Source organism: Hoplias malabaricus, chromosome 5 (assembly GCF_029633855.1).
Source record: "Hoplias malabaricus isolate fHopMal1 chromosome 5, fHopMal1.hap1, whole genome shotgun sequence".
Classification (NCBI taxonomy): Eukaryota; Metazoa; Chordata; class Actinopteri; order Characiformes; family Erythrinidae; genus Hoplias; species Hoplias malabaricus.
Window position 1 is genome coordinate 35,985,760 of NC_089804.1, and position 462,500 is coordinate 36,448,259.

The window sequence follows — 462,500 nt, forward strand, 5'->3', positions numbered from 1 at the left end:
TATGTGAGAATAAGAGCCGGTTAAAGAGCAAAATGGCCTTTATCAGTGAATCCCCTTTTCAGAGGGGCACATGTCTGCATGGATTCCATTGCTATGTGGACACAAGGGTGAAGTTCATTTGAAATTCCTTTAAAACTGATCATGGTTTGAGACTAGATGTGTTCATTAGCCAGCTCTAGGGTTATGTTCATATTAACAATCTGTTGTTCCTGGGCCATGTGTTTACGTCAAATCTGATCAGATTTACGTCACTTTGGCTACGATCACATTACAATCCTCATTAATCAATTCTGATATATTTTTTGGTCACATGCATTTCGCATGTTGATGAATCAATATATATCCAATCTAAGAGCAATCTCAGGTGTGTATTTTGGGTGTGGGCATGCAACATGAATGTGAACAGCACTGAATGTAAGGAGCCATGCAGGTGAGAGCTGAATGTAAAAGTACTTGTAATAGAAATATTGCAAAGAGGGCGGCACGGTGGCACAGCAGGTAGTGTCACACAGCTCCAGGGGCCTGGAGGTTGTGGGTTCGATTCCCGCTCCGGGTGACTGTCTGTGAGGAGTTGGTGTGTTCTCTCTGTGTCCGCGTGGGTTTCCTCCGGGTGACTGTCTGTGAGGAGTGTGGTGTGTTCTCCCTGTGTATGCGTGGGTTTTCTCACACTCCCACAGTCCAAAAACACACATTGGTAGGTGAATTGGTGACTCAAAAGTGTCCGAGTGTGTGTGTGTGTGTGTGTGTGTGTTGCCCTGTGAAGGACTGGCGCCCCCTCCAGGGTGTATTCCCGCCTTGCACCCAATGATTCCAGGTAGGCTCTGGACCCACTGCGACCCTGAACTGGATAAGGGTTACAGATAATTAATGAATGAATGTTGCAAAGAGCTCTGCTGTAGAACACACAGCTCCAGCTGGGGAATTAATAGTGAACCCAGTTGCTTTATTAAAGTGTACATACTCTCCTCCACAGAAAAAGTATCAAATAAAAACACTCTGCAGCAGCTACACAAGAGTCAAGTCCAATGCCAAGCATAGGCTAGAGGGGTATAACTCCCACAGCAACAGGCTGTGGAGCAGTGAAAATGCAATCTGCAGTAATGGAGCTCCATAGATTAATCCAGAGTCAGACCTGACCTCACTAAATCTCTGCCACCAAATCCTCACGCCGTGAAGTTTTCTCAGAAACGTAGACACTGGATTCAGCAAAAAGTGGACAACCTGCTGTTTATTTCCCTCAGTGTCAGGAGAAATGTTGGCCACGTTTAGTTGTTGATTGTGGACTGTGTTTATCCTGTTGAATGAGCAAAACGCAAAGACTTAATTTCCATCGTTCTGCACTCAAAATGAGCCCGAGGCACTTCCCACAAAAGCTGCTGACTGTCGGCAGTCTGAGGCACTGTGGGGGAATTGATTATTTGTGTGTGATTAAGCGTGGTGATTGGACTTTCCTCATGAATGGCTCATTACATTTAAAGCGAATAGCCTCTGGGGGTCAAGCTATTAATGACATTGGTTTGTGACGGTATTGTCACGAATGAGGATTAATTACAAATCTGATACATTCTGGCATCTAATTGGGGTCATTAAAACAATCTGCCTATGCTGTGTTTAAGGGCTTTTGGCACACACTCACACCCAGAGTCAGGCTAACATAGTATTAGGAGTCTTGCCCAAGGCCTTTAATGCATATAGTGCATATAGCATGGTGTGCCTAACAAAGTTGTCTCTCTCACAAACACACACAAATGGACAATGTAACTCAGCCATTCTATCTAACATTGTGTGTTTGGACTGTGGGAGGGAACACCTGGAGAAAGCCCACACAGACACAGAGAGAACACAGCACACTCCTCACAGTGACCCGAGGAGAGGATCCCACCAAGACCCTGCATCTGTGTGACAAACTACCTTCAGCTCCACTGTATAAACATTTGTTGTTGCTACTCCAAACTCAGCACTGCAGAAACTACACTATGTAACTTTTGGAGGAGGGTAGGGAGTTATAAATAGTGTTTTATGCTGCTGTGTGTTTAAAATCAAGCACCGGACAGGGCATATCATTCTTAGAAGCACAGTAACTCGTAAACACGTCCCTTGGCGCAATGCTGACCCCATGTGGCTGAATGGTGAAATGCAGGATAATGGACTAAGACACAATGCTACACGAGGAGAAAAAAGTGATGAATTAAGGGAAAAGACAAGCATTAAATATGTAATGTGTCACCCGGAGCGGGAATCGAACCCACAACCTCCAGGCCCCTGGAGCTGTGTGACTGCAAACCCTACCTGCTGTGCCACCGTGCCGCCCTAAAAACAATCATGAACATTTATTAGTCACTTTCTTTAAAGGGAAAAGTATGAAAAGAATCCACTTATAAAACAATTTATTGAGCTATCACAGAAAAAAAATAATGCAAGACACAGACAACAGCATTCACACGAATAAACATGTGCTTTTTTACTTATTACTTATTTACAAAATCAGCAAAAGAACGCGTCCATTTAACCCACGCTACACGCCAAGGCAAGCCAGCACACTCCGTAGTGTCAAAGAGCTGAGCACAGAGAACAGTGGGAGAACAGAGAGTGAGTGAGTGTGTGCAGGAGTGAACCTCCATATTTTTCATTCATTCAATTCATTCTTTTGGGATACAATCCATAAGCTTTAGAAACAAGGCAACGATGATGCATTAAAAAATAATAATAATAATAAATCACCAGAACGTTAGATGTAGTTAAAAATAGAAAAAAAAGGTTTAAAAAGGTACAAAAATAAAAAAAAGTGTGACAGTGAGTGAGAGAGAGACAGAGAGAGATGTAGAGAAAGAGAGAGAGAGAGAAGAACCACATGGCAGTTACTAAGATGGGGAACAGAATCCTGGCCTACATCCTGTTATTGTCTTTAATAATGTTTTCTCTGTTTATACACCATTAAAATGAATAGCATAATTATATTATAGAGCACAGCTAACTGCTGACTGACCGTTAGCTTTTCTAAACTGAAAAGACTGACCACTGCTATTCTCTTCATCCTGTTAAAAACACTTCTCTCTGCACAGCCCTGACATCAGCACGCCACGCTGCCTTTAAACCACAATACATTTGACATCTCCCATGACATCAACATTACGGCGTCTGTCAGTAACCTCCACTGCCTCATGACATCATTACGACATGCAGAGGGGTCTGAGTAAACTTTTAAAGAAACACTTAGCGTACCTTTAAGTGAAGGAGAAATTACATCAAGGTTTTTCATGCAGAAGGCACTTATATTTCTGCAGGGAAACATGATCCAGTTCTCCCTCTCTCTTTTTTTCCTTTCTTTCTCTCTTTCTTTCACTCTCTCGACCATGTAAACACTGTAAACTACTATAATCAAACAAAAAGATTGCGCATGCTAAAATGAGCGACTCCACACAGTCAGCAGCACAGGAATTTAAGCACTAGCTGCACTACAGAGACTGGAGATGACTATTTGGCAGGTATTTCTGACAATCTAAACTAGATCAGACAGAGTCCAGCAGGGGGAGGGAGGTTGGGCTGGACCCCTCTCCTCTGAACACTCCTGGACAATGGTGTAGTCCAGCTGGAGAGGGGTATGGACTGCTAAAAGTGGGATGAACCTGTGCATGTTAACCACAATTCAAATATATTTGCACTGAGCTTTGCTCCTGTGTTTGACTGTGTCCAGTGAAATCCATTCGTTTTTTTGGTTTTTGTTTTCCTCGTCTGCACTGATTTGACTCCCTGGAGCTGAGTCTGAGACTGGAGCTGGGTCTGAGCTGAGTTTGGGACTGGAGTTGAATTTGAGCTGAGTTTGGGACTGGAGCTGGGTCTGAGCTGGGTTTGGGACTGGAGATGGGTCTGGGACTGGAGCTGGGTTTGGGACTGGAGTTGAATTTGAGCTGAGTTTGGGACTGGAGCTGGGTCTGAGCTGGGTTTGGGACTGGAGCTGGAGCTGAGTTTGGGACTGGAGCTGGAGCTGAGTTTGGGACTGGAGCTAAGTCTGGGCTGGGTTTGGGACTGGAGTTGGAGCTGAGTTTGGGACTGGAGCTGGGTCTGAGCTGGGTTTGGGACTGGAGCTGGGTCTGAGCTGAGTTTGGGACTGGAGCTGGGTCTGAGCTGAGTTTGGAATTGGAGCTGAGTTTGGGACTGGAGCTGGAGCTGAGTTTGAGCTGAGTTTGGGACTGGAGCTGGGCCTGAGCAGGGTTTGGGACCAGAGCGGGGTCTGAGCCGGGTCTGGTACTGGAGCTGTGTGTGAGCTGACTTTGGGACTGGAGCTGGGTCTGAGACTGAAGCTGAGTTTGGGCCGAGTTTGGGAATGGAGCTGGGTCTGAGCTGCTTTTGGGACTGGAGCTGAGTTTCTGGGGTCTGAGTGTTAGGTGAAGGTCCATCTGGCTCTGGGCTGAGTTTGGGGCGGAGGACTGAAGGACTGGACAGGGGTCAGAGGCGACTCTCCTCTCAGCTCCTCCGTGATTTCGAGTGCTGAATAAGCCACTGCAGTGTGATATCTGAGGCACAAAGAGAAAGAGAAAAGGGAAAATTAGAAAGCATTGCATTAAAACAGCATAAAATCCTCAGTCAGTAAAACATTCCTGTAATCAAATCAGGAGACTCAAACTCCAGACACTGCAAACATTTCTACATTCCATTCAAAATCATCTAACACCTGCACTGCTCCAGTCAATATTCACATCTAACAGCAGAGCTCAGCGAAACCACACATTTTTACAGAACTAAGGCTTAAAACGCCCACATAAACACTTCCATGTAATCTATAATCACACTCTTTAAAGAGAACATATGAAACAATCACTTGTTCAGAGCATGTTGACATTAATGTGTGGATATGGAGCCCACCAACACACACACTGTGAAACAAGACCACCCAGTCAGTTTATTGCTTTCTGCTCAAGTCAAAAAACAAACTATTCCGATTCTGCTCAGCTTCTGACATCAAGAGCAGAGACATTAATAATTGACCCGCCCCCTTGAATGAGTCTGTCCAATCACAGCGCAGGACCCATGTCTACGTGAGAGCGAGGTTAAACACAGCAAAACAACAACAGAAAAACAAGAAAAAAAGAGAACCAAGCGAAAACAGATAAATCTTCTGCTCCTTGCTCCTCACTGCTGTGAACAGTGAGCAGCTCATTATCATTTAAAGGAGCAGGCCGTGAAAACAAGCCTTCTGAACAGGGTCGTTTAGAGAGGGGGAGAACGCTGCTGTGGGGACATTTCATTATGAACTGTGTTCCACTGTGGAGAACTGGGAGGATACTTTAAAACAACATGACAAAACACACTGGTTCATATTCCAGTGCTCTGTAAGTTTATCCCGATATCACATTATCATGAGGGGGTCATTAGCAGATGCAGACACATTAGTTTTAAACACATCAGGCTCTTCAGACCCCCTCCTGGCGCTTGTTCGTCTCTGAGCCTCTGCCTACTTCCCGGAGCTCTGCGGCTGTGGTGACTCAGCGTATTGATTTCCTCATCAGGAGATCACACGCTGATATGCACACACTCACATAACACAGCAAAAACCCAAAGCCAAACTGAGCTTGAGTCACCACTGACAGTGTGCTTTCACTAAAACCCACGCCACGGTAGAATCCCTACATCAGCACCATCCCCTCCACAGCACTGACTTCCAGGTTCCACTCTCGGATCTCAGATCTGGGATTTACGAATGATTACATGTACTGTGTTGGGAACATGCAACATTTATCAGTTCAGTTTCACGATCATTAGAGTCCAAAACTTTTAATCATTTCGTTTTTCCTTTGGTATGGTTTGAAAAAGAAATGCGATTTACAGTGATCCCTCGCAAAATTAGAGGAAAAGATATATTTATTTATGTATTTAACGAGTATTTGGACTTTTAAAACCCCCCCTGTTACTGTTAAAAACCCACCCTTTGCATCAAACAGTCATTCTATAATGTTTTTCAGCTGGAACTACATGTGATATCCTACTAGTTTCTTTAATAGAGTTATTCTTAAGCTGTGATTTAGCGTCAGTAAATTTCACTCTACAGGCCTAGTGTAATACATGTAAATAATAAAAAAGCCCCCTTGAAAAAACCCACGAAGTAGCGAATCCGCGAAAGATGAACCACGAAGTAGCGAGGGATTACTGTAGTTCCTTTTTTCCAATTGTTTTTATTTTTTTTTTTTTTTTACTTTCTCCTCCTCACACTCTGAGTTTCCTTATTTGTAACCGCTTATTCCAGTTCAGGGTCACGGCAGGTCCAGAGCTTAACTGGAATCAAAGCAGGAACACAACCTGAAGGGGGCACCAGTCCTTCACAGGGCAACACATACACACACATTCACTCACACTTACGGACACTTTTGAGTCGCCAATCCACTTACCCACACAGACACAGGGAGAACACACCACACTCCTCACAGACAGTCACCCAGAGGAAACCCACGCAGACACAGAGAGAACAAACCACACTCCACACAGACAGTCACCCGGAGGAAACCCACACAGACACAGGAGAACACACCACACTCCTCACAGACAGTCACCCAGAGGAAACCCACGCAGACACAGGGAGAACACACCAAACTCCTCACAGACAGTCACCCGGAGGAAACCCACACAGACACAGGGAGAACACACCACACTCCTCACAGACAGTCACCCAGAGGAAACCCACGCAGACACAGGGAGAACACACCAAACTCCTCACAGACAGTCACCCGGAGGAAACCCACACAGACACAGGGAGAACACACCACACTCCTCACAGACAGTCACCCGGAGGAAACCCACACAGACACAGGGAGAACACACCACACTCCTCACAGACAGTCACCTGGAGCGGGACTTGAACCCACAACCTCCAGGTCCCTGAAGCTGTGTAGATGTTTACTTGTTGTTCTAATTTCTCCATTTTTGCTTCTTATAATGAAAGCAGTGGACTGTACCATCAGAGTGGGGGGGGGGGGTGGCGACGTGCTGTACCTTTCTGCACATAAACCTCCTCCGACTCCACAGTGTATAACTCCTCTCTACTTGTCAAGACGTTACACACAGACAAAGTGTCCTGTTTGATAAAAACAAATGTGTAAAAGAATAACTGCACATTTCCTTCATGATACAGACTTTGCTTTCCTGTTTTTTTACCAGTCAGGTTTTGTTTTGTGATTTAATCTCAGTAAATAATGTGTAAGTAAATTTAAGGGTTCAGTTGTTTTGGAGAAATCACAGGATATATCATCAGTTGGAAGATGTTATTCGCTCTCTTGTTTTGTGGAGAGCTGGAGGTTTATGTGAAGAGAGGTACAGCATGTCTGTCTCTCCCCAGACAGAGCTAAGTGTTTGATGGTGCCATCCAACCACTTTCATTACAAAACACAGAAATGGAGAAATGACTAAATCAAATGCAGTGTCTTGTTTTTTTTTTTTTTTTGTCTGTTTTTCATTTTTTTCACATTGTGAGGAGCAGAAATGAGAACAAGAAGCAAAATCCATGTCCTTCTGCACTCACCTATATTATCCTTCTCTTTACATGAGACAGAGTAGCAGCAGATTTCTCGGTCCTGAATTGCAGCCAAGTTCCTGGAAGGAAACAAGCAGAGATTAGTGGTCATTAGTCTTCAGGGTGTGCAGCAGATGAGTCTTGTTCCAATTTATTGCATTGGAAGGTCTGGAAATGGCTTTCGATCAGCCGTCCAACACAGAGAGCGGAGCAGAAGCACAAATAAAGAAACTCTTGTGAGATGTGGGAGAAGACGACACACTGGAAAAGGGGCAATTCAAACTGGAGCATGTCACCACTGCCTTATTAGGGTCATCATATGATTATGATTTGAGTACAGGACATGCGCTATTTTGGCACCGAAACAGGACAGAGTGGGTTCTCTGAAGCCTTGTCACTGGCCTTTCACCACCACAGCCTTGGCCAAGGAGGTGGGGCTCGGAGCCAAACCACTAGTCGCACTGACTGGCCACAAGACTGTCCTCTACCAGTTCCAGTCCTGAGTATAGAATGGCACCAGTTCAGTAAGTAATAACTTGCATTGGTGCGCTGATGGATACAAAGTGCTGGAAATAGAGACTCAGAAAAGCTGGGTATATACATTGTGCTGATTTTGTGTCAAAATAAATGGACAGAATGCCAAAAAGCTTCTTGAATGTATGTCTTCATTTTGGTGCTCTCCTATTGGTCAGTTTGAGGTCAGATTTAGACATGCTGTAATTTAACTTCAAAAGATGAACATAAAGAGGAAGAAATGGAAGCTCACATTTTCTCAATCAGCTGTTTCTCATCCAGGGCGTGGGCGAGGTCTCTCTTGTTTCCCAAAACAAGAACCTGAAAACCATCAGAAGGTCACAAATGGCAGCTAAGAGCTCATGTTTTAACACCACAATAAACAACATCCCTAAAACCTTTGAGCATAAAAACAAACAGGGTTCAAGCTCCTCAAACATTAGACTACAGTCAGGTACAGAGCTTTATTTATAAATGAATATGTTCCTACAGGAATGCCTTGAAGCTGAGGTTTTTCTAACAAGTTGTGCAGCTCGTTTCTGGACGGTTCGATCTTGTCCCGGTCAGCAGCATCCACCATGTACCTGAGAGGACAATCAAAACACAAATAAACACACAGACACAATAACAGCACTAAATCAGACAAAAGAACAGAGTGAACACTGCGTTTCCCAGGAGCCAGACCGAGCCTCATTTTGATGATGTAATGAGGATTATTGGTTTTGTTGTATAAAGTGTACTATTAATACGTTCTGAAATTATTTATTTACTTGTAACACCTAGGGCTTCAGTGTCAATTCTCGAAAACGGTCTAAAGGCTTGGGTTGAAGTGGTGTAAATATACTTGTAGATACAGTGTTATAGATGTATTTGTGACTGAAAATTCAATTTAAAATAACAAAAAGTGATGATTATCAATAAATTTATCTAATAGTTCTCATGTTTCACTCAATATTTCCTGATGTGAACTGGACCCAGTTACCAGTGGTTGTCTTGTGTACTCACACGATAGCATTGACCCCTCTGCAGTATCTCTCCCACATGCTCCTGAAACGAGGCTGTCCTCCTATATCCCAGATCTAAACACACAAAAACAAGTCACTCACACTAGTGCTTCTTCAAGGTTTATTTTAAAATAAAAAAAGAAATCAGAGATTCTGTACTGCCCCAGAAACTTGACTGCCCCCATGTGGGGAACCCACTCTGTGGCACATATTCAGGGACTGCAATTAGATTTTTTGTCTGACGTGAGCTGCACTTTACTGAAACAATGTATATAATCAAAATAATGAATAACCACTATTTCAGAGGTATTTTTGGTACATTAAAGCAGCATTTGATCGTGTAAACAAGCCTCCTAACTACAGACTAGCACTTTTTGTCCAGTGTAGACTTAAAGAATATTCATGCAGTGGTTTTACTGGGCAATATTACACTAAATTAATGTCCATGCAGTTGTTGCAATGTGCTGTTAGCCCCTGTAGCATGAGCTGAGTCTGGTGAGCTTGCCTCCCCACTTCTGTTTGCATTCACAGACTGTCGTCTGTCTCTTCCGGACTTCTGGATGGATCAATGGCCAAAGCAGGGTCAGCAGAGGGTCGGCTGAATGTTAAACCCTCACAGCATTCACCGATATCTAGTTAGGTTTGCAGTTCTTACACCATATTTGGTTTGCACTCACTGGACAAACAGGTTGTTAAATACACAGTGTGTTTTGCTACTGCGCAATAAAAGCAGTGATTCCATTTCATTTAAAGTTATTGCTATTGTTGGTTAAATTGTTGTTAATTTTAAAAAATTGTTTAAAATCCCACCCAAAAAATGGGAATAAATAAATGTTTTTACAGGATCCTACATTTAGACACGAGATACTGGGGAGTCTACCTTTATTGTGACATTGCCTTTGGTGACCTTCCTCATGTTGAAGCCCACGGTGGGGATCATATCTTCACTGAACTGACCCGACTGCAACAGAACAGAATAAATCAGAGGAGAGGAAGGAACCATAACACACACACACACACACACACACACACACATCTACAGATGCTGACACATGTATATCATAACACTATTTTTCTGGAGTCACAACAGATGTCACAGGCAAAATCTAGTGCATAAGAAAAAGGAACAGCACAACGAGAGTGAGAAGAAGGAGGGAATACCAAAGAGGAAAAGAGAATGAGGGAATGGGGAAGGAGTGGAAGAGAGGGAAGTGAAAACAGTGAGCTGGGAAAAACACTAATTAAATCATTAATGGGTGCCGCTGGAACAGCTCGTGCTCCGTGGCAGTGAATTTAAAAAGACTTGCTCCAGTGAATGCACATTTTCTCCCTGTTCTCTTTTTCGGTTCTGAATACAATGATCACATTGAGTTCTATAGTAAGTCCCTCAACACAGAGCTTACATTACTCCACCCTCAGCTGAATCCAGAAGAATCATAATCCAATAAGCTGCAATTACAGGAGGACAAACATCAGGATGTAGGTCACATTCCTTCCCTTACGTTACTGCCCAGAAAAATCAGTCTCTCATCCACTAACACAACTCCGAAAGGAGACATCTGCTCCATCTTCTCAACAGTGGAACATAGTTCTGTTTCTTAATGAACAGTCTGTGTAAACAGCTCTGTCCAAAACTCCCACTTTCAGCGCCTGTTCCTTTAAATGATAACGAGCCGCTCACTGTTCACTCCAGAGCCGAGTGCACAGCAGTGAGGAGCCAGGACCCGCTCAGTTTTCTTTCTTCTACGTTCTTACTCAGTGCTCTACTTTCTCCACACTTGCTGTGTCTGTTTTGCTGCATTTAACCTCGTCTTTGCGCTCTCACATAAATGTTGGTCCAGTGCTGTGATTGGACGAACTCAGACGAGGGGGCGGGGCTATTATAAAGTCTCTGTACGTGACATCAGAAGCAGAGCAGAATCAGAACAGCTTGTTTAATCCTGTGATTTCTGACATAGGCAGCACACAGAAAACTGACTTGGTGGTCTTGTTTCACAGTGTGTGGGTTGGTGGGCTCCAGATCCACATGTGAACAACACATTTAAAAGGAGAAAAACAACTGCCTTGGGCACTCATGACCCCGCCGCAAGTCACCGGTCGTCCTTTCTTAGAACACTTTTGGCAGGTAATAAACATTAAACAAAAACCCTACAAGGACTGAGATTTGGAGACACTCTGACCAAAGACTGACCATCAAAATGGGGCCCTGAGATTCTTAAGCTGACCATTTCTCTTGCTTATTCACTGCCTGATATATCCCTCACACCTTCTCAGGGAGGCTGAAAGGTGCATGGTGTCGTAGAATGTATGTAATTTGGCCAGCTTCTGTTTTTGTAAGAGCTAAAGCAGAAAGTTAGTAACAATCAGCTGCAGCACAAAATGAGCTGTACTTTAGGACAGTAACAAGCTCATTGGCTCGTTTTAAACAACAGTCAGTTCTCACGGCCCAATCTGATTGGTTGAGGAGTGTCCAGTGGTACTGATCTGGTGTATGAAATTATCCAATGAGCTGAATCAGTTTCAGAGTAGAAGAAAAAGCCAAGGGTTCTGAGTGGTTACAGAAAACCACCATCAAAACTCAATTTTTCAAACACCAAATGAGTGAAAACTCGGCGTTGCAGATCTGCACTGGAAGATTTATGCGTGTCTCTGGCTGTCGGAGCTGAACCTCCTGACACTGTCACGCTGCTATTAGCTCATCACTGAAGCAGGAAATGATGCAGTAAATCTGGAACAGGAGTGAGGATGAGTTGGGTTTTCTCAGATAGAGACAGCAGCCAACCACACACAGTAATACACTCCACATCTGCTGCATTTGTTCACTGAGATGTGCTCTTTCTACTCAATATTTCATTATTATTATTACAGTATGAAGCTCTGGTTCTTAAAGAAATGTCTGTGACCTGCTTTGTTTAAAAGCCACAAAGCCCACAGCGGTGTTCTCCCCCTGTCTAAACAGCCCTGTTCAGAACACCTGCTTTCAGCAACTGTTCCTTCAAATGATAATGAACCGTTCACTGTTCAGTCCTGACCCGAGCGCACAGCGGTGGCGATTGAGGACCAGAAGCTGTTTTTTTAGCTTTTTTGGCTCATTTTTCTTCCTTCTCCATTCTTACTCAGTGCTCCAGTTTCTCCAAACTTGTTGTGTCTGTTTTGCTGCAAATAACCTCGTCTTTGTTCTCTCACATAAACGCAGGTCCTGCGCTGTGATTGGACAGACTCTGACAAGGGGAGGGGGCAATTCTAAAGTCTCTGCACCTGATGTCAAAAGTGAAGCAGTGTTTTCTTCTTCTTTTAGAGATACAAGCCTGCAGCCCACAGAGCGCTTCTGTAGCCATGATTGACAGTTCAAACGTGTAGTGTTGCCAGTCTCCCGACCAAGACACAGCACAAATTTATAGCTGACATAGTGAACATCATGAAAGACAAAAAATATTGTGTAGTCTGATCCATAACTGGAAGTGCCACAATGGAGTTATCCCTTTAATATTTTAATACATCAGCCCCTGGATATCTGTCCCCAAACAGAGCTCAGTTTCAGTGCTGATCTTACACTCCCTACATGGCTAATCACATCCCTCAGAGTCCAAGGGTCACATGCCTTACTTTCATTTTATTTCAATCACTTTTACTTTGGCAGAGGAGGCCAGGGAGTACTCTCAAGAAAGACCATCACCTACTGAACTCTACAGTATCTGCAATAAAGGTTTCTCTGCAGCTTTACATCCTTTCAGACCCTGAGCGTGGAGCTGTACTTGTTGATGTGTTCTGATCTGAGAGTGAAGGTTGATTTTTGTCCTCTCACATACAGAACATTCATTCATGTTCTGTGCTCATAGTGGGTGTTGGTCCAGAACCAACCCAGAATCAAAGGGCACATGGAAGGAACGAACACTGGACAGAGCACCAGTCCATCACAAACTCACCCAGTCACACACACACACACACACACACACACATATATATATATATATATATGTGGACAGTGTCACACACTGTGTGTTTGGACTGTGGAAGGAAAGTGCACCACATGGAGGAAACCCACACTGACACAGAGAGAACACAGCATACTCCTCACTGACAGTGAACCGAGGAAAGGGTCCCACCCAGGACCCCGAGACCAAACAACAGAACTACCTGCAGTGCCACCTCCAAATGATCAGTACATGTGATTACAACAAAGACCCTCAACAGAGGGAACACATTAAAAAGGCTCATGGCGGGGGAGGGGTAATAAAACTGTGTAATGTAAAAATATGAAACATTTCCAAGCGTCTTAAAGGAAGCCGAATGCTTCTTATTGGAATTTCCCGGTCCACCTTAAATGATGCACACAGCGGCGTCATAATCTTAACCGCTGTACCATTTAAGGTGGAATGGTTGATTCCAATAACAAGTCAACTTTAGCTTCATTCTAAGGCGCCAGACAGAAGTATTAACTGTACAATTTAAGGTGGAATGGAAAAGGCGAATCAGAATCAGGAGTTCTCACCGCTATCACGTTGACAAAAGTGGTCTTTCCAGAGTACTGCAGGCCCACCAGAGTCAGCTCCATCTCCTCCTTCCAAAAGAGAGACCTGAACCAGTCCAGCAGCCGATTAATCAGCGCCAACATCTTTAATAATGAGTAATAATACTATTAACACAATAAACACCGCCAAGACTCAGTGTCTCTCTCCGAGGACGCCACTCAGATCACGTGATTATGATGTGGACACAGGAGAGGAATGTGACTGCAAGGGGCGTGGTATAAATTCAACATAAAAGTCCTATCAGTAACCGCAACCTTGGCGTTTTAACAAAATACAGTATATTTTATATACATTTCTTTATTCTGAAATCATCTTATAACCTTCTGTGATCCGAAGACAGAACGAAAGTATAAAACAGAAAAAAATAATACAAAGAATGAAACAGCGGGGAAATAGAGAAAAACAAAATTATATTTTAAAGCAAGATTCGATTTTCTTTGCCTTGACTAGATTATGTGTACATTATGCAAACCACATAAAAATATCTGTGCAATTATGTTTTCCCTGCAATCAGTCCTACAGGAAAAAAAATGTGTTGCACACTTTCTCCAGCAGAGGGCAGTAGATGATAAGACAATAAAGGCAAATAGCACAGCTCTAGAGAGCCCAAGCCTTCATGGTGTTTGGTCCAGACGCGTGCATCTGTGTGACCTGAGGCTCCACGTGCGCATGGTTGCACTTTGTTTTTAAATGAGTTCATTGGGAAATCTACAGCAGCTCAGTTCAGGTTACACACCTACACTAGACCTCACTGAAGGCTTTTGTGAGAGCGAATAGGGGGCACCCCTTTAATAAGATAAAAGAAAAAGGGGACACCCTACAACAGAGATCTTCAAACTGTAGGGTGCCATGGAATTGCAGGGGGTGAGAGGAGAAGTAAAAATGCATATATGTGTGTATATAACCGGTTACATATATACATATATATAAACAGAGGGAGAGAGAGAGAGAGAGAGAGTGTGTTTGTGTCAGAGTGTCTGTGAGAGAGACAGTGTTGCATATCAGCCTAAAAATGTTTTGGCTGCCTGAAGCTGGGTCTGTATCTGTAAACATGGGTGTTCATTGTGATTTCTTGCTCGTTCTTTTTACTTCGGCCTTCACCCCACCGTAGGGTGGTGAACAAGAGGACACGTCTTGGGGTGTGCTTTTAGGTCCTTTACACCTTTATTTCCTACACAAAACATGGAAATTTCATTTTTAATTCATCCGAGAACTTACATTTACGTTTCGGTATAGCTGCTCGAGCTGAGGGTGGGTACATGAGCTTTGTCTGACGTAAACAAGGACTACTGAAGTGCAGACTGACCAATTAAATGTTTACAGAGAAGGTTATCGACCAATAATGGTAGCTCTACAGTCAGACCGTCCAATCAGAAGATTTTATGCTACTTCACCACACCCCCTTCTCACTCAAGCGAACCAATCGGAGTAGGGGAGGGCGGGACTAGTTTGTAAACGAAACGCTTCTCCAAGTTCTATGTACCCAGTAAACAAGGAACGTCCCTGACGTTCAAAATAGGTCTAAAAGTAGTCTTTCCGTCAAGGACATATTTTAAACGTCAATGGACGTCCAAAATCCATCTTAATAAGTTAGTTAAGTGGTGACCAATCGATAACGCGTTTTATACAGGTAATTTATTTCAGGACCAATTAATAACGTCAATGGACGTCCAAAATACGTCTAATAGTCGTCTTTTCAATGTCTGTGTTTGGACGTCTTTGCAAATTTCATTTTCAACCTTAAGAGAACGTTGATTAGACGGGAGACATTACATTATTTTAACGTTGAATCAACGGCTAATTGTTTACTGGGTAAGCTCTAGATAAACAAAATCCCGGACGTTTGTGAAATTCAGGCCGGACATTTTTTTAAGTCTAAAAAAAGAGGATATGTCCGGGTAAAAGAGGACGTCTGATCACCCTACCCCACCGTTGAAAATCTTCAAAGGCCATATACTGAACTTTAAAGAGAGAGCAACTAGCGAGATAACAACCTAAAGGACTGAAATTGAATTTAGACTACATATGGACCGGATTGGTAGTGAAATATTGTTCCTCTGTTCTAAATAGAGGAGAATAGATGTGCTGCTTTTATTATTTGTATAAATAAAAGTTCTGGGCAAATGGGAAACCTGTTATTTATATATATATATATATATATATATATATATATATATATATATATATATATACCCTGTAGTAGTCTGCATATTGACACACGGTTTAGTTGGGGGAAGGGCTCCAAGTTCTCCAAAAAGTGTCAAGGGGGGCTCGGGAGGAAAAAGTTTGAATACCTCTGCGGTAGAGGCTCTGCCCTAACCTTGTGGTCCATGTGGGTACGCGCTCGTGTGCAGCGGGAGTACAGGGAGAAGGTTAATGAAGGCCTCACGAGGGCCTTACTGTGTATTATACCAAATGGCCACCGGGTGGAACTCACTTCATATCCTATTATAAATATAGGCCTCTCAGCATACCAGTTATTTTACTGTGATTAAAATAAAAATCATAATCATCTCGAGAATTTCATTCATGTTTAAATCCCAAAAGTAATGGGATAGATCCCTAAAGAGATTGCAGTTCCACTGCTTCCAATGCTGGGGAGCCTTGTACCACTCTTCCCTACACAAAGCATTGAGCATAATGAGCCTAAACTCGTGAGGATCTGTTCCAGAGTCTTTTTAGGTCCATATCTTCATACAGATACTTTTAAACCGACCAATTCAGTGATTGTAATGGTCTCTACAAATTTTTGAAGGGCATATGTCAATTATAGTGATATGATATACACACATATCTGTTCAAGGTGAGCCACTTATCCTATAGGAAGCTTTAATTGAAAGCAGTCTGTGGACTGTGTCCTGTTCTCCTACATGTTATTAAGTTGACTGACAGGTTTAACACATAGGTCTATCACGTGTTCGTCATGAGGCTGAGAAAAGGCCAGTGCTCACTCACCATGGCATTTTTATGAGTTTCTGTGTGCCAGTTTTTATGAGTTATCACTCACCGAGCACTTGTTGCTCGTTTTAGAGCTTAAAGAAAGATATATATATATACCATCCCACATTTTCATTTACACACTTGAGAACTTGAGACGACGGCTTCCCACATGAGGGCCACATAAACACACGATCAGGGCCACATGTCACAAGAAATTACTTTTGGACCCCTTTTTTTCTCGTGTCCGGTTTGTCACGGTCAGCACTGCCCTGTCGTGGCCAGAAGTGGGCCAGGTCTCATTTGTGATATGTGGTCAAATCAGAATTATTAAAACGGGACCACTTCTGTTTACAGTGCATTTGGCCAGCAGTTAACTACATAGGACATCATGCACGTATGGCCTTAACACAAGACATAATGTTCATAAAGGCAAATAAAACATGAGAAAATGAAGTAAGTACAACTCTATATTTTTCTTACTCTGTTTTAATGAACACTTTAAAAATACTTCAGTGTCTTTTTTTTTTTCTTTTTTTTTCATTTCAAAAATTCATTTTTATGTTTTAGGGCATATGGCAAATCTTCAACCACTGCTTAACATATGTTTCCCTTATTAATTTTAATAGTGCTGGGACTGTGACGTTTTATTTTCCCAAAGTTTGCTAATGTTCCAGTGCAGTACACTAAATATTTGTATAAAATTAGCAGGCTATTGTTTTGGCGCCAGCCAGCTAGTAATGTATTTTCACCTCGACCAATCCAAAGACGTCAAATAAAATAACAGCCTATCAGCAACGTCCAATTGCTTCGTCAGCCAATCAGCAGCGACGAGGCGGTCACGAAGCGACAGCGTGTCCTTGCACGTGACACAAGAAAGCTGTGACGTTGAGCTGTTTACTGTAAGAGCTGAACCCGGATCAGCAGTAAGAACTCACTGGGTGGGCCATTGGTTACTTTTGTGATCATTTTAGGTAAAGGTTATGTTTTGGATTTTATACATTTTCTAACACTTTAATACGTCTCCAATAAACAGCATATCATTTTATATATAGTATAAGTGTTATTACAAATGTATCAAATCATATTCAATGTTAAAATCATTATGTTTAACAGTAATGCACATCAACATCACAGTAAAAAAGTACAATGATGCAAGATGTAAAACAGCAGTAATAAGATGGATTTATATTAATGTACATCCAGGACAGGATAGAGGTGTAATGTGTGCTATAATAAATATATTAGCTAAATTATGAATGATACAAGTATAATTATGTTGTAATACATGTAACAAGTGGTATATCAGACCTGTAACACATGTGGAATGTAAGGCAAGTAATGGCCTTATGAATGTCATGTCTTAAATAGTGTAATGCAGTCATTTACCTCAGAGATCTCTAGGGCAGGTAGTGGCCCTAAGGAAACAATCTCACTGAATATTATTATTGCTGTTATTACTATGCTTTGCTAAGTTTGTTCCTATAGAGTAGCACTTGATCAAGGACTTGTGTATCTGCTTCAGACCAGTTTAATGTAACCATGCAGTTAAACCCGACACCAGCATATGCCACCAGTAATAAATAAAAGTCCTGTGTAGTTGTGAGTGTGGCAGGAATATGTGCGACCTGACTGATATCGTATTCCATATCCACATGATTTACACACACAGCATTACAAGGGCAGGTTATATAAGTCATTACATAAGGACACACAGCATCGAGAAACATGGCTTCAAAAACAGGCCACACCAGCGCTTCCACAGGAAAAAAAAAACTTTATTAATACTTTTTTATGTATGTCAACAATAATCTTGACAAAATATATACATCAAGCAACCTTCTGTTAGGTCCCAAAATAAAAATCCCAAGTACCTCTTCCTATACAAAACTAGTATATTGTTTAAACATTGTACATTCACTTTCCTTGCTTCTCCATAGAATCCAGACTTAAAAATTTTAGATATCTGTCATTTTTACTGCTTTAAACAAGTAAAGGCAACAGCATGAACAAAAAAAGATCTGTCTTAACTTGACCAGAAATGAACACAGAGCATGATGCAGGTCCAACTTCAGCCAGTGCTATGTACACAATCTCTCTCTTTCTCTCAGCAAGAACCACTCTGGAACTCCCCTCCATTTCCATTCCCACCCCCCACCCCCTGCAACTTGTGGGTCATGTATCAAAAATATAGATGTACAAGTAGTATAAACAAATGAATTACACAACGTAGTTACCTCACAAGTACCCCATCTACTTGCACAAATAATGAATTACACTCAGAATCTTTCACGCTCTTTTGCTCCTGAAAAATCAAAATGAAAACAAAGAACTAAAAGGAAAACAAAAGCAGTTGTGATTACATTACTCCTGTATTTACACGAGCGACCGATTTCAGAGCTGACGATGTCACCTCCATGAGCATCCGAGGGACTGAGTTGGTGGGGTAACTGGTGACTCAGAGATGGGGAGAGATGGGGTGTGTTTGTTGCTGTTTTTCGTGATAGCTCTGGTCAACTAAAGCAGACCAATATTTGGTAGCATTCTAGGCTAAGAGGACAAGTCTTTCTTTAAAGCAGCCACAGAGCCCGGACAGTGAGAAAAGCCTCACTTGGTTTTCTCTGCAGCACAGATAGAACATCCAAGAAACAAAAAAGCAGCAGCAGCAGCATCTACAGGGGTTTCTCTAGTTACCTTTTTATATAGTTTACATTCAAAACAGAAAGATGTGTGCAAAGGTCAGAGTCCTTGTCACTTTTTGTGGGGAGAGGGGAGCGGTCTGCACGTCACATTCTGGATACTGTTCATTTAAATTTAAATTCAAACATTCAGCTTAAGTGCAGGGAGCAGAACGTCCATTCGGCGCAGTCCTCCTTCTAACTGGATGATTCTGTGTCCGTCATCGTTCGCCTTCTTCACAGTGAATCGAGACGCTGCGCTCTGGGCCTCCTCTTGTCTCCTGTTGCTCGCTGTGCCTCCGTCTCCACGTGGACTCGCGTGTGCTGCGGAGGGAGGGAGTGGGCCACTGAGCTGTTGCACGTCTGTGTGTGTGTGTGTGTGTGTGTGTATCTGCCTAGCGTTCTGTAGGAGATAGGGGGCATGTTTTGGGGGGTAGAGGCGATGGCGATAAAGACCACTCTTCATCTTTCCCCCATCGGCGTATCCTCCATCAGCGTTCCGCTCTCAACACCCAGGACATTCAGAGGGCGGGGCTGTGGGCAGTTTTTGAAGGTTGTGAGGGGATAGGGGTGCACCGTATATACATTTCTCAGTCTTTGGTTTCCAGGTTTAAAGGTGGCACCTGTTTCAGGGCCTGAAGAAGAGCAGGAGAGTCCATAGGGGTTGGAGGGGCAGCCGGGGAGGCTACTCTCGGGGACATGACCAGTGACGAGGGTAGTTTTTCAGGTGACAACCCCGCTGTGGAGCCCCCAATGCCTGGGTAAATTACTGGCATGCCCCCTGGATACCAGCACTTCTCTAGCATAGGCAGGTATGCGGCGGCGGCTGCAGCAGTTGGGGGGATGAGGTAGAAGGGCATGCAGAGGGGCGGCTGGTGTGGTGAAAAGCTCATGTACCCACCATGCGAGTCGTGACTTGACAGAGACTCGTCTTCCGATGACTCTGATCGGGCCCGTTTGGCCTGGGGCTCGTCTCTCTCCTCTTTGATGCTGCCGTGTTTGGGCTCTGCACGCTCTTTGCTGTAATAGATGCCACGCTGGCCTTTGGAGTCGCGCTTGTCCAGCTCGCCACCATAGCCGCTGTCTGTGTCCGTGTCACTGCCACTCTGCTCGCTGCCCTGAGGGTGGTACGTTCTCTGAATGACGGGGACGCAGTTTTTGGCATGGCCTCCTTCCGGCGTGCGAGGCTGAGTGATAGCTGTCTTCTCTCTCACCTCTTGACCCTTGCGGCTAGGCGGAGGCGAGTCCAGACGAGGGCTGCCTGGGCGCTGCAGCAGTTCTGCTGCCACTTTGTGCAGGTGGTTGACCATGTGCGTCGGCGTCAGGTCCCTGGTGTTCTCCAGACTTGCCAAATATTGCAGCACCTCCTTGGCGCAAAGATGGAAACCAGAGCGGAACATCTCCTCGCTGGTCTCTGAGTTTCCATTGGTCTGATCACCTGCAGCACAAAAGGTAGAAGGTGTATGAGAGCACTGTCTATGCCTTTTGATGAGGTTGTCTGTTTTGTAAGCTACACATGCTAAACAGCTTAATAATATAAGGACTGTGTACTGTTTCTTAATTCTGTTTATAATTGTGATGTAGAGTAAAATTAACAAGCCCCAACTACGGGAATGAGGTTAAAATTCTGTACACAGGAAAACAGTGAAATATAGAAATAAAAAAGTAAAAAACTTGAAATCCAATGAAATACTGTACAGTTACATTCCCTAACTAAGGGCCCTGAGGACAAACCCTTGAAAGTACAACCTCAGTGACAGTTCAGGAGCTTGTTTTTTTTTCCCTGAGCGTAGAGTTCGGCTTGTTGCATAACATCCCTACGGCAAAACAATACGGTGCTGATCGTGCACAACAGACTGCGACAGAAGTTATGGGAAGGGATCACGTTACTCAAAAGCATGATGTCGCTTTTGCTTTGCTATTTCTTTAAATAAACTCTAAAATAGAGGATAGGGGCTACATCAGCTAATATAGAGAGATTGTTCCAACGTCCGTCAGACTCGACTTACCAATCTGAATTCCATTCTGCAGAGAAATGATCTGCTGCTGCTGCTGTTCCAGGAGGCTGTTGAGTGCCTTCACATGCTTTAACGTGAGCTCCAGCACCACGGCCTTCTCCAAATGGCCCAGTGTCTAAAAGAGGAAGCACTCTGATAAGCATGTTGATCTTCCTTATGTAACACTCAGCTGCTGCCTCGCAGAGGACAAACCCTCTGTGGTGCGAGCAGCGGAGACAGGAGAAAATACAAATCTAAAGCATCTGAAAATCAGAAAGCCTACTCAATAACTCAGGATTTAAATATATTTCAGTGGAAACCATTTGATTTCTAAATAGTTAATTTTGCACATCTTTAACTTCATTCATTACTCAATGAGTGTTCAAATTGTCCACAGCACTCTATAATTGAATGGTCAAATTAGGTCTGCACATTTAATGGAAAAGCGTGGATTTTCAAGAAACCAAAAAGCTCACAGCTTTAAAAATAAGATATTAAAAAGAGAAGAAGTAAACAAGAGCCATCCACGAGGTGGCGCTTGAAAGCTTCTGCGCTCACTCCCCCAATGACTTACAGTCAATTTAAGGTGCTCAGGCAGCAAATCCTTCAGCTGGGCGATGCACTCGTTTATTCTGTCACGTCTCTTCTTCTCAATTAAACGGTGTGGCAGCTTATACGTGTCCTGTGAATGTGACATGAGGAAAACTACGTTAGAAAGCTCTAGTTAACTTTCCCGCTGAGGCCATTTCTTTGAGTTGACAAACTTTTAGAGACCCGCTTACATGAATGACATGCATGAACACACTTTATACAAGCAGGCATTAAGTGTACAGTAATGATGTTCAAGTCTTAAGTCACTGATACTATTGTGTTTATTTATTCCATCTTATAATTTGCATATGATATATATTAAAGGAAATAAATAATGCAGTTTAATTACCTTGCTGTCCTCTCCTCGCTTCATTCCTCTCCGGGGTTTGTACACGTACATGGGGTAATCCAAACTGTAATTTGTGGAGAATTGAAAAAAATATATTAAAATGGCACACTTAAAATGGGTCACTGAAGGTCAATTAGGCAAGTTAAAATGCTTAGAAGAGGCTGATAAATCGTCCTTACCCCGCTATATCGCCGATATCCAGTGAAGGGTGTTTGGTCATACACGGAGGAGGCTGAGCGCTTGTAATCCTCTCCATTTCTGCAGAAGTTTCGACGATTTCTTATTTTATTTTCAAGAATAATCGACGCGTACACACGCCGGACACCTTTAACACTTCATACAGGTCAAAGCTGGTAATAATTCCTTCCAAAAATTGAGATAGTTCAGAGAAATCCCGCAGAGAAAAACTGTATGAAAGTGAAGAATAGCGCAAACGTAGCGTCGCTTGTTTAAATTTAAAATGTAACGGTCAATGCAAAGCCGAGCTCGCGAGCGTCAACGTCCTCTCTCCTCAACTCGAGCAGTATTGAATGTAGAGACTCCGCTCCTGGTTAAATGTGTGTGAGCGAGAGAGAGTGTGTGTGTGTGTGTATATGTGTGTGGGAGGGTGGTTTGACTGGACTACGTGTTAAATAAAACCCTGTGACTAGAGACACGTCTCTCTCTCTCTCTCTCTCTCTCTCTCTCTCAACTGACCTACCTCCGTCACATGAGTCTCACGTGTTGGAAAGCGCTTCTCTTCTCCGCCCGTTTTCCGTCTCTCCTTTTTCTATTCCCACCTCTTTTCGTACAACTCCCGTCTCCCTCTTCTCTAAATTGTCTAATTTCAACCCGTGTCCCGCGTCACCATTGGCTGACACAACGAAGCTTAACCAATCAGGACATACAAGCCCGACAAGCTCTGAGCCAATCAGTGAGTGCTGGAGGTGGGATAGTTCCGAAAAAAAGAAAAAAAAACAAAAAGGTTCCAGAAGCTCTCCGCCCTCGCGTGTCCCACCACGCGCTCGCGTTCTCAGAGCAACAACACGGAGGACGGGGCTATTTTATTACTTCAGTTTAATCATATTATTTACTTGTTTTTTTCCCTAGACTTAACATGTAAACAAAGTCACTGTGGGTTGCTAAAAATATTGTCATTACGTGGCATTAAATAAACAAGTAAACACCCATGTAATGCACTATTCATTAATGCAATAAATAGAATAAATAGATGACAGCAAATGAGATTCAAAATTGTTTAGGAAGTTTGTATAGATTTTCTGACAAGTTATATGTTAAAAAAAACACCTGCACACAAAAGTAAATATATGCATCAATGCAGGACATTGTAGATAGATTGTAGTTTGTAGGTATTTCACAGATGCAAGTGGAAATCTCTCTCTCTCTCTCTCTCTCTCTCTCTTTCCCTCTCAACAAGTAAGATGAGCACATATGAATTAAAGGGCTTTATAAAATGATTAAAACATTAAAGAATAAGGAAAAATCGCAATATATATATATATAGGATCATACACATGCCACTGTGGTTTTACTTTGCCTGAGTATGGCTTTTGAAAACCTGCCAGTGTCCGGATGTTGCATGTGAAGTGTGTGTGAAATGCTGCACTCATCCAGTCCAAAGGTTCAGATCAGATGACCTCTGGGAGAATTCAAAATAAATCTGAGATCAGACACAGAACACTGCGCACTGCTGTCAGCGCTGTGTGAAATGTGTTACTGTGGTTTAAACGCAGTGAGACACCGAGCTTTAATATTTATAGATAATAACATCAAACACAACCATACACTGACATAAACTGTCCACGAAGGGGAAGTACACCTATCTAAAAATTTGTATACGCATAAAAGGCAATGAGATATGGCTTCCTCTGTTACAACTAACAACTTCTAACGCTGGTGTAGGCTGGTGTTATCGTGGGCTGTGTATGTGTAACTATTCAGTAATCCTTCCGATTAGTGAAGTACATAAACTCCAACAGCACTGCTGTGTCTGATCCACTCATACCAGCACTACAGCTGAGAAACCTGAAACAAGTGTTAGAAACAAGAAGGTGATTTTAACGTTTTGGCAGTTCAGTTCGCTAGGTGCTGCAGCTGAAGTGCTGGAATATTCATTAAATAATGACAAAAGCTATAAAAAATAATGTAAGTAAACTATACACAAACGACACAAACAACAACAGCAAAGAGCTCCGGGGGGCTGAGTCATGTTTGTTTATCTGCTTGTTTATAAACACGGGATTCAACGTCGCTGTTTGATACTCAAGCGCAGCGCGTGCTCTCCCCATATCACCGACACCGTTCTCAGGCACGTGCGCCACCGCCTTTCTCTCGGGCGAGCGCGCGCGCGCTACCCGGTCACGTTGATCTCCTCATGGCTGAGCGCTGAAATCCCGCCGATGACGTCATGCAGCTATTCCCGCGGAGTGCAGCGGGAGGGAGGGTGGGTGGGGCGAGCGGACTGCAGACAGCGCTCCCACGGCCTTTTATCTTTACCGACACACTCTCGCGCGCTGAGGGGCAAACGGGGGCGCGCATTTGGGTTTTTATTTGTTTGTGTGTGTGTACTTTTTGGGATCTGTTCGGGATGCGGCGCGCGAATTGAATACAGACGGATAAACATATTTTTTTTACACACACTTAAAAAATTTACACACAACGTTTTAATAATTTTTTTCTTTATTTTCTTTCTCACTCTCTCCACTTCTATGTTCTCTCTCTCTTCTCTATACGTGTTTTCTCTTACTCTGGGCTCTATTTGTTCTGTCTTTCTTGCTCTCTCACGCTCTCTATTTACCTCTTACACAGTCCCTCACTCACTCTCTACCTCTCTCTCTCTCGTACTTTCTCTCCTTGTTCTGTTTCTTTCACTCTCAGTCACTCAGGGTTTTTTTTTCTCTCTGTTTCCTCATATCTAAATTCTCCCTCTTTTACACCCTCTCACAACCTCAGAAAGATCAGTGTTTTTCAGTGTAATACCAGTGTAATATTAATGTATTTTTGATTTACATAGAACTATCTGATGGAAAAAATGATGATACAAAGTTGTGTGTTTTAAAGCTGTTATAAATATATTATAAAGCAGATATAAGCTGATAGTTTGTGGTTTTTGTGCTGCAGTGATCATTAAAGATGCATCTGAGATCTGACCTCAGATCAGTGGGAAGTGACAGAGCCGCATCAGCACTTTAACTGAGAGAGAGAGAGAGAGAGAGAGAGAGAGAGAGAGAGGGATGTGGGTTATTTTCTCTTTTGTTCGTGGGGTGGGGGATGTGTATCTACACAATCTTCTTGCATGGAGGAAATGCTCTGTAGAGAAAAGTTAATAAAGCCTGAGTTAAGACTGAGTTAATGAAGGCTGAGTTAATAAAATAACATGGGAAAAGTCCCTGTGAGCTGCAGCTGAGCGCTCTTCCTCTGATTCCTGGGCATTATCTTAGTTTCTGAGGAGTCTTCGGGGCGAGAGAACCTGGATCCTGTTTCATGCTGAGTTTCTGTTCTCTTCTCATTGGCGCTGGACAGATATAATCGTGGGCAATCTTTATATAAATCTTCAGAAATCCCCTGTAGTCTCCACCTGACCACTACACACACAGACCATGAACTGATGCTGATTTTACACCTGATAAACCCAATCAGCTGCTCACTAACACAGCACACACCAGGAAAACACATTAAAAAAGGATAGCCACGAGTGTTAACTAGTGTACACACACACACTGTTCCTGGTAAATTAAATCTAGCCTAAAATGAATTATTAATATACACCAATCAGCCACAAGAATAAAACCACTGCTAGGAGAAGTAACTCTAGTGTGGAGCCAAGAGAAACCGCTGCATTCCAGGGCCACACTGTGATGGTCATAGAGCATCTCCAGAGGGGCAAGTCTTGGCAGGTCTAGGGTCAGCCCACAAGATCTGCCCTTTTGCAGACACTCTGACCAAAACATGACCGTCACAAAGTGGCCCTTGTCAAAGTGGATCAGATCCTTATGCTCCCCCTTTCTCCTGCATCCAGCTTCAAGTCCAAGAACTGATCTTTCACTCTCTGCCTGATGTATACCCACGTCCCCCTCGACAGGAGGCACTGCAACCAGCTCGTCAGTGTTATTTACATCACCAGGGGCTGGTCTGTGTATATATTTATGTGCATGCGTATATCAGCGCATCCTCTGTTGATGTTGATGAACCTCTCTGAAGACAGCACACGGACAGAGACGGGTTGTAGTTTGTCCTGCGCAGTGAGTCCTCAGTGATCCCTGAATGGGGAATTCCGGATCATCTGCTCAAACGACAAAGACAAAAAGGCCCTTTCTCGCTCTGTTCTCTCTGTTCTCATGAGCTGTAAATGTCAGGGGAGCAGCATCAGCACCGGCGCTCTCCTCTTTCTCATCCTCCACAGAAGGGGATTTCAGCCGGTGACGACTGAACTTTAGTCTACGTCTTACACGTTGACCACAGCTCTGAAAGCCAGTGTTGAAAAGAAACATGCTTCATAAGCTGCTTGTTAGTTTGTACAGGTAATAATAATAACAAGAATACATTTATATAACACATTTGCCAAACACAAGATGTTTGTACAGTCAGGGAAGGAAGGAAGGAAGGAAGGAAGGAAGGAAGGAAGGAAAGAAAGAAAGAAAGAAAGAAAGAAAGAAAGAAAGAAAGATGTTTCAGAGTGTGAGGTGGGCTCCAGAGCCCTACATCAGTGAGAGCGTGCCCTGAATGAGGGATTTCTTCCCAGTACATCTCCTTTAATATCCCATGGTTCAGGGTGTGTTTAGGGCAGGAATATGGAGTCAAAATAGGGTCAAAAAGATTGAGTTTGTAAAACAATACTCACAAATGTAACGGACGTTGTAACTGCGTTTGAGCAACTACACACACGTAAAACTAAAATCCACAAATGTATTGGAATGCACAAATTAAAACAACAATAATAATCTTAAAATTTTAAAATCACAAATATGAAAAAAAGATTTGCATTTGTAAATCTAATGTCGTGAATGTGTGAATCAGTACCTTCTCAAACGCCTTAAATTGTGCAAGAGCAGATCTTTTTAAGGTTCCAAATGTGACAGTGGGGGGTTTTGAATGAGGTGGAAAAATTCACACATTCACTTTCTCTGCTGCGTGTGCAAATCTCTTTTTGCAGTTGCGGATTTAAGACCCTGTTTTGACGGCCGATTGATGGACCAATAGGAAAGATTTAGCTGGACCAATCAGATCGCGAGGTTTGTTTAACCAATCAGAACACCGATTTGTTGCTGTCAGCCATAGCACTTTTCCACCAAAAGAACTCTGGTTCTTGAATCGGTTCTGTTCCTGATTCTTGGAACCTTGGTTCTTTCCAGTGAACCGCAGTGTTTTTCATATTTGTGAATTTAAGTTATTATTGTTGTTGTTGTTGTTGTTTTAAATTTGTGCATTCCAATACATTTGTGGATTTTAGTTTTGCGTGTGTGTAGTTGCTCAAACGCAGTTACAAAGTCTGTTACATTTGTGAGTATTGTCTTATAAACTCAAAACCTTTTTGACCCTTTTTGACTCCATACAGGAAGCACAGTCCTGTGCAGTAAACGAACGAGTGAATTAGTGAATGTGTTAACCCAGTGCTACTGACACTCATCCTGCAGAAGACACAGCGCCTGCGTCTCTCTGTCGCGCTGCTGTAACCACACACTGCAGAACTGTGTGCCTGCTCCGCGCAGCCGTCTTCAGCTGAGCCCTGCCCTGAGAGGTCACCCAGCGGCCACCACCCCCAGACCACACACACAGAGCGCCTGCAGTCTCACTCTCAGACCTGTCTCACCCTCATAGTGCTAACTCAACTGTCTCACCCTCACTGCTCTCTCAGACCTGTCTCACACTCACTGCTCTCTCTCAGACCTGTCTCACCCTCATTGCTCTCTCTCAGACCTGTCTCTCCCTCATAGTGCTAACTCAACTGTGTCACCCTCACTTTTCTCTCAGACCTGTCTCACCCTCAGTGCTCTCTCAGACCTGTCTCACCCTCATAGTGCTAACTAAACTGTGTCACCCTTACTGTTCTTAGACCTGTCTCACCTTCACTGCTCTCTCAGACCTGTCTCACCCTCATAGTGCTAACACAACTGTCTCACCCTCACTGCTCTCTCAGACCTGTTTCATCATCAGTGCTCCCTCAGACCTGTCTCACCGTCACTACTTTCTTAGACCTGTCTCACTCTCACTGTGCTATTCCAACTGTCTCACCCTCACTGCTCTCTCAGACCTGTCTCAGTCTAGAATAGGTTCTTCTGATCAAATACAGAAACATTCCCTCAAATCCGGAGCACATCAACAGGACACATATCACACAAACAAACAAAGAAGAAAGAGACTCTGGATTGAAGGAGAATTACAGTTTTATTAAATATTGCTAAATTAATGTACAGTCTCTGCAGAGCTGATATTCCTTAAAGCAGAATTAAGCATCTTTCAGTTTAACACTGCTATTAGTTTTAGGTGCCTCTATGAAAAGTTAGGTCTCTATACAAAAGACAAAGCAAAGACTTGGCAGACATATGTACAACTTTCAATTTTTAAACGAGAAAGAGAGTGAGCAAGAGCGAGAGAGAGAGAGAGAGAGAGAGAGAGAGAGAGAGAGAGAGAGAGAGAGATAGTGCTGACCTGGGTTTGGTTTCTGATAATCATCAGCAAACAGCAGTGGTGGTGATACAAGTATCACTGTGAACACGCACTCTCTCTCCACACAGAGGTATTACCCTGCAGAGCCCCCCTTTATATTCAAGTGTATGTAATTACTGTGTAGTTAGTTACACATTAATAACATAACATGTACTGAGTGTAACTAATGGAGATAACTTCACTAAAGCAGATGGGTTACAGCAGTGAAACTTTTGAAGACTTTAGTTTTTACAGGTTTTTATATATTGTTACATAAAACACACAACACCATTAGTTACACTGTTAATACCCATATATATAACTCCATTAGTAACACTATTATTACCTATACACTATATAAAGGGAAGACAATAGAGGGGGGCTTTATCCCGACCCCAGAGCAGCCTCCTAACAGAAGTCTACCATCGTCAGAGTGATACGAGCCGCTGTTTAAACACTGTACGCAGGAACGTCCAGGACAGTTAAGACATGAAAGCAAAGCTTAACTTTTTAAATATTTTAAACTCTAATCTTAAACATTTATCACCTCAAAAAACTAACAACTTCAGAATCTTCAACAAGAGACAAGAAACAGGTCAGAAATCCATAAATAATAAAACAGAGCAGATCAGGAAGGTGAGAAACCTGCTTCTGTAACTGATGTGTATCTATAGCCATTTAGTAACTCATAATAACCATGAAAACTCTCATAGTTACAGCTTAGCATTTCATACTTCTGTCTTAGTTATGAGAGGCTCAGGCAGCTTCTTCACTGGTCAGAGTGGTACGGATGACTCTTTCCTTTCTAAACGTGGGGAGGGAGGAAGGGGGGGGGGGTGTAATGTTTAATGGGGTGTAAGTTATGAGTTACTAAAGAATAGCTTAATATCAACTGATGTTTTTACAGAATAACAATAAAATGTTTTTTTTTTCTAATGGCAGAAACATGCTTCTAGCACATCTCTAAAGAAAAGAAATATCACAAAACTTATGTTGTGCCTGGACATATTCTCTTTTTATTTTTACTGAAATAAATAAATAAATAAATAAATAAATACGAAACAGAAAAAAGGCCCAGGACTTGATTTCTAACTGAACTTTTACTAAAGTGATTCTATGAACTTATGCCTCTAAATCATTTTAATAAACCATGACTAATCACACGCACACGTACACACACACACACACACACACACACGCACACACATAGCGAGACAGAGAGAGAGAGAGAGAGAGAGAGAGAGAGAACAGAAGACCCCTCTAACGCAGGGGAGGATCCTTGTCCCTTTAAGACACATTGTACAGTTCAATGAGTTGTTGCATATTAAATTATTCATATTGCACAATTTACAAAAATAAGACGTTGAATACTGCCGCTAAACTGCTCTGTGAATACAAAAAAGTAACAGATGGAGAAGATGCTTTTGCAGCACGTTTCCAAGCAGCATCTAATTAGTATTGTCCAGTACAGACCCTCGGTTTAAGCCCCGCCCCCTCGCCACTGAAGGCTATTAGAGCCGAACTCACTGCCACTTTCTTTCTTACATCGAAAATGTTTGGCACCTGTCCACACACTGCAAGAGAGAAGTCTCTGACCCCACCCCGCTGTTGTTTGTTTGTTCATTTGTTGTTTTTTTAACCTGGCAGCTACAGCCGTGTGTATGGCATTTGTTTTCTTAGTGAAAGAAAATGAACACACAGTCTACAGGAAGCACATGTGACTTAAACAGACAATCCTGCTGACCTGAGCACACTGGGGAAAAAACAGGTACGAATTTGTCTGTGGCATCTTTTAGATTCAATTTTCTCCCCAATCAGTAAAACCCACGGTGAACAGAGACCATCCAGTGAAGCGTAAAGAACCTGGACATGTGTGATCTCTGGGTGATGTGTTCACTTTTATTTACTGAGGTCACTGGAACAGGGGTGTGTACATTTTTGCACTCAACCGTAAGTTTCTCTCTTGCCACACACACATACACAAACTGGGCAAATATTCAGGCCAGTGAGAGTATCTGTGTGTGTGTGTGTGAGGACAGTTTGCAGGTGTGGAGGTCAGTGTCTCACACACACACACATATATATAAACAGCCTCACACACGCTCAGGCGGGCTGCTGGGGGTTCACATTCATGTGCTGGGGATGTCCCAGGAGCCCGATCCTCTGCTTCTGTTTTCTCTGCTCCGTCATCTATTAGGGCAAACACACACACACACACACACACACACACACACAAATACGTACGTTAGATTTTGAATTCAACAATAACACTGCACTCTATGACATTTCAGGAGAAACCTATAAGCACGTACAGATACAAAAATCAGAGTTACAACAATGATCATAACGGGCCGCACCTGTGGAAAATGCAGGGACAAATAAGTAATCCTAATAAAAGTATGTAATTAAATGAATCATTATAATATACAGTGGTAAAGGAAAATGAACAAAACACATAAAATAAACTGAGAATTAATGATTATGACAAAAATATGTAATAGATGAATATTATTATTATTATTATTCTTTACATCTATATATGAACTTTTGTTAATACTAGCTCTATATTTGGTAGCATTTAAAAGTTATTGATAAATTATATTCGTAGCTTAAATACTTGAATAGCCACTTCTCATTTCACTATATATTTATAGCTGTTACAAATTATATTTGACAAATAAAGAATCTTGAATCTATTATTATTATGAAACTAAATATGTAACTAATAAATGAAACCTCAAGAAAAGTCATGGATTAATAAATTAACAACAACAAAAACAACAATAACACAATAAAACAATTGTTTTGTTTTTAAATGTCAGTTACGTGAGTGAATATTTCCTAAAGAAATGACTGAACAAACGGGCCCAAGATGTCAATTAATTCTGGACTTTTAAGGAAGGTCATTTAAATCTTGTGTTCTTTGTATTTTTTAATAATTTCTTTCTTTCTTTATTATAATATTATTTTTGTAGTTTGTTAATAATGTTATTATTCCCCTTGTATTAAATATGTACCTCCCTCGCTGTGTGGAGACATTTACACATTATATAGTGTATTTTCTGCTACTGGCAAAGACACAGGTACCCAACAAATAATACAATTCGTGCACACACACACACACACACTCTCTCTCTCTCTCTCTCTTCCAGTGAATTTCAGCCTCCTGTCAGATCTAAAATCCCCGACCTGACTCAACAACCGTTCCAAAACATGCCGTACATCAACACAACCACAGCACACGCACATTAAAGAGCATCTGCAGGAAGGAAATCTCTCCTGTCCCCTAAAATACACACGAGAGCCTTTAACATTGCACTCCATCAGCTTCTAAAGATCCTATGAAAGCGAAGCGCGTGACCCAGGATACGCAGCAGCAACCTGGCCGCGTTCACACTTTCCACAGCCGCAGCTAAAAACCGGACCCCTGGATGCACCTACCACCGCTCTGACTGCCCTCAGAGCTTAATCAGACCCAATCTACCCAGGTCTCCAGCCCTAGAATATTCTACAGCAGTCTGCCATCACCCACAAAATTACAACCACAGACAGGCACCGACAGATTTGATGCTCTGTGTGTTCTGAACCCTATCTATCAGGGCCAGTGTGTGCTGCAGTATCTCTTCCGTGGGACAGGACCAGACCGGCTCTCCCTCACTCCCTCAACTTCCCTCCACGGGCCATGGGCCCCAACACCCTGTTGTCAGTCACCGCTTGTCCTTCTTCTGACCACTTTAGGCAGGTACTGACCACCGTACACTGGGGATACCCCACAAGACCTGACTTTCTGAGACGGTCTGTCCAAAAAATGACCATCAATATGTGGCTGTCAGATCCTCATGCTGACCATTCATCAGTTTATTCAGTCCACCTCTCAGTGGTTTTAATCTTGTGGCTGATCTGTGTTCATCTCCACTCTCAAAACACAAGCACCGTTCTCAGTTCTAAGTCATGTTGTTAACACTGTGGATCAATGCAACTGTTTCAAAACAGACACAGATTAACAATCAGGGACATGAAAGTATGTATTGTTTATTATTCCCTTTCAAAGCTGTTTTTCTGGAGAGAGGCGTGTGAGTGAGTGAGTGAGTGAGTGAGTGCAGCGAGACTCGCGCTGGTGTTGGTGTTAAAGTGAAAGGTGGTGGTTTTTTCAGCTTCTTTCAGGAACCCGAACGGTCATTTCCCCGTCTGGACCAGAGTCAAAAGAAATTCTAGTTCCTCTCAGACACTTCTCATTTACAAGTCTCCTGATTAACACATACACACACATATGTGTACACACACACACACACATGCAGACCCACACATGCGCGCACGGTGGTGTTTTTCTTTCTGTTTTTAAACCAGAAACCTCCAGGTTTCCAGTGTAGAATAAAAACAGTGCTGTCTTTGCCTGATCACCTGTAGTTCTTGCTCAGATTCACTCATCTTCTGCCACTCTGAAGCTATTTACGTGTGGAAACAAGCGGAGTTGGTTCGGAGAATTTTGTCTGGACGACAATAAGAGCTGATTCAGAGTGAAACAACACTTAGCCTCGTGACGCAGGTGAAAGATCATCTTAGTACCACATGGGTTACTGAGTTGATCACAGATATGATCAGTGAGAGAAAAAGAGAGAGAGAGAGAGAGAGAGAGAGAGAAAGAGAGAGCAAGAAAGAAAAGAGAGACAGAGTGTGAGAGAAATGGAGAGAGAGAAAAGAGAGAGAGAGAATGAGAAAGAATATGACTCACTGCCCTTTGCTCTAATTAAGCTTTTTGAGAAAACACAAAAAATAAATGACCTTCAAGGGTTTGATGTGTATGGTCCTGCTTTATATGAAGCACGTAATATGTGTAATTAAATATTAATAATGTGTAATAATATAGTGTCTACTCTTCCTATCTTACTGCACACACACAGCTGAATTGTACTGAAAATATTTTATAAGATCAGACAGTTTTGCTGTCAAAGAAGTCTGTGTTTAAGACACACACGGTTTACAGACAGAAAAGACCCTTGTTTATATGATCAACAATTACTGTATAATCACACATTAAAAACACCTGTAATAAAGTAATTACTGATGATACATTTGCTGTTATAGATTACACTAGTGAAGCATATCAAAATACATTTGTACCTGAAATTGTAATCCTTTAATAAAAGCAGTTTAAACACCTACAGCCATCGTACACATATATCACAGTTAAAAAAAACCCAGGTCTATATGCGGTGAGGATGACTTTTATTCTACTTTCAGCTTGAGAGGAAGCTCACCCTAAAGCCTCGGAGATGAGTGTACAGCACAGACATATACATCACAGCTATTTGCTCCAGACTGTGTCTATTAAAGAACTTATTTCGTATTCAATTAGTAGTTTTAATACATTTCATGGCGTGTTTTAGGGAAACTGGTCGTCTGGCGATGGACAACACTTACAGTAAATGTACATTTATGGTGATACAGTTTATGAATATTACAAATTAATTTGTAAAAAAAGAGAAATAATAATAATAATAATTTAAAAAATAAATTATAAATCTATGGTGCCCAATGATTCCAGGTAGGCTCTGGACCCACCGCGACCCTGAACCGAATAAGGGTTACAGATAATGAATGAATGAATTTATTGCAATATTGATTCCTGCTTTTGAACCGATTTTTTGTGTCCAACATCTCCATGTCTTTTCTGCAGCATGTGTACACTCTGTTCTGTGGTCACTGATACCAAAATGTGAGTGACAATGCTATTATTATTATTTTTTAATCATATAATGAAAATTAGCCACATTATTATGAAGGACCTCTTCAGGTCACCCACTTGTAACAAGCTGTTCCAACACTTTCTAATCAAAGAATAAACACAGCAACATGAGTCCAACTTTCACTTTTCTGAAACTCTTTCTGCCCAAATATCTGGTTTCATTCAAATATATAGTGTGCAAAGGAAGGAAAACTAAATCAATTTCAAATTCACACGGATTTAGAGAGGATCTGTGCTGAAGTGTTGGAGATGAGTTAATAAGTGATTAATGAAGTTGATTATTTTTGTATTAATTTCACTGGGTATCCCAGTTAAAATCTCAGCTGTCGACCCTCACCTGCTCCTTCAGCTCAGTCAGCTGGCTGGACAGGTTGGAGACCAGTTTCATGGTGGACTCCAGTTTCTCCTGCAGGTTTCTGATCTCATTCTGCTCGCCCTCGGCGTCGCTGCTGACCAGAGACATGGCCCTCATCCGTGGAAACCAGTCCAGATTGTGCTCCTAAGGGAACCATTAAAAATATCTTTAAGAACTGTCACAGAGCCCAGAACCATCCTTATACAGTATATTTACAAGTCCAATTCAATTCCCAGTTATCTGTAAGCCCCATGGGGGGAGAGGTGGGCAATATGATGGTGTGCTATTGTTAGTGTGATACACTTTATTACTGTGATAAACAGCATGGATTTCTGAGTGTTATTTGGATGTAGTCAGTACTTAAATGGGACAGATAATTCTTCAGTGGATCTGGAGTTCACCAACACACACATTGTGAAACAAGATCACCCGGTTTGTTTATTGTTTCCTGCCTAAGTCAGAAAACACAGGATAAAATGAGATGTTTTGATTCTTCTCTGCTTCTGACAACATGTGCAGAGACTTTAGAATGGCCCCGCCTCCTCGTCTGAGCTTGTCCAATCACAGCACTGGATCTGCGTTTATGTGAGAGTGCAAAGACGAGGTGAAATGCAGCAAAACAGACACAACAATCGCTGAGAAGTAAGTGTACTGAGTAAAAACGGAGTAAACAAGAAAGGAGAAGAAAGAGAACTGAGTGAAAACGACTAAAATCCAGAGCTTCTGTTCCTTGCCCCTCGCTGCTGTGGGCTTGGGTTGGGGGTGAACAGTGATGGCTTGTTATCATTTAAAGGAACAGGTGTTGAAAGTTGGAGTTCTGGGCAGGGCTGTTTAGACAGGGGGAGAATGCTGCTGTGGGGCTTGTGGGGTTTTTTTACCAAAGAAGGTCACAGACGTTTCATGGTGCAGTTGTAATAATGTGTTATTTCTGCTGTATCCTCCACCCCTACTGACCTGAACTAAGAGGAGCTATAATAATCACAAGTGAATTTATACTCCCATTTACATGTACACGCCAGCGCAGTCTGACTTTACACCAATGAGGAAAGTCCCCTTCATGACACACAGATGTGGACAGTTTCTCTGTCTGAAAATATCAACCTTCCTTTTAATCCTTCATCAAAAAATACCTCGTGTTGAGTTCTGCTGAAATGTTTGACATCTTCTTACACACAAAAACAGACCGAGCTGTCTGCTCCTTTGTCGCATTTGTTTGTTTGGTAATGTTTGGTAATGTTTGGTGGCATTAAACTGTCATCACATTTGTGACCGAGCAGAGCTGCAACAACGGGCTGTGAATCGCTGGAGCGTTCATATCGATTCAGTCTGGTTGAGATTAGATTAGCCTGAGCTGCTGGCTTTAATCTCAGACCAAAGATTAGGTCGACTACTACTGGATTTTAACCCTGCTGTGTGCATGATTATATCCTATTTTGGGGTCAGTTTACCAGAGCCACATTCAGACTTCGGAGAGTTTGCAGTGGAAACTCAACAGCACAGAAATATGTTTTAAGACTAGGCTTGTGGCTAATGGCAACAACAAATGTTACACTTTGATTTGATCAAATGGGACTTGTGCTGAGGGACTTTCATCTCTTACAAAATATGTCTGAAATTGTGTAAAATCCCCTTATAACTTGCAAGCAGCTGCACATGAGCTTAACATCACCACACCCAATACCAAACGTTGGTTAGAGGGGTATACGGCTGCCAGCATTGAGCTGTGGAGCAGGGGAATTTTCGAAAAAATCATCCATCGTCAGCTCTTACCCACACTGCTGCTCCTGTGGCTGAATGCCATCAAATATTTACAGCAAATGCTCCGCTACCAGAAGAGTAGAGACTTAGCTATAAGCAGCTATCTTTAGATCCTGAGTTAAACCTGTGCAGACGGCACTCTCGGGAATGACTTTTAATGGCGCTCCTTTAGTGCTAATTGAGTTAGTGTGGTCTGTTCGGCTGCGATTGTGTCCACTCTGACTTTAAACTGTGTGCTGTAAGTTAATTATAGCCGGGGAAGTGACCTATCAGGATTCACATGAGTGTTAAAAAGCGTTCCCTAACAACAGCCAGCAGTGTTTCCTTCACGTCCCCCATAAAGAAATATAAGTAAATAAAAGTGAGGGGAAGAACAAGCAACCTCCCGGGAATTTCACAGATGGACTGTTATAATTTCATCAGCTTCAACCTCCAGGACCCCTGCCTCGTGTCCAGATATAAAAGGGTGTGTGTCCTGCTCTCGTGGAGCTCTAGGTCAACAAAGTGACTGTGATAAACTTCTCCTTTGGGAAATCACCGTGGCTTAAGGAAGGCCGAAGCCAAAACACCAAACAATGCGGCTCATTTACGGCCTGTGAGCGTGGCTTGGCAGGCGCACTTCCTGTTGATCACTTAACTGTGTTCTGCCTCTCCACGGAGCGAGAGAATGACGCTCACATTCCTGCTGCCAGGCGCCTGAAAATACGCAGTCCATGTTCAAGAATTTCTCAAGTTCAAGAATAACTGGAGCAATGTGACTAACGCAGGTAACGAAGACGTCCTTGAATCAGGTCTGGAATCCCCTCGTGACGCGGGTGACGTCATTGAGAACCGTGTTTGGTTCGATTTCACAAGTCTGTGCTAAATATCAGCAGCAGTCCAGGTGTGTGAGTGAACCAAGGCTGTGAACATTAACGCCACACACAGTGGTGATGGGAAAGGAATTTTTATAATGAATGAAAAAACTAGCAGTAAGCAATTGAAACCTATGACTTATCCATGTAATAAATGCTTGTAAGATACAGTTTCTGACCGGAAATAAACTCTGTGTCTCCAAAGTGATCACTTCTCAGATGGAAGAACAACAGTCATAACTTACAGTGAAACATATATATATTTATCTGCTATTCATTCATCATGAAATGCAACCGGGAACAGTTACAAACCAGGTACATGAAGAAAAAAAGATAGAAATTGAGATATGAGTGAGTAGTGAGAGAGCGAGAGAGAAAGATTTCACTGCTGCAGGAATTTTGTGAAAGGTCACTCCAATGCTTTCCACTTCTGCTGCCCTTTCCAGCCACACACACACACACACACACACTGTTTCTTGGACAGGGATTAATCCCAGTCATGATCTGCACAGAATGGCAGCTCCTCCATTTAAAGAAGGTGAAATTATTCCTGGACTAAACATCCCATAATAACACAAACTAAGCATAAAGGTGCATCTGTGAGATATAGAGAAGTCCCCTTCTTTGAACACACACTTATACACACACACACACACTTACACAAAGAGAGAGGGAAATCACGCAGTCAGTGATGCATAGACGCTTACACTAATTCTGAGAATAGAAGAGGAGTGCGTGCGCATGTGTCTGTGTGTTTTTGTTCACTTCCTGTGCATGCACACACACACACACACACACACACACACACACACACACACACACGCACACATACACACATGCACACATACACACACATACACACACACATACAGGAGTTTGTGTTTATTGCCGCCCACTGGTGTGTCTGGCTGGGTCCAGCTGTCTGCGAGTCGAGTCATCTTCACCACAGTCCCCCGCATCACAGACTTATCAGCTCCACACCACCACACCTTCAAAGAAAACCTCCTGTCTGCACCGGGCTGGTGCACCTTGCCCTGTCACTCACTCATTCCACACATCGCTTCCATTCTTCACCAATCTGTCACATTCACAGCTTCTAGATACACTGCTTTAATTTCACTCTGTGAACAGTTCATTCATTAAAACTCCACAGGTGTTGCTGCTTCCTCAAGACAATCTAGTGCTCACATCTACACACTGTGGAGATGGACATGAGGTTAAACGCAGCAAAACCAACACAATGAGTGCAGAGAAATAAGAGCACTGAGTAAAAGCGGATTAAACAAGAACAGAGAAGAAAGAGAATAGAGTGAAAATGGCTAAAAAACCAGAGCTTACACTCCTCGCCCCTCACTGCCGGGTACTCGGGTCAGGGGTGAACAGCGAGCGGCTCGTTATCATTTAAAGGATTTAGACAGAGGGAGAATGGTGCTGTGGGGCATTTCATTAAGAACCAGAACTGTGTTCCACCACTGGGAAGAAGGGATATGTCCCCTTTAAAAACAGTTTCAAACCATTTGGTACCCTCCCACAAAAAATACATAGTGCTGTTTCTGCAGTGCTGAGCCCAGAGTACAAGACAGTGGAGCATCACAATGAAAGTTGTAAACCTAAACTAATTATACTACCTACTGTATTTTGTTTGCTTGTTTGTTTTTAAACACACACAGGACTTTTACACTAAAACATTTGGTCAGTGGACGACACCAATATTAGCTACGCTCACTTCCATGTATAAAAATATACACAGTACTGTGCAAAAGTCTTAGGCACCAGACATTAAGAGATTTAAAAAGTTATTTATCTGTTTGCTAAAAAACAAACAAACAACAAATAATGCCCAACATTAGAATAAAACCAAATAATATTACTCCAGTAAGTGTGATATTCTATGTTTGAAAGTGTTGGTTTAACATTTTCCAAATCTCTCCTCGTGGAATCCGTATTATTACACCCAGTTTTACCGGTTTATAAATAATGATTTTAAATATTGTGTGCTGTTGATTTAATAAATTCATGCAATCAAAGAGAATCTGAACAAAACATTGTTCTTCAAACTCACTCATGCCTACTACTGTATTATTATTTGCTTTATATTATTATTATTATTATTATTATTATTATTATGTTCTGTGATTATATTAAACTTTATACAAGCACCACACTCACTGAGAAGGCATTAGTTTAAAGATGTATGATTATCTTAGGTGCCTAAGACTTCAGCAGCTCTATTCTTTACATAATTCTTTGGGCCAAACCAAATATTCTCTGAGGTGTCACACACTCAGACATGCCTTTATTTAGGTCAAACTACAGGCAGCTATAATTAATAGGGAAAGTTTAGATGTGGTGGCATCAATGGAAAGAAGGTTATTTCAGACTGGTAATGATGTAGAGCTCGGGGTGAACTGTTCTAAAACCAGCTTGTTTTTGACTGAGAGTAAATCCCCTGTTCCTGAAACTCACTGAGGCACGGCAGGCAGCAGAGTGGATAACTCTCGCAATTTGTTTATTATAATTAGCAACAGATCATGTTTCTTTATCTCCAAAGACAAAAGGTAGAGACACACCCCCACACGCTCGTTGCTTATTGATTGCATCCGTTTTCTGATATGTTCCGGTAGAGTTTCAGAAGTTGAAGGACTTCAGTTTTTTGAGGCTAGCCACCCTTAACATCATAACATGGTCTGGACCAACATAAACGTCATTAACATCCATTCACACTTCAGAGGACTTCCTCCTGCTCCTTAAAAGTGAGCATGTGGAGATCAGGTTTCGTTCTGATTTTACACAGTGAGCTCAGACATGGAGAGAACTGAGTCAGCAGCCCATGGGCAGGTGATAAAGATCCGGAGGAAAGTGCTGGAGAATCCCTTCAATCATCACAACACTTGTTTACGTCTCTACTTCCAGTTTACACTACTGCACTCTTTACCATATAAGGCAGCAATAAAATCATCTGCTGAATCTCCCTCCCTGGGATTAATACAGTTCCTCTGCTCTTATTTATAAACTACCCACTCTTCCGTCTCCAGTCCTGAACCCGGGTCTGGTCGCGCCCCTTCAGCAGCGTCAGAGCCGTGTCGTTCCCATGTTTGATACTGTAGCTAAATTGAGGAAAAAGGTACAGTAACGCGCCCGCTTCATGACTCAAAATGCAATCCTCACTTCCTCTACTTTCAGTTCTACAGAAAAGAGAACTGATGCTATTTCTATGAAGAAAAAAAAATCCCTCCAAACGTGAATATACAGATTACTCAAGTCCACATCCGTTTTCAGTGGCGTCTGACATGGAAATGAGAGGGCTGCTGAAATTGTCACAATCCGAGGTTGTGTTCTGAATAAAAGGATTGCAGCAAATAATCGATCTCTGTTTGTTTTTGTGCGTGAGCGCATGTCATCACTAAACACCCCCAATTCTTCTGTTCCATGACTTTGCTTACACTTGACAGCATTGCCAGTAAGTGTGTATGTGAGAGACAGACTTAGATTTGGGGGGTGGGGGGCAGAAAGAGAGAGGGAGAGAGAGCTACAACTAATTCACCTGCATCTGCTGCTTCAATGGAAATGAAGGAAGTGTAAATTTCATTACTAATACCACACTCAGACGCACTCACACACACACACACACACACACACACACATACACACACACACACACACACACACACAGGATGCTTTGTGGTCTGAAAAGCAACAACGTCAGCCCTAAAACCAGCCCCTGGATCCCACCCACACGCACCTCCGAAGGTGAAATATTTCTGGTGTCGTGTTGAGTATTGAGCAACGCAGTTGCAGCTCGGGCTGATTTTAGGATATTTGCAGGATCCTGAAACACACAGCACACTCACTGATTCCACACCTGACGTGTGATGCCTTTAAAAAAAACACCCTTCAAAAGTTTAATGTAGAAGAAGTCCCCTCATATAAAGAGCTGATAAGTTTTTCTTTTTCTTTTTATTCCGTTATAAAACACAATCCTTTACTAAACCTAATTTAAAACACGGCCACCCTCATGTGGGGCACCCCCAGTGACAAACTGAGCAAACTGATCCCTCATCTAATGGTATGTGTTTGGCAGAAAAAAAAATATATATATATATATATATAGCTTTTGTGTTTTTGTTGGTAAAATTATTTTCGTACTATTTTCTTTCTTTCTTTAACTCAAACAAAAGTATAAAAGCACACGCTCCTAAACGTTCCTAATGTTACACTCTATCCGTATTGTTTTCATAAGCGTGTTAATTAGACATGCGATAACGACAATACCTCAACTTCATTAACTCCCGCACCTGCTTACAACCCGCCCTTTATTCAGAAACACAGCTGAGGTGCATTAGCAAAGTCTGCAGACTCCAGTTCGTATTAACACCTACGGCTGTTTTATCGGAAGCTCTCTTCCCCCACGTCATCAACACTCTGGTGGTCGTGTGGCAGACTGATTTGTAAATCATCTCTCTTTCTCTCCTTTTATCTCTGCGCTCGCTCTCTCTTTCTCTCTTTTTTTTCTCTTAAGTCTCTGAGAACGGAAAGCTGAGAAACCAGTTCTCTTCTCACCACAGGAATACATGTGCTTTTTATGAGCAGCTTTGTTACTCTGTGTGTGTGTGTGTGTGTGTGTGTGTGTGTGTGTGTGTAAGAGCCTAAAGTTTCAATAGTGCATTGGCTGTGATCCAGAAAGTGGGATGGCAAAACATGAAAAGACGTAGATCTCCATGGCCTGTTGACCTTTTATTGTATTACTGTGTTCCCCAATATGGCGTAGTATCTTTGACTACAGGTTTATTTTTTATATTTTATATGTCGTCTCCTTAATTTAAAAACAATAAAATACAGACATTTTTGCTCAACCTCAAAGCTGAAAACACTTAAAGTCCACTACAGCTTTAATAAAGTCATTGAGTGAGACTTGAATTACTTCAAAGAGCTTTCCAAGACAGAAACGTTCACAGAGTAGGTGAATGGAGCCAGACGTCTCCTAAAAGCTCCTCAAAAAATTATAACAATATTTATTATATTTCATTCAGTGTATGTTATTTATGTTGAATCAGCCTTATAGGTTATCTGACAGGAGTTCTGAGATAAATTGGATGTAGCAAAAAAACCTTTACTGCCCAAATACAGCCTAACACTGCATTAGTAATTAAGGAAAATAAAATTGAAGGACAGAACATTCTGCTCTACCACAGACGTTAGGGGTGTGTTTAATGGCACATGTACAGACAACTTAGAGACTGACAAAGTGTGCGTGTGTGTGTGTGCTGGGGTTTCAGGAGGTGATGTAAAGGCCAGCTAATCTTCAGTCAGGTGCTTCTTTGCGCTCAACTCTGCTCTGAGGCCAGGAACTGGGCCAGTGGCCAGCGGATCAGAAACTGTGTCACCAACCAAACACTGCGTCAAAAGAAACAAGGGGCTTTCCTCTGCTCTTCCTTCCATAAACGCTCTTGTGCTCGTACAGCACTGAGCTCCAAACTGCTCGACACTGAGATGCTTCACTGTGTGGAGTCTGTTGTTACTTTTTGATGAAGTGGTTTCTAAATTTCTAAATTACTGGCAAAATTTTCCTTCTGCTCTCAGCTACAGCAGGAAAAACCTGTCTACGTCCACTGATCAGCCACAACATTACCTTCTTGTTTACGCTCTGTGTCCATTTCATCCACTTGAGTAGTTCTTGAATTGTAGACTGTGGTCCCTGTTGTTCTGCATATTTTGTCACCCCATATCACCATGGTCTTCAATGGTAAGACCCTGACATACCAGAGAGGTTATGCTATGACTGACAGATTGCTTTATGGATAATATCTATAATAATAACCTAATAATAAAGAATAATTTATTGATCATTAGCATATTAGTATAATCCGTAAGGAACATTAAAGGGGAAACTGAAGTAAATTAAGAATAAAATTAATTAAGATCTGGGCAGCATGGTGGTGTGTCACTGTCACACAGCTCCAGGGGTCCTGGGGTTGTGGATTTGAGTCTTGCTCCAGGTGAATGTTTGGTTTGTTCTCCCTGTGTCTGCGTGGGTTTCCTCCGGGTGCTCCGGTTTCCTCCCACAGTCCAAAAACACACGTTGGTAGGTGGATTGGCGACTCAAAAGTGTCCATAGGTGTGAGTGAATGTGTGAGGGTGTGTCGCCCTGTGAAGCAATGGTGCCCCCTCCAGGGTGTGTTTCCGACTTGCGCCCAGTGATTCCGGGTAGGCACCGGACCCACCGTGACTCTGAGGATAAGCGGTTACAGACAATCAATGAATGAATTAATGAATAATAAAGATTGTATTCAATTAAGAACCTAACACCAGTTTGAAGCACATTGTTTGGGTCATTGTTTCCCTGGAGTGATTCGGTCATAGTCACGTCCATGCACAGGTTCGCTTTAAGTCCTTACAAAACAGTTTTCAGAGAAGTTGAGGTAAATTCTGATAAAGGTCATTATGATATTACTTGGAGACTAGCAACGCACACACACACACACACACACACACACACACACAATGAAAAAAGGAAGGGGGAAAAAAAACAGGCATTCCCACACAGCTTAACCGCAATCATGAGGCTAACTCCAGCTCCCCTGGCCATCTTACTAAGGTTGTGTGTGTGAGTGTGTGTGTGTGTGTGTGTGTGTGTGTGTGTGTGTAGCTTCTTCTCCAGTGGATTAACACATTCCAAGCTGCTGCCAGGGCTTCTCAGAGTCTTAATTCAGACCGACACATTCAGTAACAGTGCTCCAGTTTGGAGCTAAAACACGAGTTCTCTACCCCCGTTGCATAACTCAGGGTTGGGTTTGGGGTTGGGGTTGGGGTGGTGTCAGAGGACAGATTTGCTGGTGAGATATTTGGTGGAAAATACCCACAGCTAAAGTAGGCCACTTTCTCTGAAGACCGCCACCAGGGTCAATTGACTTCAATCATCTGAACCAGATTTTAAGCCTCTTCAGAGACTTTTCATATAAAAGAAATAAATCCACATGTTCATTGTCTGACAGCCAAAATCACATGTCCCTCTTAAAAAAAAAAAAAGGGGGTCACTAATATTTTGTTATGGTCCATAAAATCCCCACAAGCAACCCTTTGTAAAATGATCCTAGGAGGACAAGAATACGTGTTCTAATGCATGTACATTTTATTCCAAGCAATTTCCATCAATCTGCTCATAATGAAACTGCTGTGCTCAAAAGATATTTAAGAATATGATATAAGAAAATGTATATGTATGTAGCGCCTGATTCATTATAATTATTTGTGTTAGCTAAGGTGCACTGCTATTAGAACGGATCACTGCATTGTTTGCTGTGGTTGCCAGTAAGTCTTTACATTGCAGGAACATTTGTGATGAATAAACTAATAGTAATGGTCCAAAAATCAATTAAAACATCTCAAATGTGCTCCCAGGTGGTTCAGCAGGTCAGGAGATCACAACTTGGATCCCTGGGGATGTCCATCTTCCACCTTTCTGCTCATGTCTTGGTGCTACCTAAAATAGTTGTTGACTGATGTCACAGATCTGGGCAGTTTGCATTCTTCTCCAATGTGTTAATCTGTCCAGTGTGTTGGCATTAGCAGTGGATCTAAAAAAATAATACTTAAGATGTTTTGTATAGCTCTTATGTTTGTTTGGGTTTTTCAAGAGGCATGGCTAGCTGTTCTTAGTGACGTGCCTGGTTAACTCAAGGTTAAATAAAATCTAAAATTTTATAATAATAAAATAAAATAAAAATTAAATGAATGTTTGTACCCACCCTCCTGAGGCTGGGGGCACTGTGAGTGATCATGGGATCCTCACTGACTCTGGAACAAGAGACGACTCTTCATTAGGGAAGCGATCAAGTAATAAGTTGGGGATAAACAAATCTGAAAACACCTAATACAGCACACTGAAATTTGAGGGTGTTTTGTTTTCTCCTCACTTCTATTATCATGTTTCAATTTCTTAAATTTGTCATTCCAGTTACCGACCAAACGTTATCTGACCGAAAGAGAGAGAGAGAAAAATCTGAACACTGTCAAAAAAGGACAGAATTACTGTCAGAAGGAGAGCTGTAATCTCCGCCCCTGCAGTGGCGGAGCGGCTGACTCTCTGGATGAATGTGTGTGAGTGGGCACTCAGCAAGGTTTTACTATCAAAGGCTTTGTTGTCATTTCATACAGGGCTGCGTTACATATGTGCGTTCCAGAGAAAGCCTCAGCAAACTGCATCAGAAGGTGGTGATGAACTTTCAGCACACCATCACACAAACACACACTTTACATTTTTCCATTCCACGATTCTATGATTCATTTACCGTCCACAAAACTACGCAGCATCACTCTCTCTCACAGGGTCTGTCAGTCATAAAACAAACAGCTACAAACACGAGCATTCACGCACAAACATAATTAATTAATAAAGATAATTAATATCAATATTAATATTGAACCATGATGATCTACAGCCTGATGACTATATCATTGCTATCCAAGAACCCCAGTTCAAAGGCATTAATACTTTTAGTTTTAACTGTAAGTGGTTGAAGTGTTCGCGCTGTATAGAACCTGAAGAGCTGAAAGCTTTCAACTTGTGTCAGTGTTAGTTTCATTCTTTTCCAGGACAGTTATTAAGACTCATTACAGCAACAGTCTGAGAGGAAAACAGAGTGAAGTGACAGTGCATCTGCAGTGATTACGGGAGGACTGGAGTTAATGCCTGGTCTGATTCATCTAAAATTAACTATGGTCATATTAAACCGAACTGAAGAGTGGCTGCCTGCTTTTTTAGCAGCTCTGCTTCCGGATGTAAAAATCCCACACATCTTCAACATAGGTATTTAAAAAAAAATACATAAAGAATGTTAAGAACACAACTGACCAATCGGTTCACAGATAAATCATGACTTTATACAGATTAAACAAGTCAAAAGCATAAAAAAAGGATAAAAAGGTAAAGGTAAAAGACTGTAAACATAAGGTGTTTAATGTTGATATGAACTACATATCCCACAAAGCACTGCACATGGCGTATTTACCTCTAGTGTATATGTGTATGTTGGTGTTTTTTTTTTAGTAGTTGTGGTTCACACAAAGCATTGCTATATTGTCTTTCTGGTTTGTAGTCCTAGCTTCATAGTATTCTTTGTTGTACTTCTCTGGTGCCAGAAAATGCAGTTTAATCTTCACAGTAACATCAAGGTTTCTGATTAGTGGAACTCACTTTAAGCACTATGGGTAATGTATTTCATTATGAGAAATAGGGGAATAAAAACTTGCTTTAACTAGAGCAGGTATCATCACCTCATGAACTGCTGCGCATTGTGAGTCTACGTTGGCTGGATACGCTATAACGGATAAGACTCTAAAGCCATCCGGCGATTAGGAATGGGATTTTACTTCCAGAACCAGCTCTACATGCTCTGCCTCTTAAATGGCCTGATTTCATTATCTATGTTTCGTTATCTATGTTCATCTGCCTGTTATCTGCACATGCTTTAGAATAACCTGTATGTTCTAGAATAAGCTGTTATTCTAGTATAAGAATAATATGTTCTAGATCTTTAAGCACAAGGGTTTTAAATAAACCACTGGAGCACAGACTTTCAGGAGCAGGCTGAAATACACCCCAGCTCTCCAGGAACAGAGCTGTAACTAAATGCTGCAGGGCACTGCTTTGAAACCAAACTCTGATAAGACCACACACCTCCTCAGGCTGGGACGGAACTGGAACTGAACTTTACCAGAGGAGCATTTTGAGAACCAGGGTCTTGACTAATGTTTGGAGGCTATGTGCACTTGGACAGAAGCCTCAGGTCTCAGATCAGTGCTGGACATTCTCTCAAGAAATATAATGTTGATGTTGGTGATTCGTGATTAAAAACACTCACCCTGATCATCTCTGACACGTAGCTCTCAGGCCCCGTGTACTCGGTCGAGTCTTTCACCTTGATCAGTACGATGAAGAACAGGTAGTGCCACATGTTGTGCTCCACTTTGATGTGCTCCTCGAACGTCACCGTCTTGTTGTCGAATTTGTCCCTCTCCAAGCCTGCAGGGACACACACAAAAATGGGTTTATGCCTTCGGGACAGGAATATACATATATTTAAAAATAAACAGTCCTTATTTTGATAACCGTAAACCTGCAGACAAAACCTAGCATTTGGTGCTTCATTCAAAAACACCTGTTTGACAGCAGGAAACAATAGATGCACCAATGTCACGAATGTACAACAACAATGTCTAGGGTCTCAGACTTCAACTAATTAGGAATTGCAAGATTAATAGAAAAATGCGAAGACCATTATTGCTCATTCTGTCTTTGAATTAATAAATCAATTAAACAAGTTAATAGTCAACTGTAGATTTACATGAGACTCTTATAATTCTCCTGCAGGACTCTTTGTTTTTAGCCAGTGGAATATTGCTACGATTACACTATCGATGCACAGAAGAAAATCTTGATATAATCAAAACTATGATTAAAGAGCCATTCTTCCATTTTCTGTCTACATTCAGTTCCACTTTACTGTTTCATCACTGCAAGAGGAAGTCGTTTGTAAACAAAGAGCTGTCTGGGAGTGTGTGTGTGAGGGTGTGTGTGGGTGTGTGAGGGGTCATACGTAAGTGGAGGAGTGAGGTCTTGTGATGGCCATGGTTATGGTGAATGATGGATGACCAGTGGAGACACACTAATTGTCAGTGAGGTACTTGTGTCAAAAGAATAAAACAATTTTTTTATATATTTAATGCAATTTTGTGTTTAAAAATCATTGTTTTTGAAACATTTTATACCGTGATTTATATTGAGATTGGATTATTGTCCAATATCATTACATTATTGTTTGTGTGTGTGTGTGTGTGTGTGTGTGTGTGTGTGTGTGTGTGTGAGAATGACTTGGTGAGTGTGTGATGCCCTCTGATGCACCAAGTGATCCTGGGTGGGCTCTGGATGCTCCACAACGCTGATCAAAATAAAGATGTAGAAAGGTCTAGAGAATGCATGACTGTACATCAGCGGTGACAAAGTGGTTACAGTTAATGTTCTGATCAATCACATCTGTCCGATTAAACAGGTTTATTAAATCTCAAAGGCAATGAACCACTTGGACCTCAGATTCAATCTTGTGTGCTCATTATTCATTTTGTATAGTTCTTGTTACTGGTTGCTGTCAATCCTATGTTCAGTCTGAGACTGGGAGACTGTAAAACCAGCAGTGCATTGTTGCCAATCCTGGGATCTGAACCCATAACCTTCTGGTTTCAACCTCACCTCGCCTACCACGAGACTCCTGATCTCCCGGATGTATAATCACTTCTGATGTTTATTGCATCTGGAAACTGAGTTTCTTCCTTTGTCGTAATACGTATAAAGCAACACCCACAAGGATAAAAACAACAAAGACATGATCCCAGTAAGGGCCAGTTTCAGAATAAGTTCACATCCTCCACATGATTCACACTTTTGAGCAAGTCACAAAACTCCCTTTCGATGATCAACAGCAAATTGCCAAACAAAAGGCCTAAAATGGGTGTTCCATCATAGGAACACTGTCTGTGTGTGTGCACGCGTGAGAGAGAGAGAGAGAGAGAGAGAGAGAGAGAGAGAGAGAGTGTGTGTGTGTGTGTGTATGAAGACTCCACCACAGAAGCAACCATGACTAAGCCTTCTGGGAAGAGGGGGCGTCTCGATGTTTACACTGTTCGAGTGAAAACAGCTCGCACTGTGCCTGCTAACTGGGCAAGCGCCTTTAAAAGGTCTTCCGGAAGAGCAGAGCACAGATCAAAACGGCCATTAAAAGGTACTCTAAGCAACATTCACATGCCGTTTTAATGTTCTGGTGGTCACACGGCTGCCCACACGGGTCGCCTCAACAGAGCAGGAAGCTGACCGGACCTCTGGAAGCAAAAAAAAACATTTTTCCCAGTTCAAGGGCCTGTGATTTGTCATCACCATGCATCACCACATCCCTCTACCATCATGTGCAAGTATTTGCCCAATACTTACTGGGAACTGTTCTGCTTACTGCAACTTTAATTCTGCAACCATTTCGAAACAACACTCAAAGAGTTGTCCACGGGTTTAGTAGCTAGAGTCAGTTCAGTGACTAGGTGTTACTGCTCACCACAGATGAAGCAGGTGGTTTTGAGTACTTCCTCTTTCTTTTGTTTCTCGCTCCTCAGGTCAGCAAAGGTGTCGATGATGACACCAAAGATCAGGTTGAGGACAATGATGATAACCATGAAGAAGAACAGTAGGTCATAGATGACTCTGGCAGCGAAGAGAGGCTCCTGAATAAGAGAAGAGAAGAGAAGAGAAGAGAATGTATGGTGTATGCACATTGCTCTTTTTGTATGCTGCCCCATATCCATATCCCTGGCTCTATCAACAATTTATGTCCAAATCCCCCCCATTAATGTCCAATTCATTTTATTTTTTAAATACATATACACTGAAGCAGTAAAGATTATCTCTGAATGTAGTTTTATGGATTATTATTATTAATAAACTAAGCTCACCTGCGAGACAGCAAAGCGTAAATGTGCTCTTCACTGCCACACAATCACATTTGCTTTGCAGACCTCATGGGAAAATGAGTGTGGGGCAGAGTGGTGTGTGGTTTTACTGATCTATTAGGTAACATCTGAGGTAGTGGGTTTATAATGTGAATCTGATGAAGTAACATTTGCAGGTTAGAGATGAGTGAAGTCTGTACCTCCTGAAGGGTTTAATTCCTAGTAATGTTTGATCTTTTACTGCAGATGCATTTTCAACTTGAACAGAAGTCTAAACTGTTCACTGAAAACACACACATAACACAAACTAAAAGTCATATGCTGATGCAGATGCAGGTGCCCATTGCTTCTACGCTTGTTCTGAGTCAACAGGTGAATTTCTGTCTGCAGTAATCCAGACAGAGAATAGAGACTGAAGAATGCTCTCTGCAGTGTAGGATAATAGACTGGCTGCTTGGGTTGAGGGAATATAGTGCATCTTTGGAGGGTTTGATGAAGTGATGATGTGCTTGGGATGGCTGCTGCTGTGTGACGTACGTTTATGAAGAACCTAAAGCAACAGCTTCAAAATGAATTGTGATGCTTCACTGAGCTTTAACAGGGAGAACAGAACCTCTGTCTTTGCTATTCCATGCTCAGCACTGCAAAAACTGCACTACGTATCTTTTGGAGGAGGGTAGGAAACGACCCCACACTCACGCTTCACGCCCTGATTTTGAATGGGGTGCTCAGGAGCAAAAATACCAAATAATACCTAGTGTTGCTTTAAAGACACGAGCGTTTGCATCACCTCTTTCGATGGTTTTCGGAGCACGTCCCCGACCCCTCCACCGCTCCGGAGGCCGTGGCTGAGAACGGTCACGATGCACATGAGCAGAGAGTCACATGTTCGCTCCTTATCTTCTATCACCATCGCCACTGCTTGGGAAAACACAAACACACACACAAAAAGGATATTACCACATGCATACATACACATTATATATATATATATATATATATATATATATATATATATATATATATATATATATATATATATATATATATATATATATATATATATTACAAGCTATCTGTCCTGAGGTTAGAATGTATTGGACTTATTATTCAGAGTGTGAATAAATTCACCTCAATATAAAATACACACACACACACACACACACACACACAGGTCAGGGTTCAGTCAGATTAGATGCCTAATCATCTCCGTTAATCACATTTGACCAGCCATACATCTTAAATTTGCTCCTGAAAGCCTTCACAATGCCTCTGAGACACAGCAGCTTGACCTCTGAAGCAGGACCAGTGTGTATCTGATGACCCGCTGCTCATTAAACTCTGACCCTGGTGTCTAAGGAGTAACAGTGTGTTGCCTCTCGTCTCCCCGTGTCTCATGACCGAGCAAGTGCCTCAGATTTAACACTGGGGGAGGAAAGTGTTTGTGTTTGCTTACTGTCTGTGCTGGCCTCAGTGGAACAGTTCTCTCCTCCAGCTTCTTTCCTGCAGACACCTCCGGACAGGAAGTCGCTCATCACAGACCCTGACTCCTCTGTTTCAAATGAGAAACAGATAATAATATTAATATTAATAATACACATAAACAAATTCTAATTTCTGAGTATTGCACCGTTCACAGAAAGCAGGTTCCTCATAAATCACAGTAATCACATTCTGCATTAAGGATCCCTAAAAAGATCCAGAGAAGGAATGGTATGGTTATGTAACAATAAGTGATAAGCTGGGAAGTACTCCAGTCCTGGGGTCTTTACCCAGTGTTTTGTTGGGGATTCGGTCCACGGCGAGGATGAAGTCATCTTTGAAGAAGATGTATCCGACGATGGAGAAGAGATAGACGAGAATGAGGGCGAGCACAGCCGTCAAAACGATTGAGCGGCCGTTTCTCGTCACACTCTTTATCACGTTCAGCAGAGTCTCCTCCCGGTAGATCAGATCAAAGAGCTGGACAGAGAGCACACTCAGAGGGAGAGATCAGGGTGTGTGTGTGTGTGTGTGTGAGAGAGAGAGAGAGAGAGAGAGAGAGAGAGAGAGAATTTCACAAACCAGTAGACTGTAGAAGAAGACATGCACAAATACTCCCAGGCTGCAGATGATGAGGTAGAGCAGATGATAGAGGAACTCCACATCCATGATCATGGCCTTGTAGCCTCTTGTGAATGTGCCACGATTCCCCACAAAACTCATCAGGAAGATCACTTTATTGCACAGCTGGGACACACACAAACACACACACAAATCAAAAATCAAATATTGATTAAAGATCAACGAGGATCATTCTGACCAATTCATCATTTGCTACTTTTCCACTGCATGGTTCCTACTCGACTCTACGTCTCGTCTTTTCTGTTTTTCCATCAGGTAAATCTGGTCCTGGCCCTGGAACCAGGTTCTTTTTAGTCCCTGTTCTCTCATGGTTCAGAGCGAGCTGAGTAGGGACTATATCGTTATGTATAAACCTTGCAGAATATCTAAATTCGACTGAAAATTTTGGCATGGATGGGGGTCATGGAGAAATGTCATCAGTGAATATAACCCCTAAAAACAACTCTGAGAGTTAAACTTCTTGCTGTTTTGTGGTGAAAGTATCTCTCAGCTCTGGATGTAAAAGAGATGTGATGTGGTTGGACAGTGTTTTTAAGGGCAGCGGGCCACAGAAACAGGCCAGTGTGTCATGAACTGAGTGGATGAGTGTTTGTGTTCGTGCTGAATGTGCAAATATGTGTGTGTATGTGTACACTATGTAAAGGCTGTAGTGGAGGACTGAAGACTCTTTCAGTGGCCAAATATGTTTTAGCAGAGGAGTGTGAGAGACGCTCAGTGACGCACTACACACCTCAGCTCAATACAGAGACAGCACAGAGTGCGAAGGGGTCACACACACACACACACACACACACACACACACACACACACACACACACACACACACACACACACACACACACACACAGAGAGAGAGAAAGAGAGGAAAGACACTCGGTATCCAAATACAGCTGTGTAGCCCAAGTACCACAGGTTTTAAACACACACACACACACACACCCAAACATGTTTAAAATGACCCAAAGCTTTATAATTCCTATGATGTGCAATACTGGTCCCATCTCATCCACACACACTTACATTGAATGCCCCGAGCAGGAACAGCGTGGGCTCCAGGCCGACGGAGAAGATGAGACGGAGGATTGTGGAAGCAATGAGAGCTCGGATGCCGTGAGGCTGAGGCAGAACAATGACGATGGCCAGAGAAACCAACATCGCCGCCCATAACAGTGCAGACAGATGAGGCTCCAGAGTTCCTGAGGGAGACACATAAACACACATGGGTTTAAAAACAAGGTAAAATTATAAGTGTGTCTGTGTGTGTTTTGTGTGTCTGTGTGTGTTGTGTGTGTGTGTGTGTGTACTATTAAAACCAAACAAAATAAATCCTGATCTGACAATTACACCAAATCCAGAAGGACATTATAATGTATATTATATATACACATACATATATAAATATATATGTGTGCCCAATCCAAGTGGGCTTTAATGGCCTTCCAACTCATGCTAAACAACAGCATGGTCACCTCAGTCTCATGTGTAGCTGCTTCAGAACATAACCTGTGCATGCACTGTTAATCACCCCTGTCACAACTGTCATAACTGGGACGTTGTGTAAAGCATCAATAAAAACAGAAAACGATGATTTGCAAATCCTTTTCAACCTATATTCAATTGAACACTCTAAAAAGACAAGATATGTAATGTTCAAACGGATAAACTTTATTGTTTTTCCGCAAATATTCACTCATTTTGAATCATCGTATTCTGTTTTTACACAACGTCCCAAGTTCATTGGAATTGGGTTTGTACTAAAAGCCTTATTCAAACCAGGGACAGTGCTCATAAAACTTTAAAGGTGTGTATGAAGTCTTGTGTCAACTGTCAACAACAGCCTACGGTGGAGTGTCCTATGTAGTGTCCTCAATGTGGAGCAGCAATGTGGTGTTCAAATGTTACTGATCTACAGCAGGCATCCAGGAGCAGATGTAACTTCAGCCTCATAAAGTAGGACTCTTTACGGATATATATTACCTCTGCATGTACAGATGATTGTCTACGTCTGATCTGGGAGGTCCTGGAGCAGCTGCATGTGAACCACTGTTCACCACACTCATTAAATAGCATGGGCTACAGGGGTATTAAACCTCATCTGGATTGGGCAGGTGTTTGAAGATATTAAGGCCATATAGTGTATTTCTGACTGTGACGCAATGTTCAGATCAGGATTTATTTTTGATAGTGAAAATCTTATAATCCAACACACACATACACACACACCCATGATTATGTGCTTGTTCTAAACTATCCATTCCAACTACTCTTTGTTGTCTTGGTGTTCCCAGACGCACTAATCCACATTTACCCACAGAGTGACTCATTACTTGAAGTCGGTTTACGGAAAATAAAATGGCAAAAGGTAACACGAGTAACACCAAGTATATCCCCAGTAATACCCCAAACACACACACACACACACACACACACACACACACCGTGTAAAAGCCCAAAAAGTAGTGGGTTCACCTGTTGAACATGCTCTAGCACGTACTAAACCAGAGGAGAAAGGAGAGAATATCCTTATATAACTCAAACGGGTGACACATCTGAATGTTGCTGCAGATCAGTGAGGCTTTAGTTGGAGTCTACACAGCCTTAAGCCCTGCTATAAACACACACACACACACGACCTCTATTTGCAATAAAATGTATGCACATATGTGTTTTCACTTATGTCAAGAAGCCCTTGCTGAGAAAAAGGAAACCAACACAAAAAAAAGAAGCTGCCCGTTTTTCTCAGAATGGATTGGTCCAGAGCCCCAGAACCTAGTCTAGAAGTGGGGCCCAAAACAGAGCCCAGAGCCTAGTGCACCACAGCCTAAGTTGAGGGTTTTTAATTATAACCAGTTTGAATGAAAACCAAACAAAACAAGGGTCTAGACATTTGCAATATACTGTAACCAATCCGCACCCCACCCCCCAGCCTCCACCCCACAATACACACACACACACACACACACACACACAACTGTGTGAAAAAAGGAGGTCAATCAGGTTTGCAGGATCTTCACAGAAGCATCACTGGAGCCTGTCTCCCTCCTGCTCCCTCCCTCCCTTCCTCTCTCTCTCTATCTTTCCCTCCCTCCCTCTCTGTGTGGAGATCACATGACAGGTGCCGTTACATAACGTGCAGTGCTAAAAATAGTGTGAGGAGCTGAAAGATGCATGAGCGCCAGTCTGAGAGAAGAGGAGCAGAGCTCCAGTCTACAGGCCCACAGCCAGCAGCACACACACACACACACACACACACACACACACACGTCACAACTCCCTGCTGCATCCATTCATCTCCCTGAAACACATGCACACACTTATGTGTTGGTCTCTGTACTTGTGGGGACTTCCACATAGCTCTGTATAACAGTAGCCATACTACACTTAAGCAGTGATTCTGCTCCAACACATGTACACACACACACAGGTTGGTATAAATGCAATTGTGAGGACTTCCATAGTGTTCTGTATCTAAATACTAAACTAAAACTAAAAATGCTAAAAGAGAGCTTCAGGATGTTTTCTGCTCTAGTAGTAAGAATGGTCCTCATAGGTACAAAATCTCATTTCCTGTCCTTGGGAGGACGTTTGGTCTCAAATGTCTATGCTATAAATCATAAGGACATCCACAGTTCTGCATCGCTGTAACCAAGCAATACCACACCTACCTCCTACTCTTAACCCCAGTAACCCAAAGGCATTCTCATGTCCCATCACTGGGAGGACATTTTCTAACTCATAGTGATCACAGAGCAGGACAGTAAGACTCATATATTGGTATTTGTATACTTGTAAGGACTTCCACAGACCACTGCATTATTGTGGGAAAGTAATATAACACCTTCACACAATCTGAACTGGGGTAGCAAGACAAGTACACAAATGCACACCTAGTGGGCTCTGCTCTCCCTCACCTCCTGAATTCCAAAATCTGCAATGAGTCAGGGCTCTAATGAACTTAACCTTAAAGTCTGCCTTCCTCCCTCCCTCTCTCTCTCTCTCAAGCCTGTAAACCCTATAGAGCTTGTGTTTTGTTCCTTCATTCAATTTCTCACTCTCATAACTACAGAATGTACCCAGCAATGTCCATACTGAATACTGACAAAAACCTGGTAGGAAATGACTACAGGATTAAGAAAAGAGAGAGAGAGAGGGGGCGAGAGAGAGAGTCAGACAGAGAGAGAGAGAGAGAGAGAGAGGAAGTATAGTTTTTTTTTTTATTGTCTATATACATAATGCCACTGTGGTAACAAAACCACAAATCTCTGAAATGGGTACTTTGCCGAAGAAGAAAAGCAATAGATGATGTTATAATATATATCAGGTTTTATTGGGTGAAGAAGTTACAGGCCTTTTCAAATAAAATAAATGTAAAAGAATGGCAAAAATCGAGCTCTGACAGCACTGATATACAGAGTACAGTATAATAATAATATAAGGATAATCTAGAACCATTTCTATTGGTCAATTTCTTTTCAAGTTTCAAGTGATTTTGACACTGCGGTGTGTAATACAATATATATATATATTCATTATCTGTAACCCTTGTCCAGTTCAGGGTGACGGTGGGTCCGGAGCCTACCCGGAAACTTTGGGCGCAAGGCGGGGACACACCCTGGAGGGGGCACCAGTGCTTCACAGGGCGACACACACAAACACACACACACACACACCTATGGACACTTTTGAGTCACCAATGCCTTCACAGACACCCCTCATTCTATTTTATGAACTGCTGATTATGTGATCACCTGAACAAAATCCATTTCTAATGAGCAAAAGTATAAAAACTACTGCAGCTGTCATCACCATTCACTTGTTGTAGAACCTTCCGAGAGGGAAAAGCAGTGCTAAGAGTACTCAAAAAGTAAGTGGGTACAAAAATGAGAAGCAGGGGAAAAACCATAAGTTTTTCTTTGTGAAGGAGCCATGAATCAAGCCACTTAAAAAAACGTGCTGGAAGAAACCTTGCTTCCTTCTGCTCTGACAATGTTCGCCAACTCTGATGACTGCTTTTTTTCAAAAGGACAATGCTCCATGTCACACAGCCAGGTCAATCAAAGTGTGGATGAGCGACCACCAGATCAAGACCCAATCATGCCCAGTCCAGTCTCCAGACCTGAGCCCCATTGAAAACCTCTGGAATGTGATCAAGAGGAAGATGGATGGTGACAAGCCTTCTAACAAAGCCGAGCTCCTGGAAATTCTGTGCCCTGAGTGGCGTAAAGTTGAACAACAGCAAAGTGAAAGACTTGTGGAAAGCATGCCAAGATTTATGAAAGCTTTGATTACAAATCAGGGTAATTCCACCAAATATTGATTTCTGGACTCAGGCCAAGTTGAAATATTAGTCCTGTGGTGTTTATAAATGACCATGAGGTTGTTGTATTTGCATTATTCGTGGTCTGAAATTTCTGTAACTGTCTGTCATTTGGACACATACCCATCGATTGTAAAACTAGAGAAACTGATCATTTTGTGGTGATATTGTGGGGCAGAGAGAGCGAGAGAGTGGGAGAGAGAAAGGAAGAGAAAGACTACAACAGCTGTTTAACACTTTCCTATATAAAAGTGGCAGAACACACTGACCTAATATTTACCATCTCATAGTCCCGTAAAGAAAACACAGTGTGTGTGTGTGTGTGGGGGGGGGGGGGGGGGGGGGGTGAGAGAGAGAGAGAGAGAGAGGAAGAGAAAAGGAGAGAGAAAGAAAAAGAGAGAGTTATGTATGTATGTAGCAGGACTTGATTTGACACTTGACACTATAAAAATGTTGACGTCGGTTTAATAGCATCCTGTGAAGATGTCTCTCAGTTTATAAGTGCGGAGTTGGGAGCAGGGCTAGGAGAAGATCTGCTGGATTGTGGAGAGAGGAGGGAGAAGTGGGGAAAGGAAAAGGGCAAGGAAAGGAAAATCCATTGGAAAGTGGAAAGAGCCTGTAGCTTTCACACCGCATTAAATTACGTCACTGCCTTTGTACGCCAGCTCCAGATGTTAAAAAACAAAAAACAACCTCAACCCCAACGAGAGAAACAAACAAATACAAACAATATTCCAGCAGCAAACGGGCGACAAACACGCAGAGACACCAGTGAAATACACCTCAGCTGAGGGCCACTAAACATTTACTAAAGCAATAATGATACAAATAATTAATAATGTTAATAACAATACATTTATTCTTCCTTGTTGCTGGGGATAGGGCTGCGATCTGGAAAATCTGCTTAAAACACATTCTGCACTGGTAATACTATACATAACTGTACTGTTTTACATACTGAAATATACACTCTATACACGATACATTTTAAATATGAATGTTCTTAAGATGTCTCCGCAGCTCTGTGTGTGTCGTCTACTGTTTTCAGATTCTTTTTGCAAACTTTAATTATTCCTTTTTTTAACTTTAAAAAGTCTGTATATTTATTTGTATTAAAAGTCAAACTATGTTGATATTATACAGTAATATACATATACTATATACATTACTGAGTTTCCAAAGGTTTTCTGCGCCATTTGCAGCTTCCATAAAACTCCCAAGTAATTCCCCTTTCATTTCTAATGCTGATCCACAGCATATGGAATCCGTGTGGTGAAAACTGCAATGTGGAAGGGATAACAATAATAATAATAATAATAATAATAATAATGATTATTATTATTATTAATTCGTTCACTCATTCATTGTCTGTAACTGCTTCTCTAGTTCAGGGTTACGGTGGGTCCAGATCTGGTCCAATGATCTGGAATCATTGGGTCTGGAGGGGGCGCCAGTCCTTCACAGGGCGACACACTCACACATACACACACACACACACACACACACTCACTCACAGCTAAGGACAGCGTTTGACTCACCAAACCACCTACTAAAGTCTGTTTTTGGACCTTGGGAGGTAACTGGAGCACCCAGAGGAAACCTATGTGGACACGAGGAGAACACATGAAACTCTTCAAAGACACTACCAGCTACGCCACCCAATAAAAAATAAATAAATAAATAAATAAATAAAATAAAATAATAATAATAATAATAATAATAATAATGAAGGAATCTGGATCAGATGCCCGAAACACCTCAACTGGCTCCTCTCGACATGGAGGAGCAGCAGCTCCACTCCAAGTCTCTCCTTGATGTCGGAACAACTCACCCTGTCTCAAAGGGAGAGCCCAGACACCCTGCGGTGGTACCCTTGACCTCATTCTTTCAGTCATTACCCAAAGCTCATGACCATAGGTGAGGGTTGGGATGTAGATTGAATGGTAAATCAAGAACTTTGCTTTTCCGCTCCGCTCTCTCTTCACCCCAACGGACCGGTACAGAGTCTGCATTACTGCAGACGGTGCACCCATCCACCTGTCAACCTCCCACTCCATCTTTCTCACTCATGAACAAGACCCTGAGATACCTGAACTCCTCCACTTGTGGCAGTTGAGACACTAGTAACACTAGGTACATTTGGCACTGTTGCTCCTGGGCTCCCCCTATAGCTGCAGAGTGTAATTCACTCTTACACTGTCTTGAAATCAAGGGGGAAGCAGGAGGGAGGTGGGTGGTTTCTAAATTTCTAAACCTTTCCTCAAATCTTACACAGTGCAGTTTCTGCAGTGCTAGGACAGAGGCTCTGTTCTCCCTGTTACAGCTCAATGAAGCATCACAATGATTTTGAAACTGTAATTTTAAGGTAAAAATACTACCTAGCGCTACTTTTTTAAAAAGCCAATCAAACCAAATGAGTTTTCAGTAAATCATTAAAAAGATCTAAAGAGTGAAGCGTTCCTAACAGTGCCTTCATGGGGGAAAGGAGAGAGAGTTCAGAATTCACTGCTGTTCTACCGTCTGCTTTTCTCCTTCACGGTTCTCCTGCGTGACCCGAGCTGAACCCGCGAGTGAGAAACTTCTGCTGCGAGAGCCATATGTAAGAGCCATCGCTGCCAAAGCCCTCTCCACTCTACACACACAGGCCACAGTGAGGAAGCTCAAACAAAAGAGAAATCTCCGCCTCACCCTTTTCACCCCCAACACTAACAATACACAGATTATACCAGCCTCCAGCACCACAACACAATAACACAACTCAGAGTGAGAGAGAGAGAGAGAGAGAGAGAGAGAGAGAGAGAGGCATGATAAGAATGTAATGTAACATAAGATCATAAGATCATAAACATTGCTGTGACAAGAATCAGAGTCATTCTTCTTTTATCTTTCAGCCTTTCAAGTGGAGACAGGAAGAGATGACTAGTACCTACATATCTACAGAGAGATGGGTTTTCCGAGGAGATACTGACAGAGAAAGAGATGAAAGAGAAATTGAGGGTGTAAGAAGAAAAGGAGATTAGTTTGGAGATGGAGAAGAGATACAGATAGAGATGAAGATAAAGAATGGAGAGAGTAAGAAGAAATGGAGAAGGAAAGAGAGGAGGAGGAGGAGGAGGAGGTGCAGGTGGAGTGTCCTGGCTCAGGTGTCTGCTCCACCCTGGGCAGCTGCTCTGGATCTGATGTAACTGTGAAGTAACAGTGAGTGATACAGCAGTGTGTGGAGCTCTGTTTGCAGGGAGAAATCTCAGCTCTGAGAGGCAGCCGTGTCACATTCCACACCCCAACACACACGCACACACACACACACACACAAGGCTGTAATTAGCCAGGGTTATCAGGGACACAAATGGAGTGGCGTAACAGAAGAATACGAGGTCGGGAGGTGTGTGCGCGCGTGTGCATGCATGTGTGTGTGTGTGTGTGGGTGTTAGAGTCAGGTGACACCTTAAGCACTGATGTTGAATCAGAGAGCACTATTGGTAATCAGGTTGAAGCCTAATGTAGGTCACATTAACCCTATCATTACAGCAAAGACCTCACACACACACACACACATAAAGGATTACGAAATAATGGGACAACCCTCTCATGAAGAACTACAATTGAAGTTAGAGATAGTGTGTGTGTGTGTGTGTGTGTGTGTGTGAGAGATAAAACGAAACACACATTGATGCAACTGCTGAAAAAACTTCCTAGAAAACAATCATTTCAGACAAAAAACACAAAAATTACTCATGGTTCCTTTAAGGACTTGTATTGGTGCAACGTGGTGTTCCTGTCTGAGCTGGGAATCAAACCCTAGCCTGCTGTGTAGAGGGCCGCGGTGTGGTCCATTGTGCTCTACCACAATTCTGGACTGAGAATAAATCATTTAAAATCTATGTAACATCACAGGACTAGCTCTGAACTCACAGACACAGGTGTGTTTTGCTGAAAATATTGAAACCCTAAAAATTCAGTAGTGTAAACAGGACCCTTATTTTGATACCTTCAGTCTCTGTATGTGCCTTAACCTGTTGTAAGCCTGAGTCTAACTGTGGAATATGGTTAGCTCTGGCTTTACAAGGCTGTTGATCAAAGTCTTGACTGCAGAAAGTAGGGCGCGAGCTCTGTGTTTGGATTTCGTTTGCGTGGCGAGCTTGTTTCATGTTTACACACATCAAGAGGTTTACACCAAATTGCCCCTATAAAAACACACATCGGGGAGAGTATGTAAAACCTAAACCCAGCGGCACGAGAGTCCGGCCCCTGTTCCTCTGTCGCTTCATGTAAAAGAGAACAAAGTCGTGAAGCTGTCTTTGTATTTTGCTTCTTTATATTTGATGACACTTTACGGTTGGGTTATGACCCAGTTAGTGTTTCCCTGAGCTGTAACATTCCTGAAAACCATCAGGGTGTGTCTACAGCATTGACGTCTGTTTTAGCGCATAACACTGTCGCATTTTCTTCTTCTCCTGAGCTTGTGAGAGCTGGTGAAGGCAGAGACAGATTTACACATTGCTGTATATTCAATGTATACATGTTGGCCTCATGTAATGGCCATTGGATGTTACATAGCACTTGGGTTTTCTTGCTTTTGTACAGGCCACTAAATGTATAAAGCTTTGAAACAGATGCTGGAACATACAGAGGATATGTTTGCATTCGTTTACAAAAACCTTAATGACTTTAGGTCCTGATGGTGGATGATTAGATCTCTGGAGTGCTAGAGAAGTGTGTTTCTACAGCTCCAAAGGCTTTAAACCACTCTAGTCCACACTTGACAATGGCATTGTGACCTCAGGATTGTATGCTGCTGATCTAAAAGGTGCTGTGTCATTGCCTGCTCTTCTATGGAGATGATAAAAGCTGGGAGTGCAGAACTGTGTGTGTGCCTTCACAATGGGCTCACGTTAAAGTACACGATTATGGAGTACGTAATTTTAAGGGCTGTTTACAAGCATTTGAAGAATCAGCTTATATTTGACTGATGGTCTCACCTCCCCGGACGCCCTCCAATGGGTAGAAGAAGGCCACCAGCAGGTTCATGAGCACAGCCAGGTTGAAGGAGATGCTGCTCCAGAACGACATATTCCTCGAACACCAGTACAGAATGGGCTGAGCTACAGAGAGGAGAGAGGAGAAGAGCAGACCCACTCATTCAGAAGAGTTCTGGAATTTAATCCAGCCGTGCAACACTGATCTACATACAGGCTTCATGGAGTATTCAATCTTAACACACATACTGCAGCTCTCGGAAATAAACCTCACATTTACATTTTTTTTGTTTCTTATTTATTGGCATAAAAACAGCTGCCTTCTGCACTGTCTGTAAGTGCCATGATTAACTGAGCATTTTGAAATGTCCCAGATTAACTAAGAATTAAATACATTTCCATGGACTTTTGCAGAAAGCTGTTTCTTTTTCTCTCAAAAAAGTACCAGTGGATATATGAGGTTTGTGTCCGACAGAGTTATTTTTCAAGACTCTACACAGTGATATACACTTCATACATATACAAAGATTAATGTTACAGTAGTCCAACCATATAAACCTAGGTGAAAATACATGAGCATGCAGGACATCCCCCACAAACAAGTACCACAACATTACGAACACACAATTCTCTACAGCATAACCACAAAAACACTTTATCATTTATAAAAACACTAATCACTAACATGCAACACCTCAACACCATTTTCAATGTTTTTAATTTCGTAGGTAATATTTAAAAGCATTGTTACTTTCACTCCTGAGTTTGAATAAATTCTATGTTGCATTAATTTTTATTACAATTTAAGAGCATTTTCACTTTTTTCACAAATTAAACCAACACTTCACCATAATACAACATGTCTAACCTTAAAGGGGACATACTATGGAAATAAAATCCCTTGATTAGTGAATGTGCACTGTAATGTGTGGATCTGGAGTCCACCAACACACACACTGTGAAGCAAGAACACCCAGTCTGTTTTCAGTGTGCCACGTCGGAAAACATGGGATAAACAAAGTCGTTCAGATTCTGAAGACTTTAGAATTGCTCCGCCCCCTCCTCTGAGTCTGACCAATCACAGCACTGAACCCATGTTTATTTGAGAGCGCAAAGACAAGGTTAAACGCAGAAAAAGCACAGAGAAATAAGAGCACCGAGTTAAAAAGGAGATAACATGACCAGAGAAGAAAGAGAACCAAGCGAAAATGGCGAAAAACCAGAGCTTCTGTTCCTTGCTCCTCACTTCTGTGTGCTAATGTTAGCGAGCGGCTCATTATTATTTAAGGCAAGGCAAGGGAAGTTAATTTATAGAGCACCTTTCATACAAGGGCAATTCAAAGTACAGTAATATCTTGACTTATGAGTTTAATTCGTTCAGTGACTGAGCTCATATCTCTATTTGTTTATATCAAATTAAATTTCCCAATTAAAATGAATTGAAATGTCATTAATCTGTTCCATCCCCCAAAAACCACAACATTTTTGTTACGTGTTTTTAAATAGGAAAATTTTCATTTATAAATAACAAATAATGTATAAAAATAGTACATAATAAAATAGAATGTAAAGAAATAAATGTGAAACACTTTCATTAAAAATTTCAAGTGGATGGTTAGAGATGACTAACTGTGGCAGTTAAAATTTTATTGTGACCAGTCCTGGGCTTGTACTGAAAGGTGAAGGGGAGGGTACAGGCTCGTTGTTGGATATGGATGTACTAATCGCTCGTCTGATATTCTGGATTTTAGTGTTAAAAGAAGATACAAACGTTCAGGAACACGTTTAAAAGGTACACAAACTGAATGTTGACATTCTGAACAGCTGTGAGTTTTGACCAAAGGAGTTCAGATGTTTCATTAAGAACCAGAACTTTGTTCTCTTGTGGAAAAGGGGGAGAAGCCATGTGAGCGCTCCATTTGGCTGATACTTTCTTTTTGAAGAAATTCGTTAGAAAAGCAGAGGTTTGCATTAGTGAAGATCTGCGTCAGTAGGCAAACAGTGTTCTGAGAACACTTTTTACAGAAAAAAAGCAGAGAGAGAGAGAGAGAGAGAGAGAGAGAGAGAGAGAGAGAGAGAGAGAGAGAGGCTTCATGTCCGACAGATTGTTGACCTAAACCATAGACCCCACCTCCCTGAGACTCTCCCACACACTTCTGTAGCTGGGAGTATTTTGACGTCTGGTTGGTTTTATTTGAAAAGAGGAACCGAAGGAAGGAACTTCAAATACACAGAAGCCACCACACTCATGACTTGTGGTCAGAGCCAACGAACACTACCTAAACTCTGAGATTCCCACTGATAATAATACTGCTGTCATACAGAGAAACACTCACATCGATTATCGATCGTTCACACACTTTCTGACTGGGGCAAAGGCAAGATCCTGGACTCTGACCAAGAGAAAACTTCAAGGATGGCTTCTATATCACCACTGTCAAAAGAAAAACACGCATCTCCATGTTTGTGGATGTTTAGTTTACTACGACATTTGAAAACAGCAGCTGTCCTTCACACTGTGTGTAAATTTCATAAAGAATGGACCAATAGAAACACTCCAAAATTACTCTGAATAAATCCCTTTTACATTTACTTCCATTGAAAGTTAAGAAGGTTTTTTCCTTCTTCTGTAAAGCCAATATTTTTGAAGATACATGATATTCGTTGGACAGTGATGATATTTAGTTTTGTTAGTTAGACAGTTAAGTGCGTGATCTCACATTACCACACAAAATACAGACTTACGAACAGTAGACACACTCATGAGATTCTTTCTACTGGCTCTTTGAAGCCTTGCAGATATTTGAAAGGGTGATTTGGTCAGAGAATTCGATTTAAATGCTGTGAATATGACATGGAGAGAAACTCTGTCTCTCTCTCTCTCTCCTCTCTTTTTCTCTCTCTGCTGAGGTGTGAGATCATTACCTGGCTCTTCCTTATCTTAGAGACTTAGAGACATAATTTCCACCCCCAGCTTCATGAGTAAAGACACCTGCTTCTATTTTTCTAACTCATTTTGAAAAAGCTTCACCTCTCTCTGTCTCACCCTGTCATTTCTCTAAGCTTTTAATCTGCTGGATGTTCTCTGTTATTCATGCCATCTTCTCTCATTCTCATGCGTCTCTCCCTCCTCTGAAAGAGGGTGAATCCTTGATCATCTACTTTAAAGGAATACTCCGGTAGTGTTGTTGTTTCTTTCTTGTGCCACATCTGCTGACATTTACACTACATTCATCCTCTGGAGTTCCACTATTGACAGGTGAGAGGCGTAGAGCAACACTATGTAGTATTTCTACCTTAAAATTATAGCTTTAAAAATCATTGTGATGTTCCATTGAGCTGTAATAGTGAGAACAGAGCCTGCGTCATGGCTACTCCACGCTCAGCACAGTAGAAACTGCACTATGCAACCTTTGGAAGAGGGTAGGAACACACCCCCTTGATTTCAGATCAGTGCTGTAAAAATAAAATAAGTGCAAATACAGGAGGAGCCATGGAGCAAAAATAACAAGTCCCACCTAGTTTTCCACTCCCTCCTTACTCCTTATATGTTAAACAGGGTGGGATATGTAAATTAACTCTGCTTTAATTGGCTGCCTTGAATTTCCTCTCATTTCAGAAAGCTGTGCTGAACCCAGGTGTGCTTACACAGTTTGGGCTGCATATGCGCTTGATTTTGTGACGTCACAAAAACACTGAATAAAAATGGGCTGATTTTGTAGCCTCAGGTCCATATATGGACATGGTGGAATGAGGGAGTGGTGGATTTTGCAAACTTTAATGGAAACCTTGCATGTAACAACACTAACATTGATAACAGTGGAGTGTTCCTTTAATTCTCAGGAAGGAAGCCTTACACTTGTGCACCCTTCCTTGCTGTCTTCAAAACATAAAACCATGAGCTTAAAAGACTACACACAAACATTTATAACAGAATCAACTTATGGCTTTAGCTTAATTCCTATTTGAAGTGTTTACACCCCCTCCTCACTGCCCCGGCTCACAGAGGATCAGTCTCAGCTCAGGGGCTTCGAGACTGGGCTTTAACCTGAGCTTTACCCTGGAGCTGTAGGGAGAAAGAGGGAGTGTAAAGCATCGTATTTGGTTTAGGACAGAGAGGAAGGAAGAGGGCACGCACAGGGCACGGAGTTTGCGTTACCAGTGGCCTCTTGAGTACCTCGCAGTTTCTTCTGCCAGTTCATCTCATTGAAGAGGTCCTCGGAGCGCAGGAAGAAGTCGTTGATCTTGCTGCCCTGCTCGTCCCGCTCCGTGGTGTAATACACACGCAGCTTGGACTCCTGTGTGAGGAACTCGCAGATGTTGGGCACAGGGAACACAATCTGCTCCATGGTGCGGTCCAGGCGTACAATCTGAGCGACAAACACAAGCCTGTCAGACCTCGGCACTCGCTGTAAATATTGGTCACAAGCTGGATTTTCACAAAACAAGAGGTCGCAGTTTGGCCAAAGAACTTAAACCCAAATTAAAGCCAATCAAACAGGAAAAGAGCTCATCCTCAAGCCTCAGCTGGGCTTAAGTTATCTGGATAACTTGGTGAATATGTTTTAGCTGTATCTCAAAATCACACACAGACACACACACACAGACAATGTTAGTACACTAGGTGCAGTAGTAGGCACACACACCTCAATCCACAGCAGCACCCAGGGAGCAGTTGTAGGTTAGATCCACTTCAGCAGTGGATGTTGAGGGAGGACACTGTGCTGTTCTTTCACTCCCCTGCCCCCAATTCAATCAAACTAGCAACTGTATGGTTCTCCCCCCTCCCCCGCTCACACTAGCAGATGACAAGTCGCTTACGTCATTCTCAGTTTGTCTCTTGTGGGCATGTTTGAGGCGCTCGTGTTGAGGTCCAAGCTTCACAGTTCCCCAGAAACTACAAACAGTATCTACTATTTTACTACTTCATTTTTATTCAAACTGTCCCTGTATGTGTTCAAAGATACAACATTTAAAACGGGAAAAAAAGAAACAGCAGTCATGAGCTTCTCTCCCATGTTTAAAACACACTGTTGAGAACAGGAACGAAAAGGTAAAAACAGACAATTCAGAGAAGCCGAAGCAGAAGCAGAAGCTGGAGACTGTGATGGGGGCGAGTACATTTTTTGGAGCCAACTGTTAAAAACTGGGAGCAGCCGTGGCCTTGAGGTTAGAGAAGCAAGTTTGAGGCCGGAGGGTCACCGGGTCAATACCAGGGACCGGCAAGTAAAAATACATTCACGGCTGAAGTGCCCTTGAGCAAGACACCAAACTCCCAGACTGCTCCCTGGGCACTGAGGTGGTTGGCAGCTCCCTGCCCCTCGTGTTTGTGAAAAATTGCTCACTAGTGAGTGTTTGTGTGTTCACTACTTTTTTTTTTTTCTAATTTCAACTCTATCACCAAATCGCAGCTACAGATCGCATTCTCCACTAGAAAAAGACTGGTCACTTGTTGCCCTGACACCTGCTAGTGTGAACACACGGTTAGGCCACTGCTAAAAACGTTAACCTTCAGCCTGACAACATTTCTATTAGACAACTTTAGAAAGTCTTAAAAAGATCCTCCAAGTCTTCTGGTTTCACAGATGTATAAATAAAATGCAACACAATAACCAAACTCTCATAGTTGTCAATGAGAAAACAGACAAAGGAAATACGAGAAAAGGTTCTCAACCTTTATAAACCAGAGAGTGAGCTCCACCTTGGAAATACCCCCAGGGGCTGTTTTATATAGGCGCAAACATCTGAAGTGTTGATAAAAACTACAAGTACCCCCCCCCACACACACACACAAAGATTTGCAGTATTTTGTCCAAGGATCAGAGCTGGAGGATACTTCACATCCTGGGGTCAAAAAGAACTGCTTGGAAGGCATGTCAGCAGAAAGGCTTTATGGCTGTTAGACCACAAATATTAGTGTTTGGGATTTGCAAAACATAAGCAGAAATTTAGAACTGAGTTCTATGGTCAAGTGAAACAAGATTAAAAAAATTAAAATAATAAATAAATGAAAAAAAAAATAGAAAAAATAAATGAGCCATGACTTTAACACAGTTAAATAATCAGTGTCTGTAAACTCTGCAAAGGATGTGAACTTAATTTCATGTAAGAATACAATGCAATTTAGCAAAAGAAGCCGTGTCTCTCTGTCTCTTTAACATGAGCTCGTCCTCTTTGGTTTAACACACTGCCATAACAATGTAATGCAACGCCTGTGGACAGCAGCATGCAAATGAGCCGAAGCATTTGTAATCTACTATTAAGCAACAGTGCCCTTCAGCACAGCGGCTCACAGAGAGTATCAGGTCAGTGGCCATGTTTAGCAGAAGATTTGAATGCAGTTATATTGATGGATGCGTTAACACAGGATTACACTGAGACACGAGCGCCAATTAAACAGCCCCAGAGGCAGGAGGTACACACCTCGATCTGAGCCGTGTGTTTGGCGTAGTATTCCAGTGCCTCGTCGCCCTCGCCGTACGACCCTGCTGCCTTCAGCATGGCCTGCAGTTCCTTGTTGTGTCTGGCCAGCTGTGTGTGTGTGTGAGACAGAGAGAGAGAGAGAGAGAGAGAGAGAGAGAGAGAGAGAGAGAGTTAGTTTTCTCACTCTTAGTATCTTAGATTGTTAGATCTCACTCTTAGTATCTTAGATTGATAGATTTAAGACTGCACTCAAGAATTTTTTTTACAAGAGCCTTTGACGATGTTTTAATGAATCGTCTGTGACCTGCTTTGGTGAAAACCCCACAAGCCCCACAGCAGTGTTCTCCCCCTGTCTAAACAGCCCTTTAAGAGATAATGAGCCACTTGCTGTTCACCGAGCGCAGACCGGTGAGGAGCAGACCGACTGCATTTGACCATGTCTGGCAGATAACCCCAGAGAGTCAGCTTTTTTACTACTATCCTCTGAGAAATGTCACACTATGCTGACAAATGAACACACACACACAGACACACACACACACACACACACACACACACTTGCTCATAACTACATCAAGTTCTGCTGACTAATTTGTGTCAGATTTATCAGGATGTAATAAGTATACTTTGATAAGCAGTCAGGAGGACTTTTTAATCTGAAGCAGCATCTATGCTAAACATAAGCCTCTAAATGGACTCCTTTCCAAAACAGGAACACGTCTAATAAAAACGGAATTAATGAAGCGCAGTTAGCACAAGTGCTCGACAGGTACACTGTCTCCTGTCACTTATTTGAAGGAGTAACATTGCAGAGAGAACACTGCCACTATGCTATTGTCACTAATTCACTTCTTACAAAATGACTTGTCCAGTGTCTTGTTGTTAGGTGACCTGTTGCTAAAGGACTTGTTGCCAAGTGAGTTGTTTATACGTGAAGTTTTAGGTGAATCGTCACTAATGACTGTTTGATAAATAATAAACTGCCAAATCACTGCCAAGTTCATAAAGGTATTGTTAATTTTATCATCACTAAGTGACGTGTTGCAAAGTGACTTGTTGCTAAGTAACCATTAAGTGTCACTAAGTGACTTGTTTATAAGTCCATTGCTAAGTGTATCATTGCTAAATGACTTGTTGCTAAATTATTAATTGTACTGTTACAAAGTCATTTTGCTGCTTAGTGATTTGTGGCTAAGTGACTTGTTATGTGACTTGTCAGTAAGTTTACAGATGGTTTTGCTGTAAAATGATCGGAAAATCACTTTAAAATCTGGTTCTGGTTTCAGTTGTTCCTTGCACTAAAATAATTTCCTTCTTCCTTGAGCTACACACATACTTCAGCATTCATCATTTTCTCTTTCACTTACGTCAGTATTGTGATGCTAATTGGCATTGTTTTCCTTAAAATGTGTCCTTGACATATTTTGCATAAGATAAATAAAAACATGTTGACTTTTCAAGCCAGTGCCTAGAGGCTTTCACTCAGTATTGACATGATTGGGATGTTTGAGTGACTTCTTCCTTGAACTTTATATCTGACAGAGCCAGCTCTCGCACGTAACGCTGTGGGCTCGTGTCTTTGACCCTAAAGGGAGTAATGAGGAGAGCGCTGACCAAGGGCCGGCGAGGCCACTAACGCCTTTAATTCCTAACTGCACCTTACGTAACTGATCCGCCAGGCTCGCTGGCCTACTTCATTACATGAGCGAGCAGAAAATCTATACGGCTCAACAGAGAAAGCAGAAAAACAAGGGATGGGAGTGTGATGTAATCGAGATAAGATGACAAACTGAATGCAACAGCTTGTTTCAGAGAGATACTGAGATATGACTGAGTGAATGAGTGTGTGAGAGCGTGTTATCTACTTTTGTGTGTGTGTGTCAGGGAACAAGGTAGTGTGTGTTTTAACCTATTTACTGGTGTGTCACAAAGAGAGGATATACGTTTGTGTATTTTCTCCTATGAGTAACTGACGCTGAGATCTTTTATTGTTGTCAGTTTGTTCAAGGGTAAGGCAGATGTGGTCAGAGATGGAAACTCGCTGACCGTGGACACTTCATTTCTGGGCCTTGAGTGACTCTAAAATACAGAGCTCCAAGTCTGGACTGATAACTGAATGTCCTTAGCTTGTGATTAATCCTTAGATGAGGAGTTATCAAAACATCAGATAATTCTGGTTCTGAGTGGCAGAGCCAAGTTGAAAGCTGCAGTGACACACTTCACCTAAGCGCACTTTAAAACATACCAAGGGCTCTAGGTCAATGCCACTGAAGCACCATTTTCAGTTCCTTAAAAAATTTCTGTAAAGACAGGTGTGAGAGAAGAATTTTAAATTGTGTTCAAATTAATACTTTTTCCTAGAGCCACACGTCCAAGTGAAGAACGTTTTACAGAGTAATGTTAAGAATGTATTGTACACACTGGCACTTTAAGGATTTCCTGGATGTTATGTTTGTTTTATTATTCTATTACTTCTTAAAATTAGCATTACTGACAGTATTAATACTAATACTGTGGCTAAGTCAGTTCACAGACTAGAACACTACAGCTGCTGATTGATTTGTGTATTGTCAGTAATTGAATTGCCGTTATTCATGTTAAGTGTCTTTTTGCTAAGTGTATTGTAACTGTTGTGTATTGTCAGTAAGTGACTTGTCTCCAAGTGACTTTTTTTTTAATGTGGATTTTTGTTAAATGACTTGATGACAAGTCACGTGTCACCTAGTGATTTGTTGTGTATTGTCACCGCTAAGTCGCTCGTGTCTTGTTGATAGGCAACTTGCAAAGTGAGTTGTCACTCAGTCATTTTACAAATATTCTGCTATTTTCTTTAATCATAAGAAACGGCAGTAAATTTTGTCGAAGCACTGGAGCCTGACCGGTGTGTGTGAGTTCTGCTGGTAGTGAAAAACAATAATGTTTGTGACACAATGTTTGTGTATGCATGCTTTTTCCCCAAGTGTTCAACGCTTGACAGGCTATGAATGTGTGTGTGTGTGTGTGTGTGTGTGTGTGTGTTTACCTGGTGAGCCAAAATGTAAATGTTGTGTCCGACATTTCGTGGTGAAGCTGCATGCTCTTCTTCACCTTCTCCGTCTTCGTCTGTGTGCTCCACCTCCACCTCTCCCTGCATATAGGCCTTCTTTATCACCTCCACCTGCACACAGTAAACACACACAACAGGACTTAGGCAGCAGCATGTGTGTTTCTGTGCGTCTTATCTGGAAGTAAATTTGTTCAACAGAAAAGAGACTGTGTTAGTCTGCTAGTGTATATGTGTCCGTGTGTGTCCGGGTTTGTCCATGTGTGTGGGAGAGAAAGTTCTTGTATATGCCTTAACGTAATCTTTAATAGTCTAGCAGTACAAAATACTCTTCTATTAACCTCTAATGTAAGGTGTCCAATAATTTTCTTGCTTTCCCTATAAACTGAGGATGGGCCCTTTATGTTTTCTCTGTGTGACACTGTCACTAGTTTTAAAGCAGACTTGCTTGCAGGAACTTGTTGGATGGCGCATGTTTTGGAAATTGAGCCGTCAACAAGGTGAGCAACATTCCTCAGTGAAGCTTGCCGCAGCGAGAGACGAATCACACGGCACTGACCAATGAAAAGAGCAGGTGCCGCTCCACCCTATGCACACTGGAGATTACCATCTCAGACTTTACCGTAGCTTCTAAATCAAGCCTCTGATACTGTAGGCAATGTAAAGTTGCGATAAGGGCATTTTTTACATTTTACTCACTATTATTACTGGCAGCCTGATCTAACAGGGTTCCTGAATTTGCATCAAAAGGTATCCTAAAATAGCGCAGCAGGTAGTGTCGCAGTCACACAACTACAGGGACCTGGAGGTTGTGGGTTCGAGTAACGCTCTGGGTGACAGTCTGTGAAGTGTGTTCTCTCTGTGTCCGCGTGGGTTTCTTCCGGGTGCTCCGGTTTCCTCCCACGGTCCAGTTACACACGTTGGTAGGTGGATTGGTGACTCAAAAGTGTCAGAGTATGTGAGTGAATGTGTGTGTGTGTGTGTCGCCCTGTGAAGGACTGGTGCCCCCTCCAGGGGGTATTCCCACCTTGCGCCCAATGAATCCAGGTAGGCTCTGGACTAACAGCGAATGAATGAATGTTCTTGCCCGTTTCTGTGATGCTGAACATGATCAGGGCCTTCCAAACATTTGCACTGACTTGTGTGTGGGATGCTACAGACCTGATGCACTAACACTCACCAGCTCCTTTGGCCTCATATTGTACAAGATCCTCTCTGCGTTCTCACTGTCATGCCGACTCTCCATGATGGCCAGGAGCAGCTTTGAGGCATTATTCTGATCGGCAGACACAGTCACAAGTCCAAAGTTACCATTTGAACCTCACTAGAAAATCCCAGAAAGCCATGCACTTCAATTCCCACTGGTGGAAAAGTTCAGTTACCTCAAAGGTAACAGACACCAGTACGAAATTAAAGATAAGCTACAATATATACAATGACTTGTAATTTTACACTCTGACCCTATAAGGTGTAGTTTCCACCCAAATAGATTTTTTTTTTCTGCACACAGTGAGACATCTTTTAGAGTTATAGAGCTAGACAGACACTGGGCGGAGAAACATATATAAAGCGTAACTGCAACAAACCTTTTAAGCAACACTGCTTTGTTTCACATGGGTTTATTTTTGTTGTAGCACACACTGAACGAAAACCTACCTACCCATTCATGTTAGACAGTAACAACAATTTGTGCTTGGTTACTTAAAAAAAAAAGTAAAGTTCTTCGCTACATTAATCCCAAAAATGCCACGGTTCCTGACGTTCTGCAACAGGGACGTAACCGGAAACCCAAGTCATTATCTAAACTACAAGTTCCACAGTGGAACGTGTGCCTTTGTTTCACACCTTCAGCTCCAGCACCAGGTCCATCCTCTTCTTGCCGAGAGGGTTGATATCATTCAAAATGAGGGCAATGATGATGTCAATGCCGTTGCACTCGTGGGTTGCGATGCAGTTCTGAGAGAAAACAGAAGAAATTTGGCATGGGGGAAGGTGGGTTTGGCATTGGTATAAAAGCACAAATTCAGAGAAAGAGGACGGGAGAGGAAAATTTCATCACTGAATGACAAAGCACCATTATGCAACAAAGAGTCTTCAATGGAAGGAGCATAATGGAAATTGTGTGTGTGCTGCAGACGCAAACCTGTCTACAGTACTGTAGCTTTCTCCTCAGCAAGTAGCTTTATTGTTTTGTGGCACATACACGTACAAATGGATTTGTGAAGATAGTGAGCGAAAAAGGCACTCTGCGGATATTTAATTTTCCACTTAAAGCAGCCATTACTTGTAAGTTATCAGGTTTTCAGCTTTAAGTGATCTTTATGTGATGGGACAGTTTGGTTTAACATCAGGTTTTGCGTGGTTGGAATTTCCCTCGACTTATACAAGTGAATTATCTTATGTTTAATCAAAAAGTTAATCACTTGTGCCTGATGGAATTACCATTTTCACTGGAAATTTAATTTACACAAATACTCCACGTGTAAGCATTAATGAATGAATGAATGAATTAATTAATTAATGGACATGTATCAGTCCAGTCAACCTGGTTCTCATGGCAGGGGCCCTGGCAGTACTCAGTGAGGCTCTCCACGGTCTGGTTGATGAGAGCCACATTCTTTTCGTTAATGTAAAGTCCCAGCAGGCCCAGGCCGCCAGTGGTGCTGCCGCAGATACAGTCCAGGAACTGCAGCGTCTCACACACCAGGTTATAATTGTTTTTGTTGTTCTGACAGCGCAGGAAATTCTGGAGAATGAGAGAGAAAAATAATACAAATAAAAAACCCTCATCAACAGGATGCAAAGGACATGCCCTGGTATTTACTGAGCACATTAAGACAGGCAGGCATCAGGGAGAACAGCCACAGGGTCTAGGGAACATACAGTTTACAGATGGAGTGGGAAAATGTAACTGTATATAATTGGCTGGAAATATTTCTGAGAAACCTGACACTATAAAAATACTGTAACACAAAGGAAGATAGATTAACTATAAAGACAAGTCTAATGCATGTTAGAGCCTGTAAACACGTATTCACAAAACCTCCACAAATGCCAATTATAATATTCTTTATATTCAAGCTAAACCATGTATTTACCCAGCACTACACTTAAATACCTAATGTAAGCCCCCTTAATCCCTCATAAAAAGTTTTCCACTGCATGGTACCTACACTGCTCTGTTTGGTCCAGAGAGGGACCATACAGTGGAAAAGTCCATGTCTAGACCTGACTGTCTTGCCAAATATTTATCAGTAGACCATCTATACAACTTATCAACCAAACCCTAAATGGTTCCAAGCAATAAAACTATTACAATCTCTCCCACAGTGTCTCCGAACTAAAGTAGTTGCCGACCTGTAGCTCGCGGTTGTGGTTCTCGCAGAGCAGCTGCATGAGACGGAGGATGGGCTGCATGATGGTGATTGTGACGCTCATCTCGTTCTCATCCTGGTTCTTCTCTGCTGAGCTGCTCTGGACCTCTCCGCCGCTGAGGTGCTCGTCGGAGTCCACCTCCCTCCGGTACGCTGCGAAGGCTTTCTTTGTGACGGTGGACGCTTCCAGAAGCTGCTCTCGCACCTCATCGGTGACCACAGCCACATCCTTCACTGTAGGACATTATTTAAGAGAGATGAAGTAAAGCTGGACAGCACTTATTTGGTTTACAGAGTGAGCACTACACTGTCCACTCTCTGGGTCACTGTGCTGACCTTTCTTTTTGGTGGTGGCCTCTTTATCGTTCGTGTCCTCGTCCTTGCGCTTGCTGCCCAGGTCGCTGGTGTTGACTGCCACTGTGGCTTTGATCTCCTGCTGAGCCAGCTTCATCCGCTCATAAATTACCTTAAAGAACTTTTCGGACTTGTTGTCTCGGGTCAGTCGGATGAAGAACGATCTCTGAAATGATGAAGGGAAGGGGAGGGACGACAGAGACACCATTTTTAATTAAATTATGGGGGACACGAGTATGGAAATCAGTTTTAAAAAAAGTTTCTAGGGAAACTAGAAAGTAGAAGAGCCTGTAGAGACGGCATTGGTCCACTCTCTCAATCATCTCAATCTCAGCAGAAAAAAAGGTGTTGGTTTAAATTAAAGCAATACTGGGTAAGATTTGGTGTTTTTGTTTCTGGGCTCTGTCTAAAGTTGAAGAGTATAACTCACATTTACCGAACTGTCCTGACATCAAGGGAAAGTGGGAGGGTATGAGGTGGTTTCCATAGTACAGTTTCTGCAGTGCTAAGCCCAGTTTAGCAAGAACAGAGGCTCTATTCTCCCAATTACAGCTCAAAGAAAATCACAATAATTTTGAAGCAATAATTTTAAGGCAAAACTACTTCCTGGATTTTCTTTAAGTAACAAAGCCTGAACTAATGTTGTAGAGCAACATAAAATATGTTAATGTTAAATGTAAGTGACTGATTTACAGTCCAGTTCAGTGGTGTGTTTCATGTATAAAAATACAGTGGTGCACAAATATTCAAGCTTGTCTGGTTATGGTCATGCTGGATTCTAAGGGTGAATCCCACTTCACTCCTTGCCCTTGCCACTAAGCTGTATCCATCTGTGTTATCAAAGGGTGGGTTGTCTCAATTCTTGTCAGAATAGAGGGGTAGGAAACAGATTTTTCAGAGGAAAAAAAAAATCACAGACGAGTGAGGAAAGTGTGGTAATATGTGATTGTGAAACCTTCCTGAAGGGGAATGATGCTTTAAATGTAACTAAAGTCCAGCAGCTCCTCTGATATCACTGCAGACTGGCAGAGCTGCTACAGAGCACCACCTGGGAATGAGGCCCTGCTCTTTTTTTCTGTTCTGATGACGTATCAAGACCTTGAGGCATAGCCCCATTTCGTAGGGGAAGATTTTTAACCGCTACACCCTTTAACCCAGTGCAAGGGGGAGCTGTGGCCTAATGGTTAGAGAAGAGCGCTTAGGACTGAAAGGTCATTGTTTTATTCTCACGACTGGCAGTGAAGGAACAGCACTGTCCTCCTCCTTCAATCCATGGCTGTGGTGCCCTTGAGCAAGGCACCAAACCTACAACTGCTCCCTGGGCGCATGTTCACAGCCTCTAGTGCATTAGTGTGTGTGTGTGTGTGTGTGTGTGTGTGTGTGTGTGTGTGTGTGTGTTCACTGCCACAGATTAAAAAACATGTGTTAGGCCTTTCACTGGTTAAGAGAAGGAGATCCAATGGGTTGCAGTGTATTTCTCCGACTCCCTTGACTCTGTAGATCAGTAAACCTAATGTAGCCTTTGAAGAGCTGAATCAGGTGAAGAGGGGAAACACCAACACCGTGCAGCGTTGTGGCTCTCAGAACAGAAATTCCCCTGAAAACCAAACAGCTCACCTCCAGCCCACCACACTTCACTGAAAACCCAACGAAGAGGAAGTGGGACTCTGGGTGAGTTGGATATATTCAGAATTAGTGAGGAAGTACAGGACTGTTTTAATTACAGATTTAAGATGTAAGCAAAATGATCCACCGATAGATTTACAGATTTACACACAGTGGATGTGAATGGAACCAGACGTCTAAAGAGTTTTAGATCTCTAAAAGAGCCTTACAGAAAGTTCCCATTTTTCCCCTAATTCCCGATACATCGTTCTCCACAAAGAAAACCTCACATCAGGCCGTGCAGGAGTTGGTTCACTTCTCCATGATTGAATCACACTGAAATTTCGAAACTTGACTGGAAGTCCCCTTCAGTGGCCTGTCTCTTTAAAGACCCACAGCAGTGTGTCACGGTGCAGCCATGCTTCTGTTCCCCGTTCTCACGTCCCTCCCTCGGTGTTTACTGCCAGCCAAGCTCACACCACTGCCGTTACATAACACACACACACACGGAAATAACCTGGAGTGCCTCCCTCAGCTCACCTGATTTAACACCATCTGTGTTGTGCACATAGTTACAGCATTGCACTCACTCACACGAGAGAGAGAGAGGGAGAGAGTGGGAGAGAGAGAGGGAGTGGGAGAGAGGGAGTGAGGGAGAAGAGATCTGCCAAACATTACAAGCTTTGTTGTTCCTCCAAATAAAAAGTGGGTATTTTTAACAATTAAAAAGAACCAACTACTGGGGCATGAGGGAGAGACAGAGACAGAGAGAGAGAGAGAGAGAGAGTGTGTGAGAGAGAGAGAGAGAGAGAGAGAGAGAGAGAGAGAGTGAGAGAGAGAGAGAGTGAGTGAGAGAGAGAGAGTGAGAGAGAAAGAGAGAGTGAGTGAGTGAGAGAGAAAGAAAGAGAGAGAGAGATAGAGAGAGAGAGAGACTGTATTTCTTTGTTGTTTTTATTTTTTTCTCTGGTATATCCTGTCCTACTTTCCTCTTGTTTTTTTTTCTTTTTATTGCCCTCCTCAACAATCCCTCCTTACATAACCACTATAATCAGCTGAGCAGCTGAAGAGACAGAGTCCAGGGAGAGAGGGAGAGAGACAGAGAGAGAGAGAGAGAGAAAGAGAAAGAGAGAGAGAGAGAAAGAAAGAAAGAAAGAAAGAAAGAAAGAAAGAAAGAAAGAAAGAAGAAAATGGAGAAAGAATAGACAGAGAGGGAAACAGGGTGAGCGAGGTTAAACTACGAGTAAGACAGATTCATAGAGAGAGAGAGGCAGAGGTGAGAGTGAAAGGGATAGATCCAGGGAGAGAGGTAGAAAGAAGCAGAGAGAGAGAGAGAGAGAGAGAGATCCTCTGAGCCAGGAAAAGGAGGAAAAAAAGGCGTAGGAAAATCCTGCCCTACTTTCACGAGCCAAACAGGCACGAAATGAGTGCGTGGTGTGTCAGAGCGGCAGGGGGAGGGGGAGGGCTGGGGGGAGGAGGAGGAAGGCAGAGTTATCACCCGGATTCTAGGCCAGTTTTGAAAGCCTGTTACATAACCAGCCTTCTTTTCGGGTTAAACTCGCTCACACTCTATCAGACGCTGGGGAATAAAGGCAGACACACACACACACACACACAGGGACAGCACATGAATATAAAAAGACAGGCACACACAAAACAAAAATGGCCTCTGTTGACCATACAAATAAGTAAATGAATAAACAATTAAATAAAATTAAATACAATAAAACGAAATAAAGGTGGGACAATCCCCCGTCCAGAAGCAGAAGATCAGAAAAAGACCTCCCCACCTTTCCTGTATTTTTACAGGAGCTATTATCAGAAAGCCAGAATCCACAGGCCTCACCTGAGAGGGAATCGGGTGCAAGGCAATTCAGAGCTTTCAAAACAAGTGAAAGAGCTTTAAAATCTGCCCTGAAAGATGAAAGGCAAAGCAGTCAGCGCAGCTCCCCTCAACCACACACTTTTCAAGGAAGTGAACATCACACCAGCCTCTGTGTTTAGGAGGAAAGGAGGCAATTGAAAACTGAGCGTGAATGAGGTTGATTCAGCGAGGCATGAAGACAGCGATGGCTCAATCAGATTAGCTCCAGGATCAACACACGTTACATAAGGCTCGGCCGGTTTATAACATTATTGAGTTCAGAGCCCGAGGACTCATGACCACCAGAGTAAACAACCCTCCGTGATCAACACCTCAGCACCTGACCTGCATATGACGACGACTCAGCAGCGAAAAACAACAAAACACATACACACACACAGATCATTCAGAGTTGAGACAAACAAATGAAATCATTTAATGTGACTGCAAATGTAAGCGCTGATGCCCTCACTCTATTAGTCCTGGGTGAGTGTGTGAGACTGTCCACAGGCGTGTGTGTGTGTGTGTGTGTGTGTGTGTGTGTGTGTGGAGGTGACTGGGTAAGTGTGTGAGACTGTCAGAGGTGTGTATGTGCTCTGGACAGGAATTAAGTCACTGTAAACAAACCCAGGACCCTGTGACCCTTTAATCCTGTCCAAACAGAGTTCTGGTCAAAGTGGCAATCGCTCTTCACTCTTAAAGGAGATTATTTCTTTATTTTAATAATTGAAACATTCACACATAAATCTAGCAATGTTTTAAATTTTGATTAAATATTATCATTTTCAGCTAAGGTTTGAAAAATCATTATAATGTGAGGCTCTGATGTGTGTTTCACTACGGAATTCATTAAACAACACACAATGGTCTTGTAGACGTGTAGTTTCCACTAATTATCCAGTGACTTATGCTAATTATTATCCAGAGTTTTATGCTCAGGCTTAAGGCAGCCTAACGGATATAAAAAAATGGTTTCAAGGAACATCTTCAGCCACTACCCAAGTCTCCAACTTTTCTAATGGTGAGTCAACATCTGTTCATTCACTGAACTATTAACACTGTTTATATGCATTAGCCTTTTCATTGTGGTGTTGTGTTTTTATTGTTATTTCTGGTTTTAGCTGTGCAGTTTGTTATGAGGAGGGGCTGATGAAGGAGCCTTTCTGAGGAGTGGTGCTTTGAAGCTTATGGTGAGATATCTGTAACTATGTAACTGACTGATTTTTAAACCCAGGCAGGACCGGCGGAATGGACACTCAAACCAGAGGTTTCAAACACAGTAACAAACCATATATTTTCAGGTGGAAAGAGACAACGGGTAAATGACAAACCGTCCAACACTGAAGGAGATCAAGATGCATCTGAATCATATACGTTCGTCTGACTCTTAAATGTTTTCATAATTAATAATAATAATAATAATTGCTCGTATGCTTATAACAGTGATTTACGTAGAGCACTAGTTCTTTTACATTACGAGGCAGTATCGGTTCTTGTTCTGAGTGCTAAAAAGCCCCTTGCATGTGTTTTGCATGTATAATTATAATTATAAACCCTTATTTTTGGGACTACGTTCTTCTGTGTCCTTTATCATATTTAAATATTACAAGATCTGCAAACTCTCCTCCCAGAATCTATTACAAGAGCTTCTCCAGACCACAGTAACCAACAAACTCAAGGAGGATATTGCTACCCGGCGCTCACCCTTCAAAAAGGGCAGATGTCCACAGAATACTGTCAAAATAAAGATAATATAAAACAGTAATGACTTAGGTTAGCTTCGTAATAAACCTTTAAACTGATGGTAGGACTGAGGTCTTTAAAGATATCACTTAGTTAAAAATAGTTAAGGCAAATATAAAAATTGAACTACATAAGATATGGTTTGTTTAAAATGAAAGAAGAGGCATTACAGAGCCAAGAGGGAAAAGTATCTGTTAAAGTAGTGTTTTTCTGCTGCTGTGGGTCACTGTGTAAAGTTTAGAAATACATTGAAAGTCTAGAAATATGTTGTGTCACTTATATATGTTGTGTATGCTTATCGGACCACATGAGACATATAAATACATATAAACATCCCACATACACGTCACATCACACATACAGGTGTAAAAATATGCTCTGGCTGGGAGGGCTGGTTACCTAAGTAATGTTAGCCTGGGGGCGTGGTTCACATTTCTGCAATCATTTTGGCTGCCATTTTCTTGACTGTCATGTTTGTTTAAGTAAGAATAAACGTCATAACTTTTAGCCAATCACTCTGTCCGGTTCTGTGTTTTTCTCTGGTCTCTCTGTTCTGGAGCCATTATGTGGATTTGTTGAAAAATAGTGGTTACATTTTGTTGTGTTTTATGAACTGGAATGTTCTTAATAACCAAATTTTGTCGTCACTTCATTATTATACCATTATATGATCATTACATCATCAAAATAACATGGTCTTAAAATGACAATGATAGGATTTAATGCAATTATTTCTGGGACAATATGTTGACCATAAATAATTGCCCTTGTGACAGGCCTAGCTCACAGTGCTGATCTGTACAGCTCTGAAAGCTAGTTAATGGAAGGAGAGAGAAATGGCTGAATACGGAGCCATCAGAATAGCAAACCCAGTCCTCTGGCATCAGCCCCCGGGCATCAGCTCCCCTCAGGGCACTACGGCTGTTGTTGGCTCATCAGTCCACACAAACACCATCTTACTGCGGGCAAGTGATGTTCATTTGTTTGGGCTAATCACACACTTCATGCTGCACAACTGTGAGTGGGAGACTAGGCAATGGTGCTTCTACAAACAGTGACCTAGTGGTGACTTTTCAGCATCCCTTTGACAGCATGCTGTCTACTTAGTTATGACTTTGGGGCATACAGTGGCCTGGTACAGGACCATCACCTCTCCTGGTGTCTGACTTGGGGGCTGTGAAACGCAATTGTAATTACCTATTTCCACCAGAGTAGAACCAATTCCCCAATCTTGAAAAACCTACCTAACTCTGTTTAAAGTAAACAGAATACAATGAAACATACTCCGTTTCACATTGTGCTTTAAAAATATTAATATATATATTCTTCAGTCCTCACTAATGGCTATTTAAAAAGCTTTGTAGATGTGCTAATGTGAGGAACCCAACAAAACCACACATTTAAGCCAAGAACCAATCAGAAACCCTTACGTCTAAGGGTGTGGTCTGCATAGGTCCTGACCACAAGTCCAGAACAGCACAGTGTAAAAACCTCTCTGAGTATTTTGCATCCTCCTGAGGTCAAACACACCCAACTGCTCACTCTGCACATAGTAGTGACCACAACTGCTCCTCACACTCACCAAAACAGGATGTGAATGTGTGTGTGTATGTGTTTGGTATGCATATCTCAAATTCATAAAGTGACCTGGATTACTGATTCTTAGAGAGTTATGAGGAAGATCTTTGGTTAAATGAAGTCTAGAAACATTCTACTAACACTGTTCCCCACTGTCCAATTTCAAAACACACTTTATATCAAAAAGGTTGATTTAGTATTTATTTATTGGGGCGTCTGTGTCATTTCTGTCGTATAGAAAATGTTCTTAATATATTCAGAGGAAACTCTATGGTCTGTGGTTTCTGACCTCTGCACAGGGCTGTGTATGTGTGCATTAATCTACACTTGCACTAAAATGAGAAACTCAGGTGGTGTTGGCATGAAAACAGGGTGGTCCTCAAGCGTGGAGAGAAGAGTAGAGAAAGGAGACTCGGGGAGTTCGTTAAAAAGCCGCATATGCAGGTAACCAGCCGAAACGCTGTTTATCGGAAAAAACCCTTTCCATTGTTCCTTTTCACATTTCTGCATTTCAATATTTTTTCCATCTTGTCCGAGTAAAAAGTAAAAACCTTTTTTTGCGGTATTTGGGTGTTTGTATAAATTTTGAGCACTTTCCATTCAGGATTTCAATGCTTATTTTTAGAATTTGCAGAAACCCACTGGACAGAAAACTAGTTAACGCCAGTTTCATGTAAACAAGCTCTGTCCTAATTGGTCATGCCATGGTCAAAAAGCAGGTGGAGTTAAGATACAGTGAGTTAAACACCGGTGGTTGCACAAGTTTGAATATTTAAGTGTGATCAATATTTGACGTTTGACTCAATGCAGGTGTGTTTTTGCAGTTTTTTCTGCATTGGGACAGGATGGTAATTACTTTACAATATTTACACACCACACTGAACATTAATCTGGGTGCACATCACCCTTATTCTGAGTACGAGGAAGATGAGTGAAAGTGCACTGTCTTGCAGGTTGTTACGGATTCCAGGAAAAGCTCTCTTCAGCTCTCTTCCCAGAATCCCCTGCCTGTCTCCACCGGTCTGTGGATATGTCCATCATCTGTCCATGTGTCTAATCCTCTGGACTGAATCACTGGCCTAACCTTCAGTCTGTGGTAAACACAGATCTCAGCTCTAGATGTATCTATGAGAATAAATGTGTTCACGGTGTAAACGGTAGCGCACCGGAAGTGCAGCAGCGTGGAGGGTGGGTGTTGTGTCCTTAAGCACCAGCTGCAAAATGCAGAGAAACAGGTCATGTCTCATCTGCCTACTCTCTCTTCCCAATGACTTGGTCTCTCTCTCTCTCATCCTGGCTCCTGGCATCAACAAGGGGACGTTACATAAGAGCTATTTATAGGCGCTCGGCTCGCCTGCCTGGCTCACGGCGGTACTGAACGAGCAGCCGTCTCTCCGTCAGCTCGGTAACCATGGCAACCTGCAGCAAGGGGACGCCAGCCGAGTGGGCGCCGACTTCCTTTTTGCTCGTCACACTGTAACTACAGCCACAATCATCAACTGGAGCTGGAGAGAACAAGGACAGTCAGAGAATCGGTGCCCATCACAAACTCTCCATCTCACACACACATATATTCTCAACCTCTACTGAACCAGCTAAAACTCACACACACACCTATCCTACCATAGACTGCACATTAATGTGAAACAAGACAAACCAGTCAGTTATCTGTGTGTTGCCCAAGTTAGAAAACATGGGATAAAACGAGCCGTTCTGATTCTGCTCTGCTTCTGACGTCCAGTGCAGAGACTCTAGAACTGCCCCACGCCCTACTCTGAGCCTGTCCAATCACAGCGCTGGAACCGGGTTTATGTGAGAGTGCAAAGACGAGGTTAAATGCAGCAAAACAGACAAAACGAGCGGAGAGAAAATGAGAACCAAGAACAAAGACAACAGAGTGTAAACGGCTACTGTGAACCGTGTAGAATATATCCCCTGGAATTGAACAAAAATTACCCAAACCTTAACCCTAGTTGCAACTACACACACACACACACACACACACACACACACACACACACAGAGAGAGAGCCTTGGAGAACTGCTGCTGCTCTGTAAGCATTTGCTGATGTTGTTGAAGTTGGAGAAGTGAGGAGGAGAAACACACAGAGCCAGAGGAAGATCAGATCCTGCTTTATGAGCCTGGCAACGATATCAAAGAGAGCATTTCGCACCAGTCAAATGTACTCCGGCAAAATCCAGAGCTGGATGTAAATACGACTGAAGCCAGCACTAGACAGGAGCCTTTCCTACTGACATATCTGTCTCTCTCACCCTTGCTCTCAGCCTCATGCCAGTTGGATCTGAGCATTCACACCTGTTCTCCTCATTAGTGATGGGAGGAGGTGTTAAAGTGTGCGATAACTCGCAGGGCACCGCGAGGGAAAGTCCTTGTTTGTTACATAACTCGCGCAAAGATGATCATAATGAAAAGGTCTGGACACTGCTGCTCAGATTACAGGATGTGGCCTAAATGGTGTACAACAATGCAGCATTTCACACCGAAACACTGAACACCACACACAATGAGACAATGATATATTTAACATGATATAAGTGAAGTGGTAAACAAGGAATGGAGAGTGTGCAACACTAAAGTAATCAGTGTGAATATGATGTAGTGTTCAATTAATAAAATAAAGGACAAAGCAAATCAATAAAGGAATGAATCAACATTGAAATGTAAGTTAATTCCCAGAGTAAAGCACCAAAAGGCAAAGTTACAATAATAAAAGCCCTAATTCCTCCTTTTTCAAGGGTTTTATTTATTTTTTGTTTAAAAATATCTTCCATATGATACAAAAAAATAAGCGAAGTGTTCTATTTATTGCCGGAATACAACAGAAGAGTCTTTACTTTTACACAGGCAGCATTTTATGTGTACCTCCATATGCTAGATGTAATATAACATGCACTAAAAGTTGCAGAAGGCTGTGTATTTATTTTCATAGAATTCAAACTGTAAAGGACAGGTCTAATAACTTCAGTGTCTGAAAAAAGTGTCTCCACATCCCTCTTTGATGTCTGTGTGTGTAGTTGATTTTATATGTCATATGTCCGTCACACACACACACACACACGATGGTAGGCCAATGCCAATCTGTTTCTGGAGCAGCTATGTAGGTCAGAAGCTAATGTTTGATGGAATTCGTGCTGGAGGGTGGCAGGCAACAGGTGCAGCCTGAGATCTGAAACCTCTGTGAAACACGACTCCAGGGCTGCGGCGAGGAAGAGGAGGAGCCTTTGTCGCCGCGTCCACGTACGCCAGAGCAACATAAGGACAAAACTTACGTAACGCAGTCCGCGGGGGCTGAGAAAGAGAGATGCTGACATTAAAGAAAGGATTTACTGTGAAGGCCAGTCAGCTTCAGTGTGGGGCACATGTATAATATTGTTACAATATACAGGCAATCAATTTGAACTCTAGATACAACCTTTCTGCAAGGAGGTGCCACTTTTAAAGACACACATCTGCCATCCCACTCTCTTTTACCCACTGTGTGAGGGATCAAACTAAAATAAATAAATAAATAAAAAAAGGTAATATTATTATATTATAGAGCTATTTTCTAAACCTTTTGCTCCCTGACGAAAAAGTGTCCAGTCATCACAGAGCAACACTGTGTCGTAAAACTAGAGTGATTTCATCTGTTTGTAATCTTTATTGGTTTACACATCATATCGTCGCTCTCTAATGAAAAACATGTATCTCCATGTTTGTGGATGTTTAGTTTACTACAGCATTTGAACACAGCAGCTGTCCTTCACACTGTGTGAAAATTTAATGATGTAAAGACCAATAGAAACTCTCCAAAATTACATTTTACATTTACGACTTTCACTGTAATTAGAAAAATGACTATTTTTGGAGACACATGATTTTCACTGGGGCGGCACAGTGGCGTAGCAGGTAGTGTCGCTGTCGCACAGCTCCAGGGACCTGGAGGTTGTGTGTTTAAGTCCCGCTCCGAGTGACTGTCTGTGAGGAGTTTGGTGTGTTCTCCCCGTGTCCGTGTGGGTTCCCTCCCACAGTCCAAAAACACACATTTGTAGGTGGATTGGCAACTCAAAAGTGTCCATAGGTGTGAGTGTGTGAGTGAATGCGTGAGTGAGTGTTGCCCTGCGAAGGACTGGCGCCCCCTCCAGGGTGTCTTCCCACCTTGCACCCAGTGATGGTTACAGTGGTTACAGACAATGAATAAATGAATGTTTTTAATTGGACTGTGACAGTATATTAGCACTTGTAGTACCCATACCTTGAAAACTTTTGTTAAGTTTAGTTAAGATTTGGTATCTTTCCTCCTGGGCTCTCCCTGCAGTCGCAGAGACTTATTCACTTTTAAACGATGTCCTGAAATCAAGGAGGAAGTGGGGAGAAGGGTGATACATAGTCTATTTTCTGCAGCCTAGTGTAGCAACCACTGAGGCCCTATTCTCCCTATGTCAGCTCAGTGGAGCATCATAATGATTTTGAAACTGTGATTTTAAGGTTTGTGAATTAAGGATTTTACATTCAAAGAAGCCAAATCAGGTAGACAGGAAGGTTTCCCATTCTTCTAGCTTTTCTTGAACCTGTTTGTGCTGAATGCTGTAAACTTCAGAACCTAAGACACCTAGACCCAAATAAGTAGAACCCAAGATGACTTCAAAAAAAATAAATAATAAGAAAATAGAGAACAAAGCCAGACAGACAAGTACACAACAAGGCCTTGACCACAACCTCGATAGCTGCCTGTGAGAGCGCTGCAAGCTCTTGGCCTCTTGTGGTTCAAGAATGAACCTCATTTGGCCTGAACCTCATCTACAACCTCGGCAACACACACACACACACACACACACACACACACACACACACACACATACACACACATACACACACATACACACACACACACAACACACACACACACACACACACACACACACGCAACACACACACACACACACACGCAGGAGACTTCCCAGCTGCCCTGTCATACAATTCTGATCTATTTATACTTTTCTTAGGAACCTCCGTGACTGCAGGCAGCTTTCGCAAGCAAACAGGAGAGTGGGAGGAGATCAACTTCCAAATATAACTCCACCCCATCTCTAAACCCTATCGACCTTACCCTCCACCCCAAAAGAAATTCATACTACTTACAGTACAACTTCAGGAAATGCGTAACCCTACGCAGGAATTTAACTGAAAACTTGAAAGGGCATAAAAGCCAATGCATAAAAATGATGGAATGCCATTCTCTGAGATTTCTCAGAGTCTGTTTTTCAAAGGAAAACGACATAAAGCATAGATCAACCACATAACTCTATCTTTTCTAGTTTCCATTTTTTCAACTCTTTCCGAAAACAGCAGCTGCTCTTTGCATCATGTGCACCTTTCAGTTTCAAAATGAATGCTTCAAGACAAATGGTCAAATTTACTTGGAATCAATCCTCCTTAAATTTAACGAACCTTATTGTTTATTTCCGTCTGCTTTATTGTTATCTTTTCTGAGATACAGGGGTTATGTTCCCATGCTGCTCTGTTATTTCAATTCTGCTTAAGGTGGTTAAGAGCTTCTTGTAAAAATGATCTTCTAGAGACCTGCCCAGCTCCATCTAAACCTCTGTTTCTTCTTTTCTCGTCGCTCGGGTCTGTGCTCCCTGGTGCCAGGGGAGATTTTGGCCTTTGACCATCACCCAAACAGCGCACGCTGAACAACACAACCCTTCCCTGTCCTCAGGAGACAGCAGAGGATATAAACTGACCTATAAACTGAAGATGGAGCAGCCTGTTCCTAGTTATGAATACAGTGCCATCAATCAGTTGTTGTGTGCATGTGAAATATAAAAATCCAATCACACTCTGTCCACTCTGAGGTGGGCAATAAGACAATGTGAGTTTGGAAGATACACTCAGAAAAACTCAGAAATTGCATCACAGTTACAACAAAGCAGTGCCCAAAGATCAATGATCAATTGCATGATTTGTTTAGCTACAAAGAAAGCAACATAATGTTGCCCACTAGGAAACAGGTCTCACAAAGGACCCATTCCCCTCTGGTCAAACACATTAAAAACAATAACATATTAATTTAAAACTACAGGCCTTGGAGTCTTGGATCACAAACACAGCTCCAACTCATCCCGATGAATGTAGCTCCATCACTGCAGAGGCCAGAGAGCAGTGCCAGGGATGGGGTTTATACCTCTCTAGCTGATTCATGGGATTGGTCATGGTGATCCAGAGGGAGTGCACCCAAAAGTAGCTGAATTCATTAATTATGTGTTAAGTAATAAGTCAAACCCTTGGACGAAATGTAAGGCTTCAGAGTCTGAGCACAGCTGTGCAGTTCTATGAGATCTACACTGGGAGGACAATTGTATTTTTATGATTTATAAGAATAATGTGCACAGATGTCATGTTCAGAGAAGAGAGAGTAGTGCTTGTAAGTGTGTGTGTGTGTGTGTGTGAAAAAGAGACTGATAAATTGCAGTGTGCAGCCCACTCTCTGTATCTGCCAGAAGAGAGGTAGTGGGCGAATGCTTCCGTCATGGGTTTGTCCAGAACTCCATCCTTATCACATCTCTTCATCTCCAGCACCCCCCCTCCCCTCTTATTTTTTATCTCTTTAACTCTCCCCCTCTCTCTGTCATGTCTCCCATCTCCTTTTCTTTCTTACTAATATTAGTCACCATCCTGGCTGATCTCTCTCTCTCTCTCTGGTCATAAATATTTGGCCAACAAACACTGGCTTCTGGCCAATCAGAGCAAGGTCATTCTCAGTCAGATTTAACCGCAGTTTCCCAACATCTTCTCGTGTAAAAAGGGGTGGAAATGATAAAGAAACCTAAGTCTCACAAGACATTATCAGACGTGACTATTAGTCCTGATATGATGTGGAGTCATATCAGTATCCACAGATCGGCAGCGGACTGGCCAAAATCCTCACCTAATTCAATTAAATGACTTCTCTATTTGGGTCACATCAGTGTCACTGCAGCGCTGAGAATGACCCATCCCCCAAATCAAAACCCGCTCTGTGGGGGTCCTGAGAGCTGAAGAACAGGATGAAAGAGGACAGATGACATATGCAGAGCAACAAATGCACTACAGCCTGTTACTGTAGAACTACAAAGTGATTCTACAATGTCAGTGGATGTGACAAAATGGACAGTGTGTGTAGGGACAGAGAGGTAGCTCATTTTTTGGCTGATCTTTTGTTTAAGTATGTAAAAATAATGTAAAATAATCACTAAAATAAATTAATGCCAACTGTATAAATTTGAAAAACATATCAATGTACCATCGCCCTCCAATTAAAAACATGTCGCTTCATTTTTGTGGATGTTTAGTTTACATTTGAACACAGTAGCTGTCCCTCACACTGTGTGCTGATGTCATGATGAATTGACCAATAAAAATGCTCTAAAATTACTTGGAATAAAACATTTAACTGATAGTTAAGAAAGTTTTTTTCCCTTCTCCTGTAAAGCTACTATTTTAGAAGACACGTGTTTTTAATTGAGGGCAGCACAGTGGCAGTGGACCAGGAGGTTGTGGGTTCGAGTCCCACTATACTATATATAGTAACTGTCCAATTAAAAACATTCATTATCTGTAACCGCTTATCCAATTCAGGGTCGCGGTGGGTCCAGGGCCTACCTGGAATCATTGGGCGTAAATAATATTGCAGAAGAGAAGATACAAACAGATGGTCTGGGTGGTGTAGCAATAGCCGCAAAGACTACCATAAACGCCTTGATGTAGACGAGTTAGTGTGGGAGGGTGAAAACTTCCTTTCCACTGAGCGTACAAGGAAACAAAACTAGCCCACACCTCACCTTTCTATTAACCTTTCTCTAATCCAATTGAGCAGGTTTAAGCTTCTCCAACAGTAACAGTAAACTACACAGAGCCATGGTTTTAAATATGACTGTTACCAAGACCTGGTTTTCTGGTGAAACACTTCCAACACAAAAGCAGATGTGGTCTCACGAGTTCCTATTACAGAGATAAACAAGCATGCAGTATAAAATATACTTCTCAAAATGAGTTCATTTGCCCTTGGAGTTCTGGCAGAAGGCTTGTGAGGCTGCAGGAGCCAATCAGATGCCTTTTACTCACTGCGACACCTGTGGAGCTACAGATGCTTCAGGCAAAGCTATAAGCAAATCCACTCTTTCATTTCATAACAGGGTTTCAGTATCACCTCTCCATTACCGAGTCCAGGGTCAACAGACTTTCAGCGTTCGGAACTGAAAGTGACACTGCATGCGGTTGGCAGAGTCTGGCTAAAGGGGCTTAACGCTCCGCTAGCGTTTCACTAATGGGCAAAGACTGGTCATGCCAGGGTCAGAAAGAGAGTGTGTGAAAAAATAAAAACATGATCCTCTCTCTCTCTTTCTTTATTGAAGTATATATCTGTGTAGCAGAACACTTCTGCATAGGAAAGTCCCTCATTAGTGAGGTGAGTGAGTCCAAACTGGGCGTAGAGCAGAAACACTGGCATGTAAAGAACGTCATCCAGCACGCAAACAATAATGCATTAAAAGTTACAAAAACTCCTAATCTACTGACAAGAGGAAATGACACACACTTTACCACACATTCTTTTCTGTTAATCACACAGAAAGCAAAATATGAAATATAAAATATGCAGTAGCATTTGTTTTATATCCTGCGTTAAACCTACTCAAAATACAGAAGTGTGTTCCCTGCAGTGGACGTGTACTTTCCAAAGCGGCTCCTGAAACAGAGTAATTTACTCCCGTTTTGATGTAAAAAGCAGGTTCCACTCTTCTAGGAAGGTTTTACGCTACCTGTGTATTAGTAATGTTAGTTCTAGATCAAAAGCGTCACTCCTACTCATCACAAAAGCATAAGGTGGGTCTCCATCTCCCCAGAAAAAAAAGCTCCACCGCTCCACAGACCAAAGCTGGAGCAGTTCATACACCTCTAGTAGATTATTGGCATTTAGCATTTGATCTTGGGCTTAGTTGGGCTTCAATCAGTCTTCAATACATTCCTATGGAGACTATTATGGACAACTGAACATGTATCCACAACAACTGCACCTTAGGGGTGCCCAAACATCTGCACACAGAGCTACAGAGCTGGAGGTACCAGGGGTCATGACCTGGCCCAGATCTCTTTCTGTTCACAAACACCCCTTTTTCTGCTCGCTGCTACTGACACACAAACACTCCTCCTCCTCCTCGATTAGTTCCCTTTCTCTCCATCTCCCATCACCTCTATATTCTTACACTCATTCCCTCCACATTGCCCCTCCGTCTCCCCTCCGTTGGCCCAGCTACCACCTCGGATTACCTCGAAAACAAACAGGCACAAACAAACAAGCTGAGCTCTGGGAGAAATGAGCGAGTGTGTTTTCGTCCTGATTTCGTCCTTAAACAAAAAGCTCCTCTGTGAGAGAAGCAGGGCAGCAGGCCGCCCCTTACACAACACACAGCAATGTGATGTATCTGCTGATACCGTTTAGATTCACTCAGTGCCCCACACCTCAGTGCCACCACACTCACACACACACACACACACATGCACCTTGGGTAGTGGGGATATTGAGTCATGCCAGCATCACCATGGAAACTAATGGACAGAAAAAAGGCCAGACCTTGACTCAAGCCCAGTAGATGCCTTCAGAATGAGGTAATAGGTGTGTGTGTGTGTGTGTGTGTGTGTGTAATGTAATATGTGAATTTAAGAAAATGTTATGTCTCGTGGTGACTGTCAAACCAAACTACAGCACAGACTGGTCAGTGAGAGAATGACCATGAGAGAGAGAGAGAGAGAGGAAAAAGTGGAAAGAGAGAGGGAGTTCACTGCGAATGCAGAAATGGAACAGAAGGAGTAGAAATCCTCGTAATGAGTAAAGAGCTGTAAATCCCCTCTTAACTCTGAATAGAGAGAGAGAGAGAGAGAGAGAGACAGCACCTCACACTCTTGACACACACACACAAACACACAGACACACGCTCACTCTCTCATGTGGCTTTGACATCCGTCCCCTGACAAACCCCAGTGATGACTGTGCAGTCATCGCACACACGACTGAACTTCAGGCCACCGTAGCAGCTCTACGGGGCACACACACACACACACACACACACACATATATATATATATATATATATATATATATATATATATATATATATATATATTTATATATATATATTTATATATATATATATATATATATATATATATATTTATATATATATATATATATATATATATATATATATATATATATATATAAAATGTGTGCTATTTTATATAACATAATGCCCTGTCACTGCTGTAAAGACTTCACAGGTAAAAAGAAAAACACAACGCTTGAGTCATTTTCATCAGAAACATCACTTTAAAATTCAAGTTTAAAATATTCAAGTAAAATCACTGCTGAAACCTCTCTCTCTGTCTCTCTCTCTCTCGCCTGTCTGAGTCTCCCTCCTCTCTCCCTCCCCTCCCTCTTTCTGTCCTCTCTGCCCTGGTTCCGGCAGTGAGCAGCGACCCGGTTTGAGCATGTGTGTGTGTGTGTGTCTGTGTGTGTGTGGCTTATGTAACAGGCACTCATGTGAGCAGCTTTGTGTGAGAGCCTGCTGGAAGTCAGGGGAGCATCAGGTAGAATGGCTATGCAAATAACAAGCCCATTACGCAACAGGATCTGTTTGTGCAAGCGCGCACACACACACGCATGCACACACAAACACACACACAATGCATACTAACACAGACACACAAAACAGAACCCATGAGACACGCAAAACAATACCCGCAAAACAATAAACCTCACCAAGCCATGAAACGTAATTGCTCCACAATCACTCTCTCTTTTCCTCCACCGCCCCTACCCACCCAATCGCCTGCGTACAATCTTGCTGTGTGGTTAGCAGAGTGCCAGTTGCCACAGTAACGCAGGGGTTGGGCTCGGGGGGCAGACAGTGACGTGAGGAGCTTCTCACTGCTGGAGCTATCCCAGAAGACATTTAGGGCACCTCACGTTTGGTGCAAACAGCAATGTCCATCGCGTCTCGATACACTTTTCTGCGCATACCTCAGATATTGTCATAAACATTGTACATAAACACTGACCAGCTGTAACGAGAGTACAATAAGGATTGTATAAAGTGATGAATTTTTAAATATGACAATACTCTGCAATCCAGAACTAAACACAGTGACACAAATACATTCACAACGTTATGTTTTTACAATACTCCTCATCATTTATATCTTCTCGTGTATATGTACTACTTGTAGTCATCCAAACACCCCTCAGCTGCATGTGGAACTGGAAGTATCATGAAAATATTTTCAAGTATCTTGACACTAGATTTTGGCCATATCAACCACACCATGTATATTTCTGTTTATCTATCTATCCCTGAGTACACTTTGCCTCTGGGTATATATCTTTTTCAAATCCAGGACTGGAAAGCACCAGTCATGGAAGTTCATTTGGATAATTTCCCAGCTCAAACAAACCTGAGTTAACACAGGTTAACAAATACTGGCACTGACCAATCCAATGGCTCATTTCCACTGCATAGCACCTACTCAGCTTGGCTTTGCTTAGCCATCAAATTTGGTCCTGGTCCTGTAACCGGGTTCTTTTCAGTCCCTGCTCTCTCGTGGGGCCGAGTGAGCCGAGTCAGGACTAAACCGTGACGTGTAAACCTTGTAGAGCACTAATTGTCCAGAGAAAGTCGTCATTTTACGCCACACAATGCGGACGTCCAGCACAAACTTTAAGCAGAAAACACATTTGTTTTTATCCGACTCATAATGGCAGCTCGGAAAATTACGCCGTGGTCTTTTGAAGAGGTTCATACGCTCTTTGTATCAGTGGTCGACGAAAGAATCCAGGGAGAGGTGGGCATGCAACAAGGAAAATCTCGGCTGATCTGTCAGTACCAAAAAAAAAAAAAAAAAAAAAATTTGCAAGGGAGCTGTGCTAGTGGAAATGCATCCAGGGACTGGGGCTGAAAATCGTGTTGAGCTGTGCTGAGCCAAGTCGAGTAGGTACCACACAATGGAAAACACCACAAAATTTGTGCCACAAATTCATGCAAACTTTAACAAGGTTAGACAGGCTAGTTTAGTTACATTTAGGCTGGAGCTTATTACAGCAGAACGATTTGAGGAATATCAGGTTGGGTGGAATTTTTACTTGTCCAACCTTACAACAGCTGCTAGGAAAGAATGCATTTGTGAGTGAGTAATGAAGTTCAAAAGGCCCCTGATGTAGTCAGCCCTTCACCACTATCTTACTCATTCTACACCATATGTAGTTTCTTATTAAGGCTCGATTGATATCCTGCTTGTCCCTGGCCCTCTCTTCCAAAACAGCCAATAAACTCATGATCAATCACTTGAGGTCTTCCCAATTCTATCAGATCAATATCATCCAGACATGAGATGCTGTTAAACCAGACAAGACCATGGTTGACCACTTTGTGTAAATTTAAACATGGTGTGTATCTGCTAAAGGTACATGGGGCTACTGGTGGATATACCTCACATTACCTACTCCCTGAGAGAGAGAGGGAAGATCTTTCAGCTGGTCTACAGATTTGTATCTTTACAATAAAAATGTTACTGTACCTTGACAATAAAAAAATTTAACAGCTCCAGGGGCCTGGAGGTTGTGGGTTCGATTCCCCCTCGGGGTGACTGTCTGTGAGGAGTTGGTGTGTTCTCCCCGTGTCCGCGTGGGTTTCCTCCGGGTGCTCCGGTTTCCTCCCACAGTCCAAAAACACACGTTGTAGGTGGATTGGCGACTCAAAAAGTGTCCGTAGGTGTGAGTGTGTGAGTGAATGTGTGTGTGTGTGTGTCCGTGTTGCCCTGTGAAGGACTGGCGCCCCCTCCAGGGTGTATTCCTGCCTTGCGGCCAATGATTCCAGGAAGGCTCTGGACCCACCGCGACCCTCAATTGGATAAGGGCTTACAGAAAATGAATGAATGAATGAAATGAATAGGACAACTGTCAGGACCAACCACAATACATTTTAAGTTACCTTGAAACATCAAGTTAAAAGTTTCTTTTGAATTAATCAAAATAATTGATCCAAAATTATTTGTAATAAAGTTTCTTTACACAGGCCTTTCCTTAAAATGTAACCATGTTTACTCTGTCTCCTGACAAAGCTACAATTTCAGAGATAGAATCTTAAGGTCGACTCGACGCAGAGTGAGCGTTTGTGAGCGTTTAAACTTCTGCATTGGTGTCTAAGACACTCTGCAATTATGCCGCCACACCACTAGGGCTGAATCTCAAACATCTTCCTCTACACTATGTAGTATACAATGTTGTGGTGTGGTAGAATTATTTTATAAGTCTTTAAAGTACACTATGTAGGGAGTATGTCATTGTTTGGGACAGAGCAGAGTTTACCTGAGGTGCCAGGAAAGTAACTAATACAAAGCCAGCATGTTTTTCCTGTGTAGTATCGCTTCTCGTGGAGTTATTTTTTTTCCTGGAGACCTCCACATTTTTACTTTGTTCAAAATTTCTTTTCATCCCTGAAGCCCACACCATGTCTCAGGAAATATGTTGCTGTGTGTGGAGGAGAAGAGTTCATGTTCCTGTACTTCTTTGGTTCAGCATAAAACAATATCTGCGTTGACGCATTGCGGCGTAGGGTCGATGCAGAAGTATAAATTGGGCTTTAGGTCGGACACACAATGATATAAATCCATGGACTTAAACATGATAAAAAGGGCAGAAGCATATGGAAGAACAGAACAAAAAACAAAGAGTAACAGGATTACAGAAGATACACAGAGAAACAGTGTGGTATTTGGCTCATACCTGTATGACTGTGTTTCCTCCCTCCAGCAAAGCGATGGCCAGTAAGATGCTCTCCTGGAAGATTCGGTCACTGGTGGCGTTCATGATGAGGTCAATGACCAGGTCAGATGCACCCTCCTTGTCCAAGTGACACTGCACCTCGGCCAGGCTCATCTCCCCTCTGCCTCCCCCTGAACCTCCAGCCACTGCTGAGCACAGAAACAGGAGACAGACCGATTCAGACTCTGATTTAGGGCCAGAAGTACGTTGGATTCAGACTCAGAAACAATCTCATACACATGCAAGGAAAGAGAGTTATGCAAGGAAGAAGAAATGGAAAGAAGAATACAAGAAAAGAAAAGGGAACTTTAACTCAACATTTCTAACACAGAGATTGTATCTTAAAGAATCTAAATTATTTCTTTTTATATTACTCTGAAATCCACTTATAAAGTTTGCAGAGGTTTATGTAACAAAAAGGGTCATAATCTATTTTTCCATGACCGTTTCTATAGTTAAAAGCGGCATTTGTGATCCAGAACTAATCATTCAACATCAGTATCTGACCTCAGCAATGTTCATGAGGCTGAATGCCAAGAAATCCTCACAGTAATGTCCTCACATCTAGTAGTGGCAGTTATGGCAGGGAACGTCAAACAGATCCGCTTTATTTCAAAGAAAATTTGGATGAATGTCCACAAACTTTTGGCCACATAAGGTATGTTTTGAAGCTTTAGCAATGTGTTTTCTTTATTATTATTTTTAAACACACACACACACACTTCCTCCAGTAGGTTTGACTGCAGGCTATTCCCACAGGAAGCGTGGGCACCCTGTTCCCGTTGCCTGGCAACAGCAGAGATGGCGCTGACTACATGGGATACGTAATCAAGTGTGACAAGGGGCAAGGAGAAGAGAGGGAGAGAGAGAGAGAGAAAGAGAGGTGAACAGATAGAGACAATACGAAGAGATGAGGTTTAACAAAGAGACAGATGGACAGAGAGCAGAAGGATTAAGGTAGAGATAGAGGTATAATGAGAAAGACGAAAAGATGAACAGAAGGAGGGAGGAGCAATGAGATGTGTAACAGAGATATGGAAGGGGCAGATTGAATGTAAGTCTGGAGACTGACCCTTTGGTCATCACAATAGAAAAGCGGGGCCAATCAAATGGGAGGCTCTGGGGCAGCTGTACATGAGCCTAAGGTCCCCATGCTCAGTGCCAAGTGTAGGCTAGAGGGGTATAAAGCCCCCATTGGAACTGTGAATTGTGGGTAGTCTGGAACAAGCTGGGAGTCATGTTTGTGTGGTCCAGAACTATGTTTGTGTATAAGTGCCTGACTTTAGTAAAGTTCACATGGCTGTGTGCCATCAAATCCTCACAGGCATGTTGTGCCACAGGCACCTGGCGTAAAACCTTCCCTGAAGAGGGCAGAATAAATGTAGGTGTTTGACCAGTAAAACCCTACAGAGAGCATATGAACATTATTCATATTCATGTAATATCGTGTACCACATATAAAAAACACACACTGATACACACACACACACACACACCAGTGGGAGGTTTGCTCTGTCCCCCCGGAGCCAGGGGTCCATTGCTGAAGCTGGTCAGACTGTCTCTCCGCCCACCTGGCTTGAAGTTACCATAATAACGGTTGACAAGGATCTGCCTCAAAGCTTCACCCTGGTAACAGAAAAGGAGGCGGAGTCAAATATGGACTGGTTTGTGACATCACCGCTCAGACACCTCTCAGCAAACTGCTCAGGTCTATTTATATTCTGAACAAATAACAAAAAAAATAAAAATAAAGAAAAACACAATAAAGAAAATAAAATGCACAGGCACCTCGTCTTCTTCATTTTAGTCCCAATGTTTTTTTTAAGTACATTGTGTAGAAATGTGCTAATGGGTAAAAATAAGTACAGAAACTCAGAAATCATTTTGTTCTATGGAGTTGCTTTTGCTTTGACCGCTGTGCATCTATTGAACCTTTTAACATGTTGTTAGAGCTGGGACTAACTCTCCTAACTAATGACTTCTTACAGGACACTTCCATTTCTAGTGCTGCATACTTCATCTGGACTGTGGAGCTGTGTTTTGATTGGCAGTCCTGTACTGAGCCTCATTCAGAAGGAAGCCTGCTAGTCTGGTCTGAAACACTCCTGGGGCTATAGACTGGAGGAATGGATATATGAACCTGACATCACAAAAACTGGATTTTACTGTAGCTTTATTTCCATATATGAGGGAGTGAATGGAACATTATGAAACTTTAACTACATCACACTCAAAATCTGATCAATGTGAGGTTTACAGGGGTCCTTTAAATCTTTGCAGTTTGATTTTCAACAACAGATTATATTAATCCAAACAAAAGCTGGAGAATCACAAGTCAAATCACCCCTAATAAAGCTGGAAATCTAAGATACAACCTTCACACAGTACACACACAGTTTACAATGGTCATTTCCCTGCTGGAGGCGTCTGTGAGAGGGCAGTTAGTAGAGGCAGCAGCGTGTGGGGGTGTGCGGATGAGGGGCATGCTGCTGGAGCAGGGGTCAGTCTCAGGCCAAGTGTCCGAGCCCTGAAGCTCTGAAGCTACCTACCCGCTTCTGATCCTCCAGTTGCTTCTGGGGCTGGTTGGGATCAAGATCCTGAGAGCAAGGCGAGTTAGCAGGAAGCCGAAAAGAAGAGGAGGAGGAGGAGGAGGAGGAAAAGGAGGATTGGGAGGGAAAAAAAGTATCCGGGAGAACAGAAAAGAAAGGAGGGATTAATTCGGTGCACATTAGTCATTTTCATGACATGCAAGCAAAAGTGGGACAGATTACATCATGCAGTTAAATGGAGGACATGAGGAGTGCGCGCGTGTATGTATGTGTGTGTGTGTGTGTGTGTGTGGGAGATGGGAGGGAGCAGATTCACGGGAAACATAACCGTGCAAAACAAGCACTGATTTCTCTAAAAACACAACACAACCCAGGCAAGAGGAAATATGAAGGGAGAACCACAAAAACTCAAATAAATAAAAAAATAAAATAAAATAAAAACATGGTGTAGAAGATATTTCAGAATAAAAATTTTCAAGATAAAATCTCAGATCTAGAGCTTAGAAATGCATTTTGAAGGGTGTTCTTAGAACAGAGGTTAAAATTCAAGACTTGAAAAACTTTTATTTAGACTGATCAGTAATACGCAAAAGTTTGGATGCTGCATGTTTTCTAAGTGAATATTGAACTCTATAGAGGTCACACATCAAGATTTTGCCAGTAATTTATTTCAAATTTAAACATTCATTTACTGTCTGTAAGCGCTGATCCAGGTCAGGGTCGTGGTGGGTCCGGAGCCTAGCCAGAATCATTGGGCGCAAAGCAGGAATACAACCCACAACCTCCAGGTCCCTGGAGTTGTTTGACCGCAACACTACCTGCTGCGCCACTGTACTGCCCCCAAATTTTTACATGGAAAAATAAAAATATATAAGATATCTCTATATCTTATATTGTCAGTTTACTAAATATAAAGTACTAAAGTACTAAAGTACTAAACTAAAGTAAAATATATTTCTGCTTCACAATATCTATCTAGACATGTGTTATCTGTGGTGAATGTGAACTTATTTCCTCTTGATCAGTTTAACAATATAATTTGCACAAAAACTTTTGCACATGACTGAAAACAAAACAGATCCTGTGACCTCTGTGTGTGTGTGTGTGTGGGAGATGGGAGGGAGCAGATTCACGGGAAACATAACCGTGCAAAACAAGCACTGATTTCTCTAAAAACACAACACAACCCAGGCAAGAGGAAATATGAAGGGAGAACCACAAAAACTCAAATAAATAAAAAAATAAAATAAAATAAAAACATGGTGTAGAAGATATTTCAGAATAAAAATTTTCAAGATAAAATCTCAGATCTAGAGCTTAGAAATGCATTTTGAAGGGTGTTCTTAGAACAGAGGTTAAAATTCAAGACTTGAAAAACTTTTATTTAGACTGATCAGTAATACGCAAAAGTTTGGATGCTGCATGTTTTCTAAGTGAATATTGAACTCTATAGAGGTCACACATCAAGATTTTGCCAGTAATTTATTTCAAATTTAAACATTCATTTACTGTCTGTAAGCGCTGATCCAGGTCAGGGTCGTGGTGGGTCCGGAGCCTAGCCAGAATCATTGGGCGCAAAGCAGGAATACAACCCACAACCTCCAGGTCCCTGGAGTTGTTTGACCGCAACACTACCTGCTGCGCCACTGTACTGCCCCCAAATTTTTACATGGAAAAATAAAAATATATAAGATATCTCTATATCTTATATTGTCAGTTTACTAAATATAAAGTACTAAAGTACTAAAGTACTAAACTAAAGTAAAATATATTTCTGCTTCACAATATCTATCTAGACATGTGTTATCTGTGGTGAATGTGAACTTATTTCCTCTTGATCAGTTTAACAATATAATTTGCACAAAAACTTTTGCACATGACTGAAAACAAAACAGATCCTGTGACCTCTGTGTGTGTGTGTGTGTGTGTGTGTGTGTGTGTGTGTGTGTGTGTGGAGTGGGATTTCAGGAGGGTGGACTGGCTCTGTAGGGCACAGTGAAACCATGTTAATTACATAAGAGCATCTGAGGCTGCCAAGGTGAAAAAAGCCGGCCAGGAGCGAGGGAAGAGAGAAAGAGGAAAAAAAAAAAATGAAAAAACCCTGCTTTATCCAGATTACATAATAGAGCCTGTGCACTAGTGACACAGAGCACAGCCCATGCCCCCATCTGCCATGGAAAAACACCCAGCCACGCACACATACACATACACAAACACTCACCAGAAAGGACATCAGTGTGAATATTGCTCCAAAAAGCGGGGCATGGATATGAGCTAGGCCAAGAAACCCAAGAACGAGGTCATGGCCCAATTACCAACAAAGCGCAGATTCACCCTGGAAACACCACACTGTACTGTTCATGCTGGAGACCGGCCGATACATCGCCTTATTTCTGAATGGGACCAATATCAGGAGAAACTTCGGCTCCTGTAACAAATTGGCCCTTAAATAGCACTCCCTCTCAGTGTGTGAAGCGACATTGTGAGGCAGTGGAGTATTTGATTAGTTAAAGCTATGTAATCTACTTTTAGATATGCCATACTTCTTTTAAAGAATCAGTATGGGACTAGTATCTGTGTCTGCAGACATTCAATGTTTAAAGCAACTCTAGGTAGTACATTTACTTTTAAAATGACAGCTTCAAAATCTTTGTGATGCTCCACTGAGCTGTAGAAGGGAGAATAGAGCCTCTGTCATTTCTACTCCAGGCTCAACACTGCAGCAATTGCAAAAGGTAACTTTTTTAGGTTTCCGATTCCCCCCCTCCTTAGAGTTCAGGAAAGTGCTGCAATAATAAATTACTCTGTAACTGTAATCTTTTACAGTCCACTACTCAATCTAGGGCTTGAAAGATATTTCATATGTTAATGTACACATAAAACACTACTTAGTTAGTTTTTGATTTTATTATGTATTTATTTTTCTTTCTTTCTATCTTTCTTTGAAGGTTGGGTTTCAGAGTTTGTGTCATATTTGGGCCTCAATTTCAAGCATGTACCTCTACATATAGCACTGATTCAAAGAGTAATTGTGCCACCTCCATTGGATGTGTAAACATATATGTGCATTTATGACATTTTCAGGAACATGGATAGCTCTGGTGGAGCCCAGTTGTGCAAGGTTTCCCTCTATGCATAATATTTGGAAAGCTGTGTGTTCTGTGTGAGAGTGTGTATGTGTGCGTTAATGTTGTGGTACACAGGTTGTATTGCCCCCCCCCTAGTTCCATGGGTAAAAATGGCTCTGATTGGCCTTTTAGATGTAAATGCGTGCACTATTATGTGTATTCTTTGAACGGTGGTGCTTTGAACCCATTGGCAGCGTAGAAAACAAGTCTGATGCTGCTGTTTATGTGCATGTTTTGCATGGATGAGATCAGCAATGGTTCTGTCTTTATTATTTGTGCATTAGTGGTATGCATCCCCATGACAGGGCCTAAAAGAGGCCTAATGGAGCTTGTGTGGGTGTGTGTTTTTTGGTGATGGAAGCAGAAATTCTTCTGACAGGGGGCTGGAGCACTAATGAAATGCACCTACACTTTACAGGACCTACAGGACGGATCAACTACACTCTACAACGACCCATATTCCAGCAGTGCACCTATGCAGAATGCACAGAGACGAATATGGGTGTTGAACACACCTCGGCAAGGCCTTCTGGCTCGGGAGGAGGAGGAGGGACCAGCTAATGGAGACAAAAGAGCTAAGAGTTAGTGAGTAAACATGGAAACACCTCCCACCTTCAAAAACACTTTGACCTTCTCTAACCTGAGGCACTCAGGGTGTATGCAAAAGTCTGGGCATACTCAAACCTTTCACTGATTTTTCAGGGTGAAAACAGGTTTAAAACAAACTTCAGTGTGATACTAGGGTAGTCCCAGTACAATATTTAAAAACAGGGTGCACATTTGTCTGTATTATGGCTTATAAAAGAGTCTGAAGTCTGTTGAAAGTCAGGAGAGCGCACATGACCCGACCCTCTCCTGAGAGGAATCTAAGGAGAACGCAGGCACACTTGACTGGAGACTAAAACTAAATACAGCTCTAACGCAGCGCTCAGTCCTGAGGGCTCTCGTCCTTTGAGAGGCTATATTAGGATCCAAAGTCGTCTCACGGCTTATATAACGAAAGCTTATCATATAGGTCATCTCCAAGACTAGACTCAACATGCACCCAGAGAGGCACACACACACACACACACACGGGCTGTACAGCTCGTACATAAACACAGGGATCAAGGGAGATGCTTCCCTCATTTCTCTATGTTAAATACACGTCTTTCCTCGTACTGAGACCATTCATCCTGGAGCTGTGTGTCCGGACTTTCAAGTATGACATAATGGAAGCAGATTAGGTCAAACGGCAGCCTGAGTCCTGGCCTAATTAACTGTTTCTTGGAGACAAATACTAGAGTACACAAAAACCCCAGAGAAAAAGTGACAAAAATAAATCTGGTGCCCACAAATCGCTGTCTTTTTGGTGCCGCACTGAAAATTCATTAACAATGTGTACACTGTTCTAAAGACTGTAATCACGTCTTGTGTTAATAATTATTTATTTGATGATTTAATCACCATAGACTAAAACGTTGTGAAGCAGAGGTTTAAAGGGCTTATTTCCAAAGTGAATATTAAGAATAACATGAAAGGAAAATAGCATTGACAGACAGTGAAATGTGTTCCCAGCCTATTCTATATAATGATTAAAATATTAATATCATATTAGCACCATTTTATATGTGGATCTGAAAAAACGTTTACTACTGCAGTGCGTAGCACCTGAGAGAGGCCCAAAGAGAAGGCCATTTGTATAAAAAAAAGCCTCATAAAATCTTACGTAAGTTACATAAATTACACTAATCTACACACCTTGCCTTAAAATCACACAATGACATTATATAAGTGCTTCATTCCAATCACAACTGACATCATATCCTCACCAGCCTTCGTAAATGTATGTCAAGTTCATACTGAAGTGTGTACGTACACCTGTGAGTGTGTGTTTTGTCCTTTATATTCATGCAGGTATTATTGCATTTAGTGTGTAAAAAAAAAAAAAGAAAAAAAAGACAATTAAAAGAATACAATTCACAAACAGAAGAACGTGAACAACCAGTTGTAGTTATAAAACATGCAAGTGCAGGGGAGTGAATTAGCAAAGCACAAAGCATGCACTACCGCACTACAATCGAACAGCAGAACTTCATCTGTCAAATACAAGTCTAGATACCTGCTCCAGACTACAGAACACAACATCAGACTTCACATTTAATCAGCTGACTTTCAGAGCTCTGAACACAGCACTGAAAACCGGATATATTTAACACACAGCTCACAATCACAGCTAACACATGGGTGATGCACACACACACACACACACATACACACAAAGTAACTCCATTGTGAATACATGAAAAAGAGACACTGAGACATGGTTATACTCTGAGATCAGACTCTAAGCGGCAGTGAGATCAGACTCTGAGCTGCCTCCATATTGCAAAGAGATCAGATATTGGATTGGCACTGAGCTACAGAGTGATTGAACTCTGAGGTGGCTCGGAGCTGCAGAGAGATCAGACTCTAAAAGAGGGCTAAAAGAGGGGCACATCGAGCTGTGACGCACAATGCTGCACTGTGACTAATATCACAACCAAGCAGGAATGTCCCTTTCTGCAAACTCCTCTACAGCTGGAAAAAAAAACCTGCAATGCGACCTAGGTGTGAGCCATGAATGTCCCTCTCTGTCCACTGTGTCAAGAGTTATCCGCTTAACAGAAATATAACGACTCAAAGAAATCAGACCCGGAATCAGTTTTATTTTCCATTTCCTCTCAAGCAATACAAAGAAACTCATGCAAAAGTCAGCAGCAAGAACAAGAGGCTGGATAATGACAACAGGGTAAAGTTGCAGGAAGGTCATGTTAAGAAGAATAGCTTTATTAAAGTTTGTTTATGACAGAAGATCTGACAAACTCCTATGACATAAAAAGTAGGAAACAATATACACATTATATAATAAAAATGTGTGGATATATTAAGCAGACATATTTAGCAACTAAAAGTGCTAAAATAATTCCTAATGAGGAATAGCTCTAAATTGTAAAAACAAAACCAATGCCAACCCCTTCCAAAGTCTTTAGTGGAAAATAAACTCAAGCCTTAAAATGGCTTCATTCCAACACAAGAAACTGTTTAAAGCAGCTAAATATTTTAAGCGCGACGAGCTGGAGATTTTTAAATATGCATCAGTCAAATAGACAAAAAACTGACTGCAGAATTATTGAGGATGTAGGATCTAATCCACGCTTCATCAAGCCTCTGAGCGCTACTGAGTCATCATTACAGCAACTACATTTAGAGCCAGAACATTACACCCAAATAAATTACTAAGACAATGTGATTTCGAGAACACGAGGTGGAACACGAGAAATATTTACTTTAAATTTGGGTCCAAATTCTCTGAAAAATATAAATCAAGCCTTTATTAAATATAGAAGAATGTTTATTTCTGTTAATGTATCTCTGAATAATATATTAAGATAAAAATAATTTTACATATTATTATTATGTACAAAAAATACCAGTCCTGTTGAAAAATCACTACTCTCAGAATTGTATTTGTGGCACCAGGGTCAGCGTGTCTGTAATGTGAGATAAATATAATACATCAAATAATTTTTATGGTAAATTAACTGTATAAACAAACTCATAGATGTAAGTGTGTGTGTGCGTGTGTGTCTTGTTTGACAGAAGCAGTAAATTTACTGCATCACAAACAGAAACAGAAAGAGTTAACAGGTGAGAGCAGACTTTAAAATGAACCAATGCCCCTTCAAACAATCCTGCTTTAGCACCCACAGTGTGTGCGTGTGTGTGTGTGTGTGTGTGTGTATCTCTCAGTAAACAGCCCCCGCCACACTTTTATTGGCAATTACTGCAGAAGGTCACACATCAGCAGAGAGACTGAATTCCAGGAAAAAAAAAAGAAAGAAAAAAGAGGCAAGCGGCAGGTCTTATGTAACCGCTGCCGGAGAGCTGGCGACCGCCCAGGAATCGTGCAGCACGCACACACACACACACACACACACACACACAGGAAGGAAACTGGGACACGGCAGCTCACACAGACAGACATGAACACATCTCCTCCTACTGGACACTGAACGCACTGCAGAGGATTCCACCAACACACACACACAGACACACACAGTCAAAGGAGTACCACACACAGAGAAAGAGAGAGACCTGGAAAAAGAGAGTTGAGAGAGGCTGGGAAAGAGAAATATGAAATAGAACAAGTGCTGAAGAGAGAAAGTGGCACAAAGACAGACAGAGAGAAAGAAGACAGACAGAGAAAATAGAGTCTGCAGTAGTTTAGGATTGTGATCAGATGGTAAAGACTGGTGGGAAAGGATACACACACTCACATTTTCTCACACACACAGAAAGCCACCTCACTCTTTCACATTAAACTCATCTCCATTATGTAACCTGCATGCTCAGTGCTTCACAACTGACACACACACACACACACACGGTGGATCCTAAAGCCATATTATCCCAATCCATCTTACATCACATACACACACACGGCAGGCACTGCTCTCACTCTCTCTCTCTCTGACTGTGTGTGTGTGCACATGTGTTTATGCAGGGATGAGCATACACACTCATAGACAACCTAGCAATGAATAGAGTAGATACTACCTTATGTAAGGGGGAGAGAGAGAGGGGGGAGAGAGAGAGAGAGAGAGAGAGAGAGAGAGAGAGAGAGACAGAGAGAGAGAAATGCTAAAGATGTGGAGAATTGACAGTTTGAGATACAGATAAAGAATAGAGTTAGAGATAAAGAAAGAGGAATAGGGAGATTCGGATAGAGAGAGAGATAAAAATATGAGAGAAAGAGAAAGAGAGAAATGCTAAAGATGTGGAGAATTGAGAGTTTGTTATACAGATAAAGAATAGAGTTGGAGATAAAGAAAGAGGAAAAGGGAGATTCGGATAGAGAGAGATAAAAATATGAGAGAGAGAGAGAGAGAGAGAGAGAAAGAGAGAGGGAGAGAGAGAGAGAGAGAGAGAGAGAGAGAGAGAGAGAGAGAGAGAGAGAGAGTATTTGTTTATAGATTTGCCTCAGCTCGTGCCAACAGGTCCAGAGGTGGAGTCTGTAGCAGTGTAAGGGTCACTCTGGTTCTTCATCTGCTATAAAAGCCAATGGAAGAGGCCAGAGTTATGAAATTCTCTCTCTCTCTCACCAATGTCCTGACTCAACTGCTACAAGAAATAAGTGCACCTTCAAAGAGTGTTATTAAGTACATTAAATATGACACAGTGTAGCCTAACATCGTAGGGCCTCAATGAACAGCACTGTGTCTTCCCTCAACATCCACAGCGTGTTCTTTAACAAGGCAACTAACCCCCATCTTCTGCCCAGATGCTGAGATCAAGACACAATCTTTGTCTTTAAAATGATATGTATCATGACAAATATAAAAAAAATTAAATATCTCCCACATCTGGTTTCATATTCTCTCTGCAAAACTTTCAGTAGTATCTTCATCTTAACAGAAACACCAAGATCACAGCAGCAACCTATCAGCTGTATATAATTTTCCAAACTGACACCCTCAAAGTCATGAACTTAATCTGACATTTCACCCTGAAATATATTTATCACCTACAGACAACTAACTTCCTCTCTTTATGAGCAACTATCACACACACACACACACACACACACACACACACACTTGTTCCTGTGAATTGTGATGACACTACCTAGACCTCATTATTTTGGGGAGACTTATCCTAACCTTACCCATGAGCATTACAAGCCCTAAACCCTTAACCCAACCTCTGCATCTAACGCATTCTTGGTCCCCACAGTATGATTTATTCCTGGAACACACACAATACACACACACACACACACACACACACACACACACACATATATATTAAAAGCTGGAAATCTGCCGCGCACACTGGTTCATTTACCGAATGTCCGCAAGAGCTCTCTCTCACTCTCTCACTCCCCAACTCCCCGCTCTCTCTCTCGCTCTCACACAAAACCCTGCAAAGGAGTATAAAGGCTCCTGCCTTGTCTTTTCCCATAACAGGTTTATTATAAAGGAACTAGATTTATCCATTAGAAGAATCTCTACAAATCTTGTGCAAGCATTTGTTAAAGGTCACAAATGTTTCGACACTGTTAAGAATAACCTTAAGGGAGAGGAGTAAACGAACACTAGTGATTTCCAGACGACCAAGAGAGACATCCAAACATTACGCAACCGTATTGTGTAATAAACTAATACCGGTTGTCGATAGCTGTTTACACTGTAATTTCTCTGATAAGAACATCAGGGTTTGTGATCATGCAGAGGTCAGTCAGTCGTGTTCAGAAAATCGCTCTCTGTCGTGATATCAACCAGAGGAACGTGAGAGCGCTCAGTCGCCTGAGAGGCAATAAATCCTTGGACAAACACCCAAAGTGTGTTTGCATGGAGATACGGCAGGTGACTGATTCAGGGCTGATAAGATACGGGGAGTAGCTAACCTGTTTAGCTGTTTAACATTTAATGGAAACATGCAGCACACACATAAACCAGCTAAATCTATGAACAGTAGCTGCGTGTGTGTATGTCTAGTGGTAAAATCCACACTCACGTACACACTCTCAGACATAGAGACGTACACACACACACAGACAATAGCAGTTTAACCAATACACACCATACATACCACACAACACACGTCTACACGCCACAGAAAGATCGAAGAAGAAAGGGCTGTGGTTAGGACCAACTAAACAAGACGAGAGAATAAAACAAAAGGGAAAATAACAAGAAGGAACGTAATGATAAACAGCGAGCTAGACGTCGGCTAGCTACGGCACGTAAGCACAAAGCAGAAGCCAAAAGGATGGAAAGAAAAGACAGAAAGATCAACCTCAGCCACATCCAGCTCATCGTCAAAGGCAATCAACTGCAAGAGAAGAATACAGGCCTGGGGTTAGTGGAGGGAAAGAGGCAGAACTGAACCCAAAACACACAGAGAGTGAGAGCAAGATAGCAGCATAAAGTGAGGAAGGGGAACAGTAGAAACGCACTGGAAACTACAGTGGCATGTAAACGTTTGAACACCCCTAGTCGAGTTACATGTTTTCTTGTCTAAGTGTAAATAAGTTAAAAACACTTCAACAGGGAAAATTTACACAATATTATTAAATAAAACACATCGAACATTTGATCTGTTTCAGCACATATTCATATAATAATACAGAAGTGTGTACTCTGTAAACAAAGAGTTCACATTGAAAATCAATTAAACATTTGATCAGGGGTGTTCCAAAACTTGTGCATGTGACTGTAGAATCTCAAATATTAGTGGCATTGGTCAACGCCAATCCCAAACCATATAAATGTTATACTCGGTTTCTGAGGACCGGCGCAGCACTGCAAAGTTTTCTCTCCTTTTAAGTTCATTTAATGCTCAGTTGAGACACTAAAGTGTCTGAAAACGGAGAGAACAGGGCAGGGCTGTGGTCCTCTGGGAGCAGGGTTTGGACTTGATCTAGACCAAGGCTGTGATTAGTGAGTGCAGAGACTTTTATTCAGCCAGAGGAGGCAGATTATTAATGAACAGAACATGCTTGTGGGATCTCTTCAGTCTTAAAAGATCTAAGAGTATTTTGGCCCTCTTTAAAGTTGAAAGAGATTCCTGACTGTTAAGATGTTCGTGACTTAAAAGTACTGTACGTTCCAGTACTGCTGAAATATGATGTGTAAACCAAATGACTTTGTTTTTTAAAATGCCCATAATAGGAACTCCTCTTTTAATTAATATGGCACCTAATTTAGAGGAATCCTGATTAATTTTGGAAGTACATTGTACTGTGCACCATGTTAATTCACACAAATCTCAGCAGTCAGGTTTTCTCCTAAATTAAATGGAAGTGCTTTCTTTTTCCGCAAAGAACGGTAACCCACAAACCCACATCAAACAAGGGCAAATGTTACAGAATCTGAAAGGCTGTCAGGAAGATAAGAGCGAGGGCAGAGTCCAGTTATGTGTGTGTGTCTGTATGTATGTGTGTGTGTGTGGGTATGTTATCAGTTAAATAAAGGCTGAAATATGGCACATGACTTGTAGACTGTAGCACTTGCATAACTTTTGCAGACAAGAGAGATAATGGCAATCTGCTTTTACACCGGGATGTTTTAAACAATGTTAACAGGACTCGGTGGAAAGATTTGGGGGCGGAGTGTGTATGTATGTGTGAGAGAGAGTGTGTGTGTGCGTGTGTGTGTGTGTGTGTACACGTTTTACCTTTTCTCCATAGCCTCGATCTTTAGTCATCATCTCTCTGAGAGTCTGCAGCACTTTAATGCACAGACGCTCCTCATTTTCCTCCAAGAGTTGCTTAGTGTGCTTTATCAGCCTGAGAGAGAGAGAGGAGAGAGAGAGAGAGAGAGAGAGAGAGAGAGAGAGAGAGAGAGAGAGAGAGTGAGTGAGTGAGTGAGTGAGTGAGAGTGAGAGTGAGTGAGAGAGGAGAGAGAGAGAGAGAGAGAAAGAGAGAGTGAGAGAGAGAGAGTGAGAGAGAGAGAGGAGAGAGAGAGAGTGAGGAGAGAGAGAGAGAGAGAGAGAGAGAGTGAGGAGAGAGAGAGAGAGAGAGAGAGAGTGAGAGAGAGTGAGTGAGTGAGAGAGTGAGTGAGTGAGTGAGAGAGTGAGTGAGTGAGTGAGAGAGGAGAGAGAGAGAGAGAGGAGAGAGAGAGAGAGTGAGAGTGAGAGAGGAGAGAGAGTGAGAGAGAGGAGAGAGAGAGGGGAGAGAGAGAGAGAGAAAAGAGTGAGTGAGTGAGAGAGAGAGAGAAAGAGAGGAGAGAGTGAGAGAGGACAGAGAGAGAGAGAAAGAGAGAGAGAGAGAGAGAGAGGAGAGACAAGACATGAATGAATCTGATATAAACAGGTTTACTACAAGAATTTGCAGTTGGCTCTTGTAAATGAGGAATATTTTAATGTACAGACATCATCCACATATCACAGCAACTAACTAGACCTTTTCTACGTAAGCATCAACATCACTGGAGTGTGACAAACAATCAGAAACAAATCCATCTCAGATAACACAGCAAAATCACACAGTTTCTAATCTTAACTCGGGATTAGATATGTTAATTATATCTGAACAATCAGTCTGAAATTTTCTCTTATTATAGTGTGAACAATATGACATTATTTACAGTCTTCCAGTTTTATAATAAGCTTTTCTGGATGTGGTATTTAAATACTGAAAAATATATATACATTTTTAAACTGTTTTTAACTTTGCTGTTTGTCTGTTTCAACTCATGATGCATGTCAAGTATCAAGGAAATATCATGAAGTCTTGTGATATATTTCCGCACTAATCGCCCATCAGCTGCACAGAGCAAGCTCCACTGGGCCGAAACTGGACCGAACTGAAATGAACTCCAGCTGTGACAGATGAGCTGTGCTTCGACAGTGAAAGACAGTGGACAGGTGTCTGTGGACAGGTGTCCCTGCCTGACTTCTGTCAGAGTGTATGCGCGCACTAATGCAGGCAGACACGTTTCGGTCCACACCTTAATCTCACTCCATTCAGAGCAAACTAATCCCACAGACCACGTCTTTCCAGCAGCTCCTCGCACCTTAATCCTGACACCACCCATATCCACACACAAACACACACACACTCCAGTGTAGAGACACACTTAATCCCTGGAGAAACCAACTGTACAGCCAAACAGAGCAGTGCTTGAAAGGCTATGACGCACACACACACACACACACACACACCAGGTTCACACTGAGGACAGAGAGTGCCTGGTAAGTACTACATCTGCTGACAGACCCTCTTCTACAACATTTATTATAATCAGAGTTTAATACCTTGACAACAATGCTATGCAGATATTAGCACAATTTAGTAAACGAACAGTTTATGCTCCCAAGAATAAAAAGGATTAGGATTTTCCAACAGGTTTAGTTTTAAAACAGGATTATCAAGTTTACTTTGCCCAAAGCAAGTCTTGGTACTCATATAAACCCATATAGGCCTTATTCTTGGACGCAGATTTATTCACTGGACATTGAGCAGCATGTAGACAGCTTCTCTCCTAACAGCTGCAATGAAAGCACACGCTGGTGGACGGAGCACGGCTGTGCTGACAGAGGTCACAAATAATGGGAAAAACAGTCTCACTTGGAGATGAATCCTCCGCTCTCACACTTCCTGCGAGCGTCTGTGTTCTCTGGGAAGAGAAGTTCGGGCCGGTGTAGGACGTCTACGAGCACAGAGAGCTCTGCCTGCACCAGTGGCCGCAAACGGTCCTCCAGAGCAGAGACAATGTCCTGGAACACACACACACAAGAAAATAAATAATTATATATTATTTATTATTTATTTTATATATATATATATATATATATATATATATATATATATATATATATATATATATATATATATATATATATATAAATAATTCATAAAAAACAACAATGGCTCAGCATTACATCCATATGCACAGGTTTTATCATAAATAAAGCTTATGGGTGTGATATCAGCCGTTGATTAACTTCTAAAATGTGCAGTTTGCTGTGATTAATCACGATTATTTACACTGTTTCTTAAGACTGAAGCTTTAAATAATGGATTTTAAATGTTATATTTATGAATAAATTAGCCTCACCTGTCCAATATCTTTCACATTAAAATCACTCTTCTACAGACTTCTATTATGTCAGTATTCAACACTGACGTGAGGTCAGTTTTTTCTTTTCCGGTTTATAGGTAGATCAAAATTTAAGGTCAACATGAAATGGAAATCTGATCACATTTACGTGACGCACGTCTGACGGAAATGGGACGATTTGGTGAGAAGTAAGTGGGCGGGATATAATTGTAATCATCAAGGTTTGATTGGATGGTAAACAGTGAGTTATTCAAAACCGTGATAATACTGATGAATATCATTTTTAAAGCATGTAGGCTCTTGTCTATGTAATCCTACATCAGCAGGCACTATGCACGAGGAGAAAGTCACTTTCAGAGAACCAAAATTATTGTATGTAAATCACTAGTGTGACAACATAAATAACCTCCATTTTGATACCATTCGTTCATTAATTCCTTTATTCTGTTTCTGATTTTCTTAAACCTCTTTATCCAGCTCAACTTTAACACAGAGATGAGAACGACAAATTCACAGCTAAAATTTAGCCCATCACACTAGGTGTGAGAAGGTGCATGTATATGTGTGTGCTTAGGTGTTTGTGGAGGTGTGTGGTGCTATTGTGGTTTACCACAACACACACACATATGCACACAAACACACACACACACACCTCAGAAGTGACCTGTATTCACTCTTCAACCATAAAGTGTGAGTTGGAGGAAAATTTCAGACCTACTTTCCCACCACGTTATTTTCTGTTTTAACACTTGCACATCCGCTGTGATCTTCGTAACAATGGTGATTTTCTCATACATTTTACAACCGTAATTGTTTTCATAAATTAAGCTCAAGGCCTTCAATTTATTAAAGAATAATCAATTCTGATCAATTTTACAGACTGACAGTTTATGAGCTTTGTGATTTTATGGTAAACTTTGAAACTCCCACCATAAAACCTTAAAATACTTGTTAAATAATGAAGGGTATAATAAAACAGTCAGCTCTTGTGATTTGAAAATGGCTCTATTTCAAAATGCATTAAAAGCAAATCATCTTTCAGCTCTTATCCTGGCCTTTCCCCAGGAGTCCCAGTAAACACTGTGGGAAAGACTGCTAAAGTACTACCAAAGTCACTGAGTCGTCCTCCGCAGCTCTGTTGACTGTATAATATTTCACTTTTTCCATTCAGATAAAAATTATCAGCAGCTGATCAGACTGACTCACTTTCAACTGTGGGCCTTGGCATTAGAATGGTACTCTTCCTGTTTCTCTGCAATGGCAAAGGAGTGAATAGCAAGAAGATTACAGCGAACTGCATTAAACTGAGTTTTATCAAAAAAATTTTTCACTCATCCACCCAGAGAAACAGTTCAGCAAGGCCCACCCAATCAGCCACAGCAACCACCCCACCCCACATAAGGCAGTTCACTCAAGCGGTCACACTCCTTCCTGGTTGTTCCGCTCACATTTCTGCAACGTTCGGCACTGGAGTGCAAGAGGAACATGAGGCTAATGAGACGTACTTTAAAGCTGGTTGACAAATAATTCTGCACACCTACATTTGCCAAAGCCCAACCTATGGTCAATTTCTGGCTATGCCCCTGGTGCTGGGGTTGGGAGGGGAGCTCCAAGATATTATCTACAAATGGGGGCACTTCAGAAAAATGGAAGCCACTGACTTAAATGGATCTTTAATCTAAAATCTGTAACCAAGAAAGCCAAGAAGGCTTGAATAACTCTGAATGTAGAATTCAGACTGGCCGGTCATATACACAGTAGTCTCTGATTGGTTTAAATCTGTTATATACATGAGGTATTGTTCACATTTAAAACTTGTATCTACATTGACCCTGATAACTCTCAGCCCTATTTTTGACCAAAGTTTTGAAGATGTTTTATGCAACTAATGACTACCAGCTAGACTATTTATGTCCTGTCCTCAGCTAAAACATTCCCTTCAACTGTTTAATTTATTTGTATTATAGATGAACATGCGACAGCAGCCTTTAATAGAGGGGTTAGTTTTCACACATTTAAGTATCAGGTTATTCTGTTCTCTCTTATCTTCTGTATTTCATCAGAAGCAATAGGAAGCAAAAATTACCCAACTGAGTTGCACCATCAAGGTGTGAAGCTGTTTCTTCTAAAGACAACAACAGCATAAGCTTTTAAACTACAATGACTTCTTTTGACTCTCTACCAGTGAGGGGACATTAGGTTTCGAACAGATCACTGAGCACTACGCCAGTTAACTGGATGTTCTGAATAAAATTACAGGCCAAATCCCAACTGGTGTGTGATTTTACGACAGTCATACCGTTGGCCCATGTTCCTCATATGTAAAGCTATACTGACAATAACATGTATGATAAATACAGATCTGGGCCACACAAACACAGAGCCCGCCTGTCCCTGAGAAGGCCCCTGCTCACCTGTAGCCTCTCAATGATGTTCCTGTAGTCTTTGGACGTGGTGAGAGTGGAGTCTCGCCGGGATGCATTCCGTGCAGACATCCTCCAGTTCAGGATGGTCTTCTGAACCACATTGTTAGATTTCACAAACAGATTATTCACCTGACTGTCCAGATCCACCGGGATCGCAATCGCTCGACTCTTGGCTGCAAGCAAATAAAAAGCAATCGTGTTTAAAAAGTCATCTCTTTTTCCACTTGATCCAATACAGCAAAAGCAAAGTGGCAACAGCACGAGCAAAGAAACCCAGATATCTCTGACACCCACAATATCCTCTAGCTCCTCAGGCATGAGTGCTTTTCAAATGTCTCTCATAGAAGACAATAATTGTGTTGTCCTCAAGAGAACCAATCAGGTTAAGTTTGGCTTTGCATTTCTTAACCCAGTTTTCACCTTAAAATTGTTAAGATTCTGATATGCATATGAGTTAAGGTGGAAGAGAACATTTAAAATAAATTACTTGGTAAGAAACCAAATGAACTTGGGAAGCACGGACATGTAAGGTACCAAAACACTGGGACTTGTTTTCCAGTTAATAATGATTGGTATTCTTAATTTGAGCACATCACTGGATGAAATAATATGAACATGTTTACGCCACACTGGAGGCTTTCCTCAAAGATTTCATTCGAACCAGAGTTGTCGGTAGTGGACATGGCAGAATTCTTACCCACGTCAGACAGGACTTTGATGCAACTCTCCACTGAAGCCTTCTGTGTAGGAAGGAGCCAGTTACAGTGATACACCCGGAAAACCCCCTGCAACAGCTGCACAAATACGGGCTGACGTGTCTACAGCAAAGAGAGAGAGAGAGAGCAGAGGGAGGAGAGAAGGGATTGAAGGGGAAAGACAGGGAAAGAGATAAATAATGAGAAAATGAACAGGAAAAAACATGGGTGCAGCAAATCCAGGACTTATCATTATACTAACATTATTTTAACATTTAGTCAAACCTAGCTACATAGCACCTCACATAAACATGCTATAAACAATGTAATGTTATCATTTCCATTCACATCTCTTGTTGTGAAGGGTAACTACAATGGTAACACCTTATAGAAGGGCAAAATTCATAAGGATAAATTATGGGCATAAAGCTACATAAAGTTTTTTAGTGGGTCAAATAATGAAAAAACAAGGGATATGAACTTTGGAGAAACAGAGAACAGAAAATCAGGGGGATCAGGGGTGAACAATGAGCAGTTCATTATCATTTAAAGGAACAGAGTTCTGAACAGGGCTATTTACACAGGAGGAAAGCGCTGCTGTGGGGTTTGTGGGGTTTAGACCAAAGCAGGTCACAGATATTTCATTAAGAACCAGAACTGTGTTCCACTGTGGAGAAGAGGGTGAATGTATCCACTTAATTGTGTACGTCAGTTGTTAGGCAGATCTCATTTTACTTTATGAATGCTGTCCTTCACAAAGTGTTGCCACTACAGTATAGGGGAAATCTCTGTACCTCTATCATCACAACCATGACAGCATGCTTATAGCATGGTCATGTAAGTTTTATATAGCAGGGTTCAAGCATTGTTGGCAAATACTGAGTAAACAATCACAAACACACAGGTAAAAATAAGAAACTAAATCTCACACAATGATTTGCATTAGAAGAAAACTTATTTCAAATATTTAGCACTTCTATAATTATTTAGTTATAAATTATTATGTTTATATAGATACACATTATAATTACAGGCCATATATATATATATATATATATATATATATATATATATATATATATATATATATATATATATATATATATACATATACATGTGTGTGTGTGTGTGTGTGTGTGTGTGTATTTTTCTTATATACCATGTACTTGTTTGTATGCAGTAGTTTTCTACAGTAGGCTTGGCAACTACACACAGAGATATTAAAACCATCACAACACCATAAACTGTGGGGTATTTAAAGTTACCAAAATATATGTGCTATGTTCTAAAGTCAATAATAAACTACACAAACCAAACCAGCACCAGGTCTAGTAGGCCTGAGGGGTTACACCCTGAGAAACAGAAACTAAAAAAAAGACAGCAAGAGATCTTCAGTGCTTTAAATTGTTCGTGTTGTTCATCCCCCAAACAGGCTTACTAGAAACGTGACTAAACCCAGAGTACGTCACCACAGCACTCAGAATGCAATCTCTACACTGAAATACCTCTGTGAGTTTGCCCAGAATCGAGGCCTGTCACAACACAAACAACACACAGCGTCACACACACACCTCTGTAATGGGAAAGGAGTGTCTTAGGTGGGGTTGAGTGACTAATCAATCGAGGGAAGTGGGACGTCAAATGCTTAATCTTTATTTTTTTTCCATATTTTGAATCACAGGGAAAAAAATGGACCACATGTTTAATGTCAGTGACTAAGTGTTTAAATATAGTGCAACAAAGAAGACATACTATACATTAAACCAATAAAAACTCTTTTACGATGGACAAACTTACATTTACTTCTACATATATTAGTGCACAGCTTCTATTTATTTGCTATAAGAAAACATGAAGAAAGTCCAACATAATATTACTTATTTATTTATAATTACATTTTTTATATAATTTTAGTTCATTCCTTTATACAGATTTTAGCATCCTGAAGTTGCTTTTCTTGGATTTAATATTGGCCTTGGCAAAGGATACAGCAGATTTAATAATATGTTAGTGTTTTACATAACAAGAAATTACAGTCTGCTCTCCACATCCATGGGTTTACCTTTTACAGATTTGAATATTCATGACTTCAAGTTTCACTGCTGCTTTGGAAAATAACAGACAATGTGGAGATTTTTAATGTACAAAAAACTAACAAATTTGGAGAAAAAGCTAATGTATAAAACAGTATTAATCTATTTAAACATTTACTATAAATTGTAATTTTTTCTGTTAAAAGCTTTAGTGCACAAGATTCATTTAAACTGTTTTTGTTTACTGTGGTCAACAGTATTTAGAGTTAGGTTTTGAGGTCCTAGATACATGTGTGGCTTGTTCAAAAAACAAAACAAAAACAAAACCAACATATATTTTTTCATGTTCCCTTTAATGGACGTGTTATAAAAACTACAACTTCAGCAAACTTCTGTGCCCATCAACCAGCATCCAAAAAAGACTGCTGAGTGAATTCTTAGCAGCAAGAAGCAGCACACAGTTAAATGACTCTGACAGGGAGATATGAAGTTTTTCTATAGAAAAAGGGGTCTAAACATAGTGGGAAATTCACAGTGAGAAGGAAAACCATACGATGGGGAGGTGGGGGGCTGAGAGAGTCAGGGGACTACAGCCTATTCCAAAAGAAAGAGGCAAAGTTTTCCAAGAACAAGAAGAGTCATTTAAAAACACACACACACACACACACACACACACACACACACACACACACACAATTTCTTTAATAGATAACTTGTGTTATTTTTCCTAAGCTAGAATTATATGTCCAAAAAATGCCCATTCATTCCCAACAGAAAATAACAATTAAAAAGAGATACATGAAATACATGAAAGTGGATTACACTATGAAGGCTTTCTGAAGCAAAACTCACAATGGATTATATTTAATTCTTGACATTTGAGTGTGTTAAATGTGTGGGTTTCTGTTTGTTTCCTGACAGTGACAAATTAATATTTAGTAGTTAATGACATTTTAACTGACAACCATATCAAAGAAGGAGCATAGTAGCATAGTAGAGTATAAAAGGATGTGCAAACACACACACACACACACACACACACACACACACACACACAAAACTTAAGGAACCTGAAACCATCTGGCAGCCAGGAGAGGTCTAACCGCACAAGTGATATTGAAAAAGTGAGATGTGGGAAGTTCGGATTTGCAGATCAGCTCAGACTAAAGCCCAATGTGTGTGTGTGTGTGTGTGTGTTTGCGTTGTCATATACATGGTCTGAGTTCTTGGAAAGCTCTGACTCAATCCAAGTAGTCAGCTTTTTCTAAAGAAATTTGTCTGCGTGCGTGCGTGTGTGTGTGTGTGTGTGCACGCTTGCGTCCAAATGAAATCTCAGAGGTTAAGGGGGCACCAAAGGGTGAGGGGGGAGGGAGTGAATTACTGGTACTTACATACATATGACGTGCCACCTATGTGAGGGGAGGGATCAAAACTGTGAACAATGTGCCAGCTTCTTCATCAAACCAATATTCACAAATATATCAATAAATACACAAGTAAATAAGAAAGTCAGGAAATTAATAAATGAAAGGTGGAAATGTGTAATCAATAACAAACAGTAACACATCAGGGAAAAATAATTGTGTTAATTATTGACAAAATTAAAAAAAATATTTGAATGTAACTAAGAATGACCAACAAAACAGAGATTTGTGAATGTTCATAGCTACAAGCTTATATGTATATATATATATATATATATATATATATATATATATGAAACCAAAGTTGTGCGGTAAGACTACCTTTACCTACATTTCAATATTAGTATTAATTTCATTAGTTTAATAGTAGGTTATTAATTAAGTTGTAATCATAAATAAGCAGTTACAACACATAAATCCAGAGGTAACCTGTTCTGATCTTAAACAAAAAAAAAAATGATTCCAGCAAGTTAGAGTGAGAAGCAGAAAGCTTGCTAGTGCACTTTGAATTGTACTTAAACAACAGCAGCACAAACAAGATCTTTAATGTTTTTCTTATCAGCTTCATTGATTTTACTTGTAAATAGTCACTCATTTTAGATAAAGTGGCTGTAACACCTTCCAGGGACCAGGAACATTTAAGATTTAAGGGAAGCTGTGAAACATTCATTCATTGTCTGTAAGCGCTTATCCAGTTCAGGGTCGCGGTGGGTCCAGAGCCTGCCCAGAATCACTGGGCACAAGGCAGGAACACACCCTGGAGGGGATGCCAGTCCTTCACAGGGAAACACACACTCACACCTGTGGACAATTGTGAGTCACCAGTCCACCTACCAACGTGTGTTTTTGGACTGTGGGAGAAAACCAGAGCACCCCGAGGAAACCCATGCAGACACTGGGAAAACACACCAAACTCCTCACAGACAGTCTCCCGGAGTGGGACTAGAACCCACAAACCCCAGGTCCCTGGAGCTGTGTCACTGGCTCTGAAAATATCAGAACCGTGCCACATTAAAGTGGATTTATTGTTTAAAAAATATGAATGAATGAATGAATGAATGAATGAATTAATTAATAAATAAATAAATAAATAAATTCACAGCAGGCACACATTAACGTGGGGATTTGGAGCCCTCCAACCCACACACTGTCAAAACAAGACCACCCAGTCTGTTTTCATTCTGACATCAAGTGCAGAGGCTTTAGAATTGCCCCACCCCTTCATCTGAGTCTGTCCAATCGCATTGCCTTTGCGTCAGAGCACAAAGCAGCAAAACAGATACAAGCGCAGAGAAATAAGAGCACTGAGTAACAACAGAGAATATGAGAACGGAGAACCAGAGCTTCTGCACCTCGCTCCTCACTGCTGTGCGCTCGGGGTCGGGGTGAACAGCTAGCAGCTCATTATCATTAAAAGTAACAGGTGCTGAAAGCAGCCAGTCTGAACAGAGCTGTTTAGACATGGGGAGAACACTGCTGTGGGGATTGAAACTTTCATACTTTGACCACAGCAGGTCCCAGACGTTTCAGTAAAACAGTGCTTGTATTTGGATAGAGGACTGTAATATATGTGTGCCACTTCAGACAGACAATGTGAACACAGCCATGCTATCCTAACCTTTAGGATTGGTTTGTATGTGATTAATATAAATATTTGAGGGAGGTCAAAGGTTTTGTGTTGTCATTTATTTCTGTGTTATAACTGCTTTACCAATGATTTATGACCTAATTAATAACCATACATGGTTTTATACCATTCATAATACTTTCAAAGGCGTCATACTGTAACGTGCACCACAAATGAGTGTCAGGTCCTGTATTTTTACAGTTTACAAGTTATTTGTGCGTTTTGGTGCTTCTGAGTTAGAAGAAAAACTTGAAAGACAAAGCCCCATCCCCCAACCCCCCCCCCCCCCCCCCCCCCCCCCGTTACCTGTAAACTGGTGCTCTGATCGGAAAAGGGGGAGCTGAAAAAGGTGGTGACAATGCTCATTACGGTGTCGGTGACGTATCGCTCCAGCGTGGAGTCGGCATGCTTGCGGTCGCTCGTGTTGTTGCAGACCTGCGAGCAGTAAACAATAACATAAAAGCTGTAAACAGAAACAGAGAAACATAGCGAGGCACAGGAATCGACGCGGCCTTCAGTCAGACCGCCTGCTGAGTAAAATCTTAACACACTTCTGATTCACTCTTCCTGTGACAGAGGCGAAAGCAAAGCCCCAAAACACAAAAAAAAACACGATACAGTGCAAAGCGGGGGCTTGTTGCGGTTTTACCACCAAAAGATGATGGTAACTAAAATTATTTTGCTACCGAAGATGACACAAACGAAACCTGCACAATGCAAACTTCTCCTCCAAGGCATGTCCCTTTGACTTGAAGTCAAAGTCACTAAGATGAGTCCAATCAATCAGTCCCACATGGATCAAATTATCTAGAACATCAATAACAACGTCTTCAATCCTATAGTGACCAAGAGATATTATAGCATCACATTAATTCCTGACAGTGGTACCGTCAGAACAGTGGTGTGTGTGACCAATTAAAAAAAAGCAGCCATTTCTACCTGTTAATGTTCTCTGACAGATTCTAATAACTTAAAGTGGATAAGATAAAATGTAAATGTAGTGCTGCAGATTTGTTTGGTTTGCTGGTTTTATTGGGGTAACGAATGAACCTGGACACACTAAATTTCTCCAACTTCAGCTGGAGGTTAAATATAATGACAGCGAGACAATCTCATGACTACACAACCTTAACAACAACATGTATTACATCAGCCACCCTTCCTGTTTTCAGATTGGTCTCTTGAACTTTGACTAAACCCTCCAAAACACTTCTGATTGATGAAAGATAATGAAACTTTCTTATCATCGCATGCTTTACTTTGGAGGAGATATGCTTCATTTGTATTCAATGTGTGTGTGTGTGTGTGCATGTCAAACATATCGCACAAACAAGGTGCATGTCTAATTCAGAGTCTACTGGCCACGGGACGATTACTGAACGTGCTATGATTCATTATTATTTTAAGCAGATGGATGTTCATGACAGAACAGTCAAGAATTGTTGGGGTTGTAACACTTTCTATACCAAATTCAGGATTTATTTTTGTTATGGTCCTCTAATATGACCAAATCTTATGAGATAAATATTAAAATCTCAATTTTGGATGGGTTTACCCTGCATATATCCACCAGGAAGTTCTCAAAGAGTTTCCACATGTGATTGCTGGTGTAGATCTCTTTCATCTCCACCTCCGTGTCCACATAGCAGTGGTTCAGAAAGTCGATGTAGGCAATCTTGACCTATGGAAACACAAGACTTTGATTGTTAAATATCAAACGCACTTTAGTCACTGTTAAATGATTTATTCAATAGTTTAAGTGGCACTGATTAAGTCATGATAGGTATTTTAGATAGGTATTTTAGCTTTATAAACATACCCAGCTATAAACATACCCATCAAGTATTTAACCTTGTTAGCATGTGTGTTGCGTCGTTTAACAGATACAAAGCATATCATGTGTGAAACAAGCTGTCAGGTCCATGACTTGACAATGAAAACACGACTCCCACTCGCTGACCTCAGGGATGCAGTCCTCATGGGTGACCACGCGGACAATGTCATCTAGGGGCAGCAGGGAGTTGCACTTGATCTCGGTGTAGACATTCTTGCCCTCAGTGCAGACAGCCAGCAGCTCCACCAGGTGAATGTGGTACATCAGGGGGCTGTTCTCGTCCATTCGGTCCCTCTCAGAACGCATCATCTGGACCAGGGTCTGGAACGAGGCTCGGTCATTATAGAAGACCAGCACATCCTCACCGGCATTCACCAGCTACAGAGAGAGAGAGAGAGAGAGAGAGAGAGAGAGAGAGAGAGAGAGAGAGAGAAAGAGAGAGAGAGAGAGAGAGAGAGAGAGAGAGAGAGAAAGAGAGAGAGAAAAAATACTGAGAAATACAAAGAACAAATTCATTCATTCATTCATTCATTCATGCATTCATCTGTAACCACTTAGTTCAGGGTCGCGGTGGGTTCAGAGCCTACCTGGAATCATTGGGCACAAGGTGGGAATACACCCTGGAGGGGGTGCTAGTCCTTCACAGGGCAACACACACACACACATTCACTCACACACTCACATCTACGGACACTTTTGAGTCACCAATCCACCTACCAACGTGTGTTTTTGGACTGTGGGAGGAAACCGGAGCAGCCGGAGGAAACCCACGCAGACACAGGGAGAACACATCACACTCCTCACAGACAGTCACCCAGAGAAAACCCACGCAGACACAGGGAGAACACACCAAACTCCTCACAGACAGTCACCCGGAGGAAACCCACGCAGACACAGAGAGAACACACCACACTTCTCACAGACAGTCACCCGGAGGAAACCCACGCAGACACAGAGAGAACACACCACACTTCTCACAGACAGTCACCCAGAGCGGGACTCGAACCCACAACCTCCAGGCACCTGGAGCTGTGTGATTGCAACACTACCCGCCCACAAAGAATAAATATATAGTAAAAATCTAAACAAACAAATACATAAATATTAATAATAAATAAATAAATAAATAAAGTGTGGAGCAGCAGGTAGTGTCGCAGTCACACAGCTCCAGGGACCTGGAGGTTGTGGGTTCGATTCCTGGTCCAGGTGACTGTCTGTGAGGAGTTGGTGTGTTCTCCCTGTGTCAGCGTGGGTGTCCTCCGGGTGCTCCGGTTTCCTCCCACAGTCCAAAAACACACGTTGGTAGATGGATTGGCGACTCCAAAGTGTCCGTAAGTGTGAGTGTGTGAGTGAATGTGTGACTGTGTGTGTTGCCCTGTGAAGGACTGGCGCCCCCTCCAGGGTGTATTCCAGCCTTGCGCCCAATGATTCCAGGTAGGCTCTAGACCCACCGCGACCCTGAATTGGATAAGCGGTTACAGATAATGAATGAATGAATGAATAAATAAATAAATAAATAATAACCTATTCAAGCACAATTATATCAGAAGTACATCTGTATGTGTAGACAACTGGTTTTTTTGGGGTTTTATTTTTAAATGGGCATTTTTTGTCTATTGATTTAGCTGATACTTAAAACTACTGGAAAAAGACTGGGCGATGACCTTGTTCTAAAAAAATAGACTGATGAACATGCAAAAAAATTAAGTTCTTCCCCCTCTGACAGTGTGAAGAAACAGTGCTAAACCTCTTATTTCTTTATTACCGTACTGTTGAACTGTTACCCTGCTAAAGGTCCACACTGGGATTTATTTGTGTTTAATTATTTGCTTGAGTTAATTTATTAATTTATTTATTATTATTATTTGTATTAGTTTGAGTAGATGTATTTCAGTTGTTAATCCGTGACCAGTCCCTATAAGGACTAGTTGGCTAACTAAATCTCAGGAGACACCTTTCATTTTATTGTTTGCATTCAGTTGAAAGCTAAAATGTGACGCAAATAATTGTTACATTTGTCTATAATGTTAATCCAGATAATCTAAACTTTCTGTATTTTATAAAGGTGTAATGTACAATATAAAGATATAATATCGCATGGTCATATCGGTGCATTCCCAAATAAAACATTACATGACATTTCATGACCCACCTCAGCCATCACGATGTCTTGGCACTTCTTGATGAACTTGTTCTCTGCTTTTACGATGGTCTGTAGGAACTTCAGGTACTGCACATGGCGTCCATGGGTCTCGATGCAGTGAACGAAATGTTGCACCACCCGCTCGTTTATCTCACTGCACAGCTGGAAGTTATTCATGAAGATGTGCTGCATGGTGATGGCTTCCAGGATCTTCAGAATGAGGATAGGGGAAGAAGAACTTAACAGTAAAATGTTGAAACACCATAATACAACAAAGAAAGAGACAGGACTTCAACAAAGGATGAGTGTGAGTGTAAAATTAGTTCCGTCAAAGGCTGCATTTCCACAAAGACATAGAAGTGCTTCCCAATATTTACAAGGGGCATGAAACACCTCATGTTCATCATTTAGATCTTTCTAGATCGATTCCAGAACATTGTCAGATAAAGAAAAATAAAATCTAGGGCATATTGTTTGTGACCCCATATTCTGGACCTTGTAGATGTGTAGGAATTCTCCATGAACCACATCTATTCTTCCACTCCTGATGTCCTGTATCTGCTGTGACATGTACTCACCCCTGGATTGAGGAAGAGATTAATGTGCTTGTGAAGAAGAGCCTGGTTCTGCTGGTTCCCAGCGCAGAAGTTCTGGAGAAACTCATGGGCCAGTTTCATGATCTCCTGCATTCGAATGTCCTCGCCCTGTCCATACAAAGATATCACAACCGTTAATATCAGAGAACACTGTTTTGTTTTGTTCCAAGACTTCACATTGTCTAATAAGGGCGAGTTTCTATCAAATAAACCAGTTTATAGGATCCTACAGATTGTAGGGGAGAGATCTTCCTCACTGAGTTGGTACCTTCTCATAAGGGATCTGCAGCAGCTCCAGCACCACAGAGTGAGCTCCCATGTTCCTCAGCAACCTCTGCTGCTGCTTTTTACTTTTCTTTCCTGATGCTGCCTCCTGCACACACAGCTTACTGAGCCTCAACAGGATCTGCATATAGTGAGACAGATAATGAGGCAGCGAGAGAGATTTAAAACTACTCGTCTTACTTGCACTGAAACAACATACTAGCTAAAGGAGAATGAGAGGGAGTGAAGGAGGAAAAAAAAGAGCTTAAATATAGTAGAAAATAATGACAGCCATCAGTGTATGTCAAGTGCTTAAATAACAAAGAAATTATAATTAATTATATTATTTTGTGTTGTTAAGAAATGTCATTTGTTCCAATTCTTGCTCAAATCTCGCTGCTGAAAGTTGTGTATGAATGAGAAGGCTACATTTGCAGAGTCATAACAAATGTGTAGGCTGGAACTACAGAAATTTCAAAGAGTCAAATCAGGTCAACATTAACATTAAGTATGAGTGGCGTCTAATCAGGCTAATGGGTAAATAATAAGGCACTAGTATTACAAAAGCATACTGGACTTATTTGTTTGTCCTAACCATGTGCTTCAAGGCCATCTCATTAGCTCCTGTTTTGAATCACTGAGGCCAGGTTTTCTCTTTAATTGGTGTTTGTAAGGCTTGAATAGTAATAACTGCTTAATAGCCTAGTCTTGGATGCACACGCAGTAATGTGTGTGTGCCTGTGGATTTGTGTTTGTGTGTGTTTGTGTGTGTGTGTGTGTGACTATGGAAATGAGGCACGCTTCACCTCCTTGACAACCCTGTAATTATAGCTGCTGGTGCTCTCCGGTTTCTTCTTGTCCGTGCCATTGGCATCACCCTGTGTAAGGAGTGAAACACAAAACACTTCACCTTCAAATACAATTAATTAATGAACAGCTACTAAAACAGATGTTACAGTGAAAACTGTTGTACTGGGCTTAAAAATGTCTTTCAAATAGAGGCCAAACCACTTGGCGAGACACTTGAATCCACATTTTTCCATTACAGGGTGCTGATGTAGGATCAGACTGAGGGAAAGTGATAGCAAGCTCTAAAACACATCCTGAACTTAAAGTATGAATGGATTTTATACACACACTCTGACACCTACCGGCCTGGATGTAACAGAAATTCTGTCCTAAACTTGTTCTAATCTATCTACACTGGCACTCCCATACGGGAACCCACTCCACGGAGCTCACATGTTCAAACACTCCTAAGAAAACAAGTCTATTTCATTTGAGTTGTACTTTATAGGCAAAAATGTTAAAAATAAAAACACAAAAAAGCAATAGATAGGATTTGGTATTTTTGCTGCTGGGTTCCCACTACAGCTGAGGGGGAATGAGAGGGGTTATGGTTTCCTACCCTCCTCTAAAAGTTACATAGTGCAGTTTCTGCAGTGCTGATCCCAGAGTAGCCATGACATTGTCTCCATTCTCCTTATTACAGCTCAGTGGAGCATCACAATGACTTTGAAGCTGTATTTGTATGGGGAAAATATTGCTTTCATTTAGTTTCAGAACAACTGTTTGCTACACCTTTTCGCTGGTAAAAATTATGTTGTGCTTCTTTAAAGCATCAGCGGAAAAAAAAAAAAAAAGTTCCCCAAAAAATGTAGCTGTTTTAATGCAAAATTTTAATGCAACAAAAAATCGAGGCTGAGGTTTCAATGAGTACAAAGCCAGAGAAGACACTATTTAGTGAACAACTGAGAGAGTGAAATGTCATGAACCTTCTTTTTGTGGTCAGTGTCAGCAGCACCATCTCCTCCGTCCAGAGCATCATCCCCCTGCCGCTTATAAACCCACAGCTCAGACTTCTCCACTATAGAGCGCAACTGGTCCAGATCTGACTTAATCTGCTTATAGTTATCAACATCCTGACTCGTCACTAAGAGCTGGACCTAGAGAGAGAGAGAGAGAGAGAGAGAGAGAGAGAAAGAAAAAACCATCAAGGTCAGATCTACACTTGCAAGCTTTTGTTCTAAACCACAGCTCTTGCATACACACAAGGTTTGTAAATGACTGCAAAAGTGCACATCCTCCCTGAGTTCAGAGCTAGAGCGTACAAGGCTGGATACTGGTGAAGCGAGTGTGTGTTTGTGTGTGTGTGGGTACCTGCTTGAAGGCCATGAGCACCTCTTGTCTCTGGCTGAAGTGTCTGAAGAGCAAATGAAGAGCCCCAGACACCAGTGGAGGGTAATCGTGCATGGTGAGGTGCAGAAGGACTCTCAGAAATGTCCTGCCGCCATGATCATCCAGATCCAGCGCTGTGTTCTCCTCACTGAGAAAACAGAAACCACTTACTAAACTGAAGTGCAAGGTTTATCTAGAAAAATTATATAATTATGACTTTTATACTGCAAACGAAATGTAAGTTTTAATATTTGGAATATTAGTTTATTATTAGTTTATTTTTGGGGAGTGGGAGGTGCTCACACAGCACATGGCCATTGTATCACTTCACATCTGGATCATGCACCGGCAGTATGTGAGTTATGTGTTACTGATGATGATGTAGCCTATAATAAACATTGTAGATTTTGTGATTTGAGCAGTGCACTCTTGAAAACAGTAATTGTATAAAAAAAACAGCTATTCTTTCACTCCAGTGAATGAGCTCCTACCTTGCACCAAAGATCCCTTCAGCCTGCTCTTCGATGCTCTCAAAATCAAGTGCTACAGAGGATAAAAAAACAATAAAACACAATGCTAATTTAAAAAAAACACACACACAAACATAAATAAACAAACAAATCCCTCAGTTCAAAAACACTCACCAGGTATGTTATTAGGTCCATCGCCATTAGGAGTAGATGGAGTTGTACCATTGGCATTTGGGGTCGCATTAGCATTAGCAGTAGCAGTAGCATTAAGTAGATTGTCAGCTTGGGTGTTGCTTTCATCGAACTCTCTTTTGAAGATACAGAGCAGGCAGGAGATCCTGTAGTCCAGTCGAACGTTCAGGATGAACTGTAGAGGCAGAAAATAATAACAATAATAAAGAAAAATTATAGAACATTACTTCATTTATTTTGGCTTTAAATATAATCCCTCTTTGCAGCTGACATTTACAGAACTAAGAGCTTGACACATAGACTTAAATCATATGGTACAGAAGACAGTGACAGGACACGGACATATAGATCTAGTTACCTGCAGGATTTCTATGATTTTTAACTTGGTGTCCATCACCAGAATGTCCTCTTTCTCTGGCTCCGTCTGAGTTTTTCCCACCTCGCCATCAGGTGGTGCTGTGGGAGTGGAGGGCAGAAAACCCCCGCCCCTCAGGACCACCTGGGTCATCAGCTCCCCAACACCATGGATGGATCTCATTACATTACTGCCTGCGATGAAAGAGACAGAGGAATGTGGTGGTTAGGGAACCTCAAGGAACCTCACTTGGTATAATCACAGGTTCATCTGTCAACTACATGTAATTATGTGTAAATACTCAAAGAATTTTATACTGGTTTCTTGTGGTCTTGCTAATAACAACACATATCACTCATACTGGTTTTCTGACATCATGCAGCTATCAGGAATTCAAAGCATTCCGATTGGAGATGGCAAAAAAAAAAAAGGTCACCTTTGTTCTCATCGCCTTTCTCCATTTTGTTGATAGGATATATAGTGCTGACATGAACACAGTCCAGAATAGCGAGCAGGATCTTGGTCAGTCTCAGCAGGTCGCTGAAGCTGTAGAAGCCAAAATAAATGAGGTTCCGGGCCAAGTTCACTACCTGAAGAGACACAGAGGACAGAATCATGTACACATGAGTTAGATGGCCCATAAAAAATGTAGGCTGTTATTGTCTAAATGGCTTAATTTACTCATTAACTGTCATCACAACAACTACTCTACACCCCATTCATAAGAAACTTGCCTCAAAAGTGAGTTTGTTTTTTTCCTTGTCTGAGAAGGGGATGTTCTGACAGACCACATCCCTCAAGTAGTTCTCCACAAAGTCCATGGTCAGAGCAAATCGCTCCTTAATCTCATCTCTGGTGGTGCCGTCATTATCATAGCTAAAAACAACAACAACAACAACAACATCAAATCAATAAAACCATTATTTTGGCACCACCTTGTGGAGAGTATGATGTTTGCTAAACATGAGTGAGTGAGTTACTGGCCAAGTTAATCTAAAACACAAGACATATATGAGACATACTGGAACATTTGTTCATTACATGCTTTGAGTGGAAGAGACTTTAAAGTTTGAAAACTCAAGAACTCAACCTACTCATCAATGGCAATCTTGGAAGGGATTTCAGACCACAGTCGGGCGTATTTGACAGGTGTGACCTGTTCCTGGGGGTCTCTGTCCACGTGCATGTGTAGCATGAGACGGCAGAAAGAAGCACGGAGGTCATAGGGAAGATCCTCGTCAGACATGCACCGCAGGATCAAGTCAACGTCCAGTTGACCAGATATTTTGTTGATGGCTAGATATTGTCGGTCAAGGCACATTCGTGCAAAAAGATTAAGCTGGTACCTGATGAAAGAGGGAAGAACTTATGGTAGAATTGGACAGAATTAATGGGTGCTAGGATGTCTTGGTAGGAAGCAGTAGAGAATTTCATCACATGCCTGATCCCTTCCTCATTAATTTCAACCGCTTAATGATTAACTGGGGGATGCCCAAGCAGATACTTGAACCCTACTTAGCTGCTTGGAGGGCAGTGATATTTTCCACTGTGCTGAACTAAGCGTGACATTTATTTAATCATAAGGCCACTATTTTTTCAGGTATTACCTGTAGTAACTGATAACCTCCTGGTCCTCCTTCTGACCCTCTTTAGCATCCTGGGCCAGTTCCCTGACGCTCTTGCTGCGGATCTCCTTCCCACTGTCCTTCCAGAACAACCACACCTCCTCCTCATCCTCCTCAGACTCCACAGGAGGCTCGCCGACATTCACCGCCTCAATCTCAAACCGGGATAACACCAGCCTGAGAGAGAGAGAGAGAGAGAGAGAGAGAGAGAATCATCAAGGTCAGATCTATACTTACACTACTCTAGATCTACTCTCTATAGAGAGAGAGTGTTTGACAGCAGAAGTAGGATGTTATATTCACATGCTTCTTTTTTGAAATGCAAGTTTGTGGTTTCTGGTTCTGTTCAATTTTGGCAGCAGAACTAACCGTCTAACAATAATACGGCCAATCTCTACAAAGACAATGTGTTTATAAGTTGTATAAATACATTTTAAAGACTTTTTAACATATAATTGTAATTCAAAATTCAAACATTCACCAATCTTTTGCCATTTTATGGTAACTGGGGTATAGTATAAAGAATAACAATTGTCATTATATATATATATATATATATATATATATTTTTTTTTTTTTTAATCTAAAAATGAATGTGAGGATGAAGAATTTACTGGTCACTGCTTTTGTTATGAGCTCCATCAGGAAAAAAAAGAACTGCAAATGTATGCAAAGGATTTGTTCTGTTCTGTTCTTGGGCATAATGTTGTATCCAATATAATGTTTAGACTATTTAAAGATGGTGATTTCTCTGTTAGCGATCATGAAAACAGCGTATTAATATTTAATTAGATTATTTCTTGTTGAAAAGTAATTAACAATTGACAATAAAGACCAAAGAGCAGGAAAATTTTTGAATTTTTAATTAATATTATATGTTACATAAAAAACATTTAAACTTGTTTGTACACAGTGGCTTCAACAATAAATATTTGTTTGTATATGGGCACAGAAATGGTCTTATTCTGGGGTAAAATACTTTGCATGGCCACAGGAAAGTTTAAAAGCTCACTTGGTCTCTATGAGGATGTCAGCATTGCTCGGGTCAAGCACTGCGTTACAGATCAGTTCCTGAGTCACAGGGATGGATTTATTCATGGACACACAAAGGTCAGAGAGGTAGTCCAAAAACCTGCAAAAAAAAACCCACACACACACCCACACACAAACACAATGCGGAGGACATCATTCACCGAACTAAATATTTTCACAGGCTTACTTTAAAAAAAAACAGCATCTGCAAGGAGTTTTCAAACATTCATTCACTGTCGGTAACCACATATCCAGGAATCACTGGGCACAAGGCAGGCCCACATCCTGTAGGGGGCACCAGACCTTCACAGGGTGACACACTCACTCACACATTCATTCACACCTATGGACAATTTTGAGTCGCCAATCCACCTACCAATGTGTGTTTTTGGATTGTGGGAGGAAACAGGAGAACCCGGAGGAAACCCACGCAGACACTGGGAGAACACACCAAACTCTTCACAGTCAGTCACAGGGAGTGGAGCTCGAACTCACAACCCCAAGGCCCAAATGATACGCCACTTGATCAAGTAGTTTATTGATTAATAAAGTGTCTTCCCTTAGTAAACGACTAGCTTCAGTGTCTGTTGTTCAAGCCAAAACACCTAAAATGTACTAGTCATTGTGTTTGTCGATACATTCTTTGAAAGCACCATGTCCCCACTATGTCTTTGTTTGGTTTGGTTGTGTGGTTGCCTATTGTTTTTCTCTGAAAAGGTCCTCTCCCAGCTCTGTCCCTGCAGCGTGCATCCTCTCACCTGGGCTCGCGGTTCTTCCTCACCAGGCTGACGAACGTGTCAATCTCAGCCGCAGTGATGTGCTTTTCCAGCAGTTTGCGATTGTTGTGGAGGAGGGCCGTTATGGTGTCCTCAGCCAGGACGTCGTAGCCTATCTGCTTCTGCATGAAGCGGAACTGCTTGGCGATGTACTCCTGCACGAGGACACAAAGGATTCATCTCACATTCCAAGAAAAACGATTTTTGAAAAACACGTCTGTTATACTTTTCACACATTCATCCATTGTCTGTAACAGCTTATATATTATTGCCTTATCAGCCAGCTCTTTTGGGATTCAATTACCTTTTTCTCTCACACACAAACACACACATGCATACAGTTTGAGAGGGGACCATTGCCTCTGGTTGAAAAACCTTGACCTTGAAAGATAAGACCAATACGCATAATTAAGCTCTCCTCATAAAACTGGAGTCAAAAGCTGACATGAGGGCTTGAAGACTTAAAGCCCAAATCAAACCCCCAGTGACTGACTAGTCTGCTCTACAGATGAAGAACAGCACACAAGGCCAAATGAAGTCAAAGGAAGCCATGCTCATGTTCACAAGGGGCAGATAGCATCGCAAAACTGTGAGCAGGATGAAGACTTTGCTAAATTCAATCACCTTCAGTGTGGTGTATACCACAGCCACGTCATAAATGAATGAATCAAGCTCATAAAGCAACCCTGAAAATCCCCTCATTAGCCCACCCATCAGACTCAGTGTCTCAGTCCACCTAGACGTTCTGTGTCCTCCAAACCTGATTCTTTGTGTTTTTAAAAATGTTTTTTTTTTCAAATATGCCTTTAAGACTCTTAATAGCAAGAGTTTGTTAATATTTGCATCTTTAATTTACACACAGGTTTACCCAGAGTTGAACAATGTGACTGTATTTATGAGCATGTTGAGGAAAATGTATTTAAAAAAAAAAAAAAAAAACTAAGCAACCACCTACTTATATGTAAAATAAGAACATAACACTCTGTGACTCTTTAAATTAGTGTCAAATTAAAATCATATATAAACATAATCAAAATAAACAAGTGTAAATGCTGGTACTCAGCTTTACTATATATTTGATTCTGGGTTTATTGCTAGATGTTTCATTTAGGTTTCAACTGTATTCATTTAACTCAGTGCTGTTTTTTGTTTGTTTATTTATTCCTACAAATAAAAATGTATCACATTAAATAAGGAATTCATAGAAATGTTTACTAGACTGCGCTGTGCCTGTTAACCGCAACTGAACAAACAAAAAAAATAACACCTCCTTCGAAAATACGCCATTTAAATCATTTCATATTGCAATGTCTTTTATTTACTCTTCATAAAGGAAAAAAGGAAGTGGAAAACCACGCTTTCACACATCTTCGACAGAGACGTGCTTCAGTTCATTGTTGCTAAAAGCTAAAGCTTTATTGGCTGTTTGTCCTATAGTCTGCCACCGCTTTATCTCAGTGTCATCTCATCTGTGGTGCCGAGTCTCTAACCCTTTCCACACATAGAAATAACACGTGACCCATACACGCATGCACACACGCACGCAAATGCACACATGCACATAGCATAAATACACATATATCTTCAATTTTCTGACTCTCATCTCACCAAAATCTTTCATGCAAATCTCCAATCAAACTCCCTCATCAGCTTATGAGAAAAACCTCTGATTTAACCCCGATGAGGCCACATTAGGGCACACAGCAGCAGCATTCTAAACATGAGACCCTCAATATCACCCACAAAGTCCAAGATTGGTATCCAGACGATCAATATCTCCCCTGTGTCAGCTCACTGCAGGGCAGTTGGGTGAGAACGCTGCTGGCTGCTATTAAATTTACTGAAAAAATACACAGATGTTTATCGGGAAAAAAAGGCCAGCAAAATATATATTTGATTTTTTTGGTTTCATTTTTATTAACCCAGTTTTAAAGAAGTTTTAAAGCATCTGTGATAGGTAACATTGTTATAAAAATTCAAACCTTCTCTCACTCGTATGTCATTTTATGGCAACAGTTGATATTAAAAATACTGAGGGCAGCTGTGGCCTAATTGTTAGAGAAGCGGGCTTAGAAGTGGAAGGTTGCTGTTTTTTATTTAACTCATAATTTAACCAGGCAGGCTATTAATAACAAGTTGTTATTTACATTAGCAGCCTGGTGTTTCAATTCCCACAACTGGAAGGAAAACTGGGGGAAGGGGAGTGAAGGAACAGCCCTATCCTCCCACAATCCATGACTGAGGTGCCCTTGAGCAAGGCATCTAACCTCTTACTGCTCCCTGTGTTCTGGGGATGGAAGTCCACCGCAGTGTGTGTGTGTGTGTGTGTGTGTGTGTGTGTGTGTGTGTGTGTTTTCACATCCATGGATTGGTTAAATGATGAAGACACAAATCGTCGTCTGTTGTACAATGACAAAATGCACATTTAAATTTTATTCAAATAAAAAAAATCATGAGTGAATAGAATTTATTGGTTTTATTGTTTTTTTTTAATAAAATAACAATTGTCATATTTAATGCTATGCCTTTCATTATAAAATGACACGAGTGAGAGAATATTTTAATTTACTTAATATACTTTCCACGTTTACTGCAGAGTGTCACGCGAAGATTCAACACAGCCCTCCACTGGACACTGACCTGGTTTTTCCTATAGTCCTGCTGAGAGTGGCGCAAGACCCGGTAACACAGGCGACAGATGTGCCTGAAAGGGGCGTGCCTCTGGTCTCCAAGCTCCTCCAATCGAAGCATGGGTCCATCTCCACTGTCTGTGAATGGAGCCTGTAGCAGCTTGAAGATCTAGCAAGACAGGGAGCGGAGAAAAATTAGAAAACACTAGTAGTGGGCTAGAAATATTTTTAGGGGCGCAATAATTATATAGAAATTAGCAGGGCCAAAACGTGTGACTACGATTAGGTTGTGGGTGTGAAAGTGCAAATGTTGTAGGTTACAGTGGTGGGCTGGTGGCTTAGTTGAGGCATTCCTCTGTTTCAGTATTAAAGTCCATGGTTGCAGTTGCAGAAATGCTTTAAAGACAAAATAAAGTCCAAGGAGAACTAATTTCTCGTAACAGAGGTGATGAGTGAAGAAATTACTTCTTTCCTTCCTTCTTCCATTCCCTCTCTCACTTTCACCCTCACTGTCTCACTCTTTCTTTCTTACACTCTCCCTCACTCAACCTCCTCTTGTCCCCCAATGTCAGAGCCACGCAGACCCTGAAATGAAGCAGTTTGTGTGAAGGGTCCTCTACCTGTTTGAGAATATTCTGTTCCCGCATTAACTTCTGACGTTCACGGTTCGGTTTGTTGACCATAATTTCCAGAACGTCCTGCCCACTGTTCGGGATGTCCACCACAAAAAACACCAAGTCCTCCAGGAGCTTGGTCACAAACCTACACAGTGCCCAGGAAACATGGAGAAGCATGAGGACAGTAGCTTTATTTAAGAATTCTTGACTGAACTTATCGTGAGCCATTGCTCAAGCGAACAATTAAAGAAAGCCTTAGAAAGGGAGAAAGGGAGATGTAGGAAAATCCATTAATAACACAAGGCTTGTTGCAATCTACTTGGACCACCATTAAGACACAAAATACCAAATGCTAAACAGAAAAATATAACGAAAACAGATGCTTGCATTAAGTTTAGCGTGAAAACCATTAGAAGAAATGGGAAACCCTTAAAACACATTTAAGCTTGGCAAAGCACAGCTGAGCACGCCCAGCCTGAGTCATACTACTGGGTAACAGTTTGCCATCGTCCCGGTCATACCTTCTTTCGTTCTGAGTGATTGTGCCCTTTTCCAGTTTGCCAGCGATGGATGCCAGCACTTTACTGGCGTCATTAGCAAAGTCCAAGTCCCTGACTTCAGCAGGGGGCACTGGCACAATGGCAAAGGCCTCCTTATCCTCTTTGATGGGGGATGTACCGATCTGTGCAAGACCAAAACATTTCATTAGAAAGTGTTGGTGTGATGAGACCGAATCAGGGAATTTCTACATCATTAAAGCACTCAAGTGTAACACATGTAATACAGTGTTTTTTATGAGAACTGCTCTGTTCTACAGAAGATGAGTCAATGCTTTTTACAGTGGTTTACACTGGTTGAGACAGAAACCAGACATCTGAGGTGTTTAACATCACTAAAAGCCACTGTGTGTGTGTGTGTGTGTGTGTGTCTGGGTGTATAAGATGGACATTCCTTTCCACTATCATTAAGCATAATGTTAGCTAAAACAATTCTGTGTTATCTGATATAACATTGTTGCGCATCAATGATGTGTCAGTGTCCTTTTGAACAATTGCAGTAGATAAGCAAATTAAATATAAATATAAATATATAAATATAAGCAAATATTAAAATATAATTATCCACTTTTACATTGCTTCGTGTTTAAAGTGACTGGCCACACCCACCCGAAGCATGACTGGCTTCTCCTCCTCTTTATCGATGGGGTTGTTGGTGCTGTGGACCCATGTGTTTGTGCACAGATGCCGTAAGCGCACGTACGAGTTCCTGACAGGACACAAAAAAAAAAAAAAAAAAGATCTAGATCAAAGACACTCAAACCACAAGACGCCTGTCCTGTGACAAACACTATAGTTAGGGTTAGGACAGGTTGACACTTTTCATGATGTCTTCAACACATTGTCAATAAACAATTTAGCCTCAGATCATTTCTTTGCACTAAAAGTATCAGAACAAGCAGGTTCGTGTCTGAAAAAAGAGAATCAGTATATTACCACCCCCCAGATGGATAAACAAATCTCAAGCGAAGAAGTAGCTCAGCAAGTTACAGCCTGAACAATCTAAACTCAATGCAGGCATTACAAGACAAATAATATAACACAGCAAGCTATTTAGATATTGTTGGTAAGTAATTACGTTAATATTATTTTATATTTGAGCTGTTAGGCTATTCTCTGCCTTTGTAATCTGTGCTCTCTATAATCTGTGTATGTTCCACTCACAGTTGGACAGTTGCATGAACAAAATGGTGACCTGTTAACACCACTGCAAAATGGCTTCCAAAAAACCCAACTCTATCCTTTCTTAAGCTTGACCCTCTTAATATATTATATATTAGAAACCAAAACATTGGGCTGTGGAGTGGTGAATCTGTGTTTTCTGGAGTGATACCTATGAGCTGGTGATCCAGAGCTAATTAAACAAGCATCAGTGCCTGACCTCACTAACGCTCTCATGACTGAATGGGATCAAATCCTCACAGAAATGTAGTAACACACAGTGTATCGTCAGAAGTGTGAGGATAGTTTCAGCAGCTAAGGAGAACAGACTACACATCAATACCTTGATTTCAGAAGAAATGCTGGATGAGCAGGTGACTACAAAAGTCCAGTCACATGGCATATTCAAAAATAGCATACCGTGATATAAAGCAATGTAACAGAGTTCATACGAAACCAAAATTCCTCACATTTACCCCACTTCTTTGCTGGGAATTTTTTTGGACAGCAACAAAAGCATGGACCTCATTCGAAAATCAAGAGCATTTTAAGAGGCAACTACATTTCACCCTTTCAGTGTCCTTCACATACTCCCATGGGGAAAGCACCCTCAGTCATGTGAGAATATTTAAAGAACCATTCACTCCAGAGAGGGAAGGAAGCAGACAGCACATTCAGCTGCCTGCATCCTCCACATGGCACATGACTCGGATTAGATTCCTGGTATGAGGATGAAACACTTAGACTGTGTCAGAGAAAATAACATGGGCTCTTACTGACTATCCATAATGCTGCAGGTCACTGGGGTTGGTCTGTCAGCTGGGGCTGAAATCAGGGGTAAAAAGGTAAAGAAAACGTCTTTTTCACTTTTCATGATCCATGTAGTTGGACTAAAAGAACATCTTTGAAAGATGTACACTCAAAGTTGGAACATTCCAGTGAGGATTAGATGGGATTTGTCAATATGGACAATGAAATTGAACATGTTTTTCTACTGATTAGCGCTGTGAACACACACATCTGGAGCAGCAGGCCACTACCTCAGCATCTGATGAGCTGTAGGGTGTTAGACACCTTTCTCAAGGACACTACAGCTGCTTTGCAGTTTGGTCCGGCAAAGGACGTTTACATATATCAGAATCAAAGGAACAGTAAGCTTAAAACAACACTGTATTTTTACCTTAAAATTAGCAATTCAGAATCATCATGGTGATCCGCTGAACAGTAATACACCCCCCACACAAACACACTAGTGATTTCAATGCATTGCTGTAAAAATTAATTACAATAGAGAAAGTAGAGAGGATGTAATCAAAAATGAAACAATATAAGACATGAGCCTATTGAAAAAATTAACATAAAAAAGTTCACAGCCACTGTCTTTAACATGAGCCACAAGTATGCACATCTGGAAGCAAGTGCTGTCCAATTACATCAGATGGGAAAGAGTTCCTCAGAGATTCTCTGGAACTGAGCTGGAGGTTCTTTCATGACATGTTCTGACCGACTGCAGATCATTTAACCTGTGTATTTAGGCAAATTAGGGTTGCACAATCCTTAAGTAAACTCTCTGAGAATTACTTCTGTATGCTCTCTCTCTCTCTATCTCTCTCTATCTCTCACACACACACACATACACACGCACACACACACACACACACACACACACACACACACACACACACACACCTGCCAGCTATCAAAGCATGTATTGTTCTGCTCCTGCACTTCCGCGTCAGAGTGCAAACACATCCTCATGAGGAACTAGAGTGCCTCATACCACAGATAAGTTAACCTCGCCACATTCTTTCTTCACTCAACTAACAGTAAAACAGCTGTCTGCTCACCACACGCACGCACACACTCACGCACACACACACACACATACTCACACACACACAATGACCCTAGAAACATATTACAAGACAATACACTCTAACCCTGTCAAAAAATATATATTGCCCTGTACATGAGCATTGTTGTTCACTAATTATTCAGGCACTGTGAGTGTCTCTGCAAAGGTACAGCAAGGGTCTTAAAGTGCAGTAGTGTACCTTGAAGGTCTACTGCATTCCTTTCTCCAGAAATCAAGCTGAATATCTGAATAACGTTTTATATTAAGATATACCTTCAGCAAGTAGTTCATTAACCATTTACGATGAATTAACCATTACTTATTTATAGTAACATGTCAGTTGTAAGCATTTACAAATGTGTAGGTTATTAACTGCTTATTTACTAATGTACTAAATATTAATGCATTGTAATATTCAGTTGCAAGCAGACCTCAAATGTTTTTATATGGCATGTTGACCCTAGAATATAAACAGATTAAAAGTACTTACATCCAGATTGATCTAATATGGTAGTTACTGCTATTAAATAAAGTCATTTGCAGTGCTTGTGCATTGTATTATTATACTCTGGGGGTCCAGAAGTCACTATGGACCAGCAATAAATATACAACGACCAGGTTAGTATGCAACTACATTACTGTATTTTCGCTATGAACTATAGAATTAATAAGCACTTCCTATGGGTAAGTCATTTTCACACCATGATAAAATAATCTGCTGTAAACACACACTATGCTCCTTGATATCTCCAATAATAGTGAATATGCCCTGCAGCTTACAAAACGTGGTTACTTTGAATGTCTGTTCTGTTGCCAGTATATAACACATTGTATAAATACAATCATAACATGTTTGTAAGCCCCCATTACAAATAATAAGCTAATCTTAAATAAATGACTATTACCTGCTTGTTAATTATCAAATTGCTAAAGGATAATAAAATGCTAAGATGCAGATCTTAAACTAAAGTGTTATGCAGAATTGTTATAAATACAGGAAACATAATAAAGCACTTGAGCTGATATTTAATTTAGGAAACCAATTCCACTTCAAAATATACAATAAAATAAAATTTGGGACAATCAAAAGTTACTGCAATGTACAGTTGTTGGTTCCACAATACTGACAGTGAAAGTTACTACAGTGACCGTTTTTCTGCGAGTGCACTTGGCTTTCCTTGTATAAATAATAATAAGTCAAGATAATTAATGTCTCCTTGTGTCAATATTATATATGTACACACGCAGACACATGAATATATCAACACAGTCACGTTTAGTAAATCATTAGTTAAACCAAGACAAACAATTTCATATTTTAATGGTCTGATAGCTTTAACAACTAGTTTAAGACTTCCACAAGTTAAAGAGGACTTCTTAACTTCTGTAATTTGAACATCATCACCCATTACATTTCATTTAACACAACAAACTACAGTGGTATTATCCTCAGAAGGCCACTTCTGAGGTATATCTTTAGCTTTTAAGCTTTGTAGTTCATTTCATACATCTTTGTGTATGAAATAAACTACAAAATAACATATAATACAAATGTGTATGATTAATAAGCTTAATTTTTTAGAAATACTTTGTATGATGGTCAAATAGTATGAAATTTATGAAGCATGCAACTAATAACTTGCAGGAAGTTGCATGAAATGTGTCAATGTAAAGTCAGACTTAGATATTTATGATGAAAGAGGCTGCGCCGATCTCAATCTGATATGACCCATTTTAAACCTCTTCTGAACACACACAGTCACTTACACACTCATTCTCTCTCTCTCATACACACACACACACACACACACACACACACAGAGTCACTCAGGCACACACTTTTCTGAGCCACAAAAATGGACATCAGACAATGGATGCATTCTCAGTCAGACTGCATCATAATTTATCAGACTAAAACAGGCTTAGCTTTGTGATTGTGCGTGTGTGTGTGTGTGTGTGTGTGTGTGTGTGTGCGTGTGTTTAAGTGCGCTCATGCTCACCCTATGCACACTCACATTAATTAGTCACAACTAAAGCCATCTTTTCAGGTGTGAGATTTGTGTGTGTGTGTGTGTGAGAGAGAGAGAGATAAAGTGATACATAAAAGGCTTACACCTCACAAAGTGACATACAGCCATGCACCACCTTTACCACCTCAGATCACATTAATCTCTCTCTCTCTCTCTAACACACACACACACACACACAAACACACAAACACACACACAAGATCACAACTAAGCTTATCAAAGCATCGAGCTTCTATTTGCCGCAGTGTATCGTAAAAATCTTGCGTACAGGACATGTGACTCAAAGGAAGGGAGATGGGAACCAAAGCAGTAAAAATAGCCTGGTATGCCCGCAGCCCTTAGGCCGAGCCCTGAAATGAATCTAGTTTACATGATTAAACCCAAAAGAACATGCCCTGTGTGGAGATAAATGATCATCTACTGTTATTCTGAAATCATAATTTGAATGAGAGCATTTACCCGTGCTGAAATTGAACTCTCTCACAAATTAACATTATATAATTAATAGTACTATTTTTTCTTTTTAGAGAGAAGTGTAAAAAATGGACGTGCTGATCCTCCAGGTAAACAAAAGACTCATAAAAGTCTTTTTCATTAAAACTGTTAAATCTCATTTTTACCCTTGTGTGTGGGCTGTTGTTTATACACTAGAATACGGATCATGACTGAAATAAGTGGTCAGTTCTCTGTCTGAAACACAGATTCACACAGCCAGTCTTTCATGTGTCACAAACCTAATCATCCAATCCAGTCACCTCAGGAGGTGGAGCATTCCAGGTAAGCCTTATCTGCATTCAAGTGGCATAGGGCTGGAAGGAGATAGGGTAGAGTTATATCTTACCCGCTTTTAAGGCTTTAAGAGATTCTTTTCTTGGAACTAACTTCCTTATCTGTAATTCTGATGAAAAGAGATTAGCTTTTAGGAGTTATATCAATGACAGGATCGCATGTTTAATCATAAACGCAGTATCTCACCAAAAAAATATTTTCCGCAAATTGTTTACAAACATGAACAAACAGGCCTCAGTTTCAGAGTAATGTAACCGCACATGACCTAATTTTAGACTCATCAGTACACATTCACTGGATTAAGTCATTGAGAAATCTTAATGCCTCAATGAAGATGTGCTGTAGTTTAATAATAACAAAGTAATTCCACATTCATCTTCACATGGATGTGGAAACCTGCAAAGAAACTGAGCCTAAGGGCGTTTTTTTTTTTTTAATCCTCAACAATTTTTAATTGCTTGTAAGTTCTGTATGAATCTTGTCTTCACACAGAAGTCACATAAACCTATCCATCCCTTCAGTTTCTCAGCATATGTCAGAGCCAGCTGGTTCGGATTGGACCAGAATCTGTCCGCTGGTGGTGAAACAAAAGCCAGGATGAAATTCTGAAGAGATCTTCATCTCCAGGGGCATGACCAAGCAGCAGCCCGGATCATATTCAGAACCGGAATGAGGGAATTCAGCGATGCTGGCAATAGAGAAGGGCTGTCTTCGTCACAAAAAATATGTTTTCCAGATGATTGGTGGAACAAATATGGCAATATGGGGGTGGGATGTTGTGTAACATCTGGCCTGTGTTGAGCTGGCAACAAGACGAGACGAGATCTCGCTGGAGAGCGGAACGGTCACCATGGTTTCCTGCTCCAGAGGAGGGACTTTCCTGGCTATTTTCACACTGTGAGGTCAGACTTCGGTAGAAGCTGTGAGGAGGGTGTGTTTGTGTGAGAACACACACACACACACACACACAGGATGACACGTGAAAACCACACCCTGGCTGACACCAGAGGAGTTTATTGAAGGCAGATAGCCAGAAACAAGGGAGCATGTATTTGAGTGTGCAACACGTCCTACACACTGCCTAGACTCTCCTTGAGTCACATCCAGTCCAGTGAAATTTGAAACACTGGCCAAAGAAGAGACCATAAAAGTCTCACAGCACAGCAGCACACAGGAATCCAAGAGTGGGGTCAAGGTTCTAGGTCACTTCATTGGAAATTCATTGGCTCAAAACTAAAACAGCTTAAACAACTTCCTGTTCCATTAATAACAATCTTAATGTATTTGGTATACGATTGGGTTTAGTCTGTGATGATTATCAAGACAATGCTGTTTCAAACAGACACAAATCTACAAGTGTTCTTTGGCCCTGTCTGCACTTGTCTGGATAATGTTTACATTATTTATATGTGGGAATCTTAAATCTAGTTCTAGTTGTATGAATACAGTAGTAGTTCATGACTTATATAATTCACTATAGCAGGAATAAGAAGCTATTTCAACTGCAGCCAGAAAACAGGCATGCGATGTGATGTTAGCATTTTTGAAAAGCTTTGTATGGAGGAGGCCTTTGATGTTAAGCTACAATCAGTGCTGTTTGAGTGTGTGTGAGATGTAATTTGGTGTCTCTGCAAGCAACGCCAATCTATGATAAAGTTCTGGCAGTATCCAAAAAAACAGTCCAAAATCCTAGTCCAAAAACTGCTATGACACTCATCTACCATCAACCAGTTTCCAACTTTAGCAATATTACTTAGGCCCAGTGTCAAACCACTCCAACAGGAAAAGAACTGAGGGACAACACTAAACAATCCTTTTAATCCATTGATCTTAAGTATCTTAATAAATGCTGCTTTGTGAAATAACCCCCAAGAGAGACATCACTCCACATCAAGCACCAACACAGCTCTCATGTTACACAACCCTCACACTGAGTCATGTGATCTCACTCTAAAAACCCCAATTAACCCCAAACCCCTCTGCTGCTAATCCCTCCCTCAGGACGCAGGAGTCCCAAAGAGACTTTAAATTCATTCTTACCAGCTACATGTTACCAGCTAATGAAAGAGGACAGGGAATTATTAGCATGATTAGCACATATATTTTCCAATTCTGACTGCAATAATCTATTGATCATTGTTGCTTTGGGACAAATCCATGAATATTAATTTTATTTAATCTGAAATAACAAGATGCTCCCTTAGGTTTCTGTGGTCTGAAAACATAGCATAAAACGAGCTGTTCTGATTTTGTGCTGCTGAGAGTGGAGGGCCATTATAATTGCCCCACCCCCTCATCTGAGTCTCTCCAATCACAGCGCTGGACTTGTGTTTGTATTATTGGAGAAAACGAGAACGAAGACGAAAGGGAACCGAGCAAAAACGGCTAAAAAGCAGAGTTTCTGCTCCTCGCTTCTCACTGCTGTGTGCTCGGATCTGGGTGAACAACGAGCGGCTCATTATTATTTAAAGGAACAGGTGCTGAAACCGGCGCTCTGAACAGGTCTGTTTAGACATGTGAAGCTGCTGTGGGGCTTGTGGGGTTTTGAACAACGCAGGTCACAGATATTACATTAAGAATCAGAACTGTGTTCCACTGTGGAGAAGAGGGAGGATATACTGTGTTTATGGTCAGTAACAAATAAAAAAATGGAAGAATGTATAATATAAAGAAATAAACAAATTAAACCTGTGTATTTTTAATAAGTGCTCATGTCCTTGCCTCATAACTTAGCACAAATTCAACAATCTTGAGCTTCACTGAATCACAATGTGAGTGGAACTTCACATTTTTAGAAGGATGTGTACCTGGGTACGAGAGAGTCCCCCCCTCTGAGAGTGGTGGGGTCAAGCTCGAAAATGGAGGAGATGTCGTTGCCATCGGGGACCGAGACGAGTGTGTACATCACCTTCTCGTTGGGTGTTCGCAGACGTGCTCGCAGAGCCTCGTGCTCAGAGTCCAGCTGTGATGCAGGAGACACAAGAGACACACAGTTACCATGGAAACCGAGCAACTGAGGTCAGGACATGGCATTCACCCAGCAACATACAGACAGCATCTATGTAATGCAGGCATAACCAGTCTTCCAGACATTTTTAGGTGTCAAACACTGAAATCTATTATTTAACGTCTAACTTGTTGTTACCTTTTAAACCTATTGAATATTTTTTCTTACTTGAAGATTTAAAAAAAATGAATGGCTAAAATTTAAAACAAAAACCTTACACTCAATCATGACACTTTAGAGCTTTTAAAAGACTGAGATACACCTTAAATGCCCTGAGCTTTACATTCTGCCTAACACACTCTAAATATACTGATCAAAACCACACAGACAACAAACTGAACTCATTGATGGTGACACATTGCCATCTACAGGTCTATCGTTGCCCTGCAAGAATATTTTACAGTGGATATTCCACCACCTTGTGGTCGTTCAGTAGCATTCGTACAACAGGTGCCTCGTCTGAAAACGAGACATTGAAACTCCTTTCATAACACAATGCATGCCACTGTTAAAAAAAAAAAGAAATGGCAGTGATTTTAACACACACTCACATGCAGACACAAATACATTTCAGGACCATGTGTTATCCGCAAGGTTTAACAACAACACAGCAGGAATTTAAGAGGAACCGGGAATGAAGCTAAGGAGGACAAAATGACACAAGTATGATGATGTATAGAAATAAATTAATTGATACATTGTATTATCATGAAAAAGTGCGTGATTAATTAAATTTCTTGAAATGATTCCTCTATTTCCACATTTCTAAAGTGATTTTTTTCCCCTGTATTTCCTCAATCCTACTACATAGTCAAATAAACAAATGTAGAGATGTGAAAACATAGAAATCAGTTTAAAACATTTCATTATGCATGTTTTCATAACAAAAAAAATGGATATATTCATTAATTCATTAATATATGTGTTCATTTATACTTGTATCATTATTCATCCTTCATTCCAACAGCCACAAAAAAGACTCTTTCATTTAGGAATATAAAAATTGCGCCTTTGTGTGAAAAGAAAATGTCTCCAGTGTGAACTCTGTCCTCTAAGAGCACATACGGAAGTCTATACCACTACTCAAAAACAAAGTCTGAATGAGTGAAATGTAACATAATGTTATGATATAAGGTTTAACACAGAGCTTTGCTCTACATGCCGAAAGAGCACAAGTGGTAGCATTTAGGCCATTAGCCTAGCATCCTAACCACACAGCGGAATGTACCTGAAAGTTAAAGGGAACAAAATCTCCCACCTAGAGCAGAAAACAAGATGAAAACAAGAGAACAGGTAATGACTCCAATGTCTTTCTACCTCGCATACACATGCACAGTACAAAGACATGAGAGACAACAGAATTGTACTCACAAAGGAACGCGATTCATGAGACTCTTCCTCATAGTCCGGATTCACCTGGAAATATAAAATATACACACATACAATGGCATTCACCCAATTATACCAACCCTTAGAGTAAACTGTAAAGCATTATGAAGGATATAGGACAAAAATATGAAGAAAAAGCCTAGAATAAACCACATAAAGCCACATTAAAGGGCAACTACACCCATGAATATTCATTCATTCTTTCATTATCTGTAAGCGTTTATCCAGTTCAGGGTCGCGGTGGGTCCAGAGCCTACCTGGAATCATTGGGCGCAAGGCAGGAATACACCCTGGAGGGGGCGCCAGTCCTTCACAGGGCACAGTCGCCAATCCACCTACCAACGTGTGTTTTTGGACTGTGGGAGGAAACTGGAGCACCTGGAGGAAACCCACGTGGACACAGGGAGAAAACACCAACTCCTCACAGACACTCACCCGGAGCAGGACTTGAACCCACAACCTCCAGGTCCCTGGAGCTGTGTGACTACTGTACCACCAATCCCATGAATAGTTGTATTATATTCCTGCATTCTTCTATTCCTGTATTCTATTAATGATAACTGTACTGTATTCCTTTAGAGTAATAATAATATAAGTCTGTTTCCAGACAAAAACAATTTTTGTGGGTCAGTCCCACCAATATTGCGCCCTCTTCAGGTTCAACTCAGCTATAAGCGCAGGTGACACAGACCTACACCAAAACATAAATCCACGTCACAATACGCAAATTTGTTTGCTGTACCGCCACTGTCACTGTACTTGATGCCTTCCTCATGTCTCACTTGTACTGGAAGATTTGTTAAATGTCCACTTGCACTTTTTCTCAAGTTAGTCCTTATGTCTGTCTACAGGACACAGCCACTCCCACTTCAGAGCACTTTTCAAACTTTAAGAAAGAAGAATCAGATGAATCCAGGAGGTGTAGTTACCCTTTAAGTAAGGTTTTAGAGAAGTAGTAATAAAACATGTGACCAGTAAAACTACAATGCCTTCAATGTTATAATTCTCAGCTGTCAAAGCTCCAGTAACAGAAAGCTTAAAACAAACAGAGAATGTGTACCTTCCTCCCATATCCAGAAACCTCAGCACAGCAGGCACTGCTCATAAATTCATATTCAGAAGGTGGAATTTCTGGACTGGAGCTTGACTACTTCAGATTAAAGTTGTGTTAGTGGCAGTGACTGCAGTCCCCTACCCAGCGTGAGCAGTTAGAGCTGACCAGGTGGCAGCCAAGAGAGAGAGCGTCCAGCAGCAGAACACACACCTCACTCACCTCGGCGGCCAGGTAGTGACCTGTGGCCAAGTGTTTAAACCTGAAGAGACTGTTCCAGTATCCGGCGCCACCGCGACAGGGGTCATGCTGAACCACCTGGAACAAATCAAATCAGTGAGCTTCATCTAAAGAGCTACAAGGTACACTGTTAAAGCAACACTAGGTAATACGTGTTATTTTTGCACTTTTACAGCACTGTTCTGAAACTCAGGGGGAGAGGGTTAGAGTGGGTGGGGGGTACCCTCCTCCAAAAGTTACACAGTACAGTTTCTGCAGTGCTGAGCCCAGAGTAGCAATTTGTGGTCTGAACTTATTACAGGACAGTGAAGCATCACAATTTTTAAAGCTATTAAAGTTAGAAAATACTATCTTATGCTGCTTTAAGCATGAAATAAATTGCCTGGAGAGAACAGTTTTATCGTTAGAGGTAGAAGACGTCCTCCTCATTGCACTTAAGATGTTACTACTGAGCTTGGTTACTACCAAGAGTGGGATAAGTCTGAATGAAGCTCTACCAGTGGGTTGCTTATTTATTATCCAATTATAAAGACCTGCTGAGTGATATCAACTAAAATATGGAGTAATATAGGCCCAGCTTAAGACCTCTCAGCCGTGCTGTCCACCCACCTCCACTTCCCACAGTGCTTTGCTGCTGGTAGCGGAGGTGGCAGACTGGCGCCCAGTGGTCCGGAGGAAGACGTACTGCTTCTTCCTGTGATCATCACACGTCAGAAACTTCTCCTGTTCGGCGTGGAACAGTCGCACCACATCACCCTGGAAGCAGGAGAAAGACATGACTTGTAAAGCATTTATTTAAAGCGTTTACATTCTGGCTGTTCAATCAAAATGACGTTATATAGTAAATACCCCTTTTAGAATAACTTCCTTGTTGTCACTCCATTTCATAAACAGAACTATTTTCCAGCTAGTGTTGCAGTTCACTGAATTCACCTGGAGAGAAAGAAAAGAGTAAAAATCATATAAAAAATGTTATTTTGCTGTTATTCTTTGATTTAATACTTAGCTAAATATAAATTAATGTTTCAAGATTTTGGCAACAACATTACATCTTAAAACATCTAAACAGTATCAGTCTGTTAATGATTCTTCCAAATAATATTAATTAATCCAAGTATAATACTTGGATGCAATGATGGAGGGTTAAAAGCAGGTTCAAACCTCATTGCACCCTGGATTATCCACTAGTTGATGTGTGCTGGCGTGAAGAGGCTGCCCAGCGTTCACAGGGTTTAGCACGACCTTATCCCCAATCACCACCTACAGTGACAGAAGCACATATGAAACTTGTATTGCATAGAACTGCAAACAGCACTATACAGATGTCTCTCACAAAACTATCAATTAGAGTCTGTACTATTAAATACATTGTATGGATGCCTTATAAATTGACCAATTAGAGCTCTGTTGTCAAAGAACAGGGAGAGCATTACTCCAGAACTCTGCTCTGCATTGTTTGACAGTTAAATTCCATAAAAATTAAACATTTAACTGTGCGTTTGTAAGGCACGACATGGTATGACACCCAGTTAAAAATCACACATGTTGTTTTTTTTTTTTTAACCACCCATCTTGATCATTACATTCCGCAGACCAGCTGTACGTGGATGTCCCACACTCCCACCTAAAGCTCAAGGGTGATAGAGCATTTTCAGTTGCTGTACCTGAACTCTGGAAAAGACTCCCATTTTACACAAAACATTCCACTACATCAGTAATGTTTAAGACAAACGTTAAAGTATTTCTTGGAGATTAATTGCTCTGATTTGTCTTGTGCCCCTGGATTTCTTCACTCACCAATTGGTCTTATTTTGCTATTGTCTATACTCCAAATGCCTTCTGTCATTTTAAGTAACTGGCCATTTGGTTGCTCTGACGAAATTTAATTTTAATTATTTTGTTAATCCTTCTATATATTTATATTACTTTATTTTAATTGTTGCTATCCTATTTTATTGTATTTAATATCTATAATTGATACCACTAGATACCTTGTTGTTTTAACATTTCTTTGGTCGACACTTGCTGTCTTTTAAATGTGCTATATAAATAAAGCTGTCTTGTCTTGCCATGGCAGCAAATAAAAAAAAATGAGCAACAAGATGATGGCAAAATAACTCATCTTGTACATAACAGAAAACAAAACGTTAAAATGTTAAAGAAAATATAGTCGTTTTTAATGAGAGGAGCAACAAACAAAAGCAGAGCCTCAAACTCTCCCACTGACCTACGAAAATACCCTCAGAACATCTCCTTATACAGCTTTAGATCCTGAATGAGGTGCTGGAGCTGCCCGTGGTGTTGTCCTTTCTGCAGAAAGTGGTGAACCCAGTGTGTGAGGGGTTTAATTGCAGTGCTTAAAAGTAAAATGATAAGTTCACCATCTCTGCTGCGGCTGCTCCTTAAAAAATGCATCTTAGTGTGAAGGTTCTGCTACTTTTAAAGTCACATCCGTTCTCAGACTCTGTGTGAAAAGGCCCTTAGGGTCTGCGCTAACTGTTGAAATCCTGTAGAGACTCTAATCTTGGTAAAGTCACTGGCTGACTCTCAGCCAAGATGGAAAATATTTGGTTGACAGTTTTAAAACAGTGCCATATATTGTGACTTTAATAATGTTGTATGACAAGACTGGACATTCAGCTTAAACTATCCTGAATTCATCTCAGTGGATCACTTCAAACCACACAATATAAATCACAGACAGTATCACTCTCAGAGGCAAAACGGTCCGTTCAGATGCACAGTGCTCATCAATGCACACGTTGTCCCTGGAAAAGATCCAGCTGGAGACGAGGAGAAGGCAGCCAGGAGAACTCACAGCACAGCAGCAATCTCAGAAAGCTTCTGCAAGGTTAGATCTGGCCATTTTAATCATCATTAATAAAGCAAGATATTATGTATAATAACAAAAGCACTGAAGGGATACTCCAGGACCAGAACAAGTAATAAATAAATAAATAAACAGACAGATACAAAGGGAATGATAAGCTCACACTGGGGGCACAGATCTAGTCTTAAACAGATGCTGCAGACTAGGGTTGGACTAACAGTGAAATAACTAATTTTGCTCAGGCAAATATTGGCCAGAAGCCACACATTATATCTGAGGAAGAGCTTGTTTGGATGACTCACACAGCCTACACGTTAGCAACCATGTGAAACGCACAATCTGTCAGCTACTTAACAGACACAGAGATCTATGGCGCTCTCCTCCTGTAGCTCATTCTCTATGTAACTGGTATGAACCACTGAAAAGTGCTACCTGTGGACCCCAGGCTTTCACTCAATTAAAGCTTTAATAAGCTGAATTACCAATAATATACTTTATATGTGCAAAGGACTTACAGTATTTTTTAGAGCAGAGTGAACATGTATTGAGCCAAGCAAAAATACTCTTAAAAGCTAAGCACCAGCTCTATGAAAGTGTCAAACAAATAAATACAGTGGAATTTGAGTTCCTAACTTGTGTTTATTGATAGTCAGGAAACATGTTATTTCTTACTAATTCAAGGGATAAGGTTTAAAAGACCGTTTGTACCCCCCCCCCCCCAGCGGTGTTCGGAAACTCTAATAGGCGTCTTGCCTGTGACGTAGATGGTGGACAACACCTCTAGAAGCTGCACTTAATTTAATGCACAATGATGAAAAGGTGTGTTGTTTTTGGCTGCAATCATTCAATGTGCAGTGGGACATCTGTGCACAAATGGCCCAAAGATCCCAAAATATCCAGAAAATGGACTACATTTGTCAACTTTAAACGGGCACTTTGGAAAGGACCCTCCGCTCACTCCGTTATCTGTAGCTCATTTCACTGGCGCTTTTCCAACACTATGGTCATGTAAGGACACCAACGAAAGGTGTTAAAGAGCCTCTGTAACATGGAGGTAAACAGGGTAAGGACACTCACTTCACCTGTTTTAGTTGGTGTTAGTTAACGGTAGCTTGACTTGCTAAACTCGGTGGCTCAGATTATACTCGGCTACGTAGCTGCATTACGGAGGTTTATAGTGTCGGAGGAATTCGAGTTCCACTTCGATCACATTTACAAGAATAACGGTACCTCTAAATTTGAGTTTAGCTTATTGCTAGGCTATTGTCACGAATAATGTTGGTTATTTAGCTAGATACCGCCATAACAGTCAGTCATAACGGAGTTTTACCGCGGCGTTGTTCAGCTGTTGTTCACCAGTGACGTAACGGTTGCGTTCAAGAATTTCCGTAGGGAGCTCGGGTTTTTCCGTCAATTTAATAAAATTGTCCGTTTTAAAGCAAATTAAGCATGCTATTTTCATTTTAATTCATATTTATATATTTCAGTAACTAAAATAATGTGAAATATTCATGGAGATCCATTAAGTGGTGCTTAGCCTTTAACACAATTTTTTAAAAGTGCACTTACACTGTCTCCTATGGAGCGGAGTTTGTAAAAAGGCTGGATGTAGAACCAGGAGCCCTCGTTTCCAGCAGAGTCCAGAGTCACTCTCATGGCATTCTTCTCCAACAGGGCTGGCAGACGCTTATTTACCGTCAGGTACTTATTGCTTTTCAAATGCAACAACTGCAAAAACAGAAAATTAAACACACACACACACCCAAAGTTAAGTTTTTCACAATCCACAGGTGACTCCATTATCAGAGGAATGTTCAACAAGGCAGGATTTCTCAGTTTAGCTAGAAAACTTCTAAATTAAGCCTGATCACTAGGTAAAAAACTGAAGGACATTCCTATTGGACAACATTCAACTTTGGGCTTGAATTAAAGTTCTCAGGCTAATAGAGAAATCCTCCTTTGTGGCATGGCCACCTGGTTACTTCACCTGAATAACATTGCCGTACTGAATGACCGTTCCCAGCAGCTTTCTGTTCTCTGATTCGTTTTGTTTCTTCTCCAGATCGGCTGCATGCTGTAAAGCACATAAAAATGTTTTATATAGTGACTTAATAAAAAGAAACACATAAATATATCCATCAGGAAAGAGCATCCATGTTATTAATGTGTGCAATAAAATGAGCAAAAACACAATTCAAGTTTGCTTGGGCATTTTTTATTTATTTATTTTATAATCATTTTTTTTTTATTATGGTGTAACATTTTTCACGTTGTGGTAGAGACACAATCTATAAGCCCACCCTTAACAACATACCATATAAACAACTGTATTGTATTGTATATAAACAAAGTACTGTATTGAACAGTACTTGATTGGGGAGATATGTGAGCTGAATTACACTACAGTTAGACAGTAAACTTAGGTAAACATATTTACACTTATTCATATTACAAAGCCGGTCTACAGACGCACCCACAACATACAATTACAGTTTTGTAATGAAATGTACAGTAGCTCAAAACACTCAGAAGAGAACATTATCTCAAATCATAATGCAGAAAAAAAAAATCTGAGCCAAATATGGCTTGCTACAGTCAGAATCCCACATTATAATGATTTTTTTCTCCGTTCCTGTGCATTTTCCAGATAGACAGCTCAAGATGGTCATTCTCTGTGATTTGCATAATCTTAGTGGGTCAGTGTCATGCAGGTGGTTATAACACAGCTGGACCTGAAAGCGGAGTCACAGCTGTTGTGTGTAAGCCTACAGTGCGTAATAATATTTTAATAATAATGATAATAATGTAAACTACAAGCATGGTACACATGTACCAAAAAATAAAGAGATGCCATTTCAGCATCTTCGAGCGCCATTACAGGGTCACAGTTAGTTGTGTGTGTGTGTGTTTGTGTGCGTTTGTAACACATACATGTAGTTTGTTGAGAAGAACTGTATCAGTAGTGCTGTTCCCACCAGGTTTCGCTGCCTTCCAGAACTGTTTCTGTGCCGAGTATCTATTCATAGGACACAGCTTGAACAGACAGTCTGTGGAGGAAGAGAAAAAATAAAACAAAACACCACATGACATTACTAAAACACTTAAAATAGGCACAGAGATTGAAAAACCAGTAACTGTACACCAAAACCCTGATAACAGCACTGTAATTACTGAAGCTTTATTTAAAGAGGGTAAGACTGAGCAGTTAATAAATTATCCATGAGAAAATCAGAAGGGAGATGCATGACCATCATGCCCCTTCTACAAGGAACTGACTTGTGTAATATAATCTCCTGAGCATGAAATCACATTGCTTCCCGCAGTCTACTGAAAATAAAGCAAACACTAAAACATTTCTTGTGTTACTTAAATGGGAAATACTTTGAAATAAAATATCAGTTGTTCAGTGCATATGCCAATACCATTGGAGATATGAAGCCCACCAACTCATACACTGTGAAACAAGACCAGTGGTCAAACCAGAGCTTCAGCTCCTCGCTCCTCACTGCTGTGTGCTCAGGTCGGGGTGAAGGGCGGCTCATTATCATTAAAAGGAACAGGTGCTGAAAGTGGGAGTTCTGTACATGGCTATTTAGACAGGGGGAGGATGCCGCTGTGGGGCTTGTGGGGTTTTGACCAAAGCAGGCCACAGACGTTTCATTAAGATCCAAAACTGTGTTCAACTGTGGGAAAGACAGAATTTAGAGAAAGACACACTGTTTTGCTCTACTGCTAAATCTGGACAAGCGAGCAGTGCTACAGAAAAGTGGAAATTGCTGATATGGTTGTTCCTTTGAAAGGGCTCAGCTGTCTATCTCAACATAAAATATGCCTTTGAAGAAGCAATCCTTATAAAAATCGATGCATGTTCCTGCATTGTGTATAATACTAATTCTGCAGATTTGAAGGACTCTGCTCCATTGAAACAGAAACGCTGATCTTAGGACAAAAGGGCAATAAGAGAAAAGGGGATGTACATCGTGAAACATGTTTATGTAAAACTGACTGTACACATAATTCAATAATCCAAATATCTTTTTATAATAAAATTAAAGCCTTAATTCTTCCTCATTTAAACACTTCCCCCACTCTTCTTTCAGCTGCAGGAGAGAGAGAGCTGAAAGCCTGGAAGATGAATGTAAAGAGCTAAAGACTGAATAAAGAGTCTCTAATTCTGGAGGCTATGGCCCTTCAGATATAATTTCATCACCAGAGAAAAGACCAGGGCCAAGAGTTAAACTGTGTGGGAATCTGAACACATTTTGAAAGTTTAATGCATGTTTCTTCCCTTTAAAGCAACCTAGTGTTTTTTTAATCTATATATACCTTAAAAGTACAGCTTCAAAATCATTATGATGCTCCACTGAGTTGTAATATGGAGAGTAGAGTCTCTGTCATTACAACTCTGGGCTCAGCACTGCAGAAACTGCACTGTGTATCTTTTGAAGATGGGTAGAAAACCACCTCCACTCCCCATTCCTCTCTTGATTTGAGGACAGTGCTGTTAGAAATGGGAGATCAGGAGTAAAAACGCCAAGTTTAATTAGTGTCCCTTTACATGACCCACAGAAGATAGTGTTCTCTTGTGTAGGAAAAGAGACAATATGACATGAGATGAAGAGAAGAGAAGAGAAGAGAAGAGAAGAGAAGAGAACTAAATGAGAGCTGTGGAGAAGAAAGGACAGGAGATTAACTGAGACATAAAGAGATATAAATAGTCTCTGGGTTCCACAGAGTGCAGGGAGGGACTTGGCTACCTGGGATTTCCAGAGCTGCGGAACAATGCACTGACACAGGGAAGGTAGAGAGGTGGGAAGGAGGGGGGTGTGTTTGGAAAGTAAGTGGGGCAAAAAGAAAAGGTAGATGAGAGAAGAAAAAGAGATAAGAAGGTGGGAAGGGAAACAGGGTTCAGAGGTCAGTGAGAGGAGGATGGAAAGAGCTTAAAAAAGAGAGAATGAGGGAGTGAGAAAGGGAAAGTGATAAAGAGGAAATGTGACACAGTGAGAGGGAAAAATGTTCACTGATCTCATTCACATATGTTTAAGTTAATATTATGTTTTCATTGACGCTGAATAAAATATACATAAAAGAAATTGTGATTGTTTTAATTTTTTTTTTAGGGTGGGTGGGTTTGTTTATTTGTTTGTTTGTTTTTTTCCCTAAAATGGCTTTACACAAACACTGAATTTCCTGAACAATCCTGACGATACACTAAATGGCTGTTTGAGTAAATTTCAGACATTCATTAAATTACTTTCCCAGGGAATAGAAGCCATCAGGAGGGGTGTCTGAGAGATTTCCAACTTCAGCCCGCAGCACATTTCAGCGTTCAGTCCCCTGTAGCACACCTCATTTGATGACACCGATAATGATCAAGTTAGGACATGAATTAGGAGCGCTGGAAGAGGCATAATGAAAATCTCTCCTTTTAAGGGCTGGAGCTAAAGGAATCATGCTGTATCACACAGAATCAGGGGGTCATTACACACCCAAACATCCCCCTCGGTCAAAACAATCAGTTACCATCGCATTCCTCCACTGAGTGGCGAAGTGATGCATGTTGCTGTTTAATAAGGTCTGTAAAGGTGGTAACCAGGTTAATGCAATCCTGACTGGAGCTAAACACACTCGGAAAAGAACACAGAGACTTGCAAGTTCCAAGTCCTTTCACAGAGTAAGTTACTCACTGCAGTCTATTTCACTTCCAGACTACTGTTACCTCTGTGCTCCTTAAAGGCACCATTCAGGATTTTAATTCTGAGGATGTTTCCACACCATTTGCTGCTCTCCAGTATCTTTGAGCTGGAAACTGGTCTAATGTGTTTTACCCAGTGTCTGTAAATGGGTAAAACAAGAAAAAGTCACTGACTGGTATGCTAGGCTTTCTTTATCCTTTCACGACAGAAAAACAGCATCTGAAGGTTTTTAGACAAAAACACAGATGAGGATATTGCATTAATCCTGCTCCATAGGTGGGTAATATTGACTTATTTTTGCTGTAGATGCAACTGACTCTAAATTCGTAAGAGCACTAACTGCATGAAATTAAACATAGATCAAAAGCGCTATAAAACTAAACAACTCCAATGAGTTTCTGTGGTAATTTAAACAGTGAATAAAAACTTCAGCCATGTACAAACAGCAGTTGTTTTTCCCCCTCAAATGTACCATTTATGTACAATTGTAGACACTGCCTTTAAAGGCTAAGCACCGGCTCTATGAAAGTGTCAAACAAATAAATACAGTGGAATTTGATTTCCTAACTTGTGTTTATTGATAGTCACAAAACATGTTATTAATAATAATAATAATAATAATAATAATAATAATAATTGCCTGTGACGTAGATGGTGGACAACACCTCTAGAATTTGCACTTAATTTAAAGCAAAATGACGAAAAGGTGTGTTGTTTTTGGCTGCAATCATTCAATGTGCAGTGGGACATCTGTGCACAAATGGCCCAAAGATCCCAAAATATCCAGAAAATGGACTACATTTGTCAACTTTAAACGGGCACTTTGGAAACGCTCACTCCGTTATCTGTAGCTCATTTCACTGGCGCTTTTCCAACAATATGGGCATGTAAGGACACCAACGAAAGGTGTTCAAGAGCCTCTGTAACATGGAGGTTAACTGGGTAAGGACACTCACTTCGCCTGTTTTAGTTGGTGTTAGTTAACGGTAGCTTGACTTGCTAAACTCGGTGGCTCAGATTATACTCGGCTACGTAGCTGCATTACGGAGGTTTATAGTGTCGGATGAATTCGAGTTCCACTTCGATCACATTTACAAGAATAACGGTACCTCTAAATTTGAGTTTAGCTTATTGCTAGGCTATTGTCACGAATAATGTTGGTTATTTAGCTAGATACCGCCATAACAGTCAGTCATAACGGAGTTTTACCGCGGCGTTGTTCAGCTGTTGTTCACCAGTGACGTAACGGTTGCGTTCAAGAATTTCCGTAGGGAGCTCGGGTTTTTCCGTCAATTTAATAAAATTGTCCGTTTTAAAGCAAATTAAGCATGCTATTTTCATTTTAATTCATATTTATATATTTCAGTAACTAAAATAATGTGAAATATTCATGGAGGTCCATTAAGTGGTGCTTAGCCTTTAATGTGATACTTGTTTCTTTAACATTAATCCCCCAGTGTTCATAGGCAAAAGCCTATGAGAAAGGCATGCAACACTCATTCTGATCAAAGGGCACTGATGGAGAACAATCAACTAACCACAAATAAGATATAACAGACTAACAGGGCCCATACTGTTATAGAGTATATGTTATAGATTGCATTACACAAATGCAATTAGGACTGACAGTTAGCATAGATTCCCTGGAAAACAGCAGCATTTAAAAGGGTTTAAGTGGCCTATTAATGCCATAAGTAAGATTTAGCCGCAGCAAACTTCCTGCCACTCGAGCAAAGCAGGCATGGACAGAAGCCAAGACACAGCTCCACAGAGTCTACCTGGGTCACCTGCAGGACGAGAGGATGGATCTGTTATTTAATCCTGCAGGACACGGCTGTGGAGCTCAGCAGCAGATGTCAAGCTGTCTCTGTGTTTAATAGCTGCACTTCACTTCAGGCAAAGTTGATATTTGTAACAGTAAAAAAGCTTATTTTATTTTATTTATTTATTTATTTTTAAAATAACTACACCCTGCTTTGTGTGAAGACAATGCAGCATGTAAAATCATGTAAATGGTTGTAAATCATGTTTTATGATTTAAATCATGTCAACTCAGCAAATGTGAATTATTCCTTATGTAACGCTAAAACTTAATTGCAGGATGTCTATACAAAAGACTGTAAATGTAATTTGCCTTTGCTTTTTTGCACCTGCGTCTGCAACCTGCTCACGGCACTGTGGGGGTTAACATTTAGCCAGTTGCAATGTTTTTTTCAGTGCTTCCCACTTGCTTAAACAGATTAGAAACACCTTTAGCCTCTTGGGCTCTATGCTGCCCTCTGATGGACAGAACTGTTCAGCCTGGCGAGTATAACACTAGAGAGTAGCTCATATTTATTGCACATGTTCATAATTTTATTTCCACAGATAGTGATAGCGTTTTATGAAGATATGAAGGCCAGTGTACATTTGTTTTTTTATATATTTTAATTTCAATGTAGACAGTGCTGCTGGTACTGAAGCTGGAAAAAGATCTGAGGTGAGAAAACGTCAGCTTGCCAAAGTTTTTCTCCTACACTGTCGTGCCTAAATGATCAAACAGGAAGTGCGCCATCTCCATAGGTTCTGTGAGCTCAGTGAAGCAGAGCACCTGTGTTTCGCCAATGGCAGGTGCACATTAACCTACATGTGCATCTAATCTAATCTGCAGAAGTAGGTTAACATCTACACATGCATCGTGCTTAGGGCAAACAGCAGAATTTATATAAAATGCTAAAATATATGCAGTTTGACAAAGAGGAGTGGGGTAATCATATTATTTTGTAAGCAATGGTGAACCTGAATAGTCCTCGTGTTTTGAAAGTGCCTATTAAAATCAGGTATAAGAGGACTACTTAAAATGTACAAGCCTCCTATTGGCTGGTGCCCAAATGTCTAATAAAGGCCTGGCTGCGAAAATGCGTAGGATTAAAATACAGTTTGGGCTTCTCCACAAGCCATTAGCTTGAACCACACTGCACTTCATCAAACGATTCCAACTCTTTGTTTGCATTTTAAATACAAACCGGATTCCAAAAAGTTGGGACACTAAACAAATTGTGAATAAAAACTGAATGCAATGATGTGGAGATGGCAAATATCAATATTTTATTAGTAATAGAAAATAGATGACAGATCAAAAGTTTAATCTGAGTAAATGTAACATTTTAAAGGAAAAATATGTTGATTCAAAATTTCAGTGTCAACAAATCCCAAAAAAGTTGGGACAAGTAGCAATAAGTGGCTGGAAAAAGGAAATTGAGCATATAACAAACAGCTGGAAGACCAATTAACACTAATTAGGTCAATTGATGACCTAGTTGACCAAGATGGTAAGAGGATCACCAGTTCCACCATTGTTGCGCAGAAATAACAGAATGGTGTTACCCAGCGTAAAATAGCAAAGACTTTTAAGTTATCATCATCAACCGTGCATAACATCATCAAAAGATTCAGAGAATCTGGAACAATTGCTGTGCATAAGGGTCAAGGCCGTAAAACTCAAGGAAATAACAGAATGGGCTTAGGAATACTTCCAGAAAGCATTGTCAGTGAACACAATCCACCCGCTGTTGCCAGCTGAAACTCTACAGTGCAAAGAGGAAGCCATTTCTAAGCAAGCTCCACAAGCTCAGACGTTTGCACTGGGCCAGGGGTCTTTTAAAATGGAGTGTGGCAAAATGGAAGACTGTTCTGTGGTCAGATGAGTCACGATTTGAAGTTCTTTATGGAACACTGGGACGCCATGTCATCCGGACCAGAGAGGACAAGGATAACCCAAGTTGTTATCAACGCTCCGTTCAGAAGCCTGCATCACTGATGGTATGGGGTTGCATGAGTGCTTGTGGCATGGGCAGCTTGCATGTCTGAAAAGGCACCATTAATGCAGAGAACTATGTTCAGGTTCTAGAACAACATATGCTCCCATCTAGACGTCATCTCTTTCAGGGAAGACCCTGCATTTTTCAACAAGATAATGCCAGACCACATTCTGCAGCAATCACAACATCATGGCTATGTAGGAGAAGGATCCGGGTACTGAAATGGCCAGCCTGCAGTCCAGATCTTTCACCTATAGAGAACATTTGGCGCATCATAAAGAGGAAGGTGCGACAAAGAAGACCCAAGACGATTGAACAGTTAGAGGCCTGTATTAGACATGAATGGGAGAGCATTCCTATTTCTAAACTTGACAAACTGGTCTCCTCTGTCCCCAGACGTCTGAGTTTGTAAGAAGAAGGGGGGATGCCACACAGTGGTAAAAAATGGCCTTGTCCCAACTTTTTTGGGATTTGTTGACGCCATGAGATTTTGAAACAACATATTTTTCCCTTAAAATGATACATTCTCTCAGTTTAAACTTTTGATCTTTGTTCTATTCTGAATAAAATATTAGATGTTGGCACCTCCACATCATTGCATTCAGTTTTTATTCACAATTTGTTTAGTGTCCCAACTTTTTTGGATTCCGGTTTGTAAGTCTCAAGCACAACGAAATGTTTCTCCACATTATATCAGTGAAAGGCAATTTCATGTCACAGAAAAACTTAACACAGCTGTGTTAATGAGGGAAGCTCTGGTAGGGCATGCAGAGTAGGTGTGCGCCCTTTGGTTGGATGGTGCTGTCATCGGAGCACAAGAGCCGCATTGTTCACAGCGCTGTATCCATTACATTCCTGATCTGCCAGTGGCTCGACTGGATACTCGGTGGATCATTCACTCCCAGAAATAAAGATATACTTTATGTTTACAGATATACTTCACTGAAAAAAAGCCAATGCCAAAGGTAGCAGTTACCTGGAGTGAAATTATGGTGATCATTCACAGACACCTGAATTAAAATTGCATCCTAATAACTGTGTGTCTAGTGGAAGATTGCACAGTGTCAGAGCCACAATATAAAACTGCCCCCATTTGTCTTCATTAGTTATAAACCAATTTAGCGTTATCAGGTGAAGTACCTCAAGAGGTTTTCTAACTTGGTCCTTTTCATTTGATCCTGTAAGTTTGTTTATAATCAGAGTACAGAATGTAAAAACAGAAAAGGGAAACAGCAGTTTCCTGTACATTTTTAACATTAGGAAACACAAAGCACAGTGAAATTAAATGGTTCAGTGGTAACCAAACCCAAACCTGAGTTGCTAATAAAAAGTGATTGATTTTCTACTGACTAAACATTTATTTACAGAATGCCACTGATCCTCTGGTTGCTCGTCCAGATGGTGAAGCAGCTAATGCATCAGCCACTGACACCCACAATGTGTGATGTTTTGAGCTCTGTGAATACATCTCTGTAGGTCTGATTGAGTTGGGAGAATATCTGTCTGCATTTATCACCAATATTGCAATTGGAATGCAATTAGTTAAAGGGGGGGGGGGGGTGCTCCAGGCTTTTTATTACCCCAATAAAACCAGTCCATCCTGTTTCAGCCTCGGTGCATGGGGCTTGAGCAGGGAATGTAAGGCCAGATTGCCAGTTTATGAGCTCTGCATTATTAGCTTGAACTTCCCAAGCGTAAAATTTTAACCCTGCGTTAACACCAGCAGTGAATTTCCAACTCTCCTCGCCCAACTCATTCCTCACTCATCGCCTGTGAGTGTTTCTGAGCATGAGCCGACCTTGTTCCGTGGCTTTCAGTGCCAAGCAACACGGTGGTGTAGAGGAGATTATACATGAACCACAAAGCATGGGTCCCACTGGTCGCCACAACATTCATTCATTCATTATCTGTAAGCGATTATACAGTTCAGGGTCACGGTGGGGCCAGAGCCTACCTGGAATCATTGGGCGCAAGGCGGGAATACACCCTGGAGGGGGCGCCAGTCCTTCACAAGGCAAAACAGACTAACACACACACACACATTCACTCACACCAACAGACACATTTGAGTCGCCAATCCACCTACCAATGTGTGTTTTTGGACTGTGGGAGGAAATCGGAGCACCCAGAGGAAACCCACACGGACACGGGGAGAACACACCAACTTCTCACAGACAGTCACCCGGAGCGAGAATCGAACCCACAACCTCCAAGCCCCTGGAGCTGTGTGACTGCGACACTACCTGCTGCGCCACCGTGCCGCGTCGCCACAACACTTTACTCCAAATTTGCATAAAGTTAAATTGCGCATCATCTTTGCTGCATTGTTGACTCCACCCCCTTCTCATCGCCTACAATGGTGCTGCCTGCTGCCACAGCTGCCAGTTTTCACTGAAAATAAATTATTTTCAGGCTCTTTGCAGATTTATGTCAATGCTGGTGTGAACTCAGGGCAAGAGCTCATTAATAATTAATTAATTCATTCATTGTCTGTAACCGTTTCTCCAGTTAAGGGGCATGGTGGGTCCGGAGCCTACGTGGAATCATTGGACGCAAGGTAGGAACACACACACTCACGCCAGTCCTTCACACACACACACACACACACACACACACACACACACACACACACACACAGGAGTGGACCATAGGAGGAAAGCGGAGCACCTGAAGGAAACCCACACAAACAGGGGGAGAACACAAACTCCTCACAGCTCATTTAAAATGTAAAAAAGTACCTCTACTTCAATATATATATTTTTTATATACAATGATTCGTGTTTTAGCCCTTCATCTATGTGTGTATAGAGAAGCAGCGTTTAGCTACTATGCCGCTCTTAAATGAAACCAGCTTACTGAGAATATTAGAAGAGCCCCAACTTTAGACACTTTAAATCAAGACTTAAAACATTCCTGTTTGGACAGACTTACAGCTCAGTTTAAATTACTCTGCACTTTTTATTCTGTAACGGCACTTTAGTTCTTTTCTTTTATTGTATCATTTTAAATTGATTTGAATCATTTTTATGCATTTTTATGTTTTGTTTTACTCTTTTTATGTATTTCCTTTTATTGCACTATTTTAATTGTTTTAATGGACTATTATGATTTTAATTCTTGCTTTTAATTTAGCTGGGGGTTTTTTCCTGTAAAGCACTTTGAATTGTATAAAAGGTGCTCTATAAAGAAACTTGCCTTGCCTTGCGTGTGTGTGTTTTTCTTTTAAGGACGGGGCTGAAAATGATTGTTTTATATTACCAAAGACGTACTTTTTAATAATAGTCTCCAAAGGTGACAACATTTGTCGTCTAAATGTGTTTTATTGACATCGGCTACAAGTATCAATTTATGTTCACATCTGTAGCCATAAAATATATGACCAAAGGTAGAGTGTCAGTCACACAGCTCCAGGGACCTGGAGGTTGTGGGTTCGATTCCCGCTCCTGGTGACTGTCTGTGAGGAGTTGGTGTGTTCTCCCCGTGTCCGCGTGCGTTTCCTCCGGGTGCTCTGTTTTCCTCCCACAGTCTAAAAACACACGTTGGTAGGTGGATTGGCGACTCAAAAGTGTCCGTAGGTGTGAGTGTGTGAGTGTGTGTGTTGCCCTGTGAAGGACTGGACTGTATTCCTGCCTTGCGCCCAATGATTCCAGGTAGGCTCTGGAAAAGTTGGAAAAGCGGTTACAGATAATGAATGAATGAATGTTTCATCGTCTTCAGGTCATACCTGGAATCACAGGACATGAGGCTGGAACACATCTTGGACAGGGCAGCAACAGAGCAACGCACTCACCCAGTCACTCAGAGATTCACACCCGAAAACCGCTTCACACAGCCAAACCACCTACCAACATGTCCTTTTGGATTGAGAGAGGAAACCCACACAGTCACAGGGAAAACACACCAGACAGTGACGGGAGGGGGTTTGAACCCACCACCCTAGGTAGAGCTCTGAGCAGAGATACTACCTGCAACGCTGCCACGCAGCCCACTCTACATCCTATTGACTAAAATGCCACTTTGACTATCTGTGGTTTTCTCAGCTCCCCGAGTGTCCAGCAGCGTTTGGTCCCACGCTTAGACAGACTGAACGCAGGCGGAACTTTTCTTCTCATTTGCATAGCAGTTCAGCTCTATTTATGCAAGCTGCTGTTGACTCTAATGCTCAGCACAGTTCAAAGGCAGATAGAGAGGCAGCAGCTCAGCTGGAGGACTGACCACATGAAAAGTCTAACTGATCAGGCGCACAATTTGCTTAACTAAATATAATTACCCCTCATTTCCATTTATGTCATTGCATCAGGCACTGCCTCTGAAGCTCAGATACTGAACCTATTTGAATACCTCCATTATTTCCTTACATTTCCCAACGCTAAATACAGTCACCAGTCATACACCACACATCCAGAAGTCTGTGGATTTGTTCAGCCAACATTTCTTCTGAAATAAAGGGTATCCTTTGCTTACAGGTGATATTACAGTTTAGGGGAGCCGCTATATTGGGACATTCTCATTACTCAAACAACTCAAACAAAAACTCTGATGATGTTTAAATAGTTTTATTGTTTCCTTCAACAGTTTTAGTCCGGATTTAGACCTTAAAATTAAAGAAATATAAGTGTGGTTAAACTGAGCTCTGCTCTTGAGAGGAACTTGGGCTTTGTCCCAAACAGTGCCAAACTCCCTACATAGTGCATAGTCATTTATTGATATCAGATATTAAAACCTGATCTGCTTAAAGTCCTTTAAACTGCTGGCAAGCCTTATTTGACATTTTGGAGAGAAGCATGAAGTGCTGCTGAAAAGCAGGGAGCAAGGCATCAATCTAAAACTTCCAATTATTTAAAGCAGTAAAGGCCTCAGGGGCTGGAGTGAGAGAGTGAGAGAGAGAGAGAGAGAGAGAGAGAGAGAGAGAGAGGAATTTGGGTGATGTCCGCCTCATAACAGCATTTCTGTTCGTCCTCTGCTTCTGATGTCACCACTAAGTCACTTTGCTATGTGGCCAAATAAGGTGTTAAAGGCAGAGAGACAGGGAAGTCCAAACAGAACTGGTGAAAGACCCTAATCCCAGACTAAAATTACCCATCTCAAATATACAAATACACACACACACACACACAGACACACTTTCTTCCTTTCGAACACAGAAACACATTTAAAATGGTCACCATTGCTGTATATATGGGGGTATGAAACCTCTCAGCAATGGCCTGTGGGTTAACCCCACACACTCACAAAACACAAATTCTTTCACAATCCTTTCACCCTCAAGTTCTCTGCGCTGAAAGCGCTCTCGCTCCCTCTAAACATAAACACGAGCATTATCACCATCATCAAACACTAAACAAGCACAGATGGGGGATGCATCAAAACACACCCACTGCCAAGGCCACCACTGTGTGAATCTATACACTTAATGTCCTGAAGTTAGTAGAATATTTCAAATCTCTGAATTCAGCTACTTTAAGGTTTGCAAGTGATTACCAGACCACACAAAAGAGAAAACCCATTGTAAGTAGTAGTAGGCTGTATGGAAACCGAACACATTAAAGGGGACACATTATGAAAAAAATCATGTGTTTAGTGCATGTGCACATTAATTTGGGTATCTGAAGCCCAGCAACGCGCACACACTGTGAAACAACATCAACTTCTGATGCCAGGTGCAGAGACTTTAGAATTGTCCCCACCCTCTCGTCTGAATCTGTCCAATCACAGCAATGGACTTATGTTTATGTGAGAGTGTGAAGACAAGGTTAAATGCAGCAAAACATACAGAATGAGCGTTGAGAAATAAGAGCACTGAGAAAAAAATGAGAAAATGAGAACAAAGAAGATAAAAAGTTTTAACCAAAGCAGGTGACATTAAGATTTCATTAAGAAACAGAATTGTGTTCCACTGTGGAGAAGAGGAGAATACGTCTCCTTTAATAAAGTAAATTTTTGCTACTTACATCTCCCTGCAGACTGCATTAAAACTGACAAGGGTGTTATAACATTGTCTTTCATTTTGATGGAGGAGAGACGTCAAATTTGATTCTGTGCCCTTGATTTCAGTAAGCGAACCTGTCGCAGGTGACGGTGTCATCATATCACTAAAAAAATTTATTTACATAAGCCTTAATCTGGAGGTCGGCCACAGCCACGGCTCATCTCTTAGTGCTGCATCCAGCTCAGAGCATGCACACACATGCTCTTATTCATTCATTCATTTCACTTTCAGCTATTTCTTTCATTCTCTGTCTGTCCAGCTAAACAAGCCTGCAGACACAGTCAAATTCAGTCAGTAAACACAATCACCAGCAACCAATCAACAATTAGAAAGGCATAAATCATATTTTTATGGCATGAAAAACACATTGTTACACATTTGCATGAAAAAACACAGTGGGTCTTAGGGCTCAAAAATATTCTCATGTGTCATAGTCCAATGAACAACATGTATCTCCATGTTTGTGGATGTTTAGTTTACTGCAGCATTTGAACACGGCAGCTTTCCTTCACACTGTGTGTAAATTTCATAAAGAATGGACCAATAGATTGAGCCAATTACTCTGAATAAAATCTTTTTTACATTTACTGCCACTGAAAGTTAAGAAGGTTTGGCCCTTGTCCTGTACAGCATTTTGGAGACAAATGTTTGTCTTTGGACAGCAATGATATAGATAAGAGAGGCATAGATTTCCATTAAAGAGATTTTTATCAGCGCTCATTTAATGCATGAGGGAATAAAACGCTTTATGTAAATAAGCAGCAACCCTCAAGTCTAGGCCTCAATTTGTTCGTATATCAAATTGAATTTCCCCATTAAAATGAATCTAAATGCTATTATCTGTTCCAGCCCCCAAAAACCACACCAATTTTGTTTGTTACGTGTTTTTAAATAAGAAAAATGTACTTACAGTACTAAATAACAAATTATGTATAAAAAACAATAATACATAATAATAATAATAATAATAATAATAATAATAATAACCAGTTTATTTCTTTACATTCTCTTTTAAGTGCATTTATATTGAAGATCAGAGGAAGATGCGGACAGAGGTGGAGGAGATTGGCGGAGGAAGTTTTTCTTTTCGTGTTATATCGCTAACTTACTCACTACACAATGTTACAATGCTACAAAACAACAGCGATATGACAGAGCTTCACAGAAAGATAACCAAGTGATCTGAACGTTCACTGGGCTATCTAGTGGTGGGTGGTGTAAACTCACTCGCTCGTAACTCAGATCTCGGCTCGCATCATAAAGCAAAAAAATTAATAAATAAATAAATTTGACAGAGCAACAGCTTGTATCTCAGAATATATATATATATATAGATAGACATATGTTAGACAATAGCATGGCAAATGCCATGTAGCTGACAGTGGTCCAAAGGAAATTCATACCCAACATCGCTTTGAATCTCAGCAAAGCCTCAACCAATAAAAATGCAATTATCTGCAACATTTTCACAGATGTTGCTAAATCCACAGGTTGTCACTATCAGCTAGTGTCACAGGTTGATCAGGCTAAGTTCTAATTTAAAAACATGAGCGCTAATCTGACACATCCGAGGAACGTATTCATGACACACGAGGCAGCTACAGCAGCAGCGGTTGAAAGTGGGAGCTGCATAGATCCCACAATCTGCACAGTGCAGGTGAGGGGCGGGAGAACTGTAATGGTGGGCACTCTCTTATTCATTACCCTACAGGGTCCAGGTGAGAGCGAGGTTAATTGGCCACTAGCTGGTTTCATTTCTTCATGCAGGTTATTAACTCACTCTCGCCACAGAAAGACAGTGCACACATCAGCCAGGGGCCACAGAAGCCTGGTAATGATTCAGCTCCCAGGTTTACACAGATCTAGACCGAAACAACAGTGCAGTACACTGAATGATGATTGGTTTAGGAACACCAACCTTGTATCTACACTCACTCTCCATTTTATCAGCTTCACTGACCACACAGCAGCACTTTGCACTGTTGTCCACCTGTCCCTCTGCATACTTCCTTATCCTTATTTCACCCTGTGCTTCAATGGTCAGGACCCTCACAGAGCAAGTACTGTTTGGGTGGTGGATCATTCTCAGAGCTGCAGTGACACTGACACAGTGGTGGTGCGAGCGGATCAGACACAGCAGGGCTGAGTATAGTCCACCAACCAAAATCATCCATCCAGCATCCTGTGTCCACTGATGAAGGACTAGAGGACGACCAACACACACTGTGCAGCGTCAGATGAGCTACCAGTGGACCGACGAGGTAGGAGTGGACACAGTGTTTAACAACTCCAGCAGCCCTCCTGTGTCTGATTCTCACAAAACCCCAGAACAATACAAGGGGGAAAATGGACAAAACTGGACATCCAAGTCTGAAATGCATCCTACAGACCTCCATGAGAGTAATTAGGCAACAGCAGTGGAGGGTTATGGCCGAACTGAAGCTATATATCAGCAGCTCCACAGCTTAAGACCCTTGTTTTGACGTGCTGCTTTACAGCACCATGAAGCATGATCCTGTTTCCACAGCTCAGAGACAGACAGAGTGAGAGAGACATAAAGAGGAAGGAGACAGAGAAAGAATGAGCAAGAATACAGCTGCAGCCTGTGAAGCATTTAAAAGCAGTAATGAAAGTGATAGGGAGAAGGTAACAGTAGGAAAAAGGAAGAGAAAGAGAAAAATGAGCAAAAGAGAGGGGGGCCTTACCTCGAAACTTCTTCGGAGGGTTGTTGAGGTCACCATTGTCTGGCTGCACGACACAGCGATCATCCACCAAGCTGCAGACAAAGAGAAATTGTCAGAAAAAAGGGAACCTTTTACCCTATTAGTGCACATGTATCATACTCTCACCTGCATACACATAATATATATAAGATACTATTGGCAATGACTTCAAAATGAGGAGAAACTTGGTTGTAAAAAAAATAAATAAATAAGAGTACACACAAACACACACCATTATGCTGTTGTTGCAATTTAAAACAAGATAAACAACAACAAACTTTCCACAATACTAACATTTGCTTATTTACACGGCCTACCCTACTCTAAAGCCATTTACAAACTAAAAACAGTGTGTAAAATATATTTTGGAAAAACAATCCCGCATAGCAACAGATTCACCAATGGACAGTGGGTTGTGGTGGGTCCTGAAGCGACCTACAATAATTTGTTACAAGGCAAGAACACACCCTGAACAGTCCATCACGGCATCACAAACTCACACACTCATCCAGTCCCTCACACACTAAACAGCCAATCCACCCACCCACAAGGACGTTTGGACTGTGGGAGAAAACTGAAGCACCAGTGAGAAACCCACACAGACACTGGGAGAACACACTACACTTCTCACAGACAATGCCCTGAGGTAATGTTTGAATCTACAACCCCAGGTCCAAGGAGCAGTGTGAGAGCAACACTACCTTATAATATTATTTTTACATTATTTATTACCTTTATAGTACACTTTTAAATTAAACATTTATAATAAACAGCTGATGATGTTTATATCTCACAAAGACAAATAGCAAATAAACCAGAGAGAAGTAAGAGGGAGTCAAAATAGGAAAGATAGGAAATGTTAACGTAAATGGGCTGGAGAGAGAGGAACTAGAGACAAATAAATTCCAACTTGACTGTCATCCAAACAAAAACACGCAGTCTATATAATATCAGACACTTCCACTGGCCCCATTCACTTCCCATGTGACCAGGTTTATCACACTTGGTGTAGCACACACACACACACACACATACTCAGCACTTTCTACATCCCCAATGCAGCAGAGTCTAATTTTATCTCCAGTAGAGAAAACGATGTCTCTCTGTGTGTCAGAGCGATTCAGCACACCTGCCTCCATCACTTTAAATGGCACACATCTCTTACCTGAGATCGCACCGAGAAAGAAAAGGCATTCATTATAAGCTGAGATAGTGACACTGTAGAGTAACTCCAGGCTTTTATTCAGAAACGCTCAAGTGCCTGAGTAAAACCCACTGTTAAAACCACTCCTGAGTTAAAGTCTGGGACACTGAAGCAGTTCCTTCTTTAATTACACAATAACAATGCTACTAGAATCTGGATGAACAGATTTAAGTGCACTCAGGTCCACAATGAAGTTGCGAATAATCATCAGTGCCCTGTAACTCTGACCCTGGGCCTAGATTACAATGTACAACAATAATTAAACACAGGGGTTGGACAATGAAACTGAAACACCTGGTTTTAGACCACAATAATTTATTATAATTGTGTAGGGCCTCCTTTTGCAGCCAATACAGCGTCGATTCGTCTTGGGAATGACATATACAAGTCCTGCACAGTGTTCAGAGGGATTTTAAGCCATTCTTCTTGCAGGATAGTGGCCAGGTCACTACATGATGCTGGTGGAGGAAAACGTTTCCTGACTCACTCCTCCAAAACACCCCAAAGTGTCTCAATAATATTTAGATCTGGTGACTGTGCAGGCCATGGGAGATGTTCAACTTCACTTTCATGTTCATCAAACCAATCTTTCACCAGTCTTGCAGTGTGTATTGGTGCATTGTCGTCCTGATACACGGCACCGCCTTCAGGTTACAATGTTTGAACCATTGGATGCACATGGTCTTACTGGTGCAATGTGCAATTAATGAAGATTGGCCACCAGGCTGCTCCAATTTAGCCATGAAACCTCCCACACTAAAATGACAGGCGTTTCAGTTTCATTGTCTAACCCCTGTATGTTACGTGATACATTGATTATTTCTAATTACTTTTAACCTGCAAGTAGTCGGACAAAACTTAAATTGTGCAAAAGAATCCCAGCAGTGGCCTAAAAGCAAGTGAAGTAGGCTTGTGACAGAAAGGTCCCGGTTCGATAGGGGTGGAAGGAATAGTACTTCCCCTTCTATCCACAGCTGAAGTGCCCCAAAGCAAAGCACCTCACCTCTAACTCCTCCCTGGGCTGCTTGATGCAGGTGTGTGTGTGTGTGTGTGTGTGTGTGTGTTCACTGCTCTGTGTTTGTTTTCATTTAACGGATGGGTTAAATGCAGAGGTCAAATTTGATTGCGCTACTGTTCGATGACATCACGTTTCACAAGAGTGACTGACAGAAGCATCCAAAGTAAATGCAGCACATCCCTTGAGAAAATTAATTCAGGTCACCTTGGCAGCTCAAGAGGCCAGCTGCGGTTTCTCAGGCACATATGGGCGAATGTGGCTGAGCCATGAACACACACATACACACCTACACCGACACAAACACATACAAAGACACACTTCTTCCCACTGGCCGTGTTGCGGGCCAGGTGGCCCATTACTCCCTCCCTTGTGTGAGGTCAGTCATTGGCACAGCGACAGAGCCACACAGGGGTCTATAAATAGATCCAGCTTTCTCTCTCTCTCCCTCTATGAAGAGGTACAGAAAATGATTACTGGGCTAAACAATAGCGGGCAGACGTCTTGACAAACAAGTGCTGTCAACTCTCCGTTCCTCAAAACCGCACACGCTGCTGTTGCCATGGAGAAGTGACATTAGACAGTGCTGTGTAAATGAGGGAGAGTGAGACTGCGAATATTTGGTCACTGTAAGATGCCAGTCTGGCAAAAAGGGTTGTAAACGAATGATTAACCAAAGCCAGAAGGTTTCACCAGCCAGGATGAGTATGACTCTAAGCCTGATCGATCTGTTCTGCTAGGAATGCAAAAATAAATAAGGTGGAAGAGAATACAGAAATGCAAACATACAACAGGGAGACGCGGGCAAACACCACCAAAACATTTACAGTCACATAATTAACAGTGACATTTGGGGCTGTGGGTTTTGGTGGACGCAATTGAAATGCTCATTAAGGATGATATATAGGAACATGTCTAGATGATGCTGACTGTTAAACAAATACAAAAAACAACAAGTCTATATGTATACAATTGTTCTGTCTCTTTACAGCACCCAACATTGCTTCTAAAATCAAGGGTATTTATTGTTTCAATAAGACCTTCTATTCCCCTGTGAAGGTTTCACACTATATATCAGACCATTGCTGACCACCTCTCCCACTCATCCAAAACATGTTGAATGAGGACATAGAACAATTCTGACGTAACACAGCCCAATACTGTGCTACCTGCTCATGTGCAGCTGCTCTGGAGAATCCCATTCTACTGGTTAGTGCTTTACTATCTAATAATCTAAAGGTTACACATGCTGTGACTTAAGCATCAGTGTCATCGTCTTTGCCTTTAAAACACATGTAAATGATATCTGTTCTGACTGGTTAGCTTGTCTTGTATGTCATTCAAGCAGCAGTTGAGGTTAAACTGCTGTATGCTAAATAGGCAAATTTAGATTGATTCATGAAAATGTTAGTGGTCTAAGAGTGGGTTGATACTTAACTTTAATATACAAATCATATGGACTCTGGAGAGAACAGCACATTTTCAAACCCTTAATATTTAATTCTAGCTGTTTGATCTGTGCTAAGACACAGAACAGATTTATCTGTATATAAAATATACAGCTGTGTATATGCAGCCAGCTGTTCATAACACTTCCCTTGTAAACCACATTCCCAGCCTTCTGTCTTTCATTCCCTGCTCGACTTTTGTAGCCCTTTCACAACACTTGGGGCCAGTGAGCAGATCCGGTTCTGAACTGGGATTCAATCCAGTTCTTAGGGTAACATCCTAATCCACTGAGACACAAAGACATGCAAAGTTGAAGGAGAAATATAAAACAGTAACTGAAGGTCTGAGCCCCTGCAGCAGTGAAAGAGAACATGTAAAAAAGTGAGAGAACCAAAGACAGAAATAGAGAGCAGGGAAGGAAATGTATTTCTGTGGGTCAAGGTTTAGCATCACAGACTGGTTTATCATTATTTACAATTTAAATAAGCTATAGATAGATAAAGAGTGAGGGCAATGGACAGACTGAAAGAGAGAGAATAAGAGAGAAAGGCTGAGAGAAAGAAATAGACAGAAACATACCCCAAAGTGCTGATAAACCCATTGGTGGATCCTTCTGCATAAAGTGAACAAATGTCCCCAATGTGGAGGAAGCTGGACATCTTGTCCGACATTTTTCTCTGTTTCTAGGTGCACTGTTTGGAAAAATGAAAAAAAAAAAACAGCAGAATTAGATAAAGACCATCACAGCAAATTGTCCATTTAATCAATAAATGGTTTGCTTTGCTATTGCTAAGAGGGTATACAATAACACAAATGGAGTGATCATAAGTAGGTTATCATCACCCAGAGCATGGCAACAGCTGCAGGAAAAACACTGGACTTTTCCAGCGAGAGTGCAGCAAGACAGCAGGGACAGATTCTAGAACATCGCTTTCTGCCATTTTGAGGTGGCCTAGTTTTAGAGCAAACTGACACAGAATTCAAGGTCTATTCGATGTCAAGTCAGTGTGCTGGTGTACCCAACCTAAGGGGAGTGTGCCAAACAAGACAGGTATTAAAGACTTACAAAAGCCATAAATAGGTCAGAGATGTAAAGCCTTTCATTAGGTATTGTGATCAGGTGTGTATTCCACAAAGCAGGATTTCTCAGTTAGCCAGCTAACTTAAGGCTAGAGTTGAAGACTGTCCAATAGGAATATCCTCTAGTTTTTCCCCTATTGGACAGTCTTGACTTTGTTCTGGCTGAAGTTATCTGGCTAAACTGAGGTAGGTACCAGTTAATAATACACCACAACTTGGGTCACATATTTTCAAAGTAATAAAAAACTTTCAGGTGTTTTCTACATTGTATCATGTGGTAGACTGATGTGAAGTTTTAGGCCACATAGATGCTGCCTGTCCAGAAGTACTACAAGTGAAGTGACAAGTATGATAAACATAAACAGGCACAGGATAAATAAAAAAGGAACTGATACGATAGAAAGTTTTACAATAACATATAGCTCTCACTAGATATCAGAGCTTAAAGCAATACGCCATGAATGACGTTAAAGTACCAGTTGTTCCCATTTCTCATGGAATGTCAGTTCTAAATCCTGGTCCTGGAAACCACATTTTAATGCTTTCTCTGCTCCAGAACTCCTTCAATTCATCAGTGCAATAACAATTTGTTCCTGACTTAAACACTGTGTGTTAGAGTAGGGAAATCCTATGCAAGTTAAAAATAATAACTATGCGTAATAGTGGAACCCTAGGTCAGGAGTGGAGAACCACTAGCTGGCATTCAGACTGTATTACTGAGGTCAGTGCTAGACTAGAGATACTATAACCTACCTGTCCCAGTTTTATGAGGAGTTTTATCAAGAGACATTAACAGTGCAATATTCAAATGAAACTCTACATCACTGAAACTGTGCACACTTTTTACAGGACTACAGATACAGCCTGAAAGGGATGGTTCACTGATTAACCTAATTTCCAGTCATTCTCTTGCCTCGTGTCATCAATCAGCCAAGAATGCTTAATGTCCAAAGGGGACTTCTTTAATTTTGCACGGGAGCTCTGAAACTAAAGGAATTGCCAATTGACTGAGTCACCAATATTAATATGAATGAGGAAAAAAAAAATCAATATAGGCCTATTTAAACATCAACAAGACAAATAAGTACATTACATGAATGAATGCATCAGTGTATAAAAAAAAGACATATTCATTGATGCAAACTTCAGAGCTTGTTTATAAAGCTGTGTTAGGTGTTTTCCTCACAAAATAAAGGCACGCTCACTAGAGTTTCTCATGCTTTTCAGAATAAACAACCAAAAATGTGGACAATGTGGACATCACTTGACTCTTTAATATGTAAGTGCTGCACAGTCAAATTGACCAATATCAAGTGGAAATATAAAATAGTGGAAATCTTCACTAAGTACTTTGAACAGCAAATGATATGGCTCAATTTGCAAAGAATTTGAACAATTCTTGACAAAATCGTAGTATTTCTTCTTTAAGCTTATATATGCTCACATAAATATCATACGCATATTTGGACAATATCGGCCATTTTATTTGAGCTGTTGTATTAAAACTACTAAAGTACTGTACTCTCACACAGAGAGAGGAACTGGACTCTGACAGTTCACTGTCCACTGTTGGAGCTGCTAAATTCAGCTGCTTATTACCAGCAGCCAATCAGAGCTCGTCTCGTCTCAGGCATTCGGACGCGCGTGAGATAGAACGCGTTTAAATTTTTGAAAATTAACTGTCATTTCAAACTTAATAACGGCTGGGAGGAAATGTGCAGCAGGGCTAGCCTTTGTTAAAACATTATACGATAAATAACTCGATATTTGAAGATAATCAAGCAGCTAAGCCATATAATCCACTTTCTTTCTTGACAGAGTGCTTGTCTGGCTGTCATTGCTTCACCACATCTAAACTATACAATGTAGCCAAAACGACGGGTAAATTCTGTAACATGAATAAAATGATTTCTGAAATCTACGGACGTACGGTGTATGAGATGCATCAGTTGAGAGTGTATCTATCCGCGCTAAGCTCGCAGCAGTAACGAGAGTTGAGAATTAACTTTAACGTTACCTCCAGCGGATGGAGACCGTAGCGGCGATAAAGAAGCAAAAGCAACGACGACTCGCTCAATGTAAGACAGCGACGTCCGGCCGGCCTTCAACGGGTAACTCCATGATAAGTGACAAAAAAGTCCAGTTAAAAACCCACGGCGTCTCGCTGACAGTTGAATTTTGTCCCCAACACTCCGCTCCCCCCTCCGCCTCCACGAGCGGAGAAAGACCGGCCCCTTTCTTTAAACACCACAAAGAATCATGGGAAATGTAGTCTTTAACGGAGGGGTGAAATGAGGAGAAACAATTAAAGTCAAAGGCTTTGTTTGTCATACGGTTTCTTCCATAATATTTGAGGAAAAAACTGCATAGCCTATATTTTAATAGTCTATAAATTTAAGATTTATTTGTACCCAATTCACATGTACAGCCCTAGGTCTCAACATGGTGATGCCTTGAACTGTACCCACAAGTGCCACACTATAATAATACTACAGTACTGTAAAAATAAAATGTATAAACAAATCCTCATATATATTTGTATACCTACGTGTTGATTAAACTTGCACATCCTTAGTAGCCTATATATAAATAAATAGAAATAGAAATTCCTAAAAAAAAAAATATTAAACTAAACTCTATTAAATTCTATGATTTTCAGTGTTTCAGAAATATAGTGTTTCTGGACCACTTCTAGTTTAACAAAGATCACAATTCACAGGAAGATGATCCTGGGTGTGAACTCTCACAGTAATGAGGGGTGAGTACAGTGTAGATGACACTGTGTCACATATGAAGCTTAAAGGTAACTGCAGAAAGTAGTGTAAGCACAGAGAAAGACATTTAAAGGGAAATCCATGGTTAAAATTAATTCATAAGTGTTTTGAGGGCCAAAGGGTTCTTAATGATATAATCATTGTGATTGTGTGTCATTCCCTTCTTTAAATTTTATATAAGCAACCTATGACTTCTTTTAAGGAGAAATAGGATGTACATGGTTTTTCAGTTATACACCTTCAGGGTGCAATCATCAATGTGTCAAATACAGAGTTTCGCTCCATGAAAGTCAGTCTTTCAATGGTCTGCAAACAGAGCGATAGTTGACCTATCAGTTGAGTCTGTTTGCAGTATGGAGTCAAGTCCCTAAATGCATTTATTATGGTGCTATTACCTATCGTTCAATCTTCTCCCCTATTCACTTGTGTGGCTAATGGATGTGGGCCTGGGGGTTACACCTAGCTTGATTTTCATAAAATCCAGCCAGATCCACCAAGCTCAGAGTGGTGTGAGTTCTCTAGATTTTCTTTAATACACTCCTTTTTTTGCCCGTCAATTTCGGTCAGTTTTCATTTCAAGTTTTTAAAGAGTCTGACCCACAAACCAAGTTGGTGATCCACTTTTTTTTTTTTTGCATCTGGCCTAAAAAAAAGACTCAAGGCCATAAATTCTTCAGTCATCAGAGATGCAGTCTGTTCGTGATGAGCTTTGGCATGGACATAAAGAAATGCTCTCCAAACCAACCCTCGTGTGAATGGCTCAAGTTAAAAATGCCCACGGCTGTTTATCAAACACTATAACAACAGTGCATTTATTTTTAAGCTAATGCTTAATATTAAATATTACTATTAAAAGTGTCACATTCGTCAATTTTTTTAAATGACACAAAACTACATGATATAAGATGCTTTTTTACATCCAAGTGCAGGAAATTAAATTCTTTGTAATATGTTTAAAGAAATATACATAAATTTATAAAAGTACATTTAGATAGTTATGTCCAAAAATAATTTATGAAGCATGAAACATTTTGACTGTTATTAAACCCTAATTATCAAGAACTGAATTCAAGAGAAAAGGCACTGACCATGAAGCCACAAGGAGATATACATGTTTAGTCTGTTTGTGATTTAGTGAGAGAATGAATGTGTTTGTGTATGTATACATCCTCTGTGTGTTTTCATGCAGTGTGAGTGGATGCGTGATTGTGTGTGTGTGTGTGTGTGTGTGTGTGTGTGTGTGTGTGAGAGAGAGAGAGAGCGAGAGAGAGAGAGCGAGAGAGTGAGTGAATCACAGTGATGTAACCCTTTGAGATGGAAATATTCACCAATTGTTTGGCTGTCCTCGCACAGCTGTTGTATTATAGACGATATCCACTAAAACAGAGTCGTGCGGTTTGCTGCTTTGATCGGCCACTCTCTCTCTTCTCTCTCTCTCTCTCTCTCTCTCTCTCTCTCTCTCTCTCTCTCTCTCTCTCTCTCTCCTTTTCACACACACACACACACACACACACACACACACACACACACACACACACACACACACACACACTCACTCACACACGAACACACCCAGCTCATCTTCAGTCCTCATTAAGCACACTGAAAACAATTTTTTCAGCATTTTTTGGCATTTAAACACCAAACTAATGGAACATTCATTGCCCTCAAACAGACCAGATCACTTAGGAGATAGACTTGTTCATTGTTACATGAGGGACTAGAGAGACTGGAGATATTGGTTGGTCTTTAGGCAAAAAAACTACGACTTCAAGATTAATGAAAAATTCTACAATTTTACATTTTATCTTTAGGATAAAAATATTGATTCATTTTCGAGTCTGGTTCATAAACATTGTTTGCTGTTCAAATGCCTTATTATAATCATACACAAGATAAGATAAAATAGTCTATGCCAATCCATTAAAGCTTCACATAGGGCCCACCCCACTGCTTTCCTGCCGGCAGCCATACAATTTATATTGTTCCAATCCTACAGCTACACCCTAAAGTTGCTGTGGCCGTTTATGATCTGATCAGTAACCAGCTACCCTTAACATCTACGGTTACTCATTGAGACCATCACATGAGTACCCAAACTACCCACTGCATCACTAGCTCTTCACAGGGGTCATCAGGTAGTCATATCCCCTCCTCAGTGTTTCGCTGAATTAAGCCCACGACACCTCTAGAAGTCTCAACAATGAAATCTGGCGTCCCAGATCCACCCCATCCAAGCTAGCTTTACAGTCTTACCTTACCCTTAAGCATCAACAACCGTAAATCCTTGGTAACTAAGGCTGTATCTAGCCCCACTGGCACCATTAATGCATGCTCAGTGCCACCAGTTCCATGTGATCTTTACGTGCTACATCAACAACCACCACAACGGCACCTCTACAGTGCATTTCTCCAACTAGTCTGTGTTCATTTTATCCACAACCACTGACTAGACCTTTCAGCTGTTTCCGGCCCCTGATGCCGAACTGCACAAGCAGGAATGTGGCAGACTTCATCCTCAAATGGAACTGTTAACTCTATGAAATAAACTTTCTGTTTACTATCAGAGTACAGCACCATATCTGGCCTCAGTGTAGTTAATGCAATGCACTCTGGAACCTGCAGTTTTTTACCTATGTCCACCAGCAATTTCCAATCATTTGCTTCACCCCATCTACCAATATTTAAAGCCTGTGCACACTCTCGAATACATTCCCCCCAGGCACAAATCTAATCACGTTATTACTACAACCACACATCAATGCACTTACCTCTAAGCGTTTGCTGTCCAATAAATATGCTAAAACCATAGCACTTGTTTATGTCTCCATGTATACCTCCCCAGAGACGTTCTATCTCACACGCATCCGAACATCATAAGTTGCTCCAAGCAAAAAATTAATACAACTTGCCTCCATCACCCACAATTCTTGCCAAGTGATCTTCTGCTTCCCTAGATTCTCCCAGCAAAGCCATTGACCTTGTTTTGCCTGTGATGCTGCTGTTGCACACCGTGCCTCTTCTTCTTGATCACAAATAAATCTAGTCATCATTTGCATTCTCTCTGGCAATGTGGCTTTACTAAACACTTTCCACGAATCACCTGACCCAGGACCCGCTCTTCTGCATTGCACTTGGCCAATCACATCCCTTAGCTCTAATGAGCTTCTGGCTACCTGCACTGCTACTCGTGGGTTCCATTTGCTTTCTGCTTTTGTGAATGGTGCTGCTGATTTAACCACTGCATCCTTCAATCCTGACAAAATTATCTCACAACTCACCTTTGAACATTTAAATTTCTCAACTAAATTTGTGAATGGTAGTTTCCCATCTCCCATACCATGCCACACTACTTAAACACTGTGTCACCCCTAGCCACTTCTTTATAGCCTTGTTCATAACACTTTCCATCCTCTCAACTACTATGATTGCAACATCATAAACTGTCAATGGCCATCTAATACGAGACAGTAAGCCAAACTGCAGACACCACAATTTCAACTTCCCTGGCAAACATGATTTATCAATGCTATTAATAGCCTTCACCAATTCAGCCTTTATTCCCACAACTTAGTCAGTATCATTCAGTATCACTATACCATCTACACAAACTCTTCACTGGTCTCTCCAGTACTGTAGGAATTGTAATTTTCCTTCCATCCATAAAGTTTTCCTTTGACAATCAATAGACATCTAAACTTGCTTGGTTTAACCTCACATTAAAGCCGTTTATTAGCTGGCCTATGATTGGTTCGCTTATAATTTTTTAGTCTATGATTGATTTGGTTTAGATTGGTCAGTATAAGATTGCTTAGCCTATGTTTGTTAAACTTACAATTGTTTGGCATATGTTTGCTTAGCTTATGTTTTAAATTAAATTTATTTGCACTAAGAACAGTTCTTTTAAAGAATACAGTAAGAAGAAGCACTGTATCCATACATATGTAGATAAACATATAGTTATGCCCACACATACACAACATAACAAAAACAACAAGAATAACATTAAAGGGTGGTGGTGGGGTGAGGGTTTATAATTTTTGAGTTGTCAATTGCAAGATATTAGGTATTGATATTAGATTCATTAGGGCTTTAAATTCAAGCTGTTCAAAGCTTCACATACGTTATACCCATAAAAGATCAAATCTAAGTTCTCATGACCTCAGTGAGACTAAGGTAATGTCCAACATATCACCATCATTTTCTTAGCAGCAGAGGAATAATTTAGCAACAGAATAGGCGCATTTTTTTAGATTTGCATAGCTAATGACTGACATGCATTTTTACATTTTTGTAAATGTAAATGTACATTTATGAGTATGTACTTTGTGAAGAGTAGTTCCAGAAGATAAAAATTCAAGCATAAAATCTCTGTGTCCTTTTGGCAGGGGCTTGGTTGTCTGTCTCTTTTAAGGGCAAACTTAATCTGCTTTTAATAGATTGTCTAGTGATACTGAGGCCAGATTGATTTAACCCATGAGGAAGGAACAAGTCACAGACATTGTTTTTGATTTCAAGGGATGACACATAAGAAATCACATCATATTAGAAACACTGAAGATAAACAAGCAGCTGATTTAAATTTCTCTTGCCATTTATGGAAACCATTAAGAATTCCTCTGTCCTTCTGAGTATGGATTGTAAGAAAAAGAGCAAACCCACACAAGGCAGTGGAGCAGCAGATGAATGGAGCTATTGTGAAGCGACAGAGGAAGATGGAGAAAGAATATACACTAACTAAATGTCTATTGTTGGTGTCGTTGTGAAAGGAGAAAGTAAATGGGAAGGGAGGGTGTGTCTGATGTGTGTGATCAGTGTGCTTTTGTTTCTGTCGAGTACAAACTCAATCTTCAGTGTGTCTTGCGTAAATGTAGGTTTCCGCTTCACTCGACTGCTTCAGTGGCAGGAGGCCATAATTTATCAACACAAGGCTCAGTCAAAAGAGAAATACAGTTAGTGACTCTTCTCTGACACTCTAAAATGCCTCTGGATCAACAATTTTGCAATTAGCACTGATTATAATTTAGTATAATAATAGTCAGTAAAGTGTGTGTTTGAATTTTGTCCACCATAAAATTCTCAGATGGCTTTTATATTAAAAACTACATTTTATGATATAATATAAAGGATACTAAACCAATCCTAACCAATATTAAGGATATTAAACCAATCGTAATAGCTCCCCAGACAGTCTAACCCAGCTATAATCTGAACCATATACTATATATCATTTATACACAATGCCTTAGATGTGTTGGAACTGGACACTGGACAATTATTTACCATTTTTTCATGAACCTCTATGGGCTGTACAATTTTGTGATTCTATAGCTGGACACGTCTTGCATGTCCTGTTAAAAATGTATCTTTTACTCACACTAAAGCCCTAACAAGGCGAGCATGTTCTGCCCTACAGGACAAAGTTCTGTCTCTCTAAAAATAAAAGACAATTATACAGTGATAATGGCTTTGGTTGTCCCCTGGGGAACGTTCTTATTAGAACAGCATTAGAGTAGTGTTGCTCTAATTAGCCGCAACGGTCTGGACTTGGACTCCTCTTTGTGTTCACACCACAGCTATTGATCGTCTTTAATGTCATCTTCCATCGTAATGGGTCTGAACATTGGAACTGTGTACTTAAAAACCACAAATGTGCTGGAGTAATGGGTGAGAGGGCAAGTGAAGTCAAGTGATGCAACAGTTTGAGATTTCACAGCTCCACAATGATGTGTAGACCACACTGTATTAAATTTTCACGTTTAAAGTAGTTTCTATACCCGTCTGTCTGACACTTAGCATTGAGAAAGGTGAACCTGGACGTGCAGAACCTGCAAGGTATTTTTAGTGACTCATAAATGTAGTACGACTAATGCATTTCTGGTGCTGTTTCCTTCTTTGGTAAAGAGGCTCACTCAGGCTGGTCTTGTTCTAAAACTGCACTTGAAACACTTGCGTGGGAATCATACAGAAATCTCCCACTCACTGATGTTGTAACTATGGAAATGCATCACCGTGGTATTCTCCTGAGCTCTGAGGTGGGGGAAGCACAGACAAGACAGACAGAGATAGAGATAGAGGGAGAGGGACAGGGAGAGCGTGATGGAGAGATAGATAAACATGCGAGAAAGATTAAGCTGTGCTGAGCCAACACCGAGCACCTCAACAAGCCAAGCGCACACACAAATTCTCAAAATGCAATATATATATATTACACAAATACACATTTGTTTGCATACAGCAGTACAACAGTGAGTACATCACAATAGTTTGTGCTATTGTCCCAGAAAGCATTGCAATAAACAATATTTTGGTCGGACGGCATAGTGGTGCCACAGGGAGCGTCGCTGTCACACAGCTCCAGGGTCCTGGGGTTGTGGGTTTGGGCTATGCCTTATGTCATTGTTTGTGAGGAGTGTGGTGTGTTCTTTCAGTGTCTGTGTGGGTTTCAATCAGAGCAACCTCCTACAGCTGCTCTGGTTTTCTCCCAAGGTCCAAACACAAACATTTGTAGGTGGATTAGCTACTCAAAGTGTCCTCAAAGTGTGAATGTGTCAGTGTGTTTTTCCTTGTGATGGACTGGCACCTCATTCAGGGTGTGTTCCCACCTTGCACCCAGTGATTCTGGGTAGGCTCCAGACCAATCACAATCTTGAAATTGAAATGACTGAATTTGTTTTTTTAGGGCCACTGATATAATGATAAAAAAATAGCATGATAATACAAAAACAACCCTTTAAAAAGCAATGAAAGTTTAGCAAAATCTTGGTTATAAAGAATATTCAGACATTGGAATTAGAATATGAAAACATTTCAATATCCGCAATAAATAAAATAAAACCACTGTTTTAATAACAAATCCACATAATCGCTCTAGAACTCAGACAGAACATTAAGAACAGAAACGGAACGGAACATTAAGTAGCTAAAATACTGGTGCCATCCATCCTTATGTAAACAAACACACAAGTAAACAAAAGGAATATTAAGGTGAGCAATATGTAAGAGTAGCATTTCTGTTGATACCCTCATGTGCAAGTCACTTGGATCAACATCCCATAGTAATGGAACAGATTAAGCACTTTGTCTGTCTTCTTCTTCTTCTTCTTTGTCTTTTAGGCTGCTCCCGTCTGAGGACGCCACAGCAGACCAACCGCAATCTGCACACCGCACAGTTGCACAGTTTTAATGTCGGATACCCTTCCTGACATAACCCTATTAAGCACTGTGTCTGTAATATTTCAAAAATTTTAATAGGTCTACACTGAAATAAATTATTTATTTCTTGAAAATGCGAATGCATCATAAGCGCAGACAGTAAGCACTATTATTTCTGATCATGAGCCTGGTTGACTGTGTCCTGCTAGTTTCGTGCTTTGTGTGTGTGTGTGTAATATCGGGAGCTGGTCTGCAGGTGCTGGGCAGGCTTGATTAGCTCACTGTAACACACGGTTTAATTTAACCACCATTAATGGCAGCGTGTCGGACAGCTGTGATGGACGAATGGAAAACAAGTTGCTTGAGGAGAATTAGAATGACACAGAGGGCAGGGAAGGGAGTATAGGGGCGGTGGAGAAAAGTGGAGTTGGCTGGTTAAAGGACATTAAAAAACTTCAGTACAATGATATTTGACCTGTAACCCTTTCCGAGAGATTTTGAAGAAAAACAACACAAATTTCCGAACCCTGCACCCTGCCCATTAGTGGGGTTATAAACCAGCATGTGTAATCTTGGAACAATAAAATGAAACTGAAATAACCAGTAGTTAATATAATAGTGAAAATGAGTGATTTTGTGGAAAAAGGAATTACACACATTGATCGTCATATTTCATTAGATGTTTGGTGCTTGTTAAAAATGTAGACCTTTACTACTGTGTCAAAGTTGCTCTTCATTTATTTAATAATTAATTATCTACCAAATTAATTCAATTCATTTAAGCAACAAAACATTTTTGTCTGTTTGCCAACCATGCAAAAATAAGAAATCAAAGTCACAGGTCTTTAGGTCTCTGAAAGCTCTGACTGTGAATACAAGCTACCCATCCATTTACTTCTGTCATTCAGGAAAAGAAGAGCTGCAATTTGTCATTGGGAAACCTCTTGATTGTAGCTTTAAAGATGCTAATGATGGTTTAGTCGCTCAGTTTTTACCCGTCACCAGCACTAGAGCACTAATCTCTCTCAGAGGAAGCTAAGCCTGCTAAGCCCATCAATAAACACACAGGCCAACCCAGTCACCTCCAAACACTGACATAGCAACAATAAGAATAGACTCACTTTCAATCTTAAATCTGTTACCAGCTGATATACATTTATCTACAGTATATTATAAAAGATGGTAATCATAATGGTGTCTGGTAAAACATGTATTCATTCACTGAGCGAAGACATAGCACTCAGCATAATATAGCAGGATTGCTAGCATGTGGACGACGGGTTAATTGGATTACTGGAGCTTAATAAAGCACACAGAGCAAACCTGGCTTTCACTGCTTAGGTGAACATGGGGTAAACAAGGTAAAGTGTAAAACTTTTACTCTGTGCTAGATCTATACCCAGAAATTAATTACAATTAAGAGAAATGTTAGCATGTTGCCATGTACATAATGCTAACTGATGCTAACCATTTTGATGTTTTTGGTTACCCTCTCTGAGGTTTATAAGAAACAAAGGTAACACTTTACTTTTGGTCATTCTTTCATAAGATGACCTAAAACATACATAAACCTTTCATAACAACTTTAATTTAAAGGCTTATTCCAACAAATATCCGTTGTCATAACACTGAAAGTGACTGAAGCCTGATTTATGACCACATGCACATTAGAACAAGACTTTTTTTTTTTTTTACATGTTTTCATAGTCATTTGTGATGAAAGGCTTACTTAATGTGATGTAGCCTTACAATCCAAACAAAGTGGCCAGTTTAAGGCTGTACTAAATATTTAGAGTAATGATTTATAAACAGGCTTCCAGTTCTGAGCACAGCGGGCCCAGTACTCAAACAGTAACCACACCTGTTATATTTAACATCACATTCTTCATTGGTAAACAATTTGCCAATCCTTGTTCAGCGTTGACTGTGTTTAAACATTTGTATTCACAAAAAATAACTTTAAACCGTATTCAAAGGTATTGCATTAGTACATTTTAGCTTTGCTGAATGAAGATGAGAAAATATATCTTTACCATCAATAAAGAATGTACAGAATGTCAGAATGTTGTATTGTTGATATCTCTCATTTCCAAAATAGTAATTGTACAAGAAATGGAAAAAAACATCCCTAACTCTTAGTAGAATTTAATGGATCATGTATATACACATAATGACAACAGTCAACATATCACACACTGCAATGCTATCCCAGTAATATCAGGCAGATGTAGTGGATGCAGATGGAGACCGGGGGTGAAATTTGTTGCGTGTCTATGGAGACGTAACCCATTTCCGATGTGACAGTCTGCTCAAATCTATTTCTGTTGCGGTCAGTAACAGGGGCTGGCCAGTGCTACCCTCACACTCAATCTGAATCTTTCCAGACTGAAGGGTCTGAAGACTATTTTGATCAGACTTGCCTGAATGGTTTATGCGACCTTAGTTAACAACAACTGTCACCAGCTGTAGAAGAGCTCCCAAAATACTTGTAAAGGTCAATATACAGCACAGCCTTTTTCCAGAAATGTTTTTTACAGTCAACCTTATAATTCAAGCACAATGTACAATGTGGCTTTAATGGATATACATTTCATGATTGTCTAAAGAAAATAGAAATCTCAGTTTAGGTGAATTTTTTGTTTACTACATAACCTGAACACAGCAGCTGTGCTTCAGACTGTGTGAAAAGTTTAATGGACCAAAAGAAATACTCCATAATTACTTGGAATAAAATCTTTTTTACATTGACTTCCATTACATTTGTCCCTCTGTAAAGTTACCATTATTGAGATATTCTTCGGACAGCGACAAATTGAATATACACTTTAGAATTAAAAAAGCCAGGTGGCACGGTGGCATAGCAGGTAGTGGCGCAGTCACATAGCTCCAGGGACCTGTAGGTTGTGGGTTCAAGTCCTGGAGTTTGGTGTGTTCTCCCTGCGTCCACGTGGGTTTCCTCCAGGTGCTCCGGTTTCCTCCCACAGTCCAAAAACACGTTGGTAGGTGGATTGGCGACTCAAAAGTGTCCGTAAATGTGTGTCTGTGTTGCCCTGTGAAGGACTGGCGCCCCCTCCAGGGTGTATTCCCGCCTTGCGCCCAATGATTCCAGGTAGACTCTGGACCCACCATGACCCTGAACTGGATAAGAGGTTACAAATAATGAATGAATTGATTAAATAAGCCATACTCCCACCTTGGAGATATTGCAATGTATATACAACTGTAATTTCTGGAATAAAATATTGTTACTTATGTTTCTGGTCATTTATGTATTTTATACTTGGAATTTTATGTTTGTAATCTTATTCAAATATATTACATTGAAAATTCAGAATGTTTCCAAATCCTTTAAACGTTTTTGGTTGTTTAAATGTTATGGTGATATGACAAACATATTTTTAATGTACTTGATGTACATTATCTTTGCACAAGTTTGAACTTTATTCACTTTATTCATGTCACAGTATGAACATTCATGAACCATAGAAGAAGGGCAGGAGAAAGCAACACTACTTCTAACATTCACACCCATGTAAACTAGGGCATCTCTCTCTCTCTCTCTCTCTCTCGACACATTGCCCCATATATAAATATAAGGCAGTTTTAGATTTGACTGGACTGTACGGTGGCTTTCTAATTAAATAAACCACTGGCCTATTTTCACTGAAGAATCCAAGGCCAAAGGGAAAAAAAAAGTCTGACACCACCAACCATCTCCAATCTGCTTTTTTCTGGATTATTAAAGATGGGTTTTCTGTGAAGCAGAAGGTCTATTTGGCTCATTTCTAAGGGAAAATATCAGTATAAAGGCACCACCAAGAGAATTAGGAAGCAGGCCTTTTCATGGGCAGCTAGAGTTGACGTATTCAACATCCACGTCACATTTCTAATAACAGATGCCTTGACCTGATTGGGGTGAATGGATTCATTTAGAGCGCTACATTTTTTCTTATGTACAGAATAGGAGATGTTTTTTGCTGTGTACTTTAGTACAGTCACTGAGCTCTAAATCCTAAAGACTAACTGTACTCACTGCGGCTCGTGCAGCAAACAATTTGGTTTTGTTGTGTTTATCTGATGCATTTCTCTTAATTCTGAAAGATGAAAGTGTTCAAATTCCTTGCCAAGACAGGAGCAGTTTAGAGCACTTGCTCTTTGGCAGACGTGCAAACCATCTGGACCTCTTAAATATTCTTCTTTATTTTTGAAACTCATTGGTTTTATCTGGAAATACATGATACATTAAATCACCATGCTCAGTGACAATCGCAGAGGTATAAAGCCCCCCAGCTTTGGGCTTTGAACCTGTAGAACTGTGTTTTCAGGTGTGATCAAACTCCTTGCAGTATGTTTGGAAAGTGCTGGAGCTGTGTTGGTATTCTAGAATTAAAACATTTAAAATCTATACCTCATCTGACATATGCTTTTGTATCTGTCCTCACAGCAATGTTTCAACATCGAGTTTAAAGATTTTCAGAAGAGAAAAAGAAGCTGTTTTTACAATTAAAATAAATTTAATTTCAAAATTAATGTCGTTCACAGATGTTTAATCGTGCACTGCATCTCTGCATCGCCACGGACAAACCTGTGGAGTCACTGTCATGGCTTGTGTTAAACTGAGATCTCTGCTTTCACCCTCCAACACACACAGTGAAACGGAGCCCACACTTAGGCGTCCAATCGATCGCTCACTTTCTGTTGCCATAGAGACTTCAGAGACTTGCTTACTCACTTGCTTCTGTGAGTCATGAGACAGAAAAGGAGATTTTACAGAGTCTATCACACACCTGCCATTATTATCAGTCCTGATTACTGACCAGTGAACATGCCACTCCTTTACATACAGCACAAAGCAATTAGAGTGGAATTACAACCATCAGGCAACGTCACTACACTTTGAATCTTTGCTGGGGTTTTTACACAGTGAAGATTTTATGAAGAATGAACCAATAGAAATATCTCTCTTTTGTGAAGTTGATACAAGGTTTTTGACCTATGAAGACTTTCATTTAAACTCATTGGAACACCTTAATAAAACTGAAAACACTGAAGCTGTGCAGGGATTTTCTTCATAAAATACACTTTAGGAATGACAGTGGACTGCTCTGGAGCATCCACACCCAAGCCTAAGCTTGTGTGATCAATGCAAAGAGGCCAAAAGCTTAACCACTCAGTACTGGGCTGTGGAGCAGTGGAACTTTGTTCTCTGAAGTGATGGAGTTCCAGAAAATCACTTAGGGATGTATTGGAGTCGCGTTTGTGATTCAGAACATATCTAACATCATCTAAAAGGCAAATCCCAGTGGAGTTAATAAGGCATCATCAAATTCAGAGGAACTTAGCCACTGTTGTTTAGAGTCATGTTTCGTAACCATGCTCAATGCCAGTGGTCCGCTGGATTGGACAGAGCTGTAGAGGACTGGACTTGCCCAATGCTCAGTCAATGGAAGTAGTGGAACAGCATGTGATGCCAACAACCCCTACCTCTCTAACTGGAAATGCAATGCTAGTACAACACTGTGAATTCAGCTGACAGATGTCCAAATTGGCCTGCACTCTGAAATTGACGGAGGGAAAGGACGAGACAGAGAGAGACCAATTGCTCTCTCCCAGACTTCCAGCCTTGGATATCTGAGGCATCGCTAGGGATCCAGTCGACAGTCTCCGGATGACGGGGCCAGCACTGAGACCACTGCCCCACTTATGATTTGGAGCTGGGTTTGTAATAACAGGAGATTGTGGTTGTTAATGAACACTCTTCATAATGTTGCAGATAAGGGCAGGGCCATTGTTCTGGGAAAAGCCATTAAGACCCGCCACAAAGAAGGAAAAAAACATCCCCACTCATTACTAAATCTCTGTGTTGTAGTCAAAGTGCAGGCTTAATGCAAGCACTTGTTATTTAACTGTCATCTTACAGCAGGATAAAACGAGCTGATCCATCCACAGGCAGAGCACTGCAGTGAAGTGTTGTCTCCATTTCCTGAGCTCATTGAGAGTTTCATAATGAGCTGATGATTAGCAGAAAGAGTCAAATTGGTAGTGACTCCATCATTGAAGCTTTAGCGTGTTCCTCTACAGCGCAGACTGCAGCACTCTCGCAACAACACAGCAGCCGCCTGAATTACTATAGCACCCAACACTCTCAGGATACTTGACCAGGATATACTCAGTCCACTTTATTATAACCCCCTCCTTTGTATAACCACATATATAGACACTTTATTAGAAACACCTATGTTCAGGTCTATGGGTCTCTTAATGAGGAAAAACCTCTGCCTTGAACATTCACTTGCCTCTTTATTAGAACCCCCACTCTGCCCCATTCATCAGTCTTCTTACGTGCTTTGAACTATTACATTGTGACACATTTGCTGTGTCTAAAATGGCTCCCTATTCACCCCTATTCTCCCCATACAGTGCACTATTATAATGAACAGAGTCCAGGAGGGTAGTGAATGATTTCAGATGCAATGGATTATGGGTATCTGCTATTCAGTAGTGTACATTGGTTATACAATACTTCTTGCAGTGCATTGTGGGATTGTTTGTGTGCACTGAATATTATCCACTTTTTGTAGTGGTTTTCAGACACCACTACAAAATGGCGGAACCCCAAAATAGTGCACTATACCGTGAATAGGGCACAGTTTCAGACACGGAATCTATTGATGGAGTGTCATCATCCTCCTCTCTGCTTCTCCAGTAACCAGAGGGTCTCCCTACTCCACCTGTGACAGGTTGCAGAATGCTTCCTGTCGTTTAACGCAGCAGGTGCTGGACTATAACGTTTACTCCACTGGACCGTTCCCCTGCTCTTCTTCAGCGTCTCGTGGTCCGGACTCGTTTCTGGAGCTCTGCTCTCCGTCTCTGGTCTCTGGGCTAATTAACCCAGATGTGGGTATTAATATCACTATGTAGATGAAGACAGGTCCAGGCTGGAAATGGGGCAGAGACGTGCAGGAGAGAGGGGCCGGATTTAAGAATGGAGACTTTTGCTGAAGTGGGTCACTTCAAGCCCCCTCCTTCAGCGGCTGGGGAGTGAGATGTGTTACTATATCCAAACACCCAAAGGCACCCTTTAATTGCTTACCGCCCCAGGGAGTTGGAGCCAATGAAATCTTCCGGTGCCCTTAAAGGGGAAGGAGACTCTAAATTTGCTCAGAGAGTGAGTAGAGGACCTCATTGTACTGTTTACACAATAGTGAGTAACACTGCTGTCCTACACATAGTATACATAGTATACATAGTACAGCTGTGATTTTCTGAATTTCTGATGTATTTGCAATAAATAAACATAGTTATTTACATCTGAATTGGACAAAATAACTCAGAGGTCTCCTAGTGCAGGACTGATGTGTCTAAAGGCAGAAACCCAGTGCAGTTGGGTGCTCTACAGTGGCATACTTTCCTCTGGAGAAGCTCAGCTCCAGTTCCAGTTCCAGTCTGTGTTTGTTTGCTGAAGTCAAGTCCTCCAGCGTAACTGAAAGTGAGCTCCTCTCCAGCCTCGACGTCTCTGCAGGTGAACAGAGCCAGTCTGGGCACGACAGAGTGCACTCTGACAGGCACCATCACCAGGTTCGGTTGGCACGAGTGGTTCAGGAAGCGCCCCACGTTGCCTATGGCGACCGGGTCCACAAAAGTGCGGCTGAGCTGCTGTCCAGCGCCATGCTCCTGGACACTGATGATGTAGTTCATGTCCTGAGAGGACTGGGACAGCTGTCTTCTCCGGGCCTCCTGGAAGCTAAGGACTTCCCCTGCGTACTCACACACAAAGCAGCCTCGAGGAACAGCTTCCAGAGCCAGAACCCCCCAACCTCTGTCCAGAGTCTGAAACACACCCAGCTGGACCTTCAACCCCTTCTGGACCACACGAGAGCTACAGGACTCTCTACACTCACACAAGACATTACACTCGAAAACTGGTCGGCTGAAGCTCTGTCCGGGCTCCTTTTCTTCTCGTACTTCTTGCTGTGTTAAAAGTCCCTCGCTGGTGTAGGACTGACCAAAACACAGGCACGGGCAGCTGTCTGGAGCACAGGTCAGAGAGCAGCAGGAGCAGCCCGGAAGAGTCACTTCACTTGGGTCAATGTCACATTCAGGACCCTGGATGTTCTCTAGAGTGTACTGCAGGGGAAATAAAAAGAAAAGGAGATTAATATCTGCCTTATTCAGCTGCTATGGGTTATTCTGTCCCTACCACAGAACGTACTAACAACACTATGTACAAAATTTGGACACCTGTTCATGCCAACACTCCTGAAATCAAGCGTATTAGTAATTACTCCTTATCTACTGTTCTGCAAAGGCTCTAAACAGTCACTAAATGTTAGTGTTGACAGTTGCCACAAAACCATTGGAGGTCAGGTACTGATGTTGGATATGTTCCATCACTCCAGAGAACACAGTTCCATTGTTCAACAGCCCCTCTGAGCAGCGCCTGTTAGTGGGCGTTTTTATTTATCTTTGTGCAGGGTGTAGTTCTATATGGAAATGCAGTATCTTTTGAAAGACGTCTGTTTTAGAATGTGTACTGAGAGTGAGCCTGTGGAAACGTGCTGTCATCTAGTGGCCGAAATACAGAACTGCACCTCTGCACATAAAATAGTAAACAGGATTAAATACAAAACGAAGATAAACAACAGCTTAGTTTTAGCATAAACGAACACCAAATACTTCTAATACTTTAATATTAGCAATACGCACTTGATTACTTAAATATATAGCACTCCAGGTTTCCGAAAGGACTGTATAAGCGTAAAATTACAAAAATGATCACCTGAAATCTGGGTAAAGCGCCCCCACATTGGTTATCTATTAAAACAGGAACATTCTCCAAACCGCTGCTTAAATCCCGACAGAATGAGCGCTTCATGTTTTCATCTGCCGATTAGGGAGAACTTTTACTGCAGACTTTTATTGTCTACAAGATTTAACGGATGCTAACGCAACACACGCCAGCAGCAACAAGCAACACACAACACGAAGAACGATTTCAAAATAAAAGCCAATATTGATGCATAAAAAAATCATCCAGAAAATTACCTTGATTTTTAGGGGGAAAAACCTGGGTGGATTATATTGAACATTGATGTAAATCAACAGATTTGGGACTTTTAATAATTTAAATAACGTATGAGAAAATATCTGTAACTGAAAACATATCAAAGACCATACAGAATTGTTACTTCACATTAATACATACCAAATAAATCTATTTTTTAAATATCCATTTACCTATGGATTAGGAGGAAAAATATAATATGGAACCTATTTGAAAATAATGTGTCTGCTTTGATGTTTTTAAAAAATACTTTGTTTACATTTTTTTCTTACCAGATTTTTCATTTAAACAACTTTGTACTTGGAAAGTGTTTAAATATATAATTTAGTTTTGAGGGTGAAACAGGGAAGCTGCTTTAAAACGCTACAGGAGAGGAAATAATCAGAAAATTAATAGTGCATTATGGTTCATATGAACAAAAGGCAGAACATTGGTTAATTGTTGTTTTATTGTCCTTTTTTAACCACAAAACATCAATGTATGAGCATTAAATAAACACAAAACAGCACTGCTGCAGAGATGCACCTGTCACTTTAACATGGTCAAATTGGCACTTCAGAAACTCCTGACTGTCAAAACACACCATAGCTCGCTGTGTGAAGAAGCTGAGATGCTGTGTTGCATGAGAAACTGTCACAGGGAAACAATGTTTCTGCAAACGCAGCGCTTTGCATTTTCTGACAATTGCAAAAAATACATAAAGAAACCTGTTAAACACTTAGGGGTCAAAGATCAAAAGATAATTTTTACAAGTATATTTGTTTAAAAAATATATAACCATTCTCCATGTTGTTTCATGATTTCATGTCTATAATGGCAGGTTTTATTTACTAATTACTTTATTCAATGCTAGACAAAGCAACTGAATTTTAGTGTCTAAGTTTGCATGTTTATAACCGCTGGTCAAGCTTAACAGCATTAAAGGTAAAAGGAACAACAATCTCAAATGTGCAAGCACCACAAAGACAGTAACAAGTAACTGACCCCAATTTGAGGATCAAGGAAAAAAAAAAATAAAAATAAAAAAACAACCAACAAACATTATTCATACTGAGGCAGAAATTGTGGAACATATTTAAAATGCTCATAGACGTAATCACAATGGTCCCACACGTTAAAGCCCCAATCAGGAATTGCCGCAGGTGATAAAATCAGAGACTTTTTGTTTTTATTTTTTGTAAAGAACACCCCCTTTAAATAAACATCATGTAGGTTTCCCATGTTCTCTTTTTTTTTTTACAGACTCAAAGTCAGTCCTGTGATGCTGTTTCAGCAGTTCCTAATTTGGGCTTTAAGAGGCTGGTCTAAAACAGTCAGTCGATTGACGCTTGGTTAAGTTGTTGAGCTTGAATGAAATAGGAGGAGAAAATGGATTGTGGCCATTTTTTATCCCTCAGTGGCAAAACGATTAGGTCAACGTTTCCCCTTTTGTCACCTGGAAAAGGAAAAGAGTAACAGAGTTACTTTCATGTTCATTGTATTACAAAACATTTATTACTGCATTATAAAGCTCAACACTTAGGTCAACATAGGCTCAATATTTACCACCCATCAGTTCAATTTAGCAACCAACATGCATCAGTTTCACTCTGAGCTGTAACAATGGTGTTGGTGTCAAAATTTCCTGCTTGTAAAAATAGTTGCACCACAGAACTCAACTGGTGCAATATGCAGACATTTTAAAAAGGACCACATTACTTCTCAAAGGCTATATAACAACTGGGTAGTTAAGAAAGTCATCTACTGATTGTTTTTACAATTAACCCAATAGTGAGAGAGCAAACAATGAAAATGGGTTGTCAAATACAGCAATTATCGACAGTCAAATCATTTTGTGCAGTTAATTATTACAGCTACTTAACTACAGACTATTATTATGGAAAGTCATAGCCAACTTAATTTAGCTTGAAATCAGTAATATTTCTATGTTTCAAATATTAATTCAGATAGACAGAAAACCAGAATTAAAAAGTCTAATCAAATGCTTCCTTTCCAAATTCGATGGATAATCGAGACTTTCTTAATATTTGTGTTCTAAATATCTGTGTTCTTATACCTCTGAGATCTATTACAAGTTCACTTTCAATGATAGCATAATTGAAACCTTGCTTGTTGAGTAGGTTTGCCATTGATTGAGATTTCTGGCCTACCATAATTAAAAGAAAATTTCATTCTCTATTTGCCCATAATAACATATTTACCTTTATATTATAGCATTTGGCTGATGCATTTATTTAGAGCAGATTACAGACTTAGGCAAAAAAAATAGTTAAGAATATAAATACACTTGTATAATGAACTGATAATTAAGCTACAATGCCATTTGGAGGGCACTAGTGTAAACAGTTATGCTACACCAACCACATATTCCAAATGAAACTGTGCAAAACTCTCATCGAGTGCTTTTCTTTTTCAGTTTTCAAATATTCACTTACTCTGGCTTCAATATACTCAATCCTCCTCTCTAGAGCCGTCAGTTTTTCATTTAGAGTGGCTAAGCGGGACCTGCAGGACATGTCTGGAGAGGAAAGGATACAGAGGGATGCTTATTATTCAAATAACATTCCTAAATTTTACTCTTCTCTCGTAATTTCTCATCATCTTTTGTTGCACCAAACACACTACAAAAAACTTTTATCACTGCATGTAAGAATGAATCTGCTTAAATCCCCTAGCCCTGTGAAGACAAGTTTAACACACAGCTCAAAAAGTATTTAAGGACATTCATTTAATATTGTTTACTTTCAATGGAATTTCAACACATCAGCTTAAAATATTTTAAAGTGTGATGAAAATGTAATCACAGCTGAGGTAGGTCATTTATTTTATAAGCATATTAATAAAAAGGCAATCTGTATATGGTGACTTCCAACCATTTCATCCAGACCACATGAAACAAAAATACTGTGCTTATCTCTCCACTAATCTTTCTTTCTTTCTTTCTCTCTCTCTCGGGCTCCTCCAGCTGTAGTCAGGCAGCGGGTGCCCATAGGTTTTGGAGGAGTAGCTGTGCAAAGACAGTTGAAATAGCTAGAGGAATATTTCTGGTTAAATATTTTCAAACAGTAGCTTACACAGTGTTTTCTACAAATGTACCTACTCCAATTTTAAATTTAACACTAACCACAGAATTTCTGAAAACCAAAGGTATCAGATAAATGACTCATTGACAAATCGCTGTAAATAAATACAACCGCGATTAAATGGAGATCCATTTCATATAAATAAAATATACAAATCCGGTTATTAATTTGAAAATGAGCGAGTTGTTCCACCCATGGAAAAACAGGAAGACCTCTATAGTCAGATTTGGCCTGAGAAATATTCAGCTTTAGGAGGAAAAGCAGATATATAATTTCACACTTAAACAATGCTTAATTCACTCTGCCCACATCTTTTATACCAAAACTACTGTAAATATTCAGAGGATGTTCTTCATTCGAATTCCGTTCCACCTTAAATGGCGCAGCATTTAACCTCACGACGTTTAAGGTGGAACGGAACATTGAAAAAGGAATCTGAGGAAAATAAAAAAAGCCTACCTCAATCTATGTATATTCCCTGAAACATCCAACAAATATGTTGTGTATTGCTTGGCATGGTAGAATGCAAACACTTGTATTAAAATTTATTTTAACTTAACGCAGACTAAAAACCTTCAACTAAAGCTAACAGCCACTCCTCATTCCACAGAAGGGTAAACACGACAGACACACCGTCAAAAGGGGGCTTTTTAACGACACACAAATGCCGTTTTATCCCCAAACCCACCAAAGGAGTTGAGAAAGTCGGCTATTTTCTTGATGCTGCTGGTAATGACTTCGATATACTCTCGGTTCGCCCAATCTTGGTGAATTTCCCTCTGCACTGGATCCTCCTGCCCGGCCATTTTCACCCAGATTCAGTTGCGTCTGTTCCAATTGATGAACAACGCCGCCTGCGGCCACCAGAGGAACAGCAAGAGGAAATTGTCATTTGGAGAAAGTAAGGTACATATAACAAGGAAAAAATATATACTTTTTTTTGTATTTTAAAATCTGACAACGTGTATTTCGCTCACTAATCCATATATGAGCAACATGTTTTGCGTAAATACGTTGTTGTTACTCTTATGCCTTTAACACTTGTATTGACACTTCTCATACCCTTATTAGCAGGTCTTAGTGTTCATGTAAATGGCGTGTATACCATTGTAACTACATTTTTAAAAGTAACCCCTTGAACACCTACCCACTCCCCAACACTCCTCGCCTTAATATCTGGACTCACCTACGTGTGTTCTTGTGCATTATGTATGTTGTTGTGGTGCTGGAAGTTTCTTAGGGATAAAAATGTATCTTATTTTAAATAGTCACTATTAAATTCGTAGTTTCGTCACAAAAACCTTATACACACTGTTGCAGTTGAATTATTATGATTTATTTTCAGAAAAGGTAATATATTCTTGTTTTAATTGAATCAAAAACTTTGGAGTCAACTCCCTATTCTGTCCTGCCTGAAATCGGAGAATCGATTCTTTTTCGGGCGAACTCCCGCGTTTTAAAACGTACCTTCTAGTGTAACGGCCTTAACGGTATTTTTTATTTTCAACCTGTCGGCTGTCGTTTATATTGTTTTAAAGGGAAAAGTCATTTGTTATTCGAGTTATAGTAAGTATTTTTTTATTAATTGTGTTAAAACCAAAGTTTTTGTATATGTTTGTAATTATGTTTAGCCAATCTCTTTTTAATGATAACAGATTAATGTAGCATTGTAGTAGTGAACTCATCATAAAACTACATAAATATAAAATGATCTAAATAAGTTTAACTAAAATACAGTTCACTCTTGGAAACAACTAACAATAAATAATATGGGAATGTTGTTAAAAATACATATCTACTGTACACTATAAAACATTTCTAACTCATAAGACAAACATTTTTGCTGTCTTAAAATGTTATAATTTATTGAACATCAAATAATAAGTTACAAAGAATAATCATAAAGTTCACATTCTGGTAATTCTGGTTATCAATTTAAACCCAAAAACTCATCTCTGTTAATCAGGATTACATATATAGAATTTATAATCAAGACACAATGGAAAAAGTAGTTTAATACTTGAAAAGTGGCTCAGATGTAGCTCTTAACTTTTGCTTCCCTCTATAGTTATTATATTATTTTGTAATGGCCAAACCTTTGAATATGACTGTATTGTTGTCCACAGTTTGACAGAATCAATGTCAGTCAAACTGAGGGAGTGTAGACAAGGCCTTGCTGCAGCCCTGGACCAAGCCACAAAAGAAGATCCAGAGTCTGGACACTGTTCGTCTATTTCTCCCATCATCTCAACACCTGTTCTTTACATCTCTACTGCCTTCTCTAATGACCACCCTGAGACCCTTCATAGCTGTGGCCTATGCCTGATTACTCATAATGAGATGTTTGGACACTCTGAAAGACCTGATTACAGGTGTATAGGGTGGGTATGCTTAACTTAGATTATAGTATATGTTTAATTATTATAATATGTCATAATACCACTCATTATTATTCCTCCCCCTCATGACTTAGACAGGGATGCAGACATAGACCTGACCACTTTTCACAATTCAAGCCTGAAGCTGAAATCCCACAGGATCTGCCTGGACTTCTTGGTCAGTGAAATCTTCATAATATTCCAAAACATATGTGTAGATCACACATTCACATATTCAATAAAACACTCGTACTTAAGGACACTTTTGAGTCACCAATCCACCTACAAATGTGTTTTTTTGGAAACCAGACCACCCAGAGGAAACCCATGACACTGGGAGAACATACCAACTTCCTCACAGTCACCCGGGGTGGGGCTCACATATAATACTTTTTTTTTTTTTTTAACTAAAGCACTGAAACACAAACATCTTTCTAAGATTGTAAACATTGATATAGTATACAAGTGGCTGTGATTATGTAACTCTTCCTGTTCTTTTCCTGTACAGGGGCCTCAAGCAGGCAGACACTGGAAGAGCTGGTGGCGAAACTGGAGTTTGAGAATGAGTTGAACCGAGTGTGCAGCCGACTCAAACTGAACATGAACACACACTCTCCACCAGCATTGGCCAGGGGACACAGCACAGGGAGTGTGGATAGCGGATTGGACGAGGGTCAGTGTGAAAGAAGCACAAGTGCAGAGGGAGATGACCATGCAAACCTGCTGGACTCAGTTTTAGAGATGGAGCAAGACTATGAATTGTACTACTAGTTGGAGATAGTCCTTTTGGGCTCGGTTTAAAAGATGGAGAAGGCCTATGAGTTCTGCTACTAGTTATGCAAGGCTCAGAAAAGTCCCTACAATGAAAAAAATGACTCTTAGAGATATAATCTGAGTAAATCTTATTTAGCCATAAACGATAGCCTGGAAATACGTTAAATTACATGCCTGAAAAACTAATGGAATATGTTCCAATATATGTGTTTAGACAACATGTATTTACACAGTTTTAACATGAGGCCTTGGTTAAATCTGCCAACACCAAACGTGACTCCACCTGTGCTCCTGTATTTTATCTATTTGAGGAGGAGGTGATTTTAGATACTTTTTAAACATTTGCAATATTTAATTTCAATAAGCTGTAAATATTTGCAGTAGTTCATTTCTAAGCTGTACACAAACAAATTAAACTTTGTATTTAATATAAATATTTATTATATGTAATAAATGTATAAAAACTTTAAGCAATATTCTGCAGTGTCGTAGAAGGCGTATGTTCTGTAAACCTTTGTGCTTCATTTATTGCCTTGACTTACCCTTTGTCCTGAGCACTTAAGTAGTTAATATCTGACCTTTATTTTTGCCACCTAGTTATCAGAAATGTTCTCTTTACAGATGGTTAATATTTGTTCGGCAGTATGATTAAGTCCCTTAATGTGTGATATATATATATAATTGGTAATAGGATTTTCTTAGCTTTCTAACATTAAACATAACCCAAATATTTACTATCTTAAAAACTAAACAAATATACATTTTAAAGAGGATTATTTGATAGTTTATTTATACTAAAATATATGTGAACATGTAGTAATGTAACCTATTGGAATTGGAAGAGGTGAAGAGCTGGTTTATACGTCAGTGTTTTGTCAATCGTGAGCCTTCAGTTGAGTTGGCAGAGACAAAAAGGGGAACAGATTCTGAGTTATAGAAACTTTATTTGGACGGTTATTTGGAGCTGAGCTCTGCTGAACATAGCTAAATTACCACTGTTAATTATAGACATTTACATTTACATCAGACACCCCCCTCACTTTAGATTTCAGGAGGTGCTTTCATGGAGTAAACAGCCTAAAAAACAGTTGCACGTTATCCAGGTCAGCACAGTCAACTGAATCATTTAAACTGCCATCTTCCACAGAGGCTGTGGCAGAGTGATAGGACGGGGGTAGATGTTTACAGCCTATATCTGCTGCCCACACAACCCTCAGCAGCCTCGGAGATGGTGTCGCGTGCCAGGATCTATCTATTTGGCCTTCTTCAGGAGCTCCTTGATGTCAGCCTCGATGTCACTGGTCAAGAAGTTCCTGCTGTAGCGTTTGAACGGCTCTCCATCAGAACCCACAAGAAACTTCTCGAAGTTCCACGACACGTCGGTCCTGCAGACCGGGCTCCAGATGATGAACTTGGGGTCGGTCATCAAGGCCATGGAGTTGTCACTAGGGAATGGAAGCTTTTCTTTCAAGAACACAAACAAGGGATGTGCGTCCTTGCCGTTGACCTCGACCTTCTCCAAGAGCGGGAAGCTAGGCTCAAAGCCATTCCCTGGGCGAACGTACTTCAGGCAGTTGAGGATTTCTTCATTCTTACCATTCTCCTGGTTTTCAGATGAGATAAAATAGGAAAAGCTGAATCTTATTAATGTCGGGATATATAATAATATCAGTGTATATTCATTAGAATAACAAAAAGATAAAATACAATGAAGCAGAAAAAAAGATCATTACATTTAATGATTAAATGAAAATTAGGAAAAAATATGCTAAACCTACATATACAACAGTTAAAAACTACAGGTTAATTTAGCAAAGGTAGCTCTCTAGGCTTTTATTCCAAAAGTCAGCGACATAAATAACCACTGTAGATATACTCCAGAGCCCTCATTATCACGTTGTGCACAATCATTCTGATGACAGTAACAAACAGGACCTTCATACTCAACTGCACAAGAGCACCGAACATTTCCTGTATCTCTAACATTAGAGGCTCTGTCAAATGTATCTTTTGTATTGCACAAAATAATAACATATTAGGCTGTAAGAGTGCTTAAAAAGGACAGAATATACTGCTGCACCATTTAATGTGGAAGTGAATCTCGAAATACTCATTGAAGCCAACTTAAGAACAATCTCTTCCTTTGGCTTGCATCTGACCGAAATCCAGACCCCAGTCTCATGAGGAAATGAAGCTCCGGGTAAGGTGGACTCACCTGGTGTCCGAACTGGTTGCAGGGCACCCCCAGCACCACGAGCCCTTTCTCTGCGTATCGCGCGTGGAGCTCGTTCATCTGAGTGTAGTCCCTGACCGTCGTTCCTCAGAGAGAGGCCACATTCTCAATCAGAACCACTTTACCCCGCAGAGTGGAGAAGTTCAGCAGGTCTCCGGACAGCAACTTTGCCGAAAGATCGTAAAACTTCTTTATATTCCCCGCCATGTTCACTCAACCAGAAACACGACAGAAATCACAAAGCAGAACAAACACTCCTCTGGGCTGACCCGCACTTTAACTTCCACTTCAAGCTCGGGTTAATTCACAGGGCGGAGCTAGGCCCACCCACTGACCATATAAGGAGAACTATGTAAACAAAGCAGTTTCCGACCCAGTATGTTATATTTTCCCCTGGATCTCTATGGACACTCTAAATTATGCTGTTGTTCAGCAATAAAAAAGAATAAAACATATATAAAGCATACTGTATACACAATACTACATAGTATAAGTACATATTATATCATGTTAATTTAATAAGTACATATAAAACAATAATAACCCCACCAACTGCCACTATTATATTTATATTTATACTACTAATACTAATAATAAGAAGAAAATGTCACCATTCTAACTTCCTCTAAGTGTGTGAAAGAACCCAGCTCTTTAATCATCCCAAAGGAAACTTTTAAATACTTTAAAAAATATATTCTTATTGGATACATAAAGTACAGTAAACACTTATGAAATGCATTTATTTTGTTTTGCCTTATACATGTTAAAGTACTTCATGCATTTGTAAGGTATTGTTAGTAATTAATTAATTAATTAATTACTTGTGTGTGGTGTTGGCCATAAACGAAAAGCAATAAACCAGTAACAGGCAGGTTTTGCGCATGCGTTGTGCAGCTACTGCCTGCTTCAGTTTAAAGCGGACTGATCCAAAAACTGTTGAAATTCTGGGCTTTTTTTTACAAACATAAACAGCTAAATATCATCATCATATATGTATATAAATATATATATATTAGTCTTGATATATACTTAAAGTAAACAAAACCCACACCTGTATTTTGGGTTTTTAAAACCGATCTGGGCTGTGGCTGTGTGTGTATGTTGGTACAGTCCAGGAAGCGGCAAGTGTCAGAACTGATTCGGCTCTTTTCATCGAATCAGGTCGAATAAATCGAGAGTTGACTCACAATTTAAGAGTCATGTTTTCATTTTTTTCAATTTTATACTTGCTAATATATAACGTTAAAATGTAATATAATCTAACATATTACCTAATATTCAAAAACTGCATTTATTTTAACTATGAACAAAGAGTATTATTTATTAAGTATTATTAATGAATGTACCATGTTTTGACATAATTCACAAATTGACAAACAAATATAAAACATTTTTAAAAATTTGTTTACTACATGAAATCCGTATTTGTTTTCGCAAACGGAGTCTGATGAAATCACTTAAAAGTTTCGACTCAAAGTGTCGATTCATTAATTAACGGCACATGTAGTGTTTTGGTTGGAGCGCTGGTGTGATTTGCACAGTAGCTCAAATAGTTTTTAAGGTTATTTTGGGATTATTTGCCATGAATATGCAAAAATTGTACTTCTATGTTTGTGATTTACCCTCAGCTGGCTCTGTGTGGGTTATTTTAGTGTTTACTAAAGCAGCTGCGTGAACAAGGTCAGGTTTTAGCCCATTTCTTGGACTTATTTTCATCATTAACAACTATATAAACAGTGTTTTCTTACCTGGCAAACTTCCTATAGCTGCTAGGAAACACTCAAGTTCCTGCTGCCGAGGATTAGCGCTGATATGTGGGATTTAACACTAAACCTCGTTGGTATCTTCCTCATATTGCTGCTGCCGTTAGTCTCTTTCTATGTTGTGTACTCTGGACTTTTAACGCAGATTCATATTAGGACCGGGGCTCCTCCAGTCAAAAGCGTCACGGTGGCTTATAAATTCAAACAGGGACCTTATAAAGAGTGTGGAGCTCTGTTCTCTGAGTGCTGCTCTTTGGCACCAAAGCTGTCAACCGTGGGCATCTTCTATGATGATCCAAAGAAGGTGAGAGATACTCTATTACTCTGTCATTCATGCACATCTGCTATGGAGTGTATTTTGTAGCAGACTGCTTTAAAATCATTGTGTCACTGACGGTATCATTGTGGTTTGGGTTATACTGACGTGTATTATCAGGAAAATGGTCTGTGCATGTCAGCCTACAGTCACAAGACACAATGCCAAGTGTCAGCCAATAAAATTATGGAGCCCTCATGACTGGAAACGTGTCCTCTAGAGTGATGACACTCTATGCAGTACATTTGTGCCAACATCTATTATAATGCATTCTTAAAAGAGCAGGGTCTGTCAGTGGTAGACATTTTACTACAGCTGGGGTGATTAGGAGGCCAGAAATGGCCAAAGTGGCAGATTTAGCCAGGCATTGTGGATCTTTAATGACCTCACTGAGTTGTAGTTCACATTAATGGTGGCACCATTTATTTTTTATAAAATGTCCCTGTCACTTCAGTCAGGCACTGAAATCTATGTAAATCACAGGGACTGTGGCCCCTGTTGGCCTCACCAACATCACCTCTAGGGTTAGTGGCTAATGGCAAAGTAGATTCATCCCAGTAAAAGCTTTATTAGAAGGATATAGATATTATTTTCATAGTTTTGCACTTGATGTTTTAAAAGATAATTTCAGTCATTATATGTACCTGGTTCTGTTACTACACTGTAATAAGGTATTGTGAACACAGAAGATGTAATATACCCGAGCACCACTAGGTGACGCTGTCGATGCACTAATGGTGGGTTTACTTCACTGGTGATTGTAAGGAACTCACTTTATCTCACATTAGCTTTATTTACTAATAATTTGCACTTTCAGTCTTAAATGATATAAATGGTGCAATACTGGGCTTGTTTTTCTGCCAAGACTGGATTTCCTCCATATTTGTTTCAGCTGATCTATTTACACAAAGCCAGGGAATAGCCTAAAGCAGCTTTAGAACTGGATCTGAGTCCAGCAGCACAGGGTTGGAGTCTTCCAACTGCCCAGGCTGGAGGAGAACCAAATACATCCTTGGGTTTCCTTTATCATGTCTACCACTCTTTAAGAACAAGAATTGAGACACCTTACCCCTAGGCAAAATGGTGGTGTAGGGCTAAGTGCTAGGGGAAAGAGGTGAAGGACAAAGAGTGGACGCTGTAAATGCTGAATTGTTTAAATGTGTTTCAGATGCTGGAAAAATAATGATTATTATTTAATGGTTATTTCAACCAGAGAGAGAGAGAGAGAGAGAGAGTTTTCTCTGGCTGTATATTGAGGCAGTACAGTAACAGTGGTGGTTCATTAAATGTTTGAGCTGCTGGCTGTGTGTGAAGGAGAAGTAGAAAATTCTGAAAACTCATTTGGTTGCAAAGCTTCCAAAATGAAATCCTCAGGCTGGAGCTGTCACGATCACGGGTTTTACATTTAACTGAGGTTGAAACATCTGTTTCATTGGTTGTTTTTGCTCATATTATTGTCCCATGGCTAAAACCTTACTGATTCTGGACAAGAAACACTAACTTTCACACATTCACCCAGTCACCCACACAGTCTCACTCAGCCGATCAAATTAGTGTTTTCAGACTGTGGGAGGAAACTGGAAGAAACCCTTACAGACACAGGGAGAACAGCCCACACTCCTCAGAGACAGTGACCCGAGGATCAAACCCAATATACGGAGACCCTAGAGCTGTGTAGGCAGTCACATTTAAAATGATTTGAAATGTATTTATATTAATCTATCATAATCTAATTAGTAATTATTAATCTATTAATAATTCTTTGACTAATTGGCAATTTTAATGTTTTCTTTTTTAAAATTTTTAAAATTGCCTTCTTTTTAAAGCTAACTTCATTATGTATTCTTTTCCACCAATGTTGTTTTTAATTTTTATTTTGAATGGTGTGATGACCTGTGGGTGTGGTTTGCACCTGGGAGCACTATACAGTGACCTGACACTTTTTTTCAGTGACCAATGAATAATCTCTCCAAGTTGAGTGCTGTCCTTGAACACCAAAGCTAACCACAGTGATGTTAAATCCTGAGGAATAGCTTTATAGGATGCATTTATTAGAATGTGAACACTAAAAGAGCTGTTTTCAGTATCGGCTCTAAAAAAAAACCCAAAAGCTCTTCCAAGATCAACTTTCTTACGTTTTCTAAAGCTGAAAAGAGTCAAAGCCCTGCTCTCCAATTACTGTCGGCCAGGCCCCAGTGTGAACGCAGCTGGAGAGCTTTGCTGGAAGGAAGCTTTAGCACAGCTCCTAGATTCAGTGTTAAATAAGGACTTTAGGGACCATCACTGAGCCATTTCTCAGACCATCAGACACGGTGTGCACTTCATATCTTTAACTTTAATGTGGACGAGTCCAGGTATACTCCCTCTTACCTTACATACAGGTGCTGGTCATAAAATTAGAATATCATGAAAAAGTTTATTTATTTCAGTAATTCCATTAAAAAAGTGAAACTTGTATATTATACTCATTCATTACACACAGACTGATATATTTCAAGTGTTTATTTCTTTTAATTTCATGATTATAACTGACAATTAGTGAAAACCCCAAATACAGTATCTCAGAAAATTTGAATATTACTTAAGACCATTTTAGAAATGCTGGCCAATTTAAAAGTATGAACATAAAAAGTATGAACACGTACAGCACTCAATACATAGTTGGGCTCCTTTTGCCTGAATTACTGCAGCAATGCATGGCATGGAGTCGATCAGTCTGTGGCACTGCTCAGGTGTTATGAGAGCCCGGGTTGCTCTGATAGTGTCCTTCAGCTCTTCTGCATTGTTGGGTCTGGCATATTGCATCTCCCTCTTCACAATATCCCATAGATTTTCTATGGGGTTAAGGTCAGACGAGTTTGCTGGCCAATTAAGAACAGGGAGACCATGGTCCTTAAACCAGGTACTGGTAGCTTTGGCGCTGTGTGCAGGTGCCAAGTCCTGTTGGAAAATGAAATCTGCATCTCCATAAAGTTGGTCAGCAGCAGGAAGCATGAACTGCTCTAAAACTTCCTGGTAGACGACTGCATTGACCTTGGACCTCAGAAAAGAGTGGACCAACACCAGCAGATGACATGGCACCCCAAACCATCACTATGGGACTGTGGGAAATTTACACTAGACTTCAAGCAACGTGGATTCTGTGCCTATCCTCTCTTCCCCCATACTCTGGGGCCTTGATTTCCAAAGGAAATGCAAAATTTACATTCATCAGAGAACATAACTTTGGACACTCAGCAGCAGTCCAGTCCTTTTTGTCTTTAGCCCAGGCGAGACGCGTCTGACGCTGTCTTTTGTTCAAGAGTGGCTTGACACAAGGAATGCGACAGCTGAAACTTATGTCTTGCATATGTCTGTGCGTGGTGGTTCTTGAAGCACTGACTCCAGCTGCAGTCCAGTCTTTGTGAATCTCCCCCACATTTTTGAATGGGTTTTGTTTCACAATCCTCTCCAGGGTGCGGTTATCCCTATTGCTTGTACACTTTTTTCTACCATATCTTTTCCTTCCCCTCGCCTCTTTATTAATGTGCTTGGACACAGAGCTCTGTGAACAGCCAGCCTCTTTAGCAATGACCTTTTGTGTCTTGCTCTGCTTGTATAAGGTGTCGAAGACTTTACTTTACTTTAGATGCTGGAGAAGTGTGAGCTGTGAGGATTTGATGGCATTCAGCCACATACACTTTACTAATGTAAGGTACTGATGTTGGAAGATTAGTTCTGGCACCCAAACACATTCCAGAGGTAATGGATAGAGCATCATCACTGTAGAGAACACAGACCCATAGTCAAGTTTCACTCTGTCTACAGGAAAACCCCCCACTTTCACATTCTTTTGATCACACTCTGAAGAGGGGGTTTATTAAAATAGTTGCCTTTTTCCTTAAAAGGGACTTGAAGGAGATGTGTGTTGACTTAAAGCCGTTCAATCAACTTGCTTGTGCTTGAAGATGGATAGAGGCCTGCGCTATGTAATTTCAAGAGGTCAGAAATGACCTCAGGGACCCTGAGAAAGAAAGGCTGCTTGTCCTTCCTTGTGGATCAGGCTTGATGGCATGCATATTTATATTGGCATGCCAAGGTGTTTCTGCATGCTCCCAGAGTGATTTGATTATAGTGAAAATCTCTGAGTTCTAAAATGACAGTTCTTTAGGGCATTAATCATAATGGTCATGAACTCTCAAGTATCACCACAGCTTGAGAATAGACAATAAAAAAAAGCAAGGAAAGTTTTGCAGGTTTTACTGGACCAGCTTAAAATTGCTTAAAGTGCAAGGTGAGAATTTCCTCTTTGTGACATCCGCAGTTGTCTTTTCATCTTGTTCTTTATCTGTAACCACGATTGGCAGTATCCTGACACATCTCCATGATGACTTAGGGGCTAAGAAATGCAAACTATGAGTGGTCTGTGTCATATGTGTAATGTTGCCAGTCTCCCAACCTAAATATAGCACTATTGCTATGCACTAGTGCTTTTCCACTGCATCGTCTCTAACGGGAATCGCTGTCTTTGAAAACCACAACAACAGCGGCGGTAAAGTTAGGCACTGTTTACTCATCATGTATTCGCGTGTTGTTTTAGATATAGGACTAAACATGGCTCTGCATCCCAGTTCTCATGGATTAGTTTTACTTTTAGAACATTTGGCCTTCAAATTTTCATCTGCCATGGGCCCGAGGAGCATATAAACCTCTTCAAAACACCATGAGGTTAAGATACGAGCTGCCATTGTGAGTCAGATATAAAGAAAAAACATGAAAGCTGCTATCTTAAGAGATTTTACAAGTTGCTTGTTGTGCTGGATTTGAATGAGCTCTGCATTTCGTGGTGATTGACATGGCTCTGGCCAATCAGCGCTCTGCAGGGTTTATGCGTCACCATTTAGTACCTACTCTGCATCGTTGGAATGCGGAGCGAGCTGGGAAAAAAAACTTACTGGAAAATCAAAAGAGCCGTGCCAAGTCTTGTAGAGTCGTGTAGGTTCCATGCAGTGGAAAGGCACCAAAAAACATAATGTAGCCTGATCTCAGCGTTAGGGAGTCAGCAGAAAGAATGGGTGGTATCCACAATTTTCATACCATCTCAAAATGTTATCACGTTATACATAGGGTGGGGGGTGCACTGTCAGGCTGTGTGAGCCTCATATCTGTGAATGTGGATCGAATGAAGGGTTTTCGGCGCTGTGCAGTTCAGCTCAGCACAGCTCAACATTGTACACCAACACATATGTTGATTAAAAAAAACTGTTTCTGAGAGAGCAAATTTAAGTGCTGGAGGAACAGAAAAGGATGAAAATGAGCTAAATAAGAATGTCTTTACACAGTTTAGAGGCACAGCTGGCCAACTAACAGGCACTTCAGTGAATTGGAGTTCAAATCACACATATTTACAGGATGTGAAGGTTTTTCTCTGCATTTTTCAGCTTCATTCCTTTCTTTTAACCCAAACTCAGCTCTGAACTCACAGCTGCGGTGTGCTACTAGGCTTGTGTTTTTCCTCACCTGTATTCAAACTGTGATATCAGCAGTCAGTGAGCTCCCACAGCGCCCCCTCCCTGTGGCTCTCTTAAAAATGCAAATAAATTAACTTTATGGCCATGTACTGAAACACACAGAACAAGAATTTGACACACCACACACATCATAGATACTGCCCTCGTTTTGAGATAACATCCGCATTTTTAAATATCGTGGTAAATTGTATTATTATACGGCCCAACCCTAGTCGGCAGGATAAAATTCATTTTATGTCCAGTACAACTTGGACGATTTAGTTGATTATAATTGTTTATATCTTTTTTGATGTGTTTGAATCAGGTTTTGATGCTGTTTTATACACCTCTAAAAACGTCCTCTTTTGTTTCTGTTCTCCTGCTCTCTGAGGTCTCTTTTGCCTCCTTTCCACGTCCTGTCAATGTCCTCCTCCATTGGCCAGTAATGTTGCCATGGCACTGAAGCATCCACCACCTCTCGACAGAAAAACGATGCTGGAATGTGGCTTGGGTTTGATTGACGGCTCTTGTCCCCTCTGCGCTCAAAGGCCCTTTGTTGGGTTTTTTCCCAGGCCTCCAATTAGTAACTGGCCCAAACCGCTCTTGCACACAGCCACAGCTAAATCTTAATCCAGCTCGGCTAATTGGCCTAATGATTTCTGCTCGTTACTGAGGGGCCTGGAGGGCCACCGCCAACGTCAAGGTCAGAGGGCTGGAAAGCGCTGGGTTTTTGTGGGCCGAGAGAGCGAAAGAGACAGAGAGACAGAAGGGCAAGAAAACAATGAGGTCCTCTGGGAAGTGAGCTGCTCCTGGTCTGGGGCTCTAACAGCCATCTCCAGTCTCTCGTGTTTGTAGTCTCTGCCGCCTGTCTGCCCTCTGGCTCTTCTCTTCATCAAAATAAACAACATGGTGGACCTGGAGATGGCTGCCATGGGGAGAACATTCAGTGTGGCTGCGTGTCTTTTGGTGGATGGAGAAAATGTGTTTCAGACCACAGACAAAACTGGGAGGAATACACTCTAGCAGACCTGGAGGTCCACATCCTACAGCGGTGGTCCTCAGACATTTTAAAGCTAGGGTAGGTGATTTTGTAGAAACCAGTCATTGCGGGTGGGGTTGGAAAGAAATCCTACTAAAAAGCCCCACCCCATTCTTTCAGCCGTGCTTCCAAAGCTTCCACTCCTTCAGTTTACACATTAATGTATACACAGAAATGAGTAAACGCAGAGAGTGCTGCCGAGAGAATAATATTTATCATACCTATAAACAGTTTTTATACCGTCTACTATTACTCGTTTTAAATTCCCCAACTGCCTTCAAAAAGTTCCTTACTATTCCATTCCACATTTAAAAATGACTAAGTTGAGTTCTTTGACATTTCAATTCCACCTTAAATGCTGCTGCGATATTCACACAATCACACTATCACTGGCATATTTGGGGTTTCCGTTACACTTTAAACAGTGAAGAAGTTACAGACAAAAAATACTGGACAAAGCTGCAAGCTGGAGAATAAACAGCTACGTTTGCTTCTTTTTTTCTATTCCACTTCAAGTGCTGCAGCTATCACAGGATGGCTCACAGATTTCAGGAAGGAGGGCCTCTTAAAAAATGTTGTGTAGGGCCCCAGGAAAATCTGGACCAGCTCTACATATAAATAAACACAAATAAGACAGTAAGCTACACCACCTCAACTCATGTCCTGTTAAAGCCAATTTATTCATTCAATTTAATTAATTAATTAATTGGTTTATGTATGACAGATAAACACATCCAGATAGTTAACTGACGCTGTTACAAAAAAGCAGCTATTGCAGCTATAACAATTAATTTTATACACACACACACACACACATCCCACATAACATACAAAAAATGATAAATTGATGATAAATGATATAATCAGTTTAATTAAAAAAAACCTCTGCATTACTTGCTATATCTTTCTGTGCTCTTAAAGTCCTCCACCATTGGAAAGCTCCACCGATTTTTACTCTGGTTTGTCCTCTGGCTTTATTGGCTATGTCAATAACTTCTTTTTATTGAATACCTTCTCTGCCACTGACTTTCAGTTCTTTAGTTGTCTACCAGTGCATGCTGTCTGTTTCTTTGCCATTTTCCAGTGCTCAGTGGTGCTAGTATGTGTGTGTGTATATATATATATATATATATAAAAATATAGGTATGTATGTATCTGCGCAAGCGCAAATGAATACATGTTCAGGTCCGGTGCAAGAGCATGGATTTTGTGCATGTACGTAGATCGTCAGTTAAGCCATTCAATCATTTTCTTTGGTCCAAAACTATGGGATGAAATATTTACAGGTTTTGCTATTTTTTGGATAATATACACAACAAATCTCTTTCTTCTTATCATCAGATCTTTAAACGTACTGGCTGATATCAGGAAGTTGTGAGTATTTCGAGAAATATAAGAAATATATTTTTAGGAAAAACCACCTCCCGTAGCTTTAACCAAAGGGTTAGTTTCCTGGTGGTGGTGGTGGTGGAGTTTATCATGTCATAACGTCATAACTATTTTTACCTAAAGAATGTTAATTATATTATTAAAATTGTACAATTTTGCGAATGTAAATCCACTGTGGACTACTAGATTTTGATTTACAGTTTGATGTTTGAGCGTTCTGTTTCTAACTGAAAGTGCCCAATATTAACCCTCCAAAAGAACTGGATTCAGGTGGCGCTAAAACCATCATACCCAGTGGCAAGTTTGTGTGCTTACTGTCATTTTTTTTTTTAACAGTATTTAACATTAATACTTTGTTTGAAGATTTACAGTACAGACATAACGCACTGTTCAGAGGGCACAACCTTTTCTCCACACTCCTTTATTAGACAATTTATTTTATGATGTTTTTAATAACTATAAAACCTTTTAGTTGCTGTAAGCTTAATAGCCAACATATTTAATAGACACTTTAACTATTAGCGTATAAACATATTCAAATTAACAAACATATTAATATACCTCAAAATTCATGGTTCCTATGATTAGTGCCTTTCCTGAAACAGCACTATTTCATATGGTTAAATTATTTTATATGGATAAATAATGTCAATTTTTCAATTATCTGTTTATTCCCAGCTAACAGCCTTCGTAGTGTTATTGTGAGCCTACATTAGCAATATTAGCTATTGCCCAAGGCTACTATAACCATAAGGCTTCATAGTATTTGGTATTTTAATGAGCCAACATTGCTAAATTTAGCATTTAGCATTACGGAATACGGATACTATCATTGACTATCCTGTCTTAGTAGCTGTTGCTATACCCAGCTCATGCTATACCTTCTAACTTCAGTTTATATAGATTTATGGTATATAATTTTATAAGGCACACAAAAAAAGCCTGTACACATGTACTGTCAGACTTTCATGAAAACTCCTGAAAGCCTCATGCTATAAGAGTGTGGATAGCTGTCCTGTTTTTTCAGTTTTTTCTTCTTGTCCAGCACCTGGAAGAAGAAATAAATTGTCTTCCCCTCTCCAGTCTGGCTGGCTCACTCTGCTACCGTTTGCTAATTGCTAGGTCCTGTCAATCAAATATAGAGGAGGCGAGGCACAGTAGGACGCCCATTTGGTGAGCTGTGGAGTGTGTCCTCCTGTCTTGCTTGCCGTGAGACTTTGTCTGTGTGTGTGTGTGTGTGTGTGTGTGTGTGTGTGAGAGAGAGAGAGAGAGAGAGAGAGAGAGAGAGAGAGAGAGAGAGAGAGATATCAAGGGATATCTCTAAAGCCTGGACTGTAGAGATTTCCCAAATGCTGCTATTTATCTCTGGAATAAACTGGATTTTACTGGCAGATTTCACACAGTAGCAGGGAGGGTTACGTTTGATGTTAAAGCTGTAAATATAGAGTAGTTTGAGGAGAAATACTCTGTTTAAGAGAAACTTGGTCAGAACTAGTCACAGTAGTTGTCAATGGAACCAGACGCCCAAAACAATCCAACGCCTATAAAATGGCAGTTCTCTGATGTTTCTTTACTCTTTATGGATAGAAAAGTAAGTTCTACGCTGTAAAGCAACACATAGGTCATGTGTCAACATGAAACTTACACTGTACACTATGCTGTACCCTACACCGTAGCCTGACATGCATTTCCCCCAGAAATGTAACTTTGCATCATGTCAACGCAGTCCACAGCAAATATGACTGGTCTCCAGTGAGATGAACATGGATCAAGTTGAGGAGAGAAGTTCAGAAACATGAACTCCTCTACACTGCAGAGATGGCAGACAGCAACAAATTAATTGTGAGATCCCCTCATTTGTTAAGGTGTCTTTGCAGCACACATGGCGCCCTCCAGTGGCCCCTAGAACCTCTGTACCCTTAAGCTGTGTTTAGCTACAGAAAGCTATTACACACGATGGCTACAGTTATTATTTCCTTTTTTGTCTATTTCTTTTTTTTTTTTCAGCATGAACATCTTCACAGCTCCACATCCTTTCAAACCCAGAGCAGCTTTATATTTTCAGTGTACCACATAGGAATACACAACCTGATGTGAAGGCATTTTTATTTCCCTAGCTCTTTAAATGTCACAGGACCCACAATAAAAATTGGAAACCAAAGGCTTGGAATGATCAGTCTGGGAAAGACGTGTGGATAATGTCTGAAGAAAATTCAGAGTTACTCTCACTGTTTAATTAATTAGAATTTTCACCTTCCTTTTTTAGTTCAGGAAATGAACTACCAGTGCTATGTGAGAGGATGAGAGAAAGAGGGATGGAAGGAAGGATGGGGAGGGAGAGAGTTTGGAGATAGGGAAGGCATGGCGGGAGGAATGGAAGCATAAGGAGTAAGTGGTTCTGCAGATCATGATTAAATAGCACCGTCTTCTAAGACGTGTTGGAGTTGATCCTCCAGAAAGCTCTGTGCTACTGTTGTCATGTGGTCATGCTGCTGCAATCCAAGTGATGATGTACAAATCTGTTTGAGATGGTTTTCCCTCCCACGGACTCAGAACAAAGCAGTGTTTCTGTGTTTCTTTCCCTCTGAACTCTTTGTGTTAAATTGCATTTTTTATTTTTGGAAAGGAGCCGACACATCGACCTCTCAAACCCACAGGGATTCCCTCTGTCCCCCTTCAAAGACACACACACGGAGCAGGAACTGAATCTGCTGCTCTACAGCCAGGCTCTACTGCTGTAAAATCAGAGCTTGCTCAAACTCACACGTTGTGTTGTCCAGAAACTGTTAAACAAACCAAATATGAATATGTATAGAATATGATTTACTGAGCCTGCAGGATTAGAGCTATACAGTTTGGGCTAAATGCCAGATTGTGAAAATATTTTCACTATTTTCACGTTTCAATTGTGATGTACTTTGCAGTCAGTGGTGAATAGTTAGCCCTTCAGTTTGAGTCTTAAAAGGCGCAAGTTATTACAAAATCCCATGTGTGTGTGTACATTACCGTGAGGATCTGGAGCCCACCAACCCACACACACTGAAACAAGACCCACAGTCAATTTTAGATTTGCCCCGCCCCCCATCTGAGTCTGTCCAATCACAGTGCTGGACCAGTGAGGGCGAGGTTAAACACAGCAAAACACACAACGAACATGGGGAAATAATAGCACTGAGTAAAAATGTCTAAAAAGGAGTCACTTTTGGAAAAGGTTATAAAAACATCCCTTCTGAATATTAATAAATTGTAAAACAATCTTGGTCACATCCTGATTTTGATTGTAGTAAATCTATGGGGCTTTCTGTTCAGATTCAGAAGGCCTGATTGATGGGAGAGCTTACTTGGCTTTATTTACGTAGATACCTGTAACGATTTCAAATGAGAACAGATGTGTAGAAGAGGCTAAAATGTTTATTAGCAAACGGGGAAATCCAATAGAGTAATAGCAAACACACAAGGGGTAAACACACCAGCCGACAGGAACATACAAGCAAAACACAGTCGTAAATCCTAGAGGCAGCCCAAATAGTCAAACCCAGAAAGAGAAACAAAGTCCAAAAATGGAGAGGCAAACCATAGTCAAGGAACAATAGATCAAAACCAGAAAACACAGATAGAAGGAATGTACGCTCTGAGAACAGGGATGATACTTCTCAAAAGATAGAGTTAATAAAGGGTTTGACACAGGCGCAACCAGACAATAATCAGGAGAGTTGGATCTGTAATGCTTGACCGGGACCGGCTTGGCTGGAGGAGTCATGTGACAGTCAGAGGAGTTCTGGGCAGTAGTTTTTGAGATCAGGATTTGGTTTCATTATCAGTTGGTTCAAAAGAAGGCATGACAATACCACAAAGGAAACTAACATTATTGGTTGATTTTTAGGTTTTCAGGCTTTGCTTTGCTTTTAAATGACTCTAAATGAAATCTGTGAAAACTGGCTTTCATCTTACCCCCAGAAATCTCACTTCTGTAACCACAGCTTCCATCATAAATTCAGCATTTGGCCATTAGCTTCAGGAATAAGTGTAATATATCAAATATATATGTGTTATACTGCACCTCATAGACATTCAGTTAAACAATACTGGACTGTTCCTTTAAATAAGGTTAAACTAATCCAGGCTGATAAATATCAGCATGTGTGTATTTTTAGCAGAAGCCTGTTTTTGGCTATTTCTGAGTTATGTTCCTCATGGACTGTGGGTCTGCTGACATTCCTGGGGGACTCAACAGGGGTCCGCAGTGACCCAGAGGTCTGAGAGACGAATGGCTGTTCTACTCTTTGAATATCCCCCGCAGGCACTGGGCTTATGGCATTTGTTACAGGGACTGTAGCATTTTTTAGCATGTTTACCTAATTTCCACAAAATCACATTTATCCTGGGTAGTATACTGACCTAGTCCAGTCTCCAGTTCCCTCCTCAAACCCTTCCAAACACACACACCATTGTACCTCAGTTAGTTTATATATGGGTTCCCCCATTAAATCAGCCCTCTGTAAGACCTCCAGTTATTACCGAGCATCGGTGGAAATACGGCTAACAAGCATTGTGTATGTACATTTACTTTGTGCCACACATATTGTTTGTGTTTACATGAACAAATATACATTTTTGATATAAATATCAATATTTACTAATGTATTAATTGAGTTAATAATAAATCAACTTATACATAAAATTTTTGTGGGCAGAAATATATTTAAATATATTTTCAGGGACAAAAATTTTGTATTGATCTTATTTTTCACACAGAGCCCATCTTGTATTCCCCCGGCATACTGATTAGTGTGTGTGTGTGTGTGTGTGTGTGTGTGTGCAATCCCTGTGTGAAGATGACAGCCGGACGTCTGTGCTCACGGCAATTAGAGCCACAGAATATCATCAAGGCGTTTTTTTCTACTTCCTAAAACACAAACACACACGCACACACACACACACACCTACTTATAAACATCACAACCTGCACCTGCTGCATTTCTTTATTAAATCCTACCAGTGTATAATTTATTTCTTTTCTCTCTCTTGGTCATGTTATTTTCCGTCTGAGCGGCTGGTCCTCATTAGGACAGTCTTCGCTTTGTGTTTTTGAGTCTGTGTGTGTGTGTGTACAAGAGGCAGGTGAGGAGGAGAGTGGGTTTACAGCAACTGAGGGCTGTGGTAAGCTTGGAAGGTGTGGGGAAAGGCTGAGTTAATTGCTGCCTCCAGACGAAGAGATTCCTCAGGCCTTTGAGGGGCTTTTGGAAGTTTTTTGAAGGACTTTTGGAAGGTTTTGTTGGGGAAAGGCAGGGATTTGAGGGGGAAGTTTAAGCTGTGGTTGAGGGTTCAGTGTCAGTCTGCTTGTCTGTTACTTTTGTTAGAAATTCGGCATTGAAGAGTCAGGAGACTGGAGTTCGGCGTTGACTGGAGTTTATTTACACATACACAGGAACATGTATGAGTACAGCTGGATGATCTCAGTCTATCTCAGGATGATCTGAAGTTTGGAAACTGGAGGTTCAGAGGTTTCCTTCACATGCATGCAGAAAAGCACGGGCACAGCTTGGTCATCAGTTTGTCACCAGTTCAGTCTGATCCCAATCCAGTCTGTGACTGTTGCCAGTCCAGTCTGTTCCCAATCCAGTCTGACACCAAATATTTTAGGAGGGCCTTATATACATTGGAGTAGTGGGGGAAGGGAATTGGAGGAAGACGAGGAGTGAGAGGAGGGGTATGTAGAATGAGGGTGATGAAGAACATGTAAGACAGAGGAAGGGGGGAAAAGGTGAGAGAAAATGGAAATCAGGTGAGGGATAGGAGGAAGAATAGGGGTGAGAGGAGGGGTAGGTGTGATGAGGGTGATGGTCAAGGAAATAAGGAACATGATGAGACATGAAACTATGATAGTTTCTCTCAATTCGCCCTTTGATTCTCTTAATTGAGAATCACAAAACTGTATCATCATTACAAGTATGAAATGGTCAAATGCTTCAACACTGTTTCGCTTCAGTCCATTTTTGTAGCGCATGCCTCTACAGCCCCTCAGCTCTGTAAGCATCAAGTGGCCAAGATGTGTGCATAATGCCTTGAAGAACATCATTTGATGAGAGATCTTAAGGTCTGGTTGAAGCTGTAGACACTCAGCTCATCAGCCGTTGTAGTTTTGGTCAGAAGTGTGAAGATCATTCAGACCATGCTGGGTAGGCAGGAGCACTGTCTGGCTCTGGTTTATCTGTAACCAATACAAAAGAGATACTTCCACAGTAAACTGTTCACAGGTGAGAAGTTTATCTCTAATTAAATTATTCTCTGCCCCAGCATTTGTCCCTCAGAGGGGGCTGGTATGGTTCCACACAGTGTGTTGAAATCTTCACCAACAGGGGTAGCCACCACAGCCTAAAAACTATGGATCTTCCCTGAGGCTCTGTGCTTCACCCACCTCCTCTACAGCTTTCCCTAGCACTCAGTTCTGGGGCAAAATGTATCCATTTACAGTAAGTAAAAACATTCTAAAACAGCTTGCCATGTTGCTTCACCATAACGCTTTGACCAGTATTTATTTATGGCTACCTACAGCCAGACACCAGGACCAAATGGAAAAAGTTTGTTGCACTAAAGGAGTACAATATCATGTTACCCAAGTTAAACAGATCGTATAGTGGTTTTGGAAATATCAGTGTAAGAAAATTTTCAAGACCTAAGAAGGCCTTAAATATATCAAACTTATTCAGGTAACAATAGTTTATATCATCAGGGAATCATTAACTTGAAGGTCATTAATGGTATGTTTGCTGAAAAACATGGTGAACTCTTCATCTGTGTCCTCAAGTAATGTTAAGATTCTGGAAAGTTTATAGAACACAGATGATCTTAAGCTGTTGTTGGTCAGTTTGATATCCCTGTGACACCTAGCAGAGTTTTGGATATCAAAGACAACTGCTCTGTGACTCCAAGCATTATCTTAATTATCAGTGGCAACTGCTGATGTGAAGTTCCCTCAAAAGGAGCTCCTGCTGTGCTGCCCTTTGAAAAACCATTAAGATTCATGTTCACCCCCACACCCTTTTTGGAGTTATCTGCCTGCTTTCTGCGACAGACTCTTGCAAAATGACCATTTTTATGGCAATAGTGGCACTCTATCTTATGGCTAGGGACCTTCTTACTGGAACCTGAGTTAGAACTCTTTTCTGAGAGGACATGTATGGAAGCTGTCACATGGCCTGGTTCTAAGTCAAGGTCCAGCCTGTCAAGTTCACTTTTAATTTTACCCCATTTAACATTACGCCAGTTGGGAAGTGGTGTCACCAGGGCCTGTCTAAGATCTGGTCTCAAAGATTCTACCAGCTGTGTAAAATAAGGACCTTCAGTTGTATCATCAAAGTTGCCACTATTGTATGTATCTATACCCGAGTGACGCAAGAAAACTCTTTCAAACCTTTCACAGAAATCTGCAGCTGATTCTCCCTTTTTCTGCCTGCATTTAGTTATTTGGCCCCAATCAGTAGTTTTGCGGCATTTGTTGCTAATCCAGTCATTGAAAGCTTTCCAGCCTTTTTCAATGTTCTGACCTTTGTCACCCAAATCATCCGACACCTTTTTAGCAAGATGTCTGCTGTCTGTTAAGTTGAGGACTTGGCTTGCTATGGCCACAGCATCACTGGGGTGCAAAGAGTACAGCATTCTTTTTTTCTGCATGAGATCTATAAATTCAAGACCTATATGCTTTGGAGGTTTAAACTCCTTGAACAGGTTGTCCAGGGTTGCTGCATCTAAAGGAACATGGCCAATGTCTAGCCTGGTTTTATTAACTTCACCTCTCTTGTGAAGTACCTCAGCGGATGTGATTGTAACTGGCCTCATTTCAGCTTTCCTTCTGACAATCACTTTACCATTGCTAGTACTTAACCCATGCTCAGAGTCCTCTTCAGAAGATGAATGGTCACTGCCATCAGAATAGTCAGTCTCTACACCCATGCTGCTTGCAACCATTTGTGGACACAATCTGGATGTTGCTGGAGGATTTAAATCTGAGTAAAAACACTTATTTTGTAGATGGCCTATTGGTGAAGGACAAGACTGACTTTTACATTTGGCATGTTTCAGTTCAACGGAATTCAGTGATCTCTGAAGTTTTTCACAGGTTTTCTGTGCATTAATAGCAGCTTGTTTATGCTTTTTACACTCATTAGCTAGTTCAGAGATCTTCTCCTCAGATTCTCCTAGCTTGTGTTCTATGGACTTCAGTTTGTACTTCCAGTACTGCTTAATGACATGAAGGCACTCTTTAGCAGAGTCATGTTTGATACCATATCCTAAAGCTGATCTACATTCTTCAAGATTCCATACTGTGTCTGCAGAAAAGCCTTTAGATAAAAAGTACTGACTGCTCTTTTGCTCATTGATGTGCTTATTGACTATGCTGTCTATTACCCTTTCAAAATCTGGTTCAGTCCACTGAGGCACTTCAGTCCCACCCTTAACTAATGTGCTATTTCTATAGTTAATAGGCTTCCAGGATACTTTACAATATTTATGAGCATTTTGGCCATTTGAAGTCATGGTGAGGCAACACAACAAAACAAGCAAACAAACAAACAAAACAAAAGCTTCCCTCAATAGTTAAAAGTAACTTTAAGTACTGTTTTCCTCCAATCAACGTATAGGAGAACAGCCACAAAACTGGTAAAAAGTTTTTACCAGTGGCACACTAGTGTTTCAACAAACACAAACAGATCTTTCTTGATCAAAGAATATAAAACGCCACAAAACGCTAGGTTTTTACCAGTGACACGCCAGTGTTTCGACGAAACACAAACAGGCCTCTTTTGATCAGAAAATCTAAATACTTATAAAATACCAGTCTTCCCTCATATAGAGGGGATAACAGTAACAACAGTTACAAACTACTTGTCTTCCCTCACCTGAGGGGATAAGAGTAACAACACAGTTACAATTTCAGGATAATTTTACTGACTCTTATTCCTTATATCCAAGTCTGCATAGGAGAAGGTTCTGCCAGAATTTCTCTTTAGTTCGTGATGGCCTTCACCAAGAAGGATTCAGTATGCCATCCGGGTCACGGCACCAACTGTTAGAAATTCGGCATTGAAGAGTCAGGAGACTGGAGTTCGGCGTTGACTGGAGTTTATTTACACATACACAGGACCATGTATGAGTACAGCTGGATGATCTCAGTCTATCTCAGGATGATCTGAAGTTTGGAAACTGGAGGTTCAGAGGTTTCCTTCACATGCATGCAGAAAAGCACGGGCACAGCTTGGTCATCAGTTTGTCACCAGTTCAGTCTGATCCCAATCCAGTCTGTGACTGTTGCCAGTCCAGTCTGTTCCCAATCCAGTCTGACACCAAATATTTTAGGAGGGCCTTATATACATTGGAGTAGTGGGGGAAGGGAATTGGAGGAAGACGAGGAGTGAGAGGAGGGGTATGTAGAATGAGGGTGATGAAGAACATGTAAGACAGAGGAAGGGGGGAAAAGGTGAGAGAAAATGGAAATCAGGGGAGGGATAGGAGGAAGAATAGGGGTGAGAGGAGGGGTAGGTGTGAAGAGGGTGATGGTCAAGGAAATAAGGAACATGATGAGACATGAAACTATGATAGTTTCTCTCACTTTACTGGAATAATGAAAGAGAAAGAGAGAAATTGTCCAAAACATACCTTGAGTTAAATCTCTTTCTATTAATGATCATTAATGTTGATACATGTTTTGCATCTCCTACAAAGGTACCAATTCCAAGCTGTTTGTGTGTGTGTGTGTGTGTGTGTGTGTGTTGTTCAGGTCCCTGCTCCTCTGTGCCGGTGTGCAGTGGGCAGTATTCTGAGTGAAGGGGATGAAAAGCCCAGTCTGGAGCTGCAGGAACGATATGAGAGGTCAGGTTTCCAGATCTTCACTTTCCCTGAAGTCACCCATGCTGTGTCCAGCTCCTTCCCCCACCGGACATCACTGTCTATTCTCCTGGGTGTCCAGAGAGTCTATCCCCAGCTGGCTGGGTACATTAAGGTAAGAACGGGTTCCTGGAGATGCACTGCTTCAGTATGTCGTTCCACCTCATACTTCAAAACCTTCAACTTTGTAAGGAGTAACCTGCAGGAACTTTTTTTTTTACATTTCTGTCTACATTCACTTAGCTTTATTCAGTAACACTAAAGTATTAAACGATTTGCACTGTGTTTTTAAAGTGGCACAATACACACCAGCAAAGAGCTGAGCTTTTTTAAAGCCAGATATATCAGACAAGAACACATCCTGGACAGGTCATCTGTCAATCACAGGGCATCACACACACCTGTGGACAGATTCATACACTCACTGTGTCACTCACACATTCCTGTGGAAAATTCACACACTCACACCTCTCTGTCTCTGTCATTGTGTGAACAGATTAGTGTTCCTTCTTCTCTATCTCTCTCTGTCTGTCTGTCTCTCTCTCTCTCTCTCTCTCATTCTCTCTGTGCGTTTGGTCTTAGTCATCAGCTGTAGCACAGTAATGACAGGTTTAATATTCAAGCTTCAAACTTCGGCGAGAAATATCTATCCACCTTCAGAGTCCCCACAGCTTGTGAAAATGAGTTCACCTCCACATTAATAATGTCAGAACAGTCAGAACACTGCGTCTTTTCACAAGACCTTTGTCTCTCCATCTTTTTTCAATGCCTCCTTTTCCTTTTGTGTTCCTCTGAATTAACTGAATTTAAAGAGCTCATATCACACACATACAGTATATATATATACACATTTGTTGGCAAAGCCGGTGATCTCTGTTAATTCTGCACCAATTTTCCACAGTTTCTCCTCATGCATTGTAACACCTGTGAATACATTTTAATTCAATCCAAGCTCCTGCTGAGTCCAGACTCCTGGACTAACCCTAACCACACTTAGAAAATCAACAGCCAGCAGGAAGTGCAGAAATAGTGCTGACCATCATGTTGTGTGACAGCAGCCTAATGGGACCTCATTGGCCACTGTTTCCTCAGGCACATGTCCACACATGCAACCAAACAAAAAAACACACACACACACACACACACACACAGACAGACTATGAAATCTGCTATTTTAACTATTTTAATGAATTGGTAACCTATCAATCCTGATAATGAAACTGTGTCCAGTACAATCCCAGAGGACTCTAAAAGGCACTATCATATTCCCAGGATCTCAGTCATTTTTGGCAGTAAGCATGTTTTGTAATCATGCTCAGTGCCAATGGGATATTAAACCCCTAGGTATTGGACCTCTGGACCGGATTTCTCTGCACTGATGTTGCACTATTTAGTCCTTTGGGACGAGTTGGAGTGGTGTTTGTGATCCAGAGCTAATCAGCCATCTTCAGTAACTGGCCTCACGTACGCTGAGAAGTCAGATGAGCAGGTGTCCACAAAGATAGAAATAATATATAGACAACAGTCCATTGAATTTAGTGCATGTTCATTGTGGAATGAACAAGAGGACACTTGCACTTTCCTGGAGGACATCACACCTACATATGACCCTCTTGATACTGAGATAAGTCCACACATATATCTATACAGGCTTATTGCTGCCAGCAGCAGTGATCATAGAAGCTGTTTTAGTCAGTTTCACCCCCGAAAAGAGTTTTCTGATGTAAAATGCTGTTCAGAATGAGCTGTCATAGATGCTTATTAAATTTATGCCAGTGTCATGAGAGGCTTATACAGGCGTCATGTCGCCTTCTGAAGGAACACCTCCAAATTGTTACCCATTATTTTGGTGTCTGTTTGTACGTTTATTCTCTCAGGAGACAATGATGTTTGCTCAGATTTCATAATTAAAAGAGTTTTGAAGGACGACTCTGATTAGCACCATCCTGCAGAACAGAAATACAGACGTCCGCCTCAGAGCTACTGTTGTGCTGGATGTTTTTGATCAGATTCAGCTGTCCGACGTTAAAGGCTCTTCTGGATTCTGCTGTGTATCGCGCTGCTTCTGTTTCTCCCCCAAAAAAGAAGCTCTTGTCAGTTCTGTCAGCGAGTCTCTGAATGAGAAACAGCCTTCCGGTCTTTTCAACATTCTCCTACTGTCCACTCACGTCTGACACACTCTCACATTCTCTCTCTTTCTCTCTCACTCTCTCTCTCTCCCTCCTGGTGGCTCTTATCTTCCTTTTGCTCTTTCTCACTTTCTTCCTGTTTCACGTTATTTCCACTTACTATTTGCATTCTTTTTTCTTTTCTTCCCTTTCTCTCGCTCTCTCTCTCTCATCCTGTATCTCTCCTTTTCACTCTCCTGCTGTCTCATTTTTCATCTTCCCTATTCTTCTGTACCCTTGCTTTATCCATGCTTCCCCCATATGTGTCTGTCAAGTCTCTCTCACTCTCTCTCTTTCTCTCTCTCCTCCTCCTCCTCCCCCTCCTCTGTGGAGTTTGTTTTGGGGAGAATATTTCTCCCAAATGCCAAGCTGACATTTCCGTGTGTGTGGATCTGTGCTGTAGATTACTGTGGGTAGGCAACAACAACATGAAACTGACCAATGTTCTGCTGCTCACTGTTAAATCACCCCCCAATGCTTATAGAGCCTTTAATGCCACCTGATGAGAGAGACAGACACAGAGAGAGAGAGAGAGGGAGAGAGAGAAAGGGAGGGAGAGAGACACTAGATGTATTATTGAAAAACTCTCAATCTCGAGATAAAACAACACTCAGACTCATCGTTATCTAGGGTTGTCACACTGTTACCATAAGGCCATCTTTAAGCTTTCATGAATGAGTTAAAACCTTTTACTACAGACGTTTTTATATGTCCATGTTTTGCTTCATAAATTCAAATTTCCTCATATTTTTATATTCCCTCATATTTGTAAATTTGACAAATTTGGGGAATTAGCAACCCCTCTGGTGGAGATATTTTCATATTTACAATAACTGCATGTGGCCAGCGTAGTTATTACTATGGAAATATTTTTACAGAATAAGAGTCATTATTTAAGACATGAGTCCAGCTGTCAAACTGTCACATGCTGAAGCCCCAGCAGACCTGCTGCAGTCAGTATTGACAACCCGGCCTCATGCTTTTCCTCTCCAGTCATTGCTTTAGCTGGCTTCGGTGGATAATTAGCAGTTTGGCATCACTCAGGAACGAGCAGGTGTCATGCCAGAGGAACACAGCTGAATTTAGAGCAGCTTTGTGTATCTATTCCTGAATAGATTGGATTTGATATTATGTTTACTACAGTGGTGTCCAGCATCTTTTTCTCTTTATCTCTATCTCTGTCCATGATATGAACACATCACTTTCTTTTTCCACTGTGCAGAAATGTTGAGATACATGGACCAAGGTAAATGCTACAAAATGTCTTCATGACATTAAATTACATTAAACCTCATAGACATTTTGCCTTCTCTTTTAAAGCAACACTAGGTAAGATTAGGTCATTTTGCTCCTGGGCTCCCCCTGCAGTTGCAGAATGTAATTCACATTTAAATCATATTCCTTAAATCAAGGTGTGGGTTGTGGTTTCCTACCCTGTTCCAAATGTTACATAGTGCAGTTTCTCCAGTGCTGAGCCTGGAGTAGCAGCAACAGAGGCTCTGTTCTCCCTATTACAGCTCAGTGGAGCATCACAATGAGAGAGAAGCTGTAATTTGAAGGTTAAAATACTACCTAGTGATGCTTTAAAGCTACAGTTTGGACATGTTACAGGCCTCTTGTAGATTCTGTCATGTATTTGGGCTGTGCTCCATGTGGCAGGAATGTCAAGATGCATGTTTTTGGTTGGGTACACTTTGTGATATGACATTTTTACTGTATATACTATTTTTGTTTTGTTGGTTTGTTTGTTTGTTCTTTGCTTGAGTCTGTACATATCCATCAGGAATCCGTCCAGTGGGGAACATGCACTGACATGTTACTGGTCCATACAATACCTATCAAAGACCTTGGACGTATGACTAAAAATATTCTACTGTCCGTAACCTGGCCCTGAAAATGGTTTCTGAAGATTTTAAATGATGCTATATTTAACTGACACTCACTCATGCTCATTACAGGCCCAGTCCCTCTGCAGCGGCTCACAGTTAAGCGCTTAAGGCCAAGATGGTAACAGGACGATGTAGGAGCAGCTGGGATTAAACCTCTGACCTCTCTGTAATAGCCAGGTTTGATGATATGGTCCTGGTGGCTTTATTAAGTGCTAATTTTAGTGAAGAATGTAGCACACCCAGGATAAACTGTGTCAGTGGCCAGGTTTGTGAAGGAGATTGAGGCTAGGACCTTCTCATAAAGGCGTCCTTTACTTTATGGACAGGACAGATTTGTTTTTAATATTTTACAGTATTTCAGTAGATTATAATCTCCTAGGTCTGAGTCTTCACTCTCCCCCAAACACTTGATATTAGCCAACATGGATGTTTGATGTGTTATGGAACAGAATTAGCTGTTAGTGCCCTCCTCTAAGCGTGATGGGCTGATTTAGTGGCGATTTGAAAGGATAATGTAACATTTTCTAAGCATAGTTTCTTTTCTGTTTGAAAATGAGGGCACGTGACTACAAAATTACTTAATTGTGCACTATATTACTGAAGGCTAAGCATCACTTAATGGACCTCCAAGAATATTTCACATTATTTTAGTTACTGACATATATAAGTGTGAATTAAAATGAAAATAGCAGCTTAATTTGCTTTAAAACGGACAATTTTATTAAATTGACGGAAAAACCCGAGCTCCCTACGGAAATTCTTGAACGCAACCGTGACGTCACTGGTGAACAACAGCTGAACAACGCCGCGGTAAAACCCCGTTATGACTGACTGTTATGGCGGTATCTAGCTAGCTAAATAACCAACATTATTCATGACAATAGCCTAGCAATAAGCTAAACTGAAATTTAGAGGTACCGTTATTCTTGTAAATGTGATCGAAAAAAAAGTCGAAAAGTCGAACTCGAATTCATCTGACACTATAAACCTCCGTAATGCAGCTACGTAGCCGAGTATAATCTGAGCCCCCGAGTTTAGCAAGTCAAGCTAACGTTAACTAACACCAACTAAAACAGGTGAAGTAAGTGTCCTTACCCTGTTTACCTCCATGTTACAGAGGCTGTTGAACACCTTTCGTTGGTTTCCTTACATGCCCATATTGTTGGAAAAGCGCCAGTAAAATGAGCTACATATAACGGAGTGAGCGTTTCCAAAGTGCCCGTTTAAAGTTGACAAACTTGGTCCATTTTCTGGATATTTTGGGATCTTTGGGCCATTTGTGCACAGATGTCCCACTGTACATTGAATGATTGCAGCCAAAAACAACAAACCTTTTCGTCATTGTGCATTAAATTAAGTGCAGCTTCTAGAGGTGTTGTCCACCATCTACGTCACAGGCAAGACGCCTATTAGAGTTTCCGAACACCGTTTGGGGGGGGGTCTTTTAAACCTTATTCCTTGAATTAGTAAGAAATAACATGTTTTCTGACTATCAATAAACACAAGTTAGGAACTCAAATTCCACTGTATTTATTTGTTTGACACTTTCATAGAGCTGGTGCTTAGCCTTTAAACACAATTCTCTATAGAAAAATGCCATTATTATTATGAAAAAGACATTCTCACGTGGGTCCAACTTCTAAATGCTATCTCAGTATATTTGTGTAAGCTTGAGTTTGTCCATCCACAGCTGCTCTCGTTAAACAGATTAAAACATCTTCTGACCGCTGCAGGATTTGATTGCCCCGGAACACACTGTCAGCTGTCAACGTTTACAGACTGATGAGTTCAGACAGCAGCAGTTTGGGAAGGACCCGAAACAATGACAGCCCTGATTGATAGTTTCTCTCTCTCTCTCTCTCTCTCTCTCTCTCTCTCTCTCTCTCTCTCACACACACACACCTCATCCTCCATTTCTCATCTCTCTCTCTCTCTGTCTCTCTCTCTCTCTGTCTCTCTCTCTCTCTCTCTCACACACACACCTCATCCTCCATTTCTCATCTCTCTCTCTCTCTCTCTCTCTCTCTCTCTCTCTCTCTCACACACACACACCTCATCCTCCATTTCTCATCTCTCTCTCTCTCTCTCTCTCTCTCTCTCTCTCTCTCTCACACACACACACCTCATCCTCCATTTCTCATCTCTCTCTCTCTCTCTCTCTCTCTGTCTCTCTCGCCCTCTCTTGCTCTGCTCTGTGGTATTCAGATATGAGCTGTAGGCAGTGGGTGACTTTTTGGGTCAGGGACCCTGTGTCTCGTGTTCCAGAGCTGACCGCTGCGCTGCCGAATGTAAACATGCGGATAGTTTATTTTTGGGTGAGTTTCTAAAAGTGGGATTGACACTCGTTTTGTTTCAAACCAAAACACTGGCATCTAACCCAGAGTGTACTGAAGACGAGCTACAAACTGTTACCCTGTATGTAACTAGTCTTTCCTGGTCTTTATTTGTAGGTAATCTGTATAACTCTGGCTCTAGTTAGACTCCAGTGGTCGAGCACTCACATTCTTAAGTAATTAAATACTAACGAGTAGTTGTGGTAGTTGTGTATTAACTGGATCTTGACGTAAAGAACGATTCCTGTGTTTTTCTTCTGTGTCAAGAGAGGGACACCACTTCTCACTAACATCAGCAAAACGGCTTTACTATGAACAGTATCTGAAATAAACTAGATACTGGTGCTAATCAGCACTGATATTGTGTGTGTGTGTGTGTGTGTGCATGCATGTGTGCATGTTTTTGTGTGTCCTTCCACTGGGACGGTCAGCACAGCTGTAGAGCCGGGGGGCTGCTGAGGGGTCTGCACAGCCACAGCCAGCAGAATAATGGGTAAAGGCCACTAAAGGACACAGGGGTAAACCTGAAAGTTTCGCTGGGCAAGGACCTGATGTAGTGCAGTGTTTGTGTGTGTGTGTGTCTGTGTACGTCTCTTTGTGTCAGTCTGTCTGTATCTGTGCGTGTACGTGCGTGTTAGGGGTGCACAATATATTATTCATTAATAATTATAATGATATCTGCATTATTAATATCACATAAACCAATATGCAAATGAGCTGCGTTTCTGAATTTCATCCTGGTGTGTGTGTATGTGTGTGTAAGGGTAGGTGCTGTTGTGTTTATATGTGTATGGACTGGTGGGTATAATCTGGTGTGTGTGCGTGTGTGTTTGAGAGTGTGGCCTTTGCTGTTGCCAGGCAGCCCCGGTGGCCTCAGTGCCCTCCCCAGACCTTCTGCAGCCCACTCGACCATATGGCTCTCTGACACTCAGCCAAAGCTTGCTGAAAACACACACACACACACACACACACTTGAAAATGTAAAAGCAGAAGCAGTAATCTGATGTGTGATTACCTGATGCTGTTGATAGCTCTCACTCTGACCCTCTGTTTGCTTATTTCATTTTTGTTCCCTGATTTTGGATGTGGGCAGAAAATGAATGGATGAATTAATAACATCACAACACTTTATGGCATTTTGTTGATACACCATATGCATTGCATGTTGGGATTTTGGGAAGATGGGAACAGACGAAAACGACCAGTAAAGTCCACTGAATGCTCCACTGAGCTGTAATAGGGGACCCATTTCTACTCCAGGATCAGCACTACAGACACTGCACCATGTATCTTTTGGAGGGTCTGGTTACCAGCTGCTCTTTACACTGAATGAACTTTTTATGATATGAATGGGCAAAAATTATTTTGAATTTTTTTTTTCATTGCATTAACATCTTTTCTCTCTCTCTCACTCTCTTTCTCCCGATCTCATTCTCTGTTGCTTTGCACTCTCGCACTCTCCATCCCTCTCCTCCTCTCATTCTATTACGCTCTCTCGTTCTCTGTCTCTCTGTTACTCTTTCTCTGTGCACTCTTGCACTCTCTCTGGCAACCCCCCCCCCGTCTCTCTCATTATATTCAGCCCTTTTTTAAACTCGTAAATATGCATTACTATGAGGAACAGAATATTTGATCTGCAGAAAGGCCGCTGTGTTTTTTAAGTATTAAACTGCCATTAATTCAAGTTATTGTTATTAACATTTGAGTCACGTCGGTTTTCATTGTCATGACAGTATGAAAGCCAGAGCCGAGTCGAGCCGGCCCAGTATTGTTCATATCTTTTATACATTCATATTCAAATACATATTCACACGGGGTAGAGTAAAGTAACTTTGCTTACTTTTACCTGACCCCTGTAACTCTGACTATGACCATGTTCATTTATCCAGTCTCTGTTTTTACCTCTGTTATGTTTACAACGCAACAAACGCTTCAGGCGTTACTGCAGTATGTTAGATATGTTGTCATATATATCGTAAATGAATCTAATACAAAAGAATAAATTAATATCTCTATTTTTACTAACATTATTATATTATGTTATAATACAACAAGTGATATAAATGTGTGTATGTGCGGGCATAAATGTGTCTGTGTGTTTGTGCATTCAGGCCGCTGGGGGGTCCTGAAAGCGGCTGGGTCCGCTCCACTGCTCAAACATGACTTTTTTGTCCCGCAGCCTGGGGGACCCCGGGAACATTTACACGGTCGAGCGGGTAAATGCCACATTTAAATACGATCGATCAGATAGCGTCCAGAACGGTGCGCTGAATGAAGATGAATGTGGTGTTACACCCGGACCAGATTAGCACCGCTAAAGACACCGGGGGGTTTCTGTTCAAGACCTGAGGCTTTTCTTCAGGAGGAGCCTTATCATAAAGTGAAAATGCAGTGAAACAGCAAAGAGGCAAAGCTGATAAAACTTAGCTGGGGGTCTAATGTTCTCTAGCTGTCCTGAGGGCATCGTGCATTTGAATGAGTGTGCACGGAGGTGTGTGTGTTAGACATGTAGAGGAGTTTGAAAGATGATGTGTGTATGCAGGGCCAGACAGATGGAAAGAGTTTGCATTCCCCACTCAGATGGCAAGAATTACAGAAACGTAGGACCGAACAACTCTGATACCGTGCTGAGAAAGTCCCAACCTCAGGATCAGTCCACAACGTAGTGTCCAGAATGTTAAATGTAGTCGGGGGTCTTCTGGCACTAAGAAAATGTGACCCCTGCATGTGGTGTGTATTTAATAGTGAACCGAATGAGAAGCTTAGTGAGGAGGAATCTGCTGAATCAAACTGTGACAAGACCAGCCGCAGCCGTGAGTGTGTGTGTGTGTGTCGAGGTGTAAATGAAACAGCACTCTGACCTCTTGAGGTGAAAATGAACTTGCAGTGCCTTCAGTGTATCAGCAAATATAGTCTCTCTCTCTCTCTCTCTCCTCGACTGCTATTAGACACTCACTGGTTCTGTTTTCGCTTCTTTTCCCATTATAAAGCTTTTTGTTGTTATTTCTGCTTTTACAGTATTCCTACTAAGAAGCAGCCTGAGGACTGTGTTTTACATTACATTATCATCCTGTTTCTCTCGGTTCATTTCTCTAAACAACTGTGTGATCTGCTTGCCCCTTCACCAGTGAAATAAAAGTCCTGAAGCCTCATCCTTCTCCAGGACACCAGAAGAGCTCATTAAGTGCTGTGCAATTAACTCATTATTAATGGTTATTGTGATTTTGGCTAATGCTCTCTGCCAATCAGCAGTTTATTAAGTTCAAGAACAGTTTCCCTTTGGACTCCTTTGTTCAGAAACATTTGGAAATTTTGACATGTTAATGACTTTAAAATGCAGAACATTCTAACAAGATTTATAACTACATCACACTAAAGGGCACATATTCACATATTCTAAACAGCCCTGTTCATAACGGCCGCTTTCAGCGCCTGCTCCTTTAAATGATAATGAGCCGCTCGCTGTTCACCCCTGACCTGAGCGCACAGCAGTGAGGAAGGAGCAGAAACAGTTTTTAGCCGTTTTTGCTTGGCTCTCTTTCTTCTCCATTCTCGTTTTCTCCGTTTTTACTCAGTGCTCTTATTTCTCCGCACTCATTGTGTCTGTTTTGCGGCGTTTAACCTCGTCTTTGCGCTCTCACATAAACACAGGTCCAGTGCTGTAATTGGACAGACTCAGACGAGGGGGCAGGGCAATATTAAAGTCTCTGCACTTGACGTCAGAGGCGGAGCAAAATCAGAACGCCTCGTTTATCCAATGTTTTCTGACTTAGGCAGCACACAAAAGTGTGGAGTGTGGTCTTGTTTCACAGTGTGTAGGTTGGTGGACTACAAATACACATGTGAACATTCCCTGAACAAGACAATGTCTTTTTAAGAATCTGTTTATGTTTAGATGTGATCTTTGTGGAACAAACTTGTAGCTTACTCACTCACTCACTCCTATACACACTCACTCATTCATATACAAACTCACTCACTCAATCTTTTGCACACTTACTCACTATTGGATGTCATATTGTTATAGACAATGCTACACTAAATGTCAAAAAGTTTTTAGATCTTAAATCCTCATCCAGTGTTGCAGGGTATTAATAGGGAATTTAGGAAATACCACAGATACAAGAGCATTCTGCCACTGTAATATTCGTGAGGTTAGGTCAGATGTTGGATGATAAGTTCTGGATCATCTTAGAAGTATAGGTTGGAGCTCCTCACTCCAGAGAATATCGTTCCGCTCCACAGTCCAGTGCTGGAGAGGTCTTTTTTAATTATCTAGCCAACCCTGGGTATTGAGAATTGTGATCCTAGGCTCGTGTACAGCTGTTTATATCTTAGACCTCACTCAGAGTGTGTTGTGTATTAGCTAGTAGTTCTACAGCTGGCAGTTTAAGTCTGAGGCTTTTACTGTGTGGGTGTGTATTGTGTCACTGTATTGTGACTGTATTGACTGAAGGATTTATATTTAGAAGTGCATTTATAATGCAAGGAGAACAGCATGCACTACATTGAATTGACTTTTGATGCCTTACATTTTCTTTACTTCTCTCTATCTTTCTTAGTCTCACTCTGACTCCCACCCACCCACACACACACACACAGACATACTCAATACAGTTCTATTTAAATTGCTTTCTTGTAATGACCTATAATACACAACTATTGAACAAGCAGTGAATAGAGCAGAAAAGAGAACAAAATATTAGTAAAAAAATAATATATTTACATTTAAATTAAAGCATTATTTTATTCTTGTTTTCTGTCAACTTATTTATAAATTTAGTTTGGTGTTTTCATTTTCACTTCTTCCCTATTTCTCTCTATTTACATTGCACACTTCCTCCAGGGGGCACTCATGCTTGGACCCTGTTAATTGAAAGGCCACAAATTAATCACACTCTCACGTTTCATGTTACAATATTCAAGAACTCAAACTCTAAGGACAGCTGAAGTACCAGGATGTTGTTTTTGATTAAGTGGGACTGGTGCTCTATCCAGGGTGTGTTCCTGCTTTGTACCAAATGGTTCTGGGTTAACCTTGGACCCACCGTGTCCCTGAATGTAATGGAGAGGTTACAGAAGATGAATGCATTTTGTTCTTGATCCACCCCATATGGCAAAGATGCATTGGTTCATGAGTTGCCAGCAAGAACAACCTGAAAGTCCCGTCCTTCAAGTCATGAGTTCACTGTTATGAAGTGATTTCTCCAGGACATTCTTGCTATAGAAGTCAGTGTTTCCATAGAAGTGCACTCTTGCTATTGAGAGGCTGCCCGTCTCATGTCCTGAGAGTAAAGACAAACAACTGGAGATGAGATGAGTTGAGTTTGCTTTGGAGCAGGGAATTGTAAAAGGGTTCCAGGCGAAGAGGCAGGATGTAGTTGTAGTGTAAGTTGGCTTTATTAAAGAAGTCCATAGTGAATACAAAAAGAAGAGCGAAAGAATAAAGAAACTACTGAGTGAACTACAGAACAGACTAGCAACACAACACTAGAAGGAACTAGGAAAATGAGGCACAACAGAGCATGGTAGTAAAAGAACAAGGGAGGAGCAGGGAACCAAAGCAAACACATGGACAGGGCTGGCTTTGCGAGAGGAATATTATGGAAAATACTTATGAAAAGATCTGCCCACACACAAATTCAAAAAACTCCTTATTATGTTGAGAGTGGTGTCAAAGCAGCTAAAAAGAAACTAACATGAAACATGAAAGAAGCAGTAAAACAGTCAGCGGTGAAGGATATTGTTCGCACAGAGGTGTCATGGCCCACGACGTGTGATGATTTGAGTGGAATTCCTTCATTTTTCACTATTCCAATTTGATAATGAAGGATTCTCTCTCTCTCTCTCACTCTCTCTCTCTCCTTCTACTTCCCTCTCTGGAATATCAAAGGATCTAATCTCCATGGAAATCTGCTCTGACCGTTACCTTGGCAACAGGCTTCATGTTTCTCTGATTTTTCTCTTTTAACAATTTTTATATATATGAGTGTTTGTGTGTGTGTGATAGATAGATAGATAGATAGATAGAGAGAGAGAGAGAGAGAGAGAGAGAGAGAGAGAGAGAGAGAGACAGACAGAGATGGTCCTAAGGTGAAAGTACTAAAGGCTGAGGACTTCAGATCATGTGTCTTTCAAGAACCAGACAGCAAACGTTTATTGTCATTTTTCATACATTCGATCTGTTTAAATCTGTTGTTCAACTGCTTTAGCAAAATTAATGCAGCTTGTAAGTCTGGGTGTCTCTCCTCAGCCCTGTCCGGGGTGTGTTCCTCCCATGTGTGCAGTGATTCTGGAAAGACTGACCTACTGTGACCCTGATCAGGATGATGAAGTGTCTTCACACTCAAAACAATAGACTTTCTTATGCAGAGTTTGGGCGCAGCAGGTAGTGTCGCAGTCACACAGCTCCAGGGACCTGGACGTTGTGGGTTCGATTCCCGCTCCGGGTGACTGTCTGTGAGGAGTGTGGTGTGTTCTCCCCGTGTCCGCGTGGGTTTCCTCCGGGTGCTCCGGTTTCCACCCACAGTCCAAAAACACACGTTGGTAGGTGGATTGGCGACTCGAAAGTGTCCGTAGGTCTGAGTGTGTGAGTGAATGTGTGTGTGTCTGTGTTGCCCTGTGAAGGACTGGCGTCCCCTCCAGGGTGTATTCCCGCCTTGCGCCCAATGATTCCAGGTAGGCTCTGGACCCCCCGCGACCCTAAATTGGATAAGCGGTTACAGATAATGGATGGATGGATGCAGAGTTTGGTTATGTCTCGTGAGTTTGGGTCGATAGGAGTTGCTGTTGTTTTCAGAGACATCCTTGTGGTTCTGAGAAAGCCCCTTTCTGAGATATGCAAATGGGCAGGATTTCCATCATCTCTCTCTCTCTCTCTCTCTCTCTCTCTCTCTTTCTCTCTCTGTGTGTTCCTCTCACTCATGATGAGGGATTTTCACACAGAAGCAATTCAGAATGCAATTTGGGGGCAGCGGAGTGTGAGGGCCGGATGGAGCTGGAGTACAGGGGGCTGCTGGAGGAGCACCAGGGCCATTTAGCTTAAGAAAATGGGCCCTGATAAAAGAAGCCCAGAGAGCCACACTGTCTTTTTCAGGTCACTGACTTTCCTCCAGAGAACCATTCTGGAGCATTTAGCTTGTGAAGAATAGAACGACAGGAACTCAAGCGAAGTTTCTGAGAAGTAAATGACGCTTTCTTTTTGTAAAGCTCGCCTGGATCATCGTCTATTATGAGACCCCCATTCACAAAAGGTGTTGTCAATCAGGAATTATAATTATCAGCTTAATGTACAGATGGTGGTGGTGAGCACCAAATCCGACTTTCTTTTTTTAACAGATGACAATAAAAGTGTCCAATTTGCTCTGCAAAGGTGTCCTTTCTCAGATATAGCTACTTTCATAGAATTTGAAATAGCTTTGCTAATGTTCCCACATTACATTTGGACAGAAGTAAAAGGACTGTTAATTAGCAAAATAAATAGGATAGGCACAATAAACTAATGCTTACATCTGCCATTTTATGGTCAGTATTTGTTTTTGTTTGGACTGACATGTCTATTCATTTAATATTTGTTATCTTTATCATTGTTTTATTTTTAGGTATATTTTAATGTGTCTTCATTTTCATTCATTCATTATCTGTAAGCGCTTATCCAGTTCAGGGTCGCGGTGGGTCCAGAGCCTACCTGGAATCATTGGGCGCAAGGCAGGAATACACCCTGGAGGTGGCGCCAGTCCTTCACAGGGCAACACAGACACACACACATATTCACGGACACTTGTGAATCGCCAATCCACCTACCAACGTGTGTTGTTGGACTGTAGGAGGAAACAGGAGCACCCGGAGGAAACCCACGCAGACACAGGGAAAACACACCACACTCCCCTGTCTTCATTTTGAAAACCAAAATAAACACTAAATTAATGAAATAAATAAACTAATATTGCATTTAGCTAATGTCCAGTCAGCTATATTGTATAAAGTTCAACACCATGTTTTGCTAATATATTTAGCTAAAACTTAATTTTGCTAACAGACAGACCCTAGTTTTGCATTCTTCAGATACGTTTGTTTTGATAATAACCTTTGTGTATGTTCAGATCTCCAGTTTTGATAAAGTTAGAACAGTTTTTGTACTATTTAGACTGCTAGATTTGTGATAAATTTGCTGATAAATTTGCTATTATTACAGCTGTTTTTGCTAATGTTTAGACGGCTGATTTTACTCCTTTTGAGTTAGTTCTGTTAAATGACTGTTAGCCAACCATCAAAAGTTAAAAACAAAGATAAGAATTAAAACCCTGTGCCTGGGAGAATGCATCTCCACACTGATTTTGTAGCGAGGATAAGAGGAAAGCTTCCTGGTTGAAGTGTATTTTTAGCGATCCAGCGGCTAATGGAGAGGACTGTCAGGCACAGCTGCAGACAAACTCGTCCCCTGTGTTTTCAGCAGACGCCTGACACTCGTCCACCCCACAGTCCAGAGGATTACAGTCTTTTAAAGGCAGAGGAAGAGAGAGGGGTTAGGACAGTGGGAATTAGAGGCTGGTCAGTGGTGATGGATGGACTAATACAGGCTTTCAGGACTGATTGGTCGTCTTTTTTTAGGCTGAGGTGATTGGCTTCGAAGGAGCCATTTTGTGTGTGTTTGTGTGTCTGTTTGTCCACACAGAAGATGCTTGCAAAACCATATTGTCATTCAATATTATTTCTCACTTTGAAAGGACTCTATTGATGTAAGTCACTGATCTCAGTGCAAATCTTTGTATCTCCATATTTTGCATTATTTTAATTTTATTTAAGGGTTAGTTCCTAAGAACTAATACCTCCAGCATGTTAAATACTGATGAAGAATTTAATACCTATAAAATAAGAAGCTTTAAAAAGGAAGCTATGGAGCATATCCTTTCACTCCTTTATGCTGAAATACTCACAGAGTGCTTGTATTTTGCTGGACTAAATAAATAATAAATACATTTATTGTGACAGACGCAGTATGTTGTTTACTTTGTGGCACATTGATTGCTTTAAATACCTTATAATAGTGTTGTTAATAATGACAGATGGACAGATGGTTTTTGGCTCAGATGGATGAGCCTGGCCCCAGAGAAGCTCAGGAATAGCAGAAAATCTTTAGAGTAGTTCAGACCATATGTGCCTCAGTGCTGATAAAGGAACATTTTCTGCTTTTCTTATCGTAATAAATACACCTGTACGGACAGAAGAGCGCTGATGCTACGTGACCCTTTTTAGTCGCTTTGAGTGCGAAAAAGTCTGTTCCCACTCTCATTTTTAGCCGTCTGTTTAATCAAAGGGTAAAATAACAATATTTTCAGTTCCTGTTCTATGTGGAGCTCTAAAGATACCAGAAAGGAAAGTGTTGCTTGTTGTGTTTTGGTCAACACAGGTCTTAGAACTGTTTCTCTAGTGGAAAAGGAGGATAATATGTCTCTGTTAAATAATGTAGGGAAATGATGATAATAATTGTAGACTTTTAATCAATATTTTATTATGGACACCAATTGATACCGATATTGCAGGAGAATACAATTTACCAATTAGAGCAGTAATCAATCCTATTGATTGATCGTTTTGAGAATGCAGGGCAGTATTGGGACTGATATTTAGTGCTCTTTATGGGAGCTGAAGCAGTCGAGCCTTATTTAAGCCATTTGTTCCAGAGCATGTGTGTTTGATTTGTAAAGAACAGTCAGTGGATCCTTCTCCTCAGGTCAGTGACCCTGCTCTTAGCCATGAGAACCTACAGAGGATGAGAAAGTGTGTGCATGTGTGTGTGTTTGTGTGTGGGAGAGACAGAGAGAAGAGGAATGAGAAGTGCAAGTGAATATCTGCTTGTGAATTTAAATATGTCTAGTTTATTTCATACTCCAGTGGTCAGAGGTGAAGTTTTGCATCTCTTTGACCACAATAGTCCACACTACAGTTTGCATGACTACCGATGCTTACTAGTCGACTGCTCATTATAAAATGTGGTTAACCAGCTGTTATTGCTACTTGAAAAATATGCCAGTTCCCTGATTTTTTTTTATTTTATTTAAAAATGGTGCAGCTATTTGCAGGTTTGAGATGTGGGCATGATTCCTGTTACCGGCAGGAAATAGGGAACAAAAGGATCAAGGCACCTATCCCTCAATTGTTCCCTGGGAGAGGTAATGCCTACTGTGAGTCTGTGCTCACCGTCCCGATTACCACCCGTGTGTTAAAGGGAACATCTACGATTGTGGGGAAAAGCAGCTCTAAGCTCCACTTATTTTAAGGTGGAACGATGGAACAAGGGAAAATGTCAATTGTTGTTTGTACGTGGGTGAAGATTAAATTGTCTGTAACTTTTTATTTATTCATAGTTTTATCACAGAAACTCATTTCTGTGGAGTTGTATAGTTTGAATAACCTTTGGTAACACGGACAGCCTTCTCCCTCGTTTGGAGGCATTTAAACCTTAAGTGATTAGAAAGAGCAAAACTAAGTCAATTTTACCCACATATGGAGCAGGAATAGAGCAATATCCTCATTTTGGTTCATGCTTTTCAACGTTTGGAGTTCTCTCCATTGTCTAAAACATATTCAGATGCAACTGCCATGAGCAGAGAAAGAGAGAAAAAAAAAACTAGTATACCAGACCGAGCCAGTTTGTTTTATCATTCATTTACAGACCAGACTGGTTTTGAGCAGATGTTTGAGGAAACATCTTCAGAATGTTATAAAAAACGTTTTTAATTACAGCTACGCCTTTAAAAGAGAAGTCTAAAGTTCTGTATACTGATGTGCAATGACAATTAAAGCACATCTAACATTTTTTTTGATGTGTTTATAGTTTTTTGCTGCTAGTTGTGTGATGCTGTGGTTCACAAAAATCACCACAGATATCTCTTGTGGATCATTTAGACTGGTTTGGGCTTTGCAAAGAGGTTAAGAATTCAAATCATTCTTTGAATACATCCCTACATCTCTCAAACCATGTCCAGCTCTCTATTTTGAAGATACTTTGGGCTCAGCACTGTAGAAACTACACTATGTAACTTTAGGAGGAGGGTAAAAAAGTGCAGATCACACCAGTTTTGGTGTTTCTTTCTGTAATTTACTGTAATCATACTTGACTATTGACATCTACTCCCATTTAGTGTGATGATTTTTAATAATTTGGTTTTGCTACCAACACTGTTTTATGATACTCTTCTAAACTCCTGGTGTTTATTAAATCAGTGACCCCGAGTGACAGTGTCACAGCAGTTGCAGGCTTTAACCCCAGTTTAAGCTTGAGTCTGTTAAACTTCCCTTAACCCTCTCTGTCCTGTGCGCCCTGTGTGAAGATTTGACTGCATTCAGCCATTAAAAATATGTAAACGTAAACCATGGCAGCTAACACACATACACACACACACACACACACACACACACACAGAGCAGTGGGGTTAGGTGACCTGCTCATGGGGACATCAAGCCGGGGATGTTGAGAGAGGAGACTGCACTGTACGTTCCCTCACTTGTTTTCATTTTTCCTGCTGGTCAAGCAGATTAATCTGGCAACCCTCCAATTCCAAGCTCTCTTCTCCAACCTTGGACAAGCGGGTAAGTGAGTTCAGGTGCTGACGATGGATGATCAGTTCTGGATCAAAAATTTGAAAGCAACATTTACAGCTTCAAAATCATTGTGATGTTCCACTGAGCTGTAATAGGGAGAATAGAGCCCCATATGGGCTCAGCACTGCAGAAACTGCACTATTAAACTTTGGAGAATAGTAGGAAATCTCAGACCCACCATATCATTTTATTTTAGACTTAGACAGTCTTTATTGTCATTCAAATTTACACTGTACAGTGCACATTAAAATGAAATGCAACTGTACTCTGTACTCTTTTCATCCCTCTCAGGAAGTGCATGCATTGCTGTCAGTGGATCAGGTCATCAAGTGTTCATTATCTGTACCCCCAGTAACTTGGTTTTGCTGACTATCTCCACTGCTGTGTCTTTGATGAGGAGTGGTATATGGTTGGGTTGGCTCCTCCTGAAGTGATCTCTTTGGTTTGTCTACATTCAGGACCAGGTTGTTGGTTTCACACCTGTCAAGTTTGTTGTCATCCTGGATTAGGCCCATTACTGTTGTGTCATCTGCAAACTTCACAATGTGGTTGGTAGTGGACCTGGCACAGCAGTCATGGGTCATCGGGGTGAACTGTGCCCAGAAGCAAAATACCAAATCATACCTAGTATTGCTTTAAGTGTATAATGCATATAGGACAAAATGTATCTAGTCTCGAACCACAGGGTATGAAGCGTAGACATGACAACCAGCTAAAGTAGGACTTCAGCCTGATGTTGTCCATGAAAAATCATCCCGTCCATGACCCGGAACTCTATTCTTTAAGTCTGGAAAGCTTGGTTAGGCCTCAGTTTGGTGACACAATACTACTACACCCACTGCAGGTTATTTTAGCCATGCCCTATATCACACTGCTCAATCCATTAACCCATAACCTGCCTGCGACAGCGAGATCATGAAAACGTCTTTGTTCTTTCTCGTTAAAATCCTTTCCATTTATGTCCGAAGATTGTGAGGGGGTTCGGTGGTCTTTTGTTGGCGTTTTAGTGACTGGCATACTGTGTGGGCATGCATTAAAAACCAAACACCCATTGATCACCAGGACAAATCGACATGGCATGAAGCATGGCAGCTTTTGTGCTTCCTGCCGAAAACGTCCAGCTCTAATTGATTTCCCTTTCACGCTGAGCAGGGATTAGTCGAGCGTGAACAAGTAGATTTGCTAGGAGCTCTATTCTCAGGTAATCTGCTCTCACCGAAAAACAACACGAGGAAACCTGGTGCCACTCTCTCTCACTCTTTCTCTCTCTCTCTCTCATTTTTATTCTTTTGGTCTTCCTCTTTCCCCTTCTTACTTTCTGTTCTCTCTGTCTGTCTTTCATTTTTTTCTCTTTTCTCTTTATTTCTATCTGGATTTTTAATTTTCTGCTTTCTCTCATTTATACTTTTTCTCCTTCTTAAGCTTCCTTTCTTTTTTCTCCTTTCTTTCATCTCTCTCTCACCCAGTCTCTCACATACTCTGTCTTTTTCTCATATTCTTTCTTTCTTCCTTTATTATTTTATTTTATATATATTGTATATATATTTTTTAATGTATTTATTTTGTGTGTGTGTGTGTGTGTGTCAATAGATGGTAATTAAAGGGACGTGAGGTACACAAGAGCAAACCGATCTCTCTCAGCTTCTGGTGGAGAAAGCATGAGGTCTTTTTATCTTCTTCTCGTCTCAGTTCTGCTTCCAGCCTCTAGTTTTTGCCCTGATTTCTCTCACTCTGTTTGTTTTTCCTTTCTTTTGAATGCACTTTTTTGGTTGTTGTTGTTCCTCCAGGCTCCTCCTGGAGAAGGATTGTGTCAGTAAAGTACACGGTGTCATCCATGATCCAGGCAGAATTATTTAAATCAGAAGCACGATGGTTTTCACTGGAACGAGGCCAGTAGCAGCGTTGAAGCACTTTTTAAATATTCTGAATTAATAATCTGCAATTTTCAGCAGACTATTAGTGAATTAGGGCCAATGCATGTCAATGCATTAAAAGTATGTCCAAATTACAGGGAATATCATTATTTTCATGGAATATTTATATACGAATTGCCATAAAATTATTGCGAGAGAATTTAATGAATGAAAAACTAATTGGTCTTCCCTTCCTCCCAGAGCAGAGTTATGTGGCTGTGTGAAACTGTCCACAGGTGTGTGTGTGTGTGAGTGACTGGGTGAGTGTGTGATGCCCGGTGATGTACTGGTGAATCGTAATCCAAAAGCTGTTATTTTATTCATGTGAAAAAGTTGTACATTTTTTAACAAAAGTCATAGCTTTCTTTCTTTGCACAAAAGTGCACAATATAAAAAAGTCTCAGTACACAAATTGCTGTTGAGCAGAAATAAAAAGAGCCCTAGGGGCTTTTCCTGGAGCTGTAGAGCATGTAAATATCCAGACTCAATAAACCAAGCCACAGAGCAGCTAGGACGCCCCTCTGGAGACACCCCGCATGCACAGGTATGGGTTCTCTGCTGTCAGCATTTTGGCTGTTTTATTTAATTATTTTTTATTTTTTTTCCGGAAACGAAATGATCCTCTTCTATCAATGATGATAAATGACTTCAGGATGACACGTAGCACTGGTCAATGAATCAATAGCCCTTCCTCATCCCCTCGTCACAACTCCACTCAGGCTCTTTACAGACCTGGAGGAAAACAAAACGTGAGAATGATTGTGTGCAGCGCTTTCTATGCTATTTTTGTTAAATTGTGCCACATCCCCAGACTGGCAATGTGATCATTCCTCTCCTGTCTCTGTCTACTAACCCCCCACACACACACACCACACACACACACACACACACACAGAGAGAGAACTCTTGTCAGTTGTAGCTGTCAGTCTCTCGGAAGTTGAATCATGTCTCTGTGCGTGAGTCTGTTTCATCTTCGCTGCTTACATTTCCCTTTCTACTTTGTGCTAGTTTAAAGCGGTCGTATAATTAAACTCTAAACGGATTCAGCCTGAAGTTCAGGTTATTTTGAATCTATTATTATTATTATTTCTATTATTACTATCCTTAGTTTTATTGTTTACTTAACATTGCATTAATACTAGTAGGTAACCACTGTTTACCAGTCAAACCTTTTTATGGTGATAAATGCATTCATTCATCTTCTGTAACTGATTCACCCTGAGCATCCAATTGCAGTGCACTCACTCACTCACTCACCCGTGGACAATGTTACACACTAATCGAGTCACACACTTGCAGTAGTCAAAATTCAAGATTTGTGACCTCCAGTGACCAAGCAGGTGAACTACAGTAGCACAGAGAGTCACTCCGGTCCAGAGAGCAATCTTCCAGACAGATTCCCTCAGGCAGTGAATGCTCTGGTGCTGATGCTGTTGCTTAAATTATTGTTTTTAAACCGTTTTCTGTTAATTTTCACAAATTAGACAGTGAAATGATTGCCTAATGCATATTTAGCATCTATTTTAACTGCCTGTATCATCTATTCTTTGAAAATTCTTATTCAGATCAGTTGATATAGCAGCTACATTCATTCATACAGGGGCCTTTACAGCGTACAACGTAGCTACTGCACTTTTAAAGCAACACTAGGTAGCTTTTTTACTCTACAATTACAGCTTCAAAAACATTGTGACGCTTCACTGACCTGTAATAGGGCGAAAAGAGCCTCTGTCCTTGATACTCCTGGCAGAAATTGCACTATGTAACTTTTGGAGGAGGGGTGGAAACCACTCCCCCTCCCTTTTGATTTTAGGAGAGTGCTGTAAAAGTCAAGTGGGAAGCTCAGGAGAAAAAATATGTCGTCTTACCTATTGTCCTTTAAGGTGGACCAGGAAATTCAACCAAGGGGTCTATTTCAGTCCAAAGCCCAGCGTCAGTGTTTTGTTGTTGTTGTTTTTTTAAATGGAAGAATACATCTTTGATCCAATAAGACAAATCTAAATAAATGTGATTATCAACACATAGAAATGCAGTTAATCAAAATTCATTTCTTAACCATTTGACAGCGGGGGGGATAATAATAGTAATATTTGAATAACTTATATTCGCAGATCTGTGCTCTGGCTCTTTTCTGCTGGAGAGCGAGTAGATGAATTGTTCTTGCCATTTTGGCAGAGATTGGAAAATGTTTACTTCCAGACCTCCAGAATAATCCTTAAGACTGAACTCTGCTCTGCTGAAATGCTGCTGGTTCAATCTGTCCGATCCCTGGAGACTGCTGGTGAATTAAAGCTCCGTTCGAGAGCCACTAGTGCAATAACACAAGCACAATAACACAAGCCTGCTTCCACTGAAATGTACAATATATACGTTTATTACGCTCTGTTAATAAACCCCCGGCTGGTCCTGAGGAACCCGGGCCAGTTCCAGCCCGTCCTGATTGTGGTGGTGAATATTTAATGCTTTATGTATATTTATGAATCAGATGTTTATGTATTGTTGTGGCTGAGAGTCATATTCATGAAGCTGAGATTGTGGCTGGTCATATTTGCTCTCCACACGAATCACCCTAAATATAACACACAGAAATGGATTGCAGTACATTGTATTAATTTTTCGGAATATGTCAACAGCATATTGCGGTATGGGCTAACACATTCAATGACACTGGGGTCTGGGCTCTGAGGCAGCCTTTTCCTTGTTCTGAGAAAACCCCAGTAGCCTTTCTGTTCTTCTTTCTTTTTTGTTCTTCTTTGTGTCTCCACGTCCTTTCACAGCCACAGTGTTGAGTTCATCTGTGAGTTCATCTTCTCACAGATGAAGGACGAACACACACATCTGTGGATATATATGTGACAATCTGACGGGATGATTTTCTTCTCTCTCTTTCTCAGAGTGCTGAAAGTTTTTGGGGTAACCCTAAGGTTTTTGGGGATCCCATTTTCTCTGGTTATTCCCATTATTTGATGAACTCTGGTTGTAGAGATGTATAATCCTTTGAGTTTCTTCTTCCTGATTCCAGTGGATCATAACCTGATCTGCTCAGAAATATCTCATGAAAAACCAACACGGTGTATGTAGCATCTGTTTTGAAGAAGCTGCTGTAAATGAAAAGTACAGGAAATGTGTGGACACTCTGCGTGCTTTAGCGCTGTTTTTAGACCAGTGATGTGTGGAAGCCCTCGTAGGCACTGCATTGTGTTGTAGTTTATATTAGATTACAGATGCAGTGTTGTCAGATGTGTTGTGGAAATGTGAGTGGGAGCCTTTTATTATTATTATTATTTTAATTTGATGCCAACGATAGAAAAAACTAGTCTGATAATTCCAGCATTAACACTTTTCTCCCACTGTTGAAGGGTGTGTGTGTGTGTATGTGTGTGTGTGTGTGGAGGGAATGTGTGAGAAATAGCAGAAGCAAGAGTGGTAAAAATTAAATAATAAATAAATAAATACTCATAAGAAGCAGTATTAAACCATCCTCAGGGCAGGAGACCTTGAGTGTGTGTCTGTGTTAGAGAGAGAGAAAGTGAAGAGAGGTGGCAGTGTGAGAATATTTCCCTCAGCAGGAGAGAGAGAGAGAGAGAGAGAGAGAGAGAGCATGTACTGCATGAACATCTCACTGACTAATGTGCGTTAGTGGAGTGTTCATCCTCACATTAACACCATTCTCTCTCTTTCTCTCTCTCACTCTCTCTCTCTCTCTCTCTCTCTCTCTCTCTCTCTCTCTCTCTCATATTAAGTATAAAAATACTGGACAATGCTTTACCTGCCCCACTAATGTCAGCTAAAATATTATCATTATTGTTAGTAAAAGCTAACCATTATAGAGTTTCTATAGATACATTATATAATATGTAAATTCCATCCATATATTTATTATACTTATTTGTAATGTGAGTATAACAATGCAGTGAGTTCAAAAAGAGAATAGGAAACTAAGTAGATAATGATTATCAAATGTTTTTGTGCATGGAAATCACATTTTACTGATAAAGTCTGATACATTTACACAGTTACTCCTCATGGAATACACCACGCATTTGTTGAATCTTCGCCTGTTAATTCTGAGGTGATGCTGAATTGAAATCATTATCCACTGAAGTACAGAGTGGATATACCACAGCACTACGGTGCACAATTTAGGACAGGCTTAGATTTTAGAGACAAGCACTAGAGATCAGATTGTCCTTTCTCACCATCCATCACACAGTGCTAGTCAATGCAAGCGTCTGGTGGCTGGAAGTTTGGGGCAGGTGGCGCTCTCCTCTGGCACATTGACCTGTCCAGGGGCATTATGTCGTGCAATGGCTATAATGAGAATAAAACCATGTTTCGTTTTTCACACTCAAATGTTAGAATGTGTTTTTCTGTGTTGAGAAACCCTTTCAGGGCTTTTATTTTGAAAACAATGTCTTAACTCAGAACACTGGTAACGTGAGCTGAATCATGTGGGGAAAATAATTGCAATTTTTCTGAGCATTACAGCAACTGATTTAAGTCGGAATTTAATTTTTTTACCTTTACAGGAGAAAGTAATAACCTTCTTGACTTTCGATGGAAGTCAAATTAAAAAGATTTTATTCCAAGTAATTTGACTATTTTTTCATGAGTGTTTCACACAGTGTGAAGGACAGCTGCTGTGTTCCAGTGATGCAATAAACTAAACATCCACAAACATGGAGATACGCGTTTGTCTTTGGATGGCAATGATATATGAATATCCGAATCTGTGTTTATGACCAAAAAGAACAAGAGGCTCAGGCTCCATTAAACTGTGGCTGTTGTGATGCTCACAGTGTAGTGTCCGGCTTCATTTGAATGGTCTGTTTCTGTTATCGTAACTAAATATCCCCAATTACAATCTTAAGACATGCTCTTGATGGTGCATGGCAGAAACAAACAGCAGTTCTTGTGATTTAAAAATTGCACTCTTTCAAATTGCAAATTTTACATAAACATGATTCAACTTTCCTCCCTGATCAGCGCTAGTACTCAGCGGTGCTGCTCTGATTTTCAGAGATTCCTGATCATTATGGAGCTGTTACTCTTTCCACCAGAGCTGTGGCTTGGGGGTGAGTTCATTAAGGAACATCATTTTCATTCTCTCACTCTCTCGCTCTCAGGAGAGGAAACTCTGTGCTCACCCGTTCCTGGAGTTTTACAGAGGTCAACTGATCCACTACATGAGCCCACTGGCCAGGCAGGGGGACTTCTATGTGCCTGAGGTTCGAGAGGCTCCCAGGAGGTCACAAGAAGAGGCAGAGGCAGAGGAGGACAGGAGGACTGACGTCACAGGTAACGTCGCCCTCACTTTGACTGATCTGAGAGATTTAAACAGTGAAATAAGACAAAGGCTGTGTGCCGCTTGTGCAATACGCTCCAATGCTGTATGGAATTTATAGCAAGGTTTTGTCAGGTTACTCCACAAAATATTAATATACTACTGAAAAGTAAGTCAAGGCAAGTCAAATTTTTGTGTATAGCGCTTTCTATAAACTGATGGTGTCACAAAGCAGCTTTACAGACATCAGGGATTAAAACGAATTCGAAACTAACAGGCCAAGGGAGCAGCAAAAGTGACAGTGGCAGGTAAAACTTCCTTGAAGCTGGACTTGTCCCGTTGCAACTACTTTTGCAAAATTTATAATGCCAAGCAGTGTCTCTTTTTCTGTTTTGCATCGCATTGTGGGGACAATAGTGTGCCACAACTCCAAACTCAAAGACTAACCACTTCTAAGTATGCACTATGTATTTTTAAGAACAATCAATGCTGATACTTTTAACCCTGCATACAATTAAGTTTACAAATAGGTTTCAACGCATTTATGTATAACGTATAATTGTAATTCATTCAGGGCAGCAGGTAGTGTCGCAGTCACACAGTTCCAGGGACCTGGAGGTTGTGGGTTCGATTCCCGCTCCGGGTGACTGTCTGTGAGGAGTGTGGTGTGTTCTCCCTGTGTCCGCGTGGGTTTCCACCGGGTGCTCCGATTTCCTCCCACAGTCCAAAAACACACGTTGGTAGGTGGATTGGCAACTCAAAAGTGTCCGTAGGTGTGAATGTGTGTGTGTGTGTGTGTTGACTGGCGCCCCCTCCAGGGTGTATTCCCGCCTTGCGCCCAATGATTCCAGGTAGGCTCTGGACCTACCGCGATCCTGAATTGGATCAGCGGTAACAGATAATGAATGAATGAATGAATGAATGAATGAAATTCAGGCTTTTGTCATGTATTACACACCAAGTCTGAAAGCATGAATTTGGGATATACCCAAATATTTAAATATAAATATATAGGAAATGAATGAATATCCAGATGATTTATAGGAGATGAAAAGAGCATTCTTGAACTTGAATGGGTGTAAATAATTTTGGACAATTTCAATTTGGCACAGCTGGGGTTTATGCCACAAATGACCCTAAATTGGTTTGTTTTGATAGGGATTAAATGAAAGGCTAGCACTCTTGTTAAATATTCTGTTATTAATATCGTCCAAAGAAGGTCAAAAGTGGTTTTAAGGCACCTACAAAGACCCCTTTATGTTGAATTGTGGCGAGCTTCGGCTGAAACTCAGGGCTGTTGAAAATTGGATTTAAAACATAGCGGCTCTGTTTATGTGAGGGAGAGTGAGAGGTTTGATGGATGCCCTCAGCAGGAGCTGAAGGACGTGTTATACACACCAGCTGTCCCATTGCGTGCTTGTATTTGTGTGTGTGTGTGTTCTTCTAGGTGTGCTGACCCCACCGTTCCGTCTGTCACTCCTGACAACTCTGGAAGGTTTGATATTAACGGATATAACTTGTGTGGTGACGATCTCGGTAACATAGTCCAGGTTGTGGGTGTTTTGTTTTTGTGATCTGTTTTGCTCATCTCTTCCTTGATGTTGCACCCCACTGGACACTCCCGCAGTGTGTGACTTCTGCTACTGACCACGACCCATATGCAGCATCCTAGCATTCCCGAACAAACGCTAATACTGTGTTGACACTACGAGGGAGGGCGAAAACCCAGATATTCCATGTTTTGGAAGAGAGCAGTGATAGAAATTGTTGCTAGTGCAGAACGCAATGACAGTGGTCAACAATTTGAAGGTAGCTGGTCCAAAAATAATCCATTACAAACGACATTATCCTTCAGAGGTCTGTCAGGGCTGTAAATGCTGCACAAGGCTGTTTTTCCAAGAATCTCTGAGGGGGGAAATAACAGTGTCATGAGAAAATGCTAGGTTTTCATCGGTTGAAAGTATTCTGAGGATATCTCACTGATTCAGCAATTTAGAGGCAGGGAAGAGACTGAGGATGTTTTTCCTGTCATGACTGTATTAACATGTCTCCTGATCACACCTGCGCTGTGAACGAATCAGCCAAATCATTGTAGACGTTTCAGACGCTGTTTGCAAAAGTGGATGAATATTTCATTAGAGAAGTGTCTCGGAACTGTCTCTGAGCTGGACGTTCTCCACATTCTTAGACACTTTACAACCTAGGGAGACTGTGATTTGCAACAGATGACTTCAGATGACTTGCGCTCCTCTCGAAAACTCAAGCATATTTAAAAATTTATAATAATAATGCAGTGTAAATGAGGACAAGCAATGATTAAATCTGTCTACATTATCAAGAGCGTGTCATAGATATCTGCAAAGCTGCCCAGTCCTGAGACTGTTCCCAATGCCAAGCACTAGCTAGCAATGGAACTGCGATCTCTGGGGTGATGGACCTCTATCCGGTACCTTTGTATCGAGCTGGGGCTGGGTTTGTGGTCCAGAACTAATCCTCAACCATCAGCTCCTGGCCTCAGTAAAGTTCTCATGGCTAAATGCCATCAAATCTTTAAAGAAATCTTCCAGCGTCTTAGTCTAAAGACTTTAGAAGACCTTAACACTTTCCCTCACTCTCCTCTCTGTGTCCAGTGTTTTTTCTTTCTCTCTTCCTCTGTGCTCTCTGGAGTCTGATGGTGGAATATGACAGGATGATGTAAATAAATAAATAGATAAATAAATAATCTCGGTGACTGATAAACACATAGCATCGGTGTGGCTGGGAAGTGCTGAGGGAGGCAGGATGAGCTGGAAGTCAGGACACGCTTGTTTATCGTTCATCCCTGCAACAACATACAGCTGCATTTTTGTGAGAAAGACACACACACACACATTCCCTGATCTTCACTGTAAGAACGATTCCCTTCTGTGTGAGTGACTGGGTGAATGTCTGAGTGATTGGGTGAGAGTGTGAAATTGTCCTCAGGTGTGAGTGACTTGGTTTAGCGTGTGAGTGACTGGGTGAGTGTGTGCTCTGTACAGGGTGTATCCTTGCATTGCTTCCAATGATTCCAGGTTGGCTCTGGACTCACCAGTGGGCTCCAGTCCTTCACAGGGCGACACACACATTCACTCACACCTACGGACACATTTGAGACGCCAATCCACCTACCAATGTGTGCTTTTGTTTTGGACCGAAGAAAGAAACCGTAGTACCCACATGGACACAGAGAGAACACACCAAACTCCTCACAGACAGTCAACCAAAGGAAACCCACGCGGACACAGGGAGAACACACCAATATCCTCACAGACAGTCACCCGGAGGAAACCCACGCAGACACAAAGAGAACACACCACACTCCTCACAGACAATCATCCAGAGGAAACCCACGTAGACACAGGGAGAACACACCAAACTCCTCACAGACAGTCACCCGGCGGAAACCCACGCAGACACAGGGAGAACACACCACACTCCTCACAGACAGTCACCCGGAGGAAACCCACGCACACACAGGGAGAACACACCACACTCCTCACAGACAGTCACCCGGAGGAAACCCACGCAGACACAGGGAGAACACACCAATATCCTCACAGACAGTCACCCGGAGGAAACCCACGCAGACACAAAGATAACACACCACACTCCTCACAGACAATCATCCAGAGGAAACCCACGTAGACACAGGGAGAACACACCAAACTCCTCACAGACAGTCACCTGGCGGAAACCCACGCAGACACAGGGAGAACACACCACACTCCTCACAGACAGTCACCCGGAGGAAACCCACGCACACACAGGGAGAACACACCACACTCCTCACAGACAGTCACCCGGAGGAAACCCACGCAGACACAGGGAGAACACACCACACTCCTCACAGACAGTCACCCGGAGCAGGACTAGAACCCACAACCTCCAGGTGCCTGGAGCTGTGTGAATGCAACACCACCTGCTGCACCACTGTGCTGCCACAAAACAAAACGCATTCTCTTTCTGAATAAATACAGTATAATACCAAATTTTACCATAGAAAACTACAGCTTAGACCTAGATGTCCTCATGTGGGTATGATGCTGATTACTCTTTATCATTACAGGCAAGATACAGACACTGTTACTTGTCACTGAAGTAGATTTGGACTAGGATGTACCCTGTGATGCTGTGAGCTGGTGTTTTCTGAAAAAAAGCTAATGTAACTAGTTACAGTAATAAGATGTGAATACAAAGGAATGTGTCTTTTAAATATTAATAGCTATGAAACCTATTAGCATCTACTCATGTGAGCATGTGTTTTTCACATTAACATCATGATTTCCAGGTGAAATACACCCTTAAATAAAGAAAAGAAGGCGCTGAGGCACTGAGAGAGGAAGTGAGTAAGACTGTTAGTGTTATGTGCGTTTGATAGGTGAAGTCAAGCTGAAGCAAGCACATTTGGTTGGTTGTTAAAGGGGTGAGTGTTGCCCCTCATTACGGCACTGTGACCAGGCCAGCGTTCCTGTTTCAGAAGGTCTGGAGTCAGAGCCGTGATGCTTCCCTCCAATTAAAACCAACGGAAGTGTGACAATGGTGTTTACTGAGGCTGGAGAACGCTAATTATCTGGAAAGGTCTCGTGTTTGTCAGCCTCAAACACATTTACACATACCCATACCACAGTCTAATACACACTCACACACACACACACACACACACACACACAGAGAAAGAGAGACAAACACACAAAGACTCCATACACACAGTTGTCTTTGACTCTAGAGAACACTAATTATGCTGAAAGGTCTCACATTCAACAGCCAAACACACACACACAGCTAACTTCAGAAAGTTCTGCTAATTAACTCCCTCTAACCCAAGGAAAGGAGGCGAGAACAGCAGGGTAAACAGAGCCAGAACTGGATTTGAGCAAGCGCACAGGAGCAGACTGATTTATGAGAGGAAATCTACCCACACCACTTAATTACCTCCTTGGCCTGTTACCTGTGAGCCTCACACACTGAGACATACTTTACCTGCACACTGGATACTTGTGCCTGTGCGCGTGTGTGTGTGTGTGTCACACCCCACCTATTATTTCATTTCTTTACAGTCAAACAGCCATGAAGTTACTCATTTTTGTATGATTTTATGATGGAATTACATATAAGACTCTAGCAAAAGAAGGAAAAAGAAAAGAAAGAAAAGCTTTGAAAGACATATAGAAAAGGGACAGATAACAACTGTGCAAGACCTGGTTACACAACAAAAGTCAACAGATACCACGCACTTAGGGCTTTTATCTTTGTCTTAAAATGCAGATGTGTTTTTGTGTCCTGATGCAGGTGCAGATTCCCACAGTAACCGCAGCTCCATGAGTCCCCTGCTCCCCTCCAAGAGCCGAGACTCATCTCCTTCTCGTTCTGCATCCAACTCCTTGTCCGTTCAGTCCCGGGACTCGCCTGAGCTCAGCGGTTCGGAGCTGGACAGTGGGCGGAGCTACAGAAGCTCCACTGCATCATCTTTTGAGGAACTGGATCTGGATCTGGAGCGGTCAGAACCGGGGAGCAAACAAACTCCTGGCAACACAGCGGACAACAAAATCTCAGCTCAGGAACAGGCCGCAGTGGCAGAGGGGGAGGAGTAAGGAGCACAGTGGGATATAGTGGTGAAATAAAAAAAAAAATAACCATAGAGATAATTAATGTTACAGCAATGTCCTGTAATGTAGCAGGGCGATAATTTAGGGATCTTTTGAAGAAGTGTTATATTTGTCAAAGTTAAATTACATATTCTCTTGGTTTTCTAAGTGAAAATAGGTTAAAGGCATAAAGATGTATTCTTCTCTTCTCCACAGCGGAACACAGTTCTGTTTCTTAATGAAACGTCTGAGACCTGCTTTGGTCAAAACCCCACAAGCCACACAGCAGTGTTCTCCCCCTGTGTAAACAGCCCTGTTCAGAACGCTCGCTTTATGCCTGTTCTTTAAATGATAATGAGCCGCTCGCTGTTCACCCCCGGCCCGAACACACAGCAGTGAGGACCAAGGGGCAGAAGCTCTGCCATTTTGGCTCCGTTTTCTTTCTTCTCTGTTCACGTTTTCTCCTTTTTTCTCAGTGCTATTATTTCTTTGCACTCTTTCATAAACATTGGTCCAGCACTGTGATTGGACAGACTCAGACCATCTTGACATCAGAAGTGGAGCAGAAACAGAGCGGCACGTTTTATCCCATGTTTTAAGAATTAGGCAGCAGGCAGAAAACTGAGAGAATGTTGTTTCACAGTGTGTGGGCAGGTGGCTTTTCCAAATTAATGTGAGCATCTACTGAGCAAGCAATTTTTTCATAATCCCATATCCAATACAGTGAACAAATTTAACATAAACAGAACTGTACTAAAAAGATTTCAAAATGGAGAAATAAACGAGCAATAAACTGTGTCATAACATTTCAGGGAATGCAAAGGCTGCATTCGTCAACATTTCGTGTTTTAGTATTACGTTTCAGTAAATAAACAGTTATTTTCCTGGAGAGGAATTATTTTCACTTAGAATATCAACACAAGAAATATTTTAAAAGGTGTAAATTGATACAGGGCGGGTCCAAAAACACACATTGGTTGGTGGATTGGCTGTTCAAAAGTGTCCATAGGTTTGAGTGAATGTGTGAGTTTGTGTCACCCTGCGAAGGACAGTTGACCCCTCCAGGGTATGTTCCCGCCGTGCGCCAGTGATTCCGGGTCGGCACCGGACCCACCGCAACCCTGGACTGGATAAGGGTTTACAGATCAATGTGTGTTGGTCTGTTGTCATGGTCTGTTGGAGCACTGAGATTTTCCATAATGTTTTGATAGATAGATATTCTCCATTTTAACCAAACGTTCAGAACAGATTTGCACTTCTTTAAGGAAACGACTTGAAAACAATACTTGAAACCAGTTTAATCCAGCTAGCCTGGGTTCCTCAACTCCATCTTTCCAGAGTTTAAGTTTCTGACTAGTGTTCCTGCATTATTGTTCACACACTTATTTTACTGAAGGTTTCTGTGTTGTTAAATGTACTGACTTAAATGTCACTGGTATTTTACATTTAAAAATTCTACAAAGTAGTGTGATTGTTATATTGTGGCTGTTATGCTAAAACATTGTATGTTCATTTTTGTAGTTTTCTGAATATTCCATCTGCTCTAGCATCGTGTTAAACATAAGCTCCCATAAACAGACCAATAGAAACGCTCCAGTCTTTGGACACAGTGTCACACACTGATGTCTTCTGAAAATGAAGAGTGTTTGTTTTTCCTTCCTCAGTATAATTACAGGTTTGGAGGTGCAAGGTTTTGATATAACAGCGATGATATTTTGTTTCAAGATGATTCCGTTGGATATACAAGATGTTTCTGATGTTGTTGTGCAGTGTTGGAGTTTTGCAGTTAATTATAAATGTTCCAGTGAAACAAAGACACTTGAAATTTCAGTTTCTATTCCATATATTTTTTATAGCAAAGCCAGATGTTTATTTTACACCAGAAATCAACATGAAATCCCACAGTGGGAGATTTGCAGATGTGTAGTGGGTTATGTTAATGACATTAATGGTATTTATGTGTTAGATTTTATTTTTATTTTTAATTTTTACAGATCATATTAAAGTAAAGTAATTTTTGGGTTTCGGTTAAATTCATTTGTATTGTGCTTTTTAATGATTGCTTTTTGTTAAAAGGAAAATTACCCATTGAACATCTTTAATTCTTGATATATATATATATAAAAAAGTTTTTTCCAACCAATGTCGATCTATAAAAGATACTTATTATTGTGATGGTCCTGTTCCACCAGACTCTCGATTATTTGTATGTGTGTGATTTAATAAAGTATTTTTCACACTGTACTGCATTCAGAGATATGATATTCATATACGGATATAGTCAGAATTAAGTGGACATCAACTCACCCAACATTTATTCTGAAATGAAGGGCATTAATATGTCGTTAATTCTCCTTTCCTGAAAAGTTTTCTGAAAAGACTTTACACTAGATGTTGGAACATAGCTGTGATAGTTTGATAAAAGCTTTGACAGCATTATGAGGGCAGTTGTTCATTTTGGATGATTGGGATCACAAATGCCACTTCATCCTAAAAGTATGATATGGAGCTCCTTCAATTCACAAACCACAGTTTAATACCTACACAGCACAACCCCTCTAGCTGACACTTGGCATTGGGAACGATGACCTTACGCTCATGAGTGGCTGCTCCATTGCTCAGTTTCTTTCTTTGCTTTCATCTATTATCTTTTTTAGATTTTCATTTTAATCCTTACCTTCCATTTCTGTTTCTTCTCCTCCGTTCTGCTACCCCTCCTCCTCGTGTTTTATGTTCGTACCAGCTGTTGCAGTCTTTGCATTTGTCTTGTTAGCAGCAGGAGGTTTAAACAGCTTTACATTTGTGCTGTCTAGTTGCCTGCTGCTTTTTCCTCTCCATCCATCCACTCCATCTAAGCATTCTGGGAATTTACACATCACACAATGGGCAGTTGGTGGCTTTGTATGTGGAGCTGATGAGTAAAGATCAACAAGAACACAGTGGCCATGATGCAAGGCACCAACAACTGAATGCCAATTAGCAACACGATTCTGTGAGTGTGTTGTTCTAATTAAAGAGTAAATCCCAAAAGCAAACCTACTAAGACCCAGGGTCCATTAATGTTAATGATCACTGCAGCTTCCCAGAATTATTTAAGCATTTATATATAACTAAAACAGAAAGATCCTCAGAGAAAATGAAAAGACAAAAAGTTCACATGCTGACCTTCTGTCCTTTGGCTGTTCTCAAGTGAGGAAAATTTGGTTGGGAAATAAATAAATAAATAAATAACATTCTGCAGAGTCAGAGCCCTGTTTGCCCAGTGGCTCTGGCGCCCAGCTGTGTTTTTCCGGTGGTGGAAGTGGTTGTGATACATTGTTTGTTTCTGCGGACAACTGAGCTTCTATAAAGCATCACAAGCAGTTGGAAGTTACTTCCGTAGCATGAGCTTGAGAATACCATCACTAAGGAGGAACTGAGATGTTACCATACAATTTCATGCCAAAGTACATTGTGTTCCAGTGAAGATCAGTTCAGGCAGAGACCTTGGAGAGAAGGATTTATGGTCTGCTGAAGATTGATTTGTCATACTCCTAATATTTGTCATACTCTGTCTATAGCGCCTGTCTCACTTTGAGATGAAAGTGCAGTAATTCAAAAGTCTTTCTCTCTCACTCTCTCTCTCTCATTCTCTCTCTCCCGTTCTTTTCCTACCTCCGTCACCCTCTGCTCTTTCTATCACTAGTTAAGTCGTCATCTTCGTGTGTCTCTTTCAAAGGCATCAGCTTCACAAATGAGGAACTGTCGGAAATGACTTCAGTCAGCAAGAAACTCTCAAAGATAATGTCTGGCCATGGTCCATTCGGTAACAGCGTATTTTCAGACACTTTTTCGGCTCCTGCTGCCAACATTTAAGACACCCTCTGAGATACGGTCAGTGTCAAAACAACATTTTATGTCTGAAGATCGCAACTTTAGAAGAGGAGAAAAAAGTATTACATTTAACCGTTTCAACCCTAGGCTTTTGAAATGGAAAATGGCTTAAACCCTGGGGGTCCTGCCAAGCCCAGATATGAAGGCTAATCACATTCAGGATTGAATGTATCCATGGCATGGATCACAGTCTGTGAGCAGCTTGATGTGTTCTCCAAGTGTTTTTTGTGTAGGGTCCCTCCACATGTGTGTGAGTGACTGAGTGAGTGTGTGAAACTGTCCACAGGTGTGAGTGTATGAGTGACTGGGTGAGTGTGTGAATTTGTCCACATGTGTGAGTGTGAGTGACTGGGTGAGTGTGTGAAACTGTCCTCAGGTGTGAATGTGTGAGTAACTGGGTGAGTGTGTGAAACTGTCCTCAGGTGTGAGTGTGTGAGGGACCCCAGACACACAATGACCCTGGGCAGGATTAAAGCAGTCTGTTCAGGTGTCTTGCTTCCAGTTTCTTGTGGGAATCTGCCACAGATCCAAAGGTCAGTGCCTGAAATTTGTAGCAGTTTTCTGCTAGTATCCCAGAGGTGTATCCCAGAGAGTAAAAGGGGGGAAAGGGCTCTGATTGGTGGAACAGAAGCCTGGCCCTTTGCAAAGACCCATTCTAGAAGTTAATGTAAAATAATATACCATCATTTTGACCCACTCCTATTGGTCCGTTCTTCTTGAAATGGCACCCCAGAGTAAGAGCATGCAGTGTTTTCCAGTGGTGTGAAATATTATAGATTTAGAGAGTTTTGATCTTAAAGCAGTGGTAAGTTTTCTCCCAGAGGTGTTGCATAATGTAAATATGAATATAAATAACCAGGTCGTGTGCACTTTGCCAGGCTCTATCAGTTTGTGCGGAGTGTGTTTGGTGTGAAATGAGCTCTGAAGCTTTGTGTGTTGTTTTCATAAGGCCCTCGCTATAAACATGTCACAAACACAGCTCTCTTCACCCCCGGTCCCTGTCCTCTTCACTGTCACATCCACTAGAGCAGCCTTTATTCTCCACAGAAACAATACCCCGATCTCTGGAGAGCTTTCTTTCTTTTCTTTTCTTTATTTATCTATTTATTTTATAAAGACCAAACGTGGGTGTGTTTACATAGTCAGCTTCAAAGTGTCTCAACCAGAATGAACACACACACAATGCAGTCTAATCAACTCTTCTCAGGCAACAAGAGGCTCTATTAAAAGCCTGACCATAGCAGGTAGTATACAGTCATGCAAAAATGTGGACAACCCTTGTTCAATGGCATTGATGATTGATGTTGACTTTCCAAGTCCACGTTATGTTTACAGGCCCCCTGAGAACACACTTGTCACATTTATTCATATCCTGTAACTGCAGTTGTTCCAGAGCCTATCTAAAATCACTGGGTGCAAGGCAGGTACCCCCCCCCCCCCCCACACACACACACACACACGCCCCCCACACCAGTTTTCTTATTGAAATTTTCCACTCCACCATAAATAGTGCAACGGCTGCTTTACCGGTTAAGGTGGACCCACTCCATCCTGCTGTCTTTCAGAGGAAGGGCCTCGAGTCCCCCCTTCTTAATTGGCTGACTGTAATTAACCCTGTGTTGTCACCATGGCTTTGATGGTTTGATTGACAGGAGGGGGCCAGACTGACAGCTGTGGATCCTTTGTCTGTAAGAGTTTGATTTTTCTTATCATTCTCAGGCCTCGCGCTTTTACCAGCACTGTTAACTTATCTTCCTGCCTTACTTCTTTCTTCTCTCTCTCGTTCTCTCTCTCTCTCTCTCTCTGTTCAGATAAGGCCCTTTGAAAATGTTTTGCAGCAAAATGAAAAAGTGACTTTTAAATTTAACACAGAATATACTGGGCATGTTCTGAAGAACCTCTTCTTCTTTTGTGGAAGAAAACATATCTGTCAGCTATGACTTGCACAAAGGCCATTCAGACTCCTCTTTTAGAGATGTCACTCCCAGTAGGTGAGTTATATTCAAATGTATTTAGACACCCTTAACTTCAGGGTGTTCTCATTGTGCACACTGTTTATATAATCTCCATATGGGACACTGTGCAGCATAGTCATCATATTCAATACCAACCTTTGGAGTATAAAAGGAGTACATGAAGAAGTGTAAGGACCTCCAGCACCTCTGAGTTTAAATATCTGATGTATTTGAGATGAGCTGGAGCATCCGAACTAATCATCCAAATTTTCTACCTGACCTCACTTCACGTGGCTGCTTTAAAATCCTCACAGCAATGTTCCAACATTGAATGTATCATCTTCCCAGACGAGCAGAAAGGGAACCAACCTTCCGATTATCGGCCTTCACTTCAGAGGAATCTCTGGATGAGGAGGTGTCCACAAACGTTTATATAATTATATAATGTATTCCAGGTGATTTCATAAGCTACACCTTAAACTGAGACAAACAGTGAATCACATTTTAACGCACGTCTTTAGTTCATTTGCACCTGAGAAGTCACTTTCTGTACAATTCACACCCCCACTCTCACTCTCTTTCTCTGTTCCCACTGACAGTAGACACCTCCTGCTCCTTCCCCATCCTTTTCTCCATCTACTCCTTCATCAGCGTAGTGCTGTATATCTTCTTCACTCCACCTGGCGTCTGAGTATGATCTCATTAATCTCACTAACCCCCTCACTGCGAAGTCAGTGTTTTAACTGGGAGTTAAGCTAACCACATTTAGCCATCTCAAATCTTGAATTCTCAGTAAAAGTCACTGGGAGTAAATGAGATTCTTGTTGTTACATGCTATAAACTAAACTGTAGCCTAAACCTATCATTTTATATGATAAATATTTTAGCATTTTATGGAATAACTAGGGTCTTTTTTACACAATCTGTGCTAACTTTAGCTTTTAGCTCATTGTCAGTAATATAAAATATAGATTTCAAGAGCTCCTCCCACTTTCAAGATATACCATCAGATGTGGCACTATGGCTTGAGTTTGCCATTAAAAGTAGAAGGACACTAAATAGCCACCAGTTATTATTATGTAAATGAAATCATGCAAATGCTACTGGCTTTTAGATTAGTCAGGATGGTTCTGATGCTGGTCCCAATGTCAGTTCTTCTTGTGTGTTCCACAAGTGTTTGTACTTTGAAGGTGTCCACCCTGACCAGATCTGAGATGAAGAAACATTATATGGTTTCCATGCTTTCAGTCATACAAGTTCTCCTGCTAAAACACTACACAACCATTGGGAATCCCTGTGCTGCACACAGTCCCGAATGATGTCCTCAGTGGCACTGGCAGAAATAAATTTCATAGCTATCTGAAAGGTTCCAGCTGTGGGGGTGGTGGGGTTAGCGTTACGTGTGCCACAAATATTTAGTGGTGCATAAGTTTGTTTATAGTACTTTATTATCAAGAAAGAAATGTACAAAATCATTAATATAATTGTATGCAGGATTAACGAATGATTGAACCTGCTATCACCACTGCTTAAGGTGACACTATTTGCCAAAAAAGAGATACAGATTCTTGTTAGCTGAACATAGAGTTTGTCCAACCTAGCAACAGTTGCTATGAAGTGATGTGGTTAGACAAATCGCCCAGTGCTGTGTTTCAGGAGGACATTGTTGCTGCCTTTGTGTTAGAGGAGCCAAGCTGTTACATAATACACAGCATACCACATTGACTGTAATTACACATTGTGTGTGTGTGTGTGTGTTGGTGTTTATGGGTTTGTTTATGTGTGTGCTTGTGTGGAAAGTTCTGGCCTCACATCTCCATTTCCACCTAAAATATCTGAGCTGGTGGTTGGGAGTAAAAAGAGAAAATGACAAACTGAGCAAGCTTTGTGCCATCTTGTGCCCCCATCCACACACACACACACACACACTTTCCCACATTCTTGCTTTCTAACGTTCCCATGCCTGATTTTCTCCATTCATCACACTCTGTTCAGAAAAGCTGGAGAGCCCATTGATTGGTCGGTCAAATGTAACAGAAGACAAAGGTCAGGGGGCTTTTGAACCCCAAACGCCTTCAAAGAAGTAGGTGGCGCAGAGTCGTTTTCACAAAGGAGGTGTTTAATGACTACCAGGCGGACACACAAGGAGGAGGTCACGGGAGGTCACAGAGCTGACCCTAAAAAGCACATGGTGCATCATTGGGAACCAATAGGACTCATTGTAGTGTCAAGCAGTCCTGACCCCTACCTCGACCTCTGACCTCTGAGCTTGTAAAAGCAGGTCATTATTCACCCTCTCTTTGTTACCTTTAGCTTTCAGCACGTTGTCCTTGTCGCCAAGAAGAAGGTTCAAGCAGCTTTCTAAATCTAAAATACTGTAAGGTATGGGATTTTCAGAACACATTCCCACCTTTAAGAACATCATCAGCAGAGGCACTATGGCTTGAGTGTGCCTTTAAAATAGAAGCAGAGTAAATAGCCACCATTTACTACTAGGTAAATGAAATCAAAGATCTAGATTTTAGTACTTATATAATTAGTCGGGATGTTTCTCATGCTGTTCCTGGTGTTGGTTTTTCTGCTTTGTTCCACAGGTGTTTGTACATTAGAGGTGTCCATCTTCAACAGGTGTGAGGTCAGACGATGAAACACACCAAGCTGTTTTCACTTCGTCTTGAAGTGAAATGTACTCTGTCCACCCACAGTGGACCAACTTTGAGGCTGTATGTATATATATGTGTGTGTGTGTGTGTGTGTGTGTGTGTGTGTGTGTGTGTGTGTGTGTGTGTGTGAGTGTGCAGCCTACACAACGATTACATGTACGAGCACAAATTAACTGTAGGAGTGTATGAGCTGCTCTTGTAACCCAGCAGCCTTGGCACCTTGTGCTCTGTGCTGTGTTGTGTTATCTTGTGAACTGCAGGGCTATACAGCACACAGCATTAGGATCTGCTGGTACACTATGTCCACAGTTTTTGGATACCTCTGTTAATAAGGCAGATCAGCCTTTTTAAGCAGCTCCTGTTACTGGGTGGCTATACCCTTCTATCAGACGCTTGGTGTGAGAGATGGTGGTCCTGTCCTCATGTGTGGCTGATCCAGAGCATTCAGTCCAGGGTCGTCTGAGTGTCACAGCTGCCCAAACATTGGCCCTATTGTCAGGAGGCGGCCAGTTTGATCCCTCAGCCACAGCCATCTGTAAACAGGGGACCGACTTGCCCTCTCTGGGTGGATAAGAGAGTGCCCCATCACCCCCCCCCCCACACACACACACACACCCTGATCACTTAATGATATCACAATGAAGATGGGTATATAGTGTTCTCCTTCACGTTTTGATGATGCTCTGTCGAACAACAGCTGGCTTTACATGTCTCAGAGCAAGTAGGTGGAATTGGCCATAAGTAAAACTGATATAATTATTATTGTCATTATTATTAGTAGCAGTACTGTTGTTATTATTATTATTAAAATCACTGAGACTGATGTTTGCCTCGTGGATAATTGGCTTTAACAGCAGCTTCGTGACGGAGAATAACATCAACAGATCTTTCTCGGAGTGCAGAGAGGGGGGAGAGATAGAGGGAGGAGGGGAGATCTCTCCTTCCGTCTGAGTGTCTCCAGCAGTGAGTGCGAGCAGCTGCACGCGCTGTTTCAGAGCAAAGGCGCGCGCACTTTGGGTATCGCTGTCCAGAAATCACCTGAGGAGCAGGCACGAGGAGAAGGCACGAGAGAGAACGCAGGAGGCGAGCGCGCGAGGAGAAGGCGCGAGCCTGTTTTCTGACTGTGTTTGTGTTGATAGGACGCGCGTGCTTTCTCGTCCGTCTCGTCGCGCTTCGCGTGACTTTGCTCTGCTTCTCGCGCGCGTCTCAAAGTTCCCAAACCGAAAGGAGGTGTTTTTTCAGCAGCAGGGATTTTTATTCAACTTCAGCACCGCGGACAGCTCCCTCTCAGCTCACCTGCGCTCGCGGACACACTCCAGGTAGAAACGTCACGTGCAGAGGTCTGAGACGCTGGAGGACCCCACGTTTCCGTCTTCCCCCAAAAAGAATAGAGAAGTGTTTACAGGTCAGAAATATGACTTTTTTAATATATACACACAAAACCTGTATACACACACACACGTTTTTATACACACACCTTTCCACACATGCACACACACACACATTTATATACACACAGTTTTATACACATGCACCTACACATTTATATACACACATCTTTGCACAAACACACCTTTATATATGCACATCTTTATATACAAAAACCTTGTCACACACACACACACACACCTATATACATCTTAATACTCACCTTTATGTACACACACCTTTACACGCACAGAGACACATTAATGCACATACAAATTTGCACATCTTTATACATACTTTTATGTCCAGACACATATTTATGGTAAAAGACAATACTCTTATTTTGTATTTTATTGGCTGTTAATTGTAAGTGTTAGAATGATAAGGGGTGTATTACTGTCTGCTTACTGAACTACTCTAGCCTGAAGCTTGTGAAGCTCCAGATCAAAGCCTCCTGTTACCGCCTGCATGCACCCTCCAGCGCTCTGTAACAGCTCCCGCCTCTAACTGCACATGCAGTCACACTGGACTTGCATTACAGTCTGGACCATTCCAAATATCTCTGTTTATGTGGGTTATACACTCAATATGACGATTAAGACACCAATATATAAACAGTGAGCCACACCCACTCTATTCATACATTAAGTTTACATTGCCTATGATGTGTTTAAGTGATACTTAACAAATATAAAAAAGCAGTCACATTACATGTTATTAAGCCATCAGTCAGACTTATTTTTGAAGAAACTACTGCTGTCACTGCCTCACAGCTGCAAGGTCTTGGGGTCCTCAGTGGAGGTGTGTGATGTGTTTTCCCTGTGTCTTTGTTGGTTTCCTCCAGGTGCTCCGGTTTCCTCACACAGTCCTAATACACACGTCGGTAGGTGGAGTGACTGTGTGACACTGTCTATATTGGAAGCGTGTAAGTGACTGGCTGAGTGTGTAAAAATGTCCAACAGCTTTGAGTGTGTGAATGACTTGGTGAGCGTGTGATGCCTTGGGATGGTGCCATGGGAGGAAGCAGTTTCAGAAGATGAATGAACAATTATATTATTAATCATAACAATAATAATTATTTAAAAAATGTTACACGCTCCAAACCTGTTCATGAGCTTTGAATGAAATAAGAATGACATAAAGCAAAACTGCAAAAACTATATTTATTAACAATGTAATAACAGCACTGTAATAATCCTCATAAAGAAAACATTTGGATGTTATTAAAATGTGGTAAATGTATCAAACAAGGAAACCAAATGTCAAATAAAAATATGGAAAAAGTATGTAGACTGGCATTTCCTTTTGTTTTTGAAGCAAAACCTAGTATCACCAGTTTTTATTTATTTAGAAATGGCTGCTGTCCTTTATGACTTGCTCAAGCTCCATAATGAATGGACCAATAGGAACACTCCAAAATGACTTGCAGTACAACTGCAAAGTTACTTATATTCTTAGATGTAGAAGGTGATACACATTATTTATTGTCATTTTACAATGTACAGAGAAATTTTTCCTCACATTTAACCTATTCATGGCAGTGAAACACACACGCACACACACACACACACACACGAACACTCAACCCCACAGCAGAGCGGCAGCCATCCCACTGCCCAAGAATTAGTTGGGGGTTAGGTGCCTTGCACAAGTGAATACAGAGGTCATGGTGGTTCACTGGTGAGAACTTTGTGTGGAGTGAATTTTATTGCCTTGGACCTGATGTGGACATTTGAATCAAACCCTGTTTGCAGCGTTGAGTTGTTAGGAATTGCATCTTTCCACACAGTTACGTAACTTTTCCTCACATAGCAGAGCGAGCAAAGTCACAGAAATGCCCAGTTAATGAATCTGCGCTCGTGTGTCCAGTTATGTTGCTCTATTTAGAGGATTTCTGATTTTTTAATTACGTCCATTTTTCATGTGGCTTAGCCAGCTGGCAAATGATTCGATTAGGCTGCGTCCACCACTTTAATTAGAGACTTCTCTCTCTCTCTCTCTCTCTCTCTCTCTCTCTCTCTCTCTCTCTCTCTCTCTCTGTTTCTCACACACACTCACACACCTAACAAGTGCCAAGAAACCTCACACTTTTTTATATAACAGAGTATGTATAGCCACCCACCTACATGTGATCTCTTTCAAGATGGTGTGTGTTTGTGTGTGTGTGTGTGTGTGTGTGTGTGTGTGTGTGTGTGTGTGTGTGTGTGTGTTATATTCATTCACCATGAAGAGAAGTACATGTGTCATTCACTTCTATTCCATCGCCATTCAGTTACCATTAAAAACCTTCAGAATGTGAATAACACTCCTTCACAACAAAACCCTCAAAACCCTCTGAAGAGCACATTCAGAGAAACCCATGAATGGACCAGGGGGCTTTTCCTGTGAGAAATCTCCCCATTTCCAGCATCCTCTTTCAGGGGGATGAGCCACGAGCCATGAACTATCAGCCATGAGAAACTCAACATTGACCCCATTCAGACCCCAGTGCTCAGAGCATCTGAATACTTTTGCAGCCTCCATAGTAACTCCAGGCCTTGGTTGTGTTCACATCTTCAATGAAGAGGTAATTAGCTGGTTTGGGATGACTCCAAATGGACTGATAATGTTGTTGTAATGTAGTGCCTTCTATGAAGAAGGCTAGGGTTCATTTCCCTGATCATGTAGATGAACCAAACTATCATTATACTGACACCTTGTAGCTCATTGTTGTTTTTATCAACTGCACTGATCATAAAAGTGCACTTACAGCTCTATAATTATGGACTGTAATCTGTATGTTGCTCTGTGTACTGTGTTACTCTTTTTTCACCCTGTGCTTTAATGGTCAGGACCCTCACAGGACCCCCACAGCAGGTAGTACTCTCAGTCATGAGAATGGGGTGGTTAGTTCTGCAGCCAAGTGACTCTCAGCAGTGCCTGATGCTCTTGTACACACCACCAGTAAATTAGGTCTGCTCTGTTGGGGTCCTGACCGTTGAGGAACAGATGGACTGCAGTCTGTAGTTGTAGAACTACTATATACATTTGTACAGTCAGTGGAGCTGATAGGATGGATGAAGATTGTAGAAAGCGGGATGTGGTTTTAACGTTTTGGCTGATCAATGTAGGGCATTTAGGAGATACTCCTATCCAGAGAGACTTAAAAAAGTGCCCAAATGTCCACTCAGTCCACAAAATCTCACCGATTTAATTATGCGTGAAACAGACTATCAAAACATAACCGTCTCCTCTCGTCGAGCAGTTCAGAAATTCAAGGAGTGGATCCTGCGGAGATCGAGTGCTTCATTTCTCCCATGACTGCATCATCTGTGTCATTATGTAGCCTCCCCACCGTTATTCAGACACATCACACATTTCACCACTCCTTTCTCAGCCACCTACAGCCTGGGGGTCCCAGATATGGACAACACAAGCATAGTACTCTCCCACAATTAAATTACACCTGAAGAAAAAAACAGCCTGCTGCCGAATACACACATTAATCATAATTAACAGCTGGGAAACTGACAGAAAATTAGATGCAAATAGTGTTCATTTCAGAGAGATGTGATGTGCCCTGAAGTAGGGACTCTCTTCTTCTGTATTCAGAATCTCAATGCATCGCTTGTTTGAATATCTTGGATTTGTGTGACGTTATGTTCATAGAGCTGAGTTCTGCTCTCCAACAATGTCAGCTGGATGTAAGGAGATAATTATTAAGATTATAACAAATAACTATCTACAATCATCAAAGTAAAGGAGCTGGAGCAATGAGGTAGAAGAGGGAAGGAGAAAGAAAAAAGAAAGAAAGAAGCAAAAAAATAAAGAAAAAACAAGCAGTAAACATAGGGAGGGAGAAGAAATTAGGCGAGAGATGGAGCAAGAAAGGGAGAAGGAGAAAAAAAGATAGGATGATGACTGAGAGTGGGAGAGCGAGTAAAAGGAGGAGGGTGAGAGATGAGGAGAGAAGAAAAAAAGGAGGTAGAAAGAGGAGGAGAGTGAGAGACAGAGACACAGAGAAATAGAGAGAGAGACGTTAAAGCTTTGTTGAAGTTTATATATTCTCAGGCTAAGATCTCATGAGAATGTCCGCTGGATGAGGGTCAAGATTCATTTAGAGGCAAGTCCAAATTGAGCCGCAAGTGTCTGTGGTGTTGAACTGACCCCCACAGTATCAAACAGACCCCTTCTGCGTTAAACATCCCTACTGGGCAAATATTTCTCAGCTCTTTAAGCCAGATATCTGGGTGATTAGATCACATTTAATGTCCTTCATTATGCCATTTAGCCCAGAGAACTCTTGAGCAGGTGTGTGTTACAGCTTCCTGTGATGTGCTGCTGATGCACAAGCATCATGTCAACCTGACGTTCCCAAACTTGCACCACATGCCTGAAACAGCCTCTTGAATTTGCTCCATTTATAAGAAGAACACAAGGTTCAATCACTTTCCATCACTTCTGCCTTCATCCCTGGAACACCCTGGCATTTGGAGTTCAGAAATGTGGATGCATTCCTCATTAGAGCTTCATCTGGAAAGGGGAAATGACTGTTTTTCCTCACTCCTGGTGTAGTAGCCTGGCGTGGAAGAGCCCATTAACTCCAGGCTTCACCTTTGTTGAGAAGAAAAAGCAAGCCCTGCTGCTCCCATCTGCTGTGGAGAGAGAGAAGGAAAGCCATGATTCGATTTTAACGGCAATTAAGTGTTTGCAGCTCCGGTCAACAAGCTCTGATGGTCGTCTTCAGAGCCGTGTCCATGTTGTGTCCATGCCCAGACGTGTCAGAGCTGTCCAAAAGCTTGTGTTCATCCAAAATTTCTTCCGAATGTTTTCAAGTATATTACCCTGCAGTTTGTCCATGCTTTGCTGCCTCAATTGCCTCTATTTTCTAGGAACATTGCTGTGGGGATTTGATGCCAGCTATGAGAACATTAGTGAGGTCAGGTATGCTCTTAAAAATAAAGGGGGTACAAAAGTTTATTTGAGTAGTGCCATAGAAGAACCACTTTTGGTTCCATAAGGAACCATTTTTGTTTAAGAAATGCATGTTTCAAGAACCTTTTAAAGGTTTATAAGTGCATCCCTTGATCTTAGGGTCCTTTACCAATTTAAACATATTAGCAAAAATAGTTCTGTATGGAACCAAATGTGGTTCTTCTATGGCATTTCTTGAAGAACCTTTTGTAGCACCGTTATTTGATTTTTATGTTGATGTTAAATGATTAGTTCTGGATCACAAAGTCCACTCCGCTTAACACAAACAGTTTTACTGAATGTGAAATGCGCTGCCGCTGTTGAACAGCTCCAGAGCCATAGGGGCCTGGGTTTGAGCCTCACCGCAGGTTACTGTCGTTTTTGAGTGTGGCATGTTCCCCAGCATCCATTACACAGCAACTAAAGCTTGTGTGTTCCCGGTGATCATCCCAAGAGGGCTGAGTTAAGGCGGGCATCCAACAACCTGTGCCAAGTCTACAGTGCAGAGTTTCAGCTGAGTGAATTACATTCTACAACTCTAGGGGGAACCCACCAAATCTTACCTAGTGCTCCTTTAATTAAACTAACATTATGACATTACATTTGCATACAAAATACATAGGTAGCATGGTGGGTGATGCCACTGCTGTATGCTTTCAAAGCCATGGGACCCTAGGTTCAGGGCTTGCCTTGAGTCACTGCCTCACTGCTGTGTCCCCGAGTCACTAGGGTTCTGCATGTGTGTTCTTGGTGCTAGTCCCAAGCCTGGGTGAAAAGGGAGGGTTGTGTCCGGAAGGGCAGCCAGCTTACAACTTGTGCCTAGTTCTTGTGTGCCTCGTTGGCTAGGTTGCCTTGTGATTCACTGTGGCGCCCCCTTATGGGAGCAGCAGAAAGAGAAGAACCATCCATGTGTATAGAAAATGTAATACGCATATTGTGAAATTAAAAATGCACTGAAATTCACATTTATTGTGGCAGCAGCATTTGTCACGATGTTGAATGACATCTTGGTCAACTTTTGAAAACAGTGTCCAACCAAGCCACAAATTGTCGGGCGGAGCATGAATAGGTCAGTGATTAAAAGAGCAAAGGTTCTTGGAGTGGTCAGACCACTTGGGTTCAGTCTGAGAGTTGCTCGCATCTTACGATTGCCATCTGCCCCTAGGCACTTAACCCCGAATTAGCATCTGTCAGCGGATAGGAGTCATTAATATTTTCCCTCACGTTTCTGTTTGTAAGCCTTTCTGTGTCTCTTTTTCTTCAACTTTCCCAGCGCCAGGACCTTCTTAGCTCCAGCACACATTTCTTCAACAGACCAAACTTCGTTTTTAAAGGCATCACTTTCCTTTCACTTATCATTTTGAACTCTTTATTCTAACTTGCACTGTTTGTTCCAACAAGATGAAAGATTCAAATTAATTGCCATATACTGCTTTACCTTTATCGCAGCACCTCGTTCCCCCAACTGCCTCACGTCCTCCAGTTTCCATGGCAACGGAGGTAAAGGAAGAACACCCTAATAAAGTGAGAGATGTTGCTTCATTAGACTAACTGTGGGAGTTTGCAAGGGAGAAAGGGCGGCTGCTTTGAATGCAAATATTCAATATGAATAATAAATTGTGGTTGACATTTCAAAAGCAGTGTCTACATTAGCGGAGCTTCTTCTGGAGCCTGGAGGTTTTGGCTCCTATACAATATGCATGTAACATTTGCCGAACATGGATGTAAACGCATTGGAGGACTTTACATGATGTGAATTTGGATTGGATTGGTGTCTTTCAAATAAAACTGAGTAAAAGTTTTCTTTATAACCAGTTTATAAACACAATGTCCAAAACTTTGATCACACACTCAAGGCACAAGGCAGGAACACACCCTGTAGGGGGCGACAATTCTTCACAGGGTGACACACACTCACATGTTCACACCTCTGGACACGTTTGTGTAGTCAATCCACCTACCAACATGTGTTTTTGGACCGTGGGAGGAGACCGGAGCACCCGGAGGAAACCCACACAGACACAGAGAGAACACACCACACTCCTCACAGACAGTCACCCGGAGGAAACCCACGCACACACAGGGAGAACACACCACACTCCTCACAGACAGTCATCAGGAGGAAATCCACGCAGACACATGGAGAGCACACCACACTCCTCACAGACAGTCACCCGGAGGAAACCCACGCAGACACAGGGAGAACACACCACACTCCTCACAGACAGTCACCCGGAGGAAACCCACGCAGACACAGGGAGAACACACCACACTCGTCACAGACAGTCACCCGGAGGAAACCCACACAGACACAGGGAGAACACACCAAACAGTACCAAACATCTTCACAGAAGAGTAGAACCACTTACTGCAGAAAAGAGGACCAAACTCTTGATCAGTGCCCCCTGGATGAGCAGGTGTCTGCAGATGTTTGCACATGTACTGTATTTGGAAATTAAAGTGTTGAATGGAATTGCAACACTTACAAGTGAATCTGAGGATTTCTTGACTGAAAATGACAGCCCTTGTTTCATAACATACACATGGACATGTTTTTAATTAACACAGGTGAAAGAATTTTACACTTTTTTTCCCTTTCATACTCAGGGATAAACTCCTTCCTGCTTCATGAGCTGTTGGCACTCTCTGGAAATGATATTGTGCAGGCTTTGGTTTTATTAATCAAATGAAATTAATGAGTCAATAAAGGCAGCTCACCCTCAATAACACAAGTTCAATCCAATTAAAGAGCTAGACGTGCTCTCGTTTGGAGTCTGTAAAATTATGTCTGTCTGATGGAATGAAGGCCAGTGATTAGCTCTGTCTGCTTTTCATCAAAGGCATTCAACTGGTTGTGAAACCTCAGCTCAAACTATTCAGTCTCATCTGGTGAAGTCACTTCATAGAATCCATCTGCTATACACTTGAACACCTTTGGAAATGTATTTGAAATTATGCTATAGAAGAGTTACTCTCAGTTCTCTAAAGAATCTTTCAATCCATGACAATTTAAGTGAGAGGTGAGAGGAACATTTTTAAAGAAGCTCCGTATAATGTAAGAGTCCTGCATCAAAGCAATGTTTTTTCCTAGAACTTTATGTCAAAGCCAATGAAGGTTTAATAATATTGAGTTGAGTTGAACTGAGATGAGTTAAGTGGAGCTAAGCTGGCTGACTTGCGTTGAACGGAGCTGAGATGAGCTGGAGTTGAATGAGTCTAATTGAGTTGGTCAATGTTGGGTTTATTTGAGTTTGGCTTTGTTGGTTTGAACTGAGTTTGGTTGAGCTGAGCCTAACTGAGTTTGGCAGAGTTGCGGTTATATGAGTCAGGCTTAGTTGGTCTGAGTCAAGTTGACTTCAGTTGAGCTGGGATGAGTTAAGCCAGAGTTGATTTAAGTCGAATTGAGTTGATTAAAGTTCATTTGAGCCTGGCTTTGATTAATTCATTTAGAATCAGGCTGAGGTGAATTCATTTGAGTTAATTTAGCTCAGATTTAATTGAACAAAGGTGAGTTGAGTTGAGCTTAATTCAGTTGATTTCAGTTAAATTGAGTTGATTTGAATTTAACTGAGGGCGGCACCAGGTAGGTTCTGGACCCACTGCGACCCTGAACTGGATAAGCGGTTACAGATAATGAATGAATGAATGAATGAATGAATGAATTTAACTGAGTTTGAGTCAAGCAGAGTTGAAATTATTTGAGTTGACTTTAATTCAGTCAAGCTTCAGATGAGTTTGAGCTGGATCAGGCTAAGTTGATTTGAGTTGTGCTTATCTGAGTCAGGTTGAAATGAGTTGGGCTGATTGAGTTGAATTGAGCTGTGTTATATTGTATGGAGTAAAGATGGTTTCAGCCAATTTTACCGAATTAAGAGGGTTGCAACCCGACGAGCTGAACTGTTTAAATATTTAGTTGAGCTGAGCTTGATGAAATGGAGTGACACTGAGTTTTCTTAACATATCTTCTCCCTCATTCCCCCCTCTAGGTGACTGACAGCAGCTACAAGATGCAACCAATTTCAGTAGAAAACTAACCCATCCATAAATCTCAACAAGTCTAGATCTACACAGTTTCAAAAGAGGGCACTTTAACGATCTCCATCGCCCAAACATGGCTGGGCTTCCTGTCAGGAATCCCCATCAACATACCCAACGATGGCTCCCCCTGGTGGCCTTCCTACTGCTCCTTCTCCCACAGGTCCAGCCCAGTCCCAGGTACCTCCCTGCCCTTCCTGGGACCAAGAGGGAGATTATAATTGACGGCGACCTGGTGATTGGCGGTTTGTTCCCTGTACATGAGAAGGGTGAAGGGACACAAGACTGTGGGAAAATCAACGAGCAGAGAGGGATCCAGCGGCTGGAGGCCATGCTGCTGGCTCTGGATGAGATCAACCAAGACAATCGCATCTTACCCGGCCTCAAGCTGGGGGCACACATTCTGGACACCTGCTCTAAAGACACGTACGCACTGGAGCAGTCACTGGAGTTCGTCCGAGCTTCACTTACTAAAGTGCATCAACCTGGCTTCATCTGTCCTGATGGCTCCAACCCTGTCCCAGACGAGGTTCCACTGGCGATATCGGGAGTGATTGGAGGCTCATACAGTGATGTTTCCATACAGGTACAGTAGGACTAGATTTGTATTAGAAAATTTCATAGACATGGCTAATATAATAGCCAGAAATAGCTAGTGAATGTCCCTGGGTGTTCAGCACTCTTCTCTTACCATGTGAGGCTTTGGAGAATTGAATGGTTATCATCTGAAATAACCAGAAAATTCTTATTCTTAAGAATAACAAAATAATTGATCTTATCCATTAACAGATAGTGCATGTAAATGTCTGGACACCATTTTGAAGATCTGCTATGATTGTCAGTACAAAACATTTGAGTGATTCCTGAGTAGTGCTTTCAACTTAAATGCCCCAAGTTCTGCTGGGAGAGTCCTCTATATGAGCTGCTATGCTTTATCAAGAGATGGCAGAGGCTGAGATAGTAAGCATGCTTAATTACCAGCCCCATTCCTTTAGGCTGTCAGTGCCAGAGAAAGGGCCGAGTGCTAATTACGCTCCCACTGTCTGTTCCGCGGGACTCGCTGCTTAATAATTCCATCAGCTGCCGTGATTCCAGCCACCGATGATGTGCCACACACACACAAGAAACATGGCAGCTCTCAGAGGCCACTGCTGCTGAGTGGAGGCATGTGTCAGCTTTTTGCCTGAGTTTTGCCTGGATAACCCTTGGCCACATGAGGATTTATTGTGTTGTTTCCTTATGCAAGAAGCTGGGGCATGTTAAATGTCAAGGAGCTGTCGACCTGCCAAAAGTGCAGGGCCTCAGATTTTTGTACTGTGCAACAGCCAGAGTAGTTTTAGTTAGAGGTACTTTGCAGAATTCGCCAAAGAAGCACTGATCGCTATTCTCAAGACTGTTGGTGTTTTCAAAAGATTGCTTGTGAAAAGAGAACTAGCAACATTTCTTGATTAAATATTGTTTTTTTTTTTATTATTGCATACCAACGCGTGTCAGCACATAGGCCTTCCGCAGGGTTAAAAAACAAATTACACCATCCCCATTTAAATACATGCTGCAACAAAGAGAATCCTTCCCAAGATCAGTTCCCAGAATTACTTTGCAGTGCAAATAATAGAAAAACGCAAAAAGTACTACATCATGTCATGTCATATCCTTGTAACTCCATCTTTTCATTTATTAGTTTTCACAACATTTGAGGATACTGTCTGCCCTTTACATTGACATTTCATGATGAATGAACCATTAGAATCTAGAATGAAGATGTTCTTTAAAGGCCTTTGCCTCTAAAGTCATTAGTCTTAGATTACCTGAGAAATGCAGACTTCTCTGGGCTCATGCTCTTATGAAATGAACTGAATCACAGTGGAAACGTATTAATTGAGACGTAAACCTTTCAGACTGTATATAGAAATAAGTAACATAATTTTCTGTAAAGACTATCCAGTGTTGTCAATCTGAAATTCAGAAAACAGGGTTTGCCATGATATGGGTAACATACAAATATATTGAGACACCATTAACCCTGAAATTTTATGCACGATTTGGAGCATCGTATGCTGCCATCTATTTGATGTCTTTTTTAATTATGTTTTAAGGTTATTTCAGCATGGCAACAGCAAGGTGTTTCCCATGTGTGATTGTAGTCTTTTCAAAGGTCTCCCATCAAAATGCATGGCATATTTAAAAAATATATGCATAATACTACAATATCCAGGACTATTAGGAGGTTAGGTTTCTGGGTTGAATGTATACACTTTATGTTAATTTTAGCTGATAATCAGTTAAAGATGAGCACCTAGTGTGGACATGCAAAATAATGTTACTCTCAATCAATAAGTTTGTAAATGAATCTGTGCTGTGTTCTCCCAGTGTCCGTGTGGGCTTCCTCCAGGTGCTCTGGTTTCCTCCGGGTGCTCTGGTTTCCTCCCACGGTCACACATGGTGATAGGTGGACTAGTGACTCAAAAGTTGTGAGTGAATGTGTGTGTGTGTCGCCCTGTGAAGGACTGGCGCCCTAGCCAGGGTGTGTTCCTGCCTTGCGACCAATGATTGGCTCCGGACCCACCGCCACCCTGAACTGGATAAGTGGTTACAGACAATGAATGAATGAATAAATGAACGAATAAATGAATCTGTGCTGGATTGGTAGTGACCTTCTGAATAACAATGAGTGCTAAACTGACCCCTGTGAGTCAGTGGCTCAGAGCCTGCAGGAAATGCTACAGGTACATGAAAACCTGAATCCCTAAACCATTCAAGCTGACATCTCCTTGACAGGTAACATGCCACTGCTTCTTTCATGACAAAAAAATCACCACAAATTCTCACGTGGTCTGTCCTCTTGTGGCCTACTCTGGTTGTCCAGTAAAACTCAGGCCCAAACTTTTGAAAAACCTCACCTCACCTGCTTGTCCTTAGGCAAGACTCCTAAAACTGCTTTTGCCTACAAATACAACACAGAACAATGGCTAGAATAATTCAAGTGTACAATTAACAGAAATGATTAAGACAAGGGTGCGAATTAGTAATTCTACAATGAAGCAAGTTTCTCACCTCTTCTGAAACTCCAGATGACTAGGGTAGCATTGGGTGAATCAGCTGGTTCCTCCGTCTGTGCAAGACTGTGGTGGGGGATATGATGGACTGTTGGGGGCTGGAGGGATTCGCTCTTTGGCAAAGCCCAGGCCACCTGTCCTTGGCTGGGGAGAGAAAGCCGAGAGGAGCCTTGGGGCTCTGTCTGGAGCTCAGAGCTGAGGCCTGGCAGGAGCCCTGAACAAACACCACGCCAATGAGTATGAATATAAAACACGCAGCACATGGCAAAAAAGAAAGAAAAAACTACCAGCCATTTTAGGAGCTTTTTCACACTTTTTTTCCCTGCTGAATGCCATCTGGGTTGTGAGATGAAATGGAAAAGGATGTATTAGCCATCGCTAAATGATGCTATGAAGTCTCATTTAGTGGGCGTATAATGGAGTAGAGGGATTTTCTTATTGCTTTGAATTTGCACAACACAGATATGTTTGGTGCTTCTACGTGAATAAAATATATTACATCAACAGAGTTAAATGTAAGTAAACACACTGAGAATATATTGTTGATAGTTTTATTTATGTCTAAATGATTTGTGAATATTTTCCAAGCATAAAAAAGCTAGTGTGATCCATTTTATGTTTTATTAACTTTTTCCTAATCATTTTATTACCATTTCTGCTTAGTTTGTATACAAGCTATCTCTGCTTCAACTGAAAATCAACTCAACTTAAATCACTCAGATAACTACAGTGTTATTGGGCAGGTCTTAACTGCTGTTGCGATAAATTAGCGGTTTTGTGACATCACAAAAACAATGAATTCCGATCATGTGTTTGCTGCTGTTTCTATATGTGGACTGTATGGTCTGGTACAGTTTGAAACTATGTTTACAAGCTACAAGCTACAAGCTAAGTGTCAGACTCATACGCTAATTGGTGAAGTTGGTAATACTGTGTGTGTGTGTGTGTGTGTGTGTGTGTGTGTGTGTGTCTGTGCGTGTCTGTGTGTGTTACTGTTTCTGGTCTATATTTGAACATTGGAGTGTGTGTGAGTGGGTGAGATTGGCAGTTTTGAGAACCATAGCCCCTTTAAAGAAGAACCATATAAACAAGGAAAATTTTCCTTCCCAGAAGAACACATCCTGTGATGAAAAACATGACCTGCACTCTGTCAAATCAGCAGTGAATTGGGACAGACACAAAATACACACTCCCTGGCCATTTTAGTACAAACACAGACTGTATACTTCATTCATTGGCCACTTTATTAGAAACACACCCCTCCTTATAAAAAATTTAACTAGCTCACAATATGTCAGAGTGTGTTTTAAATAAATACTTGGATGAGGTTGGAGCTGCATGAATGAAGATATATGTAAAAAAAATTGGCATAACTTTGATAGCAACAGATTAGCCTCGTAGCTCCAGAACTACATGAAGCTGAAATAAGAAAACTACTTTTCATTCCAGACGTCTTTTGTTCGATTAAGTACACGAAAGATAAGTGGGAAAGTTGGGTACAGGTGATTTAACACCAAAAAATTCATAGTAGTGATAGCACAGTAGTGGTGAGGCTGTTATTGTTTTGCTGAATGCATTCCTGTCAACTTACTGCACTAATTGAATACGCTAAATGATGTGGTGTGTGTGTGTGTGTGTGTGTGTGTGTGCGTGTGTGTTATGTTGAGCAGATTTTCAAGGCATGGGTTTGCTCAGACTGGCGCTAATAATGCCAACCAATCGATAGCTGTGCTCCTTTCATCTCCCCCTCTCTCCCTCCTCTATCTCCACAAGGTGACAGAATAAATTACCATATTTCTTTTGCATACACCAAGAAAAAAAGCACAAGAACTAGTCCTGGTGTGCACAGAGAATTGTGAATAATGGAATGCAGAAATATGCGTGACAGAAGCATGTCCTTTAGGGCAGTTCTGAAAACTACAGAGCCAGCGACAGCCTGCCAGGCTTCTGGATGCCTCTGGACAACGCTGTGGTCTTTAAAAGGCAGTGAGGGTTTGTTTACTGGGGATTATTCATACAGTTACAGTCATTAGAATGAGGGGCCATTGTTTTAGCATTGACTACTGAAAGTGTGTGCGCGTGCGCCGAGGTCACTCACGTGGAGATCTCCGCTGGGCTCTGGGTTTGAGAGAATGTTAATAAGCAATAACTGCATGTGGTGTTTGCCAGGTGGCAAAAAACAAACAGCATCAGGAGACAGAAACCAGACTTGAACATTTACCATCTAACAGTGCTTCATCAGAACAGAAACAGCTCAGAGTCAGTTCTCCTCTTCAGTTTGAAGTCTGTACACACTCTTAAGAACAAGACTAGACAGGTCTAGTGTTGACTGAACACCTTCAGCTTCAAGGCACCTGTCATGAAATTGGAACAGAATGTAAAACCCCTAAAATCTAACAAATATTTCTTTACTAAAAAAAGCACACTTTAGTGGGTGGTTTGGCTGCTCAAAAAGTGTCCATGGGTGTGTGTGTATGTGGGTGTGTGTCGCCTTGCAGAGGAGTGGCACCCCCTCTGGGTTGGGTCCCCGCTTGCGCCCAGGGATTCTGGGTAGGATCCGGACCCACTGCGACCCTGAACTGGATGGGCAGTTGTATATGGTGAATGAATAAATGAATGAATGAATAAATGAAGGGCGGTATGGTGGTGCAGCAGGTAGAGTCACAGTCACACAGCTCCAGGGACCTAGAGGTTTAGGGTTCAAGTCCCACTCCAGGTGACTGTCTGTGAGGAGTTGGTGTGTTCTCCCTGTGTCCGCGTGGGTTTCCTCCAGGGTGTATTCCCGCCTTGCACCCAATGATTCCAGGTAGGCTCTGGACCCACCGGGACCCTGAACTGGATAAGCGCTTACAGATAATGAATGAATGAATGAATTATAAGGCAAGTTTATTGTGATAGCAGTGTCAAGTTGCCAATATGTTATTAGTGTTATCAGAACTATCTCAGCATTATTCAAAATCCTAACAGCTATCAGAGCTGTCTCAGGGTTATCCATTATGTCATCAGCAATATCAGAGCTATCTTCCAGTTATTTACAATCCTCTCACTTTTATCAAAGCTACCTCAGATTATCCACCATGCTATTAATGGTAACAGTTATCAGTTATCAACTATGCTATCAGTGCTTTCTAAGAGTTATTCATTATATCCTATTAGAGTTATAAGAGCTGTCTTAGGGTTATCCACAGTGTTCTCAGCAAAGATCTACCTCAGAGTTATACACCATTCCATCAGTGCTATCAGAGCTATCTCAGAGTTATTATAGATCCTATCATTGCTATCTAAGTTATTTATTGTTATCAGTGTTATCAGAGATATCTCAGAGTTATCCACTATGTTATCAGTGCTGTCAGGACTATCTCAGAGTTATTATAGATCCTATCATTGCTATCTCTGTTATTTATTGTTATCAGTGTTATCAGAGATATCTCAGAGTTATCCACTATGTTATCAGTGCTGTCAGGACTATCTCAGAGTTATTATAGATCCTATAATTGCTATCTCAGTTATTTATTGTTATCAGTGTTATCAGAGATATCTCAGAGTTATCCACTATGTTATCAGTGCTGCCAGGACTATCTCAGAGTTATTATAGATCCTATCATTGTTATCTCCGCTATTTATTATTATCAGTGTTATCAGAGATATCTCAGAGTTATCCACTATGTTATCAGTGCTGCCAGGACTATCTCAGAGTTATTATAGATCCTATCATTGTTATCTCCGCTATTTATTGTTATCAGTGTTATCAAAGATATCTCAGAGTTATCCACTATGTTATCAGTGCTGCCAGGACTATCTCAGAGTTATTATAGATCCTATCATTGCTATCTCCTTTATTTATTGTTATCAGTGTTATCAGAGATATCTCAGAGCTATCCACTATGTTATCAGTGCTGCCAGGACTATCTCAGAGTTATTATAGATCCTATCATTGCTATCTCCTTTATTTATTGTTATCAGTGTTATCAGAGATATCTCAGAGTTATCCACTATGTTATCAGTGCTGCCAGGACTATCTCAGAGTTATTCACTGAGCTGTCAGTGTTATCTTAGCTACATATGCTCCAGCATCCCATGTTTGGATTTTTATTTACATCTTCATTATTAGAACTAAAGGGTGAAGAACTTGTGAAATCGACTCCCTTCATTGAATGGAATGGCTATCAGCTCCAGATTTCCTGGAACATGAAAAAGCTGTTTAAAGAAAGGGGTTTATGGGATTTCAGCTGTCTAAAAACCTTATAGTCGAGTGGTTTCAGTAAAGTTTGAGCACTGATTGAGAGCTTCTTTTCTAAAAGTTGTCCTCATGTGGCATCTCTCCAAATATTTTGGCTTCTTTATTGCTAAGAGCTTATCTCAGATTTGAAATCAGTTTCTTTTTGGCTTCATACCTTGAATATACTTCCAGCCAAGTGCTTGAGCGTTAGAACAAATAAACAGCTCTGATATTAGAGTCAATATTTTTTAAATTAGGTGGCTGCCAGTTTCAAATCAGCCACCAGACTCCTGTCCTGACGCCTGTGGATCTGAGAGATAATTTAATTTTCTTTTTGGCGTCTGTCTGGACAAATGTTTGTGGCTTAATTATTTCTCACTCTGGGCTCATTAAAACAAGAGGGAAAACTTTGAAAAGTGCAGATTCTTAACTTGACTCCACAGAAACATTGTGTTAGCTGTAGAGTGGCCAATGTGGGCAGCTTTTAGGAAACAAAACTGAAGGAGGCAGTTAATGTTCTCCTCCAAGCGTGCTGTTCTCCAATGGCATTGTGTCAGTTGCGGTTTGAACAGATGCAACTTTCTCCATGGAAATGTAACCTGTAAGGTGCACATTGCATTCCCTTTTAGGGTACATTTACGCCAATTTGACATTAATAACCGAAACTTAACAGGTATTCTGCTTCTTTTAGACAGTGCAGAAAAAGACTCAATATTCATGAATATAAGAGTATTTAAGGTTTCAAGTCAGTCGGATTTCTAAGTGGAAGCCTGTTCTGAGGACAGATTTCAATTTCTATTTGGCATCTTGTTTTGGAAACACTTGTGGCCAAATGTGTGTTTGTGTGTGTTTGCGTGTGTGTGTGTGTGAGAGCGAGAGAGAGAGAGTGGGGATTCTTTCTAACTTCCTTGGCTCGGTGTGCTGAAGTCATGGTGTGGCTGAATGGGACACCGGCTGGTGCAGTTACCGTGGAAACAGATGGGCCTTTCATGTTGAAAGAGGGATGGTACCGGTTACCGTATAGTGAGTCACTCGGCAGTCCACTCTCGGTCAATCACACACACACACACACATACATACACTCATATACACAGACAAACTCTGAGTTCAGCACAGGGTCACAATATCATACCTCTACACCCATCTGGAACCAATTACTTTGTATCTCTCTCTCTCTCTCTCTCTCTCTCTCTCTCTCTGTGTGTGTATTTGGCTATCTATCTATCTGTCTATCTATTTAGGTGGCAAACAGAGAAAGAGAGAGAGAGAGAGAGAGAGAGAGAGAGAGAGAGAGAGAGAGAGAGACTTAAACTGAGGAATGAAACAATGAGAAAAAGACATAAATGGATGGGCTGGCCTCCCCTCAGTGTCACAGCATTGAATGTGTCCATTTTTTCCTGATGGTGTCTTTCTGGGAGATATGCAGCCTTGTGCATATCTCTCTCTCTCTCAAACACACACACACACACACACACACACAACATTGTCCAGGACTAGTCTTAATCTCTGTCTGTGAAACCACCCAGTTGTGACTGAAACAGAAGCTAATGACTACAGTTGCTCACAGTGAATGAGCTAGATATCTAAATATAAACATATCTGAAGCAAAAGTGGCTGGACATTTTTTTCCCCAGACTCAGCATAAGTCTAAGACACAGAGCTGCTGAAGCAGTTTTTTTGCTCCTGATAAAGCTCACACTTGTCTATATGGATCACGCATTCTCTGATCCCCTTCTCCAGGCCAGTGGGGGTCCTGTCTCTACGGGGTCCAGACCCTGTGGGCACTTTAAACACGCCTGTCACACAGAGTTAGGCACAAGATTACTGAACACATCAGATCTAATGTCCATCAGCCCAGGGGCTAGCCCAGGCTACGCTAACCACTGTACTACACTGATACAGAATTATGATCCCATGGGCATCTGCTTATTGGCTGGCAGCTGTCATGTGACTCCTGTCCTTCCAGCAATACAGCATTAAAGGCCTGTATCCTGCTTGTGTCCTACATCCTCCATAGACTTCCATAAGTGTACAGTCCTTGTATTTTATTTCTTCAGTTGACGTCACATCTTATTACCAACCTCTCTTTGTTTCTTAGAATCAACCGGCCATTTTTGTTACCGTTGATTTGGAGTGACATATGTAAATGCCTTCTGTTCTGGCTAACTGCTGTCGTGATTTTAAAATGAAGCTTTATAACTTTGGCAGAATGGGCGGGCCAAAACTTCTGCTGACTGAATGCCCATTATTTTGCATTATATGTAAATGTGTTTATGATATCACAAAAGCACTGGGCTGTTTTTCCAGCATAGTTTCTCTTTATGGTGTGAATGGAACAACTCAGCCAAACAGCTCCAGGGATCTGGAGGTTGTGGGTATAAGTCCCGCTCCGGGTGACTGGGTCTGAGGAGTTTGGTGTGTTCTGCCCATGTCTATGAGTGTCCTCCGGGTGCTCAGGTTTCCTCCCATGGTCCAAAAACACACGTTGGTAGGTGAATTGTTGACTTAAAAGTGTCCATAGGTGTGAGTGAATGTGTGTGTTTCTCTGTGAAGGACAGGTGACCCCTCCGGGGTTTGTTCCTGTCTGGCGCCCAATGATTCTGGGTAGGCTCTGGACAGATTGTGACCCTGAACTGGATAAGCGGTTAAAGACATTGAATGAATGATATGGGAATTTTATAGATAATTACTTATTTAGTTGCAGTCATGTTGCACACAAGGGCAGAGAGTGTACTTTATGGCATTAGTTTGCGTGTGTGACTGTGTGGAAGAACAGGTTCTCTTCAGGTGGGACACAAAATTATAAATTTTAAATTGGAATTTGATGTGGGGGAGAATAACTCACATGAAGCCCTTGAGAGAGTTGTTTCCTGATTTAGTCCCTGAACACTGCTATGTCCTGTTCTTCTTTTCAAATTACATGACCTTACTTTCCTGAGAATTTCTAGATTTTGAAAATGCTGACCTAAGGGCAGCTCTTCCTGTCAGAGTAAGTGTAATTAATTGCATGAGGGAAAGTATAAACAAGCTTTAAATCAGCACTATTCCCTATTACATATGGACACTCCTGTGAATGGTCCAACACAATAAGTACAGTCCCCCAGATGCTGAATTTCCATCATTATCTACCTCTCCCTATGGGCCCAATTGTCACTTCAGTTTGCAGAGCTAGCAACTTCCCAGAATTCCACCACACAGCTCCTCGGGTGATTGTTCGGCACCTCTGGGAAATAAGAAGAAAAAGGACAGGAATGCTCAATGGACAGTCCTTCAGCAAACTCTGGACAGAATAGGATTAATAATGTAATCATACTCCAATTAGCACAGCTGTGCTATTATTGTGTGCCTTTAAAATTCCATTTAAGATATTTGCAGGGGAATGTTCAGTCTTAGAAATTTCAGCTTCTCACTCAATCCATAAAAGCTTTCTGTTTTCTGAGATTTTCTTTTTTTGTTTCTATTTGTTAACAGATCATTGACAGTTCCATGTCATTAAAAAATGTAATAAATTGTTCTTCAGGGCTATTTGGACTAGACATTACATACATAAATGGGGCTCTCTGATATTTCCCAGTAATATAAATACTTGCAATGTAATTTTCTGAAATTTATCTAGAATGGAGGATTACACAATAAATATCTGAATTAAAAATAAATTCTAAAAAATATGTGAAATTCCCCTTTTAAAATAAATAAATTAAATGAATATTTTCTGTTTATGTCCTCAAGCACAAATTTTTGTCCACAGATTTAATGCGTATGAAGAGTGGCTAAACATGACTGTAAGCCCCTAACAATGTGTCTTATCTGCTGTGTTTTTGTCGGAGACATTATCTCGAGGCATCAGAATTAGACCTGCCTGAGTCCCATGGCTACGCAGTCAGAAATGTCCATTCGATGAGTTAGATAATGAATACAGACGGACGCTTTGTAGGGATCTGAGTCCTATCTTCTCCATGTGCCCTGCCGATGCTCCCAGAGGCGATTGGATTCTAGAGAACGCAGTGGATACAACCAGAAACCAGATTCTGTGGTAGACTGATGGTCATCAAGTTTTGCAGAACGCTTCTGGCACTTTTGTTTATCTTTCTAAATCAATTTGTTTCACAAGATGATGGGGGGATAGTAACTGGAGCTGTGGGGGTTGAGGGGGAACATTCACAGGATCCGTGTTGAGTTTGGATCTACCTCCATGTTTCTTTGTGAATCTTCATTGTGGGGCCAATTTATCCCATACCAGAGTAAGCTGAGATGTACACAGTGTCTTCTAGTGTTTGAGCTCCATTGCTAAATAAGGAAATGAATAGCATTAGGTGGTGACTGACTACATTTTGAGTAAATAGATATTAATGATATGTAAATTGTCCCTGAACTATTGTTGATTCTAACCATGATTCCAAACAAACTTTTCAGGTTGCCAACCTGCTTCGGCTCTTCCAGATCCCCCAGATCAGCTACGCCTCCACTAGTGCTAAACTGAGCGACAAATCTCGCTATGACTACTTCGCCCGCACAGTGCCGCCAGACTTCTATCAGGCCAAGGCCATAGCAGAAATACTGCGCTACTTCAACTGGACCTATGTGTCCACAGTGGCCTCAGAGGGGGACTACGGTGAGACAGGCATTGATGCCTTCCAGCAGGAGGCGAGGGTCCGGCAGATCTGCATCGCCACGTCTGTCAAGGTCAGCCGCTCCATGAACCGGGTCAACTACGAGACAGTGATTCGTTCCTTACAGCAAAAGGCCAACGCCAAAGTGGTCATCCTCTTCACCCGCAGTGAGGATGCCAGAGAGCTGCTGGTGGCAGCTGCACGAATGAACGTGACCTTCATCTGGGTAGCCAGCGATGGCTGGGGGGCACAGGAGAGCGTGGTACATGGGAGTGAGAAGGCAGCTAACGGAGCTTTCACCATCGAACTGGCCTCCTACTCCATCCGTGAATTTGAGGACTATTTCACTAAGCTAACTCCTGAGCTTAACACTCGCAATCCCTGGTTCAGGGAATTCTGGGAGCACAAGTTTGGATGTCGGCTGCATGAGCCAGGCTGTGCCAGTCACAGCCTAAGGGATGGTTCCTTTAAGCCAGAGTCTAAGATCATGTTTGTCATTAATGCAGTCTACGCCATGGCTCATGCTCTACACAATATGCGCCAGGCAGTGTGTTCCAACACCACTCGAGTATGTGATGCCATGAAGCCCGGAAATGGAAAGAGGTTCTACAGAGAGTTCATCCTCAAGACCAAGTTTGATGGTGAGGAAAATTAATGAGAAACACTGACAATCATTTGCAAATGTCAAAAAACAGCCTTCATTTACAGTCAAAATTGACATTAACTGCAAGTCAGTCAATTTTGTGTGGATATTTCTTAGAGATTAGATCATCCACTTGCATAAAACACAGGAAGGGTAGAGTGAAAAATCAGGAAATTCTTGGAATTGCTAGAACTTGAAGTAGGAGAAGACAAAAATGCAGCTAATTTCTAAAACTTAAATTCTAAACCCTGCATATTTCTTTAAAAACTGAAAGCAAGCCACCTCAAAATTTGGCAGCTGTGATGAAGGCAAAGGTTGACACATTAATCACTGTAAAATAGATATTACATTTAGCTGCTGAGGTTTCCATGTTTCCTATGTTTCTTTTCTGAAGCTGAACATTTTATATCTATTACTTACTGGTAGTTTTCACTGGCAGTTAAACAAATGAAAGTGGAATCTGTTTTCCGCACACTGCTGTAAATATAAGAATACTTCACCCCAAAACACCAACATGTCTAACAATAACAGAAAGCAACTGGAGTTCAATTAACACAAGCCTATTAGCATAATGCTAATCATCACCCACAGGTTTCTCATTCACAGAATGTGAAGCATTCTCCTTATAAAGAACAAAAGATGTTTCACTGACTGTGCAGCCATCACTTAGATCAGTGAATCTCGTTTTTATGTAGCTTTCACTGCTGAAATAAAAGAATAGATGAAAATTTAATTATCGGGTTATCAGATAGCTCCTCTCAGACTGGCGAAACATTGGCTGTTGAGAGGAATACTGGCACTAAAATAAGAACAACAATCACAGAGTGCAGTTGGAGTCAGCTACAAGAACAAAGATGCTGATTAAGCCAAGATGAGCCTTTGAAATTATTAGTGATTTTACCAGTAAAAGCACAATCAATGGTGTGCATCAAGTATAGAGAAAATTCCACACTGATGTTTCATCTCCAGTTGAAGCAGAAATGCTCATTACTCCAATCCACCAGCTACATTTTGATTCTGAGGTTATTTTAATTGATTTGGACACTAATGGCAGCCTTTGGCCAGTAATAAAGAGCTAATCTTTACACAGTGTTAGACTGAATGCTGATTAAAGTTGCCCATTCTCAGTCCAGCAGATGATGCTAGTTAGCAAACAAGAAGAAACTTCACAAACAATAATTTGCTGAAGGCAGCGTTTCCTGGCCTATAAGTGTAAGCGCTAATGATGAAACTGTACTGTAATGGTTGCCTTTTTGAAATCAGTAATGCTTTATCACAATACCACAATAAACAATATGATCTGAGCACCAAGGTTAAGAATGACCACTGTTAGGGTTACCGAGATGGTAGCTTAGCTCACATTACTGTGTTTAGATTCATCGTATTTGGCAGGCACTCACATCCAAGACTACAATTGTTAATCATGTTACAGAGGTAGAATAGGTTAGATCATCAAAAACAATCCAGTGGTACATGAATGATAAATATAGACCTATTGTTTTCATTCCAAGGCTGATCTTCTTAGATTAGCAAGGCATATTCTTATGTTTTGATTCAAAATCCTGTTTCTCAGAATGTTTCTATTCTCTCTGCTATCTCTTCCAGCTCCATTTAGACCCGCTGACACAGAGAACGTTGTTCGCTTCACCTCTCTGGGAGACAGTCTGGGTCGCTATAACATCTTCCACTACCACCAAGAGCATGGAAGGTTTGTCTACAGGAAAGTGGGCTACTGGTCTCAGGGATTAGTCCTTAATACTAGTCTGGTGCCCTGGGCTGGAGGGGTGACTCCTACCTCTCAGTGTAGTGACCCCTGTCAACCCAATGAGGCCAAGAGCATGCAACCAGGAGATGTTTGTTGCTGGATCTGTATTCCTTGCCAGGCCCATCAGTATCTTCTAGACGAGTTCACCTGTGAAGACTGTGGCTTTGGGGAGTGGCCTTTGGCCAACTTGACTGGCTGCTATGAGCTACCAGAAGAGTACATCCACTGGTCAGATGCTTGGGCAGTGGGACCTGTGACTATTGCCTGTTTAGGGATGTTGTGCACCATGGCAGTTGCTGTGGTCTTCTTGCGTAACAACGACACTCCCATAGTCAAGGCAAGTGGACGTGAGCTGTCCTACATCCTCCTGTTGGGAGTCCTCCTGTGCTACGCCATGACTTTCATTTACATTGCCAAGCCGTCTGCTGTTGTTTGTGCCCTACGTCGTCTAGGACTGGGAACCTCATTCGCCGTCTGTTACTCTGCCCTCCTCACCAAGACCAACCGGATCGCAAGGATATTCGGTGGGGCTAGAGATGGTGCTCAAAGGCCCCGCCTCATCAGCCCTGCTTCCCAAGTGGCAATATGTGGCGCTCTGATCTCAGCCCAGCTGCTGGTGTCTTTGGTGTGGCTCCTGGTGGAAACTCCAGGGGTTCGTAAGGAGGTGGGCCCTGAGAGACGGGATGTGGTCACGCTGAAGTGCAACAGTTTGGATTCCAGCATGCTGGTGTCTCTCACCTACAACTGCATCCTTATCATCCTCTGTACCTTCTATGCCTTTAAGACCAGGAAGTGCCCAGAGAACTTCAACGAGGCAAAGTTCATTGGGTTCACAATGTACACCACCTGCATCATCTGGTTGGCCTTCCAGCCCATCTTCTATGTCACCGCGAGTGACTACAGGGTAAGTGGAGATCATGCTTCTTTTGAGTTGCACAAAATATGAAACCTAACTCTCAAAATCTGCCTTCAGTCAGGTGATGCCTCAGCCATCCGTGGCTGGCACTTTTCCACTGCATAGTACCTACACTACTGTACTTGTGTCTATTCTGCTTTTTTGCATTTCCAGTAGGTAAATTTGGTCCTGGTACCAGGAATCAAGTTCAGTTTTAATAACAGTTCACTCATGGTTCCAAGTGAGCCGATTAGGGACTAAACTATGACATGTAAACCTTGCAGATTGGCCAGAGAGACTTGTCACTCCATGCAATGTAATGCAGACATCCAACATAAACTTACTGTAAAATCTCCAAGCTACAGAAGAGATCACATCTGCTTTTATCTTACAATGGCAGCTCATAAAATTACGCCATGGTCCTTTAAAGAAGTTCAAACGCTCTTTGGATTGGTGAAAAAAAGAATCCAGTAAGCGCTGGATTGTGCAACAACGAACAAAAAACTCTTCTGATCTCTCTGAACTGATGCACAGAGCTATGTTCTGTCCCAAACAATAATAACACGTGAATACATAACAAACAATGCTTAACATTACTGCCACTGTTGTTGTGGTTTCCAAAGCCGCCTGTGATTTTCATGATTGATAGTGTTTTGCGATGTCACCAGTTAAATTTTGGTAAGTAGATTTGAGTAGTGTCTTTGTAAATTTGAGCAGTGTAGTATAAAGTGCCACTAGACAGCATAATTGGTCTTGCTCTTTCGGTGGGTAGGACAGGCTCCTTTCCCTCATTAATGCATACAGTGCTAGCTAGCATGGGTGTCTGTCAGCTAATGTGATAGATCTGGAAAGTTTGCACTCTCCTTTAACAGATTAAAATGTTCAGTGGCATCTCTAATTTTCATATAATAGTCATTACCTACAACTCAATTATATTGTTCAAACACTTTATTAAGTAATGTTATTAATTAATCATTGCAAAGCTTAAAAATTTCATGATGGTCAAGATGTTTTAACCAGAAATACAGAGTGAGTCAAGCTAGAACACACATACACACACCCGCACACACACACACACCCACACACACAGGAGACGTTAGCTAGTTGCGGGTGTTAGCAACCCCCTCTGGGACTTTGTGGGCGGCCTGTCGCACTTTATCAGTGAAGTGGGTTGGCTGTGAGGGGTGAGATGTCAGAACTCAGTTAGCTACACGGTAAACACAGTCATGAAGAACGCCCTGCGGCTCAGAGAGCACTGCCACTGCAAACAGCTGTCACAAGCTATCAGTCCAGCAGCACGAGCAGCGTTCCCAGATCAGTGTGTGGCAGTGAGATCAGCAAGGGGAAACTGCTTTCTGTACAAAGGAGTATTCCTAGATCAGCCAGAGATGGTGACAGTATGGACATACAATTGTATAGATTTGAAATCAGTAAAGGTTGCTGTCACTGTCAGAAAAGAAAATTTCTGTATGAAGAGAAACAGCTGCATATAGAGAAACAGCTGGGTAGAGAGAGAGAGAGCTGCGTGATTTAATTCAACTTACTGAGCCCTGCAATGGGATCCTAAGTTCATGATACTAAGCCACAAAATGAAATTGCATTCAGCATTAAGGCATGGGTGTTCTCCCCGTGTCCGCGTGGGTTTCCTCTGGGTGCTCCGGTTTCCTTCCACAGTCCAAAAACACACGTTGGTAGGTGGATTGGCGACTCAAAGTGTCCGTAGGTGTGAGTGTGTGACTGAATGTGTGTGTGTGTGTCTGTGTTGCCCTGTGAAGGACAGGCGCCCCCTCCAGGGTGTATTCCTGCCTTGCGCCCAATGATTCCAGGTAGGCTCTGGACCCACCGCGACCCTGAATTGGATAAGCGCTTACAGATAATGAATGAATGAATGAATGAATGAATTAAGGCATGGAAACAAAATAATTAAGTTATCGTAATTAAGTTGTGTTCATTAAAGATCTGAGAAGGACATTCATGCATTCCCATCCATCACTAAGGTGTGGCTGTAGCTTAATAATGATCAATTAATTATCTTGTTCCCACACCTTATTAAATCATAGCCATATTTTTCTATTGGGATTTGCTAAACTGTGGCATTATGCCTTGCAATTGTTTTGTAACATCTTAAGTTAGTTATCTCATAATTTCATAAAATTATTCATTGCTAACAAATGAATTATCTTGTTCCCACACATTACTAAATGAATTTATCTTGTGGGTTATCTTGTTGCCACACACACTTCCACTTTGTTATATTTTGAGTCATTTAATATACATGACAGTTATATCAGACACATGTATTTTTATGATGTGGCTTTTACTTTCATATGCTGTTCCCACACCTTACTAAGTTATGACAAAAGAGGCTCTGTAAAGGTTTAAACTAATAGGCTTTAATTAGTAAACAGACATTCTGTGAGATCTTGAACACAGTGAGCTTCAGGCCATTTGTAAATGTAGAATCTAAACTAACATGGAGCTTTTTCTTTGTGTGAAACATTTTGGATGGGAATTTCCAAAATGTTATTTTTTCTATAAATACAGACATAAAAGTCAGGCTCTCAGAAGGTGACCACTGGGCCTCAAAGGGGCAGTGATCTTCTGCTGAAAAAGAGATACTTATTTTTCTCGCTCTCTTCACCAAAGCACTTGATCACGCTGTGTGCTCCTGTCAAGGTTTGCTTTGTTATTGCGTTCAACATTTAAAAGCTCACCATGGTTGGTGGACAGCACAGGGAAGGGTGCCCAATCAAAGTTACCCAGCACATGCTGCTATCTGTTTGGGTTTATATTTCTGAGGACTTCTAAACAACGTGGACAGAACAAACATATTCAGATGTAGGCACTTCATACAAAAGCCCTGTGGATCTTCTGAACAAAAGTGCCGTCAGGCTTTTGTGAGCAACAATTAAACAGAGAAATATATAAATATCACTCACAATATTTGATCAAATAAGATATGAGAAGTCACATCCAGACATTTTGGCTTCTACATTTAAAAGTGCCATTCACGAATGTGCAAGTTGCACCACTACCTGGATTAAGTAAAATTTAGAGTAAACTTTCCTGGAACGAGTCACGTAAAGCTTTATCGAAATCCAATTGGGAACACAGAAATATGTTGTAAACAATTGCAAAGGTTATATGCAAGGTTCTGCTGAGAAAAAAGCAGAGCGAACCAATCAGAATCCATTCCACTCAATTCCATGATAAAACACGAGTGCACAGACATTGTGAAGGCATCTCCAGAGAGCAGATAAGAGCACAGAGCAGGTGTGGTTTAGTCATCAGCTCACAGCAGTTACTGATGACTCACTCCAAAGAGAGTTATTACACAGAAAACACACGTACACACACACGCAGAAGCAGGTGTACTGAAATCAAATGGTAAAAAAGAATGAGTGAATGCACAGAGGCACAAAACCAAAAATTAAGTTATGTCGGTTTTAAAACTATAGGAGCAGAACAGAACGGATTGTATGCCTTTTTTTATCATGTAAATATTTACATGTCTGTATTTCACTGGTGCATGTATATTGGTGTATGGAATTTGTAATATTCATATATTATGTGTTACTTTTATAAATAACTATAAATGAAAGAGTGAAATATGAGATTTAAAGATAAACAGAATAATTTCTGGGGAAGCATGTAGGTCTTCAGGTAGTGTTGCTCCAGGGTATCAGGGTCCTGCATTTGATCCTCAGCATGGGTCATTGTCTGTAAGATGTTTGCTGTGTTCTCCCTGTATCTGTGGGGGTGTCCTCCGGGTGCTCCAGTGTCCTCCCACAGTCAATAAATGTATGTTAGATGGATTGGATGTGGGAAATTGTCCACAGGTGTGTGTGTGTGTGTGTGTGTGTGCCTGTGATGGACTGCTGCCCTGTCCAGGTTGTGTTCCTGTCTTGTATCCAGTGATTCCCAGCAGGCTCCAGCCACACCATGACCCTGATCTGGATGAAGATAAAAGAGTGAATTGTTTCCTAAAGAACTATAATAGACATCAGATTGTACTCAACAAAAACAGGACATTCCTCTAGATTAATCCTAGTGTGTTGTCATAAGCCTGTGATAACAATTTTCAGCATTGGTTTGCATAGTGTTTATGAATGTTTTATGAACTGTCGTCCTCTACAGGTCCAGACTACCACCATGTGTATCTCTGTGAGTTTGAGCGGCTCAGTGGTGCTGGGCTGTCTCTTCTCTCCAAAAATCCACATCATTCTCTTCCAGCCGCAGAAGAACGTGACATCACTGCGGACCAAGGACCACCGCTTCTCCACTGCCATCACCGCCCCCAGCTCCACCTACTCACAGGGTACATAAACCTGTTACACTATTAATATTGTTAATGTTGCAATTTAACTGTGCATAGTCAAAGTATTCATATAAACATTTATCAGTTTTTATGAGGTAAATCAAAGATATGCACGAGTATGAGAGTATGAGTATACACTGAAGCTACGAGACTAAAAGACTTTCAGAAATGTTGGTTTATTTTCTCAAAAATGTTATAAAAACGTGTCATTTTTAAATTCAAATTAAGTTAGTCATTATACTGGAATAAGGTAGTGTCGCAGTCACACAGCTCCAGGGACCTGGAGGTTGTGGGTTCGATTCCTGCTCTGGGTGACTGTCTGTGAGGAGTTGGTGTGTTCTCCCCGTGTCCGCGTGGGTTTCCTCCCACAGTCCAAAAACACACGTTGATTGTTGGATTGGCGACTCAAAAGTGTCCGTAGGTGTGAGTGTGTGAGTGAATGTGTGTGTGTGTCTGTGTTGCCCTGTGAAGGACTGGCGCCCCCTCCAGGATGTATTCCCGCCTTGCGCCCAATGATTCCAGGTAGGCTCTGGACCCACCGTGACCCTGAATTGGATAAGGGTTACAGATAATGAATGAATGAATGAATTATCTTGGAATAAGTATATTGGTTGGCTCTTGCCTCAGGTCACTGTCTGTGAGGAGTTCGGTGTGTTCTCCATGTGTCTGCGTGGGTATCCTCCGGGTGACTGTCTGTGAGGAGTGTGGTGTTCTCCCTGTGTCTGAGTGGGTTTCCTCCGGGTGACTGTCTGTGAGGAGTGTGGTGTGTTCTCCCTGTGTCTGAGTGGGTTTCCTCCGGGTGACTGTCTGTGAGGAGTGTGGTGTGTTCTCCCTGTGTCTGAGTGGGTTTCCTCTCACAGTCCAAACATACGTTAATAGGTGGATTAGCTATTTAACATTGTCCACTAGTGTGAGTGTGACTGTGTGAAATTGTCCACAGCCTTGTGTGTGTGAAATTGTTCACTGCTGTTAGTGTTGAGTAGGTGTGTAGCGCCCTGTGCTGGACTGGCACATTGATCAGTGTGTTCTGGTTAGACTCTGGACCCACCACGACCCTGATCAGGATTAACTGGATACAAAAGCTGCAATAAAGCTGAATGAATGAATATTTTGAGTAATTACATTTAATTGTCCTACAGTCTGAGAAAAGAAATTCTTCTGACAGTAACTATTTTCAGAAAATGAGTAATTATTCCTGACAATTTAGTGGCATTCAGGCAAAACTAAAACACATAATGCCTTTGAAGTGAAGTAGCTACTAAATGTGTGTGTGAGAGTTACAAGCCAGGTCCATGTGATGCTTCCCATCTCAAAAGAAATTTACTCTGACTTAATGAATTAGTACAGTGTGGAAAAACATGATTGTGAATCAAAACTCAGATAAATGGTTCGTACATTGTTTTCTCAAGATATCTGACCAAACTATTGTATCCCCAGCTTCCTCTGCGACTGTAGTTCCCACTGTGTGCAATGGACGAGAAGTAGTGGATTCTACAACATCTTCATTGTGAACGAGAATCTCTCTCTCTCTCTCTCTCTCTCTCACACACACACACACACCTCCACTGATGTCATGGATGAATATCTTCCAATAAGGGTGCTTTAGTCATCCATTTCAGAGAATTCAGCTGAGAGTCTTAAATTACAAGCGAATACTTGACCCTCTGAGTGTCTTTATGAAGAATAAACCCTGTAAATGTGATTATATTAAAACCATGTGCCAGTATGAATTAGTAAAGTAGAATTGTCATCAATCACATGGCTCTATTATTGAAATAACACAGCTTTGATGACAATGTCTGAATGTTTCTGTGGCTGGACTCTAGTATAGTATTAAAGCACTGGACTTAAATGCTCGTGGTACTTTCCGGTGTAGTGTTCTCTCTGCTCTAACTTTACATATCAAACCTAGAGAAGAGGAAACACTACACTGAGAATGGGCCTTTGAAAACCGGAGTCTTGAGGGACGTTAACAGTATATATTTATTATATATGGATGGAATGCTCTAGCCTTTCTCAACCTTATCTCGATCTACTGCATCTGTAAAGAACAGTTGGTTACCACAGAAAGAAAGAGCAAATAACCCTTAAACTTTGCTGAATTTGAAACTGCTGAATTTAATTGGTAAATGTTTGTGTGACAGCCAAAACTTGTGGTTCCCACCATCACTACCACTTGTCAAATACACCCATCAGTCATAGCATTAATCCACTTCTCATAACTTTTCATTCTCACAGATGAGGGACAGAGATAAGGTTGACTGAATGGACTTGAGTCAGTGGCACAACCCATTCTATTAGTCTCTACACTGCCAGGTTTGATAAATGTAGAACAATCGCGCGCACACACATTAAAACTGTAGATACAAGAACGCCCCTGAAAAGTTGCCATAGGCTTCTACTGCTTTTAGCTGCATAACAGCCAAGTGTATCTCTTCAGTGTTATCTGTTAGATTAGTCGTGATCCATTGATAGCACTGGAACAAGGGTCAGATAATAACCTCTAATGATATTAAAGCAAACAAACAACTTTTCAAGGGGCGTACGTAATTTGCCACATTAGCTGAGTCTACTCCGCCGTGGAAATCAGTTTGTTCCTGACAAACAGCAATTTTGGACTTTTCTGAAGTTCTCCAACATGACTCTGGGAGTACTGCAGTGTTACCAATGTTTGACTTCAGTAGTAGAAATGGTAAATGTCATTGGGAGAATTTTGTTGTTCTTTAAGTGTTGTTAATAAAAGAAGCAATGTCCCATGAGTTTTTTTTTTGTTTTGTTTTTGTTTCAATGCACCAGTATAGTGGCAATGCAAGAACAAATAAACTATACTTAGTATTTCTTTTCTATTTTTTTTTTTTGACTTGAAAAGTAATCTGTATTGTGTCCTATTTGGGGAACATAGCTAACAATACAAAGAATGTGCTTCAATGTGAATTTTGGTGAACAAGTCAGTGATCTTCCTGTAATATATGTAAATAAACTTTTTTTAAATGACCAAATTGTGTGTTTTTGTATCATCTGTGCTTTAAAAAAATTGACAGATCTGGAAAACAAAACCCCTCTAATTTTGGCATTTTGTAAATTTATTTTTCTGATGTGCACACGTGTCTGAGACAGAACTGGAGACAGGGTTGGTGACCTCTGTGGAGATTTAGGTGGTGTTCTGGACTCCTTTGCTGTGTTTCTGGCATTCAGCAAGAAAAAGCAGAGTGGTGGAGGGATGCAATTTTTTTCTTCACAGGATACTGAAGAATTTAAAAGAGTCTGGGATTCTAGGAGAGGGTGTCATACCTGCAGTAATATTTGTAGGATACACAGTGCTAGTTCTAAGTTTTTGATACTCTGATTAGCTCTCAGACTGAAGATTGCAAGACAGAAAACAAAATGGGGAAAACAATGTCAAAACCAAAACGTTTTATATGAAATAGACAAGATGCTAATATTTAAACAGAAACTTAAATTTAATCTGACATCTCCAAAACTTAAATGATGCATTAATATCATATACATACATGGGAAAATTATGATAAAAATATCATCCACATCTGCTTGTTATTGCTCAGTGTCGTTTTCTTTACTCTGTCTTTTGAGAGGAATGATGTATAGTCCGTTCTTTGCTTCCTTTATTCTCCACCACCGGCCAAGTCTAACAAACACAGAGGTTGTTAGTAAAAACAACAACAATAACAATTTATGGACAAAAGCCACTGCAGTCCACTCTGGTCTACAGGGCACAATTTAATCTTACGCTGAAATACATGAATAATGTGGGTGAAAAATCATGGAAAATGTGTAATCGCAGGACTCTGTTCAGCAGGCAATAACAGAACAGTATAAACCCAGAGCATCATCGCCACCACGTGGCTGCTTCAGGTCAATACGCATGCAGAAAAAAAACAAAACCTATCCTGGCAGTGTTATGTGAATGCTGATGAACTGATGTAGAAGCTGAACCCTCTTTCTTTAATGTTAAATGTATCTATTAATTTTAGGACATGTACCTGTGCTCCTGTCCGACGCCAGCCACCAGGAACTTCCCGGAGTTTGAGAACTTCATACTATTCACAAAACCAGTCTTAAAAGAATAAAGAACGAGAGTGAGTTAAAATGTACATTGCAAAAAATGAACTAAGATTTAATTTAGAAAAGTTGGTGGGACCCTCCTTTATTTAGTTTATATTGTTATTTTTTTGTGAGCCTTAACTTGCTGACTGAAATTGACAAAACTGAAGATGGAGAGACAAATGCAATGGGAAGAGAAAATGTACGTGAGCTAGAGAAACGAGAAAAAGAGCGAGAGAGACGAAAGATCAGTGTGCCTTACCACTGGTATACTGAAGAGAGGCTCCAAGCCTCTGAAGCCTTGTCCACACTTCCACAGCTGCAGGATGGAGTTATTAGAGCCTGTGGAAAGAGAAAATCATGTGGCGTTGTTATGGAAATGTGGCGATTGGACAGAGGACCAGGCTCTTTCACTCTCATATGGAAATTGAGGAAATTAAAACAGCTTTCAGAAAAAGTGTGAGAACAGAGCTGGTCATACAAAGCTGAATGAGGACAGTGTGTGTGAGAGAGCAGGTGTGGGTGTGTGCGCATTATAGAGAAAGAGATGGGGGGGGGGGGGGGGCAAAAGTGTGAGTCATGTTCCTATGACCATGTTTGTATATCTTAGAGTCTCCATGTGAGCCCATCAGATAAAACCAAGTCAAACCACTCAGTAATTCTTTAATTTTCAAGGTACAAGCAGTTCCAAAATGTGTAAGTGGTGCCACCTTGTGGAGAATAAAGAAAACCATGAGTGAGTATGTATGTTATGTGAATGAGTTCCAAGCTAGTTCCATGAGAAGCTTTAATCCAAAAAGAGCTTCCATAAAACATTATTCAAGCTGTTCAAGAACTTGTTTAGCACCAAAACCAACTCCATCAAACAAGCAGTTAGATTAAAATTCCATGATGGGCGGATGTGTGTGTTTGGTTGTGGGTGTGAGTGAGTGTGTGTACACCTGAGGCCACTGTGTCAGAGTTGTGAAGAGCTGCAACTGATGACACCCAGCACGGAGATTCCAGCCCAGCACCGCCTTGGAGACCATGGGCCTGCCTCACCCGACTCACTGGCTTCTTCTTGTTCACCGACCAAACACACACACAGCTGCAGGTGCACACACACATACATAAATTAGGCATATGAAAACATGGCTAACAATTTGTCAGATTAGCATGCCTCAGCACTTCACTAGTCAGATTTACTACAGCTAAACTGTTTTAAAAACAATGAACTCTTCTTCTTACCCATCATCACCACCAGACACCATGTGTTCTTCATTTATGAGCTGGATACAATCGATGGAGCCCCTTTAGACAGACAGAGATATAAACAGGTAGAACAAATGCATTTACATCATTACATTAAGTGTGTTTGGCTAACCAGCAAATACAACTGTAGATAACTTTCTTATCCGCGACTTTACAGTAGCCATTAAAGATTGAGAAGTAACAAACCATAGCCAACCATAACTTTAACTATTGTTAAGATGAGATTCCCCAGTTGAGGTACATAGCACCAGGACCAGGGCTTATGTGGCTGCAGCGGAATATTACTAAGATGGGAATGTACCAGTGTTGGGCTGTAAACTAGTCACTTAACAACACTATTGAGGTTGTAGATCAGTACATTGTAAAAGGGTGTAGAGAGAGAGGAATCAGTGACAACTGTAAGGAGTGTGTAATGGAGGTGAGACTCACTCGTGTCCATAGAATACGAGCTGTGACTCCTCCGCGATTTTCCACACTCTGACCGTCCTGTCCCGGCCCCCGGCGGTCACACAGCGCTCTCGACCCAGGCAGTCCAGACCTGTGATAACATCCTGATGACCAAACCTGAATAAAACATTGACAAATTCATGGGTCAATAAAAACAGACACAAAGATGAGTTAGCTACAAGGGAGGGGGAAGTAAAGGGTTTTATAAGCACCCAAATATTGAAAGTGGTACTGTGCATTATTTAAACCATGGTCCTCCAGCTTCAGATCTGTACTCACAGTGTTTCTACATAAGCGTTCTCATCCACGTTCCACACTTTGATTGAGCGGTCATGAGAGGCGCTGTACAGGTCATGGGTTCCTCTCCGGAAGGCCAATCCCTGATGAGATCACAATGATGAGATGTGATAATTTACAGTTTCACATAGCACACGTCTTGAGTGGTTACATCAAGTAAACCTAGTTCATAGATAATAAAAAGGATTCTTATGTTAAAAAATTAATAAAAAAAAAAAAAGCATCTGCTCTATAAACAGAGCTCACACAATTGAAACAGATGAACACAGTTGAGAGAAACCACAGATTTAATTAGTAGAAAAGCAACACAAACTAATGTACATGTTAAAAAAACGGCTAATGAAAAAAATGGTCAAAAAGACTTTCCTTACCGATACAGCGCCTTTGTGGCCTGTGAATTTGTAGAGGTGTTTACATGTAGCTGCTTCCCAAATCATGATCAGCTTGTTCATGTCTCCTGTGGCCTGTTTAAAGAGGAGCCCATTTTATAAACACAGCACCAAACAGGCTCGAAGAAACATCAAGAAAGAGCTCAACTAGAGTAGTCAGTAATGGCTGTTTTAGATGTGTAAAATAAAACAAAAGTGGTTTGAATTAAATGAATCCGTACAGAACTTGACACAAGGGCCTTTAAAGAATTTCAAAAACACTACTAACTGCTTTATTTTGGTATTATTTTTTTGCAGTTTGTTACAGATGCCTGAGTGGACCATATAATCTTAATCAGAAAGCATTTGTTAGTTTCAAAATCTTAACAATACTTAACAATCCTAAATGTTCTCACCAGGTATTTTCCGTCAGAAGAGATGCTCATACAGAGGATGTGTGCCGTGTGTCCGATGTGTCGATCCTCTGTTCCTTTCCTTCCTCCTGTGATTTTCTGCACCTTCTTCCCACTTTCCACTTCCCCTACACACACACAAACACACACTTTAACCACTTCCAATACAGAAAGTTATATTCACAAACTCAAATTTCACTTAACTAAGCTTCATGTAGTTACAAAACAACATTGAAAAAATATAACAACTCAGCCAGGTCTTTCATCCAAGTATATGCCAGGCCCGAACCTGCTTAGCTTCAGTGTCCAGGTGCTATGGCTGCCGGATGGTGTATGTGTAGGGCTGTTATTAAATGACCACTGGATTCAATCACTCACCATCTGAGCCAATGAGCCCAATTCAAAAATAATTTCTTGTCCACATAACAGAGGCAGAGAAATTATCTGTTAAAAACAAGACCTGGTTGCTGGCATCACTTTCAACCTGGCATCATAAAAACAGCCAGGTCTTATGCCCCGCTATCCCGTATGAGGCAAAAAAATAAATAAATTAAAAGAAAAAAAAATAAAATAAAACCCATAAAAGCCTTCAGACAGGGGAAAACTAAACTGCTTTTTATGATGCTTTAAGTGCCTCTCAAAGCAAACTAACACTGGGTTGATTAAACAAAAGCCATAGAGGCTGAAAAATCTCATTTGGAAAATCTATGACTGGAGAAGCTTTTTTTGGCACCAGACGGGATTTATTCATATATATACACACACACTGTGTCCTATGTTCATTTAATGTAATAGCATGAATATACGCATCTGCAGTGTGCAACTGACTGTACTAACTGGGAATAAAAATTAAGGTTTATTGAGCTCTTTTACCCAAAAATCAATAACGAAACAAATCAATATCATTTAAATCGCCAAGCACTAATCACCGGTTACTCATTCATTCATTGTCTGTAACCGCTCATCCAATTTCCAGGACGCAGTGGGTCAGGAGCCTACCCTGAATAACTGGGCACAAAGCTAGAACAGTCCCTGGAAGGGGCACCAGTCCTCCAGTCCACCAGAGCGAAAATACACTCACCCCTAAGAACACTTGAGCCACCAATCCGCTGTGCTACGCTGACACTGACATGGTGGTGGTGTATTAGTGCATGTTAGTGCTGGGGAGGAGATCAGACACAGCAGTGCTGCCAGAGTTTTTAACCACTGTGTCCACTTACTGTCCATTCTATTAAACATGAGTGTAGAAACTAGGAGATGGTTATAATGTTATTGCTGATTATTTCGGAAGTTGCTGACTGTTTCTGTTCATCCAGTTCACAAAACGGCAGCTGGTATTTTCATCCTACGCCCCATTAATATCAAAAGATGCTGTCAGATTTTGTCCTGAATGTGACAATATAAATTTCTCGAGCACATGTGATACTTACATTTGATAATGGAGCAGTCTTTAGATGCAGAGAAGATGTATTTCTCGTCTGGCGTAATGACGAGGCATGTGACGGAGAGTTTGTGTCCTCGCAGTAGCCGGATCTCTGCTGGGTCAGGGGCTACGAGCTGGAAACAAAGACAACACACAATGGAATTGGAGCTCAGAACACTTGAAGGAGACCAATCACTGCCCGTGCTGTTAAATCAGCTAACAGGTGTGTTTGAGGGCCCATGAAATCCACCCAGAGGGAGACAGGAAAGCTACGGTTTGCCAATCTTGCAGGATTACGGGATCAATGTCAGTCTCTCCATGAGGTGACAACTTTACACTACTAGGGAGCCTCCCATAAAATTAATACTACTATGCCACTACATTATGCACTACATAGGGTGGAGGAAGATATTTGGAATTCAGTCTTAGAGATTTGGTGAGCCTTAAGTTTAAGATTCAGAAGACTCTCTCTGATTTGTCCAAGACAGGTTTATGATCCAAAATCGCAAATGTAGCCAGACCTAGAGCAGTTTGTGTATACAGCACTGCTTGCCATAAGTAAATAAATAAAAGCCACTTCACTCACCTCTTTAGCGACTGGCCTCTGGAGCTTGCCTTTCTGCTCCAGCTGTTTGAAGGCACAGAATTGAAAAGATTATAAAGAGATAACAAATCAATATAAATACATGAAATGACCAATGATGTCATACCACATCCTCCTTTAATCGTCCAGCGATAAGGTCGGATTCAAACTCTTCATCCTCTGCCTTTTTCTCCTCTGCGTTTCAAAAACACACACTTTTATTCAGAACAGTTTCACACAAGACATTAGCTGATCAAACTTTCAGTAGCTGATGCTGTCCATCCTCGCTGATTAAATCACTCAAACCCCCTTATTTTACACAGCCCTTCTTTCCACTCAATTTCCATCAGATCTCCTCCTCTCACCTTCCTCTCTGAGCTGTTCCAGGTAGAGTTTGGCCAATCTCAGCTTCTTCTCTTGTGGTGTCTCCTCAATCTCCTCCTCTTCCTCCTCATTTCCTTTCCGTTTTCTGTTCACCGTTTCATCTCTGTTTAAAAATTCGAAGCCACAGATGAAGAATCATTTTACAACTCCCACACACCCCTGGAGGTAGAGAAATGAGGTTTGTTCACACACTCACCCTTCAGTTTCTGACTCGCTGGAGATCTCCTCGTTCAGTCGTTTGTTCAGCTTACTTGGACGCCCCTTTCCACCTTTATCATCACTCTGTAAACACACACAACAAAGGACATCAGTGTAAAGTTTGTGAAATCAGGTCTTAGAGAGCTTCTACCATCATTATGTAACTGTTGCATAGAAAAGGGACTAATATTCTGGGATAATGACAGCAATAAATTAAATACTAAGAGCAGCTTAACTCTTTACTTTTAGGGGGGTTCAAAAGTATCAAATACAGACAGCTTACCTTAATATGTAAGTCACTAAGAGGAATTTTTTCCTATATAAATTAATTATAACATTTGTACATAATAAGCAAGTGGCATTCTCACATGGTATAAGCTAAGTACAGATGAGAGTGAGTGTGTACACTTCCTTCACACAGAATATTTCTGCACATTTTAAGAATCAATCAATGGTAGTTCCACTTCCACACTGCTTTTCCAGACCCCAAACAAACCGTTTTAAAATTCTTGGCAATATTAGAGAGATGCCTAATCCTCCCCCAAGTGGGCAGCATCCTTCTAGACAATACACACCAGTCCTGAATGGCAGCATACTATTTATTCAGTGTAGTGTCCCTATCACTACACCCAGGTTTTGGGATCCACAAAGATCACAGTGACAGCGCCCCCTTTTGGCCCCACCAACACTATTTCCATAAGGTTTCTTAGCTGCTTAGCATTACTGGATCTGCGTATCGTTTAAATTCACATTGATTCATTTATCTGCTTAAATTAAGATATTAAACAAAATAAAGCAAGTTTATGCCACAGTTTTCATGCTGAATTTTGTAAATAAACAGACGCCGTGCGCTGAAATCTACAGAAAAGTCCACTGCTCGTTAAAACATTGTAAGATCTGTCCTGAGGGTCATACCCCTGCACAGGACTGAATAAAAGAGCCCGATTTCTGCAGATCCTAGGCCTGTAAAGACAGAGGAATGTGATTTTACCTATTACATCTGTGTCTGAGTAAAGACTGGAGCTCGTACCTTCTTCCTGGGAGCCGCAGGGTGTTCCCCTTTACTCTGAGCCGCGGGTTTCTTTTTTATGAAGAAAGACATGCCGTTCCGTCGATTCTGTTTACAACACGCCGCTTTATTTCGCTCTTAAACTCGAGATGAACACTTTAAACCCACATGGAGATCTGCACATGGAGCTCGCCGGGTTCCTTCGTGTTTTCTGTATATACCGTGTCTCTCGCTAGCGCCCCCGACAGCCCCGGAGAGTTCCCACACACCCTTTAATCTGAGGGCCTTGAAAGCAGTTTGTCCTTGTTTCTACATTCATTCTCCAGTCTTTCAGCGCCACTGTCCGTACAGGAGCACTTTGTAGCTCTACAAATACAGACTGTAGTCCACATGTTGCTCTGCATACTTTGTTACCCCACGTTCAGCATGTTCTTTAATGGGCTGGATCAGACACAGCAGTGCTGCGGGGGTGTTTTTAGAGGGGGAAAATAATAAAGTTTAGTTTCCATTAAAATAAGCAAAAAGGATTTAAAATTTAAAATTTCCTAAAATGTAGCAGAGCCTTTTTGTGCTCTGTTATTAGATGCAAAACACCTCGTGTATGGAGTGAGATCACTGTCTTTAATACGAGAGCGCAAAAACCATACTATATTATGTATTGTAATGCACCAAACAAGGTTTTAAAAACTGTAAAATGTGACATCTCTTCGAGAGATACACGATAAGCACTTTGAGGTTTTGGCCACCAGATAGCACCTATGTGCACTGTGTCACGAAGCTTCGAGTAATTAACCATTTTCAGATTCAAGGGTGCCATCACTAGGAATCGGTTACCAGGTTTTGAATCTGTGACGTATTTCCTGTTAAAACTGAAAAGCGAGAGCGAGCTCAAATTTTTTGAAGCGAGGAAAAAACGGGAGTGCGGAGATACTTCGCTGTCGCTGTGTCCGCTCGGTTTTCTTGATTCGGTGCGCTCGTTGAGTCTGACTTGCAGGATTTAGGTGTTTAGGATCTGTGGATCTGTTCCACAAAACATATGTCAAAAAAAATGTTCCAAAAAAGGGTCAAAAAGATTTTGAGTTTGTACTCACAATACTCACAAGTGTAACAGACTTTGTAACTGCATTTGAGCAACTACACACATGTAAAACGAAACTCCTCAAATGTTTTGGAATGCACAAACTTAAAAAAACAATCATTCAACGAAAAAACAACAACAACCTCATTCAAAAACCCCCACTGACACATTTGGAACCTTAAAAAGGTTCTTGCACATTTTAAGCCGTTTGAGAAGGTACTGATTCCCACATTCATGACATTTGATTTACAAATGCAAGTATTGTGTTTATATTTGTGAATTTAAATTATTGTTTTTTAAAATTTGTGCATTCCAATATGTGGATTCTAGTTTTACGTGTGTGTAGTTGCTCAAACAGTACAAAGACCGTTACATTTGTGAGTATTGTTTTACAAACTCTAAATCTTTTGGACCTTATTTTGACTCCATAAAACATTCCTTTTCATTGCATTGCATCAAATATATTCTTGTTACACAGCCATTTTAAAGAACCAACAAACTCAGCAATGAACCCCTGTTTTTAATAAAGAAAGAAATCATGTAGAGGGTGGACAGAGGGAACAGAAGCCCAATGAGTGTGACTCAACTGTCTCAGAGAGAGAGAGGGGGAAAAAAACAATGTGTACCAGTCACTGCCCAACACTGCACTGAGAGAGCCTCAAGTGTAAATGTGTGTGTGTGTGTGTGTATAGTAACACTTTAAATACACTGTAGTTTTCAGGATTATGTGAGTCCACTCTTTGTCTTTATTATACCTTTAAATATTTACAAAGAAATCGGTAGGGCTATCTTTCTTCACCTCCAAAGTTCAACCATATGTAGAACTCACAAAAGACTCTACTCAGAAAGACACCGTTTACAACTTACCCTTGAATTACTGTAGAAATTTAAAATATTGGTGGAAGTTCCCTTTTCCACAAACTTCAGCAGAACTGAGACACATAGCACATCACAAACACAGCGAGAGAGAGGAGAGAGAGAGTGAGTGGGTGTGTGGGGTTTAGAGAGGACATCTTCTCTCACTTTCATATGAATATGTGATTGACTGTTGCTATGGGTTACTAACACCCCCCACTCACACACAGGCCAGCTGTTCTCTCTCTCTCTCTCTCTCTCTCTCTCTCTCTCTCTCTCTCTCTCTCTCTCTCTCTCTCTCTCTCTCTCGATAGTGGAGCATCTCTGCTGTTGTTCACCTGCTCTTTTCTAAGGACAGTGATCAGTGACTGCTGTTCGTCACAAAGTGTACACACAAATCTAGTTTGAGTCCAAAACCCAGCAAATCGGAGCTGTCAGCAGAATAGTGCTGCGGATAACACCACTGCACATCTGGCCATAATACAGGATTTGGAGATTTGGGATTTTTGCTGACATTCCAGTCCAACTCCGCCTCCATTCTGGAGAGCAGGTGAGATTCTTTTCATTTCTAAATAATTATTTTATACTTGTATGTATTCCATGTTAGTCTCCAGAGTGTATACAAATGCAAAAAGAGAAAGTGATACATTACACTGTATAGATATAACATGATGCAAATATGTAATTAATTTGCATAATATTGTTGCAGTATCTTCATTTTTGTCTTTTTTTTTTTTTTACATATTTTTACACTCTTTTACACTAAATTAAATTGAAATGATCCAAAGTGACCATTTTACTGCATTAACTTCCATTTAAACCTATATGTTTCTCCAATACATATATTTTTATTTTATTTTGTGTTATTTAACTTATTTATGTTGCGGAGATGTGAGGTTTGTGTAATCAATCTGCAAGACATTAGCCAAAAACTAAAAAAACTAAAAAATATATAGTGTAAACACATATTTTGATCATATGTTAGTTACATATAAATTGTGTAAATGCAGAAATTTGTTATGTGAAATTTTAAATACATATCAGCAGCTGGCTATTGTTTTTCTGTTATAAACACCTTGTTTTCAGCTCCTTTTCTGATCGTGATGAAGTATGAATACTAGCATTGAAGTTATTGCCCATGGTCATTGAGCACATGGTACAGATACAGCAGATGGAGAGTAGGCAAAATTGTTGAACTATCCCTTTAAATAGAAAACATTAAATATGCATTTGAACACATTAAGAAATTATTTGTAGCCAGAATGCTAAATAACCCTAGATTTTAAAGCTGTAGACTTATTAACAACGAGAATTAACAGGAGAATAAAACAGCCATAATAGTCATAGTATCTAGTTATACCCATAGTATAACTTTAATAACAAGTGATACACAACAACATTGTGAAAAACAGGGATATCACGTGCACAACACTCGGCTCATGAATTACACATGGCGGAAATCTCGGCACTAAGTAAACGTTGTATGTGTGTGTGTGTGTGTGAGGGACCTGAAACACACCTGGACTTGTGTGAGGCTAATGGATGTTAATGAATGTGCACCATGTGTCCAGCAGAGTCTCTAATGAGGATGAAGAACAAACACCATCACCATCACTTCACCACAAACAGGCACACAAACACACACACACACACAAACTCTTCACCTGCAAACCTCTGACCTCACAGTGACTCAATTCAATTACAGCTCCTTACAAAATGATTCTGTTCAGTTGAATCATTTCAAATCCTAATTCGATTCTTTCAGTCTGATTATTCTGGTATATCACTGAATCATTTTGAACCAATTAAATATTGTTTGGAGACATTGTCACCTGGGAAAGCCTTGCATTGCTCTCTATTCACAGTGGTAGTACAGATTTCTTGGGTGTACTACCATGAGCAGTCAACATCATCAATATTTGCCTAAAAATATTTGCCATTCCAGAATAGAATGTTTACATTCTGTTTCCAGATGTTCATCTCATTCTAAATATATTTAGGAACATTAAAAAAAAAGTGTATTCTCCAGTTCTGATGGAATGTGTACAAGTGATTATGGATCTAGTTCAAGCTGTGATTATATGATTAAAGCAAATGGTGGATGAATCAAATACCATTACATTTAAGCACATTTCAGTGCAAAATTATATAATCTTCTTTGTGAAATAGAATTTTTGGGCTCTGAAATATACACTGTGCTGTGAGAAAGTCAGAGACCACTGATCATTTATTTAATTTCAAATCAAAACAATCAATGCAAGTAAAATTAATTTTGCAAGAGTTATTAAGAGTTCAAAAATGGTTAAAAATATAAAAAGGACAGCAGTTCAAGCGTTCTTCACATCTGAATACAACCATGTCTGTCTGTACCCATCCTTTCACTATGAAACAGGCAGCTCAACACTATGGGCCTATGGGATGCAGAGCTGGAGTGAAGCCCTTTACTGAAAAAAGAAATTAGACACAAAAGTATAATAAATAAGCTGCTAGTGTTTCTCAGAACCATCATCTGGGGACTCCACAGCCCAGATCACCGCATGTGTTAGGGATTATGTGGATTGTTAGAAACAGAAAATGAAATCAACTACTAAATCTGAACTTCAGAAATGTGGAAACAGATCCGTGCAAATTCCTTTGGCGAATTGAAAAGGACTCTCCTGGATGACTCTGTGTTGTGTAGTTTAGTGTTAGATTAGTTTGGTGATTTTGTGAAAGTTGGACTGAAATCAGGACAGGCTTATATAATGCTCATAACCACAAACAGCACTGTGTCCAGTTCACATTAATAAAGAGATCACGCTAAACTCTGGCCAGAGAAGATTACTGAGCTCAGCTAAACCTGTCACATGGGAAAAACAAGAGTGTCTGTGTGTGTGTGTGTGTGTGTGTGAGAGAGAGAGAGAGAGAGAGAGAGAGAGAGAGAGAGAGAGAGAGACTTCACCAAATAAATCTATTTTTCTTTTTACTAAACAATTGTAAACTGAATTGGAGATTTGGCATTGGGCATAATGATGTAGACTCTAGGCAAAACTGTGTGTACAGATTTGAAAACCTGTGTCGGCACTAATATCACTTTAAAGTAGCTGCTATCACTCATTCTCTGTCTAGAGACAGCTGGACAAAAATCAATTTAATATTAGCTGTAATTCCCTATGTGTGGTATTAGATTCTATGTTTATCTACATAATCAATTCTAACATCTTTCATCTGTGTAATGTGTTCTACACCAAAGGGAAATGTGTTTCCGTTTTATTATCACTGTGAGGAGCGATCACCTGAGAGTCTGAAGCGCTGGTTGTTGATTTCGAGGAGTGTGTGTATAAGTGTAGAAGTGTGTGCGGGAATATATTTGTGACTGAGAGCGTGGGTGGTTTCTGAGTGTGTGTGTGTGTGTGTGTGTGTGTGTGTCAGTGAGTGAGTTGCAGGTGACAGTGACCTCAGTGTGATGCTAATACAGCTCCCAACACAAAAACCTCCCACAGATGCAACAAAACAAGCAGATTCATTATACTCTCCACCAGAGAGAGAGATGGGAGAGAGAGAGAGAGAGAGAGAGAGAGAGAGAGAGAGAGACTAAGAGAACATTATGAATAATTCTTACTGATCAAGCTGCCTCCCACTCTCCATGTCACAAGCACCATAACTACTCACCCATACAACATAAATATTAGAGCAAGCACGTTGTATAAGAATGATGCTGACATTAAATCCAAACAACTTCACTATCGAGAGCTTGGATTTTTTCACAGCACCTTCAACCAATAGGCCTCCCAAGAATGAGACCATATTGTTAACCACAGGGCACCATAGAGAAATCCAGCCTCGATTCACCAAGTCACCTACTGACTTTCACTAACAGGTTAATGATTCTGTCAACAGATCTAACACAGACTGAGGAATTTGGGCACCCCCTGGTGGAGAATGGAGGATCCTGTGACTCAGAGCTGTACCTCGTGGATCTAAGAGCTGCACGATGGAAGCATCCGGATTGGCCCGGAGCGCTGAACTCAACGAGACGGAGCTGAACCACACACTGGAGCATGGCCCTGGGACTCACGTGCACCTGGCTCCCAGCATGCAGCTGGGCACCATGTCCAACCCCCAGTCCCGGCTGCGAGACCTGAGCGGACTAGTTGCAATGGTGACACTAAACGCTGTGGCGCTGTTGGCCAATGCTGCCGTTCTGGCCGTGGTGTTGAAGGCTCCTCACCTGAGGAAGTTTGGGTTTGTAGGTCACCTCTGTGCAGTGGACCTGCTTTGCGCTGCTCTGCTCATGCCATTAGCCATCGTCTGTGGCTCTCCGCTGTTCGCCGGTGTCATCTTCTCTGTCCTGGAATGCCGTCTCTACGTCTTCCTCAATGCCTTCCTCATCTCTGCCTCCATCTTCACTGTCACGGTCATCAGTGTGGAGCGTTATTACTACATCGTTCATCCCATGCGCTATGAGGCAAGGATGACTCCTCAGCTCGCCGCCTTCGCCATGGTGATGGTCTGGGTGGCCGCCACACTCCTGGGTCTGGCCACTGTTTTCGGTTGGCCTGATTATGGTCAGAGGAGCTCCATCGCTGCCGTCCACTGCTCGCTGCACTGGAGCCACAGTGGACACAGGCGAGTGTTCTCCATCCTCTTCTGCATTGTCTGCTTCTGCGTGCCGGCTGCTATCATTCTTGCCGTCTATGGCAACGTGTACAAGGTGGTATTACATGCATACATTTGTACAATAGACACAGCTTATCTTGTTTTGTCTTGTCTTACCTTGTCTTATCTTGTCTTAAGGTTGCCCACATGGCTGCCCGTCAGAGAGGACCCCTTCCCAGCTGGGTGACCGTAGCCACTCCTCGACCGAAACGGCGCTCAGACTCAGTCAACAGTCAGACCACCATCATCACCACCAGCTCAAGTGCCAGAAGATGTGCCCATGGACCCCGCAGGCCCAGGAGGGCACTGGTTGGTGGCAAAGCTGCCCTCACCCTGGCTGTCATCGTGGGGCAGTTTGTCCTTTGCTGGCTGCCCTACTTTGCCTTCCACCTGCACCTGTCTCTGGGCTTCTCCCACAGCAGTTCAGATGAGGCAGAGGGTCCCGTCACATGGTTGGCGTACTCCTCCTTTGCCGTGAACCCATTTTTCTACGGCCTGCTGAACCGACAGATCCGAGAGGAGCTCTGTAAGATTATCTGCTGCTGTCGGGCACCAGGAAGGCCAGTCAGGCCCCCAACAACCCATGGACATGAGCCCTCTGGCCACGAGGACTTCCTTCACTTCCTTAACCGCAGCAGCTCCGCAGACGGGACCAGGAGCATCTACCACACAACAACCCCACGGACCACCCTGGACCAAACTGGCTTTAGGATACCAGGACAGATCCCTGAGGAGGTGACTTAGGCTGTGAATTAATCTATTCAGATCTGAAGGTGTTCATACCAGGTTCAAGTCCGACCTGTTCTGCTAAGGTCAGGGACTGATAAGTGAACGACTGGACTTTGTGGGTCTATAAATAATCCGGCATGGAGCTGAAGTGATCTAGTCAAGTTATTAATTGGAAAACAGTCAGGTGTTAATGAGATGTTAAAAACTGTGATTTGCCCAGAGGTTAAGCTGTGCACAAGTCATCACTATCCCTATAAAACAAATAATTTGAGCATTTTTATTGGCCCCTTAATCATGACAATATAATCATGACACTGACAAAAGTGTTAGTGACAAGACATAAACACGCTCTAAAAAACTTGGTAAGGGGGGAGGGAGTTGTAGTTTCCTACCATCCTCGAAATGTTACATAGAGCAGTTTCTGTAGTGCTGAGCCCAGGCTCCTTTCTCTCTATTACAGGTCAGTGCAACATCACAATGACTACCTAGTGTTGTTTTAAGCAAATAAATAACTATAGAAAACACAGTTCTAAACAAGACCATTGTCTTTAAGCAAGAACCAACTTTTTAACAGTAAAATAGAGATGTGTTTTTATTGTCTGGACAGTGATGAAATCCTCAGGGCTGTGTGTGTATAGGACATTACAGCTTGAGATTATAGGACTGTTTCAATTGCTGTCTTCAGGTTTTATTTACACTGAATATGAAGCTGTAACCAGTTCAGAGCAGTACATAAAGAGTTGCCTTTATTTCCTGCCTTAACAAACCTCTGACTGACCATCCCACCCAACATTTACATCAGCCTCTCCTTTACATGTGTCTGTAATTCATTCTTTATTTTAACTTGTAACATAGCTCACGTTTTCCTAAAATTCTGAACCATTTCTTTGTTCATTAGACTGTTTGTTTCATATTACACATTTGCACTGTAACATGAACAGTGCTGTGCAAAAGTCAGAGACCATCCTCCATTTATTTAATTTCCAGTAAATACAGCTTTCCAGTACAAGTTATAAACTTAGTATAAATCATGGTATAAGACTGAACTTTTGTGCTGAGAAATTGAAACAGGGCATGCCCAGGATGTGTTCTTGCTTTTTCTCTATAGCAAAAACGAATAGCTCGTATTTAATGGCTGTTGTGGCTAGAAAGGTCTTAAAATGGTTATCTGTTTGCACAGCACTGTATCAGCTAGGTTTTATAGTGATGTTTGAGAATATATTTTAACAGATACATTTTTGACAGAAAAACATTTTTGCTAGGACTTTTGTGTGAATACTGGGCTCTGTATTTATTGTGCAAAACAATATTTATTTGAGAAACTCAATTTCAGACAGTTCCTCATTTGTTTCTGACACTTTTTCTTCACCTGGATTTGCTAAAGGTGCAACAATCAACAATTAAAGCTGGGCTCTGGTGTTTCACTGCTGAATAAAAACACTGGAAATAAATGTGATCTTGTTTCTGAAGTGGGTTACCCATTGTGTGGCTTTGTGTGAGAGGATTGTTAGTAATGAAGGAGGCCATGGTCTAGAAAGCTAGTTTGTTGACTAATGCTTCTGCTAGCCATTAGCTAGTTTCATTTCTCAAAGCTGGCCTTCACTCTTCTATATATACATCATGCTGGGTCCTACACTCCTTCACAATGCTTCATTTGTTAAAGTTTTGTGCTAAGAGTAGGGATTAAACTCAGTATTTCAGAGTGGTATTACTTTAGATGACATCATTATTCACTCATTCAACATGAAGTCTAATCAGTTATAATTTTCAGTTATACCCTCAGGACTTAAAGGGACAAAAAAATAGCCTCCTACAGATATTTCACTTGCAAGGAGCAGGATTTGTTTGATAAAGAATATTAAAGGTGAGGTGGATATTTGAGGGCAGGCCAGTGTTAATTGGCCTATGTTATAGCAAATGCCTAATTAGGGTGACCAGATCTGAGATGGTGAAAAAGAGGACACGTCTGGGGGGAGGGGGGGTGTTGTATGCTTAGCTGAACCTATGTGTGCTTTTAGGTCCTGTACACCTTTATTTCCAACACAAAACATGGGAATTTCTTTTTTAATTCATCCGAGAACTTACATTTACGTTTCGGCATAGCTGCTCAAGCTGAGGGTGGGTACATGAGCTTTGCCTGACGTAAACAAGGACTACTGACGTGCAGACTGACCAATTAAATGTTTACAGAGAGGGTTATCGACCAATAACGGTAGCTCTACAGTCAGACCGTCCAATCAGAAGATTTTAGGCTACTTCACCACACCCCCTTCTCACTCAAGCGACCCAATCGGAGTAGGGGAGGGCGGGACTAGTTTGTGAACGACGCTTCTCGAAGTTCTATGTAAGCTCTAGAAAAACAAAATCCCGGACGTTTGTAAAATTCAGCCCGGACATTTTTTTTAAGTCTAAAAAAGAGGACATGTCCGGGTAAAAGAGGATGTCTGGTCAGCCTAATCTAAATACCGCCAGGAAGGAAGACAGGGATTCAAAATGATTCTTATGCCCAAGGCTATTTCCACTACAGTCTAGTGTCCAGCTGTTAGCATTGGCTAAACCAGAGGGATTTTCTAATGGTCATGCTGGTAGTGAGACAATACTGATGTACGAAAAAATTGGCAAAAATATAATACTACACTCAAAAACACAGCATAAAAACATCTCAGTTTAAGAGCTAATGCTGCCAACCTGTTCAGAATGATTTAGACCTCTATATATATATATATATATATATATATATATATATATATATATATATATATATATATATATATAATGTAATGTAATGTAATGAATTATATATATATATAATTTGTTACATAAATAACTACTTGAAACAATTACAATACATTTAGGCAGTTATTTTATGTGAACTGAACATATAGCGAAACTAAAACATTAACCCATGTGCTGACTGTTGCTGCAGTGACTTGGCAGTAACTCTCTGCCCTTAAATGAAATATCACCTTCAAATGACATCACCATTTCCATCAAGTTGAGCTGATGTCCATCATGTGTCCTGTCATAGCGGAGGATTTAGGAGGAGTCTTGAGTCTTGGCCCTGTTTCACAGTTTAGTTCAGTTATATAAGAGAAAATCTGCTGTGGAACATCTGTCAGAACAGCAGGCCTGCACACACAAACACACACACACACACACACACTACCTGCCATATACCATGTGATATTAAAGCTGATGATGACACACTTCTATATGGCTGGCTCTAAACATGGATCTGTGCCCAACATCTGGAATTTGAAGCTGACTAATGTACATTACATAAAATAAGACCAAAGTTTGTAGACCCCTCTTCAGTTACTTCAAGCTGCTCACATTTGAGATACAAGCATTCAGCACATATCTTGTATAGGCTTTATAGAAAAGCATAAAACAAAATGGGGGGCTCTAGAGCAGCTGCAAATGAGCCTAAGGTCACCATATCTAATGTCAACTAGAGGGGTATAAAGCCACCAACTAAATACACCCAAAATCTGCACCTGATCTTACTAATGCTCATTATACTCACAGCAATGTTGCTGCTGTTGTTGAAGCTGTTGTTGTAGCGAAAGTGAACCAACACATGGTGTGGTGTCTGCAAACTTCCGGCCATGTATTGCATTAGTGAGGATGATGCTTAATGATGATGCTTAAACAGGAACTGAAACAAAATCCTCGAATCCCACTGAGGTAAACACAAAAGAATGAAAAACATTAATTAGGGAAAGATATCCGGACTCCAAATCCCACAATGCCATATGTCTGTGCCACAGCTAACAAAATTAAAATGTATCTAGCTCTACCATGCAGGTCCAGCTTAAGGTTCAGAAAACAGCTTCATTTCCAAGTAATTGGGTTTATATTTAAATTAAAAAGTCCGGGCCGGAATCATTGCGTGATGAAGCTATATCCTGTGCACTACTTTAGAGACATAATTATTACAAATGTTTACAGTGATTAAAAAATTAATCCAAATCTATTATGTCACCAGATTTACTTCCACACAGTGGTTAAGCCTAGAGGTGGTGACCCTAATGACCACACAAACAAATTTCACTTTGTTGTATTTTCATGCAGTACGGGGATATTACTTAGTCTTCCTTTCAGTTTGTGGAGACTTATGAATAAATATTACAAGCCTAACCTAGTCTATATACACACACACACACCAGGTACACAGACACACACACAGCCATCTGCCACACAGTGACATAGAATCCATTAACTCCTTCATATACTTCTGTAACTAAACAGAGCATAGAGACACAAAACTGTGATAATAATTTCACAAGTCACCTCTCTCCCTCTCTCTCATTTCTGTTATCTTTCACAAATTTGAAATATAAACATCATTGATGATTTAATTATTCATGTTTTATTTTGTTATTTAATCCTTTATGTTAATTTTTATTATATTTTCAATTTGCATATTCATTTTATAACTTGATTCACAACTTGCTGTATATTAAATATATATATTTTAACTTTAATACATTGTATTACATCAGAAGTGTGATGATGTAATGTACGTCATAATCTTATGATGTACACATTTAAACGAGGTGAACTTGAAGCCTGGATTTTAATGCAGTGAAGCAGGAGGAAGAGATGTTACAGAGTAAATTAGAGATGTATACAACAGCTGTGAGAAAGAAAGACTGATATTTCCTGGTATTTATTGTTTTAATCTGGTGCTGGAGCTATAAATAGAAGTTTTAGGTAAAGAGTGATCTGCTAATGGCTGCAGTGGTTGGGCAGGAACAGCTTTAAAAGCATATTGTGAAATCCTCTTTCCACAGCAAAGTGTTTTCCACATGATCCCGTCCCCGAGGAGATCTCAGCATGACGTAATCACCTCCTCTCTTCCTTTAGACACTGCTGTGTGGACTCTGGGTCAGAAATGTGGCTGATGGACACACCACTGGGTGGCTGTTTGCCTTTATGGAAAGCTGACAGGCCACAAACTCTCTCTAAGCCATTAATCACATTATTTCTAGCACCTACAGTATCTCAATACACTTTCAATACAATTTTTTGGCTCCATTATGGTAACCAGATCTATTTTTCTCTGCTATTGTGAATACGTGAATACATGCATTAAACTGCATGGGGGACTAATAATACAGAAAATGTATAGAATAAAAACTGTATGAAGAATAAACCATAAACAGTGAACCAGACACTTAAAATATGCAGAAAATGTAAACAATTATTCCCCGTAATTTCACAGAAATAAAAACCTAAACCTAGGGGCAGCCATGACCTGAAAATGGGCCTTGAACTGAGGTCAAGTCACTTGCTCAATCACTTTAAAGACAGGAAAAATGCCCATCATTCTCTGTGTGTGTTTGTGTGTGTATGTGTGCGTGCACGCTCATTTGCTCACAGCCGTTACTGCATTAGTTTGGGTTTGTGGTGTTTTTATTGCTACAAGTCAGTTAAATGCAGTCTAAATTTTATTGTACTTCTCTATAATTAAAATTATTTTTCATGTCAATGATTCATAACAGATCAAAGGCATCTGGAGTTTTAGAGAAAGAAGAGAACTCCAAACATTGAAAAGCACAAACCAAGATGAGAATATTGCTCTCTTCCTGCTCCATATTTGGATAACATTGACTTATATATGCTGCTTTTACCTAATGTGGAATGTCTCCAAATTGTATACTTCAGCCACGTACAAACAACAGTTGCTATTTCCCGTCAAACATACCATTCCACCTTAAAAGATGCGGAGCTTCTGAATGTAAACAAACCAGAGAGAAGAGAGTTTCCCCACAATCCCCTTTAAATCAGCACTGTGTGACTGTTGTAGATTTGGAGTCTTCTCTGGTGGAAATGTGCAATTGCATGCAGAGGAACATTTTATATTTCAGGTCAAGCAACTTTCAGCTAATAATGTCATACACAGTTCACCTCTGAAGGAATGTTTAGTCATGTAGTGGAGCTAAGAAGTGTGGACATGTCTTGACCAAGTGGTGGCCCATACTGCAGTATTTATAGCTGCTGTAGCAGGGGGGTGCACATCTCCACATGGGGGCAGTCAGGGAATTCTTGTAAGAGCATGCTTACTTTCCTAATATAACCCACCAGTCCAGTATCTCAGTGACATTACTAACACTACTCAAAGTTCAGAGTGTGTGTGCCCGTCTGTCTGATTACTCTGACTTCTGTACATTTTTAAAGGGACCGGCCAGTGGACTGGGAGGGGTGCACTAGGTTATAGATCCTCACCATGATGTGGAGCTCAACTGAAGCAGAGACAGAGATTGACTTGGGTGACGAAGGGGACAGTGAGGACAGTGAGGATCCACAGCAATGGAAAACTCCACTGGAGACAGTAATGGAGGAAGAGGAGGAAGATGTGGTGTCCACACAGAGTGATACCAGGCCACTGCTCAACGAGAGAGACCCCCGACAGATTAATGAATGTCTGAAGGTACTACAAGCTCTGCAACTCACTTATAAGGCCCATATTCTAAGTTAAAATTGTATATTTTCCACTTGCAATGTTCATTATAATTTTAATTAACTTTTGAAACACTTTTTGATAAGACAAAGAACTGATTGTTCTTGCTACTGTGACTTTAAGACTGGTCTATGCAAATGAGCTCTGTACTGATTTGCCACCATTTGCTTTATTCTCAAAACATTTCTGGCTGCTAGAAATGAGTTAGTTTGCCATGGCATGACAACAATAATGAATTCAAAACAGAGCTTTTAAGCAGCAGTGACAGGAGCCAAATGTGCGAAGAGTGCGAAAACCTCTAAAAGTTCCTCAGAGAATGTTTTGAGAAAAAGTCTTGGTCTTTAATGTATTTTTTAAAAAAATGTACACAGGAGTGTGTAGCATGGGCATGGACAAAGAAGCCATTCACCAAAGTGTAATCACTAGAGAGAATATTAGGGACATCTAGTACCATTACATTTATTAACTGGAAATGTGAACCTTTGTCTTGACACAAAAGAGTGGAGGGCTCCAGACAGACAGAGGATGAGTGTAGCACATGTTCATTTTAGGACAGCAATAGCAAACAAGAAAGCATTTCCCAATGTGTAAAACTGAGTCAAGTTCTATAAACACCAATAACCTAATGAGCATGTCACTTTACAAGAATAAAGTCACTTGAAAGGACTATTGCTGGATATTTAAAGTCTTATAGAGATCAGCATGCTAATGTAATCCACTGAAGAGCTACAGTGTGTGATGGGGAACCTCCTCATATGTTTTAATGTTTTGTCTGAAGCTTAATAAGTGATCAAAAGAAACCTAATGTATCACTTACATAATCCACTACACATAAGCCTGGCTTTGTGAACCTACATTGTGCCTTTTATCTCTCTTTCAGACTAAGCTTGCATTGAATCTCAGCAGTGTTTTGAAAGTGTTATCCAAACAAATGTTTTTTTTTAATACACTCGTTTATTCCTGATTTGATTATACAACCCATTCTGTTTACATGCTAATGCTAACAGCTAATATGCTCAGAGCTGTTTCCATGGATGTTTTAGTAGTATGGGACACATACAAATAGAGTCTTGTAAGCTCTATTTAGGACCCTTCTCAGACCAGAAAATATATTTATGTGGAAATTAAGCAAAGTTTTTATGATTTCTGGGATCTAAGAGTAAGAGCGCCATTAGCCATATAGCCATTGTCACAGAGGTGTTTCTGGCATTTCAAACTGAAACTGTACTGGTTCCTCATTGGTGGAAAAGTGCTATGTGAAATATGGCTGAACTATTTAAAGGCTGTGTAATAGCACCACATTAAGTTCTCTCTGTGAAATATGGCTGAATTAACAGTTCCTACTCGTACAGAGTCAGTCAGTCAGTCAGTCAGTAAGGGAAAACGCCTCTTCTAGGTCGGCCCATTAGGCAGTAAAATATGTGCCTATATTTCAGGTATATTTTATGTAACAGAATGTTGTGTAAGAACCATTACACTCATTTACATGCCTAGAAAAAACTGTATTTTTCCTGTGGTATCTTGGTAGCTACACCAAAGGGAGTTTCCCATTGGTTAGGACTTTAGGAGCTGAACTGAAGGCTAATAGACAAACCATCTGTGTATTTACAAAGCAACAGAGGGACAAAACATCACTCCAGCTCATCTGGAACTTAGATAGGCCCTTTAACCCAGCATTTCTGATGTGCAAGAAGTGTGTGTTTGTGTGTTGTTCAGGTCAGTTTTGAGGACGTGATTGCTGAACCAGTGTCAGTGCGGAGTGGAGACAGAGTGTGGATTTGGAGTAACGCTCTCTTTGAGGTGTCCAGAGTTTGGTTCTACCGCATTGTGACCGCTGTGTTGGCTGTGCCGTTGTCCATCATTGCCGGGATTCTCTTTGCCATACTCAGCTGCTTCCATATCTGGTGAGTTTAGTTTACTTATTTAATGGGCAGCCAATCAAAAAATATTTAAATAATTATTCATCCATTATCTGTTAGCGCTTATCCAGTTCAGGATCACGGTGGGTCCAGAGCGGAATCATTGGGCGCAAGGCAGGAATACACCCTGGGGGGGGGGGGGGTGCCAGTCCTTCACAGGGCAACACACACTCTCACACTCACACCTATGGACACTTTTGAGTCGTCAATCCACCTACCAACGTGTGTTTTTAGACAATGTGGGAGGAAACCCACGCAGACACAGGGAGAACACACCACACTCCTCACAGACAGTCACCCAGAGCTGTGTTTTAAATAATTATAGATAAACAAAAACATTTTCTTAAGGGCACTGAATTTCCAAAAACCCTAAATGTTCAGAAATCTGATCAAGTGCAGTTAACTCAAAATGTTACATACATATACATATATTACAGCCAGGTTCCTATACTTCCCTTTCTTCTCTTTAGGCTCTTCTCTCCATGTGTGAAGGTGATCTTAATTAACACTGGCTGGCTGGAGACTCTATGGAGCAGTGTTTTGGAAATCATCATCCTCCCATTCTTCCAAAGTGTGGCTAAAAGTTGCAGAGGAATCAGTGTGAGGCTCACACAGGAATGAGGAACTCTTCAGGCTCATGTTTTATATGAAACTCCCACACGGAGCAGAAAGGAGGCACTGGACTGACGGACCTTTATCGTTCACTCTGTGGAGGAGTGAAGGCCAGAGAATATCACTCCGGGGCAAGAGAATGCTAACAGCAAAAAGACAGAATTAAAATCAACACTTCATGAGTTGAAATAGAAAATAAATAATGGAAGCATAGGACAGTAACATTCTAATGGATTTTGTAAATGGTGGTAGGCACGATTATGTTATTTGAAAATGATAAATTCCTCTGCCAAATGTTGCTTCTATAAAACTCTAATTTTTAGGCTAATGTAGCAAACATATAATTGAAGCTAGTACTCAAGTAATTGACATTATACCAAATGCATGCCTTTATCATCAAATTGAAACTGAATTCAGCTTGACATCAAACTTCAAGTTCATGACTCAGCAGGTGGCTCCCAATTGCTGGTGAGGTACAGTAGCCACAGGCTTTAAATACAAGCAACTCATGTATAATATTGTGTTAATATATAAGTTAGCAAATAGTTTTTTTTTTTACTCGATTGCTGTGAACACTTAAAATTGTACATACAATTTTGTTATCATACTATAAAAGCTATGGATGTTATATGGATAGATGTCAGGGTAGTAGCATGGCTTAACCGCCTGCATTGTCCTCTTTTGTCTTAAATTCAAATGAAAGGCTTTGCATTTTCACAGTTCAGTAGCTGTTGAAATATTCAGCAAATAATAGACCTCTTGTCTGGAAAAAAAAACAAATTATTCCTCACCACAATTGGCCTGATTATGCTGCTCACCATTTTAATGCTAATATATGCTATTGAGCTAACAAGTGCTATCACATTGAGCTGGTGTTTCAGCTTTTGGCTGATCCGAGACCAGTTTTGACACTTCTATTAGAATAGCCAGGGTAAGAACAAGCTGAATCTAGCATTAATTTGGCTAATTCTGGGACATTATAATTGTGTAACTAATCAAGTAACTCTGCATTTCCATCCCTACTGACTGGCACCACCTAGTGGTAGGAAGAAGACATCCACGTGAGGAACTACTGGTCATGTAATCTTTTTTTAGATCTTCACAACAAGCATGTATCTGAGATTTAGGGCAGGGCTCTGCTTGTATTTGCAAAAGCCTACAGTCTGCATAGGATTACCTAAAACCTGATAAAAATACATTGGTTCCGGCAAATAAATATCAGAAAACCTGAAGTACATTCAAGACCTGTTCTAATACAATCCTGATCAACTTCTGACCACATCTCAGGGGTATAGCCATGGCATTTGCATGTGCAGCTATATTTATACACACACACACACACTTCTTTCAGGATACAGTGGGAATGCTATCTTAGTTGCCTGGCAAAGAAACACACAAGCCAGGTTCAAAATTAGTAACTGTCACACCCATGGAGAATGTGTAAACTTCTGGCTTATCTAGAGGTTGCTTTCTGTATCCCTCTGCAAACATTAAGCTGCACTTATAAATGCTGTATATTAATGTATGTATACACTTCTTCAATAAACGTTTTTCTAGTAGTCCCTATAACGCCATGCTGGAAATGCTTTCTCCAAGTGAGCTGTAAGAGATCCTAGGAGTTTCAATGGCTTTTTTTTTTTTTTCACCATTCAGTTAAAAAATATATATTTATTTGTAGTTAAGACTTAAGTTTTAATGATGTTAATTTCATAAAACCAGCATGTTTAAATAAGGGATATTGCAAGGTTGGAAATGGTCAAGGAAAAAATAATTATGATTATGATTCAGGCCACCCAAGAAATTTTAAGAAAAAACGGAGAACTAGAAAAATGCAGAATATGACCCCTTTTTAGTTTCGGGGTCATTTGGGTTTGGAACATTACAGCATTTCTGAGGTGGAAGATTGAGAAACCCAACAGCTGGATATAACGTTTTTATTCTGATTTGGTGGGGGGTGGCTGGGCACAAAAAAAACAAAAACAAACCAAAAAAAAAAAAAAACAAAAAAAAAACAAGTGAAGTCAAAACTACATTTAATACGTGAACACAAACAGGTTCAAAATATGAAATGCAGTTACAAACAGTAGCTTACTGTTAACATTTTATTTACAGCACTTTGAGACAAAATGTTGTTGCTCACTCCTACTCCCTTTACATTCAAAGGTTGGATGCTGCCAACATTTCTTATATTTAGCCCAGTACTATTATAGTGTATTGTACAAAGTGTTATTCTCTGGGTTTAGCAAAGCCAAACAGATCCAGCAAAACAAGCTTTTAAACTCTCTAGCTTTTCTAATCCCATTTTTAAGTGACTTAAGGAAGTATAAGGGCCCCTGAGGTATCTATTTGTAAGGGTGCACATAAGGAATACTGTAATCACATATTCACATCATATTCAGCATGTTCTTTAACTCACTTGTGTCCAATCCAAAAGCATTCAATTCTCTGGACACTGTATTGCCATGAAACCTGAAATAAAATGTAAGTTAGTTTTGACCAGCAAAGTACAGCAAAAATGGGATTTTACAATATTGCAAAACACAAAATTATGCTACATTAAACATGTTATGATCATCATGTAAAATATACTAATAATCTCACCATGATCATTATTATTGATGTATCTATTGTTTAGGTTTTGTATAATAAAAAAATAATAATAGAGTCGTGGGTTTCCAAAACCAGCAATCATTCCATCAAGAACTTCAGTGTTCAGTGCACACTTTCTTAGCAAATCTCAGCTTATTTTAATTGTGGAAAGATTGCTGGGTCAACAGTAGAGACCCTGCACATCCTCCTTGAAGAAACGACAAGAAAAATTCAGAGGACTAACAGCATAATTAAGGGGAGGGAAAAAAAAAAAAAAAAGCAGGTTTCTTTGCTGAAGACTCATCAGATCAGCGCTTAAAATGGTACAAACTGCATCTAAAGCATCTAGACAAGGAAAGATGCTTCAAACAATAGCACAGTGATGCATGTCGTTCAACCTACACAAACAAAGGCACGAATGGCAAATGCTTCTTGTTCTTTTTCTTAATGTTATGGCGACTTAAATTATTTTGTGCTAATTTCTGATTTGGTAAAATAATCATACAGGACGTGTAATAACAAGGTGGGGAGGAGAGGGACTTTAAGAAACTCAATCCCACATGTAAGACCACGCTGCTGAAAGCAGATGATTCCATTTGGTGCCATTATTGCATGTAATTCTTTTAGTTAAGCCACAATTTAATATCACCATGTAATTATTATAGGAATATCTATACCCCTGCAGCAGGTTTTTAAAGGAAAATCACTAAAAGCCAGTTAGATCCAGATTTTTAATTGAGATTGTCCATTGTTTTATTGCAAAACTAAGATTAATCAATGACTGAAATCCAGTCCATATTGTCTTAAGAAATATACTAGAACCAAAAGTTGCTAATGCACACAAACCTCAGCCGCAACCACGGAGTCAGGTCATCTGTTCCACACCTGCCAAATATGAAACACCCCCCCCCCCTCCACCCCAAAAAAATTAAAATAGAAAACCTGTTTAAAAACAATTGTCAAGAATTTAGCTTCTGTCCAGTAACTTGAGACGATCCATGGGGAAAAGTCTATCCTTTCATTTCCCAGTCCACCGAAAAAAAGCAATCCAGTCTGTTCTCAGCCACTGAGCTTTGGTGAACTTCTGTAGGAAGCTGAGTAGCACAGGCTTTAACTTCCTCCACTCAGGGAATGTAGACAAGAGAAAATAAAAAACATTGAATGCACTAACAGTGGAACACATTCACACACACATGCACACAGAGGGGCTGGAACAGGGCACTGGAAGGGGAGACATCCTGGGTAGTCTCTTGTCAACTTTAAGATTTGGATGCTGGATCTCAGGCCAGGAGGTCCTGCAGAAACGCAAAATATAGTCAGTGTCAATGGTGTCAAAATGTGCTAAAGATCCACTCAAAGAGAGTTGACTTCTCTTTATATTCATTCAAAGCAGTACAAAAAACAAACAGGACAATCCAACCATTTTGTAAAAGAGTATACATGACTCCAATCTGACACCTCTCATAAACATCTCAGTTTTAGAAAGAAACTCAATCCCACATATAAGACCACACTGCTGAAAGCAGATGATTCCATTTGGTGCCATTACTGCATGTAATTCTTTTAGTTAAGCCACAATTTAATATCACCATGTAATTATTATAAGAATATCTATACCTATACCATTTTGTAAAAGAGCATACATGACTCCAACCTGACACCAATCTGAGTTTTAAGCCCTTGTTACCTCATCTGAGTCGTCATTGTAATGTGTTTTCCCCACTTCTGTAGTGTCCACGTCGTCCACTCCCTCAATGCCATTAGCTTCCACATGTCTCTGCATCTCTGAGTAACGGTGAACCAGGAACCTGACACATACATTGTTAATATAAACTATAAAATATGCACAGTGAAAGAATCCTAGGCTTAGCCTTATATCTCTTAATTATTCTTAAGACTTACTAATACATATGTTGTGTAGTTTATAAGAGTAGCTTGATCAAAAATAAAGAAGAGAACAGGTACATTACATTATGTGGGACATGTATTTATTTGCCAGGATTGGCTAGAGTGTAAGAGTAAAATAAGCGACACACTTACACACAGTTCTACACTCCTGTGTTGGATTAAAGCAAACATAAGGCTTGGACTGAGTAAATGGCAAATCATCTGAGGTGGGTGAACTGACCTTCCTCCACAGACATACTTCTTGATGAGCAGAACTCCAGCCACAGCACTGATAAGCAGAACAATGATAACTACAGCTATTACAGGAGCTGAGCTGCCAGACTGAGCCTCCGACTAAGAGAAATGACAAGGACGAGAGAAAGAAAAAAGAAACATTAAATGAAGAAATAATAACAAATTAAATGTGTTACAAATTTATAAATCAACTTCAAGCTCAATTTACATAGAACTTTTCACCATCCACACCTACCAGTTGGGTTCTGGTTCACCCACACCGTAGTAGAGGTGAGCCCAACTACATTACACCACATTCAGGTGCAAGTCCAGGTGCAAATACAGGGGTTATATGTAAATTTAAACATTTCACCAAAATACATAGCAGCAAAAAAGAAAATGATATGTTAATTGAGGTATGGGGAAACTCTGGACACAAAAGTGTAACTTCCTGCATAATCTGGTGATTTACACAAAAACAGTTAGATTTTTCTACTCATAATAAAAAGTCAAATTTCAAAAACCTCTAATATCAGAAAATATCAGGCAGAATATGTCCCTCACCAGCAGTTCAGGTCTTAGCAGGTTACTGACACACTTCTTGCTCAGGTCAATCACCTGTCTCTCTGGCACCATGCCTCCCTCACACCTGTCTCCTGGAATCTTCCTGTAACTGTAGCAATACATTATATTAATTTGTTTATAAACAATGTTTGAAAACAGGGGTCAAGAAAATTTGTAGTCAAAAATAGCACAAGTTGTCAAAAGGGGGCGCAGCACCCTCTGGTCTGGAGCTGTTCTTTACGGCCATGCAGGCAGAACTCAAGCGTGTGGCCCTTCAGATCAGGCTGTTCCACACACTCTGAGCTGTTCTCCACACGGTAGTATCCAAAGTCACTGCAAGACAGCAAAAGAAACTGAGAAAAAAAGTGGTAAATATGCTTTGTATCAACTAATTCACTTAGTCTTTTCAAAATAAAACATTTAAAGTGAAAAATTCTAGGCTTTGAGCTCTGAGAAACAGCATTGTTAGTAGTCACTGAGCGCCAACAATGGCCGTTTCAATGTTTGTGTGCTGTAGCTTTTAGCCTGGTCCTTAAGTGACTTCTCACCACTGGAAGTCATCCAATGTGCACAGACATGGTGTAGGCTGCTTGGCGATGAGGTAATCCCGTCCGTTCCAGCACACAGAGTCTTTCCGTAAACGCAGAAACTTCTCCTTGTATCCCAGCAAGCAGCCATCTGTCGGGTCGCTGGTGTCATCAGAGTGGGCCAGCCACTGCACATAATCTCCTCCCACACCTGCAGGGGCAGACAGAGGAACAGAGACAGGGATTCTTTAGACAGAGACAGTCAAAGAGAGAGAGAGTCACAGCCAAACCTGCAGCATGTTTGCTTCTCTCAGTTATCTGAATGAGGAATTTCAAGCATCCAGAAACACTATAAACACAGATACACGACACAGATAAGCAAAGCCCAATCTAAAATAATCTGCATGATCTTTCCAGGCGGCCACAACGACTGAAAAGGACTCAATTACATATACAGCCACATACTCACACTCTCTGGAGAAAAGCTGTCTGAAGTCTATGGTGACAGATACCCAGTACTGACTCATGGATTCTCTATAGCCCCACAGACTGAGGTTCATTGACCGAGCTCCAGGCTCAGAGGCCAGTCCCGTGAAGTATATTGGTTCATTTGTGAAGTTAAACACATGCCAACACTGGCCCTCGTCTGTGGAGAATCTGACAGAAAAAAATAATCAATTACATCAATATTTGTAAATCTTTAATTATGTTATATTTTTCCATCTAACAGTGTAGAAATACAACAGAAACACCTGTGGACAATTTCACACAGCCAATCCACCTACAAATGTGTTTTGAACTGTGGGAGGAGACCCCAGAAGAAACCCACACAGACAGAACACATCAAACACCTCACAGACAGTGACTCCAGGAAGGAATTAAACCCAGAACAACAAGACCCTGGAGCTGTGTGGCAACAACACTCCCTGCTGCACCACCAGTCCACCCTGTGTTATCCATTATTAAGTTACTACTAAACCAGGCAAAGCAGAGGTCTATCTGATTAAAACCAAATATTAAGACCCTTAGGATTATTACAATTATTATCCATTGTTAAAACACCTAATTCTAACTTCCTTTAAGTTAAGTTCTTAAGTTATTCCTTTACGTCAGATCTACTCTTGGCTCACTTGATCTGGGAGATGGGATGAATAGGGTTGTGTTCCACAGCCACCAGAAGTCCTCCAGAGTCTAGGATTGCGTAGTGGTGAGGTCCTTTCAGTGCCTGAGACCATGTGTATCCCCCATCATCAGACACAAAAACATCAGGAGACAACACTGACACAGCATCCCCTACACTTCCTGCAGATCAGAGGGTAGATGGAGGGGTTAAGACAGACCAAGAAAAAAAAACACTCATCTTACAAGCCTGAGAGTAAACAGAAACAGTAAGCATCTTTAGTATTTTCCTGGTCATGGATGGCTTGTTCATTGTAGGACTGGAACTCACAATACCATGGCAATTAGGCTAACACTTAGATGTGCCACATAAAAGGCAATAGTATAATAATTAACACTGTCAAATTACAGATGTAATTTCACTGGATTTAATCAATTAAAACATATTCAACTGTATTCTGTTCTGTTCTTTCAACAGCAAATCAAATAAACAGAGTAAAAACATGAATCACCTCTTGCTGGCAACATATTCAAAATAAAAGGTGGTGATGTGTGTGTGTGTGTGTGTGTGTGTGTGTGTGTGTTGTGTTTAGTTACCATGAGCAAGGATGAGACCAACAGCATTGGGTTCTGTCAGAGGCAGCATTGGCACATTGGGCATCATGGAGGTGCTGTAGGAGGCATGAATGTGCAGACTGCACTGTAGGAGAGCAGGCCATAAAACACAAGTACATCAGTAAAACAGATCACCCGGGTTTTTGTTTTTTCTTTTGCTTCTTTCAACAAGTTACCTACATCTGTTCATCTGTGATGTATCAAATCTAAAAACATAAACAACACCCTTTATACAAACATACCACCAATGAAAGCCCAGAAATCAGCACAGAACTACTAATGATTAGCCACAACAGATTAACATGTTCCATGTTTGAACTGAGATCTCAGCAGTTCGTAAATAAAAATAATTATGGCAATAATGACATCAGCAGTGTCCCCAGTTACGCATGCTTCAGGCTGCTGGGACTGCTGGTGGTCTCGCAGAAGGCCTGGAGGTTTGACTCTCAAGTTTGGGCATTTACTTTGTGAACTATAAGCAAAAAGCATGGCACAGAGTGGCAGTATTTTACCCTTCTATGGGAGAAAAGAGTGATCCAAATGAAGCTTGCATAACATCCCTGTCATAACAAAGTGTTATGACTGTGTACTCTCCCATTTTTTTTGAGTTGGAGATCACCACCTGAAATTTTTAGTGTTCAGGTTTCTCTTAATACATGTGTGTGTGTGTGTGTGTGTGTGAGTGTGAGAAAGAGTTAGAGAGAGTTAGAGAGCGCAAGAGAGAGGGTGAATGAGCGAGAGAGAGAGAGAGATTTTCAGGGTTCTCACTCTGTTAGGATCCCCTGTGGTGGAATCACATTCCCCATTCCAGGGTTTCCGCAAAGGTCTCCATTTTCCCCCCTGATCAAACGTCACCACAGTCTGAACAGATCCATCTGCACATCCAACAACAAGGTCAGCACACACCTGCTCACATCACCTAGCTTTTTAACAAACACATCAAATGTAAACAAGCACAAGTAATATCAAAATACCTGATAAGATGAAGTTTAAATACAAGACCTTGTGAATAAAGAACACTCCCAAAGTATTGTGCATTAAGGCAGACATACCATGAGCTAGCACACTGGTCATGTAGACACCTCTGAGGGAGGTAACGTTAGTGAAGTCAGTAATGCCCCCAGTGGAAGTATACAGATGCCGCTCAAGGGACTTGGAAAAAACAGTTCCTCTGTCATCTGACACATAGATGGTTCCCATTCCTGAATCTGCTGACAGGAAGAAAGGACCAAGAGATAGTATCAGCCGTGAATGTAAACTGTTTAATTTCATTAAATAATTAATTGGAAATAGGTTATGTAAACATGAATTACAACAGATTTAGTTATATATAAACATTTAAATATCTTCTGAAGAGATGAAAAAATTAAAAAACAAGAGAAATTTGATTCATGGACCATTTTATTTTAGCATGTGTGTTGCTTTGTGTGATAATTATATGAACCCTGTAACATCCATGGGAATTGTGATAATATATTTTACATATACATACATAATATATATTAAAACCACATTGCCCACTTATTAAGTGCCTCCAATGTCTTCATTTTACTGAATTATGTGGCAATACTGAGTGACTGACCTCCAGGTTCATCCACATGCATGAACACCATGTCATCATTGGCAGCCAGTATGGAGTAAAACTGCTCGTGTCCCACTGTGGGCAGCTGGGCCATGTTCCACACTTCACCCTGGTCCACTGACACGTGGATCATACGTGTCAAACCCTGACATGGAGCAAGCAGAGACAAAAAGATACAAAAAAATGATTTGCTCCAAGCACTGAGATTGTTTTTCTGTGTCTGTACTATACTGAAACAAAGCAATATGAGCATACCTTGGCAGACATGATAGAGGCAAAAATAAAGCAACCACCCAGCCCAAAAGAATAGATCCTGCTCCCGATAGTCTTAAAGCTCTGCCCATAGTCCAAGGTCTTCTTTAGTTCCAGCATACCCTTATCACCTGACAGAAGAACAATACAGACACGGTCACTATTGTAGAGCCTTATTTAAACTTGAAATGCAAACATTTGATATTTTTCTTGCCTGATGCATATACCTGAACTCATGATGTCTGCCAATACTGAGCACAGGTTCAATAATCTTACTTAAATAGAATTATTTTTAACTAATATCAATACGTTTTGGACTGGACTGAAAATCTTTCAAGCAACTGTGAATCTGTCACTTCTGGCACATACCAAATCTATTTAATGGGTCAGGCGGTGTTACAATATTTATCCAGTTATTGGACCTAGTCAACTGAAGATAATGACATTGACATTGGTGATATGAGAACAAGGCACTCACTGCAGGACCCATTGGGATTTGTGGTGAAGAACAGAGTGTCAGCAGTGCCCCTGAAATTACATATATCAAAATCATTATCTCTTTCATATCAAGGGGACAACATGTGTCTCCTAGGTTTAAGTTATTTCTTATGTTGTGTTAGTAATGAGAAAATTATGATTGGAAAATCTCACCATTTCACCAGACACACTGTGTCATGAATCTTCTTCCAGCCAAGTCCAAAATCAGTAGACAGCCACAGATCTTGCTTTGATGGAAAAATACATTCCACTGTAAAATCATTCATTTGCATTTAACAATAAAGACAGCATTAAGCTTCTTTTATACAGAGTTAGAAAATAAGGAAATAAGGTATATCAGAGATAGCTCTAATTTCACAGTGATCCATTTTGCTGTGACCAGTTTAAACATGGTGTATTTGTCAATAGCATACACATTTATTGCTGATGGGACATTCATTCATTATCTGTAAGCGCTTATCCAGTTCAGGGTCGCGGTGGGTCCAGAGCCTACCTGGAATCATTGGGCGCAAGGCGGGAATATACCCTGGAGTGGGCGCCAATCCTTCACTGGGCAACACACACACCTACGGACAATTTTGAGTCGCCAATCCACCTACCAACGTGTGTTTTTGGACTGTGGGAGGAAACCACAGCAACCGGAGGAAACCCACGCAGACACAGGGAGAACACACCAACTCCTCACAGACAGTCATCCGGAGCGGGACTCGAACCTACAACCTCCAGGTCCCTGGAGCTGTGTGACTGCGACACTACCTGCTGCGCCACCGTGCCGCCCTCTGATGGGACATTAGGTAGGAAAATGTAATGATTGAATAACTATTGTTCTTACTGTGATGCTGATGGCAGTGAGTATGTTGCTGTTTTCTGGGTTGTAGGTAATCTGCATTATATGCTGGAACGGCAGGTCAGAAGGAGTAAAACTCTTCCCGGAATCCAGTGAGCGGAAGATCCGGGAGCCCTTTCCCTCAGAGACATCACCTGTGAGGATCACCTTGAAGACAAAATCACAGCTTAAATCTTCCATATCCAACGTTTTCTTTTCACATTTCCAGATTCATTCATTCATTCACTGCAAACACTTATAAAGTTCAGGGTCGCGGTGGGTCCGGAGACTACCCGGAATCATTGGGCAGAAGACAGAAACACACCCTGGAGGGTGAGCCAGTCCTTCACAGGGTGACATTTCCAGATAAAATTATTTTTTTGAACCCACTGATTACAAGAATTCAACAATTAATATTAATTGAATAAAATTAATTAAGATGTTGTCTGCCTAAATAGGATTTCACCTGCTTCATATAGAAAAAAAATAAATGGTTCAACCCGCTTAGAAACAAACATTTCAGTAATGAGAAGTGGGACAGAGACATCTTCCAAAACCTCAACCCTCACCTTTCCAGAATTCTCTGGGCCAATGGCGATGCCAAATTCTGCCAGGATGAAGGTGTTGTTGATAAGGTCTGTAATATCCTGGAAGGATTTTCCATAGTCTTCACTGACCCACACGACAGAACACAAACAAAGACATAAATGATGAACAATGCTGAATAATAATCTAGAGCATCTAATAAGATTTTAAAAGCTCTCACCATAACTCAACTTTTGTCTCATTGTTTTTTAAATGACAGATTTAGTTCAAAAGGCTGATGGATAATGAATGTGTATGTCCTGAAATCTATTAAGTGTCTACCCATATGGGGGCATTCAAAATTCTGACATGTGGAGGCCAATGCTGTTACTCCACATCCAGGATTGAGAACCACAGGCATGATGTGAAAGGTATTTGTGACTTCAGAATTTTTCAGGCTGTGTAGTGTAAAAGCAATTTTAGGGCGCTTGGTGAGCTTATACACAGCTCTTACCTTCTGTACAGTTTGGACTGACCGAAGCGGATTGTGTACAAAGGCACCTGAAACGTAGTGAGAACCAGCAGCACCTGCACAAAAGCATACAGGACAGTGACTTAATAAAGGGAACAATACAAACTCAGATGGGGGTAATTTAAATTTTGCACAATGTTAATTTAACAATTTCACAGGCATGGTATTTACCCATGTTAGTTTTGGCTTTGGTACTTATCCTGAAGGATTCAGCAGCTTTGGCTTATAAAAGTGGTTATAATTGAAACAAGAACATCCAATGAATCATGCACTCAACTATGATTAACACACATTTTTGTTGTGTGCACTGCACCATTTCACAGTGTTTAAGCATACAATTTTTATGATGCACTGAACGAGTTTCCACAGATTTGTGTTTAAATCACAGAAGTCAAAGATTTATACTCCTATCCATCAACCAAGTGTGTTGTGAAGAACACAGACAAAGTGTGTGTGTGCCTGTGTGTACGAGTGGGGTGGGGGTGTGTTCAGAACAGGTCAGTTGATGAGGGAACCCAGGCTTAGCTGTGCACTGAAGCATTTAATAGGGATTCAGGGTCTCAGCCAGACAGACAGATACCAAAGCGCATGGGGCAGAGCATATCTGCTTGCTTATAGTTTTAAGACTCTTACAGCTTTTCATTTAGCTTTTTAACTAAAGTCCAAACTCTCACTGGGTAAACCAAAGTGTCTTTCAGGGGTCTTAGCCCTCAAATTAAATTCTTCTTTTGCTAACTTCACATTGTACACAGATTAATAATTAATTCTACAATATGGGAATTTTGAGCTGACATGGATATTGAATATTTTTCAGGATAAGAACCATGCATTCACCAGTAATTATACAAGAACATTTATATGTAAAAATGTACATCTACTTTAAAATATATGATACACATTTATAAAATGTGATACCAATATTACTGTGACTCTCTAATTATTCTTTTTGTGATTGGCCTGAACAACAAATTAAAACCAGGTCAACAAACATTTCTGTATATCAGATATAATAACAACAACAACAACAACATACTGGACATATAATGAAATGCTAGAAAAGAAATAACTGTGTGGCTCATACTAAAATTCTTGAACAAGCAATTACTTAAGCATTCCTATTATTCCTAGCTGGAATTCCACAGCCGGGGTACTGCTGACTAAGGCCTGTTGGCTATTTCCGTCAGTTAGATTTAGAGTAGTGGTCTGTGGTTAAAAGTAGCGGAGCACTGAGTATTCTTTTGGCAAGCATGCTGAGCAAGAAGTTGAAGATTGTTTGCTCTGGTTTATCAATGACATGCCATATAGAAATGTCACATTCCACAGAAACAAAGCACATAATCAATAATCTATGTCAGATTAAAAAAAAACAAAAGATTTTGAAGACATTTAAGAACGTATTTAATTTAATGTGGTAGCAGTGGGACATTTACCCCTGTTCCATCTCCGACCCAGGCAAGAGACACAGAGCCGCTCAGGTCATTAAAGGCATACTGGAAAAGGAGACACAGAAAATAGTCAAAACATTAAAGTTCAGTGCATACAGTAAGTAGGTCATTCATAATACATGACATTTCTCATTGAGGTTATGGAAGTCTGGAGAAATAATGAATACACTGAAGAAACCCTAAAGCATATGACTACTCTTAAAGTATTTTCTGGTCCAATAAATCACAAACAGTTCCTATTAAATAACAAATTTCTCTCTTTTTTTCCCCTTTGACCCATATAATGCATTACTGCGGTGTGGTCCCCCATGAACCCCAGGAAGTGCTCCCCAGGGACACATCCAGTGGGCAACACTGGTTGAAGTGTTCACTTTGAGGCCTTATGTAAAACTTTCTCTCTCGAGTATTTTTATTTAGAACAGCTTTGTGGTCCTCTTTTAGCCATGTCCCTTGGATGGTCCCTTGAGTTACTGGAAGACAAAAAGATTTAATGTCTGATTTTAAAAGAACTGAACAGTAAAAATGCTAAGTTACAAAGATCTCCTCAAACCCTGTCAATCAGCCAAGATGCTCTGTATCCAATGTTTGTCTACATATATAATTTGTTTCTAGTATAATATACCCAAGAAGTAAAAGAAGCTGACGTACACTCATTAACACTGTTCAAACTGCAAAGCTATAATGAAACATTTGCGTTAGACTGAATAAAAATATTAAGACAACACAAAAGTATGAATACAAATGTCTTGAATGTGCTTTAGCTAGAGGTAACAAAAAACAGTTCTTAGCTATATACACTGGCATCATACTGTGTCATGTATTGTCAGAATGTGTACAATATATGCATGATGATAATGCTGAAAAGACATTGTTTTTCATGGAATTTTATAGAAATATTCAACAGAATTCCCTTTAACACCTCGGTCATCTACATTTAATCAATCTGTGTGCTTCAGAAACAGTATGAACCCAAGTTCCATGTACTGATGTTTTCTCTTCCTAGTTTTACCTCCTTTCTCTTTTTCTGCACTCTTCTTCTTTCCTTCTTTCTCTCTGAATAACTTTTTTTTAAAACGACTTCTGCAGCACAGCTAGAAGCTCTAACAGCTGCTGTTATGGCAGCCCTCAAGGACTGGAATACAACAAAGATTCTGACAATGAAGAAAAATTACCCATTGGAAGTGGGTTTGGCCTCCAAACCATGAAGACACATCGCTCGACCACTGACTGGGTTCTGGACAATAAAGAATACTTAATGGAGGTTTTCTATTGTAAGATTAATGTAGCTCAGGACCAGGCTTAATCCCTGTCCAAACCAGGGTATTTAATTGGATTTTTCCAAAACTTTCAAAATAATGCTTCATCGCAAGATAGAAATCTGTTCTGTCAGTCAGTCATCTACCTTCATAACACAGACAACAAGAGTTTAAACCATGTTTTAACAGCATGTACGGGGTCTTCTGTCAGTTAGTTATGTTTTCTGAGCTACATTTAGAGATGTGCTATGGCCAGATTGAGGTCAAACACAGATTTAGGGAAGTAAATGTTTTATTCTTTCAAGCTGCAGTTTTAAACACTGATTTCAGCAGCAAACCTAACTGTAATGAACAGCATCTAATTCTGCGCTCAGGTCAAATCACAAAGCATCAAGCAAGCCAGGCACAAAAGGCACACACTATGACCCCACAGGCAATGGTAGTTAATATACTGCACTGAGCTCCTCATCTCTGGGATCGTAAACTACTAGTAGATGCCATGGTACACATTTCTATCTCTGTCTCTCTCTCTCTGACACACACCCATATCTGTCTGGGTCAGACTTCCTGTGATTTCAGATGAAGCAGAAGTAATATGCTCTGTTTGGCTATGTGCCATCAGTAAGAAATCAGGGCATTAGCTGAAGCTACATGTTGGAGTTTTCCAACATGGAGATTGTGCCCAAAACTAGAGGCAAGTATTGTAATATACAATACTCTGCTGAACTGATCCAGCCAACCTTAGGGATGAGATGCACTACCATTAAGGATCCAGAACTATTCATCCAACATCAGTTTCTTATCTCACTGATGCTCTCACAGTCAAATGCAATTAAATCCTCACACAGTAATGTGCCAGCATTTAGTGTAAAAGCTATTACTGCAGGAAAGCTTAATATACTGTTTACATTTGCCTGCTAAAATAAATATCCCGATAACAGCGTGAGGGTGAAATACATAATCTTTTATAAAAAAAAAATACATATTAAAAAGCCGATTTTATGGCAGGAATAGCACTGAAGTGTTAGACAATGCAACAAAGGCCAGGCAACAGTGTCCAGTGATTGTAAAGGAGTGTGTACTGTAGTCTGAGGGTCTGAGCTGGACTGCAAGAGTCAGAGGTTGAACTGAGATGTGAAAAGTGAGCACAAGTGCTGAGCTTTATGGTCCCCTGAGGAATTGGAGCTGAGAGATGGTATGTACACAGTCCTGTGTATCACTGGAGCACTGCTGGCTAAAATCATACGGCTGAACAGCACAGAGCTGAATGGGCTTTGTGTGTGTGTGTGAGTGAGTGAGAGAGAGAGAAAGAAAGAAAAGCGTACTTTCCTTACACCATTCAGTTTCATTGGAATGTCTGTCCCAGATTTTTTGTCTGTCTGACACACTCAATGAGAATGACAGTGATACAGAGAAAAAGTGAGAGACTTACAGAGATATACAGACAGACACACAGAGAGAGAGAGAGAGAGAGAGAGAGAAAGAAATTACAAAAGTGAGAAAACTGAGTGAAATAGAAAATCATTTCACTTAGAATTAATAAACCATGGAAAATCTACATACAAACAAAAACCCAGCCACACTGTGCCTTTCTCATCTGCTCATTTACAGGCCATATGGCTGCATTATTCTGAAGAGCCTGCTGCCTCCAGGGCAAGTCTTCACAGCATTTCTGCAATTCCACCTCGCTCCCCTGGGACCACCGCCATTCTAAAGCTTACACAGCTTTCCACACACACATACACACACTTTTGCAATAATCACATTTCTATTTTAAAAAGCTGAACATGTTCCCACGAAAGGCAGTTAAGTCCATAAAAACAAAGGGAGCAGAGCATGTTTGGAAAGCTCAGACAAAAAGTTCCAGTGGAAACCTGCGCTTGGCCAATCCAACTATGAACAAAAGTTTCCATGTTAGCGAACGCAGACCCATTTGCCTTCCCCGGTCTCGTGTAACCCACGAAACACAGGCCTGTTACCCTGTCCTCAACAGCACATGCTTTGAAGAATGCTGCAAAAACAAGTTGCTTGGAGCACCTGCACCGAATCTACAGCCAGGGTCAGTTTTCTAGAGTGTTCTTTTCTTTTTTATTATTCTAAGCAGCTGCTGTCAATAATGTTGCCGTCTCGCCTTCAACGAATTGAAGGAAACAAACAAAACAGGAAAAGAAAACACAATGTCACACAGTAGGATTAGTTAACATTTTGATGCTGGCCAACTGTTGGCAGCCCTGGTCCAGTTTTATGCGGAGGGGGGTGGGGGTGGGGGGGGGGTGGACAGGGGGCTGTGGCGTTACAGGGAAAACAGTATGAACCAACATCTTCCTTCAGCCGCAAAATAAGTGGCCGACAGCAGCACAGATTGAACCAGAGTCCGGCTTTAGAACCAGCAAGCTGTAAATGATCAAACCATGGTTGTTTATGGTCATCGAAACCAACTGATGTGAGTTGCACAATAAGATCTGGACCTGCTACAACTTTGTAAGAGCCACTTTGACGCAATGTGGTGAGGAAACAAGAAAGCAAATGTGTATCAGTTATTAAGATCAGTGTCTCCAGACCACAGAAGTCTTAAAGACATGTTTACTTTCAGAAATATTTAACCACTAAAGGGGCACCCAAGTATCTAGGTTTGGACATATAGTGCATTATTGCAGAATCTGATTTGAAATAATGATTCAAAAATACAATTATATTGCAGCCGCACTTGCAATACATGAATTTTGGTCTGGCTTCTTTGCTTGATGCTGCTTGGTTAAAAAAATGACGATGGCAAGAAAGATAAATGAGCAACAGAGTGAACCCTGTGGTATCAGCAGAATAATATTATGACCAGACCATAAAATCCATCCAAAGATCTGTCAAATAAGTGGTCAAAAAAAAAAAAAAAAAGATCCCATGAACTCTCATGGTCCTGAACATTCAGGAGGGTAATAATTGAATAAAAACCATCAGACAATGGAAGAAATCAATAAACTCCCAACATGAGACATGATACTTGGTGTATGCATGGAAAAAGCAAAGTAAACCTCTTCTCCTCTCCCCATCTCCCTCCTCCTGTTTCATTTCCCCATCCCATTTTTTTCTCCAGTGACTACACACTCATTCTTCTCTCTTGGTCCCTGGTTCCTAGAAGAGCATGGGCGCTAAGCTTCACAGAAGCAGTTTTTTCTTTTTCCGCCTCTACATACTTCCCCTGGTCAGCAGCAACAAACATAAAATGACTTTAGATGGGGGTGGAAAGAATTCTTCAGTAGTCTGGACAAAGTAATCAAGAACGGACCCAAAGGTCATCCCAAAAGTATGCTCCATTTAGACAGGTGTGCAATCAATAATACATAGATCTTTTAAAAACCAGGAGCAGAAATATGAGGATGGGAAGTGGTGCGCTTGTATTTTAGTTGGACAAACATAAAGAGCCTCCTTTGGCTTGACTGACATTTAAAGGCCTAGGTAGTTTTAAAAAAAGGTAAACTCCCAAACAGCAGGCTAACTTTCCGTCAGTTTAAAAAAAAAAAAAAACCTGCATCACAGACACGATTAACTAAAACTGTCACACGAACAAGTCACAAATTAAGTACATTATGTTCCCTTTTACAGTTACACCATTACTTCAAAACAAATAAATAAATAACCAGATCACTTGTTGAAAGGCCGCACTGTGAGTGTGTTCAAAGCTGCCGGTCTGTCTCGCAGGTCATAAATTCCACAGGTCAGAAGAAATATTAGGAGACAGATTTTTGCACTCTTACACATCGCTACCTCATGTTTGCACATTTTAGGTAATGCCGGGAAAGCAGTTCATGTGGTTCAACATAGTTCATTTCATGAAAAAAAAAAGAAAATACATCCTTAGACCTCTAATAAGAAAGGCCTAGAGTCTCATTAAAAGTTCCAAATAAAGCTGGATCTGAGCTCTTAACCATGGAGAGTGCAGTCTATTGCATCCTATGAAAGTCATGGACTGAAAGCTTTGTTATTTTAGTCATAAAAACATGCTGAAGTTGAGTAATATTCCATGAATTCTTAAAAAGCTCCTCCCAGATTCAGTTACTTGGTGTGCATCATAAAATGTGGCTCTCTTACTTATGTCCATAGGAAAAAGAAAAAACAACCCAAAGAGCTTCAATAGATCCATATCTTAAAAAGCATGGAATGGCTAAACAATAAGAGCCAAAACCGGCCTCCGAAATATGGAATGGGTGTAACTTTTAAATACCTTCTCCAGGATGGTGGAGGAACATGTCTGTGGAAGGCAACCTAAAACTTACATTTTAAAACCTGCCTCAAAGTCAGAACTTGGCTAAAATAATAGAGAAAACTGGTAAAAAAAATACAGTTTGCAATTAATTAAAAACCCAGTAAGTAATCATTGTACATTTCATTAAAGACAAATCAAACAAGCTGCTACGGGTAATAATATACTTTTAGAAACTGTGGGGAAAAAAAACTGCCTTTCCATGACAAACACATGAACTATAAAGTCATACCCATTCCCCAGCTTTAAGAATTTTTCAGCCTGCTACACTTCTTTGCCAGAAAGAATACAAGGCAGTGTGAGTCAATAGGCCAACCATAAAAATACTGGCGCTGCTTCTACTCCTCAATGATCTGCGCCGAGCTAAACCTAATCTTGCTTTCACTTCATGCCGAATGTTCTGGATTTGCCTGGAGTAATAAAGCATCCAGCTCCAGTGCTGTTTCAACAAACAGAAAGAGCTCAGCAATAAGTTTACTTGGCACGGAGGATGCTCATCGTCGTTTTCTCACAATGCCTGCGCTATTAATGCAACTCTGCAGAGAAAAAAGTCAGGTCAGGCAGAAAACACTGGAAGAATGTGGCTAATTGAATCAACACTAAAGAGTAAAAAAAAGACTGAAAAAGCTAAAGATTAAAAAATTAAAAAAGACAGCAGAAAAACAGGAAAGGAAGGCTCAAGCAGAAGAACTCTCTTTTGTCAACAGTTACATTATGTATATTCCTACCATCACTTAACATTGTTTTGCAACTACTCACATTGTGATTTTGCAAATACGTGTAAGAGGTGTCATCCAGTGTCAGTGGTTTTATTGCGAACGAGTGAATTACTCACCTAATAATGGCTTTACAGTGAAGAGGTTATAAGCAATGATTAAAATTAAACAAACAAAAGGTTTTATACACTGCTTTCGTTTTTGTCATGATTTTCCTCTTCCTTATGTAAATGTAGACCTTGTATTCTTCAGAAACATCTGCTCAAAATAATTTGTTGTATCAGTTTTGAGAGGACTATACATTCAAGCAAATCCATATGATTAAAACTGGAAGTTTTCATTTGAAAGAAGTGTAAAATCGCCCCATGCTGAACACAGTCCTGGCAAAACAGATTCACGTGATTCTTTGGTGTCAGCATCTAATTACACATTTGCACGCACATGGTCAAAAATTTCAGGCAATGCAATTCAGGATACTTGTTCTGGAGTGGTTCAAAGGTGACAGGATACTTGTTTGTTACATTAAAGGAATTATACTTGGAATTTATTAAAAAAAACAAGTAAGTTAATGAGCCAATATTAAGAAAAATCCAATTCTTGTAAACAATGTTCAGGTCATGCCAAGAAAGAACACAACAAACTGGCATCCACCCATTTACATTTATGTTTTAAGGCATTTTTCAGCAACAGAATATCTGTCATTTACATACAGGGATCCTAAAACTTTAATTCTAAGGGCTATTAAAGAGGTCTGACAATGAATTACAATAGGTTTTAATACATAAATCCATGCAACCCTATGATTATGGCAGTAAACAAGCTTTGGTGTCTTCTTTGCACTTATAAAGCTAATTCTATACATCCATTCATTATTAAGAGATCTGTTGAATTAGGTTATATACAACTACAGAAAACACTAAACAGTGCAAAGTAAGGGACCTTCCATGACTGAGAAACAACAAATCAAATGAATGGTGAGGTCTCTGGAATAAGGTGTGTAGGACAAAGTGTCCTACTAAACAATCATAGCACCACTAAGCAGGCTGAGTTGATGCATGCTGAGAGATGCTTTCATGGGCTGGAATGTCATCAGCGTTCTGGGGAGCTGCAACTACTAAATGCACCCACAGGAATAATGCCGTACAACAGATTTTATCATTCACATCTACATTCTCAGGGCACACATTAGTTAGTGGTAAGTCATGGTGATTTGTATGGTTCCTTTGATCTTTTTATTTAAAGCTGAATACAAAACAACACAAATGGTTCTCTGCTGAACATATACTGTACTGGTTGGGTGGAGAAGCCATTACTTCATGACATATACAGTGAAATATGCAGTAGGGAGCCAATTGAGATTTTTAAAGATATATGGAAAACGTCAAGACATGTATGTGGTGGTTGCATACGTAGAAACAAAGGAAAAAAGGCTGAGTACATAGGCAACAAAGAAAAAATAATAATACAAAAACAGACAGGTGAGAAGACATATAGAACTATAACACAGATACAATATCAACAGAAAATCTCATGTAGGATACCAGAGGAAATAAAAGCATCTGATCCAGGACTGTAACAAACCAACCATGAAACAGCACACACACACACACACTGTGTTGCTGTTAGATGTTAATTTACATACTTAGAGTACACAGAGTTTCGTTTGACCATGAAGACTTATGTTTGGATTATAATATTCAGTGAGGCACTGTTTAAATAAGACAGAGACAGAGACCAATTTATGGATAGATATATAGACAGACTGAAATAAAATTGACAAGTAAAAGTCCATTGTCAGCGTCTGAGCAGCAAGTTAAGATAGTTAGTTGTTCTCAGGTAACTTTAACAGAAAATAAATCATAAAGCAACCAAGACGCTTCAGAGAAGAGGCAGATTAACAGACATATAGGCAGCATTTCAACAAAACGTACATATCATATACCAGAGGCACGGAATAATCTGATCCAGGACTGTAACAAATCTATTCTGAAATAGCACGTGTTCACAAAAACCCGTACTACGTCTAATTTTTAATGCAAGTCACAGTCCACGGTAAGTAATTTAACAGCAAATGACTACAGTAAGCTACTCTGAAATGAGAATCAGCTGAGTTCATGCACACATTGCACAGACCTCTGTGTGAAACTACAGCCAGCTCGGCAACTCCTGAAGAGAGTGAAGCTGAGTAAACAGCACTCACAGTGTGTGTGTTGTCCTTTAGCCTGGACTCAAAGCCCTGTAGGGAAGCACACGACTCTGCGGCGGACTCCTCGCTCCTCTTCACCGTCCTGTGGCCTGCCAGCGGTAACGGAGACTTTTTAACACCCCTAAAAGTGCTCCATGTGCGGCTCTTCTCAAACGACCCCCGGTCGACTCGCGCTCCGTCTACAAACCCCACACAGAGCGCCGCGGAAAACATCAAATAAGACACACACCAGCACACGGCTCTCATATTTACTCTAAATTACAAAACACGGTGGAATTTGTTCACTCTAACTGTTTGGTTAAAACTTTAAAACGGCAGGACATCTCAACGGTCGTTCCCAAACTAGGAACGTCGGCCGTTGTGTACAACTGATGCTCCAGTTCGGGCAATAGAGGGCGGTCCGACTTCCGATTGGTCGATTCAAACCGCCCATTCACTCACCTCCGGAATGTGATTGGCTGCTCTCAGCGTTAACTTGCATACTATTGGACAAAAAATCTATCATTCTAAGACAGAGGCGAGCTGAAGACTCCTTCTCAAATGGCTCGTCACTCCCTACACAGTGCACGTTGAGAGTTAAGAAATTTGGTATTGTACATCCAAACAGTGCACTGTATGTCTATAAAGGGGTTTTAAACACATGAGATAATAACTAATGTTTACAAGTTGCACTGTTTTGGTACCAGAGTCAGACCTATTTAGTGCACTTTGTAGGGAGTAGAGTGCCATTTGAGCGTCCTCCAAGTTAAAGGGAACCACGATTGTTAAAGCATTTAAGTGTCAATATAGTGTATATTTTCAATTGTATAACTAAGCAAAATACTAATGCTTAAAAAAGGCAATATATGCAATAACATCTTGCAGCATTAAATGATTGCTCTTTCTTTCTCTTATCCAATACATTTTAATTTTAAAGAAAACTATAATTAAAATATAACCTAGCTGTTTTGTGGATTGGTTATCAAGCATAGTTCAGTGCCAACATTTCACAGCACTGTGCAACAGTGGTGACCTTCTACACTAATGATTTTGCCTATGTTAAATGCTTTTAAAATAAAAGAATCCCATTTGATTCTATTTCTGCAGAAATGTAAAACATATCTCACTACTTTTGGCAATGTACACTTTTCAAAGGCATTCCAATTTAAACAGTCAGAGTTCCCTTAGGTTAAAGTGAATAAGAGTTGTGAAAGTGGGTTAACCACTGCCTCCTGCTGCTCAGTTTTCAGACTCTGATTGGACAGAGCAGCACCAACCTCTTCTCCTCCCTGTTCAACCAGGACAATGGGACCATACAATGGATTATAATCGCGACATAATCACTACAAATGTGCTAACATACAAACTTTGAATAATAACTTTATAAGACATTAGGTAATATCGTTTTTGATTGCTGAATTTAAGATGCTGGGGAAAAAAATCAAACATTGTGGTAGCTCTCAAAAAGGTTTGAAAATCCTAGAAAATGAAAACAATAATATATTTGATCTGTATTATATGTAAAAAGTATGAGATGTGTTGGCTTGGAAGAGACAGATGAATTCAGGGTATGCAATTAACACAGCACTCGTTTTTTTCAGAATACAAGTTTATTAGCGTATTCATTGGTAACAAAAAATCTACCCCCCACCCCCCTTTATTATCCTTTTTCACTCCACAAGTACTGATGTTCTGTTGCCTGTACAGAACTGTAGAAACAATTCTGGATTGACAGAGGGAGGAAAGAAAGTAAGAAAAAGAAAGAAAGAAAGAAAAATAAACAGTATAAAGAGTGGACTCTGGTTTGAACAGGCAAACCTTGGAAAGCAGGCAGGCTGCTAGCAGGTTCACTGTTCCTCTGTGACAATTTGCACGGAGCTGTGTGTGATTTCTCCAATAGAACATCAGTCAGAATCGCTCTAGATGTCCTTAATCACTTCCTCCAGTTCTTCTTTTGTGTACATGTGGAAGGTCTTGCCTGGCTCTATTGTTGCGAGCTGAGAAAGATAAAAAAATTAAATAAAAAAAAAATCAGATGAATGTTGATATCAAGGTTCCTGCATGAAAACTGGTGTTGATGGTGTACTAACACCTTGTTTTAGGCATTCTTAATTGTGCCTGGGAAAACAGAGTATACAACTTTAGGAGAGTGTGAAAGACTAAATAAATCAATGTCTGAAAATTTTGCATATGAAACTTACTACATTACATAGAACACACTGTCATTACATTTATAATGCATTATTTCATGAGTAGATTAAAGTTGTTTTCTACAAACCACACTCCCAGAAAACTTGGGACACTGTAAAATGCATTTTTAAGCTTGTTTTCTTAAGCCTTATTTATCTGACAAATCAAAAATTTACAATATTTTCACACTTACTTGTGTTTTGTAAATAAATAAATAAAAAAATTAATATCTGATGCCTGCAAGACACTTCAAAATAGTTGGGACAGAGGCATGTTTACCAAAGTTTTACATCACATTTCTGTTTAACTACCCTTTTTAATCATTTAGGGTTTGTGAATCATAAAACAGCAGTCACACACTTCTAAGCAGCTGAGATCGTGTATTAAGACAGAATGGGTAAAAGTTCCACTTGCAAAATTTTAAGTACTGGTATCCTCAGGCCCCCCAAATGATTAAAATATGTAATTAAAAGAAAACGTGATGTAATATATTAGTATACATGCCTCTGTCCCAACTTTTTTGGAGTGTAATTCAGGCATCGGATTTTAAATTTGGTTATATTTACATAATAAATTAACAAATCACAGATTGATTTTATTGCATTTTACACAATATCCCTACTTTGAAGGAAATATGGTTTTACATGATAATGATAAACGAAGTGAAATACTATAAATTTCTAAATGAAAAGTTAATGCGTGAGTATTCATGTTTCAATTATGTTGCTGTAGGTAACCTCAATGTTTGTGGCATTCAGCTTCTCCTCCATAACCTGCTTCAGAATGGTGAGGGAAGACTTAATGGCTTCTTTTAATGTCATGGACTGAAAGAGAATAGAAAACATACCTGAGTGAATATACCACATAATAATATGAATCTAAAAGGTGAAACAAAGTGGATGATTTTTGGCACATTTTTCTCTTGTTGGGATTGCATTCCTCTTGCATCCCTCTCAAATAGAGTCCTGTCTGAAAGCAGTCCCCTCCCTTCCAAATTAGGTCACTTTTGTGACATAATAATTATTTCAAATAAACAGCACAATGCTTCACCTACTACAGTGTACGCCCACATTACACGCTCTCTGCTGCATTTGCACTTTTATCAGAACTATTGATGAAAAGATTGGGTGAAGAAGAAAATGCTGTGTTAGGTGTTTGTGTTTATTTCCAGCCTTAAACAAACCCGCTGATCTGCCCGTCACTGAACATTTATTAGATTGCAGGGTCACATGAACAATCGAGTGAAATTTAGTTATGCTGGGGAAGTATGCTGCACTGGAAGTGAGTGGTTGGGTGGGGTGGGCAGGACATAAAAAGGCCCCTTGTCCATTTTCCCCCTCAGCCCAGGGTTAAAAATGCTTTAGAGAGATTTCATTTTATTGACCGTGCTGCATGCCTCTCCTAAAATAACCTGGCTGTGGTCTTAGGAACAAGATCTGGGAGATTTTTTATGTACTAACTATTATTTGTATTGCTTATTTGTTTTGTGACTACACTGCTATAGCATAATGCCTTCATTAAAAGGGCCATTATTCAAAAATTTTGCTTTTATATTAATATTTCCACTTAAGGTCACATAGCATTTGTGTGGTTTTATGAATAATAAAAAAAGAGCCATAATCCACTTTTTACTCCTTTGACTACTTAAATTAAACATGCTGTTTTATATTTCCATGCACAGACATGTTGATTTCATAATAAACACACATATATTTAAATACAAATTGATGAATGATTCAATATTTCCATCAATAGAAACTGCTTTGTATTTTACTAGATTTGAGACCCAGATATAACTGTCTCCTCAGTCAAATACAAGAATCAATGGTGCCATTCTTTGTAAGAAACCATTTTAATGTCTGTGGCACAGTCTTCTCAAACAGCTCTCTCTTACAGACAAGCCATTAACTTGACTAGGGGCATGCCCTTCCCATCACATTAGCAGCTTCCAGGAAACTCAATGAGTTCAGGGATTAATTTTGTTAATGCAACTAGTGCATATGCTGATATATTATCTCATGTTAAAGAAATTTATCATGCATCTTACTAATTACATGTTTGAGCAATTCTTATATAATCGCTTTCCAAAGAAATATATGTATCTCCATTTTTGTCGAATTTTAGTTTACTACATCATTAAACTTAGAACACAAAGTGCAAAACTCGGATGTATGTTATGTTGTGTGAAGGTTTTAAAATGGTGTACCTTGTGATAGACTTCTTGCAGAGAGCTTTGGGCACCCTCAGATGCTGATCCAATGGCCCGGGCATCACACTGCACAAATGTGCCCGAAGGGTCCATATGGTATCTGCAAAACAAAATAAAATATAACAGAGTAAAAAGTGATCAAGCAGAAATCAGCCCTCATGCCTATTAGTGAGTTTAACACAACTGTTTCATGTCTAGAAGCAGAAAAACAATAGAAGCAGAAAAGGACAGCAGTGGTAAATAATCCTGCTCACAGAGATCCACCTTCCCAAAAATTCAGCTCCAGCAGAATCTGGCCTCACATATATGCCATCAAAATACTTAATTCTTATTTAATACTTAAGTAAGTTTTAGCAGAATAAATTGCATTAGATTTGGGCTGGAGCTGCACAAATACTGCTGTCCAGGCAGAAGGTTGGTGACCTCTGCTGTTTGGTCTCAATAACATAATGTTAACTGCCCCTGCTACTTTACATGAAAGCAGAAAGTCTTCTTTAAGAGCACACTTACAGTTGGGGTCCCTTTTCATCCACTCCTCCAAAAAGCAGAGCCACACCAAAAGGACGACTCTGGAAGAGGAAGAAAAGAAGGAAATGAAATACTGAATAATTACTCAACTAATCAAAAAATTAACACTAAACCACTCAGATTCTTCACAAATTAATCTGGATTTTTTTAATACTCAAAAATACTTAAAACACCTAAAAAATATTGTGTAGAAAAATAGGGCACTTAAATAAATGTGTTATAATTGCACCTAACATAAACTAAACTGCAAAAACAATACAGCTAAGTCTTTTTCCTAGTTTGAACTAGAGCTCTATTCAAGACTACTTTTGTAGAGTGCAAAATCAGGATAAGTGGATATAATGTCAACAGCAAGAAATAAATATATATCCAAGTTCTCAAGTCTTCACTAGTCTTTACCTGCTTCCTGTACAGATGACAGTAAAATGCCAATAATAATATTCAACAAACAAACTACACTGAATAAATTACTTAGTGTATCTAGACTATGTAATGTGTAGTCATTTGAAAGCCCATGAAGATAACCTCTTTAGAACTCGCATATTGGACCTCATTCATGAAACCTTCGTAAAAAACACGAGCAAACTGCTATGTCTATATGTTTATACACCAAATGTTTGCAATTTGCGTGGGCGTGCAGATTTCTTTGCAATTAACTTTCTATTACCATAATCCCAGCCCATGAATTTCACATGATAATTTCAAAGGATTGAAATTGAAGCGCATTCAAATCTGCACTTTTTAGATTGGTTCTATGTACATTTTTTTCTCACTTATGTGAAAATATAGCGAGGCATTAGAAGGATTATGACGTCTTGAAGCTGAGTTATATAGTACTGTGCAAAAGTTTTTAGGCACCTGAGAAAATGAGATTTAAGAAGCTATTATCTGAGCAGTAAGAAACGATGTGCTCAAATGAAAATAAAAACAAATTATTACAGTAAGTGTAATGTTCTGTGTGTTAACATCTCTCCTTGTGGCAGTACAGTTTTATTTGAGGTTACAATACTTCATTATGTTAAATAAAGTGTGCTTTGGATTTCACAAATTCATACGATGAAGAAAATCATCTGGAAACAAATGTTTTTCCCCCTCACACTGGCTCACAACACACATCATTTTTGAAAAGGTATCCTACTTTGTATTTACAATTATATATAATTGTAAGCACCACTCTTATTTAGAAACTACATTATTTTAAATAGTGATAATTTTAGGGGCCTAACACTTGTGTACACTACTGCACTAAACTAAAGTTAGCCTTGGACAATTCTGCTTAAGGCGGGAAGAACTGAACAGAAGTTAAAAGCTTCTTGACACAAGTTCCATCTATAAGTTTTTGTCCATTTGACACTCTATAGTCTCTCATAGAGGTATAAATGCCTGTGGCTTTGTTCTGAATTTGAAAGAGTTCTTTTAAATATGTTAGTTTTTATGAAGCATGTTTTAAAACAGGGCACAAGAGGGTGCAGAGTAAACGCACAAGACTCAAACACTGTGATTGTATCATTTTGGCGCTCACACACTCTCGCCAGTTACAGTGCGTCAAGTATAACACATCTTAAAATTTCTGGGATGATGCTGGGATGAGGGCTTAAAAATAATGCTTTAAACTTTTCAGTGTCCAAGGAGCCAAACACGGACAGCCCCTGCACAGGTTCGAGAACAGTATGGGGTTCTAAAATGTTGCACAAATACAAAAGAATGGATCTTGATAGTGAACTGACCAGAGAGACATCACTCAGGCAATAAACCAATACCATCTCCAAAAACAATATATTTCTCGGTGCCAAACGGTCTGTTAAATCCAGTAGCGCAGCATCAGCTATTTACAAAGGTTACAGACTTTAAACTTTAATATTGCAGTGATCCGTATTAATTTATTTTAATTTTAATTATTTTTGCTAACTTTTATTTAAAGTGCAAATTTGTTCTGCTCACGTTTCATGAATGAGGCCCACTGTTCCCTTGCTTTAGAGTTTATAAAGGCTTCAGTACATGAGAAACTTACTTTGAACAACGCATACATTCGGTCTCAACAAAAAGTAAATGAAATGAGAAACACTACTTGTTCTCCTCTACAAATATCAGTAAACAAATATGAATATTTTTACCCCATTGTCTTTATATAAGCAGTCATTGTTTCTGATAGTCCAAATCAAACAGTACCACAACTATTCACTGTTTAAACATCATTTTAGTCCAGTGGCCATAAGGCCGTAATGTGTCATCTTACCATGGCACCAGGATCTGCATCCTCCTCTCCAAACTGAAGAGCCAGGTTAGATACTGCTTGAGTCACACTTTCTACTGTCATTGTCTCATTGTACGTAAACCAGTGATTCTGTATGTGGGGAAAAAAAGAAAATTATGGATTGGACAGTAACTTAAGATTTCCCAGTAAAAAGTGAAGAACTACACTGTCTGGTTTTCTTTCTCCTGTCTCCCTCATGCTTTGAGATGTCCTGCTGCTCTCCAGGTGTTGCCCTGATCCAGCCCCTGTGTGTCCTCTACAAGATCCTGGCCTTGTCTCATCTACACGATCATGTTTGGCCGTGCTATTTTATCTCAAATTAACTCCACACCTACTTTTAACTCACACAGAATCACTGATCACCTCCTCCTTCCTCAGACTCATACATCACTAGTATACTACATTCACATTACTATAACCCATTCATCTGTCATCAATTCACTTTTACTTCTGTTCTCTGTTGTGTCTCCGGTGTCGACCCAAGGGTGATGGGTTCCCCGTATGAGTCTTGGTTCCTTCCTCATGTGCTGAGGGAGTTTTTCCTTGCCACTGTTGCCCCTGGCTCGCTCATAGGAGGCTTGGACCCATATCTCTGTAAAGCTGCTTTGTGACGACTTTTTGTTGTGAAAAGCGCTATATAAATAAATTTGATTGATTGATTGATTGATTGATACACTAACCTGTGTTTCCACCCTTGCTTTGTCAATAAGCGTTTTGGCATCAGCTATCAATCCACTCATAGCACAACCTGTGAGAAAAATAAAAACAACAGTTACAAACAAGAATGTCCATCTCTAGTTCTTCAGTAAATCCTATGTATCATAATAGGAAAATCTATTGACTGTATATTATACAGCAATAAAACAAAGTGTGTTCACATATGTAATAGACATGATGTAATTTGATTAAATAACTCTTATGAAGGTCCCCAAAACAGCTCAAATGGTTATAGAAATACATCAACTACATTTTTTAATAGAATTAATAGCATTATTTATTTCCACACTGTGTCTCAAGACAAAAACAGACCTTGAAATTGAATGTTAGTTTAGGAAGATTTCCTTAAAGTACAGCTATATCTCAGTATATTCAGAGTCTTTTACTGTGGCTGCTTTACCGATGTGAGTGTCGATCTCTACAATCTTCTCAATACTGCTGGGCTCCATAAGGGGCGAAGTGATTCTTTTCTCCACAGCAAGACACACTCCTTCTGACGTCTGAATGCCAATGGCTGTAGAGCCCAACTGTTTAAAAAAAACAAAAAAAACACACACAATATGGATAGTTAAAACAGGTACAGGAGGCTGAGAATTATACATATAAAACAAAGTTCATAATGTCCGTGTCCTAATACAGAATAATGGTCTGTGAAGAAAGGTGCAAGCGTTCTTAGTTTACATTCAAATGAAAAGCTGCTAAATGTTAAGACTGTTATGTTCCATCTGTCTTGATTGCAATTATATTAGATGCTAACCCAATCATTATATCACCAAGGAAAATACAAGCCATAGGGAAAGGATCAGTAATGTTTAAGGCAGAAAAACCTGGTCAAAATACCCAGATGTTTTGCAGTGTCTTTCAACTGGGATTTTGTAAAAATATAAATAATAATAAATAAATAAATTATAAATACACTAATCTTTAAACTTTAATACTCACATGTAAATCAATAAGTCTTAACTAAATTTAGATCACATTTATAAAGTACAGTAATAATAGCTTGTCAAAATGTACATTATTGGCCAATCTTAACATGACTAAAAAACTGAATTCACATAAAGTCTGTCTGCAGAAGACAAAGATATACAACACCTTAATAGCTTCAATGGCATATTCCACTTGGAAAAGTCTTCCTTCTGGAGAGAAAGTGTTCACGCCTCTGGAGATAGAAAAGCAAAATTTTGAAATAACACAACAACACCCAGCAAGTTGATGTTCATCGTGACTCTGCATGTAATGAATCACAATCAGAGTCCATAGAGTCCAAACTGAAAGTGAAAGTAAGTTTTAACTGTATGTAAATCGAGTTTTTTGTTGCTTACCTGTCGTATTCTGATCTCGTCAGGAACATCCTGAATTTGAAATGTCTAAAACGAGAAAATAAGAGTCAACAAACTTTCAATTTACAGTCGATAGAGCGCTACCTCTCTAACCGTGCAGGGGAATAAATTTTGATCGAGGAGAGCAAAATCTGAACTCTGATTGGTTGATTTTGAGGCTGGAGGTGGGACTACTGTGACACTTTTGCGTCTGATTGGCTAACGCGTCCGTCTATCGCAAGGAGCTCGCTCTCTCATTCAAGGTAGCACATGCTACATCATCAGTCCATTCATAACAGCTTTTTAAATAAAATACCACGCGTCTTAGCGCGTTTATGCAATAATGCAGGTCTAAATAACAGGTGTGTCCACTGTTACAGATACTGAACATTTGTAATAGCGACGACAGAATAAAAAGCAGCTTTAAAAACACAGTTAGCTTCTTATGCTCAACCCGAGACTCCAGCTCCAAGTGAGTCACCGCGTTCAGATGCTTAATGGTTATTAACAAAAACTCTGCGTTACAATAGCCTCCCTTAAAGGGTTAGACAACATCATTGGAGTCTAACGGAATGTAGGAAAACAGCTGTGTGTTTCTAGTCCAGGATTTCTAAGAATAAAAGTGTTTAAATTAACAAACCTGCAGCTGAAGAGTGAGTCTGCTTCTTTCTACAGCGTCCCTGCTAAAAGCTCCGGAGTCAAAACGGTACCGGGAAGTTCTTGGTTCCCACTCAAAGTTTTTGAATTGCGGTTGCAAAACCTGTTTGTCTTGGGGGGCAAGTGTGTTTGTGGTAGGGCAGAACAAAATATAAATAAGAATGCAGGCAGGTTTCAAATCAAGTTATTTGACACTATTTTTATAAACATTTAAAACAAAACGCGAATAATTTAGTAATAGTTTGAAAAGGTAGGAGGGCGTTTATGCACTGGGAAACAGTTTTTTTCTCGTTTATTTTTAATAGTTTATAGAGCTTAATATTCAGTTGGCAAAATTAATAAAATGATTTGTTTTACAATTAGAAAATGTTTATTTTGCTGGAGAAAATTTTAAATGTACGACAAAATGTGTATATATAAACAAACTACTTAAATGCTCAGGGTAAATTATATCATCAATATGTTGATAGAAATACATTAATATATTGATATATATCAATATTATATCAAAACAACATGTAAGAGAAAGTTGAAATCTGGGGAAAGTGTGTGTGTGTCTTTAAGGGAAGCTGTACATCACGTGTGTTTGTGTGTGTGTGTTTGTGTATGTGTGTGTGTGTGTTTGTGTGTGTGTGTGTGTGTGTGTGTGTTTATGCCAGGTTTTACTCACGTTGTGGGAAGTAAAGTGTCAAAATGCGAGTAACACATTCTGGGAACTTGTCCTCTCTAAATCAGTTTTAAATCACCCTGAAATCAATTTAAATATAAGGACGTATTTTAATGTTAGGTTTACTATGATGGTTATGGTCGTGTAATGGTTAAGGTAAGGGTTAGAATTTGACAAACAAACGGTTAAGGTTAGGGTAAATCTCAAAATTGTCGGTGTGATGTCCCCACAATGCATTGTAAACATACTCGCACGCGTTTGTGTGCGCGTGTGTGTGTGTGTGTATGCAAAGTTTTGACATGTAACCGACACAAATCTTCCCTCCGTCCCTGCTTTAGTGCTCCATTGACCTCAGCCTCTTTCCCACAGAAACGGCTGAACTTCTGGGTGAGAAGCGGGATTTATCAGCGAAAACGATAACGGCCACAAACGGATTAAAACATGGATTTCATTCAGGTACAGCTTAGTTTTGGGCGTGTAACGAAGTTTGTTAGCATGATGGCTAAGCACTGAGTGGCTAGCCTGGTGGCTAATACAACTTTACGTCTGCTGCTGTGAGTTTAGTTAAGCTGGATGTTGCTTCTCTTTGTTTTCGTGTTTTTAATTCCACATTAAATATGGCAGCAGTTAACGTTATCTGAGACGTTCTATACCCAGTTGTTTTCAGACTCCGTAGTAATAAACGGAAAACTGGAACTCACTTCTTAATGGAATTCTCTGTTCCACCTTAAACGCAGCTGTATTCCCCACAGAGAAACGATCTGAAACGTTAAGTTGACGTAAGCTTATTTTTTCTTGAAGGAAAAACTGGGTATTGTTTTCTCATTCTGTTTTTTTCTTTCCACTTTAAATGCGACAAGTACGTTGCATTCTTTTGAGGTTAACGGTGTAAGTTACTTTTTTGTGCAGAAAATAATGTCAGGATTCAGACTTGACCTGGGACCCATCAAGGAGCCTCTGGGATTTATTCGAGTCTTGGAATGGGTGAGTTTATTTATTGTTTTTATATTTCAGCTAAAAAAAGTAATCTTAAGCTTTCATGTTCCCTGAACCCCTAGCTATGGAAAGAGCAGGTTAATTTGGTTCACCAACTGTTGCATACCATATTGCAATGATACTGCTCTCCATACAGGGACAGACAGAAAGTATCAGACATTGAACGCTACAGGACGTTTCATGTGATTTAGACCCAAGAAGACAATTATTTAAAAGCTGTATTTCAGAGCTATTCAGTGCTATTTTAAATATAGTTTAATTACTAAAATTTCATCCATAACATTAAAATGATATTTTTTTCTATATCTTACTCTTTGCTATGTATCACCTCCACTGACAGTACAGATTTTAGTCCATGTATTGCTCATCTTACTTTGTTAGCCCCCTTCCACCCTGTTCTTCAGTAGTAAGGACCCTTACAGAGGAACAGGTGTGATTTGGGTGGTGGATCATTCTCAGTGCTGAAGTGACACTGACATTGTGGTGATGTGTTAGAGTATGTTAGCCTTGAATGCGTGGATCAGACACAGCAGTGCTCTTGGAGATTTTAAACACGGTGTCCGCTCAGTTCGTCACACCTATCTTGTGGGCTCACCTTGTTAATGCAAAGTCAGAAACAGTTGCTCATCCGTTTATAGTCTTTACAGTAATTATGCTTATTTTTTAACACTGCATCAAAAATTCATAAGAACAGAAATGCTCCAAAATGACTTTTTCTTAAATTCCACTGACAGTCAAGAGTATTTAATTTTTCCTAAAAGTTGGGCAAATTTAGTTTTTGAATTTTTCTTTGTCTTGATACACCCTTTTAAGGTTTTTTGAAATATCTATAACTAATGCTATACTTAAACACATTTTACAAGCAGCAACTCAAGAAATTGATGACCCGCTGATAAAACATCTGACCGTTGATACTGTACTTGAGCCATGCAAAATCCTCAATGCAAATTTTAGAAGCCCTTTGGACAGACTAAACACTTATGGATGCTGAGTCTGTGTGCGATTGATGGATTATTATTAGTGACAGTCACCATAAATAATATCCAGAAAGTCTTTACGTTGGTGGCAGCAGGCTTAAACCACATCAGGCATATATAGAGTTACCACATATCATATGAGAGACTCAAAGCTACTTTATTAATTCACCATGCTATAAATTTCATGCAGAAATTATGCTGGTAATTATTCTGTACATACCCTTTAGATACTTATTGCTAAATATGGGTACTGTGTTTACCATGTAAATATTACACATTACTTTGGACGTCCTTCTGTTGGTTGACAGGACTGTGACCGTACAACATCTTTCTCCATGTTTAGTAACACCCAAGAAAAAACAATGTGAAACGTGAAACGACTCATATTCGAATCAGAATGCAATGCACAGGAAGTGGTCCATGTGATCCGGGGGAATTTCAGATGTTTATATGCTGACCTGGTATTCCACTACCTGCAAGAACTAGCGCTGCACTCCTAATTAGCAAGTGTACAGTTTCAAACAGTGCTGAATAGCGGCCAAGAAGCATTTATAGAAAGCTTGCTGTATGTCTGTAGAAAAGAATGCCAGCTGCTCTATCACTGCTGGGAACATGTCCCGCCATTTTAAACTTAAAGTCTGCAGACTTTTGCCTTGTCTGGTCCTAGAAAGCTAAAGTTAATGATCTCAGAAATGAAAGTTCAGAGCGTGACTTCCTTTTGTTTGCCCAAGGTGGGACTGGAAGGTGAAAGCTTAGCAACGGTTCTTATCTGCTCAGGTGTGTGTGGGCTGAAAGTGTGGGTTGAAGCCTCTGTACAAAAAGATGCCTTAAAGCCCCTGGGAACCCATTTTGAATTTTTTTTTGTATAATTCTATACTTGGGTGTCATGTGAAACGTTCAGCAAAGTCTAAATCAAAAAACACACAACAGAAATTTGATCAAACTCAGTACCCTGACCAATTACAAGGCCATGCCTCCTCTCTGAGTCGAGCTATTTTAGTGAGCGAACTGTTCACCAAGTTATAGGGAGCGAGTGAAAGACAAAAACAAAACACAGAACACAAAACAATACAGAACGAGCATTTATTGTGTAATTTGTGTAAAATGACAACTGCAGTTCAGAGTAAAAACCTAGGAAAAAAAACATTGACTGCTCTGTCCCAAGGCTGTGTGTTGCCATGGTTACATAAACAGCATTCTGTTCTCCAGTGATAGAGAGCTGTCTCTGTTCTCAGAGAGCTCTGAGGAGTGTATTTTTGTGTTTTTTAGGTAACTTTGCTGAACATTTCATGTAACACCCAAGTTAAGAATTACAATTAAAAAACACAACATTTCAAAATGGGTTCCCAGCGGCTTTATAGATTAAGCCTATCTTTGTGTTGCCATAGAAAATTCATGCTTAATTCCCTAAAGAACTTTTGTAAAGTTTAAAATCCCACCAAAGTTTAGAGAACATCCTCACGACGCAAAGGTTTTTTTTATTTTTTATTTATTTATTTTTTTTTGTCGTGGTTCTAGGTATTAACTGTTTATTACATAACCATCAAACCATTGCCTTTACTTAAGAACTCTTTTAACTGCCTGAGCATAATGCTGAGTCTTCACTCCTCCACTGTTGTGTCAGCTTCACACAGTAGGGGAGTGGTCAGCCACCAGGAAATGTTATGCATCCTGTTGGAGGCACTAACACAGCTTCATTGTAAGGCGAGAAGAGAGAGGATATGGTTTTTGGTTATCCCCACAATTTTTCAGATGATTATGCACTCAGCAGCGTAAAAGCCCATGAGTGGTCTGTGGTCTCACATTAATACTAAAGGGTTTTTTTTGTTTGTTTGTCTTTCCCGATTTTGCTTTTATGTTAAAAAGCAAGTGTTTATGTTAGCATGTGCAGATACCAGCCACTCCCAAACATCAAACGTCTGCCTCTGTTTCAGGGTTAGAAGGGTTTTATTCTTGTTTTTGCAATCTCTACAATTCATTACCTGTGGAGAGTCATGTTTTAGACCAGTGGTTCTCAAACTTTTTAGACTAAGTACCATCCACTATCAAATCAAAACCTCCAAGTGCCACCACAGAAACATGTGCGTCCCTGGTTCTTCCTCTACTGGGGCATAAGGCAAAATCTTGCCTGAATTTTTTGTTTTTGTTGCTTGAAATTTGCATGCTTTACACAAAATTATGTTTTAAACACAATTATACATTTATGATAACATATTAAATGTATGGGCAGTAAGTGTTTTGAAATAAATAAAAACGAGAAAAGGTCAATGAAATATCAGTCATGTGCTACAGGAGGCTACAGGTGAAAGCAGGTGCTCACAGTGGCTCTCTGCGCTTGTAGCAGTAGGTGAAGGAGGAGCGGCGCTGTGTTAAACCTTTTTTTAGGGCTGTAACGATACTAAGAATGGCCATGTTTTCTTTCAGCTGAGTGTTTTCTTCTATTTTGTCTTCAAATTTTTTGTACAGATTTCTCCTTCTGGGCTTCAAAGTATTTCCCGGCCATGGTCTTGGCATGTTTTTCTCGTTTTTGCTTTGCCCTTTTTATAATAAAATCCAGATTGCTCACGTCTGTCTCTAACCTTTGCTTACATCCAGTAGGCAGCTGAAACTCCTTTCTTTAGGTGGATTTCTCAAAAAAACTGGGCGATTGCGTTCCCTCCCTAGGGAAAATACAGCTATGGTGTATGCAACTTAATTTCATTGGGGCATAATTATGAAAACTGTGAAACATTAGGTAATTTACACATAAATACTTCAGTTATGAATAAATTCCTTAATTAAGTAGTGCATTTTTTTAGGTCATTTGGCATGCCACCTCCAATGTAGGGCCATATCCTACATTTTTCTTGCATTTAATTATTTTTCCTTGAGGTCTTTTAAGGAGCAACACCAGAAGCCTTTTAGCCACGCCTGCTTTCTCCATGCTCCTTCAAAAAACTGGGTTAACCGGCACAGGTGATCATGGTGTAATTGTGAGTGGGACAGTTACAAATACATCTAATGACTGCAAGACAAATCCAATTACACTGGTGTTGCTTGTAAGAAAAATAAAGTTTCTATTATGATTAACTGGTCTGAATTAAACCACCCCTGTACATCTTTGTGAATTCTTGAGGCTAATCTGATTCAAGAGGCAGATGTAGGTAAACGCGTTTCATTGTCGGAAAAGACAAAACTGTGTATTCCAAACAGGCTTTTCTGCTGCTTTGTCTCCATATATGGGCTGTGTGGACTAGAGTGGGCAAGAGAGATCCATGTTTACATATGACATCAATCTCTTTTATTTAAGGAAATGATGAAAATTAGGTTGCCAAAAGATGTGTTCTTTAAGAAGCATTTTGACAATGACTGGGGTGTTAAAGTCTTTTCTCTTGTTACTAGAGAAAATAGTAATGGTAATGGAATTAAGATAGCAATGCTGGAAAAGTTTGAAAGAATGTTCATCCTTGCGATGAGACTAAATAATTATACACTGCAGATTAAAAGGACTGCAGTTATAAGAATAATTCAGAAAGAAATAAAACAAGATGAGCTGATCCAGAAAATTAGGCAGGGAAAAAAGCAAAACTGGTGACTTGTACTGAAGTTAATTCACAGAGACAAAGCTGTTCTTTAGCAGCTGCACTTGCAGTGTGTAGGTTTGCATTCCGTTGTAAACGTGTCGATGGCTGCAGCATGTGCTGGAGGTGGGCGCCAAGCCTCCTTTCCCTGACATCTCTAACACAGACCACCTGGCCCCGCTGTTGTTGAGAAACTAATCCAGATGGGATCAGGGAGTGTGATACAGTAGCAAGAGGTGGAAAATAAGTAGTGCAAAACAAAGTCACAGTAGTTAAAATACTGTGATATACTTTGGCATGATCAGTTTGAGCTGTTAAAAATGTACAGTTCAGGGTGCACACGGATTGCAACAGTCAATAAAAACCATTTAAAAACCAATAAAAACCCATCTAACAGCTTAATTTACAAACGCTGAAGAATTCCTGAAAGTGTTGTATAGTCATGTGTTTCATTACACAGGTTGACTTACATTTGGCTCTGCTCACCCTGATCATGTCAGCAGTCATTACCACACCCCACATTGCTGAAGATCCAGTGCTGTTCAACAGCAGAGTCTTGCAGTAACAGCTTTGGATTTAACTTGTTTTGTGATCTCAGATCTTAGATAAAGTAAATTATCCTTATTATTAAAGTTGTAAAGTAAGTAAATCTGCTTGACTATATTACAAAGTATTCTTCCCAGTTCACAGATTCATTTCTTTCATACATTGTCTTCTTGGCAAATCTAAACTTGTAGAATCTGAAAAATAATTGTTTCTTGGATTTGTTTATAAGTTTTTAGGTTGTTTGTTTGTTTTTTTCTTAATTCTTTCTTTTAGTTTTGTTTATTCCCACATTTGTGAGTCTCTTTCATTTCACTTAGTTTAAAAATTACAGCTGTGAGGAGAAATCTTAAAAATCTATTTTTTAAGAAAACACTAGCACAGACCAAAACTGCAGCGCCTTGCTCTGAATATCCCAACTTGCTGACTTAAACCTTCTCCCCCTTGTCCCTCTGCTGAACCTGTGGGCTTCTCTCTTAAATACACAGCGTGTGAATCTTAAGGTCTTGACAGAATAGTCCAGTCTGTGTGGTATGTGGGCAGAGCGAGGGGTTCACTGCAATGTGGCTGGTTGGCAAAAGCAGAGGACTATTTTTAGGAAAGATTTAAAGTGTGTCATAATCGTTAACTTAGAAGCCAACTTCCTTCTTACAGTTGGATGAGCAGGACAGAAAACAGAAATCTTTGACAGACAACGAAGTCTAAAAATTTTGAAATAGCAGCTCAAACGCTGCACTTCTGGAATAATTTAATCTAACATACGTAGGATAAATGTGAGGTTAATATAGGATATCACATCTGCAAATGGTGAGTGCTCCTCATACACAGTAGGTTGCAACTGGTGCTGTGACCAGTTATTAGTATCAGCATTAGTCCGTATTTAGAGTTGAATTGTGGGGTTGAATTCCAACTGGGTGGAAGGAATCCCTCATTAGTCACTGTGCTAAGTTTGTTTACCATACCCCAGTCCCCCCCCCCACGCCCCACACACACATCTGTCCTTTCTCAGTGTAGTAATAACCCCACCACTGATTTACCATTTACCTCCTTACTGTGTCGTGTTTCAGTCCAAATCAAATACATTCGTCTGACATCACTGAACCATAAAACTGATGACAGGACAGTCTTTCCTCTGCTCTAGAGAAATGAAGCAGTTGCATGAGTTTGGCTGTGTCTGATGAGTCAGAGAGTAAAGAAAAGAGGGAATGAGGGAGCAAAGAAAAGAGAATATGGATCCGAAAAAGTAGAGGGTGAAGTGAAAGCTTAAGTGTGTGTTTGTGTATGCGTCAGAAGTTTAGACGCCTGGTCAAGTTGCGTATTGTGGTATTTTTTACATACTGAGGAAAAGCTATTAATTTTTTTTTCTTTTTTTCCTTATTTAATAAATTCAGCAAATGAACAGTTACAGCAAGAAAATGTGCGAGTGTACACTGTAGACAATGTGCTAACTTACTTTAACACAAACAAAATCTCTTAAAGTGGATATAGGATGTATTTGTATAGTTGAAAGATAATTATACCTTTAAAATATCTGCATAATTCGTTTAAAAAATAAAACGTAAAAAAGCTACGTTTTTGTTTTTACAATTATTGTGATGGTGATAGTATCGATTGGTCTGTTGTATGCCCATGTTATAAGGTCTTCCTTCCGTTTTTCAGTTCTTCACCATCTTTGCTTTTGCTACCACTGGGGGATATGTCGGGTCCATCACCCTCACCACTGCCTGTGAAAAATCAACAGATGTTCCTGTACACTTCAGCTATCCCTTCAGGTCTGTGACTTGTCTGTTGGAATATGAGTGAACGAAAGTATCAGTCATTATGACGTTTACATTGTTATTAACTGCCATCAATCACCTTTGAATATTTACATGTCACATTTCACAAAACATTCCACAATAGTTTAGTTAAATAATACTAGTCCTCTCCTTACTTAAATATTATCAGTGTTTTGTTTACACATACGTACTGTCTATTCAAATGATTTCATCTCAGTTTTTATGTCTTAACCTGCCACTGTCTTATTTTTTTACATCACTTATTTATTTTTTATTATTATTTTTTTTTTAAACAGGCTTCCTAGTCAGCCTATTATAATACCTCATTGCAACGACACCGGATTTAACACAACCTACCTGATGGGGGACTTCTCATCCTCAGCTGAATTCTTTGTGTGTGTGGGTGTCTTTGGCTTCCTGTACTGCACCATCATGCTGATTCTGTACCTGGGATACCAGCACGTTTACAGAGAGACCAGCCGAGGGCCCATTATTGTAAGTTGGTTTGTCCATATGTCCCAAACTGACAGAATATTCTAATCTGGGTTTTTCACCCCGAGCTTCTGCCTGATGTCCTGTGTTAATTACTAAAGGCAACAAGATTGACTCATTCATTACCCGGGATGAAAGCAGTAAGAAACAAGAGCAAAGAGAAACTAGGCAATCCTGGTTTAGCTGGATCGCCGTTAGCCGTGTAGCCATTGTCACAGAGGTGTTTCTGGCATTTCAAAATCAGGAAAGCCCAAAATACATCCCCTGGAGAATCTTTGGTGCTTCATATCAATGTCTTTGTTTACAATAATAACAAATAATAACAAACCATAAAAATGTTTTATCTTATCAGTTGCTGACAGTGTGTGCATGGTCATGGAAAGCTTGTTATTTTCTGTTCATACAAATCTACAAAGCTGAAGCACCGTATTGAGATGACATTAAAGCAACTCATTTACCAGAAAGCAACAAGAGAACATTTAAGTTTTTGAACATTTCTAAAACCAAGCACCTTAACATTTTATCAGCCAAGTAATGTACTTGATAAAGGAACAGGGCTTCGCTGGAAACTAGATATTTATGTACTGACTTAAATTAAAACTTAAAAGGGTCAGACTGATAAAACAGTGCTGTAACAAATTCACAGCCTCGTTTATTTTGATTAACACCTTGCTTTTGTGTTCTGGCTTTAATAATCCAGAGATTTTGTCCATTTTCGTGTAAAGTTATACAAAAAAAGCTGTGCAGATGTAATTTACAACTCAGTAACGGTGAGTTGTGTATGTGTATTTGCGTATTTATAGGGACAGAAAAGATTACGTTTTGTTTGCTAAATATATAGTAGAAAACAAAACGCTGGGTCACAGAAACATTCTTCAAACACACACACACACACACACATATATATATATTTATTTATATTTATTCATGGCTAAATTGGACCAGCCTGGTGGGCAATCTTCATTAATTGCACATTGCACCAGTAAGAGCACAGTTTTGCTCAAAATATTGCAATGCACACAACATTTATGAGTGAAATACCAGAGTTCAAAAGAGGACAAATTGTTGGTGCACGTCTTGCTGGCGCATCTGTGACCAAGACAGCAAGTCTTTGTGATGTATCAAGTATCCAGGGTAATGTCAGCATACCACCAAGAAGGACGAAACACATCCTTACACAACAGGATTAACTGTGGACGCAAGAGGAAGCTGTCTGAAAGGGATGTTCGGGTGTCAACCCGGATTGTATCCAAAAAACATAAAACCACGGCTGCCCAAATCACAGCAGAATTAAATGTGCACCTCAACTCTCCTGTTTCCACCAGAACTGTCCGTCAGGAGCTCCACAGGGTCAATATACAAAGCCGGACTGCTATAGCCAAACCTTTGGTCACTCATGCCAATGCCAAACATCAGTTTCAATGGTGCAAGGAGCGCAAATCATGGGGCTGTGGACAATGTGAAACATGTATTGATCTCTGATGAGTCCACCATTACTGTTTTCCCCACATCCGGGAGAGTTACGGTGTGGAGAAGCCCCAAAGAAGCGTACCACCCAGACTGTTGCATGCACAGAGTGAAGCATGGGGGTGGATCAGTGATGGTTTGGGCTGCCATATCATGGCATTCCTTTGGCCCAATACTTGTGCTAGATGGGCGCGTCACTGCCAAGGACTAGCGAACCATTCTGGAGGACCATGTGCATCCAATGGTTCAAACATTGTATCCTGAAGGCGGTGCCGTGTATCAGGATGACAATGCACCAATACACACAGCAAGACTGGTGAAAGATTGGTTTGATGAACATGAAAGTGAAGTTGAACATCTCCCATGGCCTGCACAGTCACCAGATCTAAATATTATTGAGCCACTTTGGGGTGTTTTGGAGGAGCGAGTCAGGAGACGTTTTCCTCCACCAGCATCACGTAGAGACCTGGCCACTATCCTGCAAGAAGAATGGTTTAAAATCCCTCTGACCACTGTGCAGGACTTGTATATGTCATTCCCAAGATGAATTGACGCTGTATTGGCCGCAAAAGGAGGCCGTACACCATACTAATAAATTATTGTGGTCTAAAACCAGGTGTTTCAGCTTCATTGTCCAACCCCTGTGTGTATATATACATTTCATACATAGCCCATATACATAGGGTTGAACTAACAGATGGTGTAGTTTTGCCACCTAAAGTTCTCTCTGTGAAATACGGCTGAATTAATAGTTCCTACTCATGCATGCACGTTTCAACATTAGGTGTCAGTCAGTCAATCAGTAAGCGCAAATGCCTCTTCTAACAGCAAGTAAAAGCAGTAAGAAATGGCTGTAGAAATGCCTGGTGATTGGAATTTGAAATATGTTTATTTATCAGATTTGTGCTGTACACCTACTCTATCTTGCCTCTTCTGTCACATTTATTCTGGCTGATCCCATGTTGTTGTATCCTCAGGATCTGTTTGTAACCGGGATCTTCGCTTTCCTGTGGCTGGTCTCATCTTCTGCCTGGGGTAAAGGACTTACCGATGTCAAAAATGCCACCGACTTGGATGTGCTGAAGGGTTACTGTAACCCTCCCTGCACTGTCAAAGATCACGCTGCCATGGGTCGCCTCAACGCTTCTGTGGTGAGGCCCGCATCTGCAATTTGCATGCATGTCTCCAGCTTTATTATTTAAAGACCTTTTTATATAGTGTTTCCAAGATAGGAAATTTAATTTGAATCTGTATTTGGCCTTTAAAAATGTAGATTTGCAGTGATATGGTCATGTACAAATATAGTTCTACAACTGTCTCCTTCAGATTTTTGGCTTCCTCAATCTTATCCTGTGGGTGGGTAACTGCTGGTTCATCTATAAGGAGACGCCGTTCCACAAGCCTGCTCAGCCATCGCAGAACCCAGAGGAAGGAGGTCCGAGCTCCTAAATAGATCCTCCCTCTCAGTTCTAGTCAATCAAAACCAGAGGATACCATCATGGATTCACCGAAGTCTTTGACTCAGCCACATGGTGCTCTGCGGTTCGCTTCATTTACAAGCACTGAGCGAGACGCTCATTGTGGATGTTTTGTTTTATTTTACTCTTCTGTTATTGTTAGAGCATCTGTGATGGTGACATCTACTGGAACAAGTGTTTTACATCTGGGTACCATAAAAACAAGCCTTGAAGTAATGAATCTCCTGGAATGTAACTGCAAATTTACTTATTAACCCCACCCATAGTTATATATAGTTACATATAATAGTCACACACACACACATATACACACACACATCTCCAGTTCACAACGCTACACTAACTTTAGTATGTTGTCATAGCTTATCAAAGTTATGGAGGTTAGGTTACATGCCTGCATCCAGCCTTAAAATGAGAGCATTCACTGTGATACAAAATGATATCCAAAATTTACACATTTTCAAATAACACACTACATTTCTCAGTTTCACAAACTGTGCAACAGTGTCTCTATAGCAACACTAGCCACAAAACCATAATTTTTCTGGTCAAACAAGTCAGAAAAAATCCCTGTCCTATCAGTTGATGTTTTTGTTCCTATAAGACAAAATATTTCATTTTGTGTACTTCTCTAAGTCAGGTATTTTAAAAGTCACATCTATTATAAAAAAAACTCTTTTGCCGTATACACATAGCACATATTGCCATATTCTTGCGCCATCGGTGCCCTTGTGCACTGATGCATACACTAAAGTCTTCATACAACATAGGTTTTGCACAGTTTACTGTTAGTGCCTTAATAATTGACATCTGTTAAGCTCATGTTTGTGTGAATAAATCTTTGCCACACTGATGACAGCACTAGTGACACACACAATTTTTCTCTAAGATCTGAAACTTGAGGGGAAATGCCATCAATCAGAGATGTGACCAAATTCATTCAGAGTTGTTTGATGAGAACAATGCTTCCTTATGAAGAGATTCAGTGACACCTACACCACATATGATCTACTGTAACTGGTCAAACTACACAAGCTTTCTGAGATTTAAGATGGGTAGTAGACCCCTTTGGGGATTATTTTGCCTCAAAACACACTGAATGTACCCCTTTAACATGAATGTGTTTTAAAAAAAAAAGTAAATATTAGTACCGTATCACGAAACAATATTTCAGTGGAAAAACATTTTTTGCAGATTTCAGACGTCTATTTACTTTGATCACCACTGAAAAACACTGAATCCTAAGTTTCTCCAGATTGGAGCAAACCGCTTTGAATGACTCATCACATCTTAATCGTTTAATAATTTTGCAGGCACATCAGTTGAAACATCAGTGGAATGTCCTTTTAATTTGTTCGCCAGTTGTGTTAAGGAACATTTAAGCTGTTGATTTGCTAATGTGTCATGTTTCTGACAATTTGTACTAGATTACTAGAAATTTGGTGGCAAATGACTAAAAGCCAATTTCTTCACTACTTATTGGGAAAAATACTTGTGAATTATGTAACACTAACTTCCTAATTTTCTTACTTAGAACTCGGACGTGATCCTTGGGAGTAGTTTGTGTGTTATTCCTATAAGCACTCTGATTTCTAATTGTTGTGTTGGTTTCTTGTTTGCAGACATTTTATGTGAATCGGTGCAGTGATTAATACATTTCCCTTGCTTGCCTTTTACCAAAAACAAAAAAAGTAAAAATTGTAGGGTGTTTTTTTACATTTAAATGAGTAATTCTGTTACTATGCAAGACACCATTAAATTACAAAAGAGAATGGGAGAATGTTAATTTTAATTTACATGTTACACAAAGTTATCTAAGACAATATTGTATACCTAATACTGCTTTATTTTCCTTTTTTAATGAAGCAACAGAGCAAGGAAATGTCTGTATTAATGTTAATTGAGTTATAATTTAATAGTAAACTCTCCTTTGGTAGTGGATATTTGATTACATTGCAAAACTATTCAGTGTCAGAGTGTATGGCAGCCCTTGGTTACCTGTCATTATTTCTGCCTTTTTTTTTTTTTACTGACAGTGCCTTGTCCCTTACTTTTTTTTTTTTTTTAATCAATAGGAAGAAGCCTTACAGTTGTTGTGCCTTTGTCTTTATTAAGGTTTTTTTTTTACTTATCTGTGAGAAATCAACCTGAGATTTGCAATTTAAAAATTGCCTCCACAGAAGCCCTTATAAAAGTCAGTCTCTTTCAGCAGTATTTAAGGGAAACCCAAGTGCCAATGTAAGAGATAATCTCTCTTATATCTCTGATAATTTTTCTCTACAAACACATTTAATTATCACACTGATGCCTTTTTTTTTCCAAGTGAATTTTCTTAATGTTTGGGTATGGGGAAAATCTGCTCTTCTGCTTTGTGCTTTTCAATGATAAGATCAGGAGGAAGATATTAACAAGTCTGTTCACATTTTCTGTGATGTGGAGGAATAAATGAGGAGAGTTTAACTGCTGTGTGTTTCCTTGTTTTCTGATGATGAATGAAGCTGCAGTTCATTTCTTATCCACGGGGTGGTAGCATGATCTGTCCAGTAAAAGCGTCAGAAACTTTAAAAGTCAGGACAGGAGATTCCAGTCACTTTAATGAGATCCTGATTGTAAACTTCATATAATTAATACAATACTAATAATCTTTAGTACACAAAATATTTACATTGTACATGGGGACAGTCTCCCCTAAACACATGAATTCATCTAACAGTAACAGATTGTAAGATTCACTTCCACTCTGGAAGTTAGAGACTAGTTTTTCGGTCTTGGAAAACACCTGGAAAATTAGAACATTGCTCAGAATGGTCTGGATCTTTGCATGTCCTGTCTGTAACAATAAATGGAATTAGAATGTAGGAAATTCACTTTCTTGCTTTATTTCACCTAATTGGGATATTGTGCTGATAGTTAAATATGAAAGGCTAAGCTGTTGTAAAGAAGTAAATGGATTTGGTAAAAAACCTGGAATGTAAGATACATAATATAGACACCATTTTTCGCTGCTTATACACTGCAACAAAATCATTGCAAAACAAGAGGGGATCACATGACCAGTCAGCCCATCTTAGCAGGGCCCACATGGGCTGAACATGGACTAGTTGGACTCAAGGTGGACCCTTGATGGGTTGATATGAGATATCCTATATGAGACAGATGTGTGTAGTCCAGTATCTTCCTCTAGTGGGGCCCACACGGGTCCATGTTGGGTTCTCTTAAATTAAAGTGATGTGGGATGCCCTGAAAGCTCAAATAAGCCCTGTATATTTTCGAAACATTCTTGTTTCATTACTGACCCTGTGTGAGGCCAAAATTTAACCTATGGTCCAAACCTGGTGGCACTCAGCTAGTCTGCCCATATGGACCCAACCCGGTTTTTTAGCCTGGATGGGTTTTCAATGATATAGGCCCTTTAACGCCACACTCGCCCTCGTCCGCTCTCTCGTGAGCGCGCGCCGTGACGCAAGCGGCTCTCTGTGTGATGATGGCGGTGCGTGAACGCGCATTTCAAGTAATGGCTGCTGTGGATCGGCGGGTGCCTTGTGTCGACGAATTTGTGGGCCAAAGCTGGAGCGTCTGGGCGGAGAGAGTCAGTTTAACACCATCGGACGGTGAGTTCGAGCTTTGCCGCTCTTTTCTGGCGAGGTTTCGGCGACAAAAGTCGCCCGGATGACGTTTATTTTCGCTGGAAAAGGTACGGCATCCCTAACCGTGTTACCCAAACAAAGGACCTGCCCGGTCCTAGCGCCGGGCGGATAGAGTTCCCTCTCAACGGTTAGAAGGAGCATAACAGTTTTTCTAAAGTTACTTTTAAATCTTTAGATAGCGAGAAAGTCGTCAAGAGCTCGGTTTCTCACTAAGAGATTGAACTGAAGAAAAGAAACAACTTTCTGTAGCGCTTAAGCTCACTAAGCTTCATAATCGGCAGCTTCTCTTTCTAGGGCTCCGTTCCACCTTAAGTGCCTCTGGCGCCAGAATGTAACTGCTGCAGCATTTAAGGTGGAACGGAGCTTTCGATATAGAAGCCAACTTCATCTCCGGCAAGCTACCGCCTATACAGATGATAAAGAATTCAACATTTAAGGTGGAATGACGAATAGGAAGCTCACTTCTGCCAAGTATATCCAGCAGCATTGTGGTAACCACAGTATAACTGCTGGAACCTTTAAGGTGGCACCGACAAATGGCCTGAAAAAGCTAATAATAAGCCCATTTCAATTTAGTGTACATGCAAAAATCTCACTGGTGGTTGTTATTTTTAAAGACTGCTGGATGTTTTAAGGAGAAATGTTATATACCTGGTTCTCTTTAGGAAATGTCTAGTCCAAGCCCACCTGAATGCCTTAAAACTTTACTTTGTTACACATTTGTAAAGTGTTAGGTTTAAAGCTCTCATCCTCTGGGGTTAAAACCCTGACCACACATCACAGTGTTGATTGCATGTCGTCATGTTGTCAACACTGCCCACTTTACACCCCAAACCATGACAGACCCTGGCTTTTGAATTTACGCTGGTTACACATACAATACTTTTTTAAAAATCAAATTAAACAGCATTCATATTGAACCTTATAAAGTGATGTCTACATAAAGGAATTCTCAATTAAAAAAAATGTAATTATCATATTAAACACAGGTATTAAAAATGATGAAATACTGTCATTTAGCCCACCCCTGTCTGCACTTATATATGACATGACAGGAGTGAGATTGAGAACGCCTAAGCTGAAAAACTAGTCATTATGGATGCTGAAGTTGCTGCTTGTTAGTCCAGGGCTAATGTTTTCTTTTCTGCTAAAAATAATGCGTCCTATATCTACAGCAGGGCTGGGTAGGTGTTTGCGTGGCCTGTGTTTGAGTTTCCCAGTAGAAAAACTGCAAACCCACTCAACTTTTTTTTTCCCTCTTTTAGGGTCCGATGGGGAAGAATGCAGCAAGAATGGCAAGAAAACGACAGAAACTATGACATTAAGGAAGGAGGGTATGTCTCATCCCATCAATTATAGTTCTGTCATATTAAAATACGTGTCAAATATTGTCAGTGTGTATTGGATTTTTACTTTCTTCAAAGTCTAGATTGAACTTTCCATAGACATTTTCTGTCCTAGTTATGAATTTATTTATGTATTTTTATTCATTATACTGCACTTATCATCTTTACCTCCATCTTGACAGCATTTGCCATTACAATATATCTTCACCCACTCTTCTCCCTGCTCTTTTTCTCACAGATATGTCCATCTTTGGACACTATCCTGGGCATGATGACTTCTACCTGGTGGTCTGCAGCCACTGTGGTCAAGTGGTGAAGCCACAGGCCTTTGAGAAGCACTGTGAGAGGAGGCACGGGTCTGTGGGGAAGCTCTATGCACACCTGCGCTCCACCCCGCAGGCTGCCCAGCAGCGGACACACTCCCGTCATGGACACACTCCCCCCACAACAGGCCATGGAACAAGCTCCTGGAGCGGCAGGAATCAAGCAGCCAGTGGACCACCGAGACCTTCCCCACAGTCCCCCTCCACACCGCCTCAGTTCAGGCACAGCAAGACCACCAAGGACCCACTTCGGTGAGTCACAGCAGTTGTTGCTGAATTACGTTAGTTGTGCTGGTATAAGAGTCATTAATAATAAATTTGTCAATATGAATGTATTCCTACCGGGTTTTTCCACTGTTGTTAAAAGCCACTGAAGACATTTAAAAACACTTAATGAGTTTTTCTCTTTGTCGTTAAGGCACCTAAAACATTTTTGTCCACAATCAGCTTTCTTTGTCTTGTGTTTGAGTGCCAGTCTTCACATAAGATGAGATACAGTAGTGATTTAAGTTGATGACCACTAACTGGCCTTAGCTGATGCTAGTTTAAATGCTTGTTCTATCTGAATGCACTTTACAGCAAATTTCACGTACACCTTTCACTTAATCATATGATAATTATACAAAAAACTGAATCATGTGTGTGCTTTGTGTCTCTGCTCTTCTCCCTCAGTCTTTCTCCTCTGGAGAAGACCTCCAGCTCTGGTCACTCGGAGTCCTCTGTTTTCAAGCAGCCTCCACCTTTAGAGCCTCCTCGAAACTCCCCTCCTCCGAGCCTCAGAGACCCACCCTGGCCACATGGAGGACCCTCTCCCAGTCGCCCCTCGTCCACTGAGCGGTCGCCAGGCCAGAGAACGGAGCCCAGCTCTGCCCCTGCCACACCGGGACAAGTCAGAGGCTCCAGGCCACATAAAGTGTCTAGTAAGTACCAAGTAATAAGAAACGTAGGAATTTTGTGGATGGTATGGAAGTGTATGAACTATATACGAACACACACACACACACACACACACATATATATATATGTAATACCAATTAAAATGTTCTAAAATAACTTTTGAAAAAAACAAAAGAAACAGAGGGAATTCATTAAGCTTTATTGAATTTTTTATTTTCCTTCTCCTGAGAAGAAAATATTTTGGAGATTTGTGTTTTTTGTCTTTTGGATATTGGCAGATTTGATTTATTTTCCTTTTTTTTGTATTCTCAAATAATGGTTAATGTATTTTTGTCCCTTAATGTGTCACAAAATTTAGTCTAATCTGTTTACATCTATTTTAACAGAAAAAGAATGTGATTTGGACAAACACTGTGGCGTGTTGGATCCAGACCGGAAGAAAGTTTGTACTCGGCTGTTAACCTGCAATGTGAGTTTACTGCTTCTACTTGTAAAGAAATATTTCACTTAAAAACTATGAAAGAACAAGTCTAGGCTGGATTTCTAACCCTTCTTTCTTGTAATCAGCAGCTGATAATTTTTTTTTACTGCATCAGATTGGAGGTTGTTTGTGCTATTTTGAGATGTGTGGTGTTTTTGCTGCTAATGTCCGGCACAAGGCACCACCAGTTTGTTCATGTTAGAGGTCTTTCACTTTGTGATGAAAGCGGATGTGTGTCTGACTGACAGGAAGTTACATGGACATGGCTTACAGGAAATGAGGAAGGAATTACCGGAAAAGACTCTCTCCTTTTTCTGTAACCTACTTCTAGAGCTTTTACTTCTTTATAGCAGAGTTTTACTACTATGCTCCAAAATAAAATGGATCTAAGGCTGCATATTTTAATACAGTATTAAAAAAAATAAAAAGGCTGGACTGAATGAGGAGCTCTGCAAAGATTTTGAGTGGCAAAAAATATAACAATTCTTACGTCTTCACTTTTATTGGGCAATAAAGAATTTAGCTTGGTTGTGACACTAAATTCCTATGAGTCATTTTTTTTGGCTCTGTATATTGGGACTCTATGGGCTAGTTTTGTGGAAATAAATCAATGTAGTTTCACATTCTTTGCGTTTGTTATTTCCTTTTTGTATCAGATAATATGCTTTTTTTATAATGTTGTTTACTCTGGTTAAACCAGTTCCTAAACATGAGTGTGTGTGTATGAGTTACAAACCAGTTTTAGTAATGCCTTGCATTAGAAATTAAGACGTTAACATAAGGCACTTTTTTAATAGTCTGAAAATGTAATAATGAGTTGTGAAAAACGATAAACCCCTGTTGTTTTGAAGGTGTCCAAAAAAAACTTTTTAATTATTTTCAACCTCTTTCAGATACACTCTGTGCACCAGCGGCGGAAGGTTGTGGGCAGAAGTAAAAACTTTGACCAGCTAGTGGCTGAACTAAAGATGGGTTCGAAAGGTCGTGACCGTATGGGTCAGGCTCATGAGGGCTCGACCGCCTCGTCCCCTGGCCTCGAGACCTCCAGAGACCCCACCAATTCTCCCCACTGCAGGAGACCCCTGACCAACTCCCCGGCGTTCAGGTTAGAGCAGCAACAGTCTCCTTCCGTCTGAAGCCATGTCCATTTGAGCTAAATAGGAATAATAGATGATAAATGGTTTTATTTTTGTTTTATCCTTTTTTAGGACAACAGAATATAACCTAGAAATTATAATTTTATTTCTGTATTTTATTAAATATGTATTAAATTGTAATTAAACATTTATACATTTATTACGGTCAATATTTAAAATGATCAAACTTAAGGTATGATCTTTCAATACCATTAAGTATAATGAATTATAATATACAGGGGGTCCTCGACTTACGACGTTGATCCGTTCCTACTTCGCAATCGTAAACTGATTTTCGGTGTAAGTCGGAACATACGTACATACTGTACGTAAATAACATACTGTAAGCACTTATCCTATCCTAACACCTATCCTCCTCAGTCCCGAGCCGCGTAACCGTGTATTCTTCCACCGCACACACCAAACACGAAGTTCGCGTTACGACGTTTACGACGCAAAACCACTTAAGTCGAAACAAGGCTTTATACAGTAAATGGGAGATGTATCGTAACCACGAAACATCGTAACTCGGGACTGACATAACTCGAGGACCTCCTGTATTTGCTAAAATTATATCTTTATCATTTATCATATCTTTGCATGAAAAGATACATAGGTGTGAAATATATTTGACCTAAACATGACCTTTAATATAAGCCTTAAGACATGTGGAGTTTTTCTGGGATGTGTGAACAAAACATACCAGCATGTTTATAAAAAACACATTAAACTGAGTTTTACAAAGTGAAAATCAGGAAATATTGTAGCAGTGGGCAAACATTAATAAAGAAAATTATTACATTGGGTTGACCCCTAATTACCCACGCGTTTTCATGCAGTGTCTCTGCACTGGTTGTTATATACAGATTCTCTGTAAATGCAATCAATCTGTCTTTTTTATGATTCATGCAGTTTTTCACTGTCCTTGAAGTACTGATTATTATTCACAATACAGCATGGTATAATTTTAACAAGAAAATAAAGTCTCCCCAAAATATACTGGACACTATAATAGTTGGTGAACATGTGTCTTGATGAGGTTTTTGGTCACTGTATATGTATGCACATACACAAAATGTTCAGTCTTTATTATTTATTTGAATCATGTTCTGTTTTTGAGTTCTTCAAGTGTAAATTGTGTGCCCCTTTTTTACAGCAGGACACGGACGTTATCTGAGGGTGGTCCTGAGGAGGAGAAATCTGTTCGAGAGGAGGGAGCACTTCGAGCATGTTCTCCCCTCACTCAGGGCCAGATCTCCAGTGATGAGAGTGAAGGAGAGACCACAGAGGAACCAGCTGACTGGCATTCCAGCCCCTGGCACCCCAAACCACTTGCGGTAGTGTTACACTTTTATTATTTTTATATAAACAAGCCCAGTGCCACATGGTAAAATACATAGAGTATACACACTACATTTCTGCATTTTGGTTATGTGGTAGATTTATATGCTACATTTGTTTTTTTTTATACAAAATTAGAATATTGGAAAGTTGCTGTTTACAAAATAAGCAAATGTATGCATATGCTTTTTGTTGCTTGTTCTAAATGTTTGAAAATGTTACATTTGTAGTATAATAAAACATTCTAATATTAATGTTCCATCCATCCAATGTCCACTGCTTATCTGGGTCGTGGGGGAAGCAGCCCGAGTAAAGAAACCCAGATCTCCCTCTCCCTAGCCACCTCTTCCAGCTCTTGTGAGGGGATAACGAGGCGTTCCTAGGCCAGTCAAGACATATAATCTCTCTCTAATCTGTTCTGGGTCTTTCCCGGGGCCTCATCCCCGTTGGACATGCCCGAAACACCTCACTGGGAAGGCGTCCAGGAGGCATCTGGATCAGATGGCCGAACCACCTTAACTGGCTCCTCTCGACATAGAGGAGCAGCGGCTCCACTCCGAGTCTCTCCTGGACAGGAAACTCATTTCAGCCGCTTTTACCCATGATCTCATTCTTTCGGTTATTACCAAAAACTCGTGACCATAGGTGAGGGTTGGGATGTAGATTGAACAGTAAATCGAGAGCTTTGCTTTTCCGCTCAGCTCTCTCTTCACCACAACGGACAGGTACAGAGTCCGCATTACTGCAGACGCTGCACCCATCCGCCTGCCAACCTCCCACTCCATTTTTCCCTCACTCATGAACAAGACCCTGAGATACCTGAACTCCTCCACTTGAGGCAGGATCTTACTTCCAACCTGGAGAGAGCATGACATCCTTTTTTGACTGAATACCATGGACTCAGATTTGGAGGTGCTGATTCTCATCCCAGCCACTTCACACTCGGCTGCACTCGACTGGTCCAGCAAGAGCTGGAGGTCCCAGCTTGATGAAGCCAACAAGACCGCATCATCTGCAAAAAGTAGACATGTGATCCTGAGAGCACTGAACCGGACACCTTCTGCCACATTGCTAGGCCAAGAAATTCTGTCCATAAAAGTTATGAAAAGAACCAATGACAATGGGCAGCCCTGACAGTTTCCAACTCCAACTGGAAACCAGTCGGACTTACTGACAGCCATAGGAACCAGCCTCCTGCTCTGTTTATATAGTGACTGAATAGCTCATAGCAAAGAGCCCCGTACCCCATACTCCCAGAGCACCCCTACAGAATATCCCGAGGGACATGGTGGAATGCCTTCTCCAGATCCACAGAACACATGTAGACTGGTTGAGCAAACTCCTATGCACCCTCCAGGATCCTAGCAAGGGTAAAGGGCTGGTCCTGTGTTCCACGACCAGGGCAGAATCTGCATTGTTCTATCTGGATCTGAGGTTTAACTATCTGCCAGACTCTCTTCTCCAGTACCCCTGCATAGACCTTACCAGGAAGGCTGAGGAGTGTAATTCCCCTATAGTTGGAGCACACCATTTGGTCTCCCTTCTTAAAAAGGGGAACCACCACCCTTGTCTGCCTCAATCCAGAGGCACTGCCCACGATGTCCACGTGATGTTACAAAGACGTGTCAGCCTGGACAGCCCTACAACATCCAAAGGCTTAAGTGGCCTTACCACCAAGGAGTTTTCTGACTACCTCAGCCACCCCAGCCCGGGTGATAGACGTAACCGGGGTCCCAAAACTCTCCTTCCTCTGTAGATGATGTGCTGGTGGGATTGGGAAGATCCTCAAAGTACTCCTTCCAACGCCTAATGACACCCCCATTTGAGTTCAACAACCACCCACTCTCACCATATGTTGTCACCAGTGCTGGTGGAAAACTGCTGTCCAATCCGGAGTTGCCTGGCGTTTTGCCAGAATCTTCCCTGAGCCGACTGAAAGTAATTTTCCATGTCCTCACCGAACTCCCACACCTGAGTTTTTGCCTTAGCAATAGCCAAAGCTACAATCCGCTTGGCCTTTCGGTACCCGTCAGCTGCCTCCGGAATCCCTTGAGCCAGTCAGGCTCGATAGAACTCTTTATTCAGCTTGACAGCCTCCCTCACCCGGAGTGCCCATCAACAAGTGTGGGGATTGTCACCACGACAACTCTGTGGCCACAGCTCCAGTTACCCACCTCCACTATGGAGGTCCAGAACATTGTCAATTTGGACTCCCCATGTCACCAGCCCCCACCAGGATGCAGTTGCTGAAACTGGCTTTTGGAACAGGGAATATTAATATATTAACGTATATTTAATTTATTATAATTAATGTTAATATAACATTTATTTTGTTGCAATAGTGTGTTCATGAAATAAAGTTATCAGCAAGAGTTTTATCGCCAAAATTTACTGAAATAGATCGCCCACCCACAATTTGAACTATAACCATGTAATCTTTATAAGAGCCCTCAATTTCTCATTTTTACTGAATTACTGTGTAGGTGAAATTGTCAAAAGCAAAGTGATATTTGTGTTAATCATAGTTTTGTTTTCTGTTTCCAGCACTGTACTTTTGGCAGTTGTGCTCTGGGTCACGGTGTGTTCACATTCGACCGGAGACTTCACCATCTGCGGTCAGCTGTGAGTGCCATGGTGGAGAGCCACCTCAGCGCCCATTTGTGGAAGTAAGGGCCTTTTTTTTTATTATTATTCTGTTATTAGTGCATCTTACTGGATTACACCCTTCATTAATAAAGTAGGTCTCCAGTACAAGTTGATATTTTAAATATTTACTGACTTATATATAAAAGTAAAAATGTATTTGTTTTGAAATGTTTAATTCTAATTATATTCTATACCTGCCATACCATAACATGAGTAATTTAATAGTACACAATGTACATTTTTTTTTGCTTAAAAAGACAACAGAGATGATCTTTGGATGGGGATGAGCTCATGAGAAACAGCAGCAGTGATCTTTGTATCTTCATACACTGTGTTTTAGGCTGTGAGTTTCTCTCTGTAAGCCACACTTAGCGTGGCTGTCCCGTAATGAAGCATAATCCTCAGCCTAATCCAGTTTAACTGATTAGAAAGCTGTTAAGGAGCCACCCCACTCCTAAACCAATTACTGATGTTTGCCCTTGATGGACCTCACCAACTCTGCAACAGATGTTTTTTGGCAGGACTTCTGAAACAGTTTGAGTGGTTTTGTATTTTTACTTGTGAAATTTCTAAATTACTTATTTGTGTGTTTATTTTATGAATAGGAAAATACCTCAAGCGTCAGACCCTCAGTCCCAGAGTCCCTCGCTCAAGCTTTCGGCTGTTCCTGCCTCCCCTTCCTCGACTTCCCATCATTCCAAACCAAAGGCAGGAAATCACAACTCTGCCTCAGTCAAGAATTTGCCGTATTTGTCCCAGGGACCAGGCAAGGAAGCCCACCCACAGAGTTTCTCCACCAGCAGGGCATATGGTCAGACTGAGAAGTCAGGGTGTGGTAGTCAGTCAGCGGCAGCTCATTCAAAGCCCCCTCGGATAGTCAGCCAACCAGGGGGTCCAGGGAGGCCTAAAAACCCGGTGGGTCGGCCCAGCAAGCAGCAGCAGCAGCGCCTCAGGGAAACGGAGCGGACCCCAGCCTCAGCTTCGTCAGCACTGCGGAAAAGGAAAGTCTCTCTCAGCGAGGCTGATGCCATTAGCCCGGACCGAAACTGTCTAAGTCCGGACAAGGACCGAGACAGAGATCGAGATAAAGACAGGGAGAAGGAGAGGGACCGGGTTCGGCCTCCTGTGTCCGTGTCCAGCAAAATGTCCCCAGCTCCAATTCCATCTCCCACACCAGACAGAACCACAGCTCCATCTCACGGACAAACGAACGGCTCGCTCTCCCCAGGGCGCAAGCCTCCGAGGCCTCAGCTGGGCCCCCCCTCAGCAGATTCGCCTCATGGACCCTCAGCCTGGGCTTTTAAACGGACTCATACCTCGCCCCCTGACCCACATGGGCGAGGAGGCAACTCAGGACACCACAGCAGGGTTCCCGGCTACGAGCACAGAGGCCTGGGGAAAAAGCGCAAAGGCAATGATTCGTCCCCTCCCTCCAAAGCCCACCGGCTGCCCACCCCTCCTCACTCTGGATTCTACCCCTGGAAAGAGAGCAAAGGGGCAACTCTGCCTGTAGGAGGGGAGAAGAAGCTAAGTGCACCGAAGGTGAGTAGGAGTTCACGATTCTCACACCTTCACCTGAAGAAATATAGATGACAATTTTTGTATTGGTAATATGTTATAAACCTTAACAAATGTTTTGCAGAAACTTTATACTGGTAAGATTTTTGTAGTAAAATACCTTCCCCAACCAAAGTGCAGGAGCCTTTCTTATACAAAACACTTGAAAAATAATATTGAGTCATTCAGAATTTATTACTGGAACACAATGAAAAATGATTACACATTCACGCAAACACACTGTTTCTTTCACCCTTTCCCTCATGCTCCAACAAAAGGTGCTGCAATATTTCACACCCTTCAAAAAACCATTCATGCTGAAACATTGGTAAACGTTTGATAAGTAAAAATGAACTTAAAGATAAAATTAAAAAGTGCAGATATGTACAAATATTGAAGAAATGCTTTGCCCTATGACAACCCATGATGAAACAAATTTTTGTTTAAATCCAAAATTAATTTGCAAAGATTAAATTATCTATTGTTAATATTGACATCGGCTACACCAAGGTGCTAACTATTGGATATTGTATTGGCCCCAAAAAGTCAATATTGCTGCATCCCTACATTTGTTTTCTCTTTACTGAAGCACAGTATTAATAAGGCTATACAGCTCTTACATAAGCCTTTCATTGATAATACCTTATAGGCTATAAAATAAAACAATGTTTGCTTAGCAGCTGCAGAAAAGTTAAAAGTTCCAGAGTAAATACTGTGGGCATTAGATATTGCTCTCAGATCTTTACCCACATCAAGAGACCTAGGTCAGGATAAGAAATGTTACCCTGTTATGTATGAGGTGTCTTTGTGAAGCTAGACCTTTTACACAACATTAGCGACATCACAAGCAGCCCTGAACATGCCCACAAGAGACAAATGTGTGTATTGTTTGCTGGTGTGATCATAGGATTATGATTATGGTGTTTTTTAGGCCTTGATATGTTTAGAATACAGATAGCCTGATTTGAATCAGTTATTTCATTTCTAATATTAAAAATTACAACACACGAAATCCAAGGCAATAAGCTCTGCATGTCTACACCTGGGAAATTTATTTTTAATAATGAATTGTTTGCTTTCTAGAACAGTTTAAGATGGGGTATATGTCATAGGATATTTGAGTATTGAATGCTTGCTGTTTGTTCCTGAGACCCATTACTGCTAGCTAATCACACTGAGGTTTCAAGTACATTAGATTAAATATGGAATACAGCCTACATGATGTGATTTAGTCCAACCAAGAAACCAAGCTTTTCAGATGCTCACGTATCTGACCGATTTTCATATACTGACTCATTTTCATTCTCTTTATAGCCAAAACTGCACCGCTGAGCAGGCCAGCCTTCCAAGCCACTAACTGGGGGAACCCTGCAAAACAGTATGGACTATGGATGTGAGACTCCAGACGTGTGTGTGCACGCGTGTATGTATGTATGTATGTATGTGACTGTTTGTGTGAACTGAGAGACTGTTTGTGATAAATGAGTATGTGTTAGATCAGTGTGGATGAGTTGCCTATATGAATGTTGGTGTGTGTGGGAGAGAGTGTATGACAGAAGATGGGGGAGTGAATTTCTCCGTGAATTCAGAAATACCTCACAATCTACTGGATATGCTGCTATATAAATGTTGATTTATAAAATGAATTAAAATATTCTTTATACTTGACAATGCATCTTGGTGTTTGTTTTCCATTCTAAGTAACAGCATGTTTAAGGCATCTGCACTTTAGAAAAGACATTTTACACACTAAAGGTTTTTAAAGAATATTTGTTTACTGTATTTTGTAAACGATCAGGCTTATCCTTAGCCTTATATGAACTTCAATGATTTAAAAAAATCCCTTTTAGTGAAAATCAAGTTTAACCAGTTAAACATGTTCATGTGGTGATTTAATTTCAAAAGCTCAGTAATGTAAGCAGTCAGTAAACAGTCAAGTCTGAGAACATCAACTTTCCAAAGACAGTCTCAAAAACTGATTCAGACAGCCAGGATTTCATGTGTCACAAACCTAAGGACCAAATTCCAGATGGGGACTGATTACATAATTCATATATCTATGCCTTACTGAGTTAAAGTAAATATGTAGAGTCTAACCCCCTTTCAGGGCGGCATGGTGGTGCAGCAGGTAGTGCCGCAGTTACACAGCTTCAGGGACCTGGAGGTTGTGGGTTCAATTCCCACTCCGGGTGACTGTCTCTGAGGAGTTGGTGTGTTCTCCCCGGGTCAGCGGTTTCCTCCAGGTGCTCCGGTTTCCTCCCACAGTCCAAAAAACACATGTTGGTAGGTGGATTGGCGACTCAAACATGTCCGTATGTGTGAGTGTGTGTTGCCCTGTGAAGGACTGGTGCCCCCTCCAGGGTGTATTCCCGCCTTGTGCCCAATGATTCCAGGTAGACTCTGGACCCACCGCGACCCTCAACTGGATAAGGGTTACAGATAATGAATGAATGAATAACCCCATTTAAAAGAATGAGACCTCTAAATCCGGGTTTTTTATTCAATTTCAGGGAGTTACGTTAGTGGATAGATAAGCACTTTCAGGCCTAATCCCAGAACTTTAATTTTTGCTTAGCTAGACTATATTTTCCCTCATCCATGTCCGGTTACTGTTATTAGTTTACGTTACAATAAACTGGAGAATGTAGAGCAAGAGGAACCACACCTTGTATTATTGTTAAGACTCTGTCAGACCTAACGTAGAAAAGAATTTCCTTTTTACTCGCAGTGGTATCTCCCTTTCCCACCCCCACCTCTCCTCTCAGTGGAACGGTCCGTGACGTGTTTTGTTTGGGGGGTTACAATATCTCGTATGTCAAGAGTGTGTAAGGACTCAGGAGCTAGGTTTCTGCCTCAGAGACGGATTAATGGAGCCTAAACGAAGTTGAAGTTGTGATATAGAGTGTTGTTCTGACTGAAGAGTGTTGCCGACACGGTCTGAAGGTAAATGTGAAAGTTATATGAACTACCTCACCGTTTAAGGTGGAATAGGAAGTCGGCTACAGCCTCATGCATGTAATGTGAGTTGTACCCTGTTCATGTTCGGATAAAGGTGCTAAGGTTGGACTGTTTTCTGTCTTGTTTCCAGCATGTCTCTGTAAACCGGTTACAAAATGAGTGAAACCACGCACAGATACCTCCGAGGTCAGGCGCTTCGTCAGGAGCAGGAATCACTAGTTTACTCTGCTCCATAGCGAGGAAAGGAAGAGAGGGATACAACACGAGATGAAGAGGTAAATGAGAAGACTAGAAACAAAAAAAGAAGGAATAAGAGAAAAAAATAACTACTAAAGGAGTGAGAAGAAAGCAAGATAGGACAAGGAAACTGAAGACAAGTGGGAAAGAGAAATGTGGAGTGGAGGAGTATATAAACAAGGACAGGAGATAAAGGAATAGAGAATACTGGATACGAGGAGAGAAAAAAGGAAAAACCAAGAATATTAACAAAGAGAACACAAAAGAGAAGACTCCTCTAACAAGAGGATAGAAAGGACAAGAAAACCAGTATCAGTAAGAGTAGAAAAAGGTGAGAGAAAGGAGGATAAGAAGACTAGAAACTAGTAAATGACAGAAGACTGAGGAACAGATTCAGATGACACTATAAAGTTGTATCCAGTGGTGTATGATGCGGTCAGATGTGGAGTACAGTCCTGTGGGGGAGGGGCTTCGGATGCGAGAGTTCTGGCTGTACCCCTGTCTCCGGAGACTCTCTGTGGTGGGTGCACATGGGGCTGCACTCAGCTTCACCATCCTCATCTCCTGTCTCGTCAGACCTGGCACCAGTGAGTACACCCTGCTTCTCACATCAACATAACACAGACTTTGTTTAAACCAGATTACGTTCTAGAGTCCAAACCTGTTCAGTGGTTCCAGCCCTAGTCCTGATCTGAATCCTAAAGGACTTGAGTCATGAGCTGAAGAAGTTCAGAAGATTAGAAGTTAAATTAGAAGTTATTCCCAAACACATGCTGATGATGTTGTCTCAAGGGCCAGTCCACCAGTATGATTTACACGTGTCGTAATTTGTCTGTTTCCCTTTTCTTAGTATAGGCTTTCCTAATAGCTCCATTTCCTTTCATAACACTGAGTTGTCTTCTCACAGTATGAGAGCTTAAGTAGCTCAAGTGTATATCTTTTTAAAAGTTTCTTAAATTCACCATTTAATCCATTATGTAATTCATTATGTAAGGGTATCTTTTAAAACACTTGCAATTTGTTTAGATCAGTTTTTTCATGTAGTGTCTTGATGTTCCTGCTCGCAGCTGAATCATCAAATTATGATCAAGTCCTTCATGAGCCGGGTATGAGTCAGGTGCATGAGGAACATGGACGGCCAAACTGGCGGATCGACTTCTTTCTCAATCCACATTTGTAAAAATACAAGCAGTCACTAAGTGTTTGATAATGTTGCAGAAAAACATTTATCTCAACAACAACAAAAAAAGACGGCTGTTTAAAGAATGAGAAGTGCATCTCATATGTTTTTCACTTTGTGGTAATTTAATACCTGGACACCAAATTACTATAATAAGGTAATGGAGTGGAAACAAACACACACCAAATCTAACACTACTCAGTCTATTGTATCATTTGTTGTGTTTTTTTTTTTTTTTGCAGGTCTCTTCTCCTGGCACCCACTCTGCATGTCTTTTGCGGTAAGTTCTAGTGGTGTAAAATACTGGCAATTTTTCGCATGATTGTTAACTATTCTACTCAACTCTACTCATCTCTACAAGCTTGGTCCCTGGCTGGTTTTTCACTATAACTCACTTGGAACCCAAAGCAAGCAGGGCACGAGGTAACAAATTTGCCTAATGGAAATGCAATAGAGCCAAGTAAAGTAGAGCAGGGACCATGCAGTGGAAAAGAACTACATACGTTGCTTCTTTGTGTGCTGCTGTAGCAGCAGAAATTAAAGGAGGCATGTCTTTTCCAGAAATGTTTCCTTATTCTGACAGTTTAGAAAGTACAGTCCAGGATCAGTTCACCAGCTCTAGTCCAGACCACTCCACATAAAGGTCTGTCCCACAATGAAATGATATCTCTTTCCTCTTCACCAGTCACTAGAAACTCAGTGCTGCATTTCGTCTTGTTCATTTTGTTGAAGAATGATGCAAAGTCCTGGCTTGGGGGCAGCAGATGAATAATACATTGACTCTCTGAATAATGAATTGTACACGGTGGAGCACTGAAATAATTAGGCTTTCTTGCCCCACCTTGGCATGTTACCACTGAGGATATGGTTACAACTGACCTGGAACTCAGAGACTCGTGTGATTTGATGGACTTTTCCATAGTGCTGATACCCTGAGGACGGGGACACTGTCCTTATCCTCGTCTATAGCATTCTTTTGTGCTGGGAAAGTGTAAATGACACTGATGTGTACAGAGACTTATTCAGTTCTCTGGGCCATTGGCTTTGACAAAAAACTTCCAACAAGTCCACCCCTTACAGACCCTGTAATAAAGCTACTGTTCCAGGCTCTCTTTAGGATTGAATAGCAGTTATGTGTGTGCTTATCCTATGCACATTTGCATTTTAATTAGGTTCATTAATGCAATGTTTTGCTCACAGTTTACTTCTTTTTGGCCAGAGATATCACAGGAAACTATAGACACTCGTTCTAAATTCAGTTCTGGGTCTTTTTTTGCAGTTCTGGCTGAAGATGTTTAATCCTTTTTAGTCTTACCTAAAAATTGACACAATATCCTCCCCAAAGAAGCCCCAAGAATAATGGTTAGGCAGCTTGCCTTGTGTTTTTTCCACCTTCAGAAAATTCCCTTATGTGTTAGTTGCATGTGCCCTTGATTCTCTGTGGGCTCTGGTTACTTCCCACAGTCCAAAAATATTTGGTAGGTGGTTTGGCGGTATGACTTTGTCTACGTGTGAGTGTGTGTGATGCCCTCAGATGGACTGACTCTCTGTCCAAGGTGTGTACCTGCCATGTGGACAGTAATTCAATGTAGGCATCTGGACCCACAGAGGCCCTAATCAGTATGAAGTGCTTACAGAAGAGGAAAAAAATATCCTCCAATTATGTCTTAGAGGACTGACTCTTTTAAAAGGGAACATTGGGTTTTATTTTTCCCTGAAATGTCACTTTAAACCGACTTGTGCAAAAGTCAGCAGGGCAAATTTTAACTATAAAAATATATATAACACTCTCCCTCTCTTTCCTCCCTTTCATTAGTTCTGCCTCTGCATGGCGGAAGGGATTTTGCTGTTTTCGGCTGAGGGTTCGCCCCTCTGCTTTAAGTCTCATAAAGGGAAGATTCGCATTCACTGGATCCTGCAGACTCTAATGCTGCTGTTGGCCGCCACAGGGCTGGGCTTCATGGTGGCAAGTAAGAGTGTGTCCCAGCTCCCACACCTCACCTCCTGGCACAGCATCCTCGGTGTCATCACCCTGGCAGCTACAACACTGCAGGCGGCCTGCGGGGTGTGTCTGCTGTTCCCTAAAGTCCTGCGGATCGCATCCGTGCCCCGTCTGCGGCTCTACCATGCAACTTGTGGGCTGCTGGCGTACCTGCTCTCCACTATCACCATCACAGCTGCTATGTTCACAGACTTGTTTCAGGCTGCGGTGAAAGGAGCCACCTGGTACGGCTTTCTGCTTCTGCCCCTCTTCCCTGCACTGGTGGTGATGAACCAGATCACCAACTCCTTCCTGCCCAAGAAGAAACTTACCACGTGAAGCAGTGTGGTGCCCAATTTAAGACTCTTTAATTTAAATATGTAAATTAACAAACAGCATTACAGGTATCCTCTGAAGCCTTGGGAAGATGTTGCTTTTCCAAAAGGTTTTATATAAACCTAATGTTGAGTTGGAAATAAGCACAACGTTGGCAGTAATGCTAAACATGTACTCTTTAATCACAAGATGACACTTTTTTTGAAACCTTGAATATCGACCTAAAAACACACAGCTCAGATTTTTGAAAAGAAAAGCACTGTTTTTAATAAACACTGAATCTATTTGTTTACATGCTAACAGCACCCCCTTGTGGAGAATTTCAACCTGACAAATATGAGTGAGTGTGTTACAAGCCTGTTCCATGACATGTCTTGAATTTAAAAAACAACTTGGATTTACATCTACATCTACCCAAGGAACAAGAGATTAATCAACAGCGATTACAATTATGAGCTGTTGTTTTCTTTGAATGTAACAGTGAATAATGCAGTATAAGTCAAGGTTTTCCCAAGCTTTAAAAGGGCAGTAGATATCTCCTGTGAAGACATGGTAGCACATTTTATAATAAATTACGAGTTTCTGTACTTTTGATTTAGATGTTATGTCTGCCGAATTAAGTGTGTGTTTGTGTGTGTGTGTGTGTGTTTGGTTTGGAGTGTAAAACACAGCAACTGGATCTTTTTTTGCTTTGCTGTACAAAGACAGGCTACGTTTACTGAGACTTTTTATCCCCATAAAAAGCTGCTGATCTGGTTCTGTGGCCTGGTTTAACTTGTATTTGAAGGAAATTATACATTGTTTAAAGGGACCACAAGACAACTACTGCAAACTACAGCAGCAAAATGTGTAGAGGTGCTGTTCTTTGTATTTGTACACCTCCATAAACATCTATAAAGTCTTATTCTAACCGTAATCAATGGTCATAAAACAGCTTCAGTCCATTTACCCCTGGGAACTCTTATGACAACTGACGCTGGTCAGAATAACCCTCTACAGATGTTTATGTAGGTGTATGTGAGTTGTCATGAGAGGCTTATGTTGGGGCCATGTAGCCTTAGGATTGATGACGTACAGTAGGGTTACCACTTATTCTGTCAGGGGTTTACAGACTATTTATAAGCTGTGGTTTCATGCTTAGATTTTGCCCTAAATACTTTAATGATAAATCCCCTGAGTCTTAGTGAGAGGTAAGGGATGTAATGTTAACTTGACAATGTGCATGATGTCATGCTATTTTGAAAGCAGCTTTTTTTTTTCCCCGGTTGTCATATTTAATAGTGGGTCATCTCTCTTGTTCCGTTGTAAACATTAGTGATGGATTTTGTTGGCATAATAATGACGCACATGTCACTGCATTCTTCTATCTCTATTTATATCATGACCAGTTTCTCTCCTGAGATTACTCTTGGATTAAAAAGGATTTTAGGTGGAATTATTTCCTGTGAACTTTGTAAATTAACCTTTCAGCCTTTCACTAAAGTATAAAGAGTGTTACACATCTTACAGCAATTTAAATAAATAAATAAAGAACAAATCAGTGTAGGTGGCACAGCAGGTGGTGTCGCAGTCACACAGCTCCAGGATCCTGGGGTTGTGGGTTCATATCCCATTCCGAGTAACTGTTTGTGAGGAGTGTGGTGTGTTCTCCCTGTGTCTGTGTGGGTTTCCTCCGGGTGACTGTCTGTGAGGAGTGTGGAGTGTTCTCCCTGTGTCTGCGTGGGTTTCCTCCCACGGTCCAAAAACACACATTGGTAGATGGAATGGCATCTACCCCCCCATGGGTGTGTTCCTGTCTTGCGCCAAGTACAAGGCTCCACACCCAGATCCACATGAACTGGATAAGAGGTTACAGACAATGAATAAATGAATCATTCTGAGAGGATAAATGTCTTAAATTATATATAAAGGCTTGGGACGCTGTATTCATTTAGTTCTCTGTTGAATGCATATGAGCTTTTTTCTGAACACAGGAGGAATTAAAGAATAATTGATTCCTGCGAAATAATTCAATTGACATAATGGGTGATGGGTGATGCCTCAGCCATCTGAGGACAAGATCCCTAGAGAGAAGAACTCTGGGGTGTCTGTCAGCTTATGTGACAGATATGGACAGTGAGTGTTCTCCTCCAGTGTGTTAAGCTGATCAGTGGTGTTCCATTTGTGGCAAATCTAAAAGACGTCATGGGTTTGCCTCTGTGGAGGAAGCACACGCTTGTCACCTCCCTCCTGAGTTGGTTGCACTGTGTGGTTTAGGCAAGACTTGACAGGTGGAATTGACCATGACCAATAACTTGTGAGAAATTTCTTGGGGATAAACAACAATTAACAAAAGAGTGCATAATTCAGTCATTAGGACATGTTGATATTTTGGCCTAAGACACACCTTTTTTGGTGGACAAGTACATGCCACTGTTAACTGTTGTCAGCATCATATTGGTCTGCTGAATATATTGGATAGTGGATGAAATCACCTCCTCAGTGGAATTTACTTTTTGGTTACACAAATGCCTCTTTCACACATGAACTTCAGAGAATCTCTAGAGAAACTTTAGAGATGTCCTGGAGTGGTCCTTTCACATGTTCCTCACAGTAGGAGGTTTTCTGTGTCAGACATGCCCTCACAGCAGGAAATGAAACACGTGCTTCAGGCGTGGAGCAGCGCCTATGCAGTGCGTGCAGGAGAAGCTCCGGAACATTTCTCGTGGTGACTCGGACATTACCCGGAGTTTTTACTAGGGCGCTCGGAGGATAAAGCCAGGAAATGTCTGAGATGAATGTTTAAAAACAGCTCCTCTGAGTAATCTTCAGAACATGACTGAATATTGCAACACGTGCATTAAAAACGTCCAATTAATTTATTAAATATAACCACACCAAGAGAATGTTTTATGCATTTTATTTGAACAATTTATGTGGAAATCTGACAAGCCATAAATGTGTACACGTGCTTGTACATGAGGCGCCTATTAAGACCAGTACCAGCATTTAAAGGTAAACAGATCAGATCAGATCTAATCTGTGAATGAACAGGACCTTATGGATTCTCCTCACAGACCAGTGTGATTCTGCCTGTCAGTAGATCCTCCATATTCACAGCTACGATCCCAGAGCCCGCCTCTGTCTCCCTGCCATCACCTATGGCAACAAACACCTGCTGAGAGCCCAGCAGCTGTGATTGGGCTAGCCCTTCCATATGCTCTGTCCCTTCGTCTGAGGTTTCTTGCGTCTGGATCACCTGATCGAAGAAAGAGCATGTTGATCAAATGTAAAGGAATCTATGAGAATATTTGCATCTTTAAAGCCTTGTATCTCTTTCAAAGTTATGAAAGTTTTTTGCTCTGTTTTGTAAATACAAGTTTTTGTCAGGACAGCAATTAAACAGCCCTGTGACATACTGATTAGCTTTTAGAATGACCAATGTATGTCTCCAAAGTATAAACTGAGCTGGCGATTACCATTTGTGTGGACGACTCCTTCTGGATGACCTGCAAGTGGGAACTGAGAAAATGATGCTGACACTGGGCCTCAGAGGCAAAGGTCAGAGAGCAGACCGCACAGCCGAACACTGCCCCCTGTTGGCTCACATGTTGACTGGACACATGCTGCTGCAGCTCCACCTCACTGACCGCTGCACTTGGACAATAAGCACACTTCCACATAGAAGATTCTGGGAAGGAGGCATGGATAGAGACATGTAAACATTAAAATGCATTTACAGAAAGCAAGCTTTGTCTGGGAAAGTGTTGGGGTTACAGAAAGATACACTGATACAATCTGCTCTCTGATACAAATTTGCCAATATTAATGTCAAATATGAAGATTTATGTGGAATGACATAACACTGATATCTTGTATTTTTATATACAGACACACATGACAAAAACACAGTAAAATACAAATATTTAAGAGCAGTAAAATTCTGCCCTTCTGGAGCACAATAAACATCATAAAAGACCAGTTACAAATATTGGTCATCTCTAAAAATCTGTCCTATGCTCCACAGTCCCATATTTACCTGTGTGTGTATCCTTCCCTTCCATACCCTCACTGGAGTGTGTATCTAAACAGAAATATTAAGAGTTCGTAAAAGTTTGCACAGCTTTGTAATATAACAAACATAATTACAATGCAAGAGGTTTCCCGACCTGGGTGTTTGGTTATTTGGTGTTTAAACAGGCTGCTCCTATTGCAGAAAGCTTTATTACAGATCTTACAGCGGAGAACTGTAGAGAGTGGTCTGCTGCCCTCTGCAGTGACCACCTCCGGGTGAGTGGTGCGATTGTGGTACCACAGCCCTGAGAGAGTCTAAAACACACACAGATCAAAGGCTGTTAAACCACCTTCGTTCAGTAGGTCATAGTAAAGTGACAGGCAATTTCACTCACTCACATACTCACTTACTCCCTCATGAATCTCACTCCTTTACTACTTCACTCATTCCCTCCTTCTCTCACTCATAGTTAGCACGCTGACAAAGTTAAAAAAGAAAGCATCCTTGTTGGCAAAGCAGCATAATAAAATTCTTTACTGTAACACTGCTATTACTGAATCTTTAAATGAACACATGGGACCTACTTTTATTAGCAACTGACCTGGTGTCTGACCTCTGTGTCAAGCCACTAATAAAAATATTCATTCATTCATTATCTGTAAGCGCTTATCCAGTTCAGGGTTGCGGTGTGTTCAGAGCCTACCTGGAATCATTGGGTGCAAGGCGGGAATACACCCTGGAGGGGACGCCAGTCCTTCACAGGGCAACACACACGCTCACACATTCACTCCTACGGACACTTTTGAGTTGCCAATCCACCTACCAATGTGTGTTTTTGGACTGTGGGAGGAAACCGGAGCACCTGGAGGAAACCCACGTGAACACAGGGAGAACACACCACACTCCTCACAGACAGTCACCCGGAGGAAACCCACGCAAACACAGGGAGAACACACCACACTCTTCACAGACAGTCACCCGGAGAAAGCCCATGCGAACACAGGGAGAACACACCACACTCCTCACAAACAGTCACCCGGAGGAAACCCACGCGGACACAAAGAGAACACACCACACTCCTCACAGACAGTCACCCGGAGGAAACCCACACGGACACAGAGAGAACACACCACACTCCTCACAGACAGTCACCTGGAGCGGGAATCGAACCCACAACCTCCAGGTCCCTGGAGCTGTGTGACTGCGACACTACCTGCTGCACCACCGTGCCGCCCTTAATAAAAATATAAGAAACTAAAAAGATAAGAGGAATAAAACAATCTCATCACCACCAAAAAGCTGGCTATTATCACAAGCAACCGCTGACTCGTCCTGTATGACCTGGTATGATTTGTTGCAGCTCTTGCAGCTGTACGGTTTGCTGCCATCGTGAATGTTCATGTGTTTCTCCAGCTGAGCCGCGGTGCTGAAGATGCGGCTGCACTCAGGGCACTGGTGCAGCTCTTTAGGATGAACCTCCTGAATGTGTTCACGGAGTTCATCCAGAGAACCAAAACTCACCCGGCACTTCTGACAGTCGTGAGGTTCTGCAACATCTGTCAAACAGAAACAGTCACAGTCAGTTACAATGTTACCGTGTCATTAGATAAGGGCTTGCTTGTTTTATTTCACTATCCTGACCCACTGTGATAATATCTGATGTAGTGGAACTGGGTGTTGGAAGCATGTTGGAGCTGTGCAGAGATGTTTCTCACATACTTACTGTGAAAGGACTGTAGGTGTACAGAGAGTCCATTGGCTTGTTTGAAGCCCTTTCCACACTCTCTGCAGACGTAGGGTTTGTCACCTGTGTGTGTGCGGACGTGACGCGTCAGCTCGATGGACTGAGCAAATGTAGCTGCACAGTACTGACAGCAGTACATCTTCCCTGAGACACACAGGAGCAAAGAGCTTTTTTTAGTCTGAGATAGATTTATTACACACTAAGGCAACCTGACACAGGTGTTATAACAATAATAACAATAATATGAACTCCTGTTGAATGTATGCAATCTTTTCTGAGACCTGGGTCCAAGATGTTTAAAGAAGTAAGCAGTGTAAATATTTTATGAACAAATCTTTTAATTTAAAACCAAACTAAAAAATGTAGGAAGCCAAATCAATACAACTGTAATATTTTGCTTCTTAGCCATAATGTAAAAATAGTAAAATGATTTTTAAGTTAGATTTTAGCTGTGCTAACAGGCAGTTTATTTGGATGAACATAAACAGAAACTGTACACAAAATGAACTGTATCAAAGTGTTGATGCTAAGGGATGCTACGATTAGCTATGAGAATATTCATTCATTCATTATCTGTAATCGCTTATCCAGTTGAGGGTCGCGGTGGGTCCAGAGCCTACCTGGAATCATTGGGCGCAAGGCAGGAATACACCCTGGAGGGGGCGCCATTCCTTCACAGGGCAACACAGACACACACACACATTCACTCACACACTCACACCTACGGACACTTTTGAGTCACCAATCCACCTACCAACGTGTGTTTTTGGACTGTGGGAGGAAACCGGAGCACCCAGAGGATACCCATACGGACACGGGGAGAACACATCAACTCCTCACAGACAGTCACCCGGAGCGGGAATCGAACCCACAACCTCCAGGTCCCTGGAGCTGTGTGACTGCGACACTACCTGCTGCAACAATGTGCCACCATGCTATAAAATATTACACAACAAAAATGCTACAAAATGCTAGTTTAAAATTTGTTTCAGAGGCCAGATTTACACACATCCTTTGTGCAGTAACTCAACAGTACGCCTTCGCTACAGAAACACTTAAACTAATTATGTCATACCCTCAGCATGTTTCTTTTTTGTGTGATAAGACAGAGCGGCAGCCACAGCAAAGCTCATCTCGCAGTGTTTACACTGATACGGCTTCTCCCCCGTGTGCAAACGCATGTGGTTCTTCAGCGAGGAGTTCGCTGCAAACTTGGCTCCACATTCCTCACACACATAAGGCCTTTCCTCCAAATGCTCAGTCCGTCTGTGGTACAACAAACCTTAACAGCACATTAAAGTCCATTATATATATAGCGTTAGAAATATTGAACAACAGTTAATACCAAAGTTCCACATTGATACTTGATTATGATTCAGAAAATAGTACTGGACAAAAAACATGCTATTTTAAGGATGACTGTATCAAATAAAATTACAATAATAATTGATTGATATAAATATTTTATATTTATTATTTTTCATATAAGTCAAGTTTCTGATCAAGCTCTATCCAATGGGAGAGCTAGCTCAGCTCTATCTACCTAAATACCAACTATTTTTCACTGTGTATTACTGTATATTTACATTGGACTTAATTCTAATGGCATAAAATACATCTCTGTCCACTCACCAGATGGATGTTTAAAGGTTTTGCTGCAGAGGTCGCAGGACACTGGCTCTGTTTTCTTCTTCTTTACTGGAGGTCCACCGTGGGCCTCGCTGCAGTGCTGCTGGAGAGCAGTCAGCGAAGGAAAGACTAGAGGACAGTTGGAACAGTGCTGGACTTTACCTGGAGACAGAGCACAGCGCTTCCTGTGTCTCATTAGACGACACTTATAGTCAAAGCTCTTTTTGCACCACTGGCAACTGTAGGAGAGCACCACACTCTTCCTCTTCACATCATTCATGGGTTTTTCACCTTCATTCCCATCTTCCTCCTCTGAGCCTGCAGTCTGCAGTTTCACAAGCTCTGTTTAAAATTATACATGAAATAAATTAGTAGTGTTTCAGGTTTTGTTAAAGTGTAATGTTAAAAGATGAAGGCCGTTAGCGTTTCTCACTACATCACTACAACAAAAAGGTGCTATATCTAAGAAACATTAACCCTTTAAGAGAAGGATGCTTTAAGAGAATGACTTTCTTAAAACTCTACATACCTCCAGTGTTCCTGGACTCCCCTAGTTGGTTCAGGCCTAGGGCACCCTCCCCAGCCTCCTGAATCAGCTCCAGCAGAGAGCTTTCCTCTATTCCTCTCTCACTGAGAGCACTTAACAGCTTCTTTACTGTCTGAACATGACCCTGTTCTCCTTTACACACCAACAAAACCTGTATCAAACAGTTCACACGAAGAGTAGGATTTCAAATTTAGGCAGCACATCTATAGACAATCTGCTAAGACACTTAGGGTACTAATAAGTAGCTCACAAGCTAATAAGTAGGCAATAACAGTAAAGCAGAGAAGACATTAGCGCAAGTTGGTAGCACCTCCTTTAAAACTTCATTTTTGCATTTGTCTGCAGCCTGTATCAACACATCAGAAAGGTTGTTAACACTGCTGAGGTAGTCAGATAGGTTTGGAGCATGTTTATCGGCACATACAGAAGCTTGTCCCAAATTCCCTGTGACACAAAGAACAGAATTGAATAAAAATGAATCTTCCTCAAAAGCTCAACAGTAGCACTGCTTATTTCTATGGGAGATTTCATATTTTCGGTGTGTTTACCTTCCATTTCTTGCTCTCTGGTCAGATGATGCTTCAGGCTTTTAAGCTGTTCGAGTAGTTTAAGGAGAGTTTGGTCTGAGAGATCATGCTCATCCTTCAGCCGGTCTAACAAGCGCTGGAAAACCACATCAGGTCCAGGGCCTCCCTCAAAACATTCCAGCATGATCTGGGGAATGAAAGAAAACAGTGACTGCAAGAGTAGGTGGATAGTATTCTAGAGTAAGTGAAGCAAAAGCACTGTCTTTCAGGATCTAGTTTCTTTTGGAATTAATTTGTCACCTACATAACTCTGAAAGAAACAGGATCAAGCAAATATTTGCTTGTGGTACAGCTCCTTTAAATGAGATGTCCACATCTTTCTCACCTCTCTTTGCACTGTGGGGAGTGTGTCCCAGGTGCGTAGGTATTTAATCCACGGCTGGAGGTGCTGCAGTATTTGGAGGAGCTCGTCTCGCTTTTGAGAAAGCAGTTGTATGGCGCCCTCTTCTGATCAAAATATAGTTATGCAAAATAGTCATATGTTAATTCAGAACGTTTAGTTTGTATTTACAGCCTATATGAATTCACATACTATAGTGAAATTCAAAATCAGTAAAGTGAGAATTTCCATGATAGATGGAATAAATCAAACTTATTTATTTAAATATATATGTACCTTTAACATTTGATGATGCCAGACTGGCTTTTTCACATGTCAGACCCTCTGTATTCTTCTTCACAGCATCTGATCCATTCATTTTTTCTGTGTTCTTCACACTGTTGTCAGACACTGAATGGCAACCAGATGTTCTATCATCTGAACCAACACCTCCCTGGCTATATGCCTCTTGTGCCTCCACTCTTTCACCTGAAAGGGTGTAATCTTGGCGGTCAGTCTGCTCTTCATTTAAAGGCAGAGGCTCTTTGGGTTGGGCCTGCTGTACCAGTTCATCGAAAATATTCTTGCAGCCCACAGCCACATCAAACATCTGCAAGCTGTCTGCTGCAGCAATAATTCTAGTGAAATTATGTTTTCCGACTGGCAGTTTCCCTGTATAAACCATGTCCAGTAAAGAGCAGAACTCCTGTGAAGTGACCACGGTCTCATCGATGGAGATACTATCTGAACTTTCCAACAGAGACTTGAGGAGGAGGCTGGATGCAGCCAGGACCACTTTGTGAGCTGGGTGAGGAGCTGCCCCAACCAGAATGGTGCAGTCACAGAAGTGACTCTCTTTTCTCAAAGTCTGCAGCTGCTGCATCAACTGTCTGCTGCAGTTCGGTAGCTCCATTGGATCTCTGTGCATGAAGATGAGAAACAGAGGAAGCTAAATTGACAATAAAATAAACTGGATGAGGGGTTTGTTCTTCAACATATTGATTGATATAGCAAGTGTATAGGAAAACACCACTGCTCTCTACATATCAGACTCTGATTCACTTCCCAGTTCAGGTAGGAGTACTGTGGCAATTGAATTGATTCATATGGAGTGCCATATTGTATATTTTATGCTTGTTAACATAGCAACAACATAGAAAGTGTGCACGAACATTGTCAAATATATGTTAAGACCTAGAGTACCCTCAACAGCCTAAGGTCACCATGCCTAGTGTCAAACGTGGGCTGTGGAAGTGTTCTCTGGAGCAATGGACCTTCACCAATAGTTTGGGGTGAGCTGAAGTGACCTCTAATTCCCATCACCAGTGTAAAAACGTATTTTTCAAGGAACAATTTCAAAATTTTTGAATAACGGTAAACTTTTATTTTAGAATAGTATAAAGGGTTAAATGTGAGCTAATAAACGCAATGACCCTAGCCCTAAATAAGCAATTTACTAACCATGACAGGGCTTATAGACAACAAATGTGGGTCTGTATTAGCCTGTGAGGCTAAGACAGTCAATGCTACCGAGAAACGAAGGTTATAATGTGGTTTAAAAGGAATAAACAGGTTTGTAAATGTATTTCCCCCTGGGTTTATGAGGTGTTCCCTGGTTCTCCATTACCTTCAGTGTTATTCAAATAATCCAGCTCTTTATTTAAACTCCTCGGAAGGACAAACCAGCGCGGCAATAAAGCTTCGTTTTGAAAATGGCTACTGCGCTTGCGCACTGTTGTTAGACTATACAAGTTCATAGTACTAAATAGTCACATTAAACGTCGAATTCTGCTGTTTTGAGCCCAGCATATTCGCCCAAACCAGTTGTTGAAATATTAACGTCATTCAGAGTGGTTTGAAACATAACGCACCCTTTCTAAGACAATTAGGTTTGTTTCTAATGGGGCTGAATGGAGCAAGGGTGTATTCCACAAAGCATAAATGTTAGCCAAATAGCTTAAGTCCAAGGTCGAGACTGTCCAATAGGAAAAGAACTGAAGTATAGTCCTACCAGACCGCCTTTAACCCTGGGTTTAAATTATTTACCTGTGTTTGTTTAGCTTGAAGCTGAGTGTCAGCTATGTTTTGATGGACATATTTGAACTGAGAAATCCTGTTTTATGGAACATCCCCCTGCTTTGTGTAGTACACCTCCGGTGCAACAATGTGAAAACAATCCCATTTTGTTTACAATCTCAAACGTCAAGTGAACGTAAACTTTTCTCCTGATTTTATAATGTTTATAACATTGAAGTGATTAATTAACTAATTTTGGGCAGTATTTGGCCTGCATGTATCTCTCAGCTCAGAGTCCTCAAACTACATTCAAGTATATATATATATATATATATATATATATATATATATATATTATTTTTTTTTTCTCTCCAAGGCCCGCAAGTGTATTTGGGCTGGGCATTAGGACTATATCCATACATTCATTATGTAGTGAATTGTGAAAATATTTATTTTTGACAGATTTTTTAAGGGACATATCAGTCCACATTTCAGGCAGCAGGATAAATTAGCATTTGGAAAAAAAAAGTAACTTTATTGCCTATATGAAAGTCTTACAGAAAAGAATAGTTCACACAAATGTCTGCACGTCATGTAGTAGCAGAACATGTCTAAACTATTTTTGCAAGTTTTTTCTTTGTTTTCCCAGTTTTTAAAATGTGTCTGTATAGTCTGCCTTGACGCTCTAGACATCACCTTTACTAAAGTTTTATTTTTGGTGAAGTGTCTCGTAGCTTAACGGATGCTTATATTGTTTTAATATTTAAGTTGCTCATGCATTCTTCTGTATAACTGAACGGAAGTGCAGTGTAACCATGTGACTGTTGAAATGAAATATGCTTTTAAATTTTTTACAGAAATGTATTGTCCAGCAAACAAATCATGATAGGCTCCTAAACATCAGATCATGGTCTTGGAATAACATGACATTGCCATTGACAACAAGGACCCAAATACATAAAATAACATTTAAAGTCTCGACCCGTATCTTTTCACAGTCATGGTATGCAATTACAGAATGCATCAACATCTTGTAATATTAAAAGCCATCACTTTTTTTCTTCCAAAATAGAGACAGACACTCTTTAGAGTAGTTGCAACGTTAAGTTACAAAGCCCCCCCAAAAAAACATACAAATCTAACTTTATTCCATCCATGAATTTCTCAGCATAATTCAAGCTTTTTTCTTTAACACAGATGTTGTTAGTGTTGATCCACACAAGAGTTTCTGTCAGTGTCCCAATAGGCCGGTACCTGTAGAAATTTTTTTAGTAGACCAAAAAAAAAAAAAAAAAAAAAAAAAAAAAAAAGTCATCATCCTGTTTTCACATGATTCAATTTAAAAACCACAGATTCATTAGCCAATTTATTGAATGAGCTCTCTTATAGCATTCACTAATTGCTAAATTACTACAGTCAATAATGACAAACAAAACCGTCTCTTACCTTTAAATCCTTCTTCAGGCAAACAGACTGAAAAAAATCAACATATTCAAGAATACTCAAATACAATGAAATGCAAAAGTGATGCACATTAAAAAACATAACTATTTAACTCACGAGAGACCAGCTAAGATTTACCCATTTAAGCATATGCAACCATATATGACTGGGAAAAAGAAAATTATTACATAGTCTATGCATATACCAGAGTGTTTCTTACCTTGGTATGCATCATCCATCGCTGCATAATCTGCTATAGGCTCATCAGCCTGTGTCAAAATAAAGAGAGTATGTACAGAACTATTAACATTCTAGATTTTTTGTGTGTGATATTTCATTTATAAACATTTGTAGAGAGTACCTTTAAACATATGATGCTTTCTGGAAAGACTCCTAAACTGCCTAGTGTAGCAGAGTCATCAGTCAAACACCGGCCATCTATTGACAGGTTTTGGTCAAATGGGGCGACTGAGAAGGCATGCATGATCTACAGAGAAAGTCAAATGAAATAAAATGATTATAATCCTAAAATGTCAGAGCAGTCATCAAAACACAGACGCATAAGCCCTAAAGACCAAATTTAAGCAGTGCCTCTGCAGACAACATATGTATAATAACTATAATATAATACTTCAGACTACCATGTGTAATATAATACAGAATACAGAGTTATTACTGTATTACTAAGTAAAAGTTGCTGCATACTATTACAGGACAAATGTATAAACAGTAATTCACCTGGATCTTGAGTTCCTTTAGTGTCTGGTTGGCGGAGACAATAAGGGCTTTCTCTCCTCGCAACTTTCTGTGGCGCATACTCCTACGAATTCCTGATTTGCCTACAGGAGCGCTGGTGGCAGCAGAGCTGGAGGAAAGAGCCACAGCAGAACTTGGCTCACTCATCTTCTGCCTCTTTGCCCCATCCTCAGACTTGCAGAAAAGCAAGACAAGAATTTTAAACAAAAATACACAAACACACAATTTTTCGCTAGCTAAGTGTGCACTGAAATCTAGGATTAAATTACAGCTGATAATCTTTATTGTGGTGCATTTATGTTTACCTGGTTAAAGTCTGGGTCTTTCTCTCCTTCAACTTTTGGCTCTTCTTTCTCATCCTCTGCCTCAGATCCACTCATACTGAACTCAGGTGCAGCCTCTTTAATCATCTACACAAGAAAAGAGTGAATGGCAAAAGTGCAGAAAAACAAAAAAAGATGATGCATCTGAAATGTGACTTTATTTCTCCCTACTCTGTTTTAAATGTCCAATAAAAGTTCCAATAACTATTTATCTGAATGAATGAAAACGTACCAGTGCCCCATTATAAGAAAAAAATGACACTGCTGGGTATTGGAGAGTTAGATAACGTAGAAAACTCACCCTCTTGTTGTCAACGACCTTCCGCACATAAACCGTAGCCTGTGCATACTCCCGCAAATCCCTCTGCTGCTGGAATATGAAACCCTCCCTGCATTCTCGACACAGTTCTGATAAAAAAACACACACACCTGTATCTGATACCTGACTGACAACTTCACTACCTCGGCCTCCGGTGCTTCAGATATCTGGTTCTTATGATCACCTCTGTGTACAATTCTGAATCTGTAAATTTCCCGAAAGCACTGCATTTTATATCAAACCACTCTGAGTGGCTTATCTATTTAATTTAGTTAACAATGAGTGGAATTCTACCAATGCAGGGTGTAGTTGTGGGCATTTACCAGGCTGAGTGTGATACTGAACATTTGCGTTGTCTTCTGTTATATCATGAATTCTGCATATGGAGATTGGCTGGTCCACCAGGAAGAGCCTGCAGACCACCTCCCATTCAGCTGGCCAAAGCAGAGCTATACTGTGCAATGACAAACACATGCACACATACAAACACACACACAAAGAAAGACACATGCTGTGAGACAGATAAGCAAACAATACTTTAAGACCTTCATGAGAAATTGTAAGGTAAAGGATTACCATTGGTTCTCAAAAGTGATTTGCAGAGACAGCTAGAGAAAAGAAGTCAACCTAGACATGGTAATCGTTTAACCTTGCTGGCTTCCTTATATTCCTCCACATCTGAGAAGTCATTTTCATAATTCTAATATATACTATTAGTATGATACTTCTAGTCTGTTACGTCAACACTGCAGTGCTTTTAATGAGATTTTGACGTGGTTTATGTTTGGCGGAAGGTTACTCACTGCTGGGCATCTCCCTGAATCATGGACTCATAGGTAAACATGAATCCCCCATGAGGACACAGCAGAATGCTGTTCCCCACACTTGACACAGGGTTAGATTTAGCTGGCCTCCTGAAAAAACACAAGATTATTATTACAGCATCTAGTTCAACTAAGACAGACAGCATACAAATAACTTGGTGAGGCTAATCATTAACTAACAATAGAGAGAGTACATACATTTTTATAATTAGTATTAACCCAAAATTACCTGATAAATTTCTTCCATTCATCAACAAAGAATAAAGAGACGATGTACAGAATATCTGTGTCCTGAAAACAAAAAGCATTCATGAAACAAAATTAAAGAGACTAGAACAAGACTGTATGCTTCATTTGTAGGCAAACCCAATGAAATAATAAGAATTATATATGTTAGCAGCATATGTTAGACATTTTACTTAAATTCTGGTCCGAAACACTACTAGTGCACAGTAAACTGAAATATTAACAGTGCAGTAAGTAAGAAATATGTACCTGTGGCCATTTCTGTAGTGAGGGTCGATTCTTTTCATGAAACAAATTGAGAAGAGAACTCTTCTGCTCACTGGCCATCATTCGATTCAGAGCCTCATTCTCTTTTCCCTCTCTCTCTAGCCTCTGAAAAACAGTAGATTTTACAGTTTCACTGGCAGTATGTTTTGCATATTATGCTTTGGTATGAGTAAAACTTTTCATTACAAGTCTACACCTGACTGACCTATAAGGTGTTAAGAGTGATTACCATGCACTGCTGACAGGCCTCCTGTTGGTGGTTAAACTCTGGGGCTTTGGGAAAATACACCTTCAGCTTTTTCCACACTTCAGTAGAGACCAGCCGCCTCTCACTCTCCTGAATACTGAGACCACCTGGAGGGAGACAGAGTGTTTAAGTCTTTTTTATTTGCTTGTGGTCATTCTAAAAAAAAAGCCTACATATCAAGGTAGCATTTAAGGGCATTGTTTTATAACTGCTTTATAATACTTTAAGCAAGGATCTTCAAAACAACCATAGAATTACTAACCATGACAGCACAGAATATCTTCATTAAAAGTCTTCATTTCATCAACATCACCATCACTCTCTTTTACACTATCTGTGAGCAAGACAGCAAGTAAACCACAAATTAGTCACAAGATAAACATACCAGTGTATGTGAGAGTGCAGAATAGTCCAAACAAGTGATATTTGACAGTATTTATTTTAACAGAGTGCCTGTACCTTTCACACATGTGCTTGTGGGCTTTTCTCCATTGGTTCTGCAGTTGGTGTGTTTGGTCTCTTCCTCATCTTCTTCTAGCTGTTCGAGTGCTAGTTGCCTCCATTGCTTTAGAGATGCTTTCCCTACCCAAAACCCTGGGTCACCACTAAAACACATATGAATTAGAGCACTTTCTAGAACTTCTATCAAAACAGTAGTAGTTTCATAAGCACTGCATCTCACTAAAGTGCAATTCCAGCAATTATATCAGACTTTCCCCATGGGAAAGAGTAAAATCACTGTATATACCTTTTCAGCTGTGCTTTGACGAGGTTTGTCACTTCTCTGTAGTCTTCATTGAGCTGATTTTTAAGTCTGAGTACTAGGCAACGCTGGGCAACACATTCTCCACACAGAAAGGACCCTACCATTGGAGAAGTCATTGATATATCTATATTTGTATACAAAGTGAAAGATATGATTAAAGCATTATAAACACTTACGGTCTATTCTGGGTCCTCCACCATAGCGACTAAATAGGATCTCAGCTGCTTTGTGAGATATTCGCTTGGCCTCGCCGATACGGTCTGGATGCAACTTGCCATGTGAGCATAGAAAATGGCTGTTGTCTATGGTCTTGATGGCGGTAGAGTCATCCAGCCATTTCTTTAGCCATTCCACAGGCACGAATTCATAATGTTCATCTACAAAACCCAGAAACACACATGCATACAAAAAGCTCTGATACAAACACTCAAAAGCACTTTACACCACCCCAGCTAGACAGAAAAGACCATGTGCTAACTAATGGATGAATATGTGTGTGTGTGTGATAATGCTTTCATAAGTCCCTTTAGGAGTCAGAACTGGAGAAGAAAATCCCACAAGAACTGTGGGACAGCGTGCTGAAGAATGTTCACTAAACATCTATTTGTGCTAAACATGGCCTCATCCAGTGTAAAATGGTTAATGGGTTTCATTTAAAAAAAGTTAGGTTTCCACATATTGATAAAAAATATTGATCCTATATGTGACCGATGTCAGCAAACTTTTGCAAACCACGTATACATATTTTGGTCCTGCCCCTCTTTGATCTAACATTTTTTATTTAATTTAATCACTATTCCTTATTACAGGGAAACTCCTAGACCCTAAGGCCCTTATTGCCTTGTTTGGGGTTATTCCCTCATTGAGTTCCTTTTCAACTGGGGAGGCTGAGTTTCTGTCTTTTGTCACTCTTCTAGCTAGAAGATTAATACAATTGAAATATCCTGTATCTCCCTCTGACACCTTGTGGATTCACAAAATGTGTGTGGTAAAACTAGAGAAAATTCAACGTATTCCACACAGACCCTTTCCTTGATTACATTAAAAATAAAAAAATGCATCCTCCCTTAATGGGCCGTAGTGTCTTTCTTATTATTACAGATTATTTTTGTGTCTTAATCGACTGATTCTAGCAACTGAGTTTGGCTTTAATATTCGTATTGTTTTCATTTTTGTTTTGATCATTTGTATATTACTTCATTATTTAATGTCTTCTTTATACCCTTTGTATTACTTGACAAAAAAAATCCAATAAATAGATTGCTTAAATATATATATAGGTCATCATTGTTACCCTCTTCAGCAGGCAACAACTCATAGAGCTCCTTGACCTCCACGTGCTTGGCTTTTCCTTTATCCACACTCTGCTTCCTCATGTCTGCCATCTCGCTACACCACTCTTCAAACTTCTTATTGTCCAGGTCCACTAGCCTCTGCAGGAAGACTTCAGAAGCAACACATACAATAAAAATACTATAAAAGAAACAAAGCCAATAGGAGATCAATACTAGTACAGTACATTTAAGCAGTACTTTTATAACTGAGAATAACGACTCATAGGTATCCTCTGTATTATTCTGTTCTGAAAGTGAAATTGAGAAAACAATAGTAGATATACTATACATGGAAATAAAATGGTCATACCTGGTACCTCCACATTCATCTGAGTTTGGTCCTCCTCTTCTGACTGACGTTTATAGACTAACATGTAGGCGTTTCTAGAGCAGTGATAGCCTTTGCTAGATTTTGGTTTGCGGGCCTGTGACTTGACAGTTTCAGCTGCAAGATAATAAGAAAGAGTAAAGGCTTAAAGAGAAAGAAAAAGAAGTTAAGACCTTCTGATTTCAGTACATCATGTGTAACACCATCTGACACAAAATGCTGGGTGTTCTGGGTCAAGTCTAAGGTCTTTGTCCTGAACAATTAGTACTGTATATTCATTTATCTACATGATTTATTTAGTACAGGATACCTTCTTGTTCTATGAGAGTCTGCTTTGGATCACTGAATAACTTGTTTAGCCGATAAAAGTTGTTGAAATGAATGACAAAATGACAAGTTTTGTTCTTCACCTAAATCTTCCTCTATGCCCAGCTGTAGCTTTTTGCCCTCCATCTTCTCAATCTCCTCATCATTAAACTTGTACCAGTCATTTGTGCGGGCGTCGCGTACGTGAGCAATGTAGTGTCCGGAGTAGGCGCTCACACCTCGATGAATCAGCACAGCACTCAGTTCATATGTGCGATTCTCATCTAGAAAAAAACCCACAAAAATAACATAAAAATTGCTACAAAGGGTGTTAACCATTGCAGTGTGGTAGGAACCAGCCAAGTCAAATGTACACAATAATGTGTGTTTGAAATGTTACCATGCAATCAGCAAAGGGGAGAGAAGAGTCAAAAGTTAGTAACATAAAAATTATGTGGCAAAAGATCTCAGTTGTATGTATGACTTTTTATTGCAAAAATACCTTTTCCTTCCAAAAATGGAGCCATGTCAAGCACTTCTGGAAAACTAATAAATGTGTTGAGTTTCTTCTTGTGACCAGACTGTCTGAAAGCAAATAAACAAATAGCCATCGTGTTATTCAAAGGATTTCTTTGCTACAAAAAATAAAACAATCCAATTTACAAAATAATTGTGCATCTGTCTTTAGCAATATTAACATTTTGAAATCACTGTACTTCTCTATGACACTTACCGATCAAATACAAAACGCATAAGCTGAAGGTTGAGTGTACGTGGAAGGCTGTGGAGTTTTATTCGCCGTGTAGCGTTTTGTTTACTTTGACAGCTCTCACAGAAGTAGCGGTTATCCCCGTCTAACTTTTCCTCCTGAATAACACCAAATAAGTGAAATAATCTCTAATCCAGTATAATAATACATGCAATACTGATGGCCCAAACAACTTGTTTGATAACTTTGTCTTTGTAGTCTTACCTTAACACTCTGGGTTTGTGTCTGAATATTAATTAGGGAAAAATCCTCACCTTGAGGAACTCTGTGATGCACTCAGTGAGGTTCTTGTGCCCTTGAATGTTGAGTTCCAGCTCGTAGAACCGAGATGGTAAAGCAGATGAGCGTCCACATTGGTTACATCTGCATCAGGACACAATCAACATTTATAACAGTGTAATAATTTTACAAACACCACTTAGGAACATGATATACAGGATAATTGCTTCTGCATATTACAAAATCCTGGCCGTTCCAGTGAAAAGGTAAATCTACCAAACATGAACATAAATGCCAATCAAACAGACATATACAGCACAATAAAAATAAACCATACTTTTCAATAAAAAAAAAAAGTCTATACAAATTCAGTGAGGACCACAAGTAATACAAAAACCCAGACTCTTGACTTTATAAAACCCAACCATTCAGAAAGGGGGAAAGAATTGCCATTTGTAACTTAAAATAAATAAATAGAAAATCCTTGGTTTTTATAACCATTTATGTAGACAGTCTAAAGTCTCTGTTTTCAGATGTCTTCACTTCCATAAATCATTACTCACCAAATATAGTTTACACAACAATTCAATTGTCACTTACACTGTAACATAAGAAAACTGTCCGCAGAACTGTTGCTGGATTACGTTTTGGAGGCTTGGGTCCTTCTGTTTGGATAAAGTATCTTCCAGAAGTGAAAGGAACAGTTTAGAAAACTCCTGTGCATCCTAAATACAGAAAATAAGAAGAATTAGTTATAAGAGAAATAATTAGGTAAAGTCTCTGAATAAATAATTAAAACATCTATATTAGGCTACACTTAAGAGTATTTCATCTTCTGATGTTGTGGTAAGCTTCCTATGAAAAGATTTTCATAACTGCCTGAAAGTTTATTGGCACAACTCCAAGACAAAAAAGGAAATTAAATAAAAACCTGCTTAAGTGTTTTCAACATATGTGTCTTAAATGTGAGGTTTACCTGCTGCTGCCCTGTATCAAGCCCCAGTGCTTTCACCAAACCTGAGGGGTCAATGTACCTTCTGTTGCTGTTCTGCAGCAAAGCAAACAGGTACTGCAGGTGTTCACATATAGTCCTTGGTTCATAATCTGTGGAGTCACATATAGGTTTCTTTTAAATGCTATTTTAAATAAACACACCTTTCCACACAATGCAGAATGTTCCCTGTGCTGCACTTATCAAACAATAACTTATAAAACTTACAACAAGGTAAGTCCTTTAGTGCTCTAAATCATATCCCTAAGTCTAATCCACCAATGGAAGACTTGGATGCAGTTTGACTGGGCTGAGAGAAGTTTTGTGGGTGTACTTACAAATCATTTTCAGGTGATCATTGATTTATATTGTGCATTATCTACACTGGTCTCAAACTGACCAAAGACTGGGTCCAGATTTTTTTTTAACTATTATTATTATTATTATTATTATTTCTTAGGCAAGTGGAGTAATGTATAAACTTGATTTCTGCAATCACTTTCAAAAACTGATTATTTTTAAAAGAACAGAAAGCAAGTACCTGATTCCATGTCGTGCCCTTCAGCTCTGGAGTTCTGACATAAATAAAGCATCCTGCGCAGCTCAAGATTGTGGAACCAAACCTGGAGGAAAGTGTTTACGTAACATGTGGCACCTAGATTTGTTAGGCCCACAAATGTGTTCTAAAATGAGAGAAAAAAAAAGAAACATGGCAGGACACAAACTTGAAAGGCTTTACTACATGCGTCAAAATGCTGATGGGAGAGCACTAACCATTCAACTTTCTTTCACATTGTAGGGAGGCACAATTTCTACGTCTCTCCACAGTGTGTGTGCATAGAAGTTGTCACTCTGACCAACCAATTACCAACCTGCACTTTGTAAATACAACTTACTGCAACACCACTGAATTTCAGAGAAAACCCCCTAAAAATGTTTACAAAGTGTTCAGTGACATCCAAAAACTCGGATTAGAATAGCAACTACTGCACTCTCTTAAATTATATACAACACTTACCATGTTTGATTAGGACAAATTAATCTGCATCATTATTAAAAATAAACGTAACAATTAGTATTATTCAGTAACTAAATGAAAACAAATAAATATTAACTTTTCCTAATGTTAAAAGAATGGCTCATTCTGTAGATTTTCAGTGGTTAATATTCTAAAGACATGGCCAAACCTTGTCTCTTCTCTCAGAGTTTGGGTCATCGATGTTGTGGAAGGCATTTTCATCAATTTCCCCCAACCACGACTGTTCTCCAATCCCAACTAAACAATTTGGGTTCCCTTTGCAGTTTCTCCTGTGTAACATGACAGGAAAAACGTATTATTCTTGCAGCAGGTACAAATCCTTTGCTGACAGCTTTTTTTACAAGAAATAAATAACCCATAATAAAATAAATTAACCCATTACCTGCATGCTCCCCTCTTGCAGGCCTGCACAGCGATGCGATAAGCCAACTCGATATGTTCCTGAGTGATGTCCTCAGGTTTCACTGTATCGACCCAGCGCCAAGCAGCTTTCTCCAGCTGCAGCCGGGGAGCCATTCTACAAACAACAAAACAATAATAATAAAAAAAACTAATAAACAAGCAATTCAATTAAAAAAAAAGTCACTGGGCATTTGTAATAGTCTACAACATAAAAAACAAGACCAAACTATATTTGGATTCTTATTCGAATTCCCTGTTCCACCTTAAATACTACAGCGGTTTCATTCTGACGACTGTAGCTGCTGCACCATTTAAGGCGGAGTAGAATTTCCCCAAAAATAAGTAGACTCTTTTTCCTGCAACATTTAAGGTGGAAAGGAGAAACTCTCTCAAATTAATAAGCAGGCGCCAGAATGTAAGATAACGTTAATAGCTGCTACATTCGTGTAAAAAGCGGGAACAAAAAAAGTAAAGTTAACTGCGATATCATTTAAGGTGGAACAGCAATCCCGAAAGAGAAACTGATCAATTCGCAAGCGGCAGAATGAAACTCACCGCTGCACTATTTAAGGTGGAATTGTAAATAAAAATAAGAAGCAATTTTTAGCTTCGTGGATGTAGCTGTGATAACTTAATCCACAACACTTAAACCCACCAGACTTTTACAGAGACAAACACAAATTCAACCCAATGCTGCACCACGCTAGCTTTAAGCTAAAGCTATTCGCTTATATTATTATGCTGCGCAGTAGCTTAGCTTAGCTTCCGAAGCTAACTAGGTACGATGACTAATTTACTAAAGTACAATTTATGTAAAAAAAATGTGAGCTCGAACCTTGTATGTGTTTGCCAGAAACCCCTGTGAATGCAGCTTTAATTATCGTATTTTTCACATTGTATTCAGGGGCTGTTTGTTTTTAGCGCCCGTTTTTTTAAATTATATATTTTCCCCCTTCCTGACTTTCAAACTTGTTGGAGGCGAACGCACTGATGCTTGGCGTAATGCTTCACGCACGCGAGCACGTTCAATCCGCACATTCGTTCCCTAACTAGGAAGACTAGAAAGTACACTAAGGGCGAGTATGAAATGATGCGCACTCAATGGGACTTTTATTTCTCATAATATCTTAATTTAATATTTACTAAACCAGGAAGATATGCTGCTTTTATAATGAAATTGAAACTCAAAATTGTGTTCACTGAATTATGTTGTTTGCTTCTTTATTTTGGAGTGTGGTGATTAAAAAAAACATATTCAGAAACTATTATAATATTTAATGGGACTTTGATAGGTTAAATATTGTTATTAAAGGGCTTGTTTCATTCAACATGACATTTTCCTCATTTTTTTAAATGTCCAATGTAGAATGCAAATGTTTTGATTTAGAATTTCAAACATTCCTCCTGTGAAAATCAAGTTTTAACCAAGCTAACATGGTTGGTTAGCTTGTGTGAGTTGATTGTGTATGCTATTATCATGTGCTAAGCATTTCTGTTTTGAAATTGTAATGTTCCAAGACACATTCAGACAGCCATGTTTCCTGACGTCATAAACCTAAACAAACTTGAGAAATATTTCCATAGAAACACACACACTGAATGAAAGCAAATATGTAGAATTAAGGCCACTTTCAGGGCATTGGGGTTTTTTATTTCTTAGGAATAACTTCTAAACCCATAAATGTTCTTGAAAATAAATTAGTTTAATTATTTACTATAAAAGGGCATTAAAAGGCATTATACATGACTGCTCTGATTCATCGCTTTCGTTTAAAAGGCACTGCAGACCGAAACATACCTTATAACTTCAGTGGGCTGGGCAGTTTTTCAGCTTCTAATGTATTTTTATATGTGACATCACAATATTAACAAAGTTGCTTAGCTACTATATGTGGACTGTATTGAATGAGAGAGGGAATTCTAGACCAATGTTTCAAAGTTTTAATACTACATAAAATAACTTTTCTGAATTAAAACTACTGAAATTTAGTTACCTGTGATAAGGACCTACACAGTAAAATCATCAGTGTTAAATCAACACTATTAGTGTTAACTTAACACTTGTGAATTTACTGTGTAGTCTGGAGCTATCTTCTTCAGAAAGATAACGTGAGACTTGTGGCATCTTAGTGAAATTTGGAGATTTTAACAGTAGGAGGATGATGGATATTGGCCCTCCTTCAGACACCAAACCCACCCAGTTAGTTGTTAGTTTTGTTTGGGTTCTCTTTTTTTGTGGGGGCGGTTGTGTGTCCGGTTGCCATGGAAACGGCACAGGCGCGTGCACATGGACAAAAGTGATGATGAGGCGAGGTCGGGATGGTGATGATGACGGATTCACTTGGTGGCGGGTTACGAGGCTCTCGGTAGGAAGCTGAAGCGGAGACTGGGTCTGATGCGCAGATTAGAGCAGGTTTTGTTTGGTTTGCGCTGGACACTATGAGCTTAAGGATCGTACAGGAGTAAAGTGAAGGGGAACATGGCCGGAGCGCGCGCTCTCCTCCTGTCCGCGTGCGCCCTTCTCCTCGGCGGAGTGGCCCCGCACGCGCTCGCCATTGAGACAGGTAACTGTTCGGAGATGAAGAGCTCAGTTTTGGAGATTTATTCCAAACACACCCTCGATTTGTCTTCTTTCCATTTGCTGTGTAATTTATCTGATGTTTCTGGCTGTAACGGCGAGGACAGGAGTCTCTCTTTGGGGATAATTCTTCTCTTCTCCTGCAAGAAACTAATTTCTCTACTGGTGTTACTTTTGGGCCAAGACTTTTAGGAATTTTTCACAGGAAAACGCTCAACGGTAGACACCAGAATTTAGCAGACTGCAATTAAAGTCAAATTGCTTCATATATATATATATGTGTGTGTGTGTGTGTGTGTGTGTGTGTGTGTGGACAATTTTCCTTTTGCTTGCTTTATTGAAGCACTGTCTACATTCTGTAATGTAATGTATTATTCACATAAACAGTAAAAATGTTTTCTATCATACACCCACACACCCACACACACACACACACACACACACACATATATATATATATATGTGTGTGTGTGTGTGTGTGTGTATGTCTGTGTGTATACTGTAATGTGAACAATTAGGCACCAGAGAAAATGAGTTCATCAGCTGTTCATCTGTGCAGTAAGTATGTTTTCTCAAAAAACACTTTACAGTTAATAGTTCTCTGTGTGAATGTGTTGGTTTAACACTTTCCAAATCTCTCCTCATGGCAGTCCAGTATTATTTCAGGTTCTCATCCAATACCTAGTTTTACCATTTAATAAACACTTCTGGTGTTAAATAAAGCGTGCTGCTGATTTAACAAATCCATGCGATCAAGGAGAATATCTGACACCAAACGTCTTCACACTTCACACTCATTCATATCCATTAATTTTGGGTGAAAAATATTCTTTTAATGTTTAATGCATTTATCTTACTGTATATACATATACAAACAAAGAGAGAGTATTTTTTATTAATTAAAATCTAAAATATACAAGCACTGTTTTAAACATTTATAATCATCTTAGCTGGTGTTAACTTAGGTAGTTAGGTTGCTATTTTTTGAGATACATGTTTTTGTTTGGTCAGTAAATAAGTCATAATTTCTTTATGTTTTGAATGTTTTTAAAATCTAAAATTGAGGATTATAATAATTTAATGTGGATTTGAATTGATCTAGGTTGCAATGGGATCATTTTCTCTTTATTTAGATTGCACTCATTCATTTTTAAATACTCAATTTTTTATAAATTCACTGGAATAGAAAATAAACATAGCTTAACTTCCATATTACCTGTAGAGGAGTGAATAATACATTACATTACAGAATGTAGACAGTGCTTCAATAAAGATAGCAAAAGGAAAATTGTCCACATAATTTGCTCTTAACTAAGCTTTAAATTAGATGATGTTATTATATATATATATATATATATATATATATATATATATATATATATATATATTTATTTTATTATTATTATTATTATTATTATTATTATTATTATTAAGTATCGCTATCCCTGACATTAACAAGCACAGAAAAAATGCCAAGTTTTGATAAAGGGTCTGTTTGACTACTGCTGATGGAGAACGACTTGAAACCTGGCAGTTTTATATCTAATGGATGTCTTTGGACTTTTCTCTGAGGTGTTTTAATGGTCTAAGTTACAAGTGGGAACCTGCTTTGGATTTCGACCGACTGCATTTTTATTTCAAACAGTAAAGTCATTTACGGGGAACTCGACGTACTGGCTGCGTTCATTTTTTAGCAAACACAGTTCAGGGAACATGGTTACGGTTTATTTTGAAGTATTGTTTCTTTCCCACTGATAGAGGCTTTTCTCAGGACATTCCAGGAAGTCAGGCATCAGGGATTCAACAGTTGCCCTAGGCGACAAAGCTAATAAACCCTGGCGCGGATATAAATCTTCCTATTATTTGGTTCTTGCCCTAGTTGGGGGGGGGACATGGAGCCAACTCCCCCTTGCAGTCTCACTAGATAAACAATTAAGGTTTGCTTTGGGCTCTCGTCCACCTTTATAAGCGTTTGGAGGGAGTACAGTAGGTCATAAGAAAGGCACAGATGTGTGTTTATGTCCAGGGATGTACAGTATATATCACAGGAGGGAAAAGACTCTGGAATTGTGGAATGCAATTAATCTGACAATGTCTCAACAGTGAATGTGGCCGACTTTTGTGGTCAGACTGTGCAGGCGGACGGCATGATAGTCAAGTCCCACCAGGAGTCACGCAAGTATTACTTTGTCACCACGGGAACAGACTGCCACCTCACCCTGCAGTCTGCCACGCCCAGGGATAAGGTGCGCTTCCACTTCCGATTCTTTCTGGTCTACAGCCTCCTGAGGGTCTCACCTTTCAGCCCTGTCCCCCAGTCACCTGAATCCGCCAGGGGTCTGTCACTGTCTGGCCCCTCGAAGCTCGAAACACGAACAAATCCCACCCCAGCCAAAGCTGTGGATCCCTGCCACGCCGGCTCCTACATCCAATTCTACGATGGCCGGGACAAGACAGCCCCCCCTATTGGGCCCCCACTCTGTGGCAAAAGCCCACCTCGTCCAATCCTTTCCACCGGACCCTTCTTGACCCTCCGACTGGTAACCAGAGGAACTCAACCCAGAGTAGACTTTGTGGGGGATTACACTTCATTCAGGCTGGGTGAGACACTCCAGAAAATATTAGGAGCTTTGTATTGAAACTTATTCTTGAGTTGTTTATATTATGGCTGGGTTAAAAGGGTGCACACATTAAACACTGACTATTTTAATGCATTTAGTATAATTTTACATGATACTAATATTAATAATAATTAGTATCATATCATAGATAATAATTTTGAATAAGATTCAAGATGAGTTTGTTTGTTTATTTGGAGAGAGTAATGGTAATGGTAATGAGTAATTTTAAATATACATCGTAATCATGCAGACTGCATGAATGAGATTCTGTGGCTAGTGGCTTTTATTAAATGGTTATATGTTTTTTTTAGGATTTAATCAATCTGAATGCAGTGGGGAGCCCTACTTTGCAAATGTTTTGCTTTACAATTTCAAACATTCCTCCTGTGAAAATCAAGTTTTAACCAAGCTAACATGGTTGGTTAGCTTGTGTGAGTTGATTGTGTATGCTATTTTCATGTGCTAAGCATTTCTGTTTTGAAATTGTAATGTTCCAAGACACATTCAGACAGCCATGTTTCCTGACGTCATAAACCTAAACAAACTTGAGAAATATTTCCATAGAAACACACACACTGAATGAAAGCAAATATGTAGAATCACGGCCACTTTCAGGGCATTGGGGTTTTTTATTTCTTAGGAATAACTTCTAAACCCATAAATGTTCTTGAAAATAAATGAGTTTAATTATTTACTATAAAAGGGCATTAAAAGGCATTATACATGACTGCTCTGATTCATCGCTTTCGTTTAAAATATTAGGAGCTTTGTATTGAAACTTATTCTTGAGTTGTTTATATTGGCTGGGTTAAAAGGGTGCACACACTAAACACTGACTATTTTAATGCATTTAGTATAATTTTACATGATACTGAAATGTATATTATACAGTGTAATATATAAATAATAATTTTGAATAAGATTCAAGATGAGTTTGTTTGTTTATTTGGAGAGAGTAATGGTAATGGTAATGAGTAATTTTAAATATACATTGTAATCATGCAGACTGCATGAATGAGATTCTGTGGCTAGTGGCTTTTATTAAATGGTTATATGTTTTTTTTAGGATTTAATCAATCTGAATGCAGTGGGGAGCCCTACTTTACCTGCCGTAATGGAATGTGTATTCCTATGAGTCTGGTGTGCAGCGATGACATAGGAATTGACAACTGTGGCGATGGCACAGACCTGCAGGTTTACCCAGGATGTTTCAGTCAGTATTTTCTAGTATTAACAGAAAAGTAGAGTCCATAAAAGTCATATTCATAGTTAATAAATAGAATGAATTATTTAGTTTTGCAATTTAGTACATAATGCACACAATAGTTAAAGCATTTAAGCTAATAGTTTCAGCAACAAATAGCTAGCAGCACAGCACCCTGTAAATTTATTACTGAAGAATTTTTATTATGTCTCAGGTCTGCCGTCTACAGCAGCTCCTCGTCAGCCCAGTTTGACCCCTCCTGTGCCCATACTGACATTGCCCACTATGAGGACGTCCACCCTGGAGAAGTGTAGTGGCCCGAACGTCATCCCAGATCTGGACTCTGTCACTGGTGCATCATTTTATTTCTTATTTATTGCTTCTAGGTTTTCTTCCCACAACAATTCATCACAAACCATCCCAAGCTCGCAGAGTGAGAGGTGCTTCTTCTGAGATGTAACATTAAGTGATTGGGATAAGATGTTCCTTTATATTCAGGCTTCAGAGTCTGTATCATAAATGAGTCACTTCTCATATTTAATCCAACCAAAATGAAAGTTTTTATTCATTTCTGAGAGTGCCAGAAAAAGACACACTTAAAATGAGCGCCACTTAGCCCCAGCCCCCATCTGCTCTCATTTGTTCTCCTGGCCATTCAGTTTTATGTCAACTTAATGGTGGAACTGTGAATGACAAAGGGGATAAAGCTAATTGGGGAGCACATGAACATTTACTGCATCTTTCTATAGACATAGCTATAAATCAGCTGTCAGCTGGGGAGAGGGAGACTAGGATTGGATAGTGCCCTAAAAACCATTGTGGGCTTTATGTGTCTACAAATAAATGCTACTGTGGTTGGCACCAAATTGGCTCTTTGTGTTTGAAAGGTTCACAAATGTTCAAAGAAGTCGACTGCTTTAGAAATGTACATAAAATTTAGAATAGCTTCGCTAAACTATTAAAGAATTACACTGGGGAAACATGTAAACAGCCCGTTTACCACAAGCATGGATTTCAGTTCTGAGTTGTTTATTATAAGTTTTTATTATATGTTTTTTAAGGACAATACATTATATACACAATGGGCTTACACAATGTGTCCTGCAAGACTCCTAATGTAGCTAATTGCCCATTAGCTTCAAAATACCAAAAATACCAGCAGATATGTCTTGGCTGAGTGACTATATTTAATGATTTTGGGTCTATTAATGTAATGGTCTACTGTGTTCATTGTTTTCCTCAGATTCCCAGCAATACGTGTCTCTGCTAGTTCTGTACATACTTTTGGGCACGGCAGTGGGCTCTGTGCTGTTGTGCTGGTGCTGCTGGTCTCCAGGCTGGTTCCTGTGGAGGGTGAGTGTGTGTCGTTTCTTGCCCTGCTGTAACTCCTGCTGCGCCTCCTGTCAGCTCTGTGGCCAGAGCTGCCTTCACAACAAAGAGCACCGTCTGGCCAAGGTGACGCCCCAGAGTGCTCCCTCATCACTGACTGCCGAGACCACAGTGGCCCTGTGACACAGAGCCACTCATCAAAGACAGGACATGAACAGGATACAGCTCCAGGATGGACTCTCAAGAAAGAGAGGCTTTGGAGTGGTGATGTGGGAATAACCATTAGATACATTCTGTCACCAGTACTGATTTTAAAGAACTAAAATTTTTTAAAATAAGTGGCCATTTTTTTATTTGAATTTTACATTTTCAAACGTTAAAGTGGTTTTCAGACTGATGTAAAGATCAGTTGTCAGATCAACTGTTAAATGTGCTCATTTTAATGTTTCTTCACCACAGGAAAAGAAATCTTAATTTTGTGAAGATTATTCCCAGTTAAACAGTATTATCACAACTGCCATTTTTCCATTTCACCTAGAGTTCATTGGTCTTTACTAGCCTCAGAAAAGAAGGGAGGGGGCACAAAACAAACTGAAATTCCCCAGCGGTTCTGTTTACAATATAACATTTGTTCACAAACAGTTTGAGCTTTTGTTGTGGATGCTTGCATACAACGATTAGTCTGAGTGTCAACCCTCCACATATTTCTTAAGAGATGTAAGGCATTTTTCTCTCAGTTGTTGCTCAGATACTAAGCTCCTTTCCTTCAGTCACTGAGCCTGGAAGAGGAACACCTGGAACGAAAATCAGGTCGCACACATGCATTGTCCTACTCCAGTATTTCCCTGAGGAAGAAAATGATTAAATTACTTGAGTTTGTGACTCAAATTGTGTCAATCATTTCCACATAAATTATATTACATAAGTGTATGACTTGTTGCCAAAAGAAGGCATAATGACCAAATTGTGTTAAGGGTGAAATGAAATGAATTAAAAATTTTTTCCTTGTTTTTCAGTTTCAGATATTCTTTAACCTCGGATATGTTATAAAGAGGAAGAGAACATTCACTGATTGAAAATTGAAAGAGAATGTTTGTAGCACTCAAAATTGCATCTGTTTACAGGGAATTCTTGTCTGTTGTAAAAATTAAAAAGAGTCAACTGGCTTGCTATTTTTTCTTCATTAAAAACAATAGGAACCTGGTCTTGTATGAGTGAAAATAATTGTCTGGAGGTTGCAGGGTAGACAGAGTTTCTTTAAAGGACTTGGTTTTAGTCATAGTTTCATCTTATGCCTTTGCTGTGTTGTTTTGTTACATGTAATGCATGTATATGGTCACCACTGAGTTGTGTCCTGAGTCTATCCATAACCACTTGGCGGGAAGCTGTTACAGATAGTGGAGGAATTGATGTACGTTGTGGAAGGCTTTGGACAGATGGTATAATGGCTGTAAAGGAAGTGAGGACTGTTCATTAATGTAATTTTGCAGCTCATTTCACTGATGTTTTAAAGAATGATCAAACCTTACACCAAAAATAATATGATAGTTTATTATTTTGAAAGCAAGTCTGCCTCTCTTCCTGTGGATACCTCTTATTTTTAGATAATTTAATGCTGGCGTAGGATATTTTTGGGGTTGTTTTGATGTAACATTATACATTTCATGATGTAAATACAGGTATTTGACTGAACAATGGAGACAAGGTTTAGGCTGCTTGTTCAACATGCTTTTCCTACATACCCCAGAGCTTGTGCATTAAAACAGAACTGAACAATAGTAAACAATGGTCTGTCTTGTCCTTTTTACTTGGAAATAAATTTTGTTGACTTTTGCAGTTATTTGATTTTAAAAGATTGGAGATGGTCTGGACTGGAGCCCTGTCCAGGGTATGTTCTTGCCAAGTGCCCAGTGACCCTGGGTGGTCTCTGGACTCAGTATGACCCTGATCAGGATGAACACTGAATGAATGAACACTGTTAACATTTTCATATTTATTATTGTTTACTAAATTCAAAACCCAACTATTTCTCTACCTATATGTTTATGGTGCAGTGTAAACATGTTACTTTACAATAAAATAGAATTTAACTTTTGTTACTGTGCCTGCAAAATTGGCACCAAATTTTTTTTGACCCCTGCTCAGTTCCATTGCTCCACAGATTGGGGTTTACTCCCAGCTAACACAACACTGAGCCTTATTTAAATGTTCCTTATAACATCAGGGTGTAATGAAGGAATAAAGAACTAGAGGCAGAGGCAATAGAAGGTGCCACCATTTTACTCACTGAGTTTCAAATGAGCTAATAGTGGAGTGTTTCTCTTCTAACATTGTCTCTTTTTTTGCCAGATTCAGCTCCAGGAAAGCTCTGTATTGACAATAGAGACAGGGGAAGCTTGGCAGGCGCACAACTTCAAACTGTGTGTGTTGCCACTGTAACTCTGAGCAACCTTTCAGAGCACATTCTCACTTTTACCCCCACTTACATGATGTATATATTCTCATGCCTGTCTCTAAAGCTCTCTCCAGGTTTTATATATGAGATCTTTATTAATCTGTGGTGGAGGAGCTATTGTGATCTGATCCTCAACTTCACCTGTTAACATGGCTGTGACCTCTGGCTTCTCTATGGCCTCAAATACAGAGGTCAATATTATATTTAAGCTTTAAAGGCCATAATTAGATTTGTTAGTTTTGGTACCATTACAACAGGATTTCCCCCCGCAACACCACCCGGCCATTATTAGTGAATTCACATTAGTGTCCAGGAGGTTTAGGATTGATGACGCTCCATTGTTTTTGCCCCTATCTGTTCTAAACACATTAGCAAAGCATCATCTATGACTCACAAACAGACATAGAGCCCTCTTTCATTCAAATCAGCGAGGTTTAAACCTGCTCTAAAACAGAAAGCACAGCCAAGAAGAAAACAAAGCCATCACATGACCCTAAAATGAATTAAATTAAAATGTAACTCATTTACAGCTATAAAGGAAGCTCTATAAGAGACTGAAACCACCAAATCCACCTATCCTATATATATATATATATATATATATATATATATATATATATATATATATATATATATATATATATATATATATATATATATATATATATATATATATAAATTACACTGGGGAAATCGCCTAATTACATGCATTTGTACAAAATTAAAATTAAAAATGTGTTTTGTGTGGCTGCACTCACACAGGTTGGGGATTTGGGGATTTTGGGTTCAGTCCTCAAGAATGTGGTATGTGTGGGTTTCTTTCGAGTTCTTGAGTTTCTTCCCAAGACTTGGGAAAGTGCTACAGAGAATGAATGAATGAAAAATCAAAATTTCCTTTCTATAAAAAACCCACAAATTGTCATTCTAAATGCACTACACAAATTAATGAGCTTCTAATTGGAGTGTACTAGGTTTTGTATACAATTTAGTAAACTAGTATTGTAGTATGCGGTTTTGGACGAGGCCCAGACATGTATGGGTAAACGATCCCTCCGGTTTGAGGGGAGACTTTTATTTTGAAAATCTGTCGGCCATAGAGCGAGGTGCCTTGCAGATGTGAGCAGGAGCCGGTTCAGGATTAAACACAGTAAACTGAGAATAAACAGCGAATAAAGAGGGAGTTTGCGCGTCTCGGCGGCTGTCTGCGCTGGAAACATGTCCTACTGCAAAGAGGAAGGTGGGCTTTAGTGAAGAGTTTGTGTTTAAATCAGTGAAAACCTACTCTTTTCTCTCAATGTCATTGAGCCTTAGCCTGAGCTCCTGCTGCTGCCATGTGTTAATGTTATAACGGTGACTGGCTCCATTACACACAGACACTTCTCCTGGCCTTAAAAGTTCATTTTTCATTGTGGATTTTGCTGTTATTAGTAACTATTGCTTGGCCTTATAACATCAGCTGGTTCAGTATATTCCCTTAACTGCCATCTCTTGAAATTTAGTGGGAAAGTGAGCAAAGGTTCTTCTACAGGCCCTTGGGTCAAACTTTAATAACTTTCTGTATGATTTTGAAGTTTACTGCTTACGTAATAGATATTTTGGAGATCCTGGAACATTTTACTTAGCACTTATGGCTTTTATTTCCTTTAAAACCACCAGTAATATGTATAGATAGTTAAAAATATTTCAGTAGACTAAAATTGTAAGCAGAAGGAACCACCAAGTGTTCAAGAAATGATACAGAGAAGATATAAAATATATAGGAAATGGGACTCCCATGTTTGAGAAGCAACAGAAAGTCACCAACCAAGTGCATTGGGTCTGAAAAGATGAACATCTGTCCCGAAGGTCTTATGGATAAAAAGGAAAATGCACAAAATAAGAACCTGCAAATCAACAAATAAACTGCTGGTGATATGAGAAGAGTGGACTGTTCAAGAGCCCGATATGTGTTTGGGATTACAATTGTTAAAAGCACATAATGGCAGTCATTCTGAAGGAGTGCATGAATCTTAACTAATCCTGACACTTCGTCACTGATCATAAATTCACCTGTAGTGCTGGTTAGGGTTTGCACTGGCATGGATTAAATGAATCTTATTTCTTTTTTGTTACAGGTAAAGATCGCATCATCTTTGTGACGAAGGAAGACCATGAGGCGCCAAGTAACGCCGAGCTTGTAGAAGATGATCCCAATGACCCTTATGAGGATCACGGTTAGTTCATCACAATATGGTACAATACTAGGACAATATGATACGATACTTGCTCACATTTTTACTTTTTTTGTAGTAGATATTTCTTTAATCAACCTGCTTTAAAATCTTGACAAAAAAAGGCAATTGTGTTTTAACATGACTTTAATCCGCCCCCACCCCCAGGTCTCATTCTGCCAAATGGGGACATTAACTGGAACTGTCCATGTCTGGGGGGAATGGCCAGTGGTCCGTGTGGTCAGCAGTTTAAAGATGCCTTCTCCTGCTTTCACTACAGCAAAGAGGAGGTGAAAGGCTCTGAGTGTGTGGATTACTTTCGCAGCATGCAGGAGTGCATGCAGAAATACCCTGAACTCTACCCACAGGAGGACGACAATGAGAGCGCCCCATCTGGAGGAGCAGAGGCAGTGTCCACTGAGTCACAACACACCAACTCTGACTCTGTTTCTGCTCCAGGGGAAGGATCAGCTGGAGTGGAAAACCAGGCTACGAGTTAATATCACAGAAAATGTAACTTTTAGCTTTTGGATCTTAATCACAGCTCCACAGAGAGTTTAACAAAACTGACACTGAACCAAATTCCTCTACAAACTCTCAGGACACAAAGAGAGGAAGAAGCAGCTGAGAAACTTTAAAGTCTTGCCCATAAAGTCTTGCCCACAGCTTGAGGTGTGAGATATACACTGTAGGAATGAGCAAGAGCCACAAGAAGGACATTGAATATGCTCCTGCTGAACAGTTTTGGTTTCTGTTAATCAATGCTGATGTAAAAGGGATTACGTATGCACTGATTTTTTCACCATTTTCCAGCTGAATGTCACTAGTAAATTAGCTTTGCTTTTCTGTTCACATTGTCCTCATTGTAGCCTGCTCCACCTGTCAGTCCCAAGCTTATTTTTGTACTTAAGCTTATTCTCTTTACTTTAGAGAGCTTGTACTCCGAAATATCTTAAGGTTACTGTTGCTGTCCTAATAAAGCCTCCCATCTACCTAAATTAGCTTTTTAATAGAGGTGAATTTATAAACATTTTCCTAAGGTATTAACAATAGGTCAAAAGAAAAACACATGATTTTCTGCGTCTGAATTAGAGTCCAACCAATACATTGATTGACTGATATTCCATAATATTTGTGACTTATGGTATTCTCTGAATCCCAAATATCTTCATTACATCATGACCACTGTGGTTCACTAAGTAGGGAATAAGGAGCCATTACAGATTCTGACTGGGTGTGACAACAAACAAAGATTTTGTTTATATATCTGTGGTATAAAAGGTTAAAACATGTCCAGTCCTAAATGTGTTAGTGTATAAGGATACTCTGTTGAAAGCCTTACCTAAAATTACAGAGGATTATTACATTTATTGTAAAGAATTTGATATATATAGAGATGCTGTTTTAGATGGTAGTTTTGAAAGATGCATGGGCTAAAATGGGTGGGTGAAATAATTGTTACATTGTGATTTCCCTATTGAATTATTCCAAATCAAGTAGCCATTCAAATCATTTTTGAACTATTTTTCACTATAATATGTTTCTCTATCGTTAATCATTTTTCCATCTCAACCACTGAATTATGAAAAAATGGAAAACATTGATGGACTTACCTTTTTAATTATGAATCATAATCACTTGGGGTGGCACCTGCTGAGTGTCTGAAATGTTTGCTTTTGTGTGTGCTTTGGTTCGTTTCCTATATCGTCCCAGCCTCAATTCTAGTACCATCATCACTGTGTTCAGAATTTCAAATCATTGAATTTCACGTCTGAGTTTTCTTGCTTTGGCGTTCTCAGCAAATTATTAAATTAATGCAATTGCCAGTCTATGGGTTCTGACCCTGAGATGTTTTATGAACACTGCTGTTTACCTGTTTATTGATACATTCTACCAATGTAAAGAGTCTAGAGTGTTGCAAAGCCTTAATGCGATGTTTTATCACTCAGAATGATGTGAATAAAGGGGGGAAAATGAGTTATGTCTGTGGTTCAGGTGAAGTTGGAAATGAACAGTTTTATTCGTTGACTGTATTAATGTTCACAATTGTAGTTCAGTCAGTTTTGTTATTGTTTTTCCTACCAGTCTTCAGTCACCGACTCAAGCCCCCATCTCTTCTGTCTTGGGGTTTCATTCCCTTTCACCTCCCCACTCTAACACTGGCTTCCCATGTCTCAAAGGAAGCTTGTGCTCCCTTTGCACTCCCGGCTTGGCAGAACTGTGAGATTGAGAGGGTCCTAGCTAATTGGTTTACCTGTGGAAACCCATGAAGCCAGGCAAGTGTAGTTGGTCCAGATCTCACTGAAGTCTCCAGCTTAGAGTTCTGTACTGAAAAGCTCAGTCCCCTGAAACTTACTTTAATATGCTCATACTTGCACAAACTGCCCAAGCTTCTTATACTTGTCATAGTTTAGCTTGGGAGTCCTCTGTGAGTTTGATGTCCAGGCTTTGAAAAAAGCATCCTCATAAGCATCCCTGCCTTACAGCTTCCGAGACTAGGAATCCAAGCCTGGGGGTCCATGGGACCACCAGACTCTGCATAGTGACCAGCAGCCTGCCTGATTCGGTATCTTCTGGGCCTGCCAGTAAGTAGTCACCCCCTGGAGGAGAGACAGGGACATAACTTCATTATGTCTGTTAGGTAATTACATAGTTATTGAATTAAATGTGTTCAACATTTGTTTTTCTGAGGTTTGAACACTAGTTGAGCCACATTTAAAAAATGGCAAGAATATTTTTGATGTTTCCGCTTCCCTTTTCCATAATGAACTATACTGCAGTCCAATTTAAATTAACTAATTATGCTCTATTGTGGCACGGTGGCGCAGCAGGTAGTGTCGCAGTCACACAGCTCTAGGGGCCTGGAGGTTGTGGGTTCGATTCCCGCACCGGGTGACTGTCTGTGAGGCGAACCATTGGGCGCCAGGCAGGAATACACCCTGGAGGGGGCGCCAGTCCTTCACAGGGCAACACACACGGACATTTTTGAGTGTGTTTTTGGACTGTGGGAGGAAACCCACGCAGACACAGGGAGAACACACCACACTCCTCACAGACAGTCACCCGGAGGAAACCCACACAGACACAGGGAGAACACACCAACTCCTTACAGACAGTCACCCGGAGCGGGAATTGAACCCACAACCTCCAGGTCCCTGGAGCTGTGTGACTGCGACACGTCCTGCTGCACCACCATGCCGCACATGTGTCTTTTGAAATTTTTTCCCACAGATCACCCTTAAGTCTGTGGCTTAAAAAGGTCATTGTATCCCTGGACATATGATAAACGAAACTGAATGAAATAGATCTGTGTGGTCTGGTCAGTACCTGGGTTGAGGACAGGGCAGGTGCAGCCACGGCGGGTCCAAGAGAGTGGGAACAGGCTGTGGGTGCCCAGAGAGAGAGACAGGACCCCTGAGCGCAGGACCTTCCTCACTTTCACATGCACCACTGCATGACTACCTTTATCATGAGCTGACAGCACACTTGCCTTCATCACTACAGCAACAGGGACACACAAACACGTTTTCATTTTTATTTACACTTATAATACTATATAAATCATGATTCGTCTTGAAAGAGTTAATACAGGGATAAATGATAGCACGTTATCATTACCATAAGAATGTTTCATCTTACACAGGTCGGACACACCCTTCAACTTCTTCTCTTTGCAGCTACATTTCCCTTCAGAGAAACATTACAACCACAGAGAGAGTTTGTTCACAAGGGTAACCTTTTTGCTAACTACATCAAATTTTATTTTAAAGCATAGGAACACTGTGGAGGGAGTGGCTTTAAACAACCTCATCCACTAACAACACCCCACTGCTTTTGTTGATGAACCTACATTTTATTTATGTTTGTATCTGCAGTGCATTATTAGCAGGTATGCAGTGCTGTTAGCTCACCTGTGTAATGCAGAGCAGAGACAGCAAGCTCCTTGGACCATGCCTTGTCCTCATCGTGTGGCAGAAAGTGGGTCAGGTCAGGAACTTTCCCTCCAATGGGGACATTATAAAACTCACCATTGACTTTGCTGTAAAAGAGAAAGAAGACACCACACAAACACAAAGAGAGTGGATCAAAAGATAGTGGCATTCACTAGTCCATCTCTTTTTACCATGTTACACAGATCCCTAATTAGTGAATGTATCTAATTTAAGGTGAACTCAGTGCAGACACAGGCATTCAGCTGTACACAGATTTTGTGTAATCTCTATATAAAAAAAGCATTGACCAGTACAATGGGACACTCCAGAGCATCTACAGAGGTGTATAAAGCCCCCTGCTTGTATTGGGTTGTGCAGCAGATGCTGATATATCTGGAGGGATGGAGATGTGTCCAATATCCTTGGGATGAATTGGGCTGGCATCTAAGTTGTGGTCCAGAACTAATCCTCTCCCAGCTGAATGCAGTCAAAGCAATGTTCCATAACCTTTGTGTGTGTTGAAGCCAGCTCTGACCTGTCTAAGCAGTGTCCTGTGATGGGGTCACACGTTAAAGGACAGAGGCAAGGCCGGCAGCCATCTGCTCCAAAGCCCCAGTTTCCAGGAAGACAGTGACTGCAGCTGGTTCCTCCAACGCCGCTTTTACACACACAATGACCACTCCTCGGGTGACACCATAAACCCTCTGTGCCAGACACTGATTGCACCGATCCCACCGGATCACACCAGCACCCTGCAGGAGAGAGGCACTGCCATGAGTAGAAGGTTTTGTGAAATTGTGGGAAAACTACATGCGTTTAAAAGGCCTGTTAGTGATGGTGGTTAAAAACTGTGCTCTAATATTTTCAGAACCCTCTGAATCACCCAGAGAGAAAAATGTCACACCCATGTAAGTGAACTGTTTAAAATTGATTTGTGTTTATTTTAGTAAGGACAACGAAGTGTTAATCTGTTACCAGCAGGGGGAGACACAAATGCCATAACTTTGTAATTATTCGTTTTTTAGTTTATTGTCTGTAACTGCTGATCCAGTTATGGGTTGCAGCGGGTCCTGAGTCTATCCGGAATCACTGGATGCAAAGTGTGAACACACGCAGGAAGGGACGCCAGTCCTTCGCAGGGCATTTGTAATTATTGGAATAAAAATTAAGCAGGATTACCAGACGTAATCTAACAAACACACAAACATTCCTTGATATTCAGACTAATAGAAACAATCCTTAGACGCCCACTGTCCATAGTTGCTGCTCACGTATTAGCTGCATGTTCTCACTACTGCTATCTGTGCTGTTAGTCCATCACACGTTGAGAAAATTCAGAAATACAGATGTAAATCTAACAGTACACACTTTAACATGAACAAATATGGAATCCACTGTGGAACCACAATTATGTATTAATTCATTCATTCATTATCTGTAACCCTTATCCAATTAACACCAACACACCAACTCCTCACAGACAGTCACCCGGAGCAGGAATCGAACCCACTCCAGGTCCCTGGAGCTGTGTGACTGCAACAATACCTGCTGCGCCACCGTGCCACCTCACAATTATGCAATTGGATTTATTATGTATTATAGCAAGCCAACTATAATAACTCTAGTTTATAAACCTCAAAGACTTTAGGACTAAAGACTAAAGATTCTAGGGATGCTTGATGCTAAATCTAAACTTGAGTACAGTTCAGCTGGTATTTCCTGCAGCATCCTTTGTTCTGAAGCACATCCTCTTCCAAGTCTCTTACGTGTACATGTGTGTGGAGAGCTTGAGGGCCTTGCTGGATGGCGGTGGTATCCCGGGCGACAGCGCTGGCACCTGCGGCCCACCGTGTCATGCTGACAATTCTCACACACTCCTCCACTGAGACCCCGGGTGGAGCGCCACACTCTCTCAGAAAAATGACAGCTTGTAGCATGACCATTACATTCACATTCTAGAGAGAGAGAATACAGTAATTTCATTAAGGGAATTGAACGAGATTTTACATTTACACTTACTAAACCAGTAGAGCTGTAAGAGAAGTATATGATATCCCCATTGAATAATCAGATAATCGGACAAAAATAACGGATTGACATAGCAGATCTGGACAGTTAGAGTTCTCTTTGTATGTATGGGTTAGCGGCAACTTGACAATAATTAGCTGGATGTGCTAGGGTTGTCTGATGCAAGCTAGGCATCATTGTATGACAGGGGAGTCCAGTCTAACAGGAGGAACAAACATTCATTCATTATCTGTAACCGCTTATCCAGTTCAGGGTCGCGGTGGGTCCAGAGCCTACCTGGAATCATTGGGCGCAAAGCGGGAATACACCCTGGAGGGGGCGCCAGTCCTTCACAGGGCAACATACACACACACACACACACACACACACACATTCACTCACAGCTACGGACACTTTTGAGTCACTAATCCACCTACCAACGTGTGTTTTTGGAGCACCTGGAGGAAACCCACGCAGACACAGGGAGAACACACCACACTTCCCACAGACAGTCACCAGGTTCTGAGTAGGCTCTGTATCTTCCACAACACTGACTGGGATGAAGCCGTTACAAAAGTGTAATAAACAGTATAAACACTCACTCTGACAGGGGTTTGGTTCTCCGCTGCTGCCATTGGCTGCTCTCCAGGGACGATCGTTATAGAGAGGAGCGCACCTCTCACAGTGAACACCTGCCGTGTGGTGAGCACAAACACACCTGCCCTGCACCTGTTAACATCACAAAACACAAAGGAAGACAAACAAACAGAACAACATCACAAACACAATAATGCACACACACACACACACACGATTCTCATCAGCGCTCACCACAACACAGCAGATCATAGTTTCTCAGCATCCACCTGCAAAAGCTAATTGTTAATGTAATTAAACAAAGACTTTGGCTTCTTTATCTTTACTGCCCTCAAACAAATAATGCAATGTATTCATACAAAGTCATTCATGATATTACAACACAATCATTCACAACTCTCATTCTCCCAGTCACAGGAAGGCATTACAGGCATAGTTCAAAGTGGCCCAGCACTGATATGACAGATGTGGAACTGACCTGACCCCAGAATCAGAGAGAAAATAATGTTCAATATCCTCACTCTCTCACCACATTGCTGCTCCGTGTGTCCTGTCCTTCCCCAGTGGGCAGGCAGAGTTCAGCATGTCCGTGGCAGAGGCAGGTTCCTCGAGCTTGGAGTGAGTAGATGGCATATGAGTCAGAACCTGCCTCATCTTTAGAGCTGTGTAGTGACTGGAAAAGGACATTAGAGGACAATCTGAGGCTGTTTGTGTGTTGTGGAGCACCCTGGGGGCTCTTGGAGATTGCTGAAGAGGTGGGACAGTGCTGAGGCTTCAGGAGACGAACACGCAGATTAGTGAGGGTCAGTAAGGACAGAGCTTCGGGGCTGTAAGGGTCATTCATCCCACTGCCTTGAGCCATAGATCGGAAAATAACCTGGGCCGGGGGAATAGATTGAGAATGAGATTCGGACAATTCCTACTGTCTTTTATATCCCACAATGAAGAAACATACAAGGATGCAATAAAATAATTAGCTGCATGGAAATATTGTAGCCTCCAGACTTTAAATCACCATAACTAAGGAGAGAATGGATTATTCCGAGGAGAACAAGAAGTCAAAAGCTAAAGTTACCAAGGTAGCCGACTATCTAGGTTCCCTATGCCAATTTGCTTCTTTTTTTCTGACTGAAAGAGTTAAAAACATGGGTCCATTATGGATAGAACTGCAAATCCAGCTAAAATTTACTTCTATCATTATTCATTACAGAATTGGGACACAGCCCACAGCCCCATCTCTCTTCACCTCTCCTCCCGAGCAGGGCGTGGTTCTGGAGTATCGGGATGTGCAGAGTGCCCCCTGCTGGCTAACATCATCAGGCATCCCAAAGGTGGAGCTGCAGTTATGCGCAAAATGTTTCAGTGTCTCCCAGGAGCGCCCGAAATCCTGTGAGCGCTCAAGACTCATCGCGGCTGGACGTGGTGAGCGGAACACCATGACCACGTGCGTCAGACAAAAACGACCCCCCAGGTCCAGACGGATCTCCTCCTGGCCCCCTGTCCCAGCCCCTGAAGACCACCAAGTATCAGGGTGCATGAAGGGGTCATCCACCATCAGAATGGGCGGGTGGGATGAGCTGGTGTGGAGGGTCCTGAGCATCCGGCCGCTCGTCAGATCACCCACAGGAGGACTACAGGAACGGCTGGCACATCTGGAGCCTGGGGGGGTGGGGGCATAAGTGAGATGGAGAGAAAGTGAGGAAAGAATAAGGTATATTGAGTGGGAGGATTGTTGAGGAGGCAGGTGGAAGAAAATAGATTGAGATGGAAGGAGAAAATAAGAGAGGGAGTGAAATTGTGATAGAAAGAGAAGGATACAGATGGTGAGGGGGTGCGTGACATGGAAACAGAAAGAAAAGGAAATGAGAGAGGTGGAAAACAAGAAGGACGTGGGGAGAAAACACACAAGAATGATTGATGTTAAGATAAAACATCAAATAGAGGGTGGCTTTTACTTTAGATGAAAAACAGTAGTTCTGAAATTTTAAACGAGTTGAAACATTCAGGCTCTGCATTATCGTAGCCCTGTGTTTGACAACCAGAAAATGGTGCAGTAACTCAGTCACGAAAAGACCATCTGTGCAGGGTAATAATGGTGGTTAACATTACTGATATGAGCACATATATAGCACTGTACAAAAGTCAAGTCTAGTCCAATTTTCTTCTTTTGTATCCATTCCCTTTCAACTTATTGACAGCTACACATCCAGACTCTCCCTTAAGTTGTATTTTAGTATTAGACACAAACTCATTGGATATTTCAGTTCCGAAGTGAGAGTGAAGCTTGATTTTCTCTTTTCTCTCAATGATGGGCACTACTTTGGAGGTCCACTCACATTCTCCATATCCTGGAGCTCTACCTTGAGATATTGGTAGGAGAGGGATTCATTCATTCTGTAACCGCTTATCAGGGTCACGGTGGGTTCAGAGCCTACCTGGAACCATTGGGCGCAAGGCGGGAACACACCCTGGAGGGGGCGCCAGTCCTTCACAGGGCAACACACACACACCTACGGACACTTTTGAGTCGCCAATTCACCTACCAACATGTGTTTTTGGACTAGGAAACCAGAGCACCTGGAGGAAACCCACACTGACACAGGGAGAACACACCAACTCCTCACAGACAGTCACCCGGAGCGGGAATCGAACCCACAACCTCCAGGTCCCTGGAGCTGTGTGACTGCGACACTACCTGCTGCACCACCGTGCTGCCTAGGAGAAGGATGTTAATGTTAATGCTAGGACTAGGATTCTGCAAGGAATAAAAAGTTAAAAATCGGTAAAAAGTGCACAGAATCCTGACAATTTTAAATACTGTACGGGCAAGACCGGGCCTAATGGCACTGTGTTGGAACTTAAGCCACTGCCCGCACGCCTGCTGCCGGCTGGCTGCCTCTGTGCCCCTCGGCAGGGTCTGGTTGAATGTGGTCCAGGGATTATGCAATTGACAGTAACCGGACAAAACACACAGTTAGTTGACTTGGCTGCGAATGAAAGGCTCCAGAAGTAAACACAGGACACGGGTTACAGCAGCATTTAAACTAATTCTGTCACAATCAATTCCAACACCTGCAGTTACTTATTTTTCATTATGAACTCCTGGTCCAGAAATTAAAAAGTCTTGTCTCCACTTATTCCTCTCATTTCCTGAATAAACCCCTGCCATCACAAAGATCTGTTACATTTCATCATCAGTGCATTTGATTTAACACAATGAAAGGCTCATTGAGTCAGGCCAGGTCATTGAAAACAAGGAGCCCTACTGGACTACTTTACCTTACATTTATGACATTCCTTAGGGTGGGAAATATGGCCCTGCCTCTCCTCTTATCACTTAACACCATTACAAATTACATTAAAGAAACAACACAAAAACACAACACACAAGTCTTATCCAGCAGGGATTTGATGTATTCTGAGCACAAATAAAACAAGAAAATATAAAATGTTGGTCCTTGAATGGACCGCACCTGTCCACTCAGTCCCTCTTTATCTCTCACCTGTGACACATTGGAGGACGGAGGCCACAGTGACCATCAGCAAAGCCGTACTCTTCATTTCTGAGACTGCTGCGACTCTCCGCGGACAAAATCACCTTCATCACCCTCACAGGAGCTCAGAGACCGGCTTCCAACAGCACACCGTCCGCGGGTCCATTCCTTTCTCATTCTCTTGTTATCAGCTTCTTGTTATCAATCTCATAAAACAACCGTTCCCTCTCTTTCTCCACTCCTTCTGTCTTACCACTTCCTCAGTTTCTATCCCGCTATCCCGCTATCTCTCTCTCTCTCTCTCAAACACCTGTCTCAAAGCCTCGATCCCCCACAAAACACGCTTCACTTTATAAACCCGTATAATCCGGTTTACGTTCATTTACGGATTTTTTAAATCAGTTCCTCTCAAAAACAAAACCGCAGGTGGTTCGACCCTCTCTGTGCTGCTGGTCCACAATGAGGTTTTGTTTTTGTTTCTGCCCCTGCGTTGGTCGGATGCCACGCCCCGAAACGCTCTCCTTTAATCTAATAGGTCAGGGAGCGATTAGTAAACTCTGATTGGCTTGTGTCCAAAGAAGGCACGGTTTTTTATTTATTTAGTCAATTTTATTGTCAAGATAAATGATATTTAAACATAAATTATATTTTATAAAATAATTTCTACATAATTTCATATTTCTACCTGAAACTAAAAGTAAAATAGGGCTAGCATTCAAATATTCCTCGGGTACCCCTTGACTCTTATAATATAAATCCTTTATTAATACTGGGCTCTGTGTGTTTCCACAGGTGGAAATGGCACTCCTCTTAATGTCTACTGAATAAGCATTGCACACCAGCAATTGAATTAACATCAGATGAGCATCTAAACCTTAATCTCAGTGATCTGCTGGATCCTGAGGAAACTTCAGCACATTCCAGACCTATGCACACTCCCCAACACACTTCACACTCTCTGTGGTTTTCCAACTTTATAGATAATAAAATAAGACTGGAATGTTCTGGTAAACCTTCTTCAAAGCTGTTTTCGTCTGAGAGAATATGAGAGAGCATTTTTTTGCGCTTTTAAACTTAAGTCCTGAGATCTTTCCTCATATCGTCTGAAAATATTTGTTAGCCACATTAACCTTACAGCTCAAGGGCAAAGTATCCAATTATAGAAACAAAATTTGTTTGATTGACCACATTTGTAGAATATATTAAAGAAGGACAACGGTTTAGGTGGTTTGTTTAAGAACAGAACAATTTATATGGTGTCTACCTGAAAATGTTTCTAAATCCTTCAAAGCTTTATTTTCCTCACCGTTTTTTTTTCTAAATCACACCACCCACTGTGTTGAATTTTAAACTAATTGTATTTCCTTCCCTTCTAGACCTGCTCTTCATTAATTTCTTCTGCAGCCATCTTGTTCTCCTGTCTGCATTTTCTGCTTTCCATCCATCTCTCCAGCACTCTGTCTGACACCTGGCTCCTCTCCAGATTCTTCATCTTCCCTCACTCTTCCTCACTTACTTCCAAAGCTCACAAGCCAAGTGTGTGAAAACACTGTTTATGGGCACTCACAGTAATCCCACCAATTGCAAATCAGCTGTTAATATTCAACATTCCAGATGTTTCCATCTGATTTAGAGATGTTCAGTGCTTTTTGACAGCAAATAAAAGGCGATGAGGGATTTGGAGGTTCATCTCAAGGGTATTTGAAAGGTTGTGTGTGTGTGTGTGTGTGTGTACTGTGTACTTGAGATTCAGACAAGATGTCCTGATAACCACAGATATGACCAGCTGTGGGTCTCTGTCTCTTCTGTCAGCAGTATGTTGAAAAATGGTTTGTGTACAGTTCAATAACATCAGCTTGTACATAAAAATCTTATGAATTATTTGTTGGTTTGATGGTGAATATGGAACATATGGAACAGGCCTATACCCCTATTTTCCCACAGTTCTTCTTTCTGATTGGTACAGTGTGGTGAACATCATCCACAAAAGTCTACTACTTTATAGCAATCATCTCACATTGGCTCTGTCTTTGGGAGATCCCACTTTAGATCCATGGTGATGCCACAGCCATCCTTGATCGTAACTGTCCTTCATAGTTTTGCATGAATAGAATGATCCTCCTCCTTCTCCTCTCATGCCAGTCAGTGCAGAATCACTGAGCTGTCAGTTATAGTTCTTCTCAAAGTATGTTGAGCTGCTGAGTATTTTTAAAGATGTAAATCATTATAAAAGATACTACACCCAACCTACCGCTCTAAATTCTGCTTTGAAACTTTATGATGTGAAATGTTCAGTGACATTATGTTTAAATGAACAGACATCCATTTGGTCTTCAGGTGAAACAAGTTTAAAAGCTCTAAAGCTTTTTCCAATAAAATGTGTGTGTGTGTTCATGCCAGTTTCTAAATATGGCAGCTCGTTTTGGTTTGAGAGTGAAGCATATTTGAAGATTTAACTGAAGTGGTGGTAATTGTGTGGTATTATTGTGCAGAGAAAGCAGCTGGGATTCAGCCAGGCCTCATGCTGTAAATGTTTTCAGCAGCTCATTACAGTTACAGGGTAGAAACGATGGAGCCTCAGCCTCTGCTGCAAGGAAATGAGGCCTTTACTGTACAGCATCTCTCAGAGGGTGTTAGTGGTTAAGTCACAATATTGATGATGTATAATTCTTTTGGGGCCTCACTAGGGCTTAAAACCACACTGGGCCTTCCGTCCAGCTCCTGAAGTTCTAACCAATGTAGAAAATAATGTAAACACGAAATAGATTCATGTAACATTCACCAATTCTGGAACATCATTACTATATTTTAAATTTATGCACTTGTATATGCATTTATGTATATGACTGTGAGTGTATGTATGTGTGTGTGTGTGTGTGTGAGAGAGAGAGAGAGAGAGAGAGAGAGAGAGAGAGGGAGGGAGGGAGAGAGACTCCCATGCAAATGTTTTGAGGGTAATGCGTTGAGTGCACTGCTTTGATCTGAGAGAATGAACGACACAGATTAAGCTGTCAGACTGACCACTGCTGATAGAGTCCAGATGAAGCTGTGACAGGCTGCTGCCCCTATGGAAAACACAAGCTTAATGGCCAAATATTGTGTGTGTGTGTGTGAGAGAGAGAGAGAGAGAGAGAGAGAGAGAGAAAGAGAGAGAGAGAGAGAGAGAGAGAGAGAGAGAGAGAGAGAGTTTTTTTTTGTTTTCAGTACTGTATTTTACAGTGATGTGTAAAAGTCAGATAATTAATTAATTTCATTCCATTGTTCTGAGCAGGGGCGGCATGGTGGTGCAGCAGGTAGTGTCGCAGTCACACAGCTCCAAGGAGGTTGTGGGTTTGGTTCCCGCTCCGGGTGGCTGTCTGTGAGAAGTTTGGTGTGTTCTCCCTGTGTCTGCGTGGGTTTCTTCCGGGTGCTCCGGTTTCCTCTCACAGTCCAAAAACACACGTTGGTAGGTGGATTGGCGACTCAAAAGTGTCCATAGGTGTGAGTGAATGTGTGAGTGTGTGTTGCCCTGTGAATGACTGGCGCCCCCTCCAGGGTGTATTCCTGCCTTGCGCCCAATGATTCCAGGTAGGCTCTGGACCCACCGCGACCCTGAATTGGATAAGCGCTTACAGATAATGGAATGAATGTTCTGAGCAGCATGTTTGTTTGAATAGCAGGTTTTCTTCTTTTGTGTCTATTTTCTTTTCTCAGGAAAGGCAGCTCCACATCCTTTCAGACCCGTATTATTGAGTTGTGCTTGAAGGTTGATTGCAAACACCTGTGGACGTATTCAGATTTGAGACGCAGAGTTGAGATTGATTTTCTCCCTTCTCATAAATGATAAAAGACTAAAATGCTGTTGATCTGAACCAGTTTTGGTAGTCGACCTGGTCTAGGCTCCCATTTTCTGTATAGTTCACGTGTGTGTTTTAGAGTGTTTTCCCACATTTATATAGTAGCTGATGCCATGTTGCGTGTCTGTGTGGACAGTTGCATGTGTGCTTGTGCTTGAGAGAACGACCCATCATAAACACTCACACATGTGCTCGCTCACAAAATCCATTTAATTCCAACACAATTAGATTTAACTGAGCCAAATTGAGAAGAATGTTTTGATTCTAAGGGCGTTTGCAGTGCCTTTCAATGCTCTATTACTCCAGAACCCAGAGCTTGTTAAAGCTTCACTCACGCACAATGAACATCAATGCAATTTAGACAATAATGAGGCGTGTACATATGGTACATTATAGGATCACACAATGGTGGGGGAAAATACTTTTGACTAGACTTTTGCATGTTCCATCAATGTTTTAGTTCCCCACTAATTCAAACATTAAACATAAAATCTGTCATTGAGAATAGTTTGATATGAAATAGAATTCACCAATTTACCTGCATTTGGCACTGACTAAAACTGGGAAGACACACTGGATTTAAATATTAAAATTAATTTCATTATTCAAAAATAAATGGAAAACACACTTGAGGATCCTTAAAGTCTTTCATATTTTAAGGACTTTGCGTTTTAAACTGTGTGTTTTAACAAACATATATGTTTCAATCCGAAATCTTTAAAAGCTAGTCCTTGGTCTTAAATACACAACAAAAATCTCATAACAAAATGTTTTAAAATAACTAAATGTACTGAAATGACAGTATAATAATCTATATAATCTTATATTATTCATCATTTATTAATATTTTAACATTTTTTTGCATGTTTTAAATTAACCCACATTAAGTCAAGGTTTTAATGGGTTCAACTCAAATTAAATATGTCTAGACACATCTGAGACTAGTGTCTGCATTCAATAGTTAATGATCTAAACCTTTCTCTCTTTCGCCAGGTTAAAGCCTGATGTCCACTCTGACCTCTCGGTCACTCTGGCCTCTCAGGGGTCTCAGGGTCACTGTTAATGGTCACTTTTCGGCCTGCACTTCTCTTACATTCGCTCATAAAACACACACCATTTTAAAGCTAAGGTGACACTCCCTGGCCTGATAGTCTACAGGTTTCATTCATTAACACAGAGAGACGATGGCCATATACCAGGGTAGCCACACTTAACCTTCTCTCAGGGCTCAGGGGAAAAGGCCCAGTGTATTTGAACAATCCACTCACGCTCCACATTAAACTCATTAGCTTATGGTTACTGAGCCAAAGAGGGAAAATAATCACTTCTGTCAGTTTGTGAAATGTTTGGAATGAATAAGAACAAAGGCATGAGGCTCCACCTGTTATTTGACTTCAATTTAGAGCAACAAACGTCCTCAGAAACTGCCAACAGGCCCGGGTCTTTTGTCTTTTCAAAGCCTTACACATGCTGTAAAGCTTGATTTGTTGAGTTTATTGAAATGCTTTACTAGAACCAAATGCTTTGGCTAATTGGAGTTGCCGTTCCTTAATTTGTTCTTACAGGATGTGGATTAATAAGTGCCTTAACAATAACATTAACATTTATTTAAACAAGTCCAAACGTAAACCATCTGGCTGCATAATTTGTTCAGTACACTGATGTGGATTATTAAATATAACACACAATCCTATGCAAATGTTTGGATGTTTGGGGCAATGTTTGGCTGTGTTTGGGCCGTCTGATTTGGTGCAAATTTAGCCCAAGACAAACATATGTTTTCTGACTGTTTACCACATTTCATACAATTTTAGACTAGGGACATCTTTTTAACCAAATATAAACGTTATTGAAATGGCTGAGACAGCTGGACAACTTGTTTTTTCAGTGTCTTTTCAGCAAGACAATGGAGCTGATGAAGAACAGGAGTGAGTTAGCAGTAGAGTTTTGAACACACTGAAGGGAGTGTACGGTCTTAAAAAGAAGGCCAATGAAGAGAGAATTACAGTAGTCTAAATGGAAGGAGATGAATTCATGGACCAGAGTTTCAGCAGCCTTAACAGAGAGAGAGGAAGAAGGCAAGCAATATTACATAGATGGAAAAAGGATGTTTTGGCTGTAATTTTCTCTTGAACTGAAGTGAAGTCACTCACTTGTTTCATCTGATCAACTTTTCCACATCTCTGTAGATCAGTGCCTAGTGGTTTTCACCACTGAGTTCTCAGATATTTCTAAGGGGTTTGTACAGTAAACCTCAGCTGTAACTTCCCTTTCTGGTTAATGTGGAATAGATGGGTGCTGACACATTCTGATCACATACTGCACTGCTGTTCTCGTTTACCCAAAGAACAGTTGCTCAACATCTCGCCCTAATGCTCAGGCATCACAGTAACTGAATGTGTGCTTTGACCACAGTTTCTGATCTCATTCCCATAGATCTAAAAGCAGATGCCACTTTAGTCACTGTTGCTATTGAAACACTTGCCAATGGAGCAGCCTTTGTGACTACAGCTGCTCATTTGTGTTTCAAAGCCTCAACATGTTGTAAAACTTGATTTGCTTGATTTTATTAGAAACAACTGCTTTGCTTGTGGATTCACCACCTCTTTATCTATCTATGGAACGTCTATGGATAAATAAGTGTCATTGACTTAAATGGGATCCAGGTGAAAGTTATCTATAATATCTCTGTGAAATCCATGAACTAGCAATTTATTAACTGACTATTGAGGTTAATAGAGATAATATTAGAACACAGGTTTAGCATAGCAATGAAAATAGACACATTTGCCCTAACTTTATTTCTATGGTACTGAGTCACGTGACATCCTTATAGTGTTTAGCTGTTTATCATTAACCGTCAGATATTGGTGACCCATGCAAGCTCCTTTAAGCCACGCACACATCCTTTAACAGCACCCTACTGCCATTATTCCTTCTGGGTAGATTTACAGAGCTGTATGTAAGGCACTCAAAGGCTGATAGATGAGAGGGTTTACCAGCTTCATATTGTTCCAGGCTTCTATTTTCACAGTTACCTCTGATCCCCCCGCTCCTAAAATGCTAGGCCACATCTGGGCTTCATGAGGGCCTAAAGTTAGAAGCACATGCTGTTCTCATTACCATAAAATAGGAGCCACACTCAAAGAGGCGTGACCCCACAACCGCCACAATTCTCTGTAAAAATGAAGAAAGAGGGGTGAAGGATTCTGGAAGAATAGGCTTTCATATGAATAAAAGGATGGAGAGATGGGAACTATGTGTTTGTTCATTTCTTTGGGATCTATAAAGACCTGGCTGTTGCAAGTGAATTGACAATTTCTTCTGACAGACAGAATGGGTCAAGAGGTTAACATAGAGAAACAGGAGGCTCCTCTAAGACATTAATGCTGGTTCTAAGAAGCCCACCCTCACGCAGAATTGCTAAAATCTTGTTTAGCTTCTGTCTATCACAATATAATAGAAAAAACAAAGGCATTAGGGAGGAGCTAGATATCAGGGATTTTTCCTGTTGTACAGATATCCTGCCTGCATGAAATAGCACAACTATAGCTTAACACGCTTGGAGGGGAGCGCTGAGCAGCAACTTCTATTTTGCCAGTGTTGGGGTGCAATGTGCTAAGTATTGTTGGAAGAAAAATGGCCATGGCCCACAAGTCACATCTACACACATCTTATCGTGAAAAGGACAAACACCTGTCAGTAATTAATGACTAATAGCCTTGGCCTGAAGCCCTGTTTGAAGTCTACAGATTTAGATAATACCATCATAATTGACTTGCTCTGTTTTTCTCTACAGATCAGCACAGATCTGCCCCAAAGTCTAATTGAAGTCAACATTAGGCTTTAGAGAAATGTCAGTGATGTAGTACAACTCTTCAAAATCTCTCAGCACTGTGTATCAGAAACAGGAAAAGAATAAGTCATGTTTAAAATTACTGATCATTTTTGCATATGTTTTTTCTGCAAGTGGAACTTGTGTCTGTTTTTCAGCAGGGCAACATGACTCAAAGTAGTAACAAGGACATAAGTCACAGATTGTTACTTTATGTATAGGTGAATTGAGATAAAAATCATGCAGGTTTTGAGTCTATGGCCTGTCAGCTCAACCTTCATGTCTAACTTCTCTAGAGTCCTATGAAAAGGTCCCTTTCCATTTCTTTAAAGTGATTAAATTAAAAATAGCATATTAGGTGCTCCATTTTGAGTTTCACACAAATACTTGACCTTTGACCTTGACTGAGTCTGACCTTAATGCACTTGGCTGTGAGTGACATGTGAGCTCAGACACACGACTGAGTTCACGAGCTTCACTGAGCTTCACTGAGCACGCTCAGCACGATGTGCAGGAGTCCAGTGATGAGAGAGATAATGGGTTATTAGGTGTGTGAAGCCTGTGATCTCCCACAGGAACTAGGCCTGGATCCTGTGACCTCTGGGCCTCAGAGTGTGGGGATCGACTTTTAGTACCACCGGGGGTTGGCGAAGATCAGACTCCTCAACACATTCACGTGAGGAAGATGGGAGGAAATCACTTAGTAATGTACATTAACCATCATTACTGCCTTGAAAGTTACATGCATTCACCCTGATGACAAGCCAGCCGAAACTACACTAGCTTAACACAAGAAAAAAAATATAAACAAACAAAATAAAAAAGTGGATCAGACACAGCAGTGCAGCTGGAGTTACTTAACACTGTGCCCACACACTAACAACTCAGTTAGACATTTTTTATAAGACCTTACAGATATAGTTTTGTTTTAGTCATTCATCAGTGGTCACCGGAAATTGACCGGATGTTTTTGGTTGGTGGGTTTAAAATTCCAGCACAACTGATTGCAGAATCCACTTGTATTAACTCAACACACAGTAACATGACGACAATTGCACTGCTATGGATGTGTCCTGTCCTGTGAAGAACAGGGAGAAAGGGGGTTATCAATGTATGCAGAGCAACAGATACAATACCATCTGAAACCTTAGGAGTCTGAAGTACACCTGGAGCTGACAGAATGGACAAAATGTAAATGTATAAACAAAGAAGGTATTAATATGTTTTGGCCGATAGGGGTATAAACTTCGTTCAATTGAAAATGGAGTTGTCCTGAAGCCACCCCCATTTTTCGGTTAAAATGGTTTTTCCCTGGTGACAGTTGCTGCGTCCCGTAGTTACCGCTTTGACGCAGAGATTGGAAAAAGAAAGAAGTTTATAACACACTCAGAGCTCCTTTATTCGCTCCTGGATAAAGGTATGCTTTAACTGTTAATGGAGAAGAACAATGTGTGTCTGACTAATACTCTTTTAATGAACCAGGACAGTTAATTTAGAGTGTCCACATTTAATTTTATTTTGAGTGTGTCTGCTGTCTGTATCGCAGAGAAAACGTATTAACCGAGTAAGAGCCTGTCTGAATTAAATGTGCTTTAGGTTAATTGACTAAATGGGTTATTACTTCATATGAAGCTGTTTAGTTAAAAAAAATAACGACGTCTGCACTCCAACAGTGCTGTGACACTGGCATTGTGTGTTAGTGTGTGTTACTGGTATGAGTGGATCAGACACAGCAGCACTGCTGGAGCTTTTAAACCCCTAAATTGTAACTTCTAGACTGTGAATAGTCCACCATGTCAGTGTCACTGTAGTAGTTTTACGGTGGTGCAGCATGTAGTATCGCAGTCACACAGCTCCAGGGTCCTGGAGGTTGAGGGTTCGATTCCCGCTCCGGGTGACTGTCTGTGAGGAGTTGGTGTGTTCTCCCTGTGTCTGCGTGGGTTTCCTCCGGGTGTTTCGGTTTCCTCCCACAGTCCAAAAAAAAACAAAAAACACACACATTAGTAGGTGGATTGGCGACTCAAAAAGTGTGTGTGTGTGTGTGTGTGTTGCCCTGTGAAGGACTGGTGCCCCCTCCAGGGTGTATTCCTGCCTTGCGCCCAATGATTCCAGGTAGACTCTGGACCCACCGCGACCCTGAATTGGATAAGCGCTTACAGATAATGAATGAATGGTACATAGTACAATTTTAATATTTATTACACCAAGTCTAACTTTTGAAGCAGTTATGCTTTTGACCCTTGATGGGAGGGGTCAAACAGGTATGAAAGTATGCAGAGAAACAGGTGGAATACAGTCTGCAGTTGTAGAACTAAAGAGGACTTCTATATGGTTAGTTGAGATGATAAAAAGGACAATGAGTGTAGCTACAAGGATGGTGTTCCTGATGCAGTGATTGTTCATTGTGTATTTATATCTGTTAATATATTTAAAACACAGGAGAAAATGGAACCAGGAAAAAAGCTCCAAAACTATGTATTCCTGCCACACCCACCCAGTAATCTCAAATCTGGAAAACCTAGACCATCCTCGAGAAACAGACTCCCCCCAGTGAGAAAATATCCCGCTATAGAGCAGAAGGGCTTCTATTCAGAGCTCATCAACCCAGCAGCCAAACCATACATACAGGTATAAATCTGAACCATTTCTGCATATCATCTGTTTTCTATAAATCACTCATACACACGAAATAAAAATCACACTCATTTTCATAAACATCTGAGTAATTGAAGGGGCAAGATGTTAATGCATTTTTAAAGTGTCATTTATTATGAAATGCTTTGTTCTAGAAAAATGATAGATTCAGGATTGTTTACTGCAGTGGTGATAGTAACCATATAGAGTTTAATGAATATACTCAAAAGTTACTAAACAAAATGGTTGCCTGAATTACACTGTATTGATATCAAATCTATTTTTGAGAAGAGGTTTTGACCTTAAAAATGCTTTAAATCAGTTCATATTAGAGAGGTCCCAGCCATTATTATGTACAAGAAGACATGTGCAGGATCGCTGTTGATTGTGGGAATGCCATTATTTGCCATTGGCATTAGTTGTGTGGTAGACACGGTGATCTCTAGTTCCTATCATCATCACCACTGTAGAGAAATCTGATTTCGCTGGTTTTGACTAAACATTCTTACATTTTACATTTTTTGCACTTCTTGTAGTCTTATACACAGGGACCTAAGACTGAGCAGAGTTTGCTGTGCCAAGCTGGATATGATTCAAACATACCTAAAGGTAAAACGATTCAGCCATTTAGTCCTTTATTCTGTACACACTGATGATACAGGGGCCATCGAGGTAAAATGTAACCATTTTCACATATCAGGATAATAATTTCAGACATTTTTTTTTCTATTATTTTAACTCCAGTGAGCACGTTCCAGACTCCTGCTGATCTGTTCAGTATTGTAGAGAGGGACAGGCATGGACCAAGCACTCAGATCATGCAGCAGTCTGATTTCTCCCCAGAAGGATACATGGCTAAAGTACAGCTGCCCTACAGCTGCTCCCCTGGCCTGAGACCCCGCAAGATTGAGATTGAGAGGTGAACATCAGGAACAGAGACAGGGTCTTTACTTTATGAGTAAAGCCAATCACTGACCCACACCTCATGATTTCTTAAGATATCTGTTATTTCAATTTTTCAGATGTTTTGGCTAGGACTTTATAGGAAAATATCAACAAACATTTTGGTCACATATTTTGCAATATGTAAAACTAGCTCGGTTTAATTTATATGAAAATGTATGCATTTGTCTGTGAATTAATTCTAATTCTAAATCTGCCTTATTGAAATATAGGCTACGACGGGAGTATCTGAAGTTAGATATCACACAGCTCCTGGCTAAGCTTGGTATAGAGTCCAACCAGTTGATGCCAAGGAAGCTGAGTATTGAAGCTCCCACAGAAGAGTCCTGTCCAGGTGCCTCAAAAGGCCCCTGTCCACCTACGGCAAAGAAACCCTGCCCACCAGTGTCTAACTACCTTCCTCTTGAGGTGAGTTCTAACACTGTTGCTACAGTAGGCTACTTGTCACCTGAGGAGATTTTCACACTGCCAATACCAGTGAACCTCTAGTGAACAGTAGGCTGTGTGTGATAACATACTTTAATGCTGTCAACCAATCCCTTTTAATCATTTATTCAAAAAATGAAACCTGTATTTTTAATTATATATACATATATACAGATTTTTGATGATGAGGAGTTTGACTGCCGGACACCGGAAGACTGGCTCACTCTGGGTAATCAACCAGACTCAAGTGACCACAAACCTGTTCCTGCTAAGGCTCTGCTGCCTACCAGTGACACAGTCCTAACTGGTATGAAACCTCCAAATTGAAATTGAACCTGTATATTTTGCCTAGAAGTAGGATTCTATTTCTATAATATCACACAAGATAACTCAAAGTACTGTGCTTCAGATTCTCTTCCTCTATAATATTTATTATACAGAAGGTAGGAATTTAACTCCAGAGTATTCGTGGCAGTCTGTTGGGGTCCTGGATTATTGTCCTGAGAAAAAAATGTACCTTGTGCAAAAGGCAGATTCGAACGGCCGGCTCAGAAACAGCAGTGGTAGACTTGCTATGACTGGAGTGCTGAGAAACAAAGGCAAGTGCCAAAGCTCCAAAGAATGTTTTTGCATACAATGTACATGCAAATAGTTGGACACTCAAACTCAAGTAATGTTTTGTTGATTTTCTAAGAAAAAATGAGATCTTTTACAGGGAACATTAATATTCAATTTTTCTGCAAATCCTGCTCCCTGTACCCCTCATGTCCACTCTTAGATGGTCAGCTTTGGGTTCCACGAATCCGGCTAATGTTTTTGGCAGAGGACCCACGCATCTTTGCTAAGAGGGTCCAGTTTGCACACAACTCCAGACAGACCACAGAGGCCCTTCTACTTTACCATCTCTCTGTGGACTGCATGCCCACTTGGAGTGGGACACCCACCCTGCCTTCCACCAGCCTCCAGCACATCAAAACCTTCGCACTTACAACACCGGGCCTCAGGCTACCAAAGTAAGAAACACAAATACAGAAATATCTATTTACAACTATCTTTCAGAGGTCCCTCTGTCTTTGTAAGTGAATTAGAAGGGAAATATTTGGCTTGGTTTCACTCCATTTTACACCAAAAATTTTAAATGTACTTCTTAATAGCTTGCATCTATTCTGAGTGTTATAAAATATGCAGTTAACATAAGGTGTGCTCATCATTTGTGTTTAAAAAAATGCAGACTGCAAAAGTGTATGAAGCATCTGGAAGAGGAGGTTAATCTGGAGTATATTCGCACCATGAACCAAATCAGCTTTGACCGACTTGTCCTGGAGAACCCTGAGGAATTCTCCTACATTACACTGCCCCAAGAGGAACCAGAGAGAGTGCCCCACAAAGGTGTTTATGGGTTTGTTCTTGAGAGGGCAGTTACATTATTCTGAATAGACATAACTCTGTTGCACATGAGAAATGTATTGGACTAATTTTCCAAATTTATCTGCCAAATTTATTTCAAATTCCTGAAAATATTGAAACCAAGCTTTTAGATGGTCGTTATGAATATTTGAATTGGAAATGCACTCTCTTACCTCAGGCTCAGTGGATTTGCCGGACTACCAGTTTAAGAAGAATTGTGCTGCATTTGCCTTTAACTCCCTGGTGACCAAACCGGAAGTCATCTCTGCTCTGTCCAAAGTGAGAACAGAGTGCAACAGAGTGACAGCAATGAGCCTCTTCTACATCACTTTCACCAAGCCACTGCGGCTTGAGGAGTTTGAACTGGCACAGTCACAGACACACACACAGGTAAAGGCAACATACTTTTTCTGTAAAATTGGATAGTAGTGGACAGAAGGTAGGCTTCAGGATTGCACATTTTGAGCGGGATTTTTTATACAGTTTTCTCTCTATTTGTATTAATTGCTAATTTGACTCATTCCCAAGATCCCCAAGTTAAATGATGCCCCAAAGCTTACTAAGTTATTGTGATTCATTTTAACCTGTAGAATATTCATTCACTCATTCATTCATTATCTGTAACTGCTTAACCAATTCGGGGTCACGGTGGGTTCAGAGCCTACCTGGAATCATTGGGTGCAAGGCGGGAATACACCCTGGAGGGGGCGCCAGTCCTTCACAGGGCAACACAGACACACACACACACATTCACTCACACCTACAGACACTTTTGAGTCGCCAATCCACCTGCAACGTGTGTTTTTGGACTGTGGGAGGAAACCGGAGCACCCAGAGGAAACCCACGCGGACACGGGGAGAACACACCAACTCCTCACAGACAGTCACCCGGAGTGGGAATCGAACCCACAACCTCCAGGCCCCTGGAGCTGTGTGACTGCGACACTACCTGCTGCGCCACCTTGCCGCCCCGTGTAGAATATTGACATCCCTAAATATACCTTCATATGATACATATAGTGTTTTTTTGCACAACCCTTTTCTCCCTGTTCCTTCTCAGGTGCAGCTATTTCTGAAGGACTCATGGGTGACCGCTCTTTGTAACGGGGTCCGCTTCAGCCTGCGGGACGTGGTGTCTGGCTGGTTTAGCCTGAATGAATCTTGCTGGGAGGTTTACTGCATGTCTAAAATGTGCAACCTGATGACATCAGTGCGCTACAGCCTGCAGGACTCTCTGCGTTTCTTGGTGCAGGATTCACTGGCCAGTGTGTCTCAGCTGTTTTTGGACGCCTGCCACAATGTGTTGGACTGTCCCTCTGACCTCACATGGGGCTGTGACCTAATCTACAGTCCCTACAAGTATGTCTGAACCTAGATAAGAGCAGCAGAGTGCTTCTACTGCCCAGCAGACATTATTGAAATAGGGTCTGCTGGTCTAGAATTGACTAAACAAATCTTTTGTTTGTGGTTTATGAATGGATGAAAATATGTGGCCATTGAAAGCAAAGCATTCATAAAAAGTGTCATGTTTTTATAAAGTATTGAACAGGAATATATAGAATGCAGGAGTATTTGAAAGTAACAGTGTTTTTGTTTGTGAGTTTATGTGATGGTTGTTTTACAGACCAAAGAAGAACCCACTTTTCCTGGTGGATCTTGTGCTGGATCAGACTGGAGTTCATTACAGCACACCGCTGGAAAACTTTGAGACATCCATCGCTAACCTACTGGACAAAGGGATCCTGTCCACTCATAATATCCCTCAGCTGGACAAGGTTTATTTGATATCGCTGTCACATCCAATGATTCAGTATAGTACAATGGTTCAGTCCATGGTCTTTACGCACATTTCTATCACCTCCCCACTTCCCTCTCTTTCTCTCTCCCTCTCTCTCTCTCTCTCTCTCTCTCTCTCTCTCTCTCTCTCTCTCTCTCTTTCACTTTCTGTCATAGTATGTGATGAAGAATTTATTCATCAGTGGAGTTCCTCTGTTGGAGTCAGTGTGTCTGTTTGAGCCGGCAGTGAAAGAGCTGAGAGACAGATTGAGATTTGCAATGAGGCAGGCTGCTATTCCTCTCAGAGCATATGCCCAAGGATATGAGTGTCATCTGGAGCTGCACAACACCGACATCAACACCTTCCTAAAGTATATCTCCCTCAGTATCACTCTCAACCCTTTAAACATGAGAAACTGAAACAGGGCAAGCAGAACAAAGTTTTAGATATGAACACAATTACATTGTATTTAGATTGTATTTACCTTGTTCTTGTTTTGTTATTCATTTGCTATATAGAGTATACCGTGTTATAACATGTTATACCCATGCTGAATGGATTCCTGTTGTTTCCATATCTAGAATTATCAAAAAAGCACAAGGCAGGAAATCTCTTAAACCTTGAAACAGGAGAATCTGATTCTAGATACCTATACTGAAATGTAATGATGGTATAGAAGCAAATGGTGGAATATGCCTTCGTTAACAGCTCTCATATTTGTATTAGTACTATCCACATTTTTCATTTTTCCTTTGTTTCTTTTCAGAATTTTTGTGTGTTTTTGTGGTTTTCAAGGAATCACAGTGATGAGAACACCACTCCTGCGGAGGTGAAACGAGAGGTGATGAATCACCTGAAAGAGAAGGAGCATTTGGACCAATCTCTTCCCTCCTCCATTATCATTGGGCCCTTTATGGTTGGTGTGGAGACTGTGAAACAGAATCTGTCGAAGAAACGCCGTGCTCTGGCCAATGCAGTGATGGATCGTCTCGCTATGAAACTCCGCAAACAAGCTGAAGATGTATGTCACAAATAGAGATCACTAGTGTTTTCACAGTTTAACTTTTAGATGTCAGTCTTTTTTGATAACACTGATACTTCTGATGCCACTGATGATTAATGCAAGTATTAATTAATTACAGATTTAAATCTGTGGGTCTGAATATAGACTCTTCTATGTTTCAGGCATGTGAGGCATGCAAAGCTATCAGCAGGAAGTTGTATGAGAAACCTAACAGCATTGAAGAACTTTCAGAGCAGAGGGAGTGGATGAAACAGATCCCAGATCAGTTGAAAGCTCATGAAGTAAAAGACCTCCCCACACACTTCCATGAACAGAAATGTGGTCCCTTATTGCTCCCAAAGTGTTTTCTAAGATACTCCTTACTCCTTCTGTTTTATACATTCGACTTTTAATAGATTAATATCTTTAATATTTTTCTCTCTCTGTGTTTCTCACTACTGAATTGTCGGAACAGGAGATCTTGTCCAAAGCCATGACAGACTATGACCTTATTGACGAGTTTTTCTACAACCTCTCCAATGAGGATTTTACTGCAAAGTAAGCTCATTATTTTTCAGTTGTCATACTGCTAATTAACAGCAATAGTTAAAAATAATGTATATATTTTACATTTTATTTAGATTGTATTTACCTTGTTCTTGTTTTGTTATTCATTTGCTATATAGACTATAACATGTTATAACACGTTATACTCATGCTGCAAGGAGTCCTGTTGTTGCCACATTTAGAATTATCAAAAAAGCACAAGGCAGGAAATCCCTTAAACCTTGAAACAGGAGAATCTGATTCCAGATACCTATACTGAAATGTAATGATGTTCGTGTTGTGTGGAGGTGGACGGCAATGGCTTGGCCCCATAAGATCCTCACTCAGATGGAAAATATTCAAATCCAGCAAGAGGAGGATGAGAAACGTTTCCACAAGATCCAGCTGGTTGACCAGAGCAACTTCCAGGAGCGTCTGGATTCTCTACAGGTCAGAAACTCTCTCACATCACCTGTGGTTACCTACAAGCGTTTGGGACATTGTGTGATCTCATTTAATACCTGAATGTGTTATAAATAATGGTAGGGGTAAATGATTATTATTTAAATAATCATAAGGTAAATAAATCATAAGATCTGCAATTTAATAGGTTTAATTAACCTAGTAACACCCTGAATTGGATAAGTGGCTACAGACAATGAATGAATGAATGAATAACCTAGTAACGGAATTTGTTAGCTGTCTGTGTATGAGTTAACAGCGCCTACAAAATGGCAGCTTCTGTGTGTTTTCTGTGTGTTTCAGATGGTGATTGCGGGCTTTGCTGCTTACACGGATTTTAATCGAGCCCATGAGGTGGCGAATGAAGTCCGACGTGTAGGAAAGCAGCTGAAGGAGTCTCAGGCCATGGCTCAAGTTTATAATAACCGAGAGCGGCTCTTTGGAATCCCTGTCACCAATGTACGCATCCTAACCTTAACACACACATCTGCCTCTTAACAACCCAAACAAATCCACTCGGTGAACTACAAATTGTATTGTAGAGGACTAGAAATTTTTGCTAATTCTACTATGTCTTATTATTTTGGTCCAGTACGAGCGGCTGCAGAAGCTGAGCAGAGACTTCCAGCCATTCCGGGACCTGTGGGCAACCACCTCTGATTGGTTACGATGGCATGAGAGCTGGCTGAATGACCCACTGTCCACTATCGACCAGGAACAGCTGGAACGCAATGTTAACGATGCCTTTAAAACCATGCACAAGTGTGTCAAACTCTTTAAAGACGTACCAGGTAAGTAAAACCAAAGATATGTAAGAACACACTTCTGCAATATTTAAGGAAAGAAACTATTATATAATTGTGGAATCTATATACATTGATTTTGTAATTATTGATTATATTTAGTTTATTTTCAACATGTGAAACTCATATAAATAAAACACAAATAAATTAAATATGTGAAAAAAATGCAATAAATTTGCAGAAAGTTTTGTTACCTGTACAGAAAGCTCTCCTTCTTTCTCCTTCATCCAGGCTGCCAGGATGTGGCCTCCTACATCCGTGGTGCAATTGAGGATTTCCGTCCATACATTCCTCTAATCCAGGGTCTGCGAAACCCAGGCATGCGCAGCCGTCACTGGACACTTCTGTCAGAGCGTATCCACATGACTGTGCAGCCCAAAGCAAACCTGACTTTCTCCCGCTGCTTGGAGCTCGGACTGCAGCAGCACGTGGATGAGATCGCCCAAGTTGCTGAGGTGGCCGGAAAAGAGTATGCCATCGAACAGGTGCGAAAAATCTCTGGGGATCTTTGTAGGATTTCAGTGTTGATTAGTTTTTGTAGAATCTGTGCAGTACAGGTTTGTGTTGGCAGTCAAAAAAAAAAAAACAGCAAAAACGTCACAGCATCTGTGTATGTGTCGTCTTTGTGTGTGCGCTTAGGCTCTGGATAAGATGCAACATGAGTGGTCTTCGGTGGTGTTTGAGGTTTTGCCATATAAGGAGACAGGCACCTACATCCTGAAGAGTCCTGATGAGGCATCCCAGCTACTGGATGACCACATTGTGATGACCCAGAGCATGTCCTTTTCTCCGTACAAGAAGCCATTTGAGGAAAGGATTAGTACTTGGGAGAGCACACTGAGGATGACTCAGGTATCCGTGTCTGGCATTTGTTAGAAGTTGAATAATACACACCTATGAATAAAACAAAACAGACACAGCCTGTTATAGCCTACTGTTTTTTAGGGATAGTTTTCTAATTTCTCATTTCTAAAGTTCTGCTATATTGAGTAATTATGAATAAAATGTTAATGTGCTTCCTGCTCACAGGATGTTCTGGAAGAGTGGCTGACCTGCCAGCGCTCCTGGCTCTACCTGGAGCCTATTTTCAGCTCTGACGACATCAACAGGCAGCTGCCCCTTGAGGGGAAGAGGTATCAGACCATGGAGCGCACCTGGAGGAAGGTGATGAAGGCTGCCAACGACAACAGAAAGGTGAGCTAGTACTGTGGATTTGGCACTGTTCAATAAAACAATACTTTAACTTGTCTCTAATGTAGACTTTTGTTACTCGCATTATTTTAAGTACACCTATTACAAGAATTATTTATTATAAAATGTGCTGCTATGCCAAATGCAATACATGTAAAAGTTGATGTGTCTCATCTACAGGTGATTGATCTATGTCCAGATGCGCGTCTACTGGACAATCTGAGAGATTGTAACAAGCTGCTGGAGCAGGTGCAGAAAGGGCTGAGTGAATATCTGGAGACCAAACGTGGAGCTTTTCCCAGGTAAATAAAACATAAATAACTTAAATATATCAAGTTACGATTACTTAATAATCTATTAGATTTTCAAATGAATCAAGTTTGAATCAAGATTTTCAAACTTTCAAATATAGATTTTATTTTAAGAGGCTCTTTGAAAAACATGTTGAAATGATTTGCTAATCATATAATCATACCATTACATGAGAAGAAATAACAAATATATTTATTTTATAATGCTGTTAATGTTCTTTAATTTAACAGTATTTTATAGAGTATTCTTGGCTTGTTTACATTTTTTTCCATATTACATTTATTATCAATGTCACAGTTAAGTCTCTAAAAGAAATCCTATGCTTTGTGCTTTTTAGGTTCTACTTTCTGTCCGATGATGAGCTTTTGGAGATATTATCTCAGACCAAAGACCCGACAGCAGTGCAGCCTCACCTGCGTAAATGTTTTGAGAATGTTGCTCGGGTCAGTCCACACACACAGCCTAGTAGTTCTGGCCTGAACTGTTCATACATAGTAATTCCACTGTGCTGTAGAACTGTGTGTTTATGTAAAGTTGTTGTTTCGTGTCCTACAGCTTCATTTCCAGCCGGACCTTCAGATCACTCATATGTACTCTGCGGAGGGAGAGGAGGTCCAGCTCTTCCTCCCTGTGTGTCCCTCTGGCAATGTGGAGAACTGGCTGCGTGATGTGGAGAAGTCCATGAAGCTCAGTCTGAGGGATTGCATTGACCGTTCTCTCAGGGTTTACACTGAGGTCAATCTTTAAATGCCAATAGAAGGCTGATGCTGCCTTTAATTTTATTTCCACCACTTTCTCTTCTCCAAAGTAGCTTAAAAACCATTGTGCATTCAGAGCCATATATGTATTAATTTATTGCTTTTGTGTAGGAACCTCGTACAAAGTGGGTGCTGTCATGGCCAGGGCAGGTGGTGATTGCAGGATGCCAAACTTTCTGGACAACAGAAGTTTCTGAAGCACTGGAGAGAGGAGACCTGGCCACAAGCCTTTACCCACAACTTCAAACACAGGTAAGACTTATTTTGCTTTAACTGCTTTTGAATGGGGTTAGTGCATAATATATCTAAGATCATATTTCATTTTCTAAATAAAGACCATATAGGACATTATTGGGCATTGAGACCATTTACAAGCAGCAGCCATGCAGCACTGACCAAACGAGCTAAAACAACTTTCCATTATCTTTACATAACAACAGTGTGACTACATAAGTTGGTCTGAATTAAAAAGATCTTGAACTAAACAGCAGAACTCCATGTGGTTCTCGGCAGAGAGTAAAATGATAAAAAAAATATGTATTGCAGATCAGATAGGTAATGTTTAATGAGGAAATTGATGGAGACACACTGTGTATATTTGACTTGTTTGAAGTTGATGTATGACGTATGGTGTGCGTGTAGCTGAGTGATCTGGTGCAGCTGGTCCGTGGTGGTCTGTCTAAGATGCAGCGCGCTGTTCTCTCTGCTCTCATCGTGATCGAGGTGCATGCTAAAGATGTTGCTGCCAAACTGGTGGAGGAAGGCGTGGCCAGTATTAATGACTTTGAGTGGATCAGTCAGCTCAGGTCAGGAGAGTGTAACACACACTTAACTACACAAACACAGGGGATTTCATTGAGAGCTAAAAGTGGATAAAAAGAAACTCATGTTCTCATGTTCCCTTGTTTATGTAGTATGGTAGTATGAAACTGAGCTTGTGCATATTTGGGTGTGCATATTTTGGTAGATATTACTGGGCAAGAGATGACCTGTACATCAGGGCAGTAAACGCAGAATTTCTCTACGGTTATGAGTATCTGGGAAACTCTGGGCGGCTTGTCATCACCCCACTGACAGATCGGTAAGACTACATTTCAGCAACATATTGTGGAAAGGGTATACACATATTAAAGTACACTGAAAGCCAGTGTGTTGAGTTTACATAACAGAAGCATTTAACTCTTCAGTCTTGTTCCTATCACCACCATTATTCTCCTGCTCTTGTTCAGGTGTTATCTGACCCTGACCGGTGCTTTGCACCTTAAGTTTGGAGGAGCCCCAGCAGGTCCGGCTGGAACAGGCAAGACTGAGACTACCAAAGACCTGGGCAAAGCACTGGCCGTCCAAACAGTGGTCTTCAACTGCTCTGACCAGCTTGACTTCCTTGCCATGGGCAAGTTCCTCAAGGGGTTAGCAAGGTATGACCCTCTCAAAAACAATAAGGGGCTGATTAACTCTATACTTGTATAATATTTACTTCATGTACTGTCTATATTCTCCACATGTGAAAGTAAAATTGTAGTGGGAGGAGTAGGTGGGGCTTTAAAACTTCCAAGGAGTATTTACAATTCAACATAAGTCATTTTTATGTTTAAAATAATAATTTCATGGGTACTTTAAGAGCAAGTGTCTGCTAACTATAAGACAGACTGTGTGTAGCTGTATGTATTGGTGTTTGTAGTTCCGGAGCATGGGCATGCTTTGATGAATTCAACCGCATTGATGTGGAGGTGCTGTCTGTGGTGGCTCAGCAGATTACAACTATTCAAAAAGCCCAGCAGCAGAGAGTGAGTGTTTACACAACCTTATATGCCCACAACTAAAAGCAAAAACATATGAATATGTTTTGGAGTGACATGATCATTGTGTGTACTCAGGTAGAGAGGTTTGTGTTTGAGGGAGCAGAGATTCCACTGGTTCCTTCTTGTGCTGTTTTCATCACAATGAACCCAGGCTATGCCGGAAGAACTGAACTGCCTGACAACTTAAAGGTGAACTTCCATCATCAGCCAAAACAACTCTAGCACATTATTTAATGTATTTTAATTGTAATTGTTTTTAGTCTTCCAATTATTACAGTTTTACTCAAATTAGTTTAGATCATTTTTATTCAGGGATGAATTTGTTGTAATTGCATTAGTAATGCAGATTGCAGTTTCTCTACTGACACATTCATTCATTCATTCATTCATTCATTATCTGTAACCTCTTATCTAGTTCAGGGTCGCGGTGGGTCCATAGCCTACCTGGAATCATTGGGCGAAAGGCAGAAATACACCCTGGAGGGGGCGCTAGTCCTTCACAGGGCAACACATGCACTCACTCACACACACACCTACGGACACTTTTGAGTCACCAATCCACCTACCAACGTGTGTTTTTGGACTGTGGGAGGAACCCGGAGCACCCGGAGGAAACCCACGCAGACACGGGGAGAACACACCAAACTCTTCACAGACAGTCACCCGGAGGAAACCCACGCAGACACAGGTAGAACACACCACACTCCTCACAGACAGTCACCCGGAGGAAACCCACGCAGACACAGAGAGAACACACCAAACTCCTCACAGACAGTCACCCGGAGCGGGAATCAAACCCACAACCTCCAGGTCCCTGGAGCTGTGTGACTACTCTAATGACACATGACACATTATATTTTTAATGAATGATTGATTATTTTGTTTGTATTATAATCTCTCAGGCTCTATTCCGTCCAGTTGCTATGATGGTCCCGGATTATGCCATGATTGCTGAGATCTCTCTGTACTCATTTGGCTTCAGTGATGCCAAAGTGCTCTCCAAGAAAATTACCAGCACCTTCAAGCTGTCCTCTGAGCAGCTCAGCTCCCAGGTTTGGTCCTCAATATTTACCCCATTTTACACTTCATTTACACTACATTTTACATAGTTCAAATCAGCACATAACATTTCAATCAGTTAAGAGTCAAAGACTAAATATCTTAGTGTATCTGTGATGATATGTTTGAAAGCATGTGTGTGTTTGTTGTTGTGGCAGGATCACTATGATTTTGGCATGAGAGCTGTGAAAACTGTTATCTCTGCAGCAGGAAACCTAAAGAGAGAAAATCCTGACATGAATGAGGTGACAGTGTTTGTGTCTTTGAGTGTTTTTGTTTATGTTTGTGTCTGTAACACACATTTGTGTCAATATTACTAGAACAAACTAGAACATTTTGAATATTTATTGGAAAATATACAATATGCTATAGTTTTGCACAGACCACAATTTTTTTCTAATTTATATATACATACTAGAAAATGTCTTCTTTCTGTAGGAGCTGATCTGTCTGCGAGCCATCAGAGATGTAAATGTGCCCAAGTTCCTTCAGGATGATCTCAAGCTGTTCAGTGGCATCGTGTCTGACCTCTTCCCCCAAATCCGTGAAGAGCCCATTGACTATGGCATGTTGGAGGAGTCAATACGCAAAGTCTGCAACAACAAATGCCTCAAAGACGTGGACGGTGAGATCATTCTGGTTTGGTTTTGCGTAAAGCTGCAAAAATAACAGCAGTGGTGTCTGTTAACATGTGCAGTATGTTGTCTGAAACTAAAATGACTATTTTTGCTTTTTTCTAGGATATATTACAAAGATAATTCAACTGTATGAGACCACAGTGGTGAGGCATGGCCTGATGCTGGTGGGACCATCTGGTTCGGGTAAAACTAAGGTGAGGACAAATACAACAAAACTAATCTATGTTTCATCTCATCTTCATTTATATATTTATTTAGTTTTTAATTTAAAAAATGCATATGCCTAATACTTACACCCTAATGGAAGAATGGTAGTGGTAACATCAAAGTATGCATCCTTTTATCTGTAAAAGGTTCTAAGGAATTATACAGGGAGCAGTGTACATTTTAGAAGAATTATTTTCTCTCTCTCTCTCTCTCTCTCTCTCTCTCTCTCTCTCTCTCTCTCTGTCAGTGTTATGAAGTGCTTGCAGCAGCCATGACGGTTCTGCAGGGTCAGCCCTCGGTCAGTGGCGGGGTTTATGAGGCTGTACAGACCTATGTTCTCAATCCCAAGTCCATCACTATGGGGCAGCTGTATGGAGAGTTTGACCTGCTGACCCATGAATGGTAAGTGACCACTGGATCTTTCATTTAGTTTTTCATTTTCACACTACAACTTGTTTAGAAAGGATACTGAAAATTCTAGTGCATTGCTGTGACATTTTCTTCTGTCTCTGTGTCCGTGGTCAGGACGGATGGTATTCTGTCCTCTCTGATCCGTGCTGGAGCTGCTGCAATGGACGAAGAGAAGAAGTGGTACATGTTTGATGGTCCAGTTGATGCTGTATGGATTGAGAACATGAACACAGTGTTGGATGACAATAAGAAGCTGTGTTTGAGTTCAGGAGAGATCATCAAACTTTCTGATGTGAGTTTACACTCACTGACCTTTTTTTTTTTTTTTGGTCTTTTGCCAGCAACTTACATGAAATAATGAATCAGACACTCTGTGAAGTTATCTCCAGGCTCTGTTTCTGTCTGCAGGCGATGACTCTAATGTTTGAGGTTCAGGACCTGGCTGTCGCATCTCCTGCTACAGTGTCCCGCTGTGGGATGGTGTATCTGGAGCCCAGTATTCTGGGGCTGTCCCCATTTACTGAGTGCTGGTTACGCACCATTCCCACACCACTACAGCCACACACTCAGCAGCTAAACTCACTCTTTACCCGATTCCTACAGGTCAGTATGTTTCACATACTAAGCATGGTTTCACATATACACATAACAGGTGTAAAAAGGATCCAGTATCCAAATTAACCAAATCATTATTACATTAGCCTTACAATAAATATGAAATCTGCATGAATTTGAGATCTCATGGCAGTATATGTCTGTTTATGTGTGTTCTTAGGATTCTATTACGTTTGTGAGAAAGTCTGTGACTGAAGTGATTAGCTCTATGGACAGTAACCTCACCTGCTCCCTTTTAAAACTGCTGGACTGCTTCTTCCAGCACTTTAACCCTCGAGAGGTGAGATACATTAGGAAATCCAAAAGGAAAAATCTTGGTATATTAGTGCTTGTATCTGTACCCATGAATAAGTGTCACTAATTCATTCATTTCTATATATGGGTGCGTATAGGGAGAGAGAATGGTTCCCCAGGAGAAGCTAGACCGTGTGTGTGAGCTGATAGAGCCATGGTTTATCTTCTCACTCGTGTGGAGTGTGGGGGCCACCGGAGACGCCGCCAGCCGCCTGCGCTTCAGCACCTGGCTCAGAGCCAAGATGACCCAGGAGAAGGTACTCAACCCAAAATATTATTACCATTATTTTAGTACATCAATACACAGAAATATCATCGCACATTCAAATCATCAACTAATTCATTGCAGAGCCACACATTAGTTTGAGGCTGGAGTGACTACATAAGTGTAACAGTGCCAAAGATTCGTATATTTTAATTTCTACTATTTTTTAATTTAAACATTTAAAAGTCCCTTAAATGTTTTTAAGGAACATTACACTTAGAAATACATATTCTGACATGGTTATTTAGGAAATCCAAAGTGAATTGTGCATGGCATCACTCAAAGAAGGCATTTGTTCCAACTAAAGAAATGTAATTTACTTCAGGTAGTTTTAGAAAGTGTTTAAAGGAATCCTAAGTAGAGACCACATATCACTGTACATTAAATTAGGCTGGATTTTTATTCATTAATTTACAAACTGATGGCAGCTGAAAGTATATCCATGATATTTCTATTATTGGCATCAATGCATTTATATTTAGTAGTTTAATATTTCTTTAAAAAACTGGTGTTTGTTGTGCAGATAGAGCTGTGTTTCCCGGAGGATGGGCTGGTGTACGACTATCAGCTGGATGATGCAGGCATCAGCATCCTGAGTGAGGATGAGGAGGATGCTAAAGCAAGAAAGGTGTGGATGGATTTTACATTGGTTTTGAGACTTTATCCAAGATGTCTGGGCATAGTGTGTGAGCAGATTGAGTTTTATTAGTTTGTTTGATGGCTTGTAAATGGTTTAAAGTTTTAAGGAGTTTTAACTTTAAAGTTTAAATCATTAGCAAAGTTGTTATTCTGTTAATTTGGAAAATATTTTATTGACATTTACTTTGTTTTCTAAGGTGCAATGGTTCAACTGGATGAAATCTGCTGCAGATGTAATCATCACCCCAGAAACCAACTATTCTGACATCATTGTGCCCACTGCTGACACAGTGCGCATGTCCTTCTTGATGGACATGCTTTTGTCCAATAAGAAGCCTGTATGTATAGTTTAATACTGATAATTTTCCTGATTATTCCCTAATAATAATTTTAAAAAATGGTTAAAAAAACTTGAATAGTGTGTGCGTGTGTGTGTGTGTGTGCGCGTGCGTGTGTTTCAGGTGCTGTGTGTGGGGCCGACAGGAACAGGGAAGACCCTCACATTGTCTGATAAACTGCTGAACAACATGTCAGCTGAATACATCACTCATTTCCTCATGTTCTCTGCTCGCACCTCTGCTAATCAGACACAGGACAATATCGATAGCAAACTGGACAAGAGGTAGGGCTTGCATCTTTATGATTTTGCCATATTTCCTGGCCATAGGCTGCTTCAAATATATTTTTGCATTTTAGCATTTTCTTTTAGGCTTCTCCATCTACCTTGACCTCTAAATAAATAAAGGACATTGCAGTGGTTTTTTTTTCAGTGTTATTTTAGTTTATCATTAGTTTAGAATGGTCTCTGCTGGAACAGTGCTATGTTGTACACTAAGTGAAAATTGTTTTCTAACTGGTTCCATTCATAAATCACATGGTCCCTAACTGTAACCACTGTTTTTGTGTATACCAGGCGAAAGGGTGTGTTTGGCCCTCCTTTGGGGAAGTACTTTATCTTCTTCATTGATGACCTGAATATGCCCATGTTGGAGACATATGGAGCCCAGCCGCCCATCGAGCTCCTCCGCCAGTGGATGGACCATGGAGGCTGGTATGACAGGAAGCAGATTGGTGAGTCGTATCTCTGGTTATTTTACTATAAAATCTTTTTTTCAAGGTGTTAGCTTGATATAGAGTGTCTTTCTGTTCCATTCTCACTGCTTGCACAACATCTAGCTATTTTACATATATATATCAACGTAGTTTTTTCTGCTTAGGATATTGAAATATTATCAATATTATCTTTCCAACAGGAGCATTTAAGCAGCTGGTGGACATTATTTTTGCGTGTGCCATGGGCCCCCCTGGTGGAGGCAGGAACCCCATCACACAGCGGTTCACACGCCATTTCAACTTCCTCTCCTTCACTGAGATGGAGGACTCCAGCAAGAGGAGAATATTCTCCACCATCCTGGGCAACTGGATGGGTGAGCCGAGAGAATGTTTACAGTGTTTTAGATAACAGGTTAATATTTAACTTCATTTCAGTGATATTTTTGAGCATCTGATACCCATCAGAGCATCTGATAACCATGACAACTGTGTGTGTAGTGTTCCCGTAATCCAACAGTTTTTGCATACCTTCAGCTAATTAACAGCACAGTTTCAGTAGCATGAGCCTGGAGCAGGGAACATCCCTTATATTGTTCCCGTTAAGTATTTGAAATTATTCTTTTATGATATGATATTTATGTATTTTAATTGATGAGGTTTTAGGTTTTGCTTTTTTTTTTTACAGATGGCAACATGAGTAAAAAGGAGCCAGGGAGTAAGTTAGAAATTTATAGAGAGAGAGAGAGAGAGACAGAAAGAGAGAGAGAGCGAGAGAGAGATAGGGAAATTAATGGAACTAGAAACACACTGATTTCATCAACCCTCTCTGGCATCTTTATCTCCAGAAAAGGTTCCTCAGCTGCTTCCTCTGAATGAGCCGCTGGTGGATGCCACTATTAAAGTTTACTCCACCATCACCAGTGGCCTCTTGCCCACACCAGCCAAATCCCACTATACCTTTAACCTCCGTGACCTCTCCAAGGTCTTTCAGGGCATGCTAATGGCTGAAGCTGGAAAGATAGAGGTATATATGGCTTTATATAGTTATTGAACTTATTTTAAATGTGTAGTTTGGAAAAAGGCCTAAAAGAAAGTTTAATATTGTTGCTTGTGAGACAGCACGTTGAATTTCTTTTGTACCCTGCATGTGCCTCTCAGAATAAGGTCCAGCTGCTGCAGCTCTGGTACCATGAGAGCTGCCGAGTGTTTCAGGATCGACTGGTCAGCACTGAAGATAGAGAATGGTTTGACCAGCTTCTCCAGCAGTGCATGCAGGAGTTTGGCTGCAGTTTTCAGGAGGTGATACCCCACCAGCCGCTGCTCTTTGGAGACTTCATGGTCCCTGGCACTGACAATAAAGTGTACCAGCTCATTGAGGATAGAGAGAAGGTGGGGTCTGTCCACTTTATGTCAAAACCGTCTCTATCCACAAAATTTATACTACTGGCCAAACTTTTGGAAGACTGACTCTCTGTCTGTCTCTGTCTCTCTTTCTCTCTCTCTCTCTGTCTTTCTCTCTCTTTCTCTTTATCTCTATGTAGTTGGTTAGAGTGATGGAGGAGTATATGGAGGATTTTAATCAGGTGAGCACTACTAAGATGAAGCTGGTTCTCTTCATGGACGCAGTGCAGCATGTTTGCAGGATCAGTCGGATCCTGCGCCAGCCTTTGGGGAATGCTTTGTTGTTGGGGGTCGGAGGCAGTGGGCGCCAGTCCCTCACCAAACTCGCCACCCATATGTAAGACATGCTTTATCACTCGAGGGTAAATTATGAATTAATTTAACTGAACAGTTTTGCACGTATCTGTGTAATGGAGGTAGGTAATTTAATGATATTCTATTGTTATTTTTTTTTTTTTGTAATACAGTTTTCTTCTGCTTTGTGATTTACTTCAGCAGTGTTTGTGAAATATTTATAATTAATGAAATATTTTTAAGGCCAATTTTTAAATGTGGCTCCACTTTTGGTGAACTCAACTCATCAATTAGTGTCATAAGTAATCATACCCATGAAAAATATACTGCGGTGTATTTAAAACAGTATATGTGCATAAGGGCTCAATAACGAGCCCACACATGTTGGACATAAAAGGGCGTAACATATGACAGGCCCCCTACCCCCCCCATAGATACAAAGAAACCCCCCAGCTCCTTTGATGTACCCTATCACAACTCACACAAAAGGGGTTTCTACATGCTTCGACCACCACATTACAGACATGTGGTAGGCTCAAAATGCAAGAGCCTGGCATTAGCATGTCTGCTCTTATACTGCCTGCATTGGGTGAGAAGCTAGAGGGAATTAGAGACTTTCTGTGGCCCCAATTAACTGAGGTTCTAAGTTGCCTAGAACCAAATGTTCATGGTCTACAGATGTGCAGTTAATATTAAATGGGGATTTCAATCTCATGTTACTAATTATACCCACATAATACATATGGTCTATCCAGGACACAACGACTAAAGCTGTACTTTCTTGTGCTTGTATCTTAACTACTATAATGTTTTGGAAACACATCATCACAGATTTATTAAAACATCTTTTCCATTTTTGTTTTTCCACAATTATTTGCCTTCTTAAGTTGTGTTAATATTTAATCTACAATGAAAAGTACAGAATTCTTACTGCATTTAAATATTTGCATAATTTAATAGACGAGATGTAAAGACAGTCATGTGATGTGAAATGCTTTATTGTATTAAAACTTACCAGTTCACATTCTTTACAAAGATTTATCACAATATCTTTATAGCAAATGTATCCAGCTATATTGGTGTTGTCATTCAGATCTGAGTACGAGTGCTTCCAGATTGAGCTGTCTAAGAACTACGGAGTAGCGGAATGGAAAGAGGACATTAAGAATATCATGATGAAGGCTGGTCTGCAGAATGTTCACATCACATTCCTCTTTGTCGATACACAGGTGTGATTAACACTCTTGAAATCTAAAGGTATTATTGTAATTTTGGTGCAAATCTTGTTTAATTTATTTGCTTGAATTCTTGTTTTTTTTTTTCAGATTAAGAACGAGTCATTCCTGGAGGATATTAATAACATCCTAAACTCTGGTGATGTGCCAAACCTTTACAGTGGAGACGAGCAGGAGAGAATCCTGACCGCCATGAAACCTGTGGTCCAGGACATGGGTCAACAACCCACTAAAGCCAACCTCATGGCTGCTTATATCAAAAGAGTCCGCAACAACATCCACACTGTGCTTTGCATGAGGTCAGAATAAACACAGCTCTAGTCTCTTCTGAACATTTGCAGATTTTTACTTACAAAACAAGCAAGTATAGTCATACGTTGTACTTTTTCTGGCTTCTATTAAAACCTTTAATATAATACAGTACAATATAGGTATACTTACCTTTAGTAAGCACTTATACATATGAGTGTATACAATAAGAAAAGGAGACTCAGAAGTGAGAGAAACATGATAGATCACAGAAAACTTCAGATTTACATGCGTGTAGAGTGGTCAAAAAGTATACTCTCTGCTGTAGTCCAATAGGGGAAGTGTTCAGAGCAAGGCTTCGGCAGTTCCCCTCATTGGTCACCTGCTGCACCATCGACTGGTTCAGTGCCTGGCCACATGAGGCCCTACAGTCTGTGGCAGTGTCCTTCCTCAACGAGCTCCCTGAGCTGGAGGCCAGCCCTAGCACCCTCGACGGCATGGTGAGGAAAAGTGTGTGTGTAAATATATATAACTTAAAAGGACTGCTCAGCTGCTTATTTTTATTTTATTGTTTTATTTGTGTTTTAGACAGCGATGTGTGTAGAGATCCACCAGACGGTGGCCCAGAAGTGTGAACAGTACAGAGCTGAACTCTCACGCTACAACTACGTTACACCCAAGAGTTACCTGGATCTCCTCAGCATCTTCTCTGCTCTGATTGGGCGCAAAAAGCAGGAACTGCATGGGGCTCGGCAGCGCATGAAAACTGGACTAGACAAGGTGAGATAGGGTGGGATGTTAGAAAGGGCTTAGAAACGTTGAAACCTGATTCATGACCATTGTACTATACTTCTTTGTTTTGATGATTTATGACGTTTTAGAGCAACTGTTACAATTACCCACAAAATCAAATTGTGTTTCCAATGATGGTTAGGACTTTAGACCTGCAATATGTATACATCACTTGGCTGTTTGTGTGTGTATTTGTGTGTATGAAGCTTCTGAGAACAGCTGAGGATGTGAGTAAAATGCAAGAGGAGCTGGAAACCATGCGTCCTCTCCTGGAAGAAGCAGCTAGAGACACTGTCATCACCATGGAGAAAATTAAGGCATTGCTAAGTCCCTTATATCTCACAGTAGAACACACCTAACGTAAATAAAACTACAGAGGAAGTCATTGTATGTGTGTGTGTGTGTGTGTGTGTGTGTAGGAAGACACTGTAGTTGCAGAAGAGACTCGTATAGCAGTACAGGCTGAGGAAGCTAAAGCATCCGAAAAGGCACAGGTAGCCGGAGCTATTGCTGCAGATGCCCAGAAAGATCTGGACGAAGCTCTGCCTGCACTGGACGCTGCTCTGACCAGCCTCAAGTCCCTCAACAAGAATGATGTCATTGAGGTCATTTAAAATCTTTAGTCTCTGAACACTAATAATATTGATGCTGTCAAAATCTAAATCTTTTTTCTTTGCATCTCCATTTCGGACTGTGTATGTGTTTGTGGACTGTGTGTATGTGTCTATTGTGATGTACAGGTGAGGGCAATGCAGCGACCTCCTCATGGAGTGAAGCTGGTGATTGAGGCAGTCTGCATTATGAAAGGCATCAAGCCTAAGAAAGTGGCTGGAGATAAGCCTGGCACCAAAGTGGACGATTACTGGGAGACTGGCAAGGGGATCCTACAAGATCCCGGCAAATTCCTGGAGGGCTTGTTCAAGTTTGACAAGGTCAGGGTTACACACATTCACTCACAGACGCTTATTTTGTATGGAGTAGTGATCTGTTACTTAATATTTCATTCAAAATGTAATTAGCTTATAATTAACTTCTTCCAATTTTGGCATCAATTGACCTTTGTTTTCTACAGGACAATATCCCAGACTCTGTGATCAAGCTGGTGCAACCTTACATAGACAATGAGGAGTTCCAGCCAGACTCTATTGCCAAAGTTTCCAAAGCCTGCACATCCATCTGTCAGTGGGTCCGGGCCATGCATGTCTACCACTTTGTGGCTAAAGCTGTGGAGCCCAAACGGGTGAGAATTCTAATTATCAGATTACAGACCCAACAGATCCAGTTTGGGATTGAGTACTTATACCCTATTGTTATCTGCCCAGTACTATTTTATCTGCCACTGTACTCAGTAGTTTGCTGCCCTCTGCAGTTCAGAATTCAGAATTGCTACTTGAAAATAATATTTGGTGTGTGTGTGTGTGTGTGTGTGTGTGTGTGTGTGTGTGTGTGTGTGTGTGTCTGTGTGTGTGTCTGTGTGTGAGCAGCAAGCCCTTGCTGAGGCTCAGGAAGACCTGGCAGTAACCCAGCGTATTCTGGATGAGGCTAAACAGAAACTGGAAGCAGTGGAAGAGGGCATTGCCACACTGCAGGCCAAATATCATGACTGTCTGGCCAAACGCGATGAATTGGACACCAAGTGCAATCTGTGTGAGAACAGACTGATAAGAGCAGACAAGGTGAGCATTGATTAATCACCCACAAATCACACACTTATCCGAACATCCTGTGACCTTGTAGAGCACCAAAATTGTCCATCAGATGTACACTGCTTAAATCTTCCATCTTAGTGGTTATGTGTGTGTGTGTGTGTGCGTTGTAGCTGATTGGCGGACTCGCAGATGAGAAGGTGCGCTGGAGTGAGACGGTGCAGCATTTGGAGTATCTAGTAGATAACGTTGCTGGAGATGTGCTGCTGGCTGCAGGATACGTAGCTTACCTCGGACCATTTACTGTGAGTATACATATGCCTTGTGATTTTGGTGCGGTCATTGGTAAGTGTTTGAGATATTGTGTATATGTCCTCAGGGAGAGTACAGGACAGCGATGGTTGAGGAGTGGCTGTGTGGTTTTAAGGAACACCAGGTCCCTCACACGGCCGAGCCAAACCTCATCAGCACTTTAGGAGACAAAGTCAAAATCCGCTCTTGGCAGGTGAACACACACACGCAAACAAACATATACTGTCAAATCAGATGTTGGTGGGATTATCCTTGTGTATGTTTCAACCATTAAGATGAACACAACACAGCTCAACATGCTTGGAGGAGAACACTAAGTGCCAATTCTAAGTCAACAAACACATGGTGTACGTGTCCACGTGTGCTAATTTGTGTGTGTTTTTTTGCGTGTAGATTTCAGGGTTGCCGAAGGATAACCTCTCTGTTGAAAATGGTGTGATCAGTCAGTTCTCTCAGCGCTGGTCTCTGTTCATAGACCCTCAAGGCCAGGCCAACAAGTGGATCAAGAACATGGTAAGTACAAAAAAAGGCCAGCCAGCCCATCCAGAGAGGCTTTAAGCAGCACATACTTTATATTCTTTTTTTTTTCTTTGTTTAAAATAATATTGGTGGGAACTTTCCCTCTGCAGGAGCGTGATAACGGACTGGACGTGGTGAAGCTGAGTGACCGGGACTTCCTGCGAAGTTTGGAGAATGCCATTCGCTTTGGAAAGCCCTGTTTGTTGGAGAATGTGGGGGAGGAATTGGACCCTGCACTGGATCCTGTTCTGCTGAGACAGGTTCACTTAACAAGTCCATTAACAACTTCATTAAAAACCCATTAACAACTGCATTTGACTTCTGTTTCTTGCTCGCTCTGTAAGACTTGTTCAAGTTCAGGTAGTTCAGGTTCAATTTGAGGCATGTCACTTATAGGATTAATAGAAATATATATTTTTTACTTCCAACTGTTTGTGTATGTGTTTCTCAGACATATAAACACCAGGGCAGTACTGTGCTGAAGTTGGGAGACGCTGTTATTCCATATCACGACGACTTCAAGATGTACATCACCACCAAACTGCCAAATCCTCACTACTCACCTGAGATATCCACCAAGGTCACCCTCATCAACTTCACACTCTCACCCAGGTACTCAGCAACAATATCAAGTTAGCAGTGAATAATTACTGTCACCATTTAAATCACAGTTGAATCATACATTCATTGTCTGTAAGCGCTTATCCAGTTCAGGGTTATGGTGGGTCGCGGAGCCTACACGGATTCACTGGGTGGAGGGGCGCCAGTCCTTCTCAGGGCGACACACTCACACATTCACTCACACACTTATACCTAAGGACACAGTAGCCAATCCACCTACCAATGTGTGTTTTGAGTCCATGGAAGGAAACAGGAGCACACGGAGGAAACCCACGCAGACACAAAGGCACGACGAGAACACACCAAACTCCTAACAGACAGTCACCCGAAGCAGGGCTCGAACCCACAACCCCACGGACCCTGGAGCTGTGTGACAGACACTACCTGTCGCGCCACCGTGCCGCCTACAGTTGAATCATATTTTAACCAAATCTTTCAACACTAATTTACTTTTGCCTAAAGTATGATTAAAACATCCATAATGGGTTTGTTGTGCAGTGGTTTGGAAGACCAGCTGCTGGGTCGTGTGGTGGCTGAGGAGAGGCCTGACTTGGAGGAGGCAAAGAACCAGCTGATCATCAGTAATGCACACATGAAGCAGGAGCTGAAGGAGATTGAGGATCAGATCCTGCTGCGTCTCAGCTCCTCAGAGGGAAACCCCGTGGACGACGAGGAGCTCATCAGAGTGCTTGGAGCTTCCAAAGTCAAAGCTGGAGAGATCCAGGTCATTAACCACTGAAAACTTAAGAAAGTATACTGTATAGTGCAAATTAGATTATGGTTAAACTATGTATGATATAATAATAACTCATTGCAGGCTAAAGTCATGGTGGCGGAGGAAACAGAACGGGACATTGATGCGACGCGGCTGAAGTATGTCCCTGTGGCAGTGCGAACACAGATCCTCTTCTTCTGTGTGTCTGACCTCTCCAATGTTGACCCCATGTATCAGTACTCCCTGGAGTGGTTCCTGGGAATCTTCATGACTGGCATCATTAAATCAGACCGCGCAGGTAGAGTGGAGTCTCGTCTAACATTATCAGCTCACTGGGATGGCAATGGAAAACAGTTATTTTTTAAGAACAACATTAATTATGTTCTAAAATGTACAGAGTGGGCCATTTAAATGGATACACCTTAATAAAATGGGAATGGTTGGTGATATTAACTTCCTGTTTGTGGCACATTAGTATGTGGGAGGGGGGAAAATTTTCAAGATGGGTGGTGACCATGGTGGCCATTTTGAAGTCGGCCATTTTGGATCCAACTTTTGTTTTTTCAATGGGAAGAGGGTCATGTGACACATCAAACAAGAAAAACAATGGTGTGCTTGTAAAATGTGTTGAAAGTGCTGCCCATTGTGTTGGACTGTCTATGCAGCCCTCTTCTCCCACACTTCACACACTGATAGCAACACCGGAAGAGAAATGCTAGCACATGCTTCCAGTATCCGTAGTTTCAGGTGCTGCACATCTTGATGGTATGGTGTGGTTTATGGGGTATGCCATTGTTTTTCTTGTTCACCCCCTCCCATATACTGATGTGCCACAGGAAGTGGGCACATTAGTATATGTTAATACACCAACCATTCTCATTTTATTAAGGTGTATCCATATAAATGGCCCACCCTGTATTTTATTCAGTATAAGCTTGCATTTTCATATTACACTGTAGTGTTTAAGCCCTGAAGTTGGCTCAGATGTGGTTTTGTAGGTGTTTTTGTGTCTATGACCCTTATTACAGCTCTTCTCTTCATCTTCTCTCTCTCCTTCCACAGACACAGTGGAGCAGCGCATCATCAACATTAATGAATATTTCACCTTCAGTCTCTATAGCAATGTTTGCCGCAGTCTGTTTGAAAAACACAAGCTCATGTTTGCCTTCCTGCTGTGTGCACGCATTATGATGAACGACAACAAGATAGACATGGTGATTTATATACCTACAGCTGAATGCAACAGTCTGGGCACCCTGGCCAATAACATATTTTGTTGCTATACACTGGTATTATGCATACAAATAAGTTTTAAAGCATTTTTGTGGAATGCCTAATAGCAATTCAAATTTCAAACATTCTGCTATTTTGTCATTTTATGGTCAATGCTGCATAGAATTCAAATTAATTACAAATTATTAATACGCTATGTTCATGATCACTAACATCAATGTACTTTTGGATACTTTATTATCCCCAAAAACAAATCTATGCACATGCTTTTTGATGAAACTCATAACGGATGCATTCTTCTTGCTTGCCATTTTCAAAGTACTCAATTTTTATGTACTTTTTTGTTGAATAAAATGACAATGGTCATATTTAATACTATTCAGTAGTTACCATAAATACACTTAATACTTATCCATACAATAGTGTTGCATATTATTTTTGTCTGTTCATACACCTCAGCCCACTGTACTTTGGGAAAATCATTTCTCATGAAAATTTTATGAAAGTAGTTTAATGGCTAAGGGGCCATCACATTCAAAAAATTATTTATAAAGTTATGCAAAATTAAATGTGTGCTAAAGCATTCACTTGGCCCTGAGGCCTACAGTTCACCTCTATTTTTTAAAGCGGTCTATTAACCAATTGTCCCAATTAATGAGAGAGTTGTTTGTCCAGGCTGAGTGGCAGTACATTCTCTCTGGAGGAACAGTCCAGCAGCAACTGCCCAACCCCTCATCCAGCTGGTTATCAGAGCGCGCCTGGCAGGAGCTGCTGGCCCTCAGCTCACTGCCCAACTTCAGAGACCTTGCAAGCACCTTCTCTAAACATGAGCCTGAATACAAGAAAATATTTGACAGCAATCAGCCGCACCAGTACGTGTACACACACAAACACATCAGTCACACAGTGAAAAGAGCATTATTATACTGTCCATTGTGTGTGTTTGTAACTGGGTTTTTGGGTTTCATCCGAAACTCATGTAGATAAGATTATCTATAACATTTTCTAAAGGTGTATGTGTGTGAGCGAATGACTGTATGTGTGTGATGCCTTTGATGGACAGGTACTGCCTTATGACCAAAATACTGGGTGTGCTCCAGAACCATCCTCATCCTAAAGAAGCGGTTACAAAAGATGAATGAATTAATGAATGAATGTTTGTGTGTATATACAGAGAGACTCTCCCAGGAGAATGGGGCACTAAGTTGGACAGTTTCCAGCGGCTGCTGGTGCTGCGGTGTTTGCGCGTGGATCGTCTCACACACGGTCTGCAGGACTTTGTGTCTGCACAACTGGGGCAGCGCTTCATTGAGCCTCAGGTACTGCTGTGACACTACACACACAGCTTTATGATACAGAAGTTGCTGCAAGAAGCAAATCTTCAGAGTTATTACATTTACAGACAATTTTGGGCTCTGTTTTTTAAATCAAATCATATAATATCTCCTTTACAACTCACCAACCCTGATGTCGCATGGACTGAAAGTATTTATATAAATATTATAATATTACAATAGTGCTTTAGTTAAGGGCAGCAATACCTACAGTTTCTAAAAAATAATTGATAAACTGACCAACCTCCCTAAAATATAATATCAATAAAAATCTTGACCTTACTTGTATTAAAATGCAAGAGGCAGTGTTGTGGCAAATGGTCTTACAGCCTCCAGTTTTTCAGCTTTTGCTCCTTGTGACAAACTCTCACCCCTCTTTTTGTCCATTTATGTCTCTGTCCATCTCTCTTTCTCAGACATCTGACCTGTCTGTGGTTTTTAAAGAGTCCTCTCCATCCACTCCACTCATCTTCGTGCTGTCTCCTGGAACTGACCCAGCCGCAGACCTCTACAAGTTTGCTGATGTCATGAAGTTCTCCAAGAAAATGAGCGCTATCTCACTTGGTCAAGGACAGGTCAGAATAAAAAGGGAGAGGTTTTTTTTATTTGCTTTCAAAACACATGTATTGACAGAAGTAATAACAAGAATACAATAGTGATTAAACACCCTGGAGTTTGGATGAAACTAAAAGCAATAAAAGAAATGGATTACGAACTAAATTAAATTTAAAAAGCAAAAGAACAGGAAAAATAAATAGTAATATTCATAATCACCATATGTGTTTAGGAGAGTGAGGACCCACATACAGGCCTTTAAATGATTCTAGTAATAATTTTTTAGAGGTATCTAGCCTTGAGGGTAATTTTGTCTTTGTCCACGAGGTTGGATCCCCCTCAGAAGCCCCTCTTTGACCTGACAGGAATTTTCCCAGCACCCTAACAAACCTTCATGTAATAAAACTATCTCTCTCCACCCTGCTGTTAATTATCAGCCCCCTATCAGCCGCAGGGTTCTAGGTCGGCTCTTAAATGGTCTCTACATTCCTCACAAGCTAAGGACAATGATGCTGGCACTCTGTCACACACCAGCGTCTCTGAGGTCACACCTATCAGGGTCAGGTTTTAAGTTTAATGTGATGACTCAGTATGGGGAAACTAGGAAAGCACTTTCAAACACACACACGGGCTTACTACTATTACCAGAAAGAGTTTAACATATTCTGGAAGTAGAATTAAATCAGTTGAAGCGGTAATTGAAATAGCAATATAATGCATGTTAGGCTTAAGTTCTTTTCTGCATTTCTAGTCTGAACTTGCTTTAAATTAGT

The 462,500-nt window shown here is 40.8% G+C and overlaps 23 protein-coding genes across 37 annotated transcripts in view; 11 read left to right on the forward strand and 12 right to left on the reverse strand.

Annotated features, from left to right (window-relative positions):
• Positions 1-2,377: 2,377 nt before the first annotated feature.
• Positions 2,378-13,720, reverse strand: arl8bb (ADP-ribosylation factor-like 8Bb). The gene is made up of 7 exons (XM_066672885.1): positions 13,511-13,720; positions 9,899-9,979; positions 9,020-9,093; positions 8,505-8,598; positions 8,268-8,335; positions 7,511-7,581; positions 2,378-4,514 (listed from the first exon to the last, which is right to left on the reverse strand). Exons 1-7 carry the CDS (start codon positions 13,631-13,633, stop codon positions 4,465-4,467), a joined length of 561 nt encoding a protein of 186 aa, XP_066528982.1. The 5' UTR covers positions 13,634-13,720; the 3' UTR covers positions 2,378-4,464.
• A 4,516-nt stretch (positions 13,721-18,236) lies between these two features.
• On the reverse strand, positions 18,237-22,878 carry bhlhe40 (basic helix-loop-helix family, member e40). 2 transcript variants are annotated; one of them, XM_066673227.1, is made up of 5 exons: positions 22,803-22,878; positions 22,103-22,166; positions 21,737-21,844; positions 21,175-21,298; positions 18,237-20,603 (listed from the first exon to the last, which is right to left on the reverse strand). In XM_066673227.1, the coding sequence occupies exons 2-5, from the start codon at positions 22,151-22,153 to the stop codon at positions 19,756-19,758; spliced, it is 1,131 nt and encodes a 376-aa protein (XP_066529324.1). In that variant the 5' UTR covers positions 22,154-22,166; positions 22,803-22,878; the 3' UTR covers positions 18,237-19,755. The 2 variants fall into 2 exon arrangements, with proteins under 2 accessions (XP_066529324.1, XP_066529323.1); XM_066673226.1 differs by lacking the exon at positions 22,803-22,878 and adding an exon at positions 22,282-22,760.
• A 5,600-nt stretch (positions 22,879-28,478) lies between these two features.
• Positions 28,479-175,484, reverse strand: itpr1b (inositol 1,4,5-trisphosphate receptor, type 1b). 3 transcript variants are annotated; one of them, XM_066673048.1, is made up of 61 exons: positions 175,266-175,484; positions 172,748-172,860; positions 168,483-168,553; positions 153,224-153,339; positions 152,280-152,366; positions 151,862-152,020; positions 148,624-148,722; positions 148,312-148,395; positions 148,072-148,218; positions 147,436-147,540; positions 146,154-146,198; positions 144,583-144,737; positions 136,550-136,649; positions 135,905-136,065; positions 135,387-135,528; positions 134,777-134,935; positions 132,119-132,291; positions 131,341-131,460; positions 130,311-130,505; positions 129,798-130,049; positions 129,438-129,579; positions 129,140-129,293; positions 128,707-128,897; positions 128,331-128,523; positions 128,178-128,229; positions 127,669-127,834; positions 127,284-127,454; positions 126,315-126,386; positions 125,513-125,650; positions 125,227-125,352; positions 124,658-124,858; positions 122,632-122,883; positions 122,227-122,352; positions 120,978-121,106; positions 115,590-115,710; positions 114,881-115,065; positions 111,974-112,122; positions 110,080-110,191; positions 108,700-108,735; positions 102,396-102,437; positions 98,753-98,800; positions 97,700-97,829; positions 96,165-96,352; positions 75,543-75,726; positions 75,190-75,440; positions 74,378-74,578; positions 73,678-73,788; positions 73,013-73,108; positions 71,812-71,946; positions 68,790-68,897; positions 66,544-66,736; positions 62,370-62,492; positions 53,094-53,269; positions 52,014-52,178; positions 51,722-51,911; positions 51,406-51,501; positions 50,740-50,870; positions 49,559-49,724; positions 47,321-47,481; positions 34,831-34,992; positions 28,479-30,937 (listed from the first exon to the last, which is right to left on the reverse strand). In XM_066673048.1, exons 2-61 carry the CDS (start codon positions 172,837-172,839, stop codon positions 30,851-30,853), a joined length of 8,322 nt encoding a protein of 2,773 aa, XP_066529145.1. In that variant the 5' UTR covers positions 172,840-172,860; positions 175,266-175,484; the 3' UTR covers positions 28,479-30,850. The 3 variants fall into 3 exon arrangements, with proteins under 3 accessions (XP_066529145.1, XP_066529144.1, XP_066529146.1); XM_066673047.1 differs by lacking the exons at positions 102,396-102,437; positions 108,700-108,735 and adding an exon at positions 119,012-119,029 and having other exon boundaries at positions 66,505-66,736; positions 147,445-147,540; XM_066673049.1 differs by lacking the exons at positions 102,396-102,437; positions 108,700-108,735 and having other exon boundaries at positions 50,740-50,867; positions 147,445-147,540.
• A 12,172-nt stretch (positions 175,485-187,656) lies between these two features.
• On the reverse strand, positions 187,657-192,105 carry setmar (SET domain and mariner transposase fusion gene). Its single transcript, XM_066671999.1, has 2 exons — positions 191,957-192,105; positions 187,657-191,304 (listed from the first exon to the last, which is right to left on the reverse strand). Exons 1-2 carry the CDS (start codon positions 192,050-192,052, stop codon positions 190,519-190,521), a joined length of 882 nt encoding a protein of 293 aa, XP_066528096.1. The 5' UTR covers positions 192,053-192,105; the 3' UTR covers positions 187,657-190,518.
• Positions 192,106-193,177: 1,072 nt separating this feature from the next.
• Positions 193,178-196,190, reverse strand: brk1 (BRICK1 subunit of SCAR/WAVE actin nucleating complex). Its single transcript, XM_066671433.1, has 3 exons — positions 196,013-196,190; positions 194,677-194,759; positions 193,178-193,676 (listed from the first exon to the last, which is right to left on the reverse strand). The coding sequence occupies exons 1-3, from the start codon at positions 196,128-196,130 to the stop codon at positions 193,650-193,652; spliced, it is 228 nt and encodes a 75-aa protein (XP_066527530.1). The 5' UTR covers positions 196,131-196,190; the 3' UTR covers positions 193,178-193,649.
• Positions 196,160-198,942, forward strand: LOC136696759 (uncharacterized protein C3orf62-like). 2 transcript variants are annotated; one of them, XM_066671432.1, is made up of 4 exons: positions 196,160-196,230; positions 197,451-197,705; positions 197,798-197,880; positions 198,211-198,942. In XM_066671432.1, exons 2-4 carry the CDS (start codon positions 197,464-197,466, stop codon positions 198,471-198,473), a joined length of 588 nt encoding a protein of 195 aa, XP_066527529.1. In that variant the 5' UTR covers positions 196,160-196,230; positions 197,451-197,463; the 3' UTR covers positions 198,474-198,942. The 2 variants fall into 2 exon arrangements, with proteins under 2 accessions (XP_066527529.1, XP_066527528.1); XM_066671431.1 differs by lacking the exon at positions 196,160-196,230 and adding an exon at positions 196,768-196,890.
• Positions 198,943-199,405: 463 nt separating this feature from the next.
• gpx1a (glutathione peroxidase 1a) lies at positions 199,406-201,010 on the reverse strand. The gene is made up of 2 exons (XM_066670518.1): positions 200,692-201,010; positions 199,406-200,079 (listed from the first exon to the last, which is right to left on the reverse strand). The coding sequence occupies exons 1-2, from the start codon at positions 200,914-200,916 to the stop codon at positions 199,729-199,731; spliced, it is 576 nt and encodes a 191-aa protein (XP_066526615.1). The 5' UTR covers positions 200,917-201,010; the 3' UTR covers positions 199,406-199,728.
• Positions 201,011-202,235: 1,225 nt separating this feature from the next.
• Positions 202,236-253,544, forward strand: LOC136696879 (testis-expressed protein 264 homolog). Its single transcript, XM_066671602.1, has 4 exons — positions 202,236-202,776; positions 220,484-220,705; positions 245,624-245,795; positions 251,092-253,544. Exons 1-4 carry the CDS (start codon positions 202,522-202,524, stop codon positions 251,391-251,393), a joined length of 951 nt encoding a protein of 316 aa, XP_066527699.1. The 5' UTR covers positions 202,236-202,521; the 3' UTR covers positions 251,394-253,544.
• Positions 253,545-260,836: 7,292 nt separating this feature from the next.
• grm2b (glutamate receptor, metabotropic 2b) lies at positions 260,837-292,789 on the forward strand. The gene is made up of 6 exons (XM_066672770.1): positions 260,837-261,283; positions 270,246-270,880; positions 281,983-282,820; positions 284,428-285,491; positions 289,620-289,800; positions 291,238-292,789. Exons 2-6 carry the CDS (start codon positions 270,371-270,373, stop codon positions 291,309-291,311), a joined length of 2,667 nt encoding a protein of 888 aa, XP_066528867.1. The 5' UTR covers positions 260,837-261,283; positions 270,246-270,370; the 3' UTR covers positions 291,312-292,789.
• Positions 292,790-293,241: 452 nt separating this feature from the next.
• rrp9 (ribosomal RNA processing 9, U3 small nucleolar RNA binding protein) lies at positions 293,242-300,487 on the reverse strand. Its single transcript, XM_066672098.1, has 15 exons — positions 300,257-300,487; positions 299,225-299,310; positions 299,010-299,131; positions 298,772-298,839; positions 298,648-298,689; positions 298,069-298,195; positions 296,642-296,766; positions 296,229-296,321; positions 295,840-295,940; positions 295,543-295,677; positions 295,090-295,152; positions 294,804-294,949; positions 294,125-294,204; positions 293,802-293,875; positions 293,242-293,446 (listed from the first exon to the last, which is right to left on the reverse strand). The coding sequence occupies exons 1-15, from the start codon at positions 300,326-300,328 to the stop codon at positions 293,353-293,355; spliced, it is 1,428 nt and encodes a 475-aa protein (XP_066528195.1). The 5' UTR covers positions 300,329-300,487; the 3' UTR covers positions 293,242-293,352.
• A 5,602-nt stretch (positions 300,488-306,089) lies between these two features.
• Positions 306,090-308,930, forward strand: si:ch211-213o11.11 (probable G-protein coupled receptor). The gene is made up of 2 exons (XM_066673043.1): positions 306,090-306,861; positions 306,945-308,930. The coding sequence occupies exons 1-2, from the start codon at positions 306,142-306,144 to the stop codon at positions 307,548-307,550; spliced, it is 1,326 nt and encodes a 441-aa protein (XP_066529140.1). The 5' UTR covers positions 306,090-306,141; the 3' UTR covers positions 307,551-308,930.
• A 4,837-nt stretch (positions 308,931-313,767) lies between these two features.
• On the forward strand, positions 313,768-316,541 carry cav4a (caveolin 4a). The gene is made up of 3 exons (XM_066670053.1): positions 313,768-313,971; positions 315,718-315,905; positions 316,391-316,541. The coding sequence occupies exons 1-3, from the start codon at positions 313,768-313,770 to the stop codon at positions 316,539-316,541; spliced, it is 543 nt and encodes a 180-aa protein (XP_066526150.1).
• Positions 316,542-318,459: 1,918 nt separating this feature from the next.
• On the reverse strand, positions 318,460-338,546 carry sort1a (sortilin 1a). 2 transcript variants are annotated; one of them, XM_066672715.1, is made up of 20 exons: positions 338,158-338,546; positions 329,713-329,772; positions 328,265-328,338; positions 327,795-327,897; positions 327,232-327,393; positions 326,553-326,626; positions 326,380-326,429; positions 325,905-326,032; positions 325,650-325,794; positions 325,120-325,275; positions 324,836-324,942; positions 324,050-324,152; positions 323,464-323,635; positions 322,803-322,990; positions 322,355-322,544; positions 322,023-322,139; positions 321,807-321,915; positions 321,250-321,362; positions 320,809-320,929; positions 318,460-320,416 (listed from the first exon to the last, which is right to left on the reverse strand). In XM_066672715.1, exons 1-20 carry the CDS (start codon positions 338,407-338,409, stop codon positions 320,402-320,404), a joined length of 2,439 nt encoding a protein of 812 aa, XP_066528812.1. In that variant the 5' UTR covers positions 338,410-338,546; the 3' UTR covers positions 318,460-320,401. The 2 variants fall into 2 exon arrangements, with proteins under 2 accessions (XP_066528812.1, XP_066528811.1); XM_066672714.1 differs by having other exon boundaries at positions 325,120-325,278.
• Positions 338,547-339,756: 1,210 nt separating this feature from the next.
• Positions 339,757-348,136, reverse strand: psma5 (proteasome 20S subunit alpha 5). Its single transcript, XM_066671129.1, has 10 exons — positions 348,003-348,136; positions 347,366-347,410; positions 347,136-347,202; positions 346,441-346,567; positions 346,004-346,071; positions 345,306-345,413; positions 343,052-343,110; positions 342,539-342,641; positions 341,070-341,156; positions 339,757-340,139 (listed from the first exon to the last, which is right to left on the reverse strand). The coding sequence occupies exons 2-10, from the start codon at positions 347,392-347,394 to the stop codon at positions 340,062-340,064; spliced, it is 726 nt and encodes a 241-aa protein (XP_066527226.1). The 5' UTR covers positions 347,395-347,410; positions 348,003-348,136; the 3' UTR covers positions 339,757-340,061.
• Positions 348,137-348,976: 840 nt separating this feature from the next.
• Positions 348,977-362,653, forward strand: sypl2a (synaptophysin-like 2a). 2 transcript variants are annotated; one of them, XM_066671130.1, is made up of 6 exons: positions 348,977-349,142; positions 349,596-349,670; positions 356,422-356,534; positions 356,837-357,035; positions 359,477-359,650; positions 359,826-362,652. In XM_066671130.1, the coding sequence occupies exons 1-6, from the start codon at positions 349,128-349,130 to the stop codon at positions 359,946-359,948; spliced, it is 699 nt and encodes a 232-aa protein (XP_066527227.1). In that variant the 5' UTR covers positions 348,977-349,127; the 3' UTR covers positions 359,949-362,652. The 2 variants fall into 2 exon arrangements, with proteins under 2 accessions (XP_066527227.1, XP_066527228.1); XM_066671131.1 differs by lacking the exon at positions 348,977-349,142 and adding an exon at positions 349,387-349,465 and having other exon boundaries at positions 359,826-362,653.
• A 736-nt stretch (positions 362,654-363,389) lies between these two features.
• On the forward strand, positions 363,390-374,995 carry atxn7l2a (ataxin 7-like 2a). 2 transcript variants are annotated; one of them, XM_066670060.1, is made up of 10 exons: positions 363,390-363,588; positions 364,890-364,958; positions 365,209-365,545; positions 365,966-366,213; positions 366,577-366,659; positions 367,565-367,776; positions 368,967-369,144; positions 371,693-371,814; positions 372,400-373,336; positions 374,666-374,995. In XM_066670060.1, the coding sequence occupies exons 1-10, from the start codon at positions 363,459-363,461 to the stop codon at positions 374,681-374,683; spliced, it is 2,334 nt and encodes a 777-aa protein (XP_066526157.1). In that variant the 5' UTR covers positions 363,390-363,458; the 3' UTR covers positions 374,684-374,995. The 2 variants fall into 2 exon arrangements, with proteins under 2 accessions (XP_066526157.1, XP_066526156.1); XM_066670059.1 differs by having other exon boundaries at positions 363,391-363,588; positions 368,964-369,144.
• A 1,144-nt stretch (positions 374,996-376,139) lies between these two features.
• Positions 376,140-381,833, forward strand: cyb561d1 (cytochrome b561 family, member D1). The gene is made up of 4 exons (XM_066671699.1): positions 376,140-376,294; positions 376,440-377,133; positions 377,969-378,006; positions 379,543-381,833. Exons 2-4 carry the CDS (start codon positions 376,974-376,976, stop codon positions 380,044-380,046), a joined length of 702 nt encoding a protein of 233 aa, XP_066527796.1. The 5' UTR covers positions 376,140-376,294; positions 376,440-376,973; the 3' UTR covers positions 380,047-381,833.
• A 1,108-nt stretch (positions 381,834-382,941) lies between these two features.
• zbtb40 (zinc finger and BTB domain containing 40) lies at positions 382,942-390,567 on the reverse strand. Of its 4 annotated transcripts, none has more exons than XM_066671734.1 (14): positions 390,491-390,567; positions 389,161-389,783; positions 388,870-388,988; positions 388,506-388,671; positions 388,268-388,401; positions 387,940-388,108; positions 387,414-387,752; positions 386,857-387,063; positions 385,761-385,925; positions 385,379-385,593; positions 384,192-384,351; positions 384,062-384,106; positions 383,502-383,713; positions 382,942-383,281 (listed from the first exon to the last, which is right to left on the reverse strand). In XM_066671734.1, the coding sequence occupies exons 2-14, from the start codon at positions 389,774-389,776 to the stop codon at positions 383,081-383,083; spliced, it is 2,748 nt and encodes a 915-aa protein (XP_066527831.1). In that variant the 5' UTR covers positions 389,777-389,783; positions 390,491-390,567; the 3' UTR covers positions 382,942-383,080. The 4 variants fall into 4 exon arrangements, 3 of the variants coding, with proteins under 3 accessions (XP_066527831.1, XP_066527828.1, XP_066527829.1); XM_066671731.1 differs by having other exon boundaries at positions 388,870-388,991; XM_066671732.1 differs by lacking the exon at positions 390,491-390,567 and adding an exon at positions 390,325-390,460 and having other exon boundaries at positions 388,870-388,991.
• Positions 390,568-391,363: 796 nt separating this feature from the next.
• usp48 (ubiquitin specific peptidase 48) lies at positions 391,364-402,440 on the reverse strand. 4 transcript variants are annotated; one of them, XM_066671033.1, is made up of 28 exons: positions 402,294-402,440; positions 401,439-401,573; positions 401,205-401,325; positions 400,559-400,700; positions 400,003-400,130; positions 399,627-399,751; positions 399,062-399,170; positions 398,772-398,905; positions 398,541-398,623; positions 398,143-398,322; positions 397,715-397,849; positions 397,365-397,514; positions 396,247-396,447; positions 396,053-396,167; positions 395,764-395,909; positions 395,567-395,638; positions 395,287-395,411; positions 395,040-395,162; positions 394,774-394,835; positions 394,524-394,634; positions 394,044-394,174; positions 393,703-393,809; positions 393,384-393,488; positions 393,061-393,252; positions 392,684-392,809; positions 392,543-392,591; positions 392,326-392,352; positions 391,364-392,133 (listed from the first exon to the last, which is right to left on the reverse strand). In XM_066671033.1, the coding sequence occupies exons 2-28, from the start codon at positions 401,570-401,572 to the stop codon at positions 392,111-392,113; spliced, it is 3,156 nt and encodes a 1,051-aa protein (XP_066527130.1). In that variant the 5' UTR covers position 401,573; positions 402,294-402,440; the 3' UTR covers positions 391,364-392,110. The 4 variants fall into 4 exon arrangements, 3 of the variants coding, with proteins under 3 accessions (XP_066527130.1, XP_066527131.1, XP_066527132.1); XM_066671034.1 differs by lacking the exon at positions 402,294-402,440 and adding an exon at positions 402,114-402,132; XR_010802624.1 differs by lacking the exons at positions 391,364-392,133; positions 392,326-392,352; positions 392,543-392,591; ... (1 more) ...; positions 393,061-393,252; positions 393,384-393,488 and having other exon boundaries at positions 394,044-394,169.
• Positions 402,441-403,786: 1,346 nt separating this feature from the next.
• On the forward strand, positions 403,787-410,884 carry ldlrad2 (low density lipoprotein receptor class A domain containing 2). Its single transcript, XM_066673034.1, has 5 exons — positions 403,787-404,022; positions 406,140-406,637; positions 407,724-407,870; positions 408,076-408,213; positions 409,105-410,884. Exons 1-5 carry the CDS (start codon positions 403,938-403,940, stop codon positions 409,371-409,373), a joined length of 1,137 nt encoding a protein of 378 aa, XP_066529131.1. The 5' UTR covers positions 403,787-403,937; the 3' UTR covers positions 409,374-410,884.
• Positions 410,885-412,712: 1,828 nt separating this feature from the next.
• On the forward strand, positions 412,713-415,818 carry chchd4a (coiled-coil-helix-coiled-coil-helix domain containing 4a). Its single transcript, XM_066673215.1, has 3 exons — positions 412,713-412,882; positions 413,760-413,858; positions 414,024-415,818. Exons 1-3 carry the CDS (start codon positions 412,861-412,863, stop codon positions 414,353-414,355), a joined length of 453 nt encoding a protein of 150 aa, XP_066529312.1. The 5' UTR covers positions 412,713-412,860; the 3' UTR covers positions 414,356-415,818.
• si:dkey-202e22.2 (netrin-4) lies at positions 415,768-424,360 on the reverse strand. 2 transcript variants are annotated; one of them, XM_066673213.1, is made up of 10 exons: positions 423,895-424,360; positions 421,638-422,050; positions 420,921-421,268; positions 420,397-420,523; positions 419,554-419,742; positions 418,323-418,539; positions 417,767-417,894; positions 417,495-417,542; positions 417,183-417,353; positions 415,768-416,455 (listed from the first exon to the last, which is right to left on the reverse strand). In XM_066673213.1, the coding sequence occupies exons 1-10, from the start codon at positions 423,950-423,952 to the stop codon at positions 416,319-416,321; spliced, it is 1,836 nt and encodes a 611-aa protein (XP_066529310.1). In that variant the 5' UTR covers positions 423,953-424,360; the 3' UTR covers positions 415,768-416,318. The 2 variants fall into 2 exon arrangements, with proteins under 2 accessions (XP_066529310.1, XP_066529309.1); XM_066673212.1 differs by having other exon boundaries at positions 415,770-416,455; positions 417,474-417,542.
• Positions 424,361-432,926: 8,566 nt separating this feature from the next.
• The window catches only part of dnah1 (dynein, axonemal, heavy chain 1), a 36,875-nt gene continuing 7,301 nt past the window's right edge, over positions 432,927-462,500 (forward strand). The window contains exons 1-68 of the mRNA XM_066670989.1: positions 432,927-432,973; positions 433,996-434,184; positions 434,727-434,799; positions 434,935-435,109; positions 435,366-435,561; positions 435,754-435,886; positions 436,020-436,178; positions 436,346-436,592; positions 436,811-436,968; positions 437,165-437,376; positions 438,047-438,345; positions 438,611-438,761; positions 438,940-439,133; positions 439,559-439,784; positions 439,949-440,068; positions 440,242-440,324; positions 440,621-440,762; positions 441,078-441,233; positions 441,367-441,565; positions 441,809-442,062; positions 442,217-442,429; positions 442,607-442,771; positions 442,949-443,070; positions 443,418-443,523; positions 443,636-443,815; positions 443,950-444,090; positions 444,481-444,644; positions 444,806-444,919; positions 445,068-445,256; positions 445,520-445,625; positions 445,716-445,829; positions 446,543-446,692; positions 446,858-446,944; positions 447,138-447,324; positions 447,440-447,531; positions 447,792-447,946; positions 448,070-448,247; positions 448,364-448,558; positions 448,731-448,850; positions 448,963-449,121; positions 449,653-449,757; positions 449,966-450,106; positions 450,230-450,390; positions 450,682-450,839; positions 451,022-451,195; positions 451,667-451,845; positions 451,980-452,210; positions 452,363-452,559; positions 453,610-453,745; positions 453,842-454,050; positions 454,329-454,500; positions 454,589-454,780; positions 454,999-455,109; positions 455,212-455,397; positions 455,533-455,724; positions 455,865-456,032; positions 456,277-456,468; positions 456,612-456,743; positions 456,818-456,943; positions 457,144-457,263; positions 457,380-457,529; positions 457,721-457,881; positions 458,389-458,614; positions 458,708-458,903; positions 459,668-459,819; positions 460,514-460,710; positions 461,013-461,157; positions 461,589-461,747. Coding sequence (XP_066527086.1) covers positions 434,002-434,184; positions 434,727-434,799; positions 434,935-435,109; positions 435,366-435,561; positions 435,754-435,886; positions 436,020-436,178; positions 436,346-436,592; positions 436,811-436,968; positions 437,165-437,376; positions 438,047-438,345; positions 438,611-438,761; positions 438,940-439,133; positions 439,559-439,784; positions 439,949-440,068; positions 440,242-440,324; positions 440,621-440,762; positions 441,078-441,233; positions 441,367-441,565; positions 441,809-442,062; positions 442,217-442,429; positions 442,607-442,771; positions 442,949-443,070; positions 443,418-443,523; positions 443,636-443,815; positions 443,950-444,090; positions 444,481-444,644; positions 444,806-444,919; positions 445,068-445,256; positions 445,520-445,625; positions 445,716-445,829; positions 446,543-446,692; positions 446,858-446,944; positions 447,138-447,324; positions 447,440-447,531; positions 447,792-447,946; positions 448,070-448,247; positions 448,364-448,558; positions 448,731-448,850; positions 448,963-449,121; positions 449,653-449,757; positions 449,966-450,106; positions 450,230-450,390; positions 450,682-450,839; positions 451,022-451,195; positions 451,667-451,845; positions 451,980-452,210; positions 452,363-452,559; positions 453,610-453,745; positions 453,842-454,050; positions 454,329-454,500; positions 454,589-454,780; positions 454,999-455,109; positions 455,212-455,397; positions 455,533-455,724; positions 455,865-456,032; positions 456,277-456,468; positions 456,612-456,743; positions 456,818-456,943; positions 457,144-457,263; positions 457,380-457,529; positions 457,721-457,881; positions 458,389-458,614; positions 458,708-458,903; positions 459,668-459,819; positions 460,514-460,710; positions 461,013-461,157; positions 461,589-461,747 — 10,965 coding nt within the window. The 5' untranslated portion in view covers positions 432,927-432,973; positions 433,996-434,001. The remainder of the gene's footprint in view (positions 432,974-433,995; positions 434,185-434,726; positions 434,800-434,934; positions 435,110-435,365; positions 435,562-435,753; positions 435,887-436,019; positions 436,179-436,345; positions 436,593-436,810; positions 436,969-437,164; positions 437,377-438,046; positions 438,346-438,610; positions 438,762-438,939; positions 439,134-439,558; positions 439,785-439,948; positions 440,069-440,241; positions 440,325-440,620; positions 440,763-441,077; positions 441,234-441,366; positions 441,566-441,808; positions 442,063-442,216; positions 442,430-442,606; positions 442,772-442,948; positions 443,071-443,417; positions 443,524-443,635; positions 443,816-443,949; positions 444,091-444,480; positions 444,645-444,805; positions 444,920-445,067; positions 445,257-445,519; positions 445,626-445,715; positions 445,830-446,542; positions 446,693-446,857; positions 446,945-447,137; positions 447,325-447,439; positions 447,532-447,791; positions 447,947-448,069; positions 448,248-448,363; positions 448,559-448,730; positions 448,851-448,962; positions 449,122-449,652; positions 449,758-449,965; positions 450,107-450,229; positions 450,391-450,681; positions 450,840-451,021; positions 451,196-451,666; positions 451,846-451,979; positions 452,211-452,362; positions 452,560-453,609; positions 453,746-453,841; positions 454,051-454,328; positions 454,501-454,588; positions 454,781-454,998; positions 455,110-455,211; positions 455,398-455,532; positions 455,725-455,864; positions 456,033-456,276; positions 456,469-456,611; positions 456,744-456,817; positions 456,944-457,143; positions 457,264-457,379; positions 457,530-457,720; positions 457,882-458,388; positions 458,615-458,707; positions 458,904-459,667; positions 459,820-460,513; positions 460,711-461,012; positions 461,158-461,588; positions 461,748-462,500) is intronic.

Bases quoted from the DNA above. Each gene is read 5' to 3' on its own strand.
- si:ch211-213o11.11 (XM_066673043.1), top strand. From the start codon at position 306,142: ATGGAAGCATCCGGATTGGCCCGGAGCGCTGAACTCAACGAGACGGAG. The intron at 306,862-306,944 runs GTGGTATTACAT...TCTTGTCTTAAG, and splicing joins TCTATGGCAACGTGTACAAG to GTTGCCCACATGGCTGCCCG.
- itpr1b (XM_066673048.1), bottom strand. From the start codon at position 172,839: ATGTCGGACAAGATGTCCAGCTTCCTCCACATTGGGGACATTTGTTCA. The intron at 125,651-126,314 runs GTGAAGCGTGCC...CACTATATGCAG, and splicing joins ATTACAGGGTTGTCAAGGAG to ATCCTGTTGAGGCTCAGTAA. The intron at 51,502-51,721 runs GTAAAGACCCCA...CATTTGAAACAG, and splicing joins AATCCCCAACAAAACACTGG to AGGAGTCAGGGTCTGTGATG.
- chchd4a (XM_066673215.1), top strand. From the start codon at position 412,861: ATGTCCTACTGCAAAGAGGAAG. The intron at 412,883-413,759 runs GTGGGCTTTAGT...TTTTTGTTACAG, and splicing joins GTCCTACTGCAAAGAGGAAG to GTAAAGATCGCATCATCTTT. The intron at 413,859-414,023 runs GTTAGTTCATCA...CCCCACCCCCAG, and splicing joins TGACCCTTATGAGGATCACG to GTCTCATTCTGCCAAATGGG.
- sypl2a (XM_066671130.1), top strand. The intron at 349,671-356,421 runs GTGAGTTTATTT...TCCGTTTTTCAG, and splicing joins TTATTCGAGTCTTGGAATGG to TTCTTCACCATCTTTGCTTT. The intron at 356,535-356,836 runs GTCTGTGACTTG...TTTTTTAAACAG, and splicing joins CACTTCAGCTATCCCTTCAG to GCTTCCTAGTCAGCCTATTA.
- cyb561d1 (XM_066671699.1), top strand. From the start codon at position 376,974: ATGATGCGGTCAGATGTGGAGTACAGTCCTGTGGGGGAGGGGCTTCGG. The intron at 377,134-377,968 runs GTGAGTACACCC...TTTTTTTTGCAG, and splicing joins TCTCGTCAGACCTGGCACCA to GTCTCTTCTCCTGGCACCCA. The intron at 378,007-379,542 runs GTAAGTTCTAGT...CCCTTTCATTAG, and splicing joins CACTCTGCATGTCTTTTGCG to TTCTGCCTCTGCATGGCGGA.
- psma5 (XM_066671129.1), bottom strand. From the start codon at position 347,394: ATGTTCCTGACGAGATCAGAATACGACAG. The intron at 346,072-346,440 runs GTAAAGCAGCCA...TTTTTCTCACAG, and splicing joins AGAGATCGACACTCACATCG to GTTGTGCTATGAGTGGATTG. The intron at 341,157-342,538 runs GTACACCATTTT...ATTCTCTTTCAG, and splicing joins TGCAAGAAGTCTATCACAAG to TCCATGACATTAAAAGAAGC.
- grm2b (XM_066672770.1), top strand. From the start codon at position 270,371: ATGGCTGGGCTTCCTGTCAGGAATCCCCATCAACATACCCAACGATGG. The intron at 270,881-281,982 runs GTACAGTAGGAC...CAAACTTTTCAG, and splicing joins ACAGTGATGTTTCCATACAG to GTTGCCAACCTGCTTCGGCT. The intron at 282,821-284,427 runs GTGAGGAAAATT...TATCTCTTCCAG, and splicing joins CCTCAAGACCAAGTTTGATG to CTCCATTTAGACCCGCTGAC.
- arl8bb (XM_066672885.1), bottom strand. From the start codon at position 13,633: ATGTTGGCGCTGATTAATCGGCTGCTGGACTGGTTCAGGTCTCTCTTT. The intron at 8,336-8,504 runs GTAGGAACATAT...GATGGTTTTCAG, and splicing joins CTCAGCTTCAAGGCATTCCT to GTTCTTGTTTTGGGAAACAA. The intron at 7,582-8,267 runs GTGAGCTTCCAT...GTTTCCTTCCAG, and splicing joins AAACAGCTGATTGAGAAAAT to GAACTTGGCTGCAATTCAGG.
- usp48 (XM_066671033.1), bottom strand. From the start codon at position 401,572: ATGGCTCCCCGGCTGCAGCTGGAGAAAGCTGCTTGGCGCTGGGTCGAT. The intron at 397,515-397,714 runs GTATGACCATTT...TTGCTTCTGAAG, and splicing joins GATGAATGTGGAGGTACCAG to TCTTCCTGCAGAGGCTAGTG. The intron at 395,412-395,566 runs GTTAGTAATTCT...GTCTCCCTCCAG, and splicing joins AGATATTCTGTGCTGTCATG to GTGGTCTCAGTATTCAGGAG.
- si:dkey-202e22.2 (XM_066673212.1), bottom strand. From the start codon at position 423,952: ATGAAGAGTACGGCTTTGCTGATGGTCACTGTGGCCTCCGTCCTCCAA. The intron at 418,540-419,553 runs GTAAGAGACTTG...TCTCTCCTGCAG, and splicing joins CTCTCCACACACATGTACAC to GGTGCTGGTGTGATCCGGTG. The intron at 417,354-417,473 runs GTAATGATAACG...CTGTTGCTGTAG, and splicing joins TAAGATGAAACATTCTTATG to TGATGAAGGCAAGTGTGCTG.
- LOC136696759 (XM_066671432.1), top strand. From the start codon at position 197,464: ATGTCAGTCAAACTGAGGGAGTGTAGACAAGGCCTTGCTGCAGCCCTG. The intron at 197,706-197,797 runs GTGGGTATGCTT...CTCATGACTTAG, and splicing joins CCTGATTACAGGTGTATAGG to ACAGGGATGCAGACATAGAC. The intron at 197,881-198,210 runs GTCAGTGAAATC...TTTCCTGTACAG, and splicing joins GGATCTGCCTGGACTTCTTG to GGGCCTCAAGCAGGCAGACA.
- cav4a (XM_066670053.1), top strand. From the start codon at position 313,768: ATGATGTGGAGCTCAACTGAAGCAGAGACAGAGATTGACTTGGGTGAC. The intron at 313,972-315,717 runs GTACTACAAGCT...TGTGTTGTTCAG, and splicing joins AGATTAATGAATGTCTGAAG to GTCAGTTTTGAGGACGTGAT. The intron at 315,906-316,390 runs GTGAGTTTAGTT...TCTTCTCTTTAG, and splicing joins CTCAGCTGCTTCCATATCTG to GCTCTTCTCTCCATGTGTGA.
- sort1a (XM_066672714.1), bottom strand. From the start codon at position 338,409: ATGAGAGCCGTGTGCTGGTGTGTGTCTTATTTGATGTTTTCCGCGGCG. The intron at 323,636-324,049 runs GTAACTAAACAC...TCTGATCTGCAG, and splicing joins TGGTCTCATCCTTGCTCATG to GAAGTGTAGGGGATGCTGTG. The intron at 322,140-322,354 runs GTGAGAAGTCAC...GCTGTCTTGCAG, and splicing joins ACATTGGATGACTTCCAGTG to TGACTTTGGATACTACCGTG.
- bhlhe40 (XM_066673226.1), bottom strand. From the start codon at position 22,358: ATGGAGAGGATTACAAGCGCTCAGCCTCCTCCGTGTATGACCAAACAC. The intron at 22,167-22,281 runs GTAAGGACGATT...CACAAATTACAG, and splicing joins GATATCGGCGATATAGCGGG to TTTGGATTACCCCATGTACG. The intron at 21,845-22,102 runs GTAATTAAACTG...TCACATTCACAG, and splicing joins AGCGAGGAGAGGACAGCAAG to GACACGTATAAGCTGCCACA.
- setmar (XM_066671999.1), bottom strand. From the start codon at position 192,052: ATGAAGCGCTCATTCTGTCGGGATTTAAGCAGCGGTTTGGAGAATGTT. The intron at 191,305-191,956 runs GTGATCATTTTT...TTTCCCCTGCAG, and splicing joins GCGCTTTACCCAGATTTCAG to TACACTCTAGAGAACATCCA.
- atxn7l2a (XM_066670059.1), top strand. From the start codon at position 363,459: ATGATGGCGGTGCGTGAACGCGCATTTCAAGTAATGGCTGCTGTGGAT. The intron at 366,214-366,576 runs GTAAGTACCAAG...CTATTTTAACAG, and splicing joins CAGGCCACATAAAGTGTCTA to AAAAAGAATGTGATTTGGAC. The intron at 371,815-372,399 runs GTAAGGGCCTTT...TTTTATGAATAG, and splicing joins CTCAGCGCCCATTTGTGGAA to GAAAATACCTCAAGCGTCAG.
- rrp9 (XM_066672098.1), bottom strand. From the start codon at position 300,328: ATGTCTTTCTTCATAAAAAAGAAACCCGCGGCTCAGAGTAAAGGGGAA. The intron at 295,941-296,228 runs GTAAGGAAAGTC...TGATCTCATCAG, and splicing joins GCCACAAAGGCGCTGTATCG to GGATTGGCCTTCCGGAGAGG. The intron at 293,447-293,801 runs GTACATGTCCTA...TGTGTTTGTTAG, and splicing joins GGCGTCGGACAGGAGCACAG to ACTTGGCCGGTGGTGGAGAA.
- brk1 (XM_066671433.1), bottom strand. From the start codon at position 196,130: ATGGCCGGGCAGGAGGATCCAGTGCAGAGGGAAATTCACCAAGATTGG. The intron at 194,760-196,012 runs GTGGGTTTGGGG...TTTCCTCTCCAG, and splicing joins CGACTTTCTCAACTCCTTTG to ACATGTCCTGCAGGTCCCGC. The intron at 193,677-194,676 runs GTAAGTGAATAT...TTCCTTTTCCAG, and splicing joins TTGAGTATATTGAAGCCAGA to GTGACAAAAGGGGAAACGTT.
- LOC136696879 (XM_066671602.1), top strand. From the start codon at position 202,522: ATGTGGGATTTAACACTAAACCTCGTTGGTATCTTCCTCATATTGCTG. The intron at 220,706-245,623 runs GTAAGAACGGGT...TCTCGCTCTCAG, and splicing joins AGCTGGCTGGGTACATTAAG to GAGAGGAAACTCTGTGCTCA. The intron at 245,796-251,091 runs GTAACGTCGCCC...GTCCTGATGCAG, and splicing joins CAGGAGGACTGACGTCACAG to GTGCAGATTCCCACAGTAAC.
- zbtb40 (XM_066671731.1), bottom strand. From the start codon at position 389,776: ATGGAGCTACCGAACTGCAGCAGACAGTTGATGCAGCAGCTGCAGACT. The intron at 388,992-389,160 runs GTACATATATAT...TATTTTGATCAG, and splicing joins GGCATCATCAAATGTTAAAG to AAGAGGGCGCCATACAACTG. The intron at 384,352-385,378 runs GTCATACAGGAC...TGTGTGTTTTAG, and splicing joins GCTGCAACAAATCATACCAG to ACTCTCTCAGGGCTGTGGTA.
- ldlrad2 (XM_066673034.1), top strand. From the start codon at position 403,938: ATGGCCGGAGCGCGCGCTCTCCTCCTGTCCGCGTGCGCCCTTCTCCTC. The intron at 406,638-407,723 runs GTGAGACACTCC...TGTTTTTTTTAG, and splicing joins TTACACTTCATTCAGGCTGG to GATTTAATCAATCTGAATGC. The intron at 408,214-409,104 runs GTGCATCATTTT...TGTTTTCCTCAG, and splicing joins AGATCTGGACTCTGTCACTG to ATTCCCAGCAATACGTGTCT.